This window comes from Cylas formicarius, unplaced genomic scaffold, assembly GCF_029955315.1.
Source record: "Cylas formicarius isolate icCylForm1 unplaced genomic scaffold, icCylForm1.1 PGA_scaffold_5__7_contigs__length_24384050, whole genome shotgun sequence".
NCBI classification, from domain to species: Eukaryota; Metazoa; Arthropoda; class Insecta; order Coleoptera; family Brentidae; genus Cylas; species Cylas formicarius.
This window is the reverse complement of record NW_026844341.1, coordinates 2,533,777-3,017,379: the sequence shown is the minus strand read 5'-3', so window position 1 is coordinate 3,017,379 and position 483,603 is coordinate 2,533,777. Positions and strand designations below refer to the sequence as shown.

Genomic DNA, 483,603 nt, shown 5'->3' with positions numbered 1-483,603 from the left:
TTTTGTTTTACATTTAGGTTTAAGGTATATTACTTCGCAAGGAGGTAATTTTCTTTAGGGAGTAAAATTATTGATTTAACCAAACTAACCAAACCATCACACATAAATCCATGTTCAATCGTTTTCCCAGTAAACATATCTTGTACAAGGGTGCGCCGAATCCTGTGTGATACCTACGTAGCTTTAAAAAAAGAAATAAGTCTTCTTGTCTAACTAACAGGTGGACAGAATTAAAACCAAATTTCGATAGTGTTTAAGGAATGTAAATTTTAATATTCAAAAGTCTATATAAATATTATAAAATTTGTAAATTCCAAGGATATAAAACAGACGGTAAAGTTTTTCTTTCTGGGTTTTTTAATTTAGTAAATTTGAATAAATTTCCAATTATAAGTTCACTACGTTAGTCTTATGTTTATTATGGAGCACTTCCTATCCTCATTTCTTACGTGTTGCCTGACAAAAATTCATGTTGAGACCTCGGTAATTACAAGTCCTTTTTATTCTAAAAAAAAAGAAGTTGTGACGTTTTTTCTAATTTTTTTAAAGGATGTAGGGAGAAGCGAAATTGCGACAACCTGTATGTGGAGTTTTATTCAAAATTCGTTTCATAATATTTTAATGATAACGACTTTCAGTATATTGTTATTTGAAGGTAAGGTTTTTAGTTAGTTGTTATGATGTATGTTATTATGTATTTTACAGAAGGGAGTAGAAAAATAGTAGCCTCTGGAAGTTTCTTTAAAAAAATAGGTACAGCAGGTTCTTTTTTTAAATCAATTACCGTTTGATGTTTTTAATTTGCTTATTGTTTTGCACAAAATAATGAAATTTGCAAAACGTACCCCCTTCAAACCGAAATAAATCCAACGCGCTGCCTGAAATGCCGCCAATGTCGGCAGCAACCCCCTCGAAAATCAATTAAAGATTCAATTAACTTATCTTTACCTTGCTGCCCGTGTCCACCCCCCTCTCCGTCCGACAAGATGTCTCTCCCACCCTTCGCGTCATCCGGGCACATTCTGTCGCCGTCGACCGAAACGTCGTCGAAAGCTAGCTGACTGGGACGCGGAGTCGTTGCAGACGAGCGTGCTGATTGGCCAGGGAACGGGGGTTGGCCACGCCTCAGGCCTTTCCTCACCCCGCGGTCGTTACGCCCACGTGCCGTTTTCCCACACTTTAACAAGTACGGGTCACTTGGCAGAGTCGCTGTTAACGCTCGCTACATACGCGTCACGGTTGTTTGGTGTCAGGGGGTGGGGGGCGCCAGGGCTTTCCAGGAGATTACGCGTGATAAACCGGAGCCGAACGGACGTTCGATATAATATTGATATTCCGGACAACGGGTTTCGTTTTTTTTTATTGCAATGTCCGGCTCTAATTTTTTAGGTACCGCCTTTGCCGAACTCAAAAACTCCTTAAAATATACGGGGCGAATCGGGTTTTAGGGGACAAACTGAAAGGGGTGATAAATCTCATCATTCTAAACAAAAAAGTTTATAAAGGGTACACGGAAAAAAAAGAAATTTGAACATAAGTAAGCTTTGGAAATATGTACTCAATACTATGTCGGCTTAAATTTAAAATGCGAAATGCTCGATATCTTAACTTTCTTTTAACAAAATGAAGTGGTTCGTTTGAGTATTTCAAAATGTTTAAACAACAATTTATTTTAGATATTTATTTAGCGACTTGGGCTGAGCATACGCCGTCGTTTTTCTTAAAATGGGCTTAATATATATATATATATATATATATATATATATATATATATATATATATATATATATATATATATATATATATATATATATATATATATATATATATATATATATATATATATATATATATATATATATATATATATATATATATATATATATATATATATATATATATATATATATATATATATATATATATATATATATATATCCTCACGTATTGATTCACGGATGGAGAAATGTGATGACACTATATTCCGGGATATCATCCGTTCGCTCGTTGAACTCCGACTGGAATCCTGCATCCGACTGGAATCCTGCAAATCTTGCATCCGACTGGAATCCTGCAGACGTTTCGCCAAAATCTCACTTGGCATCTTCAATGCTCGCGCTCCGAAAACACTTCGAACACTCGCTCGGAATATAGTGTCATCATATATATATATATATATATATATATATATATATATATATATATATATATATATATATATATATATATATATATATATATATTGAGAGGGTGGTAATTTTACCGTAAAAATGGAGACATTTTTGAAGTAAATTTTTGTATAATTTTGTTTAGACCATTCTACCACTGCATAAGTTTTATTTTGGAAGATAGGAAAATACATTCAAAAAATATAAATAGCTGTTATTTATTGACCAATGACTTTTAATAATTTTTTATAAATAATGGTAGTTAGGAAATACTTTTAAAAATGTTTTTTTTTGCTAATGAGTCATTAACAGTTATGAGAAAATGAATTTCTATCACTGTGATAAATACCACCTTCTTCTTTGAGTCTCGAAAATGGAAGGAGTAGAATGGTCTACTACCACTGCATAAATTTTATTTTGGGAGTTAGGAAAATACATTCAAAAAATATAAATAGCTGTTATTTATTGACCAATGACTTTTAATATTTTTTTATAAATAAAGGTAGTTAAGAAATACTTTTAAAAATGTTTTCTTTGCTAATGATTCACTAACAGTTATGAGAAAATGAATTCCTATCAATGTGATAAATACCACCTTCTTCTTTGAATATCGAAAATGGAGGGAGGGAATTTTTCGTGTTTTAAATTTTCTGTTAGTGTTTGGTTGTCTGCTTTTGTTCATAGTAAATCTTACAAAAAAGAAGTTTTACCGTTACAAAATTCTTTGAAAAAGTTCGTATGACCAATCGTCAGACTTGGTGCAGCCACGATATCAACTCAAACCAAACAGTACTGTACGATTATATACCATAATGGAAAGTATATTTTAGGAGCTTTTTCAAATTGAGGATATCAAACTTCTTACATCAAGGATATCATAATTTTGAGACAATAATTTCATATTTTCTAAGATTGAGAAAAAGGCACAACCATGTTCGCAATTCGAAAGTATATTATGTTTTGTCGTTTTCATTTGAATATTAGGTCGTTCAAAACAGAAAGTAGTCCATTTTCAAAATCAAAATGAAATTACATATAATCATTTTAAGGAACTTTTCCAAATAAAGAGATGGTACAATCTCAGAAGAAGAATGTTGCAAATATTAGAAATAAAAATTTGAAACATTTTAAAACATGACTATTTACTTCAATGAAAAATATATCTTGCAAATATCATATTCATTTTTCATGAATTTTGAAATTCTTAATTTAGAGAATTTGTTTTTTTCTGTGTGTTCTAGTAAAGGCAACTAGGCGTGATATTAAGGAAAAGGATGGACCTAGAAATTGTTTAGTAAATCAACCAAGTCAAAATGATAAAAAATATTTTCGAATTTCCTAACTGGCCACCAGCTGGAGTAATTATTATCTTGAAATTTCTACAAACAAATCTAATTTTCGTCATAGCAATCAAAGTGGTATTCGAACGTCTTAAATAAATTTCCACATCTCCAAAAAGGATCAAAACATTTCAATAAACTCGGGGTGGTTAGAAAGGGCTTTCCTTGGCTATCAATCACCATGTAGAGTTTTCTGACATAATTGCAAAAGAAATAATTTTCTGAATAAATGAAAAGATATAAGTTTTGAATTTGAATTTGAATACAACAACCTAACGCTAAATATTAGTCCATATAATAATTAGTTTTAATTAATTAACCGAAAGTAGTCAATGGTTAAAAATTAACCACTGCAATTACGATAATTTTAAATAAGACAATTGTAATGCAATACATATTAAACAAATTTAAACCGTTCACAAAACTTTTGGATTCCTCCGGTTGTTGTTGGATCTAACTTGCTGACGTTTCCCTAGTCGTATTGGCTTCTTCAGAGCTTATCTGAAAGTGAACCGAAATAGTATTACAGTAGCCTGTCGAACTTTCTTTGAAAAATTAAATTTAAACCGACTAAAACGGTAGACATTGATAAACATTAAATAACGACATGACATCTTGATAATTATAAATATATGTTATAAATAAAATATTCATTTTTTAAATGGGTGTGAATATTCTACTACTTAAAATGATAGTTAAAAAAATTGGTTGGTCTCCAACAATTGATTAGTGATCGAGTTACTGATGGAATGCATGCATGTCAAGGCCCGTAAACTGGAAATTTTTCCAAAATCCAATTTTTTTTCAGCGTGATTTTCATTTTATCTTATTCTTCTAGTATGTTAGTTTATAGGACAAGGATAATGAGGTGCAGTTTTCACTGGGTTGTTCAGCCATTTGCCTATCTAACGACATAAAAAACTTTTTCAGAGATTGTTTAAAATGTCCCTTAGATGTACACAATTATAAAACTTAAGAAAAAGCAGGCAAACGGTACCAAACACATACTAATTCTGGGAATGCCTGGAAAATTATTCGAACTGAAACAAATAACAAATTAATGCAGTTTTTCAAAGAAACTTCAACAGGCAACTGTAATATTATTTACAAATCTTCTGGATTCAATCGTCAGCAAGTATTAGTCATCAACAACCCACGCAGAAGGAATCCGGAAGATTTACAAATAATATGACATACAAAACCTCATATTTTTCAGATGATTGTCAGAAAAATTCAAATGGTGCAAGGTAAGCAACCACAATCGCTTCAGTCATCACACTATTGATAGCCTAAGAAAAGCCCTTTTTAACGACTACAAGTTTCTTAAGATGCTTTAAGCTTTTCTGTGGATATTGACGTTCATTTAAGAAAATATTCAAGGTAACACATACGCTCCCTAGTGACCATTTCAGGAATTCGAAAAGTAGTCCATGTACTTCCGTTTCGCCAGTTTACTTAATACTGGGATACCCAGTAGACATAGAGTCAGATTTGGATCCGTTGCGGAACTACCGGGGGTCAAAACTATTTTTTTTATATCAATTAAAATATTTCGATGTCTGTTAAAGATTTCAATATTCAAATTTCATAAAGTGGGCATGTCAAAGGTTGTTAAAAACTACAGGGTGATAGGTTTTTGGGCGCAGAGGCACCTTTATCTTTCTTATCTTCTTTATTTGGAGCGTTTTGAGCTTTTAATTTTTTTTTCTCTGTATTTGGGAGATGTCAGTGAGAAACAAAGAGAAAGGTTTTATCAAGACATAAAAAATATGGTCACATGCGTCATACTGATGTGTTTAAAGACACTATCCCAAAATATATTCAAGAATATCACAACACGTCTAGTTTAATGGTTAATTTAATTTAAGTTTTAATAATTATTTGGACTTGCTCCCTACCTGGTTAGGAGATGAATAGATCTGACATCTCAGGCTGGTCTACTTTTGTATAAATCGTAAAATAAGTGAAGAAATATTGTTTTCCAACTTTTTAGTTTCGTTAATAAGCCGAAGATCAGGGGTTTCTTCAATTGAAGCAATAGCACAGTTTCATTTCCACAATGAAAATGTTATCAACAAAGAAATAATATTTTTCCATATAGTGAGTACTAGAAAACCTTGTCTATATCTTTCTTGGTGGAGTAGGCAGATAATTTTTTTCAAATTTATTTAGAAAAATAAATAATAGTGTTTAAAGAAAGAAAAAATGATCAAAATATGATTTCTGCCTAGGAAAACTACACGCGTGGTCCTAACTCAATACGCACTTAATTGCTTTTGTTATTTTAACTGCAGCCCATTTACCGTTCCATAAAAGGGGCTCCCTAAAGCATGTAAATTTGTTTAGGGGCTTTTTTCGCTTTTTTACCGGGTCATCACCGAGATAACAGCAGATATAACGTTTTGTGCGAGATGGTTTTTCTATAGCCGCGGGCTCATTTTTCGTATTACTGTTTTCACAAGGTAATACAAGCTGCTGCTGCAGCAGCAGCACGTCAGGCTGCCTCATGGGCGTACCGTTGTTATACATTCTAGGAATAGGGATTGAAATTAGTACAATTAACTAATTAGTATATTTAATAATCATCTTCGAAATTTTGTGCCTTTTGGCAATTATTCCTTAGTTAGGAATATATATTGTATATACACTGCGACCTCGATAATCCGGACTCATTTAAACCGCTAGTAAATAATGCGGATTACTGAAGCAAGACAACTTTTGTAATAAGAGCTAAAACATTTAATAAAAAACAACTAAAATATAGTATAAACCATAAAAGATATTCAAAACGAAGGTATATCTTATTAAATGGAATATTATTTTGTGAAATAATTGGTAATTTTTGTTTGCTCGATCCTCTTCTGGTTCATGATAAAAGCTCTTTATTTTAATCTTTGAATATTATTTTCTTCGACCTAATGTCTGCATACATCAAAACTTTTAACTGCCCCATCATTCTTAACATTCTGATTTGTAGGATTTAATTCTGTATATTCATTGTCACTCCCACGTTGCTCATCTGCAGCACCATCTATGTCTCCCAATAGAAACGAATCTTCATTATTCTCAAGCCAATCACATATTTCTGCCTTATTTTGCTCAGTGAGAACGTTCAGCATGTCTGAAACATCTGTTAAATATACACGAATTAACAAAAAAAAAAAAAACAAGCAACCGAAAAACTTAAAAAATTAACCTAAACGTTTTTTACCTCTTATTTCTTTATCAGAAAGCAGATAGAGCCGCTATCCACTAAGAGGAATCAGATGTCCAGCGTCGTATTCAGTGTCTGGCTTGAGATTTGCAGAGTGAGCTAGAATATTATGCCAGCACTTCTCCAAGGATTTCTGGGAGACTTTTTCCCAAGCATTGCATAGTAGACATTCAGCGTTCTTGATGTTAATGGATTGTAATATATCAACAAGGTTTTCTTCGTTATTCGATTTAATATGGGTTAAAGGACTTCCGATCAAATATTTTGGTCAGTCTGATGTCATTTCCTTGCCATAGGCTGCAAAAGTGCAAAGCACTTTCAGGCAAATTGAGCCTTCTTAAATGACTTTTGATCTGACGACTAAAAGCGATGAAACGAATCTACGAAAATTGCTTTAGTCATCCATGCATTGGTAGATAATTTACATTTCAACAGGTATGTTCGTATTTTTGAACGCTTCAATTTCAACTGAACCATTGGCATTGTAACATGGTAGATAGGTAACGCGTTTTTTGGTTTTTTTTTTTATTTACGCTTTATTTAGCCACTGCTGCTAAGGCAATTCGGCCAGCTTCACGGTAGTGGTGTGCAATAAACTATTTCCATGAAGGATGCCTCCGTAAAGAGGGTCTGGGTGATACCATCATCCTACTGGACGGCTATACAGGGAAAAAAAATGGACGAAAGAATTAGAATATGTGAAAACAATATTCAAAGTTTTAATCCACATGCATCTAAAAATCGGCAAACAATTCTAGCAGCAAAATCCAACTGAGTGCGGTGAAATAAAATGGAATTAATATGCAGAGGCGAAGGAAAATTAGCACTAATGAGTGACTCATACAACTGTTGTGATTTTTCCCAATGAAGAGCACAATCAAACAGCACATGACTTAAATCGCCCAGTTCTCCACATTCACAGTCTCCGGAGAGTTTGACTTTGATTCTATTTAGGTGAGCCGGAGAACAGCAATGGTTGCTTCTCAGTCTACACATAGTTGTAATTTCTCTTCTATTCAGGTCGAGCTTATGAAACCAGGGTTTAGTTGGCGGAGTAGAATAATGTGAGGTGAAATTAACTCCTTTCCCTAATCCTATATGTTTCCATCTGTCGCTCCAAGCATTCCAGATGTTATGCTTTAATTTAGGGAAGAATTCCCTAAAGCTCAATTTTATATTTTCCTGTGGTTCGAGGCGTGCAGCATTGGCGATCTGATCCGCAATATCGTTTTCTTTTATACTGGTATGGCTTGGTATCCAGCATAATTGGATGTCCTTATTTTGCGTTTTTATTAAGGTAAATAGTTTATTCTTAACCTGCAAGGTTAGGTAGTTAGACTTTGCATCCATCCCAGTTTTATTGATATCTTCGAGGGCACTTTTGGAGTCTGAAAGGATGACTGCTTTGTTGATGTCCTTGAATTCAATCCAATCAAGAGCTTGACCAATAGCATAAATCTCGGCAGAGCAAATGGATAGTTCACTTGGTAGGCCTTGTCCCATTTTAAGGTTCGTATTGTAGTTGTAAACGCCAAAACCTACTCGGCCTTCTTTATCTTTTGAGGCGTCTGTAAAAATTAAATGAAAATCTGGGGTCCAAGTCTCGCTCTTCTTAATTTCAAATAATTTGGAGTTATTATTATCTTTCTTTAGTTTTAAGTCTTGGATTTGAACAGAGCTTAAAAGGTTCGGCAGTGGGCAAGAAAAACAGGGATAAACTGGGCTCCTGTAAAGTGTATCTAACAGTGAATCAACTCTTTCAAAAGCATCCACAAGTGCAGGAATACTCTTTTTCCGAAAAAAGTAATAGTTTTCATTATAGGTGATATATAACCATCTAACCGCAGCTAAGGTTTCACTGTCCACTAAACTGGCAGCTTTCAATAATGATTTAGTCGCTAGCATGTATCTTCTGTGTTCTAAATCCATTTCACTTGCTTCCCCTAGAAGTATGTTAGTAGGTGTGGACTTCATATATCCCAGAGCTATTCTCAGTGCCTCAAATTGAATTTTGTTAAGTTGAGCAATAGACTTTCTTGAGCTACCACCCAAAAAAGAGGCTCCATAATCCAAATGGGGTCTAACATAAGCTTTGTAAAAAGTTAGAAGGGTAGAGGGATGTGCCCCCCACCAGATTCTACTTATAAATCGCATCATATTCAACCCACCTGAAGCTTTCTGTATCATATTTCTAATTTGTGGCTCCCATGACAGTTTTGGATCAAAAATCACTCCTAGATATGTGATGGAATTTGTCCATGCAATGGTTCGAGTGTTGAGGTGAAGTCTGGGGAGATAATTAACCTTGTAATTCTTCCTGGAAAAAAATATAGCTGCAGATTTATTGGGGTTAATCTCAAGTCCTACATTCAAAGACCAAATATGTATATTTTGCAAAGTTCTATTCAAATTGTTCACTATTGTTTCGGCATCAGTCCCAGTACTCAGCAAGGCGGTATCGTCCGCAAACTGTAAAAGTCTTATGTTCTCAGGAATTGTTTCATTGATTGAATTGATGTAAATATTAAATAGTAATGGAGAAAGAGGGGAACCTTGGGGAACTCCCTTGCTAGTGGTTCTGCCTGACACGAATGTATTAGTAGATGGATCTTTAACTTGTATCTTCCTGTTCGTGAGAAAATCTTTAATGAGCAAAGTCAAATCTCTGGCGATTCCAATTTTGGCCAACACCGAGGTCAATAAGTCAACATTTATATTATCGTAGGCATTGGATATGTCCAAAGTCACCATTGCTGCTAGTTGATTGCGAGCCAAACGGCAGAGGACCTCTGAGGAGATAACTGCAAGATTGTCGAAAGTTCCCTTACCCTTTCTGAAACCGGTTTGGCGAACGTCTATTAAACCTTGGTTCTCTACGAACCATTCCAGTCGGTTTTTGATCATAATTTCAAAAGTTTTGCTTATGCAAGAAGCTAGGTTGATGGGCCTGTAGGACGATAACGCTGAGGGGTCTCTCCCCGGTTTAGGAATTGCGATCACCATTTGGGTTTTCCACGTCTCTGGAATGGTGGTTTCCCTCCGAAGTATTTTGTTGAAAAATTTGATAAGAAAGACTGCTCCTTCAACAGGGAGATGGCTGAGCACACTGAAAGGTACTTTATCCACACCGGGACTCTTGCTCTTCCGACCTTTAACGGCCGCGACAAATTCTGAGATATGGAAGTCTTCTGTATATTCTGATGAGAAGCGACATTCGGGGATATTAGGCAACCTAGAGGGAGGTTGCGTCAAAAGATCAAACATATCTTGTGGGATTGAGAAATTCAAGGGAAAATGATAATTTTGGTACCTGATACCTTTAGCAAACCTTCTAATACTGCTCCAAACTTCTTTTGCACTAGTATTTGGAGATAGATTCTCACAAAAGTTGACAAAGCCTTCCTTTTTCTTCTTACGTAGCAGCTGTCTTGTTTGTGCCCGGGTTCTTAATGATTCCAGGAAGTTGGTCTCAGAGGGGTTGTTTTTATAGTCTCTGAATGCTTGTCTTTTCCTTTTAATAGCGTTGGTGCACTCATTATCCCACCAAGGTAACCCGTAGTTTAATGAGTGTTTATGCATTGGAACAGATTCTGCAATAGATAGGAAAATTATATTCATAAAATCCTCATAATTTATAGGAGGTGAAGTTCTAAATTTCGTGGAGATTAAATCAGAAAATTTCTCCCAGTCTGCCTTGTTGAAATTATATTTGCTAGTGTAGTTTCTTGTCGAACCTGAGTTGCAACGGTTATTTCCGATGATACACAAAATAGGAAAATGATCGCTATTCACTCTATCCTGGAGAACCCTGCAGTCAGTAAGTCCAGACAGTCTCTGGGAGCAAAAAGCTACATCTGGAGCGCTGTGTACGCCTGGGCGTGTGAGCCGAGTAGCTGATCCATCGTTTAGTACCCACAAATCGTGATCCTTAATGAAATCATAAAGAATGTTCCCACTTCTAATTCCCCGTGAGTAACTGACCTGGGAACCCCATATTGGATTATGGGCATTAAAGTCTCCCATAACGAGGACGGGTTTATTACGGGTTAGATCGAAAATTGAATCGAGGCTTGCCCTGACCAAACAAATATCTGGAGGGTTGTAAACACAACAAATAAAAAAATCGACAAGCTCTACAAGAATAACCTGACACCTCTCTGGTATATTAATTCTGCTTAAGTCGATGATATTATATTTTATTTTGTTTTTCAAGAAAATTGCTATACCATCTGCACCATTAGGTTTATCTGCTCTTACAGAAGAGAACCCTGATATTTTAAAGTTAGTGTTGGGTTTGAGCAAGGTTTCATTGAGCAATAAGATCTGTAGCTTAAAATCCCTTATAACTCTAATGATAGCATCTTTATTTTTTTCAGCCCCGCAAATGTTCCAGTGAACGATATTCATTATAGCTCAACTATAAAACGCTTGTGACTAAAACTTAAACTTAGTTTTGTTACGTAAAAACTACTGTTAGATTAAAACTAGTGATAAGATTACCTTTGCTTTTTCTAACCCCTGTAGGTCAACCGCTGCCATCGCAGCCGCCCCCCCTCCGTAGGTCAAATGAACCAAAATATTGTTTGATATTGTTGACACAATTTTCATCCATACCCTTTATTGACATAACGTCTTTTTTGAAAGCTTCAAACTTGTTGCATACTTCTTCCCAGCCATTTCCTACAGGAGTTACTTCCATTTCCGACTCTGATGTCGAGTTTTCAACTACTTGTATAGATGAGACTTTTCTTCTTGCACTTGAGGGTAACAAAGTTAGTTCATGGGCTACTTTATCATACCCTTTGGTAAATTGGGTGTCAGGCCGTTTTCTTTTAAGTACTGATGTATATGAGGAACAGCCCTGAGGACTTGTTGGATGAGGAGGTTTATTCTGAGTTTTTTTATTTAAACTAGGAAAATCTTCTGGTTTTCGGGTAAAGCCTTGGTTTGCATTAATTAGCCGTGGATGCAGTTTAGCTGCTTCATAAAAAGAAAGGTTGTAGAAGCTCATGGTTTCGTTAATTTGTTTTTGCCGTTTGTATTCGGGACATCCCCAGTCAGTAGCAGTGTGGTGTCCCTTGCAATTTACGCAGCTTGGTTTTGGATTTACTTCACAATTTGGAATTTTACACGTTTTAGTCAGATTGTTAAGATGATCTGCAGGGCATTTCATTTTTTTCATTGCTTGCTCTCTTTTTTGACAAACAAACATAAGATGATCTTCTGTACAAAAACCGCAACGAGGCTTGCCTCTACAATTATTTTTGACATGTCCAAATCTGCAACAATTGACGCACATTATAACCGGGTTAACATATTTTTCCACTTCTCTTTCATTATTAAAAATATTTACAGTTTGGGGTAATGATTTGCCTTCAAATGTTACAATATAATCGTTTGTGGGGATGGTTTTCATTACTGTTTCACCAGAAATAGCAAGTATTTTCTTCCTTCTTAAGACTCTTTTTACATTTAATATCTTAATCAACCTGGCCCGGGATCCTTCTCCTGTATAAGCTACCGCTTCTGAGTAAAAATCCTCTTCCGTAATTTGGTCCCCTACATCCTTGATTAGTCCTCTACAAGTGACAAGACGTTGTGGAATGTACCTATTATAGCCTCTAGCAGAACTGAAACTTTCATTTGACAAAAACTGATTAGCATACTCTGATGTTCTGAATTCAATTCCAATTTTATTAGCCCCTTTTCTATTGATTTTTGTTATACCTTGTACTCCAGCTCTGTGCAAAATTTTTCCAATATTCATCGGGTGAATGTTTCCAACTTGAGAAGTTATTCCCTCCATTATGATAAGAAATGGTCCCTGGTCTGTAAGTTCATACTTATACTTTCGGTTAAGTGTTCTCCTTATGTTGACTGAAATTCTTGCAATTTCGTTTAGGGCATCCTGATCTTCCACGAAGACAGATTTAAGCTTTTGTAACTCTGTCTCCAATAAATCTATTTCCTCCTTAGTGGGTACTAAGAAGTATTGATGCTGAGCGATAGCATGTGCTGTTTTCTTAGCTAAAGGCGAAAGCGTCAAGGCTGATGAATAACCACTGCTAGAGGAGGTAGAAGCTTGGGACAAGTTTAGTTGAGCTTGAAAGGAATCAAAATCATTTGCAAACACTATCGGATTATTAACTACGATACGATCGTTTCTATCAGGGGGGTCTTTACCCCCCGAAGCACATGCCATGATATGAAAAGCGCTAAATTATTGCGAACTGCGACACCAAACCAAAGCAAATATTAACGGCTGACTAAATATAAAACTCACCCAGACCGAAAAATTCAGTTGAAGACTAGAATTACGTCAAAAAAATGAAAATTTTCTCGGACCGAGGTAAAATTGTGCACACCACTTCACCTGGTTGACCGAAAAAAAAGTCAAGTCCGTTTTTTGGTTATTTTACTACCTTGTGGAATCTTCTTCTGCTAACGAATTCATCTGCATCATATATCTGTGTAGGTTTGAGGTTTAATTGTTTTACCTCATCGACGACACCTTGATCACTGGACAGATTTTCACCACCATTTTTTGAAATTAGAAATCCAGCTTCTAAAATTTTCATTTCCGTAGGTATTAGTATAAAAATATGTTGCTTTGGCAATCCGCCCTAAGAACAGTTTTTATCAAATTTAATGTGACTGATTATTTTACATTTTATGTTGTTTATTTATTGTGACAAAAGTAATAAGAATAAAACATCCTTTCAAGAACGAAATTCCAAAATATTCCAAAAATTATTGACAGTTATAGAGGTTTGTTTGTGATAAAAAAAAAACAATCTGTAAGTTGCGAATTTTTCAATTTTTCAATCGCTTTTTTTAGCACAAGTCAGCAAAGTATAATTTTTAACTTAAGTTAAAATTTCTAACTTAAGTTTCACGTAAGGGGCAGTGTCAACGAAAACGTCAGATATACGGGTTGATTTATAAAGAACTGGCAACTCTAAGCTGCGGTTACTAAATACCAAAATGTTATTCCAAAATTTAATTTGAATTTTTTTTACTAAAAATGTTTTATCTTTTAAATATTTATTAAAAAATCGCGGAAAATAAATTGAACTTTTTAAATGCAAATAAGTCAAAAATTGACAGAGTGACAGATGAACAATTGAAGATCCTCTCAGATTTTAATCATCATGTTTTAATCATAACTCGACATGTGATTTGATTTATCTAAACAATACTGCGACACTAGCGCCATCTAATTTTGAAATTAGCTATTGCCATGTTGCAAAACCTAAAGATAACAATTTTTATATTATACTATAAAAACATTATCATACTGAGCTCAATCATAATATTTAGGTATCTAGTACCTCTAGTTTTGACAGTCTAATTTGTCCTTTCCAGAAATTTCGACTTATTTTTCAAAAAAATTGTCTTACCAACATTAACTTTAACCATTCATTGGTATAAGGAGAAGCAAGATCATTTTATTTTAATTACAACTAGATTGAGCAATAAACACTTCAATTTGGGTTTATTAAACACTCGCTCCGCTCGTGTCAAATGAACTCATGAGTCAAATGCCGTTTACCGCATTTGTTGCATAATATACTATTAAAATCGCATTTCAAAAATTCATTAATACTGTAAAACGCTTTTTCTACTTCGGTCTGTAAACTACCTCATTACACACCGATCTAGCGTGCGGGAAGCGTCACTTTACCACGTCAGTTTCGTTTGCCACGGATGCTAGCCACTTCGGACATTTCCGGCATTTTACCGCACGGGTTTGGGAACAATCGAGTGTTTTCGGAGATATTTCCCACGCCTTGAATTTCAATGTTTGTCAATTCTGACGGCCATATCAGGGAATGTATTCGTGTTGTTTTGCGAAACACATTCGGTAAACTTTTTAAGTCACTCGTTTATCAAACACTCGCTCCGCTCGTGTCAAATAAACTCGTGAGTCAAATGCCGTTTACCGCACTTTTTGCATAATATACTATTATCGACTAGTTTTAAGAGTTTGTTCAAATTGTTTAATGTCCCGGGTTTTAATGTACTCTGGAAGAACGTAACTAAAAGTTATTGACCCAATACTCTGGACTATTGTGATACTTTTAGACGGCGATTAGTGGGTATAAACTTTATTACGCTTGTAATAGCCGTGAACCTAAAACCCGTAACCCTTATATGAGAACGAACTATTAAATTTTGCATTTCCTTAAAGAATTGTCCTCAATTATCCACAACACCTCGACTCGATAGAATCACTAGAAACTTTCTCTGGAGTGTTGTGAAGAGATCTGGATCTGGATTACTTTCCCTCACTTGTGAAGAAATCTGGCTATTTTATTCAAAAACTGATTCAGTTTTGTTGTTGTTTTCGCAATTTTTTCAGCAGCGAGATCGTGCAGCTTTTCCTCGCCTGTTCCGCCTATGCGAACAAGTCGAGCCCCTATTTTTCCTTTTTATTGTCCAGGTTTATTGCTTTTCCATTAGCGACGATATACCTTTTATTCGTCGTTTTTCCGCTTTCGTGAAAATTAAAATCTCCACGGGAGCGCGTGTACCGCCCCGCAAAAAAAAATAGCCCGGATGCCACTTCATCTTCCCGGTTTATTTTGCCGGTGTTTCGTTTTGAACGGTTTAACCTTTTATTTTCGTATGCGAGTGATTTGAGTCTTTGTGGATTTTCGGTCGGCATAAATGCGATTATTTTTGCCGGAATGTACGGGGTCGCCCGAAAGAAAAGCACTGCGGTGTAGGTTGGCACATTATCTTTGTGGGATGACGTCATTTTTGGTTATTTGTGTTTAATCTATGTCAACTGACGGAGACGATAAATTTTGAAAAAAATCGTTATGGTTATGTGTCTTCCAGAATATATTCGTCAAGAGTGACATCGACTTGTTGTGACACTGCATTGACGCGGCATCTGCCATATAAAGCCCTTTGGTAGCGACTAATTTGTGAGATAAAGGCTGACGACGGTACGGATACCATAGATAAATCTTAAACCATAAATTCTGTCGGAGTCGGAATTTCCAGGCATGGGCCTTACACTACGTCAGCAAATTCGACCAAGCATGAGATAATTTGTTAGCAATATTTTTTGAGTTTTCGCACCAGTCATATGATTAGTTACATATATGTAAAGAAGCATTACTGCAGTTAAGGCCCTCGGTGTTATGAAGACTTGAATGTTGTTTTATTTTAAAAATTTAAAATCTTTTCCATCGCCTTTGATAAAATAGGCAGAATAATGTAATGTAAATATAATAATAATCTACTTATTCTGTAGGCAACGACAAATTTGAATTATAAATAATACATCACATTTTGTATATCTACAAAATAAACAGATGAAAATGCTTCCTAAGACCCTTACGTTGTGCGAGATCACATATCTCAAATTTTCTGGCATATATTGCAGAAAGTGACATTAATAAATGGGTAAAGGAATTGCTTAATAATTTATATAAAATACAAAGTCTAACCTACATAATATAAAATTTTTAAATAGAAATATTACTTTAATTTTAATATTGGAAACAAGTAAATCTTAAATGTAATTCTTAGTCTTTTTGTTTTGGACATTGTCTCCTTTTTTAGTTATTTATTATTGTATATATATTTTTTCTCATACTCCGTTTACTTTTTGTTCTTTATGCATTTATATTTATTAAGTTGTTAATTGCTTCGAGGCTTACAGATAATTTTTTGAGGTGTTTTTTAAAATCTCTGCCTTAAACCCTCATCTAGGAAGTTATAAAAATGGGCCTTCGACTCTCTAAACGGTTGTACAGAAGAATAATTTCTAGTTTTTTGGAAAACTATTTTTAGGACATATTTTTGCATAATTTCCAATTTGTTAAGATGTACATCCAGTACTCCTCCCCATTCCAAAATAGCATATTGTAAACGTGACTGCACTAATGCAATAATTGTTTGTAAATTTCTATTGCATTTTAATCTATTCATTGTTATTCCCAGGTATTTTATTTTTTCTATCGACTATATTGAATGGTGTTCATTATTTGTTTGCATATCTAAAGCGTCAAGGATAGCCCGTGACGTGTTTGCATGGTACAAATTATTTACATAACGAATGAATAATATTGGCCTTAAAACGGATCCTTTGGGAACACCATAGGAATTTTTTTTTAAACTATAAGTATCGTTAATTTTTATTTTCTGTATTTTTTCCGTAAGATAACTTTTAAATAGTTTCCAATATATTCCGCGGTCGCCAAAGTCTTGGAAGACCTCCAACAATGGTTTATAATCAACTATGTCAAAGGCCTCGAAAAGATCGAGAAACACTGCAAGAACTTTTTTATTATTTTCCAGTGAGCTGTAAATTTGTGACAGTTTCCTGTTCCTGTTTATTAAGTAAGATAACGGTTTACTAATTTCGTGAGCAATCGGTTGTAGTCTTTCCGTTCTGATCAAAACCTGGTGAATTTTTAATTTCAGCGATTCCATAGTTAGTATTGTTTCTTTGGACTTCTTCGATTTTTTGTGTTGTTTTCAGTTTATTTAATTTATACTTCTGTGGATTTCAAATATTTTTTGCAAGTTTTTAAAGTAGGTTTGAGAAACAGTTTGTTAAAAGCTCCGGCAAATTCAAAATCATTTTTAGTTGCTACGTGCTCTGCAGTTTCTATTTGTTATATGTTGTTTGTTCTATTTTTCTTATTTATCATATTTACTGTATCCCAGAGTGCTTTAGTTTTTCCTCCATTCCTATAACGCGAATATTGTTTTTGTATAAAATGTGTTTTTTTAACATCTTCGTATGCAACTGGATGAAACGGTAAAAATAAAGACACTGGTCAATTATCTGTTATGCAATTTTTTATTTATAAGTCACTGAATGCTCAATAGTACTGTTCATATTGGTTTTTATAAAAGAGTAATTCAAACATCCTTTCGTTTCACCTTCTTCTCTAGTTAGTTGATTGACTCATGTTCCACTTAAAATGTTTAAGTATTCGGTTACTGTCTCAGTATTTTCTTATAATATGGTTATGTCACCTGTTCCTGTGTTCCAAAAATGCATTTTCAGATGTGGACGGAGGTCGGTATATTGCAGAGATCTTTCCTGTACAAGCTTTTAATTTCAATTTCAATAACAATAAACAATTTTTGTTCCATTACTATATCTTTTTTTAATGAATGTTAAACTGGCATCATTCCTATTTATAATTATATCCAAAATTGTATCTTAAGTCATATCCGCGTGTTGTAAATAAAATGTTCCTGTAAAAATCATCATATTCAAAGGTAATCTGTGAGAAATTAAACCAAAATTCATCAACGTTGCTGTTGCTGATTTCTTTCTGTAGGGCCATTAGGTTCCTTAAATGTTTTAATTCTGTTGCCTCTTTTTTGTGAAATTTATGCCTTTAATATAAGGATCCATATTTTTACTTTCTAATTATATTCTAATCAAACTTTATTTATATATTCCAATGTGTGCTTTCCATATTTGTGAAGGGTAAATACCTGATTCTCGGATAAGAATGTTTGGTTACTTATAGATATCTAGGAATTCTCGGATTTTTCTTTGGTAGGAGAATTGATTACATGCAGAAATCTTAGTTTAGAAGTATGATTTCATTGTTGTGTTCAGCAACTGTCGATCAGTTTATTTGTCTCAGTCTTGGAGGTCTCCTGACCAGCGCGCTGATGGATCTGTTCAGAGCCTCCACCTGCCCGAGCTGTGGAGACACAGCAGCGTAGTGTTCATCCCCAAGGTAGGGACGAGTGACTACACGGACCCGAAGTCGTACCGGCCCGTTTGCCTCACCAGCTTCATTATGAAGACTCTGGAGAGACTGGTGGACCGGTATCTGAGGGATTGGGTGGAGCTGAAGGCCCCTTTACAGCAAGCTCAGCATGCATACCGAAGTGGCGGGTCTGTGGGCTCGGCTCTTCACCATCTGACTTCCAGGTTGGAGGAGGGTATGGGCTAGGGACGGCTGTCGGTGTGTGTATTCGCTGACATCGAAGGGGCCTTCAATAACACGGCCCTGTATTCGATCTGCAGGGCGGTGGAGCGTACTGGAGTGGGGACGGCAATTGTAAGGTGGATCCGCTCCATGTTAACCGACCGAAGGGTCGAGGCAAGACTGGGTATGGAGCAGGTCTCCATCGGTTCATCACTGGGTTGTCCACAGGGTAGGGTCTTGTCCCCCTTCCTGTAGTGCCTAGTGGTGAACGAGATATTGCATATTCTGAGGGAAGAACATGGGGTCTGTGCTCAGGCATATGCAGACGACCTTGTGATAATGATACAGGTGACGGACGTGAGGAGGATGCAGGGACTCCTGAACGGGGCATTGGCAAGATTCTCACAATGGTGCCGGGACAGCAAGTTGGCTGTCAATCCTGGCAAGGTGGAGATGGTCATCTTCACCAAGAAAAGGAAGATTTCAACATTTCGATAGATGGGGTGCCTCTTTCTCTTGGGGGTATGGTTGGACTCCAAGTTGACCTTCCAGGAACATATAAGCCCAAGGACCAGGTCGGCCTTTGGAGCTCTGTGGGCGTGCCGAAGAGCGGTAGGGGGCACTTGGGGCCTGGGGCCGAAGATCATGCAGTCGATCTACGGTACCATGGTGGTGCCTATGCTTACGCATGGGTCAGTGGCATGGTGGCCGAGGACCAAAAGAGCAGGAGCAAGTCTAGTTCTTGACAAACTGAGATTGGCTTGCCTCTGCATAACGGGCGCCATGAGAACGGCCAGGAGGGGTGTGAGGCTGGCGAGCTGCGGGCTCTGGAGGGAGGAACCTTCAATCGGGGCCTGTACGACATTTTAGAAGGCCGGCCCGGGGATCGCGTGGTCATGGGCATGCCGAGTGACGTCATGATCCCCGAGATGACCTTCTTTGACAAATGGACCTTTCTCTTCCCATCAAGGGAAGAGTGGCGAGAGGGCAGAGTTGGCTCCTGGGATAGACTTGTCTTGTACACGGACGGGTCCAGAATGGGAGATTTGGCCGGAGCTTATCTTATGGTGGCGCTAGGTGGAACTTTAGTTCGATTATAGGCAATTGAAGTCCAAATGGACATTGCAAAAATTAATTAAAAATTAATTTGGATATATATTTTTTTTAGCTATAGCTTAAATCGTGAAAAAAGAATTGATGAAAAACATGTTTATTTAAATTTAAATTTTAGGCATATACAGAGTGTTTAAAGAAACTCCAGATTTATATTCATTATCATTTCGTTTTTATATTCACGGATTTATCTCACTTATCAAACCAAATACGGAATTTAGTGTCAAAGGTAAAAATTACAATTTATTATTATTACAAACAAATCAATTAATATCTGCTGGATTATGTTTTCTGCATCATCCAAGAAGGCAGGTGATGATTTGTAAGTGCCCTGCCCTTTTCATCATAAACGTTCTATTCGGTTAAGGTCTGGACTGCATGAATTCCAGTCCAAGGTCTCATTTAAATATGTTCCGTATTTTTCTTGGCAATGACAATGAATTTGGTACTCACCCAATAGTGTTGATGCAAATCGCACAAAATGTGAGTATAAAAATTTTATAAATATTTTGCATAACATCGTTTTTGACGATTTAAATTATAATTCAAAATATTAAAATTTTAAATATACGAGGTGTGTTCAAAAAGTATCGCGAATTTTGTGTTTTTTCAAAAATTATTTATTTATTCATGAATATCAATTGTGTCCCCTTCAAAGTAATCCCCATGAGATATTATACACTTGTGCCAACGGTTTTTCCAATCTTCGAAGCACTTCAAAAAATCATTTTTTTTTATCTTCTTCAGCTCCTCCTTCGATGCCGTCTTTATCTCGTTAAGAGAAGCGTAACGTCGTCCTTTCATGGGCCTCTTCAGTTTAGGGAACAAGAAAAAGTCACAGGAGGCCAGATCTGGGGAATACTGTGGCTGCGGCATCATTAGTGTGTTGTTTTTGGCCAAAAAGTCGTGCACAAGCAACGATGTGTGAGCAAGGGAGTTATCGTGGTGCAAAAGCCAATTTTTGTTCTTCCACAAATCCGGGCGTTTCTGGCGGATTGCTTCGCCCAAATTGCGCATAACTTGCAGGTAATATTCCTTATTGACCGTTCTTCCCTGTGGCAAGAACTCATGATGCACCACGCCCCTGCAATCGAAGAAAACTGTCAGCAAAACTTTCACATTCGACCGAACTTGGCGCGATTTTTTCGGTCTTGGTTCGTGCGGCAGCTTCCATTGAGATGATTGAGTTTGGTTGACACGTCATAACCATAAACCCACGATTCGTCACCAGTTATGACTCATTAGCAATGTTCATGCGATGCTGTTTTTGGTTACAATTGAGCAATTTTGGTACGAAATTCGCGGCGACCCGTCTCATGCCCAAATCATTGATAAAAATCGAATGGCACGAGCCAATCGATATGTTTAGGTACTCAGCAACTTCTCTAAGGGTGATTCGACGTTTAGCCAATACCATTTTCTCCACTTCATTAATTTTTTCGTCTGTTGTTGAAGTGCTCGTGCGTCCGGCACGCTCTTTGTCGTTCACATCTTCTCGGCCTTCTGAGAACATTTTGTACCACCGATAAACGTTGCTTCGGTCCAAGGTAGCTTCTCCGCATGCCACAGTCAACATTCGGAATGCATCTGCGCACTTAATTTCGTTTTTCACACAAAATTTGATACAGGTTCTTTGATCCATTTTTTTGAATAGGTAAAAATCGAAGACGATCCAAAACACGTGCAAGCAAAGCAGCTGTCAATAATTAAATGAACATTCAAAATGACCGAGCTTGTCGGCATAAATGAGAGACATGAGTACCAACATAACGCCACAAAAAATTCGAAATTCTAATATACGTAACCCGCGAAAATTCAAAATTCGCGATACTTTTTGAACACACCTCGTACATCCAAATGGAATCGACTAAAAAGTTAGCTTTGAAGTTGACTCAATTTTTAGAGGTTAATTTTGATGCGAAGTTGCAATACCATAACAGTCGACAAAAAAACTTCATGGCAGGTATTGCCGACAAATCCCGTCGTTCGTGATTGAAATTCCCGTTAATTTCCCGGGAGTATCTTCTCACGTCCGACTGAAAAAAAAAGAAAATCCCGCACTAGATTTTAACCCCATCCCGTTACACGCGAGAGGGCTTCACCTACTTTTTTGCCCTGTTTTGTTTTCGTACGTCCGCTCGCAACCCCGTTATCAATTTTCAAATTAAAAAGGTCACGAAAACACGAGTGGAAGGGGTTAAACCCCGTTAAATTTATCAAAACATCGACGGCAAACAGTGAAAAGCTACCCTCGTAGGCTTTCGAGCACGTTTTGATTCCGACCGCGGTGGATGCCGAAATAAAAATCTACCCCCGGGGCGGCAGAATTCATGTCCTATTTTTATAATATACGGGGTGTCTTATTTAACTATTTTTTTTATTTCATATTTAAAATGTAATAAATATACAATTTAACTATTATAGCTTCTACAAAAAGCGGCATTGCAATGCAGGCTATTTAAAATAGAAAGCGGTGACTGAAATGAGCAAATTTTGTGTAGAAAACATGGCCTGCTAGTATTCTTTTAAAAGCCGCCATATTGTGTGACACAAGAATCGAGCAATGGTGAAAACCTACTTCGCTCTGTCTCCAAATGACAATGGAAAATGGACCAAATGGACCAAATTGGACAATTTTAAAAGGAAACTACCCTTTCTAAAGGAGATAGGTGAAAACTCACCTCGGTATTTTCCTAAAAAAAATATAATCAAAAAACTGAACATCCATATCAAAATAATACAGGGTGTTTCACCGGGAACTTCGAGGACCTGTTATCGGAAAACTTTAGGCATCAAATAGGCACTGTACTACCTATTCTCATTCAACTTTTTAATCTTTATATTGAAGGCTGTATATTTCCTGCGCAGTGGAAGATAGCAGAGGTTATACCGTTACCAAACGTGAGCAAGCTTAACACCGACCTTTGCCAGTGCTTTCTAAAGTATTTGAAGAACTGATTTATAGACAGATCTGTGATTACTTCATCAATAAAAACCTTTTACCTAAATTGCAGTCATGATTTTGCAAAGCGTAGAGTACGGATACGGCTTTGGTCATCAGCTTTGGTGTTATTAGATTATAATAAAGCTTTCAATACACTCAATCATGCTACGCTCTGTACCAAATTAAAATGCTACGGGTTGACAGCGGGTTCCTCAAGGCTCATTATTTATAGAGCAGAAATATTGAGTTTTTTTTGGTGAGTTCGATAGTCAGAAGTATGTTGATGGCACGCAAATACATGTTTCTTTTTCCCGGTCTGATGCAGTGCACGCGGCAAGGAGACTAAATAAATGTTTCGAATCGGTCTTTAAATACTCAAATGATCCTAGAAGTTAAATCCGAATAAGTCTGCATTAATATATTTTGGGCCCGCTAGGTATTGGATGGATATATTTATAAATGGGGTTAAGATTCCAGTTTTTAATGAATGTAAAAACTTGTGTATCATCTTTGATATTGAAGCACTCGTTTTGAGTCATCTAAATTACTGTAATTTTGTCTATGGACCCTGCTTGGATGTTTTGACAAAATATAAATTACAAAAAGTATTGTTAAACGAAGAGATCATGTGAGTCATAAACTTCACGATTTAAAATGGTTAAATATATCGAGCCAAGAAGAATTACACTTCGCTTGTTTTCTTCTTTCTATTTAACCTATAGAAATCGCATTCATTTCTGTAGAACCGGCTGCAATTGTCGGTGTCAAATACCTAAAATTAAAAGTCCATGACTAAAACCTGCTTCTTGTATACATCTGTTATACTACTTCTAAATATTTCTTACAGGAAACTGCCTAGATTGTTAATCGGTTCTCTTTATTTAATATTGTTTATTTATCGTTTTTCTGTTCTGATTTATTGCTTGATTCATATGTGGGTATGTAAAATTGTTAAACTAAATATAGACATACTCGGTAAGTTAACAGCTCAGCTGACCTTCGCCGAGCTTAAAATAAAGGCGGTTTTATTTATTTATTTATTTATTTACATTCGAACAGATTGCTTCGAATTTTGAATTTTTGCGTTTTAGCCATTTTTAAGTAAGAAATTTGCTAATAACAACAGCTAACTAAAACTAATCACCTGAGCGTTTACCTAACACTATCGGAACCCCTGACAACTGTAAGTATAATACACTAAGCTTTTTAGATCAATAATGATATATTGTTATCCTATTATTTTCTATTTTGCTTTTCACTTTATAATTAATATTTTATCGTTTTACCTCGTATATTTACGAAATTTATCGGACAGTTAAGAAATTATTAAATTGTTGTTAAAATGTGCATACATTCCTCAAATACGCTAAGGCATTAGAGCAAGAAGTATTAATTAAAGAAAAGTCTAGTTATTTGTAAAAAGATTTAGAACACTTCAGTCACTCAATCATTACAAATGTAGCTTAACATATACAGGGTGTTGCAATTTCCATACGGCACTCCTCTTTATTTACTTATTTAATTGCAATCAACAAACACAAATCTTAATTTTTCAAAGAAACTTCCACAGGCTACTGTAATGCGTCGGTTTTTGCTTAGTCGAAATTGCTGACGTTTCGCCAATCATCCTGTCGGCTTCTTCAGAGCTTGACTGAAACCAGTTTCAGTCAAGCAATTTCGACTAAGCAAAAACCGACGCAGGAGGAATCCAGAAGTTTTGTAAAAAACACAAACCTTACTTACATTAACCGCACGTTATCGCAAACAGAAAAAAAAGATACTAAGTTTCTTCTATAAACCAAAAAAACACCAGGGCATAAGGAAATACATATTCATCGAAGTGAAATTTACAGATAATACTAAATAAATGCTTTAGATTTTTATTTTTTTCAAGTGGTTTTTGAATGACTTAGTGGAAGTACAGGGTGACAGGTTTAAGAGGGGCCTATACCTTATCTCGAAACTTAGGGGGGTTGCAAAAAAAAATAAAAAAGTTGTTTATATTAAAATGACCTTTATCTTTTTTATTTTCCTAATCGTCGCTTTTTGATATACAAGGTGGTAAGATAAAGTTAAATTTTTAATTGCATTTTTCTATAGCCCTTTTAAAGACAAATTCCACGATATATATGAGTATGCGTCTGTGATGCGAACTTATTAGCGATAATCTTCAGAATTCGAGTTATGTTTAAACCATCATTGTTGATGGCTTATTAGCTTTTTAAACCTTTTTCATCTATTATTTTTACGAAAATAATGCTTTTCTTCAAGCAGTGATCAAATTTAAAATATTTTCTTAAAATACGCGGTGTTGCCACGTTTCGCAAAATGATCATTAATTTTGTGTTTTTGTCTCTCAATAGACAGACATGTGGTCTATATTATTAAGAATAAAAAAGTTTTTTCCATCGGAGGACCTTATTTACAAGATTTTTGAATTACGAATGTAAAAGAATTTATGTATCATTGGAAAATAATTGCCAATTAAGGCAAAACGGTGAGTCAGAGACCCGTACTATGTTACATAATTGGAATTGCTATTAAAGTGGCTATTCGAAAATCCAATAATATCCATTTAAGAAATTTGAGAAAAGTATCATTTTGCGAAACGTGGCAACACTGCACAAATTAATAGATGGAAAAAAGTTAATAAGCAAGCCAACAATGATGGTTTAAACATAACATAAGATGATCGCTAATAAGTTCGAAACGGTGCATCACAGACCCATACTCATACATATCGTTGAATTTGCCTCTGAAAGGACTATCCAAAAAGGCAATAAAATGTAGCCTGTTCTACTTGGAAAAATGTAACTTCGTGTTAGCACCCTGCTTTTAAAAATGTGAAGATTAGGAAAATACAAAAAAGGACATTTTAATAGAAACAACTTTTTTTTGCAACCCCCTCAGATTTCGAGATAAGGGCTTGAACGGGCCACCCTGTAAATTAACAATGTCCATTTCGTTTTTTAGACTGTTCGCTAAACTACACATTCGGAATAGTGGAGAGCTAACACCAACATCGGCGCGGGGTCTATTTAAATAAAAAACGCAACTTCTATTTGTGAAATACGGGTTACAGTTGGAATTTATGCTACTTATGCTACTGAACTAATTCCTAAAAGAACGTTAATGTCGATTTCTTCCGTTTTGATTCTAGCGTTTCATAACTAAATTCTTAAGGTAAAGTTCGATTTGTATACCAAATATGTAAATTCCATGTTTTTTACAATATAATTTTTTTCTTTTTCTTCAGTATATTTTTGTTAAAAGGGGACCAGACAAAATGAAACATACTCTACTATACTTCTTACTGGTCAGTTGTACAAGGTTTTATAAAAGCGGAAAACCGCAAGTTGGCAAACCCTTTTCGCGCTTGGACCGCCGACGATTTTCCTCCCCGTACAACAAGATAAGCCCTTAATTCGAGACCTCAAAGGGGGCACCGACATTTTCGTGACGAAACGGCGAACTGGTATTTCGGGGCTCGCGTCGGATGGAAGTTTCAACTCGCTTAAAACAACCGCCAAGTTTGCCGGCTTCCCGCCCTTAATACCGCGCGAAAATTAATATTTAATATTAATACCCGAAAGGGCGGTAAATGAGGAAATCCCTCGGCAAACTCAACCCCGTGTCGTAACAACGTCGACAACCCTTTCGGCGACATCACGGTAGGATTAGTAACTTATTGCGGCCCCACTTTTTCCGGAAACTGCAGGGAAAAATCCGGCCGGATTCGTTTTTGAAATTGCGAGGCGAGCCGTCACGTTACGTAAAAAAACCTCGACAGATCAGATTTCGCATTTTCGAAAAATTAACGCCTAATCGATTAACAAGATTGGTTTCGAAAAATCGTGGCTGGGTGGGGCAAGCTCGTAGCATGTAGCGCGGAACAGATTTTGATTTTAAAAAGAAGCCAATTCGGGGTATTTGTCTTTGAGGGACGCACTGTTTTTCTATCGTGCTCCTGCAGACCACTATGGAACTTTTGCCAAATCGATGTAATTTAATTGTGCACGCACTCTGTATAAAGTGTCTTTCACATCTCGCCGGACTTCAAAGTTACGGCAAACTTTGGTAAATATTAAAATTTGTACTGGTAATTGCGATTTAAAATTATATTTTTACAAATATCTCGCTCACCCTGTATTATAGACGATACCGGAACTCTTTCTCGAGACAATTTATGATTCTGCTCAAATCTCTAACAGTTTTTCGTTGATCGCCAATAATTTACCCATACAAATTGGAAGTTTTAAGGATGTTTTATATGGTTTTGCCAATAAACGATGCACCCTGTATATAATTCAAACAACGTTCTAAAAAGAGGTTACACCCCTGGATCTCCCACGTTTCCTGGTATATGTTTTCCGAAACCACGCCGTAATAGTAAATGATTTTCATTTGGATGTTTTCAAATATCTTAAACACTTAACACTGTTTAAACCAATTAGGCATATTTTTCAAGAATTTTGATTTATGGCTCATAATTTACTCAGGAAAAGGACAATTTTCAGGGTCTGTTAGATTTTCGTCGATAATTGAAAAACCCTCTACATAATCGAAAAAATGATTGAAATAAAAGACGTAGTAATGGATCTTCTGCGTTTACTGGGTAAAGAATTTTGCCGGAATAATAGTTTTGGAGAAAATTATTTTTTCTGGAAATCAAAATAACCCAAAAAAAATTCAAAAGTTTTTAAAAAATACATTTAAAACATTTTAAAACAATTGTCAAGATTAAAAGTTTATTTAGCTGAATTTTCTGCGCCTCCTTGAAGCGTCTTGCTCAAACCATTCGAAAGCTATCTTCTAAAAAGTCCAGGAACAGAGAACGAAGAACGGCGAACGGAGAACGGACAGACAAAAGAAACGTTTTTTTCGACGCTGATTCTATCTGTAAAAATGGCTACGCTGTAGGACGCACCGTTATTGAGATCTTGAGTATAGTGAGGAGCGCGTATACTTTCGAAAAGAATCGATTTCATCAATTTTTCGAGAGTAATAAGATTGATTTCGAGAAATCGTAGTTGGGCGGGACAAGTTCGAAGCGCGTAGAGAGCCAATTCGGGATTCTTGTCCTTAAGGGACGCAATGTTTTTCTATCGTGATCCTGCGGACCACTATGAAACTTTCGCAAAATCGATGTAATTGAATTATGCACCCACCCTGTATAAAATGTCTCTCACATCTCGTCGAACTTCAAAGTTACGGCAAACTTTGTTAAATGCTAAAATTGGTACTAGTAATTACGATTAATAATAATATTTCTTTCAAATATGTCGCGCACCCTGTGTGTTATAGACGAAAACTGGGTCTCTCGTTCGACACAGTTTACGATACTGTCCAAATCAAGTTATCCCATCTATAACCGTTAATCATTAATCCCCAATAATTTACCTACAAAAACGGACGTTTTTAGGATATTTTGGATTCCTTCTCCATAAACGACATACAATGTATATAATTCAAATAATATTCGAATTGGAGGTTATAGCCCTGTATCTCTCACGTTTCCTGGTATATGATTTTTTTCAATAGAGTAAATAGATTTAGAGAAAATAGTTTTCTGAAAACAGCAAATTACGTCATCGGATCTAAATTGAAGATGATTTCTAATTAGATTTTTTCAAATATTTCGAACGGAGGATCTGATAGACGAAAAGAGTAAATACAAAAATTCTTGCTATAACACTGCTTAAAGCCCTTTTTTTAAGAATTTTGATTTACGAATGACAATTTACTCTGGAAACGGACAATTTTCAGGGTCTTTTAGATTTTTGTTCATAAATGAAAAACGCTGTATATAATAAAAAAATGCTTGAAATTATAGCACTGCATCTTCCGCGTCTGCTGGTTAAAGAATTTTAAAGATTGGAATAATGGTTTTGGAGAAAATAATTTTTTTATGGAAGCCAAAAAAAAATTCAATAATTAAAAAAAAATACTTTGCGCAACTTGACCGCACCCAACTTTAATGTGGGCCTGGACGTCTGTTTCCCTGCTAAATCTGAAGTTGGTAGCTGCTAATTTAGGGCACCTATTACGTTTCATAATATTGTACTGTACAATAGATAATAACCTTAAAAGCACAAGTCTTAGCTGGCTACACGAGCTATATTTTGATGTAAAACAAATTGACTTCTGAATCGTAGTCTTCTAGTTATGGTAAATTTTCATTAAAAAAGAAACCGCATTAACAGTTTTTTGCCAATACTGGCCACACCCTGTACATTTTTAAAAATTGTCAAGAATAAAAGTTTATAGCATTGGGTCTTGCGTATCTTTTAATATACAATTTTTTCAATTTTTATAATGATTTTTTCTTTAAATGCAAGCAAACGCGGTTTTTAATATTTTAACAATACTTCCCGAACCCCCAGCTCCCCCAAATTCAATAGGTTCCATTAGGGGATCATACGCCATATACGAAGTCGATAGCTTCAAATTTCGGACGTTTATCGTGTTTTACAGCGATTTCAGCGATTTTTCTAAAGTATCAATTTGATTTAAGGAAATTATTGACCGCCTGAAGCAGCGGCGGAAAATAGTTTTCTTGAATCTCGATCAAGTCCGATTGCAAAAGTATTTTAGCATTTTGTACATTACTTTTTATTGGAGTAGCAAATCAATTGAAACGTCTTTTCATGTTGTTGAAATCGCTAAATCTCTTCGAAAATTGTTGACAGTAACTTGAACAGCATATTGCGCAAGCGCAACGTTTTCATAGGCAGAGAGCGTGGTGAAATGGCTACTATTACGCAGATTGTGTTCTGATACGCTTTCAAAACGTTTCTCCAGAGCTAGAGTTGATCATGATATTTTTCTCCACAAACTTGTGGAGATGGGGTTCCATGCAAATATGTATTGTTCTTTAAGTCGTACATGGCAGACAAAGTTCAGTTCATTAATATTTCAAATTGTAGTATGTACAGGGTGGCCCTTAAATCTTATACTTATATATAGTTTTTCATTTTAATTGCCAATTAAGCTAAAGCGGTAAGTCAGATGTTATAAAATTGAAATTGCTATTACAGTGACCATTCGAAATTCCAATAATATACAGGGTGTCATTTAAGAAAATTGAGGGTGTTTTAAGAAAATATTTAAAATTTGATCATTGCCTAAAGAAAAGCATTATTTTCTTAAAATTAATATATGGAAAAAAGTTAATAAGCAAGCCAACAATGATGGCTTAAACATAACCCGAATTCTGGAAGATGATCGCTAAGGTGCATCACAGGCCCAGAGGCTCCACTTAAACCATGTAAATACCAAGTTAGATAAAGCTTTACAAAGGAAACAAGGAGCCTTGAAGCAGCTTCCTCAAAAGGAGGTGCTGTTGAAGCCAACTAAAGTAATAACAAAGAAATAATATATACATTACAACATTTCATATTCGCCGTAAATACAATAATTGAAGTTTACCTTGCGTAGAGAACGGTACAGAAAAAAAAGGATACGTGATACAAAGAAAAAGAAAAGAAAGAAGGCAGGGCTACAGGAAAAGAGAAAAAAAGATGTTTCTTTATTTAAGCAAAATGCTTCGTTAATTAGTGAACCATCGTTGAAATGCCGCTGTAATTATCAACGTGTCAAAAATTTCATGTGTCTTTAGAATCGGCCAATAGATTGGGTAAAATCATTTATTTTATATTTATTAATTATAAACGCAATCTGATAGGACATTTTTACTTAGTTTGTAATACAGACATACCAAATGCAAAGCACGTCGCTGAACCTTCGAAAGCGATAACTCTTATAGAAAACTGGACTTTTGTATGCTTTTAATGGCAACAAAATCCAGAAATGATTCTTAAATTGCATCAGCAAAATGAGAATGTGGTAGTATTAAAATTTCACAATGCTCTCTTTGTACATAAAGTTATGTGTTCTTTAAATTTTAAATTCACATCACTAACGAGACCTAAGTTTTTGCACTAATTTTTAAATGAGATTGTCCCAATCTGAGTTTTATATGTTTCGTTACTCTTCTCTTACAGAATGACAAGGCTACAAATTTTGAAAGATTGTCCAAGTCAGAGTTTAAAAGATCGTTAACAGTATTAACCTGCGACGGTGAAAAAGACGTGTAAATCTGGGTATCGTGGCCGTATAAATGATACTTAAAATACTCAAGAGAATTTACGAAGTTAAACGTATATATACTAGGCCGAAAATACTTCCTTGAGGATTCGTATTCTAGCCTTCACTATATCTACAACAGCCATCATCAACGCCCTTCCGGTCAACAATGAGAATACTAGTGACGAGGCAGCCTAATCAAAACCATTATACAATATACCTTAAAATAGATACCAAGGTACCATGATGAATCATATCAAAGGCTTTACGTCATCCATAATATCAGTCAAAGCCGTCAAGCAGCGGTAACCTCTTCTGAATCCAGACCGTCTAGATTGAATAATCTGATTGGTTGTTAGATTCGGAAGGTTTTGAGATCCCATTACTTTCCCTAAACTTTTAAATAATATTAGAAACAGTTTCCTCAGAAACATTTGTAAATGAATACGTCTATCCAGGAAAGAATTACATTATTTCCTATTATTTGGGTGGAATATTTGTACACTTGGTCCACGTTCTTTAAATTTTCTGGAATATTTTCGCTTTATTCGTTCAAAATATTTAGTTTTTTCAATTGTTACCATTATTGCTTAAAGTGAGAGTTTTAAAATTTCAAGTTAAGTTGTTTGTAATAATTCAAGTGTCCTAAATATCTAGTGCGACGAAATCTGTTCAATGCTTTTTAACCGTAACCAAACTGGAGCATCCTTATTAAAAACACTTAAAATAGTATTATTTATATTGTCCAGAACAAAGACATTAGGTCAGGGAGCACTTTCTAAATATGTCTGAAAATCTACTACGTGTATTCAATTAAGTGATCTAAAAGTATACTGGGTCACAAATATGTGTTCACGAGTTAATTACTACTATTTGCAGATGATATGAAAACATTTAGTTATCCGTAACCAAGATGACGGCCACCTTCTTCAGAGAGATCTTCAAATCTTGACTCTTGGTCTAAATTCCACAGATTGCCGTTGAAAATTGACAAAAGTGTTTCTGTTAGTTAGTTGTATTGGTTTTTGCATTATTTTCTAGGCAATATAAAATTAAAAAGAAGTGATAGCCCCAAAGATTTAGGAGTTTTATTTGATACTGCTTTGCTAACCATATCAATCAGACTTGTAACGGTGCTTTGAAAATGTTCGTTCATATTTAGGAATGCTAGTGAGTTTACAAGGGAATAGGCACTTAAGGCACTTTACTTTTAGAAAAGTTAGAAAAACTTCAAAGCAAATTTTTAAAATATCTAGCTTTTAGGTGTGATGCTGTATTTCCACAGTGTTCTCGTAAATGCCGGATTTAATTAATCATAAGAACTATGCATCAGGTCAAATTTTATTTAAATTATGTAGATCTGTTGTAGACTACTCCCAATTGTTGTCGCCAATCGGGTTTCACGTTCCTTCGCGGGCAGTCAGAACATCTCCAATATTCCGCCTTCAAACTCCCTCCACAAACCTTGTGGTGATCCACTCTTTAAAGCAGTGCAACTTTTTACTTTTTACAAAACTTCTGGATTCCTCCTGCGTCGGTTTTTGCTGAGTCGAAATTGCTGACGTTTCGACAATCATCCTGTTGGCTTCTTCAGAGCTTGACTGAAACTGTCTAGTAATTTACTCTGTATATATTGTTTGAGGGGGCGCTAATAATATAAACACCGTCTCGGATGACTGATTCCCAAATTGGTGACTGGTAGAGACCTGAGTCGCGGTTAAGATTGTTAGGTTGTTTATAGATTTCTATAGACTCTCGGATTTTTCGTTTTTAGAAGAATTGATTACATGCAAGAATTTTAGTTTTATCGAATAAAATGTTTTGCTCGGTTTCATGAGTGTGTTCGGCAACACCTGATGAGTTTATTTGTCTTAGTCGTAAGGCTCTTTCGTGTTTTTTGAGCCTAGTTGATATTTTTCGCCCGGTCTCTCCAATGTATTCTTTGCCGCATATGCATGGAATGCTTTAAACTCTTGTTATCTCAAATGGAATTTTGTCGTTGACGGACCGCAGATGTTGAGAGATTTTTGGGCAAGTGGTAAATCTGGTTTTGACGTTATGCTCCTTTAGAATTTTTGATATGTGGTCAGTGATGTTGTGAATGTTAGGAAGGATCACAGTGGTAAGTGTAGGATTGCTTTCGGCCTCATTGCTATTGGAAGGTCGTGGTGAAGTGTATTTTTTGATGGAACATTTAATATCTTTAATGGGGAAATTATTAGAGAGAAGAGCAGAGCTAAGGTTTTTTAATTCTGTTTTCAGTGACTGGGGCTGAGATAGTTTTACGGCTCTGTAAACAAGAGAGTTGATAACCGATGATTTTTCTTCCGGATGGTCATATGACCATGCATTAAGGTATCGGTCTGTATGCGTAGGTTTTCTGCAAACACAATGACCCAATACGAGCCAGTTTCAGTCAAGCTCTGAAGAAGCCAACAGGATGATTGTCGAAATGTCAACAATTTCGAGCAAAAACCGACGCAAGAGGAATCCATAAGTTTTGTAAAAAGTATTACAGTAGCCTGTGGAAGTTTCTTTGAAAAAAAAAATTAGTGGACGTTTTTAATTGTATTTGTAGTGATATACATGCCAATGATCCAACCCAGCGCCGGCTAAGTTCACTTTGGTATTAAAACATTGATTTTCACGTTTCAGGTGATTATTGTACATTCGGTTGTGATTTTAGTTTTTTTGTTTTGTTTGTGCATATAAAGTTCTTTACATGGTTGCTTTTGGTTTTGTTGGTTTTTACTATGTTGTTTATTGGTACGTTTTCGGTATTAGGAATTTTTATTTGACCTGTTAACTATTCTTAGCGAATTAATTGTTTTGTCATTGGATATAATATCTGTTAGACAATAAAGGTTATTATTGTTATTAAATGGTGATACAAATCATTTACTGACTGTCGATGTTTGTGAAGTTTCAATTTTAACTCATTCAAATAGCCTGTAAGGTCAACCAGAAATGTTGTGGCACATATCCATCTTGGATCAGAAAATGATTCAAAACCAGCAAAACGGTCAATCATCATTGATTTTATATAATTAGCCATCGCTTTTATTTAGTGCGATAAACTAATGTTTCAAAATTAATTTTTTTTTCAGGACACAAAACACTGCACATTTCTAACATATCCTCCTTGATAAATTCTGCCTCGGCAAACGGTTCTCAGGACTTTACCGATTGTGAACTATCAAACTAGCTTATACAACTTTATCATGTTGTGTCCTTTATTAATGAAACATTTGATGTTGTTTTTCTAAATTTGACAGAAGTTACTGGATTTTGCCTCATTTGTTCTGTCAGTGAGTACAGCATAAATTGCTTAGGTGAGTAATGCCTCTTTGTATTGAATTCTTTAATCACTGAAATGGATTCTTTACACAGCAAACAGGCTTGTGCGAGATTGTAAGAATAATTTTTATTTTAAGAGAAATCAGTGGCGCGCCATCAATGACATATAGTACATATGTGCCAAATTTCATTAAAATATCTAAAGAGGCAATATTAAAATATATATACAGTGAAAACTCCCTATAGCGAAACTCTGTATTACGAACAAAATTTGTTGTACTATTAGGTCTCCATAGAAAGCTATGTATTAATCCACTCTGTATAACGAATATTGCTTTTGAATGGGATTATCCAAGGGTGGTCATTAACATACAATGCAACAAGATTATTACCTAAAGTTTCGGAATTTAAATTCAGGTAAAAGTGTGTTTAATAACCAACTGAAATCTGCCATTTGTCGTAACAATGTGTTTCCCCGCGTTAACTCCAATGTCCTCAAGCTTATAGAACCCGAAGTTTTTAACATCCCTCCACAAAGTTGGGCAAATTCTGTTAAACATATATAAAAAGCAGAACAATCGTATATCCATATTGCAAATAATATAGAACAAATATTAATTAGAACAGGCAATGATAGCGATAGTGATACTGATATATTATGTGAATAATTTTAAGTAATTTAAGTAAGTAATAAAAATAATTTGTAATTTTGTTTTAGATTTAAACATAAATACATAAATAAATATTGTTTAATATCTTTCCGAACAAAACCCCAAATAATTAAATTCTAAGGCAAGTACGGACCTGTTCGGCCATATTTCAATCTCACAGCTTTCCTCAATTCGTATCAGTTAGTTACTTTCTTATATCTATGAACAGACTTTACAACAGGTAAGAAAGTAAGGAATGTAGGCCGACTTATAATTAATAGTCTCTTACCTTCTCAGAATCATTTACCCTAATAATCTAATTACCGAGAACCTGGTCGTCCTAAGTGTTTTTGCCGTAATAAGCGATTATGTTAATGCGTTTTTTCGGTATGTATAAAAGCACACATCAGTTCTAATTTGACTTAGTGAATACGGCGAGCATAGCGAGTAAGCGAACGGGGAGAAAAGAAAAGTGGCAGTTCTAGTAAAAAACAAAGAAAGCCAAAATTTAAAGATTTGGAAGAATGGTTGGGGAAGTTCAAACACAGACATGGTATAAATTATGGACAGATAAGTGGCGAAGCCCGCGATGTCGGCAGAAACCTCACTAACGATTGGCTGGAGAAGGCGTGGCCAAAACTAACAGAAAAGCACCCTGCCGACGACATTTTTAATGCTGACGAAACTTCGAAATTTCGCAGCGAAAAGTGTGTGGGTGGAAAACTTTCTAAAGAAAGTATAACAGTGTTAGCGGCTGCCAATATGAGTGGGAGAGAAAAAAGAAAGCTGGTCGTGATTGCAAAATCAACTAACCCACGATGTTTTAAGAACATTAAGCATTTGCAAGTCAAACAAGTCTGCATGGATGACTTCGCAAAACTTTTGAAAAGGAGATACGGAAATGGGATGCACAATTAAAGAGGAGGACAATATTACTTCTCTTAGATAACTTTCCTGCACATCGCCATATTCCAGATCTACGGAATATTGAATTGGCATTTTTTCCAGCCAAAACAACAAGTGTATTACTGCCGATGGACCAGACCGTAATAAAAAATGATCGAGTCCGAAGGCAAATTTTCCATTAACATGCTAGATGCAGTCAACTTTATTACTAAAGCTTGGAAAGAGGTGACAGCAGAAACAATTCAACAGGACTTGGAAGATATGATGTATAAAGCAGTTTCAAGCAACAATTACGTTTACAAGTGAGGAGTTGCAAGATTTTATGGTGATAGATCAGGATTTGTCTAGAACAGGAGATTTGACAGAGGAAGCCATATTACAACAAGCAAGAAAGGGAGAGGAAGAGCACCAAGAGAAAGAAGAAGATGAAGAAGTTGATCTGGGTCCACCATCAACCCTATATTCAGTTAAGCTGCTAGGGAATTTTTTTATGTATCATGGGGAAGATGCCCCTCTCGAAGAAATGGTGAAAATACAAGCCAAAGTACGAGATGCGTATTGGCATACTAAAAAAATTCTAAAGAAAATGACCGATTATTTGAAACTTTAAATGTAGTTCTTAAATATTTATATAAAATGTAGTAGATGTTAAAATATGTATATAAAATAATTAAATCTTACAGTGCCTATAACTCTTTATAACGAAAAAAGAGCAGTTCCTTCAATTTCGGTATATAGAGTTTCAACTGTATTAATTATTGACATACAATTAGAAAACACACTGTATATCGTAAGCCAGAAGAAGAACATTTCCGAATATCTAAAACAACCATCACGAATAGCGGCACATCGTCATCAAATATCCAGCGAACACTAACGGCTAAATTATGGTACATTAGTCAGCAATTTTCCGACGGCAGAAAATTTCTCATCCATGCAAAAGCTTTCGGATGTCCCGGAGACGCTTTCATTGAGAAGTTAGGCGCGTTCATTTGTCACCTGAAGTGAGACGCTCTACACTTACGTATATACCACCGTAATCCTGGCGACACGGTTAAATTGCTTTCTTGGATCCTTGATCATCGGTGCGATGTGTCGGCCACTCATAGGCGTGCCGCTAAGCGATACGAGTTTACTAAATTCATTTAAATAATAATAATAAAAAAGTTTATTTGATTACTGATTTAAAATTATATCCACTGAAACCCATACCCAAGTAGCACATAAATTGTTTTATTCGACCATTCATTTAAGAGCAAATAGTCGAATAAAGCTCTCCAAGGTCATCAATATGCTTTAGAAAAGTCGATGAGACTGATTAAAAAAACATTTTTATAGACTTTGTATTTAATCATGTTTATAAATCAATATTTAGAAAACTATTTATGCCTGAGCAAATTTTTTTTAATTTTTATGTTTTTAAGAGCTTCATAACCAGATTTTATAGTTGTTCTGGAGATTACGACATATTGCAACACTTTTGCGTTCAAGATCACTTTAACACTGTAACACTAACTTATCTTTTTATGCTAATTCAGAATCCAGTCTACTGCAAAGCTGTGCATCCACTGATAAGTTGGAATCTATCATCACCGATAGCGACGACGACTTTTATATATCAAATCAAATTATATATCACAATTGTGTTATAAAATTATTTTCAAACACAGTGTCATTTTATAATTACGTTATAATGGTTTAATTCAAATCTCCATATTTTCTGGGGTTCAAATCGAGACGAACTTCATAATTTCATAAATACGAAAAATCACATTATTATCAATAAAATCAATTACAATTTTCGATTTTATGAGAAACAAATTTTTTTCTAAATAATAAACATCGTTTTTTTTAAAATTCTGTAAGTGTGGGCAAAATATATATATGTATAATGTTAGTAAAGCCGATCTGGTAAGAGTATTTCATAATCAGAGCCTTAATATTGTACATAAAGTTATTATATACCTATCGAATTTAAGCGAAAGCCTGTCAACTTTGTCATGCCGCAATGAACCAAATAATTTTGGAGAACATCATCAGCATTTAACAAATCTTTTTTTTTCGTGAAATGAAAATGTCATTGCTAAATTGTTAAGTTCCGATATAATACAGATTGTTTTTAAATAAAACGTTATCAAATTATTTTCTACGCATTCTGTTTTACCGCCTTAACCTTATAAAACGAGACTTGTAAAACAATTTTATAGTATTGTGAAAGAATACGGAAATGTTATTTAAGATCAAGATAAGATTAACAAAACGTTTTTAAAAAATGGTAAATATCATGGGTGATCATTATATAACATATATTGGATATAATTGTTTTATAAACTTTTCCATGTTTATAAGCGCGGTGTTAAAAGTTACCAGTTATTTTTAAAATAAAATGGTTATATTAAAAATTGTTTTATAGTAAGGTATATGACAATTTTCAGCGCGGTTGTGGATACAATTAAAAAATATATTTTGTCCAAGGAGTACGCCTAACAAATATCATACCAAAGAAGAACTAACCAAAACCAAAGTAAGTAGGTAAAAACGGTATTATGAACTATGTAAGGATTGTAATAATACCGGTTACACCTCTGGGGTATTAAATATCAGATTCAAATTTGGACGTTAAATCCAAACGCAATTTTACTCATAGTAAGTAAGGAGAAGTCGTAAATTATAGCATCTTAAAGTTTCCAGTTTTGTTGCAAGAAACGAACAAGACAAAATATAATCTGGGATTTCCCGACATTCATTGTGGACGAAACTTTCATCATGTTAATGTGTCCTGATAGTCCCTTCAAACTACTTTAGACTTCTTTTATCTCACACATGGCAGGACACCTAAAGCATTCAAACACCTCTGATTTGCGAACTGTAATATTTTGAAATGTCGACTGTAATTTTGATTTAATCGTCGAAATCGTCACTGCGGGGTGTAAAAAATGGACCACAAGGGCTGCTTCACTTAATGTCTTCGGTGCACCCCAGCCACGAGGCAGTCACGTGCTTACTATTTTCTGATTTGCTTTAATCTGGTGCACTGTTATTATTGCCAACGAGGTAACACTCACACGTAAAGATAACAGAATTAAAATAACCGACACGGACAAAGTTTTTGAAAATGAATTCATCTTACGAGCTGTGTTCAAAAAATAGGGTGACTTTTGTAATTGGGCGGACTACGTACATTCGATCTTCGATATTTTTTTTGTTATGTTAGCACACATGTGCTTATCAAGCTCTGCCAGTATGCACGTTTACTTTTTTTTGTGAGACAGAGACGTTGGACGTGTTTTGTTTGCTCGGCGATTTTGTGCTGTCAAAAAACCAAAACACTTCAAGTGAATCTACTTTGAGCAAACAAATGTTTATAAAGAGTACAAGATGACGAACCCGATGACCAACCTCGCTTTGGACGCCCCAACACGTCAATAACTAATGAAAGCGTTGAAGAAATGAAACAAATCGCGTTGAAAAATCGTCGAATCACTATTAGAGAACTGGCTGAAGACGTCGGCATCTCTTGCAGCAAAATTTGTCCCGAAACTGCTTAATTTTGAACAAAAGGCCTGTCTAAGGAGCATCGCACAAGAGATGTTAAACGACGTCAATGATGATCCTGATATGCTCAAAAGGTTATGATCTCGAAACCAAAGCCTAGCCGCTCTAAAGAACCCAGAATCGCCAGGACCGAAAAAAGCAAGTCAAGTTCGATCAAATGTCAAGGTTTTGCTTACTGTTTGCTTTGATTACCATGACATAATACATCAAGAGTTCTTACTACGTCCTACGTTCAATAAAGGTATTACCTTGAAGTTATGCGCCATTTGCGAGAAGCAATACGAAGAGAACTTCCGGAATTGGAAACAAATTCATGGACTTTGCATCACGGTAATGCACCTGCTCACTCATCGTTGTTAACTTTTTGGCCAAAAACAAAACAACAACCATGCCTCAGCCACATAAACACACCTCGTATAACAAATTGTCAATGATGATTTTGAAAACACTTTTGGAATTTTTGAAGTTCTTGTCAGCATTAAATGACGTAACACTTTCGGTAAACTTTTAAGTCACTCGTTTATTAAAAGCTGGCTCCGCTGCGCTCTGCTCGTGTCAAATAAACTCACGAGTCAAATGACGTTTACCGCACTTGTTGCATAATATACTATTTTCTACTCCCGTCTGTAAAGTACCTAATACGCACCGATCTAGCATGCGGGAAGCGTCACTTTACCACGTAAGTTGCTTATCCCACTGCTCCGAATCACTTCGGACATTTCCGGGTTATTACCGCACAAGTTTAGGAGCAATTAGAGATATTACTGCACTTCATAAATTTTGACGTTTATCAATTCTGACGGTCGTGTGCACGTATTTGTGTTGTATTGCAAAAATGTGCCCAAAAATTATAGTATAGTATAGTATGCAACACGTTTGGTAGACTGTTTAAGACAGGCGTTTATTCAGCACGAGCGGAGCGAGTATTTAATACATAAAATGTCATTTACCGCATTTGCTGCATAATATACTATTTTTTCTGTAAACGCTATCCTTATAGTAGAAAGTCCTATTTTTTAGTTTCATGCACATGAAATATTAATGTTTTCTTAGGCTAGGTTACAAAGCGTTGCTTTTATAATAAATTTCTTATAAAATATAATGTTTTCACGGGAATTAAATTCTTTTTTTTTTTTAATGAAACTTAATTGCTTTTACTTTAGTTTTTGTAATAAAATGAATATTTGGGTGTGATCTTTATATATTTAATATGGTACTTCAATGCTTGTTTGCTTATCGCCAACAATATAAAAATGAACTACGTTTAAAACAGCAAGAAAACTTGTGGACACTGAAAATGAAAAGAGTGGTCACTACCTGAAACACAAAATTAGACTACCGAAAAGGAACACGCAAACGCTAATGACGACTTTATCCCCTTGTTCTATTGGTTGGTAAAATTCACAAAAGACCCCCATTCCTTTTTAAAAAGTTAACCTTTTAGAAGTAACAACCGACGCTCCGGTTTGGATTAATATTGTTTTGTCCGCGCGGAAACGGACTTTGGCCGCAGCTTGCACAGCAAGAAGTCGCAAAAATTACTCAAGACTGGATCAAAAGATTTTTGATTACTTAAATGACCCTACCTCGCTTTTGGTCTTCCTTCCGGAGGGGCCGGCCCGTGCTGCCTCCTCTGTGCCTCGAGTGGTGAGGAAATTTGTTAATCACCACGCGTATGACCTGATGCGTTCAACGGCACTTTTTGAACCACACGATGAGAGCGACCGATTTAGCGCTTCACCGTGATTTTTAGTGGAACATGCGCCTAAGGGCGCTGGCGGGTATAGATGGCCAGTTAAGTTCAAGAATTTAATACCGCGAGGAAAGGAAGAAGAATAACTTCTTGGTGCTATACTCGCGGCCAATCGATAAGCTATAGGTTTATATATATAAATTCATAAGAAGTCGAAAAATAATAAAATGAAAACTAAACAAATATACTCTCTTATTATTATAAGAGAACGAAAAAACGTCCTTCCACGTCAATCCACCATTTGGAAAGCATTTTAGGATTTTTATCTGGGAACTACTGAACTCTTTAAGAATCCAGCGTCTTTCATTACATTATACTTCAGTGTGGCATTCCTCATTCTTTTTCATGGTTTGGAGTCCGATGTACCAACAATACGTATGATCTAATGGAAAGTCTCCAAATGAAAGTCCCGCCCTGAATTTTCGTTTTTTGATATTTTCTGGGTGTATGAGATAGTAAGTCACCTCATCGACTCTTGTGTAAACTGTATTCTTTTTGACGCTAACCCAAATGAACTTTCATTATCTAACTTTTCTTTCGCACAATGCCGGAAATTATGTAATAATTTAGTCGAAATGTGCAATTCTTTTTCCCTTTTGTAATTCGCGTGGCTCCATAATTGCTCCGGTCCAAGCTTCCGAGTGACCTTGCTGCCTCATATTTTCATCCTGTTCCGTCGTTAAATAAAAATAAATTAATAAATAAATAACCAAATAGGGGCACCAGGTTATGGTGCGTGCGTGACACGCAGATGTTTAGCCGGTCAGGAAGGAGGTATATGGTTTCCGAGCGGATACCCTCTAGACTTTGGGCCACCGACTCAATCACGTAGAGAAGCTTAACGCCCAAGCTAGCTAGACCCCGCCCTTAATTCGCGCCTAATCTTATGTCAATACCGTCGACATGTTCCGCACACGGCCTATTCAAGTGGTTGTCTAATGTTTCGCGGGGCGTTAAGGGGTTCGCAATAGATATGCAAATGCGCTATTCTTATCGAAGTCCTCAAAATGTTTTCACTCCCCGGTCGGATTTGGCAGAGATTTGCGTTTGACGATCTCCCCACGTTTATAATCGGTTTGGAACAAGGACGACACTCGTTTTAATTTCCAATCAGAAGTAAAATCAACTAGGCAAAGCCCGTTTGCAAATTACGCGTGAATAGCAAAACAACAAAATCAGTATAAGCTATAGAATAGAATAACTCTGAAATAGAACTAGCGTTCTTGAAACTAAACTACAAAACTGCAAAGAAGTATATGGTCTGTTCATAGATATGAGAAAGTGACAAATTGCTTTTGAATGGGATTATCCAAGGATGGTCATTAACATACAATGCAACAAGATTATTACTTAAAGTTTCGGAATTTAAATTCAGGTAAAATTATGGTCCGTAATAGAAAATTATTTTATACCTACCTGTGTTTAATATTCGTTGGTTTGGTATACTACTTAGTTTAAGTTTATTATTAATCATTCTTATTTCGTATGTAATACAGCGTGGGTTCAATTGTGTGCGAATTATGCAAAATATGTGCGAGTCTAGAGTATCTCAGGAGATGCTCCTGCCCAAATGTAGAAAACACTATTCTATTGAGACTAAGGAAGTTATAAACAATGTTCATTTGTGAATAATCCCATTTCAACGAGGAAAGAAAGAAGCGATGCTGACATTTTCTCGCGTGTAGATGAAAGTGATCAAGATATAATACGGCGTAAAATTTACTAGATATACGAGGAACAAAGCGTGCCTACATTAGATATCTTAATTAGGAGGCTTGAAAAAGATGAAACCGGTGTTAAATGTGATAGAACTACCTTAAGGAAGTGTATTCAACACATGGGTTTTAGATTTAAAAAAATTGACAAAAGGCAAGTTTTAATGGAATCTTTTAGAATTCGGAAATGGCGACTGTAATATCTAGAAAAAAATAGAATTTACAGAGAACAACAAAGGCCAATTATTTACTTGGATGAAACTTGGTTCGTCACTTATGATACCCCCGAAAAGGGTTGGGTTGACTCAACTGATAAGTGTAAAACAAACTCGACATCAAAAAGAGGTAAAAGAATAACTATTTTGCAGACTGCAGTTATCACAGTAGACAGTTGACCCCTTCCTCATGTGATACAAAAGCGACAATCCAAAACTACATATATAATACATTTATTTTCACGCAGATTATACCAAAAAGCAATTAATTGAGGTTCTACAAAGCTTGACCCTACAAAAGAAATACGTCTGTGATAATTATGCAAAAAACCTAGGGCATACAGTTTTAAGGCTTCCATCTTACCACTGTACATTTAATCCGATTGAACATGTTTGGCACCAACTGAAATCTGCCATTCGTCGTAACAATTTTTTTCTCCGTCTCGCTCCACAAAGTTGGGCAAATTCTGTTAAACATATAGAAAAAGCAGAACAATCGTATATCCATATTGCAAATAATATAGAACAGGCGATGATAGTGATACTGATACTGATAATGATATATTTAAGTAGATAATAAAAAAAAATTGTAATTTTATTTTAGATTTAAACATAAATATTGTTTAGTATCTTTCCTAACAAAACCCCAAATAATTAAATTCTAAGCAAAGTACCGACCTGTTCGGCCATATTTCATTCTTACAGCTTGCCCGGGTCTTTCTTTAATAAATATTGTGCATTTATTGCTTTGACGTTTTAAGAATTTTACAATAGTTTATCGCATACCTTGGCAGGCCATGGTAAAACCCATTCCAACAGATGTTTATGCTTGCCGGAGATGAAACTTGAAATTTTTATTTGAAACATAATTGGATCGTTTAAATTTGATTAAGCATTAATGCTGCGGGGTATTTTCGAATAAGTAGAAGCGTTTATTTTAACATCAGTTGATATGTATCATTCTTAAGAGTTTAATCCAAATTGGAATAGTAAGTACAGTAAGTAGATAAGCAGTAAGTACGTATTTATGTACCTGGTTCTCGAGCTTTGACCATGCGAGGCTGTTTCCACTGGATGGTTCAAACGGTAAAAGTAAATACAGGTATTTACTCTCTATTTATCTTACAAATAAGTTTGAAAATAATCATTTTTGTCTGTCGATTAACAACATTCTTCTTCTTGTATTCTTGTATTTTCTACATAGTTTTTTAACTTGTAAACAACAACATTTCTTTTAAGACTATAGATATGAGTTGAAACCGCATATAAGAAGAAATAACACTGCACCAAAATTTAGTGATAGTACCATAACCGCAATTCGACAAAAGGTAGCTAAATCATCAGTACAAAGTTGGTCTAACTGTGAAAAATGAGTAATAAAAGAAGAAAATATTTATCGAAAACGATTAGTGGTGGAGTTGATCAGGTGACAGTAGCGATAGTGACGATTTTTTAAGTGACTAATACTTTATTATTATTATATTTAATATTTTGTATATTACTAATGATACTATGTAAAAATGTTATGAAATAGAACCTAATAAATTGTTACTTTGTACGAAGTTTTTAATGTACATGTTTCAAGGATTGCTCGACGAAAATGATTGAAAACATTCTTATATCTCGCCTGTTGGTGTAGGTAGATAAATTTCTAGGACGCTTCTGGGATGTTTACGGCAGGGTGTTCTATAAAGGGCTGCGGTTTTGAAGTAATAAACAGTAGGGAAAGTTAATCACGGGGTCCACAGTAGCGAGGTAGGGACAATAAATTGCAGAGTTGTTGTTATATAGGAAAGAATTGACAAATTCATAGAAATGAAAGTCTTTTTAGAATGTAATCTAATAATAATCTTATACCAATCAGGATTTATAAAACATTTTCCCACGGAACTGGTCCTTGTATAGCTATGCTTGATTTGAGAAAAGCTTTTGACACTTTGAGCCATAATTTATTACTTGCAAAATTGAAGTATTTCGAATTCTACATTATAACAGGTCGATAGAGTCGAGTTGTAATGACAAAAAGTACAACAACGAACTCTTTGATACAAACTTCCGAATTTAAGTTGATTAAGCATGTGTGAGACTGAAACACATTCTAAGCTTAACAGGTTTGCCAACAATTCTGACCTTTATTTAACAATCAGTATTCAATCAATTGCGGAAGTTCAACAAAAACTTAACTGAGATATTAACAACTTGAACTTATTGGCAACAAATCACAACCTAAAACTTAAACCTCAAAAATCGAAAATTATTATCATCAATGAAAACAAGTACATTCGCGAAAACATTGAAAGAAGAATCTACTTTGAGATTGAAAACAATGTTATTCTAGTTGTAAATACAGCAAAAAACTTGGCTTTTGAGAATTCTCTATCGTTTGGTTTTAACATTCAAAAAACAACTGAAAGCCAGTTACCTAAGCCTTAGGCCAGGTTAAAGCAAATTTTAAATCCAAAACAGTAATATTTTCTCTGCAACGCCTCAGTTGTTTCATTGGTTGATTACGCATATGTGATATATAGATTGCCTGTCTTGGTAAACTGAAAGGTCAATACAAAAATTGCAAAACTCTTATATACGTTTTACTTATAATATACCATACATCTCCTTTTTTGAATGATTTTATTATTTTAAACATGGGTAATCGACGGAAACTGCATATGTACAAGTTTGTTTATAAAATTATAAAATCAGGTAAACTGGCTTATTTTGATAAGATGTTCCAAAGAACTAGAAATAACAAAACAAAATCTACTTTTAGAGTAATTAATTTAAATATTCAATAGCTACTTTTTTTACCTTTAGTATTGTGTCTCCTTTTTCTCCGATTGTTCCCCTTGAGACAAACTCCCGCTCAGCCATGTTGCAAGCAGTTACAAATTGACCTTTAGTGGCAATGTACTCACTCACCTTAACATCCTTTTGCTTTTCTTTTCTAATTTCTTTCCTTCTTCAATTAATAGTCCTGCGATATGTTAGCGCGCTCCCAGATTCGATGGTGTTGCAGATCTAGTGCCTTCTCGGTCATATTTTTATTTTAGAGGCATGTTGGTGAACGGTTATTATAATCGAGAGCGGGTCCTTTAAATAAATAAATAAAATAAAAAAAATAAAATAAAGGATATATTATTATTATTAATCATAGAATCAAATCGAAATTGGAACCCAGATCGTTTACTTGGTCTATATAGTCCAGTGGACTGTTATTAATATGACAAATAAATCTAATGAAAACTTTGGTCTTGTGGAATTTCATTGTTTTGCATTTTGACACATTGAGATCCATGGCACTAACCCGATACCACAGAATCAACCTGCCCTGCAGTACAAGACGGTCATCAGGAGTGACGGTTTTCATGAATAAATTGTATGTCGTCAGAAATAAGTAATGTGAGAAGCAATAATTAATGTCGTGGCTGAATAAATTGAAAATTAGAAGGCCCAAATTGGACTGAAGTTGTTAATATGAACATCATCTTTTAATAAAATATTTTGTGACTCAACATGGGTGCATATAGAGGGTAGCTCACTGCTCCAGGATCCTTAGGGTATCTTCTAAGTATCTCACAATAAACAACTTTCTTAGTTTAAATAGAACACCTCGCATATTATTTTGTTTTTGGATTTCTGAGAAAATTTTATGATTGGAAAACATTTTAAAAATTTAAAAAAATTACAATTATGGCATCGACAAACAAACAAAAAAAAAAGAACAAACAACGACTTCTTCGTACAAAATATGGACGTAAAAACACCCATCACTTTGTCATTGAAAAAATCGATAATGGAGTAATAACACTTACTTATAAGAAACTCTTTTAACGGCAATTTAAAAGTTTTATTTCAATTCACATCTTTGAATTCGTCAGTTGGGACACATGCTAAGTATGGAAAAATCTATTTATTTACATTCGTATTTAAATTATCACAAACCAAACTTGTGTCTTACGCAAGATCTATATTGATAAGAGAAGAGACAATACCAAGAGAGACAATTATGGCTTTGACCGACGATTTTTTGTATTTATATTTTTTGATATCAGTAAACGGTTGTCGTTGCAGCTTTTTAAAAAGCTTATAGAGCTTACGGTGTGTTATAAGTAGCGTTATTAATATATAATAATAATTTTTAAATCACGCGTAGATGTAATAACATTATGTAATCGTGTCGCACGCACTCAACCAATTTCCGGTTACATGGTTTCGAGCGTGTAATGATAATTTTTCCGCCGAAAAATGACACCGGCCGCTCGATCTCACTGTTCCCTCCCGATTGTAACCCCGGAGGCTTAACAACATCGAAGCCTTTCGGCGATTTTGTAACAAATCCGCCCCGACAACTCGGCCACGTTCCCGTTTGATCTACATAAAAATACAAAAACGGTCGCGCATACAAATCGGGGGATTTTCGATTCAATTTGTGCCCGGAGCGACGGACAAAAACCGAACGAAAAAAATTGCGCAAATAACCTTTTTTTTTTGTTTTATGGCCCGCGACACGGAAAACGCGACGAAGATCCGGCCGGGGCGAGCACGAAGGTCGATAACGGTTTGAAAATGCTTCCAAACTGCCAACGCCATTGAATCTAGCGAATATCGAGGTTTCATAATTTAGTTTTACCCCATCGATAAGACTATTTCGCTTGCTGACGCGGAGTGCCCAATGATGGGCTGGGTTGCGGTCCTACCGACTGCGCCAATTTCATTAAAAGGGACGCACTCCTCGATTACTTGAATTATCGTATCTTTACGATCTACGGAGAAAATCTAATCACCGATTGCGGGACTGAAAAGTGCTTTGATTAATACATTTTGGTATGGCACGCGGTCTTTGAGATATTGGAGCTTTTTGAAACATCTGTATTTTGGGATAGGGTTCCATAGTTTATATATTTATGTAATTTTTTTTTAGTGTAAAGTACTTTTTATAGTTTTTTCATAACTGAATTCTATTTACCACTTTTTTAGTTTTCAAAAAGCCTCGTAGTACAAAGATGGATATCCTTGAAATTTGGGCACCGCAAACTGTCGTCTGATGTTCGTTATTTTTTTTGTTCCTTATTTCTTTTTTTCACCAACACACAAACTTATTAGTTTACGAGATTAATTACGAAGCTTTTACTTCTTCTCGAAAATTAACTCCTGACAGGTTTGGAAAAAAGGTACAAGTAACTCACCATGTTTGAAACAATACAATTGTGCAATAATTACATTGTTTAATAGAAATGTTATTCGAATTTTTTTGCGTTAAAAGTAAAAAGAAAACATGAAAAGACTTAAACGATTTCACCCTCTTTTAAAAATAACACAAGGAGGAGGATACGTGAACCTCAATTGTACCCTTAAGTATCAAAAGTTGATAACTTCCACTTTAGTCATTTGAGACGAGATTTTATCAACGTATTGAATACTATACATTTTATAAAAAATAGCTTTCGCTGACAGATGTCATGTGCCGCTCCCAAACGCGTGACTAAAGTATCAGCAAAGCCCGAAGTTACAGTGTTTGGCGATATCCCGTAAAATTAGTAAAGTTCTTAAATAAAAAAAAAACAGTGGACATCTAAGACAATATTAATTTTACCTCCTCACCTTAATCCAGTGGAGAAAATGGTATACATTGTTATACCTCCCTCCCTCTCTGTTATCCTCATTGTTGTTGTATTGTTTATGCTTTGTAAGGAATGTAGAGATACTTTACAGATATATTTTACAGACATAACATTTTTAATTATTAAAAACCGATGACGTCATTTGACTATTTGTCTTTTATTTATTAAAATGCAACGAAAACCGTTTGCATTTTGATAAACATAGTAAGTTTAATGTCAAGTTATTTAGGCTCTCACTTTGGTCCTGTTCTGCTATCAATTGTTCTTATTATTAATATAATTTTTAAATTAGGATTATGCAATGCCTTTTAATCTTTATGCTATCTTTTCTCTAGCGATATTTCTAGGGATAGCTTTCACGTCTTTATATCTTAAGTGTTTTTCCAATCCACCTTGTTAACGAGTCGACGCTGTTCGTGAAAGCTCCTTTTCGCCGACGTTTGACAATGGCGAAGCACCGTCGCATTTAAATAATGACGTCCCGTCGCACAAAGTGTCACTTCGCTGTCGCCTAATGGAACACCCACGGATCGCAAGGCACATCAGCGGCTTCTAAGTGCCACATTTTCTGTATCCATCGACGGAGACGTTTTATAACGTAATGGTGGAATGAACATCAAAACGTTCGTGTTGGCCTACTTTCCGGCACTGGATTACAAAGTTCATTTTACGACGAATTTCAGCAATTAAAAACGGTTTATATTTAACAACTTACTGCATTATTATTTTAAAAAATCATATGAAATTATAAGTAATAGAGAAGAAGATCCTAATATGGGCTCCCTTTTGTATAGTTTTATGTAATAATGCCAAAATTTGCATGCCTTAAAGATTCACTGTCGAGTAATTTGTGTTTGAAGTAATAAAAAAAATCCTCTTGAAATCATTTTGTAAAGTTGTGAGCTTTTCAATCTATGCATGGGCCTAATATCATTTCTGAAATATTTGAAAAAAAGACGCAAGCAGCTAAATAGAGACGAAAATCACAAGTATACGAGTTGTGTTCAAAAAGTAAGGTTTAAAAGTAAAAAGTGTTTATCAAAATTAATGTAATCACTCCCAAATTGCCCATTTGTGCCAACGTCTCTTCCAGTCCTCGGAGCACTTCTGGTAAGCACTATTTCTTGATCTCCACAATCGTTCCGAACCTCCTTCCTTTCATGTGTTTCTTGAGTTTTGCGAACAGGAAAATGACTCGGAAGGCCATATCCGGTGAATAGAGTGGCTGAGGCATGATTGTGGCTTTGTTTGTGGTCAAAAAGTTAACAACGATGAGTGAACAGGGGCATTATCGTGATGCAAAATCAATGAGTTATGTTCTTGGGCGTTTTTCTTTATGGCTTCTCGGTAATAACTTCAAGGTAATACTCTTTATTGACCGTACCACCTTGCGGTAAGAACTTTTGATGTACCACGACACCATAATCTAGAAAACAGTAAGCAAAACCTTGACATTTGATCTAACTTGACGTGCTTTTTTCGGTCTTGGCGATTCTGGGTTCTTTAGGACGGCTGGGCTTTGGTTTCGAGGTCATAACCATGATAATTCGTCACCTTTTTGAGCATATCAGTCGTTTAACATCTCTTGTGCGATGCTCCTTGATGTGCTTTTTTCGATTTGCCAATTCTGGATTCTTCCATTGGGACGACTGTGCTGCTCACAACCATATACCCATGCTTCGTCACCAGTTATGACCTCTTTTTTGCTACTACACGTTTCATGCCGAAAACTTCGAAAAAAAGTGCATGGAACGAGCCAATAGAGATGCCGACGTCTTCAGCCATTCTCTGATAGTGCTTTGACGATTTTCCTTTTTCAATGCTTTCAACAGTTATTGACGTGCTGGGGCGTCCAGAGCGAGGTTCGTCATCGGCGTTTTCTCGGCTTGTACCACTTATAAACATTTTTTCTTGTTCAAAGTAGATTCACCATACACAGTTGTCAACATTTCAAATGTTTTGCAGCACTGTATTCCATTTTTTACACAAAATTTTATACAAATTTTTTGTTCTTTTTGAACTCACCCGGTATGTATTCTTTTCTGCTCCACAACATTGCTCATGCTGTAGATCGGACATTGGAACCATATTTCATCATCGCTGAAGTGACTATGGTAGAAAATACATACCTCATCATTATTATTTGGAACCTCAGCGATTTCTTCCATATCATTGTCTTCATCATCTTGCTCTTCTGATTCATCACTTTACGGTCTATTATTTATCCAAATGCATTCTGTTTTCCTTTGTTGGCAGTACTATTACTTATTACTTCGTATGTGAAGATGTGACTTTCTTCCTAGAGTCTCTGTTTGGTTTTTTGGTTATTGATTCCTTCTATCCCGAGCCCAGGTCATTCTTACATTACAACGACTCATTAAAATCCTTTCTGAAAATAATATACAATCCGAATTTCCGAAGTCTTGAGGCTGAGTAATACTCAGATCAGCTTTAGGAATGGCATAGCAACAACGGAGACCGGACTTGATATAAACGTGTTAGAGGTGCCTTCAGATTTAGATTTATACTACACAGAATTTACAAAACCATTCTAGAGTAGCACTCAAAATTGATGATATAAGAATAATGTCGAATCACTGCATTGAAATCTAACCGTTAGTTAAGATTTAGTGGGATGAATTTGAGATAGAGAGCTAGGAATATCCTGGACCCGTAAAATTCCTAACTTACAGTACAAGGCAAAATCTATTGGAAGAAGAAAGATATCCTTAAGAACCGGAGGGATTGGTTTGGATGTACCTTTTTTAAAGTCTGCATTCCACTTTATGATTTCTAACCTTAGTTAGAGTATTGGACATAAAGAAGAATATTACTTGGCCCTGGATAACTCCCATCTCCTGTTATATAGCTGCTGCCACCATTCAGTTTCCAATCGAGAAACAGTTGGGTTTTTATTATTATCTTCTAATATTTCGTATTTATTTCGTATTCTTAAAAAAAATTCTATGCGGAAACTCTTATAATGCATAAAATGCTTTCTAGTTTTCACATAGTAACATTAAACTTTGTAATATAAAGTGCTGAGGATATTGGTAATATTATAATTTAAGATCCTGAGACGCACCCACACGTGTGTTATCGATAACCGGTTCTCAGTTTTCGATTCAAACGCACAAAGGTGATATTGCATGAAGCCATGCATCCTCATCAACCCCGCAGCAGGATTATCCCTCGAAGGGGCCGAAACGTCGACGGTCAGGAGGAAGGATGCTGCCGTCTACTTGTGTGTGACTCAGTGGGAACTTCGTCAGGTGACGAAGGGTTTTATATATATGCCGATGCTTCCACGCGCCCATAACTTCCTGATCCGAGATCGCAAATGACGTAATTTGTAATAGATTATCGCCCGAGGGGTGTTGAGGGGATGCGGTGGCGACGCTTTTCGGACCCCAGTTGCTTCGCAGGAAATAAATTATTAACATTGATTTTTTTTTCACTTCTACGTTACGCAATGAATGAGATTTTTTCCTATTGTATGTATAGTGCACATAGTATCTATTGTAAGAGCAATCCAACCCAAAAAGTGACTTCTACATGTTTGATGAAGTTTTCGTGACAATTTCACTCATTTGTTGTTGACATTTGAGGTCGCTATCCTCAGGCTTGTTGAAGTCTTCGTTACAATGAAAGGCGAAAAAACTGATTTTCATTGGAATGCTATCGCAAGTTTTTGTTACAATAACTAGAGGAAAAACTTTTCATTCGGATCGAGTCTACTAGTAAGAGTAAAATTTTATTCATTTTTTTGTTGTTTTTTGTCCAAAATGCTTCTTGGAGCTCCTGTTCATTCAAAAAAGTCACATTTCAGCAGTTTTGATCAAGTGTTCGTTACAATGAGTGGTTAAAAAGCTGATTTTGATTTTAATTTTATCGAAATCTATTAGAAACCCAAAAAATCAGGTTTTAGATTGATGTCTGCAGGTTTGATGAAGTTTTTTATTACAATAACTGGAGAAAACTACTTTTGTTTCAAACACAATCTACTGGAAAGAGTGAATTTGTTGTTTTTTTTTAATATGCTACTTGGAGTTACGGTTGCCTAAAATGCCTAAAAAGCTGATATTGATTGGCATTTCAAGTAAATCTACTACAAAGATTGAAATTTCGATTTTGGTAGCTACTGTTCATACCAAAAAGTGTGATTTTAGATTAATCAATCAGGGTATTACGGAGATTACTTTGCAATAATTGGTGAAATACCTGATTTTGACTGGAATATCCTCGAAATCGACCAGAAAGCTGGAACTCACTCATTTTTGTTGTGCTTTTGTTAAATATGCTTCTTGGAGCTACCGATCAACCCAAATAGCTCTAGATCCATATCTGCAGGTTTTATGAAGTTTTTGACACAATAACTGGAGAAAGAGTGGCTTTAGAACGAAATTTCATCAAAATCTACTTGAAAGAGCGGAAAGTTGGATGGATGCAGATGTGATAAAGTTTCTGTTGGAATAAGTGTAGAAAAAGCTGATTTTTATTGGAATTTTATTTAAAAGGACTAGAAAGAGTGTAATTTTACTCGTTTTTGTTTTTTTTGTCAAAAATACTTTTTAGAGCACTCAAAAAGTGTTGTTTTAGATTAATATTTACCAGATTTGATAAAGTCGTACTGTGTTCCAGGAACGGCAAATAACCGCGCAAAAGTACTGTGGTGTAACAGGTATCACTCAATTATAAATAAAATATGACAAGTTTGTGAGAATCCAGCAATTAAAAGTAATTGTGAATCAATCAGAGTTTGTTTCGGATTACCGAAGACACACGCATTGGCAGTATAATATCATGAATCTAGAAATTCATTGTGCACTAACAAATATTGAAATTGCGATTTTTTAAGCTGATACTCACCGAAAATTTTTAGTTTTTGGTATTTTGAATTTTTTTCTAATATTGTATTATTTTTCCTGAATACTAGGCTGCATCCGTTATAACGAGTATTTTTAACACGTGTCTCTGGGTCGCTCGTTAAACAAAAATATAATTAAAAACTCAAATAAAACAGTTTTTTTTTGGAAACCCTGTATCTCAAGAACCAAGCCATTACGGGCCAATGCTCATATAAACTTTTTATCTTAAAATTTGTCAAAGATTTACCCGTTAAAGTTTATACAAACAATTGACTTCCTCTATATTTTATTTTTATTTTATAAACCAAAAGGTGCAGGCAGACGAGGCTTGCCAATTACAGGAAAGCGCATATACACAAGAAACTTAACTAGATATTTTCTAAACTGAGACAGTAATTAAAAGAATGTTACAAAATTTTGTATTCGTTTTTTTTGTTCAGAAAAACCCAGTTATTCTACATACGCGTACATCTAATAAGCGGAGAGTTTAAGAAGTAGTTAGATCTGATTCTTTCTATAGAAAAAGTTGGCCTAGTGCGCACTCTATTAGGACTAGCATTTAAAATATAAGTAAGTTGTACAAGAGGATTTAAAACGATTGTTGACAATTTTATACTAATAAATTTTACTTCTGAGCAATTTCTGCGTGTTTCAAGCGACCTTAATTTATAAAACTGTAAGTTATTTTCATACGAGAAGTCATTTCTGTTTCTATTATATCTAAAATTAAGGTTTCTAAAAAGCTTTTTTTGGACACACTATCCGAATCGGAGTCCACACAGTGGCCGAGTATGATGACGCTATTATAAATTAGGATGACTGATTTGTGGTTGCGAAAGCCTTTGGTGTTACGTAAGATTTTTCAAGCCCTTCTTTACAATATTTTATATTGTCTAATTTTAAGTCAATATTAATAGGTTCTCTGCTCCTTGTTAACTGTATTATTTGGCAGTTATCGAGATTTCAAAAAAGTCTGCGAGTTTTTACAGTACATAGTAAACCTATTGAGATCATTCTGGAGGTCTAAAATGCCCGATTGAGAACGAATCTCTTTTCTTATTTTTAAGTCAGCTGCTAATGAGGCTGTTACAGGTTCCAATATCAAATATAAAAATATTGGAAAGTGAGGGTCCCAAGTGTGATCCCTGATACATAAAGTGACTTTTCACCGTTCACAACCTTGTCAAAAGGCATAGAAAAGTCAGTGTACACCGAGCTATTCTTCATAGAAAGGTTAATATTATGGATAGGTCTGTAAGTACTGAACGTGTCTTGTAAAATCCATGTTGATTCACGTCGTTCTTTATCATTAAAAATAATTGGGTATTAATAATGGCTTCCAAGATTTTGGCAAAGTGACATAGGAGCGAGATAGGTCTATAATTAGGTACTTCTGTGGCATCAGCAGACTTTAAGTTTGGTACAATTTGTGCAACTTTCCGACGTTTTGGAAATGTGCTAAACATAGGACAATATTTTAAAAAATGCGAAGGTATACGATCAGGCCCTGGTCCTTTTTTTGGATCTATAGCAAGCAGTATCTTACGGACAGATTCCTCGAAAAAATTATCTGAGTAATGAGATGAAATGTAGGACTGAGTATTATTCGACTCAAACACGCTGCTAAAGTATTTAGAGAAAGGTTTTGATACACCTTGCCAATCTGACTCAGTTACACCATTATTGCGTATTTTGTATCTTTTTTTATGTTATTTTCGGTTTTTAGTAAATAATCCTCATAGTCGTTTTCTTTTCTAGTTTTAAAATCTGTTCGTAACAGCGAGAATAGATTATAATCATTAATGTATCTAGATTTTTTCCACTTTTTCCTAACTTTCTCTTTGTCATGCACCAACTTTTTGGTGCGATGGGTGGACGAAATGGGAAACTCGGCACTGTTTATTATTTTAGTAGGTGTGCTCCTGGATAATGTACCAGACGTAATTGTGCTCATCTAGGGTAAAAGTGGGATAGACGCCCTTGGAGGATAGACGCCGCACCTTAAAAAAAGAGAATTTAAAACCAAGTTCACGCTCTAGTACCAAGTTGCTCGGACAAACCTCGCCCCGCACAGCACAGTCTGCCGCACGCGTTTTGACAGGACTGCACGTGTCGCCGCTTGAGTTAAAAAAACGTTGCAAAATTTTACCGCCCTTGCATGATTCTTGTAACAGTGACATTTTGACGTGTTCAGAACTTTCGTTTTCGAAGGTAAGTTCTAAGTGTGTATTGTTATTTAAATAGTATGTATCATTTATATTTATGGTGTGTTTATAAAATTACGAAATTATTTAAGTATTTTTATTTATTTGCTGGGGCGTCTATCCCTACTAAAAAGGATAGAGGCCCCACTATTGACTGAGTATAGACGCCCTTAGAGGCATATATCCTCTATGACTTATTCACAGGTACTTAGGCTATAGGGAAGATTTTTTTAAATAACCTATCTAGTTAATATGCAAGTTAGTAGGAAAATTGACTTTCCAGTTTATTTATGAGCTGTTTATACTTTTACATGTCGTACTTCACTGTACTTGTAAAAAATAATGCAGCGTATCACCTAATTTCATTTTTTATTTTAGACGAAATGCCGCGAAAATATAAAAGGAAAATAGGGGCACCCGTTCGTGCTGCTTGGTCTGAAGGAGCCCTTTGCAAAGTTTTTGGGGAAACTTTGAGGAGGCGATATGCTAAAAAAAGCTGTGAAAAACTTACTTTGGGTAAGAAATAGAGGAATAAATTGCCCTAATCAAATTCAATTTAGGCACTGTCTTCTTAGTTTGTTTTTCAAAAAAATTTTTTGAATCCTTAGTTTTTTTTCTGTACCTATTAATTTATTCTTTTTCAGGAAAACATCCCACACTAGACTTTGACAACGAGAAACGTCTCGTAGCGCACATACAAAAATTAGAAAACGCAGGATTTCCCACAACACGACAGGATGTAAGAAAACTCGCTTTTGAATTTGCCGAGAAACTGGGTTTGGAAAATTGTTTTAACAATGAGACACGTATCAGCACTGGCTTAAATCATTTCTTGAACGAACCCAGAACTCAGTATTCGCCAGGCAGAAGGTTTGTCTATTGCAAGGGCTCAAGGATTAAATCAAGATGAAGTAAACAAAATGTTTGAATTGTTGCTAAAAGTACTAACTGAAAATGATTTAATCGATAAACCTGATCAACAAAAAGAAAAGACCGAGGTTTAGCTCTGAAAGTGAATAAGAGTTCGATGTATCAGATTCTGACCAGACTAAATCTGATAAAGAAAATACTCAATGCAGAGAATGTTTCGATGAGTATGCAAGTACCAAGTCCACGGCGGACTGGATTCAGTGCCTGATGTGAAAACTCTGGTTACACGAAGATTGCACTCTATATGGCGATTACTGTAATAGATGTGGACACAAGAAGAAGCTTGCAGCTCTAAAAGCTAACCTGGCCAAAGTGAATTCAAAGAATAAGTAACCTGACCAAAGTAAACAGTATCTCTAAATTTGTTGATTATTGTTAGTTTTTTTTAAGAAGGAAGCTTTGTTTTTTCCAAAGAAGTCCTAAGGGACGGATTTGTTTTAAGTTTTATTATTCCTAAATTTAGTTCGGTAAAGTTTTAAATAATTTTTAATAGACGTTGGACGAGAAAGAGCAATGGACTGTAATTTTTTGTTTAATTGAAGCTAGAAATAACGGGGCGATTCAAAAAATAATATATTGATGTAACGAGACGAAAAATGACAATCTCTTTTCTTCTTGGCCTACCTTGATTTAGCTCTGGCTGTTGACCGGCACAATTTCGCAATACTTGACGGCACTTGAGATATTAATTCTGGCACGCGGAAAATGCTCTCACGTTGGTCTCTGCCTGAGTCGTACTAGTCCCGATCACAGCGGAGTACGACACCCAAGCGACATACGAGTTTTTCTGGCCATATACCCAGTGAGATTGTCACCAAAATACGCGGAGAATATAACCGCAGCAATCAATTAAAAGAAAACCAATTTCAATTTGCTCGATATAAAAATTCCCCAATTACAAAAATTAAAGAGGAAAAATAAAACAAAACAATTCCGACTGAACGGAACAGACGTTGTTAAGTTGCTAAGTTTACCCAAAGAATGAAAGACTGAGCCATTTGTTCCTATAAAAGTGCATTTACTTTAGTTTTACGGTATATTTGGATAAGAAAACCTTATAATATATTATTGCAACTAAGAAAGCAAATAAATATTTTATTTAATTTTCTACGAATTTTTTTCTTTATTACGGAGGCATCTATCCCATTGTAGGGCATCTATACTCATGTCGAAATTTTTCCAGGGGCAACTACCCCATACAGTAGGCGTCTATCTTCAAACAATAAGTTTTTTTTAGAGCCGAATATCTACAAATCTACGGTATGCATTGAATGATGATATGATTAGATAGTAAGTATAAGGACTATAGTTGTTACAAATAGTTAACTCACTCGAATAGTGCTTTAAAAAAAAAAGTTATAGTCAGCTTACAAAAAGTGGGGCATCTATCCCAGTTTTACCCTAAATCAGAATTTTAAATATCGTTCCACGCCAAGTTAGCAATGGTTTCGTTTATTAAGACACAGTTAGCTGCATAAAATTGTTTCTTAATATAACTGTTGCAACAAGGAAGTTACTGGTACACTTTAAGATTGATAGTTATCTCAAGTGCAGTACTGTGGCTTCTGTTGACATTAGCAAATATAATATTGTGATTCTGGATGGTGTTAAACTGCTTAAGATCTAGCAAGAAAAAAGCTTTCGCAAAAGAGGGAAGTATTGGGCTCCGGGGCACCAGAGGGCGCAAAAGCAGAAATTCCATATTTTAGTAAAATATGCAAATAAAGAGGTCTATTCTTTATAATAAATTGCTCATAATAAGAATATATATATATATATATATATATATATATATATATATATATATATATATATATATATATATATATATATATATATATATATATATATATATATATATATATATATATATATATATATATATATATATACATATATATATATATATATATACATATATATATATATATATATATATATATATATATATATATATATATATATATATATATATATATATATATATATATATATATATATATATATATATATATATATATATATATATATATATATATATATATATATATATATATATATATATATATATACAGGGTTTTTCACTTAAAACTCCGCACGCCAATAACTCCAAAACGAAAAGAAATATTTAATTTATGTAAAAAGTAGTCAAAGTGTGGGGTCAAGTAGATATTTCCTAAAGTTTAAAAAATTCGACGCCTGCAAAGAGCTGGGCGTCGCGACGCGTCTAAAAATTATTCGATTGCAGGGACTTTGGAAATACGCGCATACAAAAGTACATATTATTTAAAAACTTTTTTGTTATTTACTCAAACTTATTTACTTTACCCGTTTCTAAGTTATACCGATTTAAAGTAAACATTTCTTGATTAATGAAAAATGTGATTAACGCTTATTTTTACATAATGCCCAAATACTAACGAGGTATTTGAACCGAGAATATCCCAATAGATGGTTTGGTACTAATGGACCGGTAAGGTGGCCGGCGAGGTCCCCGGACATTACACCACCAGATTATTTTCTTTGGGGCTACCTAAAAAACGTTATCTGTGAAGAACCTATCGAAGATATGGCTGATCTCATTAACAAAATTAGTGCAGCGTATGCCGCTATCACAAGAAGGACTCTCCTACAAGTGACCCAAGCTCATCTGTTAAAAGTTTTTGATAGTTGCGTTCGAGCAGATGGACATAATTTTGAACAAAATTTTTGAAATGTCTTATTATGTAGTTAATTGCAATAATAATTTTGGTTATTAACTTGTAGGTATTTTACGGTTTTTTCATTAATTTATCATGTTATCAGAACTAAATCGATAAAAAATTGTTTGTAATTGTTTGTTTTGTTTGTAATTGTTTGTAATTGCACTTAAAACAACTGCGATAACAATGGTTGCCATAGTAACTAACATTCATGGCATACTTGTAAAAATAAGCGTTAATCACATTTTTTATTAATCAAGAAATGTTTACTTTAAATCGGTATAACTTAGAAACGGGTAAAGTAAATAAGTTTGAGTAAATAACAAAAAAGTTTTTAAATAATATGTACTTTTGTATGCGCGTATTTCCAAAGTCCCTGCAATCGGATTAATGCGATTTTCTTCATTTCTCCGTGCTCAGTTTCCACAATTTTCTATCGCAAAAGGTTTCTGGATTAATATTTCTTGCTGCCATTGCTTCTTCCACCTCGTCTCTCCAACTGCGCTTTGGTCAACCACGTTTTCATCTCTACGGGGGAGTCCAGTTTAAAATTCGGTTTGGCCATCTATTATCTGTCATTCTGTTTACATGTCCAAACCATACCATATTTTTCTATTTCCATTTCTCTTCTTACATCGATGTTTCTTTTTCTTTCTAATCGTGATACGCCCAAGCTTCTCCGCCAAAAATCTATTTCTGTAGATAATAATTTATTTTTATTGTCTCTATTCAGATCCCAGATCTCCGCTCCGTATAATGTCAGGATTTCCACAAAGGAAGAGTACATTCGTTTTTTTGTTGTCTTCCGTATGTTCTTCTCTCATAGTACTAAGTTAAGTGATCGGATTATCTTTCTTTCTTTTGCTACTCTTTTCCGAATTTCTTCCCTGCTATCCCCGTCCCTATTAAATATTACATCCAGATATTTATATCTTTCAACTCCTATCATTTTTTCGTTTTCGAGTGGTAGATCTCTTACTTCGTCATTACCTACAATCATGTATTCTGACTTCGTCATGTTTATTATCAAACCGGCATGTACATAATACTCGTTCAGTTTCCGTACCATATAGCTCAGGTCATCTGCATCTTCGGCTATCACTATTTGATCATCAGCATAGAAGAGGGTCATAAGGAGGTTTTCATCTACGGCTATTCCCATACTTGTACATTGTCTTATCCACGTTTTAAGTTTTTCATTTATATATATCTTAAACAATGTTGGCGATAAGCAACAGCCTTGTCGTAGTCCTTTATCAGTGGTGAAAGGTTCTGTTAGATGCATATTTGCTATTTTAACTCTTGCAGTGCTGGTACAGGTTCTTGGTCGCTTCGATTAATTTTGGCTTCACTCCTATGGCTAACATTGTTTTCCACAGCTTGGGTATAGAGACAGTGTCATATGCCTTTTCCAAGTCAATGAAGGCTAAGTGTGTCTCTAGGTTTCTCTGTTTCCTCTTTTCTACAAGGATTTTAAGAGTAAAGATATTGTCTATCACCGATCTTCCGGCGCAGAAACCTGACTGCTCTTCCATTTCCCTTGTAGCTATTTGCTGTTCAATTTTGCCTCTGTAGTTTTTCGGCTCTCTCTCTCTTTGATCCTTTTTTATAAATCGGTATGATATGACAAGTCCGCCAATCCTTTGGGTCGTTTTCCCCATTTATGCACCTTCGGAAAAGATTTGTTATCATTCCTAAAAGTTTTCCTGAACCATGTTGAGAAGCTCTGATTGAATACCTCCCACGCCAGCCGCTTTTCTATTTTTTGTCTCTCTTAGAGCTTTTCTAACCTCCTCTATGTGTAATTGGATTTCTTCTGACGTTGTATTGAGCGGTTGCTCCTCGAATGCTCTGTTTTCTTGCAGTAGGTTCTTAAAATAAGTTATCCGTTCCTTTTCAGGTATCGCTGTGGTCACTGTGTTTATTTTATCACTTTGACGTATTCTCCTTAATGAATTCCATGCTTCTGTACATCTTTGTCCTCCGATGGTTTTGTCGATTTTGTCACAGGTTCTTATCCAGATGTTACTTTTTCGAGCCGTTACTTCCTTCTTTACCTCGTTGTCTGCCTGTTTGTACGTTTCTTTAATTTCTGGGTCCTTACTGTCTAGCCATATCAGGTATAATTGCTTTTTTTCTTTGATCTTATTTTCACCAATATGGTTTTCGTTTAATTTCAGAAAAATTTAAAAGTAGAAATGTAATCAATAAAATGAGTCGTGCTTCACACTTCCCTTTGTAACACACCCCTTTGTATTTCGCCAAAAATAATTAAGAAATTTGGTTTTCGGAAAGAGCGGCAAACGGTCGCGGAGAGGTGATTTCCTGATGACCGCGTGCATCCGTGACAGCAGGAAAACACGAAAGGCACGCCATCCGGTCCGCATCTGCGGTGGTTCGCAGGGTCCTGATTTACCCCGTGGAAGCTGCGGCGGCTGAGAGGCATGACGGACGATTTAGTTCGCGCCAGTTACAGCGGGGGAAGTAAAAATAGAACAAGGTAAGAACGCGATGCGCCAGACAATTAAAAGGTCGCAACTTTTTTATATACTCTGTATAAAATTCGTTGTGTCTACTTAGATTATTGGATCTGTTTCCCTGCTATGACCTGAAATTGACTATTACTGACTTTGCAATATACTGCCTCTATGATAGATCCGCATCTATCTGATCATTATATCGACCACTACTTATAGAACATTTTTTTGTCGGACTATGCTGGTATTAATAAATTGATATTAACAAATTGACAAGTCGTCAACAAATCTTTCGAATATAATAGTGCTATAAAACAAGCAGTGTCAGTCAGGTGGTCTAATCATAACCTAAAAATCTAAAAATGAGAAATGTGATGGAAGCTCCGAAAACTTTTAGTGACAGTTCAAAATATCCCTTAGATGTAAGTAATTATGAAACTTAAAAATAAATACGGGCAAACAGTGCAAAAAACAAAGAAAGAGGCTTACGAATAGTTTCACTCCTCAAAAATTAATTCTGGGAATGTGTGGAAACTGATCCGATCTGAAACGAATGCCAAAGTAAAACAAGTTAATTCAGATTTGGAAGCAGATTATTTTATTAATTTCTTTTGTTAGGTAGTTGATAACATCATTGCCACAAACACCACACACAATTTTCATAACCCCTGTAGTTCGTAGTAGTGCCCGATAAATTTCAATTATTTCCGCTTTCCATTTGGAAAAGTACAGTTTGCTGAGCGAATGTCAATGTGATTTTAGAAAATCGATTATGAAGACAGGAGGGTGTGGTCGAGGGGATATTGCATCAAAACTGGTTTTTGTGACCTTTCTAAGGCCTGCGACTACGTACCTCATTTTACTCGAATTCGTGGTATGGATCATTCATTGTTAGTTCCTATCTGCGTAATAGGAAACAAATGATATCTACGCGATATGTCAATATGTCAATCCGCGGACCCCAAGGCTCAGTTTGAAGACCCCTTCTTTTCATTATATAAATAAATGATATGAACCAAGACTATCTTATAACGAGGATGATACAACCCTAATACTGCGCAGTAAAAATCAGAACAATTGTTTAAATAATATAAGCAAGCCAAGACTAAATCGTGAAAATAAATCCGCTACTAATACTGTAAACTTCTCGGAACTAATTTGGATAGGGGACTACGTTGCTCTGTTAATATATTCAAATCTTAAATAAGTATTAAATCATGAATTTTTATTTTCCATTTCGTTTTCCATTCATTTATAGATTATTCTAATGTACTTAAAGTCTTTTGAAATACACGACAACATGAAGAAATTCCCGATTCATTCTCAGTGTCATTCATACAGTACTAGATGATCTGACTTAATTGTTTCTCACAGGTACAGGTTGAAATTCACTAAATACTTCACTTGATAACAAAAGGAAGCCAGAAACACAAAGCTCAACCTACATCAAATTTTAAAATATTGTTAAGAAAACTCTGATCGATCGTTTGTTTTTATATGAACGTTCATGTTATACTTATTCATCTGTGATTTGCAACGCACTTAACTGTATCGTTATTAAATAATGATTATTATTATCATTATTATCAACATGAAGAAAAAGTTTTATCTACCGGAAAGAGTGCGTTTTGAATAGTATGGAATAAAACCAACAGAACAAAAAACAACTAAGTTAAACAGACCCAGATATCACAACGACATGATGTGTTATGGGGGTCTGCTCCAAGTGAGCTTATGGATATCGTAAAAAGATCAAATGCTACAAAACCTCCAAAAACAAAAAACATAAATGGGCATCTTGGGCAATGGACCCTTTGAACTAACTAATCACAACTAACCAAATGAAAGGTCTTTAAGTTGTCTTTTATGTCAATTCGCCGTCAGACATAATCAAGACCCAATTAAGACATTATGTGCTGTGTGGGAAGCTATATCATGGAAATTGTGAATTTGAACATTTTAAGCAAATTGTTATAGCCTCCAAAAGTTAGCAAGTTTTTTACATACGCCCCTATTATTTTTTACTATTTAATTTAAAATTTTCTAAACTCAATTTGACGAAATCATTGAAAACCAGACATTTTAGTTAGCTCAACCTTATATGGAAATATTATTCATATTTTGCATTCTATTATTATCTTTCTATGGTTAAGCCAGTCGTCTTCTGTCATAATTTTTTCCCAACATTATTTTCCCGCGTATTATGTTTTTTGTTTTTCTCGTCTATATAAGACATACTGCGTATCGCTCTAATCGGCAGACCTTATCCACAACATATTATTTTATTTTATTTTTTCGGGAGATGCTTCATTAGAGAATTATTCGAACTAAAGGTGCTGTATATGATTGCATGTGGCGAAACCTTTGAGGTACAGTATACTTATCGACTATGTTACAACTTAACATGTCAAATTTGGTGAAATAATTCTGGGGCTTATTCTATGACTAATTTTCTTTGGAAAACACAACGTCTTTGATTAGATTTTTTTATTTTCTTTTGTGTTTTTTTAATTGTCTCTTGGCAGACATTAAAATGATTTCATAAGTGTTAAGCTTAAAACCGACAGCGAAAGTGCTCTTATGCAACATTGGTTGAATGAATTCTAGTTACCTCCTGCGGGGAAGAAAAAACTTGGAAATGAAATATATTTGGGTGTATCGTTGGTTGCCAGTTAGCTACTATGCCAGATCATAAGAGGTTCTAAATATAACCTAAGTCGAAGTAATGTCGTGATTATATCCATAATGTCTAACCTTGTTATCGGCGGTGGACTCTCCGGCTTATCCGCTGCTTATTACCTTGCCAAAACCCTTCCCAGCCAAACCACTAGGCTAATAGAATCGTCTCAAAGGTTAGGCGGGTGGATCAAAACAACTAAGGAAAATAACATCATTTTTGAACAGGCTGCAAGAACCATACGGCCGAGGGGAGAAGCGGGAGCGAATACTTTAGATTTGATCGAAGAGCTAGACTTGGAAGACGAAATTGTGCCGATATTTTCTGACAGCCCAGCAGCAAAAAACCGGATGCTTTATTGCGATGGTGAGCTTTGCATGTTACCCAATTCTGTTAGAAGTCTGCTTAGGGTACAAAAACCATTCACGAAACCGTTGCTATTGCATTTCGTCAAAGACATAGTTACAAAACCGAAAAAGGTAAAGGACGAATCAATATATGACTTTACTCAAAGAAGGTTTGGCACAGAGGTAGCAGATTATTTGATAAGTTCCATGATTTGTGGAATATGCGCTGGAAATGCTAAAGAAATAAGTGTAAATTTCTTATTGAAACAGTTGTTTGAGTATGAGCAACAATTTGGTAGCATAACACGCGGTCTTTATAAAAATATGTTTAGAGGCAAAGCAAATTTCAAAATGGGTCGGTTGGCTCAGAAAGCAAAACAAAATAAGTGGAATGTATATTCGTTCAAAAATGGAATGGAAACCTTAACACGAGGGTTACAAAAGTCTATAGAAGGTGATGTTGAAATTGATCTAAATACCAAATGTGAACTTATTGAATTTGGCAAAGATCAGACAGAAGTTGTGGTACATTACAACAGTGGTTCTAGTAAAACCTTTAGCCATATTATAAGTGCAATTCCAGCTCAGAGTTTGGCCAGTTTATTTCATAAAGAACATGAAAGTTTAAGAAGAATGTTAGAGAATATTAAGAGTGTTTCAGTTGCTGTTGTGAATTTACATTATCAGGGGAATGTTTTAAAAAATAGTGCTTTTGGTTTTTTGGTGCCTCCAACGGAAAATCTTCCCATTTTGGGTGTTATTTTCGATTCATGTTGTTTCCATTGTGGAGGAGATACTGTGTTAACTGTTATGATGGGTGGTTATTGGTTCGATAAATACTTTGGTAGCAATCCTAACTCCGATACCGTTTTAACAACTGCAGTGGACCAAATCAAAACGACATTAGGTATATCTGATAGCCCTGCATATTCCAAAGTAAACATTTTGAAAAACTGCATTCCGCAATATGTAGTGGGACACACCGAGAATATACAAAACATTCAGGATTATATTAGGAAGTATAATTTGCCTTTATCATTGTGCGGTGCTTCTTATTATGGTGTAGGTGTTAATGATGTAATTTTATCTGGGAAGAATGCAGTTGAAAAAGTACAAACTTTGCTTTATCAAGACAAAAACGGGTGATTTCATTGTGATATAATCATAAGAGATAATAAAATATCATATTGTTATTTTTACACATTTTATTTCTAGAATTCTTATAGAAAATACACACATATAATAGAAATTATCCTTAAACTGTTAAAATATCCAGTTAAAAATGTTTTTGCTAGCTTATTACTGCATCTTTGCCTGAAAAAAATAATCGGGTATAAAATTGCTTTATGCAGAAACTACTAAGGTTTAACAGAAAAAAAAAACTAATAAGCATGCAAAAACAGTTTTTATTTTAAATAAATAAGTAATTACATCCACTCTACAATACTACAAAAACCCAAAACTAAACCACAAAGTATTTTATCCCTGTGGACTAGCAGCTAAATAAGAATCGCCAAAGTAAACCAACATAACTAAAATATTACTACACTATAATAAATAAAAACAATGTTGCAGTGAATACTTTGGTGCACAAAACTAATCTGTCTACATTTACACTCATTTCACGTTACCTGCAAACTTAATTTCATCAAATGCTTTTCTAGCCCTCTTCAACTCCTCATTCATTGTCAATAAATCCTTCACTCTGGCGTATTTTCGTGCGTCTTTGCGAACTAAGAAAACAATGTCCTCCACTTGGACTCTACCAGTTCTGCCTATTTCCATGGCCCTATAATTTGTGCCTGTTTTGATTCATCATATTAGGTTTTACAAATGAACAGTTCTTACTTGTGAGTCATTTCTGTAATAAATTCGATGACTAAATCTTCGATTATATCAACACTTTCCGTGTATGGATTCTGATCGTCTCCGAAACCATACATCATACACCTTAGCTCTTTGCTGAAAAGCCTTTTACGGCCAGAGGTGCAAAGGGCAACTGTAGTTTCGGCTGCATCGTCTTCTTCGAACTAAAATTGTCAATAATTTTAAAATGTTTTAGGTTTTCGTATAGGTATTTCTGACCTGTTCAAAGTTTTCATCGTTAGCTATCATTTTCCTTTGTTATTGGACTATTAAATTTTTTCTTCTGTGGTTTGCCATAGAAACGGGAACGTCAGGCTAATTCACAAGCGAAAAAATTGTAGCAATTCGCGGTTATAATTTTGGCCCCGAGAAGTAAAGAAGTAGAAGAAAATTTCATGTCCATGTTTAATATTCTCATTGAAAATCAGTTTAAGAAATAAACTAAAGTTGATGATCAGTATCTTAAGGCTGTCCTCGTATTGGTAACTAATAGATACCATGGACATCCGAATATTAAGATCCACAAAAACATTATATTTGAAATGACGCACTTGATTCAAAGTTACCGTACAATATTTTAACTATATTTTAGAATTAAAATATAGGAGGTATATACATATATCCAAAGATTTGTTTCTTCTCAACTCGTTGCGACCTAATCCTGTGTTTTATACTAGGATATTCTGTGCGAGATTAACCATTAATCCTTTCCAAGGAAAATCCGGTTTAATCAGATCTAAAATCAGTTTATTATAAGTGAGCGGCAAACAAAGCTAGGTAGCTGAGCTCCATGTTTAATTCGCCTGTGGTCAATGCTGTGGGATGATTCGAAACTGGCTAAATGCACGAAAAGCATTCTCTCTTAGGAAGAAGAAGCTTGCTCTGTGGGCCCGTCACATCACCAGTAGTATTCTGTGGTCAGTGTTGAATATTTGTCGAACGTAGTGCTTACGTTTTTGTCAACATTTGTTGTACTTATTTTGCAGCCTTCAAATACGCGAAGATTCCATAAGGTCATTAGGAAGTTAAAGCCATCGATGTTGAAGAAAATAGCAACAAACCTGTAGATTAAATTATAACCTCAAAATATGCCTAAATACTATTGCGATTACTGTGACACTTACTTAACCCACGACTCGCCTAGTGTTAGAAAAACTCATTGTACGGGCAGAAAGCACAAGGATAATGTAAAATTTTACTACCAAAAATGGATGGAAGAACAGGCCCAACATTTAATTGATGCCACAACTGCTGCTTTTAAAGCAGGTAAAATTGCTAATAATCCGTTTGCCCAGCCTGGCAAAGGAGTTGCAATACCGCCGCCTGCACAGTTAATGGGTCAAAGGCCCGGCGCACCTCCTGCACCTGGCATGATGCCTCCTGGGCGTAAGTATTTTAATTCGAACCCAATGTATATTTTTATTAAAAACTAACATATTTTAAGTTGTGTTTTAATTTGCTTCTTTTCCTTAGCCATGGGACCTGGTGGGCAAATGCCGCCCATGATGATGGGTCCACATGGACCAATGCCTCCAATGATGGGCATGCGACCTCCTATGATGGGAATGATGCCCATGGGTCCGATGGGGCCTATTACTCCAGCTGTACGGTCTCAACACTAGGCAAATTATTTTTGTGTGTAATTTAATATAATGTCCTTTTATAATAAAACTTATTTCAGATAGTTGACTCTGTGTTTCAACAGTGCAAATTAAATTGTTCTTCAGGTATTCTAAGACTGTTGTTCTGGTTGCATTCAGACAAAGCATTTGTGTAACAAATTTGTATATATTCTACAATTATGGGGGGTTTATTGTCCAATACAATAATATTAGACTTTATCTGTAATTGCAAGCAACTCATTGCCTTATAATTAATAATAATTATTAATAAAGGTGTGGTTATTGTGAGGACAAAAACTTTTTTTAAAGTACTAGAAACGCCTTGGTTATTGAGGAATTATAATCTTCAAAACATTTTTCTGATCCGGCCCTCGTAGGAATGTAATCAATGTAAATTTTTAATCACATTGTACGACAAACCACTTTAACCTTTTTATTTTCAGTTTATTTACAAAAAATCGAAATATATTACTTTTAAATATAAATAACTTATTTTAGAATACTTATAATCTTTAAAAAGAACAAAAAAGTTACATATGCCCACTCGAACATAAAGTATCAGATATTGTGATGATGCATAAAATCTTTAGGTGGACAGGGTACATCGTGGCCAACTTGCGCATTTCTAAGTTCCACAGACAACAGGAATGTGAATGTTTGACCACGATCCAGGTCTACCTTTACAGAAAGAAGTGAAGTCGTAAAATGCTATATAAAACCAAACTAAATTGAACTCGGTATCAAAATATTTGCAAGACTAGAACTTAATATGAAAAATACATTCGTAAATTCGTAATAGTTTCATACAAAAATAAATAAATATATTTTGGCGTAGATATATATGTAAAACTTCGTATGCTGTGAACACAGAATAAACAGAAGGCTGACTCTCCCGAAATTCCCTGAAGTTTCACAAATCGTCATCCCATTTAATACAGGTAGAACGCAGAGGCGTATTAAAAAATTGTTTTCAATTATGGCAAATTTCAATGTATTGACATTTATTTTGATCGAGTGCATTTTGCATCATTTTCCGTCTTGACAAAGAGTTTTCTGTAGGTTATTTTTTTATTTTTAGGTTAAGCAAAGTGTCGCTGGGAAACTGAGCGTTATCCTTCTGGTTGTTTGTCTATTCTGTGTCATGCATACTATAAAAAAACAGCGCGTTAAAACGCAGTTTCCAACGTTGGTGGCACCTTCTTGACATTTCCGTCGCTCGCAGTGTTGCCGAAAAACTCGGCCCGCTGCGCGGACAGCCTTTGACTAATGGACAGTGGACTATTTGTACTTTCTTCGGCTTGACTAATTCGGGTCGCGTTTCCCTTCTTTTTCTCCATGGACGTTGACGAATTGCCGCTGCTTTCGTCTTCCCGACAGTCCTCCATGATGGTGGAAGACAATACGTCGCTTCTCGGATTGGCGAATCGCCAATGCGACCGTGGAGACAGGATTTTCGCGGTCGGTTTAATGGACGCCTTGTCGGGCGAACCTGGAGGGTTATTTAACAGTCTTCTGTTGAGCAAGCTCCTCGGAGAAGAGCTCAGGTCTAATATTGTCATGTCTTTAACGTTGCCAGGGGAAGTGGGCTGTGGTTTCTGCTCCATTTTCTGTTTGGATAGTTTCAATTGCTCCACCGCGGATACTTTTTTGTTGGCTGACAAGGAACTAGTTTTCGATAGCAGCAACCTTTTGAAATCCAACGTGGACGTTTTCTTGGGGCTTTTGCGATCTTTGCAGCTTTGACGACTTCCCGATTCGTTGGGCGGCGAAATTTTGTCCGTATCGGGGTTGAGGTCTATGTATTCACCCCTGCTGGGCGACCAACTGAGTCTGCTTCCTATATAGCCGGTCTCTACCGCTGGCTTTTTAGGGGCGGTGCTTTCACCTACGGTTACCGGAGACGCTCTATGCGGTTGGTCGTCGATGTTGAGCTTCTTCTTAGTTTTGTGGATGACCGCGTAGAGCTCCTCATTGGACATGGTACTCTTCTTTGGCGACATTACTTTGTGGTCCAAATTCAATTTAGTCGCCGCTTTAAGCTGCGAAGGGGTGGACGATTTCAACCCGCCTGTGCTTCTTACTGGATCTATCGGCGAGATCTTGAAAGAGTCCTCCTCCCCCTGCGATTCCAGGTCACGATAACCGAGCTTGGGACTGTAAAACTCCTGCGGATGGGGTATTCCCACTTTCTCGCCCAAACTGATCAAATTTTGGTCACTTCGGAATACCATTTGCCTCGTGAGGGGTCGCGTATCCTTGTCCAGTCCTCGGGTGATGTCGGGAGTGACTGATCGCTCTGGGGGAATTTCGTAACCGAAGAACTGAGACCGTTTCCCGGGCAATGTCGAGTAGAGGGCGCGACCTTGGTAGTACTGGTGAGCCGTGGGGTACTGGCATTGGTCTTCAGCGTATCTGTACATGTCTGGAGTGCGGTTTGGTAGGTATGTTCCAAGCGACGTGTTTGGAGGATGATGATGGGGTCGGTCCTGGTGCGACGCGCCTTCTGCAACCAGCAAACGAAGGAATAAGCGGTTTCTTTAAATGCGTTCGCGAAGACAATAGATAGCAAATTGACTGCTGCCGTTTGCTGATGTTAAAATTTATTGATGGTTTTACTTCGCTTGAGATGCATCAAATGGTGTCCCAACAAAAAAGAGTTTATTTTCCAAAAAACATTTACTAATAATATTGAGTAGAATAAAAGTTTTGAAAATGGTAAATACCCACAATTTGAAAAAATGACACAATTAATCATATACGGTCGATTGCAGAGCAGATATTTACGTACTTGTGAATCTGAATTGATTTTTTAAAAAATGTTTTTAATTGTTTTCTGGAGTAGGTAGTTGATCATATGCAAGCTGTTTCAGGCATTTCTAGTCTTATAATAATAATAATAATAATAATAATAATAATAATAATAATAATAATAATAATAGTTATGTTTTGCATCTATTAATTATAGTACAATATAAAACAGAAGTAGTGGCGAGAGGTGCACAAAAATGGCAACTTAACAAAAAATCATTGTCCAGATCTAAGATTTGTGTAATTAGATAGCTGCCTAAAAACTAACCAAAATTAACTAACTTATCAAACGATTAGGGTAGAAAAAACAAATTCTTTAATTTTAGTATTTCCGTCACTAGTTTTGTTTTTTCATCCAATAATGATAGTTGATTGAGGAAACTGATTTGTTAAATAGTTTAAAAGTTATCGAAAAAGTGGCCACTTCAAAAAAAATCATTGTCCAGATCTAAAATTTGTTTAATTAGATAGCTGCCTAAAAACTAACCAAAATTAACTAGGTTCAATAAAATGTATCCTTTATAATTTATAAATCTACTTTAAGAATTATAACGCTTTGAAGCTACTAAAATTAAATTATCAAAGGACTAGAATAGAAAAAACAAATTCTTTAATTTTAGTATTTCCGTTGCTTTTTTTGTTTTTTCATTCAATAATGATAGTTGATTAAATGGTTTAAAAGTTATCGACAAAGTGGCCACTTTACCTGACCCATGGGATAAAATTATTATCGCAGCTAAAAACATTATATTTTATACTTTGTCCAAAGCCACTAAGGATAAAGTAGATAATAGTGTTTTTTTTTCTTAAATGTAAAATAAAAAACCTCTTTTTTGTATTTTATATATGCCTTCAAATCTATAAATAGTACTTTTCCATCCATCGCTAAAAAGAGAGAAAGATTGTTTTGATCTAAGGTTAATCAATTTTTAAATGACCACTAACTTGATATTTAAATAAATTTTAAGTAACTAATTATTTATTCATCCAACAATTTACGTGAGTTTAATCATTATTTATTATAGGCTGAAAATAGCATAGGTGTGAACCAATATGTTTAATCTTTATCAAACTCAGTTGAAATAAATACAATGATGGGTATCCAACATTATAACTCAAACTCTTGCTCTACAAGCGCAACATTTCCATCCGGATTAGCAAATCAATTTGGTAACTAATTCATGAACGTATCATCGATTGACATTTTCATTTCTTATCTTAAGCTCCACTTTTATTAACATTTTTGTTTTGTCAAAAACACCATGCAAAATTTAGAACACACAGGATTCATGCTTTAAATTAAAAAAAAAAAACAAAAATGCAAAAATAGCTCACCTTGATTTCGTCTCACACAAAAACCGGAACTCAGTTACATGCAGAAGTGGTGTCGTGCAACCTACAGCGGTGCGGTGTGCATAAACCGAAAGCTTTTACCCTGAAGGTCTCGGTGCGTACCCGAAACGTTTAAACCCGCAATAACAAACTCGGAAGTTCTTTTTTTTTAATTTTGATTATTTCGATGTCGGTGGCGCGCCGTGACACACGTTTTAAACAAAACGGGTTCTTTCAATCGGTTATTTGTAAACAGATTTAACGTTAAATGTGTCATTTAGCGATAAGGAAGGATTCCGAATTATTAATGGTGTTATGTACACAGTGTGGTTAAAAAATCGCGGTTTTAGTTGGTTAGCACCAGTGAAAAGTGTGTTAAAGTTAAAAATAGATCGGATTTTGATACTGTTTTATTGTGCGACCATATTATTATTTTAAGTACATCGCAGGTGTATAGCAACACAGACACAATTTAAGGGGCATGTTCAGAATGTGCGTGGCGGCATGCTGTTTCGTTGCGGAAAGAAGTAGACGACGGGACAAAGAAAAATCACCCCCCTAGGTCCATAAGTTTTCACTTTGATTTCTGAAATAGTTCTTCTTATCGACTGTCTATTTAACTTCATATTAATTTATTTTTGCTTTTGATCAGCAAATCCCAATGCCCAAACTAATATTGTTTATTGAAAAGAAACTCTAAAATGATTTTCTAGGCATCAATGGAAATGTAGTTTTAACGAAGATATTTTGAGATTCTTCAAATATACGCACAATCTTACTCTACTTTTATAAAACCGTCTGTACGGGCTGACATGTGGAAAAATAAGTTTTAATTTGTTCATTCGTTGAAAGAGAAAAAGTGTATTCTTTATTGTAAAAAAAATGATCACAATTTAGTGTACAAGGGTAATGAACTTCAGGAAAATTCCAATGTATTTTAGCACATTAATTTCATGCAAGGTATTACAGAGGAATTTCCTGAAAATTAATGGTTATTCGGAGCAATTCAGATTTTTTTCTCTTCGGGAAATGATTTTATCATTACTTTTGAAAACAAATTCTTTAAATAAATTTTTACTTATTCTGCAAATTGACCAATTTACCTGGAATTATGCAAAATCACTTGTATTTTCGGTAATCTGCAGATTTACTGCGCCGTTTTTGGCTACCTGCAAAATTTGTGATGCGTTAGGGGATTTGAGGATTGAAAGTGTTTATTTTTCGCATTGAATAGACGATCTGTTGATAAATAAAATTAAATCTAAACAAAATTGTCGATCGGTTAGCAGACCTGTTAACAAATTGAACCACTATACCAACCTACGTAGAAATACGCATGACAAATACATGTACAACGGCCTTGACACAAACGTAAACATAAACCTAACCTAAAATTGTAAATACCGTATTATTTGATAAGGCGTTAAATGTTTGAGTGGAATTCGTTGTTGCCAATACTCATAATAGTTTCGTACGGAAATAAGCAAGTATTTGGTAAGCTTTGGTTAGTTTCTAGTTTCTAGTTTTGAGTTGATGATGATAAAAATTGAAGGTATAACTTATATTTAATACCTTGTAGTATTTGTTTTTGTCTGCGACTTGTACTTACAGAATATTAATGATGTTTTTTCGTCAGTCAAATGATAGAAATGCATTGTTATAGCTCTCATTACTAAATAATGTATGTAGCTTCTCCAAAAATGTTTCTTTCTTTCCGCCCACTATTACGCCAATTAACAAACTCACGTAATTGGGCATTGTATCCAATGCACAATGCATAATGTTGGTAAATTGGTCAGTTTGCAGAATTGCAGAATTCCTAGACATTTTGTACATTGATGGTTTCTATATATTAAACATATATACGCTAGAGAACTGTTCTAGATATGTATAATTAAATGGTGCTGATACCTATATTTGCTGATAAAAATACCCCTTTTATTATTTACCAGTGCAAAAATCAAGAACATGTGTTATATTGACTTGTTTATAATTTGACTACGTCACTGGATATTAAAGTTGCATTAATCAAATGTTTGTTGACATTTTTTAAACTGTTTCAAATTATTAAATACCAAAAACAACTCATCACTAAAATAATTTTTGATGTAATTTTGGTGTTAACCAATGTGATTTAATAAATTTTTTGGTTACATACTAATTTATAATAATTGCTCATATAATAAAGAGCGCCAAAACTGTTTAGGTGCGGATTGAAAAAGTGAATTTGAATTTGAAACGGGCACAAACGTTCAAAGCGAACCCCCGTGGAATAAATTTGGTTAGTTTAACGAGCTAATCGAACCCAGTCGCCTGCTTATGTCCGCAACTAACCAAAACAAAATAGAATATAAAATGCTCGAAAGAAAAGAAAAAAAATTAACGAAAAATACAATACAAACACAAGATTACATGCGACACAAATTTACAAGGATACGTATGATAAAACACGGAAAGACTAAATTTACACACATAATATGACGGATAAAAAAATCAGTCTTTGCTTACAAACAAAAATGTAATCTACCACTTACGAACTAAGTAATAATATGGAAGACACAAGCATAAATTTTATATACCTATGGGTAGGACTAAATCGCAACAAGAAAAATCAACCGACCAAATAAATACCTAATTATATTGCACAGGAACAAAATTGCGTCCACCGATATGTTGTATACACATTAAAAAACAGTTAATATTAGGGAAGTACCTTCAACCGACAGTCATTCAAGTGCGTGATTTGTTATTGTTTTGGTTATGTGAGTCTCTTCCACCGTGAGCAAAGCTTGAATCGCAAACACCGGAATCGTGTATTTCCCAAAAAGCCAAACGCGTCGGCAGGTAGGAGCAATTCCCAAAACCAAGCATTTTTGAAAAAGTAGAAAATGATTTTCGTGTGCGTGGAAGATACTCCCGAGAATGTAGACGCGAAATCTGGATCGGGGGTGGCCAAGAATCATCGATTTCCGTCCGAAAGTGGCACGTGCCGCACGCAGTCCAGGGACGTACTCGCGCAGTCAAAAAGTGGATGAATTCGGCGATGTGTTAAAACTTCAATTTGGGTTTAATTAGTTTAGCTAGAAAAAAAACATTTGGTTTCCTCCTGGTTCTCCAACGTTTTTAAACAATAATATATTTTTATCCAATACTTAAATACAGTTATTACCAAAATTATTTATGAAGAACTAAAACCAAATTAAAGTTTCGACATTCCTTATTCGCGAAATCATACACTTTTTTGACCAGTCAGGAATTTGAGGTAGCATTTTTCGGCACCTCTTTGCGTAAATTTCAAAAATATGTCACACCATTGTTTTTCTATACTTTTATAGTCCTTTTTGCCAACCAAACGAAACGACAAAATTAAAACCAAAAGTTTCTATAGTATATAATGAGCTAAATGCTCTATTGAATTTTTCAATTTTCGATATGTTATATTGCTAGAGCCAAAGAATTTTGAACTTATGGATGGAAAATGTACAATGGTGACATTAGAAACCACTCAGTTTTATGATGACCTCCTTAATAATCTGTCATAACAGTTTCTGTATTTGTGTTGTAGGAGAAGCATTGTTAAATCTAAAACATGTTAAACACGTTAATTGAGTCTGCTGCAGAGGCATTGTTGCATTGTATCTTCAAACTAGCAAAATGAAAGCACTTCTTATGGAATTCAATGCCATGTAAATATTATAAAGATGAAAGTATACTTAAATCGCTCTGCTTGAAGCTGTAAATCTGGTTTATTGCTTACGGCGACCCTTCTAAAGACTAATAAAGAATAAATTTTTTACATCAAACGTTACATTTTTACATCAAACATTAATGTTTCTTGAACAATAACCATCAACAGAGCAGTTGGTGTTGTGTTTGAATTAGAAACCGGTGAACTTACCAAGAAATATATATTTAAAAATCATGCAAACAAGAAAGTCCTATGAAAAAATTTAACATTTTTTCCACCAGAGGTGTCATTGAATAGTCACATCTGAACCTAGATCACCTTATCCACACTGAGTCGGTTACAGGTTTCTAACCTATCGGCGTAAGGTTAGGTTTGGTCCAACGATATACAGATTTAGGACTAGATTTCGTTGCTAGGTTTGGTTGATTTAAATAGGCTATTGTGATATGTTTTCCAATAAAATCGCAATTTTTAAACAATCTGTCACTATAATTGGCGCACTACCTTCCTACGTCAACTGACGGAGACAAAAAGAAAATGAAAAAAAATCATTATTCTTCTTTCTTGAATATTCCAATTTCAAAAAGATCAAGCTAAAAATGGAATCCTTCCGTAAATTGATAATGTAAAAGCTGCAAATGCAACGCAACTGAGTCACACAACAATCAAAAATATTAAGAAAAGAGGAATCAGAAGCAATAAATCCTTTACCTCCAGAAAGAGGTAAAAAAAGTTACATTATATTTAAACAACAAAATAAGACATATGACGTATGATCTGCCTGGACGACTATGTGAAACTTTCAGGCCACAAAATGATAGAAAGGTTCTTTTGGGAAAGTATGTATTAAAATAAACCTTACGGAATGTAGAGTTTATAGTGATATTTGATTTTTTATCCTTGCTTTTTGTGAGCAATATGAAAAAAAAATAGAAAAAGATAGCGTCAGGGGTTAGTTGTGATAATCAATTTGGGGCAGGTTCTGACTGGCACATCTTACCCCCCCTGTTAGGTATTTTTGAAATATACCTAATGAGGGCTTATAACCGGAAAAGCGAAAGACTCAATACCCCCATAGATGTTTGATCGAGCTTCAGTTGAAGTTTTAGAGAACCATCCATTCCTATGCTCGGTAGCCGAAGATTTCCAAATCAACCGCATGACTTTACAGCGGTTTTGTAAGCGAAAGACAGAGGGTAATCTTTTGAAATACTTGTTTTGTTCTGATGATTATTTAGCTTAACTTGTTAAAATATTTTAAGCAACCGAGCAGAAGTAGGCAACAAAGGAAATCGTCAGTTTCTACCGGATCCTATGGAGAACGAGTTAGCTGATTATTTAATTCAACATTCAAAGTTATATTTTGGGTTGCCGTTATCACGTAGAAGTTCGTCCAAACTGGGTTGAAAATAAAATGTTTCTTAAAGGGTATACCGCTCTGCCTCTGAGAACTCCTGAGGCAGCAAGTCTTAGCCGGGAAATTAGTTTTTATAGAACTAACGTGGAAGCTTTTTTTTCACAATTAGTGGAAGTATTAGACCGTTACAAGTTTGAATCTCAATGCCTCTACAATGTTGATGAAATGGGAATTACCACGGTCGGATAGTTGCTAGGAAGGGGGTTAGGCAAGTGGGATGTCACTTCGGTGGAGAGAAGAGGTAGATTGGTTACATTTTGTTTTGCGGTCAGTGCAAGCGGTAACTCAATTCCCTCGCAAGATCTACAGAGACCACTTTGTAAACAATGGCGGAGTCGCAAATCCGTCTGGCTGGATATCTGAAAATGAATTTCATATTTTTTGCAATATTTTACCAAGCACTCCAGAGCATCAAAAGAATAGCCAGTATTACTTGTCCTGGATAATCATGACATTAGACATCAGACAGGTCAGTATATCCGCTAAAAAAAATACATCAACAGTGCGATTAATTTCTTAATGAGAAACCATCCAGGCAAGAAAATGACAATACATATATGATATTTCCTGCATTGCTAAAGAGGTTTCACCGCCACACCAAATAATATTCAAGTTGGGTTTCGAGTTAGTTTTGGCAACGATGAAATTCTGCCTGCCGCTCTTACCGATAGACCAAATCCAGAAATTATCGAAACAGAGCCGCCCAACAATAACGAGCCCCCGATCATTATTGGATACAAATGATTCCCCAATATCCCTAGAATGCCCTAGGATGCTCAAAAAATGCTCAAAAACATAAACTTAACCTCCGATTTAAATCTACAGATTGCTCCAGAAAGTCAAGTAGATGCGACAAATTTATCCGCACCCCCAGGCATGGGCAAATCATATTTTTCACTGGAAGATATACCAAAGGCAGGCAAAAGGACGAGCACCAAAGAGGACGCGTACGTGGCCGTGCGGCTATTTGGACTGAAACTCCCAACAAGGGCGCGTTAGAAGAAACTGTGACTCAGATGATGATATATAGACAGTCTTTAACGTATTTAGTTATGTCACAACTAACTCCGACAGTGCCACAATGAATCCCTAGAAGGTTACTAGCTTTGTTTTTTTGGAGAACATCTGTTAGTTTTTATTTGTATTTACAAATGTTTGTATTTTTATATAGAACAAATGTTGTAGAATAAAAACAACACAAAACCGTCGTTAGAAATTTGCTTTAAAAAATTATAAAATCACTTTTTTTTTAAATGGCACAACCAACCTCGGTGTCCCTTAATACGCCGACCATAGCTTGCAGATTAAAACCAGGTGATGTAAAAGATTTCGCTTTAGTCATGGCCATCTGGGGACTAACGTTTTTATAGGGAAGTTTGACATTTTGAGGTTAGGTTTATTCAGTTAGGTTTTGGCGAAAGAGTGTTGTTTGTGTTTTTTGTGATAAATTAAAAAAATTGTGACGGTTAAAAATGGAACTTAATCGGGGACATTTTCGTGTAATAATTATTTACAACTTTAGATGTGGACTAACTCAACAACAATGCATCGATGAACTTACTCCTGATTATCGCTGGTTTTTGGACTGGATCGATGGTGAAGTTTTCTTAAGGATGAATTTCGTGAAGGTCGTCCAAGAAAACATTGATACAGTGCGGAAACAGGATCGTCATGCGACTTACAATGAGATTGAGCTATCTTTGGGCATTAGTGGGATCAGCATACATACAATTTTGCATGAACATTTGGCCGTTAAAAAAAATTATTCTCTTTGGATTCCACACAATTTGATAACAGCTCAAAAAAAGACTCTTGTTGATTGGTCAAAGGAAATGCTAAAAAAAATGCGATTGCGGTGCTTCCAAACACGTCTATGATATCGTGACAGGCGATGAATCATGGGTCTAAGCATATGAACCTGAAAATAAGCAGCAGTCGAAGTGTGTGGGTCTTTCAGAATGAGACAAAGCTCACAAAAGTTGTTCGTGAGCGAAGCACCTCGAAACAAATGGTAGTGTGTTGCAACTGTTTCTTTGGTGAAACGTAAAACAGTCAATTCTGAATGGTACACAACCATTTGTTTGCCGAAAGTCTTCGAAGAAATTAGAAAAACTAACCTCCGAAAACGAATCATTCTCCACGACGACAATGGTAGCTCTCACCGATCAGTGCAAACAAAGAACTTTTTGATTAAAAAGGTTGATTTGATGAGCCATCCACCTAGTCCTGATTTAGATTACTTCTTTTTACTTCCATACATTAATAATAAATTACGTGGGCACCAGAAGATGAAAAAAAGCATGTTTTGGAGGTTCCCGACTCGATGTGGGAAAAGTGCTTTGATGACTGGTTTTATCGAGTGCAAAGGTGTATTGATCATCAGGGTCAATATTTTGAGGAACAATAAAGTCATATTTGTTGGTAGCTTATAGTTTTTCATTAAAAATCCCGCCATATAAAAGGTAACCCTCGTAGAATAGAGTCGATTGTTTTGAAAGTCATGAAATTCCAAAAATTATTGTCTACGTGTCCACGGGCTTTCGTATTCCGGTCGAACAAATGAAGAAAGTAAGAAACCGATGGGGCGGGGAAAAACTCTACCAGATTTCCGTATCGGCCGCGGACGCTTTCAACACCCTTAGGCACTTTTCGTTCGTCTCGCGCGGTATCTCGACCGGTCTCGGGGAGCTCAGCAGCATCCTCTGCGCCTGCTCCGCGCTGTAGAGCAGGCCGCACCGCTTGACGCACGCTTTGGGAGCGAGAACCGGAGACACCGTCGGCGGATAATTGATGCTCTCCTTCAGGAGCTCGTCCGCCAGCTCCTTCTCGAAACTATCCCGTTCGTCCGCCATATTTTTCTCGTACGTCTGTATCTTTCGCGGGGTGACGATCGCGCTGTTCGCGATCCGATAACTCTCGCGTCTCTTGACCACCCTCGCCCTGTTATTGACCTGGTTGGGATCTTTCGCGACCCCGCGGCCCAACGACCTCTTACCTCTCGCTTCTTTCGGCGACGCCGCGACCGCTCCCGCCGCTTGGACGTGCACGTATGCTCCCTTCGGGCTCAACGCCCGCCCTTTCGGACTGCCCGGACCGACGACGGCCGTCGGAGTACGCACGATCTCCGTTTGATTTCCTCCGGACGCCCTTATCACCACCTTGCCCGATTGCTCCACCTTCGATACCGGACGAACGTTGGCGGTGGCCCTGGGCGGCATCGACGGACTTGAAACCGGACTCTGTCCGGACTTGATAAACGGGCCCGGCTCGAACGTCGTGTGGCAGCCCTTACGCCTCCTCAAGCTGTCCGAACTGTAGACTACCTTGCCTTCCGCGTCCAAGGTCACTCTGGCGCCCTGCCGCTGCTTGCGTTCCAACGAATCCGCCCCTCCGCCACAGGTGACGTTGTTGTTCTCGTTGACGGGCAGTTCGTCGAGCGACACGTACTCGGCGTCGCGCATTTTTCCGCTCAGCACCGTGTTCAGGTTCCTGTTGATCGAGTCATTCGAGTACGTCACCTCTTTGTTGTTATTGCGCACGTCCGCGATGGTGACGTACTCGCCCTCGTCGACGGCGACAGCCTTGGGCGACTTGCTCCTGTCTCTTTTGCCCGCCAGGCTCGCCAAGTTGGTCCTCAGTTTGCCGAACATGTTGTTCAGCGGCATAAGGCTTGACTTTATGACCGGTTGGGTGACGGTCTTCGCGCACTCCTCCTTGACGGTGACGGTGCCGCCGCTCGGCGAAGGCGCCCGTATAGTTGCCTTCACCGTGGCGGTTTGCGCGTCCGGCCGGTCGATGTTCTCTACCGTCGCGTATCCGGATTTCACGTCAACGCTGACCAACGCCAGTCTGTTGGTGCCGTTCACGTTGGTACTGATGATCCGCGTGTCGAATTTATCGGGATCCACCTTCTCCAAGCTGTTCTTCAAGTTGTTTATGATGGTCTGCTTCTTGTAGGAGGAGTTGCTACTCGATTCGTCGTCGCTGTGCGACGGCGTTATCACGCACATCGACGGTATCCTGCTGGAGTTGATGGTCGTCTTGATCCTGATGCGTTCGATACGTTCGGCGCCCTCCATGTCGGACGATTCGGAAAATTCGAAATCCGAGCCGCTCCTCAAACCGTTCGGACTGCTGACGCTCTCGATCGGCGAACTGGACGTGTTGTGGCCGCTGTCCGGCGACACGTCCCCGTCCGTAGACTTTTTCGCGGCGGTCGTGGTATTGGGACTGCGCTTGATGGTGCCGAAATCCTTCTCCGACGACGATTTCGATAGCTTCGATAGCGAGCTCTTTCGCTCGGGCACCGCCGGTCCGATCACCAGACTCTTGTTACTCTCCGACGCCCTTAACGTGGTGCAAACGGTACCGGCGGAACTCGTCGTCGTCGACGTACTTCCCTTGCCGAATAGTTCGTATTCGTTCTCCGCGGTATTATTCGAGATCGCCGACGTGCTCTGAACGGGACTGGACGGCAGCTCCTCCTCCTTTAACGTTTTCAAACCGCTGTCCATGTGGAAAGAGGTGTAATAGCCTTCGGTGTCGCAGGAGTACACCGAGTCGCCGTCCTCGTGGAGGTCGTGGATTATGTCTGGCGTCAGCGTGCCCTCGCTCGTCACGCTTCCCGACGTGGACGCGTTGAAATTGAACCTCCTGCGGGAGTTGACCGAACCCGGCTGCCCTTGGGGCACGTTCAGCGAGTTGTTGGACGTAGCGGCCGACGTCGTAGACTTGGGTTGCGTCGTGGTCGACGTAATCTCCGAGCCGATCGACGTCCTGCCACTCTCCGAGCTCGCGCTCCAGTTACCCGAAGACGAGTGGATTTCCTCCTTGTTCGTGCCGGTCCTCCTCTGTCGCCGTTGCAGCGAGCTGTCGCGCAACTTCACGGCGATGTTCATCATCGCCGTTAACGTGTTGCCGTTGGCGGGCAGCGATTTTTCTGACGAAGATATCGACGAGTTCCTCTCGTGTGTCTTGCGCTCCTTCTCCAAGTTCCTCTTTCGTCTCGATGCGATCGTTTCGTACAAATTGAAATCGTCCACGCCGTCCTCCGAGTTGGTTTTGGACGCGGCGTTCGTTGCGTCGCTCCTCTCCGAACTTTTGTTCATTAATTTGTCGTATTGGGTTTTGCCCCATTGCTTTAGCGTGTTGAAATGTGACTTTTTCACTTCGATAGATTCGCGTTTGCACGATCGCAGCACGTCGCTACTCTTGCTTCTGGGCACGGTGGCCGTTTTGCCGGCGGTCTCTCGGTGATTCGAGGTGGTCGGCGAAGATGGATCGGTCCTACAGAATTTAACGTCAGGGGTGTTAAATAGTCGGAGGCGTCGATGCCAGTGTGAATATTTGGTTTCGTGTGGAGTAAAAAGATTCAATATTTACAGCGACGTGAAGCATGCCAAAAATGGGTTAATCGACGCGTTGATTATTCACACTGTACACAATGTCTCGGTTTCGTTTAGGGCGGATACGTGATCGAAAGATTGCCCGTTGTTTAAAAGTGTTGAAACAATGAAAATATGAGAGTCAACATTTTTAACATCCTCGAATAATACGGTAATCTGCAATGTGCAACATATCGTATTGTAACTAACTACACAACCATATATTCCGTGGACTCAAAATTGCACAAGCGTACAGTACCTTTTTTTCAAAAAATGGAACCAATTATTAAGAAAAGTTGTTTGTTAAGATAAAAAAATCTTTTCTTATATTTTTTTTAAATAATTTTTTGTACTCCCTTCCCTAAAATACCTAATTATACATCGATCTAGCATACGTCATTTTACCACGCCAGTTTCGTGTCCCACGGATCCGAGCCACCTCGGACATTACCGCACGGATTTGGGATCAATCGGATATCTTTTTTTTTTTGACGTTTGTCAATTCTGACGGTCATGTCAGTAAAAACTAAAAGTCGTAGAAAATAGGATATTATGTAACAAGTGCGGTAAACGAGTGACTTAAAAAGTTTACCAAACGTGTTGCATACTATACTGTTTCTACGACTGTTAGTTTTTGAGTTCATTTTTGCAAAACAACACGAATACATTCACTGACAGGCCCGTCAGAATTATTGACAAACGTCAAAATTCAAACCGTGCGGTGAAAACATCCGACTGCACCTAAACCTGTGAAGAAATATTCCTGAAATGCCCGAAGGGCTCGGATCCGTACGACAAGAAACTCACGTGGTTAAGTGACGCTTCCCGCACGCTAGATCGGTGTAAAATTTTATAGAAGGTAGTAGAAAAAGTATCATATGTAACACATTCGGTAGACTTTTTAAATCACTCGTGACTCAAATGCCGTTTACTGCACTTGTTGTATAATATACTATTAAATACTAGAAATACTAGGAGATTTTGGAATTTTCGTTGTCCTTATTTTTTTGTTTACACAACGTTTCGGCCAGATATACCACTACCCGTTATAAAAAGTTTATGAAAAGTTTTGTTTACAAAAAAAAAAATTTTAGTATTCCTTCATAATCATTGTCATCAAATCAATTTAGCAAATTTTTGTTCCAATTCTATGTAATCAATAAAATTACTTAAGACTTTTTATTTTTTTGTGAAACATAAACCACATCCATATTTAATAAAAATTTTATAAAAATTCTTTTTTAGTACCCAGTTCGTTGTTAATTTTAATAGGCATATTAAGAAATCATCATTTACATAGCAAATGTTTAATTTAAAAATTTTGACAGAACGCTGTAGATGTAAATTACTATTAATTGAAAAACATAATATCTTATCAAAATAATCGCGGATATCGAGATGTAAAGAAACGAGACTTTGAAGTAGTCATTATGACAGTCCGATGACGTTGAGTGTTATTGTCAAATAATAATTGCTTGATTGTTAAGAAATTTTATATCAAATGAACCTTCGAACACAGTTAAGACAGGGTCTTTAGGGTGTAAATCCAATAGGAATGAACGTCTTCAAACTGCGTGTAATAAAGAAAATCAACCAAATTTCATGTTTCAGTTCCGTAAAGAAGATTCTGATGTTTTAAAAACGAGACTATCTTTTTTGATTTTATTTTTTCTCTCATCCGTAAAGAAGATTCTGATGTTTTAAAAACGAGACTATCTTTTTTGATTTTATTTTTTCTCTCATCTAAATATCTTTCAATTAATAATTTTTTTCAAATTTGCCATTTTTCCTATTTTGTTAAATTATGTATGTATGTATGTATGTATGTTAAATTGGTTGAGGTTAGTCCAGAATATTAATATTGTTAAATTCGCCATTAAATGCCGATTTTTTAATATGCATATAAAAAAATCTTAGTTTTAAACATAAGTTATAATTGGAACAAAAATTTGCTAAATTGATTTGGTTTTGAATAATTTGCGACAGTATAACATAACTTTTAATTCTAAACAACTTTTCTTAATAATATTTTAATAATTTTTAAAAATAAGAGTACTTTACTCTTGTGCATTTTTGTATTTGTTCTCCTACCCTCTATGCTGTTTGATTTGGGCGTAATATGCTTTTTTCTGTCCGAAAGTAATTAGTATTTTAGTTTCGCAATTATTGCATAGTAAAATAACAGAAGAAGAAAATTCAATGCTTAGATCAAAAAAAGGATTTTTTTTCTGGAGTGGTAAAAGTTAGCTAAATTTTTTTTTTCAAAAAGCTGCTTGGTTTCATGGATTTAGCAGGTACATGATTTTTTCCAAACTTTATTTCTACCAATTTTGGGCACTCTTAATGTAAAGCCCATATGAGAATACTGTATTAGTTGAAGTCGTTTATCATAGACCATACAATAATGTTGAGGAGGTAATAAACGGAATTGTGTAACGCACCAAATTATTAAATATAACTCACGGTGATTAGTGCAGCTGACTCCACAAAACACCAATGAAACCTATTACGCTTAGGTAGTTATTTTAAGAGGTTTAAGGCCTTACTTCCAATCGTTCAAAATGTTTTGCTAATAACAATGTTATATTTAAAATTTAAAAAATTGTCGTCCGTGGCGTTACTTGTGGGCCATCGGATATATAGATAAATAAACTTTCGATCAGGTACCGTCGTCCTACGCGTTAAGCTTATCCGTGTCTTTAACTAATCGCTGGGAAACAACAAACTCACCCCGCCGTCAGCGCGTCTTGTATCTCTTTCTGATCCGTTCCCGCCAAAGTGTTTCGCCGCCTGCTTCGCGGTTTGCGCGTTCTCCCTTTTCGTTTGACCGTGTCGCCATCTGTCGTCCGATTGCCGATTTCGCCGTTCATGAGCGAGCGGCGTTGAAGTGACATCCGGTCGAAACTGCGACCGGAAACATCGACCGCGACTATTTCCGCCGGGAATCTGTAACGTAAGTGCTCCGAGATGAGCCAGATGGCGCCAAAACACGTTTTTAAAGTTTTAATTCAGACTTGTATCGAGAAATAAGTGCATTAAAAAATTACGCCATGTGCTGTTTCCGTACCTGAGCGCGACTACTTGGAGCTGTTCCTCCGGAGAAGGCAGTTTGTGGTCGACCCCTTCGTCGTCCGAGACGATGGTGCCGTCGGTAGCTTCACCGTCGCTCAGTGCGCCGTTGGTGATACGACTCACGCAGCTGGGTCCCACGGTGACGTCACCGAAGGCTTCGTCCGAAGTCCAGCGTCTTAGATCGTTCATCGTGTCCGGCTAAAAGAAAATTAAACATTAAAATGATTGTACAAATTTTTTACATGACTACTTTCATGGGTACTAAAGTTTACATAAAAATTAAGCCTTTATTCGCAGATATCTAAATGGCGGTGACGTCATTAGACAGTAAACGTCTGACATTATGTGATGTAGTAAACAAAATTGTAGTGCATCGGAAACCATCATTATTTAGTATTTAAAAATGTAATATTTAGAACTAGGAAAAACTCATTGGCGCTCCAACAAAATGGAGGCATTTTTCCGACTGCAAGAACCGCTCTCCCCAAAGGGCGACATTTCAGAGAATTGGAAGCAATTTTGGCAGAAATGCCATATTATATACAATACATTATGCAAAGATGTAGGTTTTTCTAAACTTGACAGCTAATGATGGCTCAGAACTGTTTAACAGTTTTAATATTGCAGAAGGCGAAAATGGAAAAGTTGAAAACCATAACCATTCAAGTTTGACGCCCATTGCTCACCTAATTCGCATGTAACATTTGAACGATTTAAATTTAATAGTAAGAAAAACGGAGACAAAACTTTGACGGTTTTTGAAAAGAACTCTGTAAAGTAGGCGAAATGACGAAATACAAAGATCCAAAATATATGATACGTGATAGAATTGTAATAGGAATTCTTGACAAACGAGTCCCAGAGACGCAGAAAGACAGCAGAAGCTAGTAAATCTCAGATGAAAGTCCTGAAAGGTGATTACTTTTGTTGGTTGTTGGTTTTCTAAGAAACCACGAGTTTCTTTTAATTTGTACTCAGTTAATACACTCTGTGAACTAAGATGTTGACTTTAATTTAAGACTAGAAATGTCCGTAATATTACAGAAAACGCTTGCAACTTGCTCGTAAAATAATTCTCTGTTCTTATCCTTTTCGACTGGCAGTTCCTTATAGTTGTATCATTCCACTAATTTCTTATGTCCCGCTATGATGAAATGAAAATCACTTACCACCTAAAATGTATGGTAACCCTAAAAAATAACACAGCTGTGCAGTGATTTTGATGTTTAAAAGCTGTTTGTTGATTTGTATATTTTTTGGGCCTTTTTTCCCAAAAAACGCGATATTTTTGCTCTATCAATTTTTTTTATCGCGCTCTATATCCTAAAGATGTTATTTTATTAATTTACATAAATATTTATTTATACATTTATACATGACATAAATATGTTTGTTCCATGTTAGACATGATCTTTAAATGAATTGATTTTTATGAAATTAAATGTTATTTGGCAACACTGGATAAAATTAGATTCCTCTGCAAGGCAACAGAGTTGGCGCAGAAGCGTCGATACAGCGTTGTAACCTGCTTATGCGGAGTTTGGTTGTATTGGTCGTCGTGTATTCGCGGCTGTTGTCTTCGTTGTTGCGTATTTATAGTGTTCTAGAACATATACATATAGAAAGAAGATAACTTGAACAATCCAAATAACTTTTTTTATATCTATGGTAGTTATGAAGTAGTAAAGCAAAGGCAAACTATAACTTGTGAAAAATGTATACCACGCTTATTTTAGGTAAGAAGAAATGTTTAAGGTTTGGTATTACTATGGTATGGTGAGAGTCTAGAGATCACAGTGATGATTGTTATTTTTTTTTGTGTAGTGTTTAAGGATTCAACAGCAACATTAAGACACAAATTGTGTAACCCAATCTTGACTTTACTATTAACTTTACTAACCCAATCTTGACTTTACTAATCGACCCGTTCCTCATACACCACATGTATACCGCCCCAAAAGAACTAGAAAACATCATACCGGGATCGCGAAAAAGATTTATGTAAATATTTTACCCAGGAAGTAACTCTGGTGTATTGCAACAATATTCCTAACTTAGTTTTAAAATTAGGCAATGCGCAAGGCAATGTAAAAGAAGCATGGCGCCTGTTTATTGACTCAAGTAGGCGTAGTAGTTGTACATTCGGTACATTTAAAAGAAACGTATGAAAATTTAGGATTTCTTTCGAAAAAAAAAAACTATCAATATGTGGTGGACGCTTTGTAGTGACCTTAAAGTTCTGTGCAAGCTCGTAGGACAACAAGGGGGTTATACAAAATTTCCATGGTTTATTTGTGAGTGAGATAGTCGGACAAGAGATAGACACCGGACTCAAATAGAATGGCAATCTAGAACAAGCCTTATACCTGGTAGCAAAAATGAATTACGTTGACCCAAAAAAAAATTACTGCTTCCTCTTCAAATCAAACTTGGCTTGATGTAGCAGTTTGTTAAAGCCTTAGACAAAAATGTATTCAGTGTTTCAAATATTTGTAAAAGTAGGTATTTTTGTTCGGCCGCAGATAAAACATTATGCAAAGACAGGGACTTTCAAAACACAATGAGCAATGTCGAGAAAAACGCCTGTGTTTCGATAAGTTGGGAACTCTAGGGACGAAAACTACGAAAGTATTGTTCAAAATATGTTACAACACTTTCATCGTGTAGGTTCTAATATGGGTTTGAAAGTGCATTTCCTGTTTTCACACTTGAACTATTTTCCTGAAAAATCTTGGAGCAGTTAGTGAAGAACAAGGACTATTTCTGGATGTTGCGCCCTTAAAAACACACATCCGAATATCCGGACAACGCAGCAAAAAGATGAAGATTTCACTCAAAAAAGTCTGAGTAAAGTTTTTGCAAATAAACCTTGCGTGATACAAATAAATGCATAGATTTTTGAAATCAGTTTTCAAAATAAAAACGTCTGTCAAAAAGTTTAATTTTGGAGACACAATCAGATAATCAGACTGGATATTCTTCGGACATCTACCGCTAGGTGGCGGTTTGTATGATTCAAATTACATTGCGCTCAGCCAGTCAGTTTGAATTGCGTGAAATTTTTGGTTCATATTTTTTGTTTATGCTTTGTGGTTTTTGGATTATTGCGAGCTTTGTGTTTAAACTACAATGGAGGCTTAATAGAAAACGTGTCGTGGTCCTGATATATTCAGGAAGTAATATAGGTTTCCAATAAACGATGTTTCTCTGTTCAATAACGGCAATTTCAATAACAAGGGGCAAGAACAAACATATAAGTCTTATAAAGGATGTGATTTCCATTTCACGGAATATGATAAATTAGCAGGAACCAAGAGGGCCTTATGGAAAACAGGTTTTCCAAGTATGCTGAAATCCGAAAGTAATAATTACATCTACTTTTACTAACTGCTTAATTGTAAACAATAATTATTTTGTGGTTCCTTAAATTTCTGACGAAACTGGTGTGTTTGTCGCGAAAATTCATCAGTCATCTGCCGACGAAAATAACTCCCAAAAAGTATCCGAACACTCGTTATTAGGAAATTTTAGTTGAGCTTTTATTCGAGGATTACGCTTACTTTGAAATCGGCCTGTATTTTTGTTGCATGTACTTGTCTTAAAACGCACATATCAGAAATGTATAATATTAAATAAACCTAAGTGTATATATACGTACCATTTTTTAAAAATTTGTTCAGTAGCTTAAAAAACATATTTAAAACGGATTCGTATTTATTGTACATAGTTTAGCAAACGTTGTTGAAAAATTATTGTATTTCTCCTTATCAGAAATCATAAAATATTGCAGGAAAATATCCTTTAATTTATCTTTTCTCTAATAGATGGCAGCGCCATACTTAAAAACAACGGATTTCTTTACCGTCTCTTTTAAAACGCGACACCGCTATGGCGCTGGCGCTTTTGACAGCAAATTATTGTGGGTTTCCCTTCTAGTGTGTGTGTTATATACAATTTAAATATCCTCAGCCATATGAGTTCCATCCAACCTTTTTTACATCTTCAACTAAATTTTTGGGGTTGGTTCTCTAAATAATAGTATATATTTTAATTATTTGTGTTATAAAGCAAATATTAGGCATTTTATAGAAATATAATATTTTAGACATATAGACATTCTTCAATGTATAATATTTCGAAAGTCAATCAGTTCAACTAAATTCTTAAAAGGAATAGTTTGGAACCACCATGATCGACTTTAACTAATTGCATTGCCGGTCGGTTCTCTATTTATCGCTGAAAAAAAAAAAGAAAGTCGATTATTTAGGAGCGTCCGGTTTCGCCTCGAATTATGTCGAAACTCGATAAAAAAAGACGCCGTCATAAAAGATTTCCTTCATTAATTTTCGTTAAAAGTTTGCCTCAGGCAACAGGACAAAAGCGCTCAGCGCTTTTTCGGCGGAATAAAATGCTAAAAGCCCGCGCCGCTGCATTTTCGAATTTTATTTATTCACAATAATTATCAGACTTATTTTATTTATACGTCAAAACATGATACATTACGATATGATACTGTTCTTGTTTCAGTTACCGAATGGTGGCAGCAAATTTTTTGTCCTGGCTGAAAAGAAAATTTATTTGGTTGGTTTTTCATATAGAAAACGAAAATTACCAAGTATAAGAAAAGTTTTACAATTATTTTTCTACAAGCATACAGATTATAACCTCTCAATCCGACAGTGTGTTGATGAAGTGATTCATGATGTTATGAAAGTTTGGAAACTTACTGGTATTTATGTCTGTCAACCATATAACGCTTACTAAAATCATGAAAGTTTATCGAGAGTGGGAACTTAAAAAAAATCTAAAAAAAAAACAAACTTAGAAACAAAAAATTACGGAGCATACATTTAAAAATCGCCTTCAAAATTTGTTTGATGTATCTAATCAACTCAGTCTAAATATTTAAATGAAGAATTTAAAACGTCAAATCGACATAGTATTTTTTTAACTTCTGCAAACTTAGAAGTTTCGACAGATACTCTAATGAATTGTGAGTTTAGAATCTGTATGCTTGTAGAAAAATAATTGTAAAACTTTTCTTATACTCGGTAATTTTCGTTTACATAATTTTCTACACGAAAAACCAACCAAATAAATGTTCTTTTCAGCCATTTTACTCATAATAATTGAAATTACTGAGAGCCTTAAAGAATGACAATACACAGTAATTTTTTAATATATGTGTTACAGACACTGATACTTTGACAACTGTACCGCATGATCTAATACAATTAGTGCTGCCACCTACACTACGTACTGACAACCATTCTAAAATTTCAAATTCATAGAAATAAAACACTGCCTATTAATTAAGATAAAAATTTTGAGAAACTATGTAGATAACAAATTATTAGGAGCTATTTCTGAAAAGTAGTAATTTTTAAACAGGTGTAATTAATCTTCTTTTAATGATAATCATACTTTGTTATACGACTTTGGAAAGTTTAAAGACTCAACTTTAACGATATAAATTGGTTTTTTGTAAAAAAATCGCAAACATTATACGTAAATTTAATTTTAATGTTATGAAACTAAAATAAAAATAGCGACCCCTTAGAGTTGAGCTACAGGGCTCATCTTTGATGAGGATTTTTTTATATCAAAAAGAAACATTTGAGAGGGTAAGAGCTAAAAAAAAAATAAAAAATTTTTTGCAGCATCCTAATGTGGGCAACAAACCTCAAACTCTATGAGTTATTCAGATTTAAACAAGGTGAGACCCCTGCGTGACTCCGATCGGATTTTTTCAGCTTTGAAATTTGCACTTACTATTATTACCCTTTACAAAGATTCTAGATTGGTTAATTTCCAAATAAATAAATATCAGGAAAATTGAGGACGCGTGTCTCACGTTTACCAACAAAACACAATTTTTATTTCCCGATAAAGATAATGTTAATAACAATTAACGGGATTTCGAGATGTCCGAAAAGTCACTGCGTAAACACATTTCGTTAATTCAATTTAAGAAGCCGTATCTGTTTAATAGTGCCGCAATGATATCGCCGTCTCCTTTGGAACGCCGAGATATGCCACACAAGCGTAATCGTTTTTATGCGCACTTTTGTACAACTCTTTTATAACGATTTTAATTCTTTTAATCGGGTTAATAAATGCCTCTGTGAATGGCCGAAGATATGGTGAAATATTAACTTTTACGGCCCGTTTTCTTAATGAATAACGCCGAAGAGAGTCCGCGATAAGATCTGCTGGACGTTGTTGACTGAGTGCGCCGGGGTGATTATATACAGGCCGAACCCGAAGTTGAAAGTTCTCGACTATGATTATTAAAATAAACGATGTTGTCTAAAAACTTGAAAATAAAAAACCCCCTCTTAATGTATACCTTAAAACTCTTACTTACTTAAAACTAACCAAACCTTTGTTATCCGGTTTATTACCACAAGAAATTAATGTGGATATGGTACAGCTCCCGGCTGAATACGCATCCTCGTAACATGTGGTGGAGAACTGAGTAAAATACTTTAAACTGGACAGGGAGATCTGTGAATAAACTGCTGTCGGAAAATAGACAGAGCACGGTAAAATTGGTGGCTCATACTGTGATTTTTCAATAGGTAGTGTAGCGAAAAAGGTTCCAAAATGTTCTATTGACACTCCTTGGTGTTCACTAATATGATCATGAGACAAAATGTTGTAGAGGCAATATTTGAAGGTATGGAACCTATGTTTATCTTTGTAGATTATTGATCACTTGGGGGGGGGGGGGGGGTTGTAAGGTATATAGAAGCGCAATACGCAGCCTCTCGTATACAAATGCCAACCTCACCTACACGAGCTACAACTTTAGTTGTTCGGTACACCGTGTCTACTAACTAACGAGGATTTTATTTAATCGTGTCTGAACTACAACTTGTGACTAGAAATTATAAGATATTGTTCATATATCACTCCAGTGTCTGGCGCATTTCACAGCATTTTCATTGCACGTCCAAAGGTCCCGGATTACATGAGGCTTGTAGGGGTTGACACGCTAGAAGGTGCTCCATTGTCTGGGATTGTCCTCCTTTCCTCTTTCACATGTCCCCATTTCAGGGGCTTGTTCTTGGATCTCCCCATTTGGCATTCGAGTCGGTTGAGGGTTTTCCAGGTACCCCAGTCTAAGTCAGAGCCTGCAGGAAGTTTTTCTTTTGTGTTCCAGGTTGGAATGTCGTTGACTGCTAGGCGCTGTTCACATTTTGCCTCCTTGGTAGCAGTTTTAGAGCCTGTGACGGGCTGTGTAGATTGCATAAAGCCTCGCCTTGATTTCAGTCTGGCCGCTGCCGGTATATACTTTTTATGGAGAATGTCTGGTGTCTTCACATTGTCTGCTTCGTTCCGCCATGGCTAGGGTTTCCCTACGTATTTGCGGTGCTGCAATTCCGGCTAGCATGTAAAGCTGATCAAGTTTAGTGGGTTTTAGGTATCCGGTTATTAATCTAGACAAGTCATTCAGGACAGGGTCCAGTCTATGGGCATGTGATGATCTCACCCATACGGGGAATGGGATGCATACTCGGCTGCGGAGTAGCACAGTGCGAGGTCCGAGGAGTGCAGAACGTTAGGGTTTGCCTCCCATCGAGCATTAGTCAGTTTCCGAAGAATGCCGTTTCTGGTGTTGACTTTGGCCTTGGTTTTATCGATATGCTTTCTGAACGTTAGGGAGCGGTCTAATGCAACACCTAGATATGTTGCAGTCTGACTGAGTTCCATTCTATTTGTAGTTCCCTTCTCGCCTGCCGGTTATTGAGGTGGAACGACAGGAGACTACCAGTTGACCAAAGTGATAAAAACAATGCTATCTAACAGAAGATACTATGTAGAGTGCCAAGGAACGAGAAGCCGTTGGAGGAACCAGAAGAAAGACCTTTCCCAAGGTAGCGTGCTAGCACCCATGCTTTTCAATGTTTATACCAATGACCAATCAATCGGCCCATCAACAAGAAGCTTTAGATACGCCGACGACGTAGTTATCACCTGCCAGTGAAAAAACATCGCAGAGATAGAGGAGCAGATAACAGAATCCCTATCAAGACTGAATGATTATTACAGATCAAATCAGCTCCGCCCAAATCCAGCGAAAACTAACTAGTATATGGCGACCGAATGACTACCGGGATAAGTAGTCCCCCACCTAAGGGTCAACAGCTTTGGGTGGAGGAACCATTAGGGGGAAGGACACCGCATTGTCCTGAGGTTGAGAAATCGATCTCAAAGGCGGAAGAATCACTGTAAAGATCAACGGCATTGAGCTGTAAAAGGCAAGGTAAAGATCTACTGGACATCTCAAGAATAATCAACATGGCTATCTTCAAATCAAATCAGTCCGGAATTTCAACCTCCCCAATCGGATCTCCGGGGGGAGCACGTTTGAACAGTAGAATGAGAAATGATAGCATTAAAATAAGACAACCTAGCAGAATATGTACTTGGAACATTAAGACCATGGCTCAGAAAGAAATGGATCGCCTAAAAATAGAAATGATGGCGAGTTACTGCGACATTGAATATATTACTCCGGAACAACGGATGGAAGGTACGAGCATGGTGTAGGAAGAATCATACAGAAAAAAGTGGCTAAACACGTTATCAATTTTATACCTGTGAATGAAAGGATTATGCTTCTTCAAGTAAATACTTCGCCTGTGAACACTAATATAATTCAAGTTTACGCACCCACCACAGAGCATAGTGATGAAGAAGTGCAAGTATTTTATACCAAGATTCACGACTTGATAAGAAAGTTGCCGAAATATAAAGTCCTAATACTAATGGTAGACTTTAACGCTAAAGTAGGCAGAGGAAGAATGGGCGGACATATTGCGCCTTACAGACTTGGAGATAGGAATGACAGAGGAGAAACTCTCAGTATATTCATAGCCGAACACAACCTAGTTATACTAAACACATTCTACAAACTACCACCAAGACGAATATATACGTGGAAGTCATCCAGAGATAATGGAAAGGACATAGTTTTACCAGTGTAAAAACATATAGAACTAAACTAAATAGAGTACAAACACGATGCACGGTAAACATACATACATACAAACATAACATACGAGATCAGGTAACACAAATCTTTAATGAGAAGTGCATCCAGATAAAGGAAGTATTTAACGACCCGAATCAGCAAATCCAGGCACTAAAGAGAACGGTGGAAAATCTCAAAAAAGAACTACTAAAAAACGACAATGACAACAGAAAATCTTGGATAACAGAAGAAATCCTACAGCTTATGGAAGTAAGAAGAAAACACAGAACGACATTACAAAATACCAACAACTCAACAGACTAATACAAAGAAAGGTTAGAGAAGGGAAATAAAAAGATATAGAAGGAAAATGTCAAGAAATTGAAGAGCTACAAAGTAATCTGATGAATTCAACGTACACAAAAAAGTTAAAGAAAGAAGTGGAACGTATAAGAAAAAAACCGTAAGTAAGCTATTCAACGAAAGCGGAAAATTGAATTGTGAACGAAAAGACATTAAAGACACATGGGAAAAATATATAAAAAATCTATTCCACGATATGTTTGCTTTATTGATTATGAGAAAGCGTTTGATAAGGTACAACACGAGAGGATGATGCAAGTATTGAAGGATTGAAGGAATGGATGACAAGGATATTAGAATCATAAGAAACTTATACTGGAATCAAACAGCTATCATAAAGTCTGATACAAATAAGGAAGTCAATGTCATTGCTATATAACGTGGCGTTAGAGAGGAATGTATTTTCTTCTTTAATCTTCAACTTGTACTCGGAGGAAATATTCGCTACAGCCTTGAAAAATATCGACAATGGAATTCTACTGAATGCAGAACGTATTAACAACATTCGATATGAAGACGACACTGCGGTGTTCGCTGATAGCTTGAATGGCTTGCAAGAGTTAATGAACAGGATAAACGACGCCAGTGACCAATATGACCTAAGCATGAACATTAGTAAAACCAAGTTCATGATAATAACTAAACAAAATATCCAAAACTGTCAACTGTTCATTAGAGAAAGATGGGAACGGGTTCCTAAGTTCACTTATCTGGAAACGACAATTAATGAACAATGGGATCACTTTCAAGAGGTTAAGTGCAGAACAGACTCTTAAGATGCTACGTTTTCGCAACGGTACTCTACGGGGTGGAGTCGTGGACACTAACCGAGGCAACACAAAAAAGGCTGGAAGCATTTGAAATGTGGCTGTACCGAAAAATTCAGAAGATTTCATGGCTGGACCGGGCATCAAATGAGTCAGTGCTGGAGAGAATGAACAACGAAAATGAACAGATAAGCATTATAAAAAGAAGAAAACTTGAGTACCTGTATGTCTTCTTTATTGTGTTTTTTTGGCAATTATGTCTTCTTTTTTTCCTATTTCTTAGAGGCCTTCCAGTGGTTTTTAATTCAAAAGATAAACCATTGTTTCTGAAGTTAAAGCGCTTAACCATCGTGTGGCACGATCACTATGCTGGTTTTTTAAATTTTTCTTTTTTTCTTTTTTGTTTCTAACCAAAACTTTTGCACATCGTCTGCCGAACGAAGTCGAATATGATTTGGAATTCTTTAAATCCCCGTTGAAATAAAATAAAATAATATGCGTCCGACGCCACTGCTCTTCTAAATATGTAACGCAGAACAGGAAATCGGCTGGCCTATTATTCCGGGACGATCTTTGGCGCCGCATGGCGAGAAAATTAAATGAACGTATCCACTTCCTCCTTCTCCTCCTTTGCGCCATCTCTTTCGCCATTAACAGCGAAACGGAAAACCAGGACATTTTCGACCGATTAATGGCGTAATATTGGGAACAATAATTTCTTTTATAAGGGACTTAAGCAATGTAAGATATTAAAGATATAAGAGATAGATAAAGATATGATATAATATAACCCTCAAGGCTGAAAAGGAACGTGGAAATTATATACAATACAATATTGTAATTGTTAAGTGATAATGTACATATAGATCACAACGTTCTTCTATATCTTCCGATTTCCTTTCTCTAATCTCTATGTCTATCCCTTCACTCCAAATTTTTCGTGGTCTCCATCAAAATTTGCTACTGCTATTGCTGTATTTACATTTCGTTTGCATTTATACAGTCTTCTACAATCATCTGTTAAGTGTACGTAAATAAATAATTAATGATTATTGTCATTGTTTTTGATGTGACACTCGTTCGCTACACAACATTTTTTACTTCGAGTTTGATCTTTAAGAAAATTGTGTGGATGACCTAAAAATTAAAAAAAAAGTATATAGCCCAATAAAAAATGCTGGAAATTATTTTGAAATTGCCACCAGAGCCGTAATTACTAAATTAATTTTCAAAAATTCCTAACGTTAACCATAGATAACGCGCGTACTATTGTATGGCTGAGACAATTTTTTTTTTATTCAATGTTACTTGCTCTATCTCTGCAAGGAAAGTAGTGGGGGTGTTCCAACATTTCCTTATATAAATGTGATTTCTCCTAAAAAGGCTTAACATACTTTAGTACTCTTCAAGTCACTAAATAAAGGCCGAACAAGCTAGTGAAAAACACATTTCAACATATTTATCTTAACCTAAAATGCGACTAAAGGAGAAATTTACCAACTAAAACGCTAATTTATTATTTAGGGTACCAAACGATATTTACAATCAAAATAACATTTTGTTTTTATGTTTTACATTTTTTTCCAAATCTTTATTATTGTCATAAGTTTCTTACAATTAGCTTTATTCAACTAAAATTATTAAATTGATGAATACTAACCAATTCCATTATATATTGAATTATTTGAATAATAAAAATTGTATTGAATCAGTATTTAAATACGTCAATAGTTAATAAAATTTGTTAATTGCCGACAATAGTGCTTTGTGATTAAAACATATTAACGGGGTAAATGGTATTAAGATGAATAAAAAAAAGACTTTAAATATCGAATTTTTTATAGCGTTAAATTCTATTCATATTTAGAATAACGATACTCAAATGACTTAAAAAAAAGTCCTATTCAAACATTTTTTTTTAATTTTTGTATTCGCCGAATTTTAAAATTCAAAATTACGCCTCTGGTCATTTCTGAATCTCGTGACCGATCTACTTACTTTTTTTTTTTTGATTTTACGATCGTCTGTTCCCAGAAGACCGTATATCTCGTTGCCGTTACTGGGACACCCTGTATGTCATGGGTGATTGTTAAAAATTTAAATTATATAGGAAAACAAAAAAAATTTTTGGACAGCTTCTTGTTCCTACTTTTAGTTCCTTTCCTAAGTTAAAAATATATACAATAGGTAAAATTCAAACCTTACTCTACATTATGAGATATTAAATTTCGCACAATAGGTTAAATTCAAACCTTACTCTACATTATGAGATATTAAATTTCGCAGAATGGTACATATAGCCATCAATAATTTCGAAACAAAAATTCTTCCATCCTAGACGCAAAATTCCTTTTTTTGTACTCGTTTATTATTGCTCAATCTCTGGTGATCAGTGGAGCGATGACGCGGGATTTTTCATTCGCCCTGCATTCGTACGAAGCAAGAAACTGTGCAGAGACTATAAAAAAAATCAAATGATTAGTTACGGTCTGGCGAGCGCGTTTATTTAATTGGAGTTTACTGCACCCGTTTCAGTTTTATAAAAAAATAGGGTTAATGTTAATATTCGCGGGCCCCGGAAGTCGTGATCCAATTGATAAAGCCTGAGGAAAGTGTGTTTATCCGTTTTTGTTTCAATGCTCCACATTATCAACAATTATTATAATGTCAGACCTCCGAACCTAAACAACCGAACAACAACTATATATAATAACATATTCAAAGGAGATTGGGTTTATACAACACATTCATAGTTCTAATCATAATCGTATTGATAACCTTAATCTATTCAACATAATCCCAACCATAACTTTTCGGGACAGACAGTTTACAGATGACAGCCGTTTTTTACACCCTAATCTATCTTTTTACATTGATATCTGTACAGATTTGCTCATAATAGGATGTTACTTCCTCTCAAAACCTAGAAAAAAATCAAAGGCAAAGGCTGTTATATATTTTAATTGTTATATTATTTCTACAGAGTGGTTCCACCAACGATCTTCTTATTTTAAACCGAACACTCTGTGTACTAATAATATCTTACTTGTAACTACCCTGTCTGACATATGATTTCCGTAAAAGCCATTTTTGAAAGTGGAAACATCCCACCATCCCACATCGCTATTTTGGCTTGGTGCGACTTTAAAAATCATATTTGACAGTTTTCTGCCCTCTAACTTAGTTATCTTTATTTTTATTATTATTTTAATGCAAAAAAATGATTTTATGTTTTTACAACCGTTTTTCTAAAAAAAAACAAGTAATATGGAAAATAGTTATAGTGAAAGAAATTTAAAAAATAGTTTTGATTATCAAACTCTTGACTGGAACCTTCGGCACTGTACTAACACACAATAACGCGTTTTACCACAAACCGAAACTTAATTTTAAGTACTCGACGCGTGTTTCGCCAACCAAGTTGGCATCTTCAGGAGAAGATTAAATAAAACAGTTTTAATCTTCTCCTGAAGATGCCAACTTGGTTGGCAAACTCGCGTCGAGTACATAAAATTGAGTTTCGGTTTGTGGTAAAACGCGTTATTGTGTTAGTTTTGATTAGTTTGGTTCATTGAAAATTTTTTTTATGAAATGGTTCAATTAATTTTCAAACCATATTATTTTCTTTCTTGTAGGTTTTGGTTCATCTGAATATTATTTTGAAAATATAAATTGTAAAAATGACAGTAAATAGTAGGTGCCATTACTGTAATGTTCGTTCTTTCCATTTGCATATTTTCAAAAATTCAAAATATAATTCCAATATCTTTTTACCGCCTTTTTGGAGTAATGCTTTTAGCTAAACATTATTTAGTGCAATTGCGTTATGGGAAATCGTACTGTTTCCACATATTCTTAGAATGTTGAAAAATATTTTTCCATAATAGTTGTATATCGTAGAACAAATTTTGGTTTGGTTACTTTTGGTGAGTTGCACAAATTTTTTTTGAATCCCCGTATTATTCTCTACATTTTTTCTCTGAGTTTTGAGGCCTTTAAACGAAATATAAGACGGTGTTCATCCATTAAAATCCAAATCACAACTTGAACACTTTTCTTTGTTATGTTGGAAAGACTAGTTTCTAAAAAAAGTAAATAAATAAATTAAGAATGTTCGAAAATATCACTTGGGAAAATTTTTGTGACTTCAAGTTTGATTTTAATCATTTCAATTTTTTTTTTCAAATTTCTAGGACGCCTACAAACACAATATTTATTGTTTAGCCAAGTGGGCATAAATGCATTTTAAAAGTACACGATTATAACATTTATATTAACAGGAAAAGGCGCCTTTATTACCTGTCATAAATTTGCCGAACCGTTCACAATACAAGAAATTGATTTTCTAACTGATTTTTCTTGAACCCAGCCTAAAGTCCATTGATTTTCTGTCCTCATTATCTGAAGAGGTATGCCACTTTCGTAAATTAACTAGACCGAATTTTAAATTATGGCTTAAGATGAAGATGTTTAAAGTGGATATCATAAATTTAAAATAGAAAAAAATGTTAGTAGTGAAATAGTCTTCCGAATTCATGTCGTTATTTTTCCAATATGGGGGATTATTCGTCTTTTCACTTTTCTTGAAGGCACCTTTTGAAGCCTTGCATGAAAGCTAAGCGAGCACTGGTTATATCTGGTACGTCGTACTACATTGTTGGTGCTATATTAACCTTTATTAATCCACGATTAAATAAAAAAGATTAAAAAAAAACTCTTCTTCTTATCTTTCTCTCTTTCATCGCTTCCAGTAAAATTGCTTTATACCGTTATGCCATTCTCAGAAAAAATTTTTTCATTTCTTACTTGGTCTCTTCTCGAGCCTGTGATTGCGATTATTGTTCCACGTATATGGACAAATTTATTCCGGTTTTATTCGATTTCGAGACCATAACTGGACGAGATGTGCCCTGCGTGATATTGAAAGCGTTTTATTTGTTCTAAAATTTTATTATCTGTGACGATTTTTGAAAGTGTTATATATATAAAGGCTATAGTTTTCTCTTCACCTTGAGAGTCAGAGCGTCTACGTATAAAATTATATTAAATGTGGTATTTTTGACTATGGGGATTCCAGATCAATATTTCAATTTCCATTTTTTAATGATATGATCAATGTCAATATGGGATTATTTTCTTACCAGTATTTATCACACTGACTATAGCTTTTACTAGGTACTGAAACGTACTTCACCATAGCTGCGCTGTATTTAAATTATCGAAAACTTTTTCAAAATGGATAAACAATCTCTGTTAAACTCTAAAAACATGTTATTGTTGACCGTCCTTTTCTACTCCCCATAGATGTTTCTATTATGTTTTCGGATATTACTTTTAATCTGTTATTTAGAATTTTAGCCTATATTTTATATGGCGAGTTCAATAAGCTGAATTTGTACATTCACCCTTGTTTTTACACCAAATATTCAAGAGATACATACCTCCATGTTTCTCATTCGCTTTTGCGTTTAGTGCACCGTCAGTTCCCTTAAATCTACTACATTTAATCCATTTAATCCAATAATCCCCACTAAAACTTTTTGGTTTCTGGGGGAATTTCATTTGACAAGATCTCTTTATCATACCAGAGTATTTTTGTAATGTTTTAAACATTTGAAGGTGACTTTTTGCTTGCTAATTTAAAGTTTTCATTAATTTTTATAGGCAAGTCTTTGTTTACCCATGAATATCGCTTGCTGTGTGGCTAATATGTAGATTTCAAGACACTTTTTTCTAATTCCTCTTTTGTTTGTTGGGTCATTCTTCTTCTAACAGTAGTGAACTTTTTTTCTTCTGGACTTTTCTTCATAAGAGGTTTAACTGCTGCCTTTACCTCCCGCAATAATTTACAATAATACCGTTTTTACTCACCGATAGTGGAGAATTATGATACTATTAAATTGTCATTAATTTCACTTTATACCGCCATAAAGGCGTAATAAGGGGAGATATCAGAAAACGAAACATATTTATGTTCCACGTTTTTACTCTACAGTTTTCAAAGAATAGCCTATAGCACATTTGTACACTTTTTAAAGGAAATAGTATATCGGTAATTTCGGCGTAACTTCTATCAGTTAGGTGCTCATCCCGGTTTCGTGCGTACGAGCACTACGTCTTTTTCAAGTATCCAAGTTTATTTACCGAGGCTAAGTGCAAGGCAATCATTCTCGCGCTTAAAATAGATAGAGCCGGCGGTTTTGAACCTGCAGGTTCAAGATCGTTGACTCTGTGAGTTTATTTAAGTGAAGAGTATAAAATTAAAACAAATTTACCGGAACCGACGACTTTAACGGCATTTTAATGGGACATGATGCAGTTTATCGATCGTCCGTTATTTGCCATTTTAATTTTCCGACCTTTTCAGTTGTAAACAGGCACTTTCCATTTCGCTTCCCGAGGCTTGGGGGGAACAATTTTTATTTATCGAATAATGGACGCACGTCCTTGTAGAAGAGAAGTTAACTTTAGTAAATCCTTTTGAGCTCTCTTGAGCGTGACGCGAAATTGATTCGGGGGATGAAGCGTAGTCTGTCGGAGCTTATCGGAGTCACTTTGGTTGTTGTTTTATGAATCGCGTCGACAATGTTAAACCCCAACAAAAAAACAAAAAAAATGTCTGACGTTGATTCCAAAAGTGCGTTAGAAATCTGGATCACATCTTATCAAAGATATAGGCGGTGGCAACTACATTACTCTCTAGAAATTTTAAGCTTAGAAGCGAGAAGAAGAACAGAGGCAATAATAACCACAAGAGAAAGTGCCAAAACGAGCTCTATTACCGCTTTGGCATTTACTAAGGATGTAACTGAGAAACCATTATGAAATCATTTTGAATGAGGTCAAGAAAAATTAAAACCAACAATCAAATCGAAAAATGATTACGACGAAAAATATGACATCTAAAAATTTTTTATGTGGAATAGTAGAAATGGTACCTGATGATTTTACCATTTTATCGATTCCCTAGAAATAAACAACTTCAAGAAATTTGGGTTCGGAGATGATGATAAGTGGATGACGGAAAATGTGTTTGTTCTCAACATTTTCAGAAGAAGATTTTGAACGCAACGCAACCTGCAGTTGAGTGGGAAGAAAAAGGAAAATAAAAAAAAAAACAAAATTCAATAAAAATGAGTCCATCAAAAAGCGTCCGTCCGTCAAACTACGTTCACTCATAAGGATTAAGTATTTCAAAGGAATCGATACTACTGAAGTGCATGAAAAATTGTTTAAAATATGAAAAAAAAACTTTAGTAACAATTGTATTACTATTAAAATAAACCAATATCTGACAATTGTAACAGAGAGAAATAATACCTACAGATTCTAGCAAGTAGAAAAATATACTTGCCTGGGAACGATATTTACTAGAAAGCCGTACAGATACAGGAATCCTTAGTATTTATACATAGTTATGTATTGGAGTGAAGTATACAGGACGTTTTATAATTGAATGTCAATAATGAAGGGGGCGATTTTTGGGTACATTTTAAAAAGAAAACTTCATATGAACATATGTCCTAAATGTCTTCACCTTTGAGATACAGGGTGGTAAAGTTTTTAAAAATAAAATATATTTCTTTAATATCTGTTATACCACTTTAGATATTTTAATGAAATTTGGCGCACATGTGCTATGTACCAAGAGGCATTACTTAGTGTAACACTAAATAATGAAATACACTAGAGGAGGACGTACGGAATTTCACCTGTCTATTTTACCAGACCTTGATGGTACGCCATTGATTTCTCTTAAAATAAAAAACATTCTTACCATCTTAATCATTTCCAAAGAAATTTAATTTCTTGATTTTTCTCAATCGGAAGTGCGGTTTTCACTTAATAAAATAAAAATCTCGTCTTTGCATGGTCATAACAATATCAACTACGTAACCTTGGAGGTGTATTGCTGAATGCTTTATAATTATTTCTTATCATTGCAGTAGGCTGTGAATGATAAATTCTGTTGTCAAGGCGGTTGTTTGACAGCTGTTAAGTTTTTAAATTCAGTTTACTAGGGACGAGTTAGCAGATCTGCACTTTATGTATTGTTCCTAATAATAATAATACCAGATAGGCGATCATTTTCAAATGTACATGGAAGGCTAACACTGAAACAGGTATTTTGAATAAATAATAAAATAAATAATCATTTAAAAGGGGCCCGGCGGACTAAGAACTCTAGAAATTGAAGAAGCACGATGGACATGATGGAAATCCTGGACTTGGTACTAGAAAAATTGGAAATAATCTGAATTTCTCGCCTGTTTTGGTTTGGAAAATATTTGCACAATTTTTTATCGTATCCATACCATATTCAATGAGTCCAAGCGTTGCTTCCCAGAGATTTGGTTTTTGGACAAAATACTATTTACAGATGAAGCTAACGTATCCAGAAATGCAATAAAAAATTTGGATAATAAACATATTTAGGCCATACAATTGTAGAATTTAAATATCAAGAACAGTTTTCCGTAAATGTTTGGGCTGGAATTGTTGGAAATTAGTTAATTAGACCCTTTTTCCTTACAGAAAAGCTAAATGGCCATAACTATCGCCGGTTTTTAGAAGAGGATTTGCCAATATTGCTCCAAGAAGTATCATATTTAATTAGGAACAAGAAACAGGAAAAGAGCTGAAGCGTGCATCCTTCAATGTCGAGAACAGTTTCAACAACTTATTTAGTTTCTATATATTTCTTTTTTCAAAAAGGTTCTTATTAATTTATTAACAGACAATTTTGTTAATAAGAATCTTTTATTATTTATCTTGTTATAAATGTTATGTTATTTCATTAAAACTGTAAAGTTTTCTTTTTTTTCTTCTGAAGCCACAAGAACAAATAGATATTTTGTTTTAGATAGATAATTTATTTTTCATAAAAAAAAAGTTCTTGATTTAAATAGTGCGGTGGCGACCTAATAAACTAAAATATTATTTGTTCGTAGACAGTCAATGGCACGCCACTGATTTCCTTAAAAATATAAATAATTTCTCTGCATGCTGTCATATTAACGACATTGTTATGACCATGCAGAGAAGGGGTTATTAATTTTTAAGTGAAAACCGAATTGAAAAAATTCAAGAAATTAAATTTCTTTAAGAACGATTGGTGATTGTAAGAATAATTTTTAATTTAAGAGAAATCAGTGGCGTACCATAAATGTCTGAAAAAGCAGAAAAGTGAAATTCCGTACGCTTACCACTGGTATATTAAACAAAAATGTGGTATATTAAATAATGACTCTTAATGTGTGCCAAATTTTTATTTTTGAAAATTTTACCAGCCTGTATCTAACAAGTTAAGACGTTTAAGATATATGTTCATATGAAGCTTTCTTTTTAAAATGGATACAAAATTCAAAATCAAAAAAATAACTAAAAATAAAAATGAATATTGGACATTCCAAGGTGATTCGACTGGGAAAAAGTACTGGCGGCTCACAATCAACCAATAAATCGTATGGGTTATACCACGAAGCTCTTTTTCTGTTATAATCAGAGTTTTACTTTGAACAACAGAATATATTAACGATTTGCGTATAAAATCTATAAAAACTTATCGAGACATTTTACGACCAGCGCCACTTCGCCATTTGGTGTCGGATATTACCGCGTCTACTAAATGAAACGCTGTGATTGATAACTTTCTGACGGTAAATAATTATCTCTAGGAACTTACCATCCTGGTTTCGATTTCGATGTCCACCCTGCTTTTAATCTTCCTCCTTTTGGCTCCTAACACGGGAGTGCAAACGAAGAACTTGGACGATCTGTGGCCGTCTCTTCTCCAGCGGTCCAACTGACGCATCACGTGAACGGGCGTCTTGGACGCCGCCTCGTACAAAGCCTTGAGGGCGTCGGTGCGGCTGGCGACGCCAAAGAGGTTGGTGTCCATCGGGTGTTTGGCGGCATAGTGCTCCTTGGTCTGGGCAAAGGAACAGATGTCGCCTTCGGCTGAAACGAAACAAAAATCGAATGAACACGGCGACGAGAGAAGAAAAATGGCGGATAACGCGGTCGTTGAAGCATTATTGGGCATAAATTATCGAAAGATGCAGAGGATCAAATTCCAAGTGGAATTTCTTGCGTACCCGCCCACGATCGATATAACCGATTTTGAGTTCTTTCGAGTCGATCGATCATACTTTATTGAAGGTTGCGATGAGCACGTCATGACGTGGGGAGTGTCGGCGTTGCCAAATTTTTCGTAGTTTCAACCGTCGGTCTATGGCACGTGTTTGTGAACGTTATAATTTTGACTCCCGATCCATTTCCAAAAATCGTCAATATGTTTTGGAGAACAAACGTTTTACCATATTCATGACAATGATCTCAGACACAGAAATTGCGGATAGCAAATCTTGGATTACGCCAATTTGAATTCAGCACAGAAGAACGCTTACAACTTAAAAAATCCAAGCAAAAGGTCGGAAAAACAAACTTTACTCAGAAATATAGGCTATGACAGAAAAAATATCAAATTGCCAATGCATTCGTGCTGGTTTGTAAAAATATATTCAAAAACTAACGGTCGTGGACAAAGTATAGTCTGCAACATGACTACTAAGTAGCAAATCCTAACTAATTCTAATTTTCTTTACCAAATATTCAATAACAAATAATAATGACACAAGGCATTCCTAAGACCGCAAAATATCGCCATAGCGGACACCGGTTAATGCTTTCGTTTTGCGAAATTTATTTCATATGCTGATGAGCAAAAGCTGTCGATGCTCCGACAGTCGCAAGTTTAAGGAGGACCTTGATGGGTTTTATGACTACTGTTTAGGAAACCGACTGTTTTTAAATATTGATAAATGTTAATTAAAAAATGATACAGCTGGAGTAAGTATTAAAGACGTAAAGCATATCAGGGATCTCGGAATAACTATAGACACAAAACTGAGTTTTGAAATTCATATTAAAAAACATAGTGAAAAAGGTTTACAGAAGCTTGGGTTTTATTACAAAGAATTTAAAGATCCCAAGCTTCTGGTCATAATCTATAACTTGATTGATGGTTTTTACTTGATGGAAATCTATTTATCAAAATAAATAAGAACTAAAAGTTCAGATTTTCACGAAATTATATATTTTTACATGACAATTGCTTCGACAACACCGTGTCTCTGTCTTGATATCTTGATAAATATATAATTTCGTGAAAATCTTAACTTTTAATTCTTATTTATTTTGATAATCTATAACGCCTATGTGATATGTGTGATATGGACTCCCCAATATCATAAAAAAGTAAACATAATTGAAAGAATTGAAAAAAAGTTTATTTGTCTCATGAACTTTAGATATAACCACAATCTAATAGATGTATCATATGAAGCAAGCCTTGACTTCTATCATACGTTGAAATTATCTGTTAGGCGAATAATATATAGAGGCATTTTTTTCACAAAATATTGTTAATAACAGAGTAGTCTGTCCAAAGCTATTGGAAAAGTTATCCTTTAATGCTAGGGTGGTAAAAAATAGAACGCTTGCTTTATTCTGTGCGCCTAAATATAGGAAGCAATTCACTAATATCTCTTTTGAAAAGAAATTATAACAGTTACTTTTTACACATAGATATTTTTGCTTTATCACTCAATTCATTTAGGAATCAAGCAATTAGAGTGTTTCGCTCGGACTAAATTACATTTATTTCTAGATTCGTTCTTGTTTCTCTTTTTTTTGGATTTGGAAATAGTTTTGCTTATATTGAATTGAGATTAAGATAAATGTAATTAGTTTTAGTGTACCTTTGTAATTTGTCACGTTAGTTCGTCATGTTAGGGTACCTTGTGATGACAGTCACAAAACTCGCTCTGCACTTTGAGGTCGCAAACAGAGCAAACAAGCAGTGCTGGAGTTACCGCGGTTCGTGTTTTGATGTGCAGTCCAGTGAAAAGCGGCAACACCGCCCGAAGAAATTTCCGTTGGGTGGCCTTGTAGCTTGTGTGGCCAAGTTTAAAAAGCATTTAATGCAGGGTATAGTCAAGTAACGAGTCTAAAAGAGTATAAGGAGCGAAAGTTGGCGGGCGAGACGAAAGAAGCTGCGGTCGCGTCAAGTCATCTCGCCGATTCACCAGAATATTAATATTAAATATGATAATTATGGTTATTATCCGAGGCAGTGTTTAGTTAAAACCGGCCACGGTGATTCCTGCGTTTTAATGTGAATTCCCTTTTGAACAAGCGAGCGTAACCGTAACTAGTAAAAAACGATTGCTTATCGTCCTGGAACCAATTAAATGGACGACTCTTGTGCAAAAAACATTTTTTTACTGCCCCCAATGTGAAGGTCGTTCTAGCGAAACCAGTTAACAGTAGTTAATTTTTTGACAATGACAATAGTGGGACGGGATGGCAAAATTGTGATCTGTCCTTCTATCATCTGTTGGTTTAGAAACTGAATGAGTCTAAGAAGAACGCGAAATACGTGCAGTTTCATTGTCAGTATAAATGTCATTCTTCCTTTCTTTGACTTGGCCCTTTCAAACTCGTGGGTCCCTTGTCGAAGAGACTACAATTTTTTATAGACCGCAACAACAAACCACAACAACACCTGTCTTTATCAAGGCACCATCAGAGAATAAAAGAAAGTGGGATCAATATTTCGCGCAGATGCAACAGGTTTTAAAAACCCAGTATGGTGCAAAAATCACAATTGCGACATAAAAATCTTTTGCTGCATTTGCGACCTATTTTTGTCACAACTGGAATCAGAAACTGTTTCATTGGGATCCTAATAAGTAATATGGTTTATTTCCACTTATTTTTCGCCATATTTGTAGCGCGATATCTCGCGTTTTAACTGTGATTGTTTATGTCTTATGTTGTTTGTTCTCACTGGGGATTAATTAATAATCTAATAGTTTTTTTTTTTAATTAATTAGAATATCATGAACATATTACATCATATTTCTTATATAACATAATTTGACTTTGGTCTTTCAAACTCGTGGGTTCCTTGTCGAAGAGATTACAATTTTTTATAGACCGCAGCAACAAACCACTACAACAACATCACCTGCCTTTATCAAGTCACTATAGAGAGAACTACATATGTTATGTAAATGTCAGTACCGTGTCATGTCCATTTCTAAAATGTATATATAAATACTCAATTGTTTTTGTCGCAATATATGATTTCAATTAATTACCTCTTAACTTTTTATTTCCGTCCTGGATTGTGCCAGATTTTTCACTATAGTTATGTTTTATCTCCGAGAAAATTTATAAGTTTAATATTTTAAAAGCAATAAAAACTATTTTATGGTAAAATGAAACATTAATAAATGAAACTATTTGTCGAAATATCTGTAATAAAGGAATTTACTAACCAAAAAAATTGGCAAGCTAATGATATCAATGTTTGTGTCCGACGGCTTGAAGTTTTTGAGAATTGTACAAAAAAGCAACTGGGGTTTAAAAATATTTAATAGTAAAGTGAGCAATTCTTTTGAACGGATTATCCAAGGGTGGTCAATGCAACAATATTATTATCCTTATTAATTAAGATAATTATTAATTAGTTAATTATTAATTAAGGTAATAATCTTGTTGCATTTTATGTTATTGACCCTTGGATGATCCGTTCAAAAGCAATTGGTCACTTTCTTATATCTATGAACAGACCATACCTCCTACGCTTTGAAGTTACATCAAAATAGTTGTCGTTATTTTTACAGTAAACCAGATGAATAATGCGATAATGAATGCATTAAAAAATTAAAAAAGTCTAGTCAGAAAGTAACAGTTACAACGAAGTCACCCACATAATAAACTATTCTTTATATTAAACTAGGAATCAGCCCGTCATGTTTTTCGCATTTTTAAAAAAAATTTGCTATGCCTCCTCGCATCTTCAAAAATGTATTTACTACTGAATACCGCTTCCTGTACCTCGCTTTGCTTACATGGTCACAGTTTATTATTCTTCATCAACATGGAACAGACTATAAACATTAAAAAAAAAACGATTTAATGAATCTCGTCAGATTCATCTTCTTTCGCGACCGACTAGGCTAATAATGGCTTGGGCTGTCACCGACGAAGAATATCATAATATCTTTAAACAGCTGCTGCTTGTAATTTCTGTTACTTTATCTCCGAGTTTGTTCCTTTTTTGGCCTCTGCGCCGCTGAGCGTAAAGCTTGGCACTAGACGCGGACTGTTTCTTTTTGGTATTCGGAAAATAGCTGCCGCTGAAAGGTTGTAAAAGTCACTTTTATATCCCCATTGCGGCACATTAATTTATGTACTGGGTAATTCATTATTTATAACGGGGTACTAATAAGTTAGAAATTGATAGTAATAAATATTTGAGTAAAATTATTACCATTATTGACAAGACAAGACAATGTTAGTAATCATAACTAGAAGTTTTTTTGGCGCAAATGCTACACAAGAATTTTAAAAATGTGCTTTTGGATTACTGAGAAGTCGTAGAAAGTTACATATGCTATTCTTTCAAATAGTTATTAAATACTCTTGTCACTATAGTAATCTTGTGAAAGGAGTTGTATAAACAATTTGATATAATAACAATTCTGATGATCTGAAACCCCGCCGAATATACAGAAATAAGTATTTTGTCCTAGAGACTAATTGCATTTGTCCGTCCTCATCTTGACTATGGATCTTTTGTTTAGACAAATTAGATAACACAAATATCCAAAAGTATAATTATAAATTTCAAGCTGAATCTGACACTAGAAATTTGTATATATAAGTATTCTGCTGGTGTAAAATTTTTATACAGGTAAAGCACGGAATCCTTTATCAATTTTCAACAAACTCTTCTTCTTGGAGCAGCCAAATTGATATGTCGACACCGTTGTAGTTCTAGCCTGTTTTGTTATGAGGAATGTGTTTCATAATCAAATCAGCTCTGTTTTTGTTGTCTGAATTTTCTTATTTATTTTTCATTTTTTATTTTTAAATTTTAACTTTGTAATAGAAATATTTTACGCGACAGTTCCTACGTATTCTCTGTGTTAAGATTTCTTGCTTCTTTCTTCTTCTTTCGATTTATATTCTTCTTCTTTTCGTTTGTTGTCTAGCTTCAGATGTCGATCATCGTCATGTTTCTGATCTTTGGAACCTTAGTAATCGCTCTTTTGCATTGCACTTTTTCATGTACTATGAGGCATAGGTACTGATATTGAGGACCTTCTTATTATACATCCGAAATATTGCACAATTTTCCTCTTTGTGCTGTTCAAGAGTTACCGTCCCGTCTCCATTATCCTGAGGCGAAGTATGCTTTTATGTCTCGCAACCATAAAGCAGGGTATCGGAAAAGGATTAATAGACTTGTATTACATGGAAGTGGTTTCCCTGGTCCATTCATCAGCGTCAGCATTCGCATTCAGTCAATTGTCTAACTAGATATTTAAAGTAGTCTACTCTCTCTATCTTCTCTGCAGACCCAAATGTGCCATTCTTTTTTGTAGTATTAATTTTGAGACCTCTTCGGTCGCTTACTTCATTATTTTGCTTTGCTTTGCAAAGGCTTTCCTGAATACAAAAATATTCAGAGAAGGCTAAGTAAAAAACTACCCTCTTTAAATGTAGAAAAAAATCTGAGTACATGCATTATCATTTAAAGGACTTTGAGTTTGGTGGTGATTGGTTGTGGTGTGAGTGGTATTTCAGTAGTTTAATTAACACCTTAAACTCTCTGGCGCAATAGCTTTTTCGACGTCAGTGATGTTTTTTTGCTTTTTTGAAGTGTAAACAAAACAAAGCCTCCAATGTTATAAAGAGCAGATCGCCTGGCCTTTTTCCTTCCTGGTATAGTTTATCAAAAAGGTAATACTTTCTTCATCGATAAATTGAAGAAGTTCAGTTTGCTGGAACTTTTGTGTCTCTATTGCAAACAGTATCCACTCTATAAAAACTGAGTTCAATTGATTGTGGTGTCATCCGAAGTTTTCTCATTTAATCACCGCCACATTCGAATCCCCGAACCGCCGCCCATGGCAATAACTCACAATTAAAAACGCTTTCAGATTTCTATGCTCTTGAGGACTCGTTTTAAGCGGCCCATTCTGCGGCCCGAGGTTAATAAAATTTAACGCTTAACCTACTCAATTACACGAACACGTACTGTGCCGCATTTTTTTTATTGGTCGGACGCGTGAGACCGCTTTAAGTTTAATGGGGTGGTAATTTGATTTAACCAAACTAGATTAGGGACACTTCGACAATGTTGACGGCAATAATTACGAGCGACAAAGGTCGCACTGTTGCACTAAACAGTATAAATTTATTAGTAATTGATTTCGGATTAAATTTGTACGGCACGCACAATGTCTTGATTGTTTGTCCATGTTTCCTACACTTATATAAACGGCTAGTATTTTTAAATTAAAACTAACGAACCAAGAATAAATGGGGCTCCCAAAGACGTGCCTCAGTTGCTGCAGTCACTTTTTTGCACAATAGAGGTTTTCATATCTCGTATGATTTTGCAAACGTTCGCAAATAGGCAGAGCTCTATCTATAACTCTCCTATATGGGACCAAACATGACGTGCCAATTACGGTTAAACTATACATGTTGTATATGTCAATATGCTGACGCTAGATAGGAATGCAAAATATCTCCAGCAATATAAACTGTTCTAGAAAGTTCCACTTTGGAGTTTAACGGAGGCTGAAGTGAATCCGAGACTTGCAAAATAAGAAAGTGAAGATAAAAAAGCGATCAGGTTCAGATTTGAAGGGGTATGGTTGCCAGAAGAAGGCTACCCCCAACCAATTACTTAGTAGTCACTTGGTTGTTCCACAGATGTTCAAGAGGGTGTCAGACTAAATATATTGTTTTGTTAGCGTAATTGGAGTATATAGCTTTATAAAAACCAACATAAATAATTCTAAAATGAATTCGAAATTGAGGGCGATATAATTTCATCCGACCGAGGAGCTAGGAGGGGGTGTAAGGTATATAGAAGAGCAATTCACAGCCTCTCGTATACAAATGCCAACCTCATCTACACGAGCTACAACTTTAGTTGTCTACTAACTAACGAGGATATGGCGACCGAATGACTACCGGGATAAGTCGTCCCCTACCTAATGGTCAACGGCTTCGGGTGGAGGAACCATTAGGTGCAAGAGCACCTCATTATCCTGAGGTTGAGTAATTGACCTCAAATCCGGAAGAATCACTGTAAAGATCAACGGCATTGAGGTGTAGAAGGCAAGGAGAAACCATTACATTAAAGGTCCACTGGATATTTCAAGAACAATCGACATGGCTATGTTCAGATCAAATCAGTTCTGAGTTTCAAGCTCTCCAATCGGATCTCCGAACAGTAGAATGAGAAATGATAGCATTAAATTAAGGCAACCTAGGAGAATATGTATTGGAACGTTAAGATAATGGCTCAATAAGGAATGGATCGGCTAAAAATAGTAATAATGGGCGTCAGTGAGATGAGATGACTTGGTGCGAGTTACTGCGATATTGACAACTATAGAATATATTACTCCGGAATAACGGATGGAATGTACGATCATGGTGTAGGAATAATCATACAGTAAAAGGATTATGCTTCTTCAAGTAAATACTTCGCCTGTCAAAATTAACATAATTCAAGTTTACGCACCGACCACAGAGCACAGTGATGAAGAATTTTATACAAAGATTCACGACTTGATAAGAAAGTTTCGGAAACATGAACTCCTAATACTAATGGGAGCCTTTAACGCTAAAGTAGGCAGAGGAAGAATGGGCGGACATATGGGGCCTTACAGACTTGGAGATAGGAATGACAGAGGAGAAACTTTCAGTACATTCGTAGCCGAACACAACCTAGTTATATTAAACACATTCTATAGACTACCACCAAGACGAATATATACGTGGAAATCACCCAGAGATAACGAAAAGGACGTCATCATAAGAAATCAGATCGATTACATCCTGGTAAATCACAGACACAGGAATAATTTTACCAGTGTGAAAACATATCCCGGCGCCGATATACAATCCGATCACAACCCAGTAATAGGAGACTTAAAGACTTAAAGACACGAACATACGAAATCAGGTAACACAAATCATTAATAGTGCACCCAGAAAAAAGAAGTTTTTAAAGACCCGAATCAGAAAATCCAGGCACTAAACAGAACGGTGGAAAATGTCAAAAAAGAACTACTCAAAAACGACAATGACAACAGAAAATCTTGGATAACAGAAGAAATCCTACAACTTATCGAAGTAAGAAGAAAACACAAGAACGATATTACAAAATACCAACTTATACAAAGAAAGATCAGAGAAGCGAAACAAAAAGAAATAGAAGGAAAATGTCAAGAAATTGAAAAGCTACAAAGTAAATTTGATGGGTTCAAAGTACACAAAAAAATTAAAGAAATAAATGGAATGTATAAGAAAAAAACCGTAGGTAAGCTATTCAACGAAATCAGAGAATTGATTTGTAACCGAAAAGACATTAAAGAAACATGGGAAAAATATATAAAAAAAATATTCCACGACAGAAGAAGAGACTCACCAACCTCCCAAGCAGAAACTGGTCCCAAAATACTAATTGATGAAACTAGGGCCGTCATTAAGTCCTTGAAAGAAGGAAAAGCTCCAGGGCCAGACGCAATACAATTAGAATTTTTCAAACTTCTTGATGACAACTCTGTAGAACTACTAATGACCATTTTTAACGACATCTAGACACAGGAAACATCCCACAATGACACCAAAAAAAAAATTGTGAGCTAAAAGATGTGGGGACTACAGATTAATCAGCTTGATGAGTCACTCGCTGAAACTATTTCTTAAGATAATTCACCGAAGAATATACAGGATATGCCAAGAAAGAGTAGCAGACACGCAGTTTGGCTTTACGAAAGGAGTTGGTACAAAAGATGCTTTGTTTAGTCTGCAAGTGCTATTCCAACGATGCCATGATGTGAACTGTGACGAATATGTTTGCTTTATCGATTATGAGAAAGCGTTTGATAAGGTACAACACGAGAGGATGATGCAAGTATTGAAGAATACTCGCATGGACGACAAGGATATTAGAATCTTAAGAAACTTATACTGGAATCAAACAGCTATCATAAAGTCTGATACAGATAAGCAAGTCAATGCCATTGCTATACAATGTGGCGTTAGGCAGGGATGCATTCTTTCTCCTTTGATATTCAACTTGTACTCGGAGGAATTATTCGCTACAGCCTTGGAAAATATCGACAATGGAATTCTACTGAACGGAGAACGCATTAACAACATTCGATACGTAGACGACACTGCTGTGTTCGCTGATAGCTTGAATGGCTTGCAAGAGTTAATGAACATGATAAACGACGTCAGTGACCATAAGCATGAACATTAGTAAAACCAAGTTCATGATAATAACTATACAAAATATCCAAAACTGTCAACTGTTCATTAGAGAAAGATGGGGACGGGTTCCTAAGTCTACTTATCTGGAAACGATAATTAATGAACAATAGGATCACTCTCAAGAGATTAAGTGCAGAATAGAGAAAGTAAGGTAAGACTTTATCAAAATGTTTTCTTAACGCTCCTCTACGGGGTAGAGTAGTGGACACTAACCGAGGCAACGCAAAAAAGGCTGGAAGCATTTGAAATGTGGCTGTACCGAAGAATTCAGAAGATTTCATGGGTGGACAGGGCATCAAATGCTGGAGAGAATGAACAAGGAAAAGGAAGTAATAAGCACTATAAAGAGAAGAAAACTAGAGTACATAGGCCATATAATGTGAAACGACAGCAAATACCATCTTTCAAAGAATTACTCCAAGGAAAAGTTGACGGTAAGAGAGGACCTGGAAGATGAAGAATATCATGGTTGAAGAATTTAAGAACATGGTTTTCCAAAACAACCACACAGCCGAGAAAAAGGTCATCATAGCCAGAGTGATCGCTGATATTCGAAACGAATAAGCACCACCTGAAGATGCAGAAGAGGAGCTCATGTATGTTTTACAAAAATAATAATCCAGAGGTAAGCAAAAACTGCTGAGCGGGCGGAGAGCCGATCAGGTTAAGACTTGAAAGTGACTTCAACCAAAAAGCTGTTTTAGAGAGTGTTAATTTGTCGATACTGAAATGAACTCTAAACTCGGAAATATTTTAATTAATTCTATTAGCTTAACTGCCCCATCAGAACAACATCCACAAAGGCATTTTCCTTAAAGAGAATGCAAAATTGAGAGTAACATAATTGAAGAGCTCACTAGCAGTCGCTGAAGTGTTTTGCAAAATCAAAACCGTAATATAAAGATAAGCGAAAAGTAATAACTGGGCGGAGAATTGATCAGGTTCAGAATTGATGGGACAGTAAGCCAACACTTTAAAAAATATTTGCTCACAGTCTCCCTAACTTAAATTTACTGGAGGAGAATGTGAGTGTTTCTCGGTTGTATTTTGTCCATTGTGTCCATTGTCACAAGATCTAGACTAATTCTTACTCCTTATGATGACCCACGCTTGGTTAGACATATTCAATGACTACTTGCCTATCAAAAGTTATATAATAAATATAATGAAATAAGAATTAACACTTTTTGGATACGACTATAAGTCCTATAAATCGGAAGCCATCATTACTATAGCAAGACGGAGGTGGTAAGACCAATGTTAGCGTACGGAGCAGTTTGGTAGACAATGAATGACAGATGGAGGCAATAATGCATTACTACAGCAATGAACACAACGCTCACTACAGGCCTTGTTAAACATTACCAGACTCAAATATCGAGAGAGAGAAAATTAAAAAAAGAAGGAGTAGGAGCTGGAATATGCGAGCCGAAGGCAAAAACAAAAGTTTCTATTCCATTGGGTAAATTACCAACAGTGCTCCAAGCTGAGATCACCGCAATAGAACAAAAGCTACACCAAGGAGCCACTATCGAAGTGCTGGAGTCTGGTCAGGGAGACGAACCTGCATAACGCTCTATAACTATGGAGAGAGTCAAAATAGATCCTCATTGACGGAGAGGCAGATTGATGGTTCACAAAATCTGAATCTAACACGGAGTTATGTTATAAGAATAAGCGGATTAATCGAGAGATTCGAACTAGAACTGATTTTGAAATTCTTGAGAAGTCAATTGTTATCATTTGGTAGTTAGTAACCTGTTTTTTAACTTTATTTTTAAGGGAAATGAATCATGGTTAACCAAAGTCCAGCAAAGCATGGGTTTTGAATACAATCATCAATTAAAAAATTATAAAAGCCTCTCCCCATAAAAAAAAAATTCACGCTCGCAAGGAAACAGAGCGGACCCAACCTAGCGTAGTCGGCCCATTCATATCCTAATAAACTTAACATAAACATGTGCACTTATGCGTGCTTGTACGAAGTGTTTGCGCCTTCAAATTCGACGTAGGCGACAGAGGCGCGCTCGGTGGGCGTCGAAACAGGAATCGAATACCAGTTGCATTCATTGTGTCAAAAGGGCACCGAACGTGAGTCTGTTGCCCCGGAGCTGAGCAGCTTTTCAAAATTACTATGCCCGTCGATTAAAGCTCGTTAACACGGTAACAATTAGCACCGTCTCGGAAGCAGAGTTGTTTCGCAATAATTTGCGTAAACAAAATTGAAATTTCATTGAGATTTCTTGATTTACATAAAATTCGTTTCACACAGCACATTTTAATAGGCGATTCTACAAATTTCACAATATTTGAAACTTATTTATTAATGTATAAATGTTAAAATTACATGGCACCATGCAATAGAAACATATACTTATTCTACTAGCCCTCACACGGATGTTTTGTATATAACCACTTTAAAAATCATTGTTTCCAGAGACCTGATATACAATGGGAGTTTATATTTTATTGGAGCAATGTGGAGGGATACATAACGACAACTTAAAAAGTCAATTTTTATGACATAACCTCTCACGGGTGTTGTAATCTCTGTAACAGATCAGATTTGTCGCTATTTTGTTTTACATAGATCAGTTTCAACAAATAGACATTCTTTATTCGTGCAGATATGATTTAAATAAAAGCTATTCTTACTATACCACAGTGATTGAAGGTTGAAGAACTATGTGTCGAAAATTTTATTTTTTCAGGACTGTTAAACTCATAAATATGACTCAGCAAAATCGATCCTGGTAAGAAGGTAACTTGTCTACGATCTAAGAGATAACCTTATAACAAGTTAGTGCTGCTGTCGCAAAGGCGCTAAGTATTTCATTAATCGACAAGTCACAATAAATGGAACCGACAAAAATTTTGCCAAATCAAAATAGCAAAACTAACCAAAACTAAATATTTTAAAAATTAAAATAATTTGCAAACTGCAAAATACATTAAATTGAAATTAATGTGCTAATGTTTTTTTCATTTTTTTAGTTTCGAATCAGTCATAGAAATAAAGTATAAAATATTTTAACAATTTTACAACATAATATTGAAAACATACAATATACATAAATCATAAAGCATAATTTAACATTTTAATTTAACATTAATTCTGAACGAAGATTATCATAGAAACTTATCACCGAAAGTGGGGAGTAGAAGGGGTGCAATCAAACTTCTTCAAGCTGTAAAAGGATTGCTTTATTAAAAAGTATTTGACTAAGTTCTTGGACCTGTTTATTGTAAGTTGTTTTGTGTCGGGCTTAACAATATTAAAGTTATTAAGTTTATTAAAACTTAGACCAATCAATCAACAGAAAGAACAAAACGAATAGTTATTTTTTTATAATTCCTTCTATGGGAAAAAAGTGACCTTGGTCAATATCGTTAATTAGGTCCGCATCTATTGCAACAACTGTTGTTTTTATTCATTCATTGATTGTTGTTGGAATCCAGGGCGCTGTACTCGGACCTCATAGGATGGCAGATAGTCCGGGAGCCCTGGACCTTTTTTGAAAATGATAAGCAACAAGCTAATTCTTTGGAAATCGTTTCATTTCATCAAGACGCCCAACCTTTTCCTCTACGAAAATTATCAGATAGCTAACTATACACGCAGGTATAAAATCATGTCAATTTAGTTACAACACCAAAATGATCAGCAACAGTTTAGTTTTTAGCTAAATCTATAGATGTTGAAATATATAATTTGAAATTAAATTTGGCCTACAAACAAATAGGTTTGGTATAGGGTGGCCACCCCCAAGTTGTATCTATTATTTAGTAGTAGTAGTAGTATTTTTCAGTCCTACACTTTATAGTTGTTGACCTCATGATAATACGTTATTCAACTGTGGGACACCAAAATTAAATGAAACTTTATGACATTTTCTATCTAAATCAATTAATGTCTTACATAAAAATAGGTAGATTTCGCTAGTCCAACAAAAAATAGGTTGCAAGTTCGACTCTTGAACATTATTCCTGCTTAACCTCTAAATTACGATCTAACCTATACATTTAGTTGAGCGATTAACTTTTTTTGTTCTTAAAATATTCCTACAGCCATTATATATGATGCTGTTTTATATAGGGTGTTTTTTTCGATGTATAGAACTTTAAGTTGCAATAAAACAACGATGGATTATTCGATTGACATGAATTTTATTTATCCGAAAGATACTCTTGTGGCATTACATTTTAAATATCATTTCTGGTACATGACCGCCACGGCTGGCGCGGATGTAGTCCAATCTGGACGTCCAATTTTCGATGACTTTTTACAACATTTGTGGCCGTATATCGGCAAAAACACGGCGAATATTGTCTTCCAAATGGTCAAGCGTTTGTGGCTTATCCGCATAGACCAATGACTTTACATAGCCCCACAGAAAGTAGTCTAGCGGTGCTAAATCACAAAATCTTGGAGGTCAATTCACAGGTCCAAAACGTGAAATTAGGCGGTCACCAAACGTGTCTTTCAATAAATTGATTGTGGCACGAGCTGTGTGACATGTTGCGCCGTCTTGTTGAAACCACATCCCCTGGATATCATGGTTATTGAATTTAGGAATGAAAGAGTTAGTAATCATAGCTCTATACCGATCACCATTGACTGTAACGTTCTGGCCATCATCGTTTTTGAAGAAGTACGGACCAATGATTCCACCAGCCCATAAAGCGCACCGAACAGTCGGTTTTTCTGGATGTAAAGGTGTTTCGACATATACTTGAGGATTAGCTTCGCTCCAAATACGGCAGTTTTGTTTGTTGACGTAGCCATTCAACCAGAAGTGCACTTCATCGCTAAACAAAATTCGCTTATGAAAATCGACTGTCTACGTCCAACATCGGAGATGGAAGGACCTCTGAAGCAGCTCGCCACTCATGCTAGCGAAACGTTAGGAAGTAATTCCAATCGACGACGGCCTTTAAACCCGAACCAAGATAATAGCTTATCAACGGGCCGCGAAAGCCTTAACCAATTTAATGTGATCATTTGTTTATAAAAATTATTAGCAAGCTACAGTAAAAAATAATAGATACAACTTTGAGGGGGTGGCCACCCTATACCAAACCTATTTGTTTGTGGGCCAAATTTAATTTCAAATTATATATTTCCATATCTGTAGATTTAGCTAAAAACTAAACTGTTGGTGATCATTTTGGTACGGTAACTAAATTGAGATGATTTTATACCTGCGTGTATAGTTAGCTACCTGACACAATAATTTTCGTAGAGGAAAAGGTCGGGCGTTTTGATGATATGAAACGCTTTCCAAAGAATTAGCTTGTTGCTTATCATTTTGAAAAAAGGTCCAGGGCTCTCGGACTAACAGTCCTGTCATGATTCGTACCAAATTGTGTCTCTAAGTGACGAGTGTCCTAACCACGACCAGAACGCGATTTCTTGCCATATACCGTCCATAGTTGCATAGTTGCGCATTCATAAATTAATATTTGTAAAATTGCACCACCATCCGATTTACTTTGCGTTTCAAGGTTCTATTATCATACAGCACACTGCAACTGTCTGCAAAACTTATACATCGACCGAATTTACTATTTGTACAAAGGGATAATCTGTCACAGGAACTTTAAACTCTGGAATATCTATGGAAAATAAAAATGCCAAAAAAAAAAAGACTTACATTAATCTCACTTAGCACTCATCTCACTACAGTGGTTTAGAACGACGAAAAAAGAATGTAGGGAATTGAAAGAATTAGGTGGAAAAGATAACTAACCAAAGAGAACAAGTTTTAATGAAAACTACGCCAGTTTGAGTGGGAACGGAATTCCAAAAAGATTCCTTCCTGCCTTTGAGGACTTCGTTTTAAAAAAACTTCGCACGTTTTCTTCTCACCTTGTCGTAAAAGTCGGGCGTAATAAAATTCCCTATCGTATTTAAATTTCATGCGAGCGGACCGTAAAAAACTTATAAAAATATGCAAACCTCCGGCCGCAGCTCCCCTTCAAACGCGGGGGGCCATATTTTCAACGGGCGGCACGCCTTGAAGATAAAAATTTGGAGGTCGTAATCGCTCGCTCTTTGTCGCGTCACGCTCGTTTGTTTTTAAACAAATGAAGACCTTTTGGCATCTTTAACGTCAAGTGGAGCGCGAGTGGTTTTTGTTGAATGCCACGGAACGGGATTATATAAATTCTTGGCGCGTCACGATTTATAAATATTACGTCTGGGCGGAGTGCGGAATAAAATTTTAGCAGTGAAAAATGTTGAAAGTATGGAGCTGAGGGCGGCTTTAACGACGAAAGTCTGAACAATATCTTGGGAAAATATGAAAAAATTGATGAATAAAATTAGTTCTATCAGCCATATGCCGAAAAAATATTATTTTGCTATGGAGATTTTTCTATACTAGCTTTAAATAATAATAACACAATTTATTCAGCAATATTCAACTATATATTGGAAAAAAGAAGAAGAAGTTTAAGAGAAACAATGCATAACAATTATTTTTAAATTATTAATACGCATGAGTAAAAAAATAACGTAATGATTCTTATTTTTTAAAATGATTGGTGACAAGACTTTTTAAGGAAGCGAAATGCTTTAAAGATAAGTAAGTAACATCTGTCCTATACGTTATTTTATTTGTCTAATAAGGTGTAAGGTGAACCATATAAAATATCACAATAATTAAAATAACGTAGTCATGTTTGTGAGAAATGATAGAATTTTAGGCCATATTTATTAAATCTGAACAAAATGCCATCAATGCTAACCGTAGAAACCGAATATTTGTCAGTGGATAGTACAATCAATCAAATCGCCAACAATGAACTTCTTAAGCGGCACAAACAAAATACTTCTTTGTTTTTGGGCACCTTGGCTTTGTTGCAGGCGTATCAAAGTGTGAAATATGATCAGTTCCCTTAATGGTCCTCCATGTGATACCCCAAGAACTCTATAAAACATAGTGTAAGATTTATCGCAAGTTCCAGCCCATGCTGTTTAAGGTTTACATGGTGTTTCGGTATTTTGCATCCTGACAACTTTAAAGTACAATATTTATTAACGAGTCTGTGATTAATGGGAACACATTTTTGACAGCAATAGATGGCTTTCGTCTGGAATAATAATCTTTTCTTGAGTATTTGAATCAAATCGAATAATAGTGTCTGTGGTAAAAGACTTCCTGTAAATTTCGGATTCAATTCTGCACTCATCATTGATTATGACAGATCCAAAAAAAAGGTGACACTCATTATTCTCTGGTTCCACTATGAATTCAATTTTAGAGCATAAAGTTTTTACACGTTTTAGCGAACTGGCACAATCTCTTATCGCAATTGTCTTTAAAATGACTGTTAAAAATTTTGTGCTATATTTTGCATGAAAACCACACTCACACACACGCAAACCTCGCTGGGTTTAGTTAGAAGGTGAGCTAATTTAACTTTCGAACATTTCTCTTAGAGGTCAAATCAAACTAGTTGCGTAGACAGGCATTAGCGTGAAGCAAATAGAACTTCCAATCATTTATCATCGGGATCGACACGTTGAAATTGTAACCTAACTGAAACCAGATTAAACACGGAACGTGGGTTATTTTTAGGCCGCCATTGTTCGTCTGTTGAGCGGTACGACCCGCGATAGACCATTAATAAAGTGACATTTAGAAATGACAGTTATTTATAGCAAGCGCCGAAACGGGCGGAATGGAATCCGAAGACCTGCATACGTCGTAATCAGATATCTCGGAAATGAGCCCACCTATGCGATACTCTCGCTGGAATTTATCTGCCGAACATCAAAATCGTGAAAGAGAAAACCACCCGGCCAAAGGCTCCACTGTCGGCCAAGAGATTTAATGATGCAAAGCCGTATCAGCGTACCTCTGAATAATACGCCATTTAAGCGTCGAATTGTTCGACGAAGATCAGCCAAAACCTTTTGGGGAACTGTAACAAGACTGCGCGGTCTCTATTCATTAATCATGCAGGTGTTGGTTCAATAAAACGACCTTGCCCGCCAGCTTTTTAAACATTCATGTCAGACCTTGCCATCGAAACAGCGTATACGTTAACTTCCGTAGTTACAGGAGAAGGAGAAACGAAAACCAACAGCGGAAAAGTCGAATGAAAGTGTACAGCTGGTGCGTGAGTTTCAGACTTTTCGATCGCTTTATGAGATAATTTTGCCGACAAACGTGACGTCAGTAGAGTGATTTTACCGTCTATTTTATTTTTTTCCGCTAACATCTTTTCCAATTGGATACTAACTGATTCCAACTAGATAGATAAAATGATAGTTTTGAACTACAAGCAGTTCTCTCAATTGGGAGATGATGAAAAATCTTGCCTGTCTTGTTCTTTTGCATTAATTTCTTGCCTTGTTTGTTGTCCCGAATTGAGTTCATGCCTTTTCCCATTTTATCAAATTGAATTTATATATAAATTTAATATAAATTTATAAACCGAGCAAGTTCAAATGGACATATGTGATTTTTTTGTTTTCTATCAGAGTTTTCTTGGTCGTAGCTTAGATTATTTTTAATAGTCCTTCAATTCCTTTGGGAATTCTAGCATCTTTAAATTTGACGATTTTTTTCTTTACAAGAGCTTTTTTCAAACTTACCGTCACTTTTTTCATATTAAAAGCACATAGGAACTCGGAGAACTGAGCTTATATAGTGTGTTTTAAAGAAAACCTTTTCAGATAACAATTTTTTGATTTCCTGGTTTAATTGACCTACAAACCCATAATATTTGTTTAAATTCATTCTCTTTTCTTATTAATTGACATGATAGTCATAGTTTTGTGGCTAAAAATTGGCCCCAAGATCTTGTGATTTAACACCGCTAGACTACTTTCTGTGGGGCTATGTAAAGTCATTGGTCTATGCGGATAAGCCACAAACGCTTGACCATTTGGAAGACAACATTCGCCGTGTTATTGCCGATATACGGCCACAAATGTTGGAAAAAGTCATCGTAAATTGGACGTCCAGATTGGACTACATCCGCGCCAGCCGTGGCGGTCATATGCCAGAAATCATATTTAAAATGTAAAGCCACAAGATTATCTTTCGGATAAATAAAATTCATGACAATCGAATAATCCATCGTTGTTTTATTCCAACTTAAAGTTCTATGCATCGAAAAAAACACCCCTTATTACAGTAGCCTATGGAAATTTCTTTGAAAAATTAACAAGGTTATATTATCATTACAAAGCAAACGCGCACATGTTAAAAACATTTTGCCATATACCATAAAATATAATTAGAATTAATGACATAAAACAATTTAAAAATTATATATATTAGGTTTCAATAAGTTTCATGTGTGGATAGAAATCCTAGAACTACCGCAAGTTTATCTTCTGCAATGATCAAATCTCAAAAATTTTTGTATTCCGTTTTCTGGGTTTCGGCACTACTCAGTGAACTTTCTTTTGATGTCCTCAAAAACTGTTCACGGTTATTTTTAAACTCTGGCAAGGTTCTTGTAATTCTTGTATAATTTTTATTTTTACGTAGAACAGAACAAACCTTTCAACTATATAAGAAATATTATGAATAAACACAGTTCCCAAACAACAAAAATAAAAACTAGAATAGTAAGAGTTCAGCTACATATAAAGTACACACATTGTTCTTTTTTTTTATTTTTTGTTGTCTGTTTCTCTATAAGATTTTTGGAAAATGATATCAGGAAAACTATAAATATGTATGATCAATATAACGCAAACGCAAAATTTGTTGTTAGTTAGCACTGTCAATTGAGAAATGTGAATTTGCTTCAGAAGAAGAAATTAAAAATAAAACTCTCTTATATCATTGAGTAGAGTGCAAAAATATATCGGTTAATTTTATGGTGCCTAAAGATAATGCAGCGTCGAGGACCCAAGTTTTATATTTGTTTTATTTTATATTCTGTCATGAGCAGATGCACCAGACAAATGGTTGAGTTGAAGCTAAAATTTTGCAAAATTGTGCCTTGGTTAATTTCGCCTTGGTGTCACGAAAACTGTCGAAATTTATGGGGGCGATAAAATCGCGTAATTTTGGCGCCCCTCAGATAACGCCAAATTAGCAATTAGCCGATCCCCCGGGGGTTACAGCCCCGCAGAATGGAAATTGTTATTTGGGGGCTAAATCGTTTTACGTGGTCTGCAAACACTAAAAGGATGCAATTAATAAGCCGATGTGCGGGAGATATTACGTGCGAATTATTGTATAATCTCCTATTATACAGGATGTTAACGATTGAAGAGGATAATTTTAATTTTTTCAATTTTCTCACACATTTTTCAGGAATCTTTTTTTATTGTAACGGGCAGGACAATTAAAGATCTGCCCTTTTAGTATTGTCAAGGCAGTATTATATTTGATTGAGATTTGATGCTGCGAGGTATTTTCGAATAAGTGAAGCGTTTATTTTAGCCTCAGGTGATATATACATGGTTTTTAAGAGTTTAACTTAAATTGCAATATGTTCGTATATATTACGGAGAGATTTGACTGCGATCCTTGAAGTAAGTGCGCATTTATCTACCTGATTCTCGAGCTTTGACCCTGCGAGTTTGTTTTCACTGGATAGTTCAAAGGGTAAGGTTAAGTACCTGTACTCTATTTATCTTACAGGTAAGTGTCTTGTGTGTCTGCCGATTAACAACATTCTTCTTGTATTTTTGTGTCTTCTACATACTTCTTCGATTTGTAAACAACAATTATATTCGCGGTAGGTAAAAATATGTCATAAGAATACAGATAAATATTTATTAGAATCTTACAATTAAACATTTTTTGAAAGTTCCTGTTTTTAACACTTTAAAATGTGGAGAGCGTGGAATGAAGCAGATGTTCCCCTGTTAGAAGAAGGCATGGAAAACAACGCAGAATTTGAAGACGCAGTGGAGATGATAGTCGAACCTAATGACAATTTTAAAGACGAAATACCTCCCAAATAAAGAAACGGATCCATCTGTCTTCGGATGCTAAACAAATTGTTTTGAATGTATACAATTTTATAAGAAATTCAGAAGGGGAGCAGCAATAAAAACAAGTCATATGACCAAAGTTCCGAAATCAATGGGATAGTGAAGAGGAAAGCGAAAGAAGATAGTGTTTTAACCCTAGAAGAACTACATAAAAAAGTAATGACAAACTTAAACATTAGTTGTGCCAAAGAGTTGCTGGGTATTTTTTTGAAGAAAATGGATTTTCAGTTCCAAATAATTAATAAACGTGCCAAGTGCTAATGGAATCTCAAAGAATTTCGCAATGAAGGGTGGATTACTTAAATGCCATTGAAAAATTTCGAGAGCAAAATAGGCCACGACACAGTAAAAAGAATATGGCGTGATAATAGTGTGTACTAGACGAGTTGCCTTCACATGAAAAACGCATAATAATTTTTCATGCGGAGTCCAAAAATGGATGGGTGGAAGATGCCTTATTTTTGTCTGCCAAAAACGTCAAAGATTGAAGTGTGCATGGATTTTGAAAACATGAAAGCGGAAATATTTGAGGACTGGTTTGAAAATAAACTGGGGTTGTGGTGGTGTGTTTGATAATGCCTCTTATCATTCAGCCCAAATTAGAAAAATTCCAAATACAGGGTGCGGCAAAATGATATATATGAATAAAAACAAAACTACATAAAGCAAACATTTTTTTAAATTATTTTTGAAATGTACGTTTTATGCCATTTAGGAACGTTATTTTTTAAAAACGATGTCTTTTAAATGACGACCATTATTGTCGATGCACTCTTGTAGGTTCTCGCGGAAGCGCATCATTACCCGATGGATAATTTCTTGGGGAATTGAGGCAATTTCTTGTCTTATGACTGCCTTTAATTTTTCTAAAGTCCGCGGACGATGTGTGAAAACTCTCGCTTTCAGGTAACCCCAAAGAAAATCAGGCGAACGTGGCGACCAGCCGAGATCACCACGTAAAGACACCACTTTGTTTAGGAACATTTCTTGAAGATTTAGTGAACGACGCGTTGTGTACGATGGAACTGCTGGAACCAAAGATGTTCTCTTTGATCGTTGTTCAACTCGTTCACTTTTGGACGCAAGAAATTGTTAAGCATATCAAAATATCGATTTCCGTTGAGTGTTACGGTTATTCCATCTTCTTCGAAAAAGTAAGGACGCCACACGCCGAACTCCGAGATTGCATACCAGACGGGACTTTTGAACTGTGAAGGGGAAGTTCCTGTGGACTATTTGCTAGAAATTTTGCTTATTTACGGTACCCAAGAGGTGAAAGTGAGCTTCATCGCTAGACATGAATGCAGCGCCTCTGGGAATGTTTTGAAGAATATCCCGGCATAAATTTGTACAGGTTTCAAAATCTCTTGCCCTTAATTCCTGCACTACCATCATTTCGTACGGATGCATTTGGAGTGAGTTATGTAAAATTCTTCGAACACTTCTATCGGGAATTGCCAAAGCAGCTGCATGCTTACGAGCTGAATGCCTTGGAGACTGTTGTACGGAAAATCTTACTGCATTTACATTTTCCGGTGTTCTTACTGTCCTTGGTCGGCCAGTAGATTTTCGGTTAAGCGCAGAACCTGTTTCGCTGAAGTGTAAAACCCACCGACGAATTGTTCTTCCAACCGGAACCGTGCCATTCCGACCAACATCAAACTGATTACGAAAGGCGCGCTGCGTCGCTATTACAGATTCCCCATTTCTAATAAACTCCTCGACAACGAAAGCACGATGCACTCCGCTCCAAGCCATGTCGATAACTGAAAATTGCATACTTTTGTCTGCCTAACGCGGGTGCGTACACAATGTTGCCGGTTTTGCAAACCGAACAACCACTATTTGAAATCCTGCCTACCTTTTTGCCGCACCCTGTACTTCTTCAAATAACAAAGAAATTAAAGAATTTCTTTAAGAAAATCATTTATATTTTGAAGGGAGCTACAAGAAAAAACAACTTCTGGAATTATTTAAAATAAAACATTTTAATAAAGACTACAAAATCGATTCGATAGCACAACAAACCGAACATGAAATCTTGAGATTACCATCGTATCATTGCATATTTAACCCGATTGAGATGATTTGGTCCGAGTTGAAAGGGCATATAAGAAAAAATAACACTGCACCTATAGTTTATATTAGAAAGGCAATCAATTTTCACCAATTAATTTCGATTTGTTCAAGGATTACAAAGTAAAATTATTAGGCAAGTACACAGCCAAAAATTTGATTTTTGGCCTCTGGTTTTGTATAAGTTGCTTAGACTCCTTACTTACTTTGTAACGAAAATTGGCTTTACTCGTGATTCGTGAACTATATAATGTTGTCAATGAGAGAAGTTCTAGGAGAATGACCAGCCACGTAGATATAGTCTCATAATCTATTCTTTGGAGTCCACTTTGAAAGCATATATTTTCGGTTGAGGGCCGCGTAACCGGCACTGGCAGCAAATATTCCGCGATATCTTTCTGTCCTTTTCTCGCTCCGCCGGGTTCCGTCAAACTACTTTTTACGTTTTAGAGGAGGTTGTGGAACACTCACAGATTTTTTTTGTGTTCTACTGGACCTATTTGTACATTTTGCAACAAAAAAATCTATATACTTCTCACAAAACTTCTGGATTCCTCCTGCGTCGGTTTTTGCTGAGTCGAACTTGCTAACGTTTTGCCAATCACCCTGTTGGCTTCATCAGAGCTTGAATGATTCCCATATTGGTGGTTTCGTGATTCTCTTGGGCAACTGCTAATGAGTTTATTTGTCTCAGTCTTAAGGCTCTTTCATGTTCTTTGAGCCTAGTTGATATTTTTCGTTAGGTCTCTCCAATGTATGCTTTGCCGCATATGCATGGATTGCTGTAAACTCCTGTCATCTCAAATGGAATTTTGTCTTTGACGAAGACGTTGAGACATATTTGGACAAGTGGTAAATCTGGTTTAGACGTTATATTTCTTTGGAACTTTTGATATGTGGTCAGTGATGTTTAGAATGTAAGGAAAGACAACAGTGGCAAGTGTAGGATTGCTTTCGGCCTCATTGCTATTTGAGGGTTGTGGAGAAGAGCAAAGGTAAGTTGTTTTAATTCTGGGTTCTGAGACTCGGGATAACATAATTTTACGTTTCTGTAAACAAGAAAAAATTTGTCTGTGTGCGAAGGTTTTCTCTAAACACAATGATTCAATGTTGGGTTTGATTTTCTATTAATAAGAATATCTAAGAATGGAATGTAATTATTAATTTTTAATTTAATGGTAAAACGTATATTAGCCTGTATTGAGTTTAAATGTCTAAGAAAATGTGTTAGGGATTCTTGATCATAACGTTGAATAACAAAAGTATCATCGATGTAGCATTTCCATAATATTGGTTCAATAAATATATTCGCAACGACTGGTCATAGTGGATTAACAACACCACTTTCTTTTTGGTGATAAAGTTCACAGAATTTTACAATAAATCCGTATTCGTTTAAACTGGATGTTCTAACTGCATCGTTATTATGTGTATCGTAAAGCCAGCCGGCCAGCCTATCGTCTGCTGTGTCTAGCTACTGACGTCACTCGGCCTAGCCTTGCGCAAAGGTTTCGTTTTCTAGCCTCGCGCCGTCCCTTGATTTTTAAATGTTTACAGAGAACGTAAATATGAATATTTTGCCCTCAATTTTTTGTTATAGTTTTTTAAGGACAAAATCTCTTCTTTTCGGTTAAAATAAAAAAAAGTTATTTCTTATTCTTTCAAACTTTCTTTCGACGCAAACTCGTCCCGATAAAAGGTTAATCAACCGCGTTAAGAGAATCGGCGAGGAATTTTCGGGGCGTCTGGTTTTACAATTTAAAAATACACGTCGATAATCGGCCGCGAACGTGCTCGTGAAACAGCTCGAGACAATAAACAATGCATGAATATTTCGTGCGTATATGCGTACACTCGTTTAAACATTATTCAGCCCAATCGGTTTGTTGATATGGACAACCGAAGGTGTAATTGTGTATTGTTTAGAATGGAGTTTTTCTTTCATGGGTATAGTTTGTTGCCGCTACTACACACACCATCTTTCTGTTAGTCAAGAGACAATAAATCGAGCACGATGATGACCTATGACTCTGATCAGCTTGATCGGATAATCTTTCAACTAATTTTGTGCTCTGTGAAATCATAGAACATAAGGGTCGTTGAATGGTGGCGTCAGTCACTAGCTTAGCAACATTCAGATCCCTACAAACCGCAAGACTCGAGAAGATGCGGAAAATGAAATGCGGAGGTGATCTTTGGAGACAAGACCATGAGTTTCTATGTAGTTTCAGTGAACAACATCCTGGGTAATGTATAAGTTGCCAAATTATTGCAAAGTATTGGCATTAAATTCCAATCTAGCTTCACGGAAAAAACAAAATACTTGATGATATTGGCAAAAGTTCAATATAAGTTTGTTTTAACAAAATGAAATGCTTCGTTTGGGTATTTCAAATGATTTATACACAAATGTAGGTAATTGCAATAAATGTAGGTAATTCACCGCTTCATTTTAAAATTTTTGGATATATATGTAGCAACTTGAATTGAGCATACGCCGATTGGTTTTAAAAATATAAAGTTACTCTATTTAAATGAGCATAATTTTATATTGAATTTGTGCTAGATTTAGCTTAGATATATACTTAAAAATATTCATATAGTTGCTTTAAATCAAGCATTATATTAATTCCATCTAACAAGTCTGTTTTGTTTGATCTTATCCCTATTTTATATCGAGAGGGTCGTAATTTTTTGAATAACTTTGCTTAGTTCATTCTATCAACTGAAAACTTTTATACTGGGAGATTGGAAAATACATGCAAAAAATATAAATAGCTTTTCGGTTTATCTTTTTACTAAAACGAGTTATTTATTGACCAATGATTTTTGATAAAATTTAACAGCAGTCAAGAAATACTCCGAAAATGAGCTCTTTCGGAGGTGTTACTAAAGAAAGGATTTTTTCCACCGTATAATTTGCATAGGCAATTTTGCATATTGTCAATTCTCTGTTAGTGTTTGGTTGTCTGCTTATCTTTATAATAAATCTTGCAACAAAAAAGAGAATGAAGTTTAACCCTTTTTCCGCTTATTCAGCTTAAGAAGTGCATGAATCTAACATAAAGAACTACAGTTAATCTAAACAAAATTATGGCACATATTCTTTCCTAGTCTTAAGTACATTAAAAGTATAAACAAAAGCAACTACTTCAACACTGTGTCATGACATTTTTTTGGAAGTATCTAGTGTTGTAAAAATAGAAGGATCCATAAATCACATACTAAATTTTGGTACTGTATCCAAAAACCCCTGTATATTACATAGAAATAATTTTAATTATTAATGGTCAGCTCCCGAGCTTATAGCCTGCAGAAGAACTTGCTACCAATTTCTCAAAATTTGGATGTGGATGTATTTTTGAAAAATTCGTACTCCCTATAACATACTTAAAAAATGTAGGTAGTAAATGTAGTAATAATAGTGTTCTTTAAATACTTTTATAACGGTCTGTCTAGCTACATTCAGATTTTTAAAAGATGTAGGTAGTATATAAGAGCGTTCTAACTACATACCTTTCACTAGTTTTACACCGGACTCTGGAAATGAGTTTTCTATGTTTATTGTTCCACAATCCTTAAAAACTGAAACTGCATTGAAAGCTCAAATGACCAATCGTCAAGCTTCGTGCAGCCACGATTTGCGATCAACTCAAACCAAACAGTACTCTATGATTATATACTATTATGAAAAGTATATTTTAAAAGCATTTTCTAATTGAGGATGACAACTTATTATTATTTTATAGACTTATATTTTCTAACATTGAATTTTTTCATTTCATTATTAGGTCGTTTAAAACAGACAGTAGAACATTTTCAAAATAGGTATATTGTTTCTCTTTCTAAAATTATATGATTTTAAGGAGGCCAAACTTTCAAAATAAAGAGATGATGCAATTTCAGAAGTAGAATTTGCAATTTAGAAATAAAACTTTAAAACATTTTAAAACAAGACTATTTACTACAATGAAAAAGATATCTTGAAAATATCATATTCATTTTTCAAGCAGATTGAAATTCTTCATTTAAACTGTGTCCTTAATTTAAAAATACTTACATTTAAATCGAGTAGAAAATATGGAAGATGTACGTAATCTATAATTAAGAATTGATTTTTTTTCTGTGTAACTGCAGTTGAAACGGGGAGCTTAAAACGGACTATTTTCATACAAACACAGTGTACAGACAGCACAGCACAGGCGCTTTCACTGACTTCAAATTAAAGGGGCGGAATTCCCGTCTGCTTCAACCACGCAATTCAGATTTTCAAGCAACTGATCTTGATGTCGATTTTCTCTATGCGGTTTTTTGGGTTCTTACAGAGGAAATTTTAGCGCATTCAGTGCTGCCTGTGTGACATTTGTTTCTTTGTTTGCGTTTTAAAAAAGTATTTTGGTTATCATGCAGTTAAATTGCTAGATGATTGTTTGGAGGACGTTTGCTGAGAGCAGCTTTTGCTAGGTTGGCTATTATTATACTATTTATCAAAATAAAAAAGGCCGAAAATAGCAAATTCTAAGTGAGAATAATATAAACTCCAACGACATGGCAATAATTAGCAATTGAAGTTATAAAAAAAGTGCTGCTTTTAGAGAGGAAGAACAAAATTTAAAACGAGTTGAAAATTGAAAGAGAAGCAAGACAACTCTCTCATATACTTTCAGTCAAGCTCTGAAAAAGCCAACAGGATGATTGGCGAAACGTCAGCAAATTTGACTCAGCAAAAACCGACGCAGGAGGAATCTAGAAGTTTTGTAAAAAGTACCTCTCTCTCTTATACTTAATATTTACTAACGGAAAATTATGCCAGAGGTTATATCTGAATAAACAGGAGGAATAAGGGTAATCGAGGCTCTATGTTCGCAATAAGGAAGTTGAGAGAGTTAGAAAGTACAAATTCCTGGGTTCCATGTTGCACGAGATTGAAGTAATTGAGTGAAATAAGAACCAGGATAAATCAAACTATATAGAGGTATATAGAAGTGCAAGTCCAATACTGGAAACTGTACACAACGGCAACACATGATACCCTTAATGATACAAGACAAAAGGAGCCTGGAAAGAAAATGCACTTGAATGAAGAACTTAAGAGAGTGGTATCATTGTACATTAATAGAATTATATAGAAATTTAAAACCACACTTTTACATTTTTTTAACTTTAAAATTGAAGCTTACTAATGCCTGCATACACTGAATGTTCCCGTGATACATAGGGCGTACTCTTACGCTTCTCTCTAGTAAAAACAAAATCACATTCTTCGACTCGCTCACTCCTTAAACCGTCACGATCCATTTAAGAATAAAATCGCCCGCCCTAACGTGAGACATTAAGCGCGAAAGGCACCGCAATTCTAAAACAAAAGTTCTTTAAGGAGGAACTTGGCATAAGATTTATGCAAGTCTGGGCTTCACGACTCCGTATCCCAGACACCGGTCGTTCCATCAAAAGCGGAAGAATTTATGTGCGTGGAACTGAATACGATATGTGTGTGTGCTTGGAAGACGGCAGACGACGTGATGTCAGACGGGCGGAAAACCTACGGGTCTCTCTTCGATGATTAACTGCCGAGTGGACGTTTGGGCATGACATATTATGCATTATTATGACTTCATTGCTCGACGGGGGTAGATAATTTTCTTTGTTTTAACCAACGACGTTGTCGTAGACATGTGGGGATCATTAGCGATCATTACATATACAGATGATTAAAGTTTGATATATATTACTTTATTTATATACATTATAGTCAAGGATAGATCCATTATGCACATTGATAATGTCGTGACAATCTACGCTGAATTGAAATGTAAACAAATGAAAGTGATTAATTAGGTCCTCCACAAATGTTCTCACTTGTTATTGAACAGACTTATCACAATATCTGTTCTAATGTCCAAAAGTCCTGTTACTTACGAAATGCAGTAGATGTGATGTTCTGAATGAGATGACCAACAGGCTGCAGCTTGCTGCACTATTTTCAGAAGATAACGATCAAGCAAAGGCCATGGCTTCCAAACTGAAGAAGGAAATTTTAAGTTTTGGTAAGCTTGGTTAGTTTAAGATTTGAGGACTGGGATTTTTAAGAGTCCTTTTTAACTAAAATAAGGCGGACTTTGCTTTCCTAGTTACAATAACGCCAACATGATTTCCATTAAAAGATCCTAAATAATTTGGTCTCATCGTCCTAAGCAGTTCAGTGAGGGTATATGGAAGAGAGCAAGTCTACAGCATATACCTAGAATAACGTCGGTGCTAGGATTAAAGTTAATAACGTTTTATAGTGCCGATAAAAACTACACCAATACGAAGAAGTTTTTCAACTTTAGATAACAAAAGTCTAGGTACCACTTTATGGAAGGTTTTGCCATTTGCCAGTCCAGTTATATATAATTACCTGGATTACTTGAATGCAATGCCAATATGCTGTGATTCAAACATTAATTGTTTCTCAACAGAGAGATTGATGGTCTTCTCATACACCTGGACAAATGTTGCCAATATTTATTTCCATTTGAGGGCATTACCGCTTTTAACAATTTTCAAATTCCTTGTTGTCTGGTACGAGGTCAGGTCCGTAAAAGCTCGATCCACCATCAGTGGTTTGAGAGAGCATTTTAAGAAAAAGGACTTTGCCATTCGTTGCCAGCGCGACTGATTTAAGGTCGGCGATACATCTTGATTTGTCATCCTTCCCAAACAATTTATGTTGCATTCTGGTAACTCAAATCTTCTTTGTTTAGTTTAATTGGTTGGGGATAATTAATTCGTTTTCATTCAAAACTAAATATCTCCTTCGCGAAAAATTTTTTGGAGCAGGCATGCAAGTTGAAATGGATTTTGTAGCATTTGAACGATTCTTATGTACCCAAAAACTTGACCGTAGAAAAAATGTGAATGACATTGGTAAACTTCTTCAGTCACTCGTTCGTGAAAAATCATACTCGTGATACTATTTTATAATTTTTTATTATATGTCAATTACTAACAAAAGCCCTCACGGCAATTTAAATTGAATACCAAAAATTATTTTTTAAAAATTTTGAATTTTTCTTTTTGGTCTTTCCTTTTCTTAGAATTTCGATCGCACTATACCGGGTGTTTTCTGATTGAAGGTCAATAATTAAGGGGGGTCCATTTTAAAAAGGAAGTCCAAACTATTTAAATCTGGGAACCTAGGGGGCCATGGTTGCAGTCTGCTGTTTAAATTTTACAACTGCATGGGGGTTTTCATTATCCCAAATATGGTTATTGCGAAAATTGTACTTCTTTGTCAAACAAAGGATCATGCGTAATTTTGTCTAAAATCGCAAGGGAAAATCTCTGGGAAGTAACGCTTGGACTCGTTGAATATGATATGGGTACAATAGAAAATCGTGCAAAATTTTTCAAACCATTTTCTCTGTTCAGGATTTTCATCAATAGAATTTAAAAATGCTTCTTCAATTATTGGAGATCTTACAGTCCGATGGGCCCCTTTTAAAAGATTATTTGCACTCAAATGACTTGTTTCAACCTTCTGTGTATATATTGAAAATGTTCGCCTATCTGGAGGGGAGAGTGGGGCAAGGCGGCTCACTTAAACTTTTTATTTTTTTTGTGGCTCTTAACGATCAAGTCGATTTTTTTTTGACTAACTTTTACTAAATTTACCCAAATTTTGGCGAAGCTTCTGGTCGTCGTGCCCCGCTCTGCCCTATTTATAATATTATATATAATTATTATAATTATTTGTTAAAAAGTATTTAATAAAAAAAAATTACTGAATAGTAACTATTTTTCTATCGATTAAAAAAATTGGTATTGCTATTTATAAGATTTTCGACAGCTCTGGCTTTAGGTTTATGCTTTCGTTTCAGAATTTTTAAGTCCAGGGGCTAAAAATGTACAAATAACCCCAGAAGTTATAATTATGTAAAAAAAATTTTTGGTTAATTTTTTAGGTGGGCCTCCTTGCCTCAGGGGGACCGCCTTACCCCACCGTCACCTATGACTCTTTGCATTTTTATTTTAAGCGAAATCAGATAAAATTCCCTACGCCCGATACTGCTGTATTTTAAAAAAATGTTCTACACTAAATAGTACACGATACATAGTACACGTGCATCAAAATATTACAGGTATTAAAAGAATCTAATTTTTCAAAACTTTATCACCCTCTATCTCAAAAGTTAAGACGTTTAAGATGTTCATATGAAGTTTTCTTTTTGAAATGGACCCGCTTAATTATTAACATTCAATTAGAAGACATTCTGTAGGAAGGAATACCACCATACCATTATAGAAAAAATCATCTTTAGCACACAGAAATTACTTTGTTTACATATGGAAAGAAGCAGTAATCAAATAATTAAAAAAAAATCTTAATACAGATGTTTTCGAGACACGCCGCTAAAGATTTTGGAAAGTTTAAATTTCATTAGCCTTCCCATATGGACATCCTCCAAGTTTTTAAATCATCACGCTCAGGTGGATATTTTTCTTTTTATGTTCTTCGTTAACTGGTCAAGGATTCTTTTAACTTTGGTTTAACAGTCCATCGAAATTCCCGGACTTAATTTCGCGTAAACTACTACGCGATCTGTCGCCGTTTTCGGTACCTTATCCGTCCGTTATTACGTAAGCGTCGATCTAGATAAAATTCCACATGACGGAAAAATTCACGACCGAGCAAAACTCGCGGGCCAGCAGCGACTCGAGATCTGCATAAAAACCGAAACGTTACGACCGTCGCGATCCGTTCATAAATGTCGTCGGATTAACGAATGGCCGTTATAAATCACGGGGACTTATCTCGGGACGGCTAATGGTACGGACGGGAGCCGGGCGCATCGCTCGGTGGAAATTTCATCGCGAAACTTACGTCCCCCGGGGTATTAAAAGTTGCCGTTTGGTCGCTTCCTATGTTATTTGGTCCCTTTCGGTACTTTATATGGAGTTTTCCAGTTATTAGATGATGGATCGTGGTAAAAGTCCCGCTCGCCGCCGTACGTAATTTAAAGCGAACGGCCTCGACAGCTCTCAGCTATTATTTATGGTTTCTATTTGGTTGCGAGCTTTCTCTGTTTATATGGTAACCTGCACGCAACACCCGAAGTGACAACGGTGATTAGAGATCTGCGAAGGGGACTTTTAAAACGAATTTGGGATGCCGGATTCTCGGCTAAAGATCGGGTTGCTCTCACGACATTGGAGATTCAATTCTCAAAACGATTGGATCTTGAATGCGGAAGAACGAGTCTAGGAACCAATAATTCCAGTTTCTGTTTCGCGGCGTTACGCAGGACTCTGCATTGGGGCCGATGCTAATCTGAGTACTTCAGAGATCAAAGTGGACAATGAATACATAATCAATGCTCGCCAAGCTTTCGGAGGGTATAAGGGTAGGATATGCCTTCAGAAAAAGGTAATCGTCCATATTAAAAGAGAAAAGAGATTAACCTTTTAGTGGTGGCACCATCAATATTTTTGGAGACTAGTGTACTACCCATTCGCGATGCGTTCCTCCGAGAATGCGGAGGAACGCATCTAGGAACCAATAATTCCAGTTCCTCGTTTCGCGTTGTAATGCAGGACTCTGTATTGGGACCGATGATAATCTGAATACTTCAGGTATTATAGACTATTTCAGAAAAATGTAGAGTAATAACAATTTGATTAATGAACAATGAACAAATAATCAGTGCTCGCCAATCTTTCATGGGATATTAAGGTACTTTCAGGAAAATGTAATCATCCATATTGGAAGAGAAAAGAGATTAAGCTTTTAGTCGTGTCACCTATGTTAGAGTAAAATATGTTCCTGCTGATTCAATAGTTTGGTTCAGTTTTAGAAAAAATAATTGATAGGCAAAAAACAATCTGAGTTTAGAAACGATTACAGTTGTGCGAATGCTTTATCCAATATTATAGGCACCGAATGAAGGCAGAATTGGCACTCTAATTCTGTTAGACTTTAGCAAGGCTTTTGACACTATCAATCATGAATTGCTTTTATCAATTTTGCACTACATTGCGTTTAGTGAAGAGAGAGAGAAGGTATAGAGATCTGCGACAATGTGCATTCCGAAGCACACTTCGTTGAGTTAGGTGTACCACAAGGTAGCATATTGGGTTCCTTGTTGTATACCAACTATACGTCTAACTTTGTAAAGGCTAATTATCACATATATGCTAACGAAACTCAAATATACATTTATTTTCAAGATCATGGAATGACACAAGCTGAGATTAAAATTAACACTGATTTAAAGAACTTTTATAAAATTGCGTCCGATCATTCCACTGCAGCTAAATCCAACTAAGTCCTCGGACTGGGTTTTTGGAAATGACACCCAGCTGCGTAATGTCAAACACAAAATGATCATAAAAATTAATGACACTCCTATACTATACTCGGATACATCTAAAAGTTTAGGATTGATCTTAGACTCTGGGCTGCGGTTCAAAGATCACATTACAAACAAATTGAGAATAGCATATATTTTCTTCCAATTGCTACAAACTAACCAAAACTACTTTGTCAATCCATCGTTCTGCCACAGTTCGATCATTGCTGTGGTGTGTACGCAACCTGTCTGGATGCTGTTAAGTTTTTTCGATTTAACAATATCAACCAAAACTTCTTAAAAACGGTATAAAAAATATCTTCTTGGAACTCGATAATTTCTGTATCGGAAAACCACTCTGCTGTTAACCATATCTCCTACTTTCTCCTTTGTCCTACCACTTCTATATTTATTGAAAACTATATTTAATGATTAAAGTGTTATAAACTCTGCGTAACATATTTAATTTTGTTTATTTGATACTTTTTTCATCTTCTTAGGACAATTTGGTTTACATCAAATTGAGGCTTGAACAGTATCTGGCTTTGCTGGATGTCTGCGTTTTACTAGGCCTTTTGTTTGCTTTAAAATTGGTACCCTATAATATTTTGTAGTGTAATAAGCAATAAATGTATTTATTATTATTATAATAATAATAATTATTATTATTATTATTAACTATAAATAACGCTAGGTATCATTCAGGGCGCATGTAGCAGAAGAACATAGTGTAACTGTGCTGGGCATACCTAGAACTTATATAGGCCCAAGTGAATGATGATATAATGTTAAGTAAAAACCAAGGACACTTAATACTACTGTTTCTGTCTGACCTTCAATCTATTTTGTATATAATTTAGGCATAGCAATTATGCAATTTGTTAATTTTCATTTAAAAATTTTCTTATTTTCTTTTATTTTAAAATGACGAGTATGGCCAAAATTTAACCGAAGGATACTCTTAATGTTTATCCCGTAAACTTATTTTCCAACTAATTTGTTTCGCTTTGTCTCAGTTTTTTCCTGGATTTTGTTCCCAAACTTTTATTGATGAATAGAAGGAATTTTGCAATCCAAAGAATGCCAAACAATGATAGTGACTTAAGTATCCGTTGGGTCACATCTAATGACATATTGTCGCTTTACACCTTTCTGAAATAAATTTTAATTTCTTGAAGCTTTGGTTGATTCAAAAGAGTAACATTTGAATAAACACTATATGCTGGTGGATTGTAAGAAGTTCTTTTAAGATAAGTCGCCAGACAACTGAGATGCAATGCAAAGATGAAATTGCGCTATTTTAACTGTCGCCATGTAGTTCGAAAATTAAATGGTTTGCTGCAACTTTGCTTCTACGAAAAAGTAGCTCTCGCAAAAATTATAATGAGATATCTAAATCGCAGTCGTAGCAGTTGTAGCGACTGAAAGACTATCTTCACTTTGTCTACTTGGAGGTATAGAAGAGGTATATGGATGCATACGGAAGTATATGTCACGCATACGGAGTAGTTCAAATGTGCCAACTTTCGTTAAACGTACAGAGCTCCAGAGCTCAGTCTGAAACTGAAATCCAACGATCGGGATCCATCTTAAATACTTGTAGGGGCGGGTCGAGTACAAGTGGGGGTTTATTGCTTCATGGACGACTGCATCCCAAATTGAAGACAGACAGAAACCTACATAATGTCCTTGACGACTTTGATAGACAGTCGAATTTTTCTGCGATAAAAGAAAGTGCGAGTATTTTGATTTTTTTTGTATAAGTGGCCCCGGCGAAAACTAAGGTTAGATGTGTTAATTCCTGGTTGAGACAATGGTATTGCCCTGAAAACTAGATAATTAACCACCGAAGATGTTTTTTCTTTATAAAGGAAGAAAATCGCAGAACTAAAGAGCCCTTTCAACATAAATGACGTTTTTATTTTATACTTCCGCGGGCGAACGAAGTCCTCCAGTTTGTTTCTTCCTATAATGACTCTAATTTAAAAATAGAGCCCGACTCCGTGCGTTTGTCGCGTTTACTCGAAAAATGTCGCGGACCGACAAAGTTCAAAGAAGTTTAAATTTACGATGCCGGAGGAAGCGAGTTTATCGTATTTTTCTTTTTCGAGATTAAATTTGTTTTGGGAAATTACGCAACCTCGTTCCCCCGTTTTCAAAACAACGGAGACAATTTACGATCGTCCTTTGATAACTCATAGATCATTTTCGTCAAGAGTCGATTTGCGATTTTCGGTCGATACGTCCTTAACGTGATATCAAATTTGATGTTTTTGCTGCAGTCAACGAAACACGATATTCACTATTGCCTGAACGGCTACCATATTTAATTGATAATACCCAACTAAACTGAACTTAGTGTGGATCAAATTTTTAGAGTAGAACTGTTTAATTAAATGCTATGAACAGGCCAAAATAAGTGTGTAATTAAAAAACCCATCTTAACCACTTTCAACGTATACAATTTTGACTATTGAATGAAAAATGACATATAGATTTTGTAAGAACAGATTTTATTGAATTACTTACTACTCACGAATCCACCGACCTTGAGTGAGTCGATAAAGTTTTAATTTGTATAAAACATAGCATTTAGCATTTAAGAATATCGATTTCATTTTCTACGTTTCCTGAAACTTACGTATTTTGATTTTGACTCTTTAAGGTCGGGTTGTACAGTCTCGGTTCAAGCTACATTCTATTAAACTACGCTTTGTGATGAACTGGGTTCAAAAATGCGTTGTTCAGCTTTACTAAACCCAGATCAAGAAACCATTTTTTATGTTGGTAATGTTTGCGCATCCGTAGTTGTTCTGTACTGCCAAAAATCAGATCGTTGATTGTTGTTTTTCTTGTTGTTGTTTGATTTTTAAGTTTTAAAGAAACTTTAAAAAAAGGGAATTAATTATACTGAATCCATAATAAAATGCGAAAAAATAAGATTAAATTTTTAGTAAATTGCTTAAGTAAAAAGGCCAGCAAATTTTACTTCCAAGAAAGAGTCAGTATTGCTTTGTCTGCTAAGGAACTATAACATACTATTAGAAAATAAAAAAACCCATACTGATAACAACAAAAATAAGCAAGAATAAATGTGACCTTAAGAAGAAAATATGAAAACCTAAAAAAGAGAACAAAGAAGAAATAGGCTGATGAAAAGTGTTAATGTTAATATATGAAGAGTATGAGCCCTATATAAGAATGTTATGTGTATGGCAATATTCTTGTGAATTTTGAAAAGTTTGGTGTGAGATTATTTGATTGATGATTTGATTATTTGATTGAATTGAAATTTTATTACCAGAAGAGCATGTTACGTTAGAGAAAAAAATATATATCAACTTAATGGTTAATATTTGTATTTTATATTATTTATTTAATGTTCACTGTTTTGTACTGCACAAATTTTCTTTCGATGCAGTTTCTGGCAAAAGCTGTTCTTTTCTTTTGTTGTCGTCTTCTTAATACTACTACTGTTTCAACAAAGTCTTCGTCATCCGTTAGTTCGAGGAGATTTTCTGGGAGCTGTTGAGCCCTTACATAGGTACTTTAATAATTTACATCAAATAATTAGATATCCAGAATTCATTTCTTAATTTAAGTAAAATCACAGGAAATCGTTACATATTAAAATAATGTCACATAGATCGTATAAATTGGTTTAAGCGCCAAAATTGGAAAGCTCAATTGATCCTCGCAAAACAGTGAATAGTGAACCAAGCTTAGCTTTGAACTGACATTGTACAACTAGACTTGCATATCTAAACTGAGTTCAACCTTGAACTGTTGAAACGAAATAAAAATTTCCTGGATATTCGTATGTTAACTTAAGGGGTGGCGTAAGGGTTTCAACCCTGAATAAAACTCTCCCAAAAACCAAAGCACTGTTCTATTGGACCAGCTATTACAACATTGCCTTTCGGCTCTTCGGTCTATGTCGTACTGCCGTTTGTTCTTGCGAAGCCGGAACCACATGCCGCTCGTCCGTCCTGACTCAGCATACGTGACTCTTGGCGGCCATAGAGAACATATCGCTAACACGACCATCCTGCTCTGAAAGCGTCCTCGCGCTATTTCTAAAATTTTAGAAACCAACAACAGAATTTTTGTAAATGTTACTATTTAAAGTTTAACTCATTACAATCAGACAACGGGGTTGCTATTGTAACATGATTTTTTTTCAATAATGGGATTGCCATTATTCCCCTACTTAATAATGGGATTGCCATTATTAATCTCACTCTTTTTTTTTAATAATGGGATTGCCATTATTAACCTCTTTTTTGTAATAATGGGATTGCCATTATTCTTCTACTTAATAATGGGATTGCCATCATTAACCTTTTTTTTAACTTTATATCGTACGTTACCGACTTTTTGTGAATCCGTAGGCGGCCATGCACGAAGTTGTTCATGAGCAGCTACAGTAGTCCGCCGTCCCTGTTCTTGTAACGCATATCGGTCATTAGGTGGTACTGCACGTACAGTAAATGTTTCGGTTTCAATTTTCCTCCGCCGCTGAGCAACTTCAACAGCCACAAGGCCCTAGAGTGTTTGCAACCGCTTTGTCTGGATCAACAAAGTTATTGCTCGGTGACGCGTCTTATAGGAGCTGCTGATTAACCAGCAACCTCGGATTTCTTCTATGGCAGGGAGTACGACAGTCCATTTTTTTTCCTCCGTATTCAAAGTTGTTTTCATAGTTCAAAGCAAACTCATTAGTGGCTAGCGAGTGCATAAACTACATCTTCCAGGTTCTGCATTGCCTCCTCAATGCTTATTGAAGCGCCAGTTTTTATTCTGATGTACCAACTGTGATGTGTTTTGATCCTTCTTCAACTTGCATTTAACAGAAGGCGGATTTCATATCTAGTGTAGTGAAGTATTTTGCATGGCAGAGAGCATTGACCTGATCTTGAATATGCGGCAGCGGGTATCTTTCTCTGACGACTCTCTTGTTGATATCACGTAGGTCCAGGCACATTAAAACTTCACCATTCTTTTTTGATACTAGAACTATCGGGCTTGCATATTCTGAGCGACTTTCACAAATTATACCAGCCCTTAGAAGGTCATTAACTTGAAGTCTTTCTTGATATGCTAACCTACGAGGTCGATACGCTACTGCATTAGTGTCCTTTAAGTTTATTGTCATTTCTCCAGTCATAATCTGGTCGGGAGTTTTATTTTTGTAAAACAATAAAAGACTTGCTATTCGTAAAGTCAGGTTGATTAATCACAACCCTATCCACACTTTTTAATGTCATTACGTTCGAAATATTGAACAGGTTACGGTGCAATTCGAGCCCAAAATTGTTTTTTTTTTCGATTTGTAAATAAGGTCCACTGATGACATCCCATCCAATAATTAGGTGGGTGTTCCCTGACGTAATAATATCTGGTACGACCGCATAAGTAATATCCAAACTCAACATCGGCATAACAGTGATTAAATTAGAAACACCAATAGCATAAACAATTTGGGCCCCAAATCCTGAGAAAGCACGGATCCTATCGTCTGTTTTGATTATCGCATCGAGAGCGCACCATTTTCGAACAATAACGCGCTGTTGGTCTTGGGTTGAAATGGCGTTATTTTTTTTTAATAAAAATGTCATTCACTTGCACAATTATTACAAGTTGGAACTTTGGATGAACCTGGAGCCTCTTCTCGAACTACGTTTGGTGCCTCGTATTTATTGTGACAAGTATCACTATGGTGTCCTTGGCGGCCACATTTAAAACATGATCCTTTTAAAATCTTCTTGGATTTTTCATGGCTTACATCTCGTTTTTCCCCGAAACGGAATTTTCTTTGAGGTATGTCATCGATTTCACGTTTTAATATTTCAAATCCTGCCTGCTTTAGCGATCATTAAATTTTCGCTGACGTTTAATTCATCGTTTCATTTCGTAGCGTTTTAACTACTCACGTTAAGTTGAATGTTGATGTTGACGCTTGCGTACTTGAGCCAACTGCTACGGGAAGGTTGGGCGTTGGGCAGCGATTAAATTAATTAAAGTTTTTGCCACTGCACTGTCCCTTTCGAAAGTTCAGAAATAGACTCGACACTAGGTGACACATTATCTCCGTTCGAATCTGTTGTAATATTTCACATTGATTCGTATTGCTTTTGCAACACTGGACACGGAACTATCCCACTTCTGATGTTAACTTAAGGGGTGGCGTAAGGGTTTCAACCCTGAATAAAACTCTCCCAAAAACCAAAGCACTGTTCTATGTCGTACTGTCGTTCGTTCTTGCGTAGCCGGAACCACATGCCGCTCGTCCGTCCTGACTCTTCGCGGCCATAGAAAACATATCGCTAACAAGTATATAAATAAACTCGAAAAATAAAATTGCAATAAGAGAATAACTTCCCTTTCCTTTCTGCTTCATGTAGACAATACCAAACACCAAAAATTATGACTTTGGAAAAACAAAAATAATATAGTATGAATTATTAATTTATAGCAAATACGAGGCTTTGGAAATAGTAGACATAGGTTTGTCCCTCCAAGATGTTAAAGATGTTAAAAATGTATTATGGGGAAAGGTGTCGTCAGCAGAGTCTCCGTTAACGTTTTTGTTCAAATTACAAATGAGAGGCAGGAGACATTCACTCAGTGGTGAACGTGTTCATCCCTTGGGACTAAAAAAATATAGCTAGCTTACACTTCCACTCCAAATTGAAAACACGTTGACCAATTCTGCACGTATTAACTAATCTGTTAGATATCAAATTTGTGCTTTTGAGTCGCTGAACTGTAAAACATTTAATGGTCAATGTTCGTATTATACCTCGACCCCGTTCCAAAACATATTAATAAAAGAACGTAGCTCGGAATATATACGTACTGACCACTGTTCGATTCAATGCAAAAAGGGGTGTGAACAAAAGGATATTGTTGTCTTAGTAACATCGTAGGGGATGACCGGTTATGTAAATTGCCAGCGATACGATGACCGAAAACTATGGTCCATTGTTCAAGGCATTTTGCATTTTACTATATAGAGTGGACCAATTAAACGGACATACTTTCTAATCCGTAGACTATATCTCTCGAATCAAGTTTAAAATCTATACCTACTTAATATTTTCATTTCATTCCATTATTAAATCTTTGGACAGTCTCGTAGTCTTGATATTTTGGTTCCTCTGTTACAGGCATAAGAACATGGAATTGCAATAATATAATACAATTAAAACAAAAATCAATTGTTTTGAAAAATAAAAAAAAAACTTGCGACTGAAGTATCTTTGACATACTGATATTGAGCCTAGAAATTTTACGATGTTAAAAAACTGACTACATCGAAAACTAGTAATTCCATGTAAATTTAATGACTGTAGAAGAAATCTGTAACATAGGGGATGCAATATTTACTGTTCAAAAGGCAATAACTAAAGTTATCAAGTTATCAAGTAAGTCAAATTTAAAGCAAAATCTAGAATTAACAGCAAAGAGAGTGAAGTTTAGAATCACTTTGACTAACAAAGTTATAAGGAAGTAGTAAAAAAATAACCAATTTAAAAGGCCAGTGGAATAACGCTAGTACTTTTAAACAAAAAAATCCAAATGAGGGTGGGTTACTCTGCTTAAAACACGTTTGGTGAAGATGTAGCAAAGAAAATAAAGTTCACGCCAATGGTACTTTAGTCACTAGTTATTTTTTAATTTGTATTATATTATTGTAATTCCATCTTCTTCTCTCTGTAATAGAGGAACCAATATATGAAGCCTACGAGAATGGTTCCATTTCTCCCTCCAAAGGTTTAATAATGCAAGCATGACGTTTATTTTTGAGACCTGAGCACTTACTCCAGCAAACGGACCACCTATATAGAAATAAAACCATAATTAATTAATCGACGACCATAGGCCACATGACTACAGTGTCCAGGTCAAGCCAGATCAATACCAGATAATGGAATGGAAACCAAAACTAATGTGGGTGACTACGTTCTTTACGTTGACCTAATCTTTGGAGGAGAAACAAAATTAGTTGGTCTAAAAATCTTCTTGGGTACAGGAAGATGGAGAGTAGTACTAATAGTAGTTCTGAATAGACGTACGACAGGCAATATAAAGGAAAATAAGAAAAATAATTTATCATTGATAAGATTATAGAGAAGTCAGTTCTCTGGAGTCACTTTCACAATGAGTTGGACGAACAGCAACTTCTCTAGGATATAATTCACATTTAATATTTGTTCCTACAATATCATGCACGTCGTAATAAAAAAAAAAAGTTTCTGTAAATTCACTATATCTAATAGTTTTGGTTAGTTAGTCTTTATCGTGTTTTCAATAATCTCTTCTTTTCTCTAAGTGTTCTTTAACTAAATCGTGATTATCCATAACCACTATTGAGTGAGTCGGAAAGTATTTTAATACCCATCGATCAGTGTTCAAGTGTTACCATTTAGAATCAAGCTTCCTTTGTCCAACTAGGCAAATAAGACAAAATTGCAATAGACAAGTTTTCATTCTACAACTAGCTGAAGCACGAAATGTCAAAGATGAAAGTATTACCCGAATTTATATTAAAAATGGATCTAGAATTATGGTTTGTGCGTCTATCGGATACAACAAGTCACTTTGTAACGTTGGTCCACCTGTACGGCCGTCGTTGCGTGTAATGGGTATTATGTTAATATTAAATAATATAATCGGATCGCAAACTGACAGCTACAAGACGAAAATACGTGTCTTACGATAATAAATCGTATACAGGTTATTAATAATTTATGTGTCTCCGATAAGAGAAGCCATTAATATTTTATTAAGTATTCTCTCGCGCCCATCGAAAGAGGAAGGAGCCAGTTGTAAGAGGGAATACGCGTACACGTTCTCCACCGATACGATCTCATCGTACACCTTGAACGCTGTTGGCCCGTAAATCTTTTAAACCCGGGAATTTGCACCCGTATCCGGGAACAACGTAATCACCACGTCGAACTAGCTTTTAGTTTATTTTACAGGCCGTCACCTAAGTTAACAGCTTAGAGAATCAGTTGAAACCTTGAAAAATTGCAGTTGCTACGCAAGCCGCGTAAAATCAAAAGACGGACAAGTCAAATGAGTTTCATAAATTATTAATATTTATATTATATATTATTTATTTTATTTTATTTATTATTTTACACAACAAGCACAGCGTAAAAATATTATATAAAACATAATAAAAATATAGTAAAAAGTAAATAAAAGACAAATAACATACTAATAAACATTTTACAAACAAAATACTAATTTTCCCCTCTTTTCTATCCCCAGTCTGTTTTTTATATCTGAGTGTACAAAACCAAAAGTGCTGATAGATTATTATTGGTAGCTGTTTCGCAATTTCTAGCTCATCTTTTTGTGATGTCCACCACTGTCCACAAGGAAAGATCTTATATATGACTTCAAAAGTTAACAAAAGCGGCACATAAATTTGTATCACATTTTCAACTAAATCCAAAACAGTAAAAAAAAAATATTTTGGATTTGTGTTGCCATTTTTGCGCATGTAGAATAAACATCCAACATCCAACAATCAGCGTGTCCTTTAGTATTAGTTTGTGCCTTGTGCAGTGAAAGTTACAGTCCGTGAAATATGGCATTTCCGAGGTATTTGACTCAAAAGCAATTAGAGGCGGCTATGGAGGAGATCGTGATGGATGAGGACAATAACAATCAAAGTCGTAAGTATTATTTCGATTTACGTATCCTTATGTATTGTAGCATTCCATTCCTTGTAAATTTATGCTAAAAATAACGTGAAAAAATATTTACAGAACATATTGACTTGATCTATATTCCACCCGACGTGTATACCTTGACTGACGAAGAAAATATGAACGATAACATAAATCTGCAAGAGTTTGGGGAACCAACCAAGTTGGAACTTTCGAGGGGGACTCATCAGATGATGAAACCCTGGAAAACGAAAGAAGACGTATGCTTTCTGTAAAAGACAGGCTTGCTTCTACTGTCAAATGGAAGAAAGATCCGTTTCAGAACACTCACACACCTATATCCGATGAATTTAGATCATGTGAGGAACTAAAAAATAAACTTTCTGGAAAACCTCCACTTGAATATCACCAAAAAGGAAACCGGGTGTTACCAGTGGTACGCTCACTCACATAAAATGTTATGCGCTTTTTTGTATCAAATCAAGTTCTATTTGGAAAACAATCTACTTTTAGTTGTTTACTGTTGAATTTGAACTTTCTTTTGTATATTTATGTATAAATTATATGTTACATCTTATGTGCCCCAAAATATTATTTAATGTTTTTTCCCAATAGATCGTTTACGCACCAGTATTTTTTTTTATGTTTCGAGTTTTTTTTTGACACATGCAATGTATTCTTAAGTGCAACAAAAGAAATAATTTCAGAGCAAAAAAGTATTTTTTTTATGCTTGGGATAATATGTGCTAATTAATCACCAGTGAGAATAAACAATAGAAGACATATAAAATCACGTTCAAAACAGAATCACCCACGGACCGATCCAAAGTTAAACTAAGATTTCTCTTTATCTAACTCCCGGTTCGGGAGTTGATTTAAATTTTTCGGTAATTTTCTTTTTTATCGATAATTTACAAAAACACAATTTTGTAATTATTAAACACCAAATTTCGGTATGTTGGCATCATGTTGGAAATGTGTCAAAATTTCTTTATCGAGGGGAGTGTAAGTGTGAATAGCATATTAGTGTTAGTGCATTAGAAACATGTGTTAGTATAATTATTAATTACTATATTTTTTAAGTAACCCTATGAAGTATATTTATCATTTCAAGGTGAGTCTTTACATCATTCTTTAACAGCTTATTTATCAAACTCTTCGGTCGCAAGGTGTATACAAAATATAATAATTGTCATCCAGACTCTGTATTACGAGATACTTCAAATCTGGAAGTCTGGACTATAGACCGCATTTTTTCGATGTAAAATACGGTTTCCTGAAGTCTTCTTCCAGTAGAATCATTCCAATTTCCTCGTAAAAAATCGCTTAGAATTTCATGTATTTCCTTATCGACGACTTTTTTAATGGACTTCCCTGCAAGATCCCAGGAAACATCTGGTAGAAAGCGCGTTTTTTATTACCCGACAGCTGTGTATAACAATGCCATTAAGCTAATGATATCAAAGGATTCCGTCGCTTCTTCCGTGAGTATCGCGTTTCGGGGTTTCGGCGACTTTCAAGCGAAGTGAAAAAAAAACTCGACACTTCCACCAAATCCAAATTGACGTTGACGTTACTCCGTCGGCGATGATACAAATTAGGCGCCCACGAGGTAAAGAGTGAGGATCGAAGAGTTCGCTAGGTCGCCCAATATTTGCAGTTATTTAAAGATACATTTCAGTGCATTCATTAGGTACGCGAAGGAACTACAGAGTGAGCCAACGAATTGTGCGTTTTGTAAATTCTTATCCATTCACCCATTTTGAAAATGGCGTGCACAGGTGCATCGTAAGGCATTAGGTGCATAGTAATAAGTACCTCTATTTTTTCTTAAGTATTATTCAAAAAAATTCATATAATTCATTTTGAATATCGCGATGTGTCCAGCTAGATTATAGATCGCAATAATATGGCAGTATGTATAGCACTGCAACACTATGTTTTGCTATATGTAATAGTGTATTTTTCATGGAATTATCTTAAAACTTAATATTTTTGATGGATAACCAGTTTCCAAAATAAAATTGGAATTATCCTTAGACCTTGTACTACTGAATCGACCAGAAGATTTTATCATTTCACCAAAATATTGCAATCTAACTATTGTACGACTGCGAAACGGTGGCCAGAATGACCGATATTTTCTTAACATTACGGGAGTCAACATGTTAATATCTACAGATAAGAACATTATAGTCCTGGCAAAGGTAAATGCAAATTCACGTTGGCCACAAATGTACTAAAATTTTTCGCAATTTGTATTGGGTGGGTACTCAGGTCTTATCAGAAGGGCTACCAAAATTTGATTTTACTTAATGTACCAATTTCATTTTTTCAAGTTTTAAGCATTTTATATTTGGGACTAGTTGCCCATTTCTCTTCCGAATAGAAGTATATGAAATAAACAATGGATATTGCACCGTGGTTGTTTCCCATTTGATAATGTGTGTCTTATTTTATGGCTGCGAAACAATTTTTTCTATTATCTAAATCTTCCCAACTTTGTTTAAACATTGCATTGAGAGAATAAGCGTTCTTTAACCTCGCAGAGCAGTTCTGTTGCTTAATGTTTGCGTTAAACAGGTTGACTCTTTAATCTTGTTAATCTATACAAGGTTTCTCATAACTTATCCGCCGTACAACAGATGTTACAAGAAATCAAAGTGAAAGGTTACAATAATTTTAACTTCAAAATTAGTGTTTTCGTAGGTGAGAAATCGGAATTGACTATTAATTTGAAACCTGTATATATACGAATACATAATGGTAAATAAGAGAAAAAAATGAGTTTTCTTTATCCATGTTAAAATTACTGCAATTTTTGCAAAAAAATTGTTCGACCGGACAGCTGCAATAAGGTTTGTTAACCTTCCTTAATATATAATAATAATACATAACAAAAACAAAAATTTTAGATCTGTGAGTAATTAAATAACGAGAAACTAATTGAAAATTCTAATACTTCCATCACTAAACGGAGTGGGGCAAATGGAGAAGTGACTTTATAATATCTGTAATAAATAAATAAGTAAATGTTTGGTCATCAAAATCTATTACAAAATATTATTCATTTTGTATGCATGTTATTGAAATATCTAGTAAATAAACATTTATCATCAATATCTATCAAAAAACTAGCTGTCATTTTATTGTCATGTTATTGAAATTGTCCAACGAATAATTAAGTATTTGGCCATCAAAACCGATTAAAATATTACAGTAATTTTCTTCTTCTTCTACTCTTCACGGTTTAGACTTATAGTCTGTTCCGGCTTCATACATCCCTCCAGCGTCGGCGGGGTCGACCTACACTTCTTCTGCCTATTGGCTGGTAGTTTGTTATTATTTTCGGGATTCTGTCATCAGGCATTCTATCTACATGTTGTTTCCAGTTGCGTCTATATTCTTTTATTTTATCTGTCATTGCAAATATTTGTAATTCGTTTCTGATATCTTCATTTCTAAATCTATCTAGTCGTGTGCAACCTTTCACCCCTCTTAAAAATTTCATTTCGGCCGCTTGTATTCTGCTATATTCTGCTTTTGTTGGTACCCAGCTTTCGCAACCGTATAGGAGTACTGGAGTTGCCATAGTTTTGTAGAACTTTATTCTGGTGTCTTTCCTTGTTTTATTCTTTAATGTTCTTTGGATTGTTCCACATATATATTCAAATTTACGTAGTTTTTGAGAGATATCATTATCTCTGTCATATCCTACTTCGCAACCAAGGTACTGGAACTGAGACACCTGTTCCAATGGTTGATTGTCTAGAACAATCTTTGTTCTTACAGAGTACATACCTTCAAAGGCCATAACTTTCGTCTTTTCCTTCGAAATTGTCATATTGTATTCCTTACACAGTAGGTTCAGTTTATGTATAGAGCTTTGGAGATCATTTTCATTGTTTTGTATCAGTATGAGGTCGTCTGCGAATAGAAGGGAATTCATATAGTCGTTCTGGTCGATCTTAATTCCCTTCTTTGTTTGTCTTTTCCATTCTCTCAAGATATGGTCAATGTAGATATTAAAAAGAGAAGGTGACAGACTGCATCCTTGTTTTAAGCCTTGGTTTGTCTTTATGGGTTTGGATTCGCCACTGTTTAATTTTAGAGTTATTTGGGTGTTTTCGTACAAGGTTTTTATTGTTCGCACCAGATGTATGGGGTATCCTCGGACGCGCATAATTTTCCACAAAAGATTCCTGTCCACCCTGTCAAATGCCTTTTCAAAATCTATGAAGGCGATGTGTGTTTGAATATTGTATTCGCGGTGTTTTTCTATGATTTGTCTCACAGTAAAGACATTGTCAGTGCAAGATCTTCCTTTCCTAAACCCATTTTGAGCTTCTAATAGAATGGCGTCTGAGATTGCTTTTATTCTGTTGTTGATAATTTTAGAGTATATTTTATATATAGAGTTCATGAGACTTATACCTCGGTAGTTGTTGCAATCGTTTCTCTTCCCTTTTTTGAATATTGATATGACTTGGGTGTCTTGCCATTCTTTAGGTATTTGGCACTCTCGCCAGCATTCATTAAACAGGTGCAATAATCTTAGATTTAATATCGGTCCTCCATATTTCAAGAGTTCCATGTTGATGTTGTCTGGACCCGCCGCCTTTCTATTTTTCATCTTTTTCATTACCTCATGAAGTTCTTCGATGTCTATTCTATTAGTAATTTGTAGGCATGTTATTAAAACATCCAGTAAATAAACATTTATCATCAATACCTATCAACATATAAGAGTAATTTTATTGACGCGTTATTGCAATTATCTAATGAATAATTAAGGAAGCATTTGGCTATCAAAATCTATTAAAATATTGCAGTCATTTTGTAAGCATGTTATTGAAATATTTCGTAAACAAGGATTTATCATTAACACCTACAACAATAGTACAGCTAATTTATTGGCATGCTATTGAAATTTTCAAATGATTAAGCAAGGTGAATATTTGACCATCAAAATCTATTAAAACATTACAGTCATTTAGTAGACATGTTATTGAAACATCTAGTAAATAATCATTTAACATTAAAATTACAGTAATTTTATTGACATGTTATTGAAATTATCTAACGAATAATTAAGTAAGTAATTGGTTATCAAAAGCTATTAAAATATTACGGTCATTTTGTAAGCTGGTTATTGAAATATTTGGTAAACAAATATTTATCATTAACATCTATCACAATAGTGCAGTTAATTTATTGGCATGCTATTGAAATTATTTAATGATTAAATAAGGTAAATATTTGACCGTCAAAATCTATTAAAACATTACAGTCTTTTTGTAGACATGTGATTGAAACATCTAGTAAATAAACATTTAACATCAATATCTATCAACATATTACAGTAATTTTATTGACATGTTATTGACATTATCTAACGAAGAATAAAGTAAGTATTTGGCCATCAAAATCTATTAAAATATTACAGTGGATGAGTCAATAAGTAAATATTTAGCCATCAGAATGTATTAAAATATTACAATAATTTGTGGGCATGATTGAAATATCTAGTAAAAAAACATTTGCTTCTAAAATCTATTAACGTGGGTTGATTTTAGTGCCCGGGATTGCTTAGATGGCGTTTAAATGTTACTGAGATGTCGTGCGTTCGCTTCATCGAGATCTATTCTGTCGATACCGGCGCAGTTTTCTCGCCAATAAAAAGCGAAGAGTGTCTCGATAAATTCCCGGGTCGAAAGATGTGGTTATCGATTATCACAATGACGTTAGGCGCTATCATAGCGTGAAACAATGCAATCGGATATTCGTGCCAAACGAAAAAGAAGCAAACGAACCGGTTTACCAACTTTTTAATTAATCGGCGGTGCATGCGAATTAATCGAACGGACTTAAATCTGGCTTTACGACAGGCGGCAGCCACCGTTTTCTCGGTATTAATTTCATCATTGTTTACATTCCGTCCGAGAAATCCGTCGCAAGAAGTGGTACCTCCTTATCGGGCGAAGTACCATCCACCTTGTCCGCGACGTTTCGACGCGCCACATTAGAGATGGCATAAATGCAACTGATTCAATTCTTCGGCGAATCGGGATGTCCCGCTGCGATGTGACCAACAGAAATTGTATATAATCGTTCTCTACCACCACATTGACATTAATCGGCCATTTCTTATAGAAATTTTGTGGGAATTATAATCATACATCTAATCTTCATTCTTGAACACAATCACAAAGTTCGAAAGCTGACTAAACTAGTAACAACCTCGCTTAGTGTTGCCGAATTGTACAACGATTCTGTTCTTCCGCAATCAACATCATCGTCATCAAATGTTAAAATAGAGGCTCTTACTTCACTGCCTCTAGAGGTTTTGCCCACCTATATAGGTTCAACGGGGATTTGTTAGTAATGGGTGTTTTTTTTTCGATGTATAAAACTTTAAGTTGGCATTACTATTCAAGATGGCGACCGATTTAACAGCAGTCAAGTTATTTATTCTCAGTTGGGTTTGGCAATTCATCATGAATAGACTCACGCCTGAACAACGCTTGCAAATAGTGCAATTTTATTTCGAAACTAATGGTTCTGTGCGGAATACGTATCGCGCACTACATCCATTTTATCGTCGACAAAATCGTCCATCGGAGCAGTTAATTCGATTAACCGTGGAACGTTTTCGCACCACGTTTACTCTTATTGATAACTCGCATGCCCAGAGACGCCGTACGGTGCGTACAGAAGAAGCTATTGCTGCTGTTGAAGACCCGAATGAATCCATCCGCCATCGAGCACAGGAATTGGATCTGTGTCCATCCACTTTATGGAAGATTTTGCGGAAGGATCTTGGTTTACGTGCTTACAAAATCCAACTCGTGCAAGAATTGAAGCCAAACGATCATCAAGCAAGGCGTAGTTCCGTCGAATGGGCCCAAAACGAAATTGCCGTTGTTCCCGATTTTCATAAGCGAATTTTGTTTAGCGATAAAGCGCACTTCTGGTTGAATGGCTACGTCAACAAAAAAAACTACCGCATTTGGAGCGAAGCTAATCCTCAAGTGTATGTCGAAACACCGTTACATCCAGAAAAACTGACTGTTTGGTGCACTTTATGGGCTGGTGGAATCATTGGTTCGTGCTTCTTCAAAAACGATGTTGGCCAGATCGTTACAGTTACAGTTATCGGTATAGAGCTATGATTACCAACTCTTTCATTCCTGAATTGAATAACCATGATGTTTACTAGATGTGGTTTCAACAAGACGGCGCAACATGTCACACAGCTCGTGCCACAATCGATTTATTGAAAGACACGTTTGGTGACCGCCTAATTTCACGTTTTGGACCTGTCAATTGGCCTCCAAGATCTTGTGATTTAACACCGCTAGACTACTTTCTGTGCATGGCGGTCATATGCCAGAAATCATATTTAAAATGTAATGCCACAAGATTATCTTTCGGATAAATAAAATGTATGTCAATTGAATAATCCATCGTTGTTTTATTGCAACTTACAGTTCGATACATCGAAAAAAAACACCCTATATTTATCTACTGCGATCGGTTGGTGTATTCGGCATCATCATTAATATCTTACTCACCACATATCCAAATATCTCAGCGTAACTTTATTAACTTTTCTAAAATGGGTAGGTTCTCTTGATTGATGGGCATAGTTTTAGAGGAGGTCTGAAGCGATTTCGGTGCCTTCAGTGCTGCCTGACTGTCCGAAAATATGTTAATTCATTTTCGCACATCTCTCGCAGCTTTCAGACTTTCTAAGCCTTCATGGCTAATATCAATATCATCAATATACAGGTCCTATTAGTTCAATCTCTTTTGAACTGATTCGTGTCAACTTGTCGGATTCATTTTATAGAGAAGGCCCTGCATGAATTTGTATTCTAATATGAACACGTCTGGAGGATGTTCCAAAAGAGGATTTAATACTGACAGAACCAGTTTGATTTCTCCATTGATTTCTAAAAGACTGAGGTCTAAAGCTAAAGAGACTAGCAATAATCACAGAGCATTCAAGAAAATCGCATTAGAAATAAAACTAAAATTCGGGAGACAACCAGGAGACTGGACCTGTCGCTCGTCATCAAACCATTACAAGAAGAACTCTCAAAACCATGCGCAGAATGAACTGGATAACATCTGGAATAATAATAATAATAATAATAATAATAATAATAATAATTTATTGTATAACAGATACGCAAATGAAATTAAATTTAAGAATTAAAAAAAAACACAAAAAAAATATAAACATAGAAATGTATAGCGATATCGAAGATAATGCGTAGCGTACTACTAGTAACATATATACATAACAGTATAATTATTGGATAAATTTTGATATCAGTAGCTTATATAGCTCATTAAATAAAAAGTTAAATATACCAATGTATTCACGATGGTTATTAAAAATATATACGCCGTGATATAAGAGAGTTTGTTTCAAGAAATTGGTAGACGGTGTAGGCAGATGAAACACCGGCTTGTTGCATGTAGTTCTTCGAGGAACATGTAATGGCATAAGAGCTCCGAACAATCATTTTTGGATTTTATTTTTTGAACTACTGTTAAATAAAAAGATGCTAAGGTCCTTGAAAGATGTACATCGGGTAATAAGTGTCCCCTCTACATCGTAATTAAAAAGTGCGAAACGTGTTTTATTCGAGTAAGTCATGGCAAAGCATTTATCTCGGTTCAAAGGAAAGTTGATAACCGTACACACAGTCACAGGTCTCTTTGAAGCTAGATACAGTCTCTCACGTCCTCACACCTTTATATCATCAGCAAACAACAGACCAGAGCTTAATATGTTTTCAACTATGTCGCTCACAAACAATAGGAAGACAAGGGGTGCAAGGTTACTTGGGGTGCTCTAAAGCCTTGATTTTCATAAAGCAGATACCATAATCCACTCTATCAAATGCCTTTGGGAAGTCGGTATAAACTATATACTGAGTAATATATGCGAAATTGGTGGCCGTACTGGTTTTTAGGAGTAACAATAATAATAGCAATGTGTTTTACTTGCCTAAAGATACCATTTAGGAATGAAAGAGGCGACTTATTAATCGAGTGTTGTCAGGAAAGAGAACTTGTTGTATCCAGCTCCCTTCTCGACGGTTATACACTTGGAGAGCACTTGGAGACAACCCAAGTTGAATAATTAGAGATCAGATTGACGTTGTTCTCATAAACAAACGATTTCGCAACTGTATAAAAAGGATCGCTGCTTATCCGGGTGATCATATTCCGCTCATAGCTAACGTAAAACTTAAATTAGCAAAGATTCAACATAAGAGAGCTTATGAGAGATACCAACAGAAGAATGGATTGGGACGCACCTTTGCCAAAACGATGGGGTAAGTGACAATATAAATATCATTGAAAACATTATGCATGGTATTAAATCAACAATTGTAAACGTCAACAACCATATTGCACCAAAGAAGAGAAAGTATAAGAAGTAGGAGTGGATAACTAGCGAGATTTTGGATTTTATGAAAATCTGGAGGCAATATAAGATCCAATCGGATCAACCTATGTATACCCAAATTCAACGAAAGATCTGGGTTAAGATTAGAAGAGCAAAAGAACCGTGGATGGAAGAACGCTGTGATGAAGATGAAACTTTACAGAACAACGGGGACTCGTTAGGCTTACATAAGAATGTCAAAGAAATGTCACACGTAAATTGGAAACAGCATAAATCTAGAATACGAAAGCAGCAAAACGACTACATAATATCCGAATAAGAGCTGTCGAGAATATGGAAGCTCGCCACCAAGGGCCTACCTGACCCATCTATATTGAAAAATGGGGTCGTCTGTACATTAAAAACTGCAAAAATACATAAAACGCCGGGTTCAGATGACATTAACATTGAGGCCTTAAAGTTATTAGATGATAAAAATGTGAACATCTTGGTGGAGTTATTTAATCGTATTTATAACACAGGTCACATCTCTTCAGAAGCGTTTCGGTCAACACCGCCTAATTAGTTTGATTAGTTATCTTCTGAAACTTCTATTACTACTACAAAAAGTTGGAGTTAGAAGATGTGAGTGGGGAAACGCAGATTAGCTTTAAAAGTGACCTTGGTACAAGAGATACAAGAGGGGCAGTATTCTGTATGAATACCTTAGTGCAGAATTGCCTAGATCAACGTGAGGAACGTACGAAATTGATACGTAACGCTACCACTGATGATAAAGATATTCGGATAATCCAAAATCTGTAATGGAATCAAACAGCTCGAATCAGACTGGGGAGGAGTTTGAAATACTCAAGGATGCATCCTGTCAGCCATATTCTTTAACTTGTATACCATCGATGCTTTGGATAAAATTGACTGTGAAATTAAAGTTATAATAGCTGATAACAGCGAAGATAAACAAATGATGCTGAATGAAATAGACAGTGTTTGAAAAAGTAGAGGCTTGAATAGAAATATATCGAAAACTAAACACATCATCATTAGCGGATAGCCAGCAAAGAAATCAACTATATACATTAATAACGAATCCAACAGGCAACAGCAAACCCTTCCTCTGTAACCAGTCTCTTTCGTTTAAGATCCGTTATAAAATGGTGCAGTGTTATAAAATGGTTCATGGTCAATATTATTTCATGGCATGGAAACCTGGACCGTAAAAAATTCATTCGAAATGTGGTCACTAAGGAAAATGCTCCGAATTTCATGGGTGGATCGTGTTCCCAACGAGGGCGTTCTTAGAAAAGCTGGCGTAGAGAGACGAGGGCCAAAGTACAAAATCCTGCAGTTAATCCTACAAGGAAAGATCGAGGGCAGGAGAGGTGTCGGTGGTAAGCAGGTTTCCTGGTTGCCGAATATAAAACACTTGTTAGCTTTATCACGCTGCTATCATTAGAACCTTGTCTTTGAGATAGTAGATAACCCACTACGTGAATGGCATGTTAAGAAGAAGAAGCTGCGGAATCTTGAATAGACGTCTGAAAAATCCTTGCGAATACCGATAAGATAGAAATAGGTTTATATTTAGTGATGTTTGGCTTCACTGCCAGCTGGTAATCGAAGTCTAATTACTAAGTACTGAGTACGAAGTACTAAGTACGAAGTCTGGGAAACTTGTGGCCACGTCAGTTTTAATAACAACAGTACCCCTTTTAAATACGGGGATTACCCTTGCATTTCTTCGTACTCTAGGAAAGGTGTACGACTTGAGAGAGAGGTTAAAAATATAAGACAGTGATTCAAGCTTGTCGATGAAACATAGTCTCTAGGTAGCGTTAATTTTCAGTCTTTTTGCGGCGGCTAAGATGGTTTGATTTGAGAAACTGGTTAACTTCATGAGTCAATGTAAACACCTTGAAAAAATTCAGCGAAGGCATTGGACGGAGCACGGATCTTTAATAAATCCTTAGCGAATAAAATTTGGAGAAAGTATATGAAGCGCTCGCCATAACTGAATGGGGTACCATTCCATTACCACGTGGTAATATTTCTGCGCCAGAGACCCTGACGCCTGACATTGTTGTCAACTCATCTAAAATCAATAAATAGACAGTTTTAATAAGATGACAAGGATGAAAGAAGTTTTGGTGGACTTGGACTTTCCCCTTAGCAATTATTGACATACTTCAGCAGTCGTTTAATAAGATGATCGATTCGCTCACCCCAGGCTTAGTGTCGCGGGTGAAAGACCTCAGACGGAGAAAACACTTAATATTATTGTATAACTTTATATTCCTTCTACGTAAACACATCGGTACCGGTTAGTTTCCTTTGCGATTGTATTATACCGTTTTTAATGGCGTCTCGATTCCATTTATAGGGATGCTGATAGTGTCGGGAAACGGAGCGGCTGGCTCGCAATAGCATTTTTCGATCTTCGTATACGTCTTGTCATCTACAGACCGAACTAAATGCTATCTAAAAAGGCGATATTACCAGCTTTGTTTTTGGTTTTTAAGCATGCGCTTTCGGAATGCATCACTCACTTACAAGCTTGTCGTTTTCCTTCGTAATGATTTAATGTATTAGCTCTAGTTGAAGGACGCTTATTTTTTACTTTGCTGATGAGGATGAAGTAAAGCTTTCAGCAAACTACAGGTCAACGAGCAGATTTTCATAAACAAATTCATATTTTTATTTAGACTGGTACACTACAAAGAATAAAAAAAAACGTAGTCATAAAAAGTAGTGTTTGAAACCTATATTGATTTGAGGATCTGATACGCCAAAAACTATATTCCAGAAAACTCTTCCAGGTTTGCTGGTACACGGAAAAAAATACTTGTTTCAAATAAGTTAAGCTCAATTTAAGCATAAGTAAGCTTTGCATTGCAATTGGAAATTCTCAATATCTTAGGTTTCTTTTAACAAAATGAGATGTTTCTTTCGAGTATTTCAAATTTAAATAAATATTCAAGCCAAATATAAACAATATAAAAATTCGTTTTAAAAATATAAAGTTACTCTATTTAAAAGAGCATTATATTAGAGCATTATATTATATTATATTAGATTTGTTAAAGACCAGTGATAAATAACACATTTTATTAAGAATGTAATCCGAAGCAATTATTTACATTATGTGAATTAATTTTATCTATCCAAATCTAGTATTTCTATTAACATATACAGACAATTTTAATTAATTTAATCTCACATGTAAACACCAGATAGCTACATGTATTTCCAAAGAATCCATACTCTCTATAACATACTTAAAAGATGTACGTAGTAAATAATAGTGTTCTAACTACATACTTTTTCAATACTTTTATAACGGACTCTGGAAGTCTCCAACTTTTCAACGAGTCTTCTCTATTTATTGTTACACAACCCTAACACCTTACGTCGGAAAAAACTGAAACATTGAGAATACGGTACCACAATATTCTCAAATCGAAAGTATTTACCTTTTGTCCTTTTAAAAAATTACATATCATCATTTTAATGATGCAACACTTTTCAAATAAGGGGATGATGGAATCTTAAAAGTAGTTTGCAATTTAGAAAAAAAATGAAGCCTTTTAAAGCAAGACCATTTACTTCAATGAAAAATATATCTTAAATATATCATATTTATTTTTCAAACATATTGAAATTAGTTTTTTTCTGCGTGTAAACATGCTCCCATTTGGGACTTATGAACTCCGGAAGTCCCCAACTTTTCAATGATTCTTCTTTATAATTACTTTATAGTATGGTATGTTTTGTCGTTTTCATTTGATTAGGTCGTTTAAAACCGAAAATTTTCAAAATAGATATATTGTTTCTTCTTCTAAAATTACACATAATCGTTTTCAGGAGGCAAATTTCCAAATAAAGAGATGAAGCAATCTCAGAAGTAGAATTTGCAATTTAGAAATCAAAATTTGGAACATTTTAAAACAGGACCATTTACTATAATGAAAAATATATCATGAAAACATCACAATTATTTTTGAAGCATATTAAAATTCTCAATTTAAAATTGGCGTCCTCAATTCAAAAATACTCAAATTTAAATCGATATTTAATTTTTTATTTTAATATCTAGAATTAACAATTTGTTTTTTTTTGTGCATGCTTAATCTTAATTGTTTAGTTAATTTAAATTTTAGTAGGTTTATAATTTGCTAAATTAATTTTGACTGTTTCGACACATACAGGTAATATTAAAATATTTTCGTATCGGCAAAGCAAAGACGCCTGACTAACCCAACAATGCATTCTCTGGTTAAGCACTTGTTTCCCGCTACACTGCGCGTATAATCCCAGTGCAAGCGAAAGGGGGAGGCCATTGACTGACAATGTCACTCCGAGACAATCGACATCGGCATGTTTGTCCGTCCAGGTGGACGCAGGATTTTTAAATTTTATCTGCGCGGTCGGCTGGTGTCCCTTGACCCGACCGAGCTTCGTTCACTCGTGAATGAAACACCGCCATTTTTTGTCGTCGTTTTGTTTTTTGTTCGTCTGCGTCCGCCGAATATGGAACGCGGCCCATCTGTCAGCGTCCCGTTATGTTTAGACGAACGCATAAACGGACATGAGTTTTTGATTTGGTTAGGTAAGGTCGCATCGACCTTTTCGGCTGACAAATTACAAAGATAAATGGGACACTAAATACATTTTTTCTACTGCCCAATGGAATAGAAAATTTATTCTTATTTTGTTGTTTATTTTAATTTCATACCATGTAACCTGATGTACAGGGCGATCCATTATTAATGTCCACTCCCCTTAACTTTTCTCATTTAGATGCAGATGTTGCTGCAGATTGCAGGTTTCAAAAACTAAAATTTCACTTAGGTCATTATTTGTTTTGACACCATTATGTTAAAAACACATCTGTTAAACAGTACTACATTATTTATTTTTCCCTATCTCGATTAATCCATTTTGTTTCAGTCCCAATTCCTTCATTTATAATATTAATGTTTTCTTGCTAGTAAAATAAATTTTATTTTATACATGACTCCTTTAAAAATGTCTAGAACCGGACTATTATTAGCTGGCCATATCGTTGTTCATCCTCTATATTTATGGTTGAGTCTGTTACTCGAGCAACATTATCTTGTTGCCAAATAATTTCGGCTTCACCTTCATAAAACATAGGGCCTACAATTTTGTTCATTTTAATTCCACGTCAAGCATTAACAGAACGTTTGAGTCTTCTGAATTTTCTGTAGACCAATAGCGTATTTTTTTGATGTTAGGTACGCCTGTTGTTGAAGATAGAGGGTCGATTTCTAAGGTTTCTAATATAAGCCTGCAAAATATTAGTCTTTGCGCTTTATTTTGCACATCCAGAGTATTCCAATGATGGTATATAATTTAATGAGTTCCCTGAAAAATATACTATAATTATAATAAATAGAAATTGGAATTAAAATTAGAAATAATAATTAGAAAAAATCGAGCAAGGGCGTAAAATCTGAAAAATATTATTCAGCATTCAATTCAATCCTTCATCCTGGTTTGAAATGATTTACCCTGTTCTCCTTTTTAAGTATTTATTCCTCTATGATAAATAATGACGTTTAAATGCCTTCCTTGTTAGTTGGCATTCCATATATCCGCAACTGTAATTTTGTAATTTTTATATATAGATCGAGAAATTAAAATTTGTGATTTTCTAAAAACATCATAATTAAAGACTTTTTAAAGTAATAATTAAACAATGGACGACGAATGAAAAAATGGCGGCCCATGACCTACTAAGTGAAATTTAGGTTTTTGGAATTTTCTGTCTTAAATATCAAAAATAACCATAATATCTTCTATATTTTTGAAGTCAGCGTTTAAAAGGGGTGGCCTTTTGTAATGGATTGCATTGTACATAAACAAATGATAATTGTACCCAGAAAAACTACTATAGATGGAAAACATCTGAAAAAGGCATGTGTTTATTCTCCACGTAATTAGATATGATTAGTTAAACTCGATAGAATGTTTCCCTAACCCACCCACTAATTAGACATTTCTCAAAAGGTTCATATTTAAAACGAAATAAAATTTCAGTTTGGGTACTTTAACGAATCTGACGTATCATTTCTGGAGTCTTCAAGCTTTCAGTACACCTGTTGACAAGCTATGAATTAAATTGTCTCTCTGATGTTCCGAATTATGCCTAATAGTAATGATGTTGCTTCGTGATAATTTTATTCCCAATTGCTTAAGAATGAGCGACGAATCCCGGCAGATTATCTGTTCATCTATAATATTTTGAATATTAGAATTGGAGTTCTGCCGCAAATATTACTTTGATGCCGATGAACCTTGTCATGCTGAACTTAATCCTATAATTCTTAAATCCAGATAATTATCTAAAGTAACAAAAAGTTGCTCTGTAGTGAACGACATTAATCATATGCATTGTATAATATTATTCTTTTAGTAGTGAAATTAATAAAACTAAATTATTATTGTAAATCAACTGAAACTCTCAATCCTGATTTTTATTGAACGAATTAACTGATAAGGGCGTATTAATATTAAAAAAACTTTTTACTTCTATGCCCATAGTGCGCTGGTTTCGTTCGGAAACAGCGAGGTTAAATTGCGATGACACCATTGGTTGTACTAAAACGTGGATGGCGGTTGTTAAATTAAAAATTTACGAGCTTGAATTGTAGAGAAAATTTAAATAAAAGCGTTTTTCAATATCTGTCGCAAATGTTCCATCGAATTTTCTCTGAAACCAATGCAAATATTTCCTGGACACGATTTAATCCTACAGATATTAGCAACGTTTAAAAAGAAAGGTACTGTGTGACAACCCAGTTATCCGAGAGATTTTTCAAGGCTTCCCTTTGAGGTCAGTTTTCTCCTATCTTAATTTAATAACTAATTAATGAAGTTCCGACTCGTAGGTAGTTAACAAAGGCCATATACTGAAGCTCAATCATTTGCTCCGCAAGATCGGGTATATATTTTTCAATTCCTTTTGACGTTGAGTTTGGTAAGTTTGTGTTTGTTTTAAGTAAATTTGAAAAATATAATAAGGTAAATTAAAAAAAAAACTCTTACCTTATTAAAACGTAGAATAACAAAAATATAAATTTCAAATTCAAATTCATATTCAAAATTCAAAAAATTGCGCGCAGCTTTCAAAAATCTAAAGATTCAGCTAATCCCAAAGTTATAGTCAGAAGAATAAACAATTAATAAATATAATTATTGCCGTAAAAGCTCGTATCCAACAAGGGTTAATAAAATAACCGCGAAAACTCCAGCTTCAACATGGGCATTTTATAATAATAAATTTAAAAAACTTTAATTAAATACACTAATATTATACTAATGGTCTCAGAAATTGTGAGAGTTGCTGTTAAAGTGAGTAAACAAACTCGCTAGAGTAATTTTACGATAAAAAAATTATCCCAAGCGTTAGCGTTCACGGAAAAATGCGTCACTCTGACGAATACCACACCATCGAAACCCCGTCGTTGTAGAACACGAATTCGGTAATCGGATACGCCCGTGGAATAAAGTAACTTTTTTACAGTGTCGGGTCAGATTACGAGTCACGTACCAACCAGTGAGACCCAGAAAGTTAACACCAGATATACACGCCTAGTTTTTCTAATTAACGCGAAACTCAGGCAATACCACCGAAAATGTAATTAGAATGAGAAACCGTATAACGGGAGTATTACATTTCAGCCGTTAGAGGGCGTAAGGAGGATTAAGTAACGCCCAGCGATGGGAGTCGCGCGTGATAGACAATTAAATATCGAAGATATTACTATCGTTGCTGAAGTCGCCTAGACGCGATTAGACTACTCGTCATGTGTGACTTTAAATCAGTGAATACCAAAATGCCAAAACAAACAAATAAAATCGAAAATGTCAAATAATCGGGAAAGAGGCATTTTTGACTTCCCTTTACTTAAAAATCCTTTATTGCTAAGTTAATGAAGTTTATGTGAATTAGTGAATTTATAATTCATCATTTGGACCATAAAAAACCTATTTGCGATTATTAATTAAATAATAATAATAATAATAATAATAATAATAATAGTAATAATAATGATAATAATAACTACTTTAATAATAAATAATAAAACTTTATTAACCATTCAGATAAGTCACAAGAACAACAAATGGTACGTCAAGAGTATGGCAATCACAATATATAAAATAAACAATAATAAAGTACACACAAATTGCACTAAATAACAGATAAGATGTAAATAATACATAAAGTGGAAAGTAAACATATAGATAACAAAGTCACAAATTATTAAATATTCGCATGCTTAAGCAGCTCAAAATATTCATCGGTGCCATAAAAGGGATTCTCAATAAAGAAAATTATTTTCATTTTCTGCTTAAATTGTCTGGTTGGTAGATTTTTAAGGCTGCTCGGCAGAACATTGTATAATTTAACATTGATTTTATTAGTTTGCGACGACGTCAGTCTGGAGTACGGTAGAGCGATCGAATCACCTTGCCTGGTGTTATACTCATATCTACTAGTTAGTGTGCGATAAGAATCAGCATGTTCATGAATGTATAAAACAGATCTGTAGATGTAGGTAGAGGGCAGTGTCATAATCTCCATATCCGCGAAGATGGGTCTGCAGTGTTCACGCGGACCAGCGCCGCTAAGTGTATAAGTATTTTACCCCCACCCCACAACACCGTAAGACAACACACTGTGCAGCAGACCGAAGTAGGCCGTTCTTAGGGCCAACCTTGTTAAACAGTGGCTGAGATGTCGTAACAGGAACAAACGCTGGGACAGTGTGGCGCAGACTTCGTCGATTTGACCGGTCCATGACAAAGTTCTGTCAATAACAAATCCCAGTAGAATAGTATTGCCTTGATGAAGAAAGTATACGTTGCTACAAGAGAAAGTAAGTTCTTGAGTTTTTTGTTGGTTAAGGACCAAGTTGTTTGCAGAGAACCACTGCTGAAGGACCCTCACAGTCTCATCAACGTTTTCAGTAAGCATTTTATGATTCCTAGCCTTTGAGAGAACGGCAGTGTCATCTGCGAACAGGGTCACGTTTGCATTGGGTATGGACAGCGGCAGATCATTTATGTAAATAACGAAGAGCAGAGGCCCTAGTACCGAGGCCTGAGGAACGCCGGAGACTACTCGGAGAACGCTATCACTTGACACTCTCAACGTACTGAAACCTGGTGTCTAGATATGACTCTATTAATTGTAGAGGAATACCCCTGACGCCGTAAAACTCTAATTTATTAAATAGTACGATGTGGTCAACAGATTCAAAAGCCTTTGTAAGATCATACAACAGGACCACCTGGACCACTCTGCTTACAAAGTCTATGAGCGCATGGGTTGTGGATTTCTTTTCACGAAACCCGAACTGAGAGTCGCTCAGAAGTTTGTGGTTTTAAAAAAATCGTGAAAGGCGGGTTTTTAAGGCTTTTTCGATCACTTTGCCAAAGATAGGGATGATTTCAATGGGCCTAAAGTTATTCGGAATGTGATTGTGTCCTTTTTTATAAACATGAATTATTTTAGATAGTTTCAGCTGAGATGGGAATTCGCCACTTGAGAACACTGCATTAGTTGAAGCCGTCAGAGGGCCCACAATGTGCTCTACGGTGTGTTCCAGTATTTTGAATTTATGCCGAAGCAATCAGTGGAATTTGAATTGCTCAGACTCATGACTCATATTTACTGGTAGAGAATTTCTTTAAATACGCATAGGGATCATTGGATTTTCTAATAGTGGCGATTAGATCCACGACCACATTGGAGAAGAAGAGGTTGAACTCATTGGGCGTGACTCTGGATGATCGATTAGTTTCATGATTGATTAAGGCCCAACAGCTTTTGCTCATGTTGGTAGATTTGGATATAAAGCTGGAATAGACCTTTGATTTAGTTTCTTTAATTAGTTTTTTATAGTTAGCATTCGCCTGTCTGTATTTTGTCCATGTGTCGGGTGTGGAGTATATTCGATATTTAGTTTTTAGGAACAGCACATGATTCCTCTTATTTCTGAGATTACGGTCGAACCAAGATACCGGGTGGCGAAAGGAATTGTTTCGCTAGACAACTTTAAAATGCTCTTCAATATTCGCGGTGTAGACAAGGAGCAGATTGTTTGTTAAGATTGACGGCTCCTTCGTTCATGTCCAACAAAGGTTCCCAATTGGTAGCTTCAAAGCTCGTGGATAGATCATTTAAACCGGTCCGTGTAATTGGTCTAAATCGAGTGGGATTTTCAACCGCGGGACAAGAGTCTGAATGTAGTTTAAAAAACACTGCTGAATGGTCAGAGATTGCTGGACCCACACTGCCAGCAGTAAACAAAGTTGGAGATATATTGACAAGGAAATTGTCAATGCAGTTTGACGTGCTGTCAGTTACTCGGGTGTGGTCACTGATTGTAGGAGAGATACCAAAGGTAACTAGTAGGTTGCAAAAATCCACCGTTAAAACGTTAGTAGTCAAGTTGAATTTGATATTAAAATCACCTGTGATGATGAGTTTTCTTTTTAGAGAGTACAAATCCCTTAGGAGAAGCTCAAGTCTAGACATAAAGTCAAGTCTAGATATAAACGCCGTGGCTCCCCGATCTGTATACGTTTTTCTTTCTGCGTGAATATCTAACGAGTATTTGTCTAAGTCTAGAGATTTGCAATTAACTTTTTTTGTACTATAAAAAAAAAACGCTCTGCCTCACAGACAAACTGTTCAGAAAGACATAAAATAACAATATTTTTATCGAACAAATTACAATTAAGTAAGTCAATAAGTATCAATTAAATGATAATAATAATAATAATAATAATAATAATAATAATAATAATAATAATAATAATATTATTATTATTATTATTATTATTATTAATAAATTTTCGTTATTCTGACAAAAAATAGCGTACATTAAGTCACATAAATGTAGCAATTAGTAACTGAAGTAGTCTGAATTGGCCAAGTTCTTCTCCAACTTTAAATATAAAAAAGAGATGGTTTTTAACTTAACGAGGTAAGGAACAACGCATATCACGCAACAAATCTACATGCATTTAGGTAAATATGAAGTACAATATAGAGAAATAACCAAAAAAAATGAAGAATATTTGAGAAACTCGGGCAGGTCTTTAAGTAATATTAATCTTGGCAGGTGGAACACTCTGAACATACTGATACTGCTTTCTGACACTTGCTATGGAATATTTTTTAATGCGGATTCTACTATTTATTTTGATTTAAACCCGCAACTATAACCTCAATAATATCAGAAAATCTTCATTACCTTCACCATGCTGGAAAGATTGAGTTTGGTTCAAGACTACGTCTTTTTTCACGTCATTGATTCTCATTTTCAGATGTCTTCAAGATGAATATGTCCGTATGGTTTCTTGATGGTATTGTGGTCTATGATTTGCACTCCATATTGCGAAACCATATGAAAATCAGGCCAATAATTGAGTAGAAATTAAAAATTTAAAAAGAATTCTTCGGTGTTTGAGGAAAATCTAAAATAATAAATTAGTTCGGGTTAAGTACAGAGTAGTCCATTTTCGATTTATCTTCCATTATTAACGAACATACTATGACGCCAATTACATATTACCGCTCTATATTTTTGAGGCTTGAAAAATTTTAAATGGCATCTGTAGTTTCTGAGCTCATACGAATAATTAATTGGCTATTTAAATAACTTGCAATATTGTCGATAATATGAACGACATTTTCATTTTTTTTTAAATTTTTTAGATGTATTTTTTTTACAGAAATAAAATGGCTCCTTTGAAATTTGAATTGAAAGTTTCGAATGTTCTAGAATTTATATACTTCCAACATGGTCGCATTAAACTAAATCACAAAACATGGCATTTTGACATATTATATGAAAATTTTGACACTTTAATCAAAATGCTAATGAATCGAAAGGGGGTAATAAAATGATATTGCTATGTGGGTTGGGCTGGTGTCTATGTCCAAATGAAAATTTTCTGTAGAATTCTCTTCTTCAAATTGAAGGATAACGGTTTTGATGCACAGATCAAATAATTTTGAAATAGGATAGGATACCTAAAAAATTATTTGCAATGGATTCGAAATACGGGCGTTTAATCGTTTTTTTTTTGTTCAAAGTAAGCCTTAGCTGAATACCTCAAACAAGATCTGAAATTGTCGACAAAGCTGTACTTTACCACTAAACCAAAGCCAAAGGTTATATCGACCCAAGTAGTACTATTCGTTACATTCAAACTGAAAATATTTGTCTCAAAAGCATTTGTATATTTCTGTTAAGATTTGGCACAAGCTAAGATGAGTAACAACATGATGAACATTTAAAAAGAATCAAAATTGCAATTCTTAGACCAAGATTACCTTCATATCAAATAAGTAAACTAATCAAAATAATTAGTAACAATTTCTCGTATCTAAGGTTGTGTTTCAGACGGGTGGCGCGGGAGATACTTGGAACAAATCAAATTCTCTATTTCTGGACTTACAAGAGTTTAAAAATCACAATTATCTAAAAATAAGATTGGGTTGGTCGTCGAAAAAAACGTTCAAAGAAAGCGACCTTTGTTACCACCTTGCCGTATACAAAAGGGATCTAATCATTGCCAGCGGAACTGGTTTTTAGTTGGTTTTGTGTAATGGCTTCAGTGCCGAGAACTCGGCCATAAACCGCAAGAATGTCTATAATTTACTTTAAAACAATTTTCACGGCCGTAAAAGTTAATTATTAAAAATTGCCGAGAAAAAGCCGCGTTCTTAAGATGCGTCGGTTATGGCCGATTGAACGTAAACCGTCCAGTTCACGACGGACTTTGAAGAAATGATCATTTAGAAAATATTTACAATTCTACTAATCTACTACACTCATTCGTTCAGCAAAATCGTTAATCTTCTAAATTAGGTCATCGGATGATGATTTATAAAGCAATTCTTCCTTACCCTGGCACTCCATATTGCAAAACCATATGAAAATCAGGCCAATAATTGAGTAGAAATTAAAAATTTAAAAAGAATTCTTCGGTGTTTGAGGAAAATCTAAAATAATAAATTAGTTCGGGTTAAGTACAGAGTAGTCCATTTTCGATTTATCTTCCATTATTAACGAACATACTATGACGCCAATTACATATTACCGCTCTATATTTTTGAGGCTTGAAAAATTTTAAATGGCATCTGTAGTTTCTGAGCTCATACGAATAATTAATTGGCTATTTAAATAACTTGCAATATTGTCGATAATATGAACGACATTTTCATTTTTTTTTTAATTTTTTAGATGTATTTTTTTTACAGAAATAAAATGGCTCCTTTGACCATCTTTAAATATTATATACAGATTTGTCAGAGCTCCTGGGAGCTTTGAAATTTACAGAGGTAGATGATACGATTTACCAATACTCATAATAGAGGGTAGAAAACAATTTGCCGAAGTAGTAGCCATATATGGCCGTGACCATCGGAATGAGCTGCAGTGAACTATGACATTTTTATACCAAGAGACTTAGTACCTTTAGCGACCGTTTCAGCATAACCAGAGCAATTGGACTTGAGTGAAGGGTAGCGCTACTAATTGACAGATATCCATGACATCGATTTATCGAGAAATTAAAGCTTATTAGGGTCGGGCCGACCACTTCCCAAAATAATAATTAAATTTATTTACATTCACTGGGTGTCGCGATCTTTATCACATCGCTTATTTATATAGCTTTTTATGTTATATATCAGAAATAAACCAGTTGTAAGTGTACTCAATGCTACGCTGACTCTAGGGTACGTAGATAATCCAGTCTAAAGAAAAACATACGAAGACACAACAAAGAAAATCGTTATATCAGGGGTATTTGAATAAGAGGATTTATTTCCAGACTGCGCGTTGTAGTTGCTTGGTGACGTTTGTGTTTACATGGAAACATGTCTAAAGACCACCTTAAGATATGTTTTAATTTACTCCAAGTTGTCTGAACGTTAAACGTAAATGTACGGAGTACGGAAATTTTCATTCAGGCCGAAGTTTTCAAAATTTATTTGGTAGGGGAAATGTTTCTGCATAAAATCAACCCCTCGTAGCAATAAAATAAGGACGGCCATTCGTCGACACCCGTTCGTTTTCAGCGGGCATTATCTTCCGCGTTATAATAATGGCCAATTTCCTCCATTTGCGGAAACGATGGAAAGTGGTCGTGTTGTGTTTTGCTTTCGATTAGATTAGAATTTAGTGCATGCTTAGTATTCGAGTTGTTTTATAGACGAATGTCTGAAAAGGTTTGTAAACATGTAGTTTTGTTTTTGCAAAACAGCACTACTACATTCACTGAGTGACGTGTGACGTGATCTTCAGATCTTACAAATGTCAAAATACAATTAGTGGATAAAACTTACCGAAAACCACGGAGGGCATTTTAATATTTGCCAGTTCGGAGGGTTGCCTCACTTGTCACTGAATGTATTCGTACTGTTTGCCAAAATGGTGTACAAAAATGAAGGGTCATAGAAAAAGTATAGTATGTATAACTGCTTCAGTCGTTAGTGACTAAACTTGTTTTATAAAGTATTATTTGCTAACACCAAGATTGATACGTACAGGTCCTTTGGCTTTGTGACTAAGTGACAAATCATGGAAAAGATGAGGGTCATGATGATGAGTTTCAAAGGTTACTTACCATCGCTGCAAAATGAGAAAGATACACAAAGTTACAACAACACTGTTACTAGATGGAACTACTTTATAGTTGTAGGTTAAATCATGTCTATCTAAAGAGTGCCGTTAATCTATTTCTGGACCATATTGGGTCGACTCAAGTATAATTTGTTTTCACTTGCTTTCTTCTCTTTCTCCAATTATTGTGAACGTACTTGGATTCTGTTATCTGTGTCTCAAAGTGCACTGAAACGTCAAAAAAAAATATCATCCTAAATTTCAACAGTGTTGGAAAATATGCACTATTGGTCACTATTGTCACTGATGTCATTTTGTGTTCTGTGGCTTGACACATTACTGCGAAATGATAAAGTAGAGATACACAAAGTTGCTTAACAACAGCGTTAATAGATGGCACCACCTTAAGGTTATAAATTAAATAATTTTTTCTAATCCCGTCTGTAAAATACCTAATTACACACCGACGGGAAGCGTCACTTTACCACGTCAGTTTTATTTCCCACGGATCCGAGTCACTTCGAACATTTCTGGGATATTACCGCACGGGTTTAGGAGCAACCGCATGATTTCGGAGATATTTCCCACGCCTTGAATTTGACGTTTGTCAATTCTGACGGCCATGACAGTGAGTGTTTAAAAAGTATAGTATGCAACACGTTTGGTAAACTTTTTAACTCACTCGTTCATTAAACTCTCACTCTGCTGCGCTCCGCTCGTGTCAAATAAACTCGTGAATCAAATGTCGTTTACCGCACTTGTTGCATAATATACATATATATGCATTATATAAACATTTACTTTTTCTCCCGTCTTTTCTATCTTGTTCAAATTAATGAACTCAAATTTACTGTGTTAACTTAAATATTTATATATGTAATTTCAAAGGACGAAACAGGACAAATTTTGTCCTGGTAATTAATTTGGAAACAGAATCGACGCAACGATGTAATTAAACCGCTAGAATTTCCGAGGCATATGTGAACGGTTAATATTCGTTGGTAATGACTATAATTCTTTCCTCTCCTGCGACAATAAAGATTGAGAGCAATAAGTAATTGCCGGCTGTATACCAAACCACGCTGCAAAGTAATTCCAGCGGCGGACTAATTTCCTTAGCCGGGAGCACAGCGTGGTTTACATAGGACGACTTATCCGATTTGGGAAATGGTAAGATCTACTAAAAAGAGTTTAATACAGAAGTTTCTTCTTAAGTATATGGTTTTTATGTATATATGGTGTTTAGTTTTTCCAGCCCAAGGGCAAATTTTCTAATTTAAAATTTTTACATAAGCCAAAGCTGTCACGGCGAGAACATTTTTAATATCTTCCGATTCCGATAGATTTATACCAGCTAAGAAATCATTTTTTTAAATGAACGCAAAAATATTTTGAATCGTCACCCAGAAATACAGCACAGTATATGGTAGAGGTTTGCTATGGGCCAAACCCGCCCCTGGGTCCAATTATTTATTTTTAAAGACCTACTTTCCCACTTTGGAAGCGCCATTAGGAAGTAATAAAAATAAACGCATTAAAAAGTTTAACACTTCGAGACGGGCTCCGATAACAATAACCCACTGTATTAGTCTGCATAATATTAACTGTACTGCAGCGCTGTAGATACAACGTACCGGCCGGTATCGAAAGAAAATTGAACTGCTTTTTTAGGTACGAAGTTCTCAATGGGGTGAAGGGACAGCCAAAAGGCTACTTGATGAGGTTTTGGTGCGTAACCGCATAGGGGCTATATTTCTCTAGTGACGTTATAGGACAGTAAATAAATATAAAATGTCAATCGATTAACTACGTTGGATTAGAGTTATTCTTGCAGAATTATTAATTTTAATGCCATTAAACATTTTAATCAGTATTCATTACTGAGACAACTTTTTTTATGAATGGAAAGGTTTACTTTTTGAGGTCTGGCTCTTTATCTTTTAAGCATTTCCTCAGTTCAAAAATCCGAAAACTTCAAGAGTATTTCGGAATTTCTATAACGATAAACTGATGTTCTTACATAATGAATGTTTCCTGTACAATGTTTTGCAGCAACTGCCGACAATATACTTTCAAAGCAATAACAATTGAGTTAAATATAGAATAGTAGTTCGGTCATAATAGCTTTCCTCACTCATTGCGAACAATTCTGAAAAAGCAGAAGATTTCTATCTAGGATTAAGCAATAAAATATGCTGACAGTATGTAGTATATATAGTATATAGTATGTAGACATATTATAATGATAGCCGTTATTTTAAAATCAATAAAAAAAATATTTTAAGCGTTAAATTATAAATTCCTTTTTTTACAAATATTTACAGAAAACATTGTTTGATCATCAAAGAATAATAAATAAACTATTTTAATTAAGAAGTAATAAATTAGTTTATATAAATGATCAAGTATATATATATATATATATATATATATATATATATATATATATATATATATATATATATATATATATATATATATATATATATATATATATATATATATATATATATATATAGGGTTTTTTACAGCTGTCGCTGTCTCCCTTCTCTCAACCTACGCCTCCATCCATCTCTGTCCTGCCATTCATCTCCGATACCTCTTTTTTCCATAGATTCATCTACTTCATCCCTCCAAGATCTTCTGGGTCTACCTCTTTTCCTTCTACCTATGGGGCTCCATTCTGTTATCTTGTGTATCCACCTATTTCTGTCCGTTCTTCTTACATGCCCATACCATACCAATCTCTTTTCTTCAATCAATGTTAAGGTATCTTTCTTGACACCCATTCGCTGCCTGATCTCCTCGTTTCTTACTTTGTCTATTCTCGAAATTCTACAACTTCTCCTCCAGTATTCCAATGATCAAGTAATAGACATAAATCCCCATTTCCGGCAGGCTTTTGTTTTGTAAAATTAGATTTACTTTTCTAATACACCGTTATCATTCTAGTTTAGACCGAGATGAGCAAATAAAAAACGCTAGAGAACACGCTCACGTTAAATACGCAGTAAACCATAACGAATATTAATCCTGAACATCTAACCGTACAAAGTGTTTAATCCCCAAAACCACCGTGCGGAATTAAATACAATGGGACACTAAATTAAATCCTGTGTGTTCCGTATCCGAGGGTAAAACCGTTTTTTTTTTCGATAGGCTCATTATAATGCCCAGTTCTGTCAAATCATTCATCCAAAATTTAGGGAAGTATTGTAGCGGCTCCGTTTCATCAGCCATTGTAGAAAAATTGGGACACATATGGGCGCAGTCAATTGTTATTGGGGCAACGCATTTTGGTTTGTTTACGCACTGCGCGAGAGGGTCCAGTAAATACAAAAAAAAAACTGGAAGAAGGAACTGGCATTACAAAATCGTAGAAGATCGAAGTGTTACAGCAATATGGAAGAAAGGCGTCTAAAGTCACGAGACAATTTGTTCCTCTGTTACCTCTCCTTTTCAAATTAAAATAATCAACTTAGTTCTTTATCGACAACAAGAATTACAAATAGCATTATTAATAATACAGGTTGATACTGCATTGCCAAGGCAGAGTTATTCAATCTGATGAACATGATGTTTAATGAAAAACAGCCTTCGACTCATTTGAAGATTTGTTCACTAAAATGCTAGCCCGATATGGGTTTCAGCATAATTAATTCTAGCAACGAAGACAAACTCTTCATTCTTTATTTGGTCACGTGCCACTGAAGAGAGTCAATAAACCAGAAATGCGGCTAGCACTACCACCGACAGCTAAAACATTGTCGTCATTGTGCTATCATTCACAATTTAGCTCTGTTGACTCATATTTTTAAATAAAAATTTAATACGCGTTAATACGGTTTCATTGAGTCGTCTTGTATGTGAAGTCTGCGGTTCTCAAACAATCCATGTTAATAAAAGAATTTCCAAATTTGCAAAATTCGATTTTCTGCAAGAATTAGTCTGTCCAGTTCCCCTTCAGTCTTTTTAAAGTGTTCTATGAAACATCGCAAGCAGTACAGATCTATTATTATATTTCTCTAATAATACAATTATAGAAGCACAGCCTAATAATTATCGCAATGTACTATAAATATATAATAAATTCAAGAAAAGAATCCCTAAGACTTCCTCCACATCTCAAACAACGCAATTGTTCATTCGGTATTTAATTAAAAAAACCTTTTTTTTTTAGAAGTTGTGGTTTCACCAAACTATTATAGTGATACAAACTATTATAGTGATACTTTTTCGAAGAAATTTCCACGGGCTACTGTAATACTATTTACAAATTTTCTGTCAATCATCCTGCTGGCTTCTTCAAAACTTAACTGCCTGCCTCAAAATCTGGGTTTAGGCATAGGCACAGTACGACCACAGCACTGCTTAATGTCACTAATGACCTTTTTAGGGCTCAAGATGTGTCAAGAAAAACTTGTTGGATTTTGTTGCTTTATAGCAAGTCCTTCGATACTTTAAATCATAATATTCTTATTTTAAGGTTTAACCGACACTGCCATGACTGTTATGAAAAGTTACTTGGCAGCATTTTAGGACTTCTATTGTTCTCAATTCTTCTCTACGCACCTAAATAAATGTTATTCGCATCAGTATGATGGTGATATGCAAATACACTTCATTCTAGGTCAGGATTTTGTCTTTCAATGGCATAAATGAGGATCTTGAAGTGATTTCCCAAGCATGGTATGCGTTTCAGAGCTCTTTCACATATTAAAATTATTAAAACTTACAATTCACTTCTACTGGATGTTATTGCTTGTTCATCCACTTCTACATTGAAAAAGAAATTATAAGAGCTGGTGAGATCAAGAAGAGACGGAACTGCTTAATTTCTTTAATTATTTTTCTTATTGTTTCTCTTTCCATTTTTTGTTCTTTCTTTTTTTGGTAATATAAAATGTTTACATTTATCGCCCTTTGACTGGTTTAAAATTGTCATATTGTGAATTTAAGTGAACTTAAGGGCAGACATTTGTTTTTGTTAGTTTTTCCTTGTCAAATTCTCAATATTTTACTACATTGTATCACTGGTAAGGTGGAGTAGTACCGTTAAACTTCGCCACCTGTGCAACTCTATTGTGGTATGTTCTTTCTGTTGTATTTTTTTATTTTTTTTTACTCTGGTTACAGGTTATCAGGACTTCGTCAGCTGCGGAGCAGCAAGACTATGTTCTCAAGCGTTCCCTTCCAGAACCGATCGAACTATGTTCGCTGCATCCAAAAGTGCTGACTTCTGTTAATTAAGTTTGTTTTCAGGTCGGTCGGTCCAAAACCCATGCTGGATATGATCAATGGGACGACCTCCACTCTCTCCATGTGCCACGGTTCTTTAATTTCTCATTTCAGATCGTCATATTTTTGGATCTTCTCAGCCTTCTTAGAGTCGATATTGTGTGTGTTGGGATGGATATATCAACTAAATATGCGGTCTCCTTATCATGTCAAGTCTGGTCGCTTAAGCCTGATTTCCTCGGTCCTTAGACAAGATGGCTGAACTTCAGCAACCATATTCGATTTCAGGTATCTCCAAGAACTCTGCACACTATTCTACATGTGTCCAGAAGCACTGCCTTTTGCATAGGGATATAAAGTCTTTGGTTTCCAAAACTCAGGGTTTGAAGTCCTTCGTGTAAGCTTTTTGGGATCTCGCCCGTCACCCCGACAACAATGGGTATTATTCGCACTAACTGTAGTCTCCACATTTTTTTTATTTCATCCGCTAGTGGCAAGTGTTTATTGATTTTCTCAGTATACTTCCTGGATATGTTGCTAGGCAATGGTATAGCCACGTCTATGATGAAAGCTTGTTTTTTATCTTTTGATTCCAAGACTATATCTGGGATGTTGTTTGGTATATGGCGATCCGTGGGAATGGGTTTATTCCAGTATACTTTTACGCTCTCGTTTTCGCAAAGGGTTGGGGGCTCATACAGGTAGTACGGTACCGTATCTTTTAGTCCCATATACTGCACTCTGATCTTTTGGTGGATTATTTTAGCGACTTGGTCGTGTCTGTCGAGGTAAGCCTTATGAGCTAATACTTCACATCCTGCCATTAGATGGTCTAAACTTTCCTCTACCTTTCTGCAAATAAGGCACATCACACTCTCCACATTTTGTTTAATTTTTCGGCTTCTGTATGATCTTGTAGCCATGACCTGATCCTGGATAGCCAAGATAAATCCATCAGTCTCGGGGAACAAACCGTCCGAACGCAGAAAAGCCGTAGACGCAACGGTATCCAACCGGTCACCCTCAATCATCGCTAGGTACCGACCGTGTGGCGCTTTCCCCCTCCAGTGTGCCTTAGACTGGGCTACGGTTGTCATTGTCGAGGACGGGTCGAATACACTATCCGCTAAATTAAGCGGGGTCAAACGTCGATCAGCACGAACAATCCCACGGTGAATCATGCTGCTACCGGCCCTCCCGATAAAATATTTTCTCTTTATTATACCTCTCCCTCCCTGCGACCGAGGTAGGTGAAATCTCTCCAAACATGGTCCTCCACCTCGTCATTGACCAAGCCAGAAAGTCGGTAATGTGCTTATCGATTTTATAGAGTTCAAGTACCTCGGCAAGCCACGAGTGAGGCACACTATCGAAAGCTTTTTGGTAGTCTATATATGCGGTGTATAGAGGCTTTTTTGATTTTACAGCACATCCCACCAGCACCGAATCAATAAGGAGCTGTTCCTTACATCCACGAGACCCCCTCCGACACCCCTTCTGCTCTTCATGGAGTAAGTTATTCCTTTCTAGATGTCCATAGATTTTAGTAGATAATATTGAGATAAATATCTTGTACATTGAGGGCAAGCATGTAATGGGTCTATACGAGGCTGGGTCCTGTGGGTAGTCGGATGTTTTGTGGATCAGGTAAGTCACGCTGTTAACCATGAGGTCAGGCATTTCCTGAGGATGTTCCAGAAGCAAAGTGTAGCAATTTGCCAGTTGCCGGTGTGTTGACTTAAATTGCTTGAACCAGAAGTTCTGCAATTTGTCCCTATCGGGTGCTTTCCAGTTGAGGGTGTTTGACACTGCCTCAGTGACGTCTTTAGCTCTTATTTTCCAATCAAGCATTGTACGTAGGTCATCCGTTGTTCGTCTCTCGTCGTAATACCATTTGGCCTGTCTGTGCTCCGTAGCGTTTTCCCAGATTTCTCTCCAAAAGTCTCGCACTGCACCGGCAGTTGGAAGCTTCCTGTTTTCTTCTCCCCTGTCAGTCCTATTACTCATCTGTGCAATTAAATTTGAATAAAATCTTTTTTGATTTGTCTCAAACTGGTGGTTTTGCTTTCGTCGCTCGTTACTAACTCGCTGTCTCCTCAGCCTTGTAGAAAATGCGGTCAATCTGAGTTTTAGAAAGTCTAAAATTTCAGTAATTGTGGGATTTTCTGGGGACTGGTTGTCTTTAACAATTTGATCCGCGTCCTTTTTAACTTTATGACTATGATTCGGCTTCAGATATTGTGTAAGCATACCTATATCTTTTCTCAGTTTTTCGATTTTTGACTTTAGGCGTCTTTCCCAGGGTGGGGTAGTTGGAGTTTTGGTTTTCCATGTTTTCTGGGTCAGAGGTTGTTTGTTCAGAGTTAAAGTCGTGCAGGCACCAGCATACACTAGACTATGTAATTCATAGATGTTAGTGTCATTCGTGATTTTATTCTCAATTACTTCATCAATCTGAGAGATAATGTTTAGTGTGTTCTTCCTGAAGATTAACTTGGGCAGTGCAGGCCTTGTTCTCGGGTCCATTCCGTTATAAAGTATGAACTGAGTTTCGAACTCCTGTCTTTCAGGGCTCAAATTAGGCTCCTCCTCAGCTGCTCTCTCCCTAACAGGTTCAGTCGCATCAGTCTCCTCCAGCATGCCAAGCTCGAGCGCAACTTCTCTTTTGATTCTTGAGATGGTCTCTGCAGTTACTGGGTTGTTAATAAACACAGATCTTCGTTGGTCTAGCACCTTTTGCATTGTTTTGTTTCTTAGTGCTGGGAATCTTTCAGTAACCAATCGATGTAATAGTGCGCCATATGGTTCACACCTGGTTTCTAAACGCGTAATATTGAAGTAGCAACGGACTATGTATTCATTCATTTCTTTGGTCCATCTAGTCCTTTGCTTCGATTTGCCTTGTGATGCAGTGGGCTGCGGCAAAGCCCCAGCAACATCTGCTTCATCCTGCGACTGTAGTTGTTGGTTACTTTCGTGTCCGTTTCGTTGCCTATGGTCGGTTGCAGGTGCATCTTCATGACGGTTCCGATCTGGGTCCTGCTGCCACAGCCCGCCAGAGTATCTTTTGTTTCTTTTGTTAACCATAACTCCAAAATTTTTGGGTTTGTAGGATAAGCTCCTATGGGCAGGGCTCCGACACCCTTGTTTCAGCCGCCTCTAACATGAGGATCTGCCGCTGTTGGTTAGCCGCCTCACTGAGGTCAGACTCTTCCTTGTTGGTTGGTATCGCATCATCCGCCAGGAATGCCATTGGTAATGTCTTACTCTTTTGCCATCCGTTTATTATTATTATTATTATTATTATTATTATTATTCCAGAAGTTATGGCGCTCATTGTATCATAATATTGGTTAGATTCTTGATGCTGAGTAGATATCACTGAAGAAATCAGGCTGGTTCTGTCAGGATTAAATCCTGTTTTGGACATCCTCCGGATGTGTTCATATAAGAATAAAAATTCAAGCTGGGGCTTCTCTGTAAAATGAATACGACAAGTTGACACGAATCAGTTCAAAAAAGACCGACTTAATAGGGCCTGAGAATTACAGATTTTTGGGCAAGAAATATGATTGTTTTATAGACCGCTTGCTTCAACCAATTTGAGGAGCTGCTTGTCAATTACGCCATTCGCGGAGAAAACTATATTTTTTATTTCCTGGGCTAACTCCTGATACTTACCTAATTAATCATTTCTCGCTCTATTGATGTTATCAACGAGCGGTATGGTCGGATCTATTGTGGCGCGTCCCTTTATCCGTTCCCATTTCCCTGTCCCAATAGATTTTTTAGATTTTTATATTTTAGTTTTCCATTATAGTTTCAGGTAAGTATGTATTTTTTTGCAGATTTCTTGGTGAACTATTCCTGCAACTCTGTTGTGCCGCTCCGTGTAGTCCCTTGGCGCGAGGGTTGGGCATCCAGACGACAGATGCTGAATATATTCCTGTGTTGTTCCACACATCCACAATGGTGATCGGATAGGTCCTTTGTCTGGATATACTTAATGTAATTTTTTGTCGCCACTGCTATGCAAAGCCGCTACATATCTCCAGTGTAGTTGTTTATTTCTCCACTCCTCTTCTAGCATTTGAATATTCTTTTTTATTTCAGGAGTTGCAGAAGTCAGGTTCAGTGGAGGGTAGTTTTTGTCAGCTGCCACTATTATTATTATTATTATTATTATTATTATTACACATACGTGTTTGAATTGTGTCATGTTCGACTTGTAGCTTTGAGTTCTTCGAAAGGTCATAAACCTATCGTCGACAATAAAACCGAACTCAATGACACAGATTTAATTCGCATATTCCACGGCGCTTATCAATTATCGATTCATAACGTATTCAATCAACCGAGCATAGAACTGTCGCTCCCTCGGTCGTTAAATATACGCAACGGCAATAAAATGGAACAACAAAGATAATATTATTGTAATTCCGTTCCTCTAGAACGGCGTTAGTTCATTAAGGCGAAATTGGAAACGACACAACAATCGGAAACTGACTTCCATATAATTATTTCAACAATGCCATTTTTGTGATCGTTTCTTATAACGCTCGATGTGAAACTGAACGCAGTGGTGTTCCGAGGTATTTTTAACCTGAAGTAAGAGGTTGTGGGACGTACGAAGCGACATGATGGATGAATATGACGACCCACGAGAGCGGCATGTGGTTGTGGTTGAACTTCAATTAGTGTCCTTATTGTGAAAAATTTTTTGTTGAGCTCACCTTTCATTCGCTTCATTTTAAAAAGGTCCCCAATGTACATTTTGAAAAAATATCACTGAACTTTGAGAGCTACATGGTCTATAAATTTATGAATACGTCTATATTATCCTTCAAAGTACACTGTCGAATTCCTTCATTCGAAGCGTTGAATCCTACAAAGTATATTTAAGGATACTCCACAGAATCACTCTGAATACAGCCAAAAAATAAGCAATTAAACTTAGTTAATAAAAATCGTATCAGCTGTGGGTGTTAAGTCAAAATTGCACTTCATAAGAGTTGTTTTCAGGCTGGATTTGTACTTACATCATAAGAGACATCAACTTCGTTGGTTACACTTGTGTTTTACCGAATTTATTTTTGTATGGTAAAAAAAAGATTCTTTGGATGATATAAAAAGTTCTGACTGGCATTGGATAGTTAGTCTCAGAAAATATGGTTTTATCCAGTTTTTGCTATTCGCTTCGCTTTCCAAAAACAATACCTCCAAAGTAATTCTAAAAAGCCTTTGCAGTTGTAGATTTTAGACGGACTGAAGAAGAAGACAACCTGGTTCGTTCCGCCTCTGGTCGCAGCGGACAATAATAATGATTGTATGAATCATATCATTATCATGACTATTACGTGAGCAGGAATGAAGCTTATTTTGCATTCGTACTACGGTGTTGGATGTGAGTGTGCCTAAAAGGATTACTGGTCGAACGCGTAAAAATCTTGAAATTAGTACTGGGTTTGAAAATCGATGACAGCTTATGCCCATTTAGAACCTGCATAAATTAACAATTAGTTCGGAGAAAATTATTTCGTCAAATTAGAAGCAATTATTTCACTTCAAAAAGCGTAAGATTAAAGTCAAATTTTGACGGCGACAAATCTGTATTACTTCCAATTAAATTTTAGAACGTCGGTGCCATGATGCCGTTTTAATTTGATTATTCGGGATAAAGGAACTGCTTCCCTCCTTATATTTTGATAGTGTCTTCGCCTCTAAGCATCGCTTTGTGTCTATGTTGGACATTCCTGTTTTCACAGAGAAGGTTAGTGCCTAAATTAGAGTGCCACTCCAAAAACCCCCAACGCGATGATCTTTTTATGTTCAGGTATAATATTGGGCTAGGAGCTTCCAAAAAAAACTTTCGCTATGTATTCTTCTTCTTATATACCAACATTAGCGATACATTAGTATTTACTTCAAGTATCACAGGGGGTTGTTTGTGGAGTTTTTTTTTGTCACCGACCATCCGCAACCGATCAAATGGACATTCTTCCTTTTTTTGCATTTTCTGACACATTTACGTCAATGCACATGAACGGCATAATAAAACAGGTCCAGCTTCTATTAGCATCATCACCGACAAACACTTGTACATTGTATTATAACGGGTGGCCCATTAATAAATGACGCCTACCATATATCAGGAACAAATATTTTCAGGTTTAAAAAATGGTTTTCCTCAAAAATATTCCATATTAACCTATATCAAAATTAGTTTTAACGTAATCTACTCTAGATAAGGAAATTGTTTTGTTTGAACTAGAAGGATCAAATATTGGTTTAGAAAAAGTTGAATAACTTTTTTTGGCTAATCCGATTACGAGTCGGTAGGAGGCGCTTCAAGAGTTTTTTTTAATGATTTGCATAAAAAACAGAGCATAAAAGACTTTGGAATGTCGTTTTTCCACTCTGTTACATTTAAAATTTTAGAGAAAATCATAAAAATAGCTGTTTTTGAAATGAAGCGCCTTCTACGGACTCGTAAAAGAATTGATATTTATATTGATACGCCAGTCGAAGCTCCTATAAATACTCTTTAAAACTAAACTAAGTTCGTCGAAATCCGATTAGTCAAAAAAAGTTATTCAACTTTTTCTAAACCAATATTTGACCCTTCCTTTGACCTTTCATGGGAAAAAAATAGTTCAAACAAGGTTACGTTAAAACTAATTTTGATATAGGTTAATTTGGAATATTGTTGGGAAAACCCGTTTTTTTTCTATTTTAAAGTAGAGATTACGCCCCCTAACGGCCATTTTATCAACCTGAACATATCTTCCAGCTTTTTCTCTAGGCCGATTTACCTATAAATACATTTATTTCTAAGTTGTAGGACTAACGGTTTCTGAGATACGGCGGCGTCTTTTATTAATGGTACAGGTTTTAAAAAAAAAATAGGCATCCCAAATAGTGGAGCCTCCGTTTTGAAATAATTCGGTTGGATCTCGTTTCGAGCCACTCAGTAGTCTAGCATGAAATATTTTTGAAGCGTCCTGACCCCGGCAAGTGGCAAATGGTGTGAACTGGACTACGAAATGGTAAGATGAATGTTGACATCACGCCCTGTGAACCTTTCAAAATAAAGGAAATTTCATCTGTATTGAATGATTTGTAAATATAAGAAACTATAACCAAAACTAAATTTACTGAATCAATGAATGAATGAATTAATGAATCACCTTCGTATATTGCTGGGTGGGAACGACGGTGTACTTAGACTCTCTTTCCATGTAATTTTTGCGACCGATATTGCGCGTCTGTACGTTTAACCCATCAACCGAGAACGCTAAACAAACCGTAAGCGGCAATTTCAGTTGTTTTCGGTGGAATTCCTATTCTTTGTTTAACGGAATTTCGTACACGAAAGCAGCTGACGGATCCGGGAAGCACACAATTACTACGGGCAGCGGTGCTTATAATTTTTATGTGGCTACGATCGCCACATGCTTGTAATTCCTCCCCAGATGCATATGCTAATAAAATAACCACCTGTATTATTACTTAGCCGCGGCTTTATTTGCATTGAACTATTTACCTTCACGTATCATAGTTTGTCCCTATGGAATGACTGCCAAGGCCAAGGGGACTCGCCCTGGCTGCTTGGTATAGCTCTTTGCATGTTTGGTTATGTCCAGCAAATAGAAACGCATTTTCTATTTGCTGGACTTAGCCCAAGTTCTGGAACTTCCTCAAAATGCTACTATATAACGAACGAAATGACGCAAAAGCATTCAACATCAATTTCTTAAATTTTATTTTGTAAATTGCTAGATACCGTCTCTTGCAAAATTCCTCAGAACATTTTATTACCATATGTTTTGATATTAAGGGTTAGCAATCAATTTTCGATAGAATTTACCTAGGATGCTCATCTCAAACTGCCATTTTTCACCTTCTACTCTAAATTACCCAATTATGCACTGATCAGGCGTGCGCAAAGTGTCACTCTAAAACACCGGTTTCATTGAACACTACCTCGAAAAATTTCGAGCATTTTTGGTACTTTAGTTACTGACTGTGAGCGATTGCTTGTAGTAGTTATTTAAAAAGTTGATGTTATTTTGACGTTTGTTAGTTCTGACTTGGTTAGGATACACATCACTATTTTGAAAAAACGAGTATAGTATGCAATATGTGTTCAACCTAATTGCTTGATATATTTTTAAGATGGCTTTAAATAATTGATAAAATATGAGATATTTTTTAAAAAATATTTCCTCTTTTTGATTGGGGAAGGTTAAACGTAGTAATATCAATTATTCTTGTAACGTGGGTTTTCTTCGTAAATAAAAAACTTAGAAACAAATTATCCAGTCAAGTAGAAACAGTCTCATAGATCAGTTTCATTAAACACTTCTTAGTCTACTCTTTACAACAAAACAAAAGCAATATATGTACTTTAGTAATCCATGTTAGGCAAATAATCAATGTGATACATTATTAATAAATCTGTAGACTTCTTTCTACCTGCTTCTCACAACTTTGACCTGACGATCGTATAATGTCGCCAATCTCTAAAATTGGGATTTTCCAAATGCACATGCCGAAAGATAGAGCGAAATTGATACCAGACGGCCAGAGCGACTTTTCTTATCTTGTTTATGTTTAATATTACCTTTGATTTAATTTTTCAAAGAAACTTCCACAAGCTACTGTAATACTTTTTACAAAGCTTCTGGATTCCTCCTGCGTCGGTCATTGCCGAGTCGAAATTGCTGACGTTTCGCCAACTGGCAGTTTCAGTCAAGCTCTGAAGAAGCCAACAGGATGATTGGCGAAACGTCAGCAATTTCGACTCAGCAAAGACCGACGCAGGAGGAATCCAGAAGCTTTGTAAAAAGTACCTTTGATTTAAGTCGTAACAATAATACTGTTCCCTTAAGAAGTAAAAGGGATATAAAAATGGAAAATAAGTAACTACTTCTACTGATAGCATCCTATTGGATGTGATTATTGTTGTGTTGTATTGATAGCAAAGACAATTTATGAAAAGAAAACTATTCCAACAGGCACAATCGATACTATTCTTGGCTTTAATTTTCCAATCACCCTGTTTAAATGGGAACTGGGTTCGATTTCGTTGCGTAAACTCAATCGAGCAGTCATCTCCACACAGATATAAAGTTACGCGGTCAGATCCACCCAGTTCTTTACTGCTTAGCGGGGGCTTAATATCGAGATCGAGTTACGTCGATAAGCCCCATATTAAACAGGAAGCGCGGTCTCTCCGATTTATACCGGAAGAAATGAGTGGTACAACACATACACGCCCTTCAGTGTTTCCTGTGTGTACGCACGGATTTAAATACACAATCATTCGGATCGTATTCGTAGGTTGCGGTTAACGATGTTAATGATCCGTATTGTTTGACGGAGTGGGACACGATTGATATCCATTGTTCTAAACTTACCTAAGTATCCGATTGGATTAATTTCGACGGGATAGAAACTCGTTTTGTGATTACGATACGCCACGAGACGCAATGAGCTTTCGAAATTTGTGTGCCACAGAAATTACAACGCGAAGGAAATGGATAGATTATGTTTTACCTTTTCATTGCCTAGAATGAAGTGTAATACCAGACGATATCATTTTTGTCCCAATCCAATTACAAATAACAATTAAAAAAAAGTTTTATTAATTTTTCTCAGAATTCATGGAATTATTTAGATTTTTTTTTGCCTTTGTTTATCGAAAACTCGTTTAGCAAAGTCTCCTGCAAGAAGACGTGCATCAATTAAGCGAACTGGAACGAGGTAGGATATATAGTAGGACTTCGAGAGGCTTGACGAAAACTGGAAACAGGATTCTACCAAATTCTACAAAAGCGATTGCGAATAAAGGTTTCAAAAATCTTAGCGCCCTTAGAGAGAGTTCCAATACAACCAGCAAAATCGTAAATAAGTGGAGGGAAGCTGAGGGTCGATAGAGATTCATAAAATCGAAACTGCGATTACTAGAATCCAACACAGTCCTATGTGAAACGTTTAGGAGAATGAGGGAAGATGTGCTGAGAAGAGGAATGAATATAAGAGTTACCAACACTTACACCTTTTATAAAGGGTGTTTTTTTTTTCGATGTATAGAACTTTAAGTTGGAATTACTGTTCAAGATGGCCACCGATTTAACAGCTGCCAAGTGATTTATTCTCAGTTTGGTTTTGCAATTCATTATGACTAAACTCACGCCTGAACAACGCTTACAAATAGTGCAATTTTATTTCGAAAATAATGGTTCTGTGCGGAATACGTATCGCGCACTACGTCCATTTTATCGTCGACAAAATCGTCCATCAGAGCAGTTAATTCGATTAACCATGGAACGTTTTCGCACCACGTTTACTCCTATTGACAACTCGCATCCCCAGAGACGCCGTACGGTGCGTACAGAAGAAGCTATTGCTGCTGTAGAGCGTAGCATTGAGGAAGACCCGATTGAGTTCATCCGCCATCGAGCACAGGAATTGGATCTGTGTCGATCCACTTTATGGAAGATTTTGCGGAAGGATCTTGGCTTACGTGCTTACAAAATCCAACTCGTGCAAGAATTGAAGCCAAACGATTATCAAGTAGGCGTATATTCGTCGAATGGGCCCAAAACGAGATTGCCGTTGTTCCCGATTTTCATAAGCGAATTTTGTTTAGCGATGACGCGCACTTCGGGTTGAACGGCTACGTCAACAAACAAAACTGCCGCATTTGGAGCGAAGCTAATCCTCAAGTGTATGTCGAAACACCGTTACATCCAGAAAAACTGACTGTTTGGTGCGCTTTATGGAATCATTGGTCCGTACTTGGTGATCGGTATAGAGCTATGATTACTAACTCTTTCATTCCTGAATTGAATAACCATGATGTCCAGGCGATGTGGTTTCAACAAGACGGCGCAACATGTCACACAGCTCGTGCCACTATATATATATATATATATATATATATATATATATATATATATATATATATATATATATATAGTATATTATGCAACAAGTGTAGTCACGAGCTTCTTTGGCACGAGCGGAGCGAGTATTTAATGAACGAGTGATTTAAAAAGTTTAACATACATGTTGCATACTAAACTTTTTCTACGACCATCAGTTTTTGGGTACTTTTTTGCAAAACAGCACGTGTATAATTAGGTATTTTACAGAAGGGAGTAAAAAAAATCTTTTTTGAACCCTCTCGATATGATCAATATGTATGCCCTCCATATCTACAAAGAATACTCAAGATGAGATCTTATTAGAGCATTATAAAGTCTGACTATAGTAGAGATCGTAATTTTTTTTGCATCTTTCATTAAAAAAAACTCTACCTCATTTTAACGATTTAATGTGAGATTTGGAAAATTTTATACATATTTGGAATTAGGTTTGGTTTTCTAGTTTGGTTATTAGTTATCTGAAAACGATTTATTTTATTGATATCCGAGCTCGAGTAAATCACGATCATTGTGTGTTTTAGTTTAATGAAAAATTAATATTACTTATCATAACAGACCAATATAACTGTAATCCCAAAATGTCTGATGAGCGTAGCATGTCCAGGCATCAATAAAACGCATCATATCTCACAATCTCTTACAGACACTTTCTCTGCTTCTCGGTTAGATTAAGTTAAGATCTCGTATTCCAATCACGTTGAAAGCAGAAGAGATCGAGGATTTAGATTGTTTTCGCACACGTCACCGGGCTTCGCGCACTTCCGTTTTATCTCTATAGTTATGGCTATGGTCATATAAACTCTTCGGATAATATAAAAACGGCGAGGCAGCGGAGAAAGTTACGACTTGTTTTGGTGTTATCGTGTTTTTCGTTTTGCACAGAACAAATTTCGTACATCTAATTTTAATTTAAAAGAAATGGTGTCGGTCGCAATTAACGATAATCAGGAGTGTATTTATTTCCTTCTCCGATCTCAATCCGATGCGCATACGTTTAACCCTAATCCAAAAATAAATAGGCCGTTAAGTCAGATCTTGGGGTAGATTATTAACTGAAAATCTAGTCCCTACGTTAAACGAGGGGTGCCGTAACATAAGACAGCTGTTCGCCCGAGATCATCCCCGGTGTTAAAAAAAACGCACACCTTTGTTCGCTTATTTTTAGATGCACGTTAGATAAGCCCCGAAATAATGTAATCATTATTAATATTTCGTATATTTCGTGACATGGTTCTGCGCACTTGTACCAGAAACGGCTATTTTGTGGCTCAAGGGTAGGTCAGCCCTTGATGATGCATACAAATTGGGAAAATTAAATTTAAAATTTAGATTCTGTTACACTAATTAGATTAAGATTAAGTAAATAATTTCCATTACTTATGCTTATCAAAACAAAAGGATTGTCTACATTTTAATTGAAATGAGAACCATTTAAATTACAAAGTTACTAGTGTTGGGACTGGTCAATTGCCTATCAATTGACCACTTCTTAACTCATTGTAGAAAAGAGTGGACTTATTACAAGGTGATTTGTTAAAATGCATTATTTTTCTGGGTGTAATTACAAATATTTAGGGTTAAAATAAAATTAATTATAATAACATAGGAGATAAGTCTGGTGAACTTGCAGGCCACGCAAGTAGGATTAAATTAGCTTCACGGAGGGGAAGTTTGGCATTCGAAAGATTGGATCTTAGTAACGGTAAAATAAGTAAAGTAACGCACTTTTACTGAAAAGCAATAAAATTGTTAGCTAACAACGAGAAATGCTGTAACAGAAGAAGATCTTTTATCTTCACGAGGCGTGAATTAATGAAGGTTAATATTTACCAAAAATGTGGAAAGCGGAATAAAATCAATCGTTCATATTGGAAGCGAAGAGAGATTTTTGAAACCTTTCAGTCGAGAGATTACCGCGAGGAGTTATGGATAGGGAGAGGTATCATTCGCGACGCATGGGGAAAACTCCAACTTCACCGTGGAAAGGAAAACAGGCAACTATCGACTGGTTAACCAGCAAAAATATTGAATTTGAAGATAATTTGTTAAAGAAGGGGAAAAAGGGCAGGTGAAATTGCCTGGGTTGTAAAGCGATATGAATAGTGGAATAAAATAATAGCAAAATGTGTGCGTGCGTGGGCGTGAATGTAGACAGTGAGTGACCGACATTTTGGCATTTTCGATCCGTTCGGATACGTTCATTAACATTTTTGATTGATATAATTTACATATATATATATATATATATATATATATATATATATATATATATATATATATATATATATATATATATATATATATATATATATATATATCCTCACGTATTGATTCACGGATGGAAAAATGTGATGACACTATATTCCGGGATATCATCCGTTCGCTCGTTGAACTCCGACTGGAATCCTGCATCCGACTGGAATCCTGCAAATCTTGCATCCGACTGGAATCCTGCAGACGTTTCGCCAAAATCTCACTTGGCATCTTCAATGCTCGCGCTCCGAAAACACTATATATATATATATATATATATATATATATATATATATATATATATATATATATATATATATATATATATATATATATATATATATATATATATATATATATATATATATATATATATATATTCTCACGTATTGATTCACGGATGGAAAAATGTGATGACACTATATTCCGGGATATCATCCGTTCGCTCGTTGAACTCCGACTGGAATCCTGCATCCGACTGGAATCCTGCAAATCTTGCATCCGACTGGAATCCTGCAGACGTTTCGCCAAAATCTCACTTGGCATCTTCAATGCTCGCGCTCCGAAAACACTATATATATATATATATATATATATATATATATATATATATATATATATATATATATATATATATATATATATATATATATATATATATATATATATATATTCTCACGTATTGATTCACGGATGGAAAAATGTGATGACACTATATTCCGGGATATCATCCGTTCGCTCGTTGAACTCCGACTGGAATCCTGCATCCGACTGGAATCCTGCAAATCTTGCATCCGACTGGAATCCTGCAGACGTTTCGCCAAAATCTCACTTGGCATCTTCAATGCTCGCGCTCCGAAAACACTTCGAACACAGTGTTCGAAGTGTTTTCGGAGCGCGAGCATTGAAGATGCCAAGTGAGATTTTGGCGAAACGTCTGCAGGATTCCAGTCGGATGCAAGATTTGCAGGATTCCAGTCGGAGTTCAACGAGCGAACGGATGATATCCCGGAATATAGTGTCATCATATATATATATATATATATATATATATATATATATATATATATATATATATATATATATATATATATATATATATATATATATATATATTTGTGTGTGTGTGTGTGTTTTTCTCAAAACAATGCGAAATTAAATATTTCTATAATATCAAAATCCATTGCAAATTATTTTACCCCACATCCAGTAAATAACGCATTTAACTTGTCAATGTCCGCAATGAAAAACCTAATAAAAGTGGTACAAGATTAGTTAAGTGTTGTAAACCGATTAGTTGGAGAAAGTTTATGGTCTTATAGCTATAAAAAAGCTAAAATACAAAGTCATTATGTAAACGAAAGCAAATGTAAAAATACATGAGTTTTAAGCATTTTATATCTTCATATTATTTTTGGACACCCACTCGATACAGTGATGCCACGTGTAGATTCATTTCTTTAAAGTCTCTTACGGCGTTGCCAAGCTAGCGAGTTTACGATTGGTTTTAATGACTTGACGGGTCAATCGCGCACTAACGTTCGCACGTCATCAACGTGGCCGATGGGCAAATCTCGTTAAGTCAAGGGCAGTGCCCGATTATCGTAATCATCACAACTGCCATCGCCGGCCATTCCGTTCTCTTGCAATTTTGCGGCGTCGCGTTAGAAGTGGTCGCGAAAAAAAATCATCCGACAATTACGCAAAGCAAAAGAACAATGGCGGCCTTAACGAACCGCGCGCAACTATCGAAGAAAATTAATGGTACTGCTCGATAAATAATGGTAGTCGACTCGAACAAAACGATTGCTGCGTACGGTAGTACTTCCTATCGGAGTTTTTTTTTCAACTCGACGTATCCACCAACGGACTATTTGCGAGTTAGTTTAACGATCTATTTCTATGGTAATGCCTGGTCGTTCTTGGGCAAATCGGGACGTTGTTACAGAGATTCGCATTACGCGTAAATGATTAGTCTGTGGAACTGTGGCGTGTTGCGGCTCAATTAACGAGCCCGCGAATTTTAATGGCTCGTTGGAAGTCCGTGTGCACTCGACGAGCTTTTAATTCGATTGCAAAAACTACTATTTTCGGAGGCCGAATAAGATAAAAGACGCCCTCGAAAACATCAATGACATTGAATTGTAACAGATTGTTTTTAAATAAAATAAATGATTTTTTTTGCATTGTAGCCTGGTAGACTAGGTGTAATATACATGTTATGTGTTTTTCCGGAAATTTGTATCATCTTCTGAAACCGAAACATATAGCTGTTGGCATTTGAAGGTGTAGCTCCATCTTTCGCCAACATTTTCTTTTTTGGTTTACTTCAATATCTCTGGTATTCACGGGGATACACCAGTTTATTATTCAGCACATTCATTGTTAAATGTTGTTAAATGACGACCGATCCAAGAGATGAGCGATGGCAATATATCAAGTTATGTTCTAATGTCAACTGGTAAATGTGTGGTTTGCTAGTATAATCCACAGGGATATACGAATTTTCGGAAGACATACAAAACCTTTTTATTTATTTTTGTTATATCCGGTATATATCCAAAATGAACTTTTACCATTATCAGCGAAACTATGACAATGTACAACGCAAAAAAAATGCAAATCGGATCATAAAACTATAGCTTGTGATGAAGACGATCCAGATTACATGCTGAGAAAACTGAAAGAACACTATGAGAATTGGGGATTGAATATGAATATGCAGAAGACTGAATATACGAAAGTAGGAGGAAAACACGAACTGAACTACATATTAGAAAAATAAAAAGAGCTACAAATTATAAGTACTTGGGAAGAGTCATAACGGAAGAAGGTAATTAAAAAACAGACATTCAAAACAGAGCTCAACAGGGAAGAAGAGCAACTCAAGCGCTTAATTCCTTGTTGTGGTCCAACGATATTAAAACATGTGGGAAAATTAGAATATATGAAGCAGTTGTGGAACCCATCTTAACGTACGGCGCAGAATGCTGGCAAATGTCGAAGAACGACAAGAAAGTTATTGACACAGTAGAAATGGATTTCTTCAGAAGAGCATGCCAAGTGTCGAGAGTAGAACACGTCAGGAATGAAGAAATACGAAGAAAAGAATACATACCAGCATTGACCGAATAGAAACTAGACAACTTATATGGTATGGGAACGTACAGAGAATGAACGATGAGAGATGGCCAAAAAGAGCACTAAAATATATCCCCAAAAACAGAAGGAAAAAAGGAAGACCTATGACCTCATGGAACGATGGCATAAGAAATATAATGAAGGACAGAGCAATTAAAGAAGATAAGTGGAGGAATAAAGATAAATGGCGGTCGAAATGTGGGATGCGGCAGAAGCTGTAGGAACCCCACTGTATATATATAAAATAAGAAACATGTTACTTGTCCATCAAAATATAAACACTATATAGATAAGAATGATTCCTTTTTTGTTTAAGTTCTTTTTGATATTTTTCACAGGTTCAAGAATAAAGTGTCGCATATCGGCTTTATCAATAAAGTATTTATACAGACTGTCCTTCAAACGACCCTTATAAAATTGATTTTTGCTTCCTGCCTAGCTGCGGTGCCGGGAAATCGACAAGTAATGAATGCGCGAACTTTTAAGCGTTCCGCCCGATTATGACGGTAAATTAAATCAGCGCGTCCTGTAGAGACGCGAAGTATATTATAGCATCTGGTAATAAACATCGCGTCAGGATTTGCATAAACAAACCGACCACGTTGCGACTGTTATTTATTAGACCAGATAAATAATGCGAATAAATCATTCATTAGGGGCCGCATTCCGGTTTAATTGGCGAAACTGGATTCGAACCGACGCCCAGGTCAAACGATACTTCCCATTCTTCGTCGCACTTCCGCAAAACGCTAAAGATATGCCAAGTCTACATTCTGTCGGATTCAAATCTTTTAGATAATGAAGCCAATATTTATTTATTTATTTTCCTTCATTGCTCAAAAAGATGATACAATCATAGAGACTACTTTCAAAAATTTAATTCCTAATTAGTTAGTAGGTTTAATTCATTAATATTATAACATATGGATAATTAATTAAAAACATCAATAATAATTAAAATCTAAGTTTAAACGTAAATGCAGGCATACATGCAGACAGACATGCAGTTAAAAAATTAAAATTAAAAACACTAAAAATCGAAATTAAAGCCACAAAAGCATTTGAGTTTCAAGTATATCAGTTGATCGTCAATTGACCACTTCTTAATTGACTAGTCAAAAAATATATTCCTCATTCATTCTTTAACAATAATAGGTATATTATAATGAATTATTATGCGTTTGTGATGTCCGATTTACCCATAACCCTCTTAAAGGAATACCCCAATACGATGCTTAGCAATTGGGGGAATCCCAATAATAATATCGACTAGATTTGATTCCCAAAACGATGACGTAGCTCACAACACAAATAAATATAAATTAATAAATATGAATTTCATGGTATTTTAAAAATTATTTCGATCAAATGACAAATTGGGCCCGTTATTTCCAGAACTCTACTGATAGATTTCTAGGTGGTAGTGGTGAACAAGGTTAATCCTCCGAATTTTTTAAAAATTTTAAAAACATTTTGTTTCAGTCTCTCTTGCAATATACAGGGTCGGTCTGGGTAGCGTTGTGGAATTCAAATGACTGGTCAATCGACACAAAAAAAATTGACCGATCAAATCCACAACGCCAGTTTCAAGTATTGGGGTCACATTTTATTTAAAGTGAGACGGGTAATAATGGGATTTGTTTCCCTCGTCATACATGTTGATAGTGATGGCAAATAAGTAACTGCAAGTTAATTATAGCTCCACTACCAAATCAAATCAAATTACATTTACATATTGTAGACCTCTCGTGTCCCAAAACTTAACAATAATTTCCTTGTGGGTAATTTGGCGCGTAGCCAGGCCACTCTAAATCTTAACTATAGCTTTCACATCACAGTTCTTCTTCTTGTTACTTAAATATCTAATGGACAAGACAATAGACGCACCACAGTTAGAATATAGTAATGGTAATAATAATAAAATTAATAATAATAATAATAATATTTTTTTATTGTCTAATAGATTAAGCGTCATCCACAAACTATAAATATTTAACTATATTCTCTCCAGCAAAATATTGTATCAAAATGTGATGTTTAATTAATGTGATCTCCATCACTACATAAAAGTCCTTACATAAATTCACCAACTGATGGAAAGAACCTTTGATAAAAAAAATGTTTTTTTGGGGTAATAGTTTATGTAAAAAGTGAAATGATTAAACAATGGGAAAACCTTAGACAGTCTCCTAGCCGATTAGAAACCAATTTTAGAAACTTATGGTGTTTTCAATTTGGTTTTTCTACTTCCGTCTGTAAAATACCTAATTACCCTCCGATCTAGCGTGCGGAAAGCGTCACTTTAGTTTCGTTACTTATAAATCCAAGCCACTTCGGATATTTCCGGGATTTTACCGCACGGATTTGGGAGCAATCGGATGTTTTCGGAGATATTTCCCACGCTTTGAATTTTGACGTTTGTCAATTCTGACGGTCATGTCAGTGAATGTATTCGTGTTTTGCGAAAATGGACCCAAAAACTAATGGTCATAGAAAAAGTATAGTATGCAACACGTTCGGTAACCTTTTTAACTCACTCGTTTATTAAAAACTCGTGAGTCAAATGTCGTTGACCGCACTTGTTGCATAATATATTATTATGTACATACTAACTTAATATGTTAAATATGTTTGGTTTGGAATCTCTAGAATTTGTCAAGATGAACATTTTTTGGTGGTTCTTCATAGGTTTGATCAATATGGTTTCCAAAGGACAGTATCATGACACAGATGATAATTAGTAAAGTATCAGTTAAATGTCATAACTACATTGCGAAGCAATTATCTGTATCCAGGAGTAGATTGTTGGAAGCACACTAAAAACTAATCCGAATCATTTTGCAGAGATACAGTGACATCATCATCAGAGAGCAAAATTTGACTACATAATCAACTATATCATTGATACAAAGCAAAGAAATCAATGACGCTAAATTAGTAACCTCACAGCTTTACATACTATATTCTGTTAAAACAGATTTGATTTTATAACTAACACAAGGTAATCGCAGAATCCAAGCATCTTCAGTTTAGAGAGCCATATTTTCTTATCGATCCAGTTATAGACATTAGAGAAGTGGTGCTTCAACTTTTAAAGAGACGATGTTGTTTGTGGATTATCCAGTGTTTCACTTCGCTCACACAGAGGTCTATAATGGGAGATATAAGATAAGATATTTTTCACTCCCTTAAGGCAAGGTACTTCTGGCCTTCTTTTAAATATCTGATAAAGTGTTTGTCGCTAGGGTTTATTTAAAAATAAAGGCCCATGTCCTTTTTTAACCAAAGCACGCGCATAATGAAACAATGAACACAATTTAGCTGTTTTTTAAACCTTTATTGCATACCCACATTAAAAATTTATAAAAAGCGCAAAATTAAAGATTTTATTGATAAATAATGTAATAAATGGATAAGAGCACCCCGTCCTCCCATTGATATAAGAAAGGAAGAGAAAAACAACAATCCTCATTACTTGTCGTGCCTTTCTATTGCAAAATTAACGTTAATTTTCTATTACGCCCTTGCCATTCCAATTTGGATCGAGTTCGCCGTATTAAAGTAATGAATTGGGACGTAATATAAATAAAACGCCCGTTCTACTGATTTCGTCACTGACCAGCTCTCGCATTAATTGAGCGTTTCCGATCAAGCGTGGATTAGACTGGTAATGGGGGAACGTTACCATCTCGTGGCGCCTTGTATCTCTGGTTAAGATAATGCTTACGTCGTCTCTTGGTCGTATTCATCAATCAGATGCGGGCGTTATCTTGTACATCTCTCTTGGTGTTTAAAGTAAAGATGGCTTACGACTGCCGACTAAATAGTTTCGTTTTTCGTGAAAATGGAGAGTGTACCGTTGCTGTATATTTGATGCCACAGGGCCCGGGAAAATATTTAGAATTTTCGATAGTTAACGAACATAATTCTCTACTCTTTATCAAATGTTTTGCGCACGCGGGGGCCACCACCAGCACGGTCAAGTGATATACGATTAGAATATATACTATATAAATATATTATTTTAATTATTATTTTTATACAACAAACGAGTGCTGTCAAGGCACTTTCCCTAACAACGGGGCCGTAATCTGTAACTACACCCAAGAAATGCAAAGATTATTTTTCTCAGTTCGTAGAATTTATGGGTGATTATTTTAATAATTAATAATAATTGTTTTTTTTTCGATGTACAGAACTTTAAGTTGGCATTACTGTTCAAGATGGCGACCGATTTAACAGCTGTCAAGTGATTTATTCTCAGTTTGGTTTGGCAATTCATCATGAATAGACTCAGGCCTGAACAACGCTTGCAAATGGTGCAATTTTAGTTCGAAAATAATGGTTCTATGCGGAATACGTATCGCGCACTATGTCTATTTAATCGTCGACAAAATCGTGCATCAGAGCAGTTAATTCGATTAACCGCGGAACGTTTTTGCACCACGTTTACTCTTATTGATAACTCGCATCCCCAGAGACGCCGTACGGTGCGTGTAGAAGAAGCTATTGCTGCTGTAGAGCGTAGCATTGAGGAAGACCCGATTGAGTCCATCCGCCATCGAGCACAGGAATTGGATCTGTGTCGATCCACTTTATGGAAGATTTTGCGGAAGGATCTTGGCTTACGTGCTTACAAAATCCAACTCGTGCAAGAATTGAAGCCAAACGATTATCAAGTAAGGCGTATATTCGTCGAATGGGCTCAAAACGAGATTGCCGTTGTTCCCGATTTTCATAAGCAAATTTTGTTTAGCGATGACGCGCACTTCTGGTTGAACGGCTACGTCAACAAACAAAACTGCCGCATTTGGAGCGAAGCTAATCCTCAAGTGTATGTCGAAACACCGTTACATCCATAAAAACTGACTGTTTGGTGCGCTTTATGGGCTGGTGGAATCATTGGTCCGTACTTCTTCAAAAACGATGATGGCCAGAACGTTACAGTCAATGGTGATAAATATAGAGCTATGATTACTAACTCTTTCATTTCTGAATTGAATAAACATGATGTCCAGATGTGGTTTCAACAAGACGGCGCAACATGTCACACAGCTCGTGCCACAATCGATTTATTGAAAGACACGTTTGATGACCGCCTACCGACGTTTTGGACCTGTGAATTGACTTCCAAGATCTTGTGATTTAACACCGCTAGACTACTTTTTGTGGGGCTATGTAAAGTCATTGGTCTATGCGGATAAGCCACAAACGCTTGACGATTTGGAAGACAACATTCGCCGTGTTATTGCCGATATACGGCTACAAATGTTAGAAAAAGTCATCGAAAATTGGACGTCCAGATTGGACTACATCCGCGCCAGCCGCGGCGGTCATATGCAAGAAATCATATTTAAAATGTAATGCCACAAGATTATCTTTCGGATAAATAAAATTCATGTCAATCGAATAATCCATCGTTGTTTTATTGCAACTTAAAGTTCTATACATCGAAAAAAAAAACACCCTATATTTGTTACCTTCTTGGATTTCTTTTTCCAAAATTAAATTCTAGTCTGTGAAAATCTCTAACTATTTAATATGAATTACAATTTCTTCACCAGTCTTCTCAGCGTTTTGAATTGTAACCCAAGTATCCCCAATTATAATTAAGGCAGCATCATCTGCGACACAAAATGTACAATTCTCTTCACCAATAGAAAACATTTCATTTATATAAATAGTGGATCTAACCAACCAAGTCATATATTGTACTGTACAATAGTGTCCGACGTCTTCTTCAGATACAAAAACACACCCTAAACTTTTTCGCTGATCCAATCTAATTACTCTAACACGTAGTCCAAACAGTTATAAGCTCTGCGGATGGAGCAAAAAAGCAGTCAACAATCTCACGAATTGTATCCTCATTAATATCACTGAAAGAATATTGAAGTTACCACACATAAATAAAATTGGCGACTGATATAAAACATTTGTTCTAGGTGTAGGAGATGAATTGTAGGCCTAAATCTGGCTTCAATTCCAAGGACAGAAAATTTTACTTTGCTTAAAAGAATTAATGTCCCTCCTAACCTCTAGAAAAGTAGAATAGTACCTGATGGTCAAATCCTCTATGACGATATATATTATCTTCCTTAAAAATTAAGTATATAAGGAAGCGTCTCTGGACCAACTCCAAGCTATCAATACGACATCGATATATTGCACGCCACACCAATGGCCCATATTTTAATTTAGATCTCACATAAGAATAGTAGAGAGTTCCAATAGTTGAGGTATTGTTGAAGTGTCGGCAACTTCTTAATACAAAAACCAAACGCTCTTGATGGCGATAATACTAATTGGTCAATATGAGGTACAAAAGTAAGTCTTTAACTTCACTTAATCAATTCATTTATTATGTAATTAGATAAATTTTTGTTCAGCTTTCTAGTGTTATTAAGCACGTTACAATCAGAAATATTTAAACCTAATCGATTAACCAGACACCATTCTGATATGACATTAATGTTATCCTGAAGCAACAATCTTCGTTAGAAGATGATAAAAAGAGGAGGTCCTATAAGGAATCCATTTAATATGCCGCACCAAACATTGATACTAAAAATTCGTTGGTTACCTCTTTCTGTAATCCAACGAGGATGGTTTTCGGACCAAAAACGACAGTTGTGTCTATTAACGATTCCATTATTTTGAAATCGACTTTCGTCGCTCCCTAAAATTTTCGAGAGAAAATTTGCATCTTGGCTATACAAATCGGACAATGTCGCTAAGAAATACATTCTTCTAGCATAATCGCCTGGTTCTAGTTTATGAACTAGTTTACTTTTGTACGGGTGAAAAGAGTTTCTATGTAGAATTCTCCACGAAGAACTTATGGTAACACCGGTATATTCTTTTATCTCTGATAGGGATATCTTGGGGTTATTATCAACCTGCTGAATTACAGCAGCAGTATTTTCATCATTTGTAGCCGTCCTGTTCCTATCTCTTTTAGGTTTTATGAAGCTGCCATATTCTCTTAAGTTTTTACATAAACTTGAAAAGGTTTTTGCATAGGGGACTCTTCTATGCGGATAACGCCGTGCGTAAACTCTTTTTACTTCTCTACAATTGCATCTGCATTCTCCAAACACCAGTAATATGTCTACTTTTTCCTCATTGCTAAATTGCACCATTTTCACATAATAATTCTTAGTTTTTTTTTAACCGAACAAATTTGGATATTTCTTGTGACAAAATGTGACAATTTTTTGATACAGCAATAACAACTTACGTTTGTAATTGCACTTAAAACAACTGCAATAACAATGGTTGCCATAGTAACTAACATTCATGGCATACTTGTAAAAATAAGCGTTAATCACATTTTTTATTAATCAAGAAATGTTTACTTTAAATCGGTATAACTTAGAAACGGGTAAAGTAAATAAGTTTGAGTAAATAACAAAAAAGTTTTTAAATAATATGCACTTTTGTATGCGCGTATTTCCAAAGTCTCTGCAATCGAATAATTTTTCGACGCGTCGCGACGCCCAGCTCTTTGCAGGCATCGAATTTTTTAAACTTTAGGAAATATCTACTTGACCCAACACTTTGTCTACTTTTTACATAAATTAAATATTTTTTTCGTTTTGGACTTATTGGCGTGCGGAGTTTTAAGTGAAAAACCCTGTATATATATATATATATATATATATATATATATATATATATATATATATATATATATATATATATATATATATATATATATATATATATATATATATATATATATATATATATTTATATCGGCTTCTAGACTCTGAGAACATCGCCATTCACTAGAAGTCTATGGGTAATCCCCGATATCTCCCGCTGGCATAAACGACTTCAACCCATTACAATAGTTTATTGAGCTGCTAAATACTTACTCTCACTCTAGTAAGAAGGAGGACAATATCATTTAACAATGCACCTCTACATCACGAATATTTTCGATGACAGGAGGAAGATGAGAGTACTAGAAAAACTATTTATCCCTTAGTTTCTCAAAAGTACAGGGGCTCTAAATGAGCAAGGGAGATGTGTCGGACGTAATGCATTACGTAATGGTAAGAATTTGTAAATAACTTTTAAGTGTAGTGCTCATATATGCAAAGATTTTTTTTTTGGTTCGTTAACATCGAGCATTGGTATAGCCCGCAAGAAAACTAGTTCACAACAAAATTTCTTAAAACAATTTCTTATAATAATTTATTGTGAGTTCAATATTAATAAATATTCAGAGAGAGCCATTAGCTACAATTTGTGGACAATGTTGTGAAATTAACAGTCCAATTTGCACCGAATTTGGAGTAAAGTTATTTTCCATCACTGAGTCCGAGGGCATGCCGGTGTAATTAAACAAGCATTAAATATGATCGAGATCTTAATTAGAGTTGGAGCAGTAAAATAAGTGTTTATGTATATCGTACTATTAGAATGCGATTCTCAGCAGTGGCGTACGTAGCCATAGATAGATACAAAACCTAAAGTACTTAAACTAAATAATTATTAAATATTAACATTATTAATATTAATAATTACTAAATATTAATATAATAATATAATATTAAAGACCATTTAAAAAGAAAAAAGCTATGCTAATAGTCTCAGGAGCAGCACGAATAGTTTCTGCGGCATACATAATTGTAGCTACTTCTGAATAAACTTTTATATATATAAAGTTTTCAGTCTTCCTCATGAGAAGTAATCTAAGAGATTAAGATCAGGTGACCGACTGGCCAACAAACTGTTGAACCTCTTCCAACCCACCGGATTGTACAATTTTAAATAAAAAATTCTCTTACTTGTCGACTAAAGTGCTGAATTCACATTTGTCGTCTTAGGAATATTGGAATGTGGTGTGATGTGAATGATGTGAATTCTTGGTGTTATTTATACTGTTTCACTACTAAATAATATTATGCGACAAATCATTTGATTTCCCAATATGCAGCGATCAAATTCAAGTCTTGACGCGGCAGGTTTTCAAATTTGTACAGGTGAGATAGGTAAGATGTGGTACGAATACAAACCGAAATTGTGTAAAGTTCACCATACTACCTTCAGTCTATTACCTATTCTTCGGACACTAGTAGAAGGTTGAGCAGCAGCAAATGGGGCGTTCAGAAGAAGCTGTAGGAAACTTGCCTGTTTCTCTCAAACATCGATCGACATTGCTAAAAACAGTTCTACAAGGCACTCTACGAGTGGAAAATGAAATCGTCGACGATATTCATCAACTATTACTTGACCATTTCTATATGTAAATGTAAACATTGCACCTTGAAGAGAACTTAAAAGCAATTTTTCAAAGAAACTTCCACGGCTACTGTAATACTTTTTATAAAACTTCTGGATTCCTCCTGCGTCGGTTTTTGTTGACTCGAACTAGCTAACGTTTTGCCAATCATCCTGAAGCTCTGAAAAAGCCAACAGGATGATTGGCGAAACGTTAGCTAATACACACGAAAATAAAGACGCAAATTAATTTATTGACGATACATACATATATAAGATGCAGAGAGGCCTGGACTTTTTAAATATAATATTAATTATTATATTTAATAGAAATATTTAAAGCGATTATTTGGTTATCGTTATATGCTAAATTATGGATGAATTCTTCCAATCTAGATCCGACGGACGAAGTTGAACGTTTCTTAACAAGAAATGCGAAATTGTAGATGTTGCAACAATAACCATAACAATGCATGGATTGCTATATATTTCGCCGCCAATGACTTTGGATGGGGCGGGGTCGTTATCTGAAGGTACGACCAGGAACGGCGTTTAAGATTCCGCAGCTGTTTTCTTTTTGGGTTCGCCGCGTTGCGAAAATCCATCAAATTAAATCAAAATCGGACGGCCATGTGCGTGCATGTGCAGTACACGCACAACAATCTCTCCATTAAAAAAACATCTGCCGATCGGTGTCTCGCGGCGCACGCACCCTATATAGTGACTTTTTAATTCTTTTTAAGCGAAGTGGGCCGCATTTATGGGGGGCTCGGGCTTTTCCCGCCTATTAATAGTCGATTGGAAAGTGGCTGGAGGCGGGTAATTCAAAGTGCCGAGATTATTCGACTACTAAGTCAACCGCATTTTGAATAGAGTGTTGGATTGTTTCTCTTATGTGTAGTGTCGCAAGTATGGTATTTTGTTGGGTTGTCATGAAAACAAACATTTAAAATTCAGCCACAGAGCTTATAACACGAATAACGGCAAGAGCGACAAATATTTTTTGTATCCTAAGTATTCTCTAAAAGACATAAACTATAAAAAGTTACAAATATGGCTCACTAAATAGCGCGGAGGTCCATAAAATCGGAGTAATGGCCACAAATATTAAAATAATAAGAAGAATTGATAATATAAATCTGATTACAAATCATAAATAGATATATGCACATGATATTAACAAAACAAGCATACGAGGTGTGTTTAAAAAGAAGGTTTAAAAAGGGAGGACTACGTACATTCGATTTTCGATATATATTTTTCGTTATGTTGGTACACATGTCCCAACACACGTTCACAGATTCAGCGAGTTTACTTTTTGGGTTTTGTGTTCTCGGCGATTTTCTGCTGCCCAAAAAAAAGGAAGAAACAATTTGTACAAAATTTCGTATAAAAAATGGAATACAATGCTGCAAAACACAAGCTGTTCCAAGATGGTCGAGAAGACGTCAATGACGAAGCTTGGTCTGGACGCCCCAGCGCGTTAATAACCGATGAAAGCGTTGAAGAAATGATGCAATATTTTCTGGTAGTGCTAAATCCTCAAAGAATGTTCGAAGCTCTTACCTTGAGCGTTCAAACCCATGCTCGAAGCGTTCAAAACAGCTCGAATACATTCACTCACTGACCTGTGACGCGATTGTCAAAACAACCGCCAAATGTCAGAATACCATAAATACCATAAAATTTATCGAAAACATCCGGTGGTGCCCAAACTCGGAGCAAAAGTACCGAAAGCGGTGCCCTTAACGAAGATAACGTCTTAAAGTGAGACTACAAAAAACAATACAATACAAAATAACTAATAGAAAATAGTAACAAACCCAAATATAAGTAATATACAAATCTTAGTAGTCACTCTGAAGTGCCACTTAGTGAATAATAAAGTTCAGTTAAGTTAAGTTTAAAGGTCAGAGTTAGTTAGGTTCAAAGTTCAAAATTAACAGTGAAAGTGCTCATTCTAGTTAGTCATGAGACAAAGTATGGACCAATAGTAAACGTTGCAAAATAAAGAAGAAATAATCAAAAGAAAAAAAAGGAGTAAAATTAAAATGGTGATTTTTTATTGAAAATAATACAAGTAGACCGAGACACTAGAGTTGGAAATATGTCCAGGTTATGTGTTTAGCAGAGGAGACTAAACAGGCTGAAACCATCTTTGCAATCGGTCGAGATGGGAAAAATAATAAATAATTTCTGTTCAACATTTTTCGTCATAAAGCAACGAAAGAGCTCATCTGCCGAGCGATGAGACTAATTTTAAACGGCAGTTAACCCGAATTTAAGCAAATTGCCGGTTCAGCCGTAGCTAATCAGGCAATTTTCATCGCTCGACGGAGAGGTCATAAAAATTAAACAAATATAATCGCTTGAAAGATGCTGCTTACGTAGGAGTTGTGTTTATAGACCTAATAGTGTCCCTTTGTTCAGTGAAAACAAATTTGTGTCACATATACTGCCGAATGTAGTTCGCCTGTCACGTAGAAGTCTATTTATTTTTGATAGCTATCGATGGATATCAACGGACAGTCTTAGGATCTTGATTACCTGTTGATTCCAGTTCACTAATGACCATAAACTTTGCTTTGGTCTTGTTGATAGCGAGCCCATAATTATTCTGGCACTCTGTGCTGACGATGTAACGTAGTTATTAGAGATCTTGGATACGAAAAATATTGTACAACCTTCATTTGCTTAAGAGAGTATGGTCGTACATAGCCTGAAAATTTCATTGATACACCCTTGGAAAACGATTATCAATGACTTTTAGATTTACCATAATCAAAAATGTCCGTTTATTTGCCCCTGTAATAGATAATGTATTACATTTTCCCAATAAATTAATGAGAAACTTTATTTGCCTTGATATGTGGCTTAATATGTGCATCAAGATCTTTTGATCTCCCTGACCATTCATGTGCGACAGAAACTGACTTGCGAGACGACGTATGTAGATGCTTGTCGCGCGAAAGCTGCGTCTGAATAAATCTGCGTACCACCCGGAATAAAAAAATTAATCAGTTTTGGTTTTTGTCGAGCAACCGAGGTGCTGGGTTTTTCGTCTTTTTTCTTCTGCCACCGCGACAGCATGAATCGATCTGAACCGTAATTGGTTTGAGTTTTTATGTCGCGTTTTACGTTTAAGTCGTTAATAATTATTATTTGACACGACACGTTTTATAAGGTATAGGGTGTAACGTGCTTTGAAGGATCAAGTTTCCTCACAGTGACGGATCCACATAGGGGAAGAATTAACCTGTAAAAGTAAATGATATTTCTCTTAATTAAAATATTTTATTAATTTTATATTTAATTCAGCAATTAATTAATTAAAGCAAGTAGGCTTAATGAACTAAAATCAATTAAAGTTTTTGGGTTACATTTTAAATATGATTTCTGGCATATGACCGCCACGGCTGGCCCGTATGTAGTAAAATTTGGACGTACAATTTTCGATGACTCTTTCCAACATTTGTCAAGCGTTTGTGGCTGATGCGCATAGACCAATGACTTTACCTAGCCCCACAGAAAGTAGTCTAGCGGTATTAAACCACAAGATCTTGGAGGCTAATTCACAGGTCCAAAACGTGAAATTAGGCGGTCATCAAACCTGTCTTTCAATAAATCGATTGTGGCACGAGCTGTGTGACATGTTGCGCCGTCTTGTTGAAACCACATCTCCTGGACATCATAGTTATTCAATTCAGGAATGAAAGAGTTAGTAATCATAGCTCTATACCGGATCACCATTGACTGTAACGTTCTGACCACCATCCTTTTGAAGAAGTACGGACCAATGATTCCACCAGCCCATAAAGCACTGTTAAGAACCTATTAGTTTTCGTTGCTATATGTGAAACCCCGCTATGTGTGAACACGCCAGAGTCACGTGACTATCATGCATCAATCACGGTCCAAGTGCGTGCCAGACCGTTTGTGCAGCCAAAGGGATGCCGCCCAGCGCGCCAGTACCGAACTGACCATCACAAGGGAAAGTGCGTTTGATGGTACGAGAGCAAGATACAGTCCACACACGAAGGTGTATAGAGGTTCTATACATTTTTTGGTCCATTCGATCGGATTTTTGGACAGAAACAAGAATTTCTTGGCTATTCATTCGGATTCACGGTTCATTGAACGGATTCGGTTAGTCAATTGGTTTTTTCAAGAGTCTTCACATCCAGCAGCGTATCCTGGACAAGCATTTGAAGTTGTATTCAGTCGGGTGAGAGATTGTTGTCGCAACGATAAAAACAAACTCGCCGTCGGACAGCAAAATCAAGGTAACCTCGTTGCATGCAGAAAACTGTCGCCGTCGGAACTGTTTCATCGCGTTGTGCGTTCGCGTTACGGACAATCGGAAAAAGTTCCAAAGTTTTCCGTTTTCTAAGACAAACTTACGATTGACTGCGTATAGTTATTTGCGTCCATTCATTCATTGTTCATCAACGTTTTCCAAACAAAATTGTACATTTCATCCAAAGATCGTTGAATTTTTTTGTAAAAAGGAGTTCCAATCTTAAAGAAATTTGCCAATTTATATTTGGAAAAACTGCAATTGCAATTTTGGTGTAAATTTAATTCAAAGAGTCATTTACGTTGCATTAGGATCGAGATTTCAGTGCATCTCAGTGATATCGAGTTCGCAAAATTCTGAAAATAATTCATTGTTGATTTGATTTTAAAAATTTCAAAAAATGCCAGCAAAAAGAAAATCAAAAAACCCAAATATGCAAAGCGACTTCCCAGATACCGAAGATGGTGAAGTAAATGCTCGAATTGAAATTTTGGCAAGAAAACGGGCTAGCATAAAAAACAGGTTAACGCGTTTTTCAAATTATTTTCATGCCGCGAAAACTGAAAATCCTAATCGAGCGACACTACTCGAAATTGAATTACGCTTGAAAGAAATTGAATCGAATTTACTTTCGGAATTTTCTGAAATTCAGTTTGAACTTAAGGGCTTAAATTCGAATGATTTCACGGAATCTGAGTTGGAAAAGTTTGAGTTTTCGTATTTTGCTTTAATTTCGGAAGCAAAACAGTTCATTTCATCGCACAATGATTTCAACAGAAATTCAACGGAAGATGAAACTCATTCGAGCACATCCATCATTGCCAATGTTCCTCACAATTCAAATTTTCACCGGAAACCACATGCGAAATTTCCTACCATTGAACTGCCAAAGTTTTCGGGTCAATATGAGCGATGGCAAGAATTTCGAGATATTTTCGTCTCACTTGTACACAAAAGTGAATATCTTGATTCTATCGAAAAATTCCATTAACTGAAAGCTTCACTAGAAGGGCCAGCAGTTCAGTGTATCCAATCCATTGATATTTCCTCCGAAAATTATGATGTAGCGTGGGACATTTTATGTCAGCGTTTCGAGAACAAGCCTTTGTTGGTTCACAATCACATTAAGTCTCTTTTCAACATTCATGATATTAAATCTGATTCGTCAAATTCTTTTAGAAATTTAGTCGATATCATTTCAAAAAACATGCGTTCACTTGAAAATTTAGGAATAAAAACTCAGTTTTGGGATCCTTTGATCATATTTTTGATAACAAGCAAATTAGATGTCGATACAATAAGAGAATGGGAACAGCTAGAGTTCAATGAGGAACTGCCCACCTTACCAGAATTAAAATCATTTCTTTCAAATCGCGCTGATTTTCTTGACAAAGTTTCAATGCACAAAGGAAAACCAAAGAAAACATTTTATTCCTCTCATGAAAAGAAGACATTTGTATGTTATCATTGCAAAGAACAGCATTCCATTTTTCAATGTCCGAAGTTTCTAGCACTGTCCATTGACCAACGGTATAAAACAGTTCAATCTTTAAAATTGTGCCCCAATTGCTTACACAGTGGGCATCCTGTTGAAAAGTGTCGTTCAGGTCACTGCAGGCAGTGTAATCAAAAACACAACTCGCTATTGCATCAAGCTGAATCGGAAAAGGAATCGATTACTTCTTCTGATTCAAAACCCGAATCATCGAAAACTCCTATTCAAGGTAAAGTAACATTACACAATTCCTACCCCGAAAGCCAAGTTTTGCTTGCCACCGCGGTAGTTGAAGTATTTGATTCTGATGGTGAAAAACATTTATGCAGAGCACTTCTTGACAGTGCTTCAATGTCCAACTTTATTACTTCAGAATTTGTTAACAAATTAGGTGTCGAAAAACACAAATTCAATTCCTCAATTTTAGGCATTGGTCAAAGCAATTCCAGCATAAAACACTCATGCTTTGTCAAATTCAAATCTTGTTATTCCAAGTTTTCAAGACAACTAACTTGTTTAGTTATCCCACAAATTACGGGTGAATTACCGAATTGCTATTTCGATCCCATCCAGTTAGAAATACCATCCCACTGTCAGTTAGCCGATCCTAAATTCCATGAACCAGGTCAAGTGGATCTTCTAATTGGCGCAGATACATTTTGGGATTTACTTGATAATGAAAAGATATCTCTCGGGTCACACAAGCCTATTCTACAAAACAGTAGATTAGGATGGTTCATTTCTGGTCCGTTAGGCATTTCCACCCCAAATCATTCTTTCTGTCATCTCTCCACTTTAGATGTTCAAAAGCAGTTAGCCCAGTTTTGGGAAATCGAAGAGTTGTCAAGTGAGCCGATCCTGTCGGATGAGGAATTTCAAGCCGAAAAACACTTCTCTGATAATTTTAAGCGCGGTTCAAATGGTAGATTCACTGTAGCCATTCCACTTAAGAAATCATCAGAAGTTTTAGGGGATTCCAAGTTACAGGCAACAAACCAATTCTTGCAGCTGGAACGCAAACTTTCGAAAAATCCCAAATTAAAGGCGATGTACACAGATTTTATGACCGAATACCACGATCTAGGCCACATGTCAATTTTTGCTTCATCCAATTCCAAACCTAGATACTATTCACCACACCATGGCGTTCTAAAGGAGGATAGCTCTACTACGAAACTTAGAGTAGTCTTTAACAGCTCAGCTCCCTCTTCATCAGATGTATCCTACAATTCTATCCAGATGGTTGGGCCTGTGGTACAAGATGATCTGGTTTCCATCATACTAAGATTTCGGCAACACCAGTATGTCATTTCTGCAGACATCTGTAAAATGTACCGACAAATATTAGTCCAAGAGGAGTATCATCCTTTGCAGCTTATTCTATGGAGAGCAGATCCCATGGATGAACTTCAAACTTTCTCTCTTAATACTGTGACTTATGGTACGGCAAGTGCTCCTTTTCTAGCTTAGCTAGCTGCTTAAAACAGTTAGCTATCGAATACGAATCATTGAATCCTCATGCATCTCGAGTCATCAGTAAGAATTTCTACGTCGATGATCTGCTATCTGGAGCTGACAGTTTTGAAGAGGCAGTACGTTTGTGTCAGGACGTTTCATCAATCTTAAAATTATGCAAAATAAATTCTTCCAAGGGACATCACAAACCTTTAACAATCTTCGAACTCCGTCATGCAAGGGAAGTTTTACCCAAGTTTTCTCAACGCGAAAGCTTTTTAAGGGAAATACATGAACTTTCAAAGTCAAATCAGGTTTCCTCAAAAAGCAGACTTCTTAGTTTGACCCCTTTTCTTGACGATGGTCTAATTCGTGTAGGAGGTAGACTTAAACATTCATTATACCCATTTCATAAAAGGCACCCAGCACTTTTATGTTCAAAACATCATTTTACCTACTTGTTATTTAGGTACGAACACAAAGTCCTTCTGCATTGCGGCCCACAATTACTTCTCTCCCATATCAGGGAAACTTTCTGGCCAGTCGCAGGTAGAAATCTTGCCAAGCGCATTGTAAGAGAATGCATTGTGTGCTTTCGATTTAATCCCACTATTCCGACTCCAATAATGGGTAATCTTCCAGAGGCGCGAATTTCACCAAGGCCACCTTTTTCAGACACAGGCATTGATTACGCCGGCCCTTTCCAAATAAAAGATCGCAAGGGACGCGGATGTAAAATACAAAAATGCTATCTCGCACTTTTTATTTGTTTGACTAGCAAGGCAGTTCATCTCGAACTTGTCACTGAATTGTCAACACAAGCCTTTCTAGAGACATTTCAACGGTTCATAGCTCGCAGGGGTAGACCAACCAACGTATATACTGACAATGGTACCAACTTTAAGGGGGCTAGTAATCAGTTGAAAGAATTGGGCGATTTTTTAAGAAACAACTCAGATTCTGTAAAAAATCAGTGCGGATTGGACTTAAATATACAGTGGCATTTTATAGCAGCCTACTCGCCTCACCACGGAGGTCTCTGGGAGGCAGGAGTGAAATCAGCGAAGCATCACATCAAAAGAATACTATCTAATGTCCTTTTAACATTTGAAAGTTTTTACACAGTTCTCACGCAGATAGAGGCCGTAATGAATTCTCGACCTCTAACGCCACTCTCTTCTGACCCAAACGACCTAGGGGTGTTAACTCCAGCTCATCTATTAATTGGTCGTTCACTTCAATCAATTTCCTATCCAAATGTACAGGATATTCCTTTGAATCGTCTTTCTCACTTTGAACAATTGGAAGTCCTTAAACAACACTTTTGGAAAAGATGGACGAAGGAATATATTGGTCAATTACAAGAAAGAGTTAAATGGAAAAAGAATCAGCATAATCTTGTAGTTGGTACAATGGTTTTAGTTCGCGATGACAATTTACCCCCGTTCGAATGGCGGCTAGGGCGTATAGTTGAACTTCATCCAGGTAGTGACAATGTTGTGCGCGTCGTTTCAGTCAAGACCACATCGGGAGTGATAAAACGCGCTGTCCTAAAGTTGTGTCCGCTTCCAATTACTGACCTTTAAATTACATTTTTCATTTTTCTACCTGACACTTTGTCATCATGTTTAAGTTTCATTTGACCATTGTAATAAGTGTTTAGTTTGAACTTTCTCATTTTGAAACAACTTACATTCTTTCAAGGCGGGGGGCATGTTAAGAACCTATTAGTTTTCGTTGCTATATGTGAAACCCCGCTATGTGTGAACACGCCGGAGTCACGTGACTATCATGCATTCTCACGGTCCAAGTGCGTGCCAGACCGTTTGTGCAGCCAAAGGGATGCCGCCCAGCGCGCCAGTACCGAACTGACCATCACAAGGGAAAGTGCGTTTGACGGTACGAGAGCAAGATACAGTCCACACACGAAGGTGTATAGAGGTTCTATACAAGCACACCAAACAGTCAGTTTTTCTGGATGTAACGGTATTTCGACATACACTTGCGGATTAGCTTCGCTCCAAATGCAGCAATTTTGTTTGTTTACGTAGCCATTCAACCAGAAGTGGGCTTCATCGCTAAACAAAATTCGCTTATGAAAATCGGGAATAACGGCAATCTCGTTTTGGGCCCATTTGGAAGCGTTGTTCAGGCGTGAGTCTATTCATGATGAATTGCCCGACCAAACTGAGAATAAATCACTTAACAGCTGTTAAATCGGTCGCCATCTTGAACAGTAATACCAACTTAAAGCTCTATACATCGAAAAAAAAACACCCTATAATATACCTGATGCCAACGAAAGCAAATACTCTAGGTACTACATACCAATACAATAGATGCAAAATATCAATCAATCAAAAATATTTGAAAAAGTAATGGAGATATGTACATAAAAATAATTGAAAATTCAAAAAGGAAGGAAACAATTTTGCGCCTTTTTTATTTAAATTATTTTTTACATTTCTAAATTAAATTACTCTTACTATTTACAAAACTTCTGGATTCCTCCTGCAAGTTGGACCCAACAACAAGCTTAATGCTTAGCTTAATGAGTCATTTATTAGAACTGCTTCTTCGAATCATGCAGGTTCAGTCAGTTTGGCTTTAAGAGAGGGTTTGGAAGGCCATCTTCAGCCTGCAGACATTGGTGCAAAATTGCCTTGACCAAAAAAAGAACGCCTTCATATGTTTCATTGACTACGAAAAGGATTTTGATAGTGTAACTCCTTGTCACATATCTTCAAGAACTTGGATTGGACGACAAAGATGTAAGACTGATTGCTGATCTATATTGGCACCAGGCGGCTGAAATACGTCTTCAAAACTCAGCAACAACGAAGGAATTTGAAATAAGGAAGGGAGTCAGGCAGGACTAGATTCTATCCCCAATGCTTTTCAATCTCTATGTGGAGAGATCTTTTACTAATATAATATTTGAAAGAGCCATGGGTATTATAGTTAATGGTATCCCAATTAATAATATACGCTCCGCTGACCACAACGCAATAATAGCCGATAATGCCAACGATCTGCAAACCCTATTAAATACAGTTATATCTAGAGATGTCTTGCCCAACCTATCTCTTCACCTCAATGGAGAGCATGGTCAATAAGTTTAAATATTTGGGGAGTATCGTGGACGACCAGTGGAACCCAGAACTTGAAATTACATGCAGGATAGAACCAGCAAGAACAACTTTCCTAAAATTTAAAAAAATCCTCACCAACCGGAATCTAAATTTCAAACTCAGGTACAGAATGGTTAAGTATTATGTCTTCTCCTGTACGGAGCGGAAGCGTGGACGCTTGAAGCTGTTTCTATCAACCGCATTGAAGCGTTCGAAATGGGGACTTTGAAACGGATGCTAAAGATACCGTGGATGGAAAGGGTCAGAAATGAACGAAAGATCTCTTACCTGGAGCACATTATACGGGGAGAGCGATATAACTTTCGGCAATTAATACTACAGGGAAAGATTGAAGGTGGAAGGCATCGGAAGGAAAAAGTTTTCTTGGCTAAGAAATATCCGCCAGTGGACAGGTATAAGCGACTTTCAGTCGCTTCAGGATGATGCAGTAAATAGACTCATATGATAGGGAAAACGGAGGACGCCTAAGTATGAATCTGCATGGCACCTAAAGTAGAATAAAGTAATGAGAACTGATTTAATTGTCTCAAACATTTTTTTGTCTAAGCCTTGATAAATATGCATGCATGCATGAGGTTTTTCAATTCAAATTCACTAACATGTTCCAATTTTGCCAAATGGTTCTTAATTATAGAAGAAAGAATTTCATCGGTTCAACAGTCGAAGAATGCGTTTGACTTTATTGGTTTTCCCATCGCCTTCGACTGATTCGAGGAATAGCAATCTGTTTAGTCTCGTTGGGTCGTTCGCCCTATCCTAAGCACATAACCTGAAAATTTTTATAAACGTTAATCCGATCTCCGGAGACAAGGCCCCATAAATATGTCCCGGCGCTCTCAAGTATCAACAAGGTCCGATATTATTACATGTACGTACGTATGTTGTGTTATTTTCTCCCGACACAATAATATTTATATTTGTAAATATGGAATGGTGTTTGTTTTCGCGACGTGGGACGCGATAAGTGTCTCGCGCACCTTGTTTGTTTGTTTGTTTATTTTACGCGACAAAGTCATATACCGAGACCCGTAGCAATTGTTCTCTGGCATGTGATCGGTAATCGAAATGAAAGATTCGTTCCAGTGGAGCATAGAATTCAGTTTACTTTACGATATTTTGGAAATTGCCTCTAGCTGGGTGTTTTCTATAGTGTTGTTATGTTATTTCCTTGAATTCTTAGAAGCCTATTATGACCCATAAATTTCATCCGATTTTTAAGAAAAAAAATTTTTTTTTGTTCTCCGATGCTGTAGCTTTGTAGACATGATTTCTACATGTAAATACTGCAAAAAAATTACCAACTATTTCTTCCCGAATTTGTGCATGTCAATCGGGCCAAAGCGTTTGTTTTCATAATCTAAAACGTAAATAAAGTTGAAATCACGAAAGATGATTCTATCTAAATGCAGATAAATATTTCACCTCCTAAATATATGACTATAGACAAATTGTTTAAAAAACTGGAAAATATAACTAAGAAAATTAAAAACTATTACTAAACAAGTCAATTAAATTAAATTAGTCCTAAATATGTAAGAAAGCAGAGGACTTAGTTTTAGAAAATTAATAAAATAATGCAATTAGTATATATTATGCTTTATTCAGCACGTTAAACAAACATCCTCACTGCTCTTGTATCTAATATTGGGATTATGGATTTACTTATCACCAACAAAGGCTAAAAAATGACGTTTATTGTATCAACATTTAAAAAACATAAATTAAAAACAAAATTCCACCAAAACAATCAAGCCTACCTTGCTCGAAAAGATTGCATTGTGTCTACCATAAAAAGATTGCCATGCATGCATTTTTAATAGCCATATTTATCAGTTGTTTTACACTTTCCTTTATTCCACAACGACTCTTTTATCATAGCCTCTTTTCATAAGTGTAATTTGTACAGAAAGTATAGGGGAATGAATGAAACTGGCATAACACTAAAGTCTCGACATGTGCATATCTTGTTATGAATTCTTTGTTGGAACAAACCCCTTAGTTTCACATTTTTCAGATCATTCCATTTGAGTCGAGTGCGCATAACAAAAACACTCTTGAGGTATTATATTCTTCATTTAAAGCATTTTTTTAAATACGTTTCTTTAATACGTTCTAGTTGTAACTTTTCAACATGACTTCATATTTATTTTCATGGTAAGATTTAGTTGTTGACGTAACCAAGACAATAAATAAGACGGATACCATAATACATTGTCACTCACCATCCGGCCCAAAAATCATCTGTTAACAACTCTCTAGTTTACAGAGCCATAAAACTATCTCAATCCGAGTCACTGAATCCAAAATTAAAACACTAATAATTTCCACATTAGATATATTAAGCGTTCCATCACAAAATACACTTCACCACAACCTTCCAAAGACAATGAGTCCGAAAGCAACCTCACACTTGCCACCGTTGTCCTTCCTTACATTCAAACATCATTGACCGCATATCAAAAGTTCTTAAGAAATATAACGTCAAAACCAAATTTACCACTTGTCCCAAAATCTCTGAACATTTTCGATGCGTCCAAAACAAAATTCCATTTCAGATTCCATGCAAATGCGGCAAAGAATACATTGGAGATACCGGACGAAAAATATCAACTAGGCTCATAGACACAACAAATAAACTCATCAGCAGTTGCCGAACGCAATCATAAAACATGACATCATATCTTATTCGATAAAACAAAAATTTTCGAATGTAACCAGTTTTTTATCTTTCATCAATATGAGAATCAGTAAACTGAGACAATGCCCATACCCCTGCTTTAGCTCCCCGCTACCCCGTAAAATAAAAAAATCCTTCTTATCAGATTTAGCTTTGATTTTCCGTAAATTATTTAAATTCAAGTCTATCAGCCTAATGAACGAGGTAGTAAAAATAGTTTCACTATAGGATTTTCAAATCTCGGAGTTACGAGTTTTCAAAGAAACTTCTACAGGGTACTGTTTACAATTGTTTAAACAAACAGTTTCAATTAAGCACTAAAGCGCCATTCATCAACACCGACGTAGGAGGAATCCAAAAGAATTGTAAATAGTATCGAAGTTGGAATAATAAAATTTACCAATAATTGATGTTCATCTGCCATATTTTACATTCTATTCATTGGTTGGTACAAAACAGTTAAACAGGCCTGACAATTACTAAATTATGAGTACAATACCGCGACATGGATTGAAACAAAACTTTGAGCCCACAGTATCCCAAACAGAATGGCATCGGAAGCATAAAATATATGGTAATTCAAATCCGTTGGAATATACGTCACAATTATCCACCGTTTCGTTGATTCAAAAACATTTATCATCCCCGCCAAACATTCGAATGCAAAAGCAGCGCTATTGTTGTCTCGTGCGGACCGCCACATTACCTATGAAGAACTCTATTAGTTTTGACAGTAGGTGGCCGGTGGACTGTTTTTTTTATTCAAACTGTCGCGTCCTCCATACGGGAATTAATGACGACTTTGCAATGCAGAAAATTCAGCGGGTCGGAATCCCAAGGCTGAACCGACACAGAAATATTTTTATTTATTTTTAGATGGGGCAAACATGTCGTCTAACAAAGCCGATACGGACAACGAGCTCTTTCTGGCAAATTTTACTTATTGTCCGTATATTATATCGAGTGAAATGTTGCAAGAACCGAAAAGTTTTTTTTATTTATTTGCATTTTTAGATTCACGGCTTTATTTATTACTTTTTGCTTAATACTTAATAAATAATTCATTCTAATGTAATATTCAAAAATAACCAAAACCATATTTTCTAATGGGTCACCCTGAATATTATTTCAAATTACTGTTGACATGTAGTTAAAAATTTAATTTTCTTTTAGAATTTTAAATAATATACAATTTGTGTGTTACGTCATTAATTTTATATATATTAATTAATTAATTTTATATATATTGATTTTGTATATAGTGTGAAATAAATATAATAATAAATATTAGTGCCTATGGGTCTATTGATTTTATATATATTAATTAATTAATTTTATATATATTGATTTTGTATATAGTGTGAAATAAATATAATAATAAATATTAGTGCCTATGGGTCTATTGAAGCTAACGAAAATGGAAATGTGAGTCTTCTTCTAAGTTGGAGCTCCAAAAGGTAGGCCCAGCGTGAAAATAATGAATACGTGAAAATATAAATAAACAAAGTCAATTATCAAAAGCACAAAGCTCAAGAGACTTAGACAACAATACCATGTTGTACTGGTTGTAAAATTTTTTCGTTAAATTGTTTGACTATAGAATGAAAAACATTTCTCATCTCTCGGATTACTTATGATGTTTACATTATGTGTATATCACCTGTAAAGTATACGTAAATAAATAAATAAATGATGTCATTTTTCTTAAGCAACGGATTATTGACGTGATATATGTTCAGTTTTAAACGTTAGTAAATTCAAATTTATTACTCGCTGTTTTGAAAGTCGACGTACACTTTTAACCCTCATCCCTGTAGAAAAGTGTGTATTATAACGTGATAAAAAATTACCAGTAACAAGTAGAAGTAGAGGTTAATGAGACAAAGAATACCGTCAATCCTATAAGTAAGAAAAAATTCAAGACTGCATGAAAAATAGTATTTCCTACCTGTAAATGTTATTTAGACTTGATTCAAGAAAATGCTGAATGCTGAACCACTACCAACTGTATAATCTTTTTGCAATGTGATCATCCACAAGACAACAATACAATTTTTTTAACGCATCTATGCACGCAATATTTACACGATTAGAAAATCGAAGAAAATGACTATGAAATATATGAAAGTTACGTATTTCGAAAAAGTAAACATCGCTTATAAACTTGCTTTGATTGACATTGACAAGGAACAAATAAGCAGTATCTTACAGCTGACTAATCATAGAAATATTAAGGCGATTTTCGATATGATTAGGTAGGTTAGTAATTTGTGTTATATGATAAAAAGATTTAAATCAGTATAGGAATTTCGTACTTCTGTTAGTGGGGAGATTGCAAATGAAAATGAGTGCTTAGGAACCATAATTGTATCTTTGTGTCTAATAAAGTCTACTATGCTGCATGGAGCGCCAACCAATTTCCTTAATTTTGAAACTTTCCTCAGTATGAAACAGGAATTTTGTATTTTTTGAATGCGTTCTAAAAAGTGATACAGAGGAAATTTTGAAGATTTTTTAAGAAAATGTCTATTTTCAAATATAATATTTCAGTCGATGTAAGGTTTTTGTGGACATTTTTTTTAAATAACAGACCTATCAATCCTATTATTAATATTTAAACAGTGTTCTTATGAAAATTGGACAATGTGACACAAATCATCGTTTATTGCTGCTACTACGTGTGTAGTCAGACTCCCAGAATCTTCCTGTTTAAACGATATATAAGGTGCGTAAGATACCGCGTATTTTAATTAATTATAGGAATTAAGAAAAGTTTTACGCACCATTTTACGAAAAACATTTTAACAACTATTTACACTAACAAAATATTCGGTGATTAAAATAAAAATTGCACACAGAAAAGTACATCCAATTATTATATTAAGTGTTCGAAATGTCCACCACTGCATTCTAAACACTGTAAAATCCGTTGATGGTAGTAGCCTTATAACGGGTGATTCAATAAGAGTTTCCACATTACAATCTGAAATATTTTTGAAACGCCACTGTTAATTTGTTTATTATCATATAAGATTTCTAACCTTAAAACATAAACAAAATTAGTCATGGAGCAATATACGACTGAACAACGTGTAAAAATTGTGCAAGCCTATTATGAAAATGGCCGATCAAGTAAAAATGCATTTCGGGTTCTACGTGAATTTTTCGGCATGCAAAATCGATCTTCTGAGAGGACAATTTGGAATGTGGTTCAAAAATTTGAGCAAACTGGATCTGTAACTAACCTCAAAGTCCCTCAACGTGCTCGTGCAGGTCGGTCAGATTAAAATATTGCCATTGTTCGCGAAAGTGTAGCCGAAGATCCAAACACATCGATTCGTCATCGATCGCAGCAAGTGGGCCTTACGTATTCAACCACACTGCGAATTTTAACAAAAGACTTGCATCTACACCGATATAACGTCCAAATAACCTGAAACCTGAAGATCATCAACAGCGCCGCGTATTTGCAGAATGGATACGAGAACAAGGGGTTCATTTTTCAACGAAAATCATCTTTAGCGATAAGGCACATTTTCACGTAGGTGGCTTTGTAAACAAACACAATGCTCGTACTTGGGGATTAGAAAATCCAAGAGAGATTGTTCAAAAAGCAATGCATCCTCAAAAAGTGACTGTTTGGTGCGCATTTTAGTGCGGAGGAATAATTGGCCCTTTTTTTTCGAGGATAATGCGGAGAAGGCTGTTACGGTTAATGGTGTTCGCAATCGAAACATGATATCTGATTTTTTCTGGAAGCAGTTGGAAGTTATGGACATTGAAGATTTGTGGTTCCAACAGGATGGAGCCACTTGTCACACATCCAGAGAAACGATGCAATTGCTGTGGAGCAAGTTTCCTGGTCGGATTATCTCACGTAACGGCGATATTAATTGACCGCCGCGATCATGTGATCTTACTCCACTAGATTTTTTTTTGGGGTATCTAAAAAGAGTGTATAGAAATAAACCAAACACTATTCCAGAACTGAAACAGGAGATTAGACGCAAAATAGCCGCATAGAACCTGAATTGTGTCAAAGAGTGATAGGAAATTTCAATAAACGAATTATGTCATGCCACATGGGTCGTGGGGGTCATTTGAATGACATCATCTTTCATACCTAATTGTAATACACTAATCTAAAATGGCAAATAAAAATGTTTGTACATTTTTATATTCTTCCGAGTTTTTTTTCGTATTTTATTCAATCACCTTTTATATATCCGATGGATCTATTTGTTGAAATTATCGTACAATCCGATGACGTACCTCTTTCTTGCTCTGCAGCGGTATCAAATACATGAGTGACTGTAACGCACCCCATACGCAAAAATGTGGCTATTTTGCTGGCCAATCCCACTGCCTCATCAGTTGGTAATAAGAGGTCCAAAGTTCCTGAAGGCTAAAAAAAAAACATGCACCACTGTTCTTATTATTGGAAGGTATTTTGCGGCATTCAATGGTTCATCGTACTTTATTATCATTTAACAAGTAAAACACATTTAAACTAAATTTCCTTTGAAATGACATTTCTTCAAGGATGCATTCCTTCGATTGAAAATACCCTCTTCTGAAAAATTTTGCTTCGTCGATCACGTAATAAATGAGATGCGCACCTTTCCAGAGAAAGTTGCTTTTATTTCGGAGAAACCAGACCGAACGTGATGTATCATTCGGTAGGGAATTTAATTTGCTCTTAGAATATGGGATCATGTACACAGGGTGCTCGAATAAAAAAATGCACTTTTCGCCATTTTTTTATCTTAATTTTGATTAACTCTGAATAACGCAGAACGAATTTAGATATTAAGAAATTCTGCTCGATATCTCCCTAAGCTATGTGCAACATTTTAAGTTTCTACTGACTTCAATGTCGTAGCAATAAAAATTAAATTGAATCTAAGCTTAGAAAATATTTTTTTTCTCGAAAACCGCTGAAAATAGGTATAGAAACATATTATTCAAAAACAATTACAAAGCATCGGCGGGTCCCATTTAAAATTTCAAGGTTGATGCAAATTTTTCGAAGAAGTGTCAAGCGTTAAAATCGCCTCTTATGGAACTAACCAAATTTTAAACGGCTAAGGTACCATCAACTGTATATAAGAATATTACAAAAAGGACAACTTGAAGAAAATAGAAAATAGTTTCGCCCATAGCACAGAGCCTTGTGGAACTTCAAATACAAAAGTTCAGAGGTTCTAACTTGACAGCGTGTTAGAGACTCATTTTATAAACCGATATAGTTAAAGCAAGTAAAATAATAAAAGAATTTAATATAAACAAGTTTGTATTAACTAAGAAGTACTGTGTTGCAGCTATGATATGATTCCTGTGGCCAGACTGTTCTCACTCAATATTTTATTTTTCTTCAAATGCTTTTCAATTTTCAGCTTCAAATACTCGTCTGAAAAAGTCAGCGACGTGTTGTCCGACACAGGAAATACATGAGGCATATGATGCGTATTCACGACCTTATTCCTTATTAGTATATCATATTTTTTTTATAAGAAAAGGGTAATCGTCTCGAATTACCTTCGAATAACAAAAGGGACGAGACAAAATATTCTCCGCGTTCGACATCTACATAAAACCGTAAATAAGGAAAGATAGGTTTCCCGCTCGAAGCAAAATAGAGTACGAGAACCCCGAGAGAAATCGGAGAGGCAAAAGTGAACAAAACTCGAACGAGATAAATTCCTTCACGATGGTAAAGCCTCCAGATGATTCTTGAACTGTACTACGGATATAAAGAGAATCAGGAGACAGGGTGATAACTATATAAATTTGTATAGATCAGTGGCGGTTCCTCCATAAGTGCACATGTGCACGTGCACCCCCAAATTTAATGCCCGCTCGGAAAAAAAATTATTTATGTAATTATATCCTACAATTCTCTTAATCCTATTTATAAAAAAAAACGATTCATCAAAATTCATAAAATTGAAATTAATACATAAAAAACTAGGAATTTCTTATCGGCCGTCACCGCGACCGCCGCGCCGGTATAAATCATTGTATAAACAAAACTCCAAACCCCCTTTGCCAGCAGCCGATTCCGCCGATCGTAAAATGCTTCGTTCACTGCTCATGGAACTAATAGATCTGATTGGTCAATCATCCGCCGCCCGCACTCTTTGTTTCCCGCGGCGGTCTACCGATCTAAGCTGGCCCGTGTGCACACGTAATGAGTGCACTTGTAGTTCGCGTTTGCAAATATAATAGCCGATGACGCGTGCGTGTTGAAAATTAGTATTCGAAAAATAGTTTTAAAACTCTGTTAAAATGACGGACAATTATAACGTGCAATATTTAAAGACAATTAAATTTTCTTCTCTTCCATTGGAAGAAAAAATTAAAATTAAAAGTGTTGGACGTCCCAAACCGAATGTGTTAATTATTAATACAACTAAATGCAAAAATCGAGAATATAAACGTACTTTTAAAATAGAAATGTATGAAAAAACTGACTGGTTGTGCGGGTGTGATGTGAGTAATAGTCTCTACTGTTTTCCATGCTTATTATTTTCAAGCGATCAGGCATCAGATCCATCAGAATGGACAAAATCCGGAGTAAAAGATTTAGTTCATTTATCCGAAAAAATTAAAAAACATCAGAATTCTAAATCACACTTATCTGCCAAATTAGGATTTAATTTATTGGGAAAACAAGATATTAGACAGCAATTAAATAGTGTCTATCGTTTAAGCATAGAAAAACATAATGTCCAAGTAAAAAATAATAGATATGTTTTATCAAAAATTATAAACTGTGTAAAATTTTGTGGTGCGTTTGAACTTGCCCTCCGCGGACATCGCGAAAAAGAAGATTCTGTAAACCCTGGTATATTTAGGGGACTCATTAATTTTTCTGCTGAACTGGATATAGCACTGAGGGATCATTTGCAGCAAGCCACCATATTTAAAGGAACATCAAAAGACATTCAGAACGATTTATTGGAATGTATGCTCTCTGTTTGTCAGGCACATATCAAAAAAGAAATTGCGGCATCAAAATTTGTATCTATTATGAGTGACGAAACCAGTGATATTTCAAATATTTTTCAAATGGTTATAGTTTTCCGTTATACATTACCGAGTGGCAGCCCCGTTGAGAGATTTTGGACATTTGTAAAACCAAATGAACATGATGCTGTTGCCTTAGCTGGCTGCATAGAAGAAGCGTTAAATTATGTTTTAAAAAATCCGGATCAATTAATTTCCCAAAGTTATGATGGAGCAAGCGTCATGAGTGGCGCTCAAGGTGGTGTTCAAAAACTTATTAAAAATAAATTTAAATACGCTCATTACATCCACTGCTATGCACACCAGTTAAATTTAATAATGTCTCAGGCAACAAGCATAAATACAAATGCACGCATTTTTTTTGCCGAACTTAGTGACATTACTAATTTTTTTTCAAATTCACCACAAAGAGTTGCGATACTGGATGAAGTGGTTGGAAATAGAGTTCCAAGTGCATCTGCTACCAGGTGGAACTTCAAAATTAGAACTGTGAATACCGTATATGAAAACCGGAAGGCACTTATAGAGTGTATGGAAAAAATACAATCCACATCCAGACAATCCGATACAATCACGAAGGCAGGCGCACTTTTAAGATTATTGTATGATCCTAAGTTTATTTTTTGGTTATCCGTTTTTCATCGAATAATGCCTCACGTCAATATTTTATATTCACAACTGCAAAAAAGATCAACTGATTCGGTAACCGTAAAAAGATGTATTAATGAATTTGAAAAAAATATACAGAAAGAACGGGAGACAATTCACACCATAAAGGAAATTGAATTAGCAAACATGGATGAAAGTCAAACTAGAAAAAGAAGAAAGACAGAAGAGAGGCATTCTTATGTTTCTACGATTGTGCAAGCCAAGGAAGTATGTGATACTATACTTGCAGAAATCAAAAGAAGATATTCATTCACTGGCCATTTGGAAGTAGCGCACTTATTTTCAGTTGAAAATTTCGAGATATTTTCAACTAATTTTCCCACCAAACACTTAAATTCAGCAATTATGAATTTTTCTTTTCTGAACAAAGATAAATTGAAGACGGAACTGGAAATAATCTACAAAAGATCAGATTTTAGAGAAGTTTCAGGAGCAGTCCACCTACTTAAATTTTTAGTTGAAAATAATTTGCAAACAGATTTCTCAGAGACTTTTTCAGTACTACAAGCAATTGTTACGATGCCAATGACAACTGCAGAAGCGGAACGTTGTTTCTCCACATTAAAAAGAATTAAAACTTTTCTTAGAAGTACAATGGGTGAAAATAGGTTGACTGCCCTCGCAATGTTATCCATTGAGAAACAAATGATTCAAGAAATTCCAAATTTTAATGAATTAGTGATTGAAGAATTTATCTCGAAGAAGGACAGACGTATTGATTTTCAATTTAAAACGTGTTTGTGAAATACAAAATCTTTGATAAAAACTATTACTTATGTACATAAAAACATTTTTTTTTGCGAGGCCAAAGTTAGTACTCATCGGTGACAGCAGGGTAAGTTATTTATTATTATTTTTTTAATTGAGATATAGTTTTCTATTATTGATTGGCCTTTGAATAACGCAAAAAAATTTTTCGGCGTCGTCGCGTGGCCGCCAATTTTTTGATTTTACGTTGTGCACCCCCTAAATATGGAACCACGCGCCGCCGCTGGTATAGATATCGAATTGAACCAAAACAAATAAACGATAGATATTTTTATTTTTGTAATATTATTCGACTGTCGAAACTCAGAAGTGTCAGAAAATACTCTCCAGGTTAAATTGTACCTCTGGCACAGAGAAATTTTAAATCATGTTTTCTATATTTATATATTAGATACCTTATTTTCGGTGTTCTTTAGTGTGATGTCATCAACTATCCAAAGAATAATTGTAGCCAAATGTTCCTATAATTGACTTAAATTACTTTTACTCACCACATGGACCCGTGTTTACTTGTGTAAGGATTTAAAACGCGTTTTTGTTGATATAATTTCCAGCGGAATCCAAAAATCGATGGCTGGTAAGGTATTTACCCTAGATTAACGGTAAATAGAAAACTGCAGTCTCTGGAACAGAGCACAGATTTTGTTAAAAAACTGCTTTCCCATTTAGATATAGAAACATCACATATCATATAGATCGCAGAAATAATTATTCTTCAAAGAACTAGTGCCAAGGGTACTGGAAAATGGCAGCCAAAATTTCGACTTTCTAATTATTCAACTAACCCAGGGAATCAAAATTTAAATCGTGATATACTTTATTCGAAAAATATGGATTATAATTAATATCTCAAAAACCTATGTATCGTCCAATATTTCATCATCCGTGAAACATTACGTATGTCAAAAATTATTATTTTCAATTTTAGGCAGTCGAATCCCAATTTAGGTGTTCAAACGACAATTTTCCATAAGGAAATAAATAATCGAGTTGGTATTTAAAATTCTGATTACGGTTCCGGAAAAACAATTCTAAATATATCATTTTATTTCTTTCAAAAAGTTTCGACAACGAACAGAAAAGAATTTACAAAATCAAAATATCTTTATTTTTTTCTCGCAGCTCAGAAACTACAGGGTCAATTCAAAATCTGATTGTACCATTTTTCAAGTCTCAATTTAATAAAAAAAATAGGGCAGTAATGGGCAAGTATATTTGTATTTTTAATAATAACGGAGAAAATGACGGAAGAAGCAGTATTGCATATTAAATAATTATTATAATTCTATTTCTAGCGTTGCCTACACCGAATAATGATTGAAGTCGCTCCATCAAAACCCAGTGCTTTATACACAACTTTACAGTGCGTTCCCCTCTACAATACAATATTACAATGTGCCGCAGCATACACGACGTTGTCGATACAATTTGTACAACCCGGTGAAACTATCCTCATCGAAGCACTTCAAGTAAAAGCTTTGTGTTATTCAAAAAACTACTTCAGCTAAACGTAATTTTATGGTCCTCAGCTGAAGTGCTTCCGGCATATATATCCGAAAGGGCGCGAACCCATCGGATCAACCCCTTTGTCACCGAATCCCGCTCCTTTATCGTTATTGCCTTACTAATTGAGGAAGTCGACAGTAACTGAAATTGCGATGAGTATGAAATGGAAAAAAATCATGTTCCTTTTATGTATTTTTTTTACCAGAATAAGTTTTAAAAATGAAGATCTGTGGATTTTGGTTTAAAAAAAGAGGTAAAAATAGTATATTATGCAAGAAGTATGGTTCTATAAAGGAATGACTTAAAGAGTTTATCAAACGTGTTGCATACTATATTTATTCTACCACCGTTAGATTTGGGTATTTTTTGCAAAACAACAGGAATACGTTCACTGACATGACCGTCAGAACTAATAAACGTCAAAATTCCGAAAACATCCGATTGCTGCCGAAGGGGCTCGGATCCGTGGGACAAGAAACAAACATGGCTAGTTTGCTGGTAAAGTGACACATTCCGCACGCTAGATCGGTGTCTAATTAGGTATTTTACAGGAGTAGAAAAATGTTATTTATGATAACACCTAGATTTTTTCACTTTTCTTGAATTTTGAAAAAAATGTAACGTAGTAATAATGTTCTGCAGTACCATGTTGTCAACATGGAACGACACTTCCTAAACTTCTTTTTTTTAGCCATAAAGCGGTATAATTTTCGGTTCTTTCATCTAAAAAAAGATCTTAGATATCTTTGCGCATCAAGAACCATTTTCTTAGATGCCGCAGATTCAAAGAATTGGTTTGTTGAGCAGGTGAACCATTCTCGTAAGTTTCGCAACTCTGAAAGTCTTCGTGTTCTCTGAACACTATTGATGAAGAAAATTGGAGGTCCATTACCGTCTTGCCTATTGTTGATTTTTCAAGGATTCCTTTAGATGGCTTTCATTTCTTTACGTCTTTTGAATGTATGGTCTCTTTGCATTGTTTTATATTGTTATTGATTTTTCGTTGCAGTTCCGCTTTCGCGTCTGAATTTTTCAAAAGACCAACATTAAGTTTATTCGAGTTGACTAGTTTGTTTTTCCCAGAATGATGCTACTTCTGTATCTTTCTGGATAAAAAAAGTGCACACAGATACTACTTAAGAAATTTCATACGAATGGTTCAATTTATCAATTTCTACTAACAAAAATTGTTGGAAATGACCTCTTTCGAATATTTCAAGCGAATTCATTTCGTATTACGACTAAACTAGACTTTTAGGGTGACCCTGTAAAAATGGGCCAAACCCATTGATTTCGAGAGATCTTGCCAGCCATTATTAAGGTCCTCGTGATCTATTGGCCGATTAGAAAAACGATACCTTCAAATAATCCTTGTAATTCCATTTGGAGAAAACGTAAGAGTGTCCGTTAATGTGTCCTCGTAGAAAAAATTGACCTATTATATGATTACATAAAATATTTCACAAAACTCAAACCATTAACGAAACACCGAAAATGAAATAAATATTAAGTTGGTTTTGAAAATTAACAAGTTATGTCAACGCAGTATTTGTCCAAGGAACAATTAAAGACACCAAGACATGACGAAACAATCACAGAAAAACAATTCATCAAACTTACTGTCGGCTTCTTCAGTTTCAGGCAGCACTCTGAAAAACTTCTACAATTTCCACAGCCTGCGACAGTTTTTCATTAATTTATTTTGAGAAGAAAACGGGCAGCTACAACTTTTCTAATTTAACCAAAATCATTTTAATATATCCCAATACCCGGTTAAACCACTGACCTACGATATTTCTAAATAATGACGATTTGATTAGATGTGGTTCGCCAAGGAACATTAAAACTTGGTTTAATCAATCGGCGTTTTGGTAAATCGCCAGCGGCCTTCAACTTGTTCAAATGTGCGTTGAACTTGGAGATTGCGTCCATGAGCGTTTACTAAATATGCGTCTCCAAACTACCGGTATGCGTTTCGTAATAAAAAGCGTGTGGGCACAATGTAAATATACACACGGTTGACATCTATACAACTTTCTAAGCTAGTCGTCGCTTGAAAATCGATTTTGTTAAGCGTCTAACGGACACTTTGACCGTTTAAAACGTTCCAACTAACCAAAACAATTTAATTTATTTAATTAACAGTCAATTCAGGACAGACGGTACTACAGTGAACCTAAAAAGTAATGTGATATAATGAAATATCTACTTCAAATGTAAAACTCCAGTGTAATAAAATTTATACAACAAAGAACAAAACACTTCGACCCAATCGTATATTGTTCTTTCTTTTCATTAAACTTCGATTTGATTATTCACCGAGAGCCTTCTTGCTGCTATCATTTTGTGGTTATAGATTGCTGATTTTCATGAACATTGTCCTTAGTTTTTTGCAGTAGGTAATTGAAATGAGCAATTTTGTTTGGACACAAGGCTTTAGAGCAGTGTTTCTCAACCTTTTTTGTGCCATGCCTGTAACATGGCTGGTAAGTTTTAGGAGGATATCACTATAAAATTTGCAATCAAAAAATAGTAAATAATATGTCAAAACATATAATAAAAAATTAAAATTGTAATTCAAAATAATTTTGCGCTTGATGCTTGCTGCATATAGATTTTATATTAGGTTCCAATATAGTTAGCTTTCATCTCAAGTCTTCACGTTGTGTTATATCCAGTCGATTTCTTTTTTTTTATCAGTAAATTATTTACAGCACTAAATCCACACTCGGCTAAATATGACGATGAAAACGGTAGTAAAAGTTGTCTTGCATTTTTGGTTGCATTTGGGTATTTAGTAAAAGTTCCTTGACAAAGCCATGCCATCGCTCCTTTTATATTTAATAAAATTTTTACGGACTCACCATTTTGCAATTCTGCGAGTTCTTCCTGATAATGCATATTTGATATATCAGACAAATCCATTAGTATGGGCTTCCTTATCCATGTTGGAAAATCAATTTGTTTTAAATCAGAAAATCTTATTTTTATATCAGCGGAAAGAATATTTAAACGATTGAAAATACCAAGCAAAGCGGCATCAGTTACTTCACATTTTTTGAGCCAATGAAGCAGTTCACAGTTTTTGTTGTTAATATATTTCTGATATAACCCTATATTGGTAATTGAACCAATTATGTATGACTCATTTAGTTTTACAAAGATATCGGCTAAATAACTTCCCTTCTTTACCATATATTGTTAACAGATACTTCATTTCAGGTTTGTCGCTTAAAAAATCACTAAGAGAATCAAGCAATTTCATAAATCTTTTCAAGCAGTTTTCTTTAGATAGCCATCTTACTTCAGGATGAATTAAAAGTCTCACATGGTCTTCATTTTGCTCTTCACGAAATAACTTAAAAAGACGCTCAGATTTGGCACTAGCTTAATGGCATTAACACACTTTATTACTGCATTTAGAACAGGCGAGATGTTTTTGGCTACCAAGTTTTCCCTATGAATAACAAAATACACAATAAACATTTCTGGATTCAGCCATTTTTCATACCCATCATATTAGGGGCACCTTCTGCAGCACAAAATGTTATATTTTTCATTGACATATCATTGACATCTAAGTAGTTTTTATTTATTATATATAGCTTTCGAGATAGTTGTGCTTTCGAATATTTTACAACATTGCTTCAGCAAAATTTCCTTCAACAATATATCAATACTGCCTCACTGTCTCTCAAAATAGATTGCTTTTCAATAACAGTTTTAAGAAATGTAAATATTGGCGGTTTTATCAAATTCTCTTCTATAGTGCGATTTTTTCCAGTTTTAACAATTAAAGAGAAGAAATTTGATAACTAGCCTCAATAAGTTGAAGTACGAGCAGTAAATAGAGTCTTTAATGTTGTTCTTTTTTCAAAATTTTTCTTTAAAGTTTCAAGGTAACTCAAATCTGAATTAATATGAGCTTTAGCCTTCCAATGCGCCTCAAGACGATCTCTCATTTCATTCAAGCATTGCTGGCATAAAAGACAAACAGGCATCCGGTCAACGTGAACAGCGGGTATGAAATCAAATTTTAAATATTCCTCCGAATATTGAAGAATTTTTTTCTTGCTTGCTTATTTCACTATGGGTAAAAAAACTAACTAACCATTTATTTAAATATATATAAAACATAAGCGATATTTTTCCACTTAATTAATTTTCTGAAAATTTAAATGCTTCTAAAATTAAAATAAATATAAATAAAATCAAATACTAATTATAACCATACAATACATATGAATGTATTTATTAAGTCAACGATCAACTAATGAACACTCATTCAAATTAACACCAGAAGTTGAGTTGTGCCGATTAGGTGCTGATAACAGCGTTGTTTAGCGAGTTTTAAATCATCCGGGGTTTCCCACAGCAAGCGATACACTCCGCGGTGAATCCCCTGCGAAATCTACTTGACAACTCTAATCACACAGTTAATATGATAGTAACGTCAAACGAAATTATAACTAGTAATTATTTACAGCATTTTTCCGTGATTTTGTTTTTTTGTTGTCACCGATATCTAGCATTGCATTTAAATGGCCCGGAGCGAAAATAATAAAGTTATGTCGAGTGTATTCGGAAGTTGACCCCCCTAATTATCCAATTGCCCCCTTGTCGGACGGGGGCCCCATGTTGCGAAATACCGCTGTAGAGTAAAAATAAAAAATAATGTAATAATAATGAATAACTCGAATACATGGTAAAAAAATGAAATTACCAGGAAGATTTCTTAATTATTAAAATATGAAGTCGTAGATTCTGGCTATATCTCGCGTCTAGATCATTTCTGCCCCTATTTGAGGGCCTAAGGCTAATAAGATTCTTACAAAACAAAGAGAGGAAGAGAGGACACAGGAGACTTTTGTTTCCTCCTTACCGGCGTTGAGTCACTGCTTTTTGCAGCATATTTTCAAAGATATTTGTAAACATTTAACAAGGAATATTGAAGGATACTCAAGTAACATAACTATTCGTTTTGATTAATAATTATTCCCGCTTCAAAACAGATATTTGCTGCTCGCATTTGTTTACACATTAAATTCCGAAGAAAAAAACACTGAAAATACTGAATCGTTGGAAATTTGATACCCCGTTTTCAACGTATTTAGAATTTGCATCGTGCCTCCATATATGGATTTCCACTTAATCAGACAACACCTATATAAAGCTTTTTCGCTGGCAATAACGTCGATTGAAAATTACCGTCTTACCGTAGTCAGCATTTTCTAGCACTTTATGATTCGCCGTTTAATTCATTTGTTGGCGTTGTTTAACGAAGCCGATGACTCATCCAATCCAAGGAAAATTCATGGACGGAATGCATTCGGTCAACATAAACAAAAAAATTATGTCATATGTGAATCTTGTGATGGACTTGGGGTGTTTTATTCGTTTTTTTCTAAAATTATTTTAATTTTGGTGAGTTAGGCTAGATTTATTATTGTTCATATAAAACCTTAAGGTCTCGCACTAGTGGTTTGCTATTCAGTGGCCATCGTTGCCTATTATTTAGAAGCATAAATTTTAATATTTTCAAAGTAAATCTATCTATCTACATTTCCCACATGAATCTAACAATCACGTCATATGGGTTTGGTTAGTAAAGATGAGAAGCACAGGAAACAAATATTCGCGACGATTGATTAAGGAGAACTTTTTGAAATGTCAGTTGTAGTGAATTAGCCACTAAGTAAAACGATATATCTAGAATAACATCGCTTAAGGAAGATCTTATCGCTCTTCATTTATCCCTACATTTACGAGATGAATAGAGACTCTAATTTGCTTCCTATGCTTCTCTGGGCAGTCAGGGAACATCTGGTTCCATTACATAGGAAACGTAAACATTCCTTAATTCATAGTAAAATACACTATTTGCCTCCAAATTACTTATTGCGGTAAATTGTAAGCGCGTGCTTAGTCTATGGTAAAACACTGATCCTGAGTATTATTAAATAAATTATTATTCTATTTAAAGTCCTCACGGGGTTCATTTAATCCATTATACAAATGTTTAAAGTAATTTGTGTGCAAATTAATTTAATTAAGACATGGATAGAAGGACAACAACAACAAAAAATGTCTTATTTTCAAATTTTGCAAACTTAAAAACCAAAAACACCACTTATTAATTATAGGTAATACAAAATATAAAAGTAATTTTTCTGTTTATACAGAAAAAATAATGATTTTATGTTTTGGGTATAGACATATCTATAGCCTTATTTCATAACCATTATGAATGAAACTGAATAGCGAATTTAAGTATCCATATTGCTATAGTTTAAGGTTTTAACAATATTGTTATCCAACTAACAAGGTAGTTTTTGAATATCTGGTTTTCTAAGTGAGAAAAATTTTTGTTTGCTGAATATATAATCATTTCTCCTTAGTACCTCAAGCGATCAATTTTTTCGTTTCTGCAAAGAAAGTAGCGCTAAATCCGTACTTTTTTTAATGAAAGTTGACTAAAGTCAGCGAACCCTCATTATTTCTATCCGTCCCTGTTAAAGTAAGCAAAATTTTCTCAACTCAGGACTAGTAACTGACTGTCTGACCAAATAAATACAATATCCCAAATCAACAGTCTTTTTGTTGAAAACCGAGTGCTTATCCCAGCACATAGGGACCGTAGGGCACGTATCGGCAACACATTGCGGTCCCTTTTAAAATTAAAAACACCCCGGTAATCAAAATGACTATTGTTAATCGCTCGTAACCGAACAAATGTCGATTTTCGCATGCTCTCCGATACCTTTAAATACATTAAAATATGATGTATCTGTTACGAAGACCGAAAGGTACTCAAACATAGGGGTCTCGAATCAACGCAGATGTTCCAGTTCCAATTCACTTTGTGTGTAGTATCTCTTTCAAGTGTGGACCTTTTTTTATTGCCGTTCAGACTATTTCTATTAAGCGTTTGTGCTCACACTGGCCCTCCATATGCTCGAGTAGGTGCGTAGTTGTCATAGCTTTTTGCACAGCCTGCTGGTGGCACGTTTACCGAAGAAAAGATTGCAATTTTTAATAGATGAAAAATAAATAATACTAATCATTCAGTAAATAAATAAACCCGAGTTGAAATACTCCAAAGTTATATTTAACACCGAACATTATAGTAACAATAAAATATTGGCGTGAAAAATAAAATATCCAACAAAAATGCGACGAGAATTAGGAAATCACTTTTACATTGATCACCCTATATACCGTAATTTTTTTTAAGGACTTGGAAAATGTTGAATACAAAAAATATGCTATCAAATTAGCTAATAGAGTAGTAAATATTTATATACCAATCTAAATACAATAAACACATTTCAAATTACATTTAAAAGTAAGCATTAAGTTATAGCAATAAAAAATAAACATTTTACTTATTTTGTTTAGTAAGAAGTAAATGCATTTTTAAAAGGAAGCTAAAAGTGTGCACGAACCAAGCAAGTTTGATTTGAGATCCTGATCTAAGGAGTTGAACACAATTACAGCATTAGATGCAAAAGAAATTGTTATTCAAATATTTAGGAATGCTTAAATTTACTACGCATTTCAAACAACATAGGAAGTTGTGCTTGAATTTTTTTTTTTTTTAACAGTTTTAATTTCATGACTGCAACAGATCAAATCAAGTATTTTGAATTTTCTGTAGCCGATAAGAGGTCACAGTGTCTAAACAGGGCTAATAATACACAAAACAGATAATAATCATGATAATACATAATATACCAAAACTAAAAAACAATAAATGCCTAGGTATAGATGAAATTACAGCTGAAATGTTCAGTATGGAGGAAATAGACGAGAAGAGAAAATAGAAAAACTGGTCAAGGAATTACCACGTATTTGAGTGACTCAACAAAGCAGAACAAGACATATTAGCAGTTTGGAAGAGAAAAGTACTCTATAAGATTTACAACGAAATGAAGGAGGGTGAAATATGGATGAAAAGAAAAGACAAGGAAATCTAAGATTTATAACGAACCCGATATTATAGATTATATGGTACATGACCAGAGAATGCATAGAGATAGAAACCCTAAACTAATTCATACCCAATCAATAGGTGTCAGATGGAAGGCAGAAGCCGAAATGGCAATAATGGGGATCAGCAAATAAATGCAACCGACAAGAAAATATGAGGAAACTGACCACACAAGCCATGGACCTCCTTGGTCTTCTCCTAAAACCAAATTGGTGAATTGTAAGCACCTCATTCACAGCTACTTTTTTGAGAACATTCAAGCTCATTCAAGCTAGACTTGAAACAGTCAAAAATTTCATTTTACGAAACTGACAACAAAAATAACGAGCATGCGAAGAAAATATTATTCAAATTTAATTCTGTACAATACTATGGTTCAAGCATGAATGAACGTATCCAAAAAAATGGAAACCAATTTTCTTCATCTCCAAATCCCCTAGCAATAGATAAAAATCTTTTTTAAAATATATCTAGAATAAACATAAATACCAGTAATTGTATCCCTGCAGTAACAATCTTCGCGTTGGAAGTACTGCTTAAAAAACTATTTTTCAAAAGTTCAAAACTGTTGCTACCAAAAGGAGCGAGAAGAAACAAAATCCAAAAAAAAGGACCTACCTAACAAGCTCTACCTAACAAGCTCTCCTGAGGCAACCCATTTAAAATCGCCCTTGATTCTATTTGTTCCACCCTAGAGCATCTCTGGCATGTCAGACATCAATATCATACGCAGGGTGTGTTTTCAAAACCATCTAATAAATTACGTTGTATTAGTCTCTGTAGGTAATTAATTAGTTTTACTCCGCACTCAATAAAACCAAATATAGATATTTAATAATCTATATTATGGAAGCCAAAATGTAACTTAAGTTTCGATTGCGACATCGACGAACTAAATTCAACAACAGCGAATGAGGTGTTTTATGAGGTCAAGTGCCTCGCTAGCCCTTTGATCCTCCGACGCCGGAGAAAAGCGTTTGTAATCCATTGTTGCTTAAACGTTCGATTGGGTGGCATCTTAAACGGACCACTAAAAGAATTGTGTGTGTGTGTGCGTCTGTGCGAAAGTCCCTTTGTTCCCAACTTTTTGCCCCCGGCCTCCTTTTTGACGGAATATTTTCGTGAATGGACCGACGCATTTTTCATACGCATTGTGCCCGACAAAAGACCCACACAAAGACATTGTTTTCGATGGAGGGAAATACCAGAGCACGTTTGACTGGGCAGTCGTAACCTCCGTTTGCATTCGCACCGCTTATTATTGTTTCCGAAATATTTAAATTAAGAGCGGCGTAATTTCAAAAACTGATATTTTTTATTACGTAGAGGTAAAAGTATCAACTGATATTTTGTTGTATTAGTACTATTTAGCTCCCTAAATGATATAAGCTGTTTAGACAAATAAGTCGATTGCTCGATTGAGAGGGGTGGTGATTCTTAAAGTGAAATTAAAGACCCAGATATAATTTAAGTTTGGAACTCATTATTTCACGAATTGGGTAAAGTTTTATAAGCAATACATAGGACTACGAAAAATGGTAGGTTAGTATAAATCCGCAGCCCGAGATTTTTTTCAGTTTTAAACTATATATCAACCAATGTTGGGCGAACTTTGATTTTTATCAAAAGAATTAAAAAATTTTTTTTTTATAAATTTTTGATTTTTTTGTCTTTTTGTTAATTTTATAAGAATATATATTTCCCGGTTTTTCTTGTAGTAATTACAAAATATTTTAAAGCCATTATAAACAATATAGTGGAATATACGCACTAAGTATCCGCCAGAAGGTGCTTTTTGTAAGAAAAGTTCTCTCGCGACCTGTTTCTTTCCCGATCTATAATTTGTCGTTGTCGATGCGTCTCGCGTATATGGTTAGGGGTTTGTCAAAGGAGTGAAACTAGTGGAACTTTAAATGACTGGAAGGGAAGAAAATAGCATATGCCAGTTTTACATTAAAACAACGGATCCAAATAAATCTGGATGTAGAGCGATTTGTAAAATCTGCAAGATAGAAATTCAACATCATGATGTTTGTGATAATAAGCAGCAAGGAACGAATACAGGCAGGTAAATAATATTCTGTTTTATTATTACTTATTGCAGAAAAAGAAAAAAACTGAAAATTAGCCTAATTTGAGTAGTTTTGTGATGAGAACATCAACAGCTGAAAAAGAAATAGCAAAGGCAATTTTTGCTACTAATTCGAGCTAACGCTGCATTGAAAACTCTGAAGTAAAAAAAGGTATTCACTCATTAAGATATGGTTATAAGCTGTCATCAACAAAAACCAAAGAGTATAAGATAGAGGGAAAGGCTCCCATTAGTGGTAATGTTAAAAAGCGTACACGAGTTTTAACGCCTCTAGTGATTGCGTCCCGTCATGAAAACGTAAAACGCGCCGGGACGTACGGTTCGATTCAATTTAAAGTTTGAAAGGTAAAATGTGAAAAAAAAAATTGTGTTGAAATAGTTTAATTTTTTTTTTATTAAAATATGTTATCCGTTACAAGCTACTCTAGTATTTTCAGTGTGACGCATTACTTTAAACCGCAATGACAGTATTTTAGTACTTGGACACAAATATTAGATGGCATTCGTAACTGTATACTTTATCTTATACTCTTTGAGAAAAACGTTATGAGAAAAACTTTAGAGGAAAAGACGGACTCAAAAGTTATAACTTATAACTTATGGCTGCTCTGCACGTGTATTTGTAAAGAACATATAGTCTAAATTGTTAAGTATTTTCGCGATAACCATCTAGCTAGAGCGAAATTCAGTTTTTCTTCTCTGTCAGGACAATGCCTAAATATTTGACGGGTGGTCAAACGCCCACAATGAGCCAGTTACATGTGCAACAATAACAATTGAAAATCGACGAGCACTTCTTTACGAAACTATTGATACTTCCGGAAAACATCATACTTATATTTGACTGAAGTAGTAAATCACAATATGACTGCGAGGTAAAATCTTTAGTGACAGAAAAAGCAGCAAATATGACGCTAATAAAAAAATGTTTCCAGGAACAGACGGACTCAAAAGTTATAACTTATGGCTGCTCTGCACATATTTTAAATTTACTGTGCAAAGAAAAATACCAGACATGTAGTCCAAATTGTTAACTATCTAGCAAGAGCGAAATTCAGTCAAGCAGGAGGCAAAGCTTTGGTCCTTCCAAGTGATGTGCGATGGAATAGAGTTGCTAATTGTGTTAAGGTGTACGTCACTTAATGGGATTTATTAAAAATCTGTGAAGAAAACAAAAACCAAATTGGTTCGACCATTTCAAAAAGTGTCAAATACTGAGCTTAAACATGCAGAACAATTATATTTGAGCATTTTAAAACCAAAAATCACTTGTTCTTGACATTTCGGAGAAAAAAAATATGCTGCACAGCAGTGGAAACATTTACAATATATCTTCGAGAATGTTGTAGAATTACCAAAAATTCAAAAAAAAAGCAGGCACTCACGCCATCATAATTTTATAGCTTATATGTTGAACCCTAAAAAGTAAGAATATGAGTTAACGCCCGAAGAAAAGAATCTGACTTTAGAAACAATTAATAATTTATATGGACACACTGGATTTTTGCCATTAATAATAAATATGAATGCCCGCAGTTGCACATTTAAAACAAAAGAAAGCTCTTTCACATGTTGGACATTAAATATGCAGAATGAAATGTTATACTAAATTACAAGAGGTTGCAACTGGCGTCGCTTATTTCTCATAAATATTAACGCCCTGTCTCATACACAATCTGCACCAATTGACGTAAAGTCAACTAACAAGCTAACAATTCGTCAGGAAGCGATACAAGGATTTGATCAATTCAAATATTGCTATCAGGAGAATTGCAAACCAGCACCTTTTTCTAGGAAGATTCGTTGCTACGCATGAAAGTTGGATTCATCACTGAAGGATGAACATTGAGGCATCACACACGTAAATCTCAGTACCAGTGTTTCTATTACTTGCACAGACTAGCCCCTCTTATTATCTTAATAAAAGGCCCTCGTAGATGTCTGTTTTGATTAGTTTCTGTGAAGGAGCACATCGATTTTTAAAGTAATTTTCAGGAAGAAGAATCGACCTAAGAGGAACAGGAAATCATCGGACCGGTTCCACAAATTCATGGCAATTTACACCACCCGGAGCTTTCCCATGAAAGGACGCCCCTTTGGGCATCTACCTGTAAATCACACACCCCATGCAAGGTTTCGTTAGTTACACAGTCCGCTTTCACGGATATCGAGAATATTATTTAAACAAAGTTTAAATAAATACACAGCGAAAGGGTAAACGCCGATAATAAGATGGTTCAATGTTTGTTTGGGAAATATTCGTATGGGATGTTTACCCGAAGCCCGCGGGGATTCGAGTTTTTTTACAGAGACGAAAAAAAAAACGGTAAACAAAGAGAAAATCTATTAATTTCAGAAGAAGGTGAAAGAGGGGACACCCAACGCAAATAATCGTGTTTCGAAAGTAAATATTTCGGAAAGAGTCGCTGGGGTCGGCGAGGGATTCATGCGACACGTGCGAGATATAAGAAGTGGCCCGACGAAGAAAAGTTTTCCAATGTATTCCGCAATACCAAAAGGCACTCATTGTTTTATTAAAATCTAATTAAAATTGGTATGAATGAAATTAAAGTTCTGAAGAATTGTTTAAAGCTTCTGAACAATCAGCACGCCTTTTGCAGCTTTTAAACATTTAAGCATCTATGCAATATGAGTTATCATTGATACTTTACCAAGAGTAACAGCAACAACGATAACTGCAAACTCAATAATACTGGTATACCTTTTATGAATATTAAAGGAAGGAATTGAAGATCTCAGGCGCTTCTGTAACAACTGTTATTTATTCCTAAGTAATGATAGCTGGTCAAGATAAAAGGTTTTTCTATATTTGGGTATCCCTTATGGAAGCTACAATCTTGGGCGGGATCTTGAAGTAATTAAGAATAAATGACAGTTGTTACAGCAGCATCTGAGATATATTATTGCTTCCTCTATCCGTCAATAGCATCCACTGTTATCGATCTCGCATATCAAGCACTACATACTTTTCAATTCCATTGGCTATATCACTTTTAAGCGGAAGGTTCAATGTTTTTCCCGATTGCCGGTAGCCCAGGTTAATATTAACGGTCTCTTATTATAGCTAAAGTACTACTTTGTTCATTTAGCCTGCGCTCATGTGATGCACTTTGGCTGTGTAAAGTTTTAGCTAAAAAACGTGTGATGTCTTTTGAATATGTGAAGTTTGAACTCGACCTCTATTATTGACGCCTTCTGGTTGTCAACAATGTGGTAATTTCGCTAGGAAAGTATGACAAAATCATTCACTCTTCATCTATCATAACTACAAAATTTCACTTCAATTGAGCGATGTTACTTTTGACACTATTAGTGAAAAAAAAAATAACAATTTTTGTGATTTTTACAGATACCTTGTAGTATTTAGAAGTAGTTTATACAGACAAAGTGCGCTAAACGCAAAATTTTTCTTATAAAACTCTTTTATTGGAGAATGAATTACAAAATCGGTCAACCAGAAAGGGGTGAAAAAAGAATTGCAGCACTGGTGGGTAGAAATCAGTACAAAGGCAAGAATTCCTTAGAAATTAACAGCAGCCCTGCTGTCAGCTAAAAGATGCCTGAGAGAAAACGCAAGAGTAAGTTTTCACCTTCTGATGGGTGCAATCAAGGAACCACTATTAAGGTTCTAGAGTCTAATCAGATATACGAATTTAAATAAAGCTCGATATCCATGAAGGTATTTGGAATCTGTTCATAACCGGTAAACAACTTACTGAAATGCAGCGACATCTTTTTTGGTTAGTGTTAATGAAGTTTTCTTCTCCAGGACCAAGCGTTGCGTCTACAGAATATTCAATGTGAAATGGTCAACCACTAATGCGGCTGTAAATTTTGTAAAAAGCTCTATGATTATGAAACGACTTTCCATTTGCTTTAAGCAACTCGAGACGGTATCCGAATTTTAAAGCAAGAGTTTTAGAAAATTTAGCGGTATTAGTTTGACGAACAAAATTGAGTTTCCGCTTAATTTACAGTGGTTTAAGTTTTAATTAATTTAATTTAAGAGAACCTACATGCATTAAACATTATGGTTGAAACAAACATTTCTTGGAGCATTTCAAGCCTAAGACGAATTGCATATTTTCAAACCAGCATGGTTTGAAAGTGTGAGGCATAATCTTAGTTGATTCACTGCAGTAGAGGTCGACTTTATAATTTGCCCAAAAGACCCACAGATTTGACAATGTGTAAAGCGCACATCAGAATATGAACCAGTCGAAAACTCAATTAAAATTTAAAAAGGCGCCGACAATTTACTCAAGCGCAATTTAAATAAGCACCGCATAAACGACCGGTACTACCACTCCTTTCATATAGCGAGTACTACACGGTTCGTCCGTATTTGGGCAACGCCATATTCGACCAAAGCGTTACGTCCGCGTAAAACGCGACCATATGTTGATGAAAGTTGCTTAGTTCGACCGACAATTGATCGACCTTTAGTTTGCTTAAAGAGCAACAGTTGAATCTATCGACATTGCCATAGAAGAAATTGAGTCAAGTTTTATCTAATGTATTTTATATGAATAAGAAGCGGTCACCGCACGCTCAAAATTTTTTACACATGATGGCATGTCAAAAAGAATAGCTATTGTGTGAGACATGCAAAAGTAAGAAAAATGTCATATCTGGGATATGTGATGCGCAATGAAGAACACCGGCTGATTCAGTTAATCATGCAAGACAAAATAGACGGCAGACTAACCCAGGGGTGCCGATAAATGACAACTGTGCACTATGTGTGCAAATGTAAAGTAAATTATTGTCAAATCTAATATGACAATTATGATTAACGAAATGTTTGACAATATATGGTCCCGATTGTTATGTTGATCCAATCTAAAGCAGCAATAGCAAAATGCATAATACCAATCCTAGCAATAGTTCTTATCGCTTCTTTCTGCAGGCGAAAAATGATGCAAGACAAAAAATTTACCGCACAGTACTGCTTTGTAACTTAACTGGGAATGGTATATTATCAATTAATACCCTTCTTATTCTTCACCACAGAAATAAGCTTTGATTTCAATTTTTGAATGTTCAAATACTACACTAAAACCTTACTTTCGTTCTAATTTTGAAAAATTAATGTCATACATTGATATATACATATAAGAAAAAGCGAGGGACCTAAAAGGGATCCATGTCGCACTCCAAACCGAATGCTTTTTACAGTTGATATATATTGGTATTGGTAAAATTCTAACATAAAAAAAATCGTAAAATTAACTTATTTAAATGAAGTTGCAGCAATTTCTTGTTAGCACACCACTGGGCTAGCAACCCACTGCGTCGTATCCCGTGAGAACCACCTCATAACCTGTTTCCTTTATGAAATTTTACAGAAGCTCTCGCGTATTCATAGTCGATCGCAGATAGGCACGCACCCCATGTGTTTAAGGGCTCTGTCGCCCTTGCTGGGTAGCGTCTCTGTGGGATTTTTCGAAACCCTTAGAGATTTCTTTACATAACAATGTCTGGGTGGCGTTGCGGGATATATGTCAGGGTCGCATAACCCTTTTCGTTTCTTTTACCACCATTTATAGGCAGATAATAAACATTTTTGCCTACAAAAGAGAATTTGTTACGAAAATCAAACCAAACCTACGCACAGTCAATTTTTTTAATATATTAATTATTATTATTTAATATTTTAATAAATAAGGATATCTATCTAGGTAACGTTCTAAAGCTCTTCTAACAGATTATCTGTACTAAGTAGATATTTACACAAAAAAAATAGGAAATATACAAACCAACAATAAGGTGACAAATCCAATTACCCTAAGGTAACCTAAAAACCCAATTAAAAGACAGAAACTTAAACAAAAAAACTTAAAAGCGGTTAATAATTTTACCTACAGTTTTTGTGCTTTATCAAATAAGCGTTTGTTTAATTCCAGTTTTGATTAGATCAAGAGCAGTCAGATTTTCACTGAACTTTCAGAAAATCACCACTGCTATATCCAATCCAATCTAATCAAAACCAGTGTCGTTTTTATCAATGCTCAAATAACAGATGGGGGAATAATATCTAATATACTTTATTTTCGTTAAAATTTTTTGGTTAACATTTACATTTTCATGTCTTGCTAGATGGATGACATTATGGAGAAGCTTTATTGAATGCATTGGCCAGATGGTTTCAAAATGTTCAACTCATCTTAAAGAAAATAACATTTTATCCAAAAGGTAGAGGGATGGAAATTCAACCAAGCATAGTTTTGGTTAGTTATTACAAACCAAGACATACAAAAAAATCTAGTCTACCAATTTTTTTTCCACTTTGAATTTAAAAAAAATACAATATTGCTAAGTCTTAGTACGAAAAGAAAATCCAAATGTTCCAAAATTGGACTATTTACCTTGAAGAATAACCTATAATACTGAGATTGTCATAGGTAAGATATCCGGCGACAGTTAACAATATAAAGCGTGATTGGCTAGAACCATTTAAAAAAAACCCAATCATCATTATGATCAGTTAATGATCAGTTGATGCTGTCGCCTTTAGGTTCTGCGAAATGACCAGTTATCATCACTAATCTTGTCCAACTTAGTGCGTTATTTCAGTGTTAAAGATCGTCAATGACAGTCGTCACAGGACTATTTGCCATTTATTAATTATTATTTTTTATTTGGCTGCAGGTGCCTACTGCTTCCGTGAATGATTTTCCACGTCTCTGTCAAATAATCAGTTTATGAAAGACCCTATATAGAGAATATCAAGTGTCAAAATTTTATGGACATGGTTTTCATATCATCATGAAAGTGTATTCGCATATTTTGTTTTAATTTGCTTAACATTAAAACGGAAAATGAATCGTGCATATGTTTATGAGAAAAGGAAAATATAATTGTAACGTAAAAACTGTGTCCCTAGAATCCTGATTTACTTTACACATCAAATATTCTAATCAAAACGGATATCAATGCATACAAAAAATATTTCCCTTAAAATTTTTTGGTTTTAACGGGATTAAAAGAAAAGCTCGCTGTTCAAGTTAACATTGTGGACGGCCATTAAATGGGAAAGGTCCTCTCACAATGTAAGCGTGCGAAAATGTCATCGTTTAACAAGCAGTGCGGACGGGAATGTCATTCCAAATTTCCAGGTAAATCGAAAATGAAGTGAAAATAATACGTTTTAAGCGCCGTAACTATACATAAGTATTTATCTAGAGACGAAAGTGATTGTGCGTGTGTTTGTTGGTATGTATTTATCTTTAATGACGTTATCTAAATTGCACTTAATTATATCCGAGCACCGATATCTGATCACGCCCCTTTCTAAGTAATCTTTTCACACCTTCGTTGATTTAAGACGTGGAAATAGGTGCTTTACAAACAATGCAGATTTTCAGTGCCGAAAGATTTAGCGAGGGTTTTTTGGTAATGAAAAACTTTAATTAAAAATAAAGCTGCGGATAGAGAATAAATGTTTAATCCATGTGGGAAACGAAAGATATAGAATAGAGATTAGCAGAAAACTATTTTAGTCTTAAAGGTGAATACTGAAAATAGGGGTTCACAAGCACCATAAAAGGATTAACAATGAGTTCAACTACCTCGAAAAATGGTAGCTTTTGCATATAAACTAAGAAGGACTAAAAGGAAGGACAAAAATAACAATTACGCCCAGACTTCTCACCAGAGTCTGCAATATACAGGGTGTCCCACCGAGAACTTCGGGGATATGATAAATTATATCGAAATTTGCTTATTTTCAATGTAAGGTATTTTATGTATAATAATAAATATATAGTCAAGTTTTATCGCAAATGATTTTTGCAAATCGAAGAATATCTGTTATTTTATAGTTTTATAGTTATATTCTGTTTTCTTTGCGTGTTTGAACAAGTTTACCAAACAATTTTGATAATTATTTAAACAGACTGATAGATTGATTGAAAAAACGTGTTTTTTTTTTTAATGGAAATAACTCAGTTGTTGATAAATCGAACTTGCTGACGTTTCGCCAATCACCCTATTGGCTTGTTCAGAGTTTAACTGAAATTGGGAAGAAATGTGAAGATGATTGGCGAAACGTCAGCAAATTCGATTCAATTCGCAAATAGAATTCCTGTCGAAAAAACAGAAATAACTCATTTCCATTAGCTTTATGTTAAATGTTTAATTACGTATATTTATATATATTATTTTCCTTATTTTCCTAATTTTATATGGTGTTCAAAGATTTCAATGAACGAAAGTATTTTCAGTGGTACGTGGTAACGAAAAGGCACTGGAAATATTTTGCAAGTTTCAACTGATAACCTCCCTCTTCGTACCTCAGCCATCTTTCAACTAATCGATTAAAGACAAGAGGAAACTGACAAATTTAATTTAAAAATAATATATAAAATTATGTATATCCACCAACTAAACACATGAAAATTCTCCCTAAATTATGCGGGATCACATATTATAAATTTACCTTTCCGCATATTGCAGAAAGTGACATTAACTAATGTTTAAAGGAATTGCAACATAATTTATATAAGATGCAAAATCTGACCTACATAATATAAAAATTTTAAACACAAATAACAACAAACAAAAACAAGCAAAATTAGTCTTTTTATTTTAGACATTTTCCCTTTTTGTTGTTATTTATTCTTATATATATATATATATATATATATATATATATATATATATATATATATATATATATATATATATATATATATATATATACATATATATTTAATATCTAAAACCGTTGTTTTAAAAAATAACTGTTTTACAATTTCTAGTTTTTTGAAAAACTATTTTTAGGAAATATTGCATAATTTACAGCTTTTTAAGATGTACATCCAATACTCCTCCCCATAAAAAACACCATATTATAAACGCGACTGCACTAATGCATAATAAAGTGTTATTTCGTTTTGTGGTGTTTATTCCAAATGTTTCTATTTTCTATTATATTTGAATTTGTAAATAACCAGAATTAGGTTGTTTAGTACTGCTTCTAAATATTTATTCCATTTTAATTGTGTATCCAATGTTATTCCTAAATACTTCATTTTTTCTATCGACTTTATTGAATAGTTTTCATTATTTATTGTTTGTATATCTAAAGTGTTAATATAGTTGTATACTTCAGAAATATATCAACGGTTTTAATCTTTGGAATGCTAAGCCATAATTTGCAATATCTAATAGTTTACCTATGATTTTCGAAACGTTAGCTAGTTCGACTCAACAAAAACCGACGCAGGAGTAATGCAGAAGTTTCATAAAAAGTAATTCGGGTTATCATTATTTTTTTTACAAACAGAAAATTTTTGAAAATTTTACTATGGTTAAATAAAAAAATTTGAAAAAAAACATATATCAATAAATAGTAAAGTTACTAAACACCGCTCTGACCTGCCTTTTTTACTATTTCATAAGAGTTCGGCAATCTGGGTAAAACGCCCTGAACGTTCATAATTAAATATGCCTAGGGAGATGAGTCATCGGAAATCGCTTTATCAACGTTCGTATGTAGTGCATATGTGTCTACGTCGTTTCAATTTAACCGGTAACGAGGAAATTTAGTTAGTTACAGTTTACGCACGAAGGACAAAACTTGTACTGTGTTAATTACAACTGCGCCACGGAAACCATTTTAAATGATGCCATTCATAAGGCCCATGCGGTCTCCTTGTTTGTACGATGTCGTCGGGCTATGATATACGCTGCATTTTGCTTCAGCTTCGATTTTCTCTCGATCCTAATAAAATAATTGTTCTAGATACCTGTCCAAGTTGAAGTACCTAAAGTCTGTTTCCAAATTCCCTATTTGGTTAAGTGTTGCTGTAAAAAAAGACATTTTTAAGCCAAACAATAGTCGTTTGCAGTCAGTGGGTTTTGAACCTACGCTGCGATAACGAATATGATTTCTAGTCAGGCGCCTTAACCGACAGGCCAAGACGAAATCCATTTGAAATTTGAATTTCAGATGTAGGCATCATAATGCTAGTTTCACGATTCAAGAAACTGTAATAGGAATTTAAATCATTGCGAGTTAAGTGAAACTTCACAAACAAGTTGAGAAAGACCAGCAAAAATTCTTGATAATATTGCGTGTTGAAAGGGAAATGCGTAAAAAAATATAATAAGTAAAATAAAAAAAAGCTTTCATGAAAGACTGATCGATAAGTATAATAGTGCCATCGGGACAAGAAGGAAGAATAATAGTTATGCACATTGTAGACTAAGATGGATTCTAAAAAGGGAATGTATTCAGGATGCATATCAGAAAGAATGACTTGGAGAAAAGAACATTTTCTACTGGATTTCCGGAAAAGATATTCTGTTATATTTATATACAGCACAATTATCACTGTGAACTCATATGGACCCAAATGAAAGTGATTCATTAAGAAAGTGACTTTCTAGAACTGATTAAAAAAAGCTATCATCACAAAAGGAGAAAAAATGTGTTATCCTAATAAAGTGAATGATCGCAGTGTTTAACCACCATTTTAATGACTATTCTTACTGAAAAATTGATATGTCTTCCAAATTTTCAAGATATCTGATGGAAACAAATTAGCTCTGAAGCACTAAACTATTGCGATCTTTTTTTTTATTGCAAAGAAAAGGCATTCAAAACCAAATCAAAATCGTATTGACGCATGCAGATAGCAAAAAATACACACTAGTCTAGGTTAGTTTAATAAAAACAAGGTTTCAGCTGCGCCTGCTTTAGATGCATCAGTTCGCTTGCGGTAAAATCTCTCGTGAAAACATAGGACGGAAGTCGCTGTGGCGTAAATAATTGTTGGTGCGGACCGACTGAGTCCCGACGCGTAAAACAACGACCACCATTTGTCCGTTACATAAACACGGATAACCCGAAGTTATGAGCTTTGCGACAGCTACCGGCTACGGGTGGTTGAACGTCCCTTCATGTTATTATGAGATGACGGTGTGTACGCGGGCTGTGAGAAGACCTAAATCGTTAATCGATTTTGTTGAGTACAATTTAATAACGGTAGTAATAGTAATTTTAAAAGATAAGAATAAAGTTGAATAAAAAGGAAGGAAAATTGGAGGTAAGACTATTGGTAAGCAAACGCAGTATTACTAAGACTAGACGAAAAAGAAAAATTAATGAAATTAGTTTCGATCAAAGTTAGATGAGTAGAAAAGCCCAAGTGCAGACAAGTTTAAAATCGAAGTAGAAGCGCGATTTTTTACAGGCATCAGAAAACTTCAAATTCGAGTGAGCAATTTTTAGTAAAACTTGAGAAGGATAATGAGATGGGACTTAGGGACACACCTTTTTTTTATTGAGACCAACACAAAAAGCACAACGTAAAAATTATATCATAAATAAAAAGTAAAACACCACTCTTTAAAAAACTAGACAAATAACAAAATAATATACACTTTATGCTTCTGCATTTTTGTTGAATAGTTTGAACAAAAATACTAATTTTCCCCATTTTTCTATCCCTATTCTGTTCCTTATATCTGAGTCTACAAAACCAAAAGTGCTGAAAGTTCGTTCTACTGACTCTGACGAAGCACCCTTTTTGTGAGACAGCATACATTTATGACTTATGTTTTGAAATGTGTATCTCTTCATAATTTCGATGACGATGTCAATTATTTGGACTACAAAAACAGACTATGTTAAAAATGTGATTTCAATAAAGATTAAAATCATAATTTAAATCTATTTTTTAAAATATTTTTTTGTTGAGACCAACACAAAAAGCACAACGCAAAATATTATCACAAATAAAAAGTAAAACATAACTTTAAAAAAAATTAAGACAAATAACAATAATATACACTTCATGCTTTTGCATTTTCGTTGTTTAGTTTGAACAAAAATACTAATTCTACCCCTTTTTCTATCCTTATTCTGTTCCTTATATCTGAGTCGACAAAACCACATGGGCTGAAAGTTCGTTCTACTGACGCTGAGAGAGCAGTTGCACACAGGAACTGTTTTATTATTGGTAGCTGGTTGGCAATTTTTGGCTCATCTTGTGTAATGTCCACCTTTTACGTTTGTTATTATTTCATCCGAAAACACAATTGTTTTAAACTGAGGGCATTCAACTTTATTACGTTTCCATTTAAATTATTAATTGTTTCTAAAGCCAGATTCTTTTCTTCGGGTGTTAACTCATATTTTTGCTCTTGAGGGATCAACATATAAGCTATAAAATAATATTGCGTATGCCTGCTTACATCGATCCTTTTTTTTTGTATTTTAGATCAAGGTAATTCTACTACATTTTCGAAGATTTATTGTAAATATTTCCACTGCTCTACAACATCTGAGATAGAAGCGTTTGTTCAAAATATCAAGAGCAACTGATATTGGTTGTTTAAGCCCACTATGTGACACCTTGTGCTAAGTTGTCGAATCAACTTGGTGTTTGTTTTGTTCACAGATTTTTAATAATATATCTCACTGAGCAACGCTATTCCATCGCACTTGGAAGCACTAAAGCGTTGCCTGCTACTTGACTTGACATGACTACTTAATATTATACGAGATAAAGTATCCAAAAATTATAAACATTAACATAAATAAAATATGCATGAATTCAAATTTTGGCAACAAAAGACAAAGAGGACATATTCTTTTGAAAACGTTTTTCTAAATACCGTACTTCTATCCTTTAAAGTTACAATAAAACAAAATATTATTTACCTGCCTGTATTCGGTTCTTGCAGCTCATTATCACAAACATCATGGTGTGTTTTAGTGAATTGAATTTCTTTCTTGCTGATTTTAAAAATCGCTCTACGTCCAGATTTATTTGGATCTGTTATTTTAATGTAAAACTGCCTTATGCTATTTCCTTTTTGTTCCAGTCATTTCAATGTTTTCACCTAATGCTCTATTTTCCACTAATTCCACTCCCTTGACAAACCACCAACTAAATACACGAGACATATTCGACGACAATTTGTAGATCTGGAAAGAACAGGTGCCGACGGAAATTGTCTTGCAAAAAGCGCGTTCTGACGAATATTTAGTGCGTATTTTGTACTATATTGTTTATAGTGGCTTTAAAATATTTTGTAATTGCTACAAAAAAAAATTATAAACAAAATTATAAAATTATCAAAAAAATCGAAACCTCAATGATTTTTTTAATAAAAATCAAAATTTGCCCTCTGTCGTATCATCATCAGTTTTACTTTAACCAAACGTTCATATACAGGTTGCGAATGAGCCGAAGATTGTTTGTGATAGATTTTTGAAAAATGCAATCGATTATCGCTTTATTTCATCGGTCACGTTTTAATGCGACAAATTCGCCTTCCTCCGGTCCAAATAAAATCATCAATTCCGGGAACAAATTCGAGAACAATTTTTAATTAAACAAAACAACACTATGGCGGGGCTATTGGGGCCAAAGTTTCCGCTTGTTTTTCCGCTCCGAAATAAATCTCAATAAAAAATTGCGTTTCTGGAAAAAGTCGCAATCTGCGGGCCGCTTTCCCGTATGTAAAAAACGTGTCCCGGCCCGTCAGCCGTTCCACAATTTACGACCGTTGGATTCGCGTTGTAAAGTTGGGCATTTATCTTGTATTTCTACACGGTGTACGCCCGAGAATGCGCCCAACGTCTTTGTTCGACGCTCTCCGTAGAGATATACAGCGTCCCAAAAGCCGTAACTATACTCTATTTCCAAATGGGGCGGAGTAATATGGTCTGCTTTATAGGTGCAAAGGCCGGGAGTTGAAATTTCTCCCATTTCATAAGTACAGGGTGAGTCAACGATAGAGAAAAGTTCATTATCTCATATTTTTCACACTGGCAAAGAAATTTGATATTAGCGTTATTCAAAGATGACGCAAAAGACATATGGAACGGAATTTGAATTGACTGATACAGGGTGTTCAAAATAATCTCAATAAATCATTTTAAATTGAAAAATTTCGATTTTCATAAGAAAATAAATAAAGATTGTAGGTTTTTGTAAGATATCTCAGAAAAAATAATAACATATATGGTGAGCCATTTAAGAAAATAAAGATTTCAATTTAAAATTACACACACACACTTCGAGTGTTCGAAGTGTTTTCGGAGCGCGAGCATTGAAGATGCCAAGTGAGATTTTGGCGAAACGTCTGCAGGATTCCAGTCGGATGCAAGATTTGCAGGATTCCAGTCGGAGTTCAACGAGCGAACGGATGATATCCCGGAATATAGTGTCATCACATTTTTCCATCCGTGAATCAATACGTGAGAATATATATATATATATATATATATATATATATATATATATATATATATATATATATATATATATATATATATATATATATATATATATGTCAAAGCACACATCAAGCGAAGAAGAAGCGAAAAAAGGATTCAAAACCTTGGGGTTATGTTCAAGGAGAGATACGGCGAATCTGGTGGTTTTTAATAAGTTTTGTAATCCTGCAATGTTTCAATTTTTAATTAAATATATAAAATACCAAATTGCATTTTTAATGATAATCATTATTAAATTCAAACACTATAATATAAGAATGATTCCTGGAATTAGGAAAAATATAGATACAGGATTCCCTATATGTTACCCCATATGCATAGGGTCAGCCGCAATGATTGAAAAAGGTACAAAGAAATAAATTTCATGTTTGACATAGAACTCGCAAATTTTCAATCAAAATTGCCAAAAAAACGCAGCTAGTCCCTTACGCACTTAATTGCCTACAATAAAGTAACATTGGTGGCATCTGACGGAGTGAACGCGTCTACGACGTCGGCTATAGTTTTCCCTTAACACATCGGCGAAGTTGACCGCGACCCACCCTGTATAAACGGCGTCGTATCGTGCACAGACCACGTATTGCTTTTGCTTTACGTTAATGGCTTTTAGGAATATTAATTGCGACGGAATTAGTTAGCGTCGTATTCGATAATTGAATACTCATGATCCTATGGCGTGCGGCGGTGGGTGGGAGGGGGGAGTACCGCGCGATGTCAACGGTACAGGTGAACATGGTTAAAACGATCCAAACCAATAGTCTAACTTACGTCCTAGCTGCTAGCAGAAGTCGTGCCTTTAAATGGGTTAGCACACGTGCAAAATACACGCTGATACCACACAACTTCAATCTATTAATCCATATCTTGAACTTATTAAGTCTATTTCGGAAGAACAAGCGCTAAATCTAAATTGTAAAAAAACTAAACTTGGGAAAAAGAAAACAAAGAAACATTAGAAGGTAGTTATAATATCAAGATTTCTGACCAACCCCTTCAGTTCTGTGATTCTGCGCGCAACAATGGCTTCCTATTTGATTCTGAGTTAGAAGTTTATTGGTGATGCTAAAAATCTGGTGCAAGTCACAAGTCTTGTATTTCTCTTAAACAAATTTACTCTAATAGGCATATATTAAATTGCTATGGACCCTAAATTAAACAGTCATCTCATGAAACTATTAAACATGTCAAATAGAAGGATCCTTCATCTTCAAAATAAATTTAAATTACATACAATCTCTAAATAGCCGAAATAAAAATAAATTATCTGCTTATAAAGTTGCTTATGTAAAAAAAGTTATATTTACGATGCATTAATTTATATAATTCACTGCCTGAACTATTGTTATGCTATAACCGTTTAAAGTTAGCCTGATTTGAAAAACACGCCAATTCGTTTAACTTTTTCTTTTTGCTCTCGCTATTTCCCGTAGCGTAGAACCTTATTTATAGTTGCAATTTCTTAATTGCTTCCTACTTTTTTAATAATTGTATCTTGATGTATTTCTTTTTGTTATTTCAAACAAAAATCGATTCACTATTATTATTATTATCATTATTAATATTGTTATTATTATTTGGACCAATGATATTGTCCGGCTGCAAATTTTTAAAGTACACTTCCTTCATTTTTGTTCTAATTCAAGTCGACTTCTTCTGAATTCCTCCCGCGGCTTCCTGTTGGCTTCTTCAGAGCTTAACTGAAGCTGAGCTCTTAGTTTTCTAAATAGTGCACATATCTCCTACATATAAAAGTGGACAAAAAAAATAGAGACGCTTAACCGAACTAACTAATATACTCAACCATAAAACTGTCTCCCAATTACAAATTGACAATTATATTTGAAGATCTCTTAAACCCTCTTGCGTAATATTATATTCCAATCCTGCTAGGTATAAACATTTAAATTTAAATCTTATGATTATAGTTTAGTAGTAAAAAATGTTTTTAAATTATATTTGAAGTTATTTTATTGTTATTACTATATAATTTTATAGCGTTAAATACGAAAGTTCTCAATAACAAGGCAGATGTCTTGTATTGGTGCAAAGTAATTAGGACTTGCCTATAAATTTTAATTGAGGTGTGTGATTAATATTAGAAAAGTGAAAATGTACAAAGAAAACTCAGAAAACATCACACATTATTATCAAGAAAACCGCCAAATAAATTCGAAATAAGAAATTAGAAATTTATTGAGTTTTAAATTTAGGAAAGGTTCCAAGCAGAATTAATCAGTCAGGTGAATGTTATCGACATTTAAGTACAGCCTAGCTTTGAAGAGACTTATTTTTACTGCCAAAAAGCTTACCATTAGCGTTGGAAGAGGCCAATTTGCAATTGTGGATTTACAATTGTTGATTTTAAAACTAAAATTGCTTTTCTGGTATTGTTATAATTGGCACCATATTTGTCTGACAAATTTCCGTATCACCTGTTGTTCTATAGCGCATAAGTAACGCGGAAACCACCACGTCTATATCTTTCGCGGTTGGTAATGGACGAAAAAAATTGGAAGCGGAAAATAAAAATAGCGCTCGCTTTTTGTTCCACACAGCGGGGCTATTTTTACGGTGCCGGCTCGTATTTTTATACCTTTTGAAAACCGTTTCCGGCATGGGCCTATCAGCTGCCGCAATTTTTGCGGAACTAGAGGAAGCCCGGGTTCAGGCTACGTCAAACAAACCGCCCGCACCAACGCCGCATTTGCTTACTAAAACTTTTCACAAAATTAGTAAATATGTCAAATGCCCAAGATCACCAATGATTTGAATCAACTTAGAGACTACCAAGATTTTTTCTATTTACCAAAAAAGGTAGAACCACATTGAAAACAGAGTCTTAGATAAAAAAAGATTTCAAATCCCGTTTGCCTGAATATTTGTACGGAATATCGTTCGTACCAGCATGATTATCGCAACAAAATGTTTTTCCTTCAATAATCTCTTTTGGATTGTCACCACTCCTGTGTGTCTGGTGGTAATACGACCGGGCGAAACGTTGTACCATCCAGATAGAGAACTACATTACATTTTGAGGGGGAAAAAAAGGAAGTCTGGTTACTCTTTCGACTAGTAACGTCCATTAATAAATATTTTTTCTACTCCCGTCTGTAAAATACCTAATGATACACCGATCTAGCGTGCGGGAAACGTCACTTTACCACGTCAGTTTCATTTCCCACGAATCCGAGCCACTTGCTCCCCACCGCACGGGTTTGGGAGCAATCGGATGTTTTCGGGGATATTTCCCACGCTTTGAATTTTGACGTTTATCAATTCTGATGGTCATGTCTGTGAATGTATTCTTGTTGTTTTGCGAAAATGTACCCAAAAACTAAGAACGGTTGTAGAAAAAATATAGTGTGCTACAAGTTTTAACTCACTCGCTCCGCTGCGCTCGTGTCAAATAAACTCGTGAGTCAAATGCCGTTTACCGCACTTGTTGCATAATATACTATTACTGCATTACAAAACATTGCAATATATTACAAATATTTACATACATTGCAAAGTACTACCACATCACCAAATATCTCTTAATTAATCTATTTTTTTAATGGAAATATTACGAAAAAAGGCAGCCAAAATTACGCAAGTTTGCTCCAAATTGTAAAAAAAATTAATATATTTCAAAACGTTACAACATATTCATATCCCTTTTTAATTAATATAATTTAAAAAATGTAAACGTTATACAAAGCAAGCTGCATTACAAACGTATGAGTAATGCAATTTTTCTCAATATCTTTTTAATTACTTAACTTAATTAAGTACATAGAGAAAAGTTTAAAATTAGAACTTCAGTTAAGTTGGTGAAGACGATTCAGAAAAACGTCTCAATTTTGCGCCGAACTTTCAGAAAGCTATAACTCTTAATTCAAACTATTTTTTTTTAATAGTGATAGACGCCGCGACGACTTTTAAAATTTGCAAAAATTGTAAAAAACAAATTTTCTGACTTTTCCACATCCTGATATAAAACAGACATTTCATAACCACAAAAGAAAAACTACTTACAATTTTGTAATGTAAGTCGGTTTAATTTTTGTTTTGAGATTAAATATTTTCCTTATAATTTGTAAATTCCAATGAGCCATATTGTGTTTAAAAAAAGGAGTAGCAAGATAAAACTTTGCATTAAAAAAACTTCAATAAAATCCAAAACCTAAAAACGCATAACAAAGCGAATATGACTACTTCTATCTACTATCAAGAGTAGCAATAAGTATACACATAAAACTTTGTGTAATAACAAAATTGCAAGAATTCCACAAAATTATAACACATTTCAATACATTTGAGTAATGTGCCACCGTCCCAAACCACCGTGTATATAAACTGACACGATGCGAAAACGTCGGAGCGGAACGTTTACCTTGGGCGGGCGTACGTAATAATTATTTTTCGTTATCGATTTAACCTTTCCTGATATACTCGCGCAAAATAAATTACTCTCGTGTAAATAATTAGAGCCATAAAATCCGACTTAGATAATCAAGCAGCCTTTGCTTTTATACGATCGTATACTATACCCCAATTGAAAAACAATTTCAAATTACTCGACGTTATTTTTTTTAAAGTTTGTCCACATTAGTAGTTCCTGAGCAAATGCTCAAACAGACGAAACTCCGAATGTTAGAATATATATTAGTATATTATGCAGGGGAAATAAAATATACGATTCCGAAACACAGTAAAATATATGAGAGACATACGTTTCGACTAGTGGAAAGAGGACCATGAACTATTTTGAAAATTCCTACTCAGATTACAAACCCAGGTCATGAAGTGCAAGTTCATGAACATAGAAGGAAAACCGATAGATCAAATTGTTAGAAAAGAAAACTCCATAGAGTTAAGGAAAAAAATTGACGGCCTTAGATTCAGTCACTCTAGAATAGGTAGTTATTAAAGCAACAACCTTGGATACCTGGGAGATCAACCTGAACCTGGGACCCACCCACATCTAGTAGAGTAAGCAACATTTTATTAAATTTTTCAAATGCCCGGTCAGAGATAAATCGTAAAATGAATGTTATTTAACAGCAGCATTTTATAGGATAGACATAAAAAATCAAACTTAAATGTTTACAAACAAAATCTAAATAAGTTTTTGAACGATTGGAAATGAAAACACATACATGCAGTTGATGAAAATTCAACTTCTGAAGACTTAATTGATTATTTATTTCATATCGACCAAAACGGCTATATATCTTGTCTATTTAGTGGGGTTGGGTGGGTCTCAAAACAAGAGAAGGAGCCTCACATAACATTCATGGTAAATAACAGTAAATAATAAAACCGAGGTAGTTCTATGTGGCACAACAATTTACTAGCGAAAAATACTTCCAAAATTTTTGGCTATTTTCAAAATAGGAATTTCAACAACATCTCAAAATATCCCAAATTTAAGGACGAAGTTATTGAAAGCAATCTGTCAACCATATCGCAGAAAATTAAGTAAATATTAAACTGATTTAATTACTAAACGCTGATATCATAGAAGTCTACGGAGCTTCCAAATCGGTTTCACAAATTGTTCAAGTCTAAAAATGTAATGATATCTGTAGAAACGAGAGCTGCAAATAAAGATAATTAGACACACAAAATGCCTTCCATCAAGAGAGATATCGAGAAAAAACAAAACGGTTTCTTGTCCTAGAGGGACGCATTGTTTTTCTATCGTGCTCCTGCGGATCACTGTGGAACTTTTGCAAAATCGATGTAATTTTATAAAGTATAAAGTGCCTGTCACGTATCGCTAAACTTTAAAGTCACAGAGGACATTGGTAAATGCAAAAATTTGTACAAATAATAGCGATTTCCAATTATATTTTTCCGAGTATTTAACGCACCTTATATGATAGATGAAACTAGAAACCCTCTCGATGCAGATTGCGATACTGTGTAAACCAAATTATCGCATATTCAATGGTTTTTCAATAACGGCTAATAATTTACCCTCGAAGACGGCAATTTTCAGGGTCTTTTCGATTATTTGCCCATAATCGCCACACCTTGTACATAATTGAAAAAATGCCGGAAATAAAGGTTATAGCCCTTCATCTCCTACAGTTATTGTTAAAGACAATTTCCAATACAGTAACTGATTTTGCAGTTTTTTAAATGATGTCATCGCGTCTATTGAGTGCGACATATAGCGACGGTCGGATGGACTTACAAGAATACAAAAATTGTAGCTCTTGACTGTTAAAAAGGCGCAAAATATGAAAAGTCTAGCTCAAACTGTTCGGAAGTTATCGTCGAAAAATCCTGGAACGGAGACGTACAGACAAAAAAAATTCTTTTCAACACTAATTCGTCCTATCGAGATGCCTAAAAATCTAATCAACAAAACAAACAACTGCGCAAAAAACTGAAACTATCTTTTCAGGCTCTGTATTTTGCAGTTCAGTTCAAAACGATTAAACCTATACTCACCCCATGTACCCTTTCTCTCTCACTACTCTCCCTAAGCTTCTTAGCAAATAGTTTTATTGTAGATAACATTAAAAAAGTCGTCGTTCTGCATACACATACTTTCCTGCCTACATAATTAGTTCTGACTAAACATACAGTTAATTATTTGGTTAATGTGCTCGTAGTCCGCGATAGTTGCAGCATACCAATTAATTGGCGTTATTAATATTTACGTCGATAATCCAACGGTATATTTACTTGCGCTAGACGTGTTTTCGAAAAATTCGTATTAATGTATTACTGCATATCGATCAATCGATAATGCGTGATAACCTCAATTGCGAAATTGTAGAGGTACTTATGCGCCCGCTCCCTTTCTATCTCTCTCTCTCTTCTCGTATAAGCGAAACACGAATAAACAGCGATTGCCGGTTAATTGCTTTAATGGGATCGTTTTAAATTTATTACGTAATATGTTGGCTGGGTCGAGTCGCTTCAATTCAAATTGCCGCTAAAAGTGTGTTTCTCTTTTGTTGTTGAGTCTTGATTATGCAAGCCCACCCGCCATTGTCGTGGGAGTTTCGTTTTCATTTGCAATTCATAACTTTCCCAACGATTTTGGTATAATATATTTTGTATGTAATCTCCAAAAAGTAAGCGTTAATTTGAGTGGAATTTAAATTACAAAATTTTGCGCAATAAAATAAATTAAATATTTCTGAAAATGAGAAGGTTCTTGGGATTGTGGTGAAACAGCAGCTGCAAAGTGATGTGACGTAAACAGTGTTTTAGCTCCCAACCAGTCGGGCTTTTGCTCCAAACATCCCCGTGGATACTGACTGATGATGCTGTCTGTGATGATTTCTTGTGTTATATGTTTTTTTGGATTTTAAGCGTTCTTTTGAAACAATAAACTAGACGCTTAAGAAAAATGTAAAAAATGAGTATTATATGCCGATTACATAATGAATACATTTTCTAAAAATATAAATTTTATATCTAAAATAGAGAAAAATTTGTCAATTAACACCAAAATCTTATTGTATAACAGCCCAGCTGCTCCGCATTTAGAATTTTGTTCCACACTTTTGTGCAATTTGCCTAATTATAAATTAGAGCAATTGCAGATTGTTCAAAATAGGGCCATGGGAAATATACTACCATGTAACAGATATACGAAAATTCAAAGCATCTTGAGTGTACTTAATTTGTTGTCTGTAAAACAAAAAGTAATGTTTTATGTCTATGTATTTATTTTTAAAATTTATACAGCAGCCTGTTCCCAATTATGTTTGTGAAAAAGTTACCTATTTCAGAGATATTCCTACTTCCAATACAACAAATTGTGGTAAGTTGATGCTGAGAGAATGTTATTCTAATCATATACAAAACTGCATTACATAAGGGCCTAAACCATTTTAACAACTTACCGCATGATATTAAGAACTGTGATACTTTAAATTTAAAAGGCTTTTAGGACGTCATATATTGTCGAAATTTTGATTTGTGTGCTTTGCTCTTATGTTTACCTGTTTATATTTAAAATTTCTATTTTGAATATTTATGTTTGATAATGTTAAATAGAGATACATTATTGTATCACGCGAAACATGGCAACATTGCAACACGTTGCACATAAAAAATTTGGTTTACTACCACTAAGGTATTACAAACTTTAACCTTCTAGCTGACATATATATGAAATTTATTCCGCATCATGTTCCATTTTAAAATAAAAATGTTGCCACGTCACCAGACAAAACTAAATACATAAAAGGCCAAGGTTAAGAAACCTTCGTGTAAAATTTCTTTTTTCTATCTCTTACCTGAGCTCGGATGTGGATTTTATTTTCACCGGTAAAACCAGCATACAGCGATTTAGGCCAAAAAAATTAAATGATTACAACTAAAGGTGTAAGTGAACCTTATATCCTTAAGTTCATGGTTGCTTCAACTGATTCGTCCTGTCGAGATGCCCAAAAATCTAATCAACAAAACAAAAAACTGCGCAAAAAACTGAAATTATCTTTTCTGTTCACCCATTTCATTTTATTTCAGGCTCTGTATTTTGCAGTTCAGTTCAAAACCATTAAACCTATACTCGCCCAATGTACCCTCCCTTTCTCTCTCACTACTCTCCCTAAGCTTCTAAGCAAATAGTTTTATTGTAGATAACATTAAAAACGTCGTCGTTCTGCATACAGATACTTTCCTGCCTACATACTTATGTCTGACTAAATATACAGTTAATTATTTGGTTAATGTGCTCGTAGTCCGCAATAGTTGCAGCATACCAATTAATTCTGTTTACCTTTTTATATTTAAAATTTCTGTTTTGAATATTTATGTTGGATAATGCTAAATAGAGATACATTATTGTTATTATTATTATTATTATTATTATTATTATTATTAAATAAGTAATGAGTATTGTGTTCAATGATTCCCTACATTCCTATTGTTATATGTCGTTGAAATTATTTTTTAATGCTTCTAACGGTTCTATTTAATAAAAGCCAGCAAAGTTGTAACACGCGAAACATGGCAACATTGCAACACGTTGCACATAAAAAATTTGGTTTACTACCACTAGGGTATTACAAACTTTAACCTTCTAGCTGACATATATATGAAATTTATTCCGCATCATGTTTCATTTTAAAATAAAAATGTTGCCACGTCACCAGACAAAACTAAATACATAAAAGGTCAAGGTTAAGAAACCTTCGTGTAAAATTTCTTTTTTCTATCTCTTACCTCAGCTCGGATGTGGATTTTATTTTCACCGGTAAAACCAGCAAACAGCGATTTAGGCCAAAAAAATTTAAATGATTACAACTAAAGGGGTAAGTGAACCTTATATTCTTATATAGGGAAATGTCTTATGACAATTGAAAAGAAATGAAAATATTCAAAAATTATTGGAGACGTTATTGGCATTCTAAGAATGTAATTAACTTTGTTACTCCAAATAAAACAATCAACTTTAATTAATTTGTCAAAAACAAAAGTGTTTTCTAAAGTCACAGGCAGAATTGTTGTTTTAATACTTTAGGTTGCAAAATAAAAAGTTCGTTAAACAAGTCGTTAATTATAATTATACTTGGGTGAATAATTTTTCATTCTGAGAGTTATCGAATTTTCTAAATCTTTCTAAATAATAAATAAATAACTTTATAGGTGTTAATGCCCTGTATAATGCATCTTTAATAAAGATTAAATATAAGGTTGATAAGGTGAACAATTCGGTCTATTCGATTAATGTTCGATTGCAATCCAGATCCGATATTTTATTTTCAACCCTATTTTCCAAGATATTTAGAAGTTTAATATAGTTTTGACTACCATTAGTCGTTTCATGTGTACCAATAAACGAACAAATCAAATTCAGAATGTTGTGCAAAACTTTTTTTGATGATTTTTTGTTGATGGAGCACTACGAAATCTCTATTAAGACATAATTTGTCTCTTTGATCTGCAAAACCCATATACTGGATGTTTGCAGGTTGATCACGATCTTTGCTTTTTCTTTTGTTTAATATTATAAAATTTATCAATAAAAGTTTGACAAATAGCTAGATATCTAGATCTGATTACTGATTCTAGATTATGTTTTTCAAAAATAGTTCGTTAATTTAATGAAAAATATTTTTTCTGCCCTGATTGAAGGTGTATTTTTATTATTACGTTATCTTTCCAATATTATCAAGTTCCGACATAAAAGAGCTATTGCAACTTACAGTACTAGATAGGCTTTTGTAGTCACCCCTTCTAGACATCGTCATAAGTCGTATAAACAATTCCGCGGTTCGGACTAGAAACTAATGTGGCGACCGCAGTTGGAAAACTTAATAGTTTAATTAAAAAAATGGAAAAAATGTAGGTCGATATTCTCAGGGTCAGCGAATTACGTTGGCCAGAGTGCGTGATAATTCGATGGCAAGGTGTTGCTCTCGTACTAGCGTGGCAGACAGAAACTATTCGGAAATTAGTGAAAAACTGTGCGCCAATCTTTGAAAGTTGTTCTTCTACAACTGCTGGGGACAGATAATGAATGGAAGACAAGGGAATAGGAAGGAAAAGATTGTCTTAGCTTCGCAATATTCGTCATTGGATGGCAGTCCATGACTTTCAGTCTCCTCAGCGAGTTCCAATTGATCGAGTAGTCCGATGAAGGAAATGGAGAAGAAGAAGAAAGAAGAATCATAAATAATTCAAGCAGTCCATTAAGTGTCCAGAATTAATAGGATTTTTGTGTGCGCGCCTCTGTAATGTTGTTATTTCTGGTTACCTTGACTATGGGCGTATTATGACCACGCTTTTTACCGGCGCGTATAAACCCGCAGCCATCGGCACCATTCGGCGTTTTGTGTGTTTCGATTCCAAGGACGGAGGTGAAATCGAAGCCACGGATGCATACAATAATCTCGTTTTTTTTTCCAGTCTCTGTCGGGCTCGCTTGACCGCCGGTAATCCTTTTGTTGGCGCGTTGAATGGGGGCCTTTTTCAAAAGGAGATCTGACAGATTCGGCCTTGGGAAATTAAACGCAAATTACAAGAGCGACGCTTTCAGGTTTTTTAAATGGAAAAACGCATGGATATTTTTTTGCCGTTGGTATTTCGAGCACTTGGTGTCACGTTTTTCATTTTAAAATTCTTAAAAGGGGTATTGCCTTGATTTAAATTGCCCCAAATACTTCGAGTGGTCCAGGTGCATTACAGTCCTATAGCCAACATGAATCTACAAAAAATATATAAGACCTCCAAATTTGCAGTTGAAATTAAGAATCAATGCTGGTTTTGACACGAACAATAATATTATAATTAACAAATCAACAGACAAGATTTATACAAATAATAACTAACAGGAATGCATTAGAAAAGGCATACAGACTAAAATTACATGATTGAAATAGCAAATACAATAATAAAAGGTTTCTACTGACTAAAGGGTATCAATATTGTGCAGTCACTCTTCCTAAAATCGAGAATAACTTAAGCTAAATACTGCAACATGTTTTATTTCCGTGATCCTTGTGATAGAGTAAGTTGATGAATAGCTTTTACAAATAGAAGGATATCCCCATAGTGGCCTAGTAGAAGATGGCTACGAGAGAACCCTAAGCTAAACCGAAAGAGAAATTTAGTTTAAGTAATGACGACCTATAACGAAGCAACGTAGAAAAGGTCTCTGGACGTTGTCAATAGATGATGATTAGGGTCCAAGGGCAAATTATGCATTATTCGGTATAGTTGATGTCACAAACCATCCACCAGGGAACAAAAGGGGATTTCGATGGGAATCTAGACGTTTTCAACAAACAATTTGCGGGATAGGTTTTAGTGGGAAATTCAAATTCTTACCTAAGTTTAACCTAGCTGATGAAGAGCCCTAATGAAGCTTGTTGTCATTTTTTAACTATGAAAATATGGCATTAACGTAGTTTCATTTAGTACTCTCTCTAAGCTACGTTAAAATCTCTGTTAAAACTAAGTAAAAATTAGGATTTTTCATGCAAAATAACCCCCGATATTAATTTAAGTAAAAAATTACACAAATTTAATCCTATTTTTACAAATCTTCTGGATACCTCCTATTAATTCTTGATGACTTTTCGCCAATCATTCAAGCTTATTCAAAGCTTAACTTAAACACAATGATTGGCGAAACGCCGAAGAAATCCAGAAGATTTGTAAATAGTATTGCAGTAGTCAAAAAAAGCCAACACTAGAATAATACTTCAAGGTATTTTTTTTCAGTAAAAAAAGAATGAGGTTTTAAACTATATTTCTTCGTTTTTTTTTTTGGATTATTTGTGATTTTTTATTGAAGGTATTTTTTACAGTAAAAAACGAAAGAGATTTTAAAACATGTTTCTTTGTTTTCTTTGGATTATTTGTGCTGGTCATTGAAACTATTTTTTACACCAAAAACCAAAAAGATTTTAAAATATATTTCTTGGATTTTCGGTAGTCATTCAAAATTATCTTCGATGCTGGATAGTTCCCGATATGTGCCGCTTCTCTTCCAAGTGTGCATGCAATAGGGTCCTTGTAAGTATTATTTTTATTGAATGAAAATATTTAATATGACTTAAAAAGTATTCCCGCTAAACATTTTCACCATAAGTGAAACATTAATTTTGTGACAAAATTTTCCGCTAAAACGTCATGAGGTATGTTTTCGTGTTGACAGTTATTGGGGAAACGTTTTTTCGAGAGTTTTCAGTAATTTTTGAAAATGGTTTATCGCTGATGTATCACTAAAACTCCAACCATTTTCCCGCCAGGAAAAAACCTTAATTAAATTACCGAATCAAGAAAAATATGACTAAAATCCATTAGACGCGAAACTTAAAAACCCACATTAAATCTTTGAAGAGCATTTTAACATAAGTACTTGAAACAATTACTTTCCAATTCATTAAGAGAAAAATAATTAGTAGCCTAACCTCACTTTTATTTGTTATTGTGTTTATATTTATATCTAATTTTCAGTTGGAGCAGGATATGGAAAACCAAATGGAATGGAAAATGATGGAGCCACGTTCTTGGCGAAAAAATCAGCGACTACTAAGAAGTCAACCAAAGTCAGATTATTATATTGATATGGAAATATTACAAATAACAATCACACAAAGGCACGAATTATATTTAAACTTCGATGAATAAAATCAATAAAATCAAATGGAAACCATAGACCCAACATTATAAAATCTTTGGCTACAATGCGTTTCTTGTCACTACCTACCTTGTGACGTCACAACCCATGGAGTAGCGTTTAGGTATGGCGTCAAAATTAAAGGGCGCGGACGAGCTTTCTAGGATTAGTTACAAAGTAAATATATTTTTGTTTTAAGAAAAAAAAATCGGGGGTGTAACTTATTGTTAAGTTAATTAAAAAGTTTTCATGTAAATCTAAAATTACGTTCAAGAGGCCTATTGGTTTAAACTTATTTAACGATTATTAATAAGTAAGGATAACAAAATTATCTTGTAAATAACGTGACAAGAAATTTCTCTAAAAACGACGGAATTTTCTCAGACAAACCAAGCAAAACGGTTCACGCCAAGCCACCCAAAGCAACTATTTTCGATACTAATTCGGACAAGACGTTCACACATCATGGACGGGCGCCACCGACATCTTTGGGATACATTTTTACGGCACCGTCTTTGTGTGCAGTTCCGAGAAGAAAAAAACCGATGGCAGGTAGTTTTTGAAGTATGTCCCAACCCAAACTAGGTCCACAACATTCTCATCGGTACGAGAAGATTTAACCACGTATGTTAAGTCTGTTGCTGAAAAAACGTTTCGTAGGCACAATTATATTATTATTAATTAGCTATTGCTATTGAATTACCGGAATCACTGTCGGAAGTACCTAGCAGAACTATGACATCAACTGGAATTACTATGCCATTCCTGCCGAATCTCTTGCTGGGTTCGCTGTCGTTTGATTAATTGATTAAGTTTTTTCTAGCTTACATTAGTTGCGAATTATTGGAAATGCGTAGCAGTACGAAGGTTTACTCGTATTTAAAATATGTGGGAGTATATGTGCAGTCAAAATGGTTTCGAAGTGCAGAATTTTTCTCTCCGCCCTCAGATATGGGAACTGAGCAATGAACAGCAATACGGACACAATATGGACTTCACCTTATAATACTTCTTTTCCAGATTACACAGATTAAATATACAATTTCAGTTTTGTGCACAATTAGACATAATAATAATAATAATAATAATAATAATAATAATAGTAATAATAATGGTCTTTCCTGAGATATTTTAAAATATTACACAACTCAAACGGCTAAGTCTAGCTTAAGATCTTAATCTCAGCTACTCAATATTAACCAAATATTACAATGAAATGAAACAACAAGCTATAATAAAAAGAGTCTAAAAATTGACTAGTGGTAAAACATTTATTTTTCTGGGACAGAGACTTTTGTAATTTCAATAAATGGATTTTTTTTTCTAAATACTAGAGCAGCGTTAAAATTTACAAGAATTATGCTGGAGCATATCCAGAAACTTTTTAGTCCTTAAAGGAGAATTGTGAATTTCATACCGAAACATTTGTCACTCGTTTATTGAGCACTCGGTCCGCTCGTGCCAAGTAAGCTCCTGACTTAAAAAGTTTACCAAACGTGTTGCATACTATACCTTTTCTAGGACCGCTTTGGGGAACATTATTGCAAAATAACACGAATACAATACGGCATTTGAGTGACGAGTTTACTTCGCACGAGCGGAGTGAGTGTTTAATAAACGAGTGACTTAAAAAATTTACCGGACGTGTTGCATACTATACTTTTTCTACGACCGTTAGTTTTTGGGTACATTTTCGCCAAACCATAAGAATACATTCGCTGACACGACCGTCAGAATTGACGTCAAATTCAAGGCGTGGGAAATATTTCCGAAATCATCCGATTGCTCCCAAACCCGTGCGGTAAAATCCCGGAAATGTTCGAAGTGACTCGGATCCGTGAGAATAAAACTGACGTGGTAAAGTGACGCTTCCCGCACGCTAGATAGGTACGTATTTTTAGCTATTTTACGGACGGGAGTAGAAAAAGAATATTTCATAACCTTGTGAGTAAAAAATGAATCAAGTATTTAGTTTTGAGCCATTTCAACGCAAATATTCTTTCCGATATACGATCAAACTTCACACAAATGATTCACAAGTATTTTTGAAATTACACCGAAAATTTAAACATTTAATGTATATAAAGCTTAAGATGACATTTTATTTTACCTATAGTATGCATGTAATGCAGTAATCAAAGTAGCGTTTACACCAAATTTTATTATTAAATTCATTAACAACAATAAAAAAATTCCAAAGTGTATTTATTCCACAATTTCCTCGCAAACTATGGATGGTATGGTATGGATGTCGTTATTCTTTGAATTTTTTTATATAAATAAGCAAAAATAAAATACAAAAAAAATAAAACAAGAGATGTTTTTAACAAAACGTGGTAAATATTTAATTTTTTTAACATTTAATAAAGTTTTTAAATTTGTACCATGTCTCGTCTGGCAATCTGAAAATTAACCAAATCAATGGAACCATAAAATTTTAAAGAAGAACCTTGGGCACGTCTTCTAATTTGGGCAAATTATTTTGAAAAAAAATTTCGGAAAAATACATAAACATAATTTATCAATTTTAGCAAAAATATCAAGAGTAATTGTGTAAAAACATCAGTTACAGAGAGCCCCCACATAACTAAAGCATAAAAAAAACAAAAATAGTTTTATTTATTTAAGTAGTACATTTTTTTAATAAATGATTTAACGCTTGGTACGTTCTTTAATTTAGCTGGCAGAGCGTTATGCCAGTTGTCTAGAGGCGCGGGTTTATTATTAACATAAGATAAATTTTGGAGAATATAAAGCAAGCCTGACAAATTAATCAAGAGCAAGGGCCAAACTAAATTACAAAGAAAAAACTGTTTATTTGACCCTCTTCCTATAATTGTTTTGGTATTAAGAGTTTCAATATACAATTAACTTTATATCACTGAAGTTCTTTTATGGTTTCTCTTTTGTACGACAGTAATCATCATTTAGTGAGCTTCCCCTAGTCAAAAGTAAAATAGGAATTAATAGAGACAGTTCTGCTTGATCATTGGATGTGGCTTGCGAGTTAAGTATATTCTTAACCTAAACGAATTAATTTCCTCTTCTATCCACTCAAAACACATTGTGCGTCGATGTAGTTTATTTTGAAAAACTGCTTACCTAATGGGTATAATAACTTTTGAATAAAGCTTCGTTGAAAATTTTGCATTTTGCATGGGCCGCGCTTATGTATTTTATGCGGATCATCCAGGATCATCCCAGGTTTAATGAAAAATTCCTAGAATTATCGGGACCTCAATAATTTTCGCCCGCATTGCGTCTCATCTCGCAAACATGCGCGAAAACTTATGAGCACATTAATGCGAAATTTGCCAATTTGTTAATACGACACTATAGGTAAAGAATTTATTTTTTCCATATTTTGCCACGTGCTGTTTTTTCTCACGTGCAAAAAAGCCAAAAGGCTAAAGACTCAAATATAGCATATATATACTTCAATTGCTACAAAGTCATACCGAAATTTTAAGGGAAAGATGCTGATCCTTTACTTTTTGTTGAAATGGAATGTTTAACGAAATAGGTAGAATAGTATATTATACAACAAGTGCGGTAAACGGCATTTGACTCACGAGTTTATTTGACACGAGCGAAGCGAGTGTTTAGTAAACGAGTGAGTTAAAAAGTTTACCGAATGTGTTGCATACTATACTTTTTCTACGACCGTTAGTTTTCGGGAACATTTTGGCAAAAGGACACGAATACATTCCGGTCAAAATTGACAAACGTCAAAATTCAAAGCGTGGGAAATATCTCCGAAAACGTCCGATTGCTTCCAAACTCGGAAATGTCCGAAGTGGCTCGGATTCGTAGGAAATGAAACTGACGTGGTAAAGTGACACTTCCCACACCTTGGATAGGTGCGTAATTAGGTATTTTACAGACGGGAGTAGAAAAAATCATTTGTGCTGTTTAAATTTATCTTTGTTTGCAACCCTAATTAAGCCGCTAGGCAAAGACCACCTGGTAATATGGACCTCTTTCAAAAAAAGTTCAATTGTTCACAGGGATACCAAATCCGGTCCTGTTCCTGGTGATGGTCGTCATTGACCGGGCTTAAAAGTTACAATTTTTGTTGAAGAGACTAATATAGAGGTCAAGTCAGGTGTCAAAATACGGGGTGCAGGAAATTCTGGGATGCAAGGCGATGATGCATGTTTTGAAGGACCCCAGGACAGCATTCCATATGAAATACTGGAGACTGGAGACATGCACGATAACTCACGATTTCTCAAAAACAATATTTCGAAGCCACTATAAACATGCTCCGTGGAGTTTATTCATCATCTACGACCGCTATTGTTTTCGGACAATATTTAAAGAAAAAAAACACACAAATACTTACGAACTGGAACCTTCTTGGGATCGTATTTGTTGACTTTCCCTTCGACCGTCGCGATCTTGGTCCTCACATTCTCGGACCGCTGATAAATGATCTTCAGCTGACCACCCAGCTCTTTGAAAATATCGTCGGCGACGAGAGCCAAAGAGGCCAACTGCCTGAGGGCGTTACACAAAGTACTATTCGTGACCGCCTGTAATTCTTCGTCCGCGACCTTGGGCGTACCATCGTCGTTGAAAAGTGCGAGCCTGGACACGAATTTCGGTTCTACGATCCGCTGGACGAACGGCATGTCGGCGGATACGATCCCGGTTGATTTTCAGACACTATTTGCATCACTGAACACTAACCGACCACCAGTAGCATTTTCGGCACTTTTTCCATACAAAAAGGAAACAATTAAAACCGACTTAATGTCGTTCAAAAATATATATATCACGAAGGGGGGTAAAACATGTCTTGGGGACACGGATTTTACGCGCGACTTTCCGTCTACCGGGCGTTTAATCGCGGACGTACGTTCAACACGCAGCGACGCCGAACAAGTGAACAGCGCGGGTTTTGCCGGCTTATTAGAGTTGAAGTTCGCGTCGTTGCCAGATTTTGTGGGCGCAAATCCCGAAACGTTGCTACTGGTTAGCTAAATTCGGAAAATAAAGTACTTTTTCTACGGCCATTTTGTTTAATATATGGACTGTTTGATGAAGCTTAAACCACACTTAGTTGACCTATGGACAGACTCATTTCGAACATAGGGAAACATTTTAATATTATGAACATATTTGCTTCTGTAAAACGGTCTTTGGTCATTTTAAAAAGAATTATTTTCATTTAGGTTAATATTTTTTAATGTTAAAGAAATTTCACATAAAACCTGGAAATAAGTATGTAAATTTTAATAATTACACGAGTCTCTCTCCCAGACAAATTAATATTTTACTAATAACCAATTTTTAGACTCATTATTATTGTAATATTCGGATAATGTTGAGTACCTGAGATCAAGATCGTAAGGTAGACTTCGCAGTTTGAGTTGATATTTTAAAATATATCAGTAAAGACTAATATTATTATTATATGCATTCTATGTCGATTCGTGCCAAAACTGCGAAATTATATATTTAATCTGTGTAATCTGGAAAAGCTTATGTATTATAAGGTGAAGTCCATATTGTGTCCGTATTGCGTATTGCACCTCGAAGCCATTTTTACTGCACATGTCCACATTGCTGTTTCCTCTCTGGGATTACTTTATTAGAAAAAGATTCATTTTTCAGTTTCCATATCTTGAGAATAAACGATTGTGTAGCGATACTCTAGAATAGAATAAAATAATATAATAGAATAATAGAATAGAATAAATAAAATAGAATAGATACTCTAGAATCTAAGACGGCCTTGTAGGCAAAGAATCCACCAACTTTGGTAGAGTTTTTGTAGGAAATTGCAACACTCTGATTCAATGATACTAAAGAGTTCCTGTTGATTGTTAACATTGTTAGTATTTGAATACGCCAATTAAAAACATTTCAAACGTCTTCGGAGGGGTTCAGATCTGGCGATACGTTTTTCTCTCTAAACTAGTGTTCCCGAAGTGGTCCAGGCGGACCTTTAAAGGTCCACCGGAGACTTGATGGGGACCTACGATGGTGTGCAAATTTTTTATAGAATTTATATAGAATATTAAAGAAATGTAGCTGCAGAAGGTACATCAGTCTGGGAACTACTGCTCTAAACTCGTCTTTCACTTGGATGCGTGTTTCGTATTATTGCCCTATCGAAATCACCCACTTTCCATTGTACAAACCATTATGTTCCCTCCTCCATGTTTGCCTTGAATCGTACACCAACATATCGGATCCAAACGGGATTTCGTTTCATCACTTCAAAAACCGTATTTCATTTTTTTTCTTGATAGGCAAACTCCATCTGGGGGTTTCTGTTTTTCCTGCAGACAAACTTCTTTTTACCAGCAGCTCTTCCATGAATACCTCAGTTGATTATGCGATTTTTGGATACTGTTCGGTGGTAAATTTTCGATATTTTTAAAATGGGTGTTATCAATCCCGGAAGTAGCTTTTTACAGCACTTTTAGAAGTATTTAGAGACTTTGCAACTATGGACTTTTTTCCTCATTTTAAATAATCCTAAAATTTTTTGGCTGGAATTCAAAAAACTTAAAAACTAAAATACATAAAAAAATAAAGTTTTGCTCGAGTATTATTATTATAAAAACACACTGCCTTTTTTTTATTTATAATTAAACCTGTGTAGGGAATTTTTCATATCATTTTTCTTGACTAAATTTAAAGATGGAAACAATAAATTTCGATGAACGAGTTTTTTAGAAATTTTTAAATTTCCTGTACTTTTTTCATAAAACTTACAGTTGCCATATATAAATAAGTAACAGCGGTCCAACAGATTTTTTTATCTCATTATGCATTGCTCAAGATTTTATTTTTTTATTGGAAATTCCGAAACATAAAAAAAATTGTTTTGTCATTGCATAAGTTTTTACTTAACTTTAGTTCAAAAAAGCAATTTTTTATTTTATTTCATTTTTTTTGACGAAAAATAGAAATTAGTTGAAAAAAAAACATTTATTTTTAATTCACGATGTGTTTACTTCATGAATTACCTATGTATTGCTAATTGAATATTGTTCTTTTTTTCAATTATATTCTTTTTAATAATAATTTGCGATTTCGTATTTTTTGTTTATTTTATTACAGTCCTTTGAAATGGAAACTTTAGCGTTTAGATTCGATAATAACAAAATAAGGGCTAACTAACTGATTTTTTCTTAATTAATCTGCGATTAGTGCCAATAACCCCGCTAGTTAAGACTAAACGTAGAAAACGTGTTCTCAAACATTTCGAAACGTCTGGCAACGTCGCGTAACGATATAGTGAAAGCCGTTTAAAATGCTGCTTTACCTGTGGCGAACATCCTCTAGTGGTCGGATTTTAAATAAAAATTCAGGGTTTCCTATTCAACCGAAAAAATTATCCCCGTCGCATCGTAGGGATGTTTTCTTAATTAATATTGCATTAACAGTGTGGGGTAATTAAATGTTTATTAATTTATTTATTTACATAACTCGAACACAATTTAAGATAAAAGTTATGAATAAAAATTCATAAAAAAAGTTTTTACAAACTTATATAAATTCATATATTGAAGCGGGTCTACTACTAACCAACACTGTTAGAAGTGTAATGCAAATTTTCAATTTAGCAGTACGCCACCTTAAAATTCACTTTCACTGCTGTCCTATTGCCAAACCACTGAACCATCTCAAAGTGTTTCATAAAATGTAGTTTAATAATTACAAATGTTTTCGGGAAGAAATGATACAAAACGATTACTTAATAATATATATTAAACAATTACATAAAATTATAATTATTATATATCACAAGGAAGTTGAGAAATACCTATTAAGACAACTGTGAAGATCATAAATGGAAACGCGATTTGGGAATGTTGCTACTGCTGTAAACATTTTTCACAGCATAAATGTTATAATTTCTATTTTAATTTGTCTTATAATTGAAATAATTCGTGTTTAAATTTCATGTATTATTAATACCAATTATCTCAAATAAATTCAAGGTTTAGTCACTCTCTCGCCACCACAAAAATGATTGAAGATTTAAGAAATTTGTAACTAATAGGTACAAATATTTTACAATTTATTTCCTGTTTTTTACTGACCATCTATATTTTGATTTCTAAATAGCTTAATTTTTTTACTAAAATAAAAAATGATTTTCATTCAAATTTGCATCTAATATTCGTTCTATTTATATATTTAGAGAACGACAGTTGTATTCAGGAACATATGCTCGAGGAATGTTGAACTATCCTACTATTCTTTATCCAACACCCATTCACACCTATTTCACAAATATTTTGAATCGACTGGCCTAACTATTGATCATTTTATTTTTAAATGGACCCAACTTGTCAATTCACTTGGGGATCTTATTTTTGATAAGATTATTCTTCTTTTCAACGTAATAATGTAGTTTAATGGGTTACTTAAAAAATTAATTGATCACAATTAACAAATATTCAGGTAACCTAAAAGTCAAAATCTCGTTCCCAAAGGCTGCAAAAATCATTTTTAAATTTAATTTTTAGGGATCGAGAAACATAACTCGTGCGGCGGTCATCAACGTTAGACCGAAGCGATTTAAAATCTGGTGTCGTCCGGCATTTTTTCGAAAAATGCGATTTCATTTTCCTCAATCTCGTAGTCGTGGATCCAGCGGCTGCCTTTCCTTAGACTTTGGTCGATTCCATCTTTCCATACACCTTTAACAACAACCCAAAGTGTACAGGAACAAAAATGCACAAGAAATTGGGACGGGCAACTCAATACGAATACACTGTCTGGTATTTTTTTTATGACTGAATAGAGGAAAATAGATTCACGTGTCACAGAGTTGATTGTTGAGAAATACATGATAGTAAAAAACCCTGAACAGAACACTTTTTTGAGTCAAATCTTATAGACTATTCAGAATTTTCTTACTAATCTCCGTTCTTTTACAGTGTTACGACACTGCGATTATATTCATAATGCGTAACATATTCGAAAAAAAACAACTCTTTCGCTTGCCAACGAAACTTATATCTCGGCAACGGGAGGTCCTAAGAGACCCTCATTGGTACAGAAATGATCGGCGTCGAATTTTTTTTTATTATGTCTGTTCTCCGTTCTCTGTTCTCTGCCGACGCCCCATAAAAACGCGAATAACTTCGGAACCGTCGGAGCCCGGATGCTGAAATTATTATGTTTTTAAAAAGACCTTGGCCTATAACAAATGGCCGCGATCGGAAATTGGCGTCTATCTTTGTTTCGCGATTTTCTTCAGTTTTTCGGAAGTCGCAATGATTGACGAAGAGGAACTATTTTTAAAAATTAAAACGCCAATTTTTTTCAAAAATTAAGAAACATCTTTTTCCATTTTCTATTTTCTATTCTTGATAATTTTTAAAAAATATACCAGTATTTGCAAAAAAATGAAAATTGATGTGCCCTTGGAAGGAAAAAAAAAGGTTAAACACTATAATCCAGTCGACGGTTTTGTTTACATGGAGTTTTAAGCGGCAGGTGGTAGGAGTCCACACCCGCATGCAATATGTGAAAGCTAGGTGCAATCGAGCAGAAAACTGCTGAACCAAAAGACGGAAGAGATCCGGGACTACAACTTTTATTTCGGGTATTTTTTCGATTATGTACAGAGTTTTTTAATTATAGACAAAAATACAATGGACCCTAAAAATTGTTCTTTTTCAGAGCTATTTGCCGCAAATCAAAAATAGCAAAAAATATTTTTTTCGAAACCATTTACTCAATTGGAAAAATTCGTGGTCCAGCACACCAATTTTTGAATTATATTGAAAAATTCCATTTTTTTGGGAAAATTATTGATGGCAAAAGAAGAACGGCAAAATATGAGATAATTTGGTTTAAACAGTTTCGTGTCGAGAGCTACAATTTTCTTTTTACAGTTTTTGTCTATCATACATAGTGCCCGCTATATTTGAATGATAATGTCATGGTAAATCGCCACTACTGCTACAAATTTTTGTATTTACCAAATTTTGCCATGATTTCAAACTTCGGCGAGAGGTGAAAGACACTTTATACAGGGTGCATGCACAATAAAATTAAATCGATAGTGGTCCGCAAGAGCACGATAGAAAAGCAATGCGTTCTTCTAGTGGCATTTTGAGACACAATGCCGTGCAGCGCAGTGGCTTTGTAGACTGCGTAGCGCGTTATTATAAGCTTAATGTCAGGTAGATTAGGTTTACACATATTGCGAAAAACAACAAGGCCGTTAAAGTTTCGAGTTAAATAGTTGATGAAGTTGAATTTTTACTGTATTGAAAAAAAATTACCAGCCGGCAAGTAAACCTCGCGCTGCCTTGCGCCCGGCTTTAAAATTGGGGCGACTATGATGTCGTCGCCTATCGAGAATTCGTCCATGACCACGTGACAGGCAGGATCATTGGCGTCCAACATCCACAATGGCCTAATGATCGGCAGCCCCAAATTTAATGAAACTCTGGCGAATTTTTTTAGCACCGGCTTCACCTGAAACCCGGGGAATTGATTTAATGAGTCGGCAACGACTTTTCATGATGGCGGCTCCACCTAGTTGTCGACAAAAATTTTCTTTTAATTAATTAAAGGTAACTTTACCTTTAGTGTTAAAACTATATTCTCTATATGAAATCAGACATATCTGAATTTCTCAAAAACTATTTTTGAATATAAAAATACATTGCTTAAAATTTGTATGTTTTTAGTTTTATGATAACCTTACTTTAGAGAGTTTAATAAGTTTTTTTTATCGAAAAATTTTTAATACGAAAGTTGGTTTGAATGTGCTGCATACGATGAAAATGTGTAGTTGTTATATATATATATATATATATATATATATATATATATATATATATATATATATATATATATAACAGTGTTCGAAGTGTTTTCGGAGCGCGAGCATTGAAGATGCCAAGTGAGATTTTGGCGAAACGTCTGCAGGATTCCAGTCGGCGTTCAACAAGCGAACGAATGATATCCCGGAATATAGTGTCATCACATTTTTCCATCCGTGAATCAATACGTGAATATATATATATATATATATATATATATATATATATATATATATATATATATATATATATATATATATATATATATATATATATATATATATATATATATATATATATATATATATATATATATATATATATATATATATATATATATATATATATATATATATATATATATATATATATATATATATATATATATATATATATATATATATATATATATATATATATATATCTTATAAGTACTTGACGCCACCTAACTTCCTTGCTTTAAATGCAACACCTCGTATATTTATGTTATTTTATATTTAAATTATTATTATTAAAATTCACAGTAAGTTCCTTAAGGTTTCCCCATACTTAACCAAAATAGTTTCTTAGGTGTCTTGACTAATGCAACATTTTTGACTTCGAAATTGATATCGAGAATTGATTTGTTGATTATATGGTGTCCAAAAAATAGGAAACTTCATCCACATATCTTCACATCTTTGTTGTCATTTCATATTTTCTATCAAGATTCAATTAAAACCAAAAGAATCTGGCTAGTTAGCATTGATTCTTACACTGTTTTGGTTTTATTTGCGTCAGAGGAGTTCCAACACTTCCACTGACCACTTAGATGATCTGATTTGAGTCCTTTGCGTGTTCACCTCTGGAGCGAATACAGGGTGTCCAAATAGTGTGTCAAAGTAATATATCCCATATGAATATAAAAAAGTTGAGGCCTAAAGAAACAATTTCAAATTATTTTCAAATACGAAGGATGATTCTTAAATATGTGGGAAATCAAATTTATCTGTCTTTTTAAATGGAACATGGTGTATATTATGGCATTAATAGTTACTCCAATGGGTTGTTGTTGTCTATACCGACTGTTTTCGCAAAAATGGCCGCGTGTTCAATACCCTATATTTCGTTGTCAGCTGTAATTTTATGATGCCAACAATTTTATAAAGTGCTACAGTCATTTGTCCTGTCTTGAAGTTAGTTCGAATCGTTTATACAGGGTGAGTCTAAATGAAAAATATTAATTTTCCTGAAAAAAAAGGAACATCCTGTATATTAATTTCAATTTATTAAGCATTTCCTAAAAATTTTGTTAGTTTTTGGTTAGTTTATTAATCCAGGTTTTTTATATTAGTGCGATGGTTGACAATCACTGAAAGATATGTCCTTTAAAGAAATGAAAGGAAAAAAAAATGACTTTATGAAAGACAAGAAAAACTTAGAACACAAGAAATACAAAATTAAGATAAATAACAACAATTGTTTCTATATCGCAACATGTTCAAATATTTAGTAAACTTTAGCATTCTTCGCCGAAAGAATGAATGTTTGTCTGCATGTAAAGTAGTAAAGGCCTCCTCATTGCAATTCAATAAGTGCTCTGTAGTTTGTGCAAGCCTAAAACAAGTACCCTAAGCCGCGGAGTGGAAAATCCAAAATTGGGTGAACTGGATAGTTTAACTCCTTTGAAGTAAATAAAACCAAAAACATGTCTAACTTGGTCAAAATCAATGCTAACTAGAAAGAACTTTGGAGTTTGATTGACTCTTGGAAGACAAAACGAAATATTAGTAAAATGCATAGAGTGTCGTATTTCAAGAAACCATCGATCAAAATTTTTAAATTAATTAACAGGCAGAATCATTGGCGTCCAACATCCACAAGGGCCTAATGATCGGATGACCTTAATAGGTTCATTCAAACATTTTTTGGTTTGAAATTTTTTCGTTGAAGTTAAATCGTATGAAAATATAAAAGAATATCATTGAAATTATTAATGTCTTCACGGTGCGGATGATTAAGACAACATTAACATTAGGTATTTCAATACTTTAGTACAAGAAATATTTTTAAGTGAATGAAATCAGACATTATTTGAGCCCTTCATTTTGAAAGTGGTATAAGTATAAGTTCAGATAGCGGTTCAGGCATGATTAGCTAATCCTATTAATGTAAAAATGGACTATTTAGAGTTAATTGTAGACATTATACGGCGAAGTTATGCTTCCAAGAAATGAAAACGAATGAGGTTAACATCTTCTTCCGATGAATCAGTTCATACTTTAAAAGTGACATCGGAAACCTTACAAACGGAAGAAAGTAACACGAAATCAAGAAACAGGATATGAAACAAATCAACGTAATTATGCACAAAATATAAACAAATAAAGAGAAATAGTGGAGAAGAATATGAAACAAAAGGGCCTAAGCATCTGAGTAGTAAAGTTTTTGAAAATAAAGATTCCCTTTGTTCCAAAAAATGTATGAATGAATTTGAATATAAACACAGGAAAGCCACTATTGATTCATTTTGGAAATTAGCAAATTTCGAAAAACAGAATTTGTTTGTGTATGAATTGGTTCGGAATCAATCAATAAAACAAATGTAGTTTGAAGTTTAATCTTATTTAATCTAATCTATGTACGGAATTCAGAAGTTTCTTTTTTCCAATTTTTTTTTATGCTTTAAAAATATCTAACGGAAAATTAAGCAGTGTCTTAACTGCTAAAACACCTGAAACAGATGGTAGTGGCAAAAAGGCTGGTCCATCTAGAAAAACAGATGAAGATAAGATTAAAGTTGTACGAGAACATATTCTCAGTTTTCCAGCAGAAAAATTGAAGCATCCAGTAATGAAAACGAGAAGTTGTATCTCATGGAAATTCATGATTCACATCTTAACAGTGCCTAACAGGGTAGTTTAAAGTTTAGCAGACGACATACAAAAAGCAAAAGATAACCCGAGGGATGCCTGCTCGGGACAAAATCGTAACATTAATATAGTTTTAATATGGTTGAATCATCTTATAATAATGTTGAAACAGTAGATTTATGGTATCCAGCCATTCTTTTTTCGTTTGAGCATTATTATAATTTAAAAGAATGATGTAAAAAGAAAATATCATTTTTGGTAGAACGAATGGCTTAGAAAGATTTCATTTTGACGAAACAACTGGAAGAATCAACGACTAATAGAAAGAGAAACATCGATGAAGAAGCTGTGTTTTAGCTAAAAATATAATGAAGCAAATTTCTAAAAATGCTCCATGTATGATGTTTTATGAAACCTCTTCGAATAATAATTTGGAATTCACCAATTTTCGACAAACACTTTATTTCCCTAAATACTTAACAATAAATTACTTAGTTACAATGTGATGAGGTGAATAAAATGTTAATTTCTAATAAAAAATTTCCTTGATGGTATAAGTCATTTATGCAGTTGGTTTTGAAAATGGTCATTTCAACCTTTCAAAACCACATTTCTTTTTAAAAATGGTTTTCACAATAATAATAAATCCTTATTTGTTGGCACTATTTAATTGTCAAAATATTTTATTCCATAATACAAAAATATGTTTTAATTCTTTAAAATGCAAACCTCATAACATCTAAAAACTAGAAATATATTACTTATATCACTTTCATAATCAATGGCTCATTTACTGACGTATTATTTAAAGTTTATTAATTATTTATTATTAATTATTACTTAAAGTTAATACCTTGTTCTGCCTCAAAATGGCCAAACTAATAGCAGCGTCCAAAACTTTCTTGTCCCCGTAACTATTCGGTAATTTATTGAAGCGAACAACTGGCAAAAACGCTGTCAGCTGGAGCCACCTGATGAACAGCTCTTGGTCCGTTAGATTTTCAGAGCCATTCGTTTGCGCCAGATTCGTTTCCGGGGAGTTGTAATCGCCGCCCACTGCTCCGGGTATTAAAAAGGGATACCTGGAAATACACATAAAATAAATGAACATTTACATTTTAGTACATGTTCTGGAGGTTGAGTTTTTTTTTTCATGTTAAAAAATTGAAATCGTCGGTAGCCATAACCCCATTGAAAAAATCGCGAGTTTTTTATTTTATCTGCAATGTGACGTACACTTTGCGATAAACAATTGTTTCGAGGTTCATGACTAACTTGAAATTTATAAGTAATGCTTTGTATCGTTGAAAAGTTGAAAAAATCTTTTTAAAAAGCCTACAGAAATACAACGCAGTGGCAGCGAAAATAAATAGTAGGCTAGAGCAGAGCTTCAAAACTTCAAAGAAACCATGGCAGGGCTGTTCGACATGCCCTCTTTAAAATATATTTGGAGATGACCCCAAAGACCCTGGAGGAGCAAGTGCGAATACTAATTCAAAATAAGTACCTCTATAAGTTTCGCTGACGATCAGATGGTGTTGGGGCAAGATGGAAATGAACAGGATCCGTGAACTTACTGACGAATAATCAAGAAACGGCGTAGAAATCAACCTCTCTAGAACTTACATAACAAACAAATTGGGGCAAACTAGGCCATATATTAGACAAATACTCTGGGACCCACATTTTACGAAAAAAACAAAAAAGATTTTTCAACAAAATTGAAAGAAAAGTCTTGGCCAAGAACTGGATAATAAACAAACCAAAAAAGAACAAAGCACAACAACCACAGAAATGGCGAAAACACCGAGTTTATGACATCGAATGTTAGTGGAGGAATATGTTATAGGATACATCGAGAAAAAACTCATATTGCCACGACGAGTGAAACTAAATGGCGACACTTGAGAGTAGAACAAAATTTAAATTGTGTACACATTATGCGTCATGTGAAGTGAATTTGGTCATGTAGTCAGTACACACACACAGTATGAACGGCAACATCCAACGTAAGACACGGAACATGTTTCGAACTATAGAGAAGGATAGAGGAATTGCTCCGGGGAAGAGCGATAGCGACACCCGATTTATATACAAAGAAAGTCAAAAAACCTCAGTCATTTAATCAACATGTTGCATACTATAGTTTTTTCTATGATCCTTAGTTTTTGGGTACCTTTCCGCAAGATGGTCGACTACATTCACTAAGTGACGAATGACATGACCATCAGAACTCACAAAGTCAAAGTACCATCCGTGGCTAGAATCTAGAAAACCCTTCGAGTAACTTGCGACCATTACTAACAACCCTGACGTCTTAAAGTAATTTATAGGATGGAGCAAAAAACTTTATTATTGCAAAAGAAGTTCGCTATTAAACCATTAAGCTGACGTAGGGAACCTAACCTAGAACTGAAACCCCTTAAGTGAAGAAGAGGAACTAACGTGAATCTCTCACCCGTTAATACCGTAAGACAGGATGGTGGGTATAACACGTCGAAGTCCATCCCACGAGGACTCAAACCGAGGCAGTGCCACGAAACTGGGCGACCTCGGCCTCTCGATGGCGCTGCTCACCCCGAAAATACTAACTGGACTTTGTATACTGTTCACGAACAAACTCTTGTACTGATCCGGGTTCACCAGCGGTCGCTCGCACTGATAGTAGTGCGGCATGTTGTACGCTATCCCCAGATCGAGGTAATAGGCGTTGAACTTGTAACGCCCCATCACGGTCTTCAACTTTTCCAACAACCAAGGTACGGTTCGGTTGTTGGTCACGTCCAATACTCCCGCCGCTTCAAGGGTTTTGTATCGCGTCAACGCCGGTATGCGCCTGTCGCTGAACCTCTCGGCGATCAGCAACCGCTTTCTGACAGCTTCGGCAAAGTTGAAGCTTTCGGTCGATATGAACGGCTGTATTGAGAAAACTACCCGGAAGCCTCGCCGTCTGAGCATGTCGATCGTTTTGTTCAGGGTCGGGAATCGGTCCTGGTCGACCTCGAAATCGCCCACTTGGTTCTGCCAAAACTCGTTGATGAGCACGTGGCCTTGTTTGAGGGTGCCCAGCGCGATCACGTCGTTGGTAAAATTCGAAACGGCCTCTGAAACGCAAATATAGAAAAAACTCTAACCAGATATACCTCTCTCCAAAGTGGATGATTTGAAAATTATTTAAGAAAAAATCAAACAAATCAAACCAAATCATCCACTTTGGGACCTAGAGGGCTAGAACGTCAAGCTTATTAGTATAGAGAGAAGCGTAGGGGTTTAAGGCAACCTCCAAAGAAACTAATATTGGCATAGAAGATATGTTTGAAGACGAAACAGCGGAAAACTACCCCCAGATTGAGAAGGAAAAAAACCTTAGTAGTAACCAATGTTCAATATAGGCCCGTTCGCAGCTTTTCAAACGCCTTATTGAGCAGACGCCTTTATGCGATTCATTTTCAACCGCATCTATAACAGGCATAAAGAACATCTAAACCGATCGCAATATGGATCCAGGAAGCGAGGTACAAGACAAGACAGGCAATGCAGGGATGTGTGTGATAGCAGAAAGGTATTTGGAAGTACAAAGGAAGATTTTTGGCCTGTATTCTGTTGATTATAGAAACCCAAAAACTCTTATTCTTCCTATTCAATGCATATGCGTTTAATATTATCAGACACCGTACGAATGTTTCAAGGGTGTCAAAATAAATGATAATCGTAATCAACAACAATGCAGATGACGTAGAGAGATGAGATCAAAAGTACTAGTTTTCAGTCGAAGTCAAGAAGACCAGAACATTAAATGGCGGTAAACAACTGAAAATAGTAACTTCCCATAAGCGTTGCGTTCAATAAGTAGGGATGTGTGACGTACTAGGTCTCTCATTCGAGATGTGGTTAACTAAATTGGCTGAAATAAGTCGCCTAGGAAGCACATAATAGAAGACATCCAAATGTCTATCTATCTATCTATAGGTAGTGATCAACAGTGAACAGTGAATAAAGGTATCGCGTAGAGCTTATGATAATGAATATTTATAAAAAGGTTGAATCTCAGAGAGTTTTCTTAGGAATTCAAATTCGTTAAAGCGCAAACAAAGCTTCATGTAGAATAGTTAGGGTAATCAATTTATGATTCATTTGCGTCATTCACAAAATATGGATTTAAAAGCCGCGCGAGATTTTTTTTATGAACACCTATCTACCTTCGGTCAAATCCTCCTTGTTGTCTGAAGTGATTTCCCAGAGCGGTTCGGTTAACAAACTTTCGATAATGTCGGCGTCTTCTTTTTTCAGACCGTCCCACAGTGTGTGCTCGCTGAAATCAAAAAGGGTAAGTTTTTAGAACTTATTTCTTATTCTTTACGACAAAATCCAAGAGTAGAACCATTGGTGATTTAGAGATTTATAAATTCGTTAATTAACTGAATACATGATGTCCTGTCCTCCTTTTTTTATTTTAAGTGGATAAAACAAAAGAAAGTGTGGTACTTAAGAAAATCGTTACTGAGGCAATTAATAAACAAGTAAATAAATTAGGATATTTGTGAGGTTGGCTTATCCATAAGTCATTTATTCATCCACCAGTGATCTCACAAGACTCATACCATAATAATTACGTTTTATTAACTAACCATTTTATACCAATCAATTAGCTTTTTGATATCCCAAATTAAGATTTTTTCTTTGTTTTTTGTCACTAGATTGACAGGTTTACTGCGAAGGGATGACATTAATATCAATTTAACTCCTAATAACAATAACTATGCTGTTTATTTGAAACAAGGGTTCAGAATTTTAACTAATTTAATTATTTTGTTATTTATTTGGCTGAAACAACATTTATCCCATCCACATGTAGAACACATTCTATCGTAGAGTGGGAATGGTTTCTGATCCGTAATTAGCATGTAGGCCCTTAGGTATCTTTTGGATCATACTATAAAGTCAATATAATACAAACGCGATGCTAAAGATAAAAGCAAGAACGTAGTTTGGGCAAACGAAGGATCGTAGAAATCAGGATAAATGAAATAACAAGTAAATCGACCAATAAAGAATTCATATCATTTTTGATTAATGCAGTTTGTTCTACCTCTGCAATATTTTTATCTAAAATTTTTATCTAAAATATGAATGAATATGAATCTTGCGTACAGGGGCGTTTTTATTTTTTTTCTATTGTAACTTTGCTTGTGAATTTTTACTGAAAGTAAAGATCCTACCCCCTCCGTTTAGCCCGAATTATTATTATTTATTTTTTGAGTCTCTCACCAAAATCATTAAAAATGGCGAACGGTACAACATATAATCGACTATTCCATACTGTCCGATAGAGAATAGATCAAAGTATGTAACGTATTAACTTCTCTTTATCCATTGATTACTCTACTGTAAATAAGCGAGATATAAAACATGAAAGGTTAACCATCGAATTTCGGCCTAAAATGGTATTTTGAGGTAATTTTTCAGTAAATTTTCAGGAATTCGAATCTAGTGTAATTTTCTAAAAATGTGGATAAATTATCGATAAAATCCATTTTTTGCAAATATTTGGACTGGGCGGGTTATATTTTCTTCTTAAACTTCTATATATCTATCTTTAAGGGTTTATCTGCAGATACATCAAAATCCCCCTACCCCCTCGGTATAATTTGTATATACTTATATATAACATTTAAAAAGAGTACCTTTTCCCGTACTGACCTTTTCAGGAATTTAAAGATAGTTACTGTGACTTCATTATATGTTTTTTACGGAACTTTATAACATATGCTAAAATTGATATTATTAGTTCATCTAATAACTTGCGAGTTCCACTGTATGAGTTGAGTCGTACCATAAGAAGCAGCTATGTAAGGGGTGTTTTTTTTTCGATGTATAGAACGAACAACATGGATTATTCGATTGACATGAATTTTATTTATCCGAAAGATAATCTTGTGGCATTACATTTTAAATATCATTTCTGGCATATGACCGCCACGGCTGGCGAGGATGTAGTCCAATCTGGACGTCCAATTTTGGGTGACTTTTTCCAACATTTGTGGCCGTATATCGGCAATAACATGGCGAATGTTGTCTTCCAAATGGTCAAGCGTTTGTGGCTTATCCGCATAGACCAATGACACAGAAAGTAGTCTAGCGGTGTTAAATCACAAGATCTTGGAGGTCAGTTCAAACCGTGAAATTAAACGTGTCTTTCAATAAATCGATTGTGGCACGAGCTGAGTGACATGTTGCGCCGTCTTGTTGAAACCACATCTCCTGGACATCATGGTTATTCAATTCAGGAATGAAAGAGTTAGTAATCATAGCTCTATACCGATCACCATTGACTGTAACGTTCTGGCCATCATCGTTTTTGAAGAAGTACGGACCAATGATTCCACCAGCCCATAAAGCGCACCAAACAGTCAGTTTTTCTGGATGTAACGGTGTTTCGACAAACACTTGAGGATTAGCTTCGCTCCAAATGCGGCAGTTTTGTTTGTTGACGTAGCCATTCAACCAGAAGTGCGAATCTACGCCTTACTTGATGATCGTTTGGCTTCAATTCTTGCACGAGTTGGATTTTGTAAACACGTAAACCAAGATCCTTCCGCAAAATCTTCCATAAAGTGGATGGACACAGACCCAATTCCTGTGCTCGATGGCGGATGGACTCATTCGGGTTTTCCTCAATGCTACGCTCTACAGCAGTAATAGCTTCTTCTGTAATCACCGTACGGCGTCTCTGGGGATGCGAATTATCAATAAGAGTAAACGTGGTGCGAAAACGTTCCATGGTTAATCGAATTAACTGCTCTGATGGACGTAGTGTGCGATACGTATTCCGCACAGAACCATTATTTTCGAAATAAAATTGCACTATTTGCAAGCGTTGTTCAGGCGTGAGTCTATTCATGATAAATTGCCAAACCAAACTGAGAATAAATCACTTGACAGCTGTTAAATCGGTCGCCATCTTGAACAGTAATGGCAATTTAAAATTATATACATCGAAAAAAAACACCCATTATAATTTTGATCACTTGCCAGATTAGATTTATTGCTCCTTGGAGGAGTTTTGTGAATTGTGAATTTCATCAAATGAATAAATAGATAAATAAAATAAATTTGTGTGTATCTGTGATCTAGTGTTCATTTCTTCCCGCCATGCCCACCTCAATTGCGAATGCAAATCGGACATATTTTCCCCCGTGCAGATGCTATAGTTCAGCTGGGCCGTCGGCGTCGGCCTGTTGACGTAAGCGAAGTCGTCGTACTGCGCCCTTATGCAGAACTCTTTCTTGCCGTCTTCCACAATCGCCGTGTACAGGGGCGTTTTTTCGTCCACTACGATCGCGGCCCCTTTGGAGTTGATGAAGTAGCGTTTGAGCACGTTGCCCCACTCGTGTCGGTCCACTTGGCCGGTAATAAAGGGCTGGAAATCGTGAGCGCCCTTTTCCAGCGGCCACGCCGACTCCGCCGTCTGACCGCCCCCGTACCTACGGAATTATTCAGCAATTAACGCTCTTGCAAGCGCTGGTCAGTACAAATCTCGCGAAAATCTATTATTAATATTGTGTTTGTGTTGTTTTTATTTTTTCTATTCCATTGGAAATTAGGTGTCGATTTATATATTATATATATATATATATATATATATATATATATATATATATATATATATATATATATATATATATATATATATATATATATATATATATATATATATATATATAATTTATATAATTCTGTTGCGTTATCTTTTTATTGGGAAAGGTGGTTAAAGGGTGGGGAAAAATATATTACTTAGTGTTTGCTTGAAGATGGTAGACACTGATTCAATTCAAAAACTAATAGATAGAGAAATACGATCACAAAATCGAGAAGACACTTGCTAAAAACAAATACTTTCTAAATACCCTACTAAGACGATTGAGGGAAGAAACCATCGAGCACTGCATAAATCCGGACACCATATTTCGGATAAATATTAGAACTTCGATAACTCCACATCAGTATAAATGACCACATCTTTATGGATTACCAAAAATCCACGAAGATAATGTACCACTCAGACCTATCACCAGTTCGAGTTAAGTCACTTGTGGGAAAAACTCCTTCATTTGTAAAGAACTCCCAATAGCATTTGGAGAATTTATACACGAACCCATTGGAGGAGTCGTTAAATATTGTCGAGGCCAAATTGAGACGTCCAGGGAGAACTCCACTACCACTGGAAGGAGTGCTGGAGCTCCTTAGGTGCTCTCTATTTAATTCTATATACATTGCCAAAACATTATCAAATTGTTGACGGAAAGCAACAGACGATCCCATACGTGAAGGGAATCTTAGAAAAGATCAGTGGAATAGCGAAACTATACAAAGGTAAAACTGAATTCAAGTTCAGGAGGACATTAAGAAGCATACTGATAAGAACAAAGTCATAAACATCGATCCAAGAGCAAGGAATGAGTCAACAAAATACCCTGCGAATGTGGAATGCCATATATCGGAAACAAAAATACCTTTAAATATTAGTGGTGAAATTCAAGGATCAGAAGTCTCTTTATTTTAAAAGTTAGCAAATTCTCATTGGAACTTTTTAGGCTTCATCTTATGGAACGGTCAAAAATCAGTTACGATATTTCGTTTTTCTCAAACCATCGTCAACTTTATTTTTTCTTGTGGTCATCATATCGGATTTTTGCAGTGTGCAGTAAAGTCTATTTTTAACGACACAATAATGCGCTAGATATTAAAATGTCATCGACACATTTGAAAATTCATAGCTTACTATGGTATAAAAGTTTTTGTTCAATATTTAGAATTTGAGGGAATACAAATACAACTTGTGACACATCAACAACAAGGTAATAATATGGGCTATTGAACATTGCAAAAATCCAATATGGCGACCATAAGAAAAAATAGAGTTGATGATGGTTTGCGAAGAACGAACCGTCGTAAGATAATTTTGACCCGGCCATAAGATAAAGGCTAAAAATGAGAATGTATTTGCAGATTTTTGCTAAGTTATAAAATGAAGACATAAGAAAATAAAAACGAAAACGCGAAGTTTCAGATTTTCTACGATATTTCCGGAAGTAACTTCAGTTTCAAAACGGAACATTATTGAAGTCACCGATGCGCAATTTTGCAGTAATTTAAGTCGACCTGTATCTCTTACAGTTGCCAAGATCCTAACGGTGAAAGTCGAAATGGATACACCCGGTATATTTTTATTTTATATTTTTAAATAATTTTATTGATAATATTATCATTATTATTTTTATTTTTTCCATTTTTTTTAATTATTTATGATTTTTGTTATTAGTTTTTTAACAATATTAATATTGAAATTTTTTTTCTTCAAAGATCTACTTAAAATTATTACACAATCTCTATTGTCCGAACATATTTAACCTAACTGAGTAAAATCTAGTCCGGAAACGTCTGTTAATACTTTCAACATTCCTTGTGATGAATATTTAGTTATATTTGCTGTTTGAGACGCAAACAAGTGAAAGCCATAACTATGCCCTGTCAAGAAACCAATCATAATTACCAAATACTATCCAAAGCTTAATTAAAATAAATAAAAACTAAAAGTTCAGATTTTCACGAAATTATATATATTCACATGACAATTATCCAGCATTCCTGCATGCCTAACTTATAATTATTATTATTAATTGAAAACTTTTTGAACTCAGGTGGCTTTTGCTTGATGAAAATCCATTTAAAACAATAAATAAGAACTAAAAGTTCAGATTTTCACGAAATTATATATATTCACATGACAATTGTTTCGACAACACCGTGTCTTTATCAAATGCAATATTTACAAACTACCTGCTACTATATATACCGAAAAATGACAATAAAACCTTAATTAATATTGTGAGAATTTAAGTATAATAATGGAGAGGTATTTAAATCTATTTGATTGTTGAGCAATACATTTGAATGTCTCATTTTGTTAATCTCCATGGCTTCCAATAAATTTAATTTTCTACTTTTTGTGGCTGTATGTAAAATATCAAATTGTTGTCAAAAATGTGTTTTTCTGTGCTAAGTGTTTAACATAATTAGAATCTAGCCTATTGTTTTTAAACGCTCTTTTATGTTTGTTAATTAACGAACATAAAAGAGCGTTTAAAAACAATAGTCTAGATTCTAATTATGCTACACACTTAAACATAAAATTTATTCTACTTAATATGCTCCTGAAATAAAATAGGTTACATACGTGTTCATTTTGTTATAACGTATGTTTCACAAAACGCTGATCCTCAGCGTCTTAAATATTTTTCAAAAATCTTTACTGATGGGGTGGTAATTTTCGACACTTGATAAGTTTATAATGTACAAAACAGTCCAACTAGTAAATCATAAAATGAGGCAAAATACAAAAACAACTCAGTGGGTTATTCTTTAAGATACCTCAGGCGAAGGCACTTCACAATTTTAATTAAATTCACTAAAAATCATTATATTTGTGAACCTACATTTATATGGACTTTTTCTTTTTCTCTTTGTTGTTTTGGAAGACGATGATCCCATCTTTTTTTATATGTTTTCCAGTTAACGTTCAATATCTAGAATTGCAATTAGTCATTAGCAATATTACAATGCCTGTTCTCTTTCCCAATTTTTTAGTTTCTCTAACGATGGTGTTTAGCATTATTGAAAGTCGAAATTTAGGAAAAAATCTGAAACCAAGTTATACTCATCGAATCTATAGAAGTCAGGTATCTAGAAAAAAATGGCGATTTGTTGGAGCAAGCAATAACTAGAGCCTTTCGTAAGGATATGAGATAACAATGAAGTAAAATAATCGATAAAGTAGGTCAGATGTACCTTACATGGATTTTCAATATACTTTGCCTCTTAAAACTATCATGTCATCCTTCGTCTCAAGCCGTACACATTTTGTTCTTCATGAGAGGTTTAACTTTTCTAGAAATTCTTTCGCCCAGGTTTAAACTTAAGATCTCATTTAGTAAGTGTAACGACATCGTTAAGTATATTCAGACAACTTTATTTTTCAAACAGTACCCCACAGCGAGACATTTTATACATATCAGAAGGTGGCAGCAATTTTTGGCAAAACCAATTACGTTCTAAATATGCTTTCAATTTTTGTTCACAACATTTTGTAGCACTCTGTATAGCTAGATGAAAAATATAAGCAGTTACCAGTGAACTCCAGGTGCCATTTCGAAACAGTCAGTGGGTGGCAAATTCTCGTTCAGCGCGATCCATTTCAGGTTATAGCATTTTATGTTGTCGTGCACCTTATACAGGTGCAAGTAGAGTCTCGCCCTGTACATCCACTCCATGCATATGGAACCGTCGTTTCTTTGGTCCATTTCGAGACAGGGCAGCACTTTGTCGAAATTTATTGTGGTGCCAAGCCTGGCGTGTATTATTTCCACCCCTGAAACTTAGTTCTTCAAAAGAATTGAACGTAAAATGGTATCAGTTTGTTTTACCGTCGGTGTTGAATATTTTCATAATCCGCTTGTCCTTGTTGAATTTGATTTTTTCGAAGTACGCTTTGGCGAGGATTTTCTGATGGTAAAGGAAATAAGCGCTGCATATCAGAACTACTATAGTTATGAACAGGAATATCACGAAAATTTTGATGTTGTAGTCTTTCGATTTTTTCTTTCGTATAGTCTGCGGCAGATTCTGAAATTAATTTTAATTATTGAAATTATATTAGTCGCCGGGCTTGAAACAACGCTTTAATGAAAATATTTTGAACAGTAATAGGGAATTACTTTCAGTAATTCTAGAGGACAACAATCAACAACAGACTACGTTATAACCAAACTAACAGAGAACATCATAGAAGCCCGTGATTCTGTAGTAATATTCAATAGCAATGCAAAAAGAAAAAGAAAGCCTACTTAAAGTATGTGTCATCAAAAACGGCAGAATTATACGAAGAATATAAGAGAATCCGCAACGACACTAAACATTAGTTAGACAAACCGAAGACCAACACTCGGAAATCTTCTCCAAAAGAGTGGATCGTGAATTCTATGGACTTCTATTACACTTAGAGAAGGACATTTGGATGAAATACTTGAAGGGACTTTACAATAAAGTGGAGGAGAAAACTAAATCCAATACACCAGACATAATAGCAAGTGTTGGGATCGATCTAGAAAAGAACGATATAGTAACAGCACTCCAAAAATTAAAGAAGAAAAAGAGTCAGGGACATGATAACATCACAACCGAGCTACTTAAGTACGGAGGTGAAAAGCTAAACCAACAGTTAACAGCTGTAATCAAGAAGATTTTCTCCCAACATAGAACACTAGATCAATGGCGAACTAGCGTTATGGTTCTCTTTTTCAAAAATGGTGATAAAAACAATCCCGAGAACTACTGGGGCATAAATTTACTATATACCACCCTGAAGTTAACTACGAAGATAATAGCGAATGAATATATCACACTAGCGGACGAACAACAGGGATTTAGATGAGGAAGATCCTGCACAGATGCCATCTTTGTAATAAGACAAACAACAGGATAAACTAAGAGGATACAAAATGGGAAATAAAGAAGTGAAAATTCTGTGCTATGCAGATAACGCAGTTCTTGTGATGGAGAAGGAATATTGTCTTCAAAGACTTCTGCACCAGTTCAATAAAACAGCCAAACAATGTAATATGCGACAAAAACAAAATCGATGGTCACTTCCAAGTCACCGATCAAATGCAAACTTGTGGTTGAGGACAACATAATACAACAGGAAATGAAATTAAAATATTTGATTTAATAAATTTGAAATATCTGCATATACAGACGTTGAGATAAAAGTAAGGATCCAAGTTACAAGAGCGTCTACGACAGCAGCATATCTGAACGCAACCAAACACAACCGAACTGAAGCAAAATCCCGAATATATAAAACTGCTATTAGACCTATACTCACCTATGCAGCACAAATCTACCTTGAGACCTCGAAAACAAAAATAATATTAGAAACCACGGAAATGAAAATAGTTCGAGAAATAGCGGGAAAAACATTCATAGATAGGGAAATAAGTGAAGATATTAGGCGAGTGTGCGGAGTAGATAACATCAATGACTGGGTGCTGGATCGAAAGATAAAGTGAAATGAACACATTGATCGTCCGGCAGAAGAACGAATAGTGAAAACATCGGGACAAATCACCAGCAGGACGAAGCAGCCTTGGAAGACCTAGGAAAAGGTGGAGCCACAACCTCCCAAATGACTGAATGATGGCAAAGATGTGAAAAAAACAGGCAATCAAATGAGGTAGGAAAAAGAAGAAGATATTTACCAGTTACGAATTTTCTTTGGTTGGAATTGCATGTCCGTTTGGATCAAAGCTCGACTTTGTTGAAATATATCACTTAAAGTTACTAGTAATTTAACATTATATTGATAACACTTTGTGCAATGAACACGGAATTAACTAACCAACCAAAACTAACAAAAAAAGTATCATAGATGTTGATAAAACAACCCAATGCCCTCGCGAACCCTGAAACGCGGATATTGCGTTAGACGTGACAACGTCTATCGCCTCCCTTGATCACGCTGCATAGACGTGACTGACCGCCCCGACGGCGCCTGTTTTCCAGACATGCGTTGCGCGCAGTTAGTCAGTCGACCGCGACCGCCCTTGACGATAGAAAAGTGAAAATCGCCCTATCGCTAAACCCCCCCTTTAAGCCCCCTTCACTCTTAATATTCCCTTATAAGTCGGTGTCCTCTTTGGACTAGCCCCTCAAATGGTTTCTTTCGAGGAAGTTTAATCTCTATTTTAACGCAAATTGTGTTTGTGATTAACTCAAATAAACCGATTGTTAAATGCCTTATCTTGTACCGTCGTCGCGTTGTGACAGAATATAGTTTGTGTTGTGTTAAACGGCTATCATTTAAAATAAACCAGCCCCGCAAGAATACAGTCCACACCCCCAACAAATCAACCCGTTAGATGGTGGTGAAGCAAGGATACGTTTCTCCCCCATTGTTTGGTCCATAGCAGCCGGATTGTTGGCCGTTTTGCCTATCAGAAAAATTGTAAAACTCCTCAACGCATCGTAACGTTTGGTTATTATTACCAAATCAGCTTGCTTGGTACTGAATTGACGCCGACGGAGACGCTCGGACGGAAGCAGCTTCCTTCGGTCTTTGAAAAATTACCGACACGAGTTTGGACTCGCTTTCGTCGCGGTTAGACAGGACCGTACTTCAGAAGTTTGGTGAGACAATTCCAATTTTATAAAGTGTTGTGCAATACTTCGCGTTTTGACGTTATTTCACGTGATTGCCTGGCTCTTCTGCGGAAAGCATTTAAAATTGCATTTAGTAAAGCATAGTTATATACAACTGTAGCGGTAAAAAATTCGTATGTTCATTTCGCTGTTTTGAAAAATCAATTCAAGTGAATACTTTTAAAATGTCTATCAATTCGCTGGAAGATTTAAAAAATCAAAGAGCCCATTTAAAAAGCTCGATAACTAGGATTTGTAACTGGGTAAACTCCAACAAAGATGTTATCAAAGATAAATTTGAATTTCAAATGCGCGCTGATAAATTAGAAAAAGTATTTTCGGAATATAATGATGTTCAGAATTGCATCGAGACGCTTTTACTTGAGTTACCTGTTGATCAAGGGGATCATGCTGAGGATAGAGATGCTGTAGAAAGTAAATATTTTAAACATTTATCAATAATTCAACATGTAATTGAACAATTATCACCTAATTTAAATAATTCCGCTGTAACCTCGCATATGTTAACAAATTCTAATTCTGTGTCAAATATACCGTCTGTTAAATTACCAGAGATCAAAATCAACCAGTTTTCTAATAATCAAAGTGATTGGGCGGCCTTTTATCAGCTGTTTGATGCGCTAATTATTAAGAACCCTAGTATAAGTGACATTCAAAGATTTTTGTATCTAAAATCTTACTTGAAAGGTGAAAGTTTAAAACTTATAGACTCCCTTAGTGTGACGAACGAAAATTTTGAAATCGCGTTGAAAATTTTAAGAGACAGATATGAAAATAAGTGTTTGCTTTTAAACCATTTGTTGAACTCACTATTAGACTTGCCAACTATAACAAAATGTAATGCGCAAAATTTAAGAGACTTTGTAGTAAATTGTAAGAAAAATATTGAATCTTTAAAAAATTTAAATTTGTCTGATAGACAACTGTTTGAACTAGTTTTGATAAATTTATTCCAAAAAAAATTAGACTACACTTCAAAGAAACTTTTTGAGGAGGAAAAAGGTAAAGACAAAAACGAGTTACCGACTTTAGAAGACTTCTTTACATTTCTTAATAGCCGCTGTGTTGTCCTCGAAAATTTACTCGCTTTCGAAAACAAATTCGTAAAGAAAAATGAAAGAACTAGTTTACATACAAATAATAACCCTCAGAATTCCAGAAATCAAAGTTCATGTATCTATTGCACCAAGGAAGGTCATCGTATTTATACGTGCTACGGATTTAAAAACATACCGATGTCTGAAAAACAGGAATTTGTAAGGTCAAATAATATTTGTTCGATTTGTTTAGGCAATAGACACGTTACTGAAAATTGTCGATCAACGCAGAAATGTTTTATCTGTCAAAAATCCAGTCATCATACCCTTTTGCACGTGTCAAATGCTCCCAAGCCTGTGCCTCAAACTAAAAATTCAACCTCTCTTCAACAAACATTCACGAGCACCTCTAGGAACTCGCCCCAAACCTCTGACGTGAGAAAAAATCAATCTCTTTCACACGCATCGACATCAAGAACTAGTTCTCAAATTCTATTAGCCACGGCTTTAGTCACAGTATACTCGAAAGAAGGAACTCCTATTCAAGTCAAGGCCCTATTGGATTCTGCCAGTCAAAGCTCCTTCGCGACTGAACAGTTAGTTTCAAGACTCGGGTGCCAACCATTCAAAAAGATATTGTCCATCTTCGGAATTTCCGAAAATTGTGTTGCGTCGCATAAAATGGTCAACATCTTTATTTACTCTGATGTCAATCCTGATGTGAAATTTAAGGTCACGTGTGCTGTCCTTAAAAAGATCACTTGTAAATTACCCCAAGTAGAAATTGATGTTCAATCCTTAAGGTTACCGAAAAATATCCAACTCGCAGACCCATATTTTCACATCCCCGAAGAGATAGACATGCTCATTGGAGCAGATCTGTATTACGACATTCTCGATGAAGGATTAATTAAACTAGGATCTAACCTCCCAGTACTTCAAAATTCCCACTTAGGCTATTTGATAGCGGGAAGCGTTCCATCGGTGACTGCTTCATCCAGTGTTACCACCAATTTCACGACCAGTGCACACGGAAAGGTCTCCTTACTCGCTCAAACCACTGAATTAGAAAAAACTATCGCAAAATTCTGGGAACTGGAGCAAATTCCGCCTAAGACCTTCCTGAATGAAGAAGAGTCCGCTGCCGAAAAAATATTCACTTCAACTACCAAGGTCTTAGAGGATGGTAGATATCAAGTTTCTATTCCTCTAAAAACTCCCTCAGAATATGAGAAACTCGGAAATTCCTTTTCGAATGCATCGAAAAGATTTATTAGTCTAGAAAGAAGATTCGAAAAGGATCCCTCTCTCTTCTTAGAATACAAAAAATTCATCGATGAATTTGTGCAACTAGGACACGCTAGGAACATCCCTTTAACACTAAAAACCCCTGAAGGCCACAATAAATATTTTATCCCTCATTTGTGTGTCTTGAAAGATTCGAGTGTGACTACTAAATTAAGAGTCGTTTTTGACGCTTCTTGTCCCACTTCTTCTGGAATATCTCTAAACGATACAACCATGAAAGGTTATCAAGTACAACCGGAACTCTATGATATACTTTGCAGATTCAGAATTTTTAAGTTTGTATTGACTTGTGATATAAAGAAAATGTATAGACAAGTTAGAGTTGATCCCAGACAAACCTTCTTGCAAAACATCCTTTGGCGTGAAAAACCGTCACTCCCTTTTCAATGTTTAGAGCTTTTGGTATTGACCTATGGAGTAAAACCTTCTGGTTTTCTCGCCACTCGCGTACTAAAGGAGATAGCTATTAACTCTGGTCACAACTTCCCATTGGGCACTGACACACTATTGAATCAATGTTATGTAGACGATATTTTATCTGGTTGTAATAGTGTGCAAGATCTGCGGATTTTGTTCAACGAACTCAATATGCTATTGAATCAGTCCGGATTTGAGTTACACAAATGGTCCTCAAATTCAAAGAGTTTTCTTAATCAGATTCCTGACGCATCAGATTTGACTCGAAACATGAATCTAGATGGTTCTCCAAGCAAAATTCTCGGTCTGACTTGGAATTCTGTATCTGATTGTTTTTTAATTTCGACACCGCAAGGCTCCTTGGAAGGTCCAATAACTAAAAGAAAAATTTTGTCCACGATAGCTCAGTGCTTTGACCCCCTCGGTCTCGTTAACCCCGTTATAGTTAGAGGCAAAATTCTCATGCAGAAGCTTTGGCTTCAAAAATCAAATTGGGATACTGAAGTTACAGAAGAATCGATAATCCATGAATGGACTAACTTCTGTCAAAATCTCTGTAAACTTAATTTTCTCAACATACCCAGACCGCTCTTTTCAGACAGTCCCGTCAAGATCCTTGAAATACATGGTTTCGCCGATGCTAGTTTGAAAGCTTATGCTGCTTGTATCTATTTGAGAGTTATGTACTTTGATAATGCAGTCTCTGTTCGTCTTGTGTCTTCCAAATCCAGAGTCGCTCCTCTCAAGTCACTGTCGCTTCCAAAATTAGAACTATGTGCCATGTTGCTCTTAGCCCAATTAAATGAGCGAATTGTGAATGCTTACTGTAAAAAACTAGATGTTGCTTCTGTCAATCTTTGGTCAGATTCCCAAATTGCCCTAAGTTGGTGCAAATCGCACGCCAGCAGGTGGAACGTATTCGTAGCCAATCGCGTATCTCAAATTCAAGAGTTGACACAAAGCTACTGTTGGAGACATATCAAATCTGCAGACAATCCTGCTGATATCGCTTCTAGAGGTTTAGCTCCTCAAGATATTCTAAAATGCGACCTTTGGTGGAATGGCCCCAAGTTCTTATTAAATCCCGAGTTAAAGTTGGAAAAGTTTGATATTGGTTACAAATTATCTGATTTACCCGAGGAAAGAAAAATCGCTTTAGTAGTCCAAGGCAAATCTTCGGTAAACAACTTTTGGCAACAATTATTCACAAAATTCTCCCGATTCTCTAAGTTACGTCGCACTTTTGCCTATTGTTTACGCTTTGTCCACAATTCTCGAAACCAAAATAAACTCTCTGGTCCCCTCTCGGTACAAGAATTGAATTGTGCGTTAGAAAAAATTATAACTATTATTCAAGAAGAAAACTTCTCCAAAGAAATCTCCGATATCAAATCTGGTAAGCGGATTTCAAATAAACAAATTTTATCTTTGAACCCATTTCTAGATAATGATATTCTGAGAGTCGGTGGCAGACTTGAAAACGCTAACATTCCTTATGAGCAGAAACATCCCGCGCTGCTGCCTTCTAAAAATTATGTCGTCAAACTCATGCTTATTCAAGAGCACAATCGTTTGGGACATGCTGGAGCACAGAATGTCTTGTCCAATTTTCGGCTTCGATTTTGGCCGTTAAATGCACTTCGAGAAATAAAAAAGGTGATCAGAAGCTGCCAAACTTGTTTTCGTTTTAGAGCTCAAGCTGCCCAGCAAATTATGGCTAACTTGCCCAAGGACAGATTGCTAATATCTCGCCCTTTCCAAAGGGTTGGAATCGATTTTGGAGGACCTATCATGGCTAAGTCGTCATCTCTCAAAAAAGCCCCTCTCATTAAAACTTACATTGCCATTTTTGTGTGCATGGTTACTAAATCAGTGCACATCGAATTGGTTAGTGATCTATCGACCCAGACGTTTTTACTCACTTTAAAAAGGTTTATATCACGGAGAGGAAATCCATCTGTAATATTCAGTGATAATGCAACTAATTTCCAAGGATCTAGAAACAACCTCAAGGAACTTTATCAATTTTTCAAAAATAAAGACAATTTAAACTTCATCCAAGATTTTTTGACTCCTAATGAAATAATCTGGAGATTCATACCCCCAAGTTCTCCACACTGGGGTGGTATTTGGGAAAGTGCCATCAAAGGTGCTAAGTACCACCTTAAGCGAATTGTCGGAAACTCAATGTTGACTTTCGAACATCTTTACACTGTCTTGGCTCAGATTGAAGCTATAATGAATTCAAGGCCCTTATGTCCAATCTCCAATGACCCCTGCGACTTTGAAGCGTTAACCCCTGGTCATTTTTTAATAGGCTCTAGCATGACCGCCTTCCCTGATAGAGACTTTAGTGGTACGCCAGAAAATCGCCTAGCGTTCTGGCAAAGATGCTCTAAGATGCAGCAACAGTTTTGGAAACGATGGTCAGTTGAATACCTTAACCGACTGCAAAATCGCCCAAAATGGCTCCACCCTTGTGAAAACTTGAAAATCAATGATATGGTTCTAGTAAAAGAGGACGGATTGCCTCCCCTTAAGTGGTCGCTCGCGAGAATCATTGATGTGATTACAAGCTCTGACGATAAGGTTCGAGTTGTCAAACTTAAAACCCCTGCTGGCGAGCTAACCAGGCCAATAACAAAGATTTGTCCTCTACCGAGAGATGAAGCCCCTTTTTCCCATATTCACCCTTAAATCTCTTTATTTCTCCATACTTCCTCTTTTGAAGTGTAACTTCAACCGGGGGAGAATGTTGATAAAACAACCCAATGCCCTCGCGAACCCTGAAACGCGGATATTGCGTTAGACGTGACAACGTCTATCGCCTCCCTTGATCACGCTGCATAGACGTGACTGACCGCCCCGACGGCGCCTGTTTTCCAGACATGCGTTGCGCGCAGTTAGTCAGTCGACCGCGACCGCCCTTGACGATAGAAAAGTGAAAATCGCCCTATCGCTAAACCCCCCCTTTAAGCCCCCTTCACTCTTAATATTCCCTTATAAGTCGGTGTCCTCTTTGGACTAGCCCCTCAAATGGTTTCTTTCGAGGAAGTTTAATCTCTATTTTAACGCAAATTGTGTTTGTGATTAACTCAAATAAACCGATTGTTAAATGCCTTATCTTGTACCGTCGTCGCGTTGTGACAGAATATAGTTTGTGTTGTGTTAAACGGCTATCATTTAAAATAAACCAGCCCCGCAAGAATACAGTCCACACCCCCAACAAATCAACCCGTTAGATGGTGGTGAAGCAAGGATACGTTTCTCCCCCAATAGAAAAGCATACATTAACTTACAAGAACCTGATCTAAGAACATAGCTCCCGGAAAAGTTAGTTGTGGTTAGTTTACCTCTGTCTAACGAAAAAATTAAACGATCTTTGCTTACGTATTTAAAAACATTATCAAGTATCACCAAATATTTTTTAAAAATTTTCTTTCAATATTTTGGCTTCCAGAAAAATATGATTTTCTCAAAAACTGTTCAATAGATCGGCAAAATTTTAGAACCAGAAAGTGCGCGAGATCCGGGGCCATGACATTTATTTCAGACATTTTTTCGATTGTATACAAGGTTTTTCAATTATATACAAAAATCTAAACGACGATGAAAATCGTTCTGTTCGCTATTAATTTATTAGCCGTAAATCAAAATTCGTGAATAATATGGCCAATTGGTTTAAACAGTGTAATAAGCCACATCGTGAGCTACAATTTTTGTATTTACGGTATTCGTCTATCGCATACGCTGTTCGAGATATTTAAAAAAAATCCAAATAAAAATCACAATTTCTCGCCCCAATCGAGACGCGATGACGTCATTGATTATTACGGCGTACTGCATGGTTTCAGAAAATAAGTATTTTCTTGAAAACCACTTCCTCTATTCGAAAAAATCATACACCGGGAAACGTGGGAGATCCAGTGCTATCACCCCTATTTCAAACATTTTTTGAATTATATACAGGGTGTGTCGATTTTTGCCAGAAAATCTAAAAGTTCCTTAAAATTTCCGTTTTCGTGGGTAAATTATGGGCGATAAATGAAAAACTGTTAAAGATGTGATAATTTGATTTGAACAGTATCGTAAATTGTGTCGAGAAAGAGTTTCAGGTTTTGTATATCATACAGGGTGCGCGAGATATTTAAAAAAAAACATTACAAATACCTGTTATTTGTACAATTTACCACAGTTTTGCCGTCACTTTGAAGTTCGGCGAGACTTAAAAGATGCATGGGTGTATGCATACTAAAATTACATCGATTTTGGGAAAGTTCCATAGTGGTCCGCAAGAGCACTATAGAAAAACAATGCGTCCCTCTAGGACAAGCAACCGCGAAGGGCCACCTTTTCAAAATAAAAAGCTGCTTCGCGCTACGCGCTACGAACTTGCCCCGCCCAGCGACGATTTTTCGAAGGCAATCTTGTTCAATTTGCGGCTTAATCGTTTTCTTATATTTCCTGTAATTCTTGTACACTAAAACTTATACCCACACATTCTTCGTAGCTATTAAAGTGTACCTAAAAATTCTGTTTAGTAATTTCTGTAAGTCTCTTATCCAGTTTGTTACATGTAAAATATATAGGATTCACTGTTTGTCTAAGATCCTATTGGGTCTTCATATTTGCCACATTTGTTGTAATTTCGTAAAAGAACAACGTATTGAAAGTACAAATTACATAAGTTTGTAAGTACGGTACGGAGATATTGACACCAAAAATGAAAATAACAATGGCACAGAGAACTGACTGTTCTGTGACAATAGTAATCACTTATCTTGGTATTGCCAATTATGTTCGAATTTCAAAGATTGATGTTGCGTTCTTATAAAAATTAATTAATTTTCCAGAAAAATTACAGCAATGTAGCAACTTAGACAGTTGGGGGGTGACGCATGTGCAACGCCTTCTCTACGAAAATATCATAGCTACCTGCGACGCATCAATTTTTACCGTAGTAGGGCTACTATATTATCTTATAGCTATATGGAAGAAACTAACTAAAACACTTCCATTTAGAGAGCACTGCAGAATATTGCAACTGCAACATTGCTTTCAAGTTGTCAAGTTGTCCGCCCTATTTAACGATCCCTGTGTTGGAACTTTTCATTTTATTTCTCTCTTGCATTAGGAAACACAGTAATAGCGGGTTTGGCTTATCGCTGTCATTGCAATGTTTAGTTAGAAACAAACATTTGATTTTATCACTACTTTCGGTTAATAGATTGTTTTCTTTTTCGTTTTCATTTTATTTGTTACTTTCCCACGTTCCATTATATATATATATATATATATATATATATATATATATATATATATATATATATATATATATATATATATATATATATATATATATATATATATTGGAGCAATACTAAGAAACCCAAAACAAAAAATTACTCTGGAAAACCAAGGAGTATACAGTGTAGCATGCGGATCGTGCAGCCTGACGTATGTGGGACAGACCAACAGAAGGATTTCAGCCAGGCTCGAGGAACATCGTTTAGCCTTAAGAAACAAACAAACAACATCTGCTTTGTTTCAGCACCAACATCAGACAGGCCATAAAATTGATTTCGGCACTTGCAAACAAATAGCTAATATTCCTGATTTTAGGACTAGGATTATACGAGAGGCCATCGAAATAGAAAAGTCCGGACACCTCAATACGAGAGACGACGCTCTGCATTTATCCAACACGTGGAGAACGATAATCAAACAGCAGAGCGATGCGCAGCAGCCAACGGGGACATCGCAACTACGATCGGGCGAAATTAACAACGCGACAATTCAGGGGGCGGAGCCACCTCCCCCCACGCACAAGCAGCACCGTTACCATCTCCGGCGTAGAGTATAAATACCGCACGCACCGCCGATAACCTCCCAGTGTTCGAAGTGTTTTCGGAGCGCGAGCATTGAAGATGCCAAGTGAGATTTTGGCGAAACGTCTGCAGGATTCCAGTCGGATGCAGGATTTGCAGGATTCCAGTCGGATGCAGGATTCCAGTCGGATGCAGGATTCCAGTCGGAGTTCAACGAGCGAACGGATGATATCCCGGAGTATAGTGTCATCATATATATATATATATATATATATATATATATATATATATATATATATATATATATATATATATATATATATATATATATATATATATATATATATATATATATATATATATATATATATATATATATATATATATATATATATATATAATTTTTTAACCGTTTTATACAGTTATCAAATTCATATTTTTCATTTCATAGAAAGAAAGGTCCTTTTTCGCGAATTTCATTAAAATTAGAATTAGCTAAAAATAAATTCAAAATCGTCACTTCAATATGATTATTGTTCAAAATTCGAACATCAGAATCATCATCATCATCATAATCATTATGAATTGTGGGATACGGCACAATATTCTCGCCAGTAAATTAAAAGTGGAAAAGATAATATTAATGATTTGCAAAGTTGCAAAAAGGAAGTCAACTGCGTATTCAGAAAAATGGAGGCAACAGTTGGCAGAATATTCCTAACTAATAAATTATTGTTTATATACCGAGTGACACAAGAAAGTGGGAAAGCTATAACTTTTAAACGGCTTGAGATAGCAATTTTAAATGTTGCACTTCCAGTTTGAACGGAAACGGCAGTAACTTCCGAATTTTAAATGGGACAACCTATATTTTTTTGCATTTTTGGATTCAGGAGATCATTCTACGTAGGATAGGATGGTTTTTCTCTTTTTTTTTAATTATTATCTAACTTTTGCAAATTGTGTCTAGGAGGCTGTGACCATCATAAATACTATTTACCGGGTCACCTGATCATGTGAAAAATTGTAGAGGAAACATTTCTTTACTGGCCTAATGGCAAATAGCATTTAATGTCATGAACTATTAATTTTTTTGGATAATCTAGTTTTTTCAAATCGCACCCAAGTGGGAACACAAACTTTTTAAAACCGATGCTTTTATTGCAATATTTTGACACCAAAATTTTAAAAAATAAGCTCACAGGAAGGAAAAACCAGATAAGTAAATACATTTTTACAAAAAATAAAAACAAAATATTGCTTAGTGTCATGATTGAAAATTCTGACAGTTTATACATTTTCAATTTTTTTTTAATACTAATGTGCTTTTTTCTTTCCGCTGCATGAGCATCAGTTTCTTCTGCATTTTTAATCTTACCGACTTGAAAATTAATAATGGACATTGGACATTCAAGCTATATTAACCCCCCAAGGATTCCAATTTTTAGTGCAAGTGAAAATATTATTCTTTTATCGAATTCTGGACAGTGACAGCAATTGTCATGATCAAATAAAAGGCGTCGCGTTGGTGTGACGTTATACATTTTGAACATCTGCATAAAAGGACTTTTCATAAATAATAAATCTACGCAAAAACCCCTAAAGCTTTTGCATTAAACCTTTTTTATTTAATGAAAAATACAAAAATTGGAGGGGATGACATTATATATAACATAATAATGAAACATTTTTTCCTTTCATTTCATTTTAATGTTATTGTTGTTATTGACTTACTTGTATTTTTTCCCTAAGTAGACTGGCCAATGAGTTCACCGACGTGACGGAGTTTGCCGGCGAATTGCTGTCTGAAAATTCATCTTGTCCGGGCGGGGTTAACATCCTCGGGCTCAACACCGATTTCCTTCGGGCATTTCTCGTGTGCCCGCTGCAAAAATTTTAATTTTGATGGATCGCGACGGCTACGTCAAACGAGCACGCTAGAGAAATCGCGGCGTCTGAACAAGTGTCCCTTTTGAAAGTCCGTTAACTTTTCGAGACTCGCTCATTTATTTAACTTAATGTAATAATAAAATCATTGGAAGAGAGATGACCAACATCGCGGCATACCGGATGCGTCTACTACGTTTAAGATTAACGTCTGCTATAGTTTAGTTCAAAATATACCGTAAACATTTCGGCTACTACGAAACTCTTTCAGATTTGTGAAGTTTCTAAAAAATTTTACACCAAAATCAGATTGGAGAAGAACTAATGAGAATAAATAAACATTTTATTATATAAATACGGTTCATCCAGACTGTCAAAATTAACCCTGTTGCCAAGCTGTGAAGGAAATTTCAAAATCTCTTCTGCTCAAGAAATGAAATTCCATCAAAATGGTCTTATAATATCAATAATACAATAACCTATTGTAAAAATATATATTCTAAGAGGCTATTTCAGAATAGGGTGGAATAATGAAATTCGCCAAGAAATTTTAATTTTACTGTTAATAATATATAGGCTTTGTTATCATTTTTGACCACTTCGCGAATAACTAGAATTGACCGCTTTTGAATTATTTTTATCGAGAAAGTGGACTGTCAGAAGATAAGTTCACCCTATTTACCTATAAAAAATAAACACCAATCTTAAATGAGATTTTATTTTATTAGATTTAATTAATTTTTACTTTGAAAAACGTGTGCCTGTGAAAGGCATAACCGTAAAGCGATCAAATTGTTTTCCGGAGGCGAAAATACTTAAAAAGTGTAAAGCAGTACCGAAGAGAGCAGAAGAAAATATTTTACCCGGATGAGATGTGGGTTAATAATGTATATTATAGTACCAAAAATACGGTAAGACCAGTGTTTTACAAGCTGTCATGGAAGGCGAGTATCAAGGTACCTCCGGGTAATCATCCATACCACACCAGCAGTACCGAAAATAACCGAAGAACAGCTTTTACGTTGATGAGCTGTGGGTGGATGAAGATTACATAGCCTTAAACTATTAAAATAACTGGAAAATACGACGACCAAATAGCAGAAACGATTCAAAAACCAGTTTGAATGGGTGGCCAATTGACTCCAGTAATAGACACCGATATAATTCGAACCAAACTATATCTTCTGTCAATCACCATTTTATTTTTCGAAAAGTCAAAACGACAGATTTATGTTTTCCTAAATTAGGTTGGCAGCTGAGATGCCGAAGTAACTACATCAATTGTACCATCTTCGTTAAAGCGAGATCATCTTGTATTATTTATTAAGCGTTCTCAGAAAGACACAAGGCACAAGGCATCCGACTGCTTGCCTATCTGCTGTTGCAATAAAAATGCTATTGTTGCAATTAATTTTTTTAAGAAAATGAATTTAGGGCCTTAGAAGCCCTTCTTAATTGGTCACTCGGCACACTGTTCACCTTCAGAACCTAAGAGTAATACAAAATGCTTACTTAAAATTATGTTCAAATATACAGAAATTTTACTCTACTACATACAGTACAATGTTAGTACAAAACATTTCAAATTATCGCTATAAATTTATAGAGCTGATATTAGTTATTCAGTAGGTTGATTATTTACTTGTTTTTAAATTTTTTAATGTTTAATTAATATTAATGGCGTTTATAATCGTTACTCGTGCGTTTTATCATACAAAATTCACAACATATTCTGCGAATTACAATTAACTAAGGGATTGTAAAGTAATTAAATAAGACAAGAAAATCGGTATACCAAGAGTCAGAAGATACTAATATGAAGCTGATGTAAAACTCTTATGGTTTGGTATCCCGTCGCGTTTCGTTTTGAATGCCGGTAATTGAAATGGACATAAATACATTATTGACTGTAATGGAGGCACAAATATATAATGTAATGTGCACCATTATCTCGTTAACGACAGTAAAAAGTAAACTGAACCGCCAACCAGTGTTACAAGGGGAGAAGTAGAAATTGAGGAATACGTAAGTTCATGGTGCCGTCTAGCCTAGGTAAGAATTTTAAATTTGATTTAGTGAGCCGAACTGAGACTTGGCCATAGGTCGACGAGAACATTCCGAAGTAATGGCGTATGATTTACTTATTACTGAAGGTGAATGTTTCAATAATTCTGAGCATAAAATTTATTTCAAAATTATATACAGGATTATTTACGTTATATGGTACGGAATATTTTGGCCAAGGTTTTGTAGAAGTTTCACTATTAGGACACGCGACGGTCCATTATTGTTATAGTTTATCTCATTCTTCATAATGTTGAGTTTCGGCGGATCCTCCCCAATAAAACTTTAACGATAATATTACCTATTGTTATTGGGTAAAGGCATTAACAAAAAAATTATTCTTTCTTGAGTGACAAGGCAGGGGTGGGCCAGGTATATTGCTGTCCTTCAGATATATTTTTTGAGTGTTGACCACTTATGGCGGTGCTGAATAATCGTTTTTACTATGCGAAAAAATTATTTTAAATGTCGGGTCGAAACTTTAATCAGTAGAGACAAGACGCTTTAAAAGAAACCTGTTTACAAAACGCCAATATGGTCAATAAGGCGATTAATAGTGGAGAATGGAAGAAACAGTATATTATGCAACAAGTGCGGTAAACGGCATTTGACTCACGAGTTTATTTGCTCCCAAACTCGTACGTTAAAATCCCGGAAATTTCCGAAGTGGCTGGGATCCGTGGGAAACGAAACCGACGTGGAAAAGTGACGCGTTGCGATGTTCAAACTCGCCGTATGGACCTAATAAGAAGGAAAATATACTGTCTTTATCAAAGCAAAGCTGGTCCTGCTTTAGATAAACTGAAAAAGAAGCTAGAAGAAGATGAAACCAATATAACTATAAGGCGTGTCACCCTCCATAGAGTTGTCCGTAAAATGGGATTTAATTACCGCAATAGATCCTTAATTTACCTTAATGAAACATACGAAACATTATATCCAAAGGATGGGTTGATTCCACTCAAAACTGTCAAACAAAGGAAAACGCATCACCCTAATACCAGCTGGGTCAGAAGACAAGACGTATTCATCCCAAACTGCTCGCTGTTGTCTGCAAAGAACATTACAGATTCCAACTTTGATTATCATGAGGATACAAGTGCCGAACTTTTTTAAAATTGGTTCCAAAACGATATTTATTCCCAATAACAGTGTTATTGTCGTGGATACCACAGCCGTCTGTAACAAGAATATTTATTAGAAAATAATATTTATTTTGAATTCAGTTACAAAAAAGCGCAACTTCAGAAAATCCTAAATTCATATGGAATTAAGAAACAGAAACAACATAAATTCTATAATTAATCTGAATGACGACTCTGATAGCAAAAGCAGAATGAGATTGAGACATTTAGAATAAAAATGTAATTATGTTTAGATATTCCTAGCTATGAATTTATTGTATATATTTAATGTCATTGTTTTTACCAGAACCTTTAGGAGTCCGTCCCTAATGTTCTGTCCTTTAATACCTACCGGGCCCGAGTTTTATTGCGGTCGGCAGGTAACTTCCATAATTGCGGACAAAAGCCAGCACGATGAAGATTGAGACAGACTATATTTCTTAAAATGACCGTCATGTTATAGTGGTTGTCCCAAGAGTTTAGCAATACATCATACATTATGTCCCAATTGTAAAAACATTCGCAACTTATACAGAGAGGCCAAAATTTATCCTAATCTAAAATCTAAGAGGTCTCTTTAATTCGATTACATGCTATTTTTTTAAATTATTGCTGGAATGGGAAAATCCAGGCGGTCTAGTAAAAGTCATCAATGAAAACAACTAAGAAAAGTTTACTTTTTATAACTAGAAAACGTTTATATACAACTTTAATTAAAGTGGATTTTTTTCAATGACTAAATACTTGAGAAGTATAAAGCAGCGCCGAAGGGAATAGATTTTTTTTTATCTTGAAGACACGTGGAATAATCAAGCTTCTATAGTACCAAAAATGTGGAAAACCAAACACATATCCGGTGCCCATAAGGGATGTATACTCTGTTTCTGTAATCGGAGAGAATTATAAATCATTATTGAACTGTAGAACTTAATGATCTTAGTTTATGCTGATAATCGAGAGTGGCAGGTAGGCAGACAGGTAGTTGACGCACCTTTATCTTAGTATTTAAAATCGGAATTATAGTTACTTTTCGGCAGTTGGTGGTAAAGTCCGTTCTTGAAAATGACTGAAGACATGAATGCCGATATTTTTGAAGACTAGTTCCAGCAAGTGCTAGATCCAGACTCTGCTATAGACATGAATAATGACAAAAAAGAAAATATCCGAAAAACTACTCACGTCTTCTTGGAAACAAAATAATAAGCAGCAATTTCCAAAAAAATATTCTGAAAAAGAGCTACTGGAGATTGTAAATATGAATCGCCTTAAGACGAAATATAATCTTAGTACTGTGAAAATTGTGAAAAATGGAGTAAGTGGGATAACATGCTAGAAAATACTGTAGAGACCCTTATTATTTTTCTGGACTTCAACCACTATAATTGATCTAACATGATGGCTAAAATTTCCAAATAAATTTCTGTTTCTAATCAATTCATTGTGAATAACTATTGCATCTCTTTTTTATGCAAATAAAAAATTCTGTAAAATTTTATTCTGTTATGAATAGCAGATGTCTTTGCTGTACAGTGTAAAAACTATCTTAACGTTTTTTACAAATTTGTAAAGTTTGGGAACTGCATTAATTGACTCGAACTTACCAAAAAAACAAACCTTGCAGTTCGATTTGCCGTAGAACCACTTAAAACGCAAAGTATAGAAGGTGGGCCGCTCTGTACAGCAGCCGCATAATCCTCTTATCGCTCATATAGGTTATTTAATTATCAAAGCCAATATAGTCGATGGGAGATTATACCTTTTAGGGCGTTCCAACTCATCTGTCCAATTAATAATTGCTTTTCTATCCATTACTCCAGCAACGCCCGATTCTCTAGCACATTCTTCCCAAAAGGAAGCGTGACTGCATTACGTACGGGTATCGGTAGGCGCAACCTCGAATTCACTAAGCAAACTGTTTCGACTTTTGTTTATTGATCGTTTCACTTATCGCAAGACATGTTGGTTATATTGATAAATCATTCCTCGTATTGTAAATATCCACATCGGCCGTAATTTATGCAAGGTGGGCCTATATTTTATCTAGAAACTTATGCGTGATACAAAAAAATTAAAATACAAAAGATGTTTCTATTAAAATGACCTTAATTTTTTTTGTTTTCCTAATCGTGAATTTTTTATATACAGGGTGGTAAAACAAAGTTAAATTTATTTAAATAGAACAACCTACATTTTATAGTTCTTTCAAAGACAAATATATACGAGTATGTGCCTGTGATGCACCGTTATGTTTAAACCATCATTGTTGGGTTGCTTATTAACTTTTTAAACTTTTTTACATATATTATTTTTAAGGAAATATTTTTTTTTAATACGCGGTGTTGCCACGTTTCGCAAAATCATACTTTTCTCAATTTTCATAAATTATATAACATAGTACGGGTCTCTGATAAAAAAGATATAAATTATCAAGATATGAAACGAGGAATTAGCTCCTTATCAACTTGTTCACAACCGTTTTAGAGTAATGTTAAGAAGTCATATTAAAAACCTAATATTAAGCTTTTCACAATGTTGCCAAATGTATTATTTCTACGTTTAAATGTCTACGTGAAATGATTACAAAAAATTAACACTATCTACTAATGTACATTATATGCAAGTTAAATTAATTAAATTAGTATTTCAATATGTCCTCCGTTTTAAAATACAAGTAGTATTTGCTAATTCTAAATGGTATATAGCATTTGAGACGCAATTCGTTTCATTCAAATAGTGTATTCCGCCCGAACGCGTTGCGACACTTCCAAAACTATCGACGGTTTATCTTTGTAAACCATATCTTTCAATGTGCCCCAGAAAAAAAAGTCCATCGAGGTCGAATCTGGACTTCTCGCTGGCCAGGAGTTGGTTCGGTTTTGTCCAATCCACCCTCTGAAATTTTCGTTTAAAAAGAAAAGAAAATGCTTTCAGTACGATGGTAAGGAGCGCCATCTTGCTGCCAAATTAAATTTGGATGCTCTCTTTGGGAAATATTATTATGTATAAGTATAAATATACGGATAAGTACGGATGTTAAATTATACAAAATGTAAAATATGGGTTCCAAAATTATAGATCTCCAGATTGCGCACCATACTTTCACTGGTTTTCGCCCCTGCTTGTTTACTTCAAAAACACATTTTTTATTTTCTGAACTCCAATAATGCGTATTTTTTTCTATTAAATAACATCGTAGACGTTGTAAATATTCATCAATCATCAATTCATCGGTCCAAATTATATTTTGAAATATGTTATCTAAAAAATGCCTATCCATCATTATATTGCAAAACTCGCGTCTTAAGTTAAAATCTGTTTCCTGTAGTTTTTGTACTGGTGTGAATTTAAATGGCTCATAACTATTAATTTTAAAACACGTTTGAAGTGTGGATCGTCTTATGCTACTCCTACTTTTTTTCACTAAAAGACTGCCATTTGTTCGAAACTGCTGGTATATTTTGGCAAATAGTTTTTTCCTGGAAATCACCTATGAGGAAATTTGGCTCCATATTGTCTGAGAGCAGAAGCCGGACTTTTGTTATTGGAGATGTAACATTCTAATAGGTCGACTGTTTTCTTCTTCGTATACATTATACAAAATAGACTCAACAAAAATGCAACTTAATAAAATAAATAGAAAATAATTGAAGTCCGAAAAAATACGCTTAAAATATTATAATACACTGTACATATCAAAAAATCTGTTATGTTACCACAACCGAGAACTACTATTGTTTTAAAAGCTATCGCGATGTTCAGGTTCGGTGTTCAGATAGAGAGGTTAGTGCTCTTAATTCTCTCTCTCCCACTAACACGTGTTCCTATTTTACCGGTGAGTTATATTAACTAACTAATCAGCATACAAATTACAATCCATTAAAGAGAATTGTCCAAATGGACGTCTTTGGGGGGGATATCACCCCCCAACAAATTAAAAGAATTATAGGAGATGGCTCTCAAATTAATGAACTAGTTGAAAAGGAAATTATTTTGTATGAAAACGAAGATGCTGGCCCCTTCATAGTCTATATTGAATCCGCGGCGAAATCTGATCGTAATATAGGTAGATATAACAATCTTAAAATAGCAAGAAAAATTTTTAACCTTCATCTCAAGGACGTTAAAAAAAATCACAACAAAGGTAAGATATGAAGCAGCCAACAATCTCCTAAAAAACCAACATATTTTAGACAAAGGTTTTCATTCCATTTAATTTTGTCACAAGTAAAGGTATTGTAAGGAACGTAGATATAGATGAAGATATCGAAAAAAAATTTGAAAATATATGCAAATCTTCAGCAAAGATAATTCAAGCCAAAAGACTTAATCGTAAAATAATTGTAGATAACAAGACTCAGTATAAACCAACCGGTACTGTCTTATTCACATTTCGAGGGGTTCTTCTACCAAAGCACATTTACTTTTATGACCTTCCCCTTCCGGTAAATGTTTATATCCCCCCTGTCACTCAATGCTATAAATGCCTACTCTACGGACATACCAGGAAAAATTGCAAAGGAAGGGAAAAATTTTTTAATTGCGTAGACAATCCACATAGCTCAGACTTCCCCACTCAATACTCGTGTACCCAGAAATGTCATTTTTGCAGAAATGAACACAGAACTACTTCGAAAAGCTGCCCCGAATTCAAACGACAGCAAAACATTAAACGGATTATGACGTACGAAAACTTAACCTTCTATGATGCCAACAAACTATGCGCTAAAACCTACAATAATAATAATGAAGTATTTTCATACCAACCAAACGAATTCCCTTCTTTAAGAAATAATACGTTTAACAAGAATGAGAATTACCCATACAGGAACACTATATCCCCTTCTCAAAGACGGCTAGCAGACTTCACCAACAAAACTAAGAGAACCTACCAACAAACGGTCTCAGGGGAACCCAACAAAAAAAGACTGATCCACAAAAGCTATGACAGACAGTCCCATGACGACAATATTTACTTTCCTAATTCTAGACCGGAAAGAACACACGCTACAAATTCCCCTATATTTGACGACCCAATCTACAATCAACATTCCAGAACTACCAAAGAAATTAATGCCTCAAGTAAAAGTGCCCCTCAAGACATCCCTCTGAACTTACCCTCGACCAGTACATCTAATTTAAAACGATATGATGATAACCCTACTTATAGATCCATTAAGGAACTAGTCCTAAATTTACCAGAAGAAAAACAACATGAAATTAAAAACTTTATTCTTAACTATATGAACCTAAGTAATTATACGGATCTTGACGACCCTTGTTTTAATTAAATTTTAATATAACTAAATAAAATTCAATTAAAAAAAAATACTTCAGTGGAACCTAAGAAGTATCAATTCAAACAGAACGGAACTAATCTCATTAATCAGTTGCCCTATAAATGAGATACCCGATCTTGATATCTACAATTCTTTTATAAAGCTGGGCATCAAAGCCCCTCTTAACATATCTGCTGTAATAATTAAACCCAATCAAAAGATTACAGATATCATAATTTCCTTTTTAAACTTTAATAAAATTAAACTGTAACGTTATATCTATCATTAATATTTTCAGAATCCATTCTCTCCAACAAATCCAACCTTTATGCCCTCTTCCCCCCCATATGTTTGTATTACTAACAGATACCTCCCTTACCGAATAATTTACTCTTTATTGAGCAACGTAAATAATATGAAACATCTAAGGGTAAAAGTAGATAGGAGTTCCCAGAAGCTCTGCTCGTCAAGCTGAGGACTCCCCTAATGAGCTGGCAGACTGCCTAGTTGCAAAGCCAAAATATTGACAAGAAGAAGAAGAAGAAAGCTATCGCGATGATTACGTCAAAAAGGTCAAAATTGATAATACATATTTTCAATTTTGTGTTTGTGTTTCAACATTCAGGTTTCTATATATTTTTTAAAGACAATATTTTTTAAAGGTCTTTTTTCCATTATAGGACCTTATTTACAAGATTCTTAAATTATGAATGTAAAAGAATTTATGTATTATTGCAAAATGATTGCCAATTAAGCCAAAACGGTAAGTCGTATAATTGAAAATTCTATTAAAGTGGCTATTCGAAAATCCAATAATATGCAATTTAAGAAAATTGAGAAAAGTATCATTTTGTTAATAAGCAAAGCAACAATGATGCTTTAAACATAACCCGAATTCGCAACTAAATATCGTTGAATTTGTCTTTGAAAGGACTATCCAAAAATGCAATAAAATGTAGGCTGTTCTATTTAAAAAAAATGTAACTTTGTTTTACCACTCTGTATATAAAAAAGCGACGATTAGAAAGATAAAAAAAATAAAGGTAATTTTAATAGAAACAACTTTTGTATTTAATTTTTTTTTTGTAACTCCCGTAGGTTTCGAGATAAGGTATAGGCCCCTCTTAAACGGACCGCGTTATCTCAAATATTACGATAGTTTCAACAAATATTAATTTTCTTAAATGTCACTAAGTTTCACTGTTTTCACTGTCCACCAGGTGCAAAAAGTCCCTAATAAGATGGTTTTAGCTGAACATTGTTTTAATGTTTCATCAAATCAGGTCAAATTTACTGTGCTTATAGTCAATCGACAGTAACGAGAGATAAAATCGAAACGAACGTCTATCGCATTTACGAACGGATCTATCTGAGATTCACGATGTCTGATAGTGACTTGTAATCCATTTTAGAATTGAGTTAGATTAAATTATTTAAAACTTGGTTTCCAGGATACAAAAAACAAAGGCGTTAGAAACCAACTGATTGGTAGTCAATGGTCCACTGAACAATTAATTACAAGGGGCACTCCGTAAGGATGTTGTCTGTCGCCAACGCTTTTTAAAGTGTATGTGGATAGTCTTTCATTTCTAATAGCCATTTCTATGCCATTCGCTGAAAACTAAAATGTAATCATATTGGTAAAATAAAAAAAATTGCATTAATTACCAAAAATGGAATAATTAAATCCAGGCATTTTATTAAAAACTGATAAAAAATCTTTCAAAAAATGTTGTGCTACCAAATTTCTCGGAGAGATTCTGGAAAAATATTTATTCTACAAAAAAAGCCATAAGCAGCTTAGATTTTTGTAGAAAATATTTTACAAAATACAATATATTAACTTTTCCTTGTCTCTATATCTTGATAATGTTCACAAAAAAATAAAAATCTGCATAGTCTGTCCCAATCTTCGTCGTGTTGGCTTTAACGAAGTTATTACCTATTGTTATTGGGTAAAGCCATAAACAAAAAAAATATTCCTACTTCTGTGACAAGGCAGGGGTGGGACAGGTATATTTCTTTCTTTCTGATATATTTCTTGAGTGTTGACCATTTGTGGCAGTGTTGAATATTCTTTTTTACTGTGCGTTTTGAAAAAGTTATTTTACGTCGCGTCGAAATCATTTGTCGCTTGGTGCAAAACAGGTTGTGAAAAATGTGTATGAAATTGTAATCAGTATTGAACAAAAAGCTTTAACCTGTTTACTTACAAAAGGCAAATAGTAATGGAATCACCCAGATTACGCACTTATTTAATTCCCAATAAGTGTTATTGTCAGGCGTCTGCTATGCCCAAAGTACCAGCCTCGTCAAGTTCAAAAACTGAAATCCAGGAATGTTTCTTAAAAAATGATATTTATTTTGAATTCAGTTACAAAAAAGCTCAACTTTGGGAAGTCCTAAATTCATATACAGTTAAAAAACAGTATGTTTGCGATAATTTGGCTGGAAAAACTCAGAACAGCACATTATACAAAAGAACATAAATCCTATTATAATAATATGTTATAATATAATAAAATTGCAATTATGCATAGATATTTCTAGCTATAATTTATTGTATATACTTAATGTCATTGGTTTTTTATAAGTGTAATTTAATAAGATTATTCATACTTAAATAAACAAAGAAAACCTTGGAAAGTCCGTCCCCAATGTCCTGTCCTTTAATCTACCGGACCCGAATTTTATTGCCGTCGGTAGGTAACTTCCATAATTGCGGACAAAAGCCAGCAGGATGAAGATTGAGACACCTACCATTGTCACACGTTGGACAGCAATATCCAAACCATATAGGTATAAAATGCCTAAATAAATTATTTGAAATAAATAGCAAATGTACGGCAAACCTTCAAAAAAAAATGTTTTAAAAAAATATTAACATCTTTTTTGTTGAATAAAAACTACTGTGTATTAACTGGAACAATTTTTTAAAGATGAAAATATATAATAATGTTTGATTGGGTTTGATTTTCAATATATACATTTCTTAAATATTTTATTATGATCTTATATGTCTGTTTTTGAGTTATATTTTGTATGTTAAATTTTAGCTACTAAGTTTATTATGCTGATGATGACCATAATGGCAACTAATAAATGCTTACCGAAGGTGAAAACAGACCGAGTAAAAAATATATTTTTAATTGTGTGTTCAGAAAATGTTTCGCCTTATTGTCATTAGCTCTTGCTTTCTTTTAAGTAGCAACTCAGAGGAGTTTTAAGTAGCAGTTAAATGGCAGAATTTGTTAAATGACCACACTAATAAGCTTAATTTTGGGACAGTGTCCGTTTTTGTTAGTCCTAAGAGGCAGTTACAGAATATATAAAAAAAGCTTAATTATTGAACATTCCGGCATTTCAGTTTAGCTTGATCATTATCATCAGCACTTACTTTATTTTAAGTAGAAGACTTTGAAGCAACAGCTAGAGGCTGTTGCATTATCTCATTAATTTGATTAATTATTCAAAAGTCATAATTTTAAAAAAGTACTCGCCAGGCATTTTCGCTCAACCCACTATCGTCGTCAGCACTTACTTTGTTTTAAGTAGTAATCAAAAAAGACTTTTAAGCAGTAGCATGATATGTCATTTGACCTTACTAATTAGGTCATTTTTGTTTTTTTATTTTTATTTTATATAGCACGTGAATTTAAGAAGGCTTTTAAAAGGCAGCTAAAAGTAGAATATATTAAAAATGACCTTATTAGTTAGCTTAATGATTCGACGGTTCTTATTTTAAGGTGGTACTCGCATGGTAGTTTTGCTTATGCACATTTACTTTATTAATAAGTAGTGCCATCAGCACTCACTTTATTTTAAGTGGCAATTAACTCCAAGAAGACTTTTAAGTAGTAGTTAAATACAGCATATGTTAAATGAACTCTCTAATTTAATTTGTTTTAAACCAAACTACTCCCTTCAACGATGAAGTCAAAATTGTCTCTGATTATGCTTCGGTAAATAAAAGAATTTCCAAACCAAATAACTAACCAAAATTCAAGTGATCTTGTGTAGCATATTAAGCTTTGCGATACTAGATTTACTGCTAATTTATCACTCAATTAGTTCTTTGTTTTGGTTAATTGCCTATAAATATAATAAAAAATAAAAAGTGGGACACAATCTAAGGTTTTCAAAATTGGTTTAAAATATTTGGTGAATCGAAAGCTGCCTCTACCTCTAGCACATACTTCCAGTTTTTTGCACAGTTCTTTTCACGCAGTTTAGGTGTTTAGCAGTTTAGTTAGACTGAAAATGACCTTTCGCATACAGCCTTATCTTGTACTCTGCTTACTTCCGCAATAAAGAAGGAACAAAAAAAAACATCAGTAAATGGAACCAAATGGACCAAAAATTGGCTACTCAAAAGAAATAATTGTTCTCTTGTCACACATTGGATTGGTTTATTACCTAAGAGTGGATAAGGAAATTTAGTTGAACCCTGAGATTTCTTGCTACTGATAAAATATATGACGATTTCAAGTTTTCTATGATAATATCGCCTCAGACTTTGAGAGATAGTATTAGAGATATGTACTGCAATATTTGAAAACTAAAAAAAGAGGCTATGAAGATATGAAAATCAGTTTTTGTATTAACACTTGATAGGCATCAATATTTTTGTCCCTATCGCTATATTCTTTACTTTTTATTTTCCATAAACATGGAAAGTTTTTGTATAGTTCTATACATTCGCTTCACACTTGCTTACTTCGGTTCTACATTTTGTCTATTTAGTTTCTTTTATTAATGAAATCATCCAATGAACAGAACTAAACTCAGGCCAAATTTCAAGTTTTTTTGGGTCACCATAATACTGCAACTCTGTGAGAATATCGAAAAACATAACTTAGCTCTCGCTTAACCGCCATCTCCATGAAACTCACCACTACGCCGTATAGTTGATTGGAATTATTATTTATTAATAACGGTTATATTGCGTATTAATGACTTACTGGGTTCTCTGAATAAAGTACCAACCTTAACATTTCATCTTCTACCGCTTCATCGAGTAGGACCGGTTCATTTTTCGTATATTCAGTTCTTAACGCCATTTCACTGGGAAATTTAACAGGATAGGGAAGAGTGTACCAGATTTGATTTGTCACTATACTTCAATCACCACTAAAGCCGCTTGTTATGTTAAAACAATTTTAATGATCGCCCATTTTAACGAGTGTCGCACAAAAACCTGTAGTAATTGCGAAAAAATTGCATCGCATGTTCGCTAGTTATGCATCTATTTTTTTCCCATAATCGGTGTAGATTTTCACCGCAAAACGGCCACCACAAGCGACGAAAATTTAATACATAATTTTGCGGGAGTGTGTGCGTCTGTACCCGAGGTATTATTCTGAGCGATACTTTTAATTACTTTTATAATACTTTAATCTTATCAGGATTGTTTTTGCTTTTCGAGTGCTCATCGAGATCGCATTCCTCCCGCCCGCAAGATGGTCAGACTTCGATCCATCGGAATGTTTGCCTATACCATTAAATTAAGTACCCGCGTAGGATATTGTGCGGCATGCCTGGTGTTTGCATATCATAATTTGAACATGTCTCCAAAAAAAAAGGAGAAAATGTTCAATTTCATTTCATAAATATTTATCAATTTATTAACTGAAATGAACTTCACTCTCCAATCTTAGGTATACACCTGCAACCTGAAGCTGTCATTTTGTCTTTTTGGACTGACCGTTAAAAGAGTTGTGAAGCTAACCGCTACTTAAAGTAGAGATATACTCCAATTGCTGAAGTTCATAAATGTGCTGGAATTTTATTTACTTGGTAACAGTGAATTTTGATCAATTTCCGTTATCTTTTATGTAATCCTTCACTGAATCTTCTCCTTCCGACAGTGTATATATATATATATATATATATATATATATATATATATATATATATATATATATATATATATATATATATATATATATATATATATTGATGGCCCAAAAAGATCCAGTGATGATTTCAAATTTCAAGTTTGCCTAAAGCAATTCTGAAGTTATTTCTGGATACCCACCACCACTTTCCCTTAAGAGGTAGACCAAAAACTATTCTACAAAAATGAATAGAATTTATCCCAACTTTAAAAGGTTCATTTTTGTTATTTGCAATATTGGATTATTTCTCAAAAAACGTTATTTAAAATTCAGGAATATGATTACGCCCACTGGCGGCCATTTTAGAATTTTAAAAATAATATCCAGTATTTTTTCTTGTCCGCTTTGGTCATAAGTATTTTTATCTTAAGTTTTTAAGAAAATTACTTTTCGAGAGAGGGCCTTTTTAATTGACTACCCGATGGGCTATGTTTTTGTTGTTGTTGTCGGGTATTTCTGTTATTATTAGAGAAATAGAGCGGTGCGGTTTTCTCAATGTTGTGTTCGATTTTCGTACTCCGTTGTTCAGGTATAGGGTGTATTGTAAATACCCTGAACCGTAATAAGGTGAGCTAAAGTTTTTTTTTAAATCGAATACTCTATATATTTTTTACTTTGATTGCGCTTTTTATACGCTATTATTATTATTCAAAAAAAGGGCAGCGACACAATCAAAAATAATAATCATACAAAAAACTGCTCAAACGTATACGAATTCTTCATTTTTGTAATATATATACAAGTGGTAAATATTAGTTAAATATTACATTATCGTTACAAATGTTTATTACTGAGCCATGTTGTTTAACAATAATTCTCAGAAGATGACCAATTTCCACAATGGTTAAAAATGCATCTGATAGGCCATAAAATTAATAGGCATTTTTTTCTGGTAAACGAAAAATTCCAGGTGTTCATCGAAAATTTTAAATAATTTAATGGGTATAATCGGATTTTATATCGTGAATCATAAGAAATATACTGGGTTAGTCAAAAGTCGCATCTCGGGAAATATATGACTGAAATTTGGAATAGGAGGGGTTTCTAATTAAACTGGATCCAATGGTGACATAGACAGCGTTGCCAAACTTATGTTTGTTCCCTAAGCAAACAAACTTTTTTTATTTCAAGTAGAAAGCGTAGCACCCTATACCCAAATTGATTGACGATTGAATGATTTAATCAACAAACTAAAATGTGATTTATGAACGATATATTTAATAATTTTAAAGAATTGGTAGACTTAAATAACAATATATACTATTTAAAAACAAAGAAAAAAGATGTTCATTTTAATAAAAGCTCAAACTGACGTCCTTCTGCCACTTGACAGTGTCCTAAGCGATCTGAAATTTCCCTTGCGGTATTTTGTAGAGCATTCGGTATTATAGCTCCTATTTCGAGTCTTATCCGCTCTTGTAAGTCAGCCAAGATGTTGGATTTGATTTTGAACACTTTAGTTTCTAGGTGACTCCAAATAAAAAAATCTAGGAGGTTTAAATCCGGTGAACAAGGAGGCCACTCGATCGTTCCTCTTTGTTCGATCCACCGATTTGAAAACGTTTATTTCAAGTACTCTTTTATATGGGGAGGTGCCCCATCTTTCTGAAACCATATTCAGTTATCAATCATTCCTATTTCGCCATTTCTGATATTCGGATATAGCAACATTTATTGGAGATAACTTGCGTCCGCCAATTCAGTCGATTAACCAAGGAGGAGGAACTTTTATTTAAAATCCAATTCCATCCGTAGATCCTGATCATTTTCAGAGAATTCCTGAAGGAGGTGTGCCTTGTATGGCTTATACTAACTTTTTGCCAAAATTCTACTCGCTGATGATTAAGTAGCAAAAACAATTGAATTTGGGTATTGGTTATGTCACACGGAGAATACTTACAATTTTACGAGCAATCCAGAAATGGAATAAAAACATACCCTTTCTATTTAAAATAAGAAAGTTTGGTAGCTTAGGGAAAAATATTTGTAATAGTAGGACCGCCTGAGTTACCATTGTATCCATAAATTTCATATATTTCAATCTAAACTAATCTAAACTGTGGACTAACCCCGTATAAGCGAAACGTCAACGATAAACTCGTTTGTGTTTAATATGCTTTTCAAAATTCGAAGCAAAAACAATTCCTCATCATTAGCGGTAGAGGGACAGAATTTGAAATCATTGAAATATAATTGAACATCAAACAGAAATTTAAAAGAAATATTATGTAATAAATTTTTGTTATTTGTGATGGTTGGACTAGTTTTAATTTATTAGTGCTACAAAATTTTTGTTTAATATGCGGGATTGATCCCAGTCAATCAATGTCATGATCCTCATTACTGGATAATGTGTTCAGACATTTGACTGACAGTAATGACACAAAATATTTCAACAACGACTGAACTGGATAATAATTTTAAACTCTTCTCTTTTTTTTTTATTTTAAAAACTATTATTTAGACTAACAAATAATATATTCCAAGTAAAATTATAATTTCATTCAAGAAATCGAATACCGCTTCTTATCTGTTCGAATACCAATATTTTAGCACTTTATTTTCCACATAAGTTGGATCTTTGATAAATGGCACTAGAAGCAGCAGCTCGTAGCTGTTCAAAACCTACACGCACAGGCGCACACACACTGAGGACTTAATAGCGCGATAAGCAGAACGCTGAATAGCTCTGATCGACTGAAACGTGAGTCGTTTGTTTTTTTTTTCAAAGTCACAAGGGTGTTATGGGAATGGCAAACAGTAAAATTATTAAATTTGCACCTTGTATTTGTACGAAAAATTCACAAATTTCCTGAGAAACAATACGTTTTGAATCGAATTGATTTATATTAGTGAACCGATAATTGAAGAATTCCTATTTTTTAATATAATAGTACAGCGTGTCCTCCGTAATTATCGAAGTTACAAAGATGCAATCCCTACTTTTTTGATACTCTAAACATGATATAATCAGATTCTAAATAGCACCTACATTTCGTGAGCTACGAGAGAAAATTGAAAAATGAAGATGAAACACATTTTGATTTTTCATTGCAATTTTTTGGAAAACATTTCAAACTTAAAGCTTTTCCCTTTCCAGGACCGTCATCAGAGTTAGTTACGGTATTTTTTCTTATTTCCTTACAATAAAATTAGTTTTTATTGCGAATTAAATTAATATAGTGTCACAAAATATCATTTTTTAATTATAGCACTGTTATTGTTAACTCACTTTACAATCCTTATTTAAGTGTAACTGTCAGTTTGAAATATGCAATCCCTCTGTTAAAGAGAATATCAGAATACATACGAGGTGTGTGCAAAAAGTAAGGTGACTTTTAAGTTTTGTGAAAAAGTATTTATTTATTTAGCAAAATTATTATTATCAAAGTTAGCCTCCCAGATATAATACACTTGTACCGACGTTTTTTCCAATTTTCGAAGCACTTCTGGTAAGCCTTCAGTTCTCCCAGCGATTTTTTCTTTATCTCCTGAGTCGTTCCAAACCTCCTTCCTTTCATTCGTGTCTTGAGTTTTGGGAACAGGAAAAAGTCGCAGGGGGCCATATCCGGTGAATATGGTGGCTGAGGCATGACCGTGGTTTTGTCTTTGGCCAAAAAGTTAGACACATGCAATCATGAGTGAGGAGGTGCATTATGGTGATGCAAAATCCATGAATTGTTTTCCCCAATTCCGGACTCTTTCTTTGTATTGCTTCTTGCAAACGGCGGTTAGCTTCAAGCTCTTTATTAACCGTACGACCTTGTGGTAAGAACTCTTAAGGTAACACGTCACGATAATCAAAGAAAACGGTAGGCAAAACCTTGACATTTGATCGAACTTGACGTGCTTTTTTCGATCTTGGCGATTCTGGGTTCTTTCATTGGGGACGACTGGGCTTTGGTTTCGACGTCATAACCCATGATTCGTCACCACTTATGACCTTTTTGAGCATATCAGGATCGTCATTGACGTTGTTTAACAGCTCTTCAGCTATGCTCCTTAGAAGGTCCTTTTGTTCAAAATTAAGCGGTTTCGGAACAAATTTTGCTGCTACACGTTTCATGTTTCATAATATTGTGACTCTACAAACAACTCTATGGAGGGTGGCTATTGGTTTCATCTTCTTATAGCTTGATTTTCAGTTTATCCAACAAGTTCGATTTGATAAAGGCAATATATTTTCCTTCTTATTAGGTTCCTGGTCACTATTGTCCATACTGAGAGTTTGAAAATCACTATGATTATTCCTTTTCTTCAATTCGCAACTATTAATAATATCCCTTATCGACGATATTTGCGTTTTTGTAAGTAGACAGGTTTCTTTTAAATCTTGTTGTTGAATATTAAAGTTTCAAATTTTTTGTTATATTCTCGTAAAATAACTTTTTCGAAACGCACAGTAAAAACAGACTATTATTCAACACTATCACAAATGGTCAACACTCAAGAAATATATCAGAAAGAAAAAAATATACCTGGCCCACCCCTGCCTTGTCACTCAAGTAAGAACATTTTTTTTTCTTAATGGCTTCACCCAATAACAATAGGTAATAACATCGTTAGAGTTTTGTTGTTGTTGCGCCCAACAAAATTATTACGAACGGTAAACTCTTAATTAGCCAAGTCAAGCATGGAGCAGTTTCTTTAAAGAACCATAGGCAAGTTTAGTTTTATCAGTGCAATTAAAATAAACAAACAAGGTAAAAAGATATTTGAAGATTCGCAAATTGAATGTTGAAGGAATGTCCTTTACATTCGGCAATGAATGATTTGTGATATATTGTTAATACGGAACATACTGAAGAAAATTGGCGATATCAGGAAGAGAGCGAGGTGTGGCGTTTAACCTTTGTCAACATCAGAACCCAATTACAGACTTAAAGTGCAATCGATTTCGGTGTAAAGTCTGTTCATAGATATAAGAAAGTGCCTAACTGATACGAATTAAGGAAAGACCCGGGCAAGCTCTAAGACTGAAATATGGCCGACAGGTCCGTACTTTGCTTAGAATTTAATTATTTGGGGTGTTGTTCGGAAAGATACTAAACAATATTTATTTATTTATGTATGTATTTATGTTTAAATTATTCACATACTATATCAGTATCAATATCGCTATCATTGACTGTTCTAATTATTATTTGTTCTATATTAATTGCAATATGGATATACGATTGTTCTGCTTTTTCTATATGTTTAATATGTGAATTTGCCCAACTTTGTGCAGGGATGTTAAAAACTTCGGTTTCTATAAGGAGGAGGACATTGGAGTTAATACGGGGAAAAACTTTGTTAAGACGAATGGCAGATTTCAGTTGATCCCAAACATGTTCAATGGGATTAAATATAGAGTGGTAAAGTGGAAGCCTTGAAACTGTATGCCCTAGATTTTTTGCATAATTATCAAAATCGTATTCCTTTTGTAGCTTCAAGCTTTGTAGAAATCTTCGTGAAAATAAATGTCGAAAATGAGGAAGGGGTTTTAGTCAACTGTCTACTGTGATAACTTGCATTGTCCATTACAATGATGCTATTAGGAGAAATGTTTGGAACTAGTTTGTTTTCAAACCAACTTTCAAATAAATCAGCGGTGGTGTCTTCATGGTAATCCAGAGAAGAATCTTTAATATTTTTCACAGACAGAGAAAGTCCATTTGAAATCCAACCATCTTTAGAGCCAGCATGCAAAATAGTTATTCTTTTACCTCTTTTTGATGGCGCGTTTGTTTTACACTTATCAGTTGAGTCAACTCAACTCTTTTCCGGGGTATCATAAGTGTCGAACCAGGTTCCATCCAAGTAAATAATTGGCCTTTGTTGTTCTCTGTAAATCCTAATTTTTTCTTGATATTCCAGTCGCCATTTCCGAATTCTAAAAGATTCTACTAAAACTTGCCTTTTGTCAATTTTTTTAAATTTAAAACCCATATGTTGAAAACACTTTCATAAAGTAGTTCTGCCACATTTAACACCGGTTTCATCTTTTTCAAGCCTCCTAATTAAGATATCTAATGTAGCCACGCTTTGTTCCTCGTATAACTGGTAAATTTTACGCCGTATTATATCTTGATCACTCTCATCTACACTCCAGAAAATGTCAGCATCGCTTCTTTTTTTCCTCGCTGAAATTGGATTATTCACAATTTTCCATACAGTTGATGTTGGAATTTTCGTCAATGTGGCCGTTTCTTCTAAAGATGCTTGCTTGCTGGCACCACGTTCAATGAGAGATAAATAAACATTGATTATAACTTCCTTAGTCTCAATAGAATAGTGTTTTTTACATTTGGGCGGGAGCATCTCCTGAGATACACTAGACTCGCACATATTTTGCATAATACGCACACGATTCAACACACTCTGTATTACACACGAAATAGGAATGATTACTAATAAACTGAAACTAAGTAGTATACCAAACCAAAGAATATTAAACACAGGTAGGTATAAAATTTTTTTCTATTACTGACCACAATTTTACCTGAATCTAAATTCCGAAACTTTAGGTAATAATCTTGTTGCATTGTATGTTAATGACCACCCTTGGATAATCCCATTCAAAAGCAATTGGTCACTTTCTTATATCTATGACAGATACCAAAGTTTATTTATAAAGGTTAAATTTAATAGAATAAAAATGACAATTGTGGAACTAAGGTTCTTTTCTGACACTATGTATACGTATATTTATACCCTACTGAAATTTAATAAATATGTTACGAGATCAATTTATAGTTGTGGACTTTGTTTGATATTTTTATTATTACGCAAACTGTGGGCTGTTATTATTTTTCTCTTGAAAAGAGCCAAAAATAAATTTTTGCAGAACTCGTGTTTTACTTATTATTCCAAAAACAAATATTTCGCTAAAATTTATGAATGTTTATAATAAACATGAATTATTACTAAGAATTAAAAACGCAGGTTTACCCGACACTGGCGGCAGTTCCATCTCGAGGTTTTGAGTTGTGCAACTGGCTGTACCTTTCCTAGATTGGTTCTACTCTATCTGTGTGTTTTATAATAATTATTAATTATTTTTATAATAATTATTAATTATTTTTATAATAATTATTAATATTTAAGCATTTCTTCCCCATTTTCAAACCGTACTAATACATGTGGTACTATCTACGTGATAGATACACTCTATTTGTTGATTGACGTAATATTTTTTGTTATTCGTCTGATCTTTTCTGACTTACCTTTTACATACAGAAGAGTGAGAGCGTGTCTTTCTTTAGATGGTATTATTCAGTACGACATTTCAAGGGTGAAAGATTGAGATTTAGCATTAGCATTAGTTTAGTGGAAATTACTTAAGTTTACACTTTATAGCGGCCCGAAACTTTGTGTATTTAAAAATAAAGGCAATGAAACTTTAAAGTTTTTAGTTGCATTTAAATCCAGTTTTTAACCAATGTTACCTGCTGTCGCAGACAGTTCGTCATTGTCATATTGTCAAAATCTGTCAGATGCTATTAAATTTTCATGCGCACAAGATCATTCTGTACGAATATATCATAGCCGCTTATTGATTTCGTTGTTACTTACCGAATGTGGACGAATTCGTCGTCGTCCGAGCCGTTATCCATATTCGATGTTTCATCGGCGTCCTGAAACAGAAACGAATTCGATGTACCTCGCGATAGTCTAAAAAATGTTATTTTTTAAGGAAATCAGTGGCGTGTCACTGACTGACTATGAACAAATAATATGTTGGTTAATTAGGTCGCCACTACACTTTTTTTGTGATCTATAGCAAAATATCTAGTTTTTACTTACTAACTAATGTCTTTCAGAAAAAAAATATTACAAGACTGTTTTTTTTGTACTTTTACACTTTTAATGAAAAAACATAACATCCTAAGAACAATATAAATACTAAACGATTATTATTTAAAAAAATACCTACTATTAATAATTTTTAACAAAATTGTCTGTTAATAAATTTATAACAAAAAATAAAATAATAGCATTTTTGAAAAAACTAGAATCTAGAATCTAGATAAGTTCTTGAAAGTGTCTTCCACCACCAGCTCTTCCTCATATTGCCGCGCACTCTTTGAAATCAACCTCCAGTGTTTCTTATTAAAGCTCTACAGACAGACAATTAATTAAGTAAGGAATAAAAATGATGTCATATTAACGATATTGTTATGACAATGCAGAGAAGAGGTTTTTAATTTTTTAAGCGAAAACACATTGAAGTGAAAATTCAAGAAATTGAATTTCTTTAGAAACAATTGGAGATCGTGAGAATAATTTTTATTTTGAGAGATCAATATCTGCGAAAATAGACATGCGAAATTCCGTCACTAACGTATTTTAAAAAATTGCATTAAAATACATGAACTGGTATTACAGATATAAAGAAAAATAACCAAAAACTAACCAAAACTTCACCACCCCGTATATCAAAAGTTAAGAAGTTTAAGACATATGTGTAAAGTCTTCTTTTTAAAATAGAACCAAAAATCGCCCCCCTAATTATTGAGATTCAATTAGAAAACACCCTGTATACAGATATTCGATTATTAGACTTCATTATTGAATATTTGAATTACGATAAACGCTTATCGTTGTTGATTTTTATACAATTGCGATCGTAAATGAGGCAACTCGGAGGAGCAAATTTCAAATATTGATTTTCCATACCCCCACTATTAATTTTGGTAAAAAATTTAAAAATCTAATACTTAAATGGTATGCTATTGTCAAATATACATAAAGTACATTTTATTTTTTGTTTTTGCTGGTCCCTGAGTTATTCTTGTATACTGGCAGTAAATACGAGTAGAATATCGGATTTGCTACATCCTGTGTCAACACGTCAAAAGATTAAAAGAAGATTCTAATGGGTTAAATTGGTTAGGTATGGCACACAAACATAAATAAAGTGTGTTTGTTTATAGGCTGCGAATGGTAAGAGATCCAAAGAAAACTGAATTATTTCAGCAGATCCATTAGCTAACTTCATTCCGTTAAAGGATATGACATGTAGAGACAGACAAATCCCAGTTTTTTTGTATTTTACACCATTTAGCCTATGGCCTATAATATCAACCAAAATTACTCCACACTGTACAGTGTGTGTTTATGGTTTTACGTCGTATATTCCTTATTAATAACCTGCACAAACAAAAATGTCATTGGTATCTTGAATTATTGTAGATTTAAGACCTACTTTGTAGCTCGGTTATGCTTAGAAAAAAAACGCACTGGTCTGGATATAGTTTTTAGGTATGATCCCGAGGTGTCATTTTTTCATTTAATTGATATAAATACAGGTACAAAGCATATATCTATTTTTTGTCAATTTTTTATGGGTATGTCATAAAAAATATAGATTTTCTACACAAATAATTTATTTTTTATTTAATTTATTATCATTTATTACAGTTATTACTACGCCCCTATTTTATCCAATTTCTCATAATTGTCATATTTGGGGTTACCATAAGCCGTAGCAGAAATAAGGAGAAGGAAGAAATTAAAATGACAACTAAAGTATGTTATTAAAACAGAGATCTGTTTTGCATCGTCTACTTGTAAAAAATAAATTAAAAATGTATACTTTGCATTTGAAATACCCCATATTTGTGAAAAGCCCATAATAAGTCTAATACAAATATTAAAAAATATTGCAAGAACACCACTTTAGTTTGCATATGAGAAGTTAGGAATGGTGTCTTTCAAAATCATCATGTAACCAAAAATCCAAGATACATTTCGCAGGCCTTTATTAATAAGCGAGATACGTCGTGAAACCATAAAAAATGATACACACTGCACAGTCTTAATTGTTATTATTTATTTATTAGGGAAAGAACAAATAACTAAAGAATAATCCAGATTATCTCCCTAAGATTCAAAAACTAAAGCTTTCTTTTACATTTCAATTGCTCAATTGTGAAAGTACTAAACAAATATGAGGAAAGCCAAAAGGAAACCAATGAAATTTTTAAAACTTACTTCCACTTCCGACACGAAGCACGTGGAATTGCTGGAATTAAAGTTGCTGCTAACATTCGCCGGTATTTCCGTTCTCATATTAGAACTAATGATATCTACACCAATTGCTACCACTTAAACGGCCCGATGAGTTCTTATAAAATAAAGAAAAATGATCTTAAAAAACTATTTGTTTATGTTTATGGCATTTTAATGGCCTCGTGTGAACCGGTATCATACAGGTTGAGTCGAAATCGCATTCAATCTGGGATTTCAAGGTCATGGTTAATATCGGGTGTATGTCGTGTTACCGATTTTATAACCATCACGTTCTGCTCGATCCTATTATCATTAATTTATTAAAAAATAAGAATGTATTCGAGCAAAAGCTATTTAAATGTTTGTTCCCAAATCATCCCTTTAATACTTACATGTTCCATCTATCCACAAGCTTATTACTTGAATATTGTTAACTTTTTTTGCTGGTATCTTTTTCTCTATTTTCTATGTAAACCGTGTAAGCAATCAAAAGCTCACCCTTTCACCCCAAGAATGCTATTTTTTAAATATCTGACCTTAATATCTCAATCTAGGTTTAGGGTAACAACAGTGCCAGCATTCCTGCATGCCTAACTTATAATTATTATTATTAATTGAAAACTTTTTGAACTCAGGTGGCTTTTGCTTGATGAAAATCCATTTAAAACAATAAATAAGAACTAAAAGTTCAGATTTTCACGAAATTATATATATTCACTTGACAATTGTTTCGACAACACCGTGTTTTTATCAAAGTAATATTTACAAACTACCTGCTACTATATATACTGAAAAAAACCAATAAAACCTTAATTCAAGTTGTAATGTTGTAAATCTAATTGATCGTTAAGCAATGTCTCATTTTGTTCCAATAAATTTAGTTTTCTTTTTGTGGCCGTATGTAAAATATCAAAATTGTCATCAAACATGTGTTATTCTGTGTTTAAGTGTGTAGCATAGTTAGAATCTAGACTATTGTTTTTAAACGCTCTTTTATGTTCGTTAATGCGTTTCTTGAAAGATCTACCTGTTTGTCCAATATAAATTTTAGGTCAAGATCCGCATTTCAACCTGTGGTGATTTTTAAGATTTTTATTGTTTTTTAAAAATTTTCCTATTGTGTTGTTAGTACTGAAAACAATTTTTAAACCACATTTTGACAAATGTTTTGAAACTTTTTCACTGGGTTGTGCTATGTATGTAATTGTTTTAAATTGTTCGCGTTCTGTATTAGGTTTCGGATAAATAGAGTTTACTGTTATCTGGATTTGTTTTTTTATTTATAATTTTATCGATAATGGACGGATTGTAGCCGTTGTTCAGTACAATTTGTTTAATGTTATTAAGTTCTTTGTTGTAAATATTATGTTATTTTGAGAAGCTTTGTTTTTAATAGATTTTACTTGTGATATTTGTTTCAAAAAAATGTTGGCTACGGGACTAGATTCTAGGTAAAAATGTGTATCTATGGCAGTTTTTACCCCTTTTCCATTATACATTTTGGACCCTTTTACAGGGTATTTCAGTTATTTTTAAAGAAAGGAAAGCTTAAATGATTTTCAATTAATGTAAAAAATAATATACAAGGTGTTCCAGAGCCAGTAAAATTCAACGGAGATACGAGGGTGGTCCCAAAATCGATAGTTTTGGATTTCCCCCTGTATCTCAAAAACCGAGAAGCCCATGATAATTTGTTGACATCCTGAATTAAAAAGAAAAAATAACGAAGTGTCGCGGAAACCGCACTTTTTATCTTAAAAAATAAGCGAATATACTACAAAAGTGACCAAAATAGGATACCCAGTACGGTGCGTCACAAAAAGCGCAGAATTTCACCCTGTATCTCGGGAACGAAACAAGGTGGCATAATTCCGTTTTGCGCCATTCAAAGTTCCATGACACCCTGACATAAGATCGCGAAAACCGCAAAGTTCCATTTCTGCTGGTTGCCGAAAAACTATGTGATTAGCAGCAATTTTTTTTACAGCGTACTTTATTTAATGCTAAAATAGATATATTAGGTACGAAATTTAAAGAAGTTTGTCAATGTTTTGCATGCTATCAAAATCCTCATGGTGTATTTCCTCACCTTAGACATCAAAAGACTCGAATTTTCACTAGCGTTCGCAAAAACACTACTGACTGGCAGTAGTTACGCATATTTTACGGATATTTTTCAAATTTGAGACTTGCCTGTGCCTGTGCGCTTCTGACCATTTGTAGTTCATCCAAATTAGGCAGGGAAATGCTATTTCGTCTGTCCAAGCTGTCTCGTCTCTTACCGCCATTGTTTCGGGTAGTAGTCGTCCCCACTCTAGGTGTGCTTTCGTCATCCAAATCATCGTCGACGTAAGGAAGGTGCTGCAGGTTCTCTTGGGAAGGTCCGTCCACGACGATGGTGGGTACGTCGTCGCCGTTTACGAGGTTTTCCTTATCTCCCTTGGCGCGTCTGTCGTACGCCATCTTCTATTCTGTAACGGTTAGGTTAATCGCTGTTGTTCAACATAAAGAAATCGTACACAAATATGCAAATTTCTCACAAATAGCTTAATATTTATGACAAACAATTACGTTCCACGCGAACCAAGAGCCAGTGGCGTGGTATACGAATTATACCATTATTTCATTATGTTCATATTGTTTCAAAAATCAAAAGGGGGATATCGCGCTATAAAGATGTTGGAAAAATAACGTTTCTATTTTTTTTTATCTTAAAAACGCTAGAACATTAAATTAAAGTTATTATAAAAACGCACGTTTTGCATATATTTTTATTTTTTTTTAAATGATTGGAGAGGATTCCTGGCTAAATTTAAGAAAAACTTTATGCATTGGCGTGGAACAAATAAATTTCGATAGGCTGGTTAATTCGAAACTTTATTATGTGCTGCAATGTTTTCTTAAATCTCACTGTTTTTAAATAAAAATTTAAATTGGCTGCTGTCAAACAGTTGTATTTTGTACCAACCATTTATCAATCATCTTCTAAACAATTTTATTTAAAATATGATTTATTAATAAATTAAATGAAATTAATTGATCTAAAACACAATAAATAAACAAGACACTTAAGGCAATAGAAAAATTCGAATGTGGTAAAAATGCCTGCTTTGCCGATATAATACGCTGGAATATGCCGGGATTATTTATTAAGACGTTTCCATAGGCGATTATGTGACTTCTTAGTTGTTTGATATCTTGTATTGAGATAGTGTAAAGTAATGTCTCATTTAAGTCACATGTCCCGGGACCTGTGGAGGATATTCTTAGAATATATTTTAGCATATATGCTAGGGATTTACTGTAAAATACATCCCAGGGATATAATCTGAAAGGACAGCTTGCGGATTGACTGTACACGATATAATAATAATAATAATCAACTTTATTTCACATTGTGTCATAAATACATTATCTAAAAATAATATACCAAACACAAAGGATATTCTTACAAATTTCAATTACATCGTATTAATTAAACCATTATTTAAATATTAAAGAAAAAATCTTCTATGGAGTAAGGTTCTAACTCTATCAATAACTTTTTTATTGTATATTTAAAGATTTTTAGATTTCCAATTGATTTTACCTCATTTGGTAATTTATTATACAATCTCAGGCACATGTAATAAGGACTCCTTTCAGTTAAGGTAAATAGAGTAATTTACATTTAGGGTTCTGGTATTATATCTATGAAATATCTGTAGTTCGAAGTCCTTTCGATTTTTAAAAAAGAATGTCAATGCTTCATAAATATATAAAGCATATACAGTAAAAATACCTTCAGCCTTGAACACCCCTCTACAGCTCTTTCTAAATTCCATTTTTTTGACAGTGCGAAGAGTCATCTTTTGAACCACGAAAATTTTCTGTATTTGACCACTACCAAAAGATAATTCCATACCTCATGCGCGACTGAAAGTTTGCAAAGTACATAACTTTTAAAGTTTCCTTATTCATATAATTTGCAACGACTCTAATTCCATAACAAATTGAATTTAATTTATTTAGCAGATAATCAATATGTTCAGACCAATCAAGAAATTCGTCAATTTGTAAACCTAAGAATTTAGTGCTATTTACAATACTAATATTTTCTTTACCTATTCCTATTCCTAATGGTATTTCAACTCTACATAATTTAGCTCTAAACATACTTAAATTCGTTTTCTCTTTGTTTCAATTTATTTCCTAGAAACCAGTCATAAGCCCTTGTAAAAATATTGTTGGCTTTATCACTAACCTCAGTGAGATTATTTCCACCTACAAGCAGGTTGGTATCATCTTCATAGCATATTATGCTCTCTTCTTCTGACTGTGTTACGAAATACAAGTCATTCACAAAAATGGTAAATAAAATTTCACCAAGAATACTACCTTGTATACCACAGATATCTTCTAAGTAGATAGCCTGAAGATAGCCCCATGCGCCATAATGGGAACATTAGAATAGAAACCTAAAAAGTTAAATTTTGAACAACTGAGAATGAACCTACTTCAGCCTTGTTTATTATTATTTCTGAAGAAATAATAATTCATGTAGGTAAAACTTTATGATAATATATAACATAAGATTTGATTAATTTTAAGCTGAACGAATGATAATCAGTAGGGACAGGGTGCCTTATGTAAATGCGCAACTCGTCGTCGGCTTTGGAACGAGTCGAGAAATATAGATACTTGGGTAGTTGGCTGTATGACGATTGGGACAACGACAAAGAAATCAAAGCCAGAATAGAAATAGCCCGGAGCTATTTTCTCAAATTTAAACATATACTTACCAACAGAGACACAAGCCTGAACCTAAGAGGACGATACGTCGAGTGCTATATATGGTCCGTTCTATTATATGGTATGGAAACATGGACGCTCAAAATAACATCAATTAATAGATTAGAAGCGTTTGAGATGTGGACTTACCGCCGTATGCTGAGAGTATCATGGGTCGAAAGGGTTACAAACGAGGAAATTTTGAGAAAAATGGGCAGAGACAGAGAAATTCTATTACACATAAAAAAACGAAAAACGGCCTATTTCGGACACATAATGAGGAACCCAAAATATCGGCTTCTCCAACTAATCGTCGAGGGTAAGATAGAGGGCAAGCGTGGCGTAGGAAGGAAACAAATGTCATGGCTTAGAAACCTAAGGGAATGGACTGGCTTGAAAAATATCGGGGACCTTGTACATACAGTAATGGACAGGGTGGCATACGGAAATGTGATCGCCAACATCCAATAGTAGTGGATAGGCAGCTGAAGAAGAAGCTGACCGAACCATTGTTGTGAAGTCTACCAACATCATGCCTTGTATTTATTAATTTGGTAGGTCAATGAGATAGGAAGATCAGGCGGCGGGAGTAGTTATGAGTTTGTAAAACAAGCTGATTTCAAATGATCTTGCAATTAAATTTAATTGGTTGGGCATGAAGAAAAAGGAGCAATTTTCAAAATTAAAATTGGCCAAATTAATACTTGGTAAGTAAATATTATGTTTTTTAAAATAAATAGGACGGAAATGTAATATAAATAAAGTATAAGAAATATAATTTAATAAAATATATATTATGGTGATTGCTTACTTGATACTTTTTTTTAAGGAGTGATTGCTGGATCGAGTTAAGATAAAACTGACTTTTTTGTAACCTATATACGTTTTAGATTACATCTCTTTTTTGATTCTAGACTTCTTTTCGTATCTTATTGCTTAGTGTTTGAAAACAAAAATAAAATCCACTTTCTCTTTATGTATTTTGAGCAGTTAAATTTAGGCATACAAAACTAAATTATTTTTTTATTTAAGTAAGCAATATTAGACAAAATCTCAATGAACAAAATTATATTTTTAGTTATATGGTATAGTTAGTATATTTTTTTCTTAAAATGGATGCAAGAATAACCCCGCAAAAACAAAATATTAATTTTAGGAACCCTCCATAAAGTACAATTTTCACATTAAAATGGTTGTTGGGTTAATTCATGAAAACCTTTTTCTTATCACGAGCAAAAAAAACTAGGAAAATTTTTGGGTTGACAAAAAATATTCCATGAAAATAGGCTTTAGCTGTCAAACTGAAAAGTCATATTCGTTCTAGTTATAGTTTTATGCGCGCGATAGTACCTAATCTCTTGAAAGACATGAAAGTTTAATCAGTTTTGTATTTAATGAAATAAAATACACAAAAGTATATACCTGCATCATGATGGAGATTAGCATCTAAGACCACTTTCATCAAAGTACTATCAGTGTCAAATCAAGCCTTCACGTAAAAGGCGGATGTAGGGATTTTTTAAATCTGTTTTTTAAACATATAAGATACCAGTCTAGTTCTTTTTTTTTATATAAAGTATAGATATACTCAAAACTAAAACGTTTTCAGATGCGGATAAGAAGGCAAACACATCACAAACATTAAAAGAATGTTGAGCTGAAAAAAGCTACTTTCATCAAATAATGACAGAAAACCTGTCAAATATTAGTTATTATTTTAGACTTTAGTTGAAGGTATAGTATTTTACTCTATTTTTAAGATATTTTAGGTTAGGTTGTTCTCTATTTTTGCTGTATTTTAGACCTACAATTTTTTCATATATAAAATAGAAAAAAATCAAAATCAAATGTGTATAAAATGTGTTTTAGTAATGGTAATTAATCGGCAGTCCTTCACTTTTACCATCAAAAGCAAAATTAAAAATTAATTGGAAAAAACTACTGGACATTACCTTTCCAGTATTTCTCAGGGGCTGTTGGACATAACCAAATAATTAAGTAAGGTCCACTGCTATGTCTATATAAGATTCTATATCCTACCAGTCGGATATACTAACGACGTCTCAACTAGTACAACTGGATATCCTTAGTATGCCCTAACAAACATCCTACGGGCATACGTATCTGATATACTGTGGACGTTCCAATTAATAACATCGTATATCCTTGAGACGTGTTAAGGATGTCCCTTAGGTGAAACAGTATATTCCTAGGATATACTCTATGTCACGTCAGATATCCTGAAGATATTTTACAGACGTCCTTGTGCTATTTGAGACATGTCTGTTCTAGATAACAGGGCTACATTTTATAGCAAAGGAAGTAATTCTTCTTGTGGAAATCGAAAATACCAATTAATCATCACCTAATTTTGAACATAGAAAAAGAGGCCCAATTAAATTTCTAATCAAACTGATAGTGATATCTACATTCTGCTATTGAATGTGGATTATCTCTAGTCTTTACATACCTGGTGTGAAAGTATGGAATTGCATCCTTAGCTTCGCCCGAGAAGAGAATTTTTAAACAGAAAATTAACCTTCGATATTGATTCGGCGAAACCGTTGAGAAAAAATCATCCTCGGTTCGAAATCTCTTGGTATAAGAGTTTGTACATGGTATATACTTGTGTTGTGTTGTGTTGTTAATATTCTCCATTCATAATTCAGCTTCCTGGTAAAGTTTGTTCATAGATATAAGAAAGTGACTAACTGATACGAATTAAGGAAAGACCTGGACAAGCTGTAAGAATTAAATATGGCCGAACAGGTCCGTACCTTGCTTAGAATTTAATTATTTGGGGTATTGTTAGGAAAGATACTAAACAATATTTATTTATTTATGTATGTATTTATGTTTAAATTATTCACATAATATATCAGTATCAATATCGCTATCATCGCGTGTTCTAAATATTATTTGTTCTATATTATTTGCAATATGGATATAGGATTGTTCTGCTTTTTCTATATGTTTAACAGAATTTGCCCAACTGTGCAGGGATGTTAAAAACTTTGGTTTCTATAAGTTTGAGGACATTGGAGTTAACACGGGGAAAACATTGTTACGACGAATGGCAGATTTCAGTTGGTGCCAAACATGTTCAATGAGATTAAATATACTATAAAACTGTATATCCTAGATTTTTTGCATAATTATCACAGATGTATTCCTTTTGTAGGTTCAAGCTTTGTAGAACCTCAATTAATTGCTTTTTGGTATAATCCTCGTGAAAATAAATGTCGTTATTATACATTTAGTTTTGGATTGTTGCTTTTGTGTCACATCAGGGAGAGGTTTTAGTCAACTGTCTACTGTGATAAATTGCATTGTCCATTACAATGACGCTATTAAGGAATGTTTGGAACCACTTTGTTTTTAAACCAACTTTCAAATAAATCAGCAGTGGTGTCTTCACGGTAATCCAGTCGTAATATTTTTCGCAGATAGGGAATATCCATTTGGAATCCAACTATCTTTAGAGCCAGCATGCAAAATAGTTATTCTTTTACCTCTTTTTGATGGCGCGTTTGTTTTACACTCATCAGTTGAGTCAACCCAACCTTCTTCCGGGGTATCATAAGTGTCGAACCAGGTTTCATCCAAGTAATTAATTGGCCTTTGCTGTTCTCTGTAAATCCTATTTTTTTCTAGATATTCCAGCAGCCATTTTCGAATTCTAAAAGATTCCATTAAAACTTGCCTCTTGTCAATTTTTTTAAATCTAAAACTCATGTGTTGAATACACTTCCATAGGTAGTTCGCCCACATTTAACACCGGTTTCATCTTTTTCAAGCTTCCTAATCTAATGTAGGCACGCTTTGTTCCTCGTATAACTGGGTAAATTTTACGCCGTATTATATCTTGATCACTTTCATCTACACTCGAGAAAATGTCAGCATTGCTTCTTTTTTTCCTCACTGAAATTGGATTATTCACAATTTTCCATGCAGTTGATGTTGTAATTTTTGTCAATATGACCGTTTCTTCTATAGATGCTTGCTTGCTGGCACCACGTTCAATGAGAGTCAAATAAACATTGTTTATAACTTCCTTAGTCTCAGTAGAATAGTGTTTTCTACATTTGTGAGGGAGTATCTTCTGAGATACGCTAGACTCGCACATATTTTGCATAATTCGCACGCTCTATTATACGCGAAATAAGAATGATTACTAATAAACTTAAACTAAGTAGTATACCAAACCAAAGAATATTAATCACGGGTAGGTATAAAATTATTTTCTATTACGGACCACAATTTTACTTTAGGTAATAATCTTGTTGCATTGTATGTTAATGACCACCTTTTGATAATCCCATTCAAAAGCATTTGGTCACTTTCTTATATCTATGAACATACTTGTTTCCGGTCACCCCTCAATTATATTTAGTATGGTCTGTCGCAATCTTCATCGTGCTGGCTTTTTCCGGCAATTATGGAAGTTACCTGTCGACGGCAATAAAATTCTGGTCCGATGGGTATATTAGTGACGAACTCTCAAAGTATAATTTTCTATTTAGGTGGATATAATCTTATTAAATTACACTAAGAAAAAACATGACATTAAATATATACAATAAATTCATAGCTAGGAATATCTATACATAATTACATTTTTATTCCAAATGTCTAAATCTAATTCTGTGTCACTATCAGAGTCGTCATTGAGATTATTTTAATAGGATTTATGTTGTTTTGTATAGAAAAGTAATCCTCAATTTTTATAATGTGCTGTACTGAATTTTTCCAGTTCTAGATTGGTATGTTATTAATTACATTTTCTATCAAACAGTAGTACTTAAAGTAGGAGAAACATTTTCCGTCCTGACCTTTAATTTTACTTGGTTCAACGAATACTCTATAGGGTGAAACATATGGAGGAAGACATAAAATAGTATGCTCAGTAGACAGGAATCTTTTAAAGCTTCTTGTTTAATAAGTCTTCTACTGTTTATAGTTTTTTGAACACTGCGAATTGTCAACACTCAAGAAATATATCTGAAAGAAAGAAATATACCCTCTCCACCCCTGCCTTGTCACTCATGTAAGAATAAATTTTTTGTTAAGGCTTTACCCAATAACAATAGGTAATAACATCGTTAAAGTTTTTTGGGGAGTGTCCGTCGAAAGGTAATACCATGAAGATTGAGACAGACTATACAGCAGCTTCTAATCCGGGAGTCCGGACTTCGCGACGTCCGCCGGCATCAAAACTGCTTTTTTAGAAATTATTTTTTTTTATTTGAAAGCGGTAAGAATTATGGAAAAATTGCAGGAGACGAAAGTATCTAAATAAAAAAAAATAAACGGCATTTTAGTCACCAGTGAAAAATATACAGCAAGTGTATGTTTATAATAAGTATACTTCCGTAATATTTTATTGTTCTATTTATTTCTGTTTTTAATATATAAAATCAGTTTCCCCCCCATATCTGAAGCTACTTTTGACCCAACAACAAACTACCCCTTATTTTTTAGGATAGGCAAAACTCATAAATTGGCCCAAACTTGAGTGCATTCTGTAAATGGAAAGGTTGAAGTATTCGTTGGGTTAGTCTGTAGAGCCTTTTGCATACTCGATGACATTTTTTTACTCTACACCTTTCTGAAGTAGACTATATATAATATTATTTTTTTTACTAATCACCATAGCTTGTGTCTTTTCAGTGGAGATGATTATGTTATATCTCTTTGCAGTTTCCTCGAGTTAATGTAGTGTAGTGGTTGCAGGTCATCTTTATTCTCCGCTAGAAGAACTACATCGTCCGTATGGCAGAGAATCTTCAGAGAGCCATTCAATAACTGCCATTCGTTAGTTTCACACTAGGGTAGGGCTTAAGCTGTCATCTTGTCTGATACCGCTCTTTACTAAAAGTTCTTGGTTGAAGCCGTTTCTGTTTTATTACATATTTTATTGTTTAGTTCTCTGATTTTTCCTATATATTTCGAGTCAATGTTGTTTTCAATTACCTCTTGGAGATATATTTTATCGAATGCCTTCATCAAATTCACAAAGCAGAAAAACATGGTTTTATTAAATTCTATTGACTTCTCAATTAGTTGCCTAAGAATAAATATGGCATCCACTGTGATTTTTTCTAAAACCTTGTTGCTTGTCAGAAGTCTCTATAGTCCCCGTAATCTTCTTGCATACCAGAATGGTTATGCATGTTTTCCACTCAGAAGGGATCTGTTCTGTGGGGATTATGATTTGGTACAGGCTTTGGGGATTTCCGCTTTTTAACACGCCTTATACCTGATCGTATATTTTCGGTGTTGATATTGCCTTTATCCTTTTTCTTAGTCTCTGATACCGTACATGTGTCTATTTTGTATTTTGTATAATAATTTTTTGGTTTTTGTTATATGATATTCCAGCACACAATTCGTAGTACATATTTCTTCTTCGGATCGTTCTTCCTTGGTAATTGTCCGTTTTCCGAGGCATTTCCACTAGTTCTATGAGCAAGTGATTTTTTTGCGAGAGGTAGGTTGCTAGCCTTACTTCTGAACCCTCCTCGTTTTATCATGGCTTAGGACTGACAGAGGTAGATAATAGGCTACTCAATCCACCGATCGCTACCTCTGGCAAAGTTGCATATTTGGAAAAATGACGTCTTCATTATCTGTCTAACTGTCTAATGCTATCAATGTAGATTTTCATCAGGGAGTTTTGTTTTGCCATATAAAAATAAAGCGTTGGTTTAACGAGTTTGGGATAGGAATATAGGCTTTTTACAAAACTTCTGAATTCCTCCTGCATCGGTCCTTTAAAAATAAAAATTACTGACGTTTCGCCAATCATCCTGTTGGCTTCTTCAGAGCTAAACTGAAACTGGCTCGCATTTTACTCTGTACCTGTTTATATATTATTTGAAGAGGGCGGAGCTAAAGACCTCAGTGACAGTTGATTGTTGTTGGTTGCTTATAGATTTCTATAGACTCTCGGATTTTTCATTGGTAGAAGAATTGATTACATACAAGAATTCTAGGTTTATCGAATGAGTTTATATTCTTTGAGCCTAGTTAATATTTTTCGTTAGCAAGTTCGACTCCTCGCAGGAGGAGTTCAGAAGTTTTGTAAAAAGTATAATAGTAGACCGTGGAAGTTTCTTTGCAAAAAAAAGGAATATAGGCCCATATTACTTACCGAATCAAAAATACTTACAACGGCCGGTATCGCAGGACGTGTAGATAAAACCGCGTCAGTTCCCGTATTTACATTTTCGATTTGGTGCTCGGAGCGTGTTTTGAGTCGCCGAAATAAACGGTAATGAGTGAGAGATCGCAAAATCTGCTTCCCGTACACTGCAAACCGCGCGGGCATTTGTTTAAACAACCAAATATCTCTTATCTCGCTTATTGCATTGGTTTAATTGTCGTCGTAAAAGGAATTTGTTTAAATTCTCACGACATTTATTACGGAACCGCGCGGTACGGTACTAATCGGTTCGCACGGCGTTTGACGCGGTTTTCTAAAATTCGCGTCCAGAAATTATACCGCCATTTTGCTCGTTTAAGTTAATATGTGGACCACCCACGGTTCCCGGCGTGAAAAATTCGTTTAACGTTTCGAAACAAAAATGTATTTATAAATTGAATAGATTTCGCTCTGCCCGTCGGTTTTTGTTCTTTTGGCGCGCGTACGCGCAGTCAAGGCGCAAAGAATTTTGGCACTCGATTCATATTAGCAGGAAACGATATCGAGAAAGACAATAACGAAGCTACTAACGAATACGTTTCGTATTTTTGAAGAGTGCAAGCGGCCAACACGACTCAAACACGACCTAAATCTTGTGTAGGTATACTTTGTCTCAAAGTATATCATTTTGGCTTTTGACAGCCATTATCGAAAAAATATGCTCACAGCAACAAAACACCTGGCCAGTCGGCATCGGGGACGGACTTTTAAGATGTTTCAAAAATCAAATATCATATTGTGGTTTTTAATAATGACCGAAATAAGGACGTTTTGATTCAAAACCTAATTCTGTTTCACTCTCACTCTATTTTTTCTTTTTTTGAACGCAAATCTTCGTATTTTTGACAAGTCGTCTTATAAGCGCGTGCATGCGGCGACTACGACTCAAACACGAGTTAAATCCTGTGTATAGGTATATTTTGTCTCAAAGTATATCGTTTTTGCTTTCGACGGCCACTATCGAAAAGACATGCTCACGGCAACAAAACACCTGACCAGTCGGTATTGTAAGATCACGGACGGACTTTTAACGTGTTTAAAAAATCAAATATTTTATTGTGGTTATCAATAATTACCAAAATAAGTACTTTTCAATACTTCAATACTTCAATACTTTTCCAATAGCAATGAGGCCGAAAGCAATCCTACACCTTCCACTGTGGTCCTTCCTTACATTCAAAACATCAGTGACCACATATCAAACGTTCTAAAGAAGTATAACGTCAAAAATCTCTCGACATCTTCGCTCCGTCAAAGACAAAATTCTATTTGAGATGCCAGGAGAATACAGCATTCCATGCATATGCGGCAGAGAATACATTGGGGAGACAGAACGAAAAATATCAACTAGACTCAAAGAACACGAAAGAGCCTTACGATTAAGACAAATAAACTCATCAGCTATTGCCGAAGACACTCCCGAAACCGGAAATAAAATTTTCGTTTCAGTTCTTCTACCAACGAAAAATCCGAGAGTCTATAGAAATCAAACAACCTAACAATCTTAACCGCGACTCAGGTCTTTATATGTCACCAATGTGGGAATCATTCATCCGAGACGATGTTTATACCCCTCATTTAGCTCCACCCGTCTCAAACAATATATAAGCAGGTACAGAGTAAAATGCGAGCCAGTTTCAGTCAAGCTCTGAAGAAGCCAACAGGATGATTGAAGAAACGACAGCAAGTTCGACTCAGCAAAAACCGACGCAGGAGGAAAGTGATTGATTGGTTTACCGTATACATTTATGTTAAATAAGATTGAAGACAGATTGTTGATGCTAAGCTGTGCTGGAGGGTTCCAGTAAAGAGATTGTAAAAGAATGATGTGCTTCTTGTCAATGCCAATGTTCCTCAGAATAGGTGACGGACATGATCAAAGTCCTTTTGTTAATCGATAAAACGTACAAAAACATATTTTCGCTTCTTGAAACCAAAATAGTTGTCGCCGCTGACCTCCTCACATTTTCTATATATTCTTTGATATTAGTCACTTGGCTTCAATACAAATAGAGGTCTCGTTATCGTTCGAGTAAAATGGTAGTGACAGGGACAGAATATCCATACGTGTTAGAAAAAGTGTCTGGGGCTCAGAGACTATTGCGCATGTGCATGTAAACAAACTTGCGTCATAATTTTATGAATCAAATTTGTAGTTATACACTACAGTGTCTAATGGAAGACGTTTTTAAAAATGTTGAGGTCGCCAAATGGGAATCCTGGATAACACCGGAAAAACGGGGATCTCGTTACACCCTACATTTTATTGCATTTTTGGATAGTCGTTTCAAAAACAAGTTCAACGATATATATGATTAAAATTTTATTAAATGAGACACCCTGTATTTTATTAGATTTTTGAATGCTTATTTTAATTATAAATTATTATATTATAATATAATAATTGGGAATTATTTTCCAATAATACATACAATCTTTTACATTCATAATTTAAGAATCTGGTAAATAAGGTCCTTAAATGGAAAAAAACTTTTAAAAAATCTTCATATTCCCAATAATATAGACCACATGTCTTTAAAAAATATATAGAAACCTGCCTGTTGAAAGATACAAACACAAAATTGATGATATTATTAATTTTGACCTTTTTGTTGAGTCAAAAAATTGACCTATTAGAATGTTACGTCGCTCTTGCTTTCAAACAATATAGAGCCAGGAAAAGGAAAAAATATATTTTCCAAAATATACCAGCAGATTCGAACAAATGGCAGCAGTGTTTTAGTGAAAAAAGTAGGAGCTGAACGGTTTTGAACCGACCTTGCCGCTTCGGATGTAGACGTAAGACAAACCACACTTCAAACATGTTTAAAAATTAACAGTCATAAGCCATTTAAATTCACACATTATAACTTAAGACTCGAATTTTGCAATATAATAATGGAGAGGCATTTTCTAGATAACATATTTCAAAATGTAATTTGGACCGATAAATCAATATTTACAACATCTGCGGCGTTATTTAATAGAAATTCGCCTTACTGGAGTTCAGAAAATAAAAAATGTTGTTTTGAAGTAAACAAGCAAGGTGAAGATCCGTGAAAGTATGGTGCGCAATCTGGAGATCTAGAATTTTAGCACCCATATTTTACATTTTACATTTTACAAAATTTATCATATGGATATTTAAATTTATACATAATAATATTTCCCAAACAAAGCATCCAAATTTAATTTATCGCTGCTTACCATCGAATTGCTGCAATCATTCGTTTTTTAATCGAAAATTTCAGAGAGTGGATTGAACAAAATGGAACCAAATCCTGGCTAGCGAGGAGTCCAGATTTGACCCCGATGGACTTTTTTTGTGGGGCATGTTGAAATATATGGTTTACAAAGATAAACCGTCAACAGTTTTGGATGTGTCGCAACGAGTTCGGACGGCATAACATTATCTGAATAAAACAAATTACTTCTCAAATGCCATATACAATTTAGAAATAGTATATACTACTTGTATTCTTCAAAGCGGCGGACATATACAAAAACTAATGTAATTAATTTTACTTGTAAGTAATGTGTATTAGTAGTTAGTGTTCACCTAGACATTTAAACGAAGAAATAAGTAATTTGCGAAATTTGGCAACATTTTGCAAAGCTTAATATTCTGTTTTTATTATGACTTCTTAAGAATACTCTAAAACGGTTGTGAACAAGTTGATAAGGTGCTAATTCACAGTTTCATATCTTAATAATTTAAATCTTATACCCAGTTTTTAATTTTATCTGCCAATTAAGCCAAAACGGTGAGTCAGTAGTCAGTACTATGTTATATAATTGAAATTGCGATTAAAGTTGCTATTCGAAAATCCAATAATATCCAGGGCGTCTCATTTAAGAAAATTGAGAAAGGTATCATTTTGAGAAACGTGGCAACACCGGGAATTTTAAGAAAATATTTTAAATTTGATCATTGCCTAAAGAAAAGCATTATTTTCGTAAAAATAATAGATGGAAAAAAGTTTAAAAAGTTAATAAGTAACTCATCAATGATGGTTTAAACATCGCGAATAAGTTCGAAACGGTGCATCATACACCCATACTCATATATACCGTTGAATATATCTTTGAAAGAACTATCCAAAAATGCGATAAAATATAGTGTTGTTTTTTTTTAATGTGGCTTTGTTTTACCACTCTGTATACAAAAAAGTGACGATTAGGAAAATAAAAACAAATAAGGGTCATTTTAATAGAAACAACTTTTGTATTTAATTTTTTTTTTGTAACCCCCGCAGGATTATCGATAGAGTATAGGCCCCTCTTGAAAGGGCCACCCTGTAAAAGACGGATAAGCATTCTCAATAATAATAATGATAATGATAAACCGATTGCCATTCGCGAATAAAAGTCTTGAAGTTTTAAAAAAAGTAATTTATTATTCCAAATAATAAACTACACATATATACATAACAGTAGAATAAAAAAACGCGCAATCACATCCTTTTTTTATTCAGCAAAGATCGATCGGGGGTGCGTAATTTACAAAAAACCCGCGACCGTTTTACAGATTAAAAATTCGGAAAACCCTTAATTTTCCTCGAACGCTATTTTGTACACCTCGTCGATCTGACTAACGAAGTGCACCTCTAAGCCTTCAGTGATGAACTTTGGCAGATCGTTAAAGTCTTTCTTGTTCTCCTCCGGTAAAATGATACATTTCACCCCAGATCTCTTAGCCTGAGAAAACAAAGGAAAGTAAGTCAGCTCCTTCCCCATTCTCGCTATATAAATAGTCGTTTTTTTTACTCACAGCGATAGTTTTTTCTTTGATGCCGCCCACGGGCAACACTTTGCCCATAAGAGATATTTCTCCGGTCATAGCGAGGTCCTGTTTGATGGGTTTGCCCTTCGCGAGCGAGAGCAAGGCCGTGGCTATGGTGCACCCAGCGCTGGGCCCGTCTTTGGGCGTCGCACCTTCCGGCACATGCAAGTGCAGGTGACTGCAACAAAGAAGACAGAAATACTAAGAGATTGTCGAACTTCTCCACTACTTTCTTCCAAAAGTAAGTTGCTTTGCTTGTAGACAATGATTTAGTAGAAATACTAAGAGATTGTCGAAGGTGTTTGATGTTTATTTTTTGTTTACACAACGTTTCGGGCAGATGTATCACTACCTGTTATCAAGGGCAATTTTAATTGTAGGGCTTACGAGGCTTATATACTAGACTATAGCGTTCATTCGTGAAGGAGTAGACTGCAGTCAGGCGTGAGGTCGTTCCGCTAGGACGCCGATATTGGTGCCGACTATTCAGGGTTGCTAGATTGAGCATATTCCAATGCGGTTTCCTGTGATGTGGTGTTTTTTGGTCCATGATTTCACCCCTCATTATGTGTTTCCTATGTTCTTCAACTATAACGTTTAAATCACTCCATCACTCCAATACATGGAGTGATGGAGCTTCTTAAGTGCTGTCTGCATTATCTTACCTTCAAGTCAAAGAAAAGTTTCACGCACAAGATGGTGGGCTACCGATGGGCTCCTCTCTCTCTACGGTGGTAGCGAATATATACATGGAATGGTTTGAAACTCACGCTATAGATGCGTCAATTGTTAAACCTAGGATCTGGATCTGATATGGAAAATGGAATGGATGGATGGAAAAATGTGACGACACTATATCTCATAATATGCAGTAAAGAAGCATCACTCGATATAAGATTAAGTATTAAGAAGGATTTCCTTCATAATGGCCACAGTGAAAAATGTATTAACAAACCAAACTAACCAAAACTAACAAAACAATACAACGTTAAGACTGTATACCAAAATACCCTGTGAATGTGGAGAGGCATATAGTGAAACAAAAAGATCTTTAAACGTTAGAGTTGAAGAACATGGGAAACACACAATGAGGGATGAAATACAAAGGTCAGGAATCATAGAATATGCGCGGATCAAACAACACATAATCAAATGATTCGAAGGTCAGGCTGTTCACAGGCAAACCCGCAAGTTTAAGGAAGCTTTATTCGTTAAAAACAATGAAAACATCTTTAGCAACCCAAGCGTGGAAATACCTATAGCAACCCTTAATAGAGCGTACCCAATGTTGGAGTCGGAATAACCTCATGCATAACTGCACCCGAATCCTTCATGGATGAACACTGTTGGCTACTATATAAGCCTAGTAGCCTTAGAATTAAAATTAATTTGACCTTGATAGCAGGTAGTGATACGTCTGCCCGAAACGTTGTGTAAAGGAAAAGATAAAGGCAATTGACAATCTGTTAGTATTTTCTGGATCATTGTCTTCAACCAAAAGCAAGAAGACATGTTTACTTACTCTTGGAGGAAAACAGTTAATAAAAATACAATTTAAAAAAAAAACGCGAAAACTCAATTTTCATTTAGTGACGCCATAAGATAAGAAATATCAAATATCAAACGTTAGAGCACCCTGCATAGTATTTGTCGGAACTTTATAGACATATTTCTTATCATTAAATGAAGAAATCGTTAAATGTCAATTAACATTTTTTTTTCAAACGCCCATCAAAAAAAGGATGACTTTGTATAATGTTGCCCAGTCCAAAAAAAGTCTCAAGACGTCAAATATACTGCAAAGTCACCTGGATAATAGGAATTTGTTTTGGGGATCGTTCTGCACCAGGAAGTTTCTGGCAACTGTGAGTGCAATCTTGGCGGACTCTTTCATCACATCCCCCAAATGACCGGTGAGCTCCAGACTGCCTTCGGTATCTTTGTCGTTCGTCGGCAGTCTCCTCGTAGTCGTCTCGACGTACAGCGTAGAACCGCCTTTAAAAATAATACAAAAAGCAGTATGATGTGTACTTTCTGACTTTGCCTTATCATAGCAGAAACGTTATCAACAGCCCCTTGAAGGTGACACTGGATCACAGACTGGGCCAGAAAGACGCCCATTAGATGTTTGTCAAAATTTGTATGAGGTGACTGTTGGCTGTCCCATTTGAAGCTACAAAGATGCTATTGGTATATTACTACTTCACATTTTTGAGACTTGAAAAATGAAAAATGATAAACATTATGTAATGACGGTCCGATCACGGTCCTGCAATGTTCAATACGTCGTTTCATTTCTGTTAAAAAGTTGCTATTAAAAAGTGTTCAGAAAATCAAGCTGTTAGCGAGTAAAGAGTGTGAAAGTGTGAAAGATGTGAAAAGCATAACACTGAAGCCTGAATTCTGAAAAAAACTTTCCAAAATTAAAAGGTTGCCGAAAATGTTTTTGGGAGTCAAACTAGATCAAATCTTAATCTAGGAAAAAACAACTGTAAGAATCCAGAACTCGAGAACTTTTTAATATGGAATTTGCCAGTCCTCAAGTAGTTCTGCATTACTTTTTTAGGCATCCTCTTCACTTGCAAATCGTGTATTCATACCACAAATTAGATATGTTGGCAATGCCAATAAAGTACTACGTTGTTATATTTTAAATATAAATAAGTGTGATAAATTTAAATGGTAACATAATTTATTTCAATTGGAGGTTTAGACGTTGCCTGGTTAATTGTGTCTCATCTTTAAAGACAATTAAGGGAAATAATAGTAATAAATAAAATATCTTCCATATTAATTGGTGCTACTCAAAATCTTATACCCGGCTTGGTACAAATAAAGTTTACAATTTACCTGAAAGGTTGCAAACAAATGAAATGAAGACTCACCCATGGCCGTCCACGCTAATCCCATAACGACCCCCGGCGGGGTGGTACTGTACATCCTGTCGTGGGTGAATACCGGTTTGCCGACGAAATCTTGCAAGTTGCTAGACTCCACGTCAATAAACTGCGTCTCGTCTTTCACCACCTTGTACGCGACCTTCCTCACGACCTTCTCGATGTGCTTCTGCAAGTTTCTAACACCCGACTCCCTGCAATAATTCTTGATGAGCATATTGAGGGCGTCGTCTTCCACTTTGATTCGGTCGTCTTTCAGGCCGCTATCCCTCATCGCCTGGGGCAGCAGGTATTGCTGCGCGATAGCCAGTTTTTCTTCCGCCACGTAACCCGACATTTCGATCATCTCCATACGATCCCTCAACGGTTCCGGGATGGTATCCAGCACGTTCGCGGTGCAGATGAACAGCACTTTGGACAAATCGACCGGTACGTCGAGGTAGTGATCGAGAAAGTTCGCGTTCTGTTCCGGGTCTAGTAATTCGAGGAGGGCGGAGCTTGGATCGCCGGAGTAACCCCTGAAATAAAGAGGAATGATATAGAAATATATACTAACCTAAGTATTAAACTACGTGTAAATAAGAAGAACGTCATCGAAAAAGTAATACTTCAAACTATTAAGGCGCAGCCCAAAAAAGAACTGAGACCACAAAAATATCAGATATGATTGACGTCTGCGAAACGAAGTTAGCTCCTGGGTGCAAAGGAGGGGAGCAGAGTGGAGAGCACAGCTGTTAGGAATGAACGAAAACCAGTTGGTGAGCAAAATTCACGACACTGTCCCTGAGAAGTCATGGTCAAAAGAGGTGGAAGGACAGCATTAAACTGGGCCAGATGGTGATGTGTGTCTGTAAACACAATAACCCAATATTCAAAAATTGAAAATATCACTGACCACATATCAAAACTTCTAAAGAAGTATAACGTCAAAACCAGATTTAGCACTTGTCCAAAATCTCTCGACATGTTCGGTCTGTCAAAGATAAAAATCCATTTGAGATTCCAGGAGTTTACAGCGTTCCATGCATATGTAGCAAAGAATACATTGGAGAAACCGGACGAAAAATATCAACTAGCCTCAAAGAACACGAAAGAGCCTTACGACTAAGACAAATAAACTCATCCCCTGTTGCTGAACACAATCACGAAAGCGGACATAAAATTTAATTTAATTAGCATAATTTGACCTGCAGCTGTTTTATTTTATTTCATTTTAACTATTTGTTGAACATATCATCAGCTATTAAGCCTAAAATGTAGTTTCATGAAACTGTAAGAATTCGGCAAAATCTCCACAAAGTTCATTCAAAAATCCTTAATGTGTAATGTGTTCTCTTTTATCATGGTAATTCAGACTTGTTAGTATTAGTGCAGCATACATTTTTATATGTTATAAAGATGCTGATTGCTCTTTACGCTTTACTTTAATTGTCGATTTCTAGCATTTCAATTCATAAGGGGCAATAGACTCTTGCATTAATATGGTTAATAAAATTGTTGAATTTTTTATGTCCATTCCAAAAATCAATCTACAATCATTTCCACCTTAGTTAGTTAAATATGTTTCTTTTTTGGTGACAATTGATCTAAATAGATTTTATATTTGTTGTACCTAACCTAAAAATTGACTAATTTAATAGTCACTGGTGTAATCTAGTGTTTGAAAAACTGACGTACTTGCCAATTTTGTCGACTTCGTCAATAAGGACCAAAGGATTCTCGGTCCTGGTTTTTTTAAGGCACTGTATCACTTTTCCGGGCATCGCCCCCACATAAGTACGCCTGTGGCCTTTTATTTCCGCCACATCCGTCATCCCTCCCACAGAGAATCTAAAATATTCCCTGTTCAACGCCCTGGCTATGGATTTGGCTGCAAAAGTTAATGAAAATTTTTGAAAAATGCTAAATTCAAGGGTACACCACAACTTTACCTATGCTGGTCTTTCCCACTCCCGGTGGTCCATGGAAACACAGGATTTTCCCCTGGGTACTGCCTTTCAGCTGACTCACGGCTATGAATTCCAAAATTCTACGTTTTATGTCTTCCATACCGTAGTGGTCTTGATCTAAGATCTCGGAAGCCCTCTGAAGATTGAGATTTTCTTCGCTCTGTACGCCCCATGGCAAGGACGTTAGCCAATCCAAGTAATTTCTCGTTACACTGAGAGAAATTTTTCTCTTATAAATATTTTAGATCGGCACATATTTAGGTTCCAAATTATATAATAAGTTAATATTGGGCATTAGATAGATATTAAATGCCTTTTAGACAATTTTAATAAAGAATTTGTTTGTTGGTGTTTGAAATGCGGTTTAATTGTAAGTTTGTATTTTTGTATTATCAGATGTTATTGTTGTAATATGAAAAAAGTGACTTACTTAAATTCTGAACTATGACTTTCTAGAAAGTTAAGTTTGTTTAATTCCTCTTCAATAACAGCAGACACGGCCTGAGGCAAAACCTTATCTTTGATCCTTTCTCTAAATTTATCTCCAACAGCGTCTTTGTCTTCTTTTTCCAATCCCAATTCTTTCTTAATTACTTTTAATTGTTCCTGCAGGATATATTTTCGGTGGTGCTGTTTCACTTTTTCTTCCACTTCTCGTCCGATTTTTTGCTGCAGTTTGGATAGTTCATACTCCTTTTTAAGGAGTGACAAAGAAAGCATTAACCGTTTCGGGATCTACAATAAAGATTTATAAATAAATGGAGTTACCAAAATATTGTCACATACGTCCATTTCCTCCAACACCTCTTGCAGCTCTTTACTCTCTGCGGCTGTTAAAGCTGCACCCAAATCAGACAAATATACAGGGTTATCAACAACTCTTTGTCCTTGATGCATCATTTGTTGCAAACTGTCTCTATACAGAGGGTTCAGGCTTATAATATCTCTTATAGTTTTGATAACTTCTTGGGTTAAAGCTTTGACTTCTTCGGTTTGTCGAAATTTGTTATGTACTACATTTTCAACCTCTGCTATTAAAAAGGGCTCTTTCTGGGCACTTTTTTCAGCATCTAAATTTGAACCCTGTTTGTCTTCTATAGGTCTTTTAAAACGATTATTACGGTTCTTGCCACGACGTCTTCCTGTATCTGATTCTTCTGGAAATACGTTTACCGTTGTATTGAATATGGGAAACTTGATTTTCATAGCTATGAATTCATACAAAAAAACAAGTGGTAAACCAAATTGCCTTTTGTACAAATACAAACTTAGAAAAAGCTTATCACTAAAATGGCCAAGAGGAAATGCTGGAAAATATTTTCAACTTTTTTATTTATTTCCATTTGCTGAATAGGCTGAAAAAATCTCTCCATTCTAGTTCGGGCTACCCTGTATATTAAGGTCAAGTCAACTGAAGGGTTAGAGCACTAGTATATTCTCTATTTATAGGCAAAATCAAAAGTTTAATACATGCAAATATATTCTGCTCCCTTCTGTTTCCAAAGAAAGATGTGTTTAATTCCTTATTGACTTACCTTTAGGTTCATCCTCAATATTATCTAAGATCTGTCCAGTAATTTTTATTCTTCTATGAGCCATAACCACCATTCTCAACCTGTCTCCTAAATCCTGCATTTCATGAATTTGCGCAAATACTCCGACATTATAAACATCGTCTGCATTATTCACTACTTCCGATTCATCTTCGGCATTTTTCTTCAAAAAAATACCACAGTAAGGTTGGTTTAATTTCACTTTTCTGCGTATCAGCTCGATTAATTGTGGATTGGTCAATTCTATCAGCTTTATGAATCTTGGAAATACTATGTTGCGACTGATGGCTACTACGGGGACGTGAGGCCATACTTCAGGCACTGCTACTGGGGCGGGTAACTGAGGATTAAAGTTATCTTCTTCTGGAGGAATGTCATCTGTACCATCGCTTTTTGTTGAAAAATAACGAAACGAAGTAGCCGAGCTGGTACATCGTTCTATTCTTTTAAAAAGCGTTTGTCTAGAAGTGCTAATGACTGGCAGCTTTGTCGCATGCTTTGGAAAAATTCGAGCATTTTCGATGGTGTTCAGAGATTTACATTTTGAGGTTAGTTGTTTTGCTTCTCCTGAATTTTCAGTTGACCGTCGCAAAATCGCTTCTGCGGCGTAACTAATACCAGGTTTTCTGGCCAATTTCAAAAAGCTCATTGTATTTTAGAAAATATTAAATTTTAAACATTTCTCACGGTGCCTTTGAAAGCATCACAGAAAAACACGGCACTGGTCAGTTTCCATTATTGTCAGTCTATGGTGCAAAATAAGTAGAGAAAAGAAGAATTGATGCGTGTTGTGAATTGTGAATATGGGAAAGTAGGAGATCTCCATCATGCACTGTTTGAATACCATTCACATAGGAGAAATTTAATCTCCTTATATGAAGGTTTTAGTACAATTTTCCAATCGCTCTGTAAGCGAACTACAATCTCTTTTATCATCGCATGGAATTTGTCGCTAAAACTATCAATAGCTTTTTGTCAGCTTGTAATTTAAGCTTATAAATTTTTTCTTGACATGAATGCTGTTCATTTTTCGCTTGCTGTTGTTTGCTTTGGATAGTTAAATATTTCTTCCGATTATTAAAGATATAACTCTCCTCTGGAGGGTGATGGTCTCTTTCAGTTCTTTTTAATTAAGGAATCTTCTCCGTTTTTAGAAGCAAGTCACCATTCGCCGATAAATGGCCAAATAATCCTGGCAATCTTGGCCAATACCAGTAAAAAAGTGAATGACATTGACATTGAAATAAGACAAACAATAAATCAAAACAAACTGTTAGCCGCTATGGATGTAACAAAAAAGCTCTCTTGTCTTCAAGAAATCTCAAAAGCACAATTGTCGAAAATATTTTCGATAAATGCAGATAGAAAATATTTAATAATCGAGCCAAGCTTAATTAAACCACTAGAAAGAGTTTGTGGAGTGCGCTGGTTGAAGTAAGTTAAGAGAAGTCCAAAAAAATATATTTTTTATTTATAATATCTTTTGTTAGAGCCAATGGAGTTGAGAAAATTTTCAAACTAGAGTCAGTTGCTCCCAGCTATAATGATAATGCAGTATTCTACTTCATCACTTCTGAATTGAAAATATTTAAACAAGCAGTGGATCAAATCCGATCTCAGGTTGATATTGTAAATCCAGTGAAGAACAAATTCCATATTGTGGCTGTACCACGACAACTCTTTGCATTTGAAGAACAATTAGAACAATTAGGACTGTTAGATAGTGCTGTCAGGTTACATTCTTTCCAGTGGATGCCCATTCACTTGGATACTGGTATTCTCAGCTTAGAACTCCCCCTGCTTTACAGTTCCTTATATGTCTATGAAAATCTCTCGTTTTTGCCAGTTTTATCAAAAAGTTTTTGGCAATTGACTTTTGTCATGGGAAAGCCCAAAGTGGTTTTGGCACTGGGTCAACATTCAAACAGCCTTCTCAAGCAGTACGATGACCTGTGTGAAAACAGAGGTGATTCAGATAGACTCGACTCAGATTTTGGGGCTGTTATAATAGTAGATCGAAATATGGATTATATCAGCACTTTACTCACACCTGGTGTTTATTCTAGCCTGTTAAGTGAAGTTTATGATGTAAAAGTTGGAACCTGTGAAAGTGCCAAAACAGAAGGAGCACGGGAAGACCAGGAGGTAATTTTGGATGAAAAGTTTAATCCCATGCCACTTAAACAATCAGTGACTATTAGTCTGAATAGCAACCAAGATTCAGTATATGCAGGCATAAAAAATCGGTACTTTACAGAAGTGACTTCTGTACTTAGCAATCTAACAAAACAGTTAAAATCTGAAAAACTAAATTCCAGAGAAATGGCTTTGGATGAAATCAAAAGGTATGTACAGACTCAGCTGCAGGCGACAAAATCAAGAAAGAAATTTATAGCAAATCATCTCCTTGCTGCTGAGAGCATTATAAATGCAATGGGCCATCGCTACGAGACACTTAAAGAAGTTGAATTAAATGTAATTAAAAACAGTAACAAAAACGCAAACTTGACCTTCTTGGAACAGATTTTGGTAACTGAAAACGACAAATTGGTAGCCTTAAGGTTATTTTGTTTGATATCGATCACACAGAAATTGACGGAGGCTGAAACGAGATCGTTTTGGCGTAAATTTTTGCACCAGTTTGGATTTAATTATGGGTTTGCTTTTAACAATCTCGCTAGCGCCGGTTTTTTGGATGATTTTGGACAGAGCAGCACGACCATATCAATCCCAGGAAAAATCAATCTTAAAATTCCAAAGTTTGCTTCAAACAATTTTTTTACAAACGCGAAAAATTTGAAACAGATACCGCCGGATCCGGATAAAATCAATTTGAAACATCCCACTTGTGGCAGTTATGTATTCGGCGGTCTTTACATACCTCTAATTACGCAAATTTCTGGGATGTTGCTCAATTCTATTCCTCTAGAGGATATTAAAGCAAAATTGGAGGTGCTGGGTCATCCCTTGACGTTAAGAAACGATAAAAACTATCCACTCCTGAATCGGACAATTCTTGTCTATGTGGTTGGCGGAGTTACATATGCCGAAGTTGCCTCTTGCAATTTGTTAGAAACACTGACAGGCGCAAAAATTTGCATACTAAGTGACAGAGTTGTGAATGGGAATCATATAATGGCAGATATTTTAAGTATCCCCAAATAAGGATCTACTGTGCACACACTTTGAGGTATATTTATCCTTTGTGATCTGATGAAGTGGTTCCCGTTTCGTGAGACAACGTATTGACAGTTCCGGGTGAATCGAACTGTCTTAAATGTGTACTTTTTCTAGCAAGTGAAAGAACTGATAGAATAGGGACCTAGAAAATAAAACGCTCCCACACAATGATCTATTATCGCAGAATTCCGCGATTTATGGAAAATAAATGGCGCAGATCACAAATCACTATCACTTCTTCTCAAGGAAGTTAGAAGCTGTTTTTTTTTCATACTTCTCGTTAGCGTGTTATAACGATGTAATTTACAATAATATAACACTCAACATTAATCACTGTGTACATCTATTTTTTTTTCTATTAGTGGGCTGTGATTTTTATAAAATGTTATTAGTAGAGTGTAAATAACATTTGTTTATTGTATTTATCGACAGGAATTAGCTTTGAATTAATACTCAAGAAATAAAATTGACTAAAAAGGTTGCTAAGCGACAGCGTACCTCAGATTTGTCACTGAGCCATTCTATTACACAGCGAAATCAAAAACTTCAAAAATTACTGAACTTTTTTTAACCATTTTTAAAAATGTAATTATATCTGTTGAAACATTAAAAAACACAGTTTTTTTTACTATTTCATATAATGTATACCCTTACCCAATAAAATTCAACAAATTCGGTTCGGACACGTTTGGTTCGCTCAACACGCCATTGAATAATTTTCATAATTTTGGTTAGGTTTCGACTGCATCCATATCGCTAGTAGAGAAATATGGCTCTGCCTATACCGATGATACAGGAACTTGTGAAGCAACCATAAAAAGATGTTTGCGAAGGTCCATTCATCGCGATTTGAGATTTAAAATTTCGTTTTTAACCAATAACCGTGCAGCACTCAAAAACTAACATTTTCGCTGACAGATCGTCGACTTGATGTTTGTACCTCTGTTATTGACAAATTCGTTTATGCTGACAGTACTCTATTGTTTCATTGCAGACTGCCAAACGCGCAATGTAAACATGGGGGCAGTCAACATCAAACGGAACAAAAATTCCACGTTTAAAAGAATGGTCGAAGTTGATTATTTTGCATGAGTGTTTTATGTCAACGTTGCCGCTTGTGTATGACAAAAATTGATATACGGCTTGCAAAAAATTGTATTTCTTACCATTTGCCGTAAAAATTTTCACCCCCTGATTTATCAATAAATTATTTCTGGAAATAAACGATAAATTGTTGCTTATAAAAATCCATAGGGATCGCTAATACACGTCAGTATTATCGACCAGTCCAATTCAAGGCTGCATAAAACTGCTTACACTAATTAAAGAGCCCATGAATAATATCTTCGCTTTTATTGGTCGGCTTTACAATTTTGCGTTTTCCTGATCGTTCCTTATTTATTCATGTCTTCGAATGTGTACGGGCCGTAAACTTTACTAAATGAATTCGATCGATTGAAATCCGAGTTACTGTACACCCCAATACCATATGCTGATTGTTTATAATAATGGCTGAAAACACAGCTTTTCACTTGAATTAAAAAACTTTTTCGTGAAAAAAATATTACATTGCCGAGAAAACAATCAGACATCAGAATTTTCTATTTCTTATATTTTTCGTTATCATTGACAACCAAGACGAGAGACTTTAGTTGTATAGACCATAGATACACTTTCATGATGTCAAGCCCGGAACACTGAACCGCTAGGAAAATTATTGAGACTTATAGAGCTCAATTTATCATGAAACAGATGTCATTTTCAAAACAAGCGCAGCCGGATTTGTTTTGAAATACAGGGTAAAACAGAAACTTTAGTTACTCTTTGTTTTTTGAACACCCTGGAATTTCAGCACTCGGGTTCTTGTAAAAGAGTAAAACTTAAAATACGAACCAAAAGAATTTTTTTTTAATGTATATTATAAATTGTAAGTTTTGAGATGCAGTACCTCCTGCACATCGAGAGTGCAGCAGGACTCAAGAAAAACGAGTATCGAAAATATAACAACTTTATTTATTTATACTGTGAGATAAAAACATTAATAACTGTATAATGTGAGAATAATCTAACCCTTACTTCTATGAGAGGCAAGATCAATAAAAATATTACAATTAAAGATACAATAAATTAAAAAAAAATACGCAAAAAATATACAAGACGAATGTTGTCCACCGCCATTAAACGAGAAATACAGCAAATGCAGAATCGCTTCGCACCTCTTTTTGCCAAAACATTACAAACAACGACAGATGCAACAATGTGGGATAAAAAAAGACCTAAACCGATTCCAAACTATAATTACAACAATTTCATCAATATTTACAAATAAATAAATCGCTAAGCTCGATAATTAAGAGATAACAATACTGACTAGTCTTCTGAAAAAGTCACCAATCGATGATGCACCTTATATCCAACAAGTAGAGTGTTTTTTTCAAATGCGACGATGAAGAAACCGAAATTTAAGAAGCGTGGAAAATGCAAGGCTCTCTCTTTCACTCCCTTTCAAACTAATCGAAAAAAAAAACACCCTATATAAACGACGTTACCGAGAGAAAACAAACCGCTTAATTCGCCTATTTTATATCCATCATAACATTTTCATAAAAAATACTCGTTTCTCCTTAATAGACAAATATCTCGTAAATATCACCCAGTCTCTTAAATTTTATTGTTCGAGGCAGCGACACCATGCGGCCTGTCATTGTTTGTTGTGGCCCTCCTGTTTCTTCCTTCTCCGGCCTCCCTCCAGCAGATAAGAGACGTCCAGGACGTGTTTCGTTGGCATCTTGCTCAAGAGATTCAATAAAATTTTGTTTAGACGAGTCTTTCGCTGCGCCGGAGTCTGAAATAAAAAAACAGCCTTGCGATCTTCATCGTTTCGTCGGAATATATACTGACGAAAAAAAAAGTAAATTAGGATGCGCCATTTTTATGGCAGTATGTTCTCAAAATATGTCCAGAACCCATGAAACCTTCAGGCAAAAAGGAGTTAAGTGTGGGCATAGTGCTGTTTAGTGCGGTAGGTTAGGTTTTTGCTGTAGTATGACCACACAGATTGAATTTTTTATCGGCTATAGGCCGCAATAGTCTAATTTTATGGCCACCTAGGATTCCCGATTTGACAATTCGCGATGTTTCTTTTGAGGGCGTTTTTAACCACCAACATACATATCAAAGGCCCATTGAAAATGGAAGTTTTGGTTAGTTTTGTAGAATATTAGAAGCAATTTGAATCTATTTCGATGGACGAAAGGAGTTTTAGCAAATTTGACGTGAATTAGAAAAATGCGCATAGTTTTCAAACATAAAATTATGTCCGCTTTTCTTTTTTTTAATTTGAATAAGTAAAATGTTTTCTGCAACCCCTAGGAACCTGTCATTTTGGTTAAAAATGTTCTGTGTTCTTAAGACAACATTTTTCTTACTTTGCTAAATACGTCACAATCAAATCAATCAAATCAAATAGGAGATAATTTTATTTTTAAATCTTGATTGCTTGAAAATCTGTAATGTGATGCATTTTGAAAGTTAAAACATTTATATTCGCAACATTTTGTGTTTAAGCTGTTTTTTAGTCATTTGTCCATTTGTCTATTTCATCCGTGGACATCAAAAATCAATTACATCCTGAGATTGCACAAGTAAGTAACCTGAGTAAGGGTATGTTTTGTTTTCTTTTTAGTGCGGAATTGAGATTATTTTTCCAATAAATGGACATGTAATTGATAATTGATTGATATACCATGTTTTTCCACTCTTTCTGGCACTGGAAGGGGTACGAAATTTTCAATTTAAAAATTGAGCACACTTTAAGCATACCATTAATAACTGTCTATAATCTAGAACGTAGCTCTGCAATTCAGTGGCGTAGTCAGATATTTTTTTTTATATGTATAATTTTTGAGATACCAAGGTATATCTTTTAAATTAAACGCCCGGCATATTTTTCTAAAATTCGTTTGAGCTTTTTGTATGCTTTCCAAACACGTATAGTTAGGAAATATTTTCAAAAATAAGAATTAATATTAACAATAGTTGATTTAGTTCCGTAAAATGATATGTCAGAATACAATATTTTCGTAGTTCACGCCATACTGCTTTCTGATCAAAGACAAAGACTATTTTTTGTATACCGTGGTTTTTATGTTTTTTGTGATAATAATTATAATAAAAGTAATAATATAATAAATGGAATACAATTAGGATAGAATAGAAGTATATTTTCTAAAATGTCAAAATGCTACTATAATATAAATAATAATATATTTATACAATTATGCATTTCAGAAAAGCATACAAAAGGAATAATAACAAAAGGTACACAAAATTCATATGTTTCTAATGATAATTATAGCTTTTTCCCAAAACAAATCCATAAGTTTACTTTACGAAATTTAAATTTTCAACAAATTTTATTTTAATTTCCCCGACATTTGCAGATTTTCAGCATTGTACCTAAACCTGTGATCTTTTAAGAATACTATAAGAATTATTATCTTATGCTTCGATGGATCGAGCTTATCATATCTTTGTGAGATTTCCTCAAACAACAACCAAATGGATCTAAAGAAATTATCACTCACCCTAGTCACTACGTTGACTGCAGGTACGGGCTGCGTCTGAACATTATTTGTCTCGTACTTTGAGATCGCTTTCTCCTCCTTGTTCTCCTTCTTCCTACCACCGCTACCTTTGATGAGCGACTCGTCTACCTCGTGCGGACAATACGTCCTCGAAATTTTGAGGCGCGTCTCGAAACACTCAAACGCAAAACTCTTCGTACATATAGGGAACTGGAAACGAAAAAACAATGCTACTGCAAGTATGTCGCCTGAAAGGTATTTGCCGGCCGCACCTTGCTTTTGGAAGCCTTGCTGAACATCTTCGCTGCCTTGTCCACCCTATATTCGCAGATGTAAATGTGCTGTTCCTGGGCACCGATCGGCCTGCCCTTGCAGAATGTGTTGACGTCCATCACCCAGCAGTGTTCCATGACGAGTTCCACGGGAACAGCTTCGTAAAGTGGGACTCGCATCACCTCGTTCGGGAAAAATCTTGGAAAAAAAGCATAACTTTATTTTTCGCTAACAGTGAATCACTAAAGAGATTTTAATCTCTTTTTAGTGATTCGTTCGTTCGTTTAGATGTACAAGAAACCTACCAGAATTGTATTTTTTCCATTGTAGCAAGTTTTTAGTACAAGTATGTTTACTGATTTAAAGCTTGGAATAAAACAGTAAAAGAAATATAACTATAAGAGAAATAAAGACTTTTAAATTTTGGCAACACTATTTACGAAATCTTAAAGTTTAAATATCGTAAACTTCATGGAAAGTGTCACTTATTTTCAGTCCATTATTATAATATATACGGGGATTCCATTTAAAAAATACGACTATGATACTTTATGAAATGGAAGTGCAAAACTTTGTATTTTAAATTATCATTTTTTATGTTATTTTAAGCTGATATGAAAACGTAACATACACCTGAAAATTCAAAACATGGCACCGCCTAGCGGTGGGTAGTTTAAAAACTTTTTTCTACTCCCGTCTGTAAAATACCTAATTACCCACCGATCTAGCGTGCGGGAAGCGTCACTTAACCACGTCAGTTTCCTTTCTCACAAATCCGTGTCACTTCGAACATTTCCGGGATTTTACAGCACGGATTTGGAAGCAATTGGATGTTTTCGGAGATGTTTACTACGCTTTGAATTTTGACGTTTGTCAATTCTGACGGTCATGTCAGCGAATGTATTCCTGTTGTTTTGCGAAAATGTACCCAAAAACTAAGGGTCGTAGAAAAAGTGTAGTATGCAACACGTTCGGCAAAGTTTTAAACTCCCTCGTTTATTAAACATTCGCTCCGCTCGTGTCAAATCGTGAGTCAAATGCCGTTTACCGCACTTGTTAAATAATATACTATTTATAGGACAAAGTTATTTCGTTAACATTGCTTTTTGTTTTCTAAACAATTGATTGTGGAAAAAAATTCTTTAATTATGAAGGAACAAAAATTTAAATGTTAATGTTACGTTGGGAACAAAGCAAAATTAAGACAAATTTTGATGTGATTTGACAAATTATTATGCCTCCGTATAAGGCAATCTACAATCAATACTTACTTTCTGGTCGGCTCGTGGAATGTCTCGTGCGGCCTGAGGTAATGGTGACCGTAGGCGAACCTCTTTCCGCTGTCCTTGTCCTTCCAAAGTCTCTCTATCCGAAATATGTCCAATTCCGTATAATCGATCTTGCCGATGGTTTCGTAGGTGTGCTTTTGATCGGTGCCGGTGATGGGGATGTCGCGTAGTACGTAGACGGTGTCTCCTTGCCGTAACTGGAGCGTCCCCCGCATCAACGTCATGTAGTACCTAATATAATACATACATCCATTTTAAGCAAGTTAAACAGTCATTCAAACTGTCTACTCATGGTTACTGGAGGCTAGAAGTTTGGCCCATTGATGTTTGATATTGATCAGACAGATTATTAATCACTAAGAATTTAGGAAATTACTTTTCGAACAATTAAACTAAACAATGATCAAATGATCAATCCAAAAATGTTTTAAATAACATCTTGCAATTTTAGATTGTTATCATTCCTATTTAATAATAATATGTATTTGATAATAAATTACTACGGGTTTGTGAAGTGCAATTTACCTACAACCCTCTTCAAGGAATATCTGAATACGATACTTGGCGATTCAAGGAATCCCAAAAAAATATCGACAACATTTAATTATGTAAACGCACAATATAAATAAACAAAGATAAATTTTATGATATTTTTTAAAAATATGTCAGTCAATTGACATAAAAAAATGTGATCGGTCAATTCCATAACCCTATCAACAACAATGCATAGCACCATCAGAGAGTTACAATTGCAGTGTAAAATCGGTTGTTATTCCGAGACTTTTAGACAGACAGTAGATCGCAGACTACAGTACATAAAACACGCCAAACAACTGAATATTTGAAGGAGAAAAACATCGAATTAATGCAGGTATTCACCAGACTTATGGCCTAACGACCTTTTCTCGTTTTCCACTGTCAAACAAAAGATGCGGGGACAGCGATGGATGGTGTTTCATGCAAAAATGTCCTAGATCTTAATATTTTGAAAAACAATAAAACACTTTGTTTCGAACTTGTTCGTTTCTGTTTTTGTAAGAAATTAAAAGGCAAGACTCATTTTTGTAAATTTAAAAATAATCTAAAGAAATCTCTTTCAGAAGGCCAAGGATTTCATTTTGAATGATTTATTTTTACTATTCTGTAGAAATTCACATTCTTGGGTTTTGAACTTTCTATTTAGATAAATTATCTTCTTTTTGTTCATGGCGTAGCTATCTGAATTATTGAAGGAAACTAACATATATTGTTCAACTAAGTATTGTTAGGTTAAGTACTTTCGCCGTGTAGGTAGAACATTATCATATGTCTCAGTACGGTATTAGGAAAGTGGAGGGTCCTAGAAATTTGAATCAATCGACGAGTTGGGATGAAGAAAAATGCTGACTATTTCAATAAACACGTTATTACATAAATAATTCAGTAATTAATAAAATTGGTTAGTCTTCAACAATTGAATAATTTTGGTTTTATTGAAAGAACTAAACGAAATTTTGGATGAAAAAATAAGTGATTGTTTAATTTAGTAAAACCTGTCACAAAATTATTTTCTTTTAGTTTTAAGTGTTTTTTTCATATTTTAAGTGAGTATGCGGTTTTCACTGGGTAAGCAAACAAGGTAAAAGCTCATCGTTTCCTAAAAAATTATTTTTTGTTAAACAATGCCATCTGGTGGAAAGATAAGCAATCACAATCGCGTCAAACGCCCGATTGATAGCTTAGGCAACGCTTGCTCTAGCGACTCCAAGTGTATTAAAATATACGTTAAGCCGTATTGGCTTTCCTACTTGTGCAAACACCATTGAACAAAAATTATTTGATTTTGACTCAACTTTAAAACCCTAAATATGACTTAATTGTGCAAGTGAAAATTTCAGAAAGTCGAAAATCATTTTCAGTATTCTTTCTTGGCCGATTTACTCAATAATTTCTATTTTTCCGTAAAAAATCAAAGCCGTACCGGTGACCATGTTCGGTGAATTCGTCCATGGGAATTTCGTATTCGACGGGGCGCGGCACGCAAATCTCGCAGTGATAGCTGGCTGCCGAGACGTCGGCTTTCACGCATTCGTTGTGCTGCCACACCATGCAACGCTCGCACTGAATCATGAGGCCCTCGTCCCTGGGTATCCCGCATATGCACCGTATGATATCCTCTTCTTCGTCTGCAATTAAATCGTTAACTCCCCACATATCTGACTGCCGACATGCAGAGGACATTTATGAAAATTTTAGCGGCAATAAATACCTGAACGTAAGCTGTGCAAATAGTTTCAGATGTGTTTTCTTTTTAAGTTGTATTTCAGTTCTTAACCTGGATGTTTATAAATGTTTGGTATGTATTACTATAAACTATGAAGTATATTAGTCAGCCCGTTTCTTAGTCTCTAAGATCACAAAATCCAAATTCAAAAGCCTACTCTCCAAAACGACAAAATAAATTTTACAAAAAGCACAACATAATAGCAAAAAACTAAATGTCAAGTTATCACAATTTTCAAGTGTTAGCAAAACAAGCACTGGCAAAAATATTATTCCTTAGAATGTTTTCTTCAATATTACAGCATGAAAAAAATAACAAGACATGTGCGACCCACGGTGAAACGAGGCAATGCAAATGGCCGGTCATTGACGATTTTTCAAAAATTTGATTTGAATTGACTAATATTACATTGTTGTAATGTAAAATATTTAGAGCACCATATTGGGCTTTTGGATATCTACAGAGTGACAAAAAATAGAACGTATTGAAAGTTATTGGTTAATAAATATGGAAAAATATTTTTTCATTTGAATCGTTAAAAAAATGGTTTCTTTTCAGAGTCAAAGTTTACACTTTGTGGCACATTGAAAACATATACCTAGGAATCGTAAAGTGCATGAATATTATTGCCTTCTAAAAAAATGGCTAAAAATAGCCAGGCTGAAATTAGGTGTCTTAGTAAGATCAAACCTTATCAAAACAATATCTGCAAAGATTGGCTGCCACCACCAGCGACCCTGCGAAATAATTGTATATTACATACACTGTATAGATCTGCTTATTATTGTTTTTGACTTAAACCACATGTATTTAGTAAATAGATATGAACTTTCTAAGCATAAACTGAATGAAATTAAATAATGAAAAAATAAGTATATTCCCTTATTTTGCGTGGATGGTGTAGAGAGGGGGAGGGGCACTAAATTGAAATACCCACATTTTTTTTGTTTTAACAAAAATTCATTGTATTTTTAAGGGTTGACTTCCCACCGTCCTAAATGTTTATGACTGGATTTTATCCTATACACTGGACAGGGTGAACCAAATTAGTTGTCTCTTATGGGGTATATTGCAAAACCAAAAAATATTAATGTAGAAAAATTTGATCAATATGCAAAGAAACGGCAAAATTATTTATAGATTTGTATGGGTGGTACTATGTGCTGGGCGCCCATCCACAAAATTCCCATGCACGGTGCCAACATCATTAAAAATTTTATATTTCTCATTGGTAGTTTTTCTGAAGATGCGAGAAACCAATATGTCCGCCATTATAGAGTTTCACGCAAGAAAATGTAGCTGAAAAGCTACAAACGAGAAGCTTTTTCCCTGCTTTCAGTTTAATATGAAATTTACATTTGTGGTCCCTTGTTTATTTTTTTTTAAGATAGAGCAAGAAAAGTGCCGTTTTAAATTTCTTTGCTTTGCTCCATGCCAGTTTTTGTCATAATTTTGGTTTTGAGAAAATTTTCTTTATAACGATTCACCAAAAATAATATTATCTGGTTCCCTGTTTTAATGTCTTTTTTTATTTGCTTTTAAAATACACGTACTAAAACAGAACCTTTTTGGAAACACATCCCAAAATCTTTTTAACATTTTTTTACGTCTTTCTATAGCAGTCTTTGTTATAATGTGACAACTCAAAGTGGGTCTAGTGTGTTAGAAGCAAGTTTCTACCTTAAGGAAAAATGTAAAATAAGAAAATCGTCGTTAGCCAAGTATCTTTAAATTTGGTATAGAGGTTTAGATGATGAATCTAAATAATTTGTTTTAATAATAGATTCTATATATAAATAGGTTATTCGAAAACTGAAATAATGTAAGAAGTTAGTCTTTAACCAAGCAATAAATTTAATTTGATTTTTTTCCTTAAGAGCTGTTTTGCGCATCAGCAATACACTATATTTAAATTTTTCAGTAAACAATTGTCACCAGTCTCATTTTATTTTAAGTTGTTTCGTATATCTATACTTATATCAAACCGAAATAAGTAATTAAAATTAGTGAAACATAAAATTTATTGATTTTAAAGCGAATGTCTGAGTTTTCCTATACTTCAATCCACTGTGACGTACAAACCACATAATTGAAGAAAAAACAAAAAAATGCATGGAAATCTTTTATAAAATAACTGGTCAATGACAATGATCCCCCATATTAAGTGGAAACCCGCATTTATTTATTTTATTTAAAATAATAATAAGCAATCCGTAAAATCCTTATACATCTCTTGGAAAGATGACTTAATGAAGTAGAGTAAGCTGAAAGATGAAAATAAAGCAACAACTTCTGGATGATAACTTTGGTTGTGATTGTGAAAATAGAGTTTACTTTTTGGACACGTTCCTCTGCCAAAGCAACATTTCAACTGAACTTGCGATATTGGTTCATTGGATGAAGGATTTTCATATACAATATCCTCAGAAACTGAATGTATGGGCCGGAACATTGTGTGACAAAATAATGGATCCACCATTTATCAACGGTGACTTAACCACTGAAAAATGCATAATACATGAGATAATCTCAAAAATTCGTACTATTGCTGGAACAGCCTTCCATAAAGTTTGGGTTTGTGTCAAACACGACTTTCCCCTTGAGCTGTATTGATGGAAGGCTCACTAAAATCAGACAAAACCAGTGAATTATATCGAGGAAATCCGCAAAAAGTTAACGATAACATGTATGTATGTATGGTTAGAGGCGAGAGGACACAGGGATAAGAAAACTACCACGTCGACGATGTTGTTTCTGGGTTGTCCCAAACTTCAGGAAAGTCGTGACAGTTGTGCTATCCGGAAAGAATGGTACAACTTTAGTGCAGATTCTGAATTGTTATTTACCATCCATAACGGGTATTTCTTAAGAAGCAGAATAACTGGTATTTTTTGCGATTGCAACGCCATCTACCGACAATAAAAACTCTTGAAAAAAGTTTTTGTTGAATGTCAAATTAAGATTTCAAAGTTGCCTCTGTGGGTAAGGGTGGGATCACGTTTGCTGTCTTAGACCAATTATTTTATTCCACCACTTCTCGAGACATTCCAAAGATTAGTTTTTGGACTTATCGGTACATCTCGTTTTCGCTTACGTTTCTTTCTGTTGTTGACGAACGTCGGAGGCGGTTTCGCTCCGAGCACGTCTTCCAGCTTGGCCAAACTCCTTTGCTTGGTATCCGCATAGATCTTCTTCAGTTTGGTAGCGCATATCCCTGTGTCGCTGGTTCTGCCGTAAAATTTGGAAAAGCTGACAAATAGGCGAGTGATATCTTCGTCGAACGCCTGGGGCGACTTGTAAACGCCCGTCGCGATGTTCTGCTCGATGGTGGCGATATCTATCGGGTTCGAAACGCGCTGGTAGAACTCGGGCACTTTCCTCTTCGAGGGCAGCTGCATCAGACCGGCGCAGAGGGGCTCGCCGTCGTCGTCTTTCGCGTTGATCAATACGTGGCAAATTTCTTTTAGGACCGCCGCCAGCTTCACGGTTTTCTTCAGCTCCGGATCGTCTTCCGCTTGGGCTATGCGTCTCGTTTTCATGTTTCTGGGTTTCTGAAGGGCGTTTAGTTGATTCATGAAAGCGCTGGTGTCAGTTGGCGTGGCGGTTTGTTGTCTCGAAGCCGTGTTGGAAGTGGTGCTTAAGGATCTATCTCTGACCTTTCTCACCTGGGAAATAATTGAAATGAGCACCCAAATATTCGGCAAGAAGAGAAGGGTAGTACTTTGGCACAGTATACAATGCGGTTTTTTTGATTTATTTATTTATTATTTATTTATTTCACTTATAAACGTAAAAAAAGTATCACATAATCGTTAAAATATATAAAAACTGAAAACGTGGGCGCACTTGCTACAAATTTTTAGAGGTTATAGAGAGGTATAAAACAATTATCTTAAGCGATCAAGTCGGTATTTCTAGAATATTGACAGAATGACGACATGCTCAAACTTCTGCTAATGTAAAATTTTCAGAAAGTTAATTAAACGAGCAAAAGTTTTTGAAAACACGATAACGCATTGTTCTAACACATTACAAAGAAATAAGAAACGAGGAAACAGTAATGATTGAGTTAAAATAAAAGGATTTAGCAACTAAGCATACACTATCAGACAAAAGTAGAGCAACAAACATATTTTTTTTAGTATTGTTTAAATAAAAATTGGTTCATATTTTTTGCTAGTTATGATAAAATACTTTCCTTGAATAGCAAGTAATTTTTCACATTTTGGGTGTACCTTAAGTTAGTTGGTGACAGCTAAATAATAAGTAATATAAATTTGACGAAAATGAAGGTGACAAAACTAAAGCAACAAATTCTATTTAACAGTGTTTTATTTTATTTTATTTCAAAAAGTTGTATTTAACAGTGTTGTATTGTATTCTATTAAAAAAAAACATTTAAACACACATTTTAGTACAATAATAATAATTAAAATTATACCTTAATAATTTATAGAATATCCAGTATTGAGAATTACCTGCTGGCAACGGCGCGGCATTGACTATCAACTTTTGAGTGATATTTTCTGGAAGATTTGTCCAAACTTCATTAATTTTATCTATCAACGAGTGTTTATTTCGAAACATTTGTGTACGAATGCGACGTTCTACTTCTTCCCAGAGATTTTCAATTGGGTTAAGGTCTGGCGACTGTGCCGGCCACTGCAAAACTCTAACATTGTTTTCTGCAAACCACTGTTGAACGAGTTGTGAAGAGTGTTTTCCCACTCTGCAAAAGGGAGCATAACATTTTGCATAATCTCCCTATAAACAAATCGATCCATTGTCTCATTAATGAAGTGTATAGGACCTACTTCATTCCATGAGAAACATCCCCATAAAAAACACCATGTTTAATTGTAGGTGTTACGTACTTAGGGTTAAACCTTGTACTAATTGGTCGCCTCACACGTCGCATTCCATCACAATTGAATATTTTATAGCACGTTTCATCGCTGAATACAACTTTTTCCCAGTCATTGATGGTCCAGTTTAAATGCCGGCGTGCAAAGGCTATCAACCTTGCTGCTCTCTTTCTTGCTGAAACTAGCGGTTTTTTTGCTGGCCGTCTACTGAACAACTTTGAAGCTACTAATCTTTGCACAGTTCGTATACCAACCGTAATTTCTGGAATTTCGGCAATTATTCGAGGTGCGGACTTCCAAGGATCTTGTTGAGTAATTCTTTTAATGCGCCTGTCAGTCAAAACCGTTGTTTTTTTTGGGTCTTCCCGATTTCGGCAATTTTTCTAAGTGTCCTCTGTCATTATACGATGAAATTATTCTAGATACGCTGTACCGAGGTAACATAACCTGTCTTGAAAAATCAGCTTGATTGGTATCTTCCGTAAATGCATTTACTACTCTTTGCTTTAGGTCTTTTGAAATTGGAATTCCTCTTGGCATAACTAGTCCTGCACACAAATGGTTAACTTAGCACAAAATAAACCCAACACAAGTTATTTTTGCATTTACTTTTATTAATAGCGTCTTTTTGAACAAATTTTAGAAATGTTGCTCTATTTTTGACGCGTCGCTAATACGCATTTAAAACTAATGTCAAAATAAATTCATTTGTTTTGTTTGTGATCATCAATAAATCATAGCCTACTTTAATGTCTTCAAATGTATTGTATTTGTATACAATACCTTGCATGTATAATCATAATATTGGGACTTGTGTTAAATATATCTTATTTTTGAAGATGTTGCTCTACTTTTGTCTGATAGTGTATATGGCTAATATCCTAATACAGTTAGTATGGATAATAACTAAGCATATTAGGAATTGTGAGTATCTACTGAATCTGTTAGTAATTTTGTAAATTACTCTTAATTACTAAAAACTGTTTGTGATTTTTCATAATAACTTAACCGTTAATATCGATAACAACTAAAAATATTACAGGAATTATGCGTAACACCTGAACATTTAGTCGTTATGTATACTTGTGAACCACTAGCTCTTAGAGGTAGAAAACACAAGAAAGTAGGTACTTACTTGTGTTTGCAATCTATTTAAATAAGAACGAACAGCTTTTATGATTGACTTAACTACTACTTATTGCAAAACGATTTATTAATTTGAAGAACTTATTCATTATTCTCATACTTTTTTAAGTACTGTTCTTGCGAAACTTTGTACAGTTGCAACTTTGAAGTTTTCAGAGTTAAGAGGTTGTCATCTTCTTTGAACAACAATTTTGCGTTTGTTTTACCACTTAGCTTTTTAATTTCTTCAATACATTTGAACTTAAAACTATCGGCTGCTAGCGAGGTCATTAATATCACAAACACTCGCACTAGCCTATATTTAAAGGCGTTCAGCACTCACTAACTTCTTGGCTGCGATGTAAATTCATTAATCAGTAAGTAGTGACATCTAACTTTGCAGGCACATTAAAACCAAAAGAAGCCAACACTAATCAAAGCTAACTAACGATAACTAAAATATTTGCGAATAAATTATTTTAAATCATTTACATTTATATGCCTGCTAAATCTCCCTACGAAGGCACCTTTAGTAAAAATACGGGAGCCAAGTTCGCTGACAGACCAGACGCTTCTCAGCACCCACGCTACAAAGAAATTGATTTTTTCTACTAACTAATTATTGAATGTAGGTTACTAAACTAATATTGAAGGTTGCGTATTTGACTACAACTTACAGCGCCGCCACCATTTTTCTATATATATTTTACATACACAACATTAAGGCCAAATTCTCAAGTAAGTATTTGCATACTAAATAAGTATTAATCGTACGTTGCTTTTCTTAGATAATATTCTCAATTAAAACCAGAAAAAAAAATATCGTGTCTCTACCGGTAAAAATTGAGTATTTCGGGGTTAATTTGCCCCGGAGTAAAGTAAGCCCATTTTCATTTTCGGGGTTTGTGTCTAGAAAATACCAAAGGAAAGCTGGCTCGCGAAAACGAAATTCGAAACGAACGTATCTCACATAGAACTGCTAAGACAAAGGGCAAGATTCCTAGAAAAACAATCCCAAACAACAATTAAGTGACGATCCCGGGAAGAATAGCTATAGTCGGAAAAGGAACGAAATACTTAGAATTGATAAGGAATGTATCAAAAACTTCAATATCGGGTATGGTTTCTGGTAGTATGGGTGGTGCAATACTACCTCCTTATGTAGTGTATCGAGCCAATAAAATATGGACAAAGTGGACAGAAAGGGGTCCCAAGGGATGCCGGTACAACTCCAGTAATTCGGGATGGTTTGATGCATCAATATTTAGGGACTGGTTGGAATGTCAGTGCATGCATTACAAATATGCCGTCAAAACCAAGTAATTTTAATTTGTGTAATTTGACATAAAAAATCCCACGTCTAAGCGTGGCAGTATTCAGGCCATTGAAAATAGTTTGGAGGAAGATACTATTGGAGTGGAAGAATACTGATGAAGGCGTTCATAACACCCTTTCTTTCGAAAATGGACATTATCAGACAAAAGGTGATGATATGAAAACGGGTTTTCGAAAATGTGGGATAGTCCCCTTAAACCCAAAAGAAGTTCTAGACCACATTCCAAGACCTTCATCCAAACCAGATGATGTCCAAGACAAGTTTTTACAAAAATTTTAAAGCCAACGAGTAGAACTGACAAAAACCGTTAGAAATCGTCAAAAAGAAATACATATTCCAGCCGGGAAAATGTTTACGTTGAGAATCCAGAGAGTGAAGAAATTGCGCGTAATAATAGGACAATACCGGATGGCGAAATGCAGGAAGAAGAGCCTACTATGTCAACTGCGATACAATACAATATTTAAAGAAAACTCTTCAGACGACGTGGATTTTGATGAGCTGAGTGAAGAGCAGGCAAAAAGAAAGAGTTCTTAGACTACACAGAGGGAAAGTCACCAATTTAAAAATACAGTTTGGGAAGTTGCTTTTTCCTATCGAGGGCTGATGTATCTTGGAAATTTTGAGTTTTGATGACAATTATTCGCTCTATGGAAAAGTCACTCAAAATGTGGAAATGATGCCTAAACCAGAGGAATTTTCTTATTCCTGGGACGACGTTTTAGGCTCCTTAAGTTCGCCAAAGCAAGTTACTAAAAGAGGCATATTTGCTGTTCCAGAGTTGAAGGGTATTTTGGATTAGTAGTTCGTCGTTTTTGAAAGTGTACTTTTAATTAAACTATTTGTGCATTCAATAAATTAGCTTGTTTTCAACTATCGTAACGATCATATTTCTTTCAGTGATTTGCTTAGGATTGACACTCAACAATTTTTCTATGCAGTTTTATAATGTATTTTTAGGTTTCTGAAATAAAAATATTTATAAAACACATTTTGTGGCTGTATTTATCAGGTTGAGATATGATTTGTATCAAAGTCAATCAACTACATTTTTTGTACTGGTATTGGTAGACTTTACGCCACTTTTTGACAAAAAATAATATAACACGTATTTTAACTTTTCAAAGAAACTTCCACAGGTTACTGTAATAGTATTTACAATATGATGATTGGCGAAACATTAGCAAGTTCGACTCAACAACAATCGAAGCATGAGGAATCCAAAGTTTTATAAATAGTTATATGTATTTTTTAATTAATTATTATGCGTTTGTGATGTCCAATTGAAAGAGTGATTGGAAAAAAGGTAACATTCCAAAAATATGGCGAATTAAAGTGAGATAGCCAATATATTAAAATTTGTATTCTATTTCTGCTGAGCGCAAAAACGATAAAATCGCCGGCTCCCTTCATATAATAATTTTGTTGTTGAGCGGAAAAAAGATAATATTCCTGGAATGTTATCGGTCTTCGGCGCAATATGATTTACGCGCCCTGTTGACAATCGTTAGCGTCTTGAGCCGATTATTTCACATAGTTTTGCATTTTCGTTGAAACAACAGGTGTTTTAATAGTTAGTGAAGTTTTGATTATCTGTAATTTGAAGTTTGAGAGTTTAGTGAGTGAGTGCCTATTTAGTGATGGTTAAATAGAAATATTAAAGTTTTCTGTATTGCACAAATGTCGGATTCAGAGAGAGAACGTGAAGGGAAAAGGCGAAAGTTGAACAAAAAATGTCACATAAAAGAAAGGATTAGCTAGACAACGAGGAGCACAGTTTGTTATACGTAAAGGTAAAGTAGTTAATGCTAAGATAACCGGGCCGGATTACACGTGCCGTAAAAAATGTATGGCAGATTTTACTATTGAAGAAAGACGTTCAGTAATTGAAATTGTTTATAATGGACGGCCAAAAAATGAAAAAGATACATATCTTATGGGACTAATACAACGATACGTGCAGGGTTGAAGTTTGCCGCAGTGCGTACATGAGTTTGCATGGTCTCTCGAATAAAGTCGTATAACGGTTAACCAAACTAAGTGGAACTGAAACTTCACCATTTGACATGAGAGGAAATTGATGACCATATCAAATCATTTCCAAAAAAAGAGTCATTATTCTTCTAAGTTAATTACCTACTTAGATGCAAGTTTGAACATCACTAAGATGTATGAGCTCTTCACTAATAAAAATCCTGATTTGAGAACTCACGTCACGTATGAATATTATTTGAGACATTTTCAGGAAAACTACGGATACCGGTTTGGTAGGCCTCAAGTCGACGTTTGCTCGACTTGCGAAGACTTGAATGCAAAAATAAAGTCGACTACTCTTAACGAAACAGCAAAGAGGTGCGCAGTTGCAGAGCTTATGATTCATAAAAGACGAGCATCCAAATTATACAAAAAACTTCAAGAAATCAAAGAGAAGAATGACGTTGGAGCCATAGTGTTTGATTATATGCCAGTTCAGGAAATGTTCTATCTGCATTATGTTTTTAACGTTCACAGCCTTGGCAAGGATGTATCGGTCTTCTATACTCATACAGAGGGAGATGCTCAGCGAGGCCCTAATGAAGTCAATACGTCCATTTTGGACTTTATCACCCAACATATTCCTGTAGAAGTCAGAACCCTTCATGTTTTTAGTGACGCGTGCGCTGGGCAAAACCGCAACCATACTCTAACCAGGTTGTTTACAGCCCTGACCACGAATAGCAGATTTGAAGTTATCCATCAATATTTTCCCATTCGAGGTCATAGTTTTTTTGCATTGCGATAGAAACTTTTCTGTTATCAAGCGCTCTTTAAGAAAGTTTGACCGAATTTACTCTCCAGAACAATACAACGATATCATTACGTCTTCCAAGAAGAAAAATCCCAAGTTTGAAGTAAAACGGCTAACAAATATTGACATACTTGATTTCAGAGGATGGTGGCCTCAATACTTTAAAAAGACTGCCAAAGATGTTGAGAAAAAACAGTCTTTTACCGCAAGCAAATACAGGCATTTAACATAAAAGCAAGCAATGAGAGGCTATATCAGGGCATGTGAATTCATTGACGGCTTCACCCATGGTCTTTTCAATATGAAGAAACAAGACAATGTGGTCTTCCCATTTCAAAAGCATAAAATGTGAAAGTTCCTATCTACTATAAGAAGCTGGAAGATATTTCCAAAATAGTTCACTACATACCCGAAGACTACAGGACCTTCTATAATCAAATTCTAGCTAATCACACTACAAATAGAGAAACCAGTGACCCAGAAGACTAAGAAGCATATAAATAATATTCCTTACGATGTTGATTGCTTAAATAGATCAGAGTTCTTCATTAACGCCCTATTTTTTTTTAACTAACTTTTTGCAGTTTGAGTGGAAAAAAGATAAAATTTTTGTACATTCAAATGGCAATATCTAATTACCAAATAGGTGTAAATCGTTCAGACTTTGGCATCAAATGTACTTTGTCAATGTGTACAATAGGTCAATGATAACCATATATTTGTGAAAGTAACGGTTTCGCAGATAAACTGTTTTTTTCGATTTCCCAGAAACAGGCTTCACTGGAATGTTATCCTTCTTCCAATCACCCATTCAATTTACCTATAACCCATTTGGTTCCCAGAACAAACGCGACGGCGACATAACGCACAATGTAAATAAATAAATATAAATTTCATGTGTAACAAATCAACACCCCCACCACCATCTATCCGCACATAAACGAATTAGCCGGCGACCATTGAAGTAGTTACGTAAGGTTCCGCTAGAGTGAGCTACAGGGTACCAAGTAAAAGTAACAAGGTGCTGGTCGAAGACGAGAAGATGGCGAGTGTTGATACGCGTGAAATGTTATTTTACGTTTTTTGATATTTGTTTGTATGTTTGGTTTCGCGTTTAATTACACTCCCAGATTTAACAGTTGCTACACAATTACAATTGACACAAAAAAATTTGACCGGTCAATTTCACATCTCTAATAACTTCTAATGTTCTCAGTTATATGCAAAATCGCCAACAGTTTCAGCAAATAGCATAATTACACCATCTATTATTTAAGGTTTTATGTAGTACTGCAGTACGGGGCTGGCTCGCCTTTGGTAATTCTAGTACTGAGGAAGCAATAAAAATTACATAGAATCCGTTTGGTGTCTCATCTGAGCCAGCGTAATTTTAGAGTTTACAATACCATATGATTTAAACTCACCTTGGTTAGGTTCCGCAACAGGAAACAGTGATGCTCCAGTATGAAAACCTTCTGCTGATGGCTCATCGGTTTCACCTGGATCTGGGGCACGACCTGAGCGGGGGGCGGGTTACCGCCGTTACCGAGCGAGGAGGCGGCGACGCTAGCGGCCGGCACCTCCTTTGCCGCGCACGGCTTCTTCTTGGTCGCCTCCGTCTTCCTCGGTCTACCGACGCGGCCGGGATTCTTGGGCGGCGCCCCGCTCTCCGGCAACTGTCGGATCCGTTGCGTCTTACCGCCGATGACGCCGCGGCAGTTGTCGCTGCCGCACTTGCACTCCTGCCCTTCGGCAGGATTGAACAGCGAAAAGTTGTAGTCGTAAGTCAGTTCTTCGTAGGGTTCGATGTCGCGCAACGCGAACAGCGCCATCCGGAACTGACCGTTCACGCTCCACTTTTGCATTTCGCAGTTCGGTTGACACGAGTGGTTGACGAAACGACCGTCGCCGCCCATACGGTGACCGTCGATGACGAGGCCGCCGTCCAAGTGGAGGCAATAGTGGTGCGTGTCGTTCACGTAGATGCTGTTCATGCGTTCCTTGAACTCCTGATCGGAGACCACCTCGCCGACGTACTCCAATATGAACTCGCTCTGTTTGATCGGTTCCTTCGTGCGCACGCCCCACCCCTTGTCTTCGGTCATGAATTTCTCGATGCCGGGCGCCCACTCGTGCTTCTGGATCTTCTGGTTGTGGCAGCGGTGAGTAGCGGGACACTCCGAGTACACCAATCGGTTGATGCAGTCGTCGCCGCAGTTCGACGACGGCTTGCAGTTGCACGCCTGCGGCTCGCACGTGCCGCCGCTGGTCTTGACGTTGTAAACGTTAGTGCGTATCTTGCGGTAATTCCACGACGGTACCACGTCCCGTCCCGGCAGCTGGGAATGCGTGTGCTGCCACCAGAGATCGTACGGGAGCTGGAAATCGACCCGGCGGCACCTGAGGTACTTGCCGCAGTGATACGGCGGCGGCAGCAGCCCGTACGGATGATCTTCGGGATTGTAAATGAGGTTTCTCAGGGATTTCGTATTCTCCTGCCGTTTCGACCTTGAACATGTAATGGTGACGGTGAACTTCGAATTGCTATTTGACTGTCGTGAAACATTGCCCGCACATTGTTGTATGTATAAACAAAATATTGACTCCCCTGTACGTTTTATAGCAAGGTTGTAATATAACTTTTTGAAGGAAGTTTGAATATATTTTAATAAGCCAATCTACAGTTATCGAATGAAATAGGAATGCAAAATTAGAAAATTCTTATAGTTTAGGTAATAAATCTAACACCGATAAAATACATTTTGACAATGACAACACGAACATTTGTGACAGTAACAATATTTTTATTTGTGATTGTTATACGTTACTTTAATTAAAGCTAAATATGCGTTATTCAATTGAAGAAAAAGTAACCATAATTAAGTGGTATTATGCAGGAAACTGTCTTAGAGCAGTGGCTGAAAAGTTTTCAACAAACAACCAAATGTTCAACATTGGCGGTATTGGAGCCAAGGCAATGAATATATTTTTGTGCATACTTGAAGCCAATGTCCTCAAAAAATAAATTTTATGGACTATACTAACCTCACGGTAAAGACCTATTTGGACTTATTACAAAATCAAATTGAACTCGCACTAGAAGAAATTGTCCACAAAACGCGTAACAGGATTTTGCAACATCAACAAAGCAATGTTAGAAACGAATTTCAATGAATTTTATGAATCTCTTAGGATATTGTTTAACTGTTTGTTAATAGAGTGTTATTTGTTAAAAAATAAAGTTGCTTTTTAGCAATGTTTCGTACCCGCATTTTTATTATACTCAGTTATTTTTAATAAAAGACTTGAGGGTCAAATTTGTAGTCCTTCCTTGAAGCTTCCTTCTGCTTAAACCGTCCCCTAAATGAAATTCCTTCCAAGAACGCTTTAAGTGACAAGGAGGTCTTAAGAACCGACTATGAGTTTGATCCTTAAAAAAAAACAATGATATATTGAATGTATAAAACCAAATGTGCAAAATTATTGTAAACCAACCATTATTTGATACGTCATTGTCGTCAACTTTTGAAAATAGCGTCATGAAATATCCGCTGGTATTTGTTGTACTGAGCATTTGCAATTTTGCCATGATATTTAATTCAATAACTGAAGATTGGCTTCTTAAATTTTATTCAAACTCGGGGAAAGAGTTAATCATCCCAAACCCGTCAAAAAGCTATATTACAACTTTGTTATAAAATGTACAGGGGAGCCAATATTTGGCCATTTAGAAATTTACATGGGATTTCCTGTTCCGTTCCATAATGCATCACCGACTAGTATTGACGAAAACGAGGAGGCTGATAGACTAACCGACCTAACAGGATACTACTAAGAAGGCATTTTCATATTATACAGTGATCGATGACAACACATGCAGGCTGAGTTTAGAAGATGAGGAAACACCAATTTATACCGTAACCACCTGCGAGCCAGCAGGGAAGAGTCAATTAAGAATGCTAGGAGTTCAATTCAACTAACCAAACTTCCAATAAAAGAAGTTTAGACTTTTAGGGGAGGAAGCGCACATAATAAAATATAGTGCCTTGATCATTAGCACTTTGCAAGTAAGAGGGATAGTAGGTAAGTTCCAACAGGAATGAAAATAATCAATCTCTTGTGCGTATCCTTCATGTTTTTGTAGTTATCAATGTAAGTAAATAATACGTTATTTATCCATTTCTTAAAAGAAAGGAATGGAATGAAATATAAACATTGCAAAAAGAAGTACTAAAAGTAACGACATAGGCAACAAGAGTGGTTTTCAAAAAATTTGCTTATGTTTTGGCATTTGGGCTTTTATCAGGATTTTAGCGACTTTCGTAGGTGCTGCAAGTATTCGATTTAAATCACTATATATTTTTTTAGCTACTAACGCTTCAGAAGGTCTAAACTTAATTTAGGCTGTACGCGGTCACAATATAAACAATATTTGTTAAATCCAGGGCTCTACGATATTTACACATTACATTTACAAAATTAGAGGTCCGCCCTATCAGTGAGACTTGCGGATATAGGAAGTCACAGTGTCAAAATGGTAGTACTACAATTGGGACTTTTGATTTTTACTATAAGCGACTTCTCATGCACTTGGAACATATTACTGATGGATGCAGCACTGAACTATTAAAGTTTCTATCTTAACCAAGAGCAAAGTTTTTATCAAAGTTTTGTCAAAATATCTCAAAATTGAAGGAAAAACGTTTATTAAAATAAAACTTATAATCCAAAATATAGGAATGAATTGAATGAAAATAGAACATGATGCAAAAAAATGTAATGTAAAATTTGACGTAGGCGTCGTGGTTTCATCTTATATCTTTTCAAGTTATCGGTTCTGAACCGAAGGAACACATTATGTGTCAATTATCTTCGTTGCATAGCAACAACTTTTTGCATTTAAAATTGTTCGACAAAATAAACTTTCATGGAGGTATTAAAAGATTCCCTAATACTTACAATTTTCTTTCAGCAAGCTGCTATTTGTGAGAAATCAAGGCAATGTTTTCGATAAACTTGGTTGTTGCTATTGCATCCTTTTCTAAATCATTCACGCATAGTAGGAATAACAATATTTCTTTCAAGATAATAAAAGAAGATGAGAATAAATACACGGATGCTGTAACAATCTAGTTTATACAGTAATCGATCATGACCGTTGTTTACGAAATACGGGGGCAATATGCCTACGCAAATTAAACTTGAGTTGGACTCTGGGGACTGCACCGTCATTTACCACAGTAAAATTGTGGGCAGTTAAATTTAAAAGTGGCCGTAAGAGCTTAGGAGATGATGAACGTTCGGGACGTTCAAAAACTGCAACTACTGACGATAATATTGCTAAAGTTCATCAAACAGTGTTAAACGGCCGTCGAATTAACGCGAGAGAGATAGCAGAGGTTATGACAATGTCCCAAAAACCTGTTTGTCACATTTTAAATGAAGATTTCGGCATGAGAAAGTTTTTCGCGCATTGGGTGCCGCGTTTATCCAGGTTAGATAAAAAACGTGTTCGAATGAACGTTTCCGAGTATTGGCACCGATTAATTACAGTAGATGAAACTTGAATACACCCGAATCAAAAATACAGTCAAAACAGTGGACTCTGAAAAAAGCAAAAACTTTTTTTTTGGGCTGGGAAAGTGACGGCGACTGTTTTTTCGAATAGCCATGAAGTCATCTTAATCGATTACTTTCAAGAAGGCAAAATCATTACAGACGCATACAACTCATCATTACTTGACAAGCTGAGGACAGAAATCGCGGAGAAACGGTCGCATTTGCAAAAATAATTTCTGTTTCAACACGTCAACCTCATACCTCAGCGGTTGCCATGACGAAAATCCACGAATTACGGTTGGAACTATGTGACCAGATGCCTTAATCACCAAATCTTGCACCAAGCGACTTCTTTGTGTTTGTTAGACCAAGATTTTCGTCAAATAAGGAGGCAAGGAGGGCGAACAATGATTTTGCTTAGAAAAATGCCGGACACTATTTGGACAGGTTAGAGAAATGAAAGCTTAGCTGGGAGTTACTATGTAGAAACATTTAAAAAAAAATGAGAAAAGTGATCCTCATACTCAAACGTGGCGAAATGCAAATATAAAAACAAAAGAGTTTTTACTTACTCGTCCTCCTTGTAGTAATCTGAAAATAGTCCGGCGACGAGGAACCTCTTTCTCCACCTCGGCACTTTTTTGTTCTTCTTGGTTTCGTCGCCGCTGACGCTGGCCCGGTCATCCCTCATTCGGCTCTCGTTCGACGGGACGCTACTGGCCGGCGACACGTCCCGCTTACGCTTCTTCGCAGCCCCGTTTTCCCCATTGACCACGCCCTTGCACTCTCGGCCGCGTTTCCGCTTCTTGCGATCCAAACGCGACTTCAAGCGCTCGATGGAAGACTCCAACAGCGACATTTCGTGGTCGTCGTCCCCGTCGCCGTCCTTGTCGCCGCCGCCCGCCTCGAAATCCGTTCGCTCCTCCTGCGGCAAGCTCTCGCACTCGCTCATCAGGTCGTCGCCGGGCATCACCGCCTTGCCCGCTTCTATGGCGGCCGCCTTCTTCTCCGAGCTACGCTCCATGAACTTGGTGTACTCCTCGCCCTCCTTGGGCACGCGGTCGCACGCGGTCACCGCCTCCTCCGGCGACGCCGCTTCCGCCGTCGCGGATCTCTTCTTCTTTTTCTTCACGGACGGGAAGCCGGTACGATTGAACGCGCGTCTTTTTCTCACCTTCTTCTTGGTGCTCTCCGGCGACGCTTCGATCTTTTTCTCCACCTCCGGCACCTCCCTGCCCTGCTCGGTTTCAGCCACGTCGTCCTTCTTCACTTCGTCTTCTTCCGTTTCACTCAGCGGCGCGATAGTTTTGGTGAGGTTCCGTTTAATCTTCAACTCGTGTATAAACGACTCGACGGTGATTTTCGGCTTGACTTTTTCCTCCGACGAGGCGACGGTTTCCGTTTTAACGACGGCCTGAGTTTCCGGGCCGCAGCTCATGTTCTCCAGGCGGTGCCGCTTCTTCGGCGTCGTTGTCATCACCTTCTCTTCCGTGATCGCGGTTTTCTCGTCAGAAAATTTCGTGATGCAAGCCTCGATTGCCTCGTCTATGTGGACGTTCGCCTCCTTGGTCTCGGTTTTCAACTCGTACTCGTTGTTATTCGTGTGGTTCTTGATGACGGACACGTGTTTCGGCGTGACCGGCGCCGATTTGTTGACCTTCTCCTTCCTTTTCATCTCCTCCTCCCTCTCCGGCGCCTTGTCTTTCGTCTCTTCCGCGTCCGCTTTGCCGGTTTCGCTGCTATTGCTCACCAAGTGATAGTGTCGCTTTTTGAGCGGCAGCCTCTGCTCGTTCGAATTGTTCACCTTGTTCACAGTCGTGTTCACGCTCTGCTTCTTTTTCTTCTTCTCCACGTGTTCCGTGGTGCGCCTCTTCTTCGTCACTTTCTTCAGCGTTTTCAAGATCTGCTCGGGCACGTTCTCCTTGGGCTGCTTGGTCGCTATCACGCAAAATTTCACGAAATCCGTCACCAACTTCTCAATCTCCTGATTGATCTTCGGATCGCACGCCATCAGCGGCTTCAAAATCTTGAACTTCCGCTTCTTGTGCTTCTGCTTGTGTTTGCTGTGGAATATCTTCGGGATTTTCAACGTGCACGGCTTATTATTTGTCTTGGAAGCTTCTTGCTGTTTACCGTTTTTGGCGCACGCCGTCTTGTTTCTGCTTTTGGCGTTTTTGGAGTTTTGAACGGTCTTATCGGTCGCGCCCTTCGCTTCGGCCGATTCGGTTTTATTTTTGGGCGGTCTTCCGGGTCCCTTTCTCATCGGCGGCCGCCCGACCTTCCTCCGTGGCGGGTACAGTACCTTGTCCGCATTGGCGTACAACACCCTGTCGAATTGATTCGACGTCACCGACAACTTGCCCATTTTCGTTTTGTCTTGCTGCTTTTGGTGTTTGAGAGTTCGCGATCTGTCGGACGCTTTGTTTTCGGCAGACGGCTTCCGTCTCTTCTCGTCCTTGTTCTGGGTGGCTTTCTGTCTAATGTGAGGCGACAGCGACGGCTCGGGACTCGACACGTGGTCCGGACTGTTTTGGATTCCTACGGGGGCAACGAATAGTAGTTAGGTATTTACGTTACCATTTACAAATTGAGGTTACACATCTATAAAACCTTTGGTGTTGATTACTTCACGTTTTTATTGTTCTTAAAAACCTAAGTATAAAACTTTTACCACTGGGACTTTATAGTTAACTCATTCTGTAAAAATTTACCATCCAGCAACAAACTTTTTGATTTAGGAAGCACCTTTGTTTTTGAGGTTAAGATGTTTAATAATTGTTATCAAGCTAAGAAAAACTTTTTTCGTTTGAACAGTTTTAAATAGCATGTTTACCAGAAAAGTGATCTGATGGCAAAATGATTTCCAATTAGTTTTCTGGTAACTTTTAGTTTTATACCGGTTAAGGAGGTTTTTATAATTACCTTTTCGTAACTTATAAGACTATAAGTATTCCAAAATTACCTTAGGTTTTATTGCAGCTGCAATATTCCTATAAAAAGTTTTATAAAAGTTTCCAAGGTGTAATATTACTTGAAAGCTTATATGTTGTTTTGGATTGACAAAAATAGGCATAATTTTTGAAACTTTTAAAAACATTTGAGTGCTCAAAACAATGCCGAATTTTTGGGTCTTTACCATATTTTATGACTTTTTGATAAGAATGTCAAAGTAAAAATTCATTGCATTACAATCACATTTTTCTAAGAGTCATTAAGATGTTTCGCCAACAATTGATAGGTTGTCAGGTTTTATAAAATAGGTAATTAAAACCTAACCCTGTCCACCATAAAACGAAAAATGCTAGTTGGAATAGGAACATTTTGAAAATATTGGGCCACCTCGTTCCATTGTATTTATTTTTCTTAATTTATAAATTTGCCAAAATGTGGCACAGCTACCAGCGCAAATCGAATACACGAAAAATATGATAATTGTGTTGTGAGAGTTCTAACAAGTAATACAATTTAAAACTGACCAAAATGAGGTTAAAGTTATTTTTGCTTCATTAATTATTAATAGATGTATGGTTTGAAAGTTCTATTAAAAGGTTTTTGAACAACGGGGAGCGATTATATTTTTGAAATATATTATATTTCAACATAGCACAGACATAGAAAATGTTAAAATTCAAATTCAAATAACTTTTTCTTTCCATTATCTTGTCTTTTTAACACATCTCGCCTGGTCACAACCTCCGTCAAAACGAGTTTTTATTTAACTAAGACAATTACTAGATTTACTAGACATTTCTAGGAAAAAGCATTAAAGAATGTGGGTGGGACAAAATTCAAAACTTGTGCCTTCAAAAGCAGAATTCAAAAAGGTAGACATTAAATCAACATGTTTTTAAAAAAGTATTTCACAGATGTTACAAAGATTTGACCGGTTTCAAATTTTGAAGATAGTTTTTAGGTTATGTTGCAAAATTTTAGTATTTAAAACTTTTCTCAACAAGTGGGAGGTGGCATTATACTTAAAATGTAAGTTTTTATTTACCTTTCATTGTTTAACACATTTAGTTTGCAATTTCGATATTTCTTAATTTCCTGCCAATAATAATAATAATGATAATAATCCTGGAAAAATTTAGTTGAGCGAACACTCCAATAAATGCAAATAAAACATTATTTAAAGAGTCGAAATTTTAGAAATAATTTATGATTTCACACAGATTTCATTATGTCTACCAAGACCTTCTTTGAAATCGAAAAGCAAGAAAACGCGGAGCCCTCACCGGAATCAGGACTAACGTTGGGGTTGGTGCAAAAATCTTGCGACCTCACTTCCGCGACCTTCGACTCCGCCTCCTTTGCACCCTTTTTCGGACGACCCCGCTTCCGTTTGGGGTGGTCGCTGCCCGCTTCGGCCTTGCTCCCCTGGCTATTATCACAGATGCTCTCTTTCGCCGACACTGTCGATGGGGCTACGCCCTGGCACTTCGCCCCTTCCGAGTTACCAGCCGTCGATTGGCAGGGGTTCGCGACCACTTGGGTCTCGGCGACGAACTGTTGCAGTATCCGATTGGCGAACAGGGTTTGCGGGTTGGGCAGCTGGTGGCCTTCGCCGTCGCTGGAAGATTCGGTGGTGCGCTCGATGAGGGATTTGATCGCCTGCTGGGGCAACTCCATGTCCGAGCCCGACATGTCGCCCGTAGCGGGAGAATCCTGGAATGTAAAACGCTATTTTTCACGATTTGTTAGCTGTTTGCAGTGACAGCAAGATAAGATCATTAAAATCTAGAAGGAAAATATCATTTTATGGATTCCCTGAAGTTGGAAAACTTAAACAGATCTGCATTTAGAAATGTAGGAGAAAGGATAGAACAAAGTCGATTCGTAGGAATTTAAACGAATCCTAATCCTGTTATATGATGCACGCAAATTAGTCTTTAAAATAGAAGTAAGGTTTGATATGAATGTTCAGAATGCTATTATACTATATACTATAATATACCATTCCTGTGCAAAAATTTTCTATTGATGGTTTTTCAATTAAACGGTGAGCTTTACAGCAAAAATAGTTCGGACAAAGATTGTAGATCATCCGATTCTCTACAAAAAATGTCTCTACAGTTTTTGTCATAACGTGATATAGCGGTTCAAAGAATTGAAAAAAATATTTTATTCGTAGTATCCACGTTAATGCACTTTTACATATATTTTTGAACCGTTAATTGAGTAAAAATATGAGTCTCAATGTCTTATACATACAAATTATAAAATTCTTAAAATATAAATGAACGTCAAAAACTTCGCCCCTATTTTTATTTAGCCGCGTCGCGTTGAGTAACATTTGTCTTACAATCAATTGCTCGTGTAACTACTTCGTCTCAACAAACTACTGTTAGTCGTGAGCATTCCTTCGTAGTTACTAGCGGTGACTCGTGGCTATCGCTGATATTTTGCAACAAAGTTGTGCATTTTACTGTTTTTTTCTCCTTTCTATCCACGGAGCTCAAAAAGAGCCACCTGCCTTGTTAAACTTCCATACTTATCTTTTGCAAATAAATCTTACAATAAAAACAAATGTAAATCTCTGCTGCGACATCTATTCCGGGTATATCATCAAGTTCAAATACAAAGGTTGGAAGTTAGTTGTAAATACATTTGAACCAATTCATACGTAACTTCCTCCTACACCAGAAAAACTCCTTAATAATTACAGTTGGAAAAAAGGGTGCAATGTTAAATGAGGCTTTAAAAATGTTGGCCTGTTTTGTTCTCTGTCAAGGACAATCGTGCTCGAATGTTGAATCGATACTATCCAGCAGGAAGAAGAAGAAGAAAGCGAAGACAGTACACTAGTAGTTCCATTGGAATATTATAAATTACATAATTTACACAGCTTTCACCATTTTCAATATTCCATTTGAATTTCATAAAATATTTTTGACTGCAATAACTAGTTAGCTACTTAAAAAAAATTATATTAATTACTGCGGTTGCACAGCCTGATTATCTCATATTTCTAGAGTGTGGGCAAAAAACAAAGCCCTGAAATATAAAGACGACATAATTAAATAATTATTTCATAATGCGTAGTTTAATACATTTTTATATTCCTTCGCTGCTGCTTTTGCTCCAAGATGGTTTCTGAATAATAATAATAATAATAATAATAATAATAATAATAATAATAATAATAATAATACCAACATAACAATAATCAACAATAATTTTATATTCACATGAAATTAACATTCATTCTAGGAAAATGAAAAATTCTTAGATTTTTTCTGAGGAAACGGAAAACTCTATGACCTCGCCTGACCGGACAATGGCAAATTGACTGTGTTAGTTTAAAACAATTATCGATTTTGAACTATGTTGGATTGAGTGTATTGGCACGAACCCCAATTAAAAATTATCTTATCAGATTGTCAAGTCCTCTAGAAGTATCCTCTGGAGTCCCTCACGGTTCTATTTTCGGACCTCCGTTGAGGAAAGAGTGCTAGGACATCCTAATCTGTTTAAGTGCAAACTATAATGAAGGAGTGCTAGGATATTCTAATGTGCTTGAGTGCAAACTATAATTGAAGAGTGAAAGGATATCCTAATGTGTTTCAGTGCAAACTGTAATGAAAGAGTGCTAGGATATCGTAGTGTGCTAGCATACCAATTAAATCTGGGCGATGTCAATAAAGTGCGGCAGACTAATGAGAGTGTTACCATCCCACCTAATTACAGAACTTAGATAAGTCTAGACTTAATAATCACATAGACAAACAAGCCCTAGATTTAAGATTTAGATTACTATTAATTGAGATAACTGGAGTGATACCCTACATGTCATTATTCCTTCTATTCACAACAATTGCTTACTGCCCGTAGGGCAGACCCTATTAGGAGTTATAGGATCTTTACAAATTCACAATATTTTCCCAAAATCGCTGTCTCAAGTTCAATGCCGACAAAACTACTGGTAAAAAAGACAATTAAAATTTTTGCAAATCTACAATAATGTATTAAATATAGAAGGTAAACTAATATACACTGTAAAGACCAAATAAAAAATTTTTGGTTAATTTGACATGATGTTGTCTATGGTTCCTACTTAACAGCCCATGATAAGTATAGAATAACAAAGCTACAAAATTCTTGTCCACGCTTGAGCTATGGCATTCGCAAATTTCAAAATGTTAGTTTCACGCTAGTTCAAAACAAGTGGTTAAATATGCAAATTAGCGTTTTTTACATTACGCTGACGATGTCACTAGAATCAGCTTTCAGATTGACGTAGATAAAATTAATGTTAGGGTTAAAGGTACCCTTACGCGTCCAGCTCACTCAATGGATATTTTCAAGCGCTCCTATTCTTATTACGTAACAAAAGTAGTTAAGAATCTACCAAATGAATTTAACATAAATTTAAACTATTAAAGTCTAGATATGCTTTCAAGAAGCAGTTGTACAAATTTCTGTTATTTTTTTGTATATTTTCTTATGCCGGAAACTATATCTCTGCAATGAAGTGAACTACGCTTATGTCTAAATTTATTATTAATTCAATAAAGATCTTTTTATTATTGTTATTATAAAAAATCGAAAAAGACATACTTTTTTTTTAAGTTAAAACAATTGTTTAGTAATAAATATTAATATAAATTTGTATATATTATTTGTGTTTTAGTTAAACAAGATTTGCAACTACTATGAACTGGAATTTTCAATCTGAAAGTACCTAGGCGTTATTTCCTTCATAAACAGAATAATATAGGGTGTAAGCTCTGCAAAATGATTTGGAAGCTTTGGTTCTTGGTGTGCTTCCAATAGCCTACAAATAAAATGTATGGTATTTTGTTACCATGTGAGAATAAAAACAGAAATATTTAATTACATTTTAAACAAATGTAGCGAAAATTGCCGACGTACACTGGTCGAGGGTGCAAAAAATACTAAGTTAGACTTTGACCCCGGTGCTATGGATCAGATCTTAGCGCCACCGTAGGAGTTCCAATGTAATTGCACAAATCTAAAATTGTGTATTTATTTTTTATGGTGCGATGCAATGGTTACAGGAGGATCTCCATTGTGGCTGCCCATTAACTAACACTATAACTTTTAATTGTTATCTGACTAATGTATTATTCACAAGATGTGACACATTTAAAGAATTGCAACATTTGAGACAAAACTATCCTGCAGCAACCCCATTGATCCTGCCTGTAGAGAAGTACTAAAAATGATAGGTTTCACAGTGAGAAATTCACAGTTACAATAGAATTCAGTTTAACAATATGACAACCAATATTTCCATCAATCAAATTGAAAAGAAACACTTTTTTTTCAGTTTTATGTTATGGGTTTCTATCAAGCTAGCGGTTAGTCACAGAATGATTTATTGGAAATGTTTAAGGTTGTTACACTATTAAATTGTTTCATGAAAAACTATGTGGTTCATAAGTGGACTGCTCCGAGTTGGCGAGCAAACTGAATTTTCATATTTCTTCGAGTTAGGGCCCCCTAGTAACCCCATTTATTTATCAAAGCTCCTCTCTATCAGTTAATGATGTTTAATGCCTTCTATAATGATATTGACGATTTCTTTCTTAGGCGCTCATATTATACCACATTAACTAAAAATAATTTTTTGTTACTCCATCTTAAAATATCTTGCATTTAACTTACTTATTAGTAATTTTTTCAATACTTTTGGACGTTCAGGGTTAATGATTTTTGCAAACGCTACGCAGTCATAGTGAGCAATACCTTGGCATTTTTGCACTCGAAATCATTGAAATCGTTACAGTCGTTTTGGTCGGGCAGGATTGCCGCCAAATCCTCCTGTCTGATTTCCTGCAGACTGCAGGAGGCCGGGAGTAAATCGTCCGAGGTTTCAGAATCCGAACTGGAATAGGTCGAACTCCGGGAGTGAGGCAACGATGCCATCTGAAACAATAATTACAAAATATTAAAAAAACCAAAGACTATATAAGCAAGTATAAAAACAAGATTGCTTTCGAAAAATCGTCACTGGACGGAGCAAAATCGTAGCGCGTAGGACGAAGCAGCTTTTTATTTTAAAAAGAAAGAGTTTCGCGGTCTTTTGTAGTAAAGGGACGCACTATGAAACTTTCGCAAAATTGATATAATTTTATTGTGCATACACCCTATATGAAGAGTTTTTCTTGTCTCGCCGAAGTGCGAAGTTACGGCAACCTATGTTAAATATTAAAATTTGTACAAATAATAGCGTTGTAGAATGATATTTTTTCAAATATCTTGCGCGCCCTGCATAACATAATTGACGAAACCTAAAACTTTCTCTCGGCACAGTTTACTATACTGTTCACATACTGTTTACGATACTGTTCAAATCAAATTAACGCATCTTTAGCAGTTTTTCATTTAGCCCCAATAATTTAGCCACAAAAACGGAAATTTTTAGGATGTTTTAGATTTTTTCCCATAAACGACACACCCTGTATATAACTCAAACAATGTTCGAAAAAGAGGTTCGTTCTAGCCCTAGATCTCTCACGTTTCCTGGTATATGATTTTTTCCAATAGAGTAAGTGGTTTTCAAGAAAATACTTGTTTTCTCAAAGAATGCAGTACGTGGTAATGGGAAATGACGTCATCGCGTCTAGATTGATGGCGAGAAATGGTGATTTTCATTTGGATTTTATCAAATATCTCGAACAGCGTATGTGATAGACGAAAACCGTAAATACAAAAATTATAGCTCTCGATGTGGCCTGCTGTTTAAACCAATTGGCCATATTTTTCACCAATTTTGATTTACGGGTAATAATTTAATAGCGAGAAGAACGATTTTCAGGGTCTTAGATGTTTGTCTATAATTGAAAAACCCTGTATATAATGGAACACATGGCTGAAATAAAGGTTATGGTCTCGGATCTTCCGCATTTCCTGGTGTACAAATTTTGCAGATCGGGTTAATGGTGTTCGAGAAAAAAATTTTTTCCTGGATGACAAAATATAACAAACAAAAAATTCAAAAATAACAAAAAAAAAATACTTTGCGAGAATTGAGTAAGTACTTTTTCAACAGATGAAATGCGGGTGTGGACTTCTACCCTTCTGCCAAATCTGAACTCGATAGCTGCAAACTTAGGACAGCTGTTAATTTTAGAATATATAAATATAAATATATATTGAATTTTTAAATACAAAAGTTTTAGCTGTTTATGCGGGCTATATCGCCATGTAAAACGGACTGACATCCGAAGCAAGGTCTTTTAGTTATAGTCAATTTTCTATACTGGGACCCATTTTTCAGTTTTTTTGAATTTGCTGCGCAATGTACATTTTTGAAACATTTTCAGATAAAATTTTATGGAGCCGAATCTTCTGCGTCTTCTCGTCCAAGAATTTTTTCGGTTGCATTAACGATTTTCGATAAATGAGTCATTTCTTAGACCCTTGCACCCTTTTAAAACACTCCCCCCCCCCCCCCCCCCAAAAAAAATTTCAATAGGTTCCGTGAGAGAACCAAACGCTATTTGCCTGCCAAATTTGAAGTCGATAGCTTCAAATCTAGGACACTTATCGTGTTTCATAGCAACATCCAAAAATCAGTCGAAAATCGAGAAAAAAAAAAAGACGCCGAGACTTGAACGTAGGCTTTTTACATATCTTATGTACCCCGTGGACGGTTAAAAAGGAGCAAAATTTGAAGCGCGTAGCTCAAACCGTTCGGAAGTTATCGTCGAAAAACCCTGGAACTGAAAACCGAGAACGGACAGACAAAAAAAAAATGTTTTTCGACGTTGCTGACTTCTGTACCAATGGCGGTTTCCTCTAGGACCTACCGTTACCGAGATCGGGAGTTTAGATCGATTTTTCTAAAGTAACAACTAAAATTCTTTTGCCTACAATTAATGTTAAGCACTCGACATAAAAAAAAATAATTTAATTATAGCAGTCCAGTTATAATCCATGGTGATATCATGCATTTTTTAAGACTCTAGGGCAAAGTTTATCAACTTCCGAGCGCTTCCCAATACTTTAATACATTGCTGTTCCATTTTTTAGGAGTTGTTTGCAGCATTAATCCCTTACATTAATTAACAATGCCATACTAATGTAATGAAATAAAGAAACAATATTACAATATTCTATTAATATTTTTTTGTACTTAAATGACCAAGAGTAACCCTAACCCTGCAAATTAATAGGCGCAACATTTTGTTTGCTTTGTTGTAGCGAATCGATTAATCGAACGTTAACTTTATCTGTCGGCATAAATGAGTTGACGGCTAAATAATAATTATTTCAACATTAAATCGCTATGGCCCATGCATAGGTATTTTTCTTATAATAAACAATAATAATTAAAAAATAGCCAAAGTATACATCTTAGTATACTATGGCCATTTTTTAATTATTATAATTATATTGTTATTATTATGGTAATCCAAGTTATGTGTAAATAAAAGTGAGATTTTGTTCGTTTAATTTTTAGAAGAAATGGATGACGGAACCTTAATTTAATTACTTGGATCAATATTGAGTGAGAGACTTTTCACTGACCGAAATAGGTATATGACCGAGTGTTTACTCATAATCCCCAAGTATGCAGCAATATATCTATACCATGACTTCAAAAAAAAAAAAAAAAAAAAGATTGCCTGGCATTCATATACAATCCCGACGTAACCAGGAATCAACGAGGGATAAACATTAAAGAAGATCCATATTTTATTTCTCCCTCCTTTCTCTTTTTTCTTAGCAATACACTTTGTTTAAAAAACGATTTTGTGTAAATTCACTATAGCTTCTATTGTACTATTGAACATTGTTTACATTGTTTCAGATTCCACGAATTCTACAAAAATTACACAAATTTCTAAATGATTTTTTAGATTCCGACGATTTTGAAAAAAAAATTAGGTTATAAGGAAAATTTTATTATTTCGTCGTAATTAAAAAAAACAATTAAGAAAAAAATAAACTTAAAATCTTAAAAAAAAAGAGTTTTACCAGTCGTAAGTGTTAAATTAATATATACAATTTTTATAAATTCCAATGACCTTATCCTATGCCTTATATCTTATAACCTTAAAAATGACAAGTGGGTTTGTTGAATTCAACAAACGAACGGACGGAACAAATGAAACATATCTCAAATAAAGTTTGGTTAATTTTATAATACTTATGTGTAGGTGGTAGCACTTTTCTAGTTACCAACTGCTATTTGTCAAAATAGGATAGGGTGCAATCAAACGTCACACCTTAGACGCAATCTACAAATAACATACAAATAGTTATTTAATCACATATTGGACTTTTTACAAGATTAATTTATTATTATTTAAAATTATTTAAAGATGAAAATTTTGAAAACGTTATGATTTTATAGAACCGATACACCAGATTTCACTCTTTAACCCCGCACGTTTACTTCAAATTCAATATATTTGCTGGTGAGGCTTTTTTTGAGTCGAATACAAAAATTGGTATTTCTTCTGTGCTTCGTAAATAAGTCACGCAGCCACTCATTTGCAAATTAATCTTCGATAACAACAGGCAATAAACGCCCTTTTAGGAATTTATTTTCCCTTCTTATACATAATTCTTCCTTCGTCCGATGATACTCGTTAACCTCTTGGGAAAGCTTGACAAACACACACACTCTTGTTAAACATAAAGTTCCTTAAAAACAAAAGTAAACTTTGTTTGATTTAAATTTTTGTCATTCGGATGTCATTGAAAGTAACAATATATTAAAATTTGGTTCAGTTTTTTCATACAAAAATATTGCATAAAAGGAAACATGGGACATATTTAGGAAAAATAGAGAAATACGACATGATACAGGGAAATAAACCTGGAAGTGTAGGGTGCGTAACGGAGCCCAAGAAACTCTACAGCCTCTTGTTGGAGGCTGCACGCCACTGGCGCCGAGCAGGTAAATGGGGAATAATAGAAAATTTCACGCCCTACCATAGGTACTCCCCGGAAGCAGTCATCGAAAATGAGACAGGGCAAGAAAGAAAAGCGATAATCCTGGATTTTCCACCCACTGGACCACAACATGTCTCAAACAAATCAGACAAAGATAAATACAGAGGTCTGGTCAAAGCAGTACCTATGACTAAAGTGGGAACTCCTAATTCTCCCGTTCATCATAAACTTCACAGTTAAAGATCTAATAAAAATCAACCTTTGAATCGTAACATTAATGTGGATGCAGAAGGCTGGGGACAGTACTCATCATCGGCTAAATTGTTTTCACCTGATCATCGCTGCTCAATTGTGAGAAGATCCACATTTGTGTGAAATTAAAATAATAATAATAAGCAATGTATAATTAACTTGCGCGTCTAGTGGCAACGGTTTTCGATCCTCTGCTACTCTCTGCTTTTAAAAGATAGACTCTACGTGTTGCCTAATTCTCCCGTTTTACAGGATTTGAAATATTTACAGCTCAAAATTAATTCTTCTTCCTTAGTCGTTAGAGTTTGTTACCAAAAACCTGAACGGGAGACGTTTCCGAATTTTCGGGAAAATACATACGTGCCGACTCAGATGCCGAAAGCCGAATCGTCCACATTCGAGACCGACCGAAACACCGGCATCGCGGCGAAAACTACCCCGTCGAAGGAACGCACCAAACGCACCAACAAGCATCAACAAACGGGGACGGCGATTTCCACGAAGCGGGAAAACGAAAACGAGCGACGGGTCGGCGGGAAAACATTGCCGAACTGGCCGCGTACGCACACGCGAACCTCGGCGCAACAATCGAATCAAAAATTTATGCACACGGAAATAAAATACCGACCGACGCGGGAAAAAAAAAGACGCAACCGTCGCGCACAGAGGGCAAAATTCAGCGTTCGACACGCAAACGTACGGCGACTACGTGTGAGCGCCGGTGGTGTCTTTCGACGGCCACAATGGTGGGAGGGGGGAAACTTTAAAACTGGGGTAGAAAGTGCCGGTGCTCGGGCAAGCGACCGAATACGGAAAGGGTGCTTTCAACGAAAGCGTACGGCGCGATAGATTTTCGCCGATTGTAGGTTTCTTCTGTAGATACACTTCGACCAGAAATATAGTGCTTTTACAACCGACCTCGTGATTATCTTTGGCTACAGTTTATTACTCCAAAACCGCGGCCCCTTATAGAACACCCTGCTGTCCTAGGAATTTATCTACCTACACTAACAAGCGGGATATAAGTTCAATATTTTTCGAAAAGCAATTATTAAAACATGTACCATTATTAACATACAAAATATTAAATATAATAATAATAAAGTATTAGTCACTTAAAAAATCGTCACTATCGCTACAGGGGTCACCTAGTTCAATGATCAACTCCGCTACTATGCGTTCTCGATAAATATTTTCTTCTTTTTTTACTAGTTTTTCACAGTTAGAACAGCTTTGTACCGATATTTTAGCTACCTCTTGCCCAATTACGTTTATGGTAGTATCACTAAATTTTGTTACAGTGTTATTTATTCTTATACGTTCTTTCAACTCAGATCAAATCATCCCAATCGGGTTAAATATACAATGATACGGGAGTATTTTCAAGATTTCATGGCAGTTTTTTTTTTAATAATTCCAGAAGTAGTTTTTTCGTGTAGCTCTCTTTAAAATATAAATCATTTTCGTAAAGAAATTCCTTAATTCCTTCTTTATTTGAAGAAGTATTTGGAATTTTTCTAATTTGGACTGAATGATAAGAGGCATTAACCAACACAATAACAGTATTTGTTCATGTTTTCATGGTAATCCACACTTGAATCTTTATCCTTTTTGACAGTAAAAAATAATTGTAGAAAGTGCACCGAAACTCTCAAGTTCCTTCTTAAAACCGACAAACCCGATTGCAGGTCAATTTCTTTCTTCCTTTAAATATTTAATTTTATTAAGTTCTTATGTGGAGACTGCTTAAATTTGGTAAATTATTGTAACTGCAGTTCTCCAAGACTCAAATTAGAAACATTTTTCAATTAAAGAAAATATTTATTCAGATTGCCAAATAACACGGGTGACGGATATTGATGGTTTTTGGAGAAAAAACTAAGAGAACTTTTTCAAAATTGGTTGGTATATGGCTATAATAATTTACAACTTATGTTTTAGATATATTTGAGCAAACTCAGCGTTGCCAAATCTACAGGAAATTAATAACAATTTTATTTTTTCAAATGGAACACCATACATTTTATTTCATACTTATGCGAAATGAATAAAAAACAGATTTGCGAATTTCGTGAACGATACAGTTTATACCTTGCTTTTACAACACTAGCACTGCAATATAACAACTTATTTACAAGCTGTATGTGTCCTGCAAGTTTTTGATTCCTATTTATAAACCAAACTAACATACCGGATATAAAATTCTCTCATATCCACTAACACTAGTTAAAATGAGTACTGTCTATGGTCTTGGTGTTCTGAAAAGAAATTCTTGAGAGAGGGGATTGTGTTTTCATGTTCATAAATAGATGTCGAAAACTCCAAAAATGCGTTTAAATAAGAAAATTGATTCGCTACTGAAAGGCTTCTCCTACAGCATCAGTCTAGAGTGCTATGACAATATGATACCTTGCTGTCAAATGGCGGTTGATTACAATTGCACTTCTGCTCCACTGTACTGGGTTGTTGTGAATATATAATTTACCAAATAAACGCAAATTTAGTAATTACCTTGCAAAAATGCAATAAAATCTCGTTATTTATGTTTATTATATATTTAGATGATATTATTACCACATTTTTCAAACGTTTCCAGGTTTTCAAATATTTAGTGTTATGTCCATCACAATCAATAACAACCAATAAGTATTTATTTCTAAGAATAGAAAAAATGTAATAAAAATATCTCGCGAAACAGTACCTCGCTGCCCCTACTGGAACACATAATAATCACTGCCACCATAACAATATAAATAAATCATGGAAGACAATCAAAATAATAATACAAAAACAGTAAAAAATGTCTTTATTTTATTTCTTAGCGTTTTTCAGATATCCCAGACACGGCTTTGGCTCTTTTTGATATTATAAATACAGGCTTCTCTACCGTTGGCGCAACGGACTCCCGCCGCGTTGGTAGGTCCGCTGCACTCGCGTCGGTAATTTTGGGCGGCAATTTCAAACGTGGCGACTTTGGGCAGGGGTTTATTTAAACGTGCATTTACAATCGCGGTCGAGGGTCCGGGCCCGAACGCCGCCCGTAAAGCACTCGAAGGGGGAGAAGAGTCGAAAGCGGATTGGTCGGTTGGGGAGCGCGTCTCCTTTTTTGTTTTCGAGCTTGGCCAGGTGTACGCGCCCGTACGCGCGTGGTGAGGCGCGAAAGATAGGAGAATAACGCAAGGTGGTTTTTAGAGCTCTTTCCCTAAACATGAAGCGGGTGTAGCAGCGCGCCGACAAGTGCGTATAGCGGCTTAAGACTTTTTGGTAAGTAGTGCGCCAAGTTAGTAACTAATTTAACAATTACGCGCCCCTAATTGAGATCCCGTCACCACAAAATTATTTATTTTTCTTGCCTTGACCCTTTTTAGGAAAATTTGGAAAGGTTAATGTAAATTTGCAATGACAACTTAAAGGTTATATCATAAAGTACAGATTGATTGCAATGATAGCTTCCGATAAATTCCGTATTTCGGTTTTTAAGACCTACACATCCCGAATAGTTCCTAAATTAGAGTGACTAATTTGCATGTCATTTTTAAATTTTAGGAATCATGTCTAAGTAGTCAGGTGAACTATAGTCGTTGAACTAACGAGGAATAATAAGGGGCTCTACACTGTTTTTTAGCATGTAATCTGCTTCTATTTCAAGCACACGCTCCATCCGATTACTTACTTCATTTTTCACAATTCACTACGTTTACTTGCACTTGCAAGCGGGTTTCACCTTGCCTCATTTTAAAAGTGGTTCTAGGTCGCTATTACTTGCACCCATGCCACTTGAAAGGGATTAAACGCTCAGTGGGTCTATGCCTTCCACTAGGAAGGCGAACTACCGTTATATTTCGGTCTTAAGCGACAACCAATTTCGTACAAAGAGGTTTTATTCAAATTTGCAATCGCCTTTTGCAGAATATTTTTTTGAAATTCCTTCTTATTTAAAGTAAGCCAATGAATTGTGCCATTTTTTTCCAAGACACTCGCACTATCCATGACTATAAAAGACCCAGGAGAAGAATAAGATCTAGGATTCGCAGGAAATAGTCTTAAAAAACATCAGCATTCACGTATTCATGATAGTCTCCAGTCCGTTTTGATTGAATTATTCTTTTGCCGAGGGTGCTTTTGTTCCATTAAATCATTTCTATAAAACTTTGGCTCGCATCCATCATTAACCAAAGTTTCGTCCAGATAATAGATATTTCTGTTTTCCCTTGGGGACTGTTTTGGCTGACAATTTCGTCTTTATTAAAAGCGATTTTCTATTTTGAGTTTTCTCGGTAACGATGATTTCATTCAAAGTTTTTCGCAATTTCTTCTTAACCATGGGTTAGTAACATTGACCCTTTTCATTTCAGACATTATTTTGTCCAAGATGAGTATTTCTTTTTTAAGTAAAAGGAGTTTATTATTAAAATAAATAAGAACTAAAAGTTCAGATTTCCACGAAATTATATTTTATGACATGACAATTGTTTCGACAACACCGTGTCTTTATCAGATGTTTTGATTTTTTTTGTGCTTCACTTTGGTGAACGAATTTATTCACGTGCACAAGTCGGTATATTGCTGACTGTCCAACTCCAGCCACATCCGAACACATTTCAACTATTTTTCCACCCGGAATGTTTAGTTTCAACGGCGAGGAGTTTTGAGCACATTGAGAATTCTGATTTTGTCGTTTTTAGAAAGCGCAATTCTACTAGTCCGTTTCTTATCAACAAATTTAGAAATTCTAGCCATTTTCAAAAGCGAACTAACCAACAACTGTCGGAAAGTAACTATAATTCTAATTTTAAACACTACCTGCCAATCTTGGGACTCTCAACAATCATTTGCGTAAACGCGAGTCTATTCAGACCAAACTTCAGTGATTTTGTTTTAATTTTTTGAACTGTTTATCTTAATACGAAAAACATGAAAGGGGCATTGTTTTCGAGATAGTCATCGAAATTTTATAAATTTCCTACTTAGAAAAATGATGCAACAGAATTGCAAGACATGAAGCCAAACCCCAGGTTGGCTAACACTCTCTAAGCAGCAGGTTAAAATAATAAGAACCTTATCAAAAGTCCCATTGTTAACTTTTATCAAAATTATTATTGCTGCGGCCGCTTGCCATACTTCGCTAGAAGTGTAGATACTTCTCATCCTAATAGATTATGCTAAATAAAATGTTATGGCTACTACCAGAGATGTACGGTAGCTGCAAGTAGCTAGTTGGCCCTGCCTAAATTCTACGACAATGGCGGAATGGCCATTTTAGTGTACGTTTTTGATTCTCCATACTTTATAAAGCTGGCTAGGAACCAAAAATATATCTAAACGAGACACAACAATTCATTCATAAATTGGTTTGGTTAGTTTGGAAACTAAAGAAAAGCTTTCAGTTTATGAAATCTCAAGGTAAACTACCAAACCCACCAGTCAAGCAATACAAGCGATAAAGAGCTGGTCGTAATTCCTCTGGATAGGCTCACATGTGTTAGAGATGCACAAATAAGTTTAAAATCGCAATAAAAAAAGCACCATATGACATAACAATTCAATCCAACAAGTTCTTCTATTTGAACTAAAACTAAAATGTACGATACAATTGTTGCATTCCGTAGATAGATTCATTCGTTCATTTTAGAAAATATTTGTCGTATTATTTTAAATAGACTATGTAACAAAATATTGCGAAGGATAAACAGGCTTGATTAACACGATTTGCAAAACTCTACACCCCATGTTTTCAGTCAGATCTTATTATTAAGGAGACCCATTGCACTTCATGGTAAGTTTGGTTTTCCAATACCACTTCCATTCTACTCTCTAGAAAATATTAGCTGAAAAAACCATGCCCACCTGTGTGTTTACATGAGAATATTGACTAGTAGACTCACTTCTGATACCGGGTGTCTCATTTAAGAAAAATATAGGTGTGATCTGCTCCGGAATTTTGGGATTCAAATTAAAATTTAGCTAATTCGCGCTCATACAATATTTACACTATTCACTTAGTATCCACTTGAAGATAGTCTAACGCAACTGCCTCACACCAAACTAAGTACAGAATTCGGCACATTATACCGAAACACGTTGTTATTTTTAAAACCGTCACACGATAATAACAGCGAGCATGTGGTGAAAATATTTTATAGTATTCCACACGATATTATGGTACGCACATTTAAATATGATGACGCAAACATTTATTTCCAATTAAAAAAAGTCATGTAAGGCCTAAGCGGCTCGCAATTTATGAATTACCATTTGAATGATGCGTAGATTCCACAGACAAAAAAAAAGTTTTGAAATTCCAATGTTGCCGATTGACTGAATTTAAAAAATTATGACCATTTAACAACTATATTTCGTTTCTTAATACACACTCCTAATCAGTGGCGTGCAGTACAATGTATTGCAGGGTAGGCAAGAGGAAAAAAAATAACGCCGCAGGCGAAAATTTTTTGGGGTACCACGCCCTAATTATGTTTTCCCATAAAGGACATAAAAAATAGAGCGTATAGTAGGCAACAGAACCAAAAAAACGAAAAACTCAAAAGAAACGCATGTATTACATACAGCACAACACAATACATACGTCGATATATTATAAAATTTACCTAACATATTTTAACTTTAAGCTCAAACAAAATAAAAATCAAATAACAGCAAATAAATTTATTATTTATAGATTAATTCAAAACGGCGATTTGTTTTCAAAAACTCTTTCAAAACGTCATCATAAAAAATTTGTGGTCCGTTTTAATTTTTGTAAAAGTCTAGTTTCTAACGAAATTATTGTTAAATTATTCAACTTTGCCTGTCCTTGCGTATTCCTTAGATACGTAGGAGTTCTTTTTAGGCCAGAAAAAGATCTTTCTGGTGACGCATTACTGGCTGGGATGGTGAGAATTAATTTCCCTTATTTCATTAGTTCTGGAAATACGTGACAAAAAATGACAATTTCATAGGCATTTAGACCCGCGAATTCGGCAGAAGAATATAAACATTGTGACTCATTTTTCAAGCGATCAAAATCAAATTTGTCTACATATTTTGTTTTTAATTCAGAATATATTTCATTTGGAAACTTAGACTTGAATAACAAAATTAACAAAAAATAACAAAAAAAATTTTTTCCTATTTCCTTATATCTGTCAGACATTTCTGTTTTAATGTTATCTACGATTTCTCGAAATATTCTTTTATAGTTCTCTTTGACATTACTTACATTTCGTTTCTTTTTCGGATCTTAAAATCATTAATTTTTTTCATACAATAAGCCGCGGTATCGCAGTATCCGACGGATCGGACGGTCCCGACTGCTTTCGTGTATTCATTGCTTGCAGTAACGCATTGCTTTTGCTTGCCCATTTAAATGTAATGTTAAGCTTCGGTCGTGCGTTCGACTTTGAATAATGGGATGCGTTTTTTAGGTATTAATAAGACGTTGAACAGGTGGCGTTTGTTTTGTATGATGTTTCCGGCTTTGCAACCGTAATAAAGACTATACTAACTTACTATTTAGAAAAATAAAAATATGTAGGTCATTTTAAATAGGTATGTCGTACTTAATGAATGAGCGTTGTTAGATAAATAGATTCTCAATCTATGTTTGTCTTGAATAAACGAAAGGGTAGGCAATGCTTTTTTGCCTATGTGTAATGCACGCTACTGTCCTAATTGTTCTTAAATTTGCATACCATAGAAAGGCGAATTTGCTGATAGGCTGATAATTGATATATTAATTATTCTAAGATCAAATAAATAAAAATCTGTATAGAAACAAGAAAAATAAATTTAATAAACATGAAGTGTAATAAACATTATTTAAAAAATACAATTTACAATACAACTTCATTCGTAAATTTTAGAGTAGTGGTCGAGTAGTCAGATGCATTATAATCATTGTCGAGAAATAATAAGAGACTCGACATTATTTTCTAACATCTTATGAACTTCCCACATTATTTCTTTAATCACATTATTTCATTTCTCACAATCCACTGTCTTTGTCTCCTCTTGAAAGTGGTGTTATGCCTTACTAATTCCCAGTGCTGAGAAGACCTTATATATTTTCTTTTGAAGCGATTTCGTCGACAATAAATTTCGTACAAAGAGATTTATTGAATTTTACATTACATTTATTTTCGAAGAAGACTAATTTTATTAAATAGAGGCAGTCCATTATCAACAACTTAATCACAAATCCGAAACGTTAAAAAAATCGTAAAAGAAATTTTGGTTAGGCCACTCTGTAAATGTCGAAGTTAACATGTAAGAGACAAAAACTTTTCAAAAAACAATTCTACTTTGCATCAAGGAAAAAATCAACAGTTTATTGTTTACTAGTTATTATTTTTTGCTCTGCTTTTCTCCATTTTTTTATTTTGTTTTATACACCTTTGAAGCAAATCTCCTTCTACTCCTTTCAGGTAATATCAATATCCGGACAGACTTTAATAATAATGGCTCAAAAATTTCATTTTTTTTTTATGTCCCTAAAAATGTTACATTATGAAGTGTGAGGAATTCAGAAAAAAAAATTCTGACAAATTTTGAATGCGTTGTATTGAGATCTTATATATTTTTGATGATATATCTGCACATTACAGGTATGTTCAGTTCCTGTATAATCGTTTTTTTATTATTACTATACCGGGTTTTTCAAATTTGACTCTCACCATTAGGATCTCGGGAACGCTAAGAGATACAGTTGCGCATCGGTGAGTTCAATAATATTCCGTTTAGAAGTTCAAGTTACTTTTGTTACTTTCGGAAATATGGCGCATAATCTGGAACTTCCTGTTTTCGTTTTTACTTTTTTATATTTTTGTAAAACATTTCCGATGTCTTGATACTGTTTCTATCGTTTTTATAATAAAGTTTTACCACATTTCTCTTTGCTTCATTGCCAAAAAATAAAGTTGATGATGATTTGAGAAAAAAGAAACGTAGTAAGGTATTTTTGACCTGTCCATAAGCCTAAAAAACTTCCAATGAGAATGTATTTATATTACTATTACGGATTTTAAGTTTTAGTCTGGCAAATAAAACGGTTTGATTAATTGATTGATGAAACAAACTCTCGATTAAAAATATTTACAGGATCGCAGTGTTGCCGTTTGTAGCGAAAAGTAGCTGTCACTTTCTGATCATTTTTGTAAAACATTTCGTTATAGCTATCTTTAGCGGTTTTCGAGATATTAATGTTTTTTTTTGTATTTTTTCTTCGGCCCAAACAGTCCACAATTCTCTCTTATCCCTTATCTTACACAAAATTGTCAAAAGGTAATCACAATTTTTGAAAGCTATTCAGCAAAACGGTTTCCGCTTATTGGCGCCAAAACCGTTTTTCCCGCTCGTTCATATAAATTCAACAGTCGCGGGATAACATAGTGCCGCCATTATTTATTCATTTATTAACAAATTGTGTGCGGCTACCAGAGAGACCGGCGAAAGAAACGACACAGACCGGTCGACCTTGACTTCAACGAGAGATCAACCATCCGAATAAATAATTGAAACGCACATAACTACTACAAACAGAGCCACATTCTCTTCTCTCACCTCCTCGATTTTACCGGACGAACCGCTATCGTTCGAGACGTCAATTTGCCGCCAATTTAATCTAGTCAACCTCGATCTCGGCCTATCCGAAAGGGTAAGCTAGAATGGCTTCTACAAAATTCTAATCAGTCACCGGAAAGTATTTTAATGAATAAATTACTAGAAATGAAATCTATTCCTAAGAGTACTTGAATTTATCGATTCTTCAATTTTTGACCAAAAATAGTCTTATAATAAACTAGAACGTACTTGCTGAGATTCATTAACAATTGTCTTTCGAAGATAAACTAACCAAAACTTCTAAGTTTATAACAAGCGCATGATTTGTGAAAATTTTTTCGAAGAAGAAAAAGCTACTATTTGACCCGGAAACGGAGGTTCTAAGTTAATATCTGCAGGTTTAAGGTGTTTTTCGGTACAATTTCATCGATATTGACAAGGACGTATAATCTGCGCAAGTCTCACAATTGTTGTGATTTTTGATTCATGAACTTTGAACTTTGGTATGTCATCAATATTGGTTTCCATTCAAATAACCGCATCGAAATTTTATTGGCATAATTTAAATTACCAATGAAAACAACTCGAAAAACAATATATTTCGAAATTAAGAAACAAATAATTTAAAAAAATATACGACCCTGCATCTCCGCCATTGGAAATTTGGGAAAATACCTAAAAGCCTAAAAATGTTTAAACTGCTGTACCCAATTTCAAATTCGTTTTGTGCCTTATTTTTAAAATAAAAGATAGTTAGATAGTTTTTCACTTTTAACACGTTGTATCCCTTTAACGAAACGACCTAGACAAAAACTTTATAAGACACACCCCATCCCCTCCTAAAATTCACCAAGAAGTTTCATTTTTGGTAACCATTTGTAAATCAACACATGTCAATTGTCAATGCAGAATGGACTCCAGCACCATTTTCATATCAACTGACCTACTTCAATTGTATTCCTTTTTTTTCTCTCGTTTTCCAAAATTTTGATTCTTCACTCAAAAGAGCAGCGAGTACTAAGAGATAAAAGCTATCACTTTTGTTTAATTTCAGTACAGAAAGTTAACCAATCAAAATGCAGGACATTTAACAGACACAGAGAAATTCCTCCAAATTTACACATTTCCTGCTGTACAATTCGAATGATTCTGGACATCTGGATCCCCAATTTCGAGGTCCTCATCCGACATCGTAATGATTAAAATTCAAATTCTATTCAAACCAAAACATTTACCGTAAATACAGTTTTATTTCTATTGCCTACTTATGTTACCCAAAATCAGTAGAATTCCGGACTACCAAAACATGCCATAAGTTCAATACGATTTCAGGGATTATTTTTTCGAAAATAACATGTTTTGTTAAACATTTGCTATTAAAACCGACCTTAAAGCATTAACTCACAATTCCAGAACATTAACAATAATTAACAAACATTTATTAGAAACAGATTTAATTTGATTTTAAAATTGTTAAGAGTTTTGTTGGTTCTTTTTTTCAGTAGGCAGGAGATTAAAGGGGCTTGTAAGGGAAGGACTGCGAAGAAAGTGCATTCTTAAAGGGATATATATGACTCATTATTCTGTCTCAAGCCCAGCATACTCCTGAGGTCCTTTTTTTGGATTTTGAAGATTCCGCTGTGGAGTGAGACCCCCAGAAGCGACCTGATCCCAAATAAGTTGCATTTTTGACGAAACATTGTTTTCCAATGTACGAAATACCGAAAGCAAATCCTCACAAATCAGCAGTTGACAGTTTTTGTTGAAAATCTAAGAGAAATTAGTGTACAAATTTGCTCAGCATCCCCTTAGTTATAACGTTCAACACTGGAACCAGACATTATGATCAAATGAATCCAAGATAAATAAATTGTATTCAGACGGGAAGCGTTTTATTTGGCATCCACCAAATAAAGAATATGACACGGTGAAATTTGGAGGTGGTGGTCATGGTCTGGGGATGTTCTCCTGGAATGGTATTGATCCATTTTACATAATAACATGCATAACAACGACATGCAACCACATGCACAAGTAAATTTATCAGTACTTTAGAAATTCCAGTGATCCAATGATCGCAAGCATTCTGCTAAGAGGACAATTGCCTGCCTACCGGATAATTATATAGATGTTTTGCGGTGACCTTAATCCAAAAGAAAACCTGTGAACGATCGTTCAAGAACATTTCAAAATTTCCACCAGAGGGAATGGATACCCAACTAAATACTAGATATTATATCGAGACAAAGTCTTGTATATTGTTGCTGACTAAAAATACGTTGCCTATTACTTTTCCGCTTAAAAATGCAGTTTTTTAAAAATACATTAGCGAATAAACAATGGTATAATAATCGAAATATCTATCGTTTCCAAATAGTTTGCCGTCACTGTATATAGAAAAGAGCGTCAATATTCTCTGTCGCCTGTCTGTTGCGGGTAAATAAAACTTTACCAGCACTCCATACTCCACCGCGTGTAAAAAAAAGAAAAGTCGTTAAGCAACGGCGTGTGACTGATCGAAAACAAAAACTGGTATAACGTATCCTCCCATAATCTGGCGTTGCAAACATCGTCCTCTATGGGTCAACGGATCCGTACAAGGACGTGGGTGAATTTCTAGGAACGCTTGGCAAAATCAAAGATATTATCTAACGCGCTGCGAGTTTAATACACCCGGACGGTCCGATTGTTATTGGAATCCGGTTTTATCTTTTCTTTACCGCAGGGCTTTATCTTCCGGGGTATTTTGCAGAGAGTCACCTGATTCGAAGAAGATCCGTCCTCGTAACCCTCGTCGTCGCGACGATGGTCCGGACCGCTGCACCAGTGACTCTTGTAATCGTTCAATAAATCGCTGACGTATTGCCACACACCTTCCGCGATGGCGCCCGCGTCGCTTTCGACCAAATCCTGATGATGCAAATCCGAAACGTGACGCACCATCGTCGATTGTCGCGCACTATACGAGGTTATCAAGATTTATTTGTAAAACGGGTTTTTACAGTTTTTGTTAAAAGGATTTTTTCGTCCCGAAAGGTCCAATTTTGCTAGCATAATAACTGAAATACTTGTTAACACCACGAAACACCAAAATTTTTAATCCTACGCTCCAAACAATCCACATTGAAACAAACACAGAATTATCTAATAAAAAAGATTCTATTCGGGATGTTGAGTATAAGATGATGTACATTGGGATATTGGAAACTGTATGAGATACAAGATCTTTTAAAATTTTCCTTATTATAGGAGTTGAAATGTTCAAATTTTCAGGACATGAGTATAAGTATACGGCGATACTAAAAATGGCGTCAAAAAATTTAAAAACCGAGTATGGTCATATTCAAGTTCTAAATTTATAAAAATCCTGTTTAAAATTGCTATTCAATAACGTGTAAACACGTTTATGTTTGGTCCCGAATAAATAACAAAAATTAGATTTCAGATATTGCTATTCAATTTTTAAACAAATTTTAATCATGAGTGGACAAAAAAGGAGTCAATAAAATTGGAGAAAAAGGATCGAGAAAAGAAGTCAGTCAAATTTTTATCCATACCTTCAAAACAGAACCTTTGTAAAACAGAATTTTACAATAAAATTAGAGTAAGTGTTCCAACAACCTTTTCAACACTGCTTCACAGGACTGCGGAGTGATACTGTTAACAGCTTCTCTTAATTTTACAAAGTTTTCATAAAACCTATTGTATACTTGATTTTTGAGGTGACCTCATATAAAGAAATCAAGGGGTGTTTCGTCTGGGGACTTCGCAGGTCATCTAACTGGCCCGAGATTGCCTATCCACCTGTTGGAAAGTTCTGCATTTAAGAAGCTCGTAATAATCTGGCACCTAGTAAAAGGTTCATAACATCTTGTCACATTTATTAGTACAAGGTTTAAATATCTCTCAGAAATTAAGTTATCATCGAAAAAATAAGACCCAATATTATGGGTACCCAAAATACCAAACCAAAAGGATTTACATCGGAAGCCATGGATTTACATCGGCCCAAAATACGAGTTCTTGCGAGTCCACAATTAGTATCACTCATCCTACCAAAGTGTTTTTAAGAAAAAGTTTGGTTTCTCATTTTTCTGAGTAACCAACAGTATCGCCCTCCTGAAGAGACCTGTTCCATTTTATCTTAGCAAAACTCCCGTAGGTGACAAAGTCTTTCAGATGCCTAAACATAGCTCTACCCGGTTGACGTCTTTCCGCATATTTATTTAAATACATTTCTTCGGCTTTTGCTTCGCTTCTACAGCAGTGAATAAAATACTTCAACATATCATAGTTATATACTAATTGACAAAAAAATCATTTTAAAATTCATATATTATATTAACTTCACACAATTGACACTGACTGAAATCTTATTTTTGTTATATTTCCGAATTTAACTTGATCAAATATAAATGACATTTTTAAAAGCAAAAAGAAAAGCAAAAGTTGACCCTGTATCTACGTAAGGGTATGTATTTAAAATAAAAAAAAGCTAGACTATTTTTTGGCATATACATACGCTACTTTGCGTCCATTTAAGCGACGCTACATCCCTTACAGTTTCCAATATCTCCATGTACATCATTTTATACTGGACACTCTGTATAGATATGTCCACCTTGTGCCAAATAAAGCGATCCACTATACGATCTGGAAACCCATAGGAGATACGAAAAAAAAACTTAGTACAAAAGTTCCTTGAACTCTCCTGAAGATTTAAATTATAATTTTGTTATTGGCATAATCTTTGTTATTTAAAATGGAACACCCTGTATATTTCGACATTTGTTTAATCTTTGGTTAAAGTAAAGGTCACTTTCTTAATAAATTCCTATTCTAATTTTGCATTTAGGCAGAAATTGAGGTTATGTGTTTTTTTTTAATATATTTTGATTGCTCCAAATAAAATTGTGTTGTGGCGCTACTGATGCAGGTATTGAAAGGAAAATTTAAGCATATACTAAGGAGATGAGGTACTACTCAATCAGTTTGACAGATCCACGTGAGCTTATACAAGGTATCTCAAATAGGTGGTGCCGTTGTGGCGAATTCAATTAACAAAATCTCAAGATTTTTTATACAGATATCAATTCTCGGACAAAAAATTAGGTAAGTTTGTAATTTATCTTATATTCAAATTACTGTTTAAGGTTTAAGATAACAACCCGTATAATTCCATGTTGAATTTAAAGCTGCCCACATTAGGTCACTTGTTGGTAATATTAGGTATTTTTTAAATAACAAAGACAATGATACTACTTCTTTTAAAGATATAATACTCCAGATATACGAATAACACGAATAAATTTAAAAAAAAAACAGACTGCACTACACACTTTAACAGATTTAATAAAACTTCAGAATCACCTTAACTGAAAATACATCATAACAAAAATAAATAAAAAACTTATTTAAAATACAAATAAAATATATACTAACAAAAAACTTGACAACTATGAACTTTTTAAATAGAAATATGAAAAGCAATAAAAACAAACACAAATACCAAAGTTTGCTTAATAAGTCTTTTTTTTTTAATATTTTGATATTTCTTTGTTGTTTTGATTCCAGATGAAACGAGCATTGTAAGAGGAATATTTTTAACTAAACTTTATGGACCGAATTAACGAACCCTTTTTAGTTAACTTTTTTGTATAGACTTATTTATTCAAATTTGTTACCTTGGCTGGTTGGCCTATAAATTTTAATTACTTATTTTCCACATTTTCCACTTAAAATAACAAAGTTGATGCTCTTTATGAACAAAATTATAATATTTTAAATCTTCAGGAGAGTTCAAGAAACTTTTCTACGAAACGTTTTTTCGTATCTCCTATGGGTTTCCAGATCGTATAGTGGATCGTTTTATTTGGCACACGGTGTACAAACACTCTCTTAAAGCTAGTACAGACCCGTATACAAAGCTGAGCGATAAGTCACCACGACACGAACATAGTCGACAAGATTAAATATTAGTATTTGGAAAAATTTTAATGTCCCATAACAATTGTCACACATGAATCGAATGGAAATATACAAGGTGGCGCAGTCGTGTTGCACGATACTATATATCCCTTTTTTATTACTATTTTGAAAATATTTAAATATGAATTAATATGACAATTAAAATCAATGGAAAATATCTCTAGAACCTGTCTCTAATGAAAGTTGTTTGGAAAAAGCTTAGAAATTTAAATATAACATCTAAAACTACAAACACAGGCACAGATATTTAAAACGTATTTCCTGTATTTGTACAAAAATAAGTAACAAAACGTATGTAATTGAAAAAAATTTCGTTTTCTACGTTTAGAACGCAACGCAACTTTGTAGTGCTCAATCATGGGAATCTACTTCAGATTTAATATAGAAATGCTGTTAATGTGTTGCCCTAGAATTCTACCATTTCCCACTAACAACTCGTGCCTGCTGATGACACCCAGGTATTATATTCATTTGTCTCAAAAAACTTATCGTGAACTATTGCGAAAATGTTATTTGCTTGGCTTTATAGCAAAGGAACACAAAATACCGATATAAACTTGCAAAATCTACCAATCTCATTTTTTTCTCTCTGCTGGTTCATGGGGTATCACAGGGGACTGTTTTGGGGCCATTATTGTTTCTTCTGTATATTAATGATCTAGCTCAAGTTGTGAAAAACAGCAAAATTACGTTAGTTGCCGACGATACCATGATATGTGTCGTTGGGAAGAATATCGAAGAATGCAGATATCAATGATGACCTGTATCGAGTGTTTGTATGGGCAACTCTCAGCATTAGTGTCATGAAGTCGAAGTTCTGTTTGTATGGTAAAAAACAAAGATTGAGTGGTTTGGATCTGGAGGTGTTAATTTGCAGTATGAGAAACGTGTAAAATATTTGGGAATTGTATTAAATCCACAATTAAATTTTGATACACATTGTGATTATATAATGAGAAAGTTCTCACAAAAGGTGTGTTTCATATCTAGAGCAGGCAAAAATTTAACAAGTTATACTTGGCGGAGCCACATTTGCAATATTGTTCAACTTTATTATTTAGTATACCTAACTATACACTAACGGAACTTCAGAAAATACAAAACAGAGCAATGCGCGCAATTCTAAAGTGTAATACGTCTAAACCTGTGATGACTATGTTAAATGTGTAAATATTAACTGTAAAGCAAAAAGTAATGTTTGATGCCTTTATATTTATATTTAAAATAAAAAATAAAATGATGCCGCCATACATTGGTAATAGGGTTAATTACGTTAAGAATGTTCATGACTATAACACTAGAAACCGTACTGATTTCATCCTAGTCAATCGATGTATAACTACACATATGTTGAATACCACTTTAAATAAAACTTTGTTAGAGTTTAGTAGGCTGCCAAAAAATATTAAGCAGTGTGATAATTTAAATGCTTTTAAAAGATTAATTAAAACTTACATAATTGTTCTGCTGTTATATACTTTTGTTCTGCGTAGTTTTGTACTTTTATACTTATTTAAATTTTGCTACTGGCTCGTATATTTAAAACGTAAATACGATTGTTTTCTGTTACAGTATAAATAAAGTATTTATTTATTATATATTTATCCTTAAACCTTAAAAAAGAATTTAATTTAATTTTGAAGTCCACCTCTGATTTAGCAGTTCAATGGTTTCGACATTTTAAGTGGACAACCTAAACACTTGTTTGTTTACCCGTTTCGAATGTGTAGCGATTGATTGCGTTGTTTGTCGTCACTAAAAGTCATGTCGGTCAACTTTGTATATCGGACTGTAGATGTCTCGGGACAGAGACGTAGAAAATCAAATATTTCAGTAATCGAGGGACGCCTATGCCCATGCCCGACGAACACCGTCCCACGTACCGGCCGAACGAATCTCACATTTCCGCGGGAAATCTTTTTAAATACGTATTCCAAGAAGAAAAAAAGAAAGAAAAACGTGGTTTACGGACGCTCTCGATATTTCGAACGAAATCGACGACGACTCCTCAGCGCGGATCGATCCGCAACGTTTAACCACGATAACGATTCGCGATACGAAAATACGTCAACGGGCGACGAAATTACGCGCGGGATTCGCGAACACGCGAAAAACAAACGAACGCGGCTACTTAATAAGTACTACCCGCGGCGTGCGAGGTTGCCGCTTGTTCTGCTTTTCGTGCTTTCCCCTAGAATAGAATATTAGTTTACATATGTGTACGTTTACGATGTTTTTATTTTTTATTTTTTTGCTTTATTTATCAACATGATCTCCATCAACCCTGATACATGTCTCATATCGGTGTTCTAATTTGGTTATGTCAGTTTTAAACGTCGGAGTCTGAAGAGTAGGGAGGTTGCGGCATCAATTCAAACTTCAATTCGTGGATTTTGGACAATCGACGAATGCACTGGTACGTTATTCTGACGAAGCAAAATGTTTTTTTTTTCACCAAATGAGGCCGTTTCATTTGTATTGACCAGTGATAGTCTTACCCTTGTCAAGCTATAATATATAATATATTCTTCTTCAGAGTTGGTTCCCCTTTTGCAACTCAACTGTTTTGACTGTTCCTTACTTCCAGGAGTGTAGTGACGGACCAAAGTCTCATCAACGCCAAATTGCCGGTAGAAAAGTTTTTTCGAATCAGCTTTTGGTTGAGCGTTAACAAACCTTGCACACAGCTTTTTCACGCTCAAATGGTCGTGCAAAATATTTCGCAGCTGACATCCTATAGGTCTCAGCTATTTCATGCACTTTCAACGGACGGTATTTCAACACTATTTGATGGAAGTGTCTCGCGCAAGCAAAATAACTTAGCGATTAGGCTGAAACTGTACATACAAGCTCGGTAGAAATGGTGCTGTATGACGCCGCTCCAAAAGTAGACCTAGTAGCGCCACCCCTTGGTCAGGCCAGAAACTTTTCGCACCACCCTCGTAAGCGCCCATTTTAAGGGAGACGAAGTTGCTCCTCACGGTAAGCTCTTTAACGTCTGGTGGCCAAATTTGTGATGAACGTAAGTTCGGCAGAGGGGTGAAAGTACGAATACACTTCTCCCAGCGATGCTCCCATCTCTCTAACCCGTCCAAATAGTACCCCGTGTTTTTCTCAGCAAAATAAATGTTCATGAATGTGATTGTCTCCTCATTTGATGCAAAACTTTGTACTCCGAGCGCAGTTTTCAGATGAGGGAATAAAAAAAAGTCGGTTCAAACCGTAATTCGTGTATTTTCACCATTTCAACCGCTGAGGTATCGCTGAGGTATAAGACGTCGTCTTGGTGAAACAGGATGTTGTTTTTGGAAATGTGGCCGTTTTTACGCAATTTCTGTCCTTAGCTTGTCAAGTAATAATGCGTAGTATGCTCCTGTAAAACACAGTCGCCATCACTTTTCAAGTCGAAAAAACAATTTTTACTTTGCTTTGCTTTTGGAGTCGGTTCCTCCTTCACAGTCAACTGTTTTGACTTTATTTTTGATTCGGGAGTATAATGGTGTCCTCCAAGTTTCATTTACAGTAATTAATCGGCGCCAAAACTCGCGATTTATTGCGCCTAAACAATATTATCGTCGGTAGTTACAGTTTTTGAACGTCCCGAACGTTCATAATTTCTTGAACTCTTAAGGCCATGTTTAAATTCAGCTATCCAAAATTTCACTATGGTAAATGACGGTGCAGAGTCCCGATACACAGAGATCAACTCAACTTTAATTTGCATTCAAAAAGAAATATTTTATAAATACTCAATTTTTTCAATTTTCAGAAAAAAAAATCAAATGGAATCACTGAAACGACCCTCAACCAAAAACCACACCTCCAAAATGGCTGAAAGTTTGGCAAGTAATCATCAAGAGGGGTACAACTATGATCACTAGCTTTTAGTAACTAGTGCCGCCATCTTTAGAGTGAGGTCGGAAACTTTTTAAGTTGACCTCGGATATAGCAGAATCCGAGGCAGTCGATTCCCCGAAATTGTCGAATTTTTCTCTGGGGCTTACACCTACACCTCTATAATATCCAAGCTCAAAGTTCATGACCATAGACGCCCTTCAAATCGTTTTAAAGAGGACTCCCAAGATTGGACCAAACGCATTTTTGGATGAATGGCTGTATCAATAAGGAAAATTGTTGCATATAAGATGGCACCAGCCCATACGATGTGCACCAGGTGAAAAAGTTACCGTCCTGGTTACTTTTTCGAAAACGACGTAAATGAGGCGGTCACCACCAAAGGCCAGCGCCACACAACGTGAACCATAACCATGACTTAAATTGAACCATATGGACCTAGCTGACGACATGTGGTTCCAGCAAGATGGAACTACTTGTCACACAGCAGACGTCATAATTAAAAATTGGCATATTTTTAATTTCCGAGAAAAAAACAGTTTCAGCCCATGAAAAGATCCAACCGTTCAGTTATTCTGCTGTCACTGATCACTTTGAAATTATTTGGTATAGCTTGAAATATTGGTAATGTTTTAAGTTGTTACATAGTAACCAAAAACTTTATTTTTAGATTTTGTGTGGCTTTCTTTAGTTTATGTAGATCTTATTCTGTTCGTTAGTTGCTCCACTGTAAGTTTTATATGGACTTTACACGCGACTAAATAAATAACAGAGTAGTGTCAACAGTTTCGCCATAAATAAAGCGCAACTTGTTACGTCACCACAGGAGAAAAGATAGACGTGGCAACGCAGCGACGGGCACGGCCGCCAACCGGATTCGAAATTTATAATTAAGTACTTTTCACGGTGGCTGCGATACTGGTGATTTTTACCCGTTCAAGGACGCGTCTACCGCATCGTGCATTAAGCGACACCCCCACGTTACGCCAGATCCGCTCCGATTCACCCCGATACACACAATCACCAAATTTTATTACATTCGTCAATTTTAAACATGCACTTGGTATGTAGTGGACCAACCAAAATTAAAGTCGCATTTTTCATTCCAAAACTATCATTTTTATCTGACCGAATCCAGAATACCTCAAGGTAGTATTCCGGGGCCCCTATTGCACGCTATTTATACTTGTCAATTTCATTGGTCTTTTGATGACAGTGGCCATCAGCGAATTAATGAATGAATTAATGAAGTATAATCAACTTTTATAATTAAGCTCTAGATTTTGAAAGTGGTGTAAGTCAAAAATTTTAAAAATCTAGTTTATCAAATCATAATAAAATAACATAATCTGAAGTAATTCGCAGTATTTCATGAAAATGAATTTGATAAACTGAATTTACTTTTTGGTTGGTAAACAAAATACAGTTCCTGTATATTTTGATAGTGGTATAAGTCAGTCTGTTTCCAAAGTTTGGCAAAATAATTATTAGTACTTTTGCTATGTCTGCACATAGCGGTTTAGGTATGAACACGAAATCCTATTAATGTAAAAATATACTATTTATTTATTTTTATTAATTGTAGACATTATACAGCGAAGAAAAATAAGCTAGTAGAATTTGTTCTGTATGCATGTATGTTCTAAGTTTCATCTAAATGTACGGAATGCAGAAGTTTCTGTTAGCAACATTTTTTTTGGATACTTTAAAAATATCTAACGGAAGATTAAGCCATGACTTAAATGTTAAATGTTGTGACAAAAAAGCTGGTTCATCTAGAAAAACAGATGAAGATAAAATTAAAGTTGTATGAGAACATATTCTGAATTTTCCAGCATGTGAGGGATATTACCCGAGAACACACACTTCTAAGCCCTGACTTAGATATTCGACAAATGTATGAGCTATATGTGAAAAAATTTAAGCATCCAGTAATGAAGACGAGAAGTTCACATCTTAACAGTACCGAACAGGCTAGAAAAGTTTGAACAGATGACACACAAAAAGCAAAAGATAACCTGAGTGAATATTATGAATATATGATCTACCGAAGGCACTTTCCTATTCAAAACTTTCTGTTTTTCTTATTATAAGCGCAGCATGTATGTATATAATTTAATTTTTCATGATTTAAACAATGAAAAGGCTAAAACTGTATGCATGGGATGAAACAATCACCTTAAGTGGATCACAGGAATTTGCGTCCTGCACCTTAAAGCACATTCCGGACATTACCAATCAAAAGGATATCATAGCTTATGGTGATGCCTACTCGGGAGGAAATTGTAACATTAACATGGCTTTAATAGGGTTGAAAATTGTTCAGTCATCTGATAATAATATTGAAACATCTGATTATAAATTTATAGTATCCGGCCATTCTATTTTGTCAAATGGTTGCGATTTTGGTTTGATAGAAACTAAAACCAAAAAATCGAATTATTCATAGAACCCTGAGAACTCCCATCCACGTGGAATGGATTCCAGCATGCCACAAAATCACATTAAACTGATCTGTGCGACTGAAGAGTTTCTCAAAAGATTGTTGCCTCGGTATCAGATCGGCTTGAGATCTGCCATCATGCCGAGTTGCCAAATCCTCCCACCACCTTCGTAACAATTCGAAATACGAAAAAATGATTTAGCCTTCTTACCACTTCATTCACTAATACTGTTAGGCATAAAACGCCAAAAAATAGTATATTGGAATATTCTTGATACTACATCAAACCCAACTCCTAAGCTCTTCAAAGTGACGTTTGAATTAATTTCTAACCAGACCAACACAGTAAATATGGCTTGCAACTTGTTTACCCTACGAGACATTTGGCAAGGTGTTTAATATCACATGGCAACATAATGGTACAACAATGGCAAAAATGTTTCATTTTAATACCACCTAATATTGTTATCGCAATTAGCTTTAGCTAAATCTGTATTATACGTGGAAATCAAGGATGTTGCATTTAATAAGTAACTAATAACAGGTCCCCTAGAAGGTATAAAAACTTACACTAAATATGTCTCAATCTTAGCTTTGCTACTTGCAAAGAGAATTGGAATAACCCAACTCACAGTTCGAGAAAATTTCTTGTTTTGGGTCTGCAAAATATGCTATAGAAGTGAACCCAATTTTTTAATGATTTAGCAGGGTATATCAAAATTTTCAAATCTTTTAGTACTAGTGGATCCCTCTATTTCAAGTGTTCTAATTATTGAGTGTTTATACTTGAGTTTGAGCAAAGCATAAAGTATATAACACCAATTCTCATAATCAATTCATAATCCCATAATTTGGGGCCCATTTCAATAATGATGATATTCGTGACGGTTCTCGTTAAAAAACAAAATCACTGGAAAGTTGCAGGCTTAAAACCACTCACCTTTTTCACCCTCCGCCTTAACCGTACCCTGCCGCCGATGCCTTTGGCGCCGTTTTTATCCTCCTTCTTCCCGATTTTGTCTCCTTTACCCGGCTTGGAATCGGCGCCTGTCGTTTTCGCATCCCTCTCTTTGGAGCTTGCGATCGTCCCGTTGACATTTTTCCCTCTGACGCCCGTACTGACCTTCTTGGTAGCCTGACTCCTCAATGTCACACTCTTCATTACTTCACCTTTTGCATTGTCCTTGCCACTCTTACTGTCGGAATCGCTATCCGAATCACTCGAACATTCCGAACTGCTGCTGGACTTTTTTTTCCCGCCAGTCTTGTTAGGTTCGGAAATTTTCGCGGTATTTATGGGACTCGCGTTAGTCTTTCGCACGGTCGCTATCGTTAAGCGTAGTACGTTGGTTTGAGAGCTTGTCACGGAAAATTCCGGGCTCGGACTTCGAGAAGACGACCCCTGAGAAGACGACGAACTGTCGGAATCGGACGAGTCGGTGTGGGAGCAAGACTGGGAAACATCGCTGCCTGAATTCTAAAAGGCAAAATTTTGCCATCAGAAATTAAGCAAAATCAATATGGAGTGTAGTCCACCAATGATAGTGCTATCAAAAAAAAAAAAAAAAAAAAACGCGAAAATTATTCTAAAAATTAACTTCTTTGTAAAAATTATTAGGTGGTTTCTAATAATTCAAATCGAAATTTTAGTTATGGTAGGGTTTCCTGACCAAGTATAAACAACTGAGGGGAGCAAATCTTTTTTTTGTTTTATTTATTTTATTACATTTATTTAAAATTCTAACTGAAATTTCCCGCCTCTTAACGCAAAAAAACTTAGTTCGTCCTGTAGCAGGGAATCTACAACTCTCGTTTTCATCAGTTTTCTCTATGGCCTGTGGTACCAAAGTGCTTGGTGTCGAGTGAAGTTATTTTACAGAGATGGACTTTAGTATGTTAGATTGAATTTTCGCCAGAGTAAACGAAGTATAGCATTTTACTGTACTTAAACTCAAACCACGATCGCATTATGCCAAGGAAGGTACACCATAAAGTATACTTATATGGAGAATTTATTTTCCTACAAACAGTGAAGTAAAATAGCCTTTTGACGCAATTTTATGGCTTCAAAAGAAGGCGATTAACAGACTGCTAAAAGAGTGCTATCTTGACACCACATAAACAAAACCAATTATTTTATACAAATTTGTGAACAAATATGAAACATCCAGTAAACCATAAGTTAAAACATTTATTAAAATAACAGTAAAAACTCCTGAACAGACTAAGCATTTTTTAGGACAGTAAACTTTATTTGCACTTCGCTGAGCAATTTAAGTTTGGCATAACCCTGATGGCTTTCCTTTTTAGATTAAAGATCCTCTTGCTGGCAGGACAATCACACACACCATGATAAAAAGGCATTGAAGGTCAATGAAGATGAATATGGAAAACTAACAACTCAGTAGAAATAATTGCTGAACTAACAACATGAAATCTTCCCTGCTGCTTTTTACAATATCCGATCATTAGGGTTCTTCTAATAAATCAATTTCAAAGAATTATGCCAGTAGCAGTCAATTTTTTAAAAATGTTTTGATCAGAATCCACAACGCAACTGATCATTAATTTTTGTAAATTAAACAAAATCTAGGAGGAAGCAGCTTTTGGAAAGCCGTAACTTTCTGAATTCACAATGTGGAGTTTTTTTGCTTTCACTTTTTCTTTATTTCTTTTGCAAATGAAGTTGCTTTCGTGGCCCGCTCACCTTATAAAACTACTATAGAAATGAACACTTACACTGGAATCAGCTTCCGAATCACTATCTGAATCACTGTTGTTACCATTTCCGATACTGTTAGTAGGTTCAACGCTGAGTCCAGAATGCAAAACTCCTATGTCCACTGTAGAGGGCAGTTCAGATTCCTCCGGCTCATCTTCTGGCTGATGTACAACTGATGACCAACCCGTGAAGAGTTCGGTCGTAGCACCATCATTTGTTGCCATTCTAAATGTTAAAACAATTCCACTAACAATAAAAAAAAGAGAAGATGCTAGTCTACCGAAGGGAGAATATCGTTTTAAATCGTTTACCATGCAATTTAATTGGAAATTTGTTTCGTGTTGTACCTCAAAGATATATTTAAAATATGAATAATATTAGAAGGATAGCTTGTTTTAAGCAACCAAACAATTGAAAAGTCAATACATAACCTCAAAACATCGGTAGTAACATTTTGGTTATGCGTTATCAATGAAAAATATTGAATCTTTAAAGGCATCTGTTTTTCACTATTTGTATTTCTTTTAAATATGAAGATCGCAAGTTCCTATTTCACAGAACAAATAAACCTGGCAACATCCTATAACCTTTGGAAACTTCTCTTCCCCTGAAGGTAGTTATGACTTTAAATACTACATTCCAAATAAAACTTAAAAATACAAACACAATTCAAACACATGCAGTGACGAATTTCTTTTAAAAAATTGATACTATGTGCCGCAATATCTCAAAAATCGATTGAAAATAAAACGGAGGACATTAAAATTCTGCCGATTTTAAAGTTGGCGCTAAATCTCAAACACCAACAATACATGCGCCATGTTCCCCAAGCTTTCTACCAAAGGAATTCATTTGGTTTTCACCGAGCAAAACTCAAAATAACGCAAAATGCTTACTCGTTAACGAAAAAAGGGCATCATCAGATCAAAATAATACTAAAATAACTAAACAAACACCAGTAATAGAAGTCTGTTTCCATGTTTATGTCAATGTAATTAACAAAATGGCTTCCAGCTGATCTATAAAACACATTTTCACGTTTTTACGCTGGACTCTTTTGGTACACCGAAAGATCCGATCTCACTGCACATTATCGAGATTTGCTGTTCTATTTCGTAGGCTACATCCGAACAGATTTCAGATTTTTTATTTACTTCATTCGAGAAACGACAGTTGCGCAACACAACGCCACAGTTTGAGAACTAGGGTAGCGCCGACGCAGTGTTGCCGAATTGACGACCCGAAGCCAAAGTGGCAATAACGGTAAATTTCCAGAAATTTAAACTTTCGTGAACTGGACCTTCAAAAATTTATATTTTATGCCGCAGGGTTTTAGCGTTAACCCGGTTTTCGTTCCAGCTATTAAAGATGTTTAACCCTTTAAAGAACCCTACATAAGTATTTAGCAGTGTGCGTAAGAGATGGCGACGCACAGTTACAGAACGCCGTTATCACAAGGCTCGAGACTCGGGTTTGTTTTTCCATTACGCCGAAAGATGGCGCAATGCGAATTTAATAAGTGATGTACAATATTCGCATTTACTGTACTACGTTGCCTACGAAAACCTGTAATTGAACACACAATCCAGAAATAGAGTAATTTTTTAATTTTAAATGACAATTTAATGTAAAATTATAAAAAATATATTTTCTGATGTTTTAATGTGTATCTCGTATTTAACTGCTAAATATAAGCGTTTACTGTCGCGCGATAGGGTATTAAACAGCGCCAGGCTATATAAATCGTCTGTTACGGCGGGCGGAAATTCATACATATCCGCTACATCATTAAAATATGACCGGCAGGACTTTCCAAACCAAACACTAGACGATTTGTTAAACTCTGAATTTACAAACCTATCAAAGGCCAGAATAATAATATATATCGTGCAGCTGTTTTTGACCCGCCGACCGGAGGCGCGGTCGCTTTCCTAGAAATTCACCAATTAATTTTGGTCTTTATGCGCGTTGTATAATATGAGTTGTTATACGACTTACTCTTCTGGATATTGTCCATTATGTTAGTAAATCATTTTAATTAATTTCGGATTAAATTGTATTAATATGAGATTTATGTTCACCCATTCAATTAAGTAAAACGTTGACATTACTAATTAGTGATCAATTTTTTTTTAAACTGAATGTGGACAATCAAGAACTTGAATAATTTTGATTAGCTATAACTATATAGCTCTGTAGCTAGAACAAGATGCTTTCGAAAAATCGTCGGTGAGCGGGGCAAGTTGGTAGCGAATAGCGCGAATCAGCTTTTTATTTTAAAAAGAAGGCGCTTCCCGGATTCTTGTATAGGGACGCAATATTTTTCTATCATGCTCCTGCGTACCACTATGGAACTTTCGCAAAATCGAGGTAATTTAATTGTGCATGCACCCTGTATAAAGCGTCCTTCACATCTCGTCGAACTTCAACGTTACGGCAAACTTTGGTAAATATTAAAATTTGTGCTGGTAATTGCAATTTAAAATTATATTTTTTCAAATATCTTGCGTGCCTTGTTATAGACGAAACCTCAAACTCCGTCTCAACGCAGTTTACGATACCGTTCGTATCAAATTATCACATCTTGAAAAGTTTTTCATGTATCGCCAATAATTCTCCCACAAAAACGAAAATTTCTAGGATCTATTAGAATTTTTGCCCACAAACGACGTACCCTGTATATAATTCCAACAATGTTCGAAATAGAGGATATAGCTCTGGATCTCCTTAGTTTCCTGGTATCCGAATTTTTGCAACGGAGTAAATGGTTTTCAAAAAACTGCTGGTTTTCTGAATCCATGCAGTACGTGGTAATTGTAAATGACGTAATCGCGTCTAGATTGAGGGCGAGAAATGGTGATTTTCATTTGAATTTTTTCAAATATCTCGAACAGCGTATGTGATAGACGAAAACCGTAAATACAAAAATTGTAGCCCTTGATACGGCCTATAACACGGATTAGCTGTTGTTTGTATTAATTTTGATTTACGGTTAATAATTTACTCTCTAAAAGAACAATTTTCAGGGTCTTTTAGATTTTTGCCCATAACTAAAACATCTTGTATATAATCAAAAAAATGCGTGAAACAAAAGTTATAGCACCGGGCCTCCCACGTATTACGGATGTACAATTTTTCCGATCGGATGAATGGCTTTGGAGGAAAAGATGTTTTACTGGATGCCAAAATACCCACAAAAAAAAATAAAAAAATACTTCGCGTTTTTTTATTGCTCCCAATTTAAAAGAGCCTAAATGCGGGTCGAGACTTCTACATCTCTCCCAAGTCTGAAGTCGGTAGCTACAAATTTGGAGTACTTATTATGTTTTTTTAATATTGCACGGAATGTCGCGAACACCCTGTACAATACTTAAAAACCGTAAATTCAAAAGTTTAAGCTGTCTATATGGGCTATATCGCCATGTAAAAGAAAATGACATCTAAAACACAAATATGAAATTATTGCCAATTTTTAATAAAAGGGACACCCATTTTTCAGTTTTCTTGAATTTGCGGCGCACCCTGTATATTCTTGGAAAATTGTCACTATCTTCTGCTTCTTCTGGTTCAAGAATTTTTTTGGTTTAGTAAACAGTTTTTGAAAAATGATGTTTTATGTGGACCCTTACACGCGTGATTTTTTAGTTTTTTAAAATACTACACGACCCGCAGCACCCCCATTTTCAATATATGTGCCAAATATGAAGTCTATTGCTTCAAATTTCGTACATTTATCATATTTCATAGCAAGGTCCAAAAAACAGTCGAAAATCGCGAAAAAAATATAGATACCGGCATCGGATCAGGGCAATTTCTTACAAGCTTATGTGTCTCGTGGAGGGTTAAAAAAGATTCAAATTTCAATTTTGTAGCTCAAAAGGTTCGAAAGTTATTCAGGAAAAACCCAAAGACGAGAATGGAGAACGGAGAACGGACAGACAAAAAAAATTTCTTTTTTCTGATTTTTTCTGTACCAACGGCGATCCCATAGGACCTACCGTTACCGAGATATAAAATTTTTATACGAGCGCAGATACTTTCGAAAATCGATGAAATCGATTTTCGAAAGTATAGGGGGTACAAGGGGGCTGATTTTTTTCTTGAACACCTTCTCGTTATGCAGGGTGTGAGTGTTTATTATTTGTTTCAATATTAAGCCGAAAGTCCCATTGTTAAGTGGTCAATAAGACCATTAATCTTTTATTACACTTGTCACAATGCCAATAGTAATCTACACGACTTGATAAAAAGTATCTCCTCAGTAATTCATAGATTCTTTCCTCCCAGCTTCTTATTGGTGCCTTCTAAGCTGGATCACGTAATAGCTTGTTAACAAATTGATCTGAAATAGAGGCGTGCAAAAAGGGGTTTATGGAATTTGAAAACCAAAGCATTTTATTTAAAATTTATAAAAAAAAATTATTAAGCTTTACAGCTTAGAAGACGATATAACTGTAATAAGTTTATTTATCTTTGTCTATAAGTTTAAGTTTGTTTTTTGAAAATTAGAAGCATTCATTAAAAAAGCAAACTGCTTCCGTTACGTCATTTTATTAATTGGTGCATACATTAGAATATCTTAATTTATTAGTAACACTTTGACCGTCCTCTAGTCTTAACGTAATAATGTATCAAAAAACATCGTGAAAATTTTTGCAAGACTTCTCATATTTTCCAAATTATTTGCCAAAAAATTGTTAGCTGTACATCGAGATGCAATGGCTGAAAAATGCACATCCTTCACAAAGTTGTATATTTTGTAATCTTTAAGTAACTCATCTAGTATTACCACATAAAAGAAACATAATGAAATGCGTTCAAATCACCAAGAAACATCGTTTTATTATTTGAAATTAATAATAATTAATTTGTTGTAAGCATCCTGAAAAATTAAAATTGCCAAAATGATTTTAGGGGCGAATTTACATCGAATGAGACTAATTTTCAATAAATAAATATATTTTACTGAATATATTTTGAAATATACCACAATTTTCCGAAATTCAGCAAGCTGGTTGGTCAGTATGTACAAAATGTAAATATTTCCACAGAATACTAAAAGGATTTAAACTACTTCTAATGTTTTTACCCAACACATCGGAACTAGAACCATAATGAAAGTTGCATAATAATTACAGTAATCGGAGATGTTAGTTTTACACAGTTGTTTTTTAAGTATCTACTTCCTAAATTGGTTTTAGAACTTCAACCGTTATTTAGTTTTACATAAATAATTGTCATTTTGGTTATCTATAGAAATATTTGAATTTGAATATTTGAATGAAGTTTTACTTGCATTTAATTTTTATTTCAATGGCGAGGACTATGAAGAACGTTGCAATAAATGTTTATTTTTATACTTCCTGACCTATTTTTACGACCTTAACCGTGGTTTAGCTTCACGTGAATAATTGACATTTGAATTATTTATAGATACATTCGAATTCGACTGGGAAAGGATAATTGCTGCTGATTTATTTCCATTTAATTTTTGTTGCAAAGATAAAGACCATAAAGAAAGTTGCAATAATTACAGTAAACCAAACGATAATAATATTAATAGTAATAATAACGTTTATTATTTATCGTATAAACACAAAATACAAAAACATGTGTATGGTTCAGATTCCGCAAGTTCGATAAATAAACGCCTGTGTACCAGATTCTTCCGCAAGACAAGTTCTGTTTTAACTAATAAAACTTACCTAATAAAACTTAGTTCAACATAATAATCTAAAAGTAGTCAATACAATAGTAAAAAAAACAATAATAATAATAATAACAACAATAGTAATATTAATAATAAGTGGCAAGTCACATCTGTTAATGAAAATAAATTAACGCAAGATCAACATTCTAATAACATTCATGGAGAGCAACACAATTATCAGTAATAGTAAACATTGAAACAAGAATTAGCTACAAAAATGCCAATTAGTATTATGCACGGATGTGCTCATCTGCAGTATAGAATGCATTCTCCAATAGAAATTGTTTTATTATTTTACAAAGTGTAGTGTATGATAGCCTTGACAACAGCTGGCAGAACATTGTAATAATTAATGTACAATTTATTTAACTCGAATGAGCGCAGCCTACAATGGGTCTGGACAATTAATTCAAATTCTCTGGTGTAGTGATTGTGGCGATCACAATGCTTAGGCATATCGTTCTTTAACTTATGTATGCGAGTGACTGTGATGGTATGATCAAAATATTAAGCTTTGCGATAAGCGGACGACACAAGGTTTTGCATTCACAATCACACGTTTTGCTCTTTTTTGTATAAGAAAAGTTTTGAGGCCATGCAATAATAATAATAGAATAGAATAGAATAGAACTTTATTAACCATTCAGATAAGTCACAAGAACAACAAATGGTACCTCAAGAGTATGGCAATTACATTGGTTACCTCAGTGGGAATATATATATATATATATATATATATATATATATATATATATATATATATATATATATACATATATATATATATATATATATATATATATATATATATATATATATATATATATATATATATATATATATATATATATATATATATATATATATATATATATATATATATATATATATATATATATATATATATATATATAAACATTAATAAAGTACACACAAATTGCACTAAATTATACAAAATACTTCAAGATAATAGATAAGATGTAAATAATACATAAAGTGAAAAGTAAACATATAGATAACAAAGTCACAAATTATTAAATATTCGTATGCTTAAGCAGCTCAAAATATTCATCGCTGCCATAAAAGGGATTCTCTTAAAAGAAAATTTTCATTTTCTGCTTAAATTGTCTGGTTGGTAGATTTTTAAGGCTACTCGGCAGAACATTGTATAATTTAACATTGATTTTATTAGTTTGCGAGGACGTCAGTCTGAAGTACGGTAGGGCGATCGAATCACTTTGCCTGGTGTTATACTCATGTCTACTAGTTAGTGTGCGATAAGAATCAGCATTATCATGAATGTATAAAACAGATCTGTCGATGTAGGTACAGGGCAGCGTCATAATATTCATATCCGCGAAGATGGGTCTGCAGTGTTCACGCGGACCAGCGCCGCTAAGTAGTCGCATGACCTTCTTTTGCAAACGAAAAGCTTTTTCCGAGTATTTTACCCCACCCCACAACACAACACCGCAAGACAACACACTATGCAGTATTCCGAGGTAGGCCGTTCTTAGGGCCAATTTTGTTAAACAGTGGCTGAGATGCCGTAACAGGAACAAACGCCGGGACAGTGTGGCGCAGACTTCGTCGATTTGGCCGGTCCATGACAGATTTCTGTCAATAATGAATCCCAGTAGAGTAATATTGTCTTGATGAAGAAACTCTACTTTGCTACAAGAGAAAGTGAGTTCTTGAGTTTTTTGTTGGTTAAGGACTAGATTGTTTGCAGAGAACCACTGCTGAAGGGCCCTCACAGTCTCATCAACGTTTTCAGTAAGCATTTTATGATTCCTAGCCTTTGAAAGAACGGCAGTGTCATCTGCGAACTGGGTCACGTTTGCATTGGGTATGGACAGCGGCAGATCATTTATGTAAATAATGAAGAGCAGAGGCCCCAGTACCGAGCACTGAGGCACGCCGGAGACTACTGGGAGAACGCTATCGCTTGACACGCCGCCACTCTCAACGTACTGAAACCTGCTGTCTAGATATGACTGTATTAATTGTAGAGGGTTACCCCTGACGCCGTAAAACTCTAATTTATTCAATAGTACGACGTAGTCAACACAGTCAAAAGCCTTCGTAAGATCATACAACAGGGCCTTCGAAATCTCACCATCATCATACCCCTGGACCACCCTGCTCACAAATTCTATGAGCGCATGGGTTGTGGATTTCTTTTCACGAAAGCCGAACTGAGAGCCGCTCAGAAGTTTGTGATTATCAAAAAATCGTGAAAGGCGGGTTTTTAAGGCTTTTTCGATCACTTTGCCAAAGATAGGGATGATTGCAATGGGCCTAAAGTTATTCGGAATGTTATTGTCTCCTTTTTTATAAACAGGAATTATTTTAGTTTCAGCTGCGATGGAAATTCGCCACTTGAGAACACTGCATTAGTTAAAGCCGTCAGAGGGCCCACAATGTGCTCTATGATGTGTTTCAGTATTTTTGAATTTCTGCCGAAGCAGTCAGTAGAATTTGAATTGGTCAGACTCATGATAGTTTCATGTATTTCGCTTTCTGAAACCGGACCCAAAAAGAAAGATTTACTGGTAGAGGATATCTTTAAATACGCATAGGGATCTTCTTTCAACCTAAAATCAGTTTTCACATTAATGAAAACACCTTCATGGTCGGAAAAACCAGGCTCAACATTACCAGCGCTGTAAAAGGTGTCACAAAAATTTACCATAATGTTGTCAATGCAATTTGCTGAATGGTAAGTAATTCCAGTGTTTTCTGAAATGGTTCCATGCATTCTAAAAGAGGATAACATGTTCAGTAAGTCATTTCGATCAACGTCATCACTCAAATTAAACTTAACATTAAAATCGCCAGCAATAATAATGCGTTTCTTAGTTGAATACATTTCAGCGAACAAGAGTTCAAGTTTTTCTACAAATATAGAAAAATTGCCTCTAGAGTCAGAGCGATAGACGTTGACTAAAATAAGAAGATTAAGCACTATTACCTCCACATCACAAAACTCTGCGTGAAGATCCAGACAATATTTATTCAGATTAAGACTGCTACAGGCAATATTATTTTTAACATATATAGCAGTTCCTCCTCTGGAGGTACTGAGACGACAATAATATCCAACTAATTTATAATTGTGAACCTTAATAATATTAAGCAACTCCTCACCATTTACAAAATGTTCACAGAAACACACAATGTCAAAACCAATAGAATTTAGATATTCAGTAACCACATCGAGTTTACTTAGGAGACCCTGCACATTGTAGCTCAAGACATTAATGCTGTTCTTACCTCCATCGTTGGTCTTGGGTCGGGATTCTGCCTCACTAGACGTCTGTCTCTCTGTTGATACTGGAATTGGATCGGGCTTTTCTCTTGTTAGACGCCTGGGGAAAAAATGATTTATCAACACACCCGTTGGCCAGATGGAAGTATCCAGAATTTTTTGCGCTTCGTGATCCATGGCCAATACCCTAAACGAGGAGTAACTCTCAGGATACATTGATGGGACCTGGAACACTTCTACTCCACTAACTATCGGTGCTAGATATTGTTGGACTTCCTCAACTTTGGTATTCGGATGCAGTTTAGTAATGTGAAAACTGATTTTTTCGTTCAGCAACTCGAAGTGTTCATTTAGAGTTATCGCTAAGACATCCTTTAAGCGGCTTGACCCTATCGTTTAGGACTCTGGAAGTTTTGCGTTTGGAGCCACCATCCAGTTCTATTATTTCAGAGCATATCTGACGTGACACAGCCTCACTGACTGCACTAGACAGTTCTTTATTTGTAAATTTATTCAGGTGTTCCGACTTGGGGGCGTTTTGCTTAATTGGATCTGTCTGTGATGATTTAGCCCTATTTGCAGAATCCAGAGTTTGCTCTTCAAAGAGTCTGCTGCTTTTTAGTAGGCTCAACTGTTCTTTTAGAGCGGTAATTGCTATGGCTTGATTCTCGATAACAAGATCTTTTTGCTTCAAAAGTTCTTTCAAATACATGATTTCTTTTGCGGCATCAAATGGAGCGTTTGCTCCCGAATCATCAGGAATTGGACCCGACTCCAATAATTTGCCTCCGTAGGAACAGCAATCAATCTTGTCGCCTCCCAAAATTTTCGTGTTTTTCATGATTTTCACACGATTTATGCGATATCGTGCCGCATTTGATACATAGACCAGTACCTGCCACACCCTTGCACCTTTTACAAGGTTTAGCATTGCTTTGATCAGCCATAATTTAATAACTATACCTAAAGAGCCTCCAACCGCACAGTCGGCTAGATTTTTACTTTGTAAAACGATATTGATCTCAATAAAAATTGACTACTATCAACCGACCGTGCACGCTATAATAATAATAATAATAATAATTATAATAATAATATTGGCATTGTTGTGTCAAAGAAGCTTACTGCTGTTCTTAATTTTGGTGTGATGGGATCCTTCAATTGCAACTTGGAATCGAGTATCAAACCTAAAATGCATGTGAATATAACTAACCAAAATTTGTAAAAATCCTGAACAAAATATTCAAAATCGAATTTCAATCGAACCTAGGACCGAAAGAATTTCAAATTAAAATGTAATTTAACAAACACAGACGCTATTCTCCACTCTCAAGAATGCGAAAAAGTTAGGTTACCTAATGCTTTAGTTAAAGTAAATAACAAAGGCGAATTTTTTACTACTGTTATTAACGCTAATGCTATCCCAAAAACTATAGATTTTTCAAATTTATCTATCGAACCTTTTAATACAAATCTTAACGAAAAAGAAATAAGTAATTTTTTCAATTTAAATTCTCAACCTGTTGATAGGCGCGGTATAATTCAATCCCAGTTACGCACCGATCATTTAAACGAAGAAGAAAAAGAATTAATAACACAATTATGTCTTGATTTTTCTGATATATTCTATTTAGAAGGAGATCATTTAAGTTTTACTAATGAAATTAAACATACTATTGAAACGAACAACGCCAGACCGATTTTTACAAAATCATATAGGTACCCACATGTCCACAAACAAGAAGTAAAATCACAAATCAACAAAATGCTCGAAAAAGGAATCATTCGACCTTCCACCTCTCCATGGTCTTCCCCTGTTTGGGTTGTCCCAAAAAAATTAGACGCTTCTATGAAACAAAAATGGCGCGTAGTCATCGACTATCGCAAACTAAATGAAGTCTCTGTCGATGATAAATACCCTCTTCCCAATATTTCCAATCTCTCAGATCAGTTAGGCACATGTCAATATTTCACTACTTTGGACCTAGCCTCTGGGTTTCACTAAATTGAAATTGATCCCAAGGACGTTGCTAAAACTGCATTTTCAGTTGAAAATGGTCATTTTGAATTTCCCCGTTTATCCTTCGGACTAAAAAATTCTCCATCCACTTTCCAACGTGTCATGGACAACATTCTCTTAGGTCTTCAAAACGAACGATGTCTCGTTTACATGGACGATATTATCGTTTATTCCGCTACCACACACGAACATACACAAAGGTTAACTGATGTCTTCAAACGCCTTCGTGGTGCAAACCTCAAACTCCAACCTGACAAGTGTGAATTTCTTCGAAAGGAAGTAGCTCACTTAGGGCATCTCGCGACCCCAGATGGAGTCAAACCTAATCCCGACAAAATAGACGCTATTCAAAAAATTTCAGAACCAAAATCACCAAAAGACATTAAATCCTTCCTTGGTTTAGCCGGTTACTACCGACGTTTTATCCCCAATTTTGCTAAGATCTCAAAACCTCTAACTAGACTTCTCCAAAAAGACACACCCTTTGTATTCAATTCAGAATGCAAAAATTCATTTAATGAACTTAAAAACGCTTTAATACGTGACCCAATACTCATTTATCCAAATTTCGAGGAAACTTTTGTCCTAACCACCGATGCCAGTGCATTTGCCATTGGTGCAGTTCTTTCACAAGGTCCAATTGGAAAAGAGCTTCCCATAGCATATGCCTCTAGAACTCTATGTAGTGCGGAGACAAAATATTCAACTATAGAACGGAAACTTCTCGCCATAGTATGGGCAGTCAAGCACTTTCGCCCTTATCTGTTCGGAAGAAAATTTATTCTCGTTACTGATCATCGTCCTTTAACTTGACTATTTTCGATAAATGATCCTGGTAGTCGTTTAGCTCGATGGCGTCTTAAGCTTGAAGAATACGACTATACCATTGTGTATAAGCCCGGTAAAATAAATAAGAACGCAGACGCTCTATCCCGTGTTAGAATTAACCATATTCAAGATTGTGTCGATCATCGACCATCCACAAGTAAAGGAAAAATCGTTCACGATGACAATTCTAATAATTCAGATATCGAAGACGACACAGCGGAAGGTACAGAAGAATACAACAACTTCGCATACCTTCACAAAACCACATCCCTTATAGATTATTCCACAATAGAAACCTCTAATTCGCAACTTCTCGACAAAAACCACAAAGATATTGCCACTTTCTTTTGGCAATCAAAACTTGATGATTGGCATAACAAAATAATGGACGATATTTTTGAAGAAGATATAAATTTTACATTTAACAAAATTAACGTTTTTTCTAGCAAAACCGTCAAAGGCAGGAAATATTATATAATCCCTCTTCCATATGACAATGAAACTGTAGTTAAACATTTATTCTACATTTTATTCACAGCAAAAAATAACTTTGATCTTTCAAAACTATATTGTATTCAAAATAATTTACAACTTCCGATATTAGAAGTATTCTCCTTTATATTTTCCGAAAAGGATATAAAACTAATAATCTGTCAAGATATAGTTCGAACTCCCGATCAAGACGAAATCCCTATCATTTTAGACCAATACCATTCAGGAAAAAATAATTTACATCGCGGAATCAACGAAACTGTTAAGCGAATAAAACAAAAACACAATTGGCCAACCTTTACCAAAGATGTCGAAAACTATATTAGAAAGTGCGAAATATGTCAAAAAGTCAAGATCTATCGTAAAAACCTCAGCACACCATTAGTTATCACAGAAACTCCTAAAACTCCTTTTGAGCGCATTAACATCGGTATTTTCGAATTCCCAGTTCGAAATTACGCCCTTACCATAAGAGATGAACTCACAAAATTCACCCAGGCATATCCAATAAAAGATAAAAAAGCTTCAACAATCGTAACTACCCTTCTTCTCTACTTCCAACATTTTGGAACTCCTCTTAGAATACATTGTGACCATGGCCGAGAATTTGATAACTCCCTCGTCAAAGATCTTTGTCTTTTGTACGATATAAAGTTAACTTTCTTCAGCGTTAGCCACCCACAATCTAATGGATCACTAGAAAGATTCCATGCCACGCTCACAGAAATGATCCGAGCTCATAAAGCCGAAAATCCAAAAGAACACCCCCTTCATGCTCTTCCATACGCAATAATCTGCTACAACAACACAAAGAATAAAACGCATGGTTTTTCCCCTTATGAACTAATATTTGGGCACACTTCTAGTAGGCCTCCAGAAATTCTGTATAATGAAGAACAACTCATCACCAAATACATCCGAGATTTAAACAATCGCATGCAGCATTATTACAGAGTCGCGCGTACCCGCACCGATCAACAAAAAGAAAAATCCAAAATAAGATTTGATCAAGCAATCTCTAGAAATATGACTAAATATAATGTAGGAGATAAAGTTTATGTTAAGGAAACTCAAATTAGCGATAAAGCTCAGAATAAATTTAACGGTCCGTATGAAATTCTTGAAGTATTTGAAACTTCAGCCACTGTCAAAAATTTAGCTACCGAAGGAATTTCAAAATTCAATTTTGACAAGTTGAAACCTTATTACGATTAGATTAAATTTCTTTCAGGATCTTTGGACCGATCTCTACGGTCGCACCCCAATTCCTCATTACTCCAGTAAATAATACAGTAGGCATCTTCTACCATGAAGAAAGTAATTTAAGAATTGTATCGTGTTTTACCTATTCCAATTTTGGACAATCGAACACGATTATTTCATATAATTCCAACAACAATAAAATATATTGCGCTTGATGACGATTCTTTACTTTATGTATATATATATATATATATATATATATATATATATATATATATATATATATATATATATATATATATATATATATATATATATATATATATATATATATATATATATATATGGTAACGGTGCTGCTTGTGCGGGAGGGTAGGTGGCTCCGCCCCTCGCGTTGTTAAGTTCGCCCGAACGTAGTTGCGATGTCCCCGTTGGCTGCTGCGTATCGCTCTGTTGTTTGATTATCGTTCTCCAAGTATTGGATAAATGCAGAGCGTCGTCTCTCGTATTCAGGTATCCGGACTTTTCTATCTCGATGGCCTCTCGTATAATCCTAGTCCTAAAATCAGGAATATTAGCTATTTGTTTGCAAGTACCGAAATCAATTTTATGGCCTGTCTGATGTTGGTGCTGAAACAAAGCAGATGTTGTTTGTTTGTTTCTTATGGCTAAACGATGTTCCTCGAGCCTGGCTGAAATCCTTCTGTTGGTCTGTCCCACATACGTTAGGCTGCACGATCCGCATGCTACACTGTATACTCCTTGGTTTTCCAGAGTGATTTTTTGTTTTGGGTTTCTTAGTATTGCTCCGATGGTATGATCAGGTTTGTATGCCGTTGATATGTCGTGTTTCCGTAATATTCGGCCGATTTTGTCAGTAACCCCTTTGATGTATGGCAGGACAGCGATCGATCTTCGTTGGGTCTCGTCCTCCACTCTCTGCTGCGGCTGTTGTTGTTTACCGATTGCATTGCTGATGATGCGCCTTTGGAATCCGTTTTGTCGAAGACAGGTACTAATTTTTTTCAGTTCTTCATCTCTGTTCCTCTCGTTTGTGAGCCTGAAGGACCGAGCAATTAATGTATTTGTCACTGCCTGTATCTGTGATGGGTGGTGATGAGATTTAGCGTTCAGATATCTATTAGTGTGTGTTGGTTTTCTATAGACAGTGTGTTCCAAATGTCCATCTTCGGTCCTTGTGATGTGCACATCTAAAAAGGGCAGACTGTTATCCTCTTCAAGTTCTATTGTAAATTGAATCCTTGGGTGAATGGAATTCAGGTGATCTAGGAATTTCAAAAGCTCCTCCTTGCCAAAAGGCCATACAACAAATACGTCATCAACGTATCTTGTCCATAGTTTTGGCTTCAGATTTGCCTTCTCTATTGCTTTCTTTTCGAAGTAAATCATGAAGAGGTTGGCAATCACAGGTGAGAGAGATGATCCCATTGCTGCTCCATCTATTTGTCGGTAAATTTTTCCGTTGTACATAAAGTAAGCGTGGCAATGTCTTGACAGATCTATTATGTACGGCGGAAGATCTTCGTTTTCTTCTATAAGCAAGAGTGCCTCTTCTACCGGAATGCTCGGGTAGAGGGATTTGACATCGAAACTTGCCATAATGTCGTCCTTGTCCATCCTGAGAGAACCTAAAATCTGAGTGAAATGTTCTGAGTCTTTAACATAGGAATCTGCCTTTTCCACTATGGGCTGAAGTGCACTGGCCAGATGTTTTTTCAGCTTGCATAATGGTGAGTTAAAGGCGTTTACGATTGGACGCAGGGGAACCCCGTCCTTATGGATCTTTGGGAGCCCGTAGAATTTTGGGCAACGACTCGATTTTTCCCTCGGAATAAGTTTCTTCTTTGTATCTTCGTTTATTGATGAATCCTTTATTCAGTACGCTGACTTCTGTATCGGAAAGATGGTATGCTGAAATATTATGAACTGTACTGCTTCGGTTTGTATTTGGCAATTGTCCTGATTTTTTGGAATATGGAGCTTTTTTGACGTGATGTCCTTGTCTTTCTCAGTGCGCCATGATGTTAATAATTCTACGCGGTCCCACAGCAACTGATGGATCTTGTTGCTATATATATATATATATATATATATATATATATATATATATATATATATATATATATATATATATATATATATATTCTCACGTATTGATTCACGGATGGAAAAATGTGATGACACTATATTCCGGGATATCATCCGTTCGCTCGTTGAACTCCGACTGGAATCCTGCAAATCTTGCATCCGACTGGAATCCTGCAGACGTTTCGCCAAAATCTCACTTGGCATCTTCAATGCTCGCGCTCCGAAAACAGTGTTCGAAGTGTTTTCGGAGCGCGAGCATTGAAGATGCCAAGTGAGATTTTGGCGAAACGTCTGCAGGATTCCAGTGGGATGCAAGATTTGCAGGATTCCAGTCGGATGCAGGATTCCAGTCGGAGTTCAACGAGCGAACGGATGATATCCCGGAATATAGTGTCATCATATATATATATATATATATATATATATATATATATATATATATATATATATATATATATATGATGACACTATATTCCGGGATATCATCCGTTCGCTCGTTGAACTCCGACTGGAATCCTGCATCCGACTGGAATCCTGCAAATCCTGCATCCGACTGGAATCCTGCAGACGTTTCGCCAAAATCTCACTTGGCATCTTCAATGCTCGCGCTCCGAAAACACTTCGAACACGAATATATATATATATATATATATATATATATATATATATATATATATATATATATATATATATATATATATATATATATATATATATATATATATATAATATAATATATATATATATATATATATATATATATATATATATATTATATATATATATATATATATATAATATATATATATATATATATATATATATATATATATATATATATATATATATATATATATATATATATATATATATATATATATATATATATATATATATATATATATATATATATATATATATATATATATATATATATATATATATATATATATATATATATATATATATATATATATATATATATATATATATATATATATATATATATATATATATAACTCCGACTGGAATCCTGCAGACGTTTCGCCAAAATCTCACTTGGCATCTTCAATGCTCGCGCTCCGAAGTGTTCGAAGTGTTTTTAAAGAGATTTTCTCCTATCCTATGTTGCTTTCAAATAAGCACACCCCGAAGAGCTGGATATTTTAAAATTTCTCGTGCGACCTAAAAGATATACGCGAAGTTTATTTTCCGCGAATTCCTATAAAATGCGAAAATGGTAGTAGTGGAGGGATCTTATTCGATATATTCGATACTTTAAACCAAATTACTCCACTTGTCACGGATTTTTACTTATGAAAAATAATTTATCCCCGAAAGGCGCAATTTTTAGGGACATTTAGTTTAGGTTACATGCGGTGGTGGACTCGTAACCTTTTGCCAAACTTTAATTTGATAATTGCGAATTTCGAGTATTCAGTTCAGTGGTCACCGCGAACGCAAAAAGAACGAAAAAAGCTCCAACTAAAATAGTATGCTATTTATTTTGGTAAACGAGGTAGACGTCTTCCGTTTTTCTAGGGTTGCCCGCTTGCTTATTATTGCTTATTAGTCGCCCGCCTTTTCTTCAGATTGTTCCCGCTGCTCGCTACAAACTTCATTTTCCAATCGCCCGCGTCATCGTCGAACGTCACGTTCTCCATCAGCTTATCCCTGTGCTCTTTGCCGATGCTGTTCTCGATTAAGCACCTCATCAGGCCCATATCCTTGGCCAAACACTCGTTGGTATACAGCAAACTGCCGATCTCGTTCTGATACTCGCTCTCTTTCTCGAGCAATAACGACGTTGCCTTGTCCACAACTCTCTCAGCTTTTTTAAGTTCACAGTCCAAACGTTTATCCAGCTCTTCGAGCGTAGAGCACTGTCTACCCACGAGCTTCACCTCTTCGCCCTTCTTGTTCAACAACTCCTGTAAAAGCTGATGGGAGCTGTCCAGATGCGTCAGCTCCTTGGATGCGTCGTCGAGTAGCTCGAGTTGCAGGTGTGCTTTCTCCATTAAATTCTCGCCCCCCACCAGTATCTTCCTCTGAATGGTCAACATTCTGTCCAAGAGTGCCTCCTTTTGCTTTTCAATTTCCAATATCTCCCTGAAGTCGCCTAGGCTCTTACTGCGTCGCTTCTCGCGTAAGTTCAGCGATCTCAGCTGTTTCCGCAATGATGTAATTTTGTCCTGGAGCTCCTCCAAAACGCCCACTCCGCTGCGGTTCTGCGTCACGCGGTTCCTTACATGTTTCACTCTATCGGCATACATCAGGGTGTAATACGTTTCCTCGGAATGGTCGGCGCTTGAGCTCACGGTGGCTATCATAGCGGTGAAACAGTTACCTCCCAAAGAGTCTCGAAGTAGTCTGGTAAGTTTGGAGTTGCGGTAGGGGACGTGAGAAGGTCCACCAAGGCAGAGATAACTCGTCCTAAAACACTAAGCGACATGTTTATCTTGCCGGCTTCGCGTAGTCTGTCACCCGAAGCTCCACTCTTATCCGCTCTTTCGGAGCCGGCCAAATCGACCATGTTTAATTTTCCGAAGGTGGTCGCTCCATCCGGACGTCTCGTTTCTATCAGAACCGTAAAAATAGCATGCGATCTCGAGCTGCGATCGTTCAGTTTCGTACATCCCGTCGAGCGGTTTCGATTGCCAGTATCTATCATCTCCAAAACCTTCTCCATCGATTCCACAGTGTAGCCGGAGAGGTGCTTCACGTACACCCCCAGGTGCGCAGCCTCTCTGATCTCCAGTTTCTGTCGTGAAGCGCTCAGCAAATCCCTAACCTCTTCGTTGTATATCTCGACGAAGGTCACCGTGATTATGGAGGACGTGTCGGCACCGGCCAGCGACATTCGGGTGAAGATGTGAGCGAATACGTTCGGTACGATGCCTTTGAGGTCGCTCCGGGTGAGGTCGCCGAACATGGTGTACGTTTTCCCGGACCCCGATTGACCGTAGGCGAAGATCGTTCCGTTGTAACCTCCAAGGGCGCGGTCCACGATCGAGGCCGCCGTCCCTTGGTACACCCCCAGCTGGGATACGTTTTCGTCGAACACTTTGCTGAACCGGAAGGTCTTGGCTTTCTCCTTGGACACCCGGACTATGTTGTCATGGGTCACTGTAACCGCGTTAGTGGTTCCGTGAGGCAAGGGCCGAATTCTCACGAACACCTTCACCTGTTCGTCTTGGACGGGAGCCTCTTCGATCGCTGTCATTTTTGAGTGACGCGCGTGGCAAGTTGTAGCAGTTTTTGTTCAATTTTCTCGAGCAATGCATCCACCACACCACGTTTTTAAAAGTTTTGAACAAGTTTTACTATTGCAATGTGTGAAGGTACCTTTTAAAATGACTTTCGTAGTAGAGGTGGTCCCAGTGGTATCGGAGTTGCATTTTTCCTTTAATGGGACACACATGGGTTATTGATTTTTCTAATTCCACGGTCAAAATAAGTGTGAGCTTCGATAAACTTTTTAATAGCTTAAGGTGCTTTAAATAATTTGAATTTTGTCAAAAGTTTCTAACCTAATTTTATTTTATTATTATGATTCAGTCGCACAGTATCGACAATGTTGAGGTGATACAACTCCATTGGTGGTGAATGTATCTTAATCAGTAAACATGGCCCAATAATAATCATCTAATCTTTTATTTTCATCACCATCTTTTAATGTACATAAAAACTTATAGGTGACGGGTTTATAGGGCTTGATTATGTGACGGATTTATCCTTACTAATATTCAATGTAATCTCGAAGGCTTGTGCGTGGATTTGTTCGATTTTCCGCCAGTAATCTTTATGCTCAGCATGCGCGTCATTGTAATTCGGTGATCACTAAATAGGTATCTTACCTAAGGTATCTTAAATGTATATTTAGGTAGTTAAGTTTTGTAAGAGAAAAAGTGTCCAAGACAATATTCTAATTTAATAAGAATTTTAACTGGCTATAACTATTGCATGGTGAGATGCAAAATTTACTTCTACACCAATTGACTACTCCTTTCCGTATACCTATTTTCAATCTTGTTATTTCATATTTTCTAATAAAAGTCTATACAAATCCAAGGTTTTTTCTAATTAACATTGATTTTAACCAATGACTGTAGACTGACCACCTAGAGCACCAGATTTGTAGTCTTTGAATTTTCTAGTCTAGAGCCTAAATTTTAAATATTTAAATGTTTGACTTATTTTCAAGGGTGTCTTATTTTAATGTGGTGCTTTAAGCAATTGGCACATGAAACCGAAACAGGGAAATCTAATTTAGAAAATAATAATCAATGAAAGACATCAAAAAATCCAAAACAAAAATTGGTTAGCTTGAAGTAAATAAAACCAAGAAAATGTTAAATAGCAAAAAAACTGTTGAGAATGAGTCCAGATTGTACAATAATATTAGGTTTTTAAAAAACGAAGTTTTACATCTTTGGAAATAATATAACGTTAATTTTGGAAGACAAATCACCTTTAAGAACTAATATTTTAAAGGACGATTCTTGTGTTTCCATTTACCATTTTACCTGTTTAAAATATCTACTGTTTCAATTTTTTTAAATTAATCAGTTAATAAGTTAACTAGTTGGAAAACTTAAAAGAATTAAAAACTTGATAGAAATAAAATATATAAGGTAATAGAGAGATATCCCGTATTATAGGAACTAATTTCATTAATTAATTTATTCGCAAATTTTTCTCTTAAAATTTGGAGATATAAAAGAAATACACAGAGTTCATATTCTTCCCTTATTTAAATGCGTTTTGTTAAAAACAAATAACCAACGATATAATAAAGAGTGAATGAAAAACATGCGATTATCGAAAAAGAGACGGAGGATTTAGTAACGACGTTGTTTTTGCCGTTCGAAAATACCCTCCGAATATTGAAAGTTTACAATGGAAGTTCGAAGTTGGGGCTTGCGGAAGTTCTAAGTTTCTCTCGGAGGCGGTGGCGCCGTGTTTACATTTATCTAACGTTGTTGCGGATTGACGGTTTTTGTCTTAGCCCCTCGTGTGTGCTTTTTTTCCCTTAGATAATTTTGAGGCATCGCTACTGTATTGACTGTTGCGAAATACAACAAATTTCCGTAATAATTAGAACTTTTTCTTAGCGAAAAAATTTATACAACCCCACAGCTAACACCAAAATAGGCGGGCTTAAAATATGAGAGTCGCTTGAAAAATGAACAGGCATGAAAGAAATATTAATTAGTAGAAAAAAAGATATATATTTCCTAAATGAAATATGGGAAGTGTAAAAAAATCATGAATATGTCGCCACTTTTATGGTTGTAAAATTTCTTGATGAAATATATAAATATATAATGTGAACCCCACTGCTGACACCAAGAGATTTATACCATTTACCACACCAGTTTTTGCAGTGGGTTGGTTAGAAATATGATAAAAAAATATTATAAATAAATAAATTATATTAAAGGGGCAGCAAAATTAAACGGATAGGCAGATGTAAATACAAAGAAATAGGCAAAAATAAAAAATAAAATACATATATTAAAGAAAAGATTAACGTAAGTTTTAGCTATGTCAAAAATTGACTTGAAATTAACCCTGATATCTAATAATGGACTAGGGTCAAATTCAATACAATTTAATTCAATGGAACTTTACTAAGAGAAAATTTCAATCACTGTTACAAAAATGGTTAGCATAACTGTTACTCATAGTCAACCAGAAAACATCCAATACATAGTAATAGAGACATAAAAAAACTGTATTTGAGTGCTATAGGTTTTGCAAAAAAAAGTATAAAAAATATTGAAGTAAACAATCCAAATGAGCTATTAGACACTAACAAGGATTTTTTATATAAAAATCATCTATGAAATGCATATTGCATCCTACTAGGTAAAACCATTTAAATACCTGCAGTCTTGAAAAACATGCACCATCGCTAGGCTGGAGATTCGACAACCAAAAAAAAAAATGTTTTCTCTTTTTTGGATGACGAATCTCTAGGCAAGCGTTGGGGTATGTGTTTTGAAGCAAGACCCAATTATTATTATTTATTCATAAAAAGAAATGTTTATAATTTGTATTTGAATTGAAGATTTTATATAATTTAGTAGCGTTAATTAAAAAATGTCTCTGACACGAAGCAGTAGTATGTGTGGGAATCGGTAAAATTTTGTTTATGTCTTGTGTTAATGCGACAAGATGAAGGCCCGTCCATCAATTTTCATTGAGGTTCATTAGTATTTGGAAAGTAAAGAGTCTTAAACACAAAAATACGAAATGATATGTCTATTTCACATTGAGCTGAGCAAGCTTTCTGATGAGGTAGGAAATTTGATGTTTTCTGTATTACCCAAATATAATTAGACAACATGTATTTGGAAATTTCTCACAAGAAAGAAGAGAAACTTTTATATAAAAAAATGACCACTAAATAGGTAATCTCAGATCCACACTGGAGTTTCCAGGTATTTTGCAACTGCGTAAAATTTGATGCCGGTTTCTGATTTGAGCTTATTATAATGTGAAATAGGGAGTGTAAAAGTTTAGTTTTTAAAATTATTATATTGCAAAGTTCAATTTGCTTTCGGGATATTGACTTGGATTTGGATGATTTTTGAAAAAGTCGCTCATTAAGATAGATTATAACTTTGTTGCACCCCGTATATAACCAAATCAAATTTTCAATAAAAGTTTGTATATTTATTAGATCTTCAAAAGCAAACGAACCTTTCACTAACCAATTTCGAAATTGAGATAAGCATCAAAAAATTAGCTAAAAAATAGAATCCAATTGTTTATATCGATAATTCGCATTCATTATGGAGCAGCCTGTATAATAAAAAGAAAGGGCCCTAAACCCGGCCCTTCAGGTACTTAAAATATTAAGCAAACTTCTGCCCATATTATTAGCAGATACTTTTCATTTTCTGCTACGCAGGTAAGAACTCAAAAATGAGTGGGGAATAGCAAGTGTTGTTTCATGACGTCACTTTTTATTTATTGTGAAGAAATTATATCGCAAGGCAGGGTATCAAGGAAACTGGTCTCATTGAGTCAATATCGGGAAATATCTTGCAGGCTTTACGTGACACGAACGTTTGCTATACTTTAGTCCGTTGAGAGTACTATTGTCGAGTCAGATAAAAAAGGGTCCGGGATAACATGGCAGGCACAAAAGCACCGCGTACCCTTTCTATCAATTTCTCCGATAAGGAGGACATTTTGTGACGGCTGCCAAGACAAATCGGAACGAATTTAAGTCGCGACGAAGTTTGTCTTTATACGAAAACTCCGGCAAAATTAAACGGTCTGCGACGGTTGTATGTTTTAAATCGGTTTCTGTTTTATAGTCTGTTTTGGAAAGGTGTGGGAAAAACTTATTATTATTGCGAAAACAACAAAATCTACAAAACTTATAAAATAGTTCGAAAATAATCAAAAAATCAGGAAAACCGTATATTAAGTCTTATGATTTGGTTGACGGAATTTTGCAGAATGAGTCATTTTTTTCTCTATTTTTCTTAACGATATAGAACATTTTTCCTGTTCAAAAAGGTTTGCAACCCTAACCATCGACAAGCTGCTGACGAATTCATCCTGTTCAAGGGCACCCAACAGAATCTGAATAAAAAAACTTGAAATTCTTCAGGACTATTCTGAAACAAATTATTTCTCAGTTATAAAAACGAGCTTATAATGTATGAATTCAATCGTTGGAAGCTAAAGGTACTTCGCTTCAAAGTGATATTGACCCTATCCACAAATATTTGATTTGATTTTTATTAATTCCGATCAATGTAGTCAAAAAATACAATGCATTATGGGATCGTCAAGAATATAAAATAAAAAGATATTACATTGTGAATTCACAATACAAGCTGATGTCGTTCAGTGTTTAGTGAACTGCAGGAATGAAACATGATAGTGCACAATTTTTTGTTTTTAAGGTGATTGAGAGCACAGCAAACAACACAGTTGGGCGCGTAGATCACGACAAGGGGCATATAGTTGACGTATTTAATAGACTAGAAGCGGCTCCAGATACATCAACTCATCGACAGTACATCGAGGAGATGTACGAGGAAGTTGGTCCAAGAAAGAAATCAGGTGAGAAGAATATTCCAAGTGGATTCCGGTGTACAGAAACAGCATCGTGATCCAAAAAACGACCAGGCATTCTTGTCTTCTGTTGGATCGGAGTAGATGATGTGTTTTTATCATAAACATGACTTACCTCAGAAATATTGGATTCGGAGTTATTTTGCCAACAGAACTCAACATTACTACAGAGAGACTACAAGTTTTTTTGTTAGGGTTAAGCTAAAGCATAAGAACTTTATTTTTGGATGTGTATATATACCAGCAGCATCTGGCAATGAGGTTAACGTAAAGAGTATTGTGATGGCTTATAGTTATGAGTTAATGTTGGGGACTAAAATCGTCCAAACTAGGGATTGGATTCATAATAATGTGAGTTATAAATCTAACCACAATGACAGAAAAGTTTTGTCTCAGTGTAATAATAAGTGTTGTAAACACAGTTAATAACTCTATTTTGGATCTGTGGTTTTCTAATCTTAATATGTTAGTGTCTCAGTGGAATCCTCTAACAATTTGTGATAATTACAATTTTTCGGAGTATTATTAAGAATTTAAATGTTATTGTTGACAGATTTTACGATATATTATTTGAGGCTGTATCAAAGTAAGTAGCTAAAAAGTCTTCGTTTTCTTTTTGGTTTTCACCAGAGTTAAAGAGAAAGGTTATTGATAAAAAGATTGCGCTCAGGAAATATATGGAGGCTGATCTTACACCGAGATTGTTGGCTTACGTAATGAATGAAGAACTGATTAATGCTTGTTATTCTCAGTATGTGTCTGTTGTCGAACAACAGATAGGAGAGAACGTGAGGGAATTCTCGAAGTTTGTCAGGCATAAAACACACCGCGAGGATCAAATTCCGGAACGTATGTTCCTTCGGAATTAAGGAAATATCCGAACTCTTTCCATCACATTTTGAATAAATTTATAGTTACGCTAAGAGTATGAAAACTGATGAAGTGAATATAAAGTATGATTTGGCTGACCCAATAAATGTAATCGAGCTAACCTTTGATAGTTTGTTGTGCTGTATCGTAGTGTGAGCCGGTATGTTTTTCATTATTATATTAAAAAATGGTAATAACTGCAGACCAATTTGCATACAATCAGCAATACCTAAGGTATTGGAAAGGATATTTTTGCCAGTTCTGGTCGTAGTTTTCTGTTGAGCAGCAGTATGAGTTGGTAAATGGTCGTTCTATCGTGACGAACGTTTTTACTTATGCTAACTTCATCGCTTAGGCTCTGGATGCCTGTGAGGTTCTTTCCATATATAGTGACTTCAGCAAGGCCTTTGATTTGCTGGACGAAGGAGTATTACTGAACAAACTTCAAAAGTTTGGTATTAGAGATGCGTTCTATTTCCAGGGCCGTACTTAAATGGTCAAGGTCAGCTGTTTTCTCTCCCTTAACATAGATGTAACATCCAGCGTGCCTGAGGGGTCCCATCTGGGCCTAAAATTGTATCTTCCTCTGATGAACGACATAGGCTATCATTTGGGGTCATGTTATTCACTTTTTGCAGATGATTTAAAAAATTAAACCTGTATGCGATCAGTTTTTTAAGTGTGAAATGCTAGAAAGCGATATTAATTCGCTAGTGGAGTAGTGTAGGATGAACAATTTAAAATTAAATACTATAAAATATGCCTGTATGGTTTTCTCGCGACATAAAAATCCTGCTGATTGCTCATATACAATGGACGAGTGTGTGTTGTAGAGAGCGCAAGTAATAAAGGATTTGGTATCATTATGGATGAATCATTACGTTTCGGTTACTTTGAGGATGTCAATAGCTGATCTGAGCGTATGTTGGGTCTGGTGCGGAGATAATCTGGAGATTTTCCGTTCTATCTTTGAGTATGGGTCAACAATCTGGTCTCCTTTTGGTGAAATTCACAAACACCAAATTAAAGCTGTGCAGAACAAGTTTTTATGGTATCTTAGGTATAGGATAGGGCTTCATGGCTTGGATACTCTCGACGGCCATATAAAATTTCTGGATTTATGTTTTGCCTTTCGTATGATTGTCCTTGTATTCTATCAAGTTTTAATTTTCATGTCCCTTCTATTGAGAATTGAGAGGAAGTTACCTTTTGCCTCCTGAACTGAGTAATACTCGATATGCTCAAAATATGACTTTAAATAGGCTAGTCTCCTTTGTAAATCAATACAATACCACTGATTACCTTGGTCTTACGTTAAACAGCTTTAAAATTAGGCGGTAATTAATTAAATTAAGAGTAACTTTGGTAAATTGATTTGTAGTACTAAGATTTTATTTATTCTTACGTTACTTTATAATGTTTAAAATAGTGTGCCATCTGAATGATATGTAGTTTTTACTGTCCATAGTTTGCTATTTTCTTATTGTTATTATATCCTAGCTTAAGTTGCCATAAGGTTATTAATATTTAAGATAAATTTGTAAAATTGTGTAACCGATGAAATCATGAATCAATACTTAATTTTTTATATCTCGCTTACATATTTATAATCATGAGAAGTTCAAATTTGTATTTTATAGCAAGGTTTTTCTTCTACCAAAAAGTCTATTATATTACCTCATTGACCTCTATCTTCAATAAAAATTTCAGCTCTCCTGGAGCAACGTTGGTATTTAAAAAAACAGATTCATTAGGTAAATTGTTGATAAATAATCGACATTTTCAAAAAATATTATCGGATTCAGATTTCGAATCTCCTAAAACCCATGCAAAATTTTATTCACTTTGGAGAAGTGACTTCGAAATCCCATATTGGGCCGAAAATCCGGCATACTTTGATTTTTCCTCTATCGAATGATACTACACAGTCTATTATAGGTTGTACCTTTCGCCGTCTGGAACGATTTCTGCAAAAGGCTCAAAAATTAAAAAAAAAATTACGACTAAATTGAGGATTGGGATGTAAATTAGTTATAATATATATGATATATAAATAAAATATTTCCAAACTTTTGAATTTAATTTTGTAATAATGTATAATTATTAATAAATAATAATAATACTGATGATAATAATAAAGCATAACTACATTAAAACAGTCTCATTTACAGAGGTTGTCCTATCTGTTTTGAATAAATCTATAGTATTCTTCTACACTATATGGTTCTATTACTACGAGAAAATTAAAAATTGGTGTGTGTAAATCTCTAGTTGTTTTTATGATTATATTTAGTCTGTGCCTGGGATATGTGTAACTCGTGGTTCTTGTACTCTAAACCTGCCGAGACTCACTGCTTTCAAAAAGGTTGCTGATTTTAAAGTCGAACAGTATACTCTCTTGCATGAAGATTGCAGCTAAGATTAAAATTTTGTTTTCTTTAAATTTTCCACTACATGACTCTCGAAAATTTAGCTGCAGTAGAGTACAGCTCTCTTTTGGCAAATAAAAATTCTTTCTATCTTTCTGGATTTTCCATACATAACAACAGACTAAAAAGTACTGTCATAATGCATTTTTCCTAACCGAATGTTATAAGATTATATATTACTTGACGATGATTATATGATAAGGTGCAATCCAAAAACATACCTAAAAATATTGTGCAATGACTTAAAACCATATCACAGTTATTCAAACGTAACATTTGCAGTGGTTCTATTCTTCTTAACCTTATTAATAACTAATTATAATCAGGAATGAATAAATGAAATCATAATAAGTGTTAGGTCATATTTCGGTAAACACGTGTAGTTTAAGTCTTTTTTTAAAATGACACTCCCGGGAAAAATCGGTACGCGACAATGGGAAAGCAACCGACGTCTAAAAGTGATACTTTGCGCACTTAAGTGGGTATTTTACATTAGGAACTAGAAAAATTAAATCATAAATCGCAAATTCGAACATGGTAACATTATTTTAATAAAGTTTTATTAAAATTTTAATAAGCAATAATTTCTAGTTTTCAGAAAGGCGGAATACGAAGAGTGCCAATAAGTGCTCTTGCAGAGATATCGGTAATGTGCCACGTAAGAACGCAGAGTGGCATTTCTTAGCTTTGTTAATGTCCTGTTTACACTTTTACCGTCGGGGTTTGGTAAATTTTATGGTAGTTCAAACTTTCGCGACAGCATACAATGGAATCGCCTTGCCGGAAACCCGTAACATACACATAAAATTAATTTAAGCGTTTCGTTAGGACCCCCTGTGTTTTAGCGACCTAATAGTCATATAACCAGCGGCCTCGTTCTTGTACAAGTAACTACGACGTGCAGTCCCGGAGACTGCATAAATTTTCCTTGCGGGTCCCTTAAATGTAGCGGACGAAAAGGGAGGATAGACCGCGGAAATGTTGCGACCAAACGGTCTTTGAAAATTGTACAATCGACGCAACGTAGATTGGAGTTTGATGATGCACATTGCCATGTATAGTATTTTCCAAAATATCAAGTTTCGATTCAACATCTGCTGGAGTAGTAACTAAATAACCACATATACCCAATTTCGAGAAATGTAAAAAGAAATCGTAAATGCCATTGTTAAATTTATTAATATCAAAACTACAGCGGTTTCATAAATCAAATTAAAAAAAAGAAAATAAATCATTATTCAGGTAAATGATGAGACGTAAGTAAATGGTTAAATGTATACTTTGTGTCGTAGAACACCCAATGTTTGGTCTCATTCTGTTTACGAAAATCCTGACTAATTAATTTAGTCATTTTAAGCGCGTCCTAGGAGAGTTAGGGAAATGTTCCAAATCTAATTTTGCGTGGAGCATGACACTAAGCCTACTAGAGGCGCTGTAGTATTAAGTATCATAACTCATTATTGAATTGACTTTATTTTTATTTTTAATCGATTTTTATTTACTGTTAGCAATATGGACATATACACGGTGGTTGTAGCTGGAGTATTTTAACAGGAAAAACCAATTTCCGAACTAGATAGAGCAAATTCGACTTACATGTCAAGGGCTCGATTTTTGAGAACATTTAATGGTTAAGACCGCATGGCGATATCTTCTATAATAACCGAGATCAGTTTTTTGCCCTTTATAACATGGCCCATAACTTTTTTATTTATAAAAATTTTGGATTTGAATGAAAACAGTATCAGGGCATATTTCTAACGCAAATTCAGTGGCGTACTCAGATTTCTTCTGCAGTTATTCCGTTTTCTCATAAATGAATACTAATTTCTTATTTTATATGGCAATCATATCAGCCTTGGTTTTAAAAAAATGGCCTTGTTAGTGTAGATTTGTTGGTGACTGAGATGAAAAAGGCTGAAATATAGGGATTTTTTTATGGTTTGGTAGGTTATCTTTTATGGGATTTTGTGTTCTGTCACAAATAGTTTTATCGGCCAAACTTATGTTTTTAGTTTATTGAGCAATCTAAAATGTTCCAAAATTATGAAAACTATGATATAATAAAGTGTTACACTTTGTCACACGAAAACGCATAGCCAAACAATAACATTTATCTCAATACATATCCAAAGCGCCACCAACCGGACTAGCGAATATTTTGGACGTGAAAAAATAATTTATCCAATTACGGGAGTTTCAAAAAGCCAGGAGCAAATCAAAACCACCGAAATGAAAAACAGAAAATCAGGGAATTGAATATAATTGGCGAAGTATTGGAAAATCAAAGCAAGCTAAAGTTTTGAATACTTAAAAAAAACAAATTCGAGCTATATTGAACCAGAAAAGTCCACCAATTAGGTGAAGGAGAAGCCGGTAGAAGAATACAGTTTTGCTACTGGTTTATTGGAAAAAGCAAGGAGAGCATTTTCCATTGTTTATTGTTTGGAGTAGCGAAGCCAGAATTCTCATCGCTGGAGCATAGAAAATCTATATGCTGTAGTGTATCAAAATCGACAAGGTCCTTTATGTATAGTTAGGAATTTTCCGAAGTAGATTTGTGGGACCTTATTTTTTTAATGAAAATCTGACAGCGGATGGTTATATAAATATTTGTCGAAGATGTGTTTTAGAAGATTTGTCATTTATTCTTGGAAGGAGTATTCACTATCAGCAATCAACTGCGAGATAGTGTGATCTAACGCGTCTATATTTTTTTATGGCGGATATTAAAAGTTCTTACATTTAAAGATAGAATTTTCCAAGACAGAGTTGGGAACCACTCGAGAAGCATTTGCTTCCATCAATCCTATAGAGTTCGTGAATATTAATTAATTAAAAGTTAAAATATTTTATTGTGTTTTGTTTATTAGGTTAAAATAACTAAATTATTTTGTTTTCTAAATAACAAAAACTATTAAAATTAAATATTCAAAATAATATCTAAAATTAAAAATATATTATTAAATGGTTCTTAGGTTTCGTGTTCTTCTATTAATTTGTTTTTAGTAGACCTTATTAATTTTGAAGTTCCAATGTTTATTAAGTTATTTTAACGGTTTCTAAGTGACATCTTCTTGAACATATTATGGACGGTCTACTAATAAACAAGAAATGTTCTACATTTCCGCCATTTTTCACTATAGAGACCAACAAGTCTATATGGCTGAGAAGGGCTCGATACGGGCAACTATGATTGCATTTGCATTTGCCTTAAAAAATCCAAATTTTCCAATCCAAAATTTTAATAAATAAAAAAAAAATGGGCCACTACCGTTGAATATCCATCACGTATTTGTGGACGTCCTAAGGACGTTTGTGCAGTATGAAAATATTAACATTTACATTCACATTACAGTGATGGTTTTAATGAAGAGTGTGTTGCAGCTTTTATTACCCAAATTTGGCCTTTTCTAAAAGGTGCCACAAACAAAAATGTCATAGCTTTATTCACTTTTTAGATGCGGAATTATTTTGAAAATTTTGCACTGTTGACACCCTTTGTAGTTCAGTTACCCTTTAACTTACCGAAAATGTAAAAACTGACCCGGAAAGGGATTTTACTTATAATCCAAAGATGTACTTTTCGTAATAAATTTTTTTATAAACTCCCTGTTGATTCAACACAAAAATGGTAAAATTTTTTCTAACGGCTTTGACTGCTATTTACAAATAAAACTAATAAATTTGTATTATACATCCCTCAAATAACAATTATTCTAATAATAAAAATACAAAGGAACAAGGACGTTTTTCCTCTTTTCTATCATTCAAGCTATTTCTTTTCTCTTGAACCCATCTTTCATCTATCCATCCATCTTCCACTTTCTTCTATACGTCTTTTGTTTTTATTTTCTCACACTCCTTTAACATATTATCAATCGTACCATTTTCATGTATGTATGATCTTCTCTTCTCCTGCTCTCTTGACCTATTGCCTCTATATCAGCCAATCAACTATTATTTCAGTTCTTTCTATCTTACTCTGTATGGAACTTCTTTTAATTTGCTTGTTGAACAACGTCCATGTTTTTGACTCAGCTACTCTGTACTGTTGCTTCTCATTATGTCTTAACTCGCCATCTCTCTCCAGCTTGCTATTACTAGCTCTTACAACAACAACATATTCGATCCTTCAGAATTCCGTTTGATTTACAGCATTTCATGCACATGCGGCAAAGAATATAATGGACAGACCGGACGAAAAATATCAGTTAAGCTCTAGGACCATGAAAGAGCCTTTGTTAGCACTTCGACGGGCTAATAAAGAGAAAATTTTTAAAAAAAGCTAAAAGATAACGCGGAGGTAGACTCTTATTGAAGCGTTAAATTAAGGGTGGTCAGACTATAATGGTACTGGGAGACTCACTACTCGAAATTGGTTTAAAATTGGAGGGTATGTCCTGGGTAAAACATAAGCGAAATTAGAGAGATCTCGGCCCCACCGGACGTAGCTCCTCTAATAGTGAAAAACTGATAAATCACAAAACGGGACAGAAGGAGTATCAGCTACAAAAAAAGTCTAGGCCTTAAGTTAACAGCAAGCGTCTATTGTTATTAAAGAAAGTCTCCAAAAAAAAAAGGGGAAAAACCAGAAGTATGAGTTTGGTGTTAGCTTAAGCTTCCAAAGAAATGGTTATAGATAATTGTTTCAGCTTTACGGTCTTGAGCGCTCAATCCTTATACAAGTTGGTCGCATAGCAGGGATGTAATACACAAAAGATTAAAATCAATCAATCAATCCGCATTAGAACAGTATAAATTACTCACAAATACTAAATGTTAGTGCTATTGCTCTGTTTTTCTCTGGTGGATGGTTATCAGCATGACCTTCTAGAATATTCTGGAATGGACGGTCCTCAGTTTCAAAGGTCGTTGAGACACGAACTTCACCTTTCACCTTGGGCGATCTTCTTGTAGGTATTAGTAAAAGAAAATGCCTGGCGCTGGTTGTCCGAACAAAGTAGTGCTTGTTATTTTGATAGGTCTATTTATAATGCCCGGAAATAAAAGGCCTAAAAGGAAGCAGAACCACCCTAATACCCAGTTACATCATGCCGCGCCAGAAGAGACCACGTGATAGGGAACAAATAGTGAAATTTGAAGATAGTTTAAATTCGCTTTACACAATATGTTCAAATCCACAAAACGTGATATCAACTTAATCAACCTTAAAATATAGCGATACGCGTATATCAGCGAAACTCCGATGGGTTGTATCCGCGTTAGTCTAAATCAAAAAGATCAAGATACGAGCTTGTTCTTTTAATATTGAAAAAAACAAAAAAACACGAAAAGATTTTATTGGCTGATATTCGCTGGCGTTGACCGCCGGTTGCGGCTCTGGTCACTTCCGGACGAATAGAACGTTATTGATTGACATTGGGCTTGGGATCAAATAAAATATTTTCGTCTATGAAAGATGATTTTTATTGGGGAAAAATACCAAATCATGTGCATCAATCCAACGCAGCCTGACAATATAGTTCTATGACTTTGAAAGTTCTAACCTTAATTGCGTTTGTTTACATTGTAGCTGAGATAACTAAGAATTAAATTGGGATTCCGATCGCTACCCTATTTTGAAAGTACGACTAGTGATTCCGAGATAAGGTAACGTAAGTAGTTTAAATTTGCTTCCAAGCGTAGTTAATGGTAAATATGGTCGCGTTTGAAATTGAACAAAACCAATCATTATGAACACCTAACTAAATTTAAGGTAAGTTCAAGGTGCAAAAATTGTACAATAGTTGAGTGCCGATAAATATTCCTAAAATTGATTTACAAACATGCTTTCAATTTTGAGAAGAGAAGAGAAGAGAATGAGAAGTAAAGACGAGACGTGAGCTGGAATATAGATGAGATGAAACTAATTACTATCCTTTTCATATTTGTATATATTCCTTTTATTTGTACCTGTTAAAAATTATGTCAATTAATATTGCTGGATTAAAATTAGGCATTTAACCAAAAGCAATTTTCTAATTAGGGGTAAATCTGACCTATAACACCTTAAGGGTACAACTAATAAACTCATCAGCAGTTGTCGAACACACAAATTTTATTCGATAAAACTAAACTAAAAATCAGAGATTCTATAGAAATCTATTAGCGATCAAACAATCTTAACCACCACTCAGGTCTTTACGTTTTGGGAATCAGCCATCCATCCCCTTCAACAGTACATATGCAGGTACAGAGTAGAATCCGAACCAGTTTCAGTTAAGCTGTGAAGGAGCTGATGATGATTTAACGAAACGTTAGCAAGTTTTTGTAATTATTACAGTTGCCTGTGGAAGTTTCTTTGAAAAATTGAAATATTAACCAATATTAATGTTTGTTATGTTAGCATAACAAAAAACTTACTACACTTATATATGCAGTAAACTACAGAGATGTGCTACAGCTCGCGTACTCCAGCCAACCCAACTGCGATATGCGCCAGGGCCGGAGGGTTGAATGTTGCAGCTGGTGGCTGACAGAATGCTCGTGATAATTTAATGAGAACCTTGCGATGGACTAAAAAAAATTAGGGGATCAAATGTGGTCATAAATAAATGCAAATGTCGTTATTTTTTTTAAAGAAATCGGTGGCGTTCCACTAACTGTTTATGAACAAATAATATTTTGGTTAATTCGGTAGGTCGCCACTGTACTGGCTAAAAGGGGAAGTTTTTTTTTGTGAAAAACAAAATATTTATCTAAAAGAAAATATCCAGTTTTTCGCTACCAACTAGTATCTTTCATAAAAAATTATAAGACTGTTCTTTTCACTTTTACAGTTATAATGAAATAACATAATATCCTTACAACGAGATAAATAAAAGACGATTGTTATTTAAAAAAAAACACTACCTACTATTAATAATTTTTAACAAAGTTGTCTGTTAACAAATTATTAACAAACAATGAAAAAAAGTAAAATATATAAAATAGATGAGTTGTTGAAAGTGTTCTCCACTTTGAAGGATACACGCTTCAGTTCTTTTCCTCATATTGCCGCGCATTCTTTAAAGTATATCTCCAATGTTTCTTGTGGAAGTTTCTTTGAAAAATTGAAATATTAACCAATATTAATGTTTGTTATGTTAGCATAACAAAAAACTTACTACACTTATATATGCAGTAAACTACAGAGATGTGCTACAGCTCGCGTACTCCAGCCAACCCAACTGCGATATGCGCCAGGGCCGGAGGGTTGAATGTTGCAGCTGGTGGCGGACAGAATGCGCGTGATAATTTAATGAGGACGTGGGGCAAAGTGAAAAGATGGAGGATCGGCTAGAAATTTCGCATGCCACTCTCAATGCGGCCCGAACGTAATTTGTTTTCTTCGCACTCGTACCAGATTTTACGTGTGTCCTGACTACACTTACGTTAAAATTGAACTCGACATTCAAAGACGTTATCGGATTTCTTAAGAAAGAGTGGTAAAACATGGAAGAAGTTTCATTTGTACGTATATCTAAGAAAAAGAAAACAACAAAAATAAAAAAACATCTTTGATTTTTTTTGCCTTTTCCCGTTCTGCTGGATATTTCTTTTATTCATTTCACCTCTCTAGTCCATTCGCTAAGTTACTACTACTATTGCTCCTGCGTCTTCATTTTTTTTTCGGGTTCAGTTTTATAATATACTCTTTTTTACTATTCTTCTGACCATTATTCCCTCTATCATTTTTGACCCCCACAATTAAACCTTGCTTCATTATGCCCACGCTACTAAAGTACTTAAGAGAGACTTCCCATCTGTTTGGGAAGTGATGAAGTTCTTGGAGACTATCAGTGGTCTCCGACAGGCAACGAAATTGTCAACACTCTTCATAGTTGCCATTTTTTCCGTTTCGATATTAACTAATTTTCTCCGTTTTAAAAAGCAACCTTTATATGAACATGTGTCGTAAACGCCTTAACTTTTGGGATACAGGGTGGTACAGTTTTTTTAATATCTATAATACCACAGATATCTTAATGAAATTTAGTGTACCACATATATATTTTGTCAAACATTAATGGTACGGCACTGATTCCTCTTAAAAAAAATATTCTTGGAATCTCCAATCATTTCTAAAGAAATTAAATTTCCAGATAGCACACAATAAACCCAGTATATCCGGCCAATGTCGCATTTAAGTCGCATGTCCCGGGAAATATCGATGACATTCTTAGGATATACGTTAGCATATATACTAAGAATATACTGTAAAATACATCCCAGGGATATCCTTTGAATAGATGGCCTGAGGATCCTCTTGCGCCATAATGGGAATATTAGAATAGAAATAAGGGAAAAAAGTGAAAAACCGTAAAACAAAATGATACCTAAAAAGTGACATTTTGAACAACTGATTTTTTTTAGATTTGTGGTGTTTATGGAGACATTTTATTGGCAACGTTTTTGTGCACAGTCCTAAAAAAACCGGAATCAAACCTTTAAAATCAACTTGTTTTTATTATTTTTGGTCACGAACGAGACAAGAAACGATTTTTTAAATAAAAATACCACAGAAAATACGGATTCATCTCAGTAAAAAAATTACAAAAACATAAAAATAATATGTTTGTTTATGGCGACATTGTTCGGCTGCAACCAATGACATAACTACTTGCTGTCGGGCCGTGCCGGACTCGCTCGAGTCTCGTCGTCCGCCATCTTTTTAGTCATGTTCTTGTTGGTGGTATACGGTATACGGCGACTTGGCGTCTATTTTGAGTATTTTGTGTGCTGTGCTTACTGCTTCCAGTGTTTGCATTTCAGTTATTTTTTTGTGGTATTATTGTTACTGAAGAACTAATAATTCATGTAAGTAAAGCTTTATAGTAATATATAACATAAGATTTGATAAATTCTAACCTGAACGAACCATTGTTGTGTAGTCTACCAAAATCATGTCTTGTTTTTTAATATTTTGTTAGGTCAATGTGATAGCAAGATCAAGCGGCGGCAGCAGTTGTGACTTTGTAAAACAAGCTCTGAGCCCGCTGAATTTGCAATGAAATTTAATTGGTTAGCAAGAAGAAAGAGGAGAAATTTTCAAAATTAAAATGGACCAAATTAATATCTGTAAGTATATATTATTTTTTAAAAATAAATATTACGTAAATGTAATATAAATAAAGTATAAGAAATATAATTTAATAAAATATATATTATGGCGATTGCTTAGTTGACACTGTTTTTAAGGAGTGATTGCTGGACCGAGTTAAGATGAAACTAACTTTTTTGTAACCTATGTACCTATATATATTATACGTTTTAGATTACATATCTTTTTTGATTCTAGATTTCTTTTCGTATCGTAGTGCTTTGTTTTTGAAAACAAAAATAAAATCCACTTTCTCTTCATGATTTTTGAGCAGTTAAATTTAGGCATACAAACCTAAATTAACTTTTTATTTAATTAAGCAATGTTACAATGTTAAACAAAATTATATTTTTAATTATATACTATAGTTAGATAGTATATATGATGCAAGAATCAGTCCCCAAAAACAAAGTATTAATTTCAGGAATCACCCTGCATAAAGTACAATTTTCACATTAAAATGGGTGTTGGGTTAATTCATGAAAACGTTTTTCCTATTTTTTAAGGCTTGTTTTCATGGTGATAGTAGGTACCATCAGGAGCACACAAAACTAAGAAAATTTTAGGTTGACAAAAAATATTGCATGAAAATAGGCTTTTATTGTCAAGCTGATGAGAGTCTAATGAGTTTTGTATTTAATGAAATGAAATACATAAATGCATATATACCTACACCCTCGTGGCATCCAGGATCACTTTCATGAGAGTACTATCAGCGTCAAATCAAGCCTTTTTTAAACATATAAGATACCAGATACCAGATTTGCTTTTTAATAAATTACAGATATATAAAACCTATCTTTCTCAAAACTAAAACATCAAAAGAATGTGAAAATTCAATAGCTGCTTGACTGAAAAGAGCTACTTTCACCAAAGAATGACAGAAAATCTGTCAAATATTAGTTATTATGTTAGAGTTTAGTTCAAGATATAGAATATTACTCTATATTTAAGATACTTTTGGTTAGGATGTTCTATATTTTTGCTATATTATATACCTAAAATTTTTTGAAATCTACAATATAAACATCTACAATATAAAAATGACTTTTCTGCGTGGTCATAACAATATCGTTAATATGACAGTATTCAGAGAAATTGGTTTTTATTTTTAAGTAATAACCTTGCGATGGACTAAAAAAAATTAGGGGATCAAATGTGGTCATAAATAAATGCAAATGTCGTTATTTTTTTTAAAGAAATCGGTGGCGTTCCACTAACTGTTTATGAACAAATAATATTTTGGTTAATTCGGTAGGTCGCCACTGTACTGGCTATATGGGGAAGTTTTTTTTTGTGAAAAACAAAATATTTATCTAAAAGAAAATATCGCGTGTTTTTCGCTACCAACTAGTATCTTTCATAAAAAATTATAAGACTGTTCTTTTCACTTTTACAGTTATAATGAAATAACATAATATCCTTACAACGAGATAAATAAAAGACGATTGTTATTTAAAAAAAAAACACTACCTACTATTAATAATTTTTGACAAAGTTGTCTGTTAATAAATTATTAACAAACAATGAAAAAAAGTAGAACATATAAAATAGATGAGTTGTTGAAAGTGTTGAACTGTTGAAACACTTTGAAGGATACACGCTTCAGTTCTTTCCCTCATATCGCCGCGCACTCTTTAAAGTATACCTCCAATGTTTCTTATTAAATCACACACATTCTTATACTATCCTTCAGCTCTTCCACATTGTTAACTGGGATGCGATAAACCAGATGCCCCCATAAGAAAAAGTCCAAACTATTTAAATTTGGGGACCTAAAGGGCTATGTTTGAGGTCTGCCGTAACCTACCTATCGGTTATTAAATATATGGTTTCAATATTGTTTTACTGCAACACTAAAGTGAGCAGGTGCGCCGTCATGCACGAACCACATTCTGCTCCTAATTAAATATGGTACTTTTTCTAGCAATATTGGCATATCATCTTCTAAAAACAAGCGATAATTATGGCCATTTAGCCTTTCTGGCAGGACAAAGAGTCCAATTAAGTAATTACCCAAAACTGTCCTTATGTTTAAATTATACAACTGCATGGGGGGTTCCATCGACCCAAATATGGTTATTGTTGAAATTTTTAATTACAATTCTGGAAATAGTGTTTCTTGGTCAAACAAGGGATAATGCTCAATTTTGTCCAAAAACCATTGACAAAAATTACTATTACAATAGAAAATCGTTCAAAATTTGAAAATGTTCTCCTATCTATCAGTATCTATTAGGAAAGCGCTCTTGATATAATCGCCTAACTTCTGGCGCGCTGCCATCAATTAAACCATACATAAAATGCATATCTGCCAACTCCTCATTAGTAAACTCGACCATTATTTTTTAAATTACATTGCTCGGATGTTTCAAATGAAAAATAATTTAAATTAAATTAAATAATTTAAAAACTGATGTCAAACAACTGCAAACAGCCGCTTTGACAAAAGAATTAATAATTCTTCCATACACAGCCTACTACAATGATAAGAAATAATTATAAAGATTTGAAACATATTCCTCAGAGTTTACATGCTTTGTTATTGATAAAAAATTATCTACATGCTGTCATATTAACGATATTGTTATGACCATGCAAAGAAGAGGTTTTAATTTTTGATTAATGATTGGAGATTGTAGGTATAATTTTTATTTTAAGTGAACTCACTGGCGCACCTTCAATATCTGCCAAAATATACATGTGAAATTCCGTACGCCCGTGTAGTACACAATGCATACATAGTACATGCGTGCGAAATTTCATTAAAATACTTAATGCGGTATTATAGATATTAAAAAATATATATTTTATTTTTGAAAACTTTAGCACCCTGTATCTCAAAAGTGAGGACGTTTGGGACATATGTCCACATATATATTTTTTAAATGGAGGATTGTTAGCTTTCCAATGTACATGATGAAAGAATTTTCTCATTTATCCGAATAAAAATATTTGTACCACTGCATTTAAGACTTTGGAGAAAACGTGAACTTTGTAGACCAGTAGTAAAAGAAAAAAAAGGACCGAGTTTATGAGCACAAAGTTACCTTTTCAACAAATTCTAGTTTGCTAAATTTCATTGACTGAAACTGCTATCCACTTAAAAACAATTCCGAAGTTCTCACGCCAAGGTAGCTTTGAGTATCGATAAAAGCGCCAAGAAAACAAAAATAAACAAGAATTTAAAAAAAGGAAAAACTTACATGATCTTTTTGATTCTTACCAACTTAAATCATTGATAAGTGAACCGACACGAGTTTTCGCGAAGAAGAACTAAAAAACATGTTAACAAAAATATAGACTAAGGAATAAGCAGTGCTTAGAATAAATCAAAAGCTATGTAGTCTGTTCAGGACTTAGAAAATAAAATAGTTTTTATTATTATCGCTGTGGCAATAATGTAGAGCCTTGTATATTCTAAAGCTGGCATAGCTGTCTATACTTTAAAACGGTTAGTAAGCCAACAACCCTTCAGTACCGTTTGATACGCAGCAGTGAATGTATGGCCTGTGCCAAAGGCCAAATAAAACCGCGAGTTTATAATGGAACAAGTGGTTTTTGTGGTCCACAGAAAAAAGTTGACATTCCACCAGCATTATAACATGGTCCATGGTGAATCAGGAACTAGGTCGACTAAAAACCTTTACAAAAACTTCTTTGATTTGGAATAATGTTTTTTTTCGCCATATCATATCATGAGGTTGAAATAAAAACGATAATTCTTTATTTAAAAAGTAAAACATCTACCGGACTGAATGAAATCCCAATCAAATTAATAAAAGAATCAGCGGATCTTAATAAGTAAATTTCTCCAAGTAGGAACATTTCCGAGAATTAGAAAAACCAAAAATTACACCAGTTTTAAAAAAAAGAGATCCTTGTCTGATAGATAATTTCGAAGATGATTGAAAGAGCTTTTCACAATCGCCTTTACCAATTTCTAGATCATGAAAATCTATTTACAAACTGTCAACATGGCTTTCGTCCGGGATTCTCCACAAAAACCGCTACCATTCAGCTTGTACGGTTTATCTGTGATAGGTTCGATGAGTCTAACATCTGGGAATCCTCTTCGAGTTCTATAATGATTTCACACCCTAAATCCTGAGTTTTTAAAACAAATACTATAGAGGATGGCTGTCAGAGGTAGCAGCAATGACTGGGTTTCTTTATACACCAACCATCGTGAATTTACAGTAAAGGTGGGCAGCGAGTTGCCCAATACATTTAGTGTAGAGTTAGGTACTCCTCAAGGAGAAATTCTTGGTCCTCTCGTCTTCATTTTATATGTAAATGACTTAAGAAATATACTAAAAGATTGTAGCAGAATTTACTGGGCAATACCAACACTATAATCTAACTGAAAAACGGAATTAACGGAAAAACAATCGAAATGTCCGAGAGTGCAAAGCCCTTGGGTACGTTTTTAGACGGGAGATTGTGTTGGAGGGGTCAAATCGACCATGACTAAAGAAAACCTGCGTTGCAATTAGCATTTTAAAAAATAAATTTTCTTTTTGGCCTTATGAACATATATTGTGGAAATGCATACTCGGGAATCGCTTACAACGTTATATCATGGGGTCAAGCAACTGAAGTTGATCGAATATTTATTATAAAAAAAAGAAAAATTAGGTTAATTTCCAACTGATAAGCGGTGCAATCGTGCAAAGAAATTTTTAGGTCAAAAAAGTTCTTAACGTTCTATGGGATATATTTTCACACAGCCTTATCGATTCGACCCAAAAAGAAATTTAATAAAAATATAAAAGAATTTTATTATTAATAAATCGCGCCCCATATAACCTACCCGGCGGTGCCTACACGGTGGGACCAGCGGACACACTACAGCTGCGGACCTCGCTTTTCCTAGGGCCCGCCGAACCGGACACAGGGGGGACTGCTGAAGCCGGGGATCATCTTAAATGTGACTATGCCACGGCAAGGAGCGTGGTTACCCATAGTAGGCTGAGGTGGACTATTGACAGCTTTGACCCCTTCAAGTCGGCGGGCGGGGATGGATTATTTCCGGCTTGCTGCAAAGGAACGGAGATCTCCTGACCAGCCCGCTGATGGATCTGTTCAGAGCCTCCATTGCGAAGGGATACGTGTCCAAGCTGTGGAGACACAGCAGGGTATGTTCATCCCCAAGTTAGGGAAGAACGACTACACGGACCCGAAGTCATACCGGTCCGTTTGCCTCATCAGCTTCATTGTGAAAATTCTGGAGAGACTTGCGGACCGGTATCTGACGGACTGGGTGGAGCTGGAAGCCCCTTTAGAGCCAATTCAGCATGCGTAACGAAGTGGCGGGTCTGTGAGCTCGGTTCTTCACCATCTGACTTCCAGGTTGGAGGAGGGTATGGCCTCGGTACGGCTGTCGGTGTGCGTGTTCGCGGACATCGAAGGGGCTATCAATAATATAGCCCTATACTCCATCTGCAGGGCGGTGGAGTGTACTGGAGTGGGGACGGTCATTGTAAAATGGATCCGCTCCATGCTAACCGACCGGAGGGTTGAGGCAAGACTGGGTGGACAGCAGGTCTCCAACGGCTCATCACGGGGCTGTCCACAGGGAGGGGTCTTGTCCCCCGTACTTTGGTGCGTAGTGGTCAACGAGATATTGCATATTCTGAGGGAAAAACATAGGGGCTTCTGAACGGAGCAAGATTCGCATAATGGTGCCGGGAGAGCAAGTTAACTGTCGATCCTGGCAAGGTGGAGATGCTTATTTTAACCAGGAAAAGGAAGATGGAGCGTAACCTCAACATTTCGATGGATTGGGTGTCTCTTTCTGCAGGCGGAAGAGTTCAGTAATTGGGGGAATGGTTGGACTCCAAGTGGACCTTTCGGGAACAAATAAGATCAAGGACCAGGTCGTCCTTTGGAGCTCTGTGGGCGTGCCGGAAAGCGGTCGGGGGCACTTCGGGCCTGGTTCAAAGATCATGCATGGTGGTGCCTATGCTCACGCATGGGGCAGTGGCATGGTGGCCGGGGGCCAAAAGTCCAGGAGCAAAGTTCTTGATAAACTGCGGATGCGGACGGAGGTGGCGAGCACGGCTGTAGGGCTAGCGACTTGCGGGCTCTGACGAAAGGGAACCTTCAAGCGGGACCCGTACGACATTTTAGAGGGCTGGCCCGGGGATCGCGGTGCCATGGGCATGCCGAGTGATGTCATGATTTCTGAGATGATCTTCTTTGATAAAGGGACCTTTTTTCTTCCCATCAAGGGAAGAGTGGAGAGAGGGCAGAGTTGGCTCCTGGGATGTACTTGTCTGGTGGTACGGTTCAGAATGGGAGATTTGGCCGAAGTTGGAGCGTACTGCGAGACAACGCGATTGAGTTTGTCAGTCCCTCTGGTCAGTACTGCACCGTGTTTCAGGCGGCTATATTGATGGCGGACAGAGAGGTGCTTCGGCTCAACCACGGAAGCAGGAGATTATTCTTCTGCTCTGATAGTAGGGCTGCACTTATGGCAGTTAGTGCGCACGCGCTCTTTGTTCATAAAGGAGTGCAAAGGGGTACTGAGGATGGTGGCTGAGGCGAGGAATGTCACGGGTCACACCGGGATGGGGGGCAATGAGGCAGCGGACGCCTTAGCCTCTCTCTCTTTCTTTGGCGTAAATGAAGTAACATTCGTCAGTAAGAGTATAACTGATAAATATTTGATCAATAACATGATTACCAAGTAAACCCGCCCGAACATTTATTTTTCGCAGATATTGTGTGTTATAATCTTGGAAAACATGTGGATTTTCATCGGAACATTTTGTCTGTTTACTTTTCAATTCAAATAAAATGTTGATTTATCATTAAAACACAAGGTCATAGCCTGGAATCAGAACAATTATTTCATACACAAAACTGTCCGGATCGTCTTCTGAGAGCTGATGCGCTAAACTTAATTTGTAGGGGTGAAACTTTTGTTTTCTAAGGTAGTTATGCGCAGTTGTTGCAGAGACTTTACATTCCTCGACGATATTTTCGGTCGAATTCTTGGATTCTGAAACTGGTTTAACTTTATTTTTGTTAAGAGTGCCACTGGTATAGTATATTATACAACAAGTGCGGTAAACGGCATTTGACTCACGAGTTTATTTGCCACGAGCGGACCGAGTGTTTAATAAACGAGTGAGTCAAAAAGTTTACCGAACGTGTTGCTTGCATACTATACTTTTTCTACGATCGTTAGTTTTGGGGTACATTTTCGTAAAACAAAACGAATACATTCACTGACATGACCGCCAGAATTGACAAACGTCAAAATTCAAAGCATGGGAAATATCCCCGATTGCTCCCAAACCCGTGCGGTGGGCAGCAAGTGGCTCGGATTCGTGGGAAACGAAACTGACGTGGTAAAGCGACGCTTCCCGCACGCTAGATCAGTGCGTAATTAGGTACTTTACAGACGGGAGTAGAAAAAATTTTTGTTTTAACAGTTTTCTGAAATATTGCAGTGTGATGGGGTTTTCAGGATATCTTTCATTATAAATCGTAACTGCTTCATGTAAATTGCGATTGGATTCGCCAGCTTCAGTTTTTGCTCCAATACCCGCGCATAAACCAATTTGAAAAACACAAGATCCAAATGATACTAAGTGTTTAACTCGCTAACATAATAACGAACTTTCAACTACTGATAGAATGTCGATTATATACTAAATGGAAACGAATATGAAGAACTTATAGCTTGGTTTCAATCGCAAACCGATGTGGAACTGAAAATTCCTGTCACTGAGCTGATTTTTCGATACGATGAATGTTTTGCGACAGAAACATCAGTTGAGTGGCAGGTATGTACAGTTACAAATTGGTTAATGACTACGGTTAAAACAAAGCTAATGAAACTCGATTTATTTTAGAGCAAATGTGTAAAAAAACAGTTTAAATGGACTTGTCGCACTGGCAAAACGATTAAATATTTTGACATTGATAAGGGAAAGTAATCTAACATGACCTGACACTCTCTAATGCTGTATTCGGACGCAACCTTAGAATAAATATTGTTATTATTTGAATTAAATTAAATTTAAAAATGCATTTATTTAAGTTTTTGTCTTGCAAAATCTGATTAGTCAAATATTTTCATTAGTCAAATTGATATGCGAATAGAGGGTGAAAACACCTTCGTACCGTTAAAAAGAAACCTAAAATGGCGCAATGCTGCCATTTTTTTTTACCTTTTATTATTTTTTAATTAATTGTCGTACGTGTTGTTTGTAATTGTATTTTAACCTTTTATTGTACTTTTTCGCGACCTTCTATACTATTAGTTCTGGTGAATAAATATATACATACTGAGATTGTGTGAAGTGGCAGTGAAGGTTGTTAATTAAATTAGGAGAAAATATCGATTTTCAATTTGGCCCTTTTGGCCGTTTAACGATCAACCTAGAGTACGACAAATATCTTTCGAGATAAGCTATCCTTAATCTGTGCCTCTAGATGATGTACTTTAACAATGTTCAAGTTCATGTCGGGTAGTAAATGTTTACAAATAAAATAATTGTAGTCTTGCGACGTACAATATTTTCTTCATTTGAGGTGTATGTTACGTATTCACCATTTGCGCAACCCGAACGTCACATTGATATCAACCAAGAAAAATAGCAGCAATTGAAACTTCATCGTATATTAGTTTGAAACTCTGCGGGAACATTTTAATTTAGAAAATTTATATCTATTTTTACAACAGCCTTCGAGGCATGCAACCAAATTTCATTCATTCAGAAAACGCGATAACGACGAGCAGTTAATTGACCATTTGGACGTATAATGTAGTATCCCGGTTATTTCGAAAATTATTATGTATTTATCCACGAGTTTAACCCCGCGAACTTATTATGTTGCAGTCGCGTCCATGCATACGCGGTTTGTTACCCCCAAGCGCATCGTTGAACCAAATTTATGCCATTCTCCGTAAGTTTAGTAATTATCCTGCGGAAATGTAATCAAACGTAAAGGGTGAACTCTCTTCTCTCCCAACGCCAACATTTCTAAAACTTATTTTTTGCTCACGTGTCTGTCTCACTTTTATTCTCGAAATATCGAAAAAAGATTTCTTCCACTGAAGATCACGAGCTTGCTTCAAATTAAAACATTTTCCATCTGTGACACCATTCTCAGAGCTTATAGATAGGCTTTTCTAAAGAAATACTTAAGTATATCTTCAACGAAACTTGCATGCAACATGTTTCTCTTATAAAATATTGAAATACAAAGACTCTTCATATTTTTTAAGACGATATATCGATAAAACAAATGTTCGTATTTGAAATTTACGTAGAAAAAATAATTTAGCAATTTTAAGGGTTCCTTTTTTTACTGCATAGAATTTTATATTAATACCATTAGCGTAAATGATTTCTCGTTTTCTCATATCCTTTCCCCCTTAATTACAAATATATTAACGAATGCGTAGGCCAACAAGTAATTAGATACACATGTATTAACTGTTGAATTTATTTATATTAATATTTGGGTGATTATTAAATTTTTTTTTTCAAAATACTTTTTGGCTTCAACAGCACTTAATACAGGCAACTTCATGAATTGGGGGCTAAAGTATAGCCATTTAGTCACTGCAAAATGGCTTCATTGTAATATTATTTATTTGGTAATATTAATCAGTGGCTACCGAATATTCAATAATAATAATTAACGAGTGTGTTGTTTAATTGTTGGCTAAAAGTGCTAATTTTACCAACCATTTTGGTTGGTTTGGGTTAGTTGATCCTATTAGAAACTTTATAGTAGTGAACTCTACCGTGTTTTTGGGATTACTGTCAGTTACATATAACTAGTGCCAGTATTATCAACAACTTTCACTATGACGACATTGAAACGATTGCCGAAAAACGGTAATACAGCTAGCGTTGCCAAATTCAACGAGATTTACAAGTTTCGTATTAATTCTACAACATGCGGGATCAAATATTTTTGTTAAAAATGGTCTCGAACGAGGAGTGCAAGATCTGTGCCAAAACTTTTGGGAAAAGAGGTTTAAAACTTTTTTGTGGTGACTGCAAATGCACTTTTAAACTTACTCGAAGAGGAAGTCAGAAAGCTTAAAAGCATAATTGACCAAGAAGGAAGTATGAAAATTTAGAATGATATATCCGTAACGGGCTTATTAACTAAGGACAGCAAAGAAGAAGCCATTAATGAAACCATCAACCTATTTTCCTACCTGGATACACCTCTTAGGTCAATCTAATAGTGACCGTGGAGCCTGAGCATAAGGGTCGACTTCTGAGAACTCTAGCTAAAAAAGGGAGCCTAACCTTAAGGAAAGTAGAAGTCGCAAAATCGGAGTCTAGGATCTTTCTGTATGAGGAAGTAACCAAAACTAACCAGCTCTTTAAACAGGCCTAACAACTTAATTGCCTCGGTTACAAATATGTGTGGCACAGAAAGAGAAGAATATTAATAAGGAATGAAGAACAGCTGAAAGATCTACTTCAGTAATTTACTGTCGTATTATTAGTTTAGTGTAGTATAATGTTTTTGGAACGGCGTCTCAATGAAAACGTTTTTAACATTTTCAAACTTGGTCATATCAACATTAGGTCCTTTTTGCCAAGTTTGGATGAAGTAAAAATTTTATTATACCAGCTAGAGCCAGAGAATATTTTGGGAGTTTCCGAGTCTTGGATGTCTGCGAGTGTCGTTGATTTTGAGGTACAAATTAATCAATCACTTGTTTAGAGTAGATAGGTGTTCTCATGGAGGTGGTGTGTGTATATATATGGTCTGATATGCAATATCCGGAAGTTCAAGTGGAGGATTCCTTCCATAATTTTCAACAGCAGTGGTTATTACTAAAATTAGGAATTTTTTAAATGCTGGAAAGCTCAAATATGCAATCAGTGGATGAGTTTGTTTTAATGGGTGACAAATGGGGTCAACAAAACATAAAGAACTCCAATATTACTGCTCAGTTTGACAACTTGCTTGATATTTTTGAACAGATCGTCCTAAATCCCACAAGATACTCGAAAACTAAAGCCAGCTTGATATACACAAACATTTTGTCTAATATTGGTCTTTTAAATGAAAGCGTACACTGTCATTCTGATCACCAACTAATTTACTGCACACGTAATTCAAAAATTGCACAAATACCACCAAAGTTCGTTAAGTATAGGGACCTAAAGCATCTTGATAGAGGACGCTTTAACGTCAACCTACTCGATGTGGACTGGGGCGAGGTCTTTGATTTTGATTTCTACGCTCCTATTGGCGCTGAACGGGTAACGAGACCTAGATCTCCTTGGTTTAATGATGCTTTAAGATCCACGAAGAAACATTGCAACCAACTTCTTTCTACATTTAAAAAAATCGAATATTGGGAAGTTTATAAAGAAATTAGAAGCTTATTTACTTTTGCGGTACGACAAGAAAAAGAGCCCATCTTGACTTCACTAATCGCAAAGATCGTTTCAAAGATCAAAAGATCAAAGAACTCCAATGAGATGCCGCTTCACCTTAGAAATCCGAACTTAATTAATAAGCATTTTATAGACTCTCTGAGACTAATTTCTCATCCTCCAAGCACTGCTACCTTTAGGAGTTATTTAAGTTCAAAGCGTAGAAATAAAGAATTCGAGTTGGCATTGATAAGTAATGATGATATAGTCTGGGTTCTATCCCAGTTAAAGTCCAGTGCTTCAGGAAATGATGGAATATCTTTTGAGATGCTTAGATTGTGCTGTCCAACAATCGTGCCCGTATTAACAAACCTTTTTAATCATTGAGAAAGGAATAGTTCCTGCACTATGGAAAGTTGCAATAGTTTTGCATTTAGCTAAAATTAGTGCTGCAAAGAATGTATACAATTAGCTTATCGTCAACGCCATCAAAAGTGTTTGAAAAGTTAATTTACAGACAAGTAATTCATTATATGGATACAAATGCACTTTTGCCAAAATGTCAGTCGGTAAGGGTTTCGTAAGGGTTTCAGTACCTCAAGCGTTGTTGAAAGTTCTCGATGATGTTCTGCTGCCTGCCGATCAGGGAGAATCGAGAGCTTTAGTAGTACTCGACTATAGTTAGCCTTTCGACACCCTTAGTCACACACCCTTTTCTGTGCAAAACTCTTTTTTTATGGGTTTAAACCCAAAACAATCAATCAATCAATCAATAGTGTTAGAATACCGGTTGTTTTCGAGTGCAAAAACCTGGGTGTTATTTTTGGTAATAAATTAGGGTTTTTAAAATTATACAAAAAAGTTTATTGTAACTTAAGGAACTTACAGAAAACAAATCTATTCTTAACAGAAAGTTTAAAAAATATATCTGAAATTATTATCTGAAGCATTGGTCTTGTGCAATTATGCAAATAGCAATTTTGTAATCGATCCCTGTGCAAAGTGCAAAACTCATATATTCGTTTCATATTCAATCTAAAACTCAAAGACCATGTCAGTGGGCTTACCATAGTCGATAGACAAAACTTCACTCAGCATCCTTTTTAGATAACATGCTCAAAATTGGATACCCGGAATACCAAAAAACGCACAATTCTATGTCTCAGAATTCATTTTCTTATGTGAATGCTCAGTTGCTAAACCGATACCTCGCGATAAACCTGCTCAGAAACTCATCCAGACAGTCTTTTAAACACAACTTTAAAAAGAAACTGTTAATGGAAATTATATAAGTTATATTTTTGTACTTTTGTTAAATGTAAATTTTATTGCTTTAATTATTGTTCTATTATTTTAATTTGTTTATTGACTTTTTCCCACGTTTCTTTTTATGGTTAATCTATTGTTATTGTTAGCTCATTTTTTTATTTATTTATGATATTTGTTTTAAAATTTGACTTATTGTAAGTTAATTTATGTCCTTTTTTCATGCACGGATTTAAAGATGCATCACATGGATATTCCTTTTTGCAATGGTGAGTTTTTGGATTTTTTGAAAACACGCTTTAAAATTAAAAATTATCAACACTTTGGTATGATCAAATCGTGTGAATTTTTCTAAGGAGATATTTTATATTCTCGATTGTTATTACTAGATTGTTGTGAAAGGTAAAAATGTTTTATATAAAAGAGGCCACAGGAGATATATGTGATCAGACGTGATCGGCTAATGACCAAGCCAGGTAAAACCCATTCTATGGTCAAAGGCAACTATGAGAATTATTAGAGATTTTATAAATGACTCATCCTATCTCCGTTTTCTATAACGCCATTGGGAGATGCGAGACGCCCTTTCCACTTATCAATCAAACGGTCGAAAGTGAGCTCACGAAAAAACAAGCGATAATACAAAAGCGCGACCACGAGCTGGAAAAAAACAAAAGAAAAACAAACGATGACCGGCTGACACTTTACGAGGGGCGCGAGTGTTGAGGACAAAGATTTATGATCGCCGGGTGTCACAGAAAAAAATCTAAACGATTAACACCGTCGTGGTTGACGTAGGTGGCATGGCGCCGCAAAATTCTGCTTCATGATTGGGCTTTCCGCTGAAGGAACTATACAGGGCGTCCAGAAACTGCGACTTCAAATCAAAAACTAACAGTTTAGTAGTGTAGATCAACGACACCCTGTGGAGTAGGTGTGGGATGGACAATATTCATGTAGCTGGAGAGGACAGCAGCAGTGTGCTAATATATATTAGAATAATATTTGCATTTGTGTGTTGTAATTTTCATGTGCTTGTGTATATGCCATAATTACTGTAGTTTTTGAAACATTCTGTAAATATAAAAAAAATAAACACCACGTAACTTACAGTGTTAAAAAAGTGCAGTAACGAAAGCATTATACTTACCACGATTGAGGCTATAAATGAAAAGAATGTGTAAAAAACGAACATTAGAATTAAGCATTCTAAACCTAAACGCAATTATTGTTGTAAATTTTAGTAAAGAATTATCAAAATTGAGCCATAAACAAACATTGGACACTAGTAATGCTTAAACCATATTTCGAGCATCCTGTATTCCAATTCGTTGACATTTTTTTCTTAAAGAAATCCCTAATAGCCCCATATTTGACATCAAAAATTAGTCCCAGTCAGTCATGACTGCAGGTTAATGTAATATGAAACAAAAGGTTTTAGTGCGTTTTTGAGAGATCCATCCAAAACAAAAAAATTATCAAAATTAAACCAAAATTACCCTGCACTGAAATATTATAAAAATTGCTATAGTTGGGTTCTAAGTACTACGTTACCAATTTTTTTTTTTTTAAATCCCTAATAGTACTTCTTTCTTCTCTCTCTTTTGTTAAATAAGCTCAGTTAGCCATGTTGAAGCAATATGCAAAACACGATTGCTTTAGAAAAATCGTCGCTGGTAGAAGCAAATTCGTAGCGCCTATAGCGAAGCAGTTTTTTATTTTAAAAAGAAGGAGCTTCACGGTTTCTTGTGGTAAAGCGACGCATCTTTTTCTATCGTGCTCCTGTGGACCACTATGGAACTTTCGCAAGATCGATGTAATTTTATTGTGCGTACGCCTTGTATAAAGCGTTTTTTACTTATCGCCGAAGTTCAAAGTCACAACAAACTTTGATAAATATAAAAAATTGTACAAGTAATAACGATTTCCAAGTATCTCGGACACACTAACCAAAACTTGAAACTCTCTCTCTAGACACAATATTAGAGACTGTTTAAACGAAATTATCTCATGTTTTATAGTTTTCAATTACCGCTAATAATTTATCCTCGAAAATGGCAATTTTCAGGATAATTAGTATTACAAGGGTGTTTTACATTTTTTCAAACCATTAACGGAGTTTATAGGCTTGGATCTTCCACGTTTCCTAGTCCACGAATTTTTCTGAAATAGTAAATGGTTTTCGAGAAAATAATTTTTTCTGAAAATGACGTCAGCGCGCCTTGACGGCACCCGGTGCGGATAGTGATTATCATATGGATTTTTTAAAATTTCTCGAGCAGTGTGTGTAATTGACGAAAATCGCAAATACAAAAATTGTAGTCCTTGATGCGGCCTATGACACTGTTTAAACATATTAGCCATATTTTTTAGGATTTTTGATTTGCGGTTAATAATTTACTCTAGAAAAGAACAATTTTCAAAGTCTATTAGATTTTTGCCAATAACTTAAAAACCCTGTATATAATCGAAAAATTGCCTGAAATAAATGTTATAGCACTGCATCCTCCTCGTCTGCCAGTTAAAGAATTTCGCCGGTTACGGTCATAGAGAAAAACATGTTTTTCTGGAAGCCAAATTTACCAAAAAAAAAATCAAAAATTTTTACTTTTTATAAAACTTGACTGAAAACTTTCAGTCAAGCTCTGAAGAAGCCAACAACAAAAACCGATGCAGGAGGAATCCAGAAGTTTTCTAAAAGGTATTACAGTAGCCTGTGGAAGTCTCTTGCAAAATTAAAATTCAAAAATTTTAAAAAAATATTATGCGGTACTTAATTGCGCTCGACTTTAATAGTTTAAATGTGGGTCCCAACTTCTACTTCTCTGCCAAAACCGCAGTCGGTAGCTGCAAAATTTCGGGCACCTATTAAGTTTTTTAACATTGAACGGAATATCGCGAACACCCTGTATAATAGGTGAAAACCTTAAATACAAAAGTTTTAGCTGTGTACGCGAGCTTTATTGCCATCTAAAAGACATCTGAAACACAGTCCTTTAGTTATCGCTAATTTTCAATAATAGGTGGACCCATTTTTCAGTTTTTTTTTTAATTTGCAAGAATAAAAGTTTACGCAGCCAAATCTTCTCTTTAAATAATTTTTTCGGATACATAAACAGTTTTCGAGAAATGATTTTTTCCTTAGATTTTTGCAAACGCGATTTTTTATTTTTTTAAAATACTTTTTCAAGAAATTTTGATTTTTCTGGAAAAAAAAAGAAAAACAAAAATTTCATAATTAAAAAAAAATACTTCGCAAGTCTAGATTGCTCCCAGTTTCTACGTTTTAGATGTAGGTGGGGACTTTCACTTACCTGCTAAATTTGAAGTCAATAGTTACAAATTTGAGACGTCCATTACATTGTTGAATGTGGTTCAGAATATGCTGAACACCCTGTACAATATGAAAACCTAAAATACAAAATTTTTGGCCGTTCATACGGACTATATGGCCGCGTGGGACTATATGGTCCATTATCCATATATAAGGGGAACCCAATTTTCAGTTTCTTGCAATTTGCGGGCGAACCCTGTAAATTTGGTTTGGTGTAAATGGGGTTTATAATTTTTTTAAATTATTTCCCCGCCCCTAAACTCTATATTTGAATTTTGAAATCGAATGCTGCAAATCTCGGACATTTATCGTGTTTCATAGCGATGTACGAAAAACAGACGAAAACCGCAAAAAAAGACAGACCAGTTTACAAGGAGCAAAATGTCAGCATCCTGGCTTCAACGGTTCCAAACTTATTGTAAGTAAAGTTACTGTAAGACGTGTGCCTGGGTCACAAGTTTTACAGGAACCTGTGATTTTACAGCGATTTAACTAGGGAATTTAATCAATTATTTCAAACAGTATTTGTAATTTTCGCAATTTTCTGTAAAAGTACAGCGTTTTTGGGTCATATCCATGAATTGTTAAGCAAATTAATGCTGTGGTAAAATTCTCGGAAAAATTTAGAGTGTGTGCTCTCACAAGGAAGATTATAAGAACTATAAGAAGAATAATAAGAATAATGTCTATCGATGTGCTACTGCTCGGCTCGGAATCAGTATACCTAGTACACCAGAAGCAACTAGCGACAGCAAGAAGTAATGATGTAATGTTTTGAGGGAGATAAATACAGTAAAGCCCTTCAATTAAAGGATTCTTTACAATAGATCCCCTTAGCAACAGAGATGGACAGGCCAAGTGCTAACTCTCCCAACTTGCAATGTGTCCCATGTTACTATCGTTCCTTAAAAAATATAAGAGACTAGGTGAAAAATTAAAGGATAAGTATGATGATGATTGATGTATCAAATCTATCGCTACTTTTTTTACAGTAAGAATTATTCAATTTTGGTTCGATTACTTATTGAGAAGGATTCACTAACATTTTTAAATCCGAACTGTGAAAATCACCGTAGTGTCGTTTGCTTCTAGACCTTGTCCCATTTGTATAACAAGGGATAGATATTTTAAAATTACAAAAAATGGCAACAATAAAATGGGACCAATTTTTCCTAGACTTTTCCTATCACCCCTGATATTACACATTTAAAGTACGGACATTTCCGGTTTACTACTGCACAGGTTTGGGAGCAATCATGTGTTTTCGGATATTTGGTTGGTTGGTTATTAAACACTCGCTCCGCTCAATTGTCTTTAACCACACTTTTATAATCTATCTATTTTTAGGGCATCGTTAAAATATTAACTTAAAATTCCGGAACATCCTGTTATTTGTTTCTTGATATCTAGAGGACACTTTTTTATACATGGTTTTGTTTATTCAATAAATTTCATTTAACATAGTTAGGACTCGGACATAATTTACATTAAGAGCAGAGTGGCGCAGTGGAAGCGTGCTGGGCCCATAACCCAGAGGTCCGTGGATCGAAACCACGCTCTGCTAAAATTTTTTTTTCAATCGACGATGCTACAAAAATCCGCAAAAAATATTAATGGTATTTTGGAGTTGCTACAATATTTCTTTGCTTACTTTTATAGTGCTTCACGTCTTGGCCGTGATATCTGTTGCAGTCGTCAAATGTTGAATTTACATAAATAGAATTGGAGATGTTGTGACTTTCGAGTACCTAAATTCAATGCAATATTGATGAAAATTCTTTTCTAGAATTAGTACAGAATCTCAATACATTTCTTCAAGGTACTTTGTCTCCTTTCTGGATTAACCAAAAGAAGAAGACATTATTGGAGCAAAAAAAGCTATCTAAAAGCGGTGAAATAAATTGATTGGGTTTAGAGCATTATAAAAAATATCTAAAAAAAGCAAATAAAAGAAAAATCTAAACAGAACGATCTATTTTAAGTTGAAATTTGGCATCTGTAGTGAAAAACTAGTTGGCTAAGCTTTTGTTTAAATTTTGTTAACAGAAAGGTAGTGTATTATAAACTTTAAATGAATATGAATTATAAGAATAATGTGTTAATAATTATAGTTTTAAGATTTGGTCGTGTCAACGGATATTTCAAATTTAGAGTTAATTTAATTATAACAAAACCACTCTTATTTCGCCATAATTATTGACCGCAATTTTAATCTGTTAGAAAGTTATTGCATTTATTTTTGGTATACTTTGTCTCAAAGTATATCGCTTTGGACTGTGACGCAAATTATCGAATTAACTTGCGGAAGTATTGTAGGACACGGTATCAAAGACGGGCTTGTAAAAATTAAATATTGCATTATATTTATTTAGCTATAATAAAATCACATTAGTAAACAGATAATACGATGATACTAAACATAAATAGGTTTTCAATCAACATTCATTACTATACTATACTATATTATTTTGTATGTAAATGTAATAATCTTTAATTTTTAAAATATGCTATTCTGCATTTTTCCAGCTCTCAAGAGGTATATTATTAATTAAAAAAATTAATTAAATACTTCTTAAAATAGGAGTAACATATTCTGCTCTCGCATTTGATTTTACATATTATTTTTTAATAGAATGTGAATAAACTTCCAAATTTTCTTGTAACTGAATTCCAAATCAATATCATTTTGTAACAAATATTCTTGAATTTCAGTTTTTGCATTTGGTGAATTTGGTGCTTTTTGTAGCAGGCTGGCGTGATAGCTTTCGTCATTCGTTACAATGACATTTTTATCAGAAATATGTTTTAAAAGAACCAGTTTTCAAAAAATTCTGCGGTTTTCCCTTCTGTAGATTCCGTGCTGAACTCCTTAATATTTTTCGCAGTTAACAGCAAACAGTTTGAAATAAACCCCTCTTCTGATCCAGCGTGAATTATGGTGATCCGTTTTCCTTTATTTCAGCTTGCTTTTGCCTCATTGTTTTTACTGAAATTAACCAATCCTTAGGATCCTGTATCGACCATGCGATCCACTTGCTGTTTGTCTATTTTTCGTCATTTAAATACAACGTTACAAATATTTTTCAAAGAAACTTCCACAGGCTACTGGAATACTATTACAAAACTTTTGCATTTCTCCTGACTCGGTTGTTGACTTCTTCAGAACTTAACTGAAACACTTTCAGTTGGCTTGTTCAGAGCTTCAAAACTTAACTGAAACAAACATGAAGATTGGTAAAGTACACAAATTATATCTAAAATAGAAAGATAATGCGTTATAAATAATAAATATAACCAAGTATTTTCAATTTATTAATACTAAAAATTTCACCTGAAGCAGCAGCCGTTAATAATGTTTGACCAAAATGGTAGCTTTCTTTGCTTTTCAGGGTTTCCCAAAGTACTTACTACAATTAATTAATTTCTCTTAATCACCTCTATAATAATTCCAGGAAACTATCAACTATGTTCAAGAAAGTATCTAGCATCAACATCCGCTTTAAGGAGACAACATTTATTTATTTATTTATTTATTTCAACTTCTGAGCCAATTTTGCAAAGAAATAGTAACAATATAAATATAATATAAACAGCAATATGACAAAATAACAACTTAGATAACAGTCTTTTTAAAGAACCATATAAAACATATAAAAGCAGTAAGAAACAGTAAACAAACAGTATCACACTAGTTACAACTACAATCAACCACCTGTTTCAATTTTGTCTTAAATAGTCGAAGACCCCCAGCAAAGGGATCAAGAGAGCAACTGTTAAATAACCTCAAGGTTCAAGGTAAAGGAGAAAAATAGCCATAGTTGGCGTGATGAAATGGAATACAAAACATTGGGGAGTTCTGACGTCTTTGATAGATGTTAAAATCAATGGACTGGAGGAGAGCCCGGCAGTTATATACACCGTTCAACATTTTATAAAACTCAAGATATCTGAGTAGGTTCTTTTAATTTCCAGATCATCTGTTCCAAAAGGCTCACATACCAGAACATAAAAAATATGAAAGTTATTGTAGATATTTATACCCGCTCTATATGCTAGGGACCTTAGAAATGCCCTCTGATCAGTCTCCAATCTATCAATGTGACATCTGTAATGTGGAGACCACACTAGTGTAAATCTAACTAAGGAGCAATAAAGGGTTTTAAAACAGTCTGATGAGAGCAGTGTACTATTACGGGTAATAAAACCCAGACCTCTCATGCCCTTGTTAACAATAACCTCCAGCTGATCCAAAAATGTCAGTTTACTGTCAAAGATGGCTCCAAGGCCCCTAACTTTGGTAACATACTCTATCGTTGTATTGTTAATAACATTATTTATTATTTTGAAGGATGTTAGTAAAGCGCCAAAAAGTAATACTAAATCACTTTCCAACATTTAGATCCAGACCATTTTCTCTGCACCACGAACTGAGATTATTAAGGTGGCTCTGAAGAAGCTGAGCGTCCATAAATGATTCAATTGTTTTGTAAAAATGAAAATCATCTGCAAAGGCAAGATGTTCGCACAACAATTTCGTAGGCATTTGCTCTGGGCGGTACGGCATTTTGGTTCTGATGTGATTGATGTAATTTTTTTTTGACAAAATTTAAAATCCATTTGGATTTGCCTAACAGTTAATAAAAGTTTTTTTGATTTTGACGAAAATAACAATAAAAGGGCGGCACACACACGCAGAGGGAGGCAGGAACTTGTTCGAAATGGGAATAAAAAAGAAAATCATGTACTGACTTATTCATTACCTTCGTATCTGTGTAACCTTTATATGCAGGTAGATAGGTATTTTTGAGTATAGGGTTAGTAACACATGTTTATGCACCTTTAAATCGATGAAAATCTATTTATCACAATTAAATTAGAACAAAAAATTTTTAGATTTTCACAGTTATTTATTGGTTTATGACAATCAAATATTATCAAATACAAAATTTGGCAATGCCCCGACATAATGGAGTTTTAATTACCATTGTAGGGTTATAAATTTTTATTTAACAATGGAGACCTATTTAAATCCAATCTCCATAGTTTCCAGCAAATTTAGTTTTTTGCTTTTTGATTCATTATGTAAAATATCAAAATTATCATGAAACTTGTGGTTCTCTGAATTTAAACGAATGTCATAGTTAGAATCTGACCTTTTATTTTTATACGCTCTTTTATGTTCGTCAATGCGTTTCTTAAATGTTCTACCTGTTTGTCTGATATAAATTTTTTGCGACATGATCCACATTTTAATTTGTAGACTCCGGATTTTCGAGTTTTACGTGATTTAGTTATATTGTTTTTTTTTCAGTTTTAAAAGCAATCTTGCGACCAAATTTGTTGTTGTTCGTTTATGGGGAAAGATTTGCTTCGACGTTGGAAACGATATCTTCTACTGGTATTCTTCTTGGAGTTATTGCATAGTTAAATCCTTTATTCAGTACGCTGACGTCTGTATCGGAAAGCAGAGAAGAAATTTTTGAACTAAGAAATCTAAACAAAAACGAAAATATAAAAATGCCAGCAAAGAAAAGAAATGCCACTGTCGTCATGAATATATCGCATTATAATGCAAAATTGGAGGATATTTTGAACGACCCAATATACCAGCAAGTCACCAGAGATCCCACAACATATTTGGAAACAACAACTAAGTCCAAAATTCTCAGTTCATCAATAAACGAGGATACAAAGAAGAAACTTATTTTCAGGGAAAAATCGAGTCGTTGTCCAAAATTCTACGGGCCCCCAAAGATACACAAGGACGGGGGTCCCCTGCGTCCAATCGGGAGCGGCTTTAACACACCAGTATGCAACTCAGATTTTTGGTTCTCTCAGGATGGACAAAGACGACATTATAGCGATGTCAAATCCATATGCCCGAGCATTGCAGTAGAGGAGGCACTCCTGCTTATAGAAGAAAATGAAGATCTTCCGCTGTACATAATGGATTTGTCAAGGCACTTCCTAAAATCTGGTTACTTTATGTACAACGAGGAAATATACCGACAAGTAAATGGAGCAGCAGTGGGATCATCTCTCTCATCTGTGATTGCCAACCTGTTCATGATTTACTTCGGAAAGAAGGCAAATCTGAAGCCGAAACTATGGACAAGATATGTAGATGAAGTATTTGTTGTATGGACTTTTAACAAGGAGGAGCTTTTGAAACTCCTAGAACATCTGAATTTCATTCATCCAATTCACAACAGAAGTTGAAGAGGATAACAGTCTGCCGCTTCTAGATGTGTACATCACAAGGACCGAAAATGGACACTTGGAACACACTGTCTATAGAAAACCAACACACACCAATAGATATCTGAACGCTAAGTCTCATCACCACCCATCACAGATAGAGGCAGTGGCAAATACATTAATTGCTCGGTCGTTCAGGCTGACAAACGAGAAGAACAGAACTGACGAACTGAAGAACCTGTCTTCGACAAAACGGATACCAAAGGCACATCATCAGCAATGCAATCAGCAAACAACAGCAGCCGCAACAGAGAGTGAAGTGAAAAACATTTTTTGTTCTAGTTTAACACAACTTCATTTTATGGGTGCTCGAAACATAAGAGTTACTATTTGTTCGGAGTAACTCTGTTAAAACTGAGGAATAAATTATGGTAGCTCCTACAAAACATATAACAGAGCCTGTTTTCAGCCGATTTAACTCCTACAAAGCAGAAGCTTAATGAATTTCTTCGACGTTTGAAACTAGGAACCCAAAAAGCAAAACCAAATATTTTCTAAAAGCCTTAAGATTAGTATTAGGAAGTGATCATAGTAAAGTCGATTATTTTTTGTTTTCAAATTAGTACAATCTCAATGTTTCCTAAAAATTAATTTATATTTAAAATTGTTTTTTTTTAATTATTGTTTTTTATAAATAATCTGGTCAGTTAAAATAACATTGGAAATTATATCATTTAAATATATGAATTAAAGAATTTAAACAATAAGTTTTCTTTTGTCGATTCTTATACAGAAGAAAAGAAGCAAAACAAAAGAGAAATTGTTTAACTCATAAAACTGTTGAAATGACTAACCAAAACTAAGAAATTGCATTTTTATGAGTATGATCTAAATTTTCCGGTCTGTAAATGAATAACTGCTTCTGTGGGAATTCCCGATATTCCATGTTTGGTTTGGCGGCAAGAGAAAATTGTTCCTATAGCAGTTGACCATCTATTTACACTTATTATATATGCCCCATTAGTAGCAGACATACCTCTGTCTTGTCCCATACATATTCATAAATGATTGGTTGTTCCGTTTAAAGTCTGTTCATAGATATAAGAAAGTGACTAACTGATGCGAATTAAGGAAAGACCCGGGCAAGCTGTAAGAATAAAATATGGCCGAACAAGTCCGTACTTTGCTTAGAATTTAATTATTTGGGTTTTTGTTAGGAAATATGCTAAACAATATTTATTTATTTATTTACGTACGTATTTATGTATAAAATTACTTAAAATTATTTACATAATATATCAGTATCACTATCGCTATCATGGCCTGTTCTAATTATTATTTGTTCTATATTATTTGCAATATGGATATACGATTGTTCTGGTTTTTCTATATGTTTAACAGAAGACAGCGGTGGTGTCTTCGTGGTAATCCAGAGAAGAATCTATAATATTTTTCGCAGACAGAGAAAGTCCATTTGGAATCCAACCATCTTTAGAGCCAGCATGCAAAATAGTTATTTCATTGCCTCTTTTTGATGGCGCGATTGTTTTACACTTATCAGTTGAGTCAACCCAACCCTTTTCCGGGGTATCATAAGTGTCGAACCAGGTTTCATCCAAGTAACTAATTGGCCTTTGTTGTTCTCTGTAAATCCTAATTTTTTCTAGATATTCCCGTCGTCATTTCTGAATTCTAAAAGATTCCATTAAAACCCATGTGTTGAATACACTTATATAAGGTAGTTCTGCCACATTTAACACCGGTTTCATCTTTTTCAAGCCACCTAATTAAGATATCTAATGTAGGCATGCTTTGTCCCTCGTATAACAGGTACATTTTATTTATTAATTAACTCTTTAATACCTTGATCACTTTCATCTACACTCGAGAAAATGTCAGCATCGCTTCTTTTTTTCCTCGCTGAAATGGGATTATCCACAATTTTCAATACAGTTGATGTTGGAATTTTGGTGAATGTGGCCGTTTCTTCTAAATATGCTTGGTTGCTGGCACCACGTTCAATGAGAGTCAAATAAACATTGTTTATAACTTCCTTAGTCTCAATAGAATAGTGTTTTCTACATTTGGGCGGGAGCATCTCCTGAGATACACTAGACTAGCACATATTTTGCATAATTTGCACACGATTCAACACACGCTGTATTACACACGAAATAAGAATGATTATTAATAAACTTAAACTAAGTAGTATACCAAACCAAAGAATATTAAACAAAGGTAGGTATAAAATTATTTTCTATTACGGACCACAATTTTAAGTGAATTTAAATTTCGAAACTTTAGGTAACAATCTTGTTGCATTGTAATTGGATAATCCCATTCAAAAGCAATTGGTCACTTTCTTATATCTATGAACAGACCATACCTAGTAACAAGAGGTATAAAGAACTCAATTACTTTTTGGAGGAGGGTCCGTCAAAACTCAAGACGATACACGTTGGGATATATGATAGCAATGCTTCCAGATGCTCTGTATACAAATTACTTGTTTCGTTTATATATTTTAGGAGAGAGACCCGTGCCAAAAACGAGAATGGTACGAAATTTAATCGCGTATAAACAAAAGGTGTGCGGTATCTCGACCCAGTATCTTTTTATTGTCCAGGAAATAATGAATTCAGAAACGGCAATGAATATACAATACACAACATTTATATGGAAATTCTAGAGGGTTGTTTAGACATAATACCCCCTATTATGTCTAAACAACTCTCTCCCGTTCCGAATAATAATTTGATTCCCTTTAATAACCTCGGTTGCTCAAAAAACATTTTACTCTTTATTATTCTTTGGGGATTTTTAAATTTGTTCCGGTTAGAGAGTTCATAATGTTTACCGCCTAGCAGACAAATAAACATTGAAAATGTACCGTTTCATACCCGGGAGTTATACATTTATTATTATGTATTTTTTGAAGTGAAAAGTTTCGCGTTTAGAGTCCGAATACGATGCACGTATATTCGAACTTTTGCAAATCGCACCAGCCACCAGTCACCCGAACGTAATATTGATGTTTCTAAAAAGCGAATATCTAGCAATTAATTTTTCAAAGAAACTTCCACAGGTTACTGTAATAATTTTTGTAAAACTTCTGGATTCCTCCTGTGTCGGTTTTGTTGAGACGAACTAGACTGAAGCCAACATGGCGAAACGTTAACTGGTTAAAGTAGCTGGCAATTATTTATATGTTGTGTTTATTTCTACAATGGGTTTCATTTGATTTTAATAACTACTTCACTACTCTTAATACAATTGTTATAAGATTATTTCTTTGAAAAAATAAAAATATTATTATCATCATGTTATGTTACACGTTTAGGCCCTATTTCGAAAAGTAATTGTCGTAAAGTTGGTGTGAAAAAAGCTATAGGTAAAGCGGCCAAGAAAAAAGCCGGAAATTATTTATTACTGCAATTATAAGCAACAAAATGAAGCATGACTTTATTAAAATTAAACAACATTTGTGAAAATACTTTTTATATTGTAAAATGAAATTTACAAAAAAATGCAATTTATTTTACACATTTCACAAAATAAGAGAAATATCTAAAAAAAACATTTTAGAAATACATTGAAAAATTAATACGCATACATACAGGGTGCTTCAAAAAAATGTATACACACTTTAAACTATTGTTTTCCCACTCTACAAGACTAATGTTATATTTCTTCGCCAGGTGCCAGCATAATCGTCCCTCTATGTTATATTATCAGTTGGAATTTGTAATATCAACATGGGGAACGCACGTTTGAGTTTTGAAGAACGTAAGCAGGTTATTAAGTGGTACTGGAAGTTTGAGAATGTAAATGAAGTTCAAAGACAGTGGAGAAGGGAGTATGATACAGAACCACATTCAAGATTAACAATTACACACATACGAGACAAATTCGAAGCTCATGGAACAGTGTGTGATGTGCATAAAGGTCATTCAGGTCGGCCTCGAACAGCTACAAGTGATGAGTCATCAACGGCAGTCTTGGAACTGTTTCAACGCTCTCCTAACAAATCTTCAAGGCAAGGGGCACGTGAAAGTGATGTAAGTGCTAGCAGCGTGCTACGCATTCTGAAGAGAGGCAAGTATCGTGTTTACATTCCAAGGCTGGTGGAACAGCTAAATGACGACGATCCAGATCGAAGGTTGCAATTTTGTGAATGGATTCAGGAGATGGTGATACGTGAACCGGGATTTATGGGTAGCATCATTTGGTCGGATGAAGCCCAAGTCAAACTTAATCGAACTATCAATAGGCACAATTGTGTTTACTGGGGTGAAGAAAATCCTCACATTACAATTGAAAAAGCTGTAAATTTGCCTGGTGTAAATGTGTGGTGCGGTTTGTCTTCAAGGGGACTCATTGGACCTTTTCAATTTGAAGGCACTGTAACTGGTATTAATTACCTAACAATGCTTGCTGATTGCATATTTTCTGCCATTCGTGCATTATAGGGTAATGATGATTTTTATTTTCAACAATATGGTGCTCCGCCGCACTATCACAGGGACGTACGAGCTTACCTGGATCAAAATTTGTCGGCCGGTGGATAGGACGCAGGGGGCCAATCGAGTTTCCAGCACGCTCTCCAGACCTTACACCACTGGATTTCTTCTTGTGGGGCACAGTAAAAGATGAGGTGTACAAACGTAAACCACGTAACCTAGACATTCTTTGAAATGAGATTCAAGCAGTGTGTAGAGAAATCTCATTGGACGTTTTGATACGATGTACAGAATCAGTGGTGACTCGTACTCAGAATTGTATTGATGCTGCAGGTCACCAATTTGAACAGTATTAACATTTGTTATTTATGTTTCATTTACATTGGACTTTCAGCTTTCTATTTTCCTGAAATTTAACTTTGTAGAACGGTAAATAAATTTTCTATGGAAGTTCAAAGTGTGTATACATTTTTTTGAAGCACCCTGTAGTGTCCGCGAATGAGAGGAAAAAATTATTTCATTTATTGAGGCATGTTCTATTTTTCCCGCACATCTAAATGGAATTTTTTATATGGTAAGTAAGCTGAATTTTTAATTACGACTGACTTTCGTATAATAAAATACAATCTTCTGACTTCTGACAGTAGAATAAAATTATTTATATTTTGTTCAATATTCGAAACTGAAAGAAAAGTCGAATTTTTACCAAGCGAATCTATTAAACAGAAGAAAAGTCAACAAACATAGATTTTTAAAAGAAATGCTGATCATATATGAAAACAAAAAACATAATCGAATACCGTTTTTATAATAGGGATGTTAGAGTGTATGAATCCAGGTTTAGCGGCCTTCTAAGTTACAAAATTTTAACATATTTGTAGTTCCATTTTTGTTAAATTATACAATACAAAGTTGATTACCTTTTCTTGCGAGGAATTAAATTTTTTGGATATTCTACAAAATAACGTTTTATCATTTCCTTGGTTATAAAAATGCTCTTTCGGTAGATTAGGTTGAAAATTAAAAATCCCAATCTTAATTTTGTAGCTTCCACAACTGAGTTGGCCTGAAGTAACACCGTATTCAACATGGCTATAAAACCAGATCCGTTCTGCAAATAAAATGATATTTAAGCAATGGTGCATTTATGTTTAATTATTGTAAATTTGTTAATTTCATAGGAATGGGATATTTTTAGGCATCATCTTTAGCACTTTAGCATTGCTTTGCAATTCAATAGATTTTTCATGTGAAGAACGCCTTAAAATTTGCCACTATATCCACGATATTCTTTAAAGGAGCAGGTTAATTTTTATTTGTTTTGAATGTGAATTGAATATTAAATTCTTTTCTGAACAAAGTTTTATATCGGCAAAGATTAGGCGAAAATTTAGTTTTAGGTTTGCATATAAAAAACTTCGATTGAATTTGTTTTATATCTACAAACAAGGCAGCTAAACATTCTATTCAACAACCACTCACACCAACATTTTGTACGCAATGGTAAAGGTTTTATACTAATAATGAATTAGAATGCTAAAAACAGTAAACACTAACTTTTTGGCTTAGGGTGCGAATTTACATTTGTTTTGTGAAAATTACAAAAATTTGCATATTCGCCTTGTAAATTACAAAGAATTTTACAATTTTTTTTACATTTTCACATATTTTGACGAAAATTCTGATTCATTTTTTAACAATTAGTTGATTAATTTCGTAATTTTTTTGTGAAATGCAACACAATTGTTCAAGTGAGAATGGCGGTCATTTTAAATACTGTTTTTTCAGAAATAATCTTATTAAGGGTGTTTTTTTCGATGTATAGAACTTTAAGTTGCCATTACTGTTCAAGATGGTGACCGATTTAACAGCTGTCCAGTGATTTATTCTCAGTTTGGTTTGCCAATTCATCATGAATAGACTCACGCCTGAACAACGTTTGCAAATAGTACAATTTTATTTCGAAAATAATGGTTCTGTGTATACGTATCGCGCACTACGTCCATTTTGTCGTCCATCAGAGCAGTTAATTCGATTAACCATGGAACTCTTACTCTTATTGATAACTCGCATCCCCAGAGACGCCGTACGGTGTGCACAGAAGAAGCTATTGTTGCTGTAGAGCGTAGTATTGAGGAAGACCCGAATGAGTCCATCCGCCATCGAGCACAGGAATTGGATCTGTGTGTTGGTTTACGTGCTTAGAAAATCCAACTCGTGCAAGAATTGAAGCCAACCGATCATCAAGTAAGGCGTAGATTCGTCGAATGGGCCCAAAACGAGATTGCCGTTGTTCCCGATTTTCATGAGCGAATTTTGTTTAGCGACGAAGCGCACTTCTGGTTGAATGGCTACGTCAACAAACAAAACTGCCGCATTTGGAGCGAAGCGAATCCTCAAATGTATGTCGAAACACCGTTACATCCAGAAAAACTGATTTTTTGGTGCGCTTTATGGGCTGGTGGAATCATTGGTCCGTACTTCTTCAAAAACGATGATGGCCAGAACGTTACAGTCAATGGTGATAAGCATAGAGCTATGACTACTAACTCTTTCATTCCTGAATTGAATAACCATGATGTCCAGAAGACGTGGTTTCAACAAGACGGCGCAACATGTCACACAGCTCGTGCCACAATCGATTTATTGAAAGACACGTTTGGTGACCGCCTAATTTCACATTTTGGATCTGTGAATTGGCCTCCAAGATCTTGTGATTTAACACCGCTAGACTACTTTCTGTGGGGCTATGTAAGGTCATTGGTCTATGCGGATAAGCCACAAACGCTTGACCATTTGGAATACAACATTCGCCGTGTTATTGCCGATATACGGCCACAAATGTTGGAAAAAGTCATCGAAAATTGGACGTCCAGATTGGACTACATCCGCGCCAGCCGTGGCGGTCATATGCCAGAAATCATATTTAAAATGTAATGCCACAAGATTATCTTTCAGATAAATATTCTTAAAGTTCTATACATCGAAAAAAAAAACACCCCTTATTACCGATAGCTAAAATGGTCACCGTTGTAAAGGTGTAATAAATGTCAATTACTTCAGAACGGCCGAAAGCATTTTGTCAAACCTGGGTTTGTTGCAAATTGTTCCTTATTTTTCGCCGTGTCCATCGCCGCTAGAAGGCGCTATGAATCTACCTCTTTACGTTTTTAGTTTATGTTTGCAAATGCTGGAAATTATATGGACAGATGATGGGGAAAAATTCCGTTTTAGAAACTCCACTTCCAGCACAACATTTTCAATTATTTTTACTGATGAGCGACCTTCACTAGTTCAAAAGGAAAAGTAAGCATTATTGGGCCATAGAAAATTCCCGCACAAGTGCTCAAAATATAAGGGCGTAGATCTCATGTTGGCGTGTTGGAAAGGACTATAATGGATAATAGGTTTGTGCATTTGCTTGAAAATGACGTACAAAATCTGCTGGAAAACATACCTACCTAACAATATAATAAATTTGTGTGGCACACAATGTTCCACCAATCACGCAGTATCTCAATGAAAAATATATGTTTTGGATAGGAAGTCTATTCTGATGCAGTTACTTAAAAAACATTACGGTAGTTCAAACAATATTAATATTAAAGGAGCAATTTTTCACAGGCTATTTATAGATCTTCTCGATTCCTCCTGCGTCAGTTGATGATAAACTGAACTGGATGACGGTGCGCCAATTATTCTGTTAGCTTTTTCAGAGCTTAATTGAAACTATTTCAGTTTGGCTCTGAAGAAGCCAACAGGATGATTGGCGAAAAGTCAGCAAGTTCCATTAATCAACAACTGACGCAAGGAGGAATCCAGAAGATTTGTAAATAGTATTTTAAGAGCAATCACAAGTAAGAGTAAGAGTAATTACAGACACTACGTGGAAAATTTTAAAAATTAATTATTAGTTTAGGTTGTTCTTTTCTTTTAAAAAGCAATGTTGATGATGCTTATTAAATTATGCAAATAAGTAACAAACTTGAGTTATTACAAAAACGGCTAAACTAAATACCGACAAACTATTTATTTTTGAAATCAGAAAAAGAACTTTCTTCTTCAGTTCTTAAAGATATTTCACCAGCACCTTGTGTAACATCACGTATAACAAAAATTTATGCTCCGAGGTTCAAAGTACACGTTTGGTAGCGGATTGGGGTTACTACAAATCTCTACGAAATTCTGCTGTAACAGTAATGAAAAGGGAGAAGAGGTGTTACCTTTACGAGCCTGATAGCGCTAGGTTGAAGGAGAGCTGGAGAGTCGTACATACTGTGAACGTGAATTCTCCTCAACGTTCTAACATTGCAAAGGATCTTTTACATGCTAAAAAAATTCCGCAGTTACAAATTTAGTAATCATTTGTTTTTTTTCGCTTCGTATGGCAACATTTGATGAAATTAAACAGATTATTTCGAAATTAAAGTCCAATGTAATGTGTCTGCGCTTGTGCTGAAGCTCTCTTTGCCGGTGATTTTTAGGCATATAACACCTATTGCAAATTGTTGTATTGAACACGCCTGTTTTCCCTCTTTAATTAATCCATTTCCGAAAGTAGTTCAACCTAAATCGAGTGATTGAACACTGAATGTGTTGCATATTATACTTTTTTTACGACCTTAATTTTTAGGTACATTTTCGCAAAACAACACGAATACATTCAATGACATGGCCGTCAGAATTGACAAACGTCAAGGCATGGGAAATAAGCCGAAATCATCCGATTGTTCCCAAACCCGTGCGGTAAAATCCCGGAAATGTCCGAAGTGGCTTGGATCCGTGGCAAATAAAATTGACTCGGTAAAGTGACGCTTTCCATAATCTAGATCGGTGTGTAAATAGGTATTTTACCGACGGGAGTTGAAAAAGGGCTTTTAAGACTCCGGTATATGAGTACGCTATATTTAATAAAATCATATCCGGTTTGCAGTCAGTATTTGGCAAAAACCACAGTACTACTTGGCAACAAAATATTGGCAACTAACTGTAGTGTTGATACTAATGTCTTTTTTAACAACCTTGAAGTTCTTTTAATGCAGACTAATATCAAGAACTTTAAGATATTTTTCGCAGCTGATTTTAATATTACTTTTAATATTCAGTCTGCACACCTTATTGATGGTTTTGCTCCGGTATATGTCATACTATTTATCTATATATGTGACAGTCTGCCACATGTAGAGAAAATATTTTTAAGAATGTTAAAAATAGTAATTCCATATCCAGCATTTATGATGCCTGTTTGTCAGACCTTTTTCGTTAGTATGTGATTGTTCGAAGTGGGGATATTCGAGCTTCCCCCGTCTGGATACGGCCGGTGACTAGGGTTGAGTTAGAAAGGCTGGGATTCCTGCTTTCTGAAGAGGATTACGATAAATTTAATAACGGTTGTAGGGATATTGATTATCTAGCCCCTCTTTTGATTGATTAATATTCAAGATATGTTGTGGAGTGCTAGAAACCTATAGTAAGCTGATTTAATAAGGACCTAGAAAACAAAAAATAAAATTAAAATAATCAAAATAATAATACGTACACAAAAAATGATCCTTATCTTTGGGAACTATATAAATCGTTAGAAAACAAGCATAGGATGTCCATCTAAACTGCAAAAAGCAGTGCTTACGAATAGTTTCTAAGAAACTCCTAAGGTAAATCCAAAGATTGCTGGAAATTGGTTAACGCTAAAAGAAATCATAGAAAAACGAATCCGTTAAACGACAACTTAAAACCAGATGACTTTAATGTGTTTTTTAATTCAGTCGCTGAAAACATTACCAGATTCATCAAAACATCAAACTCATTACCTACATAAAATACTATCAAAACAATCCCGTTTCTTTTTATCCCCAGTTACAGTTTACGAAGTTTCAAATGCTATCAAAAATCTTCAGATTCAGCATCAACTGATTATTTCAACTTAATCAATATTATGCTTAAGGAAACTGTGAATATATTGGCAGCTCCTTTCACAGATCTTATAAACCGCTGCTTCACAGGTGGTATATGCAAGGATTGTTTTAAATTTTCTAAGATCTTTAACAAAGGAGTTCCAGAGCAGCCGGAAAACTATAGTCCTCTATCCATTATGCTGACCTTTTCTAAGGTAATGCATTCCCTGCTAAAAAAAGAGA

The 483,603-nt window shown here is 35.2% G+C and overlaps 10 protein-coding genes and 1 non-coding gene across 19 annotated transcripts; 4 read left to right on the top strand and 7 right to left on the bottom strand.

Annotated features, from left to right (window-relative positions):
• The first annotated feature begins 64,372 nt into the window (after positions 1-64,372).
• LOC132702568 (protoporphyrinogen oxidase) lies at positions 64,373-67,369 on the top strand. The gene is made up of 2 exons (XM_060671288.1): positions 64,373-64,715; positions 67,240-67,369. The coding sequence occupies exons 1-2, from the start codon at positions 64,418-64,420 to the stop codon at positions 67,257-67,259; spliced, it is 318 nt and encodes a 105-aa protein (XP_060527271.1). The 5' UTR covers positions 64,373-64,417; the 3' UTR covers positions 67,260-67,369.
• On the bottom strand, positions 65,881-66,918 carry LOC132702567 (transcription initiation factor TFIID subunit 13). The gene is made up of 4 exons (XM_060671287.1): positions 66,782-66,918; positions 66,545-66,726; positions 66,328-66,485; positions 65,881-66,010 (listed from the first exon to the last, which is right to left on the bottom strand). Exons 1-4 carry the CDS (start codon positions 66,809-66,811, stop codon positions 65,988-65,990), a joined length of 393 nt encoding a protein of 130 aa, XP_060527270.1. The 5' UTR covers positions 66,812-66,918; the 3' UTR covers positions 65,881-65,987.
• Positions 67,370-67,630: 261 nt separating the features above from the next.
• Positions 67,631-68,213, top strand: LOC132702566 (U1 small nuclear ribonucleoprotein C). Its single transcript, XM_060671286.1, has 2 exons — positions 67,631-67,948; positions 68,036-68,213. The coding sequence occupies exons 1-2, from the start codon at positions 67,651-67,653 to the stop codon at positions 68,182-68,184; spliced, it is 447 nt and encodes a 148-aa protein (XP_060527269.1). The 5' UTR covers positions 67,631-67,650; the 3' UTR covers positions 68,185-68,213.
• A 345-nt stretch (positions 68,214-68,558) lies between these two features.
• Positions 68,559-268,713, bottom strand: LOC132702563 (uncharacterized). The gene is made up of 6 exons (XM_060671284.1): positions 268,186-268,713; positions 105,681-105,955; positions 85,881-86,083; positions 85,544-85,759; positions 80,425-82,715; positions 68,559-70,687 (listed from the first exon to the last, which is right to left on the bottom strand). Exons 1-6 carry the CDS (start codon positions 268,472-268,474, stop codon positions 69,351-69,353), a joined length of 4,611 nt encoding a protein of 1,536 aa, XP_060527267.1. The 5' UTR covers positions 268,475-268,713; the 3' UTR covers positions 68,559-69,350.
• A 2,898-nt stretch (positions 268,714-271,611) lies between these two features.
• On the bottom strand, positions 271,612-338,824 carry LOC132702136 (myogenesis-regulating glycosidase). 6 transcript variants are annotated; one of them, XM_060670583.1, is made up of 12 exons: positions 338,535-338,824; positions 328,805-329,082; positions 324,173-324,234; positions 302,102-302,252; positions 288,984-289,182; positions 288,688-288,928; positions 284,661-284,984; positions 281,700-281,812; positions 279,959-280,604; positions 278,354-278,582; positions 274,103-274,298; positions 271,612-272,506 (listed from the first exon to the last, which is right to left on the bottom strand). In XM_060670583.1, the coding sequence occupies exons 2-12, from the start codon at positions 329,072-329,074 to the stop codon at positions 272,385-272,387; spliced, it is 2,553 nt and encodes an 850-aa protein (XP_060526566.1). In that variant the 5' UTR covers positions 329,075-329,082; positions 338,535-338,824; the 3' UTR covers positions 271,612-272,384. The 6 variants fall into 6 exon arrangements, with proteins under 6 accessions (XP_060526566.1, XP_060526567.1, XP_060526569.1 ...); XM_060670584.1 differs by having other exon boundaries at positions 338,553-338,824; XM_060670586.1 differs by lacking the exons at positions 328,805-329,082; positions 338,535-338,824 and adding an exon at positions 326,594-326,734.
• Positions 338,825-342,962: 4,138 nt separating this feature from the next.
• Positions 342,963-350,508, bottom strand: LOC132702044 (lon protease homolog, mitochondrial). Of its 2 annotated transcripts, none has more exons than XM_060670450.1 (9): positions 349,750-350,508; positions 349,001-349,422; positions 348,645-348,949; positions 348,197-348,426; positions 347,943-348,135; positions 346,254-346,783; positions 345,177-345,363; positions 343,357-343,546; positions 342,963-343,283 (listed from the first exon to the last, which is right to left on the bottom strand). In XM_060670450.1, exons 1-9 carry the CDS (start codon positions 350,414-350,416, stop codon positions 343,134-343,136), a joined length of 2,874 nt encoding a protein of 957 aa, XP_060526433.1. In that variant the 5' UTR covers positions 350,417-350,508; the 3' UTR covers positions 342,963-343,133. The 2 variants fall into 2 exon arrangements, with proteins under 2 accessions (XP_060526433.1, XP_060526434.1); XM_060670451.1 differs by having other exon boundaries at positions 349,001-349,371.
• Positions 350,509-350,747: 239 nt separating this feature from the next.
• Positions 350,748-353,935, top strand: LOC132702046 (uncharacterized). The gene is made up of 2 exons (XM_060670452.1): positions 350,748-351,201; positions 351,258-353,935. Exons 1-2 carry the CDS (start codon positions 351,050-351,052, stop codon positions 352,930-352,932), a joined length of 1,827 nt encoding a protein of 608 aa, XP_060526435.1. The 5' UTR covers positions 350,748-351,049; the 3' UTR covers positions 352,933-353,935.
• A 1,039-nt stretch (positions 353,936-354,974) lies between these two features.
• On the bottom strand, positions 354,975-415,937 carry LOC132701735 (histone-lysine N-methyltransferase ash1). 3 transcript variants are annotated; one of them, XM_060669887.1, is made up of 13 exons: positions 415,616-415,937; positions 414,737-414,944; positions 412,938-413,474; positions 385,741-385,920; positions 381,267-381,696; positions 377,604-379,569; positions 372,897-373,980; positions 364,453-365,023; positions 361,056-361,260; positions 359,078-359,326; positions 357,806-358,004; positions 357,534-357,743; positions 354,975-355,792 (listed from the first exon to the last, which is right to left on the bottom strand). In XM_060669887.1, the coding sequence occupies exons 2-13, from the start codon at positions 414,941-414,943 to the stop codon at positions 355,649-355,651; spliced, it is 5,982 nt and encodes a 1,993-aa protein (XP_060525870.1). In that variant the 5' UTR covers position 414,944; positions 415,616-415,937; the 3' UTR covers positions 354,975-355,648. The 3 variants fall into 3 exon arrangements, with proteins under 3 accessions (XP_060525870.1, XP_060525871.1, XP_060525872.1); XM_060669888.1 differs by lacking the exons at positions 412,938-413,474; positions 414,737-414,944; positions 415,616-415,937 and adding an exon at positions 402,472-404,236; XM_060669889.1 differs by lacking the exons at positions 412,938-413,474; positions 414,737-414,944; positions 415,616-415,937 and adding an exon at positions 390,514-390,698.
• A 3,073-nt stretch (positions 415,938-419,010) lies between these two features.
• LOC132702354 (uncharacterized) lies at positions 419,011-424,541 on the bottom strand. Its single transcript, XM_060670936.1, has 5 exons — positions 424,130-424,541; positions 423,829-424,062; positions 423,706-423,765; positions 422,187-422,584; positions 419,011-419,061 (listed from the first exon to the last, which is right to left on the bottom strand). Exons 1-5 carry the CDS (start codon positions 424,539-424,541, stop codon positions 419,011-419,013), a joined length of 1,155 nt encoding a protein of 384 aa, XP_060526919.1.
• A 7,370-nt stretch (positions 424,542-431,911) lies between these two features.
• On the bottom strand, positions 431,912-433,575 carry LOC132702353 (kinesin-like protein klp-20). The gene is given in 2 exon segments (XM_060670935.1): positions 431,912-432,762; positions 432,765-433,575. Coding segments are annotated over 2 exon segments (1,662 nt in total).
• A 34,725-nt stretch (positions 433,576-468,300) lies between these two features.
• On the top strand, positions 468,301-468,372 carry Trnam-cau (transfer RNA methionine (anticodon CAU)). Its single transcript has one exon. It is a non-coding gene; the product is annotated as a tRNA-Met (tRNA).
• Positions 468,373-483,603: the final 15,231 nt, after the last annotated feature.

Bases quoted from the DNA above. Each gene is read 5' to 3' on its own strand.
- LOC132702568 (XM_060671288.1), top strand. From the start codon at position 64,418: ATGTCTAACCTTGTTATCGGCGGTGGACTCTCCGGCTTATCCGCTGCT. The intron at 64,716-67,239 runs GTGAGCTTTGCA...GTTTTATACTAG, and splicing joins CCGGATGCTTTATTGCGATG to GATATTCTGTGCGAGATTAA.
- LOC132702567 (XM_060671287.1), bottom strand. From the start codon at position 66,811: ATGATAGCTAACGATGAAAACTTTGAACAG. The intron at 66,727-66,781 runs GTCAGAAATACC...TGACAATTTTAG, and splicing joins ACGATGAAAACTTTGAACAG to TTCGAAGAAGACGATGCAGC. The intron at 66,486-66,544 runs GTAAGAACTGTT...CACAAATTATAG, and splicing joins ATTACAGAAATGACTCACAA to GGCCATGGAAATAGGCAGAA.
- LOC132702566 (XM_060671286.1), top strand. From the start codon at position 67,651: ATGCCTAAATACTATTGCGATTACTGTGACACTTACTTAACCCACGAC. The intron at 67,949-68,035 runs GTAAGTATTTTA...TCTTTTCCTTAG, and splicing joins TGGCATGATGCCTCCTGGGC to CCATGGGACCTGGTGGGCAA.
- LOC132702563 (XM_060671284.1), bottom strand. From the start codon at position 268,474: ATGCCGTTCGTCCAGCGGATCGTAGAACCGAAATTCGTGTCCAGGCTC. The intron at 86,084-105,680 runs GTAAGTTCCTAG...ATTTTCTTTTAG, and splicing joins TCGAAATCGAAACCAGGATG to CCGGACACGATGAACGATCT. The intron at 85,760-85,880 runs GTACGGAAACAG...CTTACGTTACAG, and splicing joins CTCCAAGTAGTCGCGCTCAG to ATTCCCGGCGGAAATAGTCG.
- LOC132702136 (XM_060670583.1), bottom strand. From the start codon at position 329,074: ATGGCGTACGACAGACGCGCCAAGGGAGATAAGGAAAACCTCGTAAAC. The intron at 281,813-284,660 runs GTGGGCATGGCG...TTTTGATTTCAG, and splicing joins GATTTGCATTCGCAATTGAG to CGAGCACACACTGTGGGACG. The intron at 274,299-278,353 runs GTATTAACTTTA...CCCGGGTTTCAG, and splicing joins CCATTTTGAGGCAGAACAAG to GTGAAGCCGGTGCTAAAAAA.
- LOC132702044 (XM_060670450.1), bottom strand. From the start codon at position 350,416: ATGAGCTTTTTGAAATTGGCCAGAAAACCTGGTATTAGTTACGCCGCA. The intron at 346,784-347,942 runs GTACGTCAGTTT...TCTTTATTTCAG, and splicing joins GAAGTCGACAAAATTGGCAA to GGGTTACTCCGGCGATCCAA. The intron at 343,547-345,176 runs GTGACTTTGCAG...TCTTTGTTGCAG, and splicing joins AACAAATTCCTATTATCCAG to TCACCTGCACTTGCATGTGC.
- LOC132702046 (XM_060670452.1), top strand. From the start codon at position 351,050: ATGGATGTAACAAAAAAGCTCTCTTGTCTTCAAGAAATCTCAAAAGCA. The intron at 351,202-351,257 runs GTAAGTTAAGAG...ATCTTTTGTTAG, and splicing joins TGTGGAGTGCGCTGGTTGAA to AGCCAATGGAGTTGAGAAAA.
- LOC132701735 (XM_060669887.1), bottom strand. From the start codon at position 414,943: ATGGCAACAAATGATGGTGCTACGACCGAACTCTTCACGGGTTGGTCA. The intron at 385,921-412,937 runs GTGAGTGGTTTT...TTATTGTTTCAG, and splicing joins TAAGGCGGAGGGTGAAAAAG to ATGGCATCGTTGCCTCACTC. The intron at 379,570-381,266 runs GTGAGGGCTCCG...TTGCCCCCGTAG, and splicing joins CAACGTTAGTCCTGATTCCG to GAATCCAAAACAGTCCGGAC.
- LOC132702354 (XM_060670936.1), bottom strand. From the start codon at position 424,541: ATGAAAAACACGAAAATTTTGGGAGGCGACAAGATTGATTGCTGTTCC. The intron at 423,766-423,828 runs GTGTGTTGATAA...ATCCAATTCCAG, and splicing joins TACTTCCATCTGGCCAACGG to TATCAACAGAGAGACAGACG. The intron at 422,585-423,705 runs GTAAGAACAGCA...ATGCGCTCATAG, and splicing joins ACCCAAGACCAACGATGGAG to AATTTGTGAGCAGGGTGGTC.